The following is a 415138-nucleotide window of genomic DNA, read 5'->3' on the forward strand; positions in this document are numbered from 1 at the left end:
CACTCCCTCCTTACTGAGGCCCCCTTCATTTTCTAGGCAGCTCCCTCTCCTGGTTTCCCTCCTCCCTCACAAATCACTACTTCCTGGTCTCCTGCAAGGTCACCTGTCCCTCAGCCCATTCTTGAAATATTACCATTGCCCAGGTCTTTGTCTGTGGCCTGCTTCTCCTTTCACATGATGCTGAGTGATCTCATCTACCCCCTTGGCTTCAACCACCAACATAGGATGATGCCTCCCAATCACAGACCTTTAGCCAAGGCTTCTCTTCTTAGTTCTAGGATATTGCACCTAACTGTTTACTAGAATTCACTCCCAGACCATTTCTCCTCGATATGTACAAATAGAACCCATCATGTCTCATTTCTGACCTTCTGCCTTCCTCCCCTGCCTCATCCTCTAGCTCTGTGAAGTATATCATTACCAACCACAGTCATCAAATCAGAAACTGGGCTCCTTGTGGATTATTTCCTCTTCTTTCAAGTCTGACCAATCACCTTTCATGCCGACTGCCTCCTATTCATGCTTTCTCATACATGTTCCCTGATATGATTTGGCTCTGTGTCCCCACCCAAATCTCATGTTGAATTGTAATCCTCAATGTTGGTGGAGGAACCTGGTGGGAGGTGATTGAATCATGGGGGTGGATTTCTTTCTTGTTGTTCTCACGATAGTGAGTTCTCATGAGATCTGGTTGTTTCAAAGTATGTGGCACCTCCCCCTTAACTGTCTCTCTCTCCTGCCACCATGTGAAGATGTGCTTCCTTCCCCTTCACCCTTCTGCCATAATTGTAAGTTTCCTGGGGCCTCCCTAGCCATGCCTCCTGTACAGCACGTGGAACCGTGAGTCAATTAAACCCCTTTTCTTTATAAATTTCCCAGTCTCAGGTAGTTCTTTATAGCAGTGTGAGAACAGACTTATACATCCCCCTTTGCCATGTCTATTATCTCATAATTGCCTAACTTATTTTCCTGCTTCCTAAATTGTGCCCCTTCCATACGTTCTTTACACTGCTGCCAGAATAATCTTTCTAAAATCATGTATCTGAGTTACATAGCTTTTCCATATAAAGTCCAACCTCCTGATAGGGCAGTCATCATCCAAACTTTGGCCACTGTGTCTCTAGTCCACACTACGCATGCCCCAAAGATCCTATGCAGCAACACATGTCAAATTGCTAATAAAGGGCCTGGCTCAACATACAGAAGCTATGTTCAATTTTCAGCCTGGAGATTTGCTCTTCCTCTTATTTCATTTACCACTTCATGCTGCTATGTCTTTGCACATCCTCTCCTATCCTTCCACTCCCTTTCTTCCCCTTTCCACCTAAGTAGTGCCTATTTATCTTTAAGCCTCAACTTAACTAACCTATTTCCTTGAAACCTTATGTAGTTAAACATCTCTTCTTGGTTCTCCTGAGGGTCTCTCTGTTGCTGCTGTCATGGCCCCTATGTTTAGTATTTGTGTTAGTTTGTCCTCGCACTGCTATAAAGAAATACGTGAAACTGGGTAATTTATAATAAAAAGTTGAATTGGCTCGTGGTTCCACGGGCTTTACAGCAAGCATGGCTGGGGAGACCTCAGAAAACTTATAATCCTGGCAGAAGGTGAAGGGGAAGTAGGCACATTTTGCATGGCTGGAGCAGGAGGAAGGGGGTGGGGGTGCTACACACTTTTTGTTTGTTTGTTTTTGAGACGGAGATTTGCTCTCGTTGTCCAGGCTGGAATGCAATGGTGCAATCTCGGCTCACTGCAACTTCTGCCTCCTGGATTCAAGTGATTCTCCTGCCTCAGCCTCCCAAGTAGCTGGGGTTACAGGCATGTGCCACCACACCTGGCTAATTTTGCATTTTTTTTTAGTAGAGACGGGGTTTCTCCATGTTGGTCAGGCTTGTCTCAAACTTCCGACCTCAGGTGATCTGCCCGCCTTGGCCTCCCAAAGTGCTGGGATTACAGGCGTGAGCCACCACGCCCAGCCTGGTGCTACACACTTTTAAACAATCAGATCTCATGAGAACTCACTATCACAAGGGGAACGTCTGCCCGCATGATCTAATCACCTCCCATCAGGCCCTCTTCCAACATTGAGGATTACAATTCAACATGAGATTTGGGTGAGAACACAAATCCAAACCGTATCAGTATTGGCTTACTTGGTTCATCTATAGGAAGCCATGGGTGGTAGGTCATGAGCTTAAATTTTTGTATCTCTAATAACAAACACAGTGCTTGGCCCACTGTGAGTGTTCAATAAAGGCAAAAACGAATAAAGCCCAGTCATTTCTACCGCTCCACATTCATGGTAAGTTCAGTCCTTTATCATCTATACCTGGACAAATTGAATTGCTTCCACACTGGTTTTCCTGACTTCAGTCTCCATTCTGGTAATTTATCTACTAGCGCTGATCCCATCCTTTTGCCTCCTAAAGATCTAGCACTCCACAGTTCTGATAAGACCCCTCAGCAGGGCCTGTGTCTGTTGAGAGCTGAGACTGTTGTATTGTGCATATCAATGGTACGGAGGCAGAAAATTGGTCGAGAAACGCTAGCCTATAAAATAAAATTCAGATTTCCCAGTGTGGCTTCTATAAGGCCACATCATTTTGTTTCCCTTGTAACTTCCAAATAGCCTTAGATGCAGCCATTCCAGACTTTCACATTGTCACCTCAACCAAAACGCCCCCAGCTGTCCTGCGTTCATGCACTTTGCTAAGAAGGCACTTTAGGAAGCCTTGAATTCCTTCCTCAGTTCCTCCTTCAAGATCTGGCCAAAAACCACCTCCTCTCTGAAACCTTCCTTGACACTCCCCATATTCTCCCAGCATGATACAAGTCCCATCACTCCTCTATTTAAAATCCAGACTCAGGCTGGGTGCGATGGCTCATGCCTATAATCCCAGCACTTTGGGAAGCCAAGGCAGGTGGATCACTTAAGGTCAGGAGTTTGAGACCAGCTTGGCCAACATGATGAAACCCCGTCTCTACTAGAAATACAAAAATTAGTTGGGTATGGTGGTACATGCCTGTAATCCTAGGTACTCTGGAGGCTGAGGCATGAGAATCACTTGAACCTGGGAGGCGGTGGTTGCAGTGAGCCGAGATCACACCAGTGCACTCTAGCCTGGGTGACAGAATGAGACTCCGTCTTAAAAATAATAATAATAATAATAATAAATAAACAAATACATAAATAAAATAAAATCCAAACTCCTATTTTAGTGAGTACATTTTAGGTTTATGCAACTCTGTATCTTACAATAAAGACTGCTGTTGCTATCACTCTCTTCCTCACTGGAGTATAACATCCTTAACGAAGATGGAAGACATTTATCTGACTCACTTTTGCAGTGTTACCCATGCCCAATCCCTCTTCTAGGCCAAAGCACCCAGCACAGTTACTGGAACTCATGATTCCCCTTATCTGTGAATGAAAATCCCAAAAATATCTTTCTTCTCCCCTCTTTCCCACAGTGGGCCCTTGCCCTTATCTTTCTTTGAATTCCTGAATTCTTTACATTTCCTTGCACCATAATTTTCCTCTGCTGGCAAAGAAACATTCTACTCTAATCCCTTTTGGAAGCATTGTCGTCACAGTGTGGTCAAGATTTCTTCCATCTCATTCCCCTATGTGCTTCAGATGCCACGTCGGTTTCCTCTAAGAGGCCAAGCATACCTGCTTATATTTTGAGCTGTTAATAGCTCCCCATTTTTGTCTCTCACCCCCATCCCAACAGCTTCACCATCTTTTTAGATCTTGACTCTTTAAAAATTTTTATCGTCCATCCATTCCTGTGTTGTCTCCCCAAAACAAGGATGGGAAACAGGTTTCTCTTCTCTGATTAAAACACTCTGTTCCAGATAAAGCCCTGGCAACAGCATTCCCATCTTCTTCACCAGGATGCAAGTGTTATCATTGCCTTTAATCACATTTGTTTTATTGCATTCATAAAGCAATAAAACGTCTCAATCCACACACTATGCAAACAGTTGGCTGCAGCCAGCTATAACTTACGAAGATAAAAACTTGTTCCAGAGCTATTGGATGAGGCCAGTTTGGGCTGCAGAGGACATTTCTCCTGCAGTTTTCTTTTTGTCTCACCTTCTTCCAAAGTGTTCCTCTCTCGCCTTGGCTTTTTCCAAGTTTGCTTTTGCATCGTGCTTCCTGTTCATTTGGATTTTAATTGGGCCTTGCTTTCCGTTTCATTCTCCTTAAATTTGCTTCTGCCTTGCACATCTCAGACTGTGCTGGGGTTACTTGGCTCAGGTCTCTTGCTGCATATTCACTGTAGATTTGGTGTGGTCCATTCATTGCCATTGTGTCTGCAGAGGGAGGACAGCATGCAGATTAAGTGTCCTGGTTCAGGCATCAGCCTACATTGGGATGTTCTGCCCCTTTCTAGTTGTGTCATCACAGGCCAGTCATTTAACATCTCTGAGACCCAATTTCCTTATCTGTAAAGCAGGTATAATAGTGGTATTTAGTGCATAATGAACATTAATGGTAGCTGTCATTAGTATCAACTTTTCAGACTCCAGCTAGGCTTATGGAACATGGATCTTTCCTCTCGTATTTGTGTAACTATATAAGCCTTTATTCATTCCCTCTCCTGCCATTTTTTAAACAGGCATGTGTGTGTGTGTGTGTGTGTGTGTGTATGTGTGTGTCTATGGGGGTAGAGGGTGTCTCTGGCAATGCAAAAAAAGAGTGGATTGCATATCTATTCCTGCCTTGAGTATTTGAGCCATAGATCCAGGGGTTTGTGAAGTTTGGGGGCATATCCATAAGCTCTAAAATCACCCAGGAAGGCTTTGGAAGTTGTGATTGGTTGGCGAGATCCCCTGAAAGTGTGCAGGGCTACCTTAGTAGCCATGAGCAGAACTGGGGGTGAGGATCTAGCACTCTCTGCCCTCTGTGAGATGTCATCCATCCTCCAGGGATAAACAGAGTTCTAACTTCCAGGGGAACCCCAGAATCCATTCGAGGATTCAGGGCTGGGTCCAGAATCAGCCCAAAGCTGGAACAACAAGCATCCTCAGCCAATTTCCAAAGACTGGGACTCTGGGTCTTCAATTAGGAAGGGAGAAAGAACAATTCAGAGGATTGAGTGACCAGAGCACAGTAACTGTGTGACTCCAGGCAAGTCGCTTTCCCTCTCTGAACCTTGGGTTTCCCAATCTACGAAGGAGAGGGCTGGATCTGTGAGATGACTGAATTAGTTGACTGTTAAGGTCTCTTTCTTACATGATGAGCATTTTGTGATTTTATAAAGCAATTCTTTCTCAGCCAGACCACAATCTTTTACTGGTTTTGTGACTTCAGAGATCCATCACCTGCCTCCAGGAGGTCATTGTAAAATGAGTCCATTACTACCTGCTCAGCAATGGTGTGAAAATCAAATGAGACCACGGGTGGTGAAGTTCCTTGAAAATTATGTGAAATACAAATTAAGGGATTGTAGTCAGCATTTAACATCTTGCATATTATAGTCACTTATTACACATTTTTTCAAATTGACCTTAGACAAGAAGCAAACAAAAATTAAGAGAGCAGAATGGCATGTGAACTTATCTAGTAGGTAATAATGGTAGCCCAGCTGGGTTAGCAATAGGGGAAACTCAAAGCCATCATTTCCCAAGCCCATGGACTTTTCACGTGATCTGCTCTAAATGACACATTTTCCTTAATGTGCATTTCATGTGGAGCTGGGTGACGAGTTGGTCCAAACCACAGGCCTGGGCTCTGGAGACAGGTGAGGGAGGGAAATCTGTGTCTACTAAAGGCAGTAATTCCCTCAAGCTGGCCTTGAGCTTGGGGACAAGGATCAAAATTGGTGCCAGCCAGAGCCAGGTCTTAGCTAAATCTAAATAAGAGACATTAAATATCTGCCTTGGAAAAAATTCTTGAGACTAGAAACTTAAGAGAAGTAATCCCTGGTTTCACCCCGAGTCTGAGGGTAAGCCTGGTCTAGATTGTTGCTACTGATTTACACAGGTGACCTCTCCAGCCCCAACCTACCATGTGCAGAGGCTTCCAGCCTTGCTGCTACTCACTTCAAGCCCTGCTTAACTCTATTGACTTAAATGAATTTGTGAGCCTCTGAATGGGAGCAGTATCCCTTTTTTAGTAATACATAAATAAATAAAATAAACAGGTCCTACTGGCTTAGAGGAATCCCTGTGAGCTTCCAGGAACCAATGTTCCCTGACTTCATTTCATTTTCAGGAGGGAGGCCTAGCCTACGTGAAATAGAGGTGACTTGTTTGGACAGCATCTGGTTTGTGTAAAATTAGTAGGAGTGGGCCCACTGGGTCAGCAAGGGCTACTGAGAAACTGTCTGTGGCCAAGGAGGAAAAATAACACCACCACTTCTATATTAAAGGGAGAGAAAGTACGGGCTCCAAGTGAGAAATGTAGAGTCAGCATTATTGAATCCCCACATATTTTTATAGGGGGGTTGAAAGCAAAAAATTTACCAAAAACTCCCCACAGGCCCAAACAAAGCCACAGTGTGTTCCCATTTACTGCCAGCCTGATAATCACACCCTTCACATCTTTTACAGTTAGGCTGTGAACTCAGTGAGTGTAAGGCGCTTCCTATAAACAAAGGCTAGCAGAGATCGCATTACCTTCTTCCTCCTCTTTCCCCATCTGCAGAATGAAGGGGTCAAGCAATGGCTTAACCTTTTGTGTTCATTAACGTTTTGGCTCCCTGTTGCAAACTAAGAGCCAGAGATAAACGATAAATGAACTGGTAATTAGAAGTCAGGAAAGGAAGCTTCCAAGCAGGCTGTGGGCGGCTCTGTGTCAGACCCACTCATCCCCAAAGCTGGATCTGTAAACTGAAGCTGGGGTTGCTATCACCTCCGAGACAGCAAGGCTTGACTCTCCATAGAACCCAACGCTGCTCTGCCCACTGAGCCCAAAGCAAGGGGGCAATGATTTCTGGAAGATGGTGTTTGGTGTGTAAGATGGTAGAAACTCAGAATTCTAACTCAGAGTTAACTGTGAAAAAAGCATCTCATGCCACTCAGGACCCTTCCCTCCTCGCCTGACCTTCGCTCGAGAGCAAACCCTCTTACTTCATTCTCTTTCCTGTTTATTTTATGAACCTTCCTCCTACTCCTCAAAGTTCAGCTCAATTTCCCGTGGTCTCCCCCACTTTTTCATTATCCAGTGTTCTCACTCACCTCTGAACTTGAAACCCTGAGTGACTTGGCTCTTGCTTGAGATCATCTTAGTGTTTCTGGGGGTCTTGTTTATTACCTACATTTTACCATAAGGGAAAACCATTTGTTTCCAAATTCCCTGCCCTCCTTTTCCGCCCCACCTGCCAAGGTCCATGAAAACAGCTACTTAACTGAATGTCTCAATATATCTGCCTTAGCCCATAGGATATTTAACATTTGAAAAACAGCTGAGTATCTTCTCAACAAAATGTTAGCTTTCCACATTCTCTCCTTCTCTCAAGGACAAGCATGGGTTCTGTTGCATCCATGAATTTCTCTGCCACTATCAAAACGGCACCTATCTCTCACTTTTCTGTCCACATTATTCTTTGCCTCTTTGATGCATCTTGTCTCATAGGTTCTAGCAGACGTTGGGATCCTAAGAGGTCTTCTAGCCACCTCTCCAGCAACTCCACAGAAGCTGGCCATCTGGCTGCTGCTTTGCTATTTGTGACTCCATAAGATATAGAATTATGTTGTGATAATACTGTTTTCTGTGTGTATATAAATTTTGGGTTTTTAGAAAACTGTGTGGCTAGGGTTGTCAGTTTACATCACGCATAAGGATCACCAGGACAGTCATTAAAATATATAGATTCCTACCATCACTCACAGAAATGTTCCTTCCTTGGAGTCAGGCCTAAGAACCTGGATTGGAGGACTGCATTTTGAAAAAGTTACTCTCAAGATATTTATGTAGACAGGTCTTAAACAATTTCTGTGTCATCCATGGTGGTTGACAGGGCTGAGCTTGGGGAAGATGGCTGTCTTACAAAGACTCATCAGATCACTGATTAAAATAAAGTAGGATCCTCCACTAAGCTGGTCTTCTGGGCCAACTTATCTTCTACTGCAGAGTTCCAAACATTCACCTGGAATCCAAACATTCAATGACCTCTACAAAGCACATCAGGAAAATCCCTTAAATTCCAAGCTAATTGACAGAGATTCCAGGGATAGTTAGCAAATACTTTTCTCTCCTCTATTGAGAAATAACAAGAACAATAGTTTGGCTTTCAGCCTACCCAGCAAATATCACTCCACCAAGGTTCCCTGCAACTTTTCAGCCTCTTAATACAACATTTAGGGGAATAGAGTTTCTCTAGAACAAAATTCAAAGCATAAAAGAGAAAATTTTATGTTACTTGGAGGCAGACCATTCAGATGTTTTGAGTTGATTTGGCATAGCTGAAAGAATTTTCACACTTGCAAAAATATCAAAGTTCATTTTTGGCCTCCAAAGAGCTGAAATATAGCTCTGTTTTCAAACTCTAATGAATTTGGCATGAACACCATTACTTGTAATTATTGTGTTTTTGGAAGACTAAAAAAATGAAGTTTGATCTAATGTAATAGCAGATTTCAGAATGCTGGAATTAAAACAGTGCTAGACATTACCTAGTCCAGTTCTAACTTTTAAAGTCGAGGAAGATAACCCTTTGTCTTATATTTCTAATTAACAAAATAATAATGAAAACCACAGTTCCCAAGGGCTACTTTACTCCAGGTATGAGATTTAAGCAAAATACAAATGAATTAGACATAGGACAACATAATTTAAAGAACCTTTAGCACAGTCAGATATTCTATGAATGCAAGATGATAGAGAATATAATAGAACAGAAAGAATGTTAGATTGGGAGACAGAAGGCATGGGTTCAATGTCCTGTCTTGGCCTTGTAGAAATGTCAAGATACTGGGCATGTCATGACTCAGCTTCAGCGTCTTCTGCAAAATTGAGGTGATAATGTGGGCTGTTTTAAGAATGAAGTTGAACGATGTATGTGAAAGTACATATTGTCCTAGTCTGTTTTCTGTTGCTACAATAGAATACCTGAGACTGGGTAATTTATAAAGAAAAGGTCTTTATTTCGCTCATAGCTCTGGAGGCTGGGAAGTTCAAGATTGGGCAGCCATATTTGGTGGCTACTGGTGAGAGCTTTGTGCTATATCAAAAACATGGCAGAGAAATAGAAAGGGAACTGGGTGCATATGAAAAAAGGGCAAAACACAAGAACCAACCTCACTTTGTAACAACCTACTCTTGAGGGAACTCATCCACTTGTACAAGAGCTAACACATTCCCAGGAGAACTAATCCAGCCTGGAGAGAAAGACATTAATTCATCTTAATGACCTAATCATCTTTCAAAGGCGTGACATCCTAACATCACCACATTAGGGTTCAGGCTTCAATACAAGTTTTGGTGGGGACAAACCATATTCAAACCATAAGAATAATAAACTCTCAAATTCTATTATCTCATTGATAAAACAACATGCATGGGGATTACATTCAGTTTGTCTGCTTAGAGTTAAATCTTCGTATCTCCTTGCTTTAGTTTCTTCTGCCTAAATACCAGTCTGAATCTTTTTTGATCCTGCTTTTTTTATGGCTTTTTTATCTTCTTTGGTCCCACCCTGCCCAAAAGAGCATTCCTTGGTCAAGTGATGCCCATATCCAATCTGGATTCAGAAGAGGAGAAGCACAACCCTGCCTCTTCCCATTCTGTCTCCCAGCATCTACATGGTTCTCCAACTCATAGCACTTCCCTGGGTGTTTATCAAACTGTATTGAAGGAAATAGAATAGAATAAAAAGAAACTGAATTGAATTCCTGAAAGTGAATTCGACTCTTCCCTTCCTGAACTCTGGGCTGCCTTAAGGGAAGACCAACTAAGAGGGTCTCATCTGAGTTTTACCCATTGCTGAAGTAAATTGGGAAACAAATTTTCTTTTTGAAAAGAAAACTGAACTTTTCTCAGGTCTACTGTCTATGTTGCCCAGCAGAAAATGGTTCTCTTTCTTCTAGGAGGAAGTGCATAGGTCTTCCACTTGGGTAATGGTACTGATTTGCCACAATTTTTTTTTTTTTGCAAACTCTCATTATGGGCAAAAAAAATCTTTATTATTATTATTTTACTCTGGTGGCTCTGAGGTTTTTCTAACAACCATGATGAGGAGGCTCTTAGAAAAAGAAGACAGCAACTTGGAGTAATTGTTTTTCTGGTTTGCTTTTGTTGTCTAGTCTAGAAACTGTGGCTCTTGTCACATTCCTATCTGCTAGTCTGGGTCAACGCTCCCCAAAAGGAGGCTCTGATTTAAGCATTACCACAGTACAAACAGAGCTCAGCCAAACCTCCAGTGGCAGGTATAAAACATTGACTATGTCTGAGTCAAAAATGTTGCAAAATGTATATATGCCACAAAGATGTATCAGCTTTTCCAACTGGTCTGGGTTTATGGCAACAAGGGCTGGGTATCAGATTGTGATCTCTCCTTTGAGATCTCAAGTCTTGACCTGTGGGTTGAACTCTTCCACCTTTTGGCATACATGGAATATTCTGAAATGTTATAGGATGTCCTACATGCTGGCAATTCTCATAGCCTCCTTAAGATAAAGTCTTCCCACCGAGCTAGCTGCAGGAGTTTTTTTTGTTTGTTTTTTTTTGTTTGTTTGTTTGTTTGTTTTTGTACCCCAGTGGCACCTGGAACACCATCAAAACAGAACTGCTTACTCCTCTGGGAAGGGGGCTGAAGCCAGGGAGCCAAGTGGTCTTGCTCAGCAGATCCCACCCCCATGGAGCCCAACAAACTAAGATCAACTGGCTTGAAATTCTCGCTGCCAGCACAGCAGTCTGAAGTTGACCTGGGATCCTCAAGCTTGGTGGGGGTAGGGGGGCATCTGCCATTACAGAGGCTTGAGTAGGCAGTTTTCCCCTCACAGTGTAAACAAAGCTGCTGGGAAGTTCAAACTGGGTACGGAACCCACCGTAGTGCTGCAAAGCCACTCTAGTCAGATTGCCTCTCTAGATTCCTTCTCTCTGGGCAGGGCATCTCTGAAAGAAAGGCAGCAGCCCCAGTCAGGGGCTTATAGATAAAACTCCCATCTCCCTGGGACAGAGCACCTAAAGGAAGGAGTGGCTGTAGGTGCAGCTTCAGCAGACTTAAATGTTCCTGCCTGCTGGCTCTGAAGAGAGCAGCGGATCTCCCAGCACAGTGCTCAAGCTCTGCTAAGGGACAGACTGCCTTCTCAAGTGGTCCCTGAACCCCGTGCCACCTGTCTGGGAGACACCTCCCAGCAGGCGTCGACAGACACCTCATACAGGAGAGCTCCAGCTGGCATCTGGTGGGTGCCCCTCTGGGATGAAGCTCCCAGAGGAAGAAGCAGGCAGCAGTCTTTGCTGTTCTGCAGCCTCTGCTGGTGTAGCCAGGCAAACAGGGTCTGGAGTGGACCTCCCGCAAACTCCAGTAGACCTGCAGCAGAGGGGCCTGACTGTTAGAAGGAAAACAAACAGAAAGCAATAGCATCAACATCAACAAAAAGGATGCCCTGACACAGAAACCCCATCCAAAGGTCTCCAACATCAAAGACTAAATATAGGTAAATCCAAAAGTTGAGGAAAACCAGCTCAAAAAGGCTGAAAATTCCAAAAACCAGAATGCCTCTTCTCCTCCAAAGGATCACAACTCCTCGCCAGCAAGGGAACAAAACTGGACGGAGAATGAGTTTGACAAATTGACAAAAGTAGGCTTCAGAAGGTAAGTAATAAGAAACTCCTCCAAGCTAAAGGAGCATGTTCTAACCCAATGCAAGGAAGCTAAGAACCTTGATAAAAGGTTACAGGAACTGCTAACCAGAATTACCAGTTTAGAGAAGAAAATAAATGACCTGATGGAGCTGAAAAACACAGCACAAGAACTTTTTGAAGCATACACAAGTATCAATAGCCAAATCGATCAAGCAGAAGAAAGGATATCAGAGATTGAAGATCAACTTAATGAAATCAAGCATGAAGACAAGATTAGAGAAAAAAGAATGCAAAGGAACAAACAAAGCCTCCAAGAAACATGGGACTATGTGAAAAGACCAAATCTACGTCTGATTGGTGTACCTGAAAGTGACGGGGAGAATGGAACCAAGTTGGAAAACACACTTCAGGATATTATCCAGGAGAAATTCCCCAATATCACAAGATAGGCCAACATTCAAATTCAGGAAATACAGAGAACACTAGAAAGATACTCCTCGAGAAGAGCAACTTCAAGACACATAATCATCAGATTCACCAAGGTTGAAATGAAGGAAAAAATGTTAAGGGTAGCCAGGTAGAAAAGTTGGGTTACCCACAAAGCGAAGCCCATCAGACTAACAGCAGATCGCTCTGCAGAAACCCTACAAGCCAGAAGAGAGTGGGGGCCAATATACAACATTCTTAAAGGAAAGAATTTTCAACCCAGAATTTCATATCCAGCCAAACTAAGCTTCATAAGTGAAGGAGAAATAAAATCCTTTACAGAAAAGTAAATGCGGAGAGATTTTGTCACCACCAGGCCTGCCTTACAAGAGCTCCTGAAGGAAGTACTTAAGGAAAAACCGGTTCCAGCCACCGCAAAAACATACCAAATTGTAAAGACCATCGACACTGTGAAGAAACTGCATCAATGAATGGGCAAAATAACCAGCTAGCATCAAAATAACAGAATCAGATTCACACATAACAATATTAACCTTAAATGTAAATGGGCTAAATGCCCCAATTAAAAGACACAGACTGGCAAATTGAATAAAGAGTCAAGACCCATTGGTGTGCTGTATCTAGGAGACCCATCTCACATGCAAAGACACACATAGGCTCAAAATAAAGGGATGGAGGAATATTTACCAAGCAAATGGAAAGCAAAACAAAAGCAGGGGCTGCAATCCTAGTCTCTGATAAAACAGAGTTAAAACCAACACAGATCAAAAAAGACAAGGAAGGGCATTACATAATGGTAAAGGGATCAATGTAACAAGAAGTGCTAATTATCATAAATACATATGCACCCAATACAGGAGCACCCAGATTCATAAAGCAAGTTCTTAGAGACCTACAAAGAGACTTAGACTCCCACACAATACTAGTGGGAGTCTTTAACACCCACTGTCAATATTAGACAGATCAACGAGATAGAAAATTAACAAGGATATTCAGGACTTAAACTCAGCACTGGACCAAATGGACCTAACAGACATTTACAGAACTCTCCAACCCAAATCAACAGAATATACATTCTTGTCAGCACCACATAGCACTTATTCTAAATTTGACCACATTATTGGAAATAAAACACCCCTCAGCAAATGCAAAAGAATGGAAATCATTAACAAACAGTCTGTCAGACCACAGTGCAATCAAATTAGAACCAGGATTAAGAAACTCACTTGGCTGGGTTCAGTGGCTCACGCCTGTAATCCCAGCACTTTGGGAGAGCTGAGGCGGGTAGACCACGAAGTCAGGAGATCAAGACCATGCTGGCTAACATGGTGAAACTCTGTCTCTACTAAAAATACAAAAGTTAGCTGGGCATGGTGGTACACGCCTGTAGTCCCAGCTACTTGGGAGGCTGAGGCAGGAAAATCACTTGAACCCAGGAGGTGGAGGTTGCAGTGAGCCAAAATCATGCCACTGCAGTCCAGCCTGGTGACAGAGCAAGATTGTCAAAAAACAAAAAAAGAAAACAAAAAAAAAACCTCATTCAAAACCACACAACTACATGAAAACTGAACAACCTGCTCCTGAATGACCACTGGGTAAATAACTAAATTAAGGCAGAAATAAATAAGTTCTTTGAAGAATAAAGACACAACGTACCAGAATCTCTGGGACACAGCTAAAGCAGTGTTTAGAGAGAAATTTATAGCACTAAATACCCACATAAGAAAGCAGAAAAGATCTAAAATTAACACCCTAACAACACAATTAAAAGAACTAGAGAAGCAAGAGCAAACAAATTCAAAAGCTAACAAAAGACAAGAAATAACTAAGATCAGAGCAGAACTGAAGGAGGTAGAGACATGAAAAACCCTTCAAAAAATCAATGAATCCAGAAGCTGGTTTTTCGAAAAGATTAACAAAATAGATAGACTGCTAGCCAGAGTAATAAAGAAGAAAAGAGAGAAGAATCAAATAGATGCAATAAAAAGTGATAAAGGGGATGTCACCACTGATCCCACAGAAATACAAACTACCATCAGAGAATACTACAAACACCTCTATGCAAATAAACTAGAAAATCTAGAAGAAATGGATAAATTCCTGGACAAATACATTCTCTCAAGACTAAACAAGGAAGAAGTCAATCCCTGAATAGAGCAATAACAAGTTCTGAAATTGAGGCAGTAGTTAATAGCCTACCAACCAAAAAAAGGCCAGGACCAGGCGGATTCACAGCCAAATTTTACCAGAGGTACAAAGAGGAGCTGGTACCATTCCTTCTGAAACTATTCCAAACAATAGAAAAAAAGGGGACTCTTCCCTAACTCATTTTATGAGGCCAGCATCATCCTGATAGCAAAACCTGGCAGAGACACAACAAAAAAAGAAAATTTCAGGCTAATATCCCTGATGAACATCAATGCGAAAATCGTCAATAAAATACTGGCAAACTGAATCCAGCAGCACACTGAAAAGCTTATCCACCACGATCACATCAGCTTCATCCCTGGGATGCAACGCTGGTTCAACATACAAAAATCAGTAAATGTAATCCATCACATAAACAGAACCAATGACAACGACCACACAATTATCTCAACAGATGCAGAAAAGGCCTTTGACAAAATTCGACACCCCTTGATGCTAAAAACACTCAATAAACTAGGTATGGATGGAACATATCTCAAAATAATAAGAGCTATTTATGACAAACCCACAGCCAATATCACACTGAATGGGCAAAAGCTGGAAGCATTCCCTTTGAAAACCAGCACAAGACAAGGATGCCCCCTCTCACCACTCCTTTTCAACATAGTATTGGAAGTTCTGGCCAGGGCAGTAAGTCAAGAGAAAGAAATAAAGGGTTTTCAAATAAGAAGAGAGGAAGTCAAATTGTTTCTCTTTGCAGATGACGTGATTGTGTATTTAGAAAACCCCGTTGTCTCAGCCACAAAACTCCTTAAGCTGATAAGCAACTTCAGCAAAGTCTCAGAAAACAAAATCAATGTGCAAAAATCACAAGCATTCCTATACACCAATAATAGACAGAGAGCCAAGTCATGAGTGAACTCCCACTCACAATTGCTACAAAGAGAATGAAATACCGAGGAATACAACTTATGAGGGATGTGAAGGACCTCTTCAAGGGGAACTGCAAACCACTGCTCAAGGAAATAAGAGAGGACACAAATGGAAAAACATTCCATGCTCATGGATAGGAAGAATCAATATCATGAAAATGGCCATACTACCCAAAGTAATTTATAGATTCAATGCTATTCCCAGCAAACTACCATTGACTTTTTTCACATAATTAGAAAATACTAGTTTAAATTTCATATGGAACCAAAAAAGACCCCATATAGCCAAGACAATCCTAAGCAAAAAGAACAAAGCTGGAGGCATCACGCTACCTGACTTCAAACTATACTACAAGGCTACAGTAACCAAAACAGCATGCTACTGGTACCAAAACGAGGCCTCAGAAATAATACCACACATCTACAACCATCTAATCTTTGACAAACCTGATAAAAACAAGCAATGGGGAAAGGATTCCCTAATTAATAAATTGCGTTGGGAAAACTGGCTAGCCATATGCAGAAAACTGAAACTGTAACCCTTCCTTACACCTTATACAAAAATTATCTCAAGGTGGATTAAAGACTTAAACATAAGACCTAAAACCATAAAAACCCTAGAAGAAAACCTAGGCAATACCATTCAGGACATAGGCATGGGCAAGGACTTCATGACTAAAACCCCAAAAGCAATTGCATCAAAAGCCAAAATTGACAAGTGGGATCTAATTGAACTAAAGAACTTCTGCACAGCAAAAGAAACTATCATCAGAGTGAACAGGCAACCTACAGAATGGGAGAAAATTTTTGCAATGTAGCCGTCTGACAAAGGGCTAATATCCAGAATCTACAAGGAACTTAAACAAATTTACAAGAACAAAACAAACAAGGTCATCAAAAAGTGGGCAAAGGATATGAACAGCACTTCTCAAAAGAAGACATTTATGTGGCCAACAAACATATGAAAAAAAGCTCATCATCACTGGTCATTAGAGAAATGCAAATCAAAACCACAATGAGATACCATCTCACACCAGTTAGAATGGCAATCATTAAAAAGTCAGGAAACAACAGATGCTGGCGAGGATGTGGAGAAATAGGAACGCTTTTACACTGTTGGTGGGAGTGTAAATTAGTTCAACCATTTTGAAAGACAATGTGGCGATTCCTTAAGGATCTAGCACCAGAAATACCATTTGACCCAGCAATCCCATTACTGGGTATATAGTCAAAGGATTATAAATCATTCTACTATAAAGACACATGCACACGTATGTTTATTGCAGCACTATTCACAGTAGCAAAGACTTGGAACCAATCCAAATGCCTATCAATGACAGACTGGATAAAGAAAATGTGGCACATATACACCATGGAATACTATGCAGCCATAAAAAGGATGAGTTCATGTCCTTTGCAGGGACATGGATGAAGCTGGAAACCATCATTCTCAGCAAACTATCACAGGAACAGAAAACCGAACACTGCATGTTCTCTCTCATAAGTGGGAGATGAACAATGAGAACATATGGACATAAGGAGGGGAACATCACAGACTGGGGCCTGTCGGGTTCGGGGGCAAGGGGAGGGATAGCATTAGGAGAAATACCTATTGTAGATGACGGGTTGATGGCTGCAGCAAACCACCATGGCACATGAATACCTATGTAAAAAACCTGCATATTTTGCACATGTACCCCAGAACTTAAAGTATATATATATATATATATATATATATATATATATATATATATATATATATATATTTAAAGTATATATATATATAATTAAAGTATATATATAATTAAAGTATATATATATAAAGTATATATAATTAAAGTATATATATGTATACACACACACACACACACACACACACACACACACATATGAAAAGACAAAGTCTTCCTTCTTTTCCTAAGGAGCAACCTCAACATTTTCACCTAAATTCCCTCCTTCTCCACCCACAACAGAACCAGGCCCCTTTAGGTATGAAAGACTAAGCCACTATCCGAAAACACATTAGCACATATTCTTATTTTATCCAAGAGACACTCAGGAGTCACTAAAAGAGAGGGGAATGACACCTGAAGAAGATATTTTGGGCTGTTCTGTGCAATGACTGGGCCCGTATTCATCTTCATAATCCAATGGATATTTGTACTAAATACTGTTTATAAAATACTTTTCACAGGCATGAGCTCATTTGAACATCACATGCTGTGATGTAAGGACATTGCTGTCCTCACGTTAGAGATGAGGTAACTGAGGCTCCAGGATGTGTCTTCAGATCCAGTGCTCCTTCCCTCCCCCTACCACCTCAATCCTCCAGCAATTATGGTAGAGTTCTACTGGAACAGGCAGCTGATCAACATATGTGGCCAGTTGATCACCTCTCAGCAACGCTGGGAAGGAAGGACACAAACCTGAGCCCTGTGTGTCAGGCAGCAGCCAGATATTTCCTGTACATTTTCTCCCCCAATTTCCCCAACTTACACTCCCTGGGTTCAGATCACAGCTCCAGCACTTGTTAGCGGTGTGGCCTTTTAGGCCAGTTTAACACTCCATCTGTGCCTCGGTTTCCTCAGGTATAAAATGAGAATAATGCTATGTCCTCTTTGTAGTGTGATGAGGTATAAATGAGCTAACCCACTAAAACATGTAACCCTGGGCTATAAGAACCCTTGCATATGAACTATTATTATCATTGCTATTTCCCCTTATTTTATATGTGGGGAAGAATGTTCATAAAGATTAAGGGGGAACGCTCCTGAGATTGGAATCTAAGTTTGACTCCAAAGACCTTACTTTTTTGCTGCCTTCAGGTACCTTTGCACTTTTCTACTCTCTGCTCTTTTTCCTCCTCCTTAACCCTTCTTGGTACAGGTAGCCCATTGCCCTTAAGCAGTGTTTTTGATCCTAGGCTGCCTGCATTAGAATTATCTGAAACCCACTCCCTATGGACCAAATCAGAATCTCTGGAGCTGAGGCCAAGGAATCTGCATTTTCATAAGCAACACAAATGATTCTCTTACACCCAGATAGAGGTCGAGAGGCACTGACTCAGACTGTCCACTGGAGCAGCTGTCCTTGCCTGGGCCTGCCCGGCCCCTCCCACCTCCCCTTTCACCCAAGAAGTGCCCCAAAATTTTCTTGCTGCAAACCCGCCGTCCCATGCACATCCCCTATCTGCTATTTCCTGATTAGGAATACAAGGCCGATGTCAGCTCACTGTGGGGCTCCTTATCTTTCCAATCCATTGTGAATAATGGCTTATTAAAGTAATGGCTTATTTGGCCTCAGCATCGGGCTGGCTCAAGTCAGAGCAGGGAAAGGGTGGGGGCAATGGGGGAGGAGAGGCAATGGATTGGGCAACATAATTCCATGCACGAAACCCACCACGTACAAAGATGCAACAGTTATTCATCTAGAAACTTGCAAACTGCAGCAGGGTCAAGCCTACAAAAATGAGATAACGCGGAGCAGAGCAGGTAAGCACAAAAGGGCAGAAACTAAGTCAGTATTTTTATTAGAGCTTTATCTTATCTCTCATGCACAGCAGATTCCTTCCAGAAAGGAGGCTTGTGTCAGTTACCATTTGCTTTCACTTAATCCAGCTTTGCAAATAGCAGTCAACCACTCTCACCTCCAATTCATGAGTCCACCAAAAAACTTTTGCTCAATGCTCTTTGAGGCTGCTATGACTGAATCTCAGAATGTGACCCCAAGGCAAACTACATTTCTGGCTTTCTTATCCTGATTTTTCTGTGGCCTAAATTTCTCCTTCAGTTGGACTTAATCTCTGGTTATGTAAACAGCTGGAGATATCATAATTCCTGAGGGGATATCAAAGAGCTGTAATGAGTGGGGAAAGGAGTTGTGGGGGTGGGGAAAAATAGAAGAAAACGAGCATTAATTATTAAATGCGTAGGAGATTTTAAAAATCACATACCATTTGGCACTTTTCCTCTCCACAGTGCTCTATCCCCATTAAATGGAAGGAGAGCCAGGCCTCTCATCATGGCAAATTTGCTTAATTATGTTTTCTGTCTCTCCTAAAGTGGGAAGGGCTTAAAAACTTGCTTCCTATGGTGGTCACCTTTGCTCTGAATGAGAATGCATTTGCCCTACCTAGAACATTGAGGCCATCTCATACTTTACAAACTGGATTTGGAACCACTTAACAAAAGGCAATATGCAAACACATGTGAATAAGATGAAATCAGCTAAGAAGTCCAGAATCCTGGGTATGATTTTATAATAGGACAGATACACCACTCTTGGCTTTATTTTGCTTGCTGGAGGAGAAGTTCAGGGACTGGATGTCAAAGGAGAGATAGGGTGATAGAAATATAGAAGTTCATGAAGTGCCTCACCCTCCACAAGAGAGTGGGTCTGGATTTACCCACCTTCCATATCATTGAATTTCTGGAGTAGGGTTGATGTTACCATTACAACTTGTTATCACTCAGTGATTCAGGTAATGGGTGTTCTGATTGGAGGCTTGGAAATCCAGTCACTACAATCATAGGTGCTGCCTTCTTGCCACTCACATCCCAAGTAGGAATAGCCCAGGTGAGTTATGCCCCACACCCTCTCCTAGAAGCTGGGGGTTCACCCAATGTCAGAGGCCAAATCATCCTCAGATACCATCTGGTTGAACTTCCTAATTTTACAGATGCCAGTAGTCCAGTGTCACGATAATACAGTGAGTTGGTGGCTACATAGAAATAAGGATTTGGGTCCTGTGAATTTTGGTCCAGGAACTACCATTTTGCTCTTTAATAGTGTTTAAAGGACACAGAGGCATATTTTCTAAAGTCTGTATAGTGTGTGTTTGTGTGTGTGTGTGACAGTCTCACTCTTTTACCCAGGCTGGAGTGCAATGGCAAGATCTCAGCTCACTGCAACCTCTGCCTCCTGGGTTCAAGCGATTCTCATGCCTCAGCCTCCCAAGCAGGTGGGATTATAGGCACCCACCACCACCCCTGGCTAATTTTTGTATTTTTAGTAGAGATAGGGTTTCACTATGTTGGTCAGGCTGGTCTTGAACTCCTGACCTCAAGTAATCCACCGGCCTCGGCCTCCCAAAGTGCTGGGATTACAGGCATAAGCCACCGTGCCTGGCCAAAGTCTTTATAATCTTAAAAAGGAGAGAGAGGAAAGAGATAAGTGTAAGAAGGAAGGCATAGCTAATTAATTGGAGGGGGATGGTCTAAGTTCAAGCTTTGAAATGAAACATAGCTGGATCAGCCACTTAGTTGATGTGTGAACTTGGACATACACCTAAAGTTACTGAGTCTTAGCCCGCATCTTTTAAACTGAGATGGTAATAGTGCCTACTGCACAGGGTTAGGTAAGGATTAAAGAAGATAATGCACAGATCCTGGCACTGACAAAATGCTTAATAAATATTGGCTATTATTATAACTCCAGTGCAGACACCCAAGGACTTGGATAGACTGCCAAGAAATCAGTCCTGAGGGGGCCTGTCCTTCAGCCAAACTTCCTCCCTTCCAGCTCCTCTCTTCCAGCCTGGGCTGCTATGCTGCCCACATCCTCCACTCTACTCCTCCAAATAAGTGGCAATCATGACATTTTTAGTATCCAGCTTCACACACAGATCTTTCCAGCAGAGTAACAGGGTATTGACTAAAAATAAAGATGTAAAAGGACCAGGGATAAAGGGAATTGGTAAGGAAATGAGAAAAGAGAAAGGAAGGAGAGCTATGAAGAGATTCCTTCCATCTTTGATCACAGTGCTGGATCATGTATAGGGAATGTGAAGTACAATCAGTATACCATTTCTCCACGGAAGTTACACTGCTAGCAAAATGAATGCTCATCACTTTTCTCCTACCCTGCCTAAATAATTGAATACTGTGGATTACTGTGCAAGTTTCTCCATGCCCTAAAACCATGAAAACCGTGTCCTATAAAAAGCTGGTTTCAGTGGCATTCTAGTCACTGACTCTCTGCTCAGGACTGTACGAAGATAATATTTATCAAGATGACTGACTCAACAATGGTCAAATAATATTCAATATAGTTTTAATGAGAAAAACATGTGATCATATTCTGAGTCGGAAAGTCAGCACCACATCTTTAGCACATATTAACCAGAACATCTTATTTCCTGGCTGTATCAGAACAGACAACTTGCTCTCTCTTCAGTCGGAGCTGCAGTTTTCCTTTTACATCTCCATTTGTCTTCTTGTGGAATATGGGCCTGAAAGGACAACAGGGTCACTTTTTCCTAAGACAGTATATGTTTTGCAGAGTGTATCTCTGATGCTGGCACCACCCAGCAGCTGGAGACCTAGGTGCCGGGAGTCTGAAGTTCTAACGTTGCATTTCAAACCCCAAAGTTCAGTGGATCTTCATCTTAGTTGCAGAGAAGTCATTATCTTCATTTTTTTTTTTTCTGGATGCAATAGTTGCCCCCTGCCAGACATGAGAACAAACAGAATGTGTTCTGTCTTTTCCAAGATTGCTTCATCAGCATGTATTTTCCACTAAAGCTTTTCAGTATTTGACTTACACATTTATGAACACCCCCAAATGGACTGTTAGGGTTTGGTTTAATCCCCAAGAAAAGTGGCATTAAAATAGATCTTTTCCCAGCAATAATAATCTAATTTATGATAAAGTATTCTATTCTCAGTACCTTTGAGACACATGAGAGCTTTTATGTAATAAAAAAGCCATTTATTTCTGAATATTTTAATGCATGTTTCCATATTTTTCTCATTTTTAATGCAAGGGCCGTTGACAGTATTGTAAGAGAATGTCTTTTAAAAGCAACTTTACGGCAAATGTTCCAGTGAAATGGATGGCAGCGTGCATCGTTGCAGAGCTGTATTGCTGAATGGAGCAGGGCAGAGATGTTTTAATTCACATTTATGTGCATAAAAGGGTAACCTCTACAGAGAGAGACAATGTTATTCAGTAAATTGATAAGATATAGTAGACTTGGCTTCAGTTTGGGGCTCCATCCTTTGATTTGCTGTACTTACTTAGTTATTGCTGTGTCTCCTCTGCCATGTCTGAAATACAGAAGGAACACATGCTGGAGAAGGCTATGACAACTATTGGGGAAAAGAAAGTAAGTCAGAACCTTAGGTGTGAACTGGAAAGACAGGCTATTTTAAAAGGACAGAGAATCAAGGAGCAAACAGAGCGTCTTTGGACAGAAATTAGACTATCTATATACATATATACGTGTGTGTGTGTGTGTGTGTGTAGTGTGTGTGTGTGTGTGTGTGTGTATATATATATACACACTCACTGCAGCCTGGACCTCCCAGGCTCTAGCAATCCTCCTGCCTCCTGCTCCCAAGTAGCTGGGACTACAAGTGTGCTCCACCTCTTAGAGACAGGGTCTCACTATGTTGCCCAGGCTGATCGGGAACTCCTGAGCTCAAGCAATCCTCCCACGCTGGCCCCTCAAAGTGCTGGGACTACAGGTGTGAGCCACTGGGCCCAGCCTATTTTGATTTTTTAAGCTTTCATTTCCAGAGCTGTTCATTTGGATGGATGCCCACCATCTAAAAAGCTACTAGGATAATGGTTGTTGACTGGGAAGGTAGAAGCAGGGTCTGGAAGTGGGAACAGTGTCTGAATCAAAATACACACATCCCTGGTTCTGTGATTTTAAAGCCATCTTGAGAAATCTCAGAAGTGTAATTCTGATACTCTCCCTGATCAAGAGCCACTGCAGTAGTATGAGTATGAGATTTAACCTCAATCATATGTGCTTACAAGAGATACGAAAATGCATATTTGACATGAACAGAACCACACTTCTGAGATAAGAAGCCAACTTTTCACGGATGTCTTACTGATGCTTTTTGATAAAATGCTCCGTGCTTTTTTTTTTTTTTTGAGATGGGGTCTCACTCTGTTGCCAAGGCTGGAGAGCAGTGGCACAATCATGGTTCACTGCAGCCTCAACTTCCCTGGACTCAGGTGATCCTCCCGCCTCAGTCTCCCAAGTAGCTGGGACTACAGGCACACACCACCACACCCAAATAATATTTGTATTTTTTGTAGAGACAGAGTCTCGCCATGTTGCTTGGGCTGGTCTCAAACTCCTGGGCTCAAGTGATCTGCCTGCCTTGGCCTCCCAAAGTCCTAGGATTATAGGCATGAGCTACTGCACCCAGCCACTCTGTGGTTTTAATGGACATTGATAACAGCCCTCTGTAAGACAAAATCATGATCCAAAGTCAGACACTGGATACCTCATAAAAGGGCTGGGTGAAGAGTCTGCAGAGCAGGGATCTCGTTTTAGTTCTGGACAGATGAGCTATTCTGGCCTTGTGGATGTTGCCTAAGCCACTCTAAATATGGTATCTAGGTCTCTCAGCTTCCCTCAAGCAGATAGAAAAGGGTGAACAAAAATATCAAGAGAAGAGGGAAAGGATAAGTTAGTATCGGGATGATGTAGGGAGAATAAAAGCTAGAAGGAAGTAGTAACACTGGCATTGCCGCCTGCTCAGGGCCAGGCACTGTGTTGAGTACTCACACCATTAGAATGGAGACTTCTAACAGGGAATACAATGGAGATAAAGGAAAGAAGACTTGGAGAAAAGCCAGAATTAAAAGGGAATCCATTTTACACTTTCTAACCTCAAGATTTCAAAAACTAAAAACTGAACAGGTGTTTTATGACTAGTGAAAGCTAGTACTCACTGTGCCCTTAACTGTACTGTGTTTTACATGCATCAGCTCACTGGATCCTATGAAAAGCCATATTAGGCAGGCATTATTATTATACTGTGGTGCTGACATAGAAACCAAGCCTTGGAGAGTTTAGATAACCTGCTAAATGTTCACTCCTGTTGGGTGATGGTGCTGGGACTTGAAGCTGAGGAGTTCAGGTCTGTTGTGTGGACTCTGCTCTGCTAGTAGCTGAAGGTTACTGGTGTGGACTCTGCTACTGGGCTGCTCAAAATGCTTCAAGGGTTCTGATCTTAGAAAGTCTCTTGGAGGTTTGGGGAGAAGATAAGAGGTTGGGCTGGCTCCCAACCAAAAGCCTTGGAGACACTTTCAAGATAGTCTGGGAGCTGGGACCACAAACAAGGTAGATGAAAACAGGTAGCTGGGGGCTGAGGATGCACAGCTGGGTGACGGGGTAAGAAATCCTGCTACATTATAGCTACTGGGAGCATGGCCTTGGGAGGTCGACTTCCTGGGTTTGAATCTCACCTTAACCACTTCCTAATGGTGAATTCATGGACACAGATATGAAATGGGCTAATACTAGTAGCTGCCTCAAAGGGCTGTGCGAATTAAATGAGATATATAGAAAGTGCTTAGTAAGTATACATAGTGAGCCCAGCAATAAATATTTGCTGTTATTTCAGTAAACGAGTTTTTGGATGAAGCTCTCAAGTCTTTCTGTCACCCTCATTGCTGCCTGCTTCCTACAAGTATGGTGAATTGGCATGTTTGGAGTGTGTGATATGTGGACCCACTCGTGAGCAAGCCAGCTTTGCCCTGTGGGAGAAGGAATACATGTCAAAGGAATAATGCTGGCCGGGCATGGTGGCTCACGCCTGTAATCCCAGCACTTTGGAAGGCCAAGGTGGGCGGATCACAAGGTCAGGAGATCGAGACCATCCTGGCTAACACGGTGAAACCCCGTCTCTACTAAAAAAAAAAATACAAAAAATTAGCTGGGTGTGGCGGCGGGCACCTGTAATCCCAGCTACTCGGGAGGCTGAGGCAGGAGAATGGCGTGAACCCAGGAGGCAGAGCTTGCAGTGAGCCAAGACTGTGCCACTGCACTCCAGCCTGAGCAACAGAGAGAGACTCCATCTCAAAAAAAAAAAAAAAGGAATAATGCTATGACTTGTGACTTCTTCCTTGGGACGTGAGGGGGTGTTGAGATAATTCACAGCTACTAAGCATCTCCTGAATGCTTGCCAACACAAAATGTTGGGGTCAGCTTGACCTCCCTTTGCCCATGGTGAAGAAAGAGCACCTTTCTTGAGAGGAGGACTCTCCCCCAGGACACCACCCTGTGGGCATGGCATGAATGGTCTGGTATGGCAGGATGGACCAGCAGTGTACCTAAGAATGCCTGTCCCAGGTGGGCTGGCTGGAACAGTACAAAGGGTAGAGGCAGGATTGGAGAGCCTCTGCTCATCATGGCCAAAGAGTGGGCTGTCCGCTGCAGGTCGCAGAGGAAGAGCACAGGGAGCTTCTTTGGCCTCCTAAATAGAAACTGCTTCTACTTGCAATTAATTCATCCTCACTGCTCAGTCTTTGGAATGGACGTTTAGAAGCCAGAGATACTTGAGGGTGATTTTCCCAGACTTGGTGCATCTCCTAGGAGGTGATCCTGGTTGGAGGTCAGGCCAAAACGACTACTGGGAAGTGAATTCTATCATGACCAGTGGGAGCCAAGGAAGCACTTCAGAATGAGAGCACTCTGTTGTTTTGTGGCATGAGGGAACAGTCAAGTAGGGTTGATTTGGGGCTGGAATTAAAGAGAAAGGAGGTTTGGGACCAGACCTTGTAAGATGGTCTCCCTTTTTTCCTGTTTCTCAATCATAGATTACATGTTACAAACAGCCTGGACTCTGAGACTTGGAGCAGAGAAAAGCAGGTCCCTGGATATTCCTGGCAAGAATTATAATAACTCACAGAGGAAGAGATTTTGTATCACAACAGGGAGTCTCAAATTAGTCAAAGACTTGGAATGGTTTTCTGATAAATGAAATGTAATCAATTATGGTGACTTCTTTTGGGAATTTTATTGACTTCTTCCTTCCTCCTTGTTTACTTTGGATTGCCACTTGGGTCAAGTGTGAAGTTGTTGATCTTACCCCATCAGCCTGGAATATGTGTGAGCACATCCATGGCCATGACACAGAACACAAATGGCCTGATATAAAATGTGGTGCTAAGTATACCAAATAGCCAAAGAGGTACAAACTGACAGTCATCTTGAGCTAATAGGAAGTGATATTTTATTTTTTATTTTATTTTATTTTATTTTTTATTTTATTTATTTTTTTTTGGAAGTGATATTTTAAGTGACGGTTTGAAAAAGAATATGGCAGCACTAAATGTTGAAGCAACCACAACTCTCCTTTATGGCTGGTGGGAATGTAAATAAATGAGAGCACTTTAGAAAACTGTTTGGCCATTTCTCCTAAGGTTGAACATGTGAATGCCTTATGTTCCAGCAATTCCAGTCCTATGGCGTGTATCTGACAGAAATATATACACGTGCACAAGAGAGATGTACAAGAATGTTCATAGCTACACTATTCAAAAAAGCCAGTATATAGACACCTGTTTTGCACAGCTTCAAAATCATCCTGTCCTGATTTTTGCAGGCGTTTGTTTCTTGCAAGTGTAGTCAGTGATGCCTTGCCTGGGGCCTGCACCATACTGATTTCCTGCAGTGCAGCTTCTTTGACTTGGGATTTTCCAGGGCAACTCATGTATGTGCAATCTAGAACAAGAGAATTTTGCTGGTGGCATCATCCTTGACCAATGGGGGGCAGGAGCAGATGGACAATGGACAAATGTTTCCATTGTCCATGTTTCCATGGTAACATGGCTGGTGGTAACATGGCTGGTGTAAATGATCCTATGGCTGATTTCAAGCTACCATTTAACACGTGGCCCACAGCATTTCTGAATACTTTATCATTGGCTCTTGTGAGCCAGTATGATCTGGCTCAGCACACCACCTGCTCTAACCAATAGCTGCCATGTGAGAAAGTGGTTCCAGTGTGTCCTCATCTTGGATTTTTTTTCAAGGGGAGCCAGAAATCTGGATTTGCATGTGAAAACTCCTGATTTTTAAATTGTATCAGCTAGTTCAAATTTTTCAAAATCACTTGACAAACCAAGAAAAAAAAAACCCAACTACATCTGCAAACTAGATTTAGCCTATAAAATGCCAGTTGTTTTTTTTTTTTTTACCTTTGATGTACAGACTAAACCTTTTGAAGAGGGTCTGTCAGCCTCAGTGACGAAGCACAGTTTTTTGCGTAGACAGAGTTCAGGACTTAATCTGCATGGCCATATGGTGTGATGAACTCAGTCTTAACTGGGGATTGAGTGACTTGGGTTCTAGTTTCAGTTTTCTATGAAAATTACTTTACTTACCTGGGCCTCAGTTTCCCCATATGCATTAAGATACCTTCTGAAGAAGTTCTTCTCATATCAGAACACCTAGGATTGTATATTGAGCATAAAAGTACGTTAGGTGCTTCTTTGGGACTAGACAAACTCCTCAGCGGGGCAGGGAGAATTGAGGGATGCTGGTTGTGGGACAGAGATTCCAGGCTTGTAGGCTGCAGCTGTCTCTCCTTCCACTCCCTTCACTCATAAAAGAGAAGCTGTGGCTTTCCCCAAGCCATCGTTCTAACAATATCCATTTGCCTGCTGGGGAAGTCCAGGCCTGATGCTTTGCGGTCCTCAGGCTTCTTGAGAAAAAGTCCACTTTCTTAAAATAAAGCATGATGTGGCAGGGAGACTTCAGCCCTGGCGTTTGTTACCCTGGGCTTATGATGTGGCTCTGCCACTTCTTAACTAGGAACTTCATCTTCACTTTTGTCATAGGACTTCCTGCCTCATGGGAATTGTGACAAGAAGCATCCACTGTTTCAAGTGTCTAACATGGCCTCTGGCATATAGTGTGAAATGAACACTAATTACTACCATCCTTGTGATTTATTAAGGCATTCACCTGTTGAGAAGTGCTGGGTAGCCAGCAGCCCAAATATTCATTAAAATTTGATCTTATGTCTCCTTGTGTTTAATTTGGTTTAGTTTACTCTGTTATTTTAGAGATTCTGCCAGCATTAATATTTCTGCAAGATCCAGACAGGTCTGGACACAGAAATTTTGATCTAATCCAAATTTGTGGGCTCAGGAATGCTTCTAGCGAGAGATGCTACTATATATTCTGCTGAAGAAGATTCACATACCAGGAAGAAGAAGATTTCAACTTTGATTATTTGAAGAGGCAACGAAGTAGTCTAATCTGTGCTATTAATTTGTTTAAAGATAACATGTGCAAGTTCCCTAAAGACAGCATAAGTAACTATATATTAGAGTCTGAGACAAAGGGAAAAAGTCAGTAATACTGATCTTGTCTTTATTTAAAATTTTGATATTTTGTTCATTCATCATGGATTTTTGCATTAATTTTGATTTATAAAATGTTGCATTTAACTCGTTTTTTTTTCTTTTTTCTTTTTTCTTTTTTTTTTTTGAGACAGAGTCTCACTCTATCCCCTAGGCTGGAGTGCAGTGGTGCAATCTTGGCTCACTGCAACCTCCGCTTCCTGGGTTCAAGTGATTCTCATGCTTCAGCCTTCTGAGTAGCTGAGATTACAGACATGCACCCACCATGCATAGCTGATTTTTGTATTTTTAGTAGAGACGGGGTTTCCCATGTTGGCTGGGCGGGTCTTGAACTCCTGACCTCAGGTGATCCGCCCGCCTCGGCCTCCCAAAGTGCTGGGATTACAGGCGTGAGCCACCACATCCGGCCCCTAATTCTCATTTTAATCTTAATGTGCTAAGCAGCTTGATATATGACTAGGCTTCTCTGGGATTGTGTTTCTTTGATTTTAAAATAAAATATAAGTACATTTATACTTTTTGCAAAAGCATTTTTGAATACCTAAATCCTTTCTAAAATTATTACATGAAAATTTCATTTTAATTACTGAAGTTTGGGTGTTTTTTGTTTTGTTTTGTTTTGTTTTTGCATCGCCTATAAGTACAAAGACAATTAGTAAGAGTTTTTGGTTGCAAACAACAGAATTCACTGTAGCTACTTCAATTGTAGTCACTGAACTGTATTGGTTTTTACACAGAGTTGGACAATCAGGCTTGGAGGCTACTGAGCTGGGTAGAATACCTCAATTATTGCTCCAGGAGAGTCTCTGCTGTTACAGCACAGCAGGGGAACTACCACTGGAACCACCACAACCTTTGTCTCTGCAAACTAAGTGTCTCTCTGTCACCCTCATCAGAATTCCTCCACTCCGCACTCTTTCTTCCACAAGGCTCTCCTACAATCAAAGTCTGGCATGGTCTATCTGAGGAGGCCAGGGCCATGCTTGTGTCCAGCTATAGACAACTTAGGAAAGTGAGTTTCTGGTTTCTTCCTGGAGAAGTGGGATTCATAAATCTGGAAATCTTCAAACCAGGGAAGGGTACTGAGAAAGTGCTGGCAGCTGGATGACTAGGGTTCATATGAGTACATTTTTTTCTGGATAACTTTGCAGGGTCCCACATATAATTGTGCAAGTGGTACAATATATACAGGCCCCATTGTAGTGGGGTGGTTTCTGCCAGCTCAGGCAGCATCATGGGCATGTGTGCAAATATGAGGACAAGGGACTAAATGTACACGTGGAGAATCATTCTCCTCTTCCCTGAAATCACATTCATACTTCAAGCCACCCCTTTCCCCTGCCCCTCCTGGGAGAAAGTTGGAAGCAAAAGTGTTTGTGAAGATTCAGGCTGAGATACTTACTTCTGGTGTCCCCATCGCTCACTTGAACCCATAGATATCCCCCATTTCCTTACCGTAATCTGCTAATAACATGACTGTCCTGCCCCACGGGATGCTCTCTGGTCTCATTAAGTCTGAAAATGCTTGGGAAATGCATCTGCCAAGGACTACAGCCAACTGTCATTATTATCATCTGCTTACAGACACTCTCCCAGGCAGCAAAATATTTTCAAGCTCTAAAATCCCGGCCCTAGCCCGTCCCTTTATTTTCATCTTACCTAGCCTGCGTAGATTATCTGAAGGACACACAGACTCAAAATCAATGTCCCATCTGTCTCTTGTTTACAGCTTATCAGGTGTTGTGAAATGAAACAGTGAAATCCCTGGGAGCATTTCCTCTTCTGAACTGATTTAACTTTAGCTCTCTGAAGCTTTCTCCTCCTTTGGCTTCTGAGAATGGTGTGCTGGTCTGAGAAGCAAGAACTTTTCATTGGCATAGCTATTAATAGTGACTAATATGGACTTCTTGTGCCTTGCTCCAGTTTGAAATTTATAAGGATGGCTGCCTCATTGCGTGTGTGTGTGTGTGTGTGTCTGTGTGTGTGTGTTTGTGTGTAATTGCTTTGCTCCTTCTTTTGCATGTGAGTAGATCAATCTTAAGGATCAGGACTCATCTCTGTCTCCCCACAACAATGCCTCCAAAAGGGGGGGGGTTCATGACTGTTTCAAAAATAACTTATATTTTTTATGCATGAATCTTCTTTGCTCCTTCCTTCCTTCCTTCCTTCCTTCCTTCCTTCCTTCCTTCTTTCCTTCCTTCCTTTCTCTTCCCTCTCTCCAATCTGTTTCCTCTTTGTCTCCCTTTGCCTCATCCATGCCCCATTCTTTCTCTCCCAACTCCAGGATTGTGTGACTTTTTTCTCTGACCTTTTATCCTCACTGCTTCTTTGGCTATGATTTGAATCTGGGTCACTAGAATAAGCGTGTCCTTCCTTTCTCTGTAGACTATACAGGTTGACTGCTTTGTAGATTTTGGCATTTTGTAGGACATCATATGAATGCAATTTTTCTGGATAACTTAGCAGGGGCCCACATATAGTTGTGCAAATTGTACACTGCACACAGACCTCTACCGAGTGAGCGAATGGGGCAAAACTCTAACCCATGCTACTGTCCCCAAGCTGTGTATCCTGGGAAAGTGCTACATCCACTGAAGGAAAAGTCATGCTTTTGTAATTTGGTGACTAATGCTCAGTCCTAGCAACCAATTATGCACACACAAATAGGCACTGCATAATTGTTTACTACACCACATTCCCTCCAGTCATCTGAATTTACATACTCTCAAAACTCACATGGCTTCCAGCAGTGCACATCCCCACATTCCCTTCCAAGGCAAGTTGGTGTTTGAAAATCACACTGCCATGATTTCACCCCATCACATTTCATCCTATGTGAGTTGGTTTTTCTACAGAAACGATGTGACAAGCAGTGATTATATCCTAAGGGTGACATCACAATCACCTATTTAAGCTATTATACTGTTGAAAATTGTTTATTGCAAAGGAAAGAAATAAGAAAACCCTATTTTTCTATATTACTATTTAAACAATCATAAAAACAATAATCCTAAGTAAGATGTTATTTTGGAAAGATTACATAATTTGAAAGAGGCTGGCCTTCGAAAGAATAGCAGGATTATTAGGAGAGCAGAAGGAGGCAATCGAAACCTCTGTGGGGATGCTGATATACGCTATAGAAGTAAGATTCTGAAAAACTTCAGAGGATGCCAACTAGGTTCTTTGTTTAATCTAATTTCATTGCAAACCCCAGGGTAGTTAAATCTCTAAAATTATTCCTAGGTTCATTAGGCTTAATACAGCTTATTTCTTGGATCACAAAAGGGACCAAGAAAGGAGAGGAAATAACATTTTTTGAATGAGGTAAATAGGCAAGAGTTAGAAGAAACTAAGAAGATAATTGAAATGCATGTCTCACCATGCGTGAGAAGGAAATTAGCTAGCATGGAAATAGCTGAAGTTGAAGCAGTGAGTGTACATGCTCGTCATGAAGTTAGTGGAGCATATTAGTCCTTCTCACACTGCTATCAAGAACTACCTGAGACTGGATAATTTATGAAGAAAAGAGGTTTAGTTGACTCACAGTTCCACAGGCTGTACAAGAGACATGGCTGGGGAGGCCTCGGGAAACTTACAATCATGGTGGAAGGTGAAGGAGAAGCAAGCACCTTCTTCACATGGCAAAGAAGGAGAGAGAGAGCAAGTAAATGAGGAAGTGCTACACACTTTCAAACAACAAGATCTCGTGAGAGCTCACTCACTATCATGAGAGCAGCAAGGGGGAAATCCACCTCCATGATCCAATAACCTCCCACCAGGTCCCTCCCCCAACACTGGGGACTACATTCAACATGAGATTTGGGTGTTAACACAGAGCTAAACCATATCACAGAGGAGACCATGTAAGGCCCTGGAGAACATGTGGGGCTGGGAAGGGCATAGGTGTAATGTGCTGGGACTGATGTTCCTGAAAGGACCATGCTGGCTGCTGTGTTTGTCAGGGATCAAGGTGGAATGTAAGCAATGAACTTGGTTGTAGCAGAATCCAGAATATGAACTGGGTTATATTCTGTATAAATTTTAAAGGTAGAACCATCAACATTAGCTGATGGTTAGTGGTACCTTTGACCCAATGGATTGCTTAACTACAGAGGAGTAGAAGGGAAAGTAAGGAGGAAGCTCTCTGGCTGGGGTTCATGGAAAATGCTGAGGACTAGAGTTCTTTGCTCAGGGCTCTGTCTCCCTGTCTTGACATAACTGCAGCAGTGTGGGCAGAACGGAGTGGTTGGGCTCTGAACTAGACTTATCCACTCGTCTCTCTTGTCTTTCATTCACAAGTACTTAGTGAGGGCCTACTATGTACCAGGCACAATGCTGAATTCTGGGAAGAGAGACAGCTAGTGAACAGGTTCCTCACCCACGGAACTCACAATCTAACCAGAGTCATGCACCCAAAATGACATTTTGGTCAATGACAGATCACTTATACAGTGGTGGCCCCATAAGATTACAATACTGTATTTGGACTGTACCTTTTCTATGTTTAGACATGTTTATATACATGCAAATATTTATATTGTGTTACAGTTGCCTACGGTATTCAGTACAGTAACCTGCTGCACAGGTTTGCAGCCTGGGAGCAAGAGGCTACCCTATATAGCCTGGGTGTGTAGTAGGCTATACCATCTAGGTTTGTGTAAGTGCACTCTATGATGTTCACACAATGTCAAAATAGCCTAAGGACAAATTTCTCAGGGCATATATCCATCATTAAGTGATGCACACCGTATACTGGATTGCTTTATGGATGCAAGTAGGATTTCCCCACGTGCCCTATACCTTTTTACTTCCATTCAATTCTTCTCATGTTATTTCCACCTATTAAAATGTTTTCCTTTCCCTGAGGCCTGTTTTCACCTGTCAAAGTCCTCTCCAGTTCAACTCCCAAGCTGTCTTCTTCATGAAGCCTCCTTCATTTTCTACCGTCCATTTTCAAAGCCCTTTATGGCTACCTTCCCTAGAATGCTCATTGCACTAGAAAGTGCCTTTTCTGTAACTGACTTTCCTCTCTTAAAAGAATCTTGCAACTTATCTTCACCTGGGCTGTAGCTCCTAGCACATAGTAGATAATCAGAAATGACAAAAGAAAGCATGAATGTATTTTCCCAAGAGACAGAATGCAAAGTTAGAAGTGTAGAAGGCCAAGAACTTAGGCAGTATGATAGAGGTGGGGAAAAAGATAATTCAGAGAAAAAGAGAAGGTAGTCACAGAAAGGTCAGATGCAGGAAGAAACCATATTAAGGAAGGGAGGGGCAACGAATTAGCAGAGAGGTCACTAAGGGGTCTCTCTGCAAGGATGGGGTCACTGGATATCTCAGATAGGGTTTTTCTATTAGGATGGTGGAACAGAGGCCAATTTGTAAGAGGGTAACAAATGGATGCAGTGATTGTGGCCAGGTCCAAATTAGCTGTCATTTTCTCTATATTACTACTTATCTGTAGAAGTTGTTAATTAGTCATCCAAAGCATCTTTGTTTCTCAGAGTAAAGTGCAGAAAACAGAAACAATTAGGTATTTCAAGCAGGAGGGGCTGTGGGGGCAGAAGTCAGGAAGCTGCTGATCAAGTGTAGGTTTCAAGGCCAAACCGTGGGTAGCATCCAGAGAACAGGCTGCTGCTGCTTTCACAATTACCAGGGCTGCTGCCTCAACCACCTCATCCCTTGAAGCAGAAGCTGGAGGTCAGCTGTCGAAACACCCGCATCTGTTGGCGCTCACTCATCAGCTGCTATAGCCATGGAGAATGGCCTCTGCCTCCTGTCTGCCTCCCATATCTCTGGCAAGGGCAGCTCTCTGGCTAAACCAAGCTTTCCTGTAGAGCTTGAGTTCCAAGGCAGCGTTGGAAGGCTTTCAGCTTTCCAACCGTTCCAGATAGAAAGGGGATAAAATGGAGGTTGGGGGCGCTCCTCCAAATGTGTGCCATGGCCTCCCACATGGCTGGCAGGTGTGAGGGCCTCTGCCTTGTTACTGTCCCTCTGGGTGGAGGCTGGGTGGGCCGGGGCAGGTGCTGCGACACAAATGGACTTCACCAGGAAGCCTTTCCTGTCTCTCTCCTCCGACTGCAAAATGTTGTTCTCCAGCTCCCTCCTTTGCAATTTCATAGCTCTTTTCTTAATTATACTATGTATTACATCAGCCTGAGTTTTTTGTTAATTAGATATATGTTGTTGCTCTTCTCCCCCGATGACTCATTTCTCAAAATGTATAGACTCAAAATAGAGTTTAGTCACAGAAAGTGTTGTATTATCATTATTGTTATTGTCTCCATTTATCTCTTTCCTAAATCCTAGCCATTCTGTGAGTGCTTGATCTCTGCTTGTTACATTAAGTGGATCCTCAATGCTCCATCTTAATAGGTGGTAATTCCTCCTAAGGACCCCTCCCCCTACCACCCCAATTGTCTTAGTCCGTTCAGGCTGCTATCACAAAATACCATAGACGGGGTAGCTTATAAAAAACAGAGATTTATTTTTCACAGTTCTGGAGGCTGGAGGTCCACGATTAGGGTGCCAGCATGGTCAGGATATGGTGAGGACTCACTTCTAGATTGCAGACTGACATCTTCTCACTGCCTCCTCACATGGCAGAAAGAGGATGAGAGATTTCTTTGGGGGCTCTTTCATAAAGGCACTAATCCCATCCCTGAGGGCTCTGCCCTCATGACTTCATTAGCTCCCAAACCCCACCTCCTAATAGCATCACACTGGGGGTTAGGATTTCAGCATATCAATTTTGGGGGGACACAGTCTGTTGCACCAATACACACATACATAACACCCTCACCCACACACACACACACACACACACACACGGTGACTTCCCTGGTATCATGCCTCCTACCCCCAGGTACATGGTTTTGGGAAAATAAAAGGGATCACCCCTTTACAAAAAATGTGGGGACATCTGTTGTAATAAAATAATATGTTTAATTTTCCTTGGGTGGCCAGAGAGTTCTCAGTCCACACTGACTCCAAGGAGTGACTAACTCTAAGTCAGCAGTGGGGGTTGGCTCACTGAGTAGGATTTGCACCCCCTGCTGCTGTTGCCTTACTCTGTGTTTTGGGGAATGCTGCTGAAGATGAATGAGAGATTTATTGAGATCAACCTCCACTCCCTTGTACCATGCAAGACCTGGATTTGGTTGCCAGTATTTCCTAAATGAGTTTATGGCAGAGTTGCTGTAACACATTTTTATCAAACTGAATATTTTATACTGAAACCTATGTGAATACCATTAATATTATACTGTATCATACTCTGAAGGTTCAGTCTAATGACACAAGCATCTTTTTTTTTAAACCTCATGAATGACGGACTAGGTCAGGCTTCCACATGGTGAGGAGGCAAAGAGAGACGCCACTTGGGAACAGGATTGGCTTTTCTATTGGGTAGTTCTCTGTGATAATGGGTTTTGGTGACAGGATTTTGCACAGCTGCCCTTACTAAGGAATCAGATGAGGTTTTGCTCACTTAAAGTGCCTCAAAGGTATTTTCTTAGTATAATAGGATACAATAATAATAACTGAACAGCTGAATTTGGAGGTAAAGTCAAGACAATATGATTATCATCTTTCTGTCTAAGGCATCTGATTTGCTGGCGTTTACGTTTATCGCCAGCTGGAGGTGGGCATCTACCGTTTTTGAGGGCTCTTGACATCTCCTCCTCCTTCAAATAAGAATCAACAAATCTAGTCCGAAGGGGACACTATGGGTCAGGGCTGTGTTATGTACAGGGTTTTGCCCTTGGGAAGGAGATTGTCTCCCTGAGCAGGGAAGGAAGCCCCATAGCTTCACCGACAGCAGGCAGTAGTAAGGACCAGTTAGGTCCCTGGGATTCCCCAGCCAGGCAGCCCACTTTCTTTACTTTTTTTCTTTTCTTTGGCAAGACCCCTCTATTTGTCCTCTCAGTACAATGCAAATACCCGAGAGAGAGTCACATGGCCTCTCCAACTATTCTTGTTTCCGCCTGAGTTTGGAAGTTCCTCCAGGGCCTTTCTGTAGCAGGCATTCATCCCCTTGGCTGAAAAGGAGTTCCCTGGGAGCTGTGTGGGATCAGCGCCAGGGACACTAAGGAGTATATAAGACGAACAGGGGGTCTTTTCTTTGAGAACACAGTCCCATGGCAACCCGCCGGGAGGTCCCTGCTCAGAGCCAGCCTGCCTGGCAGAACTCATTTACTTAGCATTGCCTTGAATTATTCATCAGCTCTTGCAGAGGAACAAAATGCAGAGTCATTTTGTCTCCTCCAGAACTGGCTGTCCTACTCTTTGACCTCAGGAAATCTGAAAATTCACCGTGAGCATCCTGAACTCTCCAGCGCACTTTGGACAGGGACAGGAAAGGGTCTTATCATCTTCCCCTTCGATGTAAGGATGAGTCCTGCTGAGCGGGTGTCTCTGGCTACTGGGGCCTTTGGGCTGTGCCTTGTTCCTCTTCTCGCTGTTCATTAGGACAGGCTGTATCTCAGGCCTCCCACTGGATGGCCCTAATATCTTGACAGGTACTGGAGGTTGGAACACATTCCCCTTCTTGACCCTGGGGCCATGCTTAGCCTCCCAGGCTTCCCTTCCTACAAGCTCCACACTCCTAGGCCCGGGCAACCCTTCTTCACATAAGAACATACATGGGAAACACAGAAGGGACCTTCTCCCCATTGCCCCTGAACTTAAGCCTGCAACAACCCCACCACCTTTACTTTCAGTCCAAGCCCTTGAATTCTACTTCTCCAAGGAAATGTGATCCACCAGGCAAAAGCTCTGATTTCCTCCCTCTGCCACTAAACTTACCCACTGATACCCACTGTCTTCATACTTTTCTCTGTCTCCCTTTTTGACTGAAAGAAATATTTTCTCTTAAAACATTGCTGTCTCTAGCTATGCCCTGGAACATCTCCCTTTGCCCGAAAACCCTGCTCCTTCACTCATGCCCTGCTCGCTTCTGTTCAATCCTCTTCCAGAGAGGCAATGTGGCATGCTAATTAGGGCGCTGGTGGCCTGAGAGTGAGTGCTAGTGCTGCCACCTGCCAGATGTGTGACCTGGGGCAGTTGCAGAGTGCCTTCAGCAATGTAGTAGATATTAGTAACTTCTGGTGATCAGAGGTAGAGCAGTCCTTGACAACCTCTAACAAGCCTATGTTACCATGACAGCAAGTCTGAGGTCAAATTCAGATAAAAGTACAAATATTTATTGGCAAGCAGGCACCAAACTACCACAAATCTGTTATTGCAAGCTTGGTTTCTGCTTGCTGTGTCCTCAAGCACTCTGACAAGCACCTTGCACATAGATGGAACAATACTCTGACAGCAGGACCAGTGTATTAGTCTATTTTCACACTGCTGTAAAAAACTACCCGAGACTGGGTAACTTATAAATAAAAGAGGTTTAGTTGACTCACAGTTCCGAATGGCTGGGGATGCCTCAGGAAACACAATCATGGCGGAAGGCAAAGGGGAAGCAAGGCAATTAAGTCTTACATGGCGGCGAGAGAGAGAGAGAGAGAGAGTGAAAAGGAAAGTGCCTTGCTTTTAAACCTTCAGATCTCATGAGAACTGTATTATGAGAACAGCAAGGGGAAGGCCACCCCCATGATCTAATGACTTCCCACCAGGCTTCTCCTCTGACACGTGGGGATTACAATTGGAAATAAGATTTGGATGGAGACACAGAGCCAAACCATATCAACCAGCAGGCAAGACTGGGGAGAAGGGGCCTGGGGGACATAGCCACCTTTGGGGTATAGGTTTCTGATTAGTAGACTTCGAATGTTAACTACCTACCCCAAGGGCTAAGTTATATATACAAATGTCGCACTGAAGTTTACGTTGAATTTATTTATTTATTTATTTTGAGATGGAGTCTTGCTCTGTCACCCAGGCTGCAGTGCAGTGGCATGATCTGGCTCACTGCAACCTCTGCCTCCCAGGTTCAAGTGATTCTCCTGCCTCAGCCTCCCAAGTAGCTGGGATTACAGGTGCCCAGCACCACGCCTGGCTAATTTTTGTGTTTTTGGTAGAGATGGTGATTCACCATGTTGGCCTGTCTAGTCTTGAACTCCTGACCTTAGGTGATCCACCCGCCTCGGCCTCCCAAAGTGCTGGGATTACAGGCGTGCACCACCATGCCCGGCCTACATTGAAATATTTTAAAGTAAATTACCATACAAACAGTATAGCAGTAAATGACTTAACCTTTCTGTGCCTCAGTTTCTTCATTCTGTAAAATGGCAATAATAATGGTGTCTACCCTACGGCAATGTTAGGAGGATTAAATGAGTTGGTTAATACATATAAAACATTTGAAACTGAGCTTGGCACATAGTAATTACACACTCAGTACCTTCGTTGTTATTTTCTTTCTCTAACTCACTTATTCCCAGCAACCCACAGAATTCTTCCTTAGACCTCACGTATCTTTACATCCTCTTTGCTGCCAAATTTCTTCAAAGCCTAAGCTTTACTCTATGCCTCTATTCAATCAATTCGACACCAATTTTCCACTTGATTGTACATTTTTATCATAATACCTTATTTAATTCACCAAACATTGCTAAGTTAACAAATATACTGGGCATCCTGTGCTAGGTGCTGAGAAGGACTTCAAGAGATGTATTTAGTGAATGTAACTCTTTAAGGAGCTTATGGTAGAGTTAGAGAAAAGAATGCACAACTGAATTCCTTGAAGACCGGGGCCTCGACTTAAAATGTGATTATAGGGAGTGGAGTGGAAGGGGTCAAAATGTAAATATAAAGTACAAGTAGGACTGTTTATTTCTCACATATGGAAAAGACTCACTACGCTTAGCACAACAGACACCACATGTTAACATTCCTAAGAGTTATGAAGTTCTAAAAATAGGGGGAATAGAAGAATACAGGCTTTCCTCAATTCAAGGGTGTTTTATGTTTGACATAAGATACTTTCACATATCTTAGGACCCAAAGAAAGGCAAAATCTAATTAAATGACCATTTTGAGCAGAAGTTGAAATTTTGCTTGAGCAGCAAAAGAATGAGTTATTGTCACCTGAACATAAAGGCCATGGCTGAGGGGCACCACTTTTGAGTGTTCTCAAGATTGAGGCAGCAAGTAAGAATCTAATAAAGATCTAGGCCAATATCTTTGATTGCTGTGCAACTTCCAACAAGCGGAGAAAGCAATGCAAAAAAAAAAGTGATGCCCAGAAATTGACAGATTGACCCAGATTATTCCCCAGCTAAGTCTTATTTCAGAAAGAGGTAGAATTGGATATAGAAATGTTTAAGAATATCAACTCAACAGTATTACTACTTTTGCGTTAGGAATCTGTGCACATTTGGTATTTTAGGCATGTGAGTTATAAATAGGTCAGTCTTGACATTTCAATTAAAATGTTAATTAACTAATTTAGAGTTTTAATTTTAAGTGAAAATATTACTAAGTTTTACCTAATATTGAAAAGTAAAAAAATAAAATAAATAAATAAAAATAAATAAAATAAAAAAGCAAAAAACTAAAAACTTAAGCTTAACCATACTTACAAGGTTGTGACTTATTAACTTTTAAGAGGTTATTTCAGTAATCAGGATAATCAGATAATTTTGTTAAATCAGGCAATTGAATTCCTTAAAAAGGAAATAAAATATATTAAATTTGTACATGCAGCTTAAAATGTTTAAAGGCGTTTAACTGAATTTATAAGTGATACAAAATATTAATTTAAGGACTTCAAATGTAATTTTAAAATTTGCTAGGCTTGCAGATCTTGTTCTATTTATAGGTAGAACTTAAAACCTCACAATTAGGAGCTTGAGTTTCACATGTGTAATTTGATAAATTGAATCTTTTTCTAAAAAAAAAAAAAAAAGGCCGGGCACGGTGGCTCACGCCTGTAATCCCAGCACTTTGGGAGCCCAAGGCAGGTGGATCACGAGGTCAGGAGATCGAGACCATCCTGGCTAACACGGTGAAACCCCGTCTCTACTAAAAATACAAAAAATTAGCCGAACGTCATGGCGGGCGCCTGTAGTCCCAGCTGCTCGGGAGGCTGAGGCAGGAGAATGGTGTGAACCCGGGAGGCGGAGCTTGCAGTGAGCTGAGATCGCGCCACTGCACTCCAGCCTGGGAGACAGAGAAGACTCCGTCTCAAAAAAAATAAAAATAAAAATAAATATAAATAAAAATAAATAAATAAAAACATGGTCTCATTCTGTGGCCCAGGCTGGAGTGCAGTGGTGTATTCACGGCTCACTACAGCCTTCACCTCCTGGGCTCAAGTGATCCTCCCATCTCAACCTCCTGAGTAGCTCGGACTACAAGTGAGTGCCACTTTGCCCAGCTAATATTTGCATTTTTTGTAGAGACAGGGTTTCTCCACGTTGCCCAGGCCGGTCTGGAACTCCTGGGCTCACGCAATCCTCTTGCCTCAGCCTCTCAAAGTGCTGGGATTACACTTAAGAGCCTAAGCTTCACTCTATGTCTCTACTCAATCAATTCTACACCAATTTTCCACTTGATTGTACATATCCATCGTAATTTCTTATTTAATTCCTCCATACATGGCCGATAAATTGAATATTAAATAAATGAAAACCATCAAAAGCCCTATTCCCCTGAATGATTTCCCCCCCCAAAAAAACTGCCCTTAAAGCAGTTAAACAACTATTTTATTATCCCACTGTGGAATACCTAGGCTTTGCCATCCAAGTCTTTATATTACTTTGAGTATAAATCTCATTTCTCTGACAAGACCATAAACTCATTTGGGGCCATAAATGTGCCACCTATTTCTGTTGTATCCCCCAGAGGACATATATACGGTAGATGCTTCTTTTGCAACTGCTGTATGGCTTTGGGCAGGTCACATTATCCCTCCAGCCTCTGGCATCTGAAATGGAGGGGATGGGACATGATGGTAGAGAGAAGGACCCGTGTCTATATTGTGGCTGCTGTATTTCTGGGGCCCACACCTGTCTGAGGCACATGGCAGGTACTGTACATACATCATTGTATGAATGGACAAATGCACTAGTTACTTCTAAGACTTCTTTTATGTGTACCCCAACTGTTATGTCCCTCAATGTCTAGAAAGACTGCAGGAGCAGTCCATTAACAGAAAGAAGGGAATCTTACCCATGACAGATTAGATTACAATTGGAATCCAGGAGATGAGGCAAATTTTTCCTTAACTGTTCCCATGTGGTCACCTTGCAGCCCAAAGTGATTCTCCTGCTGGCTTCCATCAGATCTGCTCCTGTCCCAGAGGGTCCTGCTCCTGCCTTTGTTCAGGGAAACCTAACATTCTTCAGAGTGGAGCACGGTAGGCATGAACATTAATGGCATCCCATTAATTAAAGTTGAAGCAAACCTGGGCAGTGTGGTGTGGTACAGAGTTTTCTTCCTGACTCTGCCTCAAATTCTGTTCTATTTTGAGCAATTTCTATCCTCTTTTTGGAAGCTTACTCTGGAACATAAGACCTGTGGCAGCAGTTCTTAAACTTTTTGTTCTCAGGACTCTTTTATACATTTAAAAATTACTGAAAACAACCAAAGAGATTTTGTGATATCTACTGAGTTATGTCTATTGATATTTACTGTAGTACACATTAGAACTGAGACATCTTTAAAACGGAAGAACACACAAGCACAGCTTCTGTTTGTCATCAGAGAGAAGATGTCACCATATATCATGGAGCCTCTGAAAATCCCATGATCCACTTGAGGGAGAGTGGTCATGAAAAAACATCTTAGCCTCATGGTGGAAATAGCTTCCAGCTTGCTGACTTCAGACTCCACCTTGAGGACACCTGATCTAAAGGGCTGTGGTGCAGTGATACCTGCCCATCACGAAGGCTTAGGTTTCATTAAGAAAAAGGAAGACTGAAGAGCTTATTGTTTTAACTCCAAGATGCAGAAGCCACCTCACACTCTCACATATTTCCTTTGGCCTTCAGAGCCATGGGGACCACAGGGCTGTGGCTGCCTAAGAACTCCCTTCATTTCCATGTGTCCTATTTGTTGTTGCCAACAGGGTGTGTCAGTGGGTCTGACTATCTCCCCCAACTGCCTCATTCCTGCCAATCCAGACCCCAAGTCAACACTCAGGGACACAGCCTGACTTTATGAGAACTGGGCACACCATGGAAATAACTTCTGGAGCACCTGGAAAACTGACATAGGATGGGACTGGCTTTTTTCTTAAACCCAGAAACCCCAGTGCACCTTCTGCCAAGTCAGCATTTGCTGGCAAAAATCCTTTGCGAGCGGCCAGACTCTGGTGAGCCATGGGAGACGAGATGGCAATGGATGGAGCGGGCAGCACTGGCAGAGGGTTGATGAGGGCAAGGAGAGGGCTGGGCAGGCACCACCAACAGGGATAGTTAAAGGCCCATCTGTGCCTGGGAGGCTGAGGCATGGAGAAACCTGAATTTGGTGCTCAGAGTCTCCTAGGGCTCTAGACAGTGAAGGACAAGAAGGTCATCCATGTGTCTTATCCATTCCATCATGCAGTTTTATAACACTACATGTTTTCATCTGTCTGGCAGCTTTGCCAAGATTTTAGCATTCCAGGACATCTGATTAGCTGCTCCCCTGCCATATCCCACTCCACCAGCTCTTTCTCCTGTAGGGTATTGACACTCCAGGATGAACTGCACAGTACTATACAGAGTCAAGGACATACCACTGTAGTCCATTGGGATGCCAGTTTGAGCAAATACTATGCAGAATGAAGTGTCTGTACTGGAGGTTCACCTGCTTCATATTCTCTTAGAAAGCCAGACAAGATCCCCTCACTACAAGGCAGAGGCACCCCAGAGAGGCTAGGGGACACAGGTAAGGGCCCTGCCCCTGGGCAAAATTCCAGAGTCGGCAGTCCCTCCTCTCCCACCCTGTTCCCTTTCCACATTCATCTCCTTCTTCCTAGGGCAGAGCTGGACAGGATGCTTTGTTCTGGGACCTCCTAACATTTTTGGAAAAATTATGTATCCCCATCACACATTTTTAAATTATCGTATAAAATTTTTATTGCAGGTTTAAATAATTAAAGAGGATATAATTTCTGGCACATTGACTTTTAAAACTGTTAAATCATTCAATTAAATGTATTAAATACCCACCTCCTTGTATTCAAAAAGCACATGAATAAGCTCTTTTGTAACAGTCAGAAATTTTCCATTATTTATTTTTTTCTCCTTGAACTCATATTTCTATCTTATGTTACTCACAGAATTTTATTAGTATAAGATCCTTTTAAACTTGATAATCTTTTATTGAGCACCACATCATAATTCTTGGCAGCAAAATAAGTTCATAAGTTAAAATTTAACATATTTAATTTTTTCTAGATTGAATATTTATTATTATTAATACAAAATTAGTTGAAATTTTCTGTCACCAGAAGACTATGCTTGTTAATAAATATTCTGCATTGATTTATCATTACAATTTATATTAGCACATACTTGGGTAAAATAAAGCCATTATAATATAACATTTTTAAATAACCATTAAACATACAAAGGAAATTAGTCTTTAAATAAAAAGATAAATTGGTGTATCATGAATGAATGTTGCTTATTGCTAGAATAAGATGATATTTTGTGGAAATTATTAGCAAAAAAAGAGGAGCCATCGTGCCACTAAATCTACAGAAAAGTTGAAGCAAACAGGAGACTTGTATCCAAATTTAAAAATAAACATGAATTTACAGTACACAATCTTTTGGCAAAAGTTGAAAGAAATGGTTCACCCGTGAGTTTGAGTAAATGTTTAAGAAAATATGTCCATCTAGCTTGCTTTAATTTGAAACTATAATGTTAATCTTTCACCTCCTCCTACTTAAAATCAATGCAAAATATGTATGTGAGACACAGGCATTGGTATTTCAGGTTGACCCTCTCTGGCACCATCCAGGGCTTTCCTCTGGGGGACAGTACATCCTAGTGAGATTTGGCATGCATGACAGGTAGACTTTCCTTTTAAAAAGTGCCACTGAGGCCATTGCACAAAAGGAATCAAGTATGAGAACTAGCATGACAGCCAAGGGGTGTCCAAACATGATCAGTTTTGAGAAAGAGTATATATGGAAACTAGGATTCGGAATGTAATTCTCTTAAAATTACCCATGCCCATGTGCCCCTTGAGACTTAGTAATCCCTACCAGTGGGCTGCTCTGGGGCACCCTCTGTCAATCATCAGTTCTTTGACTGCACTTATCCCAATGTCCATTTTCTTCAAGCCAAAGATCTAGGGCCCCCATTTCAACAACACCACTACAGCAGTCTTCCTCTCTCCCCACCCTCAATCTTCCAGGCACAACTCTCATTCTTGGGACTTCAGACCTTGGTTTCTGATTTGTCACACAATGACCTGAGTCCATCCAAATATATCATTTGCAACTGAGAGGTAGACAGTTTCTAAAGGCCTTGCCTCTTGTTGGTGAGGTAGTTGGGGACACTCCTATGCTCTTACCCACTGTGTCCTTTCTGCCTTTTTTCCCATGTACCCCAGTCTCTTCAGTATCTCAAGGTTGCTATACACAATAAGCTGCAATATACACAAATAAGGCAGCAACCAGAAAAGTACCCCAAATATAACTTCAGTTTGCTGGGTAGTTAATCTGGGTCCATAGCTCAGAAGCACCTTTAAAGCCCAGTTTCTGGAAGGAGAGATGGAGGAAGAGGAACAGAGTTACTCAAGTGTGGTCATGACAAAAGTGCAGAATTGGAGGGTGCTAGATTGTCCAGATGAGCAGCTCAGGTGCTAGAACCAAGGGATCCTGCTGGTATTCACCTCCATCCCCACTACGCTCCCTCCCTTCCCATTGTTCCTGCCACATCAGAATTCCCAGAGTGGAGCAGAAAGAACTAGATATGGAAAAGTGAAGGAATAAGGTGGTAATTCGTCAGTCTTCAGCTATACTTCCCATGACAAAGGGAGAAGGAAAGGGATTGACCTTAGACACTATCTCTAGGCAAAACAAGATTTCCGTGGCATTCTCTCACCTTCTTTTCCCAATTTCTCATCCCGTCTCTCCAGATGGCTTCTTTCCTACTCCCTTCCCTGGCTGCCAGTAGAGGTATTTTTAGGTCTGGGGGCCTCCCCTAGTGGCAACCAGGGAAGAGGAACGCCCAAGCACCTGGGTTTCCTGTGGTTACATTGACTCAGGAATTCAGGGGTTCCTCCTTCTTCAAGCCTCAGCCTGACAATTCAAGAAACGCCAAGAACTTTCTGGAAGTGAAGCAGGCTGACCCATTTGATCTGGAATGAGTGATCTGTTGAACAATTCTGTAGCTATAAAAAAAGTATTCATTTATAATTGTATCAAGTTGTAGTTTATAGTCTGCTTAATGAGGCCATTAGCTATATTACAGCATGTTGTGCCCAGCAGAATCTTTAATGACTTCTGCGGACTAACAAGACAGGTATTGAGTGTGATGTCGGTGTTATTATCCTCATTTACAGAAGAGAAATAAGTAGTGGGCCCAAATTCCCAGTCTATAGACTGAGAGGTGACTCGGCGGCTAAAGTCAAGGTCTGCTTTGAGCCATTCTTAGTTTGCCTGTTTGTGCTTGATCAACCTATGGCAAGGTTTTCCCTCTACCACTGGGGTTCTTCCATCTTCTAACAGTGAAAGGAACAATTAAAGGGTTATATGTTAGCATATATATATGTGTTTCTCACCTAGAAGAGTAAAACCTTCTTGAGAGCAGAATCCTGGTTTGGCCTGATTCATCTTTGCGTCCCCCATATTATCTGACACCACATGAGCTGGCATTGTGCCTTGTAGGTAGCAGACACTTAATATATATTACATATTTGTGAAAAAATAAGTAAATACCCCCTTTTCCTGAAACAGGTTATTGCATCTTGATTATCAAGCATCATTTCACAATTTTCCATATACATAATGTGTTCTGATAGATAATTTCAAGTCACACACAGTGAGTCTCAGAAATATACGATTTGGCAACTGTGGGTTATCTAAAAAGCAGATCTGTGGAAATTAAAACAAAACAACCAAATGAAAAGCATGTCATATTACTAAGTTCCAAGTGTTCTTATCCTAGTGCCGTATTGTCTGTTTACCAACTACAAGTCCACAAAAGCTGATGGTGTAAATAAACATCTGCTACCTTCTTGGGAAAATTACATTCACTGAACTTTAAAATCCTGGATTCCTAACAAACAGAATATTTGGGAAGAGCTAGGGATGACTAAATTGAGATAAGAGAATACAGAAAGCTAGATTGGTAGGGGATGGTGGTCACTGAAAAATGCAAGGTATTATGTCTGTTTGCAATGTATTTGTAATCTCTTGGGGTCAATTAGACTTATAGAAATGATATTTAAGAAGACTTAGCTTGGCGTCTAGGTTCAAATGACTGTTTGGTCTGGTTCTGGTCAGGGAAGATTTGAGATCTGAGCTGGGCATTAAAAACTGTTTAAAATTCGGGGAGGAGATGGAAGGTCTATTGGAGAGGGCTGAGGGTGAAGCAGCCAAGAGTCTAGAATCAGGGAGAAGCTGACTTCGCACAGGTGGTATTTTCCCACCTCTGCACACCTGCCTCTCTTTGCCAGTCTAAGTCTTGCCTCTCTACTCACATTTACTTCTGCTGAACTGCACCACCTTTTCCTCCCATGCTGGTAATTTCTCAGCCTTAGTGGAAGGTGGAGATTAGCTGTCTGTGGCAGAGACTGCTGGTCAACATGATATCTGTTCTCCTTTTTTCTTCTTGGAAATAAATCTAAGTGCTGGCCAATGGGATATAAACAGAAGTGGCATTCACCTTCTGGAAAATGTCCTTCAAGGGAAGTGGTTTATCACATTCCCACCCCATCTCCTTCCCGCTGACTGGAACGCAGATCATAAGGTAGAAGCTGTCACCTAGGATAACAGAGTGATGAGATTAATAAAGCACAAGTTGCTGACAATACAGAGTTCCTGGCAGCCCTGGGCTATCCCCAGAATTCTTTTATGTGAGAAAGAAAAAAGAAAAAAGCCAGTGTTAATATTTTTATTGTTGGATTTTTTTTTTCATTTCTGTCTTTTGCAGCTGGGCCTTTTATCTTTTACACTCTAGGATTAGAGCTAACTTTACACAAGGAAAATTAGTTTTGTTAAATTAACAAAAGGATGATTGTACAATTTATAAATTTAAAAAATGCAAATAGAAATCAGGAGATGCCATTGTGTCTGCTAAAATTCTTAAAAAAAAGAAAGAAAAGTGATAAAACTCTATGGTGCTAAGGCTTCAGGGAAACAGGTAGGTTAAAGTGGACTTTAACAGGTAGATTAAAGGTTGAGAGTTGGTATAAGTCTTCTAGAAAACACTGGCCACTTAAGTCACTTGCCTTAAATATGTTACCCGGTGATCTAATTCTTGAAAGATTGGAAAATACATTGTAATCAATGACTTAAAAATAAAAATGTATAAAGATGATCATAGCAGTTATTTAAACAGCAGAAAACCAAAACTGCCTAAATGTAGTACTACAGGGGAATGGTAAATGATTGTACATTAAATTGATGGAGAACCATCCAGCCATTTCAAATAATATATGATAACTACCATGCAATAATTTGCAAACATACTTGTAAAATAATGTTAAATTAAAAAAAATATCCCGGATGCTAAATATATGTTGGGATGGTAGCTGTCAAATTTTGGCTGTTGACTCAACCTTGTTCCTTTCATCTCATTTTACCCATCCACATAGCGTCCAGGGAGAACTGAGCGTCCCAGATGTGTTCATTGCAAATTCCTGGACTCTCCCTATATTGCTACCTTTGCAGAAACATTCCCTTCTTCTTTATTTGAACCTTACTTATTCTTGAATTTTGGGTTTTGTGTTTTACAAAGTGATTCCCAATGGAACATCTCAGGTAGACAAAAAGGCTTTTAAGAATCATCAGGTGTTCCACAGTAGCCAGACAGGCCCAAAGCAGTGAGAGACCACTCACAAAAAGAATTATGGACGTGGCTTTGGAGCATGTGGTGGACTTAAGTAAAAATAATAGAAGACCTATATTTTAAAGAGAATTTTACTGGGGTGTGGTGGGGGCGGGGGGCGCGGTGCAGAACTTAGCCAGATCGGAGTAAAAGGCTCTGAGATTTCACAAATTGAAAAATGACTTTGGGTCCCACAATTTTTTTGAGTAAAGAGTAGGCTCAGAAGGCTATTCAGCTGACAACATGGGCTATTTCTATGGAAAAAGAAGGTTGTCTCAGGATGAAAGGCCCAGAGCCCAGGTGGAGGAGCCAAGAGTAATGGAGAACAATGGACTGGGAGCTACTCCCCTAGAGCGGAGTGGATCCTGCTGTCAGAATAGGGGGACCGGGCAACATGTGCCGAGCAGGATTATGAATTGGAATTGGTGACTGCTATATGTCTTCTTTTAATTCCCCTTTTTAAGGGACGTATTTACTGCCATTGTCCTATCCCTTTCTCACTATTGTTTGTTGAGTGTGTGCAGAGCATATAACTTATCTCTTTAATTTACAGGTCTCTGGATCCAGGGAAGTCACAGCCAAGGAAGTGCATGTGAGAAGCCTAACCCTCATTTGGACTTGACAGAAATCACAGGATCCTAGACTTTGCCATAATTGATGCTATAATTGAATGCAATTGATGGGGGTCCTGGCGGGAATCAGTACATTTTTGCATGTGAAAGGACTGTGAATAATTGGAATTAACAGGAAAGGCGATTGTCTACTTTTGTAGTAATGGCCACCAGTGATTCACGCCCTCAGTCTGCAAGTAGCCCCTTCCCACATTGAGTCTGGGCTTGGCCGTGTGAATGACTATGGCTGCCAATGGGACATCAGCACATGCAATGCATGCAGAGGCCTGGAGAAACACTCGCTCCTTAGGGCTTGCCCTCTCTTGCTGCTTCCATGGAGCCCTCCCATCACTACATGAATGAGCCCGGGTTGACCGATCAGAGGATGGGAGACTATGTGGAGAAGAGCCCCAACTGTCCCAGCCAGCCCAGCTGAGGGTCTCAAAGATGTCACTGAGTTCCACTCCAGCCCAACTGTCTCAAACTAGAAGAAATACTAGTTATTCCATAGGATCATTTGATTGTGTTAAACCATTAAGTTTTGAGATGGTTTTTTAAGGCGGAGAAAGCTAACCAATATGGAAAGGCTCAAATGTAGATAAATCCAGCAACAGATGGAAGACAGGGGAGGTGACATTGAGGTAGCAAAATCTCTGGAGCCAGTTGTGTGGGCAGTTTCCTAAGAAAACCTAAAGCAGTTCACAGAGGGTGACCCTACTATGGCCAATGGAGAGCCACAAAAAAGAAAATGCCAGAAGTCAAGTTCAATGGGAAAATTGAAGATGGAAACTGAAGCATGAACAGTAAGTTTGGAAGTCCGTGGGATTAAGAAGAGACCAAGTGGTGGGAGAAATGAATGGATTAGACCAAGCGATTCAGAAATAAAGCTTTGGGCAAGAGGAAGTCATAGGTCCTCCTTTTATGAAGCAACTAATAATGCCTATACCCTACTGTACAGCAATTAAATCTGAATCTCTGAGAGTAGGGTCTAGGTATTTTTTAAGCATTGAAAAAAAGCTTTGAAAGAGTATTTAACAAGCTTCCCAGGTGATTGGATTATGGAGTAGGAGAAGACTCTGGAAGAGATGATGCAATCCCTAGAGCAAGACCCATTAGGTTTCTGAGAAATGAGTAAATACAGAATCGCTCAGAATCTCCTCATTTTCATATATTTGTGATTGATCTAAACTGCTATTAACCTCAAAGATCAGTGTTAGGACTTGATGACTAATGGCTACTTCTGAGTCAAAAATGAAATAGCACTTATTTTCATAACGTAATAAAATTCAAGTGCACATTAACTCAGATCCCATGAATCAGCGAATATGATCATTTGAACAGAGCCTGAAGTTATCTATGGAAATATATTTTGCATAAGTTATCACACAAGATTTCAAGATTTTGGTAGAAAGGCTTAAACTAACGAAAAAGAAATATCTTAAATGAGTAGGCCAGCCTGATAACTGAGACAATAAGGAGTAGTGGGGAGCTATGACAAATCAGATTTAGGGAGGAGGCTTTGTGCCAGCCAAAAGAAAAGAATTGAAGGCCAGTTTAGCCCACAGGCTGCCAGTTTATGGAACTCTGAGTCATAATAGAAACCATTATAATAGAGAAGTAAACATAAGTATAGAATTACAATAAATGAAGGGTCAGGAAAGGATTTGAAGAAGGAAGGAGCATGGAAATATTTTAAAGGCTGAGCAGTTTTTTTGACATCTTTAAATTTAATTTTTAAATTTAAAAAACTTTTCATTTGGAAATGATTTTATTGACAAACATTCTTAAAAAATTGTACAAAGGCTTTCTCCATATTCTTCACCAAGATTCTCCAAATGTTGACATCTAACAAGACTACGTACAATGATTAAGATCAGGAATTTTTCTCTGACATAATACTATTATCTAATCTATAGGCCTTATTCAAATATCATTAATTATCCTAATGATCTTTTTTTCTGGCTCAGGACCTAATCCAGGATCACACATTGCATTTGGTTGTTAAGTTTCCTTTAATCTGGAAGAGGTTTTTGTGTGTGTGTTATTGGTAACCTTAATATTTTCAAACAATTTTGGTCAGTTATTTCACGAAATGGCACTGAAGTTGGGTTTGTCTAATGTTTGCTCACAATTTAAATTTGGGTTATACATTTTTGGAATAAATATTACAGAGTGATGCTGTATCTTAGTGCATTGTAATCAGATATATGATGCCAATTTGGACCATTATAGGCCATGAAAATTTTGATCACTAAATTAGCATGGAGCCTGCCATGTTTCCCTACTATAATGTCACTACTGTTTCCTTTGTAATTAGTATAAAACTTATGAAGTGAAAGCTAACCAATACAGGGAGGCTCAAATAGGGATAAACCCAGCAGATAGAAGATGAGGGAGGTGACATATTTTGACATATGTAAATATCTTGTCAGTCATCATAGTTTTGTTCACTAATTTTAAAATTTATTGGTGAATCTTGCCTAAAGCAATTAGGGTGGTATTTGCCAGATGGTGATTTTCTAACTCCATTATTTCTTTTATATTTATTAGTTGGAATTCTACTGTACTTCTTCTTCTCTCCCATTTATTTGTTTGTTAATATCAGTATAGTCTCGCACATTCTTACTTTATTCCTTGGATTATAATCCATTACTAGCATTATCTTATTGCTCAAATTGTCCCAGATTTGACTGTAGGGAGTTTCTTCAAGTAGCCTCCTGTGTTCTTTTGACATATTCCCAATCTTTTTGTGGGTATATTTTCTTATTTCTGGCATTATAAGACAATTCATGCCCATCTTGTACTTACCCTGTCTCAGACCTAGAATCAGCCACTTTCTCCGAGAGACCTAGTAACTTTTATTGGTAAATGGTATTAAGAAACCAAGATCTGGGCAATTGGTATGTTAATTGGTATTGGGTGTCATTGCTTCTAGGCTCTCTCTGCAGACAGAAATAAGAAATACATGTGGGAACACACATGCATATATTTATAGATGCATATTTCTATATGTATCTATAAATTAAAAGCCATGAGTTCATGCTGATACCTCCAATTCTAATTCAACACTACAGAGTTCATTCTAGCTTCCCACCTTTATTTGTAACTCCTTTCTCTGACTCTCAGAAACACGGCCCTAATATTTTAATAATACATTATTTCTAAATCCTTGGATACATAGAAGTGGTTTAGAAAGTCTACTCATCTTTCCATACATTCATTTTCAAAAATGTCCATATCTAAATAAAACATTCTCACTCTGTCTCCTAAAAATACACAACCAAAGTATTATCCAGTTACAGCATCTGTCTCCAAGTCCAGGACTTCTGGATAATATGAAATCTTACTTCATTTTGGATGTAGTTCTTTGTGGTTAGACAAAACTATGGCTATAGCAAATTTATCAATCACCCACACATCCAATACACAATAAAGAGAAGAACAAGAATGACTTCAATAAAAAATGTCAATTACAAAGAGAATTGAGAAAACACGCACACGTGTGCGTGCGCGCGCACACACACACACACAGGACATTAGTACATACAAGACGTAATCCCCTAGGATGGGTATGTGACTTGGGATGAGAACATGACTTAAACGATCCAATCAGTCAGGGTGAATCTTGAGCTTCTGACTTAGAGATGCTGATACTGAGGATATTCTTTCTTTCTTTCAGCATTATGGTCTGATAATGCTCTGACAGTGGGGGAGGTCAAGCAATCTGGCAGCCTCCAGTTTTCATCTCTGGGAGACTCTTCTCTGTTCATTGACCTCCATAGCCATATCTAGAGAAGTTTCCCTTCCCAGGGGCTGCATAACTTTAGCATCCCCTTTTCCTTTTCTGTGTGTGTAACTTTACAGAGCCTGAGATTGCCTTAGGGCTTGAGCAGACATGGACTGTGGTTGTCCAGGATTGGGATTTCTTTAGCAATATAGCTGATATAGTTTGGCTGTGTCCCCACCCAAATCTGATCTTGAATTATAGTTCCCATAATCCCCATGTGTTATGGGAGGGACTAGGTGGAGATAACTGAATAATGGGGGGCAGTTCCCCCATCCTGTTGTGGTGACAGTGAGTTAGTTCTCACGAGTTCCGATGGTTTTATAAGGGGCTTCCCCCTTTGCTGGGCACTCATTTTTCTTCTCTCTGCTGCCATGTGAAGAAGGACATGTTTGCCTCCCCTTCTGCCATGATTGTAAGTTTCCTGAGGCCTCCACCCATGAGGAACTGTGAGTGCATTAAAACTCTTTCCTTTGGCCAGGGGCGGTGGCTCACGCCTGTAATCCCAGCACTTTGGGGGGCCAAGGCGGGTGGATCATGAGGTCAGGAGATCGAGACCATCCTGGCTAACACGGTGAAACCCCATCTCTACTAAAAATACAAAAACGTTAGCCAGATGTGGTGGCGGGTGCCTGAAGTCCCAGCTACTCAGGAGGCTGAGGCAGGAGAATGGCGTGAACCTGGGAGGTGGGGCTTGCAGTGAGCCAAGATTGCGCCACTGCACTCCAGCCTGGGCGACACAGAGAGACTCCGTCTCAAAAAAAAAAAAAAAAAAAGCAAAAAACTCTTTCCTTTATAAATCACCCAGTCTTGGGTATGTCTTCATAGCAGCGTGAAAACAGACTAATACAATAGCTTTTTACAAAACTTAATTATCATCAGTATATTTGACAAATCACTTCCACGGGCTGGAAACCATAGACAGAAAGCCTGTCTCTGCTCATTCTATTTGAGACAGGAATTTCCACTGTCTAAAAACAGGCCTCTGTTATATCATCATCCCGTCAGGCTTTAGTGTAATTGCCACTTTTATCTTGGCTCTTCTTCTGGAAGTTTCTGACAATAACTTGGAGTATAATGATTTGCTCCCTGCCCTCAGGTTCTGATACGGTTTGAATGTTTTGTTCCCTCCAAATTTCATGTTGAAATACGATCCTTAATGTTGGTGGTGGAGCCTAGTAGCAGGTGTTTGGGTCATGGGGGTGGATTCCTCATGAATGGCTTGGTGCCTTCCTCGTGGTAATGAGTGAGTTCTCACTCTGAGTTTATGGGAGATCTGGTTGTTTAAAAGAATGTGGCACTTTCCCCCACCCCCTGCTTGCTTCCTGTCTCACCATGTGAAACACTGGTTCCCCTTTGCCTTCTGCCATGACTGTGAGCTTCCTGACACTCTCACCAGAGGCAGATGCTGGCACCATGCTTCCTGTACAGCCTGCAGAAAATGTGAGCCAAAAGAAATGTGTTTTCTTTATAAATTACCCAGCCTCAGGTATTCCTTTATAGCAATGCAGAAGAGACTAATACAGGTTCTATCACAACTGTACTTGTTTGCTTTGTCAGATGGAGACTTTTCAGTAGGAAGTATTTGGGAGTAGCCTGAAGGGTTAGTGTTGTCTGTTGCACCCATCTTACCTCCTGTTTTTACATGTATGAACCTTAACTTGGAGTGGAGTATTCAGTCTTTGCAACACCACTAGATTCTAGTCATTTTGGATTGCAGTTCATACTCAGAGAGGGTCTTCCTAAGTAAGGCCATATTTTTTCCTTCTCTGCTTTTAGATAGGCCACTTCATCTTAAGATTGTCTCTTTATTATAGGACATTACTGTAATCCAAAATCCTGAATTTTTCCTACCATTTCCCCTGATATACCTTGCAGACATATGGCCTGAGTCTCAACAGGCTTTTCACCTAGTTATCTCTGCTCAGACAAGTCTATGTTTTAGAGTTTATATTTAATTGCATCCCACTCCTGGTACCAAATTCTGTATCAGTTAGAGAATTCTTTGGCTGCAAGAAACAGAAAATCTGGTTCAAATTGGCTTAAATGATAAAGAAATGTATTTGCTTTTATGAATCGAAGTTCAGAGATAAAGCAAGCTTAAGAGAAATCCTACTTTTGAATGGAATTCATTTACCTGCACCTTTGTCATGTCAGCTTCATCCTATTTTCATCCTGGTGGCAAAATGACTCCAAAAGTTTTTGTTTTACATCCTCATCCTCTGGTTCTGAGAGGAAAGGCAGAACAACAACAACAAAAAAACTTGAATACCAACATTACACACCAGAATACCAGTCTTGAGATTTACCCTGATTAAACTATTTAGGTTACATGGCCACCCTAAACCAATGAGAAGTTGAATATCTTTGGTATGAGCCAACCAGACCCATTCCATAGGTAGAGTGTAGGAATGGTAGATACCTAATTGAAAACAAAGTACTATTAGAAAGGAAAATGTGTACTTTGGTTGTCAACTATCAGCATTCATTAATCAATGTTATCAGGCTTTTAAAATAGTCTTATATTATTATCATTTGAAAAAATAACATTAATCTGTATCTGAAATTATTTTATTTATATGTCTCTTTTTGAAGAATCTAAAGCTCCATGAGAACAGAAATTTTCCCTGTCTTATTCATTTCACTTGTAAGACAATGCCTGACATTCAATAAATATTTTCTTAGTGAATGCATGAATGAATGAATCTTGTTTATCCTGAATCTCTGAGACCTTCCACCATAAAGTCCCAAACCTCCAGGCCATGAATACTTCATTTGAGATGCTTGGGCTTAAAGCTTCACAGCTGGTAAGTGGATGGCCAAAACCTGAACTCAGGCTGGCTGACTCCACTTATTGTGTATTTCCAACTATTCCAAGCTGCTCTAATGTGTTAAAATAAGCCCACAGAGTTTTAACACAGCTGTGTTCAGAATCCATGTAGGAAATACATAAAACATTCTGACAGTTAGTATCCAAATAGTAATTTGGAAGATTAACAAGAGTTTAAAACTGGGCATGAACCAATATTTGCTTTTCTTTTTTTTTTTTTTTCTTTTTCTTTTTCTTTTTTTTTTTTTTGAGACAGCGTCTAGCTCTGTGTCCCAGACTGGAGTGCAGTGGCATGATCTCGGCTCACTGCAACGTCCGTCTCCAGGTTCAAGCGATTCTCCTGCCTCAGCCTCCTGAGTAGCTGGAATTACAAGCATAAGCCCCCATGCTCGGCTAATTTTTGTGCTTGTAGTAGACACAGGGTTTCACCATATCAGCCAGGCTGGTCTCGAACTCCTGACATCAAGTGATCCCCCCACCTCGGCCTCCCAAAGTGCTGGGATTACAGGCATGAGCCACCACATCCGGCCCAATATTTGCTTTTCTTATCTGGAGCTATCAACATACTCCAAGTTAAAATCATATCCCGCCTAATAGTATGTGAAAGAATGGGATTGATCTGCTGCAAGTCTAGTTTCTCATTTTGCAACAGCAATAATATAAGGCATGTTATAATTTTCCTTATTGGATGTTGCCCCTGATTAAAATAAACCCTTTTTATCTGATAGACTAATGGGGAGATTTAATCAATAGAGAAGAGAACTAATGTTACCTGTCTACCATGACCTGGGTACTTCATTCATTAATTTACATCTTTTCATTTGTATCCATTTGTTGCATGTTATTAAGTACCTTTCATGTGGTAGGCATCATGCTAGGGGCTAATGATGCAGCATTTAGCATAGGCTAGAGAGACATTGTAGTGCATCAATTAAAATAATGAACTCTCAAGTCAGAAAAATGGAAGTCCAAATCCTAGCTTTGCTGTAGCCTGTAGATCCTGGGTATCCACAGTGGACTTCTCTGCATCTTATTTTCTTCATCTCACAGAATTGTTCTTTATTTCACATACAGTTGTCTTGTGAGGCTTAAGTGAGATAATATAATTGTTGCCCTTGCTGTGTCTAGTATAGTGTCTGACACATCACAGTTATTTAATTAAATGTTATTTATATTACCAGAAGGTCCCTATCCTCAAGTTGCTTACAATAAATAGACATAAGTATTGACGCTTAATTTTTCTTAAAATGCTCTGAGATAAGTGTTATTCCATTTTAGAAACACGGAAACTGAGAATTTCAATAGTTCATTCAAGGACTGAATTAATTAACAAATGAGTCAGAATTCTAAATACAAAGATATCTCAGTCTGAAGCCCATGTTTTCACCAATTATCTGAATGAGAAATTGAGAGACAGGGCTTCTAGTCCTGATTTTAGACCAGTGATTCTCAACCCTGGAGAGCTTTATAAAGCTCCAAGTGCCAACACTCTGTCCAATTCACTGAAATCAGAATATCAGGATGAAGGCCTGGACACTGCGTATTTTCAAAACCTGTCCAAAAGATTCTAATGGGCAGCCAGGGTTGAGAATCACCTCTCAAGGCTTTACCAGCTTCACACTCTGTATGGCATCAATTGTCAGAATGAGACCACTGCTGGTAGAAGGAGGAATGTTCCAGGTCTTTCCTCCACTGGGGCTCTATGGTCTCCACTGTGTGTTTTGGGGAAAGCTAGTGCAGGTAATGCTCCCTTTACTGAACACCATTGCTATGGGGTCATAAGACACCCTAGAGTATCCATGTGGCAGACCCAGTTCTGCACGAGTGCTTGTGGAGGAGAGTGGTAGGAACTCAGTCTCTCTCCTCATTGTTGGGTCGATAGATCAACAGCATCTTTCACACACAGAAGAAGGAGCAGCTTGGGAAATGTCCCAGAAAAATGCAGCTGTTCTTTGTTTCTGGAGAGGAAGCCAATAACATTTTGTTCCTTGGGGTTCTCAAGAATGAAAATGTGTGCATAGCTATAAAAACAAACAAACCCATAGGGATAGTTCTCTTACTAACCAATATGTCGCATATATACTTATTTAAGCTCATTCAACAGTAACAGGTATTCTGGTCTATACTCTACCATGGACTTTGTGTTGAGATGGTCAGCAAAGGGAAGAAGGACAGTTCATCAGCCACTGGATGCTCTCTGGGATATTTCAATTACTCAGAAATCAAATCTTCTGCAGCTTCTTAAACTACTATCATTTTAAGAACTCATCCTAAAGTCTAGTCCACATAAGTCTAAGCTGCCCACTCTCTGATTTGCTCCTTGTAGTAATTCTGTGCAATACACGGTCATGTATCATTATCCCTGTTTTACAGAGTTGGAAACCAAGGTTTAGGAAGGTAAAATAACTTGCTCAAGGGCTAGAAAATGCATGGCCTGCACTCAAACACATGTCTCTGGATTCCAAATTCTCAAATTATTCAATTGAGTCAGGAGGAAATTATACTATTTAGGCACACCACGGGCCAGAAGTCAGCCAATCAACCAAATTAAAGCAGAGGCATTTGAACAAAGACACAGGTATTGGATTCTTATGATTTGTTACTGATATATTATGGCTTTAATGACCTCACTCCCTCTTTGGGATCCAAGACAAATGTGCACAAGACCAACAGGTAGGACCCGGGCTCTCATTGTATTTGCTCTTCCTCACGGCATGTTGCCCCTAGCCCAGCCTCAAGCAGCAGGCAGTATCGAGCCTTCAGGTATCTAGCCTCTGGGACAGGCCCATGGGCCATGCAACGTTCAGTTAGAGGCTGACTAAGAAAACTGCCGTGCATGAAAGGCAGTTGAGAAGAGTAACCCTTGATAGGTACGGGTGTGAGACCTCTCTAGACCAGCACTGTCCCATAGAAATATAATGTAACCACATGGGTAATTTTATATTTTCTAGTAGTCACATTAAAAAGAGTCAAACAAGTGAAATAAATTTTAATAAGGTATTTTATTTAACCCAATATGTCAAAAATATTTCAGCATGTAATATATAAAAAAATTAGCAATAAGATAGCTTACATTCTTTTTTTGGTACTAAGTCTTTAAAATCTTGGGTACACTTTATTTTTGCAGCATATCACAAGTGCTAAGTAGCCATGGGTGTTTAATACCTTATTGGACAGCACAGGTCCAGACCATCTCAACACAATTATTAGACTGATGTATTTAATATATATTAATATAGAATATATAAAGTTTGCTGATGCTTTCTCATTATTTGGAGTTTAATTTGTAACAAGCTAGTTTTCAATTTAATGTAAAGAATAAGGCTTTGGTTGGTAAGGCAGTAGAGTTTTTTTGAGTATTAGTATTGCCAGATACTGGGTTTTGCTCTAGGAGCACAGGATGAGCAAACGCAACCCTTTTAAGAGCCCTGGAGTGCTTTGAGTAGAAATATTAAGAAAAGGATAACTATGCATCTGTCTGAAGTTCTGAGGGTACAGTTCTAATTACAAGCTTGTGGGGCTGCAGGGAGAGATACTGAATAACGGAGATCTAGATTTAAAAATCAACAAGTGGCCAGGTGCGGTGGCTCACGCCTGTAATCCTAGCACGTTAGGAGGCCAAGGCAGGTGGATCATTTGAGTTCAGGAGTTCAAGACCAGCCTGAACAACATGATGAAAACCTGCCTCTACTAAAAATACAAAAATTAGCCGGGCTTGCTGGCAGGCACCTGTAATCCCAGCTACTCGGGAGGCTGAGGCAGGAGAATTGCTGGAACTCAGGAGGTGGAGGTTGTAGTGACCCAAGATTACACCACTGCACTCCAGCCTAGGCAACAGAGCGAAACTCTGTCTCAAAAAATAAATAAATAAAAATAAAAAATAAAAATCAACAAGTATTTGAGCTCTAGTTGTGAATTCCACAATTCTTATGTGTTGTAGGTGATATGAAAAATGTATAAAATAGAATTTTAAGAACTTAGCAGACTTACCTAAAAAAGGACTGTCTTAGGTTTGGTTCCCTCAAGGTTCCCCACTAAGTTGGGTTTAAGTTGCTTATTTGAGAGGCAATCTCAGGAGACATGACAAGGGAGTGGGGACCTGAGGCCTTGAGGAGATGTAAGCGGATACAGGACACATGATGAACGGGTTACTGCCATGGGCAACTGGAACTGCATCGCACTGGGGATTCCCTGAGAGATTGGGTGGAACATGGCTCAGAATCCACTCAATGAAAGGTAGGGGATCTGGGGCATTTATCTTCCACCTCCTATCCCTCATTCATTAAAAGTCTCATCTGGGATGTTAACACCCAGCACTCTGGCTGCCCATACTTGAACTGAGCTTACTCCTGCTGCCAGAGAACACCCTTAGGAAGAGAAGGAAGAGGCAGAAAGCTATAGATGTGCATTGGAATTATCACAGGCTATTCTGGTGTAGGCCAAGAAGATATGATTTAGGTTCCTGCAGTGTCTACAATGATAGTTAACAGTCCTAAGTCCTTACCGAGTTACCAGACACTGTCTTTACCACCGTCCATGTACTCATTCATTTAGTCCTCCCGACTATAAGGTAAGTACCTATTACTATTACTAAAAAAGAGGAAATATGGTGAGGAGAGGTTGTGTAATTTTTTCAAGGTCATACAATTAAAAAGGGGCAGAACCAGACTGAGTTTGGTGTCTTAGTCACTGTTTCATTAGTTATCAAATAGTATGAATTGCATAAAAACTGAATCTGCCTTTCTGAGAAAGCCTTCCTGGTTATATTTTACAAATTCTAAATATGTATTTCAACAGAAAACTAACTTTAAAAGTCTCAGTTTTACATTCTGGACTATCTAGACTGTTCTTACCATCAAATTCTCTGTCTGGTAAGTGGGAAAGAAAAGTTCTTTAAACCCAGAAATATTAATAGATAAGGCAGGGTTATCACAGACAGAGGCTTGCAAAAAAGAGAGACGGTGAGTATTATAGAAATTAAGAGTATGTTTATAGGTCAAGTCCCAAGACTGCACACCTCCAAAAATTTCACAAAATCATGGCATACAAAGACCTCTCTCCCTGCAATCTTTGCTCAGGTAAATGAAATATTGTGGGGCTGGCCTTGTAGCTCCTGAAACTAATTTTTCTTTTTCTCTCATCCGTGGACTTCTGTTTGACTTCTCCATCAGATCTCTCTTCCCCACACCTGAAGAGTATCTCAGGCAGACCTTTCCCCTTCTAGTTACTGTCACATCCCAAGCAGGTCTTATTTTCAGGTATCACAAAGTCTAGTTCCTCTAAACCCAAACTTCAGTTTCTCATGTGCTTCAAAGCTCCTCTCCTCTGCCATTTCGGGCCTGACCCAGACTCAGATACTTGCATTAGGGAAGAGCAGAGGGTATTGATTGGTTCTTTATTCACCTGTGACACCCTCCCCCAACTTCCTCTGCTGCATCGAACTCCTCCAGAACCAGGGCAAGGGGATGGAGAGAGGAGAAGAGGCAGAAAGTCTTATCTGAGGAGCACTGCTGCAGTACAGTCTTGGTGCCACCTACATGGCAAACCCTGGCTTTTTCTTTCATCTTCCCAGTTTTGTTGGCTTGTTGGAGATCTCCTTGCAGGGACATCTCTCCGAAACCCCCTTAGCTCCTACATGACAGTTTACCCACCAGTCTCTTTCTGCTGGGCTGGCCAGTCCCTGAAGGTGGGACTGGACTGGTGGGGCCTGGCTCCTTTCAAGGCAGCCAGAGTCCGGCTGTCATTTGAGGTGTCCTTCCTGCCCCCATGAATGACACTCATTCCTCCCACCTCAGGTGAAAATGCTATTTGTTTTGCCTTTAGCTCTCTCTCTTACCCACCATCGAGGCTTGTTCCATCAGCTTCCCCCTTTGGATTTTTGCAGGCTTTATGCCCTCCCAATCCTGGGGAACATCTGCTGAACTTTCCTAAGAATTAGCTCTGATCCCATAGCAGCCTTGCGCTTCTGCAGTCTGCAAGCAACTTGCTTTGGAGTAGGTGGGCAAGATTGAGAGGTATTCTCCCCTGCTGACCAGCGCCTTCACTTCCCCTCCCCTCCCATTATACACTTGCATTGACTAAGAGGAGGGGAGGAAATATTCTGTGTTCAGAGAAATTCTCCCTCACTAACCTTCCAGCATCATTATTACCTTTTCCTTTTCGTTTCCTTTTCTTTTCTTTCTTTTTTTTTGTTTATTTGTTTGTTTCTTTGTTTTTTTGAGACAGAGTCTTACTCTTGTTTCTCAGGCTGGAGAGCAATGGCATGATCCCGGCTCACTGCAACCTCCACCTCCCGGGTTCAAGCAATTCTCCTGCCTCAGCCTCCTGAGTAGCTGGGGTTACAGGCCCTCGCCACTACACCCGGCTAATTTTTTTTTGGCATTTTTTGTAGAGACGGGGTTTCTCCATGTTGGCCAGGCTGGTCTTGAACTCCTGACCTCAGGTGATCCACCCACCTTGGCCTCCCAAAGTGCTGGGATTACAGGTGTGAGCCACCACGCCTGGCCCATTATTGCCTTCTTTCTATGTAGGTGAAGGTGTGTGGTGCTCTATGAGTTACAAAAGTGGTTCCAGCCTCTTAGCAAGTCCTGCGCATGTTCTAATATCTATTGCCCTCAGCTTTGGAGGTTGAATCAAGACCAGGACCCATCCTATGTAATATCCTGTGGCAGAGAAAGAGAGACAGCGACCTCTCCAGGCTGGCTTGAACACAGTCCTGCTTACACACACTGAGAATCATCAGATTACCCCAAGCTCTCTTCTAACATTCAGGGTTTGTTTTTGTTTTTGTTTGTTTGTTGATTTTTTTTTTTTGAGACAGATTCTCACTCTGTCACCGAGGCTGGAGTGTGGTGGTGCCACCTTGGCTCACTGCAACCTCTGCCTCCTGGGTTCAAGCAATTCTCATGCCTCAGCCACCCGAGTAGCTGGGATTACAGGTGCGCACAACCATGCCTGGCTAATTTTTGTATTTTTAATAGAGACAGGGTTTCGTCATGTTGCCCAGGCAGGTCTCGAACTCCTGACCTCAACTGACCCGCCCATCTTAGCCTCCCAAAGAGCTAGGATCACAAGCGTGAGACACCACGCCCAGCCCCAACGTTTAATTTTTAATATTCACAAACTTAACCTCTGTTTGTTTTCTCTAACCCTAAGATCATTCCTAAATTGCTTAAGAAGTGGGGAAACTACTTTTTATTTCTTTTAGACATATGGAAAAACATAAGCCAGGTATAATACTGAAAAGTGATTCAAGCACCCTCAGCTCCACCAAAATACGAGTCATTTAACAATAGAAAAACTTAACAAAAGTGTGATCAGAATAGAAGCATTTGAAAGAAGCCTTCCCCTCCTCCACTAGTGTTCAGCCACAGAAAACTTGAAATGAGTTAAGTTCCCACACTAAATGATTTCCATTTCTACCTCTGAGGAGGGAAGAGGGGGCAGCATCACCCTAATAATATATTTTTAAATGCCCAGCGGAACTTCAAATTCAAAGAAATATAAATCTCTCGCTGTCTGTGATGCATATAGCTATATATCAGAGAGATCTATAAGCTGTTCTCTCTGTGTCATTTTTTTTCTTCTTACAGAGAATCTGTGTGAATCATCATAGCCATAAAATTATATGACTGAACATTGATAATTACATGACTTTTAACTGGAAGTGAACAATAGCTTTAGTTCCCTGATGGAACCATCTTAGCCATAGATTTTCTGTCAACATGCAGCCAAGAGGGTCTGATTTTCTGCCTTTGTGGAAGATTCGGGCATGGTTACCAGCAAGGCTCAGAGGCACAGGGGTGCAGCGTTCCCAGAATCCCTGTTCAAACCAGACCACAACCGGGACAAGGGGAGAAACCCTGCTAGAGTGGGCAGCGCCTGGCTTCCTGTGCTCCCAAGGACCCTTGGCCTTCCCAGTGCCACCTCCTCTGATGGCGGCAAGATACCCAGGAATATAAGGACAAACCCTTTTCCCTTCTGCTCTCACATGACATCAGTTGGCACAAGAAATGCCAAAGTACAGGAGATTGGTTTAATAGCTGCGATTTAGTCTGTTTCCTTAAAATAAAAATAATGTGCTTTCAAACTGCAACATGTTGCTTTAATAATATTTAACAGAATATTTACGGGACAGCAGTTCTAGTTGTGGAATGCAGCTTCATATCTTCCTTCCAAATGCTTTCCCATGCATTAGCTCATCAGGGCTGACACTGATGAGGGGGTAGATTGCACTGATATCATTACCCCTGTTTAAAGCCATGGAAATGGATAGTTCTGAATGGATCTGCCTCAGCTCACAGAGCCAGTTACTTTCAGGGTCAGGACGAAGCCAAGTTTCCTCACCCTCCGAGTCCTATTGACTTAATCAAGGAGAGAAATGCTATGCATCAGTTTTTAAAGAATAGTTTATATTTTTCTGATCACAGAAGTAATTTGCGTTTATCACAGAAAATTGGAAAAACACAGAAAGCATGAAGAAGAAAAGACAGATCACCCATATTCCCAGACAGACCTGCTGACTGCCTGCTGCAAACATTTGGATGCATAGTCTCACATGTACTTGTTTCCTTAAAAATGGTTTCATACTATGCATGCTGCTTTTTAATAGTTTCTTGCATTTTCTTCCCAATTATAAAAGTAACCCATGCTTACTATGGAAAAAGCAGAACACACAATCATAAAGAGCATCAAAACCATTCCGCAATCCCACCCACCAAGAAGTAACCATTATAAAGCAATTTCATTGAATCTGACATTTACAAAGCCAGTAAAGTTGCCACATGCCTCTAAGGCAAGGATAAGAAACGAACACTCTGCCATTATCTTCAGTTAGAATCTAGGCTGATTTATCCAGAATGTCTCTGGGTTTTCAGTTTCCCTTTTTTCTTTTTTTTTTTTTTTTGAGTCTGGCTCTTTCGCCCAGGCTGGAGTGTGCAGTGGCGTGTTCTCGGCTCACTGCAAGGTCTGCCTCCCGGGTTCATGCCATTCTCCTGCCTCAGCCTCTCAAGTAGCTGGGACCACAGATGCCTGCCACCACGCTCAGCTAATTTTTGTATTTTTAGTAGAGATGGGGTTTCACCGTGTTAGCCAGCATGGTCTCGAACTCCTGACCTAATGATCCGCCCACCTCGGCCTCCCAAAGTGCTGGGATTACAGGCGTGAGCCACCGCGCCCAGCCCTGTTTTCTCAAATATAAGCAAGAGTTTCCAATTAACTTCACAAAAATATTTTCAGAATCAATAATATGACATTGGCTGGGAATTGTAAATGTTCTGAAAGAAATCTACAGTCTCCAGGAACCACACTCATTCAGTCTGGGTTCCTCCTTGCCAGGCTAGACCACAAGGAATTGGGGCCACATGAAAATAGTAGAAGGTGGTTTGGCTGCAGATGCACAATCCAGCTTTATCTGGGCCAGAGAATAAAAGGAGCTGACAAAGCAGAGGGGAGTGTGGAGGCTCGTCGTTCCTCTCTGGAGTCAAAACTCCCCAAGCCACACCAAGTGCAGGTGCTAAAGGCTCTGGAAGGGTAGACAGACAGGTCTCTTTACTGTGGCATTTGTACGGATACAGAAAAAAAATGCCTTGAAAATAGGGATGGACCTGAGGAATGGTCCACCATCTGACTTAATAACTAGCTTAATGATGTGGCTGGACCTGCACGAATTGAGCTGGCACCATGGCTTGATCACCTACACAAGCAGCACTGAATTTGGAAGATGAGAGTGTTCTGGTGAGAGTGTATAGAAGGTGAAATTACAAGGATGACTAATAAGACAGGTGGATTTTATGGCTGCAAAGAGGCCCTTAGAAGTGAGCACTCAGGCAATGTGCTACTTCACTACTTAGCTACATAAGACTGAACAACCCAATCCAGCAGATGAAAACATTAAGCGCACCTCTGACGTGTCCCTAGCTGCTGTTATCTCACCTTATCCTCACACCTTGTGCTTGCCAGAGCCTCTTCCTCCTCCTCCTCCTGCATGCTCCATGGAACCACTACTTTCCCAGACGCCCCCAAGCCAAATTCCTCAGCATCATTCTTGACTCCTCCCTCTTTCTCTCATTTCCCACTTCTAATTAATTGCCAAGTCCTGCCAATTCTACTTCCTAAATATTTCTCAAGTCCTCTACTCCTTACATCTCCACTTTTACCAGCAGAGTGGGAGCCACCGTTATCTCTCGCCTCCTCCGCTGCTATAGACTTCTCATTGGTTTTTCTGTTTCCATTCTTGTTGTCCTTGAGACAAGGTGATCTTTTGGAAACACAAACCTGACAGAGCTACTTCTCCACGGAAAACCTTCTAATAACTTCCCATGTGTTTTTCTTAAAAATTAGAGAGTAATATCCATTTCCCATGTTTTTTCTTTAAAGAGGAATATCCATGCAGTGAAAATAACTCTTTTGAATGCATAATTACGTAAATTTTGACAAACACACAGTCAGGTAATCACAGCATTAAAAATATAGAACAGTTCTTTTTGGTGATTAAGAATAGAGCTTTTATAAGCATTCTCATAGAATGTTTTGTGGAATGTTAAGTTTACATTTTACTTAAGTAAATACCTAGGAGTGGCATTTCTAGGTGTACAGTAAAGACAGATTTAACTTGATAAGAAAATGCAGAAATGTTTTCCAACATAGCTGTACCATTTTGCATCCCTCTGCTGGTGGGATAAAGTTCAAACTCCTTCTCAGGTCTTCCAGGGCTCTCTACTCCAGCCCTCTGGCTCCCCACTCACAGCCCTCTCCCTTACTCCACCCTTTCCACGCTTTGTCACCGACCACACTCAACTTCTTTTGCTGCTGTGAACAAGCTCTTACTCATCTCCAGGACTCCCCACATGCTGTGTTTTCTGCCCAAAATATTTTGTATTCCCTTCTTTGCCTAAATAACTTCTTTATCTGGCCAATTTGTTGGCTTAAACATCTCCTTTGCTAGGAAGCTTTCCCTTAACCTAAATTAGGTTCCCCTGTGTGTTTCCTTCCTTCATTCATTCAGCAAATGTCTGATGAATAAACCCAGGATCTAGGCTCTGATCTGGCACTGGAGTTGGGGCAGTGAACAAAGTAGACAAAAGTACAGGCTCTCATGGGGCTTACAGTCCAGTGGAGCAGATGGACAATGAACAATAACAACAACAAAACAAACATGCACTAGAATGTCAGGTGGTGGCGAGTGCTATAAAATATAAAGCAGAGTCACAGGGAAGACTAGTGAAGGACTTGGGGCTGCTGTTTTAGACTAGGACTGTTGAGAGGACATCGTAAAGGAGCAGCCCTGAAAATATCTGGTGAAAGGTTATTTCAGCAGAGTAAACAGCAAAGACAAAAAAGAGATTGGCATGAAGAGGATGGTGTGCTCAGGAGGTAGCTCGGAGTCCAGTGTGGCGAGAACACCATAAGCCATGAGACAAGGGAAGAAGACAAGACGAGCAAGGGTCCAGGGTCTGATCGCAAGTCGCTTCAGTGGCACTCTACACCCCCAACACCGCTCTTTCACCCTGCATGCTTACTGCTTTCTACATTGTCTGTCTTCCCCTCTCCATGGTGTACTCTTTGAGACCCAGGGCTGTGTTTATTCTGCTCATTACTGATTTCAAGCATGTGACATGTTAGATTCTTAGTAAATATTTGAATGACTAAGTGACTGAATGGAGTAACTCAACAACACTGAGTTTATTGATTCAATGACAAATCTCTGAGAAGATGGCATGAGCCCATATCACCAATAGAGAAGAAGAGGCTCAGATTGCATAAATTACTTTCCCAAAGGGAGAGGTGAGTTGTGTGGCTGAAATTCAGCTTCTTTGTGATCAAAGCTCTCTCTCACAATACCAATATCGGCATTGCCTGTCCTAAACCAAGAGGTAAGGTACAGACTCTAGCATCCAAACATCTCTCAGCCCATTCTCATTCTCTATCCCTCTGCTGACTGAATTTGAAATACTATCTGTCATGGACTGAATGTTGTATCCCCATCAAATTCACACGCTGAAACTCTACCCCCAAATGTGATGGCATTAAGGAAGTTGGGACTACGGGACATAATTCGACTTAGATGAGGTCATGAGAGTAGGGCCCATATGAATTGGATCAGTGTCTTTATAAGAGTCCTAAGGGAGCTTGCCACGGGAGCACACAAGGAGAAGTCAGCAGCCTGCACCCCAGAAGAGGGCCCTCACCAGACCCCACCCCCCGGCTCCCTGATCTCAGACTTCCAGCCTCCAGAATGAATGGAAATAAATTTCTGTTATTTTACAAGCCACCCTGTCTATGGTACTTCATTGTGGCAGCCAGAATGGCCTAAGACACCATATCTGAGCCATCCATTAGGGAAGTAGTTGATGGGGGGCAGCAACCCAGGAGCCCACAGATGTTTTTATACTTGACACACAGAATGATTTTTAAAAACTGGGAAACATCATCTTAAGAAAATCAACATTTGTGGCCTATCTGAAATATCTGAATATGTGGCAATGCAGAGTTCACTGTGTCTCATGGAAAAACCCAATGAGTTGAATATTTACTGTCCCTTGATGGAGGGTAGATCTCTCTAATGGCCTTCGATGCTTTTTCCTGGTCCACTTCACTTGTTTAGGTCACTTGCTTGTAGGGTGATAAAGTGTGCTTTAATCCCCTACAGCAAATGGACTCAGTGTCTCTGATTTGGGGCTTTGGAGACCGGGGCCAATCTACTTGTGTATTTCCCTTTCCTGCACACTTAAGTACTTGAATTAAGAACAGAATGACTGTCTAGAGAAGCCTTGAAATCAGCAAATCAGGAAACAAAGGTGATGCCCCAAAGAGTTGTATGCAGCAGAGGAGATCGTAAGAGGAAAACAGGCAAGGCAGTGGTGAAGGCTGTGTTCCCTCCACCCAGCTCAGCATGTGGGCCTTAGGTTCTTACCTGGGCAAAAGGCCCACATGGCTTCAGTGCCAGCTGGCTGAGCCCCTGCTTCTCCCTTGATGACTTAACTCAGCACTCCAGCCATCCAACACCATTTAGGCTACTGTTCTATTCCAGTTGTTTATTACAGATATCTATGCATACCAGGCAGTACTGATTCAAGAGTAGTCTGGCTTGGGGGAACTCTGGAAGAGAACTGGAAGGAATTCTCCATGCCAGGTTATGTAATCCAGGGTCTACCACAAATCCTGGCACACAGTTGCTAAATACTTTCTGAAAATGAATGAACTTTGGGGAAGTTACTTGTCCTGCTTCATCTGTAAAGCAAGAGGTTTTCACTTAGTTAATTTTCAAGACCTCATAGAGCTCCAAAATTCTGTGGTTCTATGGGTTTCTAGGTAGTTACATGCAAAGTAGAGGTCAGCAATAAATATCAGGGACCCATTTGTTTCCTGGAGAGTGATCCAAACAACATAGTAAAACAGATGTTAATGGTGGTCAACAAAGAATCAGAAAGCTTTGAATTTTTCACTGCTGAATTGAGATAATGCCATTAGTCATAGCACTGATATGAGTGGATAGATCAAGAGTTTATATTTTGCCTATGAGTAGAGTTTGTTTGCCAAAAATGAATTCATCAAAAATTTGCCTCCACAACTCCAGAAACACGGCTGTAATGAGTGTAAGATACAGGTGGGGCCAGCCTGCGTGGAAGGGCCAGGCAACTGGGGCTGCCTGGCTGGTATAATTTAAAGAGCACCCAGAGGCCCCTGGCTCAATAATTTTCACCTGTTAACCTGTCCTGGTGCCTAAAACACCCACTTAGTCATACCTCTGAGCTAAGGCCCTGAAGCATGGTCTCCAGATGCTCCAATATGCTAAGAGGGATTTTAAATCAAAGAAGCTGCAATCACTACCATGCTCAGAGATTACTATTCTCAAAATATAATAATGATACTTGTAACCTGTTGTTGAGTAGAAACCCTATACCCAGCATGTCACATGTGGCGGAGTGCTTTTTGTTTCCTTTCACCTACACAAACACCTGTGTGGCAGGTACTATATTTATTCATGTATATAGAGGTTAAACAACCCTAAGTGGATTCAAACCCAGATCTCCTGGTTTTAGACCCTCTTATTTTTTTTTTTTTAAGGAGTAACTTACCTGCTGTGAAGTGCTTGGTCTTAAATATACAGCCAGATGAATGTTTACCTACACATACCACCTCATACAGCCACCACTCCAACCAAGATATGGAAAATTTCCATCATCCCAGGTGACTCCCTCCTGTCTCCTCCCAGTCAGTCCCCCAACACTCCTCTCCTACAAAAAGAACAGAGCCCTAATGCTTGACTTTTTGGCCATGCAAAGGGAAGAGGTAGCTCAGGCAAGTTCAGAATGAAAGAAAACAGTCCAAGGCAAAGAATATTGGGAATGTGCAGGGAGGGGAGGCACCACGAGGGAGATGCGTCTTGGAAGAGACAAGGGCTTGTTCTCAGATGCCACCCAGGTAGCTGGGACAACCCGCAGCATCTCCCGCAGCATCAGCATGAGGATCCAAGCGTGCAGAGATCCATGCAGAAATACAGGTCCTGCATTTCAAGCAGTGCTCGTCTCTCCCACTGCCGGGAATCCCAGTCTCTAACAAGAAACAGAATGCTGACAAATGAAAAGGAGATGTGTTTGCTGGCACAGAGTCCACAGAGTGGGAAGACAGGCCAAGCCTGGGATCCCACAGGAAGTTTCGAACCCACTTTTTAATTCTTAGTTTAGCTATCATCAACTCTTCCCAGATCCGATGTTGTGTTTTTACTTTGCTAAGTTTAAATCAAGCTGCTTCTATTGTCTTTCCTCCTGCCTGGCTGCTCAGGCTGTCAGTTTGAAATTTTATGACCTCCTCACGCTGCTGCACTGCACTGCATTAATTCTGTTTTCTTTAGGAGAGCTCTTTTGCAAGCTGTCAAGTGTTGACTAGCAGTTTGTATTTATTTTTATCAGTTCTTCTTTAAATATGTATCATTCTATCTCCAGATCTGAAGTCCTAAATGGTTGGCAGGCTTAGGAGACACACCTCAATGAAATCCGGTGACTTAAACTACCATTTGATCCAGCAATCCCGCTACTGGGTATCTACCCAGAGGAAAAGAAGCCATTATGAAAAAAAAATACTTGCACACGCATGTATAGCAGCACAATTCACAATTGCAAAATCGTGGAACCAACCCAAATCCCCATCAATCAATGAGTGGATAAAGAAACTGTGATATATATGTGATATATATGTCATATATATTATATATGTGATATATATGTGATATATATGTCATATATATTATATATGTGATATATATATATATCACATATATATGTGATGGCATACTACTCAGCCATAAAAAGGAATGAATTAACAGCATTTGCAATGAGCTGAATGGGATTGGGGACTATTATTCTGAGTGAAGCTACTCAGGAATGGAAAACCAAACATCGTATGTTCTCACTGATAGGTGGGAGCTAAGCTATGAGGATGCAAAAGCATAAGAATGATAGAATGGACTTTGGGGACTTGGGGGAAGAGGGGGAGGGGGTGAGGGATAAGAGACAACAAATATGGTGCAGTGTATTTGAGTGATGGGTGCACCAGGATCTCACAAGTCACCACTAAAGAACTTACTTATGTAACCAAATACCACCTGTACCCCAATAACTTATGGAAAAACAAAATAAAAAACAAACAAACAAAAAATGCCAGGACAACTGTAGACAAAGATCCAAAGCTACTATGTAGGTTTCTGCTGATGGGGAAAGAGGAGTGAGTGTGGGTAAAAGGGAGGGAAGGTGGAAAAAATGGGAAAAGAGAATGAGGAGTGAAAGGAGACAGGGAGAAGGTAAAGGAAGAAGAAGAGGAAGAAGAAGAAGAACAAGCAGAAGAACAAGCAGAAGAAGAAGAAGAAGAAGAAGAAGAAGAAGAAGAAGAAGAAGAAGAAGAAGAAGAAGAAGAAGAAGAAGAAGAAGGAGAAGGAGAGAAAAAGAGTATGAGAGGGAGATAGAGAAAAGATAAGGGAGCGGAGAGGGAGAGAGGAAGGAAAATGGAATAAGTAAAGATGAGGAGATGTATTAATAGTTCAGACTTTCAAAGAACAACAGAGGAGTCTACAACACAAGCAAAATGGACTTTTGAAGGCTTAATCATCTATGTTAATTCTTGATAATAACCAAATAGCAAAGCACTGCCAAATATCTGCATCAAGGGGTGCCTATAAAAAACCTAAACACCAAAGATCTCAAATATTAAATATTCTGCCCTGTAATGTTCATAAAAATATGCATACTTAGCAGATAATGGGATCTTGATTTGGCCTTGATTTGGGGTAAGTATATGTTTGGAACCAGAAATATGTTTGCTCATTGTCAGTCATGTCACATTTTACACATCTCAGAAATTATTACGCATGGGAGAAATAGGAACAAACAGAGATAGACTGGGGCCACTCTTTTCTTTACAACTCCAGTTAGGGAGGATTTTTTAGCTATAATTGACTATGCTAAAACTGGACACTGAATTTTCAGAACATTCTATTTAAGAAGTCAGGAGAACATATCGTGCATCTTGGAAAAGTTTTATTGGCATCATTACATCTTTTTTCACTGTTTATGGGGGTAAATCTTCAGTTTGAACTGAGCTACCTAGACTTGCACATCCCTCCCGCATTTCCTCCAGGAGCTCCAGAGAGCCCAAGTTTTCCTTCATGTGTTTGTCATCAGAGTTAGAGAAGGCCCCAGAGATCTGCTAAATGGTGGGTCTGTTTGGTTAGGTTTTGGGGGCAATAGAACATTTCAACTTTCGTTGTTTACTTATCTTTCAAAAACATTCCTTGCTAGTCAAAAGATTCATATAATTAAAAAAAAACACAACAAATGAAGAAACTCATTTTGAAGCACATAGAAGTCATGGTTCAAATGTGTAATAATGTTCTATTGGTATTTTTCCTAAGTTTATAAACATAAATGCACTAATACTTATCATGTAAAAGTTAGAATTCTGGATCTACTAACCTAAGTTCAAATCTTAAAAAACCTATTTAAAGAAGGCATTTTAGTGAACTGGAAACACTAGATTAGATAACTTTACTTTTTGTTCATCTTATCTATTAAATAAGTATTATTTTTGGGGAAGTCATATGTTTATTTGTTAATTCCAGACATATTCTAATGAGCACTTAGTATGTGCCATACTCTGTACTAAAATGAGGATATAGAGATGAAAGCCTCCTTCATGCCACCCTGTAATTCCTGACAGAATGTAACTAAATTGTAACAAATTATTTCAAAGCTTACTGCCAATTTTCTGACTCTGAACATTCAACTATGAACTCCATGAGGGAAGGGACAACACATGGCACATGGTATTTATTCAACAAATATTCATCAGATGAATTAATTTATCATAATAAATTAACATTTACATAACACTTTCATCCATTATCTTATTTAACCCTCACAATAACCCTGTGAGATAGGTCCTATTCTCACCATTTTATAGTTGAGGAAACTGAGAACAAGAAACATTAAGAAACTTGCTGAAGGTCACAAGCAGAACTGGGATCAAAACCCAGGCAATCTGGTGTCAGAACTATATTCTTATCCACTATACTATACTGCCTATGAATGTACCACTAAGTAAATGGATGAGTAAATAAATGAATTTAAATAATTTACAGCCTCTAAGCTTTAGGATCGTTAATTGCAATATAAGAATATTGGACTAGAATCAGTGCTCCTCAACTTTTCCACCAAATTTTAATCCACTGTCTTTTAATTTAATCACTTTACCAGATTATCATCAGGCGCTGTCTACTTACTAGTTCCTGACGAGCAGGAATGGTTCACGCTAGTGGCCCGTATGCCACTGATACGCCCTTACATTTCTGTTCCTGCTACTTGAGTCATATTATCCCCAAAACTGTTTGTGTCTTTTGTACTTACATAACATGACTTAATTAAATATTATTTAAATGTAAAGAATATGAGTACAAAAAGAAGTAGAGCTGGTATTTCTATGAAAGCTGAACTAACAAGGTGGTTGATATGCAAGGATAGATTCTTGTCTGTATGTTTAACATATTTTGAAATGAATAGTGAATGTGGAAACACTAAATTAAATGGCTTGGAAATTTATGATTAATGCAAGTCATTAAAAAATTGCTTCCAGTAATGTGTTTATGAGATGACTTTTAAAGAATTGTAGAACATTTTGAGGGACTTTTCAGACCATTTGCTTTTCTAGTGGCTTGAATTTCTCACATGGACAATGCACTTAGAACTATTATGAGCAAGAAAGACAATGGGAAATGACAATCGATGAACCCATTCTCATAGAAATCCCCTTAGACATCAAAAGACAAGGGGGTGAAAATACATTTATGTTTTTTAAGATAAAACATTTCAGGCAAGTACATGTCATTTTCTATGATTCCCTTATTTAGTCAATATTTTAGTGGCTATTTTGAAGCTTTATGTTTTACCCTAAAGATTTTAACTTTGCACCCTACTCTGTGGTAGCCATTAATACTGTTCACCAAATCTTTCTCATTACCATTTGTGTACATATTGTTTAAAATCGGTGAATTTCTAGGCTAGGTTCTGGTAACTGAAGGGCTTTTATAAGTACTGTATATTGTCTATACCAAAGGAATGCTGCAAACACAGTCTGGAGCAAAATGGGAACCAACATGTAAGAGATAATATTGAGTATCAACTTGATTGGATTGAAGGATGCAAAGTATTTTTCCTGAGTGTGTCTGTGAGGGTGTTGCTAGAGGAAATTAACATTTGGGTCAGTGGATTGGGAGAGGCAGACCCATCCTCAATCTGGGTGGGCACCATCTAATCAGCTGCCAGCGAGGCTATTAGTAAAGCAGGCGGAAGAGTGTAGAAGGACTTGAGTTGCTGAGTCTTCCAGCCTTCATCTTTCTCCCGTGCTGGATGCTTCCTACACTCGAACATCAGACTCCAAGTTCTTCAGCTTTTGGACTCTTGGACTTACACAAGTGGTTTGCCACGGGGTCTTGGGCCTTTGGCCACAGACTGAAGGCTGCACTCTCGGCTTCCCCACTTTTGAGGTTTTGGGATTCGGACTGGCTTCTTGCTCCTCAACTTGCAGACGGCCTACCGTGGGATTCACCTTGTGATTGTGTGAGCCAACACTCCTTAATAAACTCCCCTTCATATATACATCTATCCTATTAGTTCTGTCCCTTTAGAGAACCCTGACTAATACACAACATCTTTCTAAAGTCAGGCTTAGAAATTCTAATCCAGTAACTTAAGATGTTTCCTTTCTCTGATAACAGAGTTGATTCATATCTGGCTTCTAAGCCACCATTCATAGGTATAGTCAAGAAAAGACCACCAAAAACAAGACCAACCAATCCACCTCATTTTATGGTATGGGTTTCAAATTCCAATGACCTCAATTCAAAGGTAAATTTACAAAACTTCTGTAAAATACATGTACTATCAGAAATGGGTTCTCTGCCATTGGTGAGCCGACAGCTATATGAGCCTGTGTCATGTTCAAGATGCATAGAAAAAGACTGTTTGCTATTAGGCCACGGAGAACAGCATTAAGTTCAACATATATTGATCCATGTTCAAGTAGTTTCCTTTCTGCTTCTGGAAGCTGGTTAATTTTTCTAGTTATGATGCCTAAAATTACGTTTTCCTTGAAAGTGCTATCTGGCTCCTGATTTTCCATCTTGAGCCTTATATTCTCCTTCCTCCAGGTTCCAGTGCCTGTCCAGGTCTTCCTCAGACATGCCAGGGCTCACTACAACTTTTGTTCAACTCACCTGAGTGCAGCCATCTTTGGCTGACAGGTGACTCTACTGTTTACCAAATATTTCTAGTTCTTCTGGACACATGGTAGGATTGCCCTTCCCTGCCCCGCTTTGAAAATAGCTGGGTCAAACGTGACATGATTTGACCAATGAAGTGTGTGTGTGGAAGTGACATATTCTACTCCCAGGTGGGAGTATTAAGATCTAGCTCATTATTTCCTCTGGATTTACTGTTGTCTTTTTTTTTTTAGTGGGGGACAGAGTATCACTCTGTCCCCCAGGCCAGAGTGCAGTGGCGCAATCTCGGTTCACTGCAAACTCCACTTCCCGAGTTCACGCTATTCTCCTGCCTCAGTCTCCCATGTAGCTGGGACTACAGGTGGCCGCCACCACGCCTGGCTAATTTTTTGTACTTTTTTTTAGTAGAGATGGGGTTTCACCCTGTTAGCCAGGATGGTCTCGATCTCCTGACCTCATGATCTGCCCACCTCGGCCTCCCAAAGTGCTGGGATTACAGGTGTGAGCCACCGCGCCCGGCCTACTGTAGTCTTTTCTTCCACTAAGGCAATACGTAGAGGTCTAGATAAAGGCTTCTCTGTTCATCTGAATCATGGAATGAAGAATGCTAGGAACTCAGCCCCCAGCTGACCCTGACGGATGTGTAGCATAAACAAGAAATAAGCTTTGCTGTTTTAAATCACTGAGATTGAAATTTTTGTTAGTGTTGTCAGAGTATACATAATCCATGATATATGTGTACTTGTTTACATATATAAACGTATCCTCCCCCTTCCCATCAAATTTTAAGATAATTTAGCAATCCAGAAAGACACACCACATTTATCTGGTGACTGTGTACACTGCCCATAGTTTTTTCCCAATTTGAGAAGCATAGAACTAGTTGTTCTTCAGGATCCCTTCAAAAGCTAGCGTTATGTCATGCTATGTATGAGGAGAGAACAGGCACCATGTCACTTAACTAAACCAAATACAATTAAATTAATTTGATTGGAGAGCTGTTCTATCTGATTGTGGGGCAATTGATTCGATTGCTATAGAGTCCATTGGATTTGGTTGTTAGCGTCTCAGTTGTCTTAATGAGGGGATCGGATTGCACAGTGATCCCACTGATTGTTTTGGCAGTTGGCCTACCAACTGTTGGCCAGTCAGCCAGAGCCACAGTTTGACCCCAGGACAGGATGTAAAATTAATTTGCTTGAATGCAACGTTCAAGCATTTTTCTTGGTAAGCTGGTATGTGTCAAGTACTATCATATAATAAATTATACTTATCAACTGCAAATATTTAAAATTTACATTCTTCCTTGTATACATGCCACCAAGAACTCTAAATATTTTACAATGCTATGCACTGTGGGCCAAGCTTAAGTTTTAAACTCTGTGCAGACCTCCGCTTCTCTGAAGAGCTTCATTCCAACATTCCTTAGGGTCAAAAACTGACCATTGCTTGCCATTAATAACAACTGATTCTGATTCCATCATTTAAAATGAAACTATTTATGCAATGGTGGAAGAATGAACTCTACACTCCAGGAGACCAATGATTTGTCTATTCTATTCACTATTGTGTGCACTCAAACAATGCCTGGGCTTGTTGTAGATGCTGGCTACCTATAGTATCTGAAGATATTGGATGAATAAGTGAATAAACAATTAACTAATAATTCAGAAGCACCAAAATTTCTTAATTTCAGCTATTTTCTAGAAGTGAGGAAAGTGCTTTTCTGAATATGTGAAGCAGTATAACAATGATTAAATGTTTTGACTTGGGAGTTAGTTGAGTCTGAATTTGATTTCTGATTGTGATGTTGTTGCAGATTGCACTTCACAAAGATGCTTACAATGACATTTCCCATTCCACACACTCTTTCACAATATGGACTTGATACTCACCCATCCTGAGATAGTCAGTTTCTCTACTCTTGGTAACCTGAATCTGGGTCAATCTTTTGATTAAGTTTGAGCAACTTAATTCAGCAGAAGTGATGATGCACCAGTTACAGACATAGCTCTTAACTGATCTGGCAACTTTTGCTTCCTGCCTCTTGGAAGCCAGCCGCCAGATAAAAATTAGAATCCTCTGATATTTCAAGATTCTGGTTGGATTGCTGGATGGATAATGAAAACAGAGAAAAGTAACGTTTTAAGGGAAAATAGGATGGATTCATACCAAACATGTTGAATCTGCTTTGTTTTGGGGACACACAATTTTAGTAGGGAGTTGGCTACATAGGTTTACAATTTAGGAGAGTCATATGTACTGCAGATGCAGACTTGGGAGTTGACAGCTAATAGATCATAATTGGACACATGTGAGATGACCTAGAAAAAGCACATAGGATGAGAAAGAAAGTGGGCCTGGGGCATAAGTACAAGGAACATCATCATTTTAGGAAAAGGCAGAGGAAGAAAAACCACAAAAGGGTAGGTAGAAACCCAGGAGAATTCTATATCACAGAAGCCAAGAGAAGAAGGGACTTCAAAGAAGATGTCAAATGCTGCTGAGATGACAAGGGAGTTGAGAACAGATCTACTTGGAAAAATCAAAAAGCTCTAGTCTCCGTTTTCAGACTCCCTTGCAGCTAGGGTTTGGATTTGAATGAAGTTTCCCCGGTTAAATGAACTTACTTGATATCTGGAAAGTGAAACAGAGCAATCTTCCTGGAACTTTGGCTTTTTCCACACCCACTGATGATACATTTATAGAAGTGGTAACTCAGTTCTATTTCTAGAGAACATACTAGCCATTAAGGTCCTGATTATCAAGGACATTAAAAGCAAAATCAAAAAATCTAAAATAACTTTTAAGAAGACAGCATGGAACTTAATGTGCCAAAAAGTGCTGTCAAGTTGAAGTTTTTAGATCTGGACATAAAATGTGAAGATCAGACCCAGAGTATCATCTTCATTAAATTTGAATAACAAGACCCATTTAAGTCATAAAAACATCAGTTTGCATTAACCTATACACTGCATAAAGAGCTGAAATATGGAGAAGCAAAGTGGATAAGATGTGCTTGAAGGACGGGGCATGCAGAAACCCTGCTCCAAGTGATGTACGGCTTTGGGGTCTCTAGATGCTAAAGCAGCAGACAGACTCAGGTTGGCTTCTGCTGTGCATCCAAGAAGTCAAATAGATAACTGAGAAGGAACCAGGTTCAGCAGATAGTGGTGGCTGTCAGGAGCTAAAGGGCTATGCTTACTTGTATGGTATGTAAATTACTTTGGACTAATATCAACCTTTTCAACTGCTATAATTGGTGACAATTTCATAAAGAAATCTGGAATTTACAAAGTCTTTCCCATTTTATATCTCTGTTATATGACTTTCTTCTGAGAGGGTTAGGAAAAACAATTGAAGAACCTTCACTTTATGGGCTAAATTATGGCAAGGCAGGGTTAGAAAATTTTCTCTAAGGTCATAGCAGAAGCTACTTAAGATTTACCCAAGTTGCTAAATAATGCTGAGGATACCTCCTTAAAACATAGTTGCTTGCAGATTTAAAAGACCTTTATCTCATGTCATTCTTGCCACAACCCTATAATGATAACAAGGCAAGAGTTCACTCCTAATTTCATCTTACAAGTGGAGCAACTGAGAGTCTGGGGAGTTTGATTTAACCAGGTCAGATTTCTGGAAGCAGCAGAGCAAACATGTAACTCTGGTCTTCTCTCTGCTAGTCTTCTGGTGAATTCAGTAAGTTGAGGTACAGCTCGACCTTTAAAAGCTGGGGCTTTCATAGTTACTGAGCAACTCCTAATTCATGGAGAAAAACCAAGAAACACATCTGGGATAGCCTGGGACTTCAGGGTCAAGAGACAGCTAATTTGGTATGCTAGAAAAAATGGTAGTATGCAAATATAGTGCTGTAGTCAGTGGTTCAGCATTGATTATTACCAAACGCTAATTCCAACTATTAAATTTCTTTGTACCTTAAGTTTTTCCAGTCTAGTGTGAAGGTGGCCTGGGGGCTTAAATCACAAGTGTCCATAAGAAAATGGCCAATACTATCATGTGTCCTACTCTGTGGGTCCACTTTCACCTCCTCCCTTGGAACTGAAACACAATGCTGCACAGCTACAAAGTATGTGCAATCATTTTTCATTACTTTTCCTTTTGCCTCTATCAGAGACCAGAGTTTTGGCTTCTTTATTGTGTCATTAATTTCAGTTATGTTCTGAACATGGAGTGAAGAGGTCTTCAAGGCTCTGGATGACTGACAGTATTTAGACAAGCGTAATTAAATTTCTCCTGTTTGGAGAATCTTGGAAAGATAAATAAATCACTGAAACTTTCATTACGAAAACCACCATTTGGCAGTGGAGACATTTCTCCTGGGAAAGCAATGAAGATTTATGTCAGGAGGAAGGGAACAGCGAGTTGATCAGACCCTTCCAGGAAGACCATTCCTATCTGAAATGAACTGAACGAAGGACCCAATTCAGCTGTCTCTGCATTCCACTGCTCTTCCTGTCCCTGACCCTCTTTTCCAGGTTTTTTTCTGGATAAAGATGTGAATTCAAGATGTTTCCTTCACTTATGTTTTTCAGATAGGGTTGTGGTAAGGAGGCAGTGCCGAAAGGCGATAATATTCTGGCCAACACTCCAAATCAGCTGTTTGATACACAGGCCCTCCGGCTACCCCCTGTACTCACTCTTCCAGGGCCAGGCTCCTCCCACGGCGCCTTTTTACCCCAGGTGCAGCCCTAATGCTAGTGAAAATCCCAGGGGTTTTCTGGCTCTTTGGAATTCTCACCTGGGGCAGTCACCATCCTCCTATGGTCCTTGCTCCTGTTTCCTCCCTGCAGCCCAAGAACATCTGGGAATGTTTATGATGATCTCACAATCATTAGGAAAAGCAAATAAATTTGTATGCAAACAAATTATTAAATGGCATTAAGGAGTTACTGTTAATTTTGTTAGGTTTGTTAATGCCATGGTGGTTAAGTAAATTATAAAAAATTTCAAAGAAGTGGGCAATGCATTCTGAAGCATTTAGGTGAAATGTCATAATGTCTGAATGTGCTTTAAAAATACTTTAGAGGCCAGGCATAGTGGCTCATGCCTGTAATCCCAGCACTTTGGGAGGCTAAGGTGGGAGGATCACTTGAGGCCAGCAGTTAGAGACCGGCCTGGCCAATATGGTGAAAATCCATCTCTACTAAAAATACAAAAATTAGCCAGGCATGACGGTGGGCACCTGTAATCCCAGCTACTTGGGAGATTGAGGCAGGAGAATCACTTGAGCCTGGGAAGCAGAGGCTGCAGTGAACCGAGATCAGGCCATTGCACTCCAGCCTGGGTGACAGAGCCAGACTCTGTCTCAAAAACAAAACAAAACAAAACAAAACAAATTTTAGAAAAAAAGGGCGGGAGGGGAAGGGATATATTAGTCAGGGTCCTGTCAGGAGACAGAGACCACATCATTTATTTTAATAGAGAATTTAATAGAAAGGGATTATTAACAAGATTACTAAAAGGCAAAATAAAAGAAAACTAAGATATCATGGAAGTAGCAGCTGTAGGAAACCCTAGGGTTCGGGACAAAGAGAAGAGGTTGTATTTATCAAAATGTAGCAGCTTGAAGGAGAGGCCCCCACCCAGCTAAAACACAGACCCGTGAGAAGAGCCCTAGTGTCTCTGAGCTCACAGATGGGGCACCAAAGGGTGGGACTCCCAGAGTGCCCCAGCTCCCTGTGGCTGGTATCTTTGAGGAGGGTAATGAAGTTGGTTATGTGAGTATCATAAAAGCTGCCAACTGGGCCGGGTGCGGTGGCTCACGCCTGTAATCTCGGCACTTTGGCAGGCCAATCAAATCACTTTTGGGAGGTGGATGGATCAATTGAGCTCAGGAGTTCAAGACCAGCCTGGCCAACATGGTGAAATCCTCTGTCTACCAAAAATACAAAAATTAGCCGGGCGTGGTGGCGCCTGCCTGTGATCTCAGCTACTCCGAATCGCGTGAACCCGGGAGGTGGAGGTTACAGTGAGCCGAGATCATGCCACTGCACTCCAGCCTGGGCGACAGCGCGAGACTCCATCTCAAAAAAAAAAGAAACTGCAAACTGGAAATTACCTGGTAAAGAAGCATCGCTGGGTGGTGTTGACAGGAAGCCAGTAGGAAGAAGCAAGTCCCCTTTGCTTTCCGAGCCTAGAGCCTCCGTCTTGCAGAGTCCAACAGGGAGCCAGTGGGCAAGGCAAAAGTGAGCGTTGGAGAGCCCCAGCCCCAGCATGGCAGGGAGAGCAGAGAAGGGTGGGTTTGCAGCTGAGATCATAACTCACCAACCTGCATGCAGGGGATAGTCCTGAGGTTGAGGAATAGAGGTGAATTGTTGAAACTGGGTAATGGGTACATGAGGATTCATTATGTACTATTCTCTTTCAGTACGTTTGAAAATTTTTCATGATATGAAGTTAAAAAGGGAGTCGATAGGCTCACTTTAAAAAGAACATCTTTTAAACTGTCAGTGTTATTATTATCATATTTTTTGGAGACAGACCCTCTGTCACCCAGGCAGGATTGCAGTGGCACCATTATAACTCACTGCAGCCTCAACCTCCTGGGCTCAAGCAATCCTCCGACCTCAGCCTCCCAAGCAGCTGGGACCACAGACATGCGCCACTACACCTGCCTAATTAAAAAAAATTTTTTTTTGTGCAGACAGCATCTTCAACTCCTGATCTCAAGAGATCCTTCTGCCAAGGCCTTCCGAAGCACTGGGATTACAGGTGTGAGCTACAGTGGCCAGCCTATTATTAGTATTAATCCATTAAAAATATCAAAATACTGTTAATGGAAATTTAAAACATTTTTTTCAAGATATATCTATAATCCTGCCATTCAAAACAAAATCAAATTTTCTTTCTTTTTTGTTTAGACAACATTTTACAGATTTGCTTTATCAAGAATCTCAAATGCCAAGTGTAGCCAGCCCATTTCAGTGGCCTGAGTTCAGTTTTACTCTTCCCACCCTTTCTTTGTAGACAGTTTCTACTTAGAGACAGAATGAGTTCTCAGTCTTCAACTACATGTAAGGATATGATGTAGCTCATATATACGTTGCTTTTATGTACATGAATTCCTTATATATTTCTTACATATATATTCCTAATATAGACATGCCTTTAATATATTTCTTTAATCTTTCTCCATGTATCTTTTTTTCATTCTTTTCATCATGCTTACTCTCTTTTTGAACTCCCTCCAGTAAGTCCATTAACACAACATAATCTACAGAGTTCAACTGAAACATAAAGCAATACTATTGCTGGAAATGACTAGTTAGCTGAAACGGTGCTCTCTGTCCCGGAGGCCAAGGTGGGGCATTGAGTTCTTCTTTTCCAGCTATAGGCTGCCTCTCAGCCCCAGCATGGAAATTTTATATAACATGTTGAATGGCAACTGGAAGGACATGAGTGATTCCATGCAAACTGCAGCCCCACTGCAAAGACAAAGCAAAAATCCCAGAGGCAGTAGCTTGGTAAAGTCTTTATTACGAAAGTACAGCCTTAAAATAAAGACATATTTATTGGTATGTGGTCTGGTTTAACATTTTCCTCATTTGTGGATATATAAACTGTTCTTCCATTCAACATATCTGGGAAAATGAATGGTTACTTTCAAAGGTAGCTGCGGTTTGAGCAATGACCCTAAAACATGTTAGAATTCATCTTAAGTAGAAACTTCTCTTTGTTTGAGAAAATACTTTATTAGATTTTTTAAGTTAATCAAGCATAAAATCCAGGCAATTTCATATGGAAAAAGCAAAAGATAAATGGATCTTTATGAGAGACTGGTGGCAAATGCGGATGTGTGAAGGGGGCTGGCCGAGGAGCCAGAGGGCTTGGCAGGGTCAGGATGATGAGGAGAAGGGACAGGGGAGTGGCAGTGGCAGGGAGAGGGGTAGGCGAGGCAGGTGGAGAATGGCTTCCAGAAAGACAGAGAAGAAAAGTGGCAATATGTGGCATCCCAATCCCTGATTAGGGGGTAGTCAGTAAGAAATGTTTTGTGTTGGGGAAAAGGGGATCAATGTCTAGGTCACTCCTCTCTGTTAGTCAGTTTGGATTTCTTTTCTGCTCCTCATTGTAATTGCCTACCCTTCCCATCCCATCCCGCGGAAGATTATTCCAGTCTAAAGAGCACCTTAGGCCAAATTAGAAAAAAGATACTACTTCCTCTAAACAAAAGTAGCCCTGTGCCATGGCTCCTGGCTTGGCCCCAACCCCTATTGGGGCCCTAGGCTAGATGCCATTGAGCGGTGAATGATCTCTACAACTACAGGAAGTGGCCTTATGCTAGCTACCTTCCAGGGTCCCAAATCTCCACTACAGTATGTTACGCACAATGGCCTTTTGTCAGCAGAGCTTTGATGGAAGGAAAGGAAAGGAAGAATATTCATGCCTGGAGTGAATCAGTGAAGACACCAGCATCAAGAGGGAAGAAAGAGGGAAAAACTGACCTCAAACCAGGAATTCAGACCAAGAAGTTATAAGGAAACATAACTTATTTTTCTTGCCACAAACCCAGTCACCCATCTATCCTGGGGAACCCTTGGAAACATTAGGAATTTGTGCCCCTCCATCATATACGAATATGTGGATTTTAAAGGAATGTGTAGCCCAGAGGACTGGAGTGTTTGGATATATTTGGGATACACACATTTTACTGAATGCTGACTTTCTGCCAGGCACTGTGTTAGCAGGATTGCCAGATAAGATGTAATGTACCCAGTTAAATTTGAATTTTAGATAAATAACAAATATTCACCTTTACTGTAAGTATGCCCCCAAATATTGCATGAGAAATACTTATTCTAGAAAATTATTTGTTGTTTATCTGAAATTCAAATTTAACTGGGTGTCATGTATTTTTCTTTGCTAAGTCAGGCAAATCAACATGTTCGATGTTGAGTATAAAAAGGTCAAAGAGACAGTAAAACAATAAGGAACTCATAGTTCAGGGAGGGTCTCAGACAACCAGCCAAGAGCAATGCAATGTGATGAATGCCTGGTGGGATTGGCACGAGATGCTCTGGTTGCACAGAAGAAGGGCACCTACCTTGATCTTGGGAAGAAGAGACCTAATTGAGTCCTAAAGGTTTAATAGGGTTATCCAGGTAAATTATGGATAGATAGGTTGGGTAAGATATTGATTCCGGCAGAAGGAACAGATGGAGGAAGGCTCTAGAGTTAAGAGAATACCTAAATACAAATCAGTGTGCTGTGTACAAGTAAAAGAGTAAACAGTGTGTAAGTCAGAGGCACAGTGTGGCTGGGACATATAATGCTGGCTGAATAGGGTCTTAACATGCCATGCTGGGAACTTTAGAATCTCCTGAAGACAACAGGTCCCCATCAAAGAGGAGTGCTTTGAATAGCTTAATGATTTGGAAAAAGTGTCATTGCTGGAATGTGAAGAATGGATTAAAGAGGAGCAAGACCGAAGACAAGCAGAAAAGTCAAGATTCTGGAACAATAATCCCATCAAAAGTGGATGCTAACCTAAAATAAGATAACGACCAAGGATGTAAAGAATTCAAGGAGTCTGGCTGGGCACAGTGGCTCATGCCTGTGATAGCAGTACTTTGGGAGGCCGAGGCAGGTGGATCACCTGAGGTCAGAAGTTCGAGACCAGCCTAGCCAACATGGTGAAGCCCCCTCTGTACTAAAAATACAAAAAATTAGCTGGATGTGGTGGCGCATGCCTGTAATCCCAGCTACTTGTGAAGCTGAGGCAGGAGAATCACTTGAACCTGGGAGGCAGATGTTGCAATGAGCTGAGATCGCGCCATTGCACTCCAGCCTGGGCAACAAGAGCGAGACTCCGTCTAAAAAAAAAAAAAAAAAAGAATCAAGGAGTCTGAGAGATAATGAGAAGATGGAATAACCAGGACTTGAACATGGGTTGGAAGTGGAGCAGTGAGGAAAAAAAGAAAAGAAAAGTACAAAACGACTCTGACATTCCTTGTTTGTGCAATCAGCTAAGTGGGTGATGTTCTCATTCACTAAGAGAGAAAATACGTGAAAAAAACTGGAGGCAGGAGATGTTGAGTTTGTGTTGAGATGCTTGAGGGTGAAAATTCTGAGGGCCACCAGAGTGGGAGTGTACACTAATCAGTTGGGTACATGGTCCTAGAGCTCACGCTTTGAAGGATCTGGGATGAAGATGTGGATTGAAGGTTATCTTTTATTTTTTATAATTGTATTTGTTTTCAATTCCACAAAGATACATAAATATATTTGAGTCATAACAAATTTAAGCAGTAAACATAAATTAATGTATCTCTTGCTTACCCTCCACCCTCCTACTTCCTCACTACAGGTAACTGCTACTGTTTTCACCTGTACTCTTCCGGAACTTTTCCCATGCTTTTACATATGTAGAAGTACCTACAGAAGCATGTTTTGTTTGTGAGTTATTTGTTTGTTTACCTGAAAGGCCTTGAGCTGCCTTAAGTCAGGTTGCCCAGTAAATAGCTTCTGAGATTGAAATTTGTGTGCAGAAGGTTTTTTTTTCTTTTTGAGACGGAGTTTCACTCTTTCGCCCAGGCTGGAGTGAAGTGGTGCGATCTCGGCTCAATTCAACCTCCACCTCCCGGGGTTCAAGGGATTCTCCTGCCTCAGCCTCCAGAGTAGCTGGGATTATAGGCACCTGCCACCACGCCCAGCTAATTTTTGTATTTTTAGGGTCTTGTAATGTTGGCCAGGCTGGTCTCAAACTCCTGACCTCAGGTGATCCAACCGCCTCAGCCTCCCAAAGTGCTAGGATTACAGGTGTGAGCCACCATGCCTGGCCTGTATGCAGAAGGTTTTGTAACAAAATTTATTTTATTTAAGTTCTGGGATACATGTGCAGGATGTGCAGGTTTGTTACATACGTAAATGTATGCCATGGTGGTTTGCTGCACATATCAACCCAATAACCCCCAAATGCCCCGCCCATCAATGATAGACTGGACAAAGAAAATGTGGTACATATACACCATGGAATACTATGCACCCATAAAAAGGAATGACATCATGTCCTTTGCAGGGACAGGGATGGAGCTGGAAGCCATTATCCTCGGCAAACTAACATAGGAACAGAAAACCAAATACTGCATGTTCTCAATTATAAGTGGGAGCTGAACAATGAAACGTATGCAGAAGATTGAATGGGGGGAAATGAACTGATGGAACAGCACCTGTAGGGGAGTGAGGGAAGCAGCTGGGCTGAAGAGCACGTTGAACTGTGACAAAAATACAGAGGATGTTCCAGCTAATCTCATGGGCACTAAAACTAGGATAGGCTTTCAGAGTTGACCCAAATTGAAGCAAGGGGGCTGGAATATTATATCCTCACATTCACCAATCATTGAATGTGAGCTAGCCCTGAGGAGGATGCACAATTTAGAAAATATGACTCCCTTCAGCTGAGGACAATTCCTAGGGAGGGACTCTGTAGTGATCCTTCAGCAGCCAATGCTCCTAGCAGCAGGAGAAATGTGCATTGATCCTGAAGAGAAGACCTAGGAGGCACATCACAGCATCCACTATGCAGGCTATACAAACAGTTCTGAAACTTGCTTTTAAGCCTAAGTCTATGTCCTGGAGATCTACCTCTTTTAGTAGTTAGATTGGCTTTACTCTTTTAAATTGTTCCATAGTATTTCAGAGAATAATGACCCACAGTCTCTTTAATCACTCTTTTCTTGATGTATTTTCAGTTGTTTCTAACTTTTTACTCCTAGAAACAATACTGCAGGACAAATGGATTTCCAGCTTCTGGTGGCGACAGAATAAGTCCCTCCCAGAGGATGCCTGTCCTCCTCTTCTCCTAGAAACAATGACAAACCCTGGATGTATTCATAATAATATGAAAACAACCACCTGACATGACTGGAGTGTGAACAGAAGCAGATTGACTCTTGCAGGGAGTCAATGCTTGAAGAAGAGGAGCACCGTGAGGAGTTCTGCATTTTGCCAACTCTTAGTCAGACTAATGAGGTCTATTAGGCATTTGGCAGCCCAGTAGCAAGAGCACTGATGGAAAACCTTCAGCCTTTCTGGTCAGCAGAATCAGAAAAGTAAAACTGAAAAACTGCTACCGAAGCAAGTAGAAGAATCCTGGAAGGAAAGAGAAAGGAGATAGAAAAAACGATCCCTAAATTCTGTCTGCCCATATCTTAGGCTGATCTCTGAACTATGCATGCCTGGGACAGAATAAAGAAGCTCAGCTAAGCAAATGATTCGAATCAAGACCAGAGCTGCTGCTCACAGAAACAGAGTTTGCACTTCAAGCCCAGCCAAGAAAATTGCCTGAGAAAGCAAAGGGATCAACACGTGTTAGAGAAAAATAGCAGAAATCAGACTCTTCACAATCTCACATTCATAATATACAGGATACAATCCAAAATAATTTGACATATGAAGTATCAAGAAATGGAGCCAACTCTCAAGGGAAAAGAAAGCCAACCACATCTGACCCTGAGATGAACCAGATGTTGAAACCAACAGAGAATAATGTTAAAGCCGTTCTTTTAACCATCCTTGATACAGTAAAGCAAAATACGCTCTTGATGAATAAAATATAGGAAAATTCATCAAAGACATTTAAACAAAAAAGGACCAAAAGGAAATTCTAGAACTAAAAAAATATAATATCTGAAGTTTTAGAATTATTGGATATACTTAGTAACCAAACGGAGATGTCCAAAAAACAAAACAAAACAAAGAGTAAATGAACTTGGAAATAAATCAATAAAATTATCTAAGGAGATGAAGAGGAAAGAAAAAAGATTTTTAAAAATGAACAAGGGACCTCTTAAATAACACAAATGGTTCAACAGACAGGCAGCCACAGGAGAAAGAGGTAGAAAAAAATTTAAAGTAATAATGGAGGAAAGTTTTCCGAATTTGTTGAAAGACAGAAATTTACAGGTTCAAGATTCTTTGTCAACACCAATTAGAAGAAACATGAAGATGCTCACATTGAAACACATCGTAGTTAAGCTATTGAGCCAGAGATAAACAAGAAACCTTGAAAGCAGTAAAAGAAAAATGAATCATTACATATAGAAGAACAGAATTTGATTAAGAACTGAATTCTCATCAGAAACAATGGAAGTCAGAAGACAGTAGAATGACATCTATAAAGTGCTGAAGGAAAAAATGCCTCTCACCCCAGACTGCCTAATCCAACAAAAAATATCCTTCAAAGATGAAGGCAAAATAAAAAACAATTTCAGACAAAAGAGAACTAAGAGAAGTTGTTGCCAGCAGATCTGCACTATAAGAAATTCCAGTGGAAGTTCCTCAGGCTGAAAGAAAAAGAATCCAGATAGAAATGTGGACCCTCAGAGAAGAATAAAGAGCATCGGAAATGGGAAAAAAAGTAGCTGGGGGAATGCAAAAGATTATTTTTTCTTGTTTCTCTTAATTTTAAAAATAAATCTGTTTAAAGCAAAAATCATGACAGGAATCTATAATATAGGTATATATAATTCATAAAACAACTATAACACAAAGAGGGGTAAGGGGTGGAGACGACCCTGTGTATTTGCAAATTTTTCATGTTTTAAGCAGTGTTATTCTGTTACCATGTTAAATGTGAAAAGTTAAGGATATATTTTGTAATCACTATTCAGCTACTAAAAGAAAATGTGGATGCCAGGTACGATGGCACACGCCTATAATCCTAGCACTTGGGAGGCCAAGGCAGTTGGATTACTTGAGCCCAGGAGTTCAAGACCAGCATGGGCAACATAGCAAAACCCTATCTCTACAAAAAGTACAAAAATTAGCTGAGCATTGTGGCACATGCACCTGTAGTCTCAGCTACTCGGGAGGCTGAGGTGGGAGGATCGCCTGAGCCCACGAGGTCAAGGTTGCATTGAGCCAAGATTGTGTCACTGCACTCCAGCCTGGGCAACAGAATAAGACCCTGTCTCAAAAAAAAAAAAAAAAAGCAAAGATGCATAGCTGTAAAGCCAATAAGAAAATGTAAATGAAATTTAGAATATTCAAATAATTTGTAAAGGCAAGAAATGAAGAACATAGGCTAAAACACCACCATAAATAAATGCAATTATTATTTGTCAACTTATATACATAGTACAAATATATACTCTCCACATACACACACACAACTAAAAAAAATTGCAAAAAAACTCAGAGGAGACAAGTAAAACACAAATAATAAAATGGTAGACTTACCCAAACATATCAATAATTACATTAGATATTAATGGATTAAACAATTCAGTCAGAAGGCAGCAATAGTCAGAATGCAGTTTATAAACTAACAAGAGACACACTGTAATTCTTAAGACACAGATATGCTCTAGGTAAATGAATGAAAAATATATATACTATTCAAATGAAAAGCATGAAAAGGTTCATGTGGCTATACTATCCTCAGGCAAAATAGATTTCAAAATCTCAAAATTGTGTCTCCTAAAAAGATATCCTAACCCCTGGTAACCATGAATGTGACCTTATTTAGAAATCAGATCTTTACTGAGGTAATCAAATTTTGCTGAGGTCATGGTGGATTGGGGTGGGCCCTAATCCAATGATTGGTGTCTTTATAAGAAGGGAAAAATATGGCCACACAGACACAGAGGTACACAGGGTGAGGAAGGTTATGTAATGATGGAGGCAGAGATTAGATTGATATATCTACAAGCCAAAGAGCACCAAGGATTACAGGTAACAGCTGAATTCTGGAAGAGGCGAGGAAGGATTTTTCCCTAGAGCCTTCGGAGGGAGAATGGCCTTGCTGATACCCAGATTTCTGTCCTCCAGACTGAAAGAGAATTTCTTTTGACTTAAACCACCCTCTATGTACTTTTTAATAGAAGCCCTAGGAAACAAATACACAAGACAAAAAAATTAACAGAAATAAAGAGTGGTATTATAATATTATATTATAATAAAAGGGTCAATTCATCAGGAAGACATAACAATCATAAAGTTTATGCAACTCACAGAAGAATTTCAAAGTACAGGAGGTAAAAACAGACATAATTACAGGAAGAAATCGACAATGCCACAGTCTTGGTGATTTTATGAGTCTTTTCTCAGCAATTAATTGGATAACTAGACAAAAAAAATCAGCAAAGACATAGAAGATCTGAGAAAAACACTACCAACCACATAAATATATAGAGGAAATAACAGTTGTTACTCTTGGAACATTCTTTTCTGCTTTCCACAGTTTTCCTGATGTCCTCAATTATAGTCTTGGTCTTTCTTCTGATATGCAACATATTTACCTTCTTTCCCCCTCAAATTGTGGTTGCAAATGTTTTTAATTTGCTTTTTAAAATATATATCTTATATCTTTTATGTGTTTTTTTAACCCTTTCTTCTTGGCTAATCATTTTAAAGTCCTTTTTTCTTATCAATATATATCTTTCAGCTATTTCTTTCTTCTGTTTTTTAAAAAATTCACACTTCTTTTGTAGATTTCTGGTTTTCTTAAAATGGTAATAGCAAACACTTCTACGAGCTCTTAATATGTTGTCATTAATCATTTACCACAATGCTCTGAAGTAAGCACTATTATTATCCCCACTTTAAAGATGAAAACATTGAAGCACAGAAAAGTTAAGTAACTTGCCCTAAGTTATACAGACAGAGTATGGTGAAGCCAGACTCTAACCAGGAGTTGGATTCCAGTGCCTATGCTCTTAACTATTGGGGTATGGAGTCTGCCTCTTTAGATTGTCAAGTGAAATATTTTGGTTCCTGTTTTTGTAGCTTCTTTTTAATTTTCTCTTTCAAAGCCTTTTTCATTTTCAAAGGCTTTGAGCGTTCTGTCAGTTATACCATTATGCATCACTTTCTGAAGGGAATGCGTTCTGAGAAACATTGTTAGGTGATATTGTATGAGCATCATGGAGTGTACTTACACAAACCTAGACAGTAGAGTCTACCACAGGCCTACTCTACCTGTTATAGCCTATTGCTCCTAGGATACAAAGCTGTACAGCATCTTGCTGTGCAGAATACTGGAGGCAACTGTAACATAATGGTAAGTATTTGTGTATCTAAATATAGAAAGGTACAGTAAAAATACAGTATAAGAGATAAAGAGTGCTACATCTATACAGGGCACTTAACATGCATGGAGCTTGCAGGACTGGAAGTTGCCCTGGGTGAGTCAGTGAGTGAGTGATGAATAAATGTAAAGGCTTAGGATATTATTGTACACTACTGGAGACTTTATAAACATGATACACTTAGCCTTCACTAAATTCATGAAAAAGAAAGTAATTGTGGTATGACATTATGATGCCTATAAAATTGCTAGGCATTAGGAAATTTTCAGCTCCAATATAATCTTATAGGACCACCCTTGTATATGTGGTCTGTCATTTAATGAAACATTGATATGCAGTGCATGAATGTATTATTCTTTATCAAATTACTTCTTCTTGCTAACTCCTTTATCATCATGAAAATGTTTTTTCTTTCTAAGCCTCCTGGAACTTGTGAATGGGATTTTATAAGGCAGTCTTTGCATATTGCTTAAGTTCAGGGTCTTGAGACAGGAAGATTATCCTATTTTATCTGAGTGGGACCTAAATACAATCATATGTATCCTTAAAAGAGAGGAAGAGGGAGATTTGACACATACATGCAGGGCAAAGCAATGTGAAGACAGAGCAGAGAGAGATTTGGAGATGCTGACTTTGTAGTTTGGAGTGATTTGGCCACAAGCCAAGGAATGTTGGCAGCTACTAGAAGCTGGAAGAGGCAAGAAACAGATTCTCCCCAAGAGCATCCAGAGGCAGGGAAGCCCTGCGGACACCACCTAGTGTTGGTGTTGATTCTACCCAGGGATACTGATTTCAGACTCCTGGACTCCAGAACTGTGAGAAAATAAATTTCTGATCTTTTAAGCCACACAGTTTGTAGTAATTTGTTATACCAGCCATAGGAAATGAATTCGCCCCTCCTCTACTAGCTGCACTATTAAAACCTACTTCTTGTTGCCTTCTTTTCATGAAGAAGAGAGATAATTTTGTTCTTTCATTTAAAAAAATATTGATTATAAGCCTACTGTGTGCTAGTCTCTGGGCATAAACATGTGAAATAGACAATGTCTTTATTCTGACAGAGCTTGGGTCAATGTTGAGCAGTGCTGAGTAGGGTAATGTCAAACAAAATGCAATAAATTATGTGTTATGAGACTGAGAAAGGATATGGGGTCACACAGGAGGGGTATGAACTTGAAAGGACTAAGGGTGGCTTCCTCGAGGAGGTGGCATTTAAACTGAGACCTACACAAAAAGTAACTGTGAGCCAGGCAAAGAGTGGTGGTGTTCCAGACACAGGCAATAGCACGTGCAAAGGCAGTGGTCAGTTCATCTCTTAGGTCCTTTGCACCTCAAGACACCCTTTTTTCCTTCAGTTAATTCATAAAGCTTATAACGTATTTTCTTCTTAACCTGTGCTTAGTAGCACAGGTTAAGCTACTTTAGCTATTTTCAGGTCCCTAATCTGAAAATTTGAAATTCAAAGTGCTTCAAAATCCACAACTTTTTGAGCATCAACATGATGCTACAAGTGGAAAATTTCACATGTAAATAACACAAACTTTGTATTGTACATACATTTTATATAAAATTACCTTCAGGCTATGTGTACCAGGTGTATATAAAACAAGTGAATTTTGTGTTTAGACTTGGATTCTTTCCCCAAGATATCTCATTATGTACAGGCAAATATTCCAAAATCTGAAAAAAAGCCAAAGTCTGAAATAACTTCTAGTCTTGAACATTTTGGATGAGGGATACTCACCTGTATTTTATTCATGTTTACTAACAATCCAATGATAAAAGGTAATTTAAAAGTAACCAGTTTCCTTGCATTTTCTTCTTATATCTATCAGTAGATCAGCAGCTGAGAGTTGCAGATGGGAGATTTAGTTTCCATTTCCTTCTCACACACACCCACATTCATAAAGTGGCCTCCCCACAGTTGATGAGTTTCCTGATATTAATAGAATACATGGGGCATAACAAACATGAACTTACTTGCAGAAGTATACAGTGTGGCCAGAATGAATGTCACACTTACTCTCACCCAACCCCTAAATATGACTTTCAGAAACTGACTTAATTTTCAATGTTTCTAAAGACCCAGGAAAGCCACTGGGTAATTTTTCTGTCTCAATGAAAAAGGTATCAGCCACCTCTAAAACTCATGACTTCACCATTCTGCTAGATTGTTAACTCATTGTGGGCAGGAATTGACTTACTCAATTTCCTTCATATCTGGCCCTGGCTCTTGGGCCAGAAACCGCACACAGGAGTTGAAGAAAAACTGTGTATCAACAATTTTTTTCTTGTCTTTATCAAAAGAGAAGCTCATGTTTGGTTCTATGTCCCACAAAGCTCTTAGTTAATAGGGGTCCTTTACCAATGTCAACTAAGATATTTGAAAGTTTGTTCACTATCTTCATCAACATCCACTATGATTAGTTTTATGTTTAAAGAGCAACATCAAAAATGTGGATACTAAACCTTGTGTGAGCTTTGAACTTGCCAATCAGCTTTGAAGGTCAGAGGAAGTAGTTTGATAATAATGAGATCAAGAATTAAAAAATATTTTTAAGCTTTCTCTCAGAATTGAAGGCAGTAGGGGAGGGATACAGAAGTTCCGGAAATGGCTGACTGTGTAGACAAGATGGTGTGGTTTCAGAGTACAGCTGAATATATACAGCCAACCCCTTTTTTCCTCCTCCATTTAACAAACATTTGGTTGGCTGAGTTATAGAGCTTCCAGCTCTGCTTCAGAAGGTCTTTGTTTATCTTTGCAAGGACAATTAAGTGGCAGGAATGTGTAATATAGTGAAGCACTGCCAACACAAACAGTTCTCTTAAAACGTTATGTAGAAGTGGCTATTGTTGCTGGTGCTTCTGCAAGAGGCAGAAACCACTTGCTAATAGCTTAATTCTATTTCTCTGCAGACAAGCTGATCCTATTGCAGAAGAGGGACTATGTGGTCTGCTGGTTAGAGAGATGTACTGGAAGCCAGAATGGGCCCATATTTTACAACATAGCTGAGTAACTGACTCACTCTGTAACCCAGGGTTACATCTCTCAATCTCATGAGGCTTGTTGTCCATCCAGCTGGAAAATTTGGTAAGATGTTAGGCTGGACTGAAAATCATTTGTGGTGCAGCTGAGTTGCTTTTCCACAGGGACAGGATGAGACTGACAGGCCTGACTGAATAACAAAGCCCCGTGGACTGTGATTGGTAAAGGTAAGCCTCGCAAGATGCAAAGGGAGTCCAGGATGGTGAGAATATTCTATGAAGGACAGAGTCTTCTTTGCTGAATCAACAAATGCGTACTTCTAGTCTCTGTCCCCATTCAGCCTCACTCAGTAATCATATTTCTCTGTGAAATAGATATTGCCTGGATCAAGATCCCCAGCTCACCACTACAGAGTGACCGGGCTTAGGAAGGACAGTATTCTTCAGTTTCTGATATCTTCTTTGCTACAAGGATCTGCAAAGTTGGCAGATTTTAGGGTCAGGCTAGCTATGCTGATACAGGGATGAGCTGAGGAGAAGAGGAGCAAGCCATTTGCCTGCTTTCCAAAGTGGAAAGAGTTTACAAAAAACACATGCGCCTAAACGTAAAGATGATTGATTGAAAACTGGTAGGTTCAAAGAGAAAACAATTTGAGGAAGGGAATGTTTCTCCTCATAGGAAATTGACAGTTGGTGTTGCCTTTGGGTTTGTAAAGACACTAGAAGGTGTTCTAAGGATGGTGGCTTCCGATCCAGGGTCTGGAATTTATAATATTTTGGTAGGGCAGGATTGGCCTTTGAAGGTGAGACTTCAGCTAAAACCTACAAAAGTCCCAATAGGTGATATGTACTTTACTCTTCACCATCAAGGGAATTTCCAAAGAGCCTGGGAAACTGATAATTTTGCTTGAATTGGCTCTTGCATTCACAAGGCCAATAATGGTTGGTTTGTGTTTAAAGTACCTTTTGGCTAGGCTAAACCTAAACAGGTCAAAGGAGAATTATTTTGGAGCAAATGCAACATTAAGTGGGGGCCAAAAATCATAGGACAGCTGTGGATATTTGTTGTGAGAACTGTCGTTTACAATCTGCAGGCACCAACTGACAGAGTTGCGCATATTTATCTCCTCATCTTATCACAGATGAAAACTGTCATCTCTATAAGAGTGCCTAAAAAGGCACTGTGTACCGATGTGAAATCTGGCCTCTGGTTGCAGGACCTCATTCAATGTTTGAAGCCCTTTATGTCCACCATAGGAAGGGTATTTGGTTCTACCATTACTTTTAAAGAATCAAGAGGAAAACATTGCCAGCATCCTGGAATAATAAAAATTAAGAATGAGACTAAGAGGATAAATTCAGAGGAAGCCAAAGGAATAAATCCTTAAAAGTAGTATTTTGAGCCTAACTTACTTTATTAGAGAGATTGGGATGGCATTAGAGGACTTCCTAAGAAGCCTGCACTCACATAACTGACAGTCACCTGCCACTCACTCATTGATTTAGCAAGTTTTCATTTATTGCCATCTACTTGCATAGCACTGCCATAGGCACTGCACAGGATTTGAAGATGACAGACAGCATGGCAATCTGAAATGCATAAGGTTTGAACATATGCATAAAGTATCTATGATGCATGATTATATATACATATATAATATTATATATAACTTAGTGTATATACAGACTAAGGAATTCAGAGCAATATGTTATGAGCATTTTGTTCTTAAAAAGAGAGATTTAAATGAGATATTTTTAAAAAGATTTATTTAAATGATATTAAAGTGGAAAGACTAGAGAAATAACATTCATGACAAAAAGAATAGCATAAATAAGAGGGCAGAGGGCTGGGAATGCAAGATATGTTGGATAGATAGTTGGTTCTATGTACAGGAAGATCCATTAGGGAAATGTGAGACACAGGATTTGTAAGAAGCTTTGAATAATAGACTTCCTCCTATAGGCAATGGGAATAATTGAGTGTTTGAGTCATTCATTGATTAATTCAACTACCATTGATGGAGTACCTTACATGTCTCAGATCCTTTGCTAGGCTTTGGACACGTTTTTAAAAAAGCAAAAATGTGTCCCTGCCTTCAATGCACTTATGTTCTAGTAGAAAAACATTTTGTAAACAAATAATTGGTCAAAAGTGGTATAATAGAGGTATACCTTTGATATGGTTTGGCTGTGTCCCCACCCAAATCTCATCTTGTAGCTCCCATAATTCCCACAAGTCGTGGGAGGGACCTGGTGGGGGATTATTGAATCATGGGGTTGGGTCTTTCCCATGCTGTTCTTGGGATAGTGAATAAGATCTGATGGTTTTATAAAGGTTTTCTGATGGTTTTCTTCACCTTCTACCATGATTGTGAGGCTTCCCCAGCCATATGGAACTTGAGGCCATTAAACCTCTTTCCTTTATAAATTACCATGTCTCAGGTATGTCTCTATTAGTAGCATGAGAACAGACTAATACAGTTAATTGGCACCAGGTAGTGGGGTGCTTCTGTAAAGATATCCAAAAATGTGAAAGTGGATTTGGAACTTGGTAACAGGCAGAGGTTGGAACAGTTTGGAGGGCTCAGAAGACAGAGAGATGTGGGAAAGTTTGGAACCTCCTAGTGACTTGTTGAATGACTTTGACCAAAATGCTAATAGTGATATGGACAATAAAGTCCAGGCTGAGGTGGTCTCACAAGAAGATGAGGAACTTTTTGGGAACTAGAGCAAAGGTGACTCTTGCTGTTATTTAGCAAAGAGACTGGTGGTATTCTAACCCTGCCCTAGAGATTTGTGGAACTTTGAACTTGAGGGAGATGATTTAGGGCAACTGGTGGAAGAAATTTCTAAGCAGCAAAGCATTCAAGAGGTGACTTGTGTGCTGTTAAAAGCATTCAGTTTTATGTATTCACCAAGATATGGTTTGGAATTGGAACTTATGTTTAAAAGGGAAGCAGAGCATAAAAGTTCAGAAAATTTGCAGCCTGACAATACTATAGAAAAGAATAACCCATTTTCTGTGGAGAAATTCAAGCAGGCTGCAGAAATTTGCAAAAGTAACAAGGAGCCAAATGTTACTTACCAAGACAATGGGGAAAATGTCTCCAGGGCGTCAAAGACCTTCACAGCAGCCCCTCTCATTACAGGCCCAGAGGCCTAGGAGGAAAAAAATGGTTTCATAGGCCAGGCCCAAGGCCCTCCTACTCTTGCAGCCTAGGGATTTGAGGCCCTGCCTCCCAGGTGCTCCAGCTGTGGCAAAAAGGGGCCAAGATACAGCTCAAGCCATGACTTCAAGCCATGACTTCAGAGGGTGCAAGACCCAAGCCTTGGCAGCTTCCACATGGTGTTGAGCTTGTGAGTGTGCAGAAGTCAAGAATTGAGGTTTGGGAACCCTTGCCTAGATTTCAGAGGATGCATGGAAATGCCTGGATGTCCAGGCATAAGTTGGCTGCAGGGGTGGAACCCTCACGGAGAACCTCTGTAGGGCAGTGTGGAAGGGAAATGTGGGGTAGGAGCCTCCACAGTGAGTCCCCACTGGGGCACTGCCTAGTGGAGCTGTGAGAAGAGGGCCTTCATCCTCCAGACCCAAGAATGGTAGATCCACCAACAGCTTGCACTGCGTGCCTGAAAATGCCACAGAGGCTCAATGCCAGCCCATGAAAGCAGCTGGGAGGGAGGCTATACCCTGAAAATCCATCAGGGTCAGAGCTGCCCAAGACCGTGGGAACCCACCTCTTGCATCAGCGTGACCCGGATGTGAGACATGGAGTCAAATGAGATCATTTTGGAGCTTTAAGATTTGACTGCTGTGTTGGATTTTGGACTTGCATGGGGCCTGTAGCCCCTTTGTTTTGGCCAGTTTCTCCCATATGGAATGGGTGTATTTACCCAATGCATGCATCCCCATTTATCTAGGAAGTAACTAACTTGCTTTCGATTTTACAGGCTCACAGACAGAAGGCACTTGCCTTGTCTCAGATTATACTTTGGACTGTGGACTTTTGAGTTAATGTTGAAATGGGTTAAGACTTTGGGGGATTGTTGGGAAGGCATGATTGGTTTTGAAACGTGAGGACATGAAATTTGGGAGGGGCCAGGTGTGGAATGATATGGTTTGGCTGTGCCCCACCCAAATCTCATCTTGAATTGTAGCTCCCATAATTCCCACCTATTGTGGGAGGGACCCAGTGAGAGGTAATTGAATCATGGCAGTGGGTCTTTCCTGTGCTGTTCTCATGACAGTGAATAAGTCTCATGAGATCTGATTATTTTATAAAGAGGAGTTCCCCTACACAAGCTCTCTCTTGCCTGCTGCCATGTAAGATGTCCCTTTGCTCTTCTTTCATCTTCCACCATTATTGTGAGGCCTCCCAGCCATGTGGAACTGTGACTCCATTAAACCTGTTTCCTTTATAAATTACCCAGTCTTAGGAATGTCTTAATAGCAGCATGAGAACAGGCTAATACAACCCTTAAGCTGAAGATAAGAATGATGAATAAATATTAAAGTCTAGTTAGTTGAGTTGTTTATCACTGTTGTATGGATCAGCAATTATGAAACTGCTTTCAGTATATTCTAGGATTAAACAGGTAAATATATTTAGGATAACAGGGCCAGATTTCTCACTGTCAAAGAACAGTATGTTGAATTAGAACTGGAAGTATCAGTATAAATTCATGATTTATATCGATACATATTTATCTATTTTATAGATGGTTGAGTTTTCTTTTTTTTTTTTTTTTTCTTGAGACAGGGTTTCGCTCTTGTTGCCCAGTCTGGAGTGCAATGGCTCAATCTCAGCTCACTGCAACCTCCAACTCCTAGGTTCAAGCGATTCTCCAGCCTCAGCCTCCCAAGTAGCTGGGATTACAGGCATGGGCCACCATGCCCAGCTAATTTTGTATTTTTAGTAGAGACGGGGTTTCTCCATGTTAGTCAGGCTGGTCTTGAACTCCCGACCTCAAATGATCTGCCTGCCTTGGCCTCCCAAAGTGCTGGAATTACAGGCATGAGCCACTGCAACTGGCTGATGCTTGGGTTTTCTAACTAAAGCAAAGGACCAATAGATATTATTTTACTTCTATATCTATATATCAACAGGTATATAGACATGTTATATCTACATCCACATGGATATAGATGTATGCATAGAGGTGTATACACATATGTCTATTTCTTACGTCCCTGAGAAGGCCTCATAGCAATTACAGTTCAGTAGCAATGAGCACATATAGTGCACAGATTTTTTTGTCTCTAAATACTACACTATTCTCCACTGAAAGAAAGCAGGGTCACTTGAAGATACAGCTTATTTCATGGCTAGGACAGGAAAAGTTCAAGATCAGCCCGGAATATCATCTTGGGAAATAAATAAATTCTCAAAGAATAGAGACACAGAAAGATGTTTGAAGGGGCTCCCATTGACAAACTTGGGATAATTCAAGCATCCGAATAAATAATATTTACAGATTACCTACCAAAGAAAATGGAAACCCATAAATTCATACTGACTTAAATGAGTCAATGAATGAAAGAATAAATGAGGGATGAGGAAAAGCTTCTCCCTTTGTAGAATGCCATGAAATAAATATAGAAAGAATAAAAGAGTTTCAAAATCACTTTACAAAATTTTTGCAGTGATTGATTCATGAAGAATCACCAACAGTTGCTAAAACTAGTGTACAAAAGTTTGACATGCAACAAGATATCTCCATAGTCTCAAAATATCTTCTCACAAAATACTTATTAATGACAAAAGCAAATGGTAAATTTAACAAGGAGAATCTGGCAAATACCTCTGGTGCTTCATAATCTAATTTAACATTACCAGTAGTGGGACAAACTGACACCATGTTTCCACTGACATGATGCACTAAGAGGGACGCCACATGACATCTGTGACGCTCCTGAAAAAATACTTCAGCTCACTCACATTGTAAGCAAACATTACAGATACCTGAGTCAGGCTTTCCTCTGATATTCTCATATTACTCTGTGCATATTTCTAGTATTGTATTTATTATATGTACAACAAACCTGCATTAATTGGGTCTGCTTCCTCCTTGACTGTGGTTGTTAGGGTCAGGGAGAGAATACTATTTATCTTTGTACACCTCTAAATATACTGCCTTCCTATGCATAACTCTATAATCACATTTATTATACTGTATTTAAAATACTTATTTTCATGGCTTTCTACCTTGCTTTGGTTAGAAAACCCTACAGTGGCTTCAACAGTAAAGGCATTTGATTACCTCATAAAAAGTAAGTCTGGACATAGGCGATTGCAAAGTTGGATCATCATGGCAGTGATGTCATGGCACTGGTGAGCATCTCTATGACAGGCCTTTCTCTCAGTTTCAAGAAGGCTGCCAGAGCTCCAAACATCATGGTCTCATGCAACAGGGCCTCAACAAGTAAGGAAGTAGGTAGTTGGTTCCTATCTTTTATCAGAAGGGGAATCCTTCCCAAAATCCCCAGTAGACTTTCCCTTAGGTTTCATTCACATGCTCACTCCTAGACAAATTACATGGCATCCCTTCTGGCTGGACACATTATTGTCCAAACAAAATTGAGGTTCTGTTAACAAGAAAGGAGGGGGCAACTACTGAGAGGGCAGGCTTTGTGCCTGCTGTACTCCGCTACTAGGTTGTAACTTCTTTGATGGCAGGAACTGATTCTTACTCATTTTCCTTTTGTACCTCCAGAGTATCGCATAACACTGACAATAGGTGCTCAATTAGTGTTTGTTGAATGAATGAAAATGACTAAACATGGCATGATATTTAAAAAATAAGCATGGGGAACTAACAAAGTTACAACATTGTACAGATCTTACAACCTTGAATCCTGACTGTGCATTTTCAATTCCCTTCACTCAAGGTAACTAGAAGAGAAGTTGAAGTCATAAAGAGTTTTAATGTTTGGGGTGGTTAATCTGGCATGAGTAAGATGAAAAGTGAGATATTTATAGGCAGAGGGGCTGGTGTATCTGTTGGGATGCTATGTACTTTAAAATGGAAATGGTTGCAATTGCACATAACAAGGAATGCAGGGGAGGGGCAGGCCTGTGTGCCGCACAGGAGGAAGGGACACAAGAGAGTCTGCTATCACATCAGATGCCTCACATCCAGAGGAGGCAAAGGACCTGATGCCTACTTTTTAGAAGCAAGGAAATCATTCCCTAGAGGCAGATAGTAAATGTCCTCTCACATCTCTTTGGGCAGAACTGGGTCATCTGCCCATTCTTAGGTCAGTCACTGGAAAGGGGGGTGGGATTCATGAGATTGGTAGAGACTCACCATTCAGGGTGGGATGGGTTCTGGGGAGATTATCTGTATGGCTACAAGTCCAGTTTAGGAGTTAATGCCATACTATAGGTCAAGCAGTTTCAAAGCCTGAACTTGTTTTATTTACTGTGGTAAAAATGGTTGTAAAAGTAGGAAGTAAGAGATATTTTGCAAAGAGAAGAGTCATTAATCGAATATGGAGGAGGGAGAAACAAGTAAGATAGAGGAATCAAAGAAGATTTTGAGGTTGGGTTTCTCTTCAAAATTGATCTATAGCAACATCAGAAGGACGGCAGAGCCACTTACTGACTATTTCCAGAAACTTGGAAACTATTCCCAGACTTAAAGTTCAGTTGTGGTTAACAATGAACAAACAAACAAAACCCAAAGTAACCAGTAGAATGCAGGACTCAAAGCATTTTATTATGTGGTAAAATCAGGGTAAGGTCAGCTAAGAACAACAAATGCAATAAATTCTTCATGTGGCTTCATCTCCCAGAAGTCTGAAAAAATATAATAACTGTTCTCCTTATCAAAAGCCCTTAATTTTGACCCATCAGAACAAACTAGTTAGTTAAGAAAATAGCAACTAAAAGACAGTGGCAGCTTAAACTTTTGGGAAAATGGAGGAATATCATTAGCTCAGTTAGACATGAGCTTGCAATATTCGGAGGTAGATTTTCAAAGTTCAAAGGAAAAATAGAAGGTTGGGAGACTCCTATGAAGACATTCTGACAACAGCTCTGATGGTCCAAAACTGGGAGGGGGTGGTCGTAAGAATCAGGTAGCTGCCCAAGGTGCTCTCTGGATATCCATCAAAAGAGGGAAGGAGTCGTCACACGGTGGCCAAAACCTATAAAACTGGAGGTACATCCTGGCAATGATTCTTAGTAGCCGTGTGGCCTTAGACAAGTTGAATAACTGCTCTGTGCCTTCATTTCCTCATCCTTAAACTGTGTGTGAGAAGTCTTCCTCCACTGGGTTGTTGTAGAACCAAACAGATAATGTAAGCAGAGCACATTAGCATCGCGCCTGGTGCAAAGTAAGCACTCTATGTATACATAGTATTTGTTGCTGCTGTAGAAACAACAGTAAGTATTTCACTTGTAAAAATATTTTTTAATAAAGGGAGGGAAATTAGGGGAAAAACCAGAAACATTTTCCATAATTCCATTTTCCATATAAATCTCCTTGGCATGTTTAGAGAATTCAATCAATAGAGAAAAACACCAAAGGAAAATCTGAAATCTCCTGCCTCTATGAAACCTGCCCCCCTCCTCTTCCCAAATGTAACCACTACTAAAAGTTTCTTATGATTACTTACAGAATAACATTCCAAAGTTTTATTTTTAATTAAGTGCTAAATAAGATTCAAAAAAAATTAGTGGTAAGTCAAACAGGGTGTGTGATGCAATATAAATTGATGGCAGAATCAAAAGGGAAACATATTCAATTCTCCTCTCTTTCTCTCCCTTTATTTCTGCCTCCCTTTTTTCTTCCCTCCATTTCTCCCCATCTCTTTTTCTTTTTCCCCCTGTCAAGTAGAAGACTGAGGTTCCCTGGCCTGAGAGAAGTGAAGATCCAGCCATGAGAGGAGCTAGCCAGTGAATCTGGCCCATCTCAGTGATATTAAGCTTGAGGGCCATTGTGAATTGAATTTCATCTCTGGGAACTGAGAGGACCCTGGATGAAGCAACTTATTGTGTTTAAGGAACTTTGGTGATGGCTGAAAACTGGATACCAATTTTCACAAAGTGGATCAATGTGGATGCCCCAGATAATAGTCACTGCAGTACAGAACTTGAGCAACCTTCTAGAATGGGTTACTAAAGAAGATGCTAGTGCCTGGAAAGGGAGATTTTGAGAGCCAAGTTGGATTGGACCATCCTCACTCTCTTTCCTCACAGGTTTAATTGACTTGACCATGAATCAATAAGGAATGCTGTAGACATAGTGGGCCTGGATTTCATGAGGCAGTTGAAAATGTTTCCCATGAGATCCTCATGGGAACTAAATAATATGGCCTGAGGGATAAGGAGATTTATGTGGCTTTCTAGTTAGCTGAACTGCCAGGGGTAAGGGGTGCTGGGAAATGGTCCGTGTGTCAACCTGCCCAAGATCTGGAAAGTGGTGTCCAGAAAACATCGTCTGCCTCATCTTATTCAACAGGAACATGGCTGGCAGGAGATTTTAACCTCATTTGACATACTTTTTTTTTTAAATGTAAGTGTGTTTTAATGTTAATGCGTAAATGAAAATTAACTGTTAAGAAATTTAATATCCTTTTGATCCCTCCCCATTCTTGCCAAGATAAACTCCAATCATGTAAGTTTCCTATGCTTGATTGATTGCAAAATGGCTACAATTATTCATCCCTTCCTATATAGAGAGACTTTGCAATAAGACTTTGTAGCACCTGCCATCAAGAGGTAGTCTATGCCCTTGTCCTTTGAATCTGAAGTGCTCTTGTGACTTGCCATGGTCAATAAAATGTGGCAGAAGTTATGATATGCCAGTTCCAACCCTAGGTCTGAAGTGGCCTGTATGTTGCCACTCTTCCTGGCAGCACTGTGTGAACTAGCTCAGGCTAGCCTGACACACAGCGAGAAACACATTGCCTTCTCACCCAGCCAATGGCCAGCAAGTGAGTGAGGCCACCCAAGACCAGCCAGCCCCCAATCTGCCACTCGACCCCTGACACATTAGTGAGCCCAGTGGTGATCACACAGGCCCCAGCCAGTTCACCAGAGCTTTGCAGCTGACTGGTTGACTCGTGAACAATAATAAAGGTTTATTGTCTGAAGTCACTAGGTTTTGAAGGTGTGTTGTTAGGTAGCAAAAAGCCAATTATTACAGCCCACACATATCTGTCCTACTTCAGCTCTTGTCTTGCTACTCTGGCCCTTATATTCCATGCTCCAGTCATGCTGTGAACAAACTGTATGTCAATTCCTCCACAGCTTTGCAAACACAAACCTCTGCCTGTCTATCCTCCCTCCTCCCATACCCATCCTTCTTCATCTGGCTAATTCCTACTCATCTTCTGAGACTCATCTCAGGCACCACTTTTGGTAGTCTAGGCAGCATTCTCTGAGCTCCCTGTCCCCAGACCTCTTCACACCCTGGTTGAGTGCCTCTCCTCCTGCACACTGCTGATGGTCCTAATCTATGCCTTTGTCAAGCACTTATCCTAAATTAAAATCATCTGTTTACTCAGCTTCCTATTTTCATTTCACTATGAATTCTTTGAAGGTAGCAATCGTGTCCTTTATCTGTTATTGCAACAACTAGTACAATTCCTCAAAAATGGTGCTCTGTAAATGTTTGTTAAATGATATGAATTCAATTTTAAAATAATGAGTATATTTAGTTTTGAAAAGAGAAGTGTGTTAGTCCGTTTTCATGCTGCGGATAAAGACTTACCCGAGACTGAGCAATTTATAAAGAAAAAGAGGTTTAATGGACTCACAGTTCCACATGGCTAGGGAGGTAGAAGGCAAAAGGCACATCTTACATCGTGGCAAACAAGTGAGAATGAAAGAACCAAGCAAAAGGGGTTTCCCCTTATAAAACCATCAGCTCTTGTGAGACTTATTCATTACCACGAGAACAGTATGGGGGAAACCGCCCTCGTGATTCAGTTATCTCCCACCAGGTCCCTCCCACAACATGTGGGAATTATGGGAGCTACAATTCAAGATGTGATTTGGGTGGAGAAGCAGCCAAACCATAGCAAGAAGATATAAAGGGGCTGATAGAGTTAATAAATATACCATTAGGCTCGAGAATAGCCAGAGGTTACCAATTAGATCTTCCTTGCTCCAGAGGAACCAGTTGGTAAGTTTTAGTTCCTTTAGCCATTTATTTCCAGCAGGTAACATGTATTCCTCAAAACAGATGTCACCACTGACCAACACCCACTGTCTGTAAAGGAAAGCTGAATAAAACCATGAGCACCCCCATAAAGTCTTTCATTTGGATGGGAACAAAGATCATGCAGTATAACGTCTCCAAGGCCCATCTTCCATCCACCACTGAGTTACTGATTCTATCATTTTAAAGAAATCAGAAAGAGGCAATCCTAAATATAATGAATTCATGGACAGCATTTATTGATGACCTCAAGGAAAAGACTTCAAAGCAACATAATCATGTTCTTCAAATCACTTTTTTGAGTCGTCATATGGGAGAAACTTACTCTTTATGGCTCTGAAAGGCAGAGTTTGGACTAATGAAGGTAAAATTCAGACAGATGCATGTATGGATTTCCTAATAATTAGATGTGTTTTAAAAAATGGAGCAAGAAGATCTTGAGAAACAGTGCTCTCATTGTCCCTGGAGATGTCCGAAGAAAGATTGTTCGATAACGCATCTGCAAAGCTGCAAGAAAGTTTCATGCCATGGGAACAGGTGGAGTTCCTTCTAGTTTGCTATTAATCAAAAGACAGCTCTATTTGGGGATTGCCACAAACCATTTCCCACAAGCTGTCTGCTAGAAAACTACATCCCCTGGCCAGAGGTGACCAACTGGGACTGGGGGTGGACATTTGACATCATCCTGAACTTCAAAGACAGAAATTTGGATACGGTGGGGGACTGCCTTCTGGCATGCCCATAGAGGAATGTAGGAAGCTTCTCTGCAGAGAAATACAGTAATAAATGCGGATTGAGCAACTACTGTGTGCCAGGCACTGTGCTAGGCATGGGCAAGCCTGAAGGAAACAAATCAAACAAAATCCTCGCATTCATGAAACTCACATCTAGTAAAACCCAGGAAATAAAAATGAGAGGGAGGGAGAAAACAGAAGAGCATGGCCCCTGAATGCTGTCTTTGGGTTCTGTGAGAAACTCTAATGATTCTCCAATAAACTTCCTGCTTTGCTCACATCTACTGGAGCTGGTTTCTGTTGTTTGCAACCCCAGTGATCTTAACTGAGACCCCATACTAAGTACATTGACTCAGTATCCATTCTCTTCACAAGCACTTTGGGGCAGGAAAAGAAAGGGACCTTTTTAAGATCAACAGGTCAGAAACTAGTGAAAAAGAAAAAAGATTTTTTTCTCACCATCATTCCATATATCAGTTCTTTAATTTAGGGTCTTGGGGTTTTTAGTTGCCGTAATAAGGAAGACCAAGGGAAGCTGTTTCCCCAGATATTCAGGATGGCAGAGCAAAGGTTATATGATAGGCAGAGTTTTATGTTCTCTACCGCATCCAGGTATTATTATTATTTTATATTTCTACTTAACTGCATGATAAGCAAGGAAGTACATTCTCCACCCAGGCTTATAATAATAAATAAAATCATTCCAAAACAAGAAAAGAAAAAAAAGCTTTTCCCCCCAAGAGCTTAGCGGGGAGAGGCAAATGAAACAATACAAGACAGAGATGTGGCCTGAGATGAGTCCAGGGAGTTTTAAATAGACCGTGTCAGAGCATGGACGGGTTTCCAGGGACTTTTTGAGAAAGCAGAGAGAGCTATTTGGATGGCGACCAGGCTGGCGTGCTCAGCAGAGGGGTACAGGACCTAGGACAGTGTGTACCCTATTCTCCAAGGAGCCTCTGTTCCTTAGACTTTTAGTTTTGGAATCTTCAACTTATTAAGTAACATGGTAAGAGAGAGATTAAAAAAAAACTCACCTTGCCATTTTGCCAAATCTGCTTTTATTTTAATGACTCCTGCAGTAAGATGCAGATCTTCTTTCAATTTTCTACTTGCTGATTAATTTCCTGTTGACTCTCAACATCACTGAAAACCTTTTGGATGAAGCAGAAATAGCCTTAATGCAAGTGATTCTTGGTTAGGGGGTTGAGTCATCTGGGGCCAGGCTTTGGGGGCTTCCTCTGAGCTGAGGGTGGGTGGGTGGTTTTTGGCACTTGTTAATTTAATATGTGTCCATTTGTAAACATATTCAACACAGTCATTCTCCTGCTTCCCATGTCCCGGGAGGGTTGGCCTCATGTTCATCTCTGGAGGCCCAGTACTCACCCATGCTATGGAAATCTCTCTGCCCTCATTCTCCTGCCCAGCCACCCTTCTTTGACTTTTTCCATCAGTGTTGACATTTTCCTTTCTTTCCCCTTGTTAAGGTTCCTAAGTTTAAGGCCTTCCACCCAGCTATCACTACCTCCTGGAAAGAAAACATTTTATGTTAGTCATGAACACTTGGGTGTGAATTTAGGTCAGGTGACTGCTCCTAAGGGCACTTGAGTATCAACCCTTGCATCTGAAGGGTAGGGAGGTAATAGGCCAGTTGTTCAAAGATTCCACCCTACTTCTGGTTCTGCAGCTAAATGGCTGGGTTTCCTGGGTCAGATACTTTACTTCATGGAGCCTCAGTTTTAAAAAATATCTATTAACAACATAAGTTTAACTAGATGATTTCTAAAGCTCTTTCCTACTTTTAAAGCTATGAACTTCTAGTCCCAATATTAGAGGGGGATATCTGAGGATAGTTGAAGCCCCCCCGACCTCTGAGCCTATCATGTTGTTCTCTGCCTTCATCACCCAGATGCCAAGAGATCCTAAGGTACCTTCTACCGACTGTGATCCAATGTCCCCGCTTTTCTCTTGGAGTTTTTGCTAGGATTTTATGCAAGAAAAGGCCCACTCTTTATTCTGGGTAACATTCTTAGTACTGAAACGAGAAAAATTCCTTTGTCCCCCTTACAGGGTGTGCGATGGGGGTGTGGCTCGCTTCTTCAGTGTCCCGCCGCTCAAACCTCTAGGGGAGCATACAGAAGGGCAGGCTGTGGGGGCTCTGACCCCACGGCAGTGTCTAGGGGTGAATGTGTATGGCTCCTGAAGCCCGAGTGGGCATGTGTTACAGGATACTCTTTTAGTTTAGCCATCTGTAGGCAGCTTGTTTGTTAGCTCAACTAGACCCCCTTCCTTATCACAAGGACAGAGGGGTTTCTGTATCCCGGGGTTTCTTGCCTTGGTGTACCAGAAGAATCAGATCACACCTAGGCTTGGAGAATGAGTGCAAGATTTTATCGAGCAGAAGTAGCCCGCAGCAGATGGGGGAGCCAGAAGGGAGCTGGTTTCCCCCGGAGTGGGCTGCGGTGGCCCGGGCTCTCCTCCAACTGCCCCGGCCAAACTCCACCTCATTCCACCGGTGGATGGCCTGCTGGTGGACGGCCTGTCGGTGTGCCACCAGCATGCTCCCCTAGACGTCCTCTCGCCCACCAGCTTCATGTGTCTTCTTCCACTGATGTGCTCCTCTCAACGTCTGGCCACCTGTGTCTGCCTGCTAGGGTCTCGGGGTTTTTATAGGCACAGGATGGGGGTGTCGCGGGCCAGAGTGGTCCTGGAAAATGCAACATTTGAGCAGGAATGCAGGAGTGCCTGTCCCCACCTAGGTCCGTGGGGGTAGAGCCCTAGCCAGAGACCACGCCCTCCTCTACCCGGCACTTCCCCTCCCCCTTTCCAGATCATTTAAAGGGACCACGCTCTTCCCTTCCTGGCACTCCCAAATCAGTATGAATATTATAACTGATATTAATGTTCCTATTACTAGCTTCCTCACACTCACCTAATACGATGTGACCAACAAATAAGTTTAAAACGAAGAAATGTGAAAACACACATTTGGTTGAAGCTTAAAGCCTGTAAACCAAAAAGTATCTGAGACAAGCCTCAATCAATTTAGGAAGTTAATTTTGCCAGGGTTAAGGACATGCCTATGACATAGCCTCAGGAGGCCCTGACGACATATACCCAAGGTGGTCGGGGCACATCTGGGTTTTATACGTTTTAGAAAGACACGAGACATCAAAAAATATATATGTAAGGTGTACATTGGTTTGGTCCGAAAAGGCAGGACACCTCGAAGTGGGAAGGGTCCAGGTCTTAGGTAGATAAAAGACGAATGGTTGCATTAAACAATAGGGCGAAGGAAGCAATCAGATATGCATTTGTCTCACGTAAGCAGGGGGGATAACTTAGAGTTTAATTTCCTTGTGGGCAAAGTGTGAGGGAGGTGTGTAACTTTTTTATCTTAGTAGCTGTTTTAGGAATAGAATGGGAGGCAGTTTTGCCCTAAGCAGTTCCCAGCTTGACTTTTCCCTTTGGCTTAGTGATTTTGGGGTCCCAAGATTTATTTTCCTTTCTCAAGCCTTTCTACATAATTGCTGTCGCCCTCCTGTCTCCAGGTGTGTGTTCGTTGCATAGCGCTCTAGGCAGTTGTTTCCAACCTTGGCTACACAGTAAATTTCCTGAGAAGCTTTTATTTCTTTTTGTTGTTGTTATTGTTTGTTTGCTTTTTTATTAGAGACAGGGTCTCACTCTCACTCAGGCTGGAGTGCAGTGGCACAATCCTACCTCACTTCAGCCTCAAACTCCTGGGTTTAAGAGATCCTCCTACCTCAGCCTCCTGAGTAGCTAGGACTACAGTCCCACGCCACTACACCCAGCTAGTTTTTTTTTTTTTTTAAAAAAATAGGGTCTTGCTATGTTGCCCAGGCTGGTCTCAAGTCAAACTCCTGGCCTCAAGCAGTCCTCCCACCTTGGCTTCCCAAAGTGCCGAGATAAAAGGCATGAGCCACTGTGCCCAGCCCTGAGGAGCTTTTAAAAGTCCCATGCACAGGCCAGCTGCTGACCCAAAGACATCAGCCTCTTTTCCTGCAGTGGGACCAGACAGTAGTATTCTGAAAAGTCCCCGTAATTCCAATTTTCACCAGAATTGGAGATCTATTTAGGGCATACACAGGACTTGAGGAACATCTGAGGTGGAGCTATGTCATCTAACCCCTGCGTGGACGAAGGCATTACCTCGGATTTTTTCTTTTTCTTAAAACCTACGCAGATTAAGAAGTGTCCTTTTTATTACTCTGTGTTTCACTGGGGAAATCATACTTTGTACCTTTTCTCTCAATTTCTTCTTTTACCTTGAGTAACCCACATGTTGGCCTCCTGGGTGTCCCAGGTGCCTCAGACTTGAGGATCTTCCTGTTCTCTCATATGTTCAATTAACTTTCGTTAAGCCTCGTGTTCAGCCAACACATCTGAGGATTCCTGAGGGACTCATATTTCCACTGACACCTCTTCCTGCTTCTCCTAAATGTTTTGTCTCTGCTCTCTGTGCTATCTCCTGCAAGCATCATCTGTCTTCCTCATTATTTTTCTCCGTTACCAACGCCATTCCTATTACTTCATTCCCTCAAAGCACCACTAACAAAAGACTGTGTGTGCAACAGACTTTCACGGATATTTTAGTGCTAATGAAGGATTATTACCACACAGAACAGCACAGGCATCAACTTAAAATTGAACGTCAGACATTACCGGCCTAACATCCAGTGGCCGTGGAAAATTCCAGTCATGTAGAATTATTTTTTACTTTTTGGGTCACACCCACTCCAGAGGCTTTTTCATCTTTTCTCTAGCTCTTAGGCTTGACTTGCCCAAATTCCTGACACTTCTTTTATGCAGGGATAGTCAGCTTTCCACATCCTCAGTGAAAGTAGCCTTTGGCTGACTTTGACACATCCCTCTGCCCATTCACTCAGCTAACCCAAGGGCCAAAAGCACAAAGGGATGCACAAACGTTCCTCTTACGTCATCCCTTTCACCTGGTCATCTTTCCACGCAGAGCCACCCTCCCAGGTCGTGGCTTCCAACTGTCTGCCCTCTTTGTTCTGTTGTGCTCGTTGTAGTCTGAAATCAATTCCTTGATTTAACAATCGGTCTCCGAGTACATAGCACCAGACCACCCACTATGTGATGTCTCTGCTAGGTGCTGGCGGGGGCAGCAGAACTGTAAACATTAGAGCTGGGAGGGACTCAAGGACAATCTAGCTCCTCACTGGAGATGAATAGAGTTGAGACCAGCCTCATGTCAGGCCGAGGGTGGAGTGGGTCTTGGTGGGAGCTCAGGCTTCCTGCACTCATAGTCAGAAGCACAGTGGTGTGACCCTGGGCAAGTTACTTAACTTCTCTGTGTTATTATTAGCTCTGAGGCTAATAATAGAACCAGTTTATCGGGCTGATGGAATAAATGAACTGATGCAAGCAAAGTACTTGGAGAAGTGTCTAGTGCATAGCACATGTTCAATCAGATCATGACCCTGGCCATGGGCCCCACAGCCAGTTAGGAAAAACCAGATGGAGAACTCAAGCTCTTTGGCCTCTGGTTCCCTATGCCTCTTACTCTGCCAGCCCACAAAGGATAACACACAGGCGAGCCCACAAGGACTTGCCATCTAGCTGGGTAAACAAAACAAAGACACCTGAAACAATCAGGGGCCACTATTAAGAAACAGATAAAGGGCCAAAGCAGTGATTCTCAAGCATGATTGCACATTAGCGTCACCTGGGGAATTTTTCAAAGTCCTGATGCCCAAGCTACACCCAGACCAATTAAATCAGAATCTCCAGAGGCAGGGCCCAAGCATCAATACATTCTAAATCACCCCAGGTAATTTTAATATACAGCCAAGGAAGAAAATCACTGGCTCCAACAATCCTGACACCTTGATGGGTAATGTCAATGCAAAGAGGTAATTTGCTCCCAATTTTTTCCCAAACACTACAAGTACTTGGAAAGCCTCAACTTGTCCACATTATTTTTTTACTCCTCATCCAATCGTTAATTTTTTAAAGCTCTCATTGGTTAGGCCTTCACTATGTGCCAGGCTGGACACTTCTCATGCATTACCTCATTGACCCAACACAATAATCCTATTAACCTGTACTATAATTAACCCCGCTTTACAGATGTGGAAACTAAGATCTGGAGAGATGCAGTCATTTGGCCAAGATGACACAGTTAATGTGCAGTAGATCTGGGACTCAAGCACAGGCCTTCTGACACAGAGCCCATGGAACCAGATGGGACCCATCTCAGAAGCTCTGGCCTGTGAAGCATCCTGGTGTCTGTCACCTGCCACCCACAAATTTGAGGGCAGAAATTTCTCTAACATCTCACCACCAGCACCACAGCCTCCACCTCCTCTAGCACGATGATTCAAACCCATGCTGGTCATTTTTATAAAATATAGATTTTTGTTTGGCTTCAACCCCCCACTCTAAGAGATCAACTATTCCCTTTCTCTCCCTTTTCTCACTTAAAAATTGTTAGCACAGCATACAGCAAAGCGTTGTTCTCACCACCCCAGTCTTCCAGAGAACAGTTATTTTGCTCTCAAAAGTCTTCATCAAACAAATTTGAATTTCCTTTCCCTTTCTAAGGCCAAAGTCCTTATTATGGATGTATTAATTATCTACTGTTGTGTAGCAATATTACCAGAAGTTTACTAGCTTAAAACAGCACACATTTATTATCTCACAGTTTCCATGGGTCAGGGATCCTCTACCTAGGATCTCATAAGGCCGCAATCAAGGTGTTAGTTGGGGTGGCAGTCTTAACTGTAAAAGAACCCAGTTCTGAGCTCTTTCAGGTTGCTGGCAGCATTCAGTTCCTTGCAGTTACAGGACTGAGGGCTTCCATTTCTTGTTGGCTGTTGGTCAGAGACAGACTCTCAGCTCCTTGCCACACCGTCCTCTCTATGGGCAGCTCACGATGCTGCAGCTTTCTTCTTCAAAGGCAGCAGAAGAGGGGGGCTCCTCATGAGGTAGGAGTATAAATTGTGGTCACCTACATATAATTACTTTTGCTGTATTCTGTTGATTAGAAGTAAGCCACAGGGCCCACCCACACTCAAGGGAAGGGATAAGGGCACGAATATCCCAGTGCGAAGATCATGAGGCCACCTTAGAGACTGTCCTTCACAATAGGTTATGGATGCCTTTCTGCCACTCCTTCTGAATGTTTTCTCTTTTTTTTCTATCTCCACTCTCCCCAGTTCTCAGTCTTCGCCCAGGTTGCCCCCAGGTTTGGAATGCAAAGGAAAGTGAAATTTATTCCATCCCCAGCCCTTACTCTAAGGATGGGGAAAGCCATTTGGGTGGAAACCCTTCATTGTCAGTGAGGGTAATACAATATGACAATGTAACCCAGAGCAAGGAGAAGCCGAGTCCCTCTCAAAAGGTTTACAGCACTAAAAACAGGCTTCAATACTACTAAAGGGTTTCAGCCCTGGTTTGCATGAAATAGAGCCAAATGTATGCAAATAGAAGGAATATGAGTTTTTCATGCAAATCAAATGGGTATATTTAGAAGGAAATTAATCCTTGTTATATGAGGTGACTTTAAATTTGGAGATTCAGAGAGAGAACTAGTCACAGGTCAGAGTAAAAGTCCCTTCACTCTTTCCCACTGGTCAAAGCTGAGTCCTATATGTATACCACCCCCTCTCCAAGCCAGTGGTCTCAGAGGCCAGAGTAATAGACATGGGCCAAGGAGAAAGACCACTGGAGATGATGACTGAGGTTTCAAGACACTAGAAAGAACCCAATGGTGTAGGACTTGATTATTTTTCTATGCAGTGGTGGGCTTTATCTTAGCAAGAGAAGTAGAGGAAGAACGATGAGATAATACAGATGATCCTGGATTTATAGTGGGGTTACATCCCGATAAACCCATTATGAAGTTGAAAATATCATGAGTCAAAATGCATTTGATACACCTAACCTATTGAACATTATAGCTTAGTCTCATTTATGTTAAACGTGCTCAGAACACTTACATTAGTCTAGAGTTGGGCAAAAGCTTCTGACACAAAGCCTATTTTACAATGAAGTGTCAAATATCTCATGTAACTTACTGAATACGGTACACAGCAGAGCATTGGTTGTTTACTCTTGCGATCACGTGGCTGACTGGGAGCTGCAGTTCACTGGCACCACCCAGCATCGAAAGAGAGTATCCTATTGCCTTCTACTGAATATGTATCACTTTCATACCCTCTTAAGGTCCAAAGATTGTAAGTGAAACCATCATAAGTCAGGGACTATCTATATATCAGAATTGGTTTCAGCTGTAAGAAACAGAAAATTCCTGAGTGAGAGTGACTGAAATAAGAAAGATTACGTCTCTCTCATGTTCAAGAGGTCTAGAGGCAGCCAGAGCTGGGCTGGTAAATAATCTACGGGGCGAAGAGTCTTCTCTAACTTTATGCCACATACACTTTTCATTTCCAAGGTAACTTCATGGTCCAAGTGGCTGCTGGAGCCCAAGTTATTACATCTGTCTCCCAGTCAGTAAGAAGGAAAAGGAGAGAAGAAAAACACCTACTCTTCCACTTAAGGATACGCTGTGGAAGCTGCACACACATTTCTGCTAATATTCCATTGCCCAAAAAGGAGTCACAGAGCCGCACCTAGCTCCAAGAGAGGTTGAGAACTGTTGTCTTTATTGGGGGTAGCTAAGCATCCGGATAATCATCAGGTACTTAAAAATGGGGGAAATGTCTACAGGTGGATGACAGTCTCCAACTAAGGTATGGTGGACATAAAGACGCACCACCCAGCTTCCACATGCAGGAAGGCCCCATTGCCTCACCTGTCAGGGGTGCAGGTGGTGGACAGCCTTCACCTCCAGCCCTTCAGGTCAGTCTTAGCTGCAGAGAGATGCCTGACCCAAGGGCTTGCTGTCCCGCAGGCAGCCCACACTTAATGGCTGATTGAGGTTGGCACATTGGGGCCTGCCTTTCAGCCCAGCATGGAACAGGTCTGGCAGGCCATGTAAGCTTCAGAGCTCCCCTTGCAGTTGGCTGAGGTTGCTATTGGTCACTTCGAAGTTCTACTTCTCCTTCAACCCAATCCTACTCTGCTCCATCCTTTTCCCAGATGTTGATCCCAAGGGCACTGCCTGATAAACATCCTGTACTCTTAACTCTGTCTCAGAGTCTGCTTCCCAGGGAACCCCACCTGCAATAACAGAGGGGATGAAGACTTAAGGGAAACAACTGTAGGATGTAAAGAGAGAAGAGAAGAGTGAGGAAATAGGGAAGTTCACAAAAGACTGGAGTAGTCAGAGTTCTCCAGAGAAACAGACCTATTGGATGGGGATCTACCGATGGGATGGAGATACTTGTACATATATAAAGAGAATTACTATAAGGAATTGGTTCACACAGTTATGCAGGCTGTTATAGTGTGGACTGGTAGGCTAGGGACCCAGGAGGGCTGATGGTGCAGATGAGGTCCAAAGGCGGTCTGCAGGAGGATTCACCCCTGCTCGGGGAGGCTGGTCTTTTTGTTCTATTCAGGCCTTCAATTGGCTAAGACCCACCCTCATTATGGAGGGCAATCTGCTATTAATGTTCATCAAATTAAATGTTAAATTCATCCAAAAATACTCTCCAAGTTGACACATAAAACTAACCATCACAGTCACCTTTCCAATGCCCAGGAAGGTCTCTCTCCCATAATCTCCCTTCCCTTCCCTGCCCCATACATATGCACGTGCACACACACACACACACACACACACACACCCCTAGGTGTAGAGGTTTGCACTTATGGCAGTAAAATAGAGCAAGCTGGCTGGTTTCATCACCCCTCCCATGCTCTGTAATGCTATTAGACTTTACAGAATCCTTGGGAAAAGAGCCTTTTTAGGCACTGCAATATTAACTTCAGGAAAGGTAAGAGAGGCTGGGATCCAACCAAAATTTAAGAAGATTATCTCCCTCTATTCAGTACAGGACATGGTACCAGCTGTTTAGTAGATTACTAGGCCATAAAGCATCTATGCACAAACAATTACCAAGGCAGAAAATGTCATTCCTTCCCATTTTCCATGCCCCAGTGAGAGCAGAAGAGGTCACTAGTAAGGTTTCAGCAGGAAAGGGGCTGCCTGCTTACCTAAGCACATCCTCCCAGCTCAGGGAGGGTCTGGCCTGGCTCCTGTCAGGTTTTCTTGCCTAACTCCATCCCTTCTCCAACTATCCTTACCCATATTAGACCTCCCAGAACTCCTTTTTGTTCTGCATAGATCTAAGTTAGATGTAGGTTAGTGTTGTTTCTGTCAGATTACTGGCAACACTACTTCAGTGATGATGTCTACTCTTTAAGATGAACCTGCAAGGGCCAAGTCTGGTTCTGTGGCCTATGTACATTCAAAAAGGTTGAGACCTTTTCATATCATTAAAAGTACATTTTTACCATAAAAATGTAGGTGATATAGTAACTTCCCTGTCCAAAAAATATCTACTGTATACACTCTGAAAACAATAGTGGGAGATCTGGAAAAATCAATTACTTGCCCTGCATTTCCAGGATGTATCCAAAATACAATAAAAGAAACTTAGAAGGCTTGAAAGATGGTTTAGAGCTGAGCAGGCTTGCACTGATTAAAAAACCCAGTCCCCCTGGGAAACTGAGACTCGAAGAAATAACATGATATGTCCACGCCCAAACAGCTAGTTAGTTGTGGAGCTGGGTTTTGAGCATAAGCCTCAACTCCTGTGATAAAGTGTAAATATTACTCAGGTTTTCTTGACTTCTTATTTCCATTCAGTGAAGGCATCATTTTTACAAAAACAATATCACATGCAAATGGGACTTTCCAGTGTTTGCTGATGGATTGGCAAACAGTACTTAGATTCTCACTGAAACCCAACTTTTCTTCTCACTGCATGCACAATGGGATCATCGGTTCCCTTGCCGGGCACCGAGTAGGGAAGAGAGTTCTGCTAATGTGTTCCAATTCCTTGGGATCAGCCCAAATTGCCCCAAGGTTTAGGGATTTGCAATACCAGACATCTGACTGGATTATTCAATAGTCATCTCCTCCCCACCCCCAAACCCCTGTCAAAAGTGCAATAAGGCACATCAAGACAGCATCTTTAGAAAGAAGTTTTAGTATACCTTCTTGAGACAAAGCTAAGCTTTTGGTGTTGCAAACCAACAATGGCTCTCATAGTCCCTCCCTCCAGGAAAATTAATAATACATGAGGATTTTCAGGAATTGCTAGAAGCATGATACCCACTCTTTCCAGATTTCCTGGAAGAATACTGATTTCTGTCTGACAAATAAGTTCATTAAGCATGTAATGAAAATTTAATTTGATTTTCAGACCTTTGCAAATGTATCCTATTCATCAACCCATTCGTGAGAAAAAAGAATCCTTTGATGGACCTTGTGTCCTGATGGTTTGTTTGGAAATGCAGGGGGTGCAACCCAATATAAAGAATGAGCTGAAGACAAGAAAGCAGCCTGAGAACCTCCATGCTGGCCTGGTCTCGGCTCCTCCCACCTCCACCCAGCCCCCACCTCCTGGACGGCAGGCAGGGCAAACATCTATGCTCCACCCAACACACATGCATGAGGAGCATTCTTTCTTCCCACAAGGCAAATTTCGTTTTTGCAGAAAATGCATCTGACTCACTTTCTCCTCTGAGGGTTACGAGATGTCCTGCTATAGGTCACAAGTTCAGCTGAGTCATGAATGCTGAATTGCCAGCTGTGCTCATCCAATCATATTTAACATTCAGAAGTGCCATGAAACCCCAAACCCACAAAAACAACTTAACTGCAGGGCCCAGACCAAATCAGTAGCAGAGGGGGGTTTCAATGCTGTTCTGTCAGCTATTTTCCCCTGAACCCCAATCTTTACCCCCCAACCCTCTGGTCATCATCTCCTATCATCCTTCCCTCCTCTCCATCTTCTCTCTGTCTCTCTGTCCCTGCATTTCCAGTCTGGTTAAATCTGAGTTTCAGCCGGGCGTGGTGGCTCACACCTGTAATCCCAGCACTTTGGGAGGCCAAGGCGGGTGGATAACGAGGTCAGGAGTTCAAGACCAGCCTGGCCAACATGGTGAAACCCCATTTCTAATAAAAATACAAAAATTAGCCGGGCATGGTGGCGGGAGCCTGTAATCCCAGCTACTCGGGAGGCTGATGCAGGAGAATCGCTTGAACCCAGGAGGCGGAGGTTGTAGTGAGTGGAGATCGTGCCACTGCACTCCAGCTTGGGCGATAGTGTGAGACTCCGTGTCAAAAAAAAAATTCTGAGTTTCAATGTGCAGCGTGATTTCTTCTCTTCCTCATGATTGCTGTCAATTCCTGGCTGCAGGAACAAGGATCTTGCCAACAATCCTGAGCCAGAGCGTTCTGAGCTCCCCACCCTTTCTTCCTGTCACCTTCCGATTCATTTCCTGTAAGCTGTGACCCTTTCTTGGGAACATTAATTAGCCATGATGCTTTTTTATCAGAATTCTAGGAAAATGATACCGGTATGACTCACACTTCTGCTGTTTAAACAGTGTTTACTATATTTGAGTGCGGCAGATGAGCTTTTTGCAGGGTGCTTACTATATAGATTTATGACCTTCTATAACCATTCTGGGAAAGAAAGAAAAAGCATGCATCGGCACCACTTAATGAGGCTTTACCGTATCATTCAAACTTTTAGAGTGAAAACATATGGGATGCAATATCTTTAGATGATCTCATAAAAGCCTTTATTTAGGAATACAACACATTTCTTTCGTGATGCTAGTTTTAAGAATGAAGTTACCACAACCCCCAGAGATTATATTCTACCACTCTTTGCTTGATAAGAGGGTGATTTTCACAATCTACACTGTAGCTATCTAAGGGATTTTACAATCTATGCAGTCATGAGCTGGATTAAATAAACTATGTAAATTTATGTGGACCAGGGTCTAAATTAATTCAGGCCAAAATAAATCAAACCTTAGCTAGACCATGATTTAATTAAAAATTGAAAATATGACTCATGGCACTTAAGTATACTGATGTTTACTGCCAAAAGAAGCATTGTTCCTGTGACAGAGATAAATGCAGGAAGGGCTGATAGATTCCTCAAGGTTGAAACAGAGATACTGAGATGGACATGGCATCATACACATTCCTACAATTGCTCAAATAAATATCTTTTGGATGAGTATCAGAAGTGAACTCAAAATATAGTCATGAAAAATCCATAGATATGTATGTTTTTATTCCCAGATTCTTCTCGCTCTAATTTTGGAGTTTTTGTGTTTTTCTTCTTGTGACTATATATATGTCATATATATTCATATATACATTAATATATAATCTCTATATATGAATATGTTTTTTGTCAATTTTTAAAAGCTCTTCTCCTTCCCGTTTTGACTTTTATATATTACTTATGTATTTTCTCCCTTCTATTTTCTGGAATCTGTCCTCTGACTTGCAATGTTAAGAGCATTCCTACTAGTGTGTCCTGTGCTGTGCAGGTTTGCATGTTTATGAAGCTTCCTTCTTGGAATATATGGACGATCTTTCACCTGGCTGAGGCTCCTCCTCCTCTTGCGTCCTCAACAAGGACCCGCGGCCACTGTCAGGGCTGCCCTCAGCATGACGCGGATTTCAGGGAAGGCTGGGTAGGGTAGGAATGTGTTTGAACCCCAACCAGGACCCATGGGAGGACTACTATGTGGGTGTTTAGGCAGCTATCAGGACAGTATTCGAAATCCAGATTCTCCGGGGCATGCGGCCTTGGCCATCACACGGATCTGGGGGACTCCCAGGCTGCAGACACTGCAGGCAGAAGGAAGCCGTGGTTCCTACCGGAGGCGCGAAGGCAGTGAAGTCGCCTCCACTCCAGTGTTCTGCTCTTGCTCCCTGCAGCCCTCGCCGCCCCGCCCGGTCCACGACCAGCTCCTCCCTGGGGATCTCTCCGAGCAGTGCCATTTTGCAATTCATCCTCCAACATTTCCAAGTAAAGCTTTTCTGTCATATTTGTGTTCGGGGAGTCTCTAATGCTTTAAGGCAAAGAAGTCAGTAATTTGGAGCTTCAGGCCTCTAGCAGGGTGGGAAAGGGGAGTCTCTTGCTAAGTCAGTAGGCGCCTGGGTGTCCTCCAAACCCCATAGGGCTTGTGGGACCTGTGCCACCCCTCCTACAACAGGGCCTCCTGTTCCTCCACAACAAGCTGGCTCTGTGACCTGCAGGATGGAGAAAGGTTGTCCTGGCCCCTGCCAGACTGGGAAACATCAGGGCTCTCAGGAAGGACAGGGATTTCCCCACACATTAACCTTGTGCAGGGGATTGGGAGGGAGTTGGTGCAAGCCTTTGAATTATTGTCCCCTTCCTTTCACTCTTCAGTATGAGCGTGAGCCTTCCTCCCCAAATACATGAACAATTTTTAGGAGACTTAGATAGAGAGAAACGCAATATTTAGGATCAAGTTTAAGATCCCCCAGAATTTCCCTCAAGAACGGCTAAAGCACATGGCCAAGAATCCCCTCACTACCAGCTGTGATCAATCAGGAGAGGGGAGGGGGCAGCTCCTAACACGACAGAGGCGAGTCTTGGCAAATGGATCTCATCTCCTGTGGGCTGGTCTGATCTTAAACTCCAAGGGAACCGCAGAGGCCTTTGTTCCTGCCTCACAGAAGGCGGCCGCCCGGGAAGCCGAGGAAGACCCATGCATTAGCCTATGGCGCCACCTAGCAAAACCAGGGGGTACTTAAGAAAGATGGAGCTGGGAGGTTGTGGGGTTTGTTTTGGATTGGTTTTTTTCCACAACCAGAAAAGGGGGTTTCCATTTCATTCACAGAGTTCTGGGAAATGGAATTTGTATAAAACATTTTTTGGTCATGATGGAAAACATTTATTTGACTCTAATGAGAGAATCTGACCCAAAGGCAATAGTAATCAAAACCTACGAGGACAAGTGCTTGATTCTCTGAACTTGTTGTTTTTTTTTTTTTCTAGTAACAGCTGTGACTATGCAGTTTTTGCTTCAAAAAGAACTTGATTCTATCTTACGTTAAAGATATCTTAAGTTAAAGAGTTACTTCTGGGCAATGTCTTCATGTCCAGAAGGGAAGAGGGGCTCGACACCGTGCTGCAGACAAACAAGTACGGTTGTGTCAAGGGACATTCTGACAATTTTATGATGTCACTTTGCCCCTTTTGGGTTCTGGAAAGTGAACTGTGGCTTCCCAGCTCCCACACATTAGCCCCATGAGGAGACACTTGGTGTACGTGCTGAAAATGCAGCACACCCGGCCGGGCACTGTGCCTCACGCCTGTAATCCCAGCACTTTAGGAGGCCGAGGCGGGCGGATCACCTGAGGTCAGGAGTTCGAGACCAACCTGGCCAACATGGTGAAACCCCATCTCTACGAAAAACATATAAAAATTAGCCGGGCATGGTGGCGGGCGCCTGTAATCCCAGCTACTCAGGAGGCTGAGGCAGGAGAATCGCTTGAACCCGGGAGGCGGAGATTGCAGTGAACCGAGATCGTGCCACTGCACTGCAGCCTGGGCAACAGAGTGAGACTCCGTCTAAAAAAAAAAGAAAAGAAAAGAAAATGCAGCACACCCAAAACATCCTTGGAGACCACGTCCAGATGGGAGCAGCCCTTCCCATCTGAAACATACAAATCTTTGTGGAAACAGAGACTCAAGAATGCCTCTAGGTTCCAGGCAAAAAGTGTTTTGATAACCGCACTGAGAAGAGACAGTCTTTGCCTTTAAAGGGTTAGGAGAATACAGTGGTTGTCAATATGGGCTCTGGAGCCAAATGCCTGGGGTCGAGCTCGCTTCCCTATTACTTCAACTTCAGTAACCTTAGTTCTCTATAAAATGAGGCTAATTCATAGGGTTTTTGTGACGTTTAAATGACATAAACCATATAAGGTGCTTACAATAAGACCTGGCACATGCAGGCACTTAATTTAAATGTTAACTAGTATTTAATCATTCTAGAATTTAAAGGAACAAACCCGAGTTTTCTCGCATCCTAATAAACCAGCCATGTTTTTTGATCCTACCTGAAGCGGTCTTCGTTAATTAGCATAGCGTATTGTGCCTGCGTAGCAGCCCCCAATGGCAATTTCTTTTTGATACCTTCACATTGGCAGCAGAAATAGGAGCAGGTGTCCAGCTTTTAAAAATTCTTTTAGGAGGTGCAGCACACCAACATGGCACATGTATACACATGTAACAAACCTGCATGTGGTGCACATGTACCCTAGAGCTTAAAGTATAATAATAATAAAAAAAATTCTTTTAGGAGAAAAGCATTCAAAAAAGTTTGAAGACCACTGCTCTATCTCAAATGGATGCTCAATTAATGCAGTTGACCAATTGATAATCAAGGTTTTTTTTGTTCACTTGCTTTTTCATGTATTACATTTTAAGTTTCTTAAGTGCAAGGATCCTGCCTGGCTACCCTATACCCCCAAACAGCAAGAAACTCTTATGTAATTTTAGATTAAACACCTAGACTAAACACCTAGACTATTTGAAAAGTGGTACCTTTTCTTAATCATATTAATATGACCAAGAGTCATATTATTAGTCAATTGAACTGACACTGTAGGCAAATAAAAACAAGAATTAATTTTTGGAGCCATCTTTGAAGGGCTAGCCACTGTGTATCGTCATTGACTCTGGTCTATTATTCTATTCAACCAATGCCTCACAAGAATCAAGTTACAACACAACATTATGAACAGCCCATTTCTTAGGGTATGGCAAACCGATGCCTTTTCCCGCAAGGCGAGTGCCTAAAGAATTTACCAGAAAGCCTTTGACAGTGATTAATGTCAGTGAAATAGCACTTTATTGTTAGAAGACATGGGATACATATCAACATACAAAACTTAAAGCGGAAGCCAAAGTGCAATGCTTCCTTGAGCTTCATTGACCAAGACAAATGAGGTCGTGCTCAGGCACTGGTGGTGGGAAAAATGGCTTGACAAATCTGCTATGTCCAGTATCTCCAGGCTTCACGTGGCTTTTTATTTATGCCTAATTAAACTGCAAAAAAAGGAATATTAATTTGATCTGAGAGCAGAGTAGTCTACATTCTTCCTATTTTTTATGTTCATCCTGCACCCATATTTGTATAATCACACATTCTCATCTGAATTGGATCAAGAGTCTTTGTTCTGAAAAATTATTACAAATTCTTTATGGATAAGAAGACATGGATAGCCATACTAAAGACCAAAGACTTTTTTGACTGCTGTATTCTATAGCATTTGCTTTCAGGTCTGATTGCAATGTTTTGTACAAAGCACACCAGAAATACAAACTTCACTGGAATTGCAACAGCAATTCACTGTACTCATGTAATAGTAATAGCAATTCCTGACATCTTCTGATTTTGGAACAACCCTTTGTAGGTGAAAACTCTGTTCATGGCAATTTGAGCATAAACTCTCTTTCCATATTGTTGTTAAATTTTGATGTACTGGAGCTGGGAAAGAAGCACCAACTTCATGCAACTCCATGCCAAACCAACCCCCTGCCTCTGATATGCCACAATGATCTGATGAATTATAATGTTCTACATATGATCTACTTGGCTGCAAAATGTTATCAGGTATATAAGCACATACACTTGGAGGCACATGACTTTATGTATTTAATATAATCCTAATAGAAATTTCCATGAGCTTCTCAGGAACCCTGGCAACTAATCCCAAAATGAATATGAAAGAGCCAAGGACCAAGAAAAGACATGACACTCAAAAAGAAGAACCCTACAGGAGATCTTGTCCTCCAGATATTACAATTGTTCTAGGGCTATAGCAATTAAGATAGTGTGGTATTGGGATAAATCATATAGATGGACCAGGGCAACAGAATATAGAATCCAGAAACATAACACACATGCATAGAAATTTTTTTTTCCTAGAGCTGGCATTGCAGACACTTGGAGGAAATATTAATTATTTCAATATGTGGTTATGGGGAAAACATATTACTCATGTGTTAAAAAAATAAAATTGGACCTCTTATATCACACAAAAAGCCAATTTCTGGTGTACTAAAGACTTAAATTTGAAAAGCAAAATTACAAAACTTATCAAAAATTAATATACATTGATAATTTTATAGCTTCCTAGTTTATAAAGACTTTCTAAATATGTATATTATAAATAGAATGATTCTTAAAATGAGATCAACCACATTAAAATTAAGAATTTACGTTCCTTAAAATGCACTGTAATGACCAACCTGGGAAACAGTAGGATGCCGTCTCTACAAAAAATTAAAAATCAGCTGGGCATGGTAGTACACACCTGTAGTCCCAGCTGCTTGGGAGGCTGAGGTGTGAGGATCGCTTGAGCCTGGTAGGTCAAGGCTGCAGTGAGCCATAATCGTGCTACTGCACTCCAGCCTGGGCAAGAGTGAGAGCCTATCTCAAAAAATAAAAAATAAAAATAAAAGACACTGTAATGAAAGTAAAAAAATAAGTGTCAGAAACTGGGAGAAGGTACTCATAACATAGAGAATTAAGCCCCAGAATATACAAAGAACTCTATAAACCTGTAAGAAAAAAATGAACAATCCAACTGATGAATGAGCAGAAATGTTACATGTGTGTTTCACAGAAGAGAAAGAAATGGCAACAAATACATGGAAAATGCTCAATCTTACTAGAAATTGGGGAGAAATTAGAACAGCAGTGATCAGATGCCATTTTATATTTACCACACACACAAGAAGTAAGAATCCTGACAATACCCGATGTGACTGAGAATGTGCAGCAGTAGTTACACCACTTTGGAAAATAAGTTGGCATCATTTAGTAAATACAAAAAGTAGCTGAACTCTCTGACCCAGAAATTTCACCCCTAGGTATATTCCCTAGAGGAATTCTTGCACTGTTTACTAGGAGGCATGGAAAAGAATGTTTATACCAGCACTGTTTGTAATTGGAGAAAAAAAAAAACTGAAAACAGACCAAATGTTGATTAACAATGGAATAAATTGTGGTGTATTCACAATGAATACATCAATGAAGAAATAAAAAAGCTACAGATGGCTGGGTGTGGTGGCCCATGCCTGTAATCCCAGCACTTTGGGAGGCCAAGGCGAACAGATCACCTGAGGTCAGGAGTTCAAGACCAGCCTGACCAACATGGTGAAACCCCCTCTCTACTAAAAATACAAAAATTAGCCAGGAATGCTGGTGGGCACCTGTAATCCCAGCTACTTGGGAGGCTGAGGCAGGGAGAATTGCTTGAACTCGGGAGGCAGAGGTTGCAGTGAGCTGAGATTGTGCTGCTGCACTCTAGCCTGGGCAACAGAGCGAGACTCCATCTCAAAAAAAAAGCTACACAGATGAGATTTAGAAAGGAAATGTTAAGTTAAAAAGCAACTGGTGGAAGAATATATGCAGAATGACTCAATTTACATAGCATTCAAAACACACAAAACTAAATACATTTAGGAGGATATAAATACATGAAGTTAAAACTATAGAGAAAAGCAAAGAGATAATGAATACAAAAATCTAGTTAGTAGTTGTCTCTGATGGGAGAGGGAGAGGGAAGAGGTTGGGAAAGAGTGCTTTAAAGCTTTCTAAAGTAATGGTAATGCACTCTTCAAGTGGGTGGTTGGTAATGAACACCTGTCGTACTCTTATTATTTAACACCCCCCCCCCCGCAAGTGTTTTAAGCTCTTTATTTTGAAATAATTTCATACTCATATAGAAATTTCAAATAGAAATTTGAGTTCAATGAGTTCCTATGAGCCCTTCATCCAGCTTCCTCCAATGATATAATCTTGCATAAGACAAGTTCAATTCACAACACCAGGAAACTGACATTGAACTAAATGGCAGGCTTTATTCAGATTTCACTAGTTTTTACATATACAATTTTTGAGAGTGTGTATGTAGCTCTTTGACATTTTATTGCATGTATAGATTCCTGTAATTGCCATCACAATCAGAATACAGAGCTGATCCATTAACACTAAGAAACAATTTCCTTCCTCTTGAGAGTCCTACCCTCCTCCCAGCCCTAAGCCCTGGCAACCACTTATTGGCTTTTATCACAATAATTTTGTTACCCTACATATATATTTTAATGTTTTTTAGTATCTATTTAATTTTTTTCTTTTTTTTGAGACAGTCTCACTCTGTCACCCAGGCTGGAGTACAGTGGCACGATCTTGGCTCACTGCAAGCTCCACCTCCTGGGTTCACACCATTCTCCTGCCTCAGCCTCCAGAGTAGCTGGGACAACAGGCGTGTGCCATCATGCCTGGCTAATTTTTTGTATTTTTAGTAGAGACAGGGTTTCACCATGTTAGCCAGGATGGTCTTGAACTCCTGACCTCAGGTGATCTGCCTGCCTCGGCCTCCCAAGTGCTAGGATTACAGGCGTGAGCCACCACACCCAGCTGTACCTATTTAATATTTTAAACAACCACCTGCCCCCCCTCCCCTCCTCTGACCACACACACACACACACACACACACACACACACACATACACACACACAGTTTCAGAAGAGAAAAATGCTTAGAACCTGTAAAGATTATCCTCACATCCACCATTAGCTCTCTTAGTGAAATTTTCCCAGGCTTACTCAATTACAAGTAATTTCATGTTCACCCAGTTCACTTCCTTCACCCACTCTTATAAGACCAAAGATAAAGATGTGCACACATTTTTTTTTTTATTCTCTAGAGGGTCATCTTAGAATCAAAAGACCACTCTGTTTTCCCAAACCTCCCCCCAGCCAGGAGTTTGTCAGGTTTTTTTTTCATATTTTCAAAGTATCAAATTTTTACTATATTGATACTTTCTACAGTATATCTGTTTTCTATTTCCTTAATCTCCAATCTTTTCATTGGTATCTCCTACCTCCTTAATAAATTTAATTTACTGTTCTTTATCTCAGACCTCTGCAATGGGGAAGACATTTATTACAGTCTCCGTTTCAGAGAATAAAGCTAGCCCAGCCTGGGGAAGTTTTACACAACAGATTAAACACAGGTGGAAAAATCACAGACACAATCACAGACACACTGAGAGTCACTGATCTTGACTGATCAAACCTAACACTTAAGTCATGCCCTGCACTTTCCATTCCTTTCCCCCCAGGCTGGTTTGCTCCTGTTTTTGCAGATTCCCTGGCAGATCCCAGGCTCCTGACGTCTGGCTGCTCCAGACACAGCCAGTTTAGGTTGAAACTAAATGATCTCATTCACCTGAACCTCAGTGTAGTTGCCTGCCTTTCCTGGAATCCAACCCACCTCTTCCTTAATCAGATCCTTTTCCTCCACCCAGCCTCCTGGGGAGAAAGCCTTCCCCTCCTCTAAACTTTTATTTAAAAACAAGCAAAAAAAATGGCTTCCCATTTGTGCTCTTATGACTCCCCTTGATGCTTACTGCATTTTTCAAACCTGGTTCAAAACAGCTCCACTCCTCACCCCTATTTTTATTCTTTCCCCTGGTTCTCCTCTTTTGCCTGAGGTGTGTTTTGTTTGTTTTGTTTCCATTTTTCAATGCTCACCCAGGCATGTATAGGCAGACTCTGTTTTCACCACAACCAACCAATTCTTGGAATCTTCCTCCTAAAGACAGTTATGTTTCCTTCTAAGAACAATGACAACATTGGGGATTGCATTCTTGAAGAAAGCTCAACAATAATTAAATGAGTTTATTAGTGTATTCCTTAGGATAGCATCATGTGATTTGAAAATGGGTCTATGGACAAATAAATCTGAGTGACAATGGATTTAACAGAGTGCTTCCCAAACTCTGACATGCAAGAATACCCAGATCTTTTTTGTGTTACCCACATACCTCCTTTTTTTGGAAGGCAGGTTTCTATGGAAGGCATCTTGAGTGTAGAACAACCACTGAATTAAGACATGTGTATGACAATAACATGTTATTTTTTAAGAAACCAAGTTAAAAGAGCTGAAGGTTCTGTTCTCCAACTTCTATGACATGAGCACAAACACATTCCATGTGATGAATATGCTATTTGCTCTTAGATCCACCGTCCACCCTGCCACCTCCCCAAAGGAGCTGACCTATAAAGAACAGGCTCCCTTGTTCTTCATTCCAGTCTCTTCCTTGATGCCAAGAATACTCCCCAATAAAACTCTTGGATCCATCTCAGAATCTACTTTCCAGAGAATCGGCCTATGACAAGAGTCAAATAACTCTATAGATTTTATGAGAAAGAGCAGCCTTTCTTTTTGCTCTCATTACCAGTTTTCCAGAGGCAATTAGTTTCAGCTCCTCTGATATATTATTTGCGTATCCCTGGAAAAAATGTTTATATTGCTACTTTTTAAAAATTTTTCTGTTTTAGCATTACCATCAACTTACCTCTATGGAAACTGAACATATTGCTCTCTTACACATACACACATACAGGGATTGAGAGAGAGAGAGAGAACAATTCCCATCTACCCACCATCCCAGTAAACTTAGAATCAGTGCCCAGTAAACATGTTATTATGACAATACATAAGTGACAAAGAAAGCTCAGTAATATAATAGAATATGATTGCTTTTCCCCTTACATTTTCTTTCCCTAAAGTGAATGTCTGACTTGTTTTTCCATTTGCTTAGTTTTCTATGTATTTATCACTAATTTCCAAACACTCCCCCTGTAAATCTCCTCTTTATACATTCAAACAAATTAAGTACACTATCACTTTTACTTTTTGGAAGATGTCTCTTCTAGAACCTTCTGGACCACATTAATTGGATGATCGATACCTAGGATTGCCTACTGTTTTCTTGGAATCTCCTTTCCCATTAATTTAGAGACTTCCTTTACATCTTTCTTGCATTGAATCTCTTGTTTCACTCTTTCTTGGTTTACTTCCTTGTTCTGGTGGAGCCCATCTATCAGTACTTTCCTTGGAAAGGGTGCATGGTAAGTAAATTTTTTGAGATCTTGTTTATCTGAAAAATAGTTTATTTTACCTTTATAGTTGGTTGATGTAGGAAGATAATAGATCTAATGACTTCTCCTCCTTTAAGCAGATGTCATTAAAAAAAAAAACTCTTCTTCCTTTTATTGTATCTCTCTAGCTCCTAAGGTCTCCATAGTTAAAGAAAAAAAAAAAAGCCATGAATAGAGACTTTAATTCACAGGTTAAAGATGTCCTTGGTCTAGAAATATCTTCACACAATATAGCTAAGTATCAATTTAGGTAATATGAGGAATTACTTTTTAAAGGCAACTTAACTTTTCAATTATTTTTTAAAGCTGAGTTCACTTTTACTTCATGATTTAATTTTAGATGTCTAGTTTCAAATAGTTTTATTCCCAGAAAAACTATACTTTATTATGTAGATACTAATGAGGAATTCCAAATCTCCTCCTAAAATACAGAAGTAATCCTATAAAAAGTACAAAAGTCTAAAGATGTGCCACAGTAAAAGTTTTCATGTTATGGAATACCATGCAGCTATAAAAAAGAATGATATCACGTTCTCTGTAGGAACATGGATGGAGCTGGAGACCATTATTCTTAGCAAACCAGTGCAAGAACCAAAAACCAAAGACCGCATGTTCTCAGCTTGGCCAACATGGTGAAACCCTGTCTTTACTAAAAACACAAAAATTAGACAGGCATGGTGGCACATGCCTGTAATCCCAGCTACTCGGGAGGCTGAGGTGGGAAGATCATCTGAGCTCAGGAGGCGGAGGATGCAGTGAGCTGAGATCATGCCACTGCACTTCAGCCTGGGTGACAGAGCGAGACTCTGTCTCACTGCCCCTCCCCCCTGCCAAAAAAAAGACAGCATGTTCTCACTTACAGGTGGGAGCTCAGTGATGAGAACACATGGACACATAGAGGGGAACAACATACACTGGGGCCTATGGGAGGATGGAAGGTGGGAGGAGGGAGAGGATCAGGAAAAATAACCAATAGGTACTAGGCTTAAACCTGGGTGATGAAATAATCTGTACAACAAACCCCCATGGCACAAGTTTACTTATATAACAAACCTGCACATGTACCTCTGAATGTAAAATAAAAGTTAAATTAAAAAAAAGTTTTCATGTTAGAGTAAATATACAGAAAAATAGTTATATTAGATATTACTGCATTTTATTTATTTATATATCTACATACACATTTATGTATATTTGTATATATATTATGCATGCACATATATAGCTAATGCATCCACATTATTCAAAAATAAGAATTGTAAAAGTATACAATGAAAAGTTTTTTTCCCCACCCAGTTTCCTAGCTCATAGAAAATGATTACTTGTTTTTTTGTGTTTCCTTCTAGAGATATTTAATGCACATACAACCAATTATTAGGAAATACTTTGGTAATCTGAAAGGAGTTTAAGGAATAAATTATTCAAAATGGTGTGGACAGAGCAGAAGGAAATGACATGGAATGGTAAGGCATCTGTAATTTTATTACAAAGCTATAGTAGTCAAAACAGTATGGTACTGCCATAAAAACAGACACAGAGACCAGTGGGACAGAATAGAGAGCCCAGAGGCCAAGTTATGAATTTAGTCCATTCATTTTCAACAAAGGTGCCAAGAACACACATTGGGGAAAGGATGGTCTCTTCAGTAAACGGTGTTGTGAAAACTGGATATTTACTTGCCATAGGATGAAAATGGACTCTTATTTCACACCATATACAAAAATCAACTCAAAGTGGATTGAAGACTTAAATACAAGTCCTGATACTATAAAAATCCTGGAAGAAAAGAGAGAAGAAAAGTTTTTGACACTGGGCTTGCCAATAATTTTTGGGGGTATGACACCAAAAGCACAGGCAACAAAGTCAAACACAAATAAGTAGCACTACATCAAACTAAAAAATTCCTGCACAGCAAACCATATATCTGATAGGGGCTTAATATCCAAAATGCATAAGGAACTCATGCAACTCATAACGTGATTAAAAATAGAGCAAAGGACCTGAAAAGACATTTTTCCAAAGAAGACATACAGATTGCCAACAGGTATATGAAAAGGTGCTCAACATCACTAGTCATCAGGGAACTGCAAATCAAAACCACAATGAGATAAGACCGCAAACCTACTAGGATGGCTATTATCACAAAATCAAAAAATAATTAAGTGTTGGTGAGGATGTGAAGAAAAGGGTACAATTGTAAATCGGCACAACCATTATGGAAAACAGTATGGAGTTTCCTCCAAAAACTAAAAATAGAACTACTGAATGATTTAGCAATCCCACTTCTGTGCATATATCCAAAGGAAATGAAATCAGTATCTCAGATATATCTGCACTGCCATGTTCATTGAAGCGTTATTCCCAGTAGCCAAGATAGAGAAACAAACTGTGTTCATCAATAGACAAATGGTTAAAGAAAAGTTGTGTGTATGTATATGTATATGTGTGTATATATGTATACATATGTATATATGAATATACACATATGTATACCTATGCATATATGAATATACACATATATGTATACCTATGTATATATGAATATACACATATGTATACATATGTATATATGAATATACACACATATGTATACATATGTATATATGAATATACACATATATGTATACATATGTATATATGAATATACACATGTATACATATGTATATGAATACACATATGTATACATGTGTACATGTGAATACACTTATGTATACATGTGTACATGTGAATACACATATGCATGCATGTGTACTTGTGAATACACATATGCATGCATGTGTACATATGAATATACACATATGCATGCATGTGTACATATGAATACACATATGCATGCATTGTACATATGAATACACATATATGTATGCATGTGTACATATGAATACACATATATGTATGCATATGCGTGTATATGAATATACATATATGTATGCATATGCGTGTATATGAATATACATATATGTATGCATATGCGTGTATATGAATATACATATATGTATGCATATGCGTGTATATGAATATACATATATGTATGCATATGCGTGTATATGAATATACATATGTATGCATATGCGTGTATATGAATATACATATGTATGCATATGCGTGTATATGAATATACATATGTATGCATATGCGTGTATATGAATATACATATGTATGCATATGCGTGTATATGAATATACATATGTATGCATATGCGTGTATATGAATATACATATGTATGCATATGCGTGTATATGAATATACATATATGTATATATTATGTGTATATATACACGCACTGGAATACATGTGTACATATATACATACATGTAAACTGTATACAATGTATACATGTACACATGCATGTATATATACATACTATATACATCTGTACACCTATATACATGTATATACACATGAATACATATACAAGTATATACATATGTATATACAAGTATATACATATGTATATGTATACACGTGTATATACGTGTATATGTGAGCAGTGACAACGTGCTAGCAGCCCTCACTGGCTCTTGGCACCTCCTCGGCCTCCGCGTCCGCTCTGGCCGCACTTGAGGAGCTCTTCAGCCTGTCGCTGTGCTGTGGGGGCCCCACTCTGGGGCTGGCCGAGTCTGTAACCAGCTCCCTCTGCTCTTGGGGAGGTGTGGAGGGAGAGGTGCCGGCGGGAGCTGGGGCTGCGCGTGGCATTCACAGGCCGGTGCGGGTTCCGGGTGGTCAGGGGCTCAGTGCCTGCTGGGCTTGATTGGGGGATGAGCTCCCTCTGGGCTGCCAGAGTGCCCGGGCTAGGTGCTGCAAAGTCCCGCGGAGAGTGCCATTGAGAGGTGAAGCCAGCTGGGCTTCTGGGTCAGGTGGGGACTTGGAGAACTTTTGTGTCTAGCTAAAGGATTGTAAACACACCAATCAGCACTCTGTGTCTAGCTAGAGGTTTGTAAATGCACCAATCAGCACTCTGTGTCTAGCTAAAGGTTTATAAACGCACTAATCAGCGCTCTGTGTCTAGTTAATCTGGTGGGGACTTGGACAACTTTTGTGTCTAGCTAAAAGATTGTAAATGCACCAATCGGCACTCTGTGTCTAGCTAAAGGTTTGTAAATGTACCAATCAGCACTCTGTGTCTAGCTAGAGGTTTGTAAACGCACCAATCAGCACTCTGTGTCTAGCTAAAGGTATGTAAACACACCAATCAGCTCTCTGTAAAACGGACCAATCAACTCTCTATAAAATGGACCAATGAGCTCACAGTAAAATGGACCAATCAGCAGGATGTGGGTGGGGCCAGATAAGGGAATAAAAGTAGGCCAACCAAGCCAGGAGCGGCAACCCACTCCACTTACCTCCCCTTCCACACTGTGAAAGCTATGTTCATTCGCTCTTCGCAATAAATCTTGCTGCTGGTCACTCTTTAGGTCCACGCTGCCTTTATGAGCTGTAACACTCACTGCGAAGATCTGAAGCTTCACTCCTGAAGCCAGCAAGACCATAAACTCACCAGAAGGAACAAACAACTCCGGACGTGCTGTCTTTAAGAGCTGTAACACTCACTGCAAAGGTCTGCAGCTTCACCCCTGAAGTCAGCGAGACCACGAACCCAGCAGAAGGAAGAAACTCCGGACACATATGAACATCTGAAGGAACAAACTCCAGACACACCATCTTTAAGAGCTGTAACACTCACCACGAGGGTCCGCAGCTTCATTCTTGAAGTCAGCAAGATCAAGAACCCACCAATTCCGGACACATATGTATACATATACATATCGATATGTACGTGTGTATATGCATACAGATATGTGTATGTATGTATATTCGTAGGTAAGCACACATATATACATGCCTGTATACACATGTGCATATACATGTGTGCATGTGTACATGTAGATACACATGTATTCATAAGTGTGTACATGTATACATCTATACATACATGTGTATACGTGTGCATACATACATGGTACATGTGTATACGTGTACATACATGGGTACGTGTGTATACACGTGCATACATACCTGGGTACGTGTGTATACGCGTGCATACATACCTGGGTACGTGTGTATACGCGTGCATACATACCTGGGTACGTGTGTATACGCGTGCATACATACCTGGGTACATGTGTATACGTGTGCATACATACATGGGTACATGTGTATACGTGTGTATACATACTGCACACACTGGAATAATACTCAACTTTAAAAAAGGAGATCCTGCCATTTGCAACAACTTGGATGAAACTGGAGGACATTATGCTAAGTGAAATAACCCAGGCACAGAAAGACAAACGCTGCTTAATCTTACTCATATATGTTATCTAAAAAAGTCTAACTCATAGAAACAGAAAGCAGAACGGTGTTTGCTAGCGGGTAGGGGATGGAGGAAAATGGGGGAATTTGGTCAAAGGGTACAACCTCACAGTTTTAAAATGCACAAGTTGTGGAAATCTAATGTATTGCATCATAACTATAGAATAATAATATATTGGATATTTGAATTTTGCCCAGAGAGTAGATGACCAAAAAACAGATATGTGAAGTGATAAATAGGTTAAATAGCTTTATTTGGGGAATCATCTCACAATGTGTATGTGTATCAAAACACCACGTTGTACATCTTAAATACATACAGTGTTTGTCAGTTACATCTCAATTAAAAATAAATAAAATTAAAAATTGACTAATAAATTACCAGTAATGGCTGTGCATGGTGGCTCATGCGTGTAACCCTAGCACTTTGGGAGGCCAAGGCAGGTCGATCACTTGAGGCCACGAGTTCCAGGCCAGCCTGGCCAACATGGCAAGACCCTGTCTCTACTAAAAATACACACACACACACACACACACACACACACATTAGCCAGGCGTGGTGGTGCATGCCTGTAATCCCAGCTATTCGGGAAGCTGAGGCATGAACATTGCTTGAGCCCAGGAGGTGGAGGTTGCAGTGAGTTGAGATTGCGCCACTGCAGTCTAGTCTGGGCGAGAGAGTGAGACTCTGTCTCAAAAAAAGAAAAAGAACCAAAAACACAGGACAAGTAATTTTGTAGGAAAACAAGAAAGAAGTATCATATGGCAGTGAAAATTCGTAGTGATAATGAATTTTTTAAACTAGTAGGCGAACCACCAATGCTTAGGGCTAAAATGAGAGTTGTCTTTATCATCCCTAAACTTCCCTCAGTACACACAGGCCACCACCACTACCACCACCGCCACCACCACCACCACCACCACCAGCACCAGCACCACCAGCACCAGCACCAGCACCACCACCACCACCACCACCACCACCACCACCACCACCACCTTATTTTCAATAAGCCACTTGGGAAATGCTGATGATAACAGTATTAAATGTGTTGGAATTTAAGCACTTGAAACCTGGTGGGGAGGCAATGATAGAAGGCTAATACCTCTTAAACTTTGATAACTGGGTAGGCAAACTGTGACAGTGTATGTTACGATACAAGTAGGAAAAAGAAGCTGATTTGAAGGAAAATGTAAAGTTTAAAGTTCAAAAGCCATGATTATTAATAGATATTGGGGAAAAATATAATTTTGCAAAGATAGTTACTTCCCTAGAAAATCACTCAAGATCTGTCACGGGAAGAATTTAAAAAAACTGGCGGCTAAGCAGAATGTGAAAAACTCTTTTTGAATTTATTTAAAATAAATACAATAAAAATATTCCAATTAAAGTGGGCAATTGAAGTGATATGTTTCGTGCCAAGTTTGATAAATTAATGCCTCTGTGGTTTACACGTTCTGACATCCATTGAGGATGATTCATCCTGGTGATTTCAGTTGTAAATTGTGTCTAATCAAGAAACAACTGAATTTTCTCTTTAACAGCAATTTATACACTATGTTTATTTACAATATAATATTCATCCTGAAAATGATGTTGAATTTTGTGAAGTAATGATGAACTTTTAGAGACGCAAACTGAACTATTTACAGATGAAATGACAGGATGTTTCAGATTTGCTTTCAAATTACCCAGTGGAATGAAGGAAAGTGGGTCAGAATTTAGATGGCATAAGATTGGCTGGGACTAAATAATTCTTTAAGCAGGGTGATAACCACATGAGGTTCCTTATAATATTTTTCATTACTTTTGCATATGTTTGAAATTTTCCATAATAAAAAGTTTTTGAAAAATACAATTAGACTCCCGAGATAAGAAGTTGGAATTGTGGTGGTATTGATTGTCACCATTTTGAGAGGACTGATAAAATTCAGAGATAAAATTCATCTCTCTGGTGGGCAGCACAATAAATCCCTTGGAAAAAAATAAATAAATCAAACTCGGGCAGAAACTAAGGGGATTTCAACCTACCCATCTTTATCCTCTGCTCACAGTAAGTTCTAAGATGTGGCTTCTCCCAGGAGTCTCAGTTATATGTTAGGTGCAGTGTATATATATATATATATACTCTCATCTCTGAGTCATATGTTTTCCTAACTCAGCTTAAGTGGTAAGACCAATTTGGGAGAAGTATTGTGTAAGAAGGAACACATCAATTTTTAAAATACTTTATTTAAAAACAGCTTATTTCAAAGGTTTCCTGTTTTTGTCTGAAGCAATTATAGACTTCAGCAGAAGCCAGGGTTCAAGGTTGGTGGGAGGCTTCTGAAAGTCCTTATTCATCTTCACTTTGAAAAAAAAATGCTCAAAATCAAACGTGTTTTCAGATGAAAAATTCAACAAAATGGTACTTTCACATTTAATTTGGATGATTGAAAACCTGGTAATATAATAAAAGTTATTTCAGGCTGTGTGTCAATTTTATATCTTTTTAAATGGCAAACGAAATTGAATTTATCCTCCCATGCCGGGAAATGTCGGTATTCAAACAAGACCTTTCTTTCTTTTATTTTAAATGATGTTTGTTTTTGTTTGTTGTAGTTTGAGTAAAGCAGAAGTTTCAAAAGAGAAAACCGTGAAAGATAAAAACTGAAAAATTAGAAAGGGACTAGATCATCAAAGGCTTTAAATGATAAATTTCCATCTATATTTAAAGGAACTTTTAGTTGTATACACACGAGTGCCCAGCCTCTCTAGTATGTCTTTTCTCTGCAGGAGCCAAGTCAATCTCCTGAAAGAGATTTCCTGCTTTATTCTGTGAATTGGCAGTTATTAATATCCACCCCCACCTGCTGTGGGTAGGTCACAGTCATCTCTGAAGACAGCCTTAGAAACAACATGAACACAGGGATGATGTCTCACAGGCAGGATCTGGAGCCCAAGAAAAATATTCTCAGCTTGAGATTTCTATTGGAAGTTGGAATAGATCTGGTCATCTTTTTTTTTTTTTTTTTTTTTTTTTTTTTGAGACAGAGTCTTGCTCTGTTGCCAGGCTGGAGTGCAGTGGCACGATCTTGGCTCACTGCAACCTCTGACACTCTGGTTCAAGCGATTCTCCTGCCTCAGCCTACTGAGTAGCTGGGATTACAGGCACGCAGCCACAATGCTCAGCTAATTTTTGTAGTTTTAGAATAGACGGGGTTTCACCATGTTGGCCAGGATGGTCTCGATCTCCTTACCTCATGATTTGCCCTCCTCAGCCTCCCAAAGTGCTGGGATTACAGGCATGAGCCACCGCGCCCAGCTGATCTGGTCAACTTTTTACAAAATATTAATTCCCTTCCTTCTTCCCCTGGAGGACAATTATACTTTCCTATTCCATTGACTTTGAGCTTGGCCAGGTATCTTACTTTGTTCAACAAAACAGAAGCAGACATAAGAGCAGAAGCTTTCAATGTGCTGTGTGACATGGCTTCTCTCCTAAGCTTCTTTGATCTGTCATGGGATGAACATGTCATGGGTAGAACATGTCATGAGTAACTGTCAATCAAGGGCAATGGGGAGATCAGAACCCAATCTGAAGCCCAAAGAAAGCCCAGGTGACCTGCAGCCTGAAGCAGAGCTGCCCCAAATGACCCATAAACCTATGAGTAAAAAACTATAAAGGCTTGTTGCAAGCCTATGAATTTGGCAGTGGTGCCATGGTTTGAATATTTTTTGTCCTCTCTAAGATTTACATGTTGGAAACTCAACCTCAATGCCACCATGTTGGGAAGTGGGGGCCCTTGGGGAGCTGTTTAGGTCATGAGAGCTCCACCCTCATGAACAGATTAATGCCACCATGAAAAGAGCTTGTGGGAATGGGCTGTCTCTCTCTTCTGCTCTTCAGTCCTGTGAGGACATAGGAAGGCATCATCTTAAAACCAGAGACCAAACCTGAAGGTGACTTGATCTTGGATATCCCAGCCTCCAGAACTGTGAAAAATAAATTTCTGGTTTTTTATAAATTACCTAGTCTCCAGTAATTCTGTTATGGCAGCACAGAACAGACTAAGATAGGTGGTTTGTTATGCAGCATTTTTGCGTTAATAGCTGACTAACATAGAAATCATCTGCGCACACAGGAAATGGAAACGTGAGAGCAGATGCATTTCCTAGAAAGAAGGCATAAAGCAGTGACTCACCCTGTTTATGGCTTATAGACTGTTTATGGCTTGTGGTTTATAGACTGTGGTGGAGTAAATGTTTGTGTTCCCCCCACCAAATTCATCTGTTGAAATCCTAGCCCCCAAGATGATAGGATTAGGGGGTGGGGTCTTCGAGAGGCAATTAGGTCATGAGAGGGGAACTCTCCTGGATGGGATTAGTGCCCTTATTAGAGAGAGAGCTCCCTCCATCCCTCCTGCATGTGAAGACATAACATGATGGCCATAGATGGCCATCTATAAACCAGGATGTAGGCTTTCACCAGACACCAAATCTACTGATAGCTTGATCTCAGACTCCTCAGCCTCCAGAACTGTAAGAAATAAACATTTGTTGTTTAGGCAGCCAAAATGGACTAAGACATGGATTTTATTGAAAATCTAATAAATGCCTTTATCAGATTCTTCCCCAAAATAGCTTCCTTGCATCCACCCGCCTCTTTTCAGGTCTCCATACTATATGAGTCCATCTGATTGGCAGAATCTAAAATATGTCTGGAACTCAAGAAACAAAGGAGTTTAGGATATGTAGCTTTTTAGCTTTCCAGCCCCTGAAACTCAGGAGGAGGTTAAGATCAACTTGAGTGAGCCAATCTACTCTTTCTAACAAACCACGATGTAAGTAGACAAGCAGTTTAGGGAGGAGAATGAGAAGATGAAGCTGGAGAGAATTAGGAGAAACTGATGTCATAGAAATCATGACAAGAAATAATATGAGGAAGAAGGAAATGGTTAATTATTTAAAATAGGTGACGCAGAGAAACACCATGTAAGAATGTAAAGTACTGCTGAATTGGGCAATAACAATGTCCCTCAACACCAAAACAGGAGCTGCTTCATTGGTAGAAAGATGAGAAGGTAGAGACAATGAGTCCTAGAATACTCTTTACAGAGGTTGGTTGAGGAAGGAAGAGGAAGGATGTGGTTACCATCCATGAGACCTTGTGTGATAGTGAATCGTTCCTCAGTAAAGGATTGATAAACTCTGCCGTGGATAGACTAGAAAAGTTTCAATCTTTCTCCTTTGTGTCATTAAAAAAAAAAAAATCCTCTCCCTGTTCTCTAAGCTAACAGGTCTTCTTCTTGGGTCTCGCAAATCATCTTGTGAGTGAACAGAAGTGACTCTCAGATTTTCTTTGTATCTTCTTGTTGTGGAATTATCCTCACCCACAGCACAGGAAAGTTCCCTGAAGTGGCTGTCTCTGTGCTCCACTTTTCTTTTTGCCTCGTGCAACCTGTATCCCATTACCCCCAGGGAAAGCTGTCTCTCTTATTCATCTTCTTTGTCCTAAAATTCACATTAATTTTTACATCATACTCACAGTCCTCAACCCCCAGAGTTCCCTAAGTCAAACCATTGTTGGCTTCATGACTTTGGTAGATACTGCCAATAATCTCCCAATATCCATCTTCCCTTCTATTTTTTTTGGTAAAAGAATCCCCAAGTTTTACACGAGCCCAGCTAGAGACTAATTTCTTGTCTTCTTAAGCAGCTAGATGTGACCATGTGATTCTGTCTGAACCAAAGGGACTCTCACTTGTGCCTTAGGTGATGGCTGGCTGAAGAAATCTTGGGAGCCATATATTGAGCATGATAAAGCTGTCCTACCGACCCAGGCCACTTATTCTGGACTGTTAAATGGGAGGGAGATAAATTTAGATTTTAGGTAAGCCACAGTGTTGTTGTTTTTTTTTTTTTCTTTACTTGAAGGGGATCAGGATACGCTACCCCAAAATATGCCACTTTAACGTAAGGTTTATTTTGACCCAAAGGCAACTGAAAATCAACAGATGTAGAAGAGTTCTCCACCCTCCCTTTATCTGCCTAGAAGTTGGGCATGAGTTTCCCTTTGTTATGGTGTCTATCTCCTGTATCAGGAAAAGGAGAGCAACTTATATCACCAGAGATGGAGAGTTGGCACCAAGATAAATCTGCATAACAGACCTTAGGAAAAGAACCTTTATCTTCTGTTAGTTTCCCCCATATATTTCCTAGTTACTTCCCCATGATTTATCATCCCTTGAAGTTCAAATTTTCCTTTATTAAAATTATATGTAAACTAGAAGTCTAACTACTTCTTTGAGTTTCACTTCTTTTCTGTGAACTCTTGTGCATATAAATATTAGCAAAAATTGCACGCTTTTTCTCTCATTAATCTATCTTTTGTTAGTTTAATTCACAGGCCCCCAGATACTGAACCTAAGAGGACAGAGGAAAAGTTGTTTCTCCCTGAAAGACTATACCCTAAATAATACAAGGGTCACAAGGCATATTGCTCTCCTTTATAACAATGGCTGTGTGGTCCAGCTGCCACACAATATCCAAGACTGGTTCCACAATGACAACTGCATCTTTCAGGAACAGCTTCCATAACTTGTTCTCTGCCTATTAGAAGTCTCCTCTGACTAGAACAACATCGAAAGATGTTTCTCTTCTATATCTCATGACATCTGGAGAATTTGGGGCAAGAATGAACAGCACCTTGTAGGATGCTCTTGGAAACTTTGTCTTCTTGGAAACAATATACATATTCCCCATGATCTTTTGGCCTTGGAGTCAGCCAGCTTGCAACAAATTCAAGCTCTACCTACCACTCAACAGCAATGCTACTGAGCTTTTCTCTGTCTCAGTTATAAAATGGGGTAATAATTGTACTTGTCTTCAAAAGTTGCTATGGCAATATTTTTAGGTGAAATTTTATGCAAGTTTACATTATTATAATTATACAGTTAAATTATCCTGCTTTTGCAAATGTTAGGACAAAACATGACCATGTAAACCAATCCTTGAGCCTCTCTCTGGGTCTATGGAAAAGTCTGTGTCATTAGCTTCACAGTAAATCCACTCTGACTACCTCACAGGGGAATTAGAGGATGACACAACATACAGTCAGGGCCACTGGCACAAAGGTAACTTTGTGCTTATTACACAAGGGTGACCCCTCCAGATTGACACAGGGCTCAGGGCCAGCAAAGCAAGGGCTAGATTTTAGCTCTCACTATTTTTCTTGGTTGGGGGCCTTTGGCATTGGCAAAACTGGAGGTTGCTGATATAGCTGGGGGTTGGTGCACTCCACCAAGGTCCTTGGCCAGCAGGGCGGAGGTGAGCAGGAACCACATTCAAGTCCCCTTTTCTTGCCAAGTTGTGTGTCTCGACATGCAGCTGCATATACCCAAGAATAGGGCATGTTTGGCTTCACACGAAATCTCTGTCTTTCTGCTAAACCCTGCACCTACTTTTCTCTAATGTGTGCAGAGGTGCCTTAGAGCTTGTGGGTGGGCCAGCACATTGCACCAGTATAGGTAGCAGCCCTGATCCCTGGCACGCAATAAGCACTTTACAAACCTAAACGTTCCTTTGTGTCCCTATCCCACCCCCCATTCTTTCCTACCTATATAATGTTTTCCTTACTTGCTCAACCTTGTATAACTCGAGGTCATTAAAAAAGTTAGTTTGCATATTTTCAAGGAAGCAATTGGAAACCTAAGTTGCTCCAGGGAATTGCCTTACCAGTGTGTCCCTGTGCTTCCAGGGGATTCCACATAAGATAACATCTTTGGGGATTTTGCCAGATTCCTTGTCTGTATGCATTGGGGCACCGTGACAAAAATCCTTCGCTTGGCCAAACTTTAGTCAGAGTCCTGAACCCTCTCGTAGGCTCATATGTGTATTTCCTCGTAAAATCTAGTTTTAGCAAGAACTCTGTTAAGTCAGTTTAGCAAGACCACCCCCTACCCCACCCACCCTCAATATCTGATCAGGTTCTTTATCATTCACCATCTCCCAGGTGATGTCTTATCACCCTGGCCTGTCTTCAGCAAGAGTCTTGTGAGGTTGCCTTACACAGAATCCCCCTTACTCCTCAGGTTTCCCTTAGCACTTTTCCATCCACTGACCACCACCCTGCTCCTTGGCTATACATTTCTACTTGCCCATGCTGTATTTGGAGTTGCAATCCCATTGCTGTGGTCCCTATACCTATGGGATGGTCCGAATAAAGTCTTTCTTAACAGGCTTTATTAATTATCCATGAACAATTTTTTCTTTAACTAGCAGGGAAGGAATTTTCAGTTGTACCACTCTGGGAATGCCCAGAGCTCATCTTAGGCAAAGTCAAGCTAGAGGGCTGTGCCTGGCCAGTCTCAGGTGGTGGTGGTAGGATCAGGTAGCCAAGCATCAAAGTCCTCTGATGTCAGTCTTGCCTTTTGCACCGTGGTGGGAAGACGTGAAGCAAATTCCTCAAGTGGCCAGTTCTCTAAAAAGCAGCCACTAGAGGGCTCTATAGGGGGGCTCTCTCTCTCTCTCTCTCTCTCTCTCCTCTCTCCTTCTCTCTCTCCTCTCTCTCTCCTCTCTCTCCTCTCTGTCTCTCTCTCTGTCTCTCTGTCTCTCTCCGTCTCTCTGTCTCTCTCTCTCCTCTCTCCTTCTCTCTCTCCTCTCTCTCTCTCTCTCTCTCTCTCTCTCCTGCTTTGGACCTTTTCTAGGCTGGTTGAGGGGTTGAGAGTAGGCTTAGGTTAGGGAGCTGAACAGCAGGACAGCACAGGCCTTGCTCACATCACCCACATTATCTCTGCTGAGTGAGTTACCTTGAGGTAAAGGAGCAATTGATGGGCAATTGTCCATCAAAGTAGTCACACATTTAAAATGTTGGTAGTACAAAGGCTAATTTATACTCCCACCAACAGCATTTGAGAATTAACTGTTGATCCACATACCTCATCAACACTGGGACATGACCAATCTTGTAAAATTTTCAACATGATAGATTAAAAATACATATTGAGCACATTTTTGTATTTTAATTAGCCATCCATATTTAGTCTGTTCATATCCTGTTAATATTCTTTGCCTTGGATGGACATTAAAAATGATAGTTTTTAATCCACAAAGTCTCACTGTACACATGAAATATGGTTTCTGTCTAGCCCTTTCCTACCGGAATATCAAACCGCCTTGGCCTAGTCCTCATTCCCTTCCAAACAAAATGTGGTCGCTTTCTGGTGAAGTCAGTGTTCCCGTGGTGTGTGATAGTTCAGTGTGTCCACAGTTTTATGATTGAGGCTGTAGATTGTTAGTTCTGTCTGCTTTCTAAGACCTTCTGAAGGGGCAGAGCTGGTTTGCTTAGTTGCTTTCTTCAGCAAAATATATACTGTTCAATAAGTGTTGCAACTGACAGATATGTTTCAGCCTTGGCTTCTCCTTCCCAGGGAATAAATCTAATATGTGATTCTGACCACAGCGAATGTGTAAAACAGGGAATGTGGCTAACATCTATGCCACCAGGAAAAATAAGCACTAAAGAGCTGCCCTCTGCTGATAAAAAAGCTTACTAGCATAACTTCAGATTCGTATCTGTAACAACTTATACTTTCGATGGTCTGAGAATTTCTTTTTCACTTAAAAAAAAAAAGCCTTGGCTTTCAAGTTATCCATAGTTCTTTTCGAAAAAATATGTGATCAATTAAGAAAACTTAGCAATGTCTTTGAAGCTGTAAAAAATAAAGTAACTTATAACCCTACTATTTAGAGATAACCACAAATAACATATTTTCTATTTCCTCTTAGTCTATATTTTAAGTACGTATATACATGTATGATTTTTTCCCAAATTAGAATCCTGAGTCTACATTCTTTTCACTTATCATTGGCATTTTCCTGTCATTAAGTACTCTTCAAAATCTGATTTTTAAAGCCTAAATGATATTCCACTATAAAGATATATCATAATTTATTAACAAAGTTCCTCCTGTGCCCAGTGTGCTTGCTCATTCTGTCCGCTGCTGCCTCTCCTTGTGCACATGGGATGCTCGCATTTCCCCACCTCACTTGCAGTTCTGCTGGGGCCATGTGACTGGGTTCCAGCTGATAGAGTGTGGGTGAAAATGACTGGCCCGGGGCTAAAAAACTCATGTCTCCCTCCAGCTCTCTTGTCTGATGCTGCAGTGGCTTTGGAGGTTCTAGTTGACATGGCTGTAATACGGAAGCAGCCTAGATTCCTGAGTTACCACTTAGCAGAGAAAAGACCATCTAATCGGCATCAGACTATATGATCTGAGTGAGAAACAAGCCTCTGTGAATTACTGCACTTAGTGAAATGATGCCTTAAGTAAACCGACCTAATGGAAGACCTACAAGTGGCTTCCAACTTTACATTATTGTAAGTAAATAGCAATATTTTGGTTATTTCTAATTATGTTGCTGTCATAAATGAGAAATATTTGGGTTATTTTTTCCTATTTTAAGTAAATGGATAGTTACTATTTTCTTCTGTTTTTGTATAATTTTGTAGTTTTATACAGAAAGCTATTCTTTTTTTTTTTTTTTTTTAGATGGCGTTTCACTCTTGTTGCCCAGGCTAGAGTGCAATGGTGTGATCTTGGCTCACTGCAACCTCCACCTCCCCTGTTCAAGTGATTCTTGTGCCTCAGCCTCCAGAGTAGTTGGTATTACAGGCATGCACCACCACGCCCAGCTAATTTTTTTGTATTTTTAGTAGAGACAGGGTTTCACTGTGTTGGTCAGGCTGGTCTCGAACTCCTGACCTGAGGTGATCCACCCACCTTGGCCTCCCAAAGTGCTGGGATTACAGGTGTGAGCCACCACGCCCAGTCCAGAATGCTGTTCTTTAAACAAACAAATATTAAAAGAGTGTGGGCCAGGTGCAGTGGCTCATGCCTGTAATCCTAACACTTTAGGAGGCTGAGGCGGGAGGATTGCTTGGGCCCACAAGTTCAAGACCAGCCTGGGCAACATGGCAAAACCCTGTCCCTACAAAAAATACAAAAATTAGCTGGGCATGTTGGCACATGCCTGTAGTGCCAGCTACTCTGGGGGCTGAGGTGGGGGGATTGTTTGGGCCTAGGGGGTCAAGGTTGCAGTGAGTCCAGATCGCACAACTCCACCTCAGCCTGGGCAACAATGTTAGACTCTGTCTCAAAAAAAGGAAAAAAAAAAAAGAGAGAGAGAGTGTTTGGAGAGAGACAAGTTGAATTGTCTGCTGAACGACCCTGAAGTTGCCATCTGTTGATGGGCTGACCTGGAACAAGGGTTACCTCCTCCCCATGGGAGGGTCTGTGCCCCAACCCAGCGCCATATGGGTTGAGGCATCTCTTCTTCAGCTCTACGAATCTAATTTCTAAAACTGTTGTCAGGTGCTAGGAGCCAGCATTCTCAGACAATGGCTGCACAGCCTACATCTAAACTCAGGCTATTTGGCACCAAAGGTCTGCCTAGCTTACATAAAGCCCATTTGTTAATCTCAGCTCATACATACAACACTTTAATTTAGTCTCTCTCTGTTAATCATCATTTTATTAATTTTAATTTTTAAATAATATATTTATATAAGTAAAAATTCAAAAGACAGAAAAAGGGAGACTTAAGCCTCTCCTCTCTGACCCTTAGGCACCCAGGGACTTTCCTAGAGGAAACTAATTTTTTTTTTTTTTTTCCTGAGACGGAGTTTCACTCTTGTTGCCCAGGCCAGAGTGTGATGGCGCAATCTTGGCTCACTGCAATCTCCGCCTCTCGGGTTCAAGTGATCCTCCTGCCTCAGCCTCCCAAGTAGTTGGGATTACAGGCATGTGCCACCACACCCAGCTAATTTTTGTATTTTTAGTAGAAATGGAGTTTCACCATGTTGGCCAGACTGGTCTCGAACTCCTGACCTTGTGATTCTCCCGCCTCGGCTTCCCAAAGTGCTGGGATTACAGGTGTGAGCCACCGTGCCTGGCCTGTTTTTTGTTTTTTAAAATATATCTTAAGACATATTTTATCCTTTTCTATCCTCTTTTTCTTTTAAAAAATGCATCCTTTATGAACTGTCAAACTTTTATCCTTTGTCTATTTCAGTGCAAAAATTATCATATGACATTCAATATCTTTCTTTATATCTGGCTCCAAACCTTCTTTATGAAGAATGTTTTACTTCCTTCCAATAGACATCTCTCTTTCCATTTAGCAGGCCTGGGAATTGCCTTTTCAATAAAGTCTGTTTTTTTTTGTTCAGATCTTTCTACCAGCCTGGAATTTCTGCCTCACTGCCTAACAGTCAGTCAGACATCTCTGGGTCTTCTTTGGTTCCAGCAAGCAATTTAGTTTCTTCCTCTCTTTAAACTGGGAAGTACTACCTTCCTTTCAGCTCTGACAAGGCTATACTGTAGAAAATGGGTCTCTCCTCCCTCCAGTTTCCCTGCAACTCAGAAACCCATTCAGAGCTTAATCAAGCCAGCACTGTCCCTGGAGACATGCAGAGCTGGATAGTGCTAATGAAATAGTTGGTAAAAGGATGCCTTCACCAACAAAGTATGCTTGCAAACAATCTTGCTGTTCCCATAAGAAAAATCAGCCCTCCTTGTCAGGAGGAAGATCCCCTTTCAGACACACCCTCTTGCTCATTTCCTATAATTCTGTTGTTATCTCTATTATCTGTCCTAGGCTCGTACTTTTTCTTTCTCGTAGCTCTTAAACCCCTCCTCCTTAACAGTCAAAAGTCATCACTCCTCTGAACTCCTGAAAGACTATTGCCTGTGCTTCTCAATCGGTGCTTATCACAAATAGCGTTTATTGTCATAGTCCACAACTGGACAGTAAACTTCTTGAGGACAGGGACCAAGGCACAAGTTGTTTTATGGATTATCCAAAGAACCTAGTGCAATACCTTGTATATAAGCATTTTATAAATATTTATTGATTATAAATTGAATATAACATTCAAAAAATAACAAGTGATGCTTCTTTTCTAGCAAGGCATTCTTTGATTTCAAAAATCATTATTTTTAAGAAGTAAAAATACCAATGATAAAAAGCCAATCTGCACAGACAGCTCTGAAAAGCACAAGCTTCTCTTACTCCTCATCCTTCATCTTTATAAAGACCTTCTCCACAAGAATAACTTGTTACCAATTTCTTGTAATCCTATCCAGAACATTCTTATGTATCTACTCCATAAATATTAAGAAATTAAATAGATGAAATGGATATACTATATATACATTTCTGACTTCTGCTTTTTCACTGAGTTGTGCATGATGGACATATTTCCATAGGTGCACACATATATAATCTTCCTTCTTTTGAAAGAATGAATCATAGTTTTCAGTCTTCTATTAGCAGATTTTTAGATTGTAGTTCTTTGTTACTACAATATTCTTCTAATGAGCATTCGTGTGTTTGTGTGTGTGTATATAATTTTGCAAGTATGGATGTTTGTAAGCCTAAATATCCAGTCAAGCAGAATATTCTTTAACTTTTTTATTCTTTTTAAAAACAGGGAAGATTTTCAGAAGAAATTGCCTATTGTCGTCTTCTTTTTTTTTGAGATGGAGTCTCGCTCTGTTGCCCAGGCTGGAGTGCAGCGGCACCATCTCGGCTCACTGCAACCTCCAGCTCCTGGGTTCCAGCGATTCTCCTGCCTCAACCCCTGGAGTAGCTGGGACTACAGGCATGCATGAGTACGCCTGCTAATTATTGTATTTTTAGTAGAGACAGGGTTTCACCATATTGGCCAGGCTGGTCTTGAACTCCTGACCTCAGGTGATCTGCTCGCCTCGGCCTCCCAAAGTGCTGGGATTACAGGGGTGAGCCACCATGCCCAGCCTGTCTTCTTTTTCAAAACAAACATTTACAATTTTATGTTTAGGCATCATGTTCCATGATCTTATGATAGGAAGATAAGTTCTTATAATTATTTGTGGTTTGAGAGCTAAGAAAATTTATATAATAACATTTCTTTCTTTCTTGGGTGTGCTATCATTTTCTCTCTTAGCTTGGTTGCTTCGTATTAAATTTGAATAAACATGTTTCCCTAGCCTGTTCTCCATATATTTCCCGTGGGAGTATGAAAACTATCTGACCATTATTCCAAAGTGACTAAGCATCATAGGCCACAGTATAATTGGACAAAAGGAGCTACATTTAAGTAGCTGATAAGATTGAGTATAAAAGTGAGTGCTTTTAGGAAGTTTTTGTTTTAGTGTACATGGAGGTAAGTTAAGCACAAATAAGGTAACAAACATAAAGGTATAGCTTACTGTAACTCACTCAAATGAATTTTGTGTTTAGCATTTGAACAAAGTTCAGAGGAAATCCAAGAATGCATTTAACTATTCTCTTTTTTTGATTAAAATTCTTTCCTTTGTATTATAGTGGTATTAATATTTATTTAAGCCTTCATTCTAAAGTGATGTTCAGCCATAATAGATTAACCGTACCTGATTTCAGAAGGTTTTTACTCAATTTCCAGATTTAGGTCTATGCAAATGTATTTCAATCTTCTGAAAAACTGGGTTGCATCCAAAAGAATGTTCTACTGGAGAGAAATCTAATTTAGCAAAGGAAACAGTTCATACTAGCTCCTCCCAATAACCTAGCCACTTAGCAGATATAACTACAATTGCAGGGAGTGCTACTTTCAGCCATTGCTGAGTAGCTCTGTTTAATTGACTGCCCCTCCCCAACATATAACAATATAAAACACTAGAAAAATATTGTTAAAAATTAAAAACAATTATCGGCAGTGGAGAGTGACCAACACCAGGCAGATTGTGGAGGAAAGTCAACACTTGGCAGAGGAAAGGCATGGAGCAACTTTCCCAAATTTTATGACCCTCAGCCCAAGACTAGTGCATGTCTGTGCAATGTGAGGTAGCTAAAACTCTGTTAGAAAATATGCAATATTTCTAGTTTGAAGAACCAGGGGTCAGGGTTCACAGCAACAACATTATTTGGAAAGTGAGGCGGGAAAACATAAAGGAGGGAGCAAGAGAGGAAGAAGCCCAAATTCTGTATTTAAAATAAATACCAATTATTGGATAATCTCTGAACCATGCTTGTGCAAGGCAAACTCAAAGCAGCCTGGTCAACATTAAAAAGTGAATTCAGATTTGAGCTTCTACTTACTGTAAGCAATATCAGGTTTGCAGTTTGAGTTTAACCACACTGCTTGCCATTTTAAAAGATAATCAGTGTCATTGGAGGAATAGAACAGAATCTTCATCACATAATATTTATAACGCACAGGTTGCACTCCAAAATTATTTGACAATCCAAAAATAGGTAAATAAAAAAAACAGGAAAATGTAATCCATTCTTATAAAAGAAAAAAATCAGTGGAGATTGACTAAAAGATGATGTAAATATTGGAATAATGAAGCAATGTTTTAAAAGCAGCAACTATAATAACTATGCTCAATGAAGCAAAGGAAAATATGTTCATAATAATAAAAAGAATAGGGACAACCAGTATAGAAATAGACAATATATTTTAAAAGAACAGATTGAAATTCTAGAACTGAAATATACCATATATATGACACAAAATTTACTAGATGGATATAATAGCCCAACGAATATAACACAAAAGGAATTTGTAAGCTTAAAGATAGTTCAATAGAAATTATTGAATCTGAAGAGCACAGAAAAAAAGTTGAAAAACAACAGAGGCTCATGGGCATTTAGGACTATATTAAGGGGTCTGACATACTTGTAGTCGGAATTTCAAAAAGATAAGAAAGATAATGGTGCAGAAAAGGTACTAAAAAGATATACAGGCTGAAAAATTCTCCAATTTGGTAAAAGACATAAATTTATAAATTCAAGAAGCTTAGCAAATGCCAGGCAGGGTAAATAATAATTTTAAAACTTCTAAGCACATAGTTGATAAACTATTGACAATCAAAGATAATGAGAAAATATTTAAACCAGAGAAAAAATGACACATTATATTGACAGAGGAAAGAAGAATCAAATAATGGCTGACTTCTCATCAGAAGCAATGAAAGGCAGTAAAATGTAGAACAGTATCTTTAAATAGTTGAAAGAAAATAGAATTCTATCCAACAAAAATATTCCTTGAGGACGAAGTGAAATAAAGATATTTTCAAATAAAATAAGACTAATACTATGTATCTCCAATAGACTTCCAATAAAAAATATACTAAAGTAAGTTTGTTAGGCTTACAGAAATGCTACCAGAGAGAAGCTTAGATCTTTGGGAAGGATTTAAGAACATTAAAGGTAAATATGTGTATAAATATAAAAGAGTAGTTTTCCTCTTAATTTCTTTAAAATACATACTATATTGTGGGTTTTATCTTGTCTGTAGATGTAATACACTTTACAACTATAGTGTAAAGGATGGGGTGTGTGGTTAAATGGACCTATTAAGTGAAAAGGTACAATACTATTTCAAGTACACAGTGAAATTTAAGAATGTACACTGTAATCCATAGAGAAAACATTAAGACATCATGCAAAGAGAAATAAGAAAAAGACAAAGGCAAATAAAAATGAAATTTAAAAAGCGTTCAAAGGCAGATATGGTGGCTCATGCTTGTAATATCAGCTACTTGGGAGGCTGAGGCGGAAGGATCGCTTAAGGTCAGGAGTTTGAGACCAGCCTGGGCAATGGAGTGAGACCCCAACTCTAAAAAAATTAAAATGGAAATATAAAAAGATAAAAAGTATTTATATAGTCCAGAAAAAAAAGAAGAAAAAGAAGAATAAAAAAACAAAACCAGAGAGAACAAAACACAAAACCTATAGTAAAATGGTAGGCTAAACACAAGCATATCAATAACTGCCTTAAATATAAGTCTACTAAACACTCTCTATCAAATTAAAATGCAGAGATTGTCAGTCAACTTCTAAAAAAAAGTCTCAACTATATGTTTTCTGTAAGAGATTCAGTTTAAATATAAACACAACTATAGACTTATTTCGGATCAACCTTAAGCCAATAGTTTTCAAATATCCAGAAAGTTCCCATCTAATTCTCTCCAAAGTATTTCTCTCTCACTGTATTAATGTTCTAAACTTTAGCATTAACAACTGCACTCAAATTTAGTAAGTGCCATAACCACAGGCCAAGAGAATAAAAGCAGCTATCAATATTCAATATTTTCCCTAAAGTCCCTGAGGGAAAAAAAGTAAAAGATCCAGGGAGGTTCTCCTCATTGTCTGGTTTCTGATGACTTCTGGAAGAAGGTGTGAGCACAATTACAACATCTGGAAGAGGGTGGAATGTGCAAAATCCATCCATCAATCAATCAATCAATTTTCAGATAATATCTAGTTTAATCAAGGAATTCCTGTAGAATTATTGTGGATAATATTATTCATCACTTAAGAGATTTTGAAAGAAAAGCAATTCATCATTAAGTAATTATAGGGAATTCCTAAAATGATAAAATGAGAAAGTCCCACATAGTCTTCTTACGCTCAACATCTTGCTTTGTCATTGCAGTGCCACTTTTTTGGATATTTAGAAGTGTTAGATGTGTAACTGCACCAGACCAGTCTGGTTCAACTTTTTTTTTTTCTTCCAATTTTTATTTTAGGTTCAGGGGGTAGATGTGCAGGTTTGTTATGTGGGTAAGTTGTGTGTCAAGGAGGGGATTGGTGTACAGATTATTTCATTACCTAGGTAATAAGCATAGCACCTGATAGGTAGTTTTTCAATCCTCACCCTCCTCCCTCCAGTAGGCTTTGGTGTCTATTGTTCCATCTTTGTGTCCATGTGTATTCAATGTTTAGCTCCCACTAATAAGAATATGCAGTGTTTGGTTTTCTGTTCCTGTGTTAATTAGCTGGTTCAACTTTATGGTTCACCATTTATATAGCGAAGCTGTGAGTTGTTTTTTAGTTGCCATGGACCCCCAGGTTGAAGGTCATGTAACTTGAGGAGGCTCAGATGAACTAAGAATGCAACCATGGGCAGAACCTAAATGCTTGGATCACTAAATTAAGAAGTGGACACCACATGGCAGGATCCAGGATCCAATGAGATTGCGCCCTGGTGTCACCTCATGGCAGGATCTAGTCAGATGGTGCCTCCCAGCCTCACCTTATTGCAAGATGCAATCAGGTCATGCCTTGTTACCCTCTGGCTATAAAACCTGACCCAAGTGCCAGGTGGGGACACAGATTTGAGCCAGACCCGTGTCCTTGCTTGGTAGCCTTGCAATAAATTTTTCATGCTATGAAAACCGAGTGTTTTGGTGTTTGGCTTTCCATTGCACAGTGGGCAAATGGACCCAGTTCAGTTCAGTAACAGATGTCCTTTAATTAATCAAGCTTTATGATAAATTTCAGATTAAATTTTTTTTTGGAAGACCTGTTTAGCTTTCCACAAAATAATTATTTCCACAAAATAATTTTAATTTCCAATAACTTTTTTTTAGAAATAAGGCCAATATCACCACCAATAATAATCACAGAGGCACGCGTTAAGGCCTAAAAGTGAATCTTTAAGATGTCAATGTCAGCTGGGCACTGTGGCTCACATCTATAATCCCAGAAATCTGGGAGTCTGAGGTGGGTAAATCACTTGAGCCTAGGAGTTCGAGACCAGCCTGGAGAACATGGCAAAACCCTGTCTCTATAAAACATACAAAAATTAGCCAAGCATGGTGGCGCGTGCCTGTAGTCCCAGCTGCTTGGAGGACTGAGGTGGGAGGATTGCTTGAGCCCAGGAGGCGGAGGTTGCAGCGAGCCGAGACTGCACCACTGCATTCCAGCCTGGGTGACACAGACCCTGTCTCATTTAAAAAGAGTCAAATGTGATAATATGCCAACAAAACAGAATTCTACAGAACTTGTCGATGAGGGTAATTGTAAACCATTATCCACTGCTTAGGTGATGAAGTCACTTTCTTCACAAAATCCCCGATACCTTCAAATTCCATCAGTTGGTAACAAAATGCTGCCATCTTGTAATTATAGCTATTTACAGTAGTGGAATAAATAGAATCATAATTATATTTCACAATTTACATAGCTGATTTCATAGATGTATGTAAACATAGATATAGAGATATAGACAAATATAATGTTCCTGACAGTTATAGAACTATTTTTCCTCTGAGAAGTTAGATAGGTTGGCAATACATTCCACTAATCCCTCCTCCATAATAGTTATACATATGAGACTTTCTGATGGAAGATGGAAGATGAAAGAGGATGGATCGAGAATCATTCCCAGGGTTTTAACTTCAGTGTCCAGAGGACACTAAATGAAGGCTGGCCCATTAACTTAGTAAAGGTTAAAGGCTGGACCATTCACTTAGTATAATAAAATCAAGTGAGCATAACTGAAGTTTGAATTCGGGCATACTAATTTCAAAGTACTGTCTGGAGTGCAGATGAAATCATTGCAATGGAAAGGAAGAGCTGAGAGCCATCAAGGCACAAGTGATCATTGAAATCCTGGATGTGAATATGATTATTCAGGGGGCCCTGGGGCCCTGGGAAACACCAACATGTAGGGGGCAAGTGGAGAACAAGAAGTCCAAAAATATGAGGGAGGAGGAAGTCAGGGAAATGAAAGAAGAATGGAGAGAGTATTGCTACTGAAATCAAAAGGAAGAGAGAACGTCAAGAAAGAGTGTTTAATGGGCCGGGCGCGGTGGCTCACGCCTGTAATCCCAGCACTTTGGGAGGCCAAGGCAGGAGGATCACGAGGTCAGGAGATTGAGGCCACCCTGGCTAACACGGTGAAACCCAGTCTCTACTAAAAATACAAAAAAATTAGCTGGGCGTGGTAGCCGGCGCCTGTAGTTCCAGCTCCTCGGGAGGCTGAGGCAGAATGGTGTGAACCCAGGAGGCGGAGCATGCAGTGAGCTGAGATCGTGCCACTGCACTCCAGCCTGTGTGACAGAGCAAGACTCCGTCTCTAAATAAATAAATAAATAAATAAATTAAAAATAAAAACACACACACAAATAAAAAAATAAAAAGAGTGTTTAACGAAGCAGAATAATATGTGCCTTGGCCACACAATCTTATCAAAACTAAGCAAGGATGGATATTTTAGCTCTTAGCTTAATAAGCCATTGGTATTTTTCATCTTTTTCCTATTAGTTATTTTCAGGATAATTGTTTAAAACTAACTTATGGAACATAACCTATGTATCAGTTTCCTAAGGCTGCCATAACACATTACCACAAACTTGGTGGCTTAAAACAACAGAAATGTATTCTCAATCTGGAGGCCAGAAGTCTGAAATGAAGATGTTGGCAGGGCTAGCTTCTTCTTAGGGGTTCAAAGGGAGCCTGTTCCGTTCCTCTCTCCTAGCTTCTGGTGGTGGTCAGCAACCTTGCCATTCCTTGGCTTGAGTCAGCATAAGCAGGATCTGTCTCAGTGGTCACACAGTGTTCTTTCTGGGTGTCTGTGTCCAAATTCCCCCCTTTTCAGAAGTACAGCAGACACTGGATTAATCTTATATGACCTCAGGTTAACTTGATTAAAGCTGCAAAAACATTATTTCCAAATAAACTGATATTTGGAGGTTTTGGGTGGATCTGACTTTATGGACCCAGTGCACCCACTGTTAAGGGTATAATCGCGAATTTATATGGTGCTACTGCATCTAGATTCTAGAATAACGTATAAATTTAAGAAATTAGAATGGTGCAAAAACAGATAAATTATATGTGGGCACCAAATTTTTACACTTCAGTCTCCTTCAATTGCAATAGGAGCCCAAAATAAGCCTCACTTTTTAGAAATTCATACTGGGCTGAATATTTTTATTTGACATCTCATTTGCTAGAAGAGAGATCCCTTTTAACTGTTTCTATAAAGAATAATTTTTTTTCTCAGTAAAATATAAAATCATAAAGACTTTCCAACTCTTGGGCTTGGCAGTTTCCATAACCATGCAGATGGCTAAACTAATGGACTCTTTAAAACTCTTCAAGTAATGAGAGGTGTGGCAAAGGACCATACATTTATTGAGACAAAAATACATTTTATTATCATCAAATATTTACTATGCATCATGGTCTTTGTGGCCCCATTAGGTATTAAGTGTATTAGGGCCTTTAGGCCTTTGTTTTAGGAAAAATAAAAAAACAAAAGGACTCTCAGCTTTCCTTGGGATGACATTGGGGAGGAGCCAGATATGTGAACAAACACAAAAGTAACATTTTAAAATAATTCTGACATTATTTTGAGTCATCCAGTCAATTCAATATAGGATTCTAAGATATGTTTATGGTCGATACTTGTTGATCACTCTTGGTTCCCTCCCCCACCCCCCTCCTACAACCTTGCTTTTGTGATACTTTCCAGGGTCCCCAAACTCAAACCAAACTAGGCTCAGCTGATCTGGAGCAAGGCCCCTTGCCTGCTGATTTGTCAGGCATCCAGACAGGCGAGGCTATGGGAGCTCCCGGTCCGAGGCTGCCTCGGAAGGCTCCTGTTATCCTCTAAGAGAGGTGAAATGCACCTTTCAAAGGCCCAGACACGGTAAAGATTGGATGGCATTTTTGGCCGGGCGCAGTGGCTGACGCCTGTAATCCCAGCACTTTGGGAGGCTGAGGCGGGCGGATCACGAGGTCAGGAGATCGAGACCATCCTGGCTAACACGGTGAAACCCCGTCTCTACTAAACATAGAAAAATTAGCCAGGCGTGGTGGCGGTCGTCTGTAGTCCCAGCTACTAGGGAGGCTGAGGCAGGAGAATGGTGTGAACCCGGGAGGCGGAGCTTACAGTGAGCCGAGATCGCGCCACTGCACTCCAGCCTGGGTGACACAGTGAGATGCCGTCTCAAAAAAAAAAAAAAAAAAAGGTTGAAGATTGGATGGCATTTTTAAGGGGAAAAGTAAACCATGTGTAGCATGTCGTAGCATTGGGAAATAAAGGTTTCGGGACTGTTGTAGCCGAAGAAACTTTGTCGGACAGGGCGTTTCTGGATAGAACGCGAGTAGGGGAAAAATGGGGACCGTTTGATTCGGTTCAAACACGTTTTCGTTGCTCTGGACGCCAAATGGAAACACGGCCAAAATTTAGTTAAAGGACTTCTCTTGCCTGAAGATTTTCGGACGGGGATCTCACGGGTTTGGCCTCTGGGTTGGGATGACAAGTGCCCCTGTGGGATACACAGCCCCAGGCCTCATCGGTCACTCGGCTTACCTCTGGTTCCGCCGGCTGGCCCGTGCGTCCTTGGCCGGGGCAGGAGCAGCGCTGCGCGCGGGGCACGGAGCCTCGGCCGCCGAGTTTTCGGTTTCCAAGTTTCCTTCCCAGGCCTCTCCCACTTCCTCTTCTCACCAGTGCCCGCCCGCCCGCAAAGTCCGGGTTGTGAGGCTGCGCCTCCCCCAGGATCGCGGCCGCCTCCCCCCGGGACTGAAGGGAGGGAATTCCTGTGGGTCCCAGGAGTGCCAAGAGTGCGCAGCAAGACGGGAAATTGCAAAAGACCTCACCCCTCTGCCCTCCCCCGCGGTTTTCCAGTAACTCCCGCCCCTCCGCGCTTGCCCCGCAGCTGATTCATAGCCCCGGCCCGGGCCGCCTCTGCACGTCCGCCCCGGAGCCCGCACCCGCGCCCCACGCGCCGCCGAGGACTCGGCCCGGCTCGTGGAGCCCTTCGCCCGCGGCGTGAGTACCCCCGACCCGCCCGTCCCCGCTCTGCTCGCGCCCTGCCGCTGCGCCGCCCTCGGTGGCTTTTCCGACGGGCGAGCCCCGTGCTGTGCGGGAAAGAATCCGACAACTTCGCAGCCCATCCCGGCTGGACGCGACCGGGAGTGCAGCAGCCCGTTCCCCTCCTCGGTGCCGCCTCTGCCCAGCGTTTGCTTGGCTGGGCTACCACCTGCGCTCGGACGGCGCTCGGAGGGTCCTCGCCCCCGGCCTGCCTACCTGGTGGGTGAAAACTAAATGATTCATTCCTTACAGGCCGCACAGTGCCGAGTCGCCCATTTCTCAGACTGTTTGAAATTCACCATCCCAGCGCCTTTTTCTCAAATGATGGTGGAATGTTTGTTGAGTGGAAAATTCCCACTTGAATCCCTCTTTCCTCTCTCCCAACACATCGTGTGGAGGAGTTCATTGCTTCCCCTACCTCTCCTCTCGTAACCCTTGACTCCCACCTGAGAGAGCCATTTTTCTGGGAATCCGTGTATCTCTCCCACCTGGTCCCTAGCGTAGAAGCGGGAGGAGCTCAAGCACAGGTGGAGAGAGGAATCCCCGGGCGACTCTGCAATAGCGTCCGTCCGGGGCGCTTACCTTCTTCTCCAGCCACTTGAGTGGAAGTGGCCCTCTACATTCTGGAAACCTAGGCACGGAGGGGTTCAGTAACTTGTCCAAGGCCATATGGCTAGCTGTGAGGGCACTGAAATCCGAGCCCGGCTCTCGCAGGCCAGGGCTTTACCCCTGACACCGCGATTCCTTTCTCGATAGTTCTTCATCTGCCCTTCATCCACCTACCCATGCATGCCTGCATCCGTCCATCCATCCTGCCTGCCTTGCTGCGGGAGGCACAGTGCTAGGTGCTGCTGATGGAGTGGCTTGGTAACAGACCTGCCTTGAAAACACTTTGGGAACAAGATATTCAAGAGAAGTAAATGGAAGGGTCTATGAAGGCAGAGAAGATAGAATTGAATGTAGGATACTTAGTTTGAGCTAGAAGGAATTCTGATGGAGGAGAAAGAAATTTTTAGGTTTTATTCCCAAGATTAAAACTGACTTTGGAACATGGGTCAAACTACTTATCACCTCTTAGTTTCCTTGTCTGCAAATAATAATGGTTCATACTTACTGTGAACCAGCCCCTATTCTAAGCACTTGACATATGCTAGCTCATTTAAGCTTCACGGGTGAGGCGGGTACTAGTTTTTTATTATATTTTATTGAGGAAACTGAGGCCCAAAGAGGTTTTGTAACTTTTCTAGGGTTACACAGCTAGCAGGTGACAGTATCAGGATTTGGGTTTGGAGTCTGCTCATGATCACCGTGCTGTAGCTCAAACTCTAAGACTGGGTGGGGTGTTTCATTATGGTCTTGCTTTGTCTCTCTCCTGGGCTGCTTTAAAATGCACTCAGAGCCCTTGATGTCCCCAAACTCCGCTGTGTCTGAGAATCATTTCTTGAGCTTTCAAAGCATCAAACTCCAAACACAGCCTTCTATTCAGAATCTTCAGGAAATACTCAGTTTGTTTTCCCCGTAGCATTTGTTCAGTGCCTCCAGTGGCAGGAAGCTCACCACCTCACATTTTATTGTAGGAAGAGCTAGTTCTCTGCTGTAAATTGCCTCCTTGTGACTTACATCTTGGTCCCAGTTCCCGTTTGTCCCAGCAGGTGTGGCTAAGCCTTTTGTATCAAAGGTGGCTTTGAGAGAAAAAGGCTGGTCTTGGGTGTTTCTTCCGCAGGGACCCGAGCCGCATTGGGGAGAACACATAAACACTGGTTCTTTCCCCCTCTACCCTTTTCTTTAACCTGAACAGACCAGGAACACATGCAGAGGTGTTCCTGGATCTCTCATGTTTTTGTAACCCTTTTGTCCTGAGGACAAAACCGAATCAGGAGAACTGTTACGGTTTTCAAAGGGGAATCAGTGGTACTGTATTTAACAAGAAGAAGGTGTGTATTTTCCTTGTGGGAAAGGACTGGGGCATTCATTGGCTGCAGTAGAAGAGAATCTTAGTGAGTGTGGTCTTGCTCACTTACAGGAACTGTGAGCCTTGGCCCTCCTTTCGCTGGGGGAGAAAATCCTTCTTGATTGCTTAAAAAATGTGTAAAATGGGGGGAAAAAAACCCAAACCAAAACAAATAGAATATCATGGCCTTGCTGGAGAAATCCCCTCCTCCAAGCAGGCTTCTTTGTAGCTACATGAAGAGAGAATTTCTTTTCCAACAGCTGTGTTGGTGGCTTCATAGCCTTCCTTCCCTCCTCATTTTAGTTGTACTGGTCGCTCTGCATTTGTGCACTCCACGTTGTATTCTATTTTTGTGTTTTAAAAATAATACAAATAATAACAACTCATTCTCACTCAATATAGAAGTGAAGTGAAATGTAGACGTGCCATCACCATCCTCCCTCCTCCCACTCAGAAGAGGGAAGGTTAAGTTTGATAATACCATTCTAAGGCTTGTTTTTCTTTTCTATAGTTTTACATAATACATACATATACATATGTTTTAAATATGCAAATTATCTTACTATACTTATTGTACAGCTTGCTTTTTCACTTTCCAAGTCTTAGAGATCTTTCCATTGTCTCTAGATACCTCTTTTGTTAATGGCTACGTGTTATTCTTTTTGTGTGTGTGTGAGATGGTCTCACTCTGTCACACAGGCAGAAGTGCAGTGTCATGATCATGGCTCACTGCAGCCTCGACCTTCTGGGCTCAAGTGATCCTCCCACCTCAGCCTCCTGAGAAGCTGGAACTACAGGCACATGACACCACACCTGACTTTTTTTTTTTTGTATTTTTTGTAAAGATTGGGTCTCTCCATGATGCCCAGACTGGTCTTGAACTCCTGGGTTCAAGCAGTCCACCTGCCTTGGCCTCCCACAGTGCTAGGATTACAGGCGTGAGCCACTGCGCCCGGCCAGCTACATGTTATCCTAAAGTAGAAATAGAATGTAATTTATCCATCCTTTCCTATATTGATGGACATTCAGCATTAGCAACGTTGCTTCAGAGCAGATCACACATTCATCTTCCTGCTCAAGTGTGAGTATTTCTGTGGAAGAGAATCTGAGGAGAGGTATTCCTGTGTCAAAGGGTTTGCCCCTTTTTCCACTTGATAGATACGAAGTGGAAGGTAACGATGTAACTTAATATTTTTGTAAAGTTTTAGACAGCTGATCCAATAGCATTTATTTAATAATTCATCTTTTTTCCAACTCATTTGAAATTCTGTTTTTATCATTAAATAAATTCCTGTTTGTAAAAGGGTCTGTGTCAGGATTCTATTCTGTTTCATTGATCTTTTTTTTTGTTTGTTTTTCCCTAAACCAATATTACTCTGAGTTAACTACTGTAGCTTTATAGTGTTTTTGAAAATCTTGTGGTATATATTTGTGCTTTTTAAAACAACTTTTTTTATAAATCACATACATTTTCTCTTTACAAATAGCCTGTCAAGTTTAATAAAATCCTATTTTTAATTAAGATTTTATTGAGTTTATAATTGTTAGCAATTTTTAATGCTTTAATGTCCACTTTGGTATGAGCTCCAAGCTTTAAGGAAACTGTGTCATGTGAACTTTGGTTAATGACTTATCTGATTTCAAATATTGGCTACACATCAGATTAACTGGGTCAGTTTGGATAAATTACTTGTCAACTTTCTTATCCTTAATTTCCTCCTCTGTGAATGGGAATAATAATATAATCCTTTTCTTAGCGCTGTTGTGAGGATTCAATTAATAAATGCATGTACGTCACTTAGCAAAGCACCTTGTAGAGAGTTAGTATCTTATACATGCTAGCTGGGATCTTTTTCATATTTATATCCTACTCATGGTTTTGCAGAGTGCCCTATTGGTAATAGGAACCAGTAAATATTTCCTTTATTTATTGGTAGTATCCTAAGAGACAAAAATATATCATATATTTTAAATATAGTAGTGTTTCTCAAACTTGAATGTGCATATGAATCACCTGAGGATATTATTTAAATGCAGATTCAAGAGGTCTAAGGTCTGGCCTGAGATTTTGCATTTCTGACAAGCTACCAGGTGATGTCAATACTGCTGGTCCTTTGTCCACATTTGGGTGTACAGTCTTGTACAACTATTTAAATTTATGCTGCTAGTGATAGTACTTCCTATTTGTAATGAATATGATTGAAAGCATTTTTAAATTGATTTCTTTTAAAATTACATGCTAAAGAACTAAATTATAGTTGTTTTCCTTTCTTCCTTCTTCTCTCCCTCTCTTCCTTTATTTTTGTTAAAAGAAAGAGGGTTGGTGAGATCGCTAAATAGAATACCTAGCTCTGTTCTTAGATCTAGAGTCATTGAGGCAATTAACTATCTGGATTATTTTAAACTGTTGACTTAAGATGAAGACAGTCATATAAAATATATGCAGCCTGAATATGACATTTAATGTCAACTAAAGAAAAGCACAATTGTAAGTGGCTTCTGCAAATAGAAAAATGTAAGACATAAAGAACACTTGGAAAAATGTAAGACAAAATAATTCTCAGAAAAGAGTGATTGAGGTTTCATTGTTCATGTGTAATGCCAGCTTTTGAGAAGATGTGCATCAACAGAAGTTACGCTTTCTTGTGAGTAAATTTTTCATACACCGTGGTATTTCTTGGTCACCTCTTTCTACTTTCAATCTCCCTAATGGGGGATTTTGAGCAAATTTACTTCATATATATACTTCAGTGTGTCTGTCTGTCAGCCGGGGATGGTAGTATGATTTTTCTACTCAGGACACTGGTTACTTTTTGCATTTGGAAATAGATCATTAAAGTATCTACACTCTCTCAGAACCTAAGAGGTTACATTTTCTGTACAGAAAAACACGGCATCCTCCCAGGCTGATCCAGTAGGTAAAAACTGCCAACCTTTTTCAAGTCTGTTCAATACCATGGGTTGGACTGGAAACACAAACACTGTCAACTAGTTTAATCATGTTGGGATATATGGTTTCAAGTGTGGAAATAAGGAAATTGCCACTTGCACAAGACTGAGCTTAATATGTTTAAAACATGCACACACACACGTTTTAAGGAATGCTTTATGTTGCAGAACTGTATAACTTAAAGTGAGTTATCTATAATTTCTCTTATTCTGCCCACCTCCCTCCCTCCATCTCAGCTCTAAATTTATAACTTAGTAAGTGGGTGTGTCTTTGGGGCTGGTTTGGATCCCTCAAGTAGAAGAGAGCAAGCCAGAAACACATGTGCAAGAGATTTACTGGGGGAAGGACTTGTAAGGGGAAAGGGAGTAACTGTAGGCACAGAGCCTTCAGACCCAGTGCAGGTGTGATGCCTGTGGAAGGAGATGGGGAGGAAGGAAGGTGGGAAGGAGTTGCTTCCAGCTGCAGCCATTGGGTGGGAGCAGCCTGGGGTGTGTGAATCTTCCACAGATCTGAAGGGGCAGTGTCTGAAGGCTGTCAGTCATCTACGCTCTCTTGAAGGGAGCACTGAGGGGCACAGCTGCACACTGCCACAGTTCTCTTTCAGAGATGTTCTTAGGTATATACTGTTTTGAAACTGACTTATTCACTGATGTGGTTTGGCTGTGTCCCCACCCAAATCTCATCTTGAACTGTAGCTCCCATAATTCCCTCATGTTGTGGGAGGAACCCAGTACGAGATAACGGAATCATGGGGGCAGTTTCCCCCATACTGTTCTCGTGGTAGAGAATAAGTCTCACGAGATCTGATGGTTTTATAAGGGGAAACCACTTTCACTTGGCTCTCATTCTTCTCTTGTCTGCCACCATGTGAAATGTGCCTTTCTCCTTCCACCATGACTGTGAGGCCTCCCCAACCACGTGGAACTGTGAGTCCATTAAACCTCTTTCTTTTGTAAATCACCCAGTCTCTGGTATGTCTTTATCAGCAGTGTGAAAACAAACTAATACATTCACTCAATATTTTAGAATATTTTTCCATGTCAGTGCATGGATCTAGTTCATTCTTTTTAACAGTTGCATGTTGTTCCTTTGTAGAAATGCACCATAATTATTTTTCTGTTCTTTTTGAAAGGCTCTTGGATTTTTATTTTTTCCCTCATGTACACAGTGCTATAACAGTCTTTAAACACATTTGCGTACAACATGTGCAATACTCTGTCTATCATCTGTAGGGCAAAATTTCAGCAATAGAATTACAGAATGATTTCTGGATCAAGAGAAATACACATAGAATTTTAGTAGATGTGGTCAAATGGACCTCTGTAAGGTTGTATGCTTTGATCATTAGTGAGTCACAATGCTTATTTCTGTAAACTCTTACCAATGTGAGGTATTAAGACCTTTTTAAACGTTACCAATTGGATACTACATAGACATACACAGACATACACACACACACAATTGTCTTTAATTCTTAGTGATCTTGCCAAGTTTTTTGTAGGGAAGGGTGATATTTGTATTTCCCTCTTTTCATGAATTATGTATTCATGTTTTTCTACAGAGTTGTATGCCTGTTTTTACTTATTTCTAAGAACTCTTTGTATATGAGGGATAGCTCTTTGTGATACATATTGAAACTATTGTTTTCATTTTTTTTTTTTTTTTTTTTTTTTTTTTTTGAGACGGAGTCTCACTCTTTCGCCCAAGCTGGACTGCAGTGGCGCTATCCTGGCTCACTGCAAGCTCCGCCTCTTGGGTTCATGCCATTCTCCTGCCTCAGCCTCCCGAGTAGCTGGGATTACAGGCGCCCACCACCACGCCCGGCTAATTTTTTGTATTTTTTAGTAGAGACGGGGTTTCACCGTGTTAGCCAGGATGGTCTCGATCTCCTGACCTCGTGATCCGCCCGCCTCGGCCTCCCAAAGTGCTGGGATTACAGGCGTGAGCCACCGCGCCCGGCCCTATTGTTTTCATTTAAAGCACTAAAATGTTTCAATGTTTGTTAATCAGTATAGCTATCTTTATCATTCTTCACCCTCCCCCTACATCCTTATCTTTTTTGCTTATGAGTTTTATATCATGCCTAACAGATTATAAAACTATTTACCTATGATTTAATCTAGTACTTTTAATGGTTTTATTCCTTGCATTGATATCTTTGTTCATCTGGAATTTATTTTGCTGAAGGAAATGAGGCAATAGACTTAATGATAAAATTAACATTAACTGGGTTTGCTGTATGTAGGTTCTCATAAGCCCATTTAATCCTCATGCCAATGCTATAAGGTAGGTTATTTTATTCTTCTCCTTCTACAGAAAAGGACATTGAAACCTAGAGGGGTTAAATCACTTGTCATTGGCCATATGGTTTTTAAGTACCAAAGTAGGAATTTGACCCTAAGCATTTTATGTCAGAGTCCATGGTACTTAATTATTAATATTACAGCTTCCTTTTCCCACAAGTCTGCGTGCTATTGTTCCAGTACCATTTTGGGGAATGATTTCTGTGATCTCAAAAGTGATTTAAAATATCACCTTTAGCATATGTACATATTTTTTGGATTCAGAATACCCTTGGATTCCAGTTTTTCATTTTTTTATTTGGCTTCATTTACCTTTTAGAGACTCAGCTTTAATCCTAGCTGATGTCACAAATTGCAGAAATCTTGAACTGAATGTTGCGTTTTTAAAAAATCAGTTATTCATCAGCTAATTCAATTTTATAAATCAGGATTTACCTTATAACACTGGTGGAAACACTTAACCATTATCCAGTGGACAGGTTCAAGAGGTGGGGTGTGGGGGACGGACATGAAAGGAGAAATACTCAAAGCTTCCCATGGCTGTAGCTTCTGACTGTGGAGCCTTGAGGAGGAAGGGAATTGGAGTGAACACTTGTAAGTAATCAACCCTATGCTGTAAGGCAGAGGCCTCTTCAAAGGGGCTCTCAAATATATAACTGGCAGTACTCTTAAAAAAAAAAAAAAGATAACCGAGCCTGAGAATCATGCAGAACCCGCAAGAAGTAGCATTCAACTCTTTGTACTGCTGCACAGGACTCTTTCATAAATGCATACACCCAGGCATGAGACCTCCAAGAAAGGGCTTCTTCCTTTAAAATGGCATTTGCATAAGACATCATCAGGTCACCCAGCCAGTTTTGAAGTTTGTCAACACACCCACATTCTTGGGACGTGAATGACTCTTATCACGCTGCTTCTCATGGGCATTATTTGTGGTGAGGAAACTTCCCAGGAATATTTCAGTAATGACAGAACAAGAAGTGTGGTGAGGAAGGGCAGACTGAAATCCATTTAAAAAGTTGTGTTTTATTACGCATGTGATATTTTTCTGAGGGATTTTCATAAGCATCTTTACTGAGAATGAGATTTTGCAAAGAGACAAGATTTGATTAAGAAGTTCTACAAAATCAATGGGTAATTTTTCTTTCCTTCTTTTGCCCTGCAGAGAAGGAAAGTCAATGCAAGATTTATAAATTAGGCAATATTTGACAATAGTAAAAGTAGAAAGGCCTGAACAGATATCTATTTTCATTAAAAAAAGATTGAAAGCAAAGAAGAGAGAATGTGAGAAAATTAGTACCCATTTTTATTCATTTATCAAATACTTACTGAGTAGCAACTGTCTTCTGGGACTGACAGACAATGGGGAATAAGATCCAGGCCTGCCTGCAAGTGGCTTATAGTCTAGTTGGGAATAATGGAGACCTGAAAAAGAGAGAGAAATGAAGAACAGATTTGGGGAAAGGACCAAGTAGTGGGGATGAAGTAGGAAGTATTTTTTCCCTTTCTAAATTCTGCTGCTTCACACTTCCCTGACTTCCTTTTCTCACTGGAAGTTGGAAGTAGCAGTGCTCCTCACTGACAGTAGTCGAGAGAGAAAGCCGGCCGGGTGGATGAGAGAGCTGGCTGCCTTTCTTGTGCCAGAAGCAGAGCTGCAGAGGAGACACCACCAAGGTTGTCCCGGCCAGAGCAGCAGTGAGACTGTGTCGGGGCTGCAGGGGCTGTGCAGATTGCTCACCCCCACCACACAGCCCTCACCCTTGAGGCAAGCTAGGAAAGCCTGGCCCAATCTTGGATTTTCACTTGATCTGCAGGAGGGGCCACAGTAGAGGGTGTGGAGCAGCCCAGAGCTTCGTGCGCTGACCTCCTAGCTTTTCTGTCTGTACTTCTGGTTTGGTGATGGTCTAGTCTTATGGGTTTAAGTACTATGTGTAAGCACTGAGGATGCCTGAATGTATATGCCTAGCCAGGACCACTCCCAGACCTTCAAACTGTGTATCCGGCTAGCTGCCTGACATCTTTTCTTGGAGATGAAATAAGCATCTTGAACTTAACATGTGGCAAATTGAACTATTGATACAGACCACCAGGTGTGTTACTCCCACACTCCTCTGCTCCTCCATAAACAGTAATTCCATTCTTCGAGGGGCTCTGGTCAAAACTGTTGTAGCCATCCATGATGTGTCACTTTGTCACCACCCCTGTCCTGTCAGCTCTATCTTTTAAATCATTCTCAAATTCCACCACTGCTCACTGCTTCCACGGCTGTCACCTGCTCTGAGACCCTCATCATTCTTCCCTGGACCATTGCACTAACCCCCCCAACCCCCACTGCCACCGCCACACCCCCCCACCTGTTGTCCCTCACTTCACTGTTGTCCCTCACTTCACTGTTGTCCCTTCAATCTCTCATCCTTGCAGGCTTCTGTTCAATGTAAACCAGACCACGTTACTCCTCTGCTTAAAATCTACAGTGGCTCCCATCTGGCCCAGAGCAGAAGCCCAGTTTCTTCCCATATTTTGCCTGCTCTGTTCTGCCTGTCTGCATGCCCTCTAGATGTCTTCTCTGGCTCTCACCAGCTTGCTTGTTCACTCCTCTCTAGTCACACCTGGCTCCTCCTCGTTCCCTAAATCCTCCAAGCAGCCCCCAACCTCAGGGTCTTTGCAGAGTTTTCTCCCTCACCTCTGGGCTTTTCGTTGTGTTAGTCAGGGTCCCATCCATCAGGAAACAGTTGGCACACTTGGAATAGGACAACTTGAGGAGAATTTATTTACAAGGTATAGAACTGAGGACTTCTTGGGTCTTGGAAGCAGCTAACTTGGAATCATTGGTGTCTGTGTTTTTTCATACTGCATCAGCCATGAGGAAGCCTGTTCCTATGGCATTTATCAAAGAGGCTCCACAGTGTCTCTGGAATGTTCTGCCAGGTGTTGATTCCTGTTCTGCACGTTTTGATATACTTTATTGATTTTAGCAGAAGGTTTTTGGGCAGTAGCTAGGACTCATCTTCCCTCTGTCTGTGGTCCTCAGGTGGCCTGGGGCCTGAAACACAGGGGGTGGCCTTGTCCAGTCCCACTGCTGGAAATAATAATCACTTTGCTCATGTGTAGGCAGTGACTACTGTGTCCTGCTTGCCCCTGCCCAACATGTGTGAACTGATGACAGAAGAAAACAGGGAATCTGAGCACAAAAGCTAACCTTCTAGGATTCATAGCCTGACATATGTGAGAGACAGTATAAAGGGCAGGAATTCCAGATAAGACCATCTTGTGATCTTTTATTTTTGGTTTTAGAGATAGGCTCTGACACCCAGGCTGGAATGTAGTGGTGTGATCATGGCTCACTGCACCCTTGAACTCCCAGAAACAAGGGATCCACCTGACTCAGCCTCCCTTGAAACTGGGACTAGGGGCACGTGCCACCATGCCCAGGTAATCTTAATTTTTATTTGTAGAGATGGATCTTGCTATGTTGCCCAGTCTGGTCTGGAACTCCTGGCCTCAAGTGATCCTCCAGCCTCGGCCTCCCAAAATGCTGGGATTATAAGCATGAGCCATCATGCCTGGCCCAGACAAGACTATCTTGATGATTCTCAAAGGCTCTTCTTTGGTACCCAAACCATAGAAATACATCTTTTGTAAATACTCATGTCTTTCCATTGTGTTGCTTGACAGCTTTTATTCTCTAATTTCTGCTTACCCTTAAATGGCAAGTGGCTTCTAATTTTTAGTCTTAAGTTTTTCTGCCCTATAACCTTAATTTTTTGTGACATGTAAAATACTCGATATTCTAGGAAAACATCAAAATTTTAGAAACATTTTAAGTAGTCCTTTTTAAAAAACATTTGGCAACATGCACATCATTCTCTGAATCATCTGCTTTTAAATTTATGAGATGAGATTTCCTTTCAGTGGTGAACACCTTGCATTCCTCAAATGATATGAATGTGAAGAGGATGATATACTAAGCCCACAGAATATAAGGGATATTTTAAATTTCAAAGTGAGTGTCATTTTGGAGGATTTTTCTTTGACTTCCCCTTGCTTATGACTAGAAACTATTTCCTCTAGAATTAGTTTTCCCCCGGCTTTAATATTCAGTTGTAATACAAACTCATTTGAAATTTTATTTAAAATTGACACATAATAATTATACATAATTATGGGGTACAGTTGTGATGTTTCAGTGTATGTATACATTGTATACTGATCAAAGTAATTAGCATATTCAAAACTTTACACATTTATCATTTCTTTCTGATAACATTTAAAACTCTCTCTTCTAGCTATCTTTTTATTTTTATTTTTTTCTTGAGATGGAGTCTCGCTGTGTCGCCTAGGCTGGAGTGCAATGGTGCCATCTCAGCTTACTGTAATCGCCGCCTCCTAGGTTCAAGCAATTCTCCTGCTTCAGCCTCCCGAGTAGCTGGGACTATGGAGGCGTGCCACCATGCCTGGCTAATTTTTGTGTTTTTAGTAGAGATGGGGTTTTACCATGTTGGCCAGGCTGGTCTCAAACTCCTGACCTCAGGTGATCCTCCCACCTCAGCCTCCCAAAATGCTGGGATTACAGGCGTGAGCCACCATGCCCAGCCTCTTCCAGCTATCTTTTAGAAAATTGTATATATAATAATTGTACATAATTTAGGGGGTATATGTGATATTTTGGTACATGCATAAAATGCGTAGTAATTAAATCAGGGTCTTTTAGGATATCTATCACCTGAAACATTTATCATTTCTTTGTGTTGGAGAAATTTTTTCCTCCAGCAATTTTGAAATACACAATATGTTGTTGTTAGCTATAATCACCCTGTGGTGCTGTAGAACACTAGCCCTTGTTCCTCCAATCTAACTGCATGTTTGTGCCTGTTGACTGCCCCCTTCCTAACCCTTTTCAGCCTCAGGTAACCATCATTCTATCTTCTATTTCCATGAGATCCACTTTTTTTTTTTTTTTTAGCTCCCACATATGAGTGAGAATATGTGATATTTTTCTTTCTGTGCCTGGCTTATTTCACTTAACATAATGACCTTGAGTTCTATCCATGTTGCTGCAAATGACAGGATTTCATTCCTTTTTATAGCTGAATTGTATTCCACTGTGTATATATACCACATTTTCTGTATCACTTGTCTGGTGTACAACACAGTTTAATTCCATATCTTTGCTATTGTGAATAGCGCTGCAACAAACATGGGGGTGCAGGGATCCCTTTTATATACTTATTTCTTTTCCTTTGAATAAATACCTAATAGTGGGATTGCTAGATTATATGGTAGTTCTATTTTTAGTTTTTTGAGAGACCTCCATACTGTTTTCTATAATGGCTCTTCTAATTTACATTCCCAGCAACAGTGTATGAGTTCCCTTTTCTCTGCATCATTGCCAGCATTTGTTATTTTTGCCTTTTTGATACTAGCCATTCTAACTGGGGTAAGATGACACCTCACTGTGGTTTTGATTTGCATTTCCTTGATGATTATTGATGTTGGGCATTTTTGCCATATACCTGTGGGCCATTTGTATGTCTTCTTTTGATAAGTCTATTTGGAACATATGTCCACTTTTTAATGGAATTTTTGTTGTTATTGTTGAGTTGAGTTCCTTGCATATTCTGGATATTAGTTCCTAGTCAGATGAATGGTTTGCAAATATTTGCTCTCATTCTGCGGGTTTTCTCTTCACTCCGTTGATTGTTTCCTTTGCTGTGGAGAAACTTTTTAGTTTGGTATAGTTCTGTTTATCTGTGTTTGTTTTTGTTTCCTGTGCTTTTGAAGTCTTAGTGATAAAATTGTTGCCTTGACCAATGTTCAGAAGCGTTTCTGCTATGTTTTTTTCTAGTATTTTTATAGTTTAGGCATTATGTTTAAGTGTATAATCCATTTGGAGTTTATTTTTGTCTATGATGAGAAATAGGAATCTAGTTTCATTCTACTGCATTGGTATCCAGTTTTCCCAGCACCATTTTTCGAAGAGTATGTCCTTTCCCCAATATATGTTCTTGGAACCTTGGTTGAAAATCATTTGGCTGTAAAAATGTGAATTTATTTCTGGGTTCTCTAATCTCATAAATTGGTGTATGTGTCTGTTTTTATACCAATATCATGCTGTTTGGGTTACTGTAGTTTTGTAGTATATTTTGAAGGCAGGTGTTGTGAGGTCTCAGCTTTGTTCTTTTTGCTTAGGATTGCTTTGGCTATTTGAGATCTTTTGTGGTTTCATATGAATTTTAGAATTGTTTTTCCTGTGTCTATGAAAAATGTCATTGATGTTTTGATAGGGATTGCATTGAATCTGTAGATTGCTTTGGGTGATATGGTCATTTTAACAATATTATTTCTTCCAATTTATGAGAATGTATTTGTTTGTGTTTTCTCCAGTTTCTTTCATTAGTGTTTTGTAGTTTTCCTTCAACATCTTTCACCTCCATGGTTCAATTTATTTTTAGGTTTTTTGGTGTAGTTATTGTAAATGGGATTGCTTTCTTGATATCTTTTTCAATCAGTTTGTTCTTAGTGTATAGAAACACTACTAGTTTTTCTATGTTGATTTTGTATTCTAAAACTTTACTGAATTCATTTATCAGTTCTAAGAAGTTTTTGTGGAGTCTAGGTTTTTATATATACAAGATCATGACATCTGTAAATGGGGACACTTTTTCTTTCTCAATTTGGATGCCTTTTATTTTTCTCTTGCCTGATTGCTTTAGCTAAGACTTCCAGTACTATGTTGAATATGAGTTGTAAAATTGGGCATCCTTTTCTCATTCCAATTCTGAGAGAATAAATTTTGCTTTTCACCATTCAGTATGATGTTAGCTGTGGGTCTGTCATATGTGGCCTTTATTATGTTAAGGGTCATTTCTTCTATGCCTAGTTTGTTGAGAGTTTTTATCATGAAGGAATGTTGAATTTTATCAAATGCCTTTTCTGCATCTATTGAGATGAACATATGGTTTTTGTCTTTCATTTTTTTGATGTAACGTATCACATTTATTGATTTGCATAGGTTGAACCATCCCTGCATCCCGGGGATAAATCCCACTTGATCATGGTGTATTATCTTTTTGATGTGTTGTTGGATTCTATTTGCCTAGTATTTTATTGAGGATTTTTGATTCCATGTTCATCAGGGATATTGGCCTATATTTTTCTTTTTTTGTGTGTCCTTGTCTGGCTTTGGTATCAGGGTAATGTGAGCCTTGTAGAATTAGTTAGAGAGAATTTCCTCTCCTTTAATTTTTTTTGAATACTTTGAGAATTGGTGTTAGTTCTTAGTAAGTTTGGTAGAATTAAGCAGTAATTTTTTCTTTTGAGATGGAGTCTCGCTGTTGTCGCCCAGGCTGGAGTGCAATGGCACAATCTTGGCTCACTGCAACCTCCGCCTCCTGGGTTCAAGTGATTCTACTGCCTCAGCCCCCTGAGTAGCCTCCTGAGTAGGTGCCTGCTAACATGCTTGGCTAACTTTTGTATTTTTAGTAGAGATGGGGTTTCACCATGTTGGCCAGGCTAGTCTCGAACTCCTGACTTCAGGTGATCTGCCCACCTCAGCCTCCCAAAGTGCTGGGATTACAGGCGTGATTAGGACATTTTTTATGTCCTTGACTAATTCATAGACCCAATGGTCCTTCAGGAGCTATTTTTCCAAAGAAAATTTCCAAAGTTTCTCCTGTTATTGAATTCTAGTTTTATTCTGTTGTGGTTTGAGGAAACACTTGATATGATTTTGGTTTTTATTTTTATTTTTATTTTTTTGAAATTTTTATTGATCATTCTTGGGTGTTTCTCACAGAGGGGGATTTGGCAGGGTCATAGGACAATATTGGAGGGAAGGTCAGCAGATAAACAAGTGAACAAAGGTCTCTGGTTTTCCTAGGCAGAGGACCCTGCGGGCCTTCCGCAGTGTTTGTGTCCCTGGGTACTTGAGATTAGGGAGTGGTGATGATTCTTAACGAGCATGCTGCCTTCAAGCATCTGTTTAACAAAGCACATCTTGCACCGCCCTTAATCCATTTAAACCTGAGTGGACACAGCACATGTTTCAGAGAGCACAGGGTTGGGGGTAAGGTCACCGATCAACAGGATCCCAAGGCAGAATTTTTCTTAGTACAGAACAAAATGAAAAGTCTCCCATGTCTACCTCTTTCTACACAGACACCGCAACCATCCGATTTCTCAATCTTTTCCCCACCTTTCCCCCCTCTCTATTCCACAAAACCGCCATTGTCATCCCGGCCCGCTCTCAATGAGCTGTTGGGTTCACCTCCCAGACGGGGTGGTGGCCGGGCAGAGGGGCTCCTCACTTCCCAGTAGGGGCGGCCGGGAGAGGCGCCCCTCACCTCGCGGACAGGGGGGCTGGCCGGGCAGGGGACTGACCCCCCCACCTCCCTCCTGGACGGGGCGGCTGGCCGGGCAGAGGGGCTCCTCACCTCCCAGTAGGGGCGGCTGGGCAGAGGCGCCCCTCACCTCACAGACGGGGCGGCTGGCCGGGCGGGGGGCTGACCCCCCCACCTCCCTCCCGGACGGGGCGGCTGGCCGGGCGGGGGGCTGACCCCCCCACCTCCCACCCGGACGGGGTGGCTGGCCGGGCGGGGGACTGACCCCCTCACCTCCCTCCCGGACGGGGCGGCTGGCCGGGCAGAGGGGCTCCTCACTTCCCAGTAGGGGCGGCCGGGCAGAGGCGCCCCTCACCTCCCGGACGGGGCGGCTGGCCGGGTGGGGGGCTGACCCCCCACCTCCCTCCCGGACGGGGCGGCTGGCCGGGCAGAGGGGCTCCTCACCGGGCAGAGGGGCTCCTCACTTCCCAGTAGGGGCGGCCGGGCAGAGGCGCCCCTCACCTCCCGGACGGGGCGGCTGGCTGGGCGGGGGGCTGACCCCCTACCTCCCTCCCGGACGGGGCGGCTGGCTGGGCGGGGGGCTGACCCCCCCACCTCCCTCCCGGACGGGGTGGCTGGCCGGGCAGAGGGGCTCCTCACTTCCCAGTAGGGGCGGCCGGGCAGAGGCGCCCCTCACCTCCCGGATGGGGCGGCTGGCCGGGCGGGGGCTGACCCCCCCACCTCCCTCCCGGACGGGTGGCTGCTGGGCTGAGACGCTCCTCACTTCCCAGACGGGGTGGCTGCCGGGCGGAGGGGCTCCTCACTTCTCAGACGGGGCAGTTGCCGGGCAGAGGGTCTCCTCACTTCTCAGACGGGGCGGCCGGGCAGAGATGCTCCTCACCTCCCAGACCGGGTCGCGGCCAGGCAGAGGCGCTCCTCACATCCCAGACGGGGCGGCAGGGCAGAGGCGCTCCCCACATCTCAGACGATGGGCTGCCGGGCAGAGACGCTCCTCACTTCCTAGATGGGATGGCGGCCGGGAAGAGGCGCTCCTCACTTCCCAGACGGGGTGGCGGCCGGGCAGAGGCTGCAATCTCGGCACTTTGGGAGGCCAAGGCAGGCGGCTGGGAGGTGGAGGTTGTAGCGAGCCGAGATCACACCACTGCACTCCAGCCTGGGCACCATTGAGCACTGAGTGAACCAGACTCCGTCTGCAATCCCAGCACCTCGGGAGGCCGAGGCTGGCGGATCAGTCGCGGTTAGGAGCTGGAGACCAGCCCGGCCAACACAGCGAAACCCTGTCTCCACCAAAAAAGTACAAAAACCAGTCAGGCGTGGCGGCGTGCGCCTGCAATCTCAGGCACTCGGCAGGCTGAGGCAGGAGAATCAGGCAGGGAGGTTGCAGTGGGCCGAGATGGCAGCAGTACAGTCCAGCTTCGGCTCGGCATCAGAGGGAGACCATGTAAAGAGGGAGAGGGAGACCGTGGGGAGAGGGAGAGGGAGAGGGGGAGGGGGAGGGGGAGGGGGAGGGGGAGAGATGATTTTGGTTTTTAAAAATTAGTTGAGATGGCCAGGTGTGGTGGCTCATGCCTGTAATCCCAGCACTTTGGGAGGCTGAGGCGGGCAGTTCATGAGGTCAAGAGATCGAGACCATGCTGCCAACATGGTAAAATCCCATCTCTACAAAAATACAAAAATTAGCTGGGCATGGTGGCATGTGCCTGTAGTCCCAGCTGCTCAGGAGGCTGAGGCAGGAGAATCGCATGAACCAGGGAGGCAGAGGTTGCAGTGAGCTGAGATCGCGCCACTGCACTCCAGCCTGGTGACAGAGCAAGACTTTGTTTCAAAGAAAAAAAAATTAGTTGAGACTTGTTTTGTGGTCTAAAATATGGTCTATTTTGGAGACTATTCCATGTGCTGATGAGAAGAATGTATATTTTGCAGGTGTTGGATAAAATGTTCTGTAAATGTCTGTTAGGTCCATTTGGTCTAAAGTGCAGTTTAAAATCAGTGTTTCTTTGTTAATTTTCTGTCTAGATGATCTCTCCAATGCTGAGAAAGGGATACTGAAATCCCTAAATATTATTGTATTAGAGTCTATCTTTCCTTTTAGATTTAGTAATATTTGCTTTATTATATATCTGGATACTCTGGTGTTGGGTTCACATATATTTGGTATTTTTTAGATCTTCTTGCTGAATTGAGCCCTTTATTACATATAACAACTTTCTTTTTCTCTTTTTCTGGTTCTTAACATCTGTTTTATCTAAATACAGCTACTCTCACTTGCTTTTGATTTCAATTTGCATAGAATATCTTTTCCTATCCCTTCACTTTCAGTCTATATGTATCTTTATGGGTAAAGTTTGTTTGTTGTAAGCAGCATGTAGTTGGGTCATTTTTAAAAATCCTTTCAGCCTACACCATTCAAGTGGGGAATTTAATCCATTTACATTACATTCAAGGTTATTATTGATAGGTGAAGATTTATTCCTGTCATTTTGTTAACATTTTGTCATCCTGTTTTTTGGTTGTTTTTTATATTCTTTTTTCTTTTCTTTCTCTCTTATTGTTCATCATTGCAGTTTGGTGGTTTTCTGCAGTGGATATATCTGAGTCATAGCTCTTTCTCATTTGTGTGTCTGTTCTACCAATTAGTTTTATATTTTCACGTGTTTTCATGATGGTAGATATCATCCTTTCACTTCCAGATATACGATTCCCTTAAGCATTTCTTGTAGGGCTGGTGTAGAGGGGATAAATTCCTTTAGTTTTTGCTTATCTTGGAAAGACTATTTCTCTTTCATTTTTGAAGGATGGCTTTGCTGAATATAGTATTCTTGCCTGAAGTTTTTTTTTTTTTCTTTTAGTACTTAGAATATATCAGCCCCTTATCTCCTGGCCTTTAAGTTTTCTACTAAGAAATTCATTGTTAGTCTGATGGGGGTTTCCTTATATATGACTTGATGCTTTTCTCTTTCTTTTTAAAAAATTATCTCCCTGTCTTTGACTTTTGACTGTCTGCCTTTTTTGGGGTTGAATATCTTTTGGGATCTCTGAGCTTTCTGTATCTGATGTCTATATCTCGTGCAAGAATTGGGAAGTTTTCAGCTATTATTTTGTAAAATAGATTTTCAATGTCATTGCCCATGTCTTTTCCTTATAGAACACCAAAAATTTGAGTATTTGGTCACCTTGTGGTGTCCCATATGTCATGTAGGCATTCTTCCTTCATTTAAGTTCTTCTCTCTGTCTGTCTGTATCTCTGTCTTTCTCTCTCTGTCTGTCGCTTTTATGACTGAGTTATTTCAAAAGACCTGTATACAAGTTCAGAAATTCTTTCTAGTCTGCTGGTGAAGCTCTTGATTGTATTTTTTATTTCAATTATTGAATTATTCAAGTATAGGACTTCTGTTTGGTTCCTTTTAATGATATCATTCAGATATGAATTGTCCTGATTTCTTTGAATTGTTTATGTTCTATTGTATCTCTCTGAGTTTCTTTAATATCATTACTTTGAATTCTTTTTCAGAAATTTCATAGATTTCTTTTTCATTGGAATCTGTTGCTGGAGAATTATTATGTTCCTTTGGAGGTATCACGTTTCCTTGCTTTTTCATGTTTCTTGTGTCCTTACATTGCTATCTGAGCATCTGGTGAAAGAGTTGCTGTTTGTAATTTTATGGATTTGCTTTCATAGGGAAAAATTTTTTTCCTATAGCTGTATCAATAGTATTGGTTGGGTAGAGAGAGTGGTTAGGTTTTGATTCTGGCTGGACACAGTAGCATAGTCTCTGTATGATATATTTGGCTGTAATCAGCATTAGTAGTGTCTGTGAGTTCCTTGGTGGCTTAGGCTGCTGTTGTTAGTGGAAGCTGTGGTGAGATTTTGTGAAGGATGGGGACACCAGACAGGCTGGTTGTTGAGCCCCACTGGTGGTGGTGGCACCAGGCCTACTGTGTCAGTCCTTGGGCCCCCACATGCCCACCTGATGTACATAAGCACCAGTGGTAGTGGGGTTGGATGGGCCAATCCCTGGGCCTCCATGTGGCTTGCTTGGGTGCCAGCAGTGGCAGTGGTAGGCCAGGCAGGCAGACAGATCTTCTGGCCCTTGGGCAGCATGTGTGGTGCTGGTAATGGTAGTTGTGGCTGGTCAGCCCTCAGGACCCCAGGCAGCACACATGAGTGCTGGTGGTGGCTGTGATGGGCTGTGGCAGGCCAGTTCCCAGACTCCAGGTACTGTGTGCAGGTGGGTTCTGGTGGCAGTGATGATGGCAGGCTCATGCTCAGGCTTCCAGGAGGCAGGTGCAGATGCTGGTGGTGTTAGACTGGGCATGTTAATCACCAGGCTCCTGGATGATGTATGTGGGCACCAGCAGGCTGGGGGAGGCCTGTCCTCAGGACTCCAGAAAGTGTGAGTGGCTGCCAGAGGTGGTGGGCAAGACAGATCAATTCCCAGGCCCCCGCTTCATGTGTGCAGGCACTAGTGAGGGTGGTGCTATGTGTGGCAAGCCTGTCCTCAGGCCTCCCGATGTTGTGCATGAATGCTAGCTGTGGTAGGTGGGGCAAGTTGATCCCTAGGGCCCTGGACAATGCACTCAGGCAGTGCTAGTGACAGTGGTTGGTGGGGTGGACTGGTCCCCAGCCCCCCTAAAAGTACATGCAGGTGGGTGGCAGCCCTGATGCTGGAGGTGGGGGGCAGGTTAGAGTTGCTGTCAGTGACAGTGACCCCAAGTAATGGACTCTCAGGCTTTTGGGAGCACATGCTTTGGCTTCTTTTGTTCTGAGGGTAGCTTCCCCAGTGTGCTGCACCAGTTGTTCCCCCGGGTATAGACTGAGTGAGGTAGAGTGCTGGGGACACAGCCACACTGCTGGGTCCATCCAGCATTACAACACCACAGCCCTCTGAATGGATATTGGGTGATGTCCGCAGGGCTGCAGGAATGTGGAGAGCAGGGTCTGTTGGCCCCAGCACAGGATGTAGTCTTATGGAGGTGGGCTCTCAATATGGTCCTGTGCTGATGAGAGGGAGGGGGCGGGGACCCCACACACACTCCCTCTCTGGAGCAATGCCATCACACAGGCTCCAGAGAGCTCCCTATGCTAGTCTCAGGGCTGGCAAGGGTGGAGGGGCTGTCTTGTGGCTAGGATTATAGGAGTTCACAGTAGGAATATGAACCACTGGGGATCTCTCACTTAACTTTTCCTGGCACTGGGGAGTTTCTTCTTGCTCTGAGCCAATCCTGGCTGGGTCATCTGCTTTACCTCTCTCTCCTTCTCAGGGGTTCTCTGTCACTTCCCTGCTGAATTCCAGTGGTTTCTCTTCGATGCTCTATTCAACATGTGATTATCTACTTACTGTACTGGTCCTTTTAAGAGGAGGTGAGTGCCCCGTCCCTCTAGCCAGCCATCTTGAAGTCCCTCCCTCAGTGTATTCTATTTGAAGTTTTAAGTAGAGATTTTGGAGAAGTATGAATGACTTGTTTGCCAAAAATAGAAAGCAGTGGAAAGAGGTGCTTAAAGGAATATAAACAAAACCTGTTCTTTGCAGACTTTTGCTTCTGTTTGCAATTGGGCTTAGCTATAGACAGGTCTGACCACCCTAGAATAATTTGATGATGTGGTTTACCCTCCTTATCTTCACTGTTGTTCCCACTTTTCTGTAAAATATTATTTTTTAAAATAGAGGACATAGGCAGTAACAATTGATTATCTGGTTTACTGAATCGCTGGCTTTTGATAAAATCCAGGTGGCTGGACAGAGGCAAAAATCGGTTTCAAATTAATTGTTTCATTGTTGCCCTCTGCTGAGTCAGAGTTTGAAGGAGAAAAGTGAAATTCAGTGCTTCCCCTGACTAACACATTTGTTCTTAAATTAAGAACGTATTAACCTTTTTGAGGTCATCCAGCCTTATTCTTGATGTCCTCAGATTTTTCCCGTGGTCAAAGTACCTGATGAATCAGTGAAGCTCTTTGGCTCTTTACAATTCTTTTCTAAGGAAAGGAAAACCGGAAATTATTTGGAATAATGAAAAACTGTCTCTTGGGAGAATATGCTAACCTAGGTTAAATTTTAATGAGGGAGATAGGGAAGAATGGAGATGCTCTCACCTCCAAGTAATTTAAATTTAGCTCTCTTGAGACTATTGTATTTGGAGATAGGGAATAATGGAGATGCCCTCACCTCCAAATAATTAATTTAAATTTAGCTCTCTTGAGACTATTGTATTTGGAGATAGGGAATAATGGAGATGCCCTCACCTCCAAATAATTAATTTAAATTTAGCTCTCTTGAGACTATTATATTTGGAGATGGGGAAGAATGGAGATGCCCTCACCTCCAAGTAATTAATTTAAATTTAGCTCTCTTGAGACTATTGTATTTGTTCTCTTTCTAATCAGAGTTCGTGGTCCATATTTAACTCTTGTTTCTCTGCTTGACCTTTCTTTACCAATCTTTGCTTGGTCTGAATGAATTGGTTGATCAGTTATCCATTGCCACCAACCATCAGTGGCACACAGCAATAAGCATTTATTGCTCTTTCACCTGGGGTCAGCTGCTCTTGTCTGGGGTTGGCTGGCTGCTGGCTGATCTAGGCTGGTCTCAGCTAGAGCAGCTGAGGTGGCCCTCTCTGTTTCATGTGTTGCTCATTCTTCTTCTGGTTCCAGTAGGTGATACGGCTTGGCTGTGGGCCCACCCAAATCTCAACTTGAATTGTATCTCCCAGAATTCCCACGTGTTGTGGGAGGGACCCAGGGGGAGGTAATTAAATCATCAGGGCCGGTCTTTTCTGTGCTATTCTCGTGATAGTTAATAAGTCTCATGAGATCTGATGGGCTTATCAAGGTTTTCCACTTTTGCCTCTTACTCATTTTCTCTTGCTGCTGCCATGTAAGAAGTACTTTTCACCTCCTGCCATGATTCTGGGGCCTCCCCAGCCATGTGGAACTGTAAGTCCAATTAAACCTCTTTTTCTTCCCAGTCTCAGATATGTCTTTATCAGCAGTGTGAAAACTGACTAATATAGTAGGGTAGCCCATAAATGCTCTTTTCATGTCAAAGGTAGAAACACAAAAGAGTAGGTAGAAACTGGCACACCATCCTACCTGGCACACTATCACTTATGCCTCATTTATAGACCCAAAAAGGTCCCATGGGGCAGGGAAATATAGTCTTCCTATTTTGGGGGGACTCTAAAGTACCATGACAAGAGGCATGGATACAGGGAAGGGAGAAGTATGGGAGCCTTTATTGCCTCATCTACCACAATTGGCTCGAAGAAATTTGCCAGTATTGAAAATTAAATAAAATTTTCCTTCTTATAATTTATCTTTTTCAGAAAACCAGAACTGATGGCTCTATTTGCAGTCTTTCAGACAACATTCTTCTTAACATTGCTGTCCTTGAGGACTTACCAGAGTGAAGGTAAGAAGTGGAAGGAACAGTAAAGACAAAAATCACGTCGGGAACAAATGAAGTCATTGATGCTTTGGGAAAAAGTTAAACAGTTCTTTTTTCTTTGGGAATTACTTAAAATTCCTGAGTATCTCCCATGAGGAGATTTGTCAATCTCTCTAAGCAGTGGTTGCCTTAGTCTTGGCCTCTGTCATCTTGATGGCTCTCTTAATAAGCCACCCTTTGACCCTGACTTCCTGGTCAGTGCACTGGTCATTAGGGCAGTTGTAAATAGACCTAATCCCATAGAATTTCATGATGGATATATTTTATCAGACCATCATCGAAGTAGTTCTTTCTGTACCTTGCTGAGAAAAGACACTGGATATACCACACCAGTGCTGACCTCTAGGTTAGTACAAGTTTTTATGTCCCTCAACTATGTTCATTGAGAAGCTGTTAGCTTAGTAAAATATGAGTAAAAGCAATGAAAATATGAAACAATAGAAACTCTTTCAAGACTCTGAAAGACAATATGCTAAATGCTGAAATGTTTTATAAATAAATAATATTTGTCACTTAGCTACTCCCCAAGGGAAGATATTTTGAGATAAATTAACTTTATAAATAAGGTCAATAAGAATTTAATACCTCTAAAATATTTATTGATACTATATTACTTTGAACTTGTTTAGAAGTAGATCTTAGACTTGAGTTTCTATTGGTTCATAATTTTTTGTATCTTTCATCTGTATTTTACAAAGCTTTACATTTTCCTCTTCCTGTATTTATTCTTTGCTGTACTCCCCTTTTAAATGAGAGTACAGGTGTTTGCTCCTAGTAATTATCCATGCAGTTCCTGTCCACAGATTCATGAAAATGATCTTTGCGGGGAATATGCATAGAATTTCTCATCTTTCTTGAAACTCCATGAAAATATATTTGGAAAAAAAAAAGGAAACATTGTTCTGATAATTGCTCAATTCTCTGTCTGACATTCCTTTCATCTGGATTTATTTATTTTAGGTCCAGGGCACATGGGAAGACACTACTATGCTGTTTCTTTCAGCATCTTAAAAACCATAGTTTGATGTTAGTCTCTTCTAATCTGGGGCTGAAAGGTGGGAATTAGGATTTCTCATTTGTAGTATGTATACCTCTCGCTCACTCTGTCTTACTTGCTAAAATCTAAGCACAGTGCAACCAGACTGAGAGGTCAAACCATATAATAAGAATGATTTTCTTTTTTTTTTTTTTTTTTTGAGACAGAGTCCTGCTCTGTCACCCAGGCTGGAGTGCAGTGGCGCGATCTCGGCTCACTGCAACCTCTGCCTCCCAGGTTCAAGCAATTCTTCTGCCTCAGCCTCCTGAGTAGCTGGGATTACAGGCACACGCCACCACGCCCAGCTAATTTTTTTGTATTTTCAAACAGACCCACTGCCCCACCTCCAGGTGTAACCGAAATGCAGGTTCAGTTGCTTGCAGCTTGCAGAGTCCAATTAAAATGAGCAAGGTCTGGTATAAAAATAAAACCGACTTTTTATACCAAAGCTAACTTAGGGGAATAAGGACAAGCTTTCCTCCTTAAAGGGACTGCTTTGCTTTTGGAGTAGAAAGTGGGCACTTTTAAAGCAGGGGGCCTATGCAGTGGCAGAAGTGAGCAGGTAGGGGTCTGCATACTCACTTTGGTGCCTTATCTACTGGTTAGTTGAGTTGACATCTTCATGGGCAGAAATAGGCTGTAAGGTGGCTGAAAATTCTCCAGGTGGGAGAGAGTTTCACAGTGGGCATACTTTGGGTTGTAAATCAACTGTTACCTCTCAAGGCAGTCTCCTGGTGGGTGAGAGTTCCTCTCTGGAGCTTCTAAGCATATCATTATTAACAGATGAACTTGCCTTGTAGGGAGTGTCTGGTGAAGGGGAGATAAAAGGTTATAATTGCATTTCCAAAGGGCTAAGTAGGAAGTGGGGAACAGAGGGAATTGGGGAAAAGAGAAAATAATAAAACAATAGTAACTCATTCTCCTTTTCTTAGAAAAATGGGGTACTCGGTTACACAGGGTCTCCAGGAAATCCCAGGCATCTAACTCTAAGCTTTCAGCCCAGCTCATTCTCTAGTGAAGTTCCCTTTTCTGATCCAGCACTATTTACTATGTGCCTTCTACATACAAGCCACTCTATTCTCAGAGCAAGCTCTGCTGCTCATGCTTTCAGCTTCTTTTGTTTAGATCAGACATGCATTTCCCTGTTTTTCTATCAACCAATCTTCACTGCTGCTTCCAGCTTTCTCTGTCAAGCATGCCTTCTTTGGTAATTAATCCTGTCTTTGCCCTGACCTGTACTATTTGGATTTCTTGTCTCAATTTCTGCTGCATTTAACCAAGTACTTACTAAACTCCCACTCAAACTATTTGGCTTACCACTTAATCACCCAGCCAGATACAGATCTGAAGATTTATTCCAAATAACCTGGCTTAATTTCTCCAATCAACGAGGCAGAGCCAAGACTTTCTTCAGTTAACCCTGGGTACATGTTTCCATCAGCCAGAGATTATGACTGCAGCAATATTTTCCTCTGTCTGTTGTGTATATGTACATACAGATAGAGATAGGGAGATGAATACATAGTGTGTTTTTAAATAAAAGTTAAATTATAGTATATATATATGCTCAGGATTTTTTTATTACTTAAAACAATTACTACAACATATGATGAGTGTTTTTCTTTGATATTAAATGTTCTTCTAGAAACAACATTATTTTTAATTGCTGCATGATATCCCTTCTTATGAATGGACAATGGTTTATTTCCTTGAGTAGTGTTGTGGATGGTCAGAGAAACAGGGTGGGGAAAGTGGGAGGAGAGTATGTGATTAAGTCCTGGTCTGATTCCCAAACCTGGCCTTCTTGGCCATACTCCAGCATTATAAAAAGAGAGCTGGACAGAGACCCAGGAGCCCTAGGTTCTGGTCTGATTGTGCGGCTGTGGCAAAGTCACTTCCCATTTTTTAACCTCAATTTCCTCGTCTGAAAAATAATGGGATTGGATTTAATAATCTTTATGATTCTTTGATCCCACTGACTTAACCTTGGCATTTTCCACTATTTCCCAAGGAAGTCCTAGATTGCTTTTAACCAGATTATTTTTGACTGATGTCACTTGAGCACCTGAGTCATTCAGCACTCACTGATAGCGTATGTTAATATAAGGCGTTCTTCTTTTGTCTGGAGCTTCCAGAAGTAAAGTTTAGACTGATAGTTGACTCATGCATTCAGCAACCAATCGCTGAATACCATAACTGGTATGTTCTTAGTCTTGGTTTCTCTGAGCTGAGTAAGGCTGAGTCTCAACCTTGTTTCACTCACAGTCTACAGGGAGACAGACATAGAAACAGGCTCTTACAGCATGTTGCAATCAGTGCTCCAAACAAGGGCTTAGGAAATCTAAGGAGGAATTGCACATTCTGAGGTATGATTATAGTGGAGTGAATCAGATAGCTTAAGGAAGTATTTCTTTTATATTATAACTTATTATTTGATTTTCAAACTAATACATGTTTCTGAAGAACATTTACAAAATACCAAAAAGTATAAAGAAGAAAATTAAGATCACTCAACCTCATCTTCCAGAAATAATTACTGTTATAATGACTGTTAACATTTTATTTTTACTTCCCTTTATTTGTTTAAAAAAAATGTCCTTTAAAAATCATAAAATGGGGTACATGTTCCAATACATTTTTAAAAAGCGCATGGGAAAATCCAATAAAAATATATATGATTTAAATTTGGCAATAGAATGAAAAGAGTAGGATTATAGAAACTCAATTTCTGTGTTATGCCAGCATTTTTATCATGAGTAATTAGTGACATTGATTCATGATACTCATTTGGTGAGTAAATTAGCAATATTAGTACATTCACAATGTTATGCAACAATCACCCAATTCAGTTCCAAAACATTTTCATTACCCCAGAAAGGAAACCACTGCTTAAGCAGTTAGTCTTGATTCCCCTCTCTCTCAGCCCCTGGCAGCTACCAGTCTACTTTCTGTCTCTATGGTACTTATTATTCTGGCAATTTCATACAAATGGAATCACAGTATAAAACCTTTTGTATCTGGCTTCTTTCACTTAGCATGATGTTTGTGAGGTTAATCCAATTGTAGCATGTATCAGTATTCAGTTTCTTATGGCTGAGTAACAGTCCTTCGTGTGTGTATACCACAGTTTGTTCATCTGGTCATCCACTGATGAAAGTTTCAGTTGTTTCCACCTCTTGGCTATTGTGAATAACGCTGCTACAAATTTGTGGGCAATTATTTGTTTCAATTCCTGCTTTCAATTCTTTGGGATATCTACTTACAAATGGAATTGCTGGGTTATATGGTGATTCTATTTTAACTTTTTTGTTTTGAAGACAGGGTCTCACTCTGTCACTCAGGCCGGAGTTAACTTTTTGAAGAACTGTCAAAACGTTTTCAACAAGGTGGAGCCATTTTACATTCCTACCGGCAGTGTACAGGGGCTGTAATTTCTCCACATCCTCGCCAACACTTGTTATTTCCATTTTAAAAATTATTATAGCCATCTTCATGGGTGTGAAATGGTACCTCTTTGTGATTTTGACTTGAATTTCCTTAGTGACTAATGATATTGAACATCTTTTCATGTGCTTGTTAGCCATTTATATATCTTCCTTGGAGAAATGTTCATTCAAGTCTTTTGACTTATTTTATTTTATTCTATTTTATTTTATTTTATTGTGACAGGGTCTCACTCTGTTGCCCAGGTGGAGTGCAGTGGTGTGATCACGGTTCACTGCAGCCTCTGTCTCCCGGGCTCAAACCATCCTCCTATGTCAGCCTCTTGAGTAGCTGAGACTACACGTGCCATGACACCCAGCTACTTGTTGTATTTTTTTTGGTAGAGACAGGGTTTTTCCATGTTGCCGACTCTTTTGCCCATTTTTAAATTGAGTTCTTTGTCTTTTTGTTGCTGGTTTGTAAGAGTTCTTTATGTAGTATGGATACTGGAACCTTATCAGATATATGATTTGCAAATATTTTCTCACATTCTATATGTTGTCTTTTCACTTTTTTGTGATTGTTATTTGATGCACAAACTTGTTTATTTTATTGTCTATTTGTTGTTGTTGTTGTTGTTGCTCATACTCTGGATTCAGATCTAAGGACCCACTGCCAAACTCAGGGTCATGGAATTCACGCTGAGATTATAGTTATCACCCTAGCCCTTCCCAGCATCACATTTACAAAATATCACAAGGTAACTTTCAGGGAAGGTAGCCATTGTGGCTCCCTTTCCTTTTATGGGCATTCTTGTTCATCTCACTTTCATAGAATGAGTTTTCTGAGGTGTTCCTCCAAATTCTGAGGTTATGCCTCATTTGAATCTGAAGCTTTCTACTATGTGGACCAATCACAAGAAAAACATCATGTTTGTCTTGTATCCACCAGGAATGCTCCTCAGTTTATCTGGCTCCATGCAGAGCCCCATCCTGTCACCTGTGTCCTGACCATGGTAGGACTTTGTTGTTGGTGCCATGCAAAATACTTCTCAGACATTCCATTCCGTGCAAACTTTGACTGGGCCAATGCTCCTGTCTTAACAGTTGGAGGACAGTACAGGGGGACACAGGTGTTGGTATTAGAGAGATTCCTATTTAATTTCACATTGCTTTGTATATGTTATTTACCCTGATTGAGCTTGAGTTTCCTTATCTAAAAAATTGCTGTCTAACAGTTTTATAGTAGGCATTGCATGAGACAACATAAGTAAAGACCCTAGCACTGTGCATGGTAAATAACATGTGCTCAATTTCATTGTTGTTATTTTTACTTCCCTAAGAGAAAAATAGCATGTGCAGAATGGCAATTTGGGGACATTTTTTCAGTATTGGAGACTGTTTCCATTGTTTATTATCAAAATGAGATAATCTCTTACCATTTAAACGTAACGTTTGAGGGGTTCAAATGACAAGGGGAAATCCCCCTGAAACTAGAAAACTGAATGCTTAAAAGATGATATCTCTTACGCCATGAGTCATCAGATAGCAGCTGATTTTATCGATGCAGGCTTTATCTTTTCAATACCTTTGTACCACTCCCAGTTTACTTCTGATACCCTCACAGTTGAAATAGTTGAATCAGCAATACACAATTATTTTACAATCTATATGGTGTTTTCCTCCTCTTAAGTGGAAAGTCATGATTTGTTCTTCTTTAAGAATCAGCAGTGACTTAACTCACTTAGTCAGGACACATTCTCTCTCTAGTGGCAGATATATCTGCTTAAACCTCTGTGTGCAAGCCATTTGCAGTGGCGCCATTGGTGGTTTATGCAGTCAGCCTAAGAGATAGGCTGCTGCTTCCCAAGGCCACCAACTTCAGCAAATCTGTTTCATGTTTGAATTCCTATTCTTTTACAGACTGTGTCATACCACTAACTAGTCTAAAATTCCACTCTCTTGATTATTTCATATGAGTTCATCATGTCTCTCCAACTAGCTTCCTTCTTTGAGCTAGGAACCTTGTCACAATTATTTTATTTCACATCAAATACCTGGTATGTTGCTGGTCTCATCGAAAGAGTTCAGTGAATTCTTGCTAGTCTTTAAGTTAAATACATTGAGACACAAATGACCATGTCTACAGATAATACATGCTCCCACATTGTAGTCTTTTACCAAACTATAAAATATTGACTTTCAAAAAGGAAACTTTCATTTCTGATGTTCAGAAATGTAACATTTCCATCAAAAAGTCTTCTTTCTTTTTTTCAGCCTTGTTATAAATTTCCCAACCGGTTAGATTGTCCAATAAAGGATCCTTCTGTTTTGTTTACCTGTTTATCAATGTATGAGCTTGCTGTGTATTATTGAGCAAGTCATTTCATTCATCTAGATCTTAATTTCTGTGTCTGCTAAGTGATTTCTAAATTCTCTTCCAGATTTCCAAGGTGTCTGATTCTAGGATGCACATATGAGCAATATTTTCCAGAGCTAAATAATGATGATATTCAAGTTTAATTATTTCTGACTCTTCAATCATGCTCCTATTAAATATTATTTCATACTTCATTTTGATCTTTTCAGTCTTGGCTGAACGTTTACCATTGACTCCTGTATCACTTAAAGTTTCCACCAATTCTACGCGTCAGAGTTTGCACTTACAATGGACTGTCCACAACCTTCCTTATCATCAGGAATTGAAAATGGTATTTCAGATCCAGATCAGTAGGATTGAAACATCCAATGTCATCTGGGTGGTAAGTAATTTTTTTGGCTCAATATTTAAAAAATCATCTTTAAAAAAAGACACCTTGGTTTTCTTTTATAACATCTGAAAAATTCTCGTTTTGGAAATATATTAGCAGCTCAAAACAGTTTGTCTAAACAATTACATTTCTGCATTTTCTGTTAATGATCCAGGACAAAGTAACATGACAACTTTGGTTTGGTAGGTAGGATGGGATGCACTAAGAAAATAGATTTTCTCAGTTTTGCTCTGTCTTCTAAGAAGACTGTTGAGTCTGTCCTCGTGAATACTGAATTCCAGAGAGCCACGAAGATTAACCAATTCATTCCTCCTACCTCTTTCTTCTCCGTCCTCCAGAGATTTTCCTAAATAAGATGTAATAATTTGGCAACATTTTTCTTTCCAATGTAGCTTCCTGAGAGTTTCTTGGCCTATACCCAGCTGAAGTGCAGGGAAGAGTAAGTGCTAGCACTTAATGTTCCATCCAACAAGGAGCCATGTTGGAGAGTAACTTCCTGTGTCCTTTGTTGCCTTACATGTGGCTTTTTCCACAACAAATTAAATTAAGAAAATACTGACTTTCACACTCTTTTTGTCTTTGAATTCTTTGGGGTGGATTTTTCACTTAGTTCAAATGATTATTGGGTCAGTTTTGCCTGAGGTGTCCCCATCTAGTGCACTAGGACACATGAGTGGTTTATGATTTCCATTTCTCATCTGGGAACTCTAGTAATCTATATGCACATAATGTTCAGTCATTTTCACGGGATATTTAAGGACAGTGGAATGTTTTCTCATTAAAGGAACTGAAAATTTTCCTACAGGTAAGAGAAGCCTAGGACTGTGCTTGGGCCCTCTGTCAGCTCAACCAGGCTCCTGTCTTCACCCAGGTAGTGGAGGCTTTGGGTACACACATACAGCATGGTTAGTTCCTTTGGTAAGGCATACAAGTCACTAATTTTAACATCTTCAGTTACTTTCCATATTCATTATTGAAATTTGAGATCTGCGCAAGTTAAATAAAATTTTGACTCTGTCCACTTAGGATTCATACCTAGTCTATAATTCTACCTCTCAAAGGGCAGTTTCCCACAATGAGACTTATTTAGTATGATGATTTTCAACAACAGCAATACTTCTGTGTAGCTGTTTACTCCCTGCTATCAACACATCTTTCCACTATCTCACCTTATACTAGCAAGTCTGATTTTTGTATTTTTAATGGGTACACTTGTTGGTAATTTGGGCCCGGTAAAACATTGAAGCAAAGGTCATATTGAGACTAAGGATTATCTACAAAAAGAAAAATTGAGGTGGAAGTGCTGGAGGAATTGTGGAAAACTAGCACTTAGCACCGTTAGCAAAAATAACATTAACCATAGACTACATGGATCCTATTCTTTATTTTTCCAAAAGACAACTCATATCTATTATTATGTTACAAAAAATAATATTAGCCATACACCAAGTGGATTTTTTTATTTATTTTCCTAAAAAGCAGTTGTTCATATCTGTTTTCATATTTGATTCCCGTAAGAGTCCTCTTTTCAAGGGAAAGCAGCTAGTGTGGACTATTTCTGTAATCTTCTAGGGCTCAAGACCCTTCAGGGTAGAGTTTTGCCTTGTCTATCGTGTTGTCCTCACAACACCCAACCCAGCCTGACTACAACAGTGGAGAAACCACAGCACAGAGAGGTTTGTTGTGTTGCTCCAGGTGACAGAGGCAGGGTGGGATCATCCTTCACTCCTGTGCCCAGAAAGGGATGACAGTCACATGCAGCCCCCAGGCCATCGGTGGACACATGTCCTATGGAATAGATGATGCCTTGAGAAATGCTTGTCTGAATCACTCATGCCTGAAGTTGACGAGAACTATCCTCCTCCAGTTAAGGAGGAGGATGCTGCTTCTGTTTAGACCAAAATCTCCCTTATACAGGGAAGCTCCCTGTAGTGCAAGCCTGACAGGGCACTCTCATTCATGCTGGGGGCTGGGGGGAAGCTTCTGGACTCAATGTCTCGGACACCTCTGTTCCCAAACAAGTCAAAGGAAGAGCACTTGCAGCTGGACCAGAGGCACCGACCTGTCTCCTGGATGGTACTGGCCATTTGGAACCCTGAACTGCATGGTCCTGCCCTCCTGGGTCATGGTCCTCCCCTTCCCTTTGCTTTTTGATTTTGTCAATGGCATAGGAAGGCAAAGTAGAGTAAGAGCTCAAGCTTGGAAGGAGGCCAGGTGTGGGAGTCAAATGTCTCAGTAACAAATCAGTGACCTCTATTAGACTTCTGTGTAAATGTGTGTGCCAATTTCTTGTGACTTACTGATGTCTGCAAGGATCAAATTAAACCTGCCACTTCAATAAATGAAATGACCCAAAGACAATTCATCATATTTAAAGAAAAAAAATCAATGAATTGCAGTACTTAAGGAAAAGTTTTATCTCCTACATTAACAGGGCTGTAAAGACCACAAAGCAGAAGTTGAGGTTAAACAGGTTCCACACATAAATAGTGTCTGGGGGAAATACAACTCATTGCATATTAATGAAATGATTAAATCATTCAGTCCAGAGTTTTAGCCTGTGCTCCCAGATCAGGCATTGTGCGCAGTGTGGGAATGTCAGCGCTGAGCACACTGGAAAGAATGAGGAGGTGAACACACGCATAGGGTATTCTACACACGGGCTGTGTGTGCAGGTCACTGATGAGATGCTATGAGGTTCGGGTTAGGCCTCACCTTCTCCCACAATTTGGATAAAGGGCTGTTTGAGACCAAATATCCAAGAGGATAGAAGTTACTTTAGCAAGTAGAGTAGAAAAGAGTGCTCTGAGCAGGCCCAACAGGCATGAGCAGAGGCGCTGAGAGAAGGGAATTTCCAGGCCTGAAAGCCCGCTGTGGTGCTGGATCCCCAAGCACATGAGGACAGGGGCACAGGCCTAGATGCACAGGACCATGGAGTGCATGCTCAGGTTTTGTTTTTTTATCCCAAGGGCAATAAGAACAAAGGAAGTGGCAAGCTCTGATTTGAATAGCCGCACAGCGGAATGTGGTGGGGAACTGGGGCAAGGGATGTGTGGCCGCTAGGAAGCGAGCTGTAGGGTTCAGCCAAAGCGGAGATGCGGGTAAGAGAAGTGGCTGCATTTAAGGGACAGAAGGGAGGTAAAGTTCAGTCTGTGACTTGTTGGCATTAGAGCGAAGTTGCCATTATTGATGTACTTCCTTCTAGCAGGGGTCTGGGGGAAGAGAGGAAATATTTGCTCCTTTTTTTTTTTTTTTTTTTGAGATGGAGTCTCACTCTGTTGCCCAGGGTGGAGTGCAGTGGCGCAATCCCAGCTCACTGCAACCTCCGTCTTCCGGGTTCTAGCGATTCTTCTGCCTCAGCATCTTGAGTTGCTGGGATTACAGGCACGCACTACCACATCCGGCTAATTTTTGTATTTTTAGTAGAAATGGGGTTTCACCATGTTGGTCAGACCGGTCTCAAACTCCTGACCTCATGATCTGCCTGCCTTGGCCTCCCAAAGTCCTGGGATATTTGCTCTTAAATTTTAAAAATATTTAAGCAAAATGTACTTGACATTGCTCATGTTAAATAGTGAGGGTTTCATGGATCAGGACCTCACAACTTGTTAAGGAACATATTTTGTGATCTAGGAGTAAAGTAATGCAAGAAATGGAAATAAAATATAAACATTTAAAAAAACACAGTCTGCAGAGAGTGAGAAAGGAAGCCCACAATTAAATGCCCCCTGGGTGGACCAGGATGTTTTCAGCCCAGGGCTGGGTTTAATTCTGTCAGGGGCACTGTTTCAAGTTTGTGACCTGAATAGGGGGCAGACATAATTAGTAGAAGGCATCCGAGTTGCTAACGCCAAGCAGTGTGTGACATGTGACTTGTCCCATCCCCTTCACTGAGGACTTATTATTCGCCCTTAGAAACATGGATGCAGACTCGAACTCAGGTTCCCCCAGTAAGTGTCATGTGTGTGTTGTCTCCACCTTGCAGCTGTGGGGCAGGAAACAGGAGCGTTGGAGGAGGCACACTGAGGAGAAAGCATGCCTGGAGCTTTGGGGGACATGAAGAAGAGAACGTGGTTCCTGCTCCCTCGGGACCATGCTAGAGTCACAGCTGATATACCAACAGCTAGCCGCAGTATATAGGAGGGGCTCAGAAGGGGTGGAGACAAGAGGAATGCAGAGGAAAGAGCAAGAAAGCCTTCATGAAAGAGAAGGGACATAACCTAGGCTTGAAGAACAGGACAGATCCCCATACAGCAGGGAGTGGAAGACACCAAACCAAAGACATTGCCTGAGCAAAGACAGGTCTGAAAGCATAAGGCATATCCAGAAGTGTGGGGGAGGTGCTATGTTTGGAGAGACGATTCCTGCAAGGGACTGGTGGGTTGGAGCCAGATTATAGAAGGCCTTGCATGACAGGGCAAGGTGTAAACGGGCCTTTGAAGCCTGTGGAATTAGAGAATGGAAATGCCAGCATCTCAGAAAGATGAAGGCTAAAGGCTGTGTCAAAAGCCCAAATTACAGCTCAACTTAGACAAGCTTCCTAGAAAACAGTGTAAGACATTTTGTGTCACTGACAGCTTCAGGGCCTAAGAGTCTGACAGATGGAGCCCAAGAGATGGAGTGTGGCCATGTGGCCACCGTATCTGAAAGGACAAGAGACAGAAAACCAGGGGAGACTCAGAGAGCCATCTATCAACTTCCGAGAGAAAATGGAACTTCTGGTGTGCCATGAAAGACTGCTTTCTTGACTGAGATTTGACCATCCTAATCCAAACCTTGCTAAAGATGAATATTTTTTAAAAACAAACAATCTTTTTTTTTTTTTAAAGGATGACTGTGTTAATTCTCTACTTTTCAAGAACTTTCTTAGCAGATTCTCTGGGACTGGCACAGTGAGCACCTTCTGTCTCTGATCTGTTCCCCCAAGACCTGAGTAGCTTCTGTTTTCTCTCCCGCTTATTCCACATGAGTCCCCGGGAATTGGAAGACCATAGTGATTGGAAGCTGAGTTTTCAAAAGGCAGGAGGTCATAGCTGGCTCCCATGCGAGGCATCAGAACATGGGGAATTGACTAGCAGAAGTGGAATTCACTGGCACATATCGTGGACCTGCAATGGGGTCTTAGGTTTGTGCTTTGGGATAAGTCAAGTCAAGCTATTTTATAGGACAAGATGGCTATGTGTCTCCAATTGTTTTCTCTTTGCTTTTAGGGGAATTACAGCACCACTGTGAAGTGGAACCAGGTTCTGCATTGGAGCTGGGAATCTGAGCTCCCTTTGGAATGTGCCACACACTTTGTAAGAATAAAGAGTTTGGTGGACGATGCCAAGTTCCCTGAGCCAAATTTCTGGAGCAACTGGAGTTCCTGGGAGGAAGTCAGTGGTAAGAAGTGAGGTGGTTACAAGAGTGAAAAGGGTTAATATATTTTTTAATGAGGAGCAATAGTCAAATAGTGGAAATCTCCTTTGAGGAACCCTGGGTAGACACTGACATTATTTTCCTTTGGCTCCTATGGGAACTAAAAAACACAGGTGTGAAACTTGGCACTGGAAGATATAGTCTGAAGTCTTGCTCCTGAACTTACTCATTGAGATAGTTGTGCAGATTCAGGCAATTTTGTATTTGTTTTCAAAACATGTAAAGTTTGTGTATTATAAATGCTAAGTGAACAAAGCAAGACATAAATTGTACATATGTATTTATTTGAGCAACACAAAATGTGTATGCGTCTAGAGTAGAGGTTGGGAACATTTTTCTGTGAAAGGCCAGATAAGAGATAGTATAAGCTTTTCAGAGCATACAGTCGCTGTTGTGACTATTCAACTCTGCTACTGTAGTGTGAGAGCAGCCATAGATAGTGTGTAAACCAATGAGACAGCTTTGTTGATAGAAATTTATTTACAGAAACAGGGCCAGGCATGGTGGCTCACTCCTGTAATCTCAGCACTTTGGGAGGCCAAGGCGGGTGGATCACTTGAGGTCAGGAGTTCAAGACCAGCCTGGGAAACATGGTGAAATCCTGTCTCTACTAAAAATATAAAAATTAGCTGGGCATGGTGACGGGCACCTGTAGTCCCAGCTATTCTGGAGGCTGAGGCAGGAGAATCGCTTGAACCCAGGAGGCAGAGGTTGCAGTGAGCCTAGATTACACCACTGTACTCCAGCCTGGGCCACAGGGCAAGATTCTGTCTCTCACACACACACCAAAAAAACAACAGATGGTGGACTCAAATTGTAGCTCCCCCGAATCTAGACGGCGGGGTGGGGGGAAGGGGGGTGGAATATGGAAAAATGAAAGTGGTGTGTTATTTGAAAAATGAGATTATTTGCGCACGTTAAACTAATAATACTAATGAGATAATAATAATTGAATTAAATCTATGACCTAGTCACTTTTTAAAGTACTATACATATTTAGTTCTCATGTCAGTCCTATAAAAGGACTTCTTATCCTCGCTTCACAGATAAGGAAACTGAGGCACTGAGAGGTTAAAGAAGCCATGCAAGGTCACCACGCCACTAAGTGCTGGAGCTGGAACTCCAACCCAGACAGTCTGGCTCCAGAGGTCATGTGCTTAACTATTACATCCTACTATGGAAAGAAGGACACATACACAGGGAAAGAAAAGATATTAAAAAGATAGTAAGAGGTTGGGTGTGGTGGCTCACATCTGTAATTCTAGTACTTTGGGAGGCTGAGGTGGGCGGATTGCCTGAGCTCAGGAGTTTGAGACCAGCCTGCACAACATGGCGAAGCCCCAGCTCTACTAAAAATACAAAAAATCAGCTGGGTGTGGTGGCACATGCCTGTAGTCCCAGCTACTCAGGAGGCTGAGGCACAAGAATTGCTTGAAGGTTGGATTTTTTAAAAACTTTTAAAAATGAATGTTTTAAAGACCCCTCACACTTGAGGGACTCGCATTTCTGAGAAGGTAGGGAGAGATATGATCTCCAGTACAATGAAGAGATTACGAGGGATTTTGGAGATGCATAGACCTTGCCAGTCTGAATGTGGCTTTGCCACTTTCTAACTGAGCAAACTTTGGCTAAGTCTTACCTGACCTGTTGTTGTAAGGTACTAAGAACGACATGAGATAATGTACATAAACACTTAACATGGCCTTCAGCAGGGCTGGGACTTGATAGAAAGCAGTTACAATAACCCAGCAATAGCAATCATGCAATTATCAGAGTGGTAATAGTAATGTGCTGTCTGTGGCAGTAAGAGCAACAGCAGTGGTATCAGTGTAACAATAGGAGCAGTGGTGGAAAGGATTGTCTTGCATGCACCAGAGGGTAGAGGTTTGGCAGAGAAATTTAGGTTGCTATTTTCTCCAGGAGGTAGAAAAAGCTAAAGTTATCTGCTGAAGGCAAATGGATAACTTGTTTTAAGAGGCTTGAATTTTGAGTGCGATTCTAACTTGGCTATTTTTTTTTCTTGCAGTACAAGATTCTACTGGACAGGATATATTGTTCGTTTTCCCTAAAGATAAGCTGGTGGAAGAAGGCACCAATGTTACCATTTGTTACGTTTCTAGGAACATTCAAAATAATGTATCCTGTTATTTGGAAGGGAAACAGATTCATGGAGAACAACTTGATCCACATGTAACTGCATTCAACTTGAATAGTGTGCCTTTCATTAGGAATAAAGGGACAAATATCTATTGTGAGGCAAGTCAAGGAAATGTCAGTGAAGGCATGAAAGGCATCGTTCTTTTTGTCTCAAGTAAGTGTGCAAATTCTCTGTGGCCCTTTCTTCTCATTTCCTGAGGAATAGATTAAATCTCCTTTACTAGAAGACAAATAAACATTTCTACCCATGATCTTGATTTTCTTTTGTTTCCCAAGTTTTCTAGGAGAGGCTCTGAAGTCGATGTCCTTTAGTAATATTTCCAGGATTTCCTGTTGTTTTCTTGTCCTTACTGAGAGTTGTATTCCTAGAAATCAATAGTATTAAAGAAGACACAGTTCAGGTCATGACCTGGACCACTGGGAAAATACCCTTTTTTGCCCAGCCATGCTGGAATTACTTCGGGATCATGGAGGGAGGGTAGGAGCTACAGATTGGACAACCATGGAGTCAGCCAGGATTGTGGCCTAGGAGACCTGGGTTTGAATCTTCTTTCCCTGGCTGGGTGTGTCATCTCGCCAAGTTTCCTAGCCTCTCTGAGCCAGTTTCCTCCTTTGTAAAATGGGGACAGTGATGGTGATTGTGAGGATTAATGAATGTGGGTAGTGCCTAGCCCCAGTAATAGCTGCATGCAGTAGGAGATCAGCAAATGGAGGCCATTACTGTTCTTAACTGTGCAGTAAATTGGTTCCATCGGATACATTAGTGGAGTGGGAACATTTTTTTATATAGGTTTGTGTGTGCACAACTAGTGGCCTCCTGTATTTTGAGCATCTCCTTCCCTTGCACAGTAGGGAACATCTCCCTCCCTGCCTCCCTTGCCAAAGTCAGTCTCCAGTCTCCTGGATGCCTGGTTCATCTATGTCCCCTTAGCATGACCACTAAGGGCAGCAGTAACGCTGGGGATTTGGAGGTGCTTTGCCATTCCCTGAACACTCAGCTCCTGCCTGTTGAATTTAGCAGGTGTACAAATCTGACTGATTTCCTTGCATCCCCGAAGCATTCTGTGAGCCACAGCACCCGAAATGAAACATTGGCAGGCACTGGGGATACAACCCTTGTCAAATGGACATAGCATCAGCCACTTGCATAACATGGACCATCCATGCCCATGACATCTCAGAAAATCACAAGGGCAGGAAGGAGAAGGGGCCAAGATGAGGTGACCCCTGAAAAGTGACTTTTGGAGGCTGTTGATAGGTAGCCTTCCACCTCAGTGACCCCTTCCTTGTTCACAGTAACTCTGTGGCTTCAGACTCTAAACAGAGCTTTCCATTTGGCTTATCTTCCAATAAAAAGATTTAACTAGGTCTGTTTTCCTTTGTATGGACAGAAGTACTTGAGGAGCCCAAGGACTTTTCTTGTGAAACCGAGGACTTCAAGACTTTGCACTGTACTTGGGATCCTGGGACGGACACTGCCTTGGGGTGGTCTAAACAACCTTCCCAAAGCTACACTTTATTTGAATCGTAAGTTGGCTCTGGTTACATTATTGACAACTTCTTCCTTGCTTGAGGTGCTTGTGACAACATGGCAAAAATCTACACTTAGATGTTGCAGGAAATTTGAACAAATATTTCAGAACCACCTGCCAAGGTCAAGAGGAAACCTTTAAGTGGTGACAAGTGTCTAATACTTTCTACCTGAGGTTTTTAAAAAAGGAACATTTAGCATAGCATGGTAAGAAAGACAGTTAATGTATACCTTGACGTGAAAATAGTCCTGTCTGATAATCTGGGTTTACCCAATTTCTGACTTTTTAGGAATATTCCAAGTAAATTAAGGGATGTTCTTGCCACCCACGGGGAGTCAGTGATTCATGTTAAGACATTTCAGCACGTATGTCAAATTTGTAGAAACAATATTTTCGTTATTGGTATTTGTTGGTGATGGATGGATCAATGCCATTATGGGGAACATAGTTTGACAGTCACTGAGTATGCCCTGAGGGATAAGGGATACATTTGCTTTGACAAAAGTAAAAACCTCGTAATGGTTGTGTTATTTTGTTTTGTTTTTAAAGATTTTCTGGGGAAAAGAAACTTTGTACACACAAAAACTGGTGTAATTGGCAAATAACTCAAGACTCACAAGAAACCTATAACTTCACACTCATAGCTGAAAATTACTTAAGGAAGAGAAGTGTCAATATCCTTTTTAACCTGACTCATCGAGGTGAGACTAGAGTTGTCACAGCCCACCGTGGCCACTAACGTGTCTTTGTTTCACAGACTGTGTGATCAAGTAAATGTGCTGTAGATCTTTGCCTCATTCACAGCGGAGGTGAGAGTTAGAATTTATACCTATTGTTCATGCCACGTTTCTCCTCATGGATGCACGCATCCCCTATTATTTGTTTCTTTTAATAATGTCACGAGCACCAATGAGCTTACTACCCAACTTCAAAACTAGGACTCTAACAATAACTTCTGTCATATCTCATCCTGTAACGCCCCCACCTTCGCTCCTTCCGCCAAGATAATTATCACTTTAAATTGTGTGCGTGTGTATTCTCATTTCTTATGTGATGGTAAAAATGCCTTTATTTTGTTTGGTTTTAATGCATAGAAAGGACATCAAGCTGTATGTAATAATTCAGTAATTATGTTTATATAATATTAAATTGCTAATATTTGCCCATATTGTTTAGTGTTGCTGTAGTCCATTCACTTTTACTGCTGCGTAGTATTTCATTGTGTAAATATTAAATATTTTATTCATGCATCCCCTTTGATGGATTTGCAGGTTGTATCAAAGTTTTTGCTCTTGGGTACATGTTAATATGAACATTTTTATACATGTGTCTAGTACACATCTACAATTGTTTTTCTTGCATATATACTTAAGAGTTGGATCAGATGTAGAATATGTTCAACTTACAGGATAAGGTCAAGTTGTTTTTCAAAGGAGTAATACCAATTATACTCCCACCCTGTAGATTCATATATTCTTACCAAGTTGGTATTGGCACTTTTTTGTATTATTGCCAATTAAATGGCTATAAAATGGTATTTCATGATAGTCTTGAGATTGAATCTCATGAGTATTTTGGCCACATCTGTTTTCTCTTTTATGAAAAGCTTATGCAATTTGCACATTTTTTGTTGGTAAGAATATTCATATATTCTTGATACTGATTGTTGTCCATTTCTTTACTACTAATACCTTCTCCCAATTTGTAACTCACTTTCTTTTATATGTCTATTGATTAACAAAAGTTTATCATTTTTAAAGCAGATAATTTTATAAAAATATTTTAAAGGTATCATTTCCTACCCCAAGATCAGAAGGACAGTCACCTATAAGTTTTTAGCAAGAAGTTTAAAGGTTTTTAAGAAGACAAATTCCAAATCCATCTGGGATTGATTTTTTTATATTAAGTGAGATAGGGTTATGACACTGATTTTTTCTGTTTGGTAACCATTTTTCCATATCTGTTTATCAAATAACTCTTCCCTCCCTATGATCTGACATGCCACCTCTTTCACTATTATGAAAGTGTAAGAGAGTTCTGGATTCTTAATTCCACTGGTTGGTCTGTTTATTCCTGCACTAGTATTACACTAACTTTTAAAGTTTCAGATGAGTCTTGACATCGGGTAGGATAAGTCTCTCACCCTATTCTTTTTCAGAAATATCCTCACTATTCTTGGTGCCATACTCTTTTATGTAAAACTGATAATTAATTTACCAAATTCTATGAAAACCCCTCCTGGGCTTTTCATGGGATTTGCACTTAATCTATAAATGCAACTTGGAGAGATCAAAATCTCTATGTTACTAAATCTTCCTGTGCGTGGACATAGTATATTTTTATATTTCTTTAGGCCTCTGTTAAAATCATTTCATAAAGTTTTAAATTTTTCCCTTGTATACTTCTTGCATATTTTTTGTGCTACTGATACGGCTCCAATGACTGGAGGAACATCAGGGTTCTTCGTTTCGCGCCGGTTTGGATAAAACGACACAGACACACGTGGAGTGGTTTTAAGGAGTGAAAAGTTTAGTAGGCAAGAAAGAAGGAAGGAGGAAGGAAACAGCTCCTCCATGCGAGACAGACGGAGGAGGGATTTGAACAAAGAGAAAACCCCATGTGCAGCAGAATAGTGGCTGCTTATAAGAGGAAGCTGGAGGAGTTGGTTTCTGATTTGCATAGGGCTGAGGGGATTGGTTTGACCAGGCATGTCATTCACATAGCACAGGGAAAAACTGGCCCTCCCGCCCTAGCCTTTTAATATGCAAATGCAGGGCACCTTGATGTTCTGCACACGTGGGGATATGTGGGGGCTGCCATGTTGCTAGGCACATGTTGGGGCAAGGAAGAAGGCGGCCCGAATTGCCATGTTTGGGTGGACCCAGTTTGTTTCTAATGGCCAGCATTTGCACACTGAAGTTTGGGTGGGGTGGCGGGGGTGGGGTCGAGGGAGAGGTTCTAAGAGCCAGGGCCTTTCTGCAAGACAGGAAACATTTCTGGAGCTGCTTTAAAAGAAACAAAAACTTCCCAAGGACCCCTTTTAACTCCTATAACACTATAGGCACTTAAAAATTTCCTGAAAACAGTTAAAATCATTGTTAGCATATATCCTTCCCTCTTTTCTTTCTCCATTTTGAAATTTTTAAATTTTAACTCCTTTCTCATTTAAAAATAATTGTACTATATCATCATTGTCAGAGCACATAGATATTACCTGTTACATCATCTCCCTTTTAAATCTTGCTGCATCTCGTAAGTCCACAAGTATATATGTTTAATGTTCACCATTAGAGCTTATGCAAATATTTCTCTGGTCATTTTGATTATCTGAAATTTATTCCCTAGTACCTTCTTCAGAAAATGTTTATGGGAACAACAGTCCCCTGAATTTTTGAATGTCAATGAAAGTTTTACTCTGGTCGTTGTATTTAATGGTCAGTTTGAATAGATATAAAATTTTTAGCTTATATTTTCTTCCTTGAGTATCGTGAATTTTATTGTTGCATTTTTTTTTCTGACATACAGCAAGGCTGATGAAAAGCCTAGTAGTAATGATAATCTATTTTTTTCCCCATTAGAAGTCACTTGGTTTTTTTGCCTAGATGCCCAGAGGATTTTTTTCTTTTTCTTTAAAACCTTTGTCTTGGTGTTGGCTATTCTAGGTTGATGTGTTCAGTAATATGGTACATTCTTTCAATATGTAGTATCAAATATTTTTTTAATTCAGGAAGTTTTTTGAATTATAGTTTTTGGTATTTGTTTGGCCGCCTTCCCTTGGTGTTCTTTTCCAGGAATTCCTGCTAACTCTAGATTGAATCTTTTTTCTGATCTTTAATATTTGTCGCTTTCTCTTGAATTACTTTTATCCCTTCATTTATTTTATTTTAAACAATTTTTTCTCCCTTTACCTCCTATTTGCTTAAGAAATTATCTGTTGTGTTTTTTTGCTCTGGTAACTACTTCCAGTTTAACGTCTTCAATTTTGAATTTATTTTTTGTTTTATATCTATTTCTTTCCTGAGTTCTGTTACCTCATCCATGATGTTTGCTAAATCTGATTTATATTGTTCTCTAATATCTTTTATCACTTTTACAATGTCTTTTAGTCTATTTTGAAGTAATTGTCTTATCATCATATTCATTTCTGCTGTATCTGTGGTTGTATCTTCTTTTCCATTCACAATATTATCTATATGTGCCTTTGCTCTTATTATTTGGTAATCTTGCTAGAAGTTTAACTACTTTGATTTCTTTTTGAAAAGAAACCAATTTTGCTTTGAAAATTAATTCTTTTTATTGTGTTTTGTTGTTGTTGAATTTCCACTGTAATTTTTATTACCTGTTTTCTTCTACTTTCTTGGATTTTTTTCTGTTGTTCCTTTTACTTTCATAAGTTGGATATTAGTTCACAAATAAAATATTTAAAGCTACACATTTCCATTGAAATGCCAGTTTTATGGCATCCACAACAGTCCAATAAGTTTTAACTTAACATTGCAGTGCTTTCGTTATAACAAACTATATATGATACCATTTCTAATCCATGAATTAATTTGTGTTTCAAATTTTCTAAAATGAAATTTTATTTTTTTGTTATTAATTTTTAACAAAAATTCACTGTGGTCGTAGAAGGTGTCTATGTGATACGTGTTCATTGAAATTGTTGAGGTTTGTTTTATGGGCTTGTACCTTGCTGAAAGTGTGGTCTATGGACCAGAAGCATCAGTATCACGTAGGAGCTTTGTAGAAGTGCAGAATCGCAGGCCCCGCCTCAGTCCTACTGAACCTGGCAAATATACTGAACCTGAGTCTGTATTTTAACAAGGTCATCATGCATGGCAGACAAAGCAAAATTTTTATGCCAGGCAGAAATAACTTATATTATTGCTCTGAACTCAAGATTTTGACTTGTTAATCTGAGAGCCTAAATTTTTATAAACATTTATCTAGTTCTTTTCTTTTTAGATTTTCAGTCTTTTAATTAGCTATTATATCACCCTAAGCAACTGCTAGCAAGGCAAACCTAATTTTACATTTCTGAAAGGATGACTCTTAGGTGTACAAGGCTAGGTTGTTGGTTGCCACAGAGCTGTTGTAATTTGAAAGCCCCCTCTTTTTTTTTTTTTTGTCTTATCTTGGCTGAAATGCCTTAAGAAAAACTTCTGATTGACTTTTGAAATTAGCAACAGTAGAATATCTTAACTCAAGTGAAAAAGTCAATAGATTCAGAGTAAGCAGAGAAGAAGAAGAAAAGAAAAAAGAGATAAAGAAGTTGGGAGCCTCTATATACCAGCATTTAAAAAAATTCTATAGTTGTAGTTTCTTAATTTGGTACCGAGAAAAACAAGCCTGGGGACGTTGAATGATTCTTAAGATGACTATTGACTGAAAACTGTGCACAAGGAAGAGCCATGTAGCCAGGCAGAATACTTGGCATGCCCGAATACTGGGGGAATCCCATTCTATTTGCTCTTAATCTCTCCAGACCAAATGAATCCTATAAATCCTGTCAGGGAATGACAGGGATTTAGACCAGTGTTTTAGATGGTGATTAGCCACCTTAGTGGATTTTAATTGGCCATCGCGTGGCCACTATTTACAATATCTTTGTTCTCAGAAGACATTGAAAAGCAAGCAAGAGAAAAAGAGCCAAATTATTTACAGATGCACATAACCAAATCAAAATGAAACCAAGGTCAGAGTACTTGCAAAAATTTTAACTCAGATGTGCAGAGCAAACAGAATATTAAATCAGGTGTGCAGACCAAACAGTCTGATTTTGTAGAAATCAGGAAGGAGGCAAGGTGCTCCCAGGAAGGATGCAAGGTCCTTTCTTAAGATGGCTTTGTTTCTAGTTCAAGAGGACTGACTAGACGCAGCTAGTGTGCGCTGCTCTCACAGAGAGGAAACAAAATGGTCTATAAATACTAGCTCTTTAAGTGGATTGTCTGAGACCTCACATCAGGATTTACAAAGGAGGCAGCAGGCCCCATGGAGAACAGAGATGAGCAAAGCCCAGGCAGCTCCTACTGGGACTGGTGTGGAGCCAGGGGAGGCTCCCTAATGTGGGGAAAGGGTGAACAAGTGAGAGTTTTGGGGGAATCCACACTTACACCATGGACCTTTGTAATCCTGGGCACATGAGAACCCACCTGCCCCTGCCCCAGGCCTCTGGACTAACAGAGAACTGCCTGGAGTCTTTAGAGAGGTACCATTCAAGACCACATGGAGCTCCACAGGCCTTGGATCCCTGAGCAACCTGGTGCTAGCTGCTGTAGCCCCAATAGCGGCCATTGCCACGGTGCGGAGGAGTGGCCAGACTGTCCCACTGCTCCTCACTAAGACTCATTGGTTTGGGCTTCTAGTGCAGCAACCGCACCCCTGCCTGAACACTATGGCCAGTGTGGCTCTGCGTTCCTCCAGGAAGCACCCAGACTGCAGATCACATGATCCCCCACCCCTGCCGCCCTTCTCCGGGCAAGGCTCATGGCTTGGGCTCCAGCACAATAACCACACCCTCACCTGAACACTGTGGGCAGTCATGGCTCTGAGTTCCTCTGGGGAAAAACTCCCAGAGGTAGTAAGGTGTGGCACCCGTGCGTGCCCCCAAAAGTGAAGTCCAGCATCAGTTGGATGGGAGGAAGCAGGAGCATGTCATGCACCCCACAGCTGTGTGTCTTCATTGCTTCAGCTGAGAAATCCTGCCCTCCCTGGTGAAGGGCCCATAGCCTAACCTCCCTGCCACTACCTGAACATTTCAGCTGTGGCCCAGAGCCCTTCTGAAAACCCAGCCCCCACTGGCCTGGGATATTCCCTTGGGCTCCCACCATCTAAGTGTTCTGCCTGCCCCTGCCTGAGAGTTAGTTTGGCTGGAGACCTGGTGGCCAGCCTGCCCCACCCCATCATAGACAGCACCTGAACTCCAACCCCAGTCTAGCCCCTTCAGAACTCATACATGTTGTCCTGTGGGTCATCTAGCTCCCTGGGAACTGTGGAAATACCTATCTCACTGCAACCACTTCCCCTGAAGCCTGAGATTAGGCTGACTCAACTAGCCAACACCACCGTAACCAACATCCACTCACGTGGGCCCAAAGGTGATGTCCCCCCATACAAGAAGTAGCAGTACTGCCACATCGGAGAACAGACAAGCCATAAAGCTATCTGTATTGGGTTGAGTCATGAGATTATGCTGTGAAACCACTCCCACAGAGTCACAAAACAGACATTTCCCATGGCTTTCAACCACATTGTGGACTGCAGATAGACTACAAGGTACACCTGAACTAGGAGTCACAAGTCCTAGAACAGGGGAGTGATAGGGAAACAACTCAAGTTCCTGCCTATCTAGGATGGGGAGCTGGTGACGCCACCTTACCCCCTACCCCTACAGAGACCTAAGTGCACTTACAGGAGCTTCTTCTAGCCACCCTTGCCAGGGCTAGTGCTTGTGCTCACCATTGGGGTATTTGTGGGCAAGCCAGGGGCTCCAGCTCTGCCCACATTTGTCACCCTACCTCTGCAGAACAGGAACCCCAGAGTACTGGGCACTCTACTGTCCAGGGCTTCACCTGAAAAAACAGAGCACTTCACAGTAAACACAGACAGGATACTTACCTGCCTACTTGTGTAGCAGCTGGCTCTTACCCGCAAGTGTCATCTACTGGCCTATAGGCCAAGCCATGCAGCTCCAAATGAAACCTGCTGACAGAAGTACCTAGGGCTATAGGTGCAAAGCCAAAAGACCTTACCCCCTCCAGATGAGAAGGAAAAAGCATAAGAATTCTGGCATCATGAAAATCGAAATGTTGTGACAACATCAAAGGATCACTCTAGCTCCTGAACCCAAATGGAAACTCAGAAATGACAGATAAAGAATTTAAGGCATCAATTGTAAGGAGGCTCGAAGAGATCCAAGACAAAGTTGAAAATCAACATGAAGAAACTTCTAAGTCAGTCCAGGAAATGAAAAAAGAGAAACATCTTGAAAAGAAATCAATTAGAACTACTGGGACTGAAAAACTCACTTAAGGAATTTCAAAATACAATTTAAAGCTTTATTAATAGACTGGATGAAGCAGAAGAAAGAATTTCAGAGCTTCAAGAATGATTTTTTCAAACCTAGTCAGACAAAAGTAAAGATAATTTTAAAAAATGAACAAAGTCTTTAAGAAATATGGCATTATGTAAAGCCACTAAACATACAAAGTGTTGGCATTCTTGAGAGAGCAGGAGAAAAAGTAATCAATCTGGGAAACAAATTTGAGGGAATAATAGAATAAAACCTCTGTAATCTTGCTAGAGAGGTAGACACCCAGATACAAGAAATCCAGAGAACACCTGCTGGATTCTACACAAAACGAACATCACTAGGGCATATAGGCACCAGATTGTTTAAGGCCAGCACTAAAGAAAAAATCTTAAATGCAACTAGAGAAAAAGGTCAGATCACATACAAAGGGACCCCCATCAGGCTAACAGTGGACTTCTCAGCAGAAACCTTACAAGCCAGAAGAGATTGAGGGTCTATTTTCAGCATTCTCAAAGGAAAGACATTCCAACCAAGAATTTCATATCCTGCCAAGTTGAGCTTCATATGTGAAGGTAAAATAAAATATTTTTTCAGATAAGCAATTGCTAAGGGAATTTGTTACCATTAGACCAACCTTACAAGAAATCTTTAAGGAAGTTCTAAATGTGGAAACAAAAGAACAATACCTGTTACCACAACATCACACTTAAGTACCTAGCCCATAGACCCTATAAAGGAACCGCAGAATAGAAACTACAACCAGCTAACAACTTCACAATAGGATCAAAACCTCCTATATCAATATAAATCTGGAATGTAAACAGTCTTAACACCCCCACTTAAAAGGCACAGTGAATTAAATTAATTATTGAATGAAAAAGAAAAAAAAAGAAAAAACAAGACCAATCTGTCTGCTATCTTCAAGAGACCCATCTTACATGTAATGACATCTATAGGCTCAAAGTAAAGGGTTGGAGAAAGATCTGTCATAAAAATGGAAAACCAAAAAGAGCAAAAAGATATTCTTATATCAGGTAAAACAGACTTTAAACCAACAACAGTTAAAAAAGACAAAAAAAAGGCACTACATAATGATAAAGGGCTCAATTCAATAAGAAGACTTATTGATTCTAAATATATATGTACCCAATACAGAAGCACCCAGGTTCATAAAACAAGTACTTCTTATTTTATTACCTACAAAGAGACTTAGATAAGCACACAACCACAAAAAAATAGTTGGGGACTTCAACACCACACTGACAGCATTAGATCATCGAGGGAGAAAACTAACAAAGAAATTCTGGACTTACATTCAACACTGGACAAATTGGGCTTAAAAGACATCTACAGAACACTCCACCCATCAACCACAGAATATACATTCTTCTCATCTGCACACAAAATATACTGCAAGATTAACCAGATGCTCGGCCATAAATCAAGTCTCAATAAAAGCAAAAAAAAAATAAAAACTTTTAGGTAAACAACAAAATGAAGGAAGAAATTAAAAAATTCTTGGAAATAAACAAAAACAGAGACATAACATACCAAAATCTCTGTGATGCAGCAAAAGCAGTGTAAAGAATAAGTTTATAGTGCTAAATGCCTGCATCAAGAAGTTAGAAAGATCTCAAATTAACAATCTAATATCACACCTAGAGAAACTAGAAAAACAAGAACAAACTGACCCCAAAGCTAGAAAAGAAAATAAATAACTAAAATTAGAGCAGAACTGAATGAAATTGAGACCCCAAAACCCATACAAAGGCTCAATGAAACCAAACACTGGTTTTTTGAAAGGATAAACAGGATTGATAGACCACTAGCTAGACTGTAGTTTTGATTTGTATTTCTCTGATGATCCATGATGTTGAGCACTTTTTCATATGCCTGTTTGCAAATTGTATTTCTTCTTTTGAGAAATGTCTATTCAGGTCTTTTGACCATTTTAAAATCAGATTATGAGATTATTTTTCCTATAGAGTTGTTTGAGCTTCTTATATATTCTGGTTACTTAATCCCTTATCAGATGGGTAGTTTGGAAAAAATGTATTCCCATTCTGTGGTTTGTCTCTTCACTTTGTTGATTGTTTCCTTTGTTGTGCAGAAGCTTTTTAACTTAATGAGATTCTATTTGTCCATTTTTGCTTTGGTTGCCTGTGGTTGTTGGGTATTACTCAAGAAATTTTACTTGCATAAATTATTCCAATGTCTCGGAGAGTTTCCCCAATGTTTTCTTGTAGTAGTTTCATAGTTTAAGGTCTTAGATTTAAGTCTTTAACACATTTTGATTTGATTTTTTATGTGGCTAGAAATCGGTGTCTAGTTTCATTTTTCTGCTTATGGATATCCAGTTTTCCCAGCACTATTTATTGAAGAGACTGTCCTTTCCCCAGTGTATGTGTTTTGGCACCTTTGTAAAAAATAAGTTTACTGTAGATGTTTGGATTTATTTGGGGTACTCTAGTCTGTTCTACTGGTCTATGTATCTGTTTCTATGCCATTACCATGCTGTTTTGGTTACTATAGCTCTATAGTATAATTTGAAGTCAGCTAATGTGATTCCTCCAGTTTAGTTCTTTCTACTTAGGATAGCTTTGGCAATTCTGGGTTTGTGGTTCCATATACATTTTAGGATTGTTTTTTCTATTTTTGTAAGGAATGTCTTTGGTATTTTGATATGGATTGCAGTAACTATGTAGATTGCTTTGAGTAGAATGGACATTTTAACAATATTGATTCTTCCCATCTATGAACATGCAATATGTTTCCTTTTTTGAGTCTTCTTCAATTTCTTTTATCAATGTTTTGTAGTTTTCATTGTAGAGATACTTCACTGCTTTGGTTAAGTTAATTCCTAGGTATTTAATTTTACTTGTTGCTATTGTAAATGGGATTACTTTCTTGATTTCTTTTTCAAATTTTTTGCTGTTGGCATATAGGAATGCTAATGATATTTGTATATTGATTCTGTATCCTGCAACTTTACTGAATTTGTTGATCAGTTCTAATAGTTTCTTGGTGAAGTCTTTAAGTTTTAACAAATATAAGATAATATCATCTGCAGACAAGGAAAATTTGGCTTCTTCCTTTTTATTTTGGATGCCCTTCCTTTCTTTATCTTGTCTGATTGCTCTAGCAAGGACTTCCAGTACTATGTCGAATAACAGTGGTGAAAGTGGGCATCTTTGTCCTGTTCCCAATCTTAGAGGATAGGATTTCAGTTTTTCCCCATTCAGTATGATACTAGCTACGGGTCTGTCGTATATGACTTTTATTGTGTTGACATATGTTCCTTCTATACCCGTTTTTTTTTTAGTGCTTTTATCATGAAAGGGATGTTGAATTTCATCAAATGCTTTTTTAGCATCAATTGAAATGATCATATGGGTTTTGTCCTTCATTTTGTTGATATGATGTAACACATTTATTGATTTGCATATGTTGAACCATCCTTGCATCCCTGGGATAGATCCCACTTGGTCATGATGAATGATCTTTTTGGTGTGTTGTTGAATTTGGTTTGGGAGTATTTTGTTGAGGATTTTTGTATCAATATTCATCAGTGATATTGGCCTGTAGTTTTCATTTTTTTATCTGTCTCTCTCTGGTTTTGGTATCAGGGTAATACTGGCCTAGTAGAATGACTTTGGACATATTCCCTCCTCCTCTGTTTTTCAGAGTAGTTTGAGTAGAATTGATATTAGTTCTTTAAATGTTTGGTAGAGTTTAGCAGTGAAGCCACTGGGTCCCAGGCTTTTCTTTGCTGAGAAACTTTTTATTACAAGTTCAAATTTGTTACTTGTTTTTGGTCTGTTCAGGTTTTGGATTTCTTCATGGTTCAATATTCTTAGATTTATGTGTCTAGGAATTTTTCTATTTCTTGTAGATTTTCCAATTTATTGCCATATAATTGCTCATAGTAGCCACTAATGATCCTTTGAATTTCTGCAGTATCAGTTGTAATATCTCCCTTTTTATCTTTGATTTTATTTATTTGGGTCTTCTCTCTTTTTTTCTTGGTCTGGCTAATGGTTTGTCAATTTTGTTTATCTTTTCAAAGAACCAGTTGGTCTTTTGTATTGCTTTCTTCATTTCAATTTCATTTATTTCATCTCCAATCTTTATTATTTATTCTACTAACTTTGGGTTTGGTTTGCTCTTGCTTTTCTAGTTCTGTATTAGGTTGTGTATTTGAAGTTTTTCTTCTGTTTTGATGTGGGCACTTATGGCTATAAACTTCCTTCTTAGTACTGCTTTTGCTGCATCTTATAGGTTTTGGTGCATTGTGTTTCTCTTATCATTTGTTTCAAGAAATTTTTCAGTTTCCTTCTTAATTTCTTGATTTGGGAGCATATCGTTTAATTTCTATGTAGTTTATAGTTTCCAAAATTCCTCTTGTTATTGATTTCTGGTTTTATTCCATTATGACCAGAGAAGATGCCTGATATTATTTCAATTTTTAAAACTGTTTAAGACTTGTTTTGTGACCTAACATATAATCTATCCTTGAAAGTGATTGATGTGCTGAGGAGAAGAATGTATTCTGCAGCCATTGTACAAAATATTTCTGTAAATATCTATTAGGGCCATTTGTTCTATAGTGCAGATTAAATCAGATATTTCTTTGTTGATTTTCTGTCTGGAAGATTGGTCTAATGCTGAAAATGGGGTGTTTAAGTCTTCAGCTGTTGTTGTATTAGGGTCCATCGTTCTCTGTAGCTCTAATATTTCTCTGTATATCTGGCTGCTCCAGTGTTGATTGTGTATATATTTATAATTGTCATATCCTCTTGCTGGATTGACCCCTTTATAATTACGTAATGACCTACTTTGCATCTCCGTATAGGTTTTGTCTTGAAATCTATTTTGTCTGGCATAAGTAAAGCTACTCCTGTTTCTTTTTGGTTTCCATTGTCATAGAATATCTTTCCATCCCTTTATCTTCAGTCTATATGTGCCTTTATAGGCTAAGTGCATTTCTCATAGGCAACAGATCATTGGGTCTTTTGTTTTTAAATCCATTCAGCCACTCTATGTCTTTTGATTGGAAAGTTTAGTCCATTTACACTCAATGTTATTATTGATAAGTAAGGGCTTACTCTGGCCATTTAAAAATTTGTTTTCTAGTTGTTTTATGGTCTTATCTTTCTTCTTTCCTTTCTTCAAGTCTTTCTTTTAGTGCAGGTGATTTTTCTCTGGTGGTATGATTTAATTTTCTGCTTTTTCCTTTTTGCATATTCGTTATACATATTTTTTTAAAAATTTGAGGTTGCCATGAGGCTTGCAAATACTATCTTATAACTCATTATTTTAAGCTGATAACAACATAATACTGCTTACATAAACAAACAGGCAAAAAACTCTACCCTTTAACTTTGTCTCTCTACTTTTTAACTTTTTGTTGTTTCTATTTACATAATATCTTTTTTTTTTTTTTTTTTTTTTTTGAGACAGAGTCTCACCTGCTCTGTTGCCCAGGCTGGAGTGCAGTGGTGCGATTTTAGCTCACTGCAACCTCCACTTCCCAGGTTCAAGCAGTTCTCTGCCTCAGCCTCCCAAGTAGCAGGAATTGCAGGCACCTGCCACCACGCCTGGCTAAATTTTGTATTTCTAGTAGAGACAGGGTTTCACCATGTTGGCCAGGCTGGTCTCAAATTCCCAACCTTGTGATCCACCCACCTCGGCCTCTCAAAGTTGCTAGGATTACAGGTGTGAGCCACTGTGTCCGGCCTAAGGCCCAAGGACTCTTTAGTCAGCTTGTGGTGAATGCTGCCAGGCCTGGGACTCACCTTTTAGGGCAGTGGGCTCCTCTGTGTCCCAGGTCAGATCCAGAAATGCCAGCCAAGAGCCAAGGCCTGGAATCAGAGACCCCAAGAGCCCACTTGTGCTCTACCCCTGTCTCCAAGTTAGTACCTAAGGTGCAAGACAAAATCCCCTTTACTTTTCTCAAGCAGAGGGTGTCTCTCACTGTAGGCACTGTAGTGGGTCTCACCTGAAGCCAGCACGTCTCAGAGTCTCACCCAAGGCCCATGGTATACTACTTGGGTATTGCTCCTGGTTATTCAGGGCCCAAGTACTCTTTAGTCAGCAGGTTATGGGTCCTGCTCGGACTGGGTCCTTCCCTTCAAGGCAACAGGTTCTCTTCTGGCCCAGGGTGTGTCTTTAGAAATGTCATCTGAGAGATAGGGCCTGGAATGGGGGCCTCATGACTCTGACTGGTGCCCTGTCCTACTTTGGATAAGCTGGTATCCAAGATGCAAGACAAAGTCATCTTTACTCTTCCCCCTCTTCTCCTCACGCAGAAGGAAAGGTTTTCTTTTGGAGCCATGAGCTGTGCTGCCTGGGGTTGGAGCAGGGGTGGCACAAACACTCCCTTAGCCTTCCCAGCTAGTGTCTTAGTAGGTCATCTTTCCCCAAAGTCTGCTTGCTCTAAGCCCGGCTCAGCACCATGATTCACCTAGGAGTTGCAGTCCTTGTTGCCTAGACTGGCTTTCTAGTTTATTTAGGGCCTTAGAGCACTTCAGCCTACAGTGGTGAGCCTCGACAGAATCACTGGGTTCCGACTGCTGGGATGGGTGATTCCTCTCTGGCTGGGGCTCATCTGAATGCTCCCTCTGTAGGCGGATATCAGCTGAGTTCAACCTGGTTTTGCTTGCTTTCCCAGTGACTGGGCAACACTGAATTCCATGCAGTCTCTCAATCACCGTGCTCTCCCTCTCCTAAGTGCACAGAGGTTCTGTCCATGACACAGGGCTGCTGCCAGGGAATGGGGGAGGGGTGGCATCAGTGATTTAAGAATATCTTTCTTCCCCTTTTCAGTGACTCTTTCAGTGATATGATGTCAAAGCCAGGTACTGTGAGTGCCTACTTGACTTTTCAGTCTTATGAAGGTGCTTTTTTTCATATAATTGTTAATCTGGTGATCCTGCAGGTGGGACAATCGATGGAGCCTTCTCTTTAGCCATCTTAGTCTTGCTTCTGAGATACCAGTATGCCAATCTAAATAACAGAGAGGGAGACTCTAAAAGAAAATGATATATATTCAGGAGTAGACATTGCAATGGGAATACATGTATTTGGGAAGGTAAACAAAGACAAAGGTTTTTAAAGAAACAATGAGAAGGATTACATAATGTTTTCAGATAATTATTTTTGACTACAAGGATCAATAACAAGGGCGGTGTCAGTGTAAGGCTGGATAATCCAGTTGCTGGACAGATGTCCTTGTAGAAGTATTTTTTTTGTGTAAGGTTGTGTTGACCTTTGTGCATGGTTGTGGCTTTTACAGGTTGTTTCAGGATAGTTTTGTTTTCAGGCATTGGTGTAAGAGAGCCCTTCCTGCGTGACCTTACCTGGCTCCATTTTCAGGATTTTGTTTTTTAACATAAATGACCCCATTTTGATTCTGACAACTTTTATGCTGCAAGCTCTTTCCATAATTCTTGTCCCACACAGAGGATTCCTTAATCAGTCCAGTCACTCAGTTGTTTTTCTTCTGACAACATGGCTAGGCTATTGGCAATGGCCCATGAGTCTGTGAAAATACAGCAAGATATGGTGAGTAAGGCGGCTGGCGTGGCCATTGCCACTGTATGTAGTTTAGCCTATTGGATAGAATGTCCATGTCCAGTCTCAGTCAAAAGTTGGCTATCTATTGGCCAGATGGTGGTGGCAGCCCAATGGACCCCATCTGCTTTTAGTTTGGCAGAACTGTTAGTAAACCACGCCAGACCATTGGTAGGCATATTTTTGAACCCATAGGAGGAGCCAAAACATCCTCAACAGGTTACTTGGTCACTTTTGGTTAGCTAGCCATTTATACATGGAACCTACTGGTCCCTTGGGATCTGGGTGGACATGATCTTAAATGTGCCAGTTTCGATGTGCCAGTTTCATTTAATAATCGAGCTCTGTTGAGCCTGTCTAATTTGATTGGTGGAGTTTGCATGAACCCAAGTAAGAATGGGCATTTCATGTTGTAGTGTCATGTATGGTGCTCTGGCCATAAGATGCTCAGTGTCCAGAGACTAGTGCCTAGTAGCAAGCAAGGAGTTGCTGTTTAAAAGCGGTGTATCTGGGGGCTGCTTCAAGCAACTTATATGTCCAAAATGTGAGAGGCTGGTACATCCCAGTGGTAGTTTTTTCTTGCCAGAGACTCCAATCAGCGTGCATGGAGGTTTTGGACATCTGTAATTTTATTGAGCTAGCAGGCTTTAAGGGTTCTAAAAGCAGTGCCTGGACCACAACTTGTTGAATGGCTTCCAAGGCCTGTTGTCGCAAAGAACCTCATTTAAAATTGGTGGGTTTGCTGGTCAATTTGACTAAGGAGAGCAAAAGGACACCCAGGTTAGGTATATGTGGTCTCCAGTACTCAAAGAGGCCTACCAGCTGCTGGGCCTCATTTTTATTAGAGGATGCCACAAGAGACAACACTTTTGTTTGGCTGTATCGGGGATACTTCTTTGGTGTTCAGCTTAAGTGGCCTTGGCATTTAGCCTGTGATAGTCCATGGTTAGTCTCCATGCCCTGGAGAGCCTTTTGCGACCAGCCAAACTGGGCTGTTATATTGTGAGAGGGTGGTTTATAATATTTATATCTGTATTAAGTCCTCAATTAACAAAATACTGTCCTATTCTCCACTCAGTATGTATAAGAGTACTACTTTTGTTGAATAAGCCATTGGAACTTGGGGAGCTTAGGTGGCAGGCGGAAGTGGATATGCCCCACTGTTATGGCTTAAATCCTTAGCTGTGTTGGGGGAACATACCCCTTCAGATGGAGGTGGCCTTCTGTGCCCCAAGCAGCCAAAATGCCAATGCCTATGATGCACTGACTGATAGGAACCATGGTCTCTGGCACCTAAAATGGCCCAACGGGCCCTGCCCACAACCAGATAAGCATCTTGGGTCACTATGTTTGTCCGAAAACCTCCCAATGTCATCAGTTTAATTTTTCCCCTAAAAGAACAAGGAAATATTGTCATGTGGGCTCCAGTATCCAAGAACTCCACAAAAGTCTGAATTTTCTTCTTTTTCTCTTTTCTCTTAACAAGAGTATTAGGCCAGTGCCCTTCGGTAAGCACCTAGAGACTTTGGCAACAACCCTAACTGCACCGTTTGGGTCTGCAGTGTCCCTTTATCCAACAAACAGACCAACCAGGTTGCTTGAGAGCTTACTGCTTATGTCTATGTGTGTCCTTTGGATCTTGAGTCACGTTCTCTGTGAAGGCCTGCATTGTGCATGCTGGTTCCCTCTCAGATGTCTCAAGGACCATCAGAGGACCTCTTTTTAATTCTCTCTCAGATGCCTCCAGATGCATCTGAATACCCAGGAAGGAGCAATCACATATGTGCACTAAGCTCCCCTGTTTCCACGCTTCTTTCCTCCGCCACAATCCATGCAGCCACCTCACCCACATTCTCGGGGTGTATGTGTGGCCTGTGTCTCTCTTATCACTGCTTCTTCCCCATAAAACATCTAGCTGGTCTGATGTCTCCACTGTGGGCCAGGTATGAGATAGGGTATTGCCCCTTCTACTTCACCAATGAGCCATTGTTCTGTCAGATTGAATCCTGCTTGCTGTGCCAATTTTGTGAAGCAGGTGCTCTCTGTGCACTGGTTATCAACTGTCCGAGTCCAGTGAGACAGAATACACTCATACACAACAAGTTACGTGAAATGGATTTGTTACCATCAGACAGGCAGCAAGGGATAACACAAGCCTTGGATTTATTGCTGCTGGTCCCCAAGGCTGCGGAGAGCTGCCCAGGGCAAACAGAATCTTATCTCTGAGTTCTTCACTTGTACCATAGCTGAGAGACCTCAGAAGCATCCATCCTGGATTTTATATCGTGACAACACATGACTCGCTGCACTAAAGCATTAAAGGACATCCTCTTTCTAGGGAGGACTGGAACAGAGCCTGAGCTGTTCTGGCCAATCCCCCTCTCATCTAAAGATGTTGCATTCCTAGCACAGTCTACATATTTTGGATTATATCCTTGACATTGTTAATGTTATTTTGGTTACACTCTGAGTTCTGTTAAAATTCTCCGCTGTGGGCCATCTTCTCCAAGTTTTGACTCCCCTTCCCAATTTGCCTACTTGTGTTTAATTTTAAGAGTCCTCAAGTAGTTTCTTTTTGTATTTTGTTCAATGCATGCAGTAGAATCATTGAGAGAGAAAGGCTGTAGTTGGCTCATTCTAGCTTGTCTGTAAGTTCTTGTTTGTCATGTTCTCAAAAGTGAACAAAAATACTTGTTGAACAAATAAATGAAGAAATAAACTGCCTATTACCAATGTCTTTTTGGATCTATGCTTGAATTTTTTTGTTTCTTTTTCTTTTTTTTGACAGTTTATTTAATGAATCCTTTTAGTGTCAACTTTGAAAATGTAAATGCCACAAATGCCATCATGACCTGGAAGGTGCACTCCATAAGGAATAATTTCACATATTTGTGTCAGATTGAACTCCATGGTGAAGGAAAAATGATGCAAGTAAGAACCCTGCTTAATTTTCTATTTTCAAAAATTCTTTTTTTGTCCTGAACAGAGACACTGATGAATAAAATCACTTTAAACTCTTATTTCTGTGTAGGTTCAAATGGTGTGGGTCATCTGTTTTAAAAGGTCCATGAAATTAATCATACACTTTTATGGTTAGGAAATGGGCCTTGAAGATTTTTTTCCCCCCAAAGAAGAACTGATCTTACTCCAGGTCAGGATTTGCTGTGCTCTGGTTTGCCTTTGTAATGGGATGCACTCACCAATGTTTCTGTCTTGTTCTTTTCTCTTTTTTCTTTTCTTCTCTTTTTTGATCAAGCAGTACAATGTTTCCATCAAGGTGAACGGTGAGTACTTCTTAAGTGAACTGGAACCTGCCACAGAGTACATGGCGCGAGTACGGTGTGCTGATGCCAGCCACTTCTGGAAATGGAGTGAATGGAGTGGTCAGAACTTCACCACACTTGAAGCTGGTATGTTCAGCCCCTGGCATTTAACCCAAAGAAGTAGGTCTTAGGAGTTAGACTGGTTTCCTTAAGAGATTTTGGTTGTACCAAAAACTAAGAGAAAAATATTTAAACAGAGGCGGGGTAGCATTTAAAAAATTAGATTAGGTGCCTCATGAGAAGTGAATGGGAAACCATCCACCTCAGACAGTTGACAGTAGTATTTTATTTATACTGCCTATCTTCTCTCTTACCTTTCATTTTCCCAAAATGGTTTCAAGCCATCACTTTGCTGGATTCACAGTAGATCTGGAGCTATATAAATTAGTATACACCTTTAATTCAGGACAGTGGAAGTGTTAATGACAAGGAAAGCATTGGTCTCATCCTAAACAACTTGAGGCCATGTTTGGAAATGTAATGACATTTGGAACCTTAATGGTTATTTGTGAGTCATTTGTTCCGGTGATGCCACACTGTGTGCCCTCTCCAGCATGCTCTGTGGCAGGGTTTCCTCAGTATTGACTGCAAACTTTTCCTGCTAAATAACTATGTCTGAGAACTCAAATGGGCCTCAGGAGATTTGATGGCCCAATCCTGCTTCCATCTCCCTCCAACTCAATGTCATAAAGGATAACTGTTGCCCATTTTACAGATGAGGCAACTTGCACCCATAACTGAAGAGATTTGCCCTGATTGCAGTTACTGAATGGTACAGACATCGTAATAATCTTAGGAGTGCAGTGGCTCACACCTGTAATCCTAGCACTTTGGGAGGCCGAGGAAGGTGGATCACGTGGTCAGGAGTTCGAGACCAGCCTGACCAACATGGTGAAACCCCATCTCTACTAAAAATATAAAAATTAGCCAGGCGTGGTGGCACACGCCTGTAATCCCAGCTACTCGGGAGGCTGAGGCAGGAGACCGCTTGAACCTGGGAGGTGGAGGTTGCAGTGAGCTGAGATCGTGCCACTGCACTCCAGCCTGGGCAACAGAGTGAGACTCCATCTCAAAAAAAAAAAAAATCATAGGAGTCAACATTTACTGTGAGCCATACATAGCTCGAAGGGCCCTCTGTGCTCCTCTCTTTTCATCCTGACAACACGCAGTAGGTGCTCTTATGATCCTCATTTTATGCCAGAGGATATCAGGGCACAGAAAGATTAAGTAATTTAACTGGTTCAGCCAGGCACTGACTGAGCTGCGACTCACGTCCAGGCAGCCTGACACCAGAGCTCCACCCTTAATCAGAGCTCAATTCTGTGTGTTCTCTCTCTTGGTGTTATTACAACCTCTAGATCTTGTTGATTCAAGTCCTGGCTATTTTAGTGCCAAAGGAAGGATTATACATATGTATTTTATTATTCTTCTTATTTGTGTATGGCAGCTGGCAGAACTCTTTCTGTCTGATTCTGGGAGGACCATTTTAAAGCAGTGACTCTAATTTGGGGGTAGTGGGCACCGCTAATCAGAATCCACACATGAGGATGGTCATTAGTCAAGTTCTGCAGGCCTCCCCGCTTCCCTGGTGGTGTCTGCCTATCCTCAAGCCCATTGAGACTCCAGTAATTTTTCCTAGGTGTACGGGTTCCTCAATAATCTTTGTTCTGGAAGGCCCTGTTCCTGAGAGGAATGTTGCATTTTCCTCAGTGTGTTTTAGAAAAGAATTTTTATTATTTTGCTTTACGTTTTCTGTTTTTTTTTTGAAAATTTATTCCAACATAACTAAAATTATGTAAAAAGGGAAGATGGCAAAAGAATAGAGTTTCTTTTAGATTATAGTAATAATCTAACATCTTGAAAACGCTTAACTTTGCTTTTGATGATGACAAGAAAATGAGATGAATCTACTGAAGGTGAACCTATAGGAATTTTTTATTACTTCTGATCACGCTTTGCTTAATGCTGGAAAACTCAAATCTTTATGTGTATTATAACCATGCTTAAGTATAATTATAGTGAGCAGACATTGAGTTAAATGAATTGATGGTATAAATGATGTTGTTTATAAAATATAGTGCTATCAACTGTATTGTAGCACTTTTTTGTTATAAATAGTAATTTACAAGCCAGCTGAAGATTTTGCATTGAGCTTAGATATTGTCCCTGAGTATTTCAATAAAGTTTTAAATTTAATATTGGCTTCTCCAATGACTTATTTAGCAAATTGAAATCTGCTTTAATAGATTTAAAAATATATGGCCACCTTTAACTTAAAGTATAAAGTGTTGAGTCAGCAACTAAAATAAAAAACTTAAATGTCAATTATTAGGCAAAAAAGATTATATTTTTATAAGATAGAGAGATACATTTTAATGTTATGTTCCAAAACAGTTCTTCTTTCAAAGAAATGTTCTGAATCAGATCAAAAATTACTTGTCCTCTCACAAACCAAAAACTAAAAAAAATAGGAAAGTTATTTTTTAATATTTGAAACACCTTAATTTTGTTAAATTTTGTTAATTTCGTGACAGTTGCTATTTAACACTTTCACACTTAGCAGCCAAAATTTTTTTAAACCATTTTAGTATGCAGAAATCATATTTAAAAAATAGAAGTTGGAGGTCCTAGCCAGAGGAATCAGGCAAGAGAAACACATCCCAAAAGGAAAAGAAGTCAAACTCTCTTTGCTGATGATATGATTCTATACCTAGAAAACCCTACATTAAGAGTGGACACAGGGAGAATGCAGAAGCTGGGCTGAAGGGTCAGGAAGCTGCATACCCTGCACAGGGCTATGAAGCACCCACACTCGTTCTTGGCCCCCAGCAACTCCTGGGGAAGGGGTTGAACAGGCGGCCTGCCCCTGCCGTGGACCTTTGGAATCCAGGCAGCAGGAAACCCCACAACCCTCATGGACAATTGGACTGGCAGGAAGAGCTTCTTAGAGAGGTAGTAGGAATAGAGCTCCATCCTGGGCAGGGCCCAGAGGGTTTGGTGCAGAAACATCTGCAGTGGAGCATGGCCAGGGACACAAATCCCCCAAGCCTTGCCTTGCTCCTCTAGGAGACTTTGGCCAAAGGGTGACCATGAGACCTAGACAGAGGAGAATGGTCTTACCCATGAGATGGGGCCAGTCCAATCTGAGTGATCCCCTGTCTGCTGGCCACTCCTGAGGCTCCAGCCTTGCCACACTAGCTGGAGTTGCAGCCTCAGATGCCCAACTATGGTGCTTCCTAGGGGACCATATCATAGCTGCTTTGCTGGCAGATGGCACCTGACCATTGGAGATTTCCAGCAGAACAGTCCCTACTGACATGCATCAGCCCACCTGCAGCCTCCCCCAACCACAGCCTACCCAATGCCACCTTGCCAGTATGCACTTGTCCATGGTCACCCCACCACCACTTTGCCAGTGCACACGTGTGGGTGGACCTTGCCTCTTCTCCTCCAATGGCTTATGTGTGCACATATCCCACTGCTGCTGTTGGCATAAGCACAACGTGTGGCCCTGCCTCCCCTGGTGCTTCCATTTCTGGTGTGAAAGAGTGCATGGACACCAGCAGCCCCACCCCCACTCCTGCTGACACTGCCACCAGCGTGAATGTGTGCATGGCCCCACAACCCCCCCAACACCATCACTGGCACAAATGCATGCACAGACACCAGCAACTCTGCCCCTACCCCTGTGCTGCCACTGTGGCTGCTGCAAACCAGCACACAGACAACCACGGCCCTGCCTTCCCAGTGCCACCACAACTGCCAATGTGAATGCATGCATGGATGCTGGCAACTCTACCCACCCCTGCACTGCCACTGCTGCCTGTGCAAACTCATGCACAAAGACTGGTAGCCTCCTGCCTCCACCACTGCCAGTACCAGTGCCAGCACTGTCACTGGCACTTCTGCCTCTGCCTGCATCCCCCCACCAGGGCAACTGCATGCAGGAACCCTGCAGCCCTACTCTCAGAGGTACCCCACCCCAGCTGATGCACATACAAACCACTGCACTGCCCTAGCTGCTGGCACATGTGAGTGAGCATGGACCCTGCTGCCACTACCCTGATGAAGTGCTTTGGCCTGCACCACTCATTGGAGTTTTGTGGCCAGCAGACTGAGATCAGTTCGGCCTCTCCAACACAGCAGGTTCCTAGCCTTGAGGGGCCAGAGAACAAAGGTGGGGGCCTGATACCAGTCCTGCAGAGTTAGAGCATGCAGACCAGGAGTGCTAAGCTGAGCTTTGGCCCCTTAAAATCTTCCAGATGGGAACCCAGTCAACTGAACCCATCTTATATCAAAATCAGATGTCCCCCAAGGACATCAAATAACATAAAACATAAAACAAAACAAAAACCCATCCAAAGGACAGCAACTTCAAAGACTAAAGGAACATCAGCCCACACAGATGAGAAGGAAAGAATGCAAGAACTCAGTGGCAACTCAAAAAGCCAGAGTATCTTCTTACCTCCAAAGACCACACTAGCATCCTAGCAATGGTTCTTAACCTGTTCAAAATGACAGAATTAGAATTCAGAATATGGATAGAAACAAAGATCATCAACATCCAAGAGAAAGTGAAAACCCAATCCGAGGAATCTAAGGAATACAACAAAATGACACAGGAGATAAAAGACAAAATGTCCATTTAAAGAAAGGATCAAACTGATCTGATAGAGCTGAATAATTCATTTCAAGAATTTCATAATACAAATGCAAGCTGAGGAAAGAGTCTCAGCTCAAAGACCAGTTCTTCAATATAACTCAGTCAGACAAAAATAAAGAAAAAAATAAAAATTATTATGTAAAGAGAACAACTCAGCCACTCATTGGTGTTCTTGAAAGAGAGGCAGAGAAGGCAAGCAACTTGGAAAACATATTTGAGGATATTATTCACAAAAATTTCCCCAGCCTCACTGGAGAGGACAACATTCAAATTCAGGAAATGCAGAGAACTCCTGTGAGGTACTATACAAGATGACCATCCCAAAGACACCATGTCTCCAAGACATAGTCATCAGATTCTTCAAGGTTGAAATGAAAGAAAAAATGTTAAAGGCAGCTAGGGAGACAGGGCGGGTCACCTACAAAGGGAACCCCATCACGCTAACAGTGGACTTTTCATCAGAAATGCTACAAGCCAAAAGAGATTGGGGCCTGTACTGAACATTCTTAAAAGAAATTCCAACCAAGAATTTCATATCTAGCCAAACTAAGCTTCATAAGTGAATGAGAAATAAGATCCTTTTCAGACAAGCAAATGCTAACGGAATTCACTACCATTAGACCTGCCTTAGAGGAGATCCTTAAGGAAGTGCCAAATATGAAAAAGGAAGTCCATTACCAACCACCACAAAAACAGACTTAAGTAATAGACCATTGACAGTATAAAGCAACCACGCAATCAAATCTGCATAATAACCAGCTAACAAGACAATGACAGGATCAAATCCACACATACCAGTATTAAACTTGAATGCGCACAGGTTACATGCCCCAATTAAAAGGCACAGAGTGGCAAGTTGGAGAAAGAAGCAAGATCCAACTGTATGCTGTCTACAGGAGACCTATATCACACGCAGTGACACCCACAGGCTCAAAGTAAAGGGATGCAGAAAAATCTACCAACCAAACAAAACAGAAAAAAGCAGGGATTGGTATTCCAATTTCTGTCAAAATTTATTTTAAACCAATAATGATCAGAAAAGACAAAGAAGGGCATTACATAATGGTAAAGAGTTCAATTCAACAAGAAGACTTAACTATCCTAAATATATATGCACCTAACACAAGAGCGCACAGATTCATAAAGTAAGTTCTTAGAGACTTACAAAGAGACTTAGATAGCCACATAATAATAGTAGGAGACTTCAACATTTTGCTGACAGTATTACATGAATTATCAGGGCAGAAAACTAACAAAGATAGTAAGGACCTCAACTTGACACTTGACAAAATGGGCTTACAGAACTCTCCACCCCAAAACAAATATACATTATTCTCATCTGCACATGGCATATACTCTAAAACTGACTTCACAATTAGACATAAAACAATCCTCAGCAAATTAAAAGAAAACCCGAAATAATACCAAACACACTCTCAGGCAACAGCACAATAAAAATAGAAATGAGTACGAAGAAAATTACTCAAAACCACCCGATTACATGGAAATTAACCTGCTCCTGAAAGACTTTTGGGTAAACAATGAAATTAAGGCAGAAATTAAGAAATTATTTGAAATTAATGAGAAGAAAGATAACAATATACCAGGATCTCTGAGACACAGCAAAGCCATGTTAAGAGTAAAGTTTTGGCTGGGTGCGGTAGCTCACACCTGTAATCCCAGCACTTTGGGAGGCCAACGTGGGCAGATCACGAGGTCAGGAGTTTGAGACCAGCTTGGCCAATATGGTGAAACCCCATCTCTACTAAAAAATACAAAAATTAGCCAGGCGTGGTGGCACGTGCCTGTAGTCCCAGCCAGTCGGGAGGCTGAGGCAGGAGAATTGCTGGAACCTGGGAGGTGGAGGTTGCGGTGAGCTGAGATTGCATCACTACACTCCAGCCTGGGTGACAAAGATCTCAAATTAACAACCCAACATCACACCTCAAAGAAGTAGAGAAACAAGAACAAACCAACACCAAAGCTGTCAGAAGACAAGAAATAACCAAAATTAGAACTGAACTGAAGGAAATTGAGATGCAAAAAACTATACAAAAGATCAACGAATCCAGGAGTTATTAAGAAGAATAAGTTTCATAGATCACGACCTAGACTAATAAAGAATAAAAGAAGATCCAAATAAACACAATCAGAAATGTTAGAGGACATTACCACTTGACCCCATAGAAACACAAAAACTCTCAGAGATTACTGTGAGCACCTTTTTGGACACAAACTAGAAAACATACAGCCTGGAAACATACAGCCTCTCAAGATTGAACCAGGAAGAAATTGAATCCCTGGACAGACCAATAGTGGGATCTGAAACTGAATCAGTAACAAAAAGCCTAGGAACCAGAGAAAGCCCAGGACCAGATGCATTCACAGCCAAATTCTGTCAGAGTTATAAAGAGCTGGTACCATTCCTACGGAAACTATTCCAAAAAAACTGAGTTGGGGGACTCCTCCCTAACTCATTCTGTGAGGCCAGCATCATTCTGACACTAAAACCTGTCAGAGACACAACAAAAAGAGAAAACTTCAGGTCAATATCCTTGATGAACATAGATGCAAAAATCCTCAACAAAATACTAGCAATCCAGATCCAGCAGCACATTAAAAAGCTAATCCACCACAATCAAGTAAGCTTTATCCCTGGGATGCAAGGTTGTGTCAGCCTACGCAAATCACTAAATGTGATTCATCACATAAACCGAACTAAAAACAAAAACCACACAATCATCTCAATATATGCAGAAAAAGCTTTTGATGAAATTCAATATCCATTCATGTTAAAAACTCTCAACAAACTACATGTTGAAGGAGCATACCTCAAAATAAGAGCCTAGATCTATGACAAATCCACAGCCAACATCATACTAAATGGGCAGAAGCTGGAAGCATTCCACTTGAGAACTGGAATAAGACAAGGATGTCCACTCTCACCACTCCTATTCAATATAATATTGGAAGTCCTAGCCAGAGCAATCAGACAAGAGAAAGAAAAAAAAAAGCATCCAAATAGAAAAAGAGGAAGTCAGAAGTCAAACTATCTTTGTTTGCAGGTGATATGATTGTATACCTAGAAAACCCCATAGTCTCTGCATAAAAGCTCCTAGATCTGATTAAAAGAAAAAAGTCAGCAAAGTTTCAGGATACAAGATCGATGTACAAAAATCAGTAGTATTTCTATACACCAATAAGATTCAAGCTGAGACCCAAGTCAAGAACGCAATCCTACTTTCGATACTCACATACACAAAAATATCTAGTAATACATTTAACCAAGGAGGTGAAAGATCTCTACAAGGAGAACTAGAAAACACTGCTGAAAGAAATCATAGGTGACACAAAGAAATAGAAAAATATTCCGTGCTCACAGATTGGAAGAATCAATATCATTAAAATCACTGACTCCCCAAAGCAATTTACAGATTCAATGCTATTTCTATCAAACTATCAATGTTATTTTTCACAGAAATAGAAAAAAACTATTCAAAAAATTGATATGGAAACAAAAAAGAGCCTATATAGACAAAGCATTTCTAAGCAAAAAGGACAAAGCAATAGGCAGCACATTACCCCAGTTCAAACTATACTACAAGATTACAGTAACCAAAACATCATGGTACCAGTATAAAAACAGTCACATAGACCAATGAAGCAGAATAGAGAACCCAAAAACAAAACTACACACCTACAGCCATCTGATCTTCTACAAAGTCAACAAAAATAAGCAATGGGGAAAGGACTCCTAATATAATAGATGGTGCTGGGATAGCTGGCTAGCTATGTGTGGAAGAATGAAGCTAGACCTGTACCTTTCACCATGTAGAAAAAATTAACTCGAGATGAATTACAGATTTAAATGTAAGACCTCAAACTATAGGAATCCTAGAAGAAAACCTAGGAAACACCATTCTGGACATTGGCCTTGGGAAATAATTTATGACTAAGTCTTCAAAAGAAATTGCAACAAAAACAAAAATTGACAAGTCAGACCTAATTAAACTAAAGAGCTACTGAACCACAAAAGATACTATCAAAAGAGTAAGCAACAACCTACAGAATGTGAGAAACTATTTGTAAACTATGCACCTGACAAACACCTAATATCCAGCATCTATAAGGAACTTAAACAATTCAACAAGCAGAAAGCAAACAACCCCATTAAAAAGTGGGCAAAAGGGCCAGGCGCGGTGGCTCATGCCTGTAATCCCAGCACTTTGGGAGGCCGAGGCAGGAGAATCACGAGTTCAGGAGATTGAGACCATCCTGGCTAACGTGGTGAAACCCCGTCTCTACTAAAAATAGAAAAAAATCAGCCAGGCGTGGTGGTGGCTGCCTATAGTCCCAGCTACTCAAGAGGCTGAGGTGGAAGAAAGGCATGAACCCAGGAGGCGGAGCTTGCAGTGAGCAGAGGTCGTGCCACTGCACTCCAGCCTGGACGACAGAGTGAGACTCCATCTCAAAAAAAAAAAAAAAAATGGGTGAAAGACATGAACAGAGAGTTCTGAAGACATACAAGCAGCCAAAAAACATTAAAAAATGCTCAACATCACCAATCATCAGAAAAAGTCATATCAAAATCACAATGAGACACCATCTCACACCAATCAGAAAGGCTATTTTTAAAAATCTTTGCATGTTGTTACTGTTTTTATTCTTTAGCTACCCCAGGTAGCTTCTGTAGCAGTCAGCACCACTGTCCTGCTAGACCTTCTGTAAGTATTAAAAGCCAATGTTCTTACAAGAACGTTTTTGCACAGAAGGAGGTGTTACACAAAAAGGGGGAAGGTTAAGCTACTGTACGCATTTGTTTGCAATGTGTCATCTCACAGAACTCATCCCTGTAACCCCATCAGGGCAGGAGCCTTCTTCACATGTCTTCATAATATTTCTTAAGGGAGGCCATTTTCCACAGTGCTTCAGATCTCAAATGCAAGTGGAGCCTGACATAATAAAACTCTGGTTTCATTTCAACCATGATGCAGGGAATATATTCCATGTGTATTAATAGGTTGTAACAGTTTTCTAGGGCTTTAATAACACAGTACCACAGACTGAAGGACTTTAACAAGAGAAATTTAGTGTCTCATAATTATGGAGGCTAGAAATCTGACATCAAGCTGTTGGCTGAGGTTGTTTCTCAGAGGCCACTCTCTTTGGCTAGTAGATGGTCATCTATGTCTGCTCACAGGGTATTCTCTTGAGCGTCTCTGTGCATCTATTGCCTTTTCTAATGAGGACACAAGTCAAAATGGCTATTACTAAAAAGTCAAAAAGCAACAGATTCTGGGGAAGCTGCAGGGAAAAGGGAACACTTATACACTGTTGGAGGGAATATAAATTAGTTCAACCTTCGTAAAAAGCAGTTTGGAGATTTCTCAAAACAGAGCTACTGTTCCACCCAGCAATCCCATTACTGGGTATATATTCAAAGGAAAATAAATCATTCTACCAACACGCATATGTTCATCACAGCACTATTCACCATAGCAAAGACATGGACTCTACCTAGGTGCCCATCAATGATGGATTGGACAAAGAAAATATGGTACATATACACCATGGAATAAATAATGAAATAATGTTCCTCCCAGCAACATGGATGTAGCTGGAGGCCATTATCCTAAGCGAATTAATGCAGGAACAGAAAATCCAATACTGCATGTTCTCACTTTTAAGTGGGAACTGAACATTGGGTATTCATGAAAATAAAGATAGAAACAATAGACACTGGGGACTACTAGAAGGGGAAGGAAGGGAGGGGGCAAGCGTTGAAAAACTAACTGTTGGGTTCTATGCCCACTGTTTGGGTGATGGGATCATTCATATTCCAAACCTCAGCATTGCACAATATACCCATGTAACAAACATGCACATGTACTCCCTGACTCTAAATAAAATTATAAAAAGAGAGTTTCTAGGAAGTATTTTTAAAAGTATTTCAAAGGAAAGTAAAATGTAATAGGGAGGGATATGATTCACTAAATTTGATTATTAACTACAGAATGATGAAGTATTTGACTATGGTTTCACATGAATGAGTTATATGGAAATATGCTAAATTACTTTCAAGAACATAATAGCATGCACAAAGAAGTCTGGAGGTTAAAGTAGCACTCAGGTGATGGACTTTGAATTTATGTTTTCATAACCAACTCTAATTTAATGAAATCATAATTTCTCAAAAATTTGACAGCACTGGGATATGTATTTTGAAATATAGTAAACCCTATCAATGATAGTAGACTGGTAAAATACTGATTTGCACCTTTCAAAAAGGATGTTTTTCTCGATTAAAATAAAGTTTGTGATTTGGCAAACTGAGAGTTGGAAGAAAAGTTGGAAGAGTTGGAAGAAAAATAATTCATGTAAAGTTAAGGAACCTACTGATAAGTAATTTGGATTTTATATCATTACTCTAAAATGGAATCTGGACTATTAAACCATTAGATTATGAAACTAACAACTCTATATCACATCTTGTATTTAAATTGATTTTTGTTATCACAAAAGTTATTTAGGTTTGTAGCAGTGCTACTAACTCTCTTAATTAGATACTTGAATTTAATTCAGTTATTTTTATTAGGGGCTATGCTAAAATATTCAAGCTATCTTTAAGAATTAAAGGGAAGTTTCAAAGTAAACATTAAAAATAGAAGTCATATGAGACATGCTATAGTTGTATTTTCAAATTCAGAAAGCTGAAGCAGCACGTTCACAAAATGTGATTGAGTAGAGAGATAAAGATGTTTTTTATGTCTGGATTTAAAAATGAGATGTGCTGTTAGGACTCAGTTGCAGAATGACATCAATACCTGTGAGTCCCTTTCTTGTTTGTCTCCATGGATGTGCTATAATTGGGTCATCTATATCTTCATCAGTTAAAGCCTGATATTTCTTGTGGCTTATGAATGTTTTAAATTCTCTTTTGACTACTTCTTGTTGTACTATTCTTGTGAAGTTCATACCATGACAAAATTGTATCAGTAGAAAATTTGATTCTATGTGGAATACAGAGTATTACATAAATCCAACAAAACAATTTACAAACGAAAAGATGTACTCATCTTAATAGGACTTTCATAATATTTTTATCAATCAATGATTAAAACGTGTGCCTTTTTAAGATTTTAAAATAAATTGCAATGATTTCATTATTTTTCCATTGCTGAGATTTTTTTTAAATGAGAATTTTGTTGAACTTGTCATGCAAGCTGAGCCTTCAATTGACCATCCATTTTCTAAAGATGAATAATGGAATGACCAGACCCTAACTACCTTGAGTTCAAATCTTGGCTTCACTTTTACTTTCACCTGGGTGATTTGAGAAATTAACTTACTCTCTCTGGGTCTTAGTTTCCTTATCTAGAGAATGGGGTAAATAATCATACCTGCCCCATAGAATTGTTATGAGGATTAAATGAGTTAATATATGCAAAACATTTGGAACTGGGCTGGCATCTAGTAACCCCTCTATAAATATTAGCTATTATTATGTGTAAAAGAGATCCCCCAAATGGTTTAATACATAGGTACCCAGAGTTGGCTTGGATTTAAAGACCTTTCCTTATGATAAGTTGATTGAGCAAATGCAGATTTAGATGCAAAATCAATCAGTCAATCCATCTACAAAGATTTCTGAGTGAGGGATGGAGACAAGAAAAGATTGGGACATTGAAGCAGGTTGTTTTCTGAGTTCCTTTGAAGTTCGGTTTTTATTCATTCAAACGGTTTGTAGAGCTTTCACGAAGTGCCAGGCCCTGAGGCAGATGCTAGAGTTTCAAAACCCTTGGCCCCAGGGATCCTATGGTTTATTGACAGAGAGACAAGGAAGCACACTATTCTAAAGCAGCATGGTGAGAGCCACAATAGAAGAAATGCTGGGTGCTGCAGGTGCCTTAAGTGTCCACAGCAAGCAGGTGACCCAGGCGCAGGCAAGGTGCTGGGAGGAGGAGTGGGATGAGGCCTGCCCAGTGGAGGGAGACCAGCACTCCAGTGAGCGGGCCAGCCGTGGGTATCATGAAACTTGAGGAAGAACGCATCCTGCCCCTAGCGGGTTCCCCATCACTGTGTCTCTATCCATGACAGATGGGGCAAGGAAGTAGCAAAGGTCTGCTGCCTAGAAAGTCAAAAAAAGGGGAAATTTACCTAACTCATCTGGAATTGGTCTAATGGACAAATTATTCCAAACTTCTTTGGTAGTTGTATGGCTTGATGTTTATAAAGGCTTTCAGAGGCAGCTGACCTTTTTATAAAGCACTGTACTGTGTGCACCTAGTGAGGAGTGAGCAGTGTGGCTGTGGACCAGTGGGTAGAAGTCATAGAGAGTGAAAACGGGAGAGGCAAGCCTCAGGTTGGACAGGTAATTGTCATGTCCTTGACCGTCCTAGAAAAAGGTTGAGCATATTGCTTTACATACATATTGTGACTCAAGAACTTTTCTTTGGTTAATTTCAGCTCCCTCAGAGGCCCCTGATGTCTGGAGAATTGTGAGCTTGGAGCCAGGAAATCATACTGTGACCTTATTCTGGAAGGTAAGATGTGCAGATTCCAAAAGTCTGATTGTTTCCAAAAGTCACATTTGTGGAAACAAATGTGTCTTCCTCTGGAGAACTGTGGATTGGTTCAGTGTCCCAACTGGGAGGGATCTTCACATTCATCCAATAGAATTTCTTACCTAGTAGAGGAATCCCACTCCACTCCTTTGATAGCTGATGCAACTGACAGCCAGTTCTGATTGGTAGAACCTTCTCTGCAACTTCAACTCAGGCCAGGCTTGACTTTTGCAGGGCCCAGGGCAAAGATGTAAGTAAACAACCACATATGATAGTTAAAAGTTACACATATTTAAATAGTCATACTATTTATATTTAAAAATTATAAATCAAGCTTAAAAATTGTAATATAAAATAAATTTTATCCTTCTATCTTGACTAATACACCTTCATGACAACCTGGAAGGCCAGGTTTGTATTCTGAACTCTGTGATGCGTCAGTTTCACACTGAAACATGGTGATCCTGGGAGAGTTGGCTCTGGTCTCAACCTACCCCACTTTTTTTTTCACCTTTAGTTTGGCACACTCCGCAAGAATCTCTGTGCACAGACGTGTGGGCATGCCAGTCTGCATGTCTGGGTTCTGTCCACACCCCAAGCAGATAGCCACTCCAAGCCCACTCTCAGGGCTGGTGGTACACATGCCAGGGGAGGGGAGGCCTGAGGAACAGACCCCAGAAGTGGGCTTGGGACTGTGTGGGCAAGAATTTCTCTGCAAACTGAGGATCTTCCAGAGGAGGGCTCTGGGTATGGAGAGCAGCTAATCCCTGTACGGCTGCATAGGGGTAACATGGCTGGAGGTGGAATGAGGCCAGTACCCAGGCTCCTCCTGCAGGGTCCCAGGGTGGTGCTGTTTGTACTCATTGCTTTTCTGCCCTTGACTACCCCTCACATTCTTTTTTCCACCAGGTTAAAGAGTCTATTCCTTGTGATTCTGACCTGAGCACTCTTCTCAGGGCACATAATGCTCTTGAGGCTCTTATCTCCAAATGATCCTCTTCTCTACTCACCTTCAGTTAGATTTGAATGTCTGATTTCAGAGTTGGTTGAGAGAGTTATTTTCTCTATTAAGCTGTTTGAATTTTCTGGTGTGTGCGTATATAAAGGAGTTGAGGGACAGAAAAGATGAAAAAGGAGTTGTACAAATTCCTTTCAATTAAAACCCATTTAAAAATGTTTATCAATATTTTTTTCAGCCATTATCAAAACTGCATGCCAATGGAAAGATCCTGTTCTATAATGTAGTTGTAGAAAACCTAGACAAACCATCCAGTTCAGAGCTCCATTCCATTCCAGCACCAGCCAACAGCACAAAACTAATCCTTGACAGGTGTTCCTACCAAATCTGCGTCATAGCCAACAACAGTGTGGGTGCTTCTCCTGCTTCTGTAATAGTCATCTCTGCAGACCCCGAAAACAGTGAGTTTGTTTTCATTTTCTTTTGTTTTTATTCTCTAGGAAAATGTTGATGACGTTATTAAGTAGTGATGGATAAATTGAGAAAACAATAACTTAGGAAGACAAAATGTCTAGTCACTAAACAGTCATTTTCTTTTGGGCCAGGTGTGTCAACGTGTTTCAGTGGGACAGTCCCCTCAGTGTGGGGAGAAGGAGACTTCAGCCATGGCTCAGGACATTTCTGTCCAGGGGATTCTTCAACATACATGGGAAATTATCTCAAATTTATTCAAGTAACTGCAACCCTAACAAACAGTCACCACTGAGAGTTGGAGTTACTATTTATGATCTTTGTGGCTTGTGAAATAGGAATTGCATTTACTATTTTGTAAAAAGTGTTGTCAGTCTTTGCACCTGGAAAGAGTCCATGAACATTTCCAGAGATCATCAGAACTGGCATCAACTTTCACCACAGACTCTGCCAACTTTGTAGAATAAAAGATAATAACTGGCTAATCTCTTGCCTATGAAAGAGCAAACAAGGTGGAATGCCCTTACATGCCAAATCAATAGTGATATTAATTTCCTTCTTAGCCATAAAAAGAGTCAACCCCACAGTTACATGCTATGAGATGATACATACATGGGCATACATAATGTAGTTGGCAAGTGGCATCCTGGGATCATTCATGAACCTTGCAATAATATTACCCTTCAGTTCCTGCTATTAAAATTTCCAGACCCTTGTAGGTTCTATAATATGTGTTTATTCAAGTTCAGCTTAAATTTGGGTTGAGTTGGATTAGAGGATGTTGTTGTTTTGTTTTATTTTTATGTTTTTAAAAGAACTACCCAGTATATATCACATGAGGAAAAGAAACTATATTGTGCCATAGAAGAAAAACCAACCTAAGTTGGTTTAGGAGTTGTTTAGTGTAACCTCTGCTTTCTGAAGAACTATATTAGAGAAAGAAGTTATATTCTGACTTCATTAGGATCCGAACAGGAAAAGGGGGCATTTCATTCAGCCTCGGGGAGCTGGTACTGGCCTCTTCTGAGGAAGGGAGAGACCAGTTCAAAGCAACACTGCTGAGAGCAATTATGTATTTTGGGGTCTCCTACCACACCCTCCATCCCCGTGCCCTGCCTTCAGATGCCTAGACCTTCTGGTGAGAGGCTCCAGCTAGCTATCCTTAAGTGTTTCTTGTTTCTACATCACCAGCATGTATAAAGTCACTCATGTACTATGAGAAAACCAGTAAGGTTAAGCCAGTTCACACTAGGGTGTAAATGACTGACAAAAAGATTCCCCTACTCTTTGATCTACCTCCATCTCTCAAAACATATTTTCAATTTAAAGAAACAGCTTTCTAAGAGTTTCAACCCTGGGTTTGGAGTTAAATTTTACTAAGTATCAATAAGTCAAGTGAAAAATGTCGGCCTTAATATGTGAGGGGCATTTGTCTGCTTGATGGAGGAAGGCAGGGAAGCCATGTGGATGGGATCTATAAAGCCCTCATGGGCTTTTAGCTTATACCTAGGGCTACACATTCCTTTGGGTGCCCCTAGCTGGATGATATTTTGATGCCCTATAAAAATGAATCAGTGGTTTTCACACCAGTATTCAGTTGTAATTAGGATTGCCAGGTAAAATACAGGATGCCCAGTTAAATGTGAATTACAGACAAACAATAAACCAGTTCTTAGTGTAAGTCTGTGGAAAGAGGAGAAATTCTCATGCCTCAAGGTTAAGGTATATCCCTGTTGGAACTCAGTAGAACTGGTAGTCCCCTGAGGCCATGTTATCCTTTTTCCAATTGTCAGACATCAGGAAACCTACTTTAACATATAAAATATATTGACATGGCAGTATTAGTCATAAACTGTGTGCATATCTTTATATAACCCAACTTTTTATATACCTGAATATTTTCTTCTTTTTTGTCTTCTACTCAATTCCTACCTGTAACACATCTCAGAAGCAGTATTTAGTTCAGGAGCAACTGATGTTACCGTGGGAGAATTAGCCTGCATTAGTTATTCATTCAACAGGTATTTTTTGAAGCAGATCCAGTACCCAATACCAGATTCTAGATTAAGGATCAAAAAATTTTGTGGTAAAGGGGCAGATAGCAAACATTTTTGCAGGTCATATAGTCTCCATTACATATTTTATTATATGCCTTCTTTGTTGGTTTATTTTTATTTTTACAACCCTTAAAATGTCTTAGAACCATTCTTAGCTCAAGGGTCATATGAAAACAACCCTCAGAGGCTGGAATCATCCTCCTGGTGGTAGTTTGCTGACCCCTGTCCTAGGTGCTGAAGTCTGGTTGGGCTTCAGAAGGTCAACATGATGGGCATCTGAAGGGCAGGTGTGAATATTCGCTGGGAAGTAAGAGACAAGAACTCACCCATGAAAACATCCCCCACCCAAGCACCTGTAACTATTGAAGTGGAGGTCTGTTACCTACTAGATACAGTGCATGTATGTATTTACTTTCTACCTTACACACTTAAAACAATTTACAGTTAATTAAATCTGGAGCATTGCTCTATTTGTTTATATACAGAAGAGGTTGAGGAAGAAAGAATTGCAGGCACAGAGGGTGGATTCTCTCTGTCTTGGAAACCCCAACCTGGAGATGTTATAGGCTATGTTGTGGACTGGTGTGACCATACCCAGGATGTGCTCGGTGATTTCCAGTGGAAGAATGTAGGTCCCAATACCACAAGCACAGTCATTAGCACAGGTAAGAAGAAGCTTCCATATCATCGCATTGCTATATTCACCTTGAAGAAAGTTCAAGTGGGATTTCTGGACTACTTCACAGACTTTGACTGTGCTAAGCTAGTAATTTTGAAACGACAAATCCAGCATGGGTGTTAGGAGTTCAGATGTTACAAGAATATGTTCTAAAACTTGACCTTTAAATCTACTTTTGCAGAGAATATCTGCACATGAGGTGGGAACTGATTTTCATAAACTTGTTTCTTTAAATTAGTGCATAGTCTCGAATGGCAGAAGGACATTATTATAACAGTTGTCCAGAGAGCTTTTACAAAAGCAGAGACTTGCATCCATTTGGAAGATGTTTAGGACATATAGTTGATGAGAATCGATCATCAACTTCAGTTTCAATAGAACATGTAGAACTTGTTCTCTTACCTCCCACATTGGATTTGTAATGTGAAGATTGCTAGTTTAGCAGTCAGAGGAGTGCTGGTTTGTGTGGCTTGAGCTGGAGGGGTGGGTGGCGCCATCTACTGGGCTCAGGGAAAGGTGTGGGAAATGTCCCTGTTCAGAGGGTGATCAAGGTTCTGCCAATTTCAGTGGTATGGTGGGTTGTGGAAGGAGATTGCAGAGGTACAGGTGTAATGGGGAAATGAGGAAGTGGAAGCAAAGCTTTCAAGACTATTGGCTTTAATGGGAAGAGGGAAGATAAATAACTGGAGGGGGATTTGGAGCCAAAGAAGGGCTTGGTTTTCTATGTCTGGTCTGATTCTGCACCCAGTTGTATGCACATGGATACAGGCATAGTTGAGAACTCTTGCTTCAAAGAACACTGCAGAGGCCAGTCCCTGCAGGCTTTGCTGGAGACAAGACAGTGGGGCCAGGTGTTTGCAACATGGAGGACTCCAAGGCTTCATGGAAGGAGGGAATATCGTGGGGATGAAATACAAAATTCCTGAAAGCCAATTATTAGGGGAGCACAAATTTATTTTTCATTCTTTTTTGGGGGGTGTGGTGGGGAACAGACTGTTGCTGTGTTACCCAGGCTGGAGTGCAGTGGCTTGATCTCAGCTCATTGCAACCTCTGCCTCTTGGGTTCAAGTGAGTCTCCTTCCTCAGCCTCCCCGGTAGCTGGGGTTACAGGTGCCCGCCATTAAATCTGGCTAATTTTTCTGTTTTTAGTAGAGAGAGGATTTCACCATGTTGGCCAGGCTGGTCTCCAACTCCTGGCCTCAAGTGATCCGCCTGCCTCGGCCTCCCAAAGTGCTGGGATTTCAGGCGTGAGCCAACGTGTCATGCCTTTTCATTCTTTTTCTTTTCAGAATTAGGAAACATCATTCTGTTATTAAAAATCTGTTGACTTTTTTTCCCTAGATGCTTTTAGGCCAGGAGTTCGATATGACTTCAGAATTTATGGGTTATCTACAAAAAGGATTGCTTGTTTATTAGAGAAAAAAACAGGATACTCTCAGGAACTTGGTAAGTTTAAAGCATGTAATGTGCCCCATGTGCAGACTTGTTCAGAACAATTCATAGATTCCTAGCTTTGGGTTTAGGAAGCTGTCAGCACCATACCCAACTTTTGGTATCCCATTTATTCTAGCAATTGGGTTTTTAAAATTATTTTTTAATCATACAAACAAAACATTTTCATTAATTCTCATTGCTAAGTCTCTCTCTTTCTTCCTTTTTTCAGTCTCTTATACCCTATGTGAATAATCATCATTTTAGCTGAATCTTTGTCCAAATCCATAATAATGGTTTGTAAATGAAGTCTTAAAGATAGGATGCTGGAATCAAAGGGTTTCAGCTTTTAAAATTTTTTTTTCATTCCTTTCATAATTTTTAAGACTTTCCACACATGTTGTGAAATCACCCCCTAGAAATGTTACCACTGTCCCCCCAGCAGTGGAGGGGATTTTTGATCCTTCCATGGGGTTGCTTATTCCCCTTCTTTAGCTGGGTGCTTGATTGTTCACACAGATCAGACCAGTTCTCAGGGGTTCTTCCTTTAGCAGGAGTGGATCCACAGTTTACAGTTGGCTCAGAGCAGGCAGGAGGTGTGTGACCTTGTGTGCACGGTCCAAGTGTGCATAAGCGTGTGTGGGAAAACAGCCTCAGCAAAGCCTTCAAAGTAAACATTCCTGGATTGTTTTTCAGTGACACTTGGATAAGTGTGCACTGCCACAACCTGGGAACTAGAGTTCATCAAATCCCCCCACTTGCCTCTTTGAACATAATTCTTCCACTTCCTTCCTTCTTCCTCACTTTAGTAGGTTCTCTGGTTGAGTCTTTCCTCAAACACTGTTTTGAATTCAAGAACAGAATTAAGTCTCCTTTTTTTTAGAGTTTAGTTTGTTTTATTTTTATTTTTTGGCTATGTGAGCTTGTGCAAGTTATTTAGTCTCTGGGTGTCCATTCTTCATCTGTAAAAGGCAAGACTTGAACAAGATTGCTCAACTCCTTCACAGCTCTCATAAACTATGTCAAGGCACAAATCCTCTAGAGAAACAGATAAAACTCCTTAACTTGGCATAAGCTGTTACAACCTCCAGAGCTGGCTATGGTTCTTCTATTAGTTGACATGAATATTCTGAGACTGTTTCCAAATCATGACTTTTCTCTTATCCCAACTTCTTTTCCTAGCTCCTTCAGACAACCCTCACGTGCTGGTGGATACATTGACATCCCACTCCTTCACTCTGAGTTGGAAAGATTACTCTACTGAATCTCAACCTGGTTTTATACAAGGGTACCATGTCTATCTGAAATCCAAGGCGAGGCAGTGCCACCCACGATTTGAAAAGGCAGTTCTTTCAGGTGACATCTATTTTTAATTTGTTTATTTATTCTTTCAAGATCTCATTATTTGAAATCATTTAAAATAATGGCTGCCATCTCAGACTGTGGCCAGGCTGAATTCCCTTCTTGCATGGCTTTATACTGGAAAGGTGTTCTTAAGCAAATTAGTAGGGTGAGCAAGATGGTGGGGGCAGGGCAGCATTTTAACTTACTTAAAAAACAATATGACTTGGTATTTTTAGAAGCATCTGAAACACCACCAGCTCCTTAAGAAAGCCTGGCCTTTATGAAACTTTCCTCTTTTTTTTTTCACTTTATTGAGCATTGTTCCAATTTATTTTTAAGCCCCTTGCAAGCTCTTACTGTTTCTTGCAGATTTGTATGCTTTGGCTGGATCACTAGTACCCCTTGTTCAGTGGATTTTTTGCTTTTTGTGCCATCTCCTGACCATTTTACCTGGTGTGCCCATGGTGATGAAATTATGATTTGATTTTTGTTTGGTATAAACATGTTGGTGGTGCTGAGTTAACAAGAGCATTAGTGTCCAGCTCTCTCACAAGATGTTTACAACACTTTTAATAAAATCTTTTTTTTCCTTGAAAAAAAAACCATTTAAAAAATCACAGATGGTTCAGAATGTTGCAAATACAAAATTGACAACCCGGAAGAAAAGGCATTGATTGTGGACAACCTAAAGCCAGAATCCTTCTATGAGTTTTTCATCACTCCATTCACTAGTGCTGGTGAAGGCCCCAGTGCTACGTTCACGAAGGTCACGACTCCGGATGAACACTGTGAGTTTTCCCAAATCAAAGTTCTTCCCTTAGGAGTTTCTGGGAAACTAACAAATTACAGAAGTGTTGACTTAGGCTTTGTCTAGATCAGGAATTTTCAAACCTTTCTTCTCCCCTTCTCACCTCCCTCTTTCTCTTGATGAAACCCTTTTTGTCACAAAAAAAGGGTTGCACAGACTCTCACTATATAAAACAGATACAAATAGAGGTAATCTGTCTGATTAAGGCCTAAAATCTTCCTTCTGCCTCCCTCAGTGGCCCTTGAGACAATTCTCTGGAACTCAGTCTCACAATCCTGTATGTAGTTTGAAAACACAGATAGCATATTTTAGTGTTGACATCAGAAGAGCCACAAGGCTTCTGTCTAGAGAAGAGTGGTGCTGGTTTTCTCAGCAGAATTGTTCTCTGCAGCTAGCTTTCCTCTGGCTCATTTCCCTCAGCAGCAAACGAATTGGTTCTTGACTCTGTTAGGGCCTCCAGGGGCAATTAGAGATGGGTGCAGTGGGGTGGGAATTGAGCAGGGGAATGGAATACTTGCTCACAAACTCCCTGTTTGCATATTTGGTTGGGAAATGGTGAGGTGGAGAGATAGATCTTTTCAAAAATGCATTTGGCTTGAAAGATGAAGTAAGAAGGAAGGGAGAAAAACAGTAAGAACTGGTTGATGGAAAAATTTATTCTCATGGCAAACCCTGACAACCAATAAACAGGAATGTGGTGAGAGAAAATAGATACTGATGGAAGAAAGAGGAGAAAAGAATATCTTCAGTGAGGGGATCATAGAAGATCCTGGAAGGCACCCATGAAAAGCAAATAGATTCAAAAGGCTTGCCTGAAGTTACCAACTTTCCTTAATGTATGGTGCCCTCACTGAAGCTGCAGCTGTAGAGATGGGCACATCCTGTTGGACTGCTGACCCTGGAGTGCCCTGACTGGTGATTCAGATACACGTGGCTGCAGTGGCAGTGTATTAGTCCGTTCTCACACTACTATAAAGAACTGCCTGAGAGGGGGTAATTTATAAAGGAAAGAGGTTTAATTGACTCACAGTTCCACATGGCTGGGGAGGCCTTAGGAAATTTACAATCATGGCAGAAGGGAAAGCAAACACATCCTTCTTAACATGGCGGAAGGAGAGAGAAGTGAAGTGCTGAGCAAAGGGGAAAAGCCACTTATAAAACCATCAGATCTTGTGAGAACTCACCTACTATCATGAGAACAGCATGGGGGTAACTGCCACCATGATTCAATTACATCCCACGGGGTCCCTCCCAGGACACATGGGGAATATAGGAGCTGAAATATAAGATGAGATTTGGGTGGGGATACTGCCAAACCATATCATTCCACTCCTGGCCCCTTCCAAATCTCATGCCCTCATATTTCAAAACACAATTATGCCTTTCCAACAGTCCCCCAAGGTCTTAGCTCATTCCAGCTTTAACCCAAAAGTCCAAGTCCAAAGTCTAATCTGAGACAAGGCAAATCCCTTCCGCCTATGAGCCTGTAAAATTTAAAGCAAGTTAGTTGTTTCCTAGATACAATGGGAGTACAGGCATTGGGTACATACACCCATTCTAAATGGGAGAAATCGGCCAAAACAAAGGAGCTGCAGGCCCCATGCAAGTTCGAAATCCAATAGGGCAGTCATTAAACCTTAAAGTTCCAAAATGATCTCCTTTGACTCCATGTCTCACATTCAGGTGATGCTGATGCAAGAGATAGGCTCCTGTGGTCTTGGACAGTTCCACCCCTGTGGCTTTGCAGGGTACAGACTCCTTCTGGCTGCTTTCATGGGCTGGCATTGAGTGTCTTGGCTTTTCTAGGCACATGGTGCAAGCTGTTGGTGGATATACCATTCTGGGGTCTAGAGGATGGTGGCCCTCTTCTCACAGCTCCACTAGGCAGTGGGGATTCTCTGTGGGGGCTCCAGCCCCATATTTCCCTTCCACACTGCCCTAGCAGAGGTTCTCCATGAGGGCTCTGCCCCTGCAGCAAACTTCTGCTTGGACATGCAGGCATTTCCATATGTCCTCTGAAATCTAGGCGGAGGTTCCCAAACCTCAATTCTTGACTTCTGTGCACCCACAGGCTCAACATCACATGGAAGCTGCCAAGGCTTGGGGCTTGCACCCTCTGAAGCAATGACCTCTTTTAGCCACAGCTGGAGCTGAAGCAGCTGGGATGTAGGGCACCATGTCCTGAGGCGGCACAGAGCAGGGCAGCCCTGGGCTCAGCCCAGGAAACCATTTTTCCCTACTAGGTGTCTGTGCCTGTGATGGGAGGGGTGGCCATGAAGACCTCTGACATGGCCTGGAGACATTTTCTCCATTGCCTTAATGATTAACATTTGGCACATTTTTCAGATACACGTGGCTGTAAATATGCATTATTTATGCATATTTCTGCAGCTGGCTTGAATTTCTCTTCAAACAATGGGTTTTTCTTTAGTATTGCATGATCAGGTTGCAAATTTTCTAAACTTTTTTGCTCTGCTTCCTCTTGAATGCTTTTCTCTGTAGAAATTTCTTCTGCCAGATACCCTAAATCATCTGTCTCAAGTTCAACGTTCCACAGATCTCTAGGGCAGGGGCAAAATGCCACCAGTCTCTTTGCTAAAGCATAACAAGAGTCACCTTTGCTCCAGTTCCCAACAAGTTCCTCATCTCCATCTGAGCCTGGACTTCCACCTCAGCCTGGACTTCATTGTTCATATCACTATCAGCATTTTGGTCATATCCATTCAACAAGCCTCTAGGAAGTTCCAAACTTTCCAACATCTTCCTGTCTTCTGAGCCCTCCAAGTCTCTAAGAAGTTCCAAACTTTCCCACATCTTCCTCTCTTCTTCTGAGCCCTCCAAACTGTTCCAGCCTCTGCCTGATACCCAGTTCCAAAGTCGCTTCCACATTTTCGGGTATCCTTATAAGCAGCACCCCACTCCCTCAGTACCAATTTACTGTATCAGCCCATTCTCCACTGCTATAAAGAACTGCCCGATACTGGGTAATTTATAAAGGAAACAGGTTTAAGTGGCTCACGGTTCTGCATGGCTGAGGAGGCCTCACGAAACTTATAATTATGGCAGGAGGAGAAGCAAACACATGCTTCTTCACATGGCGGCAGGAGAGAGAAGTGCCGAGCAAAGGGGGAAAAGCCCCTTATAAAACCATCAGATCTTGTGGGAACTCACTATCACAAGAACAGCAGCATGGGGGTAGCCACCCCCATGATTCAATTGCCTCCCACCAGGTCCCTCCCATGACACGTAGGGATTATGGGAGCTACAATTTGAGATGAAATTTGGGTGGGGACACAGCCAAACCATATCAGACAGGTTGTGGTGCTGACTGCATGTTGACTACTACACTGAAACATGTCCCTAGGTTTCCAAACCAAAATCCAGAACCCCTTATCTGATTAAGATGTGTCAGTGATTTACATTATTTGAGCACTCTTGGCATGTTGGAGTTAATTTTAAATTTATTTTCAGGTTAGTTTTATTCGACCTTTGGAATTTACTTGGTATACACACACACACATGTGCACACACACACTTATCTTTAAATATGTATTTTCTAAGTCTCATTCATCTCCCTTATGTTAAACTTCATTAGCCCTGGCTTGGCTTGTGACTATTGATTATATTATTATTTGAAAGAAAATATTTGAAATATTTGCAACTTTCCTGAGATTTTACTTTTTTTAAAAAAAATAGGTATACTATTATGTGACTAGCATCCAATTAACTGTACCTCAGATATTGTTAGATGGGAGTAAAAAATACCTGTATGTGCTACAATGAGGCTAGGATGATTAAACAGTAAAAACAAACAAGCAAAAAACAGAAATGCAAAAAATTGATGTAATGTTGACATTGCAAAATAGTGAATAAATGTTTATTCTGTTGGTATTTTTCAAAATAATCCTTTCTCTTTGTAAATTGGTTTGTTAACTTTTTCTCGGATTAGGAGACAGAGAGGGTAAACAGTTTGTTTAAACATATGGGGTATCCAGACCAACTGTAATTTGTGTTTTTATATTTGGACATTTGGCACTACATTTCCTTCTGAATTTAATAGGCATTACTGAATCACTTTTCAATCCTGAGTATGGAAGTAGATTATGTTCCAAAAGTTTGTGTTTAAAATTAGCCTGAAAATAGCTGAAATGAAAAAGATGAAAAATACCAAGTGTTGATGAGGATGTAGAAAAACTGGAACTCCCATACCTTGCTGGTGGGAGTAAATTGGTACAAGCAATTTTGGAAAACTCCTTGGTAGTATCTTCTAAAATGAGCATATATATACCTTAGATGTGAGAGCCTTCATTCCTAGGTATATATGCCCCCAAAATGCCTACATAAACCCTAAAGAAATACCTAAAGATGTGTACTAATACAGTGATTGTGAAAGGAAAATAAAATTCACTATGCAAAGGAAAAAAATAAGCTGAAAGCTGGTTCATGCAAGAAGCTGCAATTCATTTTGCTTCTAAGCAGATAGGTACAGTAAAAGTTAAATATCTCCACAGGTAGCTACTCTATATTTACCTTATCTTAGCCTCTCCTGGGAGATGAATACATGATTAACTATTCTCCTGTCTCCTCGTTTTCTCTTGTGACATGTGGATAATCATACTCTCCCTTACAGCCCACTTTTCCTCCAGCCCTTTCTCCTCCAGCCCACTTTTCCCCTTTAACATTATCTTTGGAGAAAGGCACAGACCACATAATGTTTCTATGATTCTGTTTATTTCTTCCAGTCATATCCTTCACGTTGGCAAAAGAAAATTCTAAATTGGTGGAGACCTGTCTCAGATACTTTTTGGTTTACATCATCAAAAGTACTGTTCTTGAGAGCAAGGTTTTCCATAGTAAGATTCATAAAGAGAGTTTCTTTCCCCTTTTCCAGGGTCAGGGTTAATTTTAGGCCAGTTTTGGCCCTCTCTTACCTTCGTGGGTCCTTTTCCCTAGAACCCTGTGTTGCCTCATAGCACGGGCTTGTGCATCTACCCAGGGCCACTTTTCTTTACAAAACTCCAACATTATCTGCCACACCACTGTCCCCAAATCAAGCCCCATTTCTTCCAGGACAGCCAGATGTGAGGTGGAGCATGGGGAGGGCAGGGGAGGCAAATGGATTGAACAGAATCATATGTAGATGTGAATAACTTAACCCCCTAAACCCTCCCTGAGCAATTTACATTTGTGAAAAGGGATGTTTACCAACCCAGCTGAATTATTATTTGGTGGAAATTGCAAGCAATGGGAACAGGAAGATAGTGTCAGTCTAATAACAGAGAGATACTCTCTGAAAGAAAAGATGTTTATTTGGGACTGAGCATTGTAATGGAAATACTTATGCCAAAATAAACTATAGTAAACTATGTGCATATTCAGGGAGGTAAAGGAAGACAAAGGTTTTTAAAGGAAAAAAAATGAGGAGGATTATATAATTGTTTTGAAATAATTATTCTTGACTACAAAGATTAATAATAAGGGTGATGCCAGTTCAAGGTTTAATGGGAAGATGCCCTTGCAGAAGCATTTTGTGTGTGTGTGTGTGTGTGTGTGTGTGTGTGTGTGTGTGTGTGTAAGGTTGTGATGGCCTTTGTGCAAGGTTGTGGTTTTCGTAGTGTTTTTTGTTATCTGCGTGGCCTTCCCAGCTCTATTTGTCAGGGTTTCCTACCATTAGTGATTACATTTTGGTTCTAACAGATTTCACAATGGTCATTTGAAATAAATGAAGCACCAGTTGACATATTGGAGAAATAAACGTAATCATTTTCCCAGATTAAGACATATTTATGTAATCTGAGGCTAACTAGAAGGAGTGCACTAGTCAATTTTTGATGTGTAACAAACACCCTCAAAAGCTCCGTGGCATACAAGAACAAATCTATCTTTTTATGCTCATGGGTTTACAGGTCAGCCGAGACTTGGCTGATCTAGACTGGGGTAAGCTGGACTCCAAGCTTCAGTCAGGTTCAGATTTGTTTCACGCATCTTCATTCTAGGGCTAAGGCTGAAGTCGCAGCAGCTACCTGGGGCACACACTTCTCATGCTGAGGAACACAAGAGGGCAAGCCGATGTATGCATGCACATTTAAAGCACTTACGTTACAATTACCAACAGCCCATTGGCCAAGCCAATGCACATGGCTGAGCCCCAAGTCAAGGGGCAGGATAGTATTCTCACCTACCATGAAGTTTTGGCAGGGGTGGAAAAGCATAATTTTAATACAGCAAGTCATGATCCAATCTATCAGAAGAGATAGATAGTAACAAATTTGAGACACACGGTGTTGATGGCAAATGGCTTCCTGTGTTGGTTGGCTAGTTGGTTGGTTGGCTTTTCCCCTGAAGTCAGGCAGAATTCATATTACAACTTGCATACATAATTTGAGAAATAATAAACATGTAAAATTACTTTCAATCATAAACTTGTATTTATTCCTTTGAGGAAGGGAAAAGTACTTATTAAAAATGTCCCTTTCTTTTTCCTCGTTCAGCCTCGATGCTGATTCATATCCTACTGCCCATGGTTTTCTGCGTCTTGCTCATCATGGTCATGTGCTACTTGAAAAGTCAGTGGTAAGTGTGTGAGGAAGGTTTTATCCAAGAAGAGAGTAAGAGAAAAGTCTGGAAAGAGATTTAGTAAGATAGAAATGACATTGAATAATATGAAACAACGTATAAAAAAGGAAAAGAACAAAGGAGGCTGGGGTGAGAGTATGTAATTTATTTCACAATTTTGTTTTCCAAGTGGCTATATGAGGAAACTAATCACCATTTAAAATAGACCACAAAATTTTTTCAACAGCAATAGCTAATATTTATATCTCTCTTACTGTATGTTTGGCAATGTTCTAAGTGCTTTATCAATTAATTCATTTAATCCTCATGGGGACACTATAAGTACCATAATTATCTCCATTTAGCCATAAGAAATTAAAGCATGGAAGAATTAAGTAACTTGCTTAATAAGTTACAACGCAAGGATTAGAAGCCAGGAATCTGACTCCAGAGTTCTTGCTCTTAACTCGTCCACTGTACTGTGAAATTCAGTCTCATTTTCGCTTTTTTTTCTAGGATCAAGGAGACCTGTTATCCTGACATCCCTGACCCTTACAAGAGCAGCATCCTGTCATTAATAAAATTCAAGGTAAATGTTGGCAAATTGTATGTATACCATATACCTATTAAGGACTAACCCAGAGTGGGGGCTGTCAGAATCCTACTTTCCTAGAGCTCCTCAGGAAAATATAGCACAGTAAAAGCCATCTTTGCACCCACAGCCATGAAATAGGTGATTGGAGCTTTGATTTCTTCTGTCAGGGGAAATCTTTTGGTTTTCAACATCACCTCCAGGTTACTTGTGACCAGGAAGAAACATGAAGAACATTGAAGCTCTAAGTGTATTTCACATGCTTAATATACTTTGATGCATGCATGCACACACACAAATGTCTATATTTACATATTTTTGTTTCCTTTCTAGGAGAACCCTCACCTAATAATAATGAATGTCAGTGACTGTATCCCAGATGCTATTGAAGTTGTAAGCAAGCCAGAAGGGACAAAGATACAGTTCCTAGGCACTAGGAAGTCACTCACAGAAACCGAGTTGACTAAGCCTAACTACCTTTATCTCCTTCCAACAGAAAAGAATCACTCTGGCCCTGGCCCCTGCATCTGTTTTGAGAACTTGACCTATAACCAGGCAGCTTCTGACTCTGGCTCTTGTGGCCATGTTCCAGTATCCCCAAAAGCCCCAAGTATGCTGGGACTAATGACCTCACCTGAAAATGTACTAAAGGCACTAGAAAAAAACTACATGAACTCCCTGGGAGAAATCCCAGCTGGAGAAACAAGTTTGAATTATGTGTCCCAGTTGGCTTCACCCATGTTTGGAGACAAGGACAGTCTCCCAACAAACCCAGTAGAGGCACCACACTGTTCAGAGTATAAAATGCAAATGGCAGTCTCCCTGCGTCTTGCCTTGCCTCCCCCGACCGAGAATAGCAGCCTCTCCTCAATTACCCTTTTAGATCCAGGTGAACACTACTGCTAACCAGCATGCCGATTTCATACCTTATGCTACACAGACATTAAGAAGAGCAGAGCTGGCACCCTGTCATCACCAGTGGCCTTGGTCCTTAATCCCAGTACGATTTGCAGGTCTGGTTTATATAAGACCACTACAGTCTGGCTAGGTTAAAGGCCAGAGGCTATGGAACTTAACACTCCCCATTGGAGCAAGCTTGCCCTAGAGACGGCAGGATCATGGGAGCATGCTTACCTTCTGCTGTTTGTTCCAGGCTCACCTTTAGAACAGGAGACTTGAGCTTGACCTAAGGATATGCATTAACCACTCTACAGACTCCCACTCAGTACTGTACAGGGTGGCTGTGGTCCTAGAAGTTCAGTTTTTACTGAGGAAATATTTCCATTAACAGCAATTATTATATTGAAGGCTTTAATAAAGGCCACAGGAGACATTACTATAGCATAGATTGTCAAATGTAAATTTACTGAGCGTGTTTTATAAAAAACTCACAGGTGTTTGAGGCCAAAACAGATTTTAGACTTACCTTGAACGGATAAGAATCTATAGTTCACTGACACAGTAAAATTAACTCTGTGGGTGGGGGCGGGGGGCATAGCTCTAATCTAATATATAAAATGTGTGATGAATCAACAAGATTTCCACAATTCTTCTGTCAAGCTTACTACAGTGAAAGAATGGGATTGGCAAGTAACTTCTGACTTACTGTCAGTTGTACTTCTGCTCCATAGACATCAGTATTCTGCCATCATTTTTGATGACTACCTCAGAACATAAAAAGGAACGTATATCACATAATTCCAGTCACAGTTTTTGGTTCCTCTTTTCTTTCAAGAACTATATATAAATGACCTGTTTTCACTTAGCATCCTTTGGACTCTGCAGTAGGTTGTCTGGGTCAAGATAACTCTCAGTCACATTTATATTCATATTATGCTAAAATAGTAAAATGAAACCTCATTGTTGGACATAATTTAGATATAACTAAAAAGTTCTATGAAGTGGGAAATTCCGTGTTGGCTCTGGAGCAGCTTTGTCTCCTCTGAACCAATATATCCCAAACCAATATATGCAAAGCACCTGGTACACAACTGGTATTTTAGTACATGTTGGTTCTTTTGGTGCAATCTCAGCTCACTGCAGCTTCCGCCTCCTAGATTCAAACAAACAGTTCTCCTGCCCCAGCCTCCAGAGCACCTAGGACTCCAGGTGCATGCTACCACACCTGACTAGTTTTTATATTTTTAGTAGAGATTGGGTTTTACCATATTGGCCAGGCTGGTCTCAAACTCCTGACCGCAGGTGATCCACCTGCCTCAGCTTCCCCAAGGGCTGGGATTACAGGTGTGAGCCACCATGCCCAGCCTATTTGTCACATTATTTGTCACATTTATTTTACTTTTATTTATTTTTTGAGATGAAATTTCGCTCTTGTTGCCCAGGCTGGAGTGCAATGGTGCAGCCTTGGCTCACTGCAACCTCCGCCTCCCAGGGTCAAGCAATTCTCCTGCCTCAGCCTCCTGAGTAGCTGGGATTACAGGCATGCACCACCACACCCAGGTAATTTTGTATCTTTAGTAGAGATGGGGTTTCACCATGTTGGTCAGGCTGTTCTCGAACTCCTGACCTCAGGTGATCTGCCTGCCTTGGCCTCCCAAAGTGCTGGGATTACAGGCGTGAGCCACTGCGCCTAGCCGTCACATTTCTAAACAAGCATGAAAGGGGTTCATTTTTGTCTTCTTCTTGCCTGCCGTCAGCATGGTGGAAATGGCTCTGCCTATGCTCATGCTTCTGGTGCCCAATGCCTTGCACTGTGCCATTCAACACTATGAAGAGAAACAAGTAGCCACACCTCAAAATAATGTGGCTGTCAACAACTGGCCTAAATAAACCTACACAAACCAGTACTTGCCTTTTGCTGGAAACATTGATTATGTGCTCCTCACGTAGTAGAAAGCGGTATCCTGATTAGTCTAACAGTTGTGTTAGACTTTAGGGCCAGTATTGTCAGCATTTATTTATTTATGTACCTTTGTTATGATGGGATATTTTTCATTTGAAACTTGTTCATAAAAATGTCAATGACATTGATGACTGATTTGTACATATTTTTCATATAGTTTTGTTTAAAAAATAATTCACGCAAAATCTTGAAGTCATTTTTGCTATTGAAATAAACCTTAATTAAAATATTTCATCATCACATTGTGTTTTATCTCCCTCAATGAAATGAAAATCTAGTAATTACTCAGTTTAGATGATACATCACCTCATGAACTTACTAAATAAAAATGTAAATTCCTGGGTATGACTACAAACCTCTTAATCAGAATCTTTGGGGCATGGACCTGGAATCTATTTTTTATCATCAGTTCCCAGGCATTCATCTACACACTAAACTTTGAGAATCACTCGCCTAAATCAAATGAAGTCTTTCTGAAATATAACAACATGCCAATAGGAAATGCTGGGCTCTGTAACATTTGTCTTCATAGTATCACTATGACCTGTAGTCTTGGCTGTAAACATTTCGTCTCCAATGGTCATAACCAAATAAATTCACGTTCAAAACCTTAGTTTTCAATACTATATGCCATCTTAACATGGCTTTAGGAAGTGCTATTCAGAAACTTTGAAATAATACATATTCATGTGTCAGGAAAATAATAATGGACAATTTCAAATAAATATATACACAAAAGTAGAATAGTTTAATAAACCACTATGTATCATCACTAGCCCCAATGGTCACTACCCATGACTGTTTCAGCTCCATCCACACCCCTGTTCGCTTTCTCCTCACATTGTTTTGAAGCAAATCATGATATCATGATTTCATGTCAATATCTGAGTTCTCTAAATAAGCTCTACTTTTTCTAATAGTCATAATATTGTTAAAATTGCACCTAAAATCACAGTAATAATTCCTTAAAAAAAATCAATCAGGATATTTGGGTGGTGGATGGATGGGACTGGCATATATGGCCTTTACATCCTGCGTCAGCCTGTGCACGGTCCTCACCTGTGTGTGGGGGAACTCGACAATTCAAGATGGGAGTTGGGACCTCTTCACACAACAGTACGACTGCTGAAACGCTTCCTACATTCAAACACCTAACCCATACTAATTAGGGTCAACCTTGTTACCTACTAGAATGTGTATTGATGAAGAACGTCAAGACTTACTTAATAATATCTTCTTATTAAACACTTCTAAGAGTTCTGTTGAAAGATGATAAGCTTTCATCTCAAATAATTTACAAAGCATGTTAAAGCAGTCTGCATAAAGTAGAACTTTTAAAACTCTGGAAGAGAGAAAGTAGAAGACAGTTTTCACAACTTTCAGTTAAAATGTTTACAACACAATAGGTATATTCAATTTGAAAGCATAGTTGTTTTATTCCTCTAAGCATTAAGGAAAGTTGTTTTAGTATATTTTAGTTTCTTAAAATCAATACCGAAGTAGTACCGTATTTTTGAGTATTTTATATGCTAAAGTTTTAAAAATGAAACAATATTTTCCAAGTTCAGCTACATTAGGACTTTTTTAAAGGATCAGCGGCATGATGAATTTGTAAGTATGCTTTTTATTTCGGGGCCAACTACCTTTTTTTGAGACGGACTCTTGCTCTGTCGCCCAGGCTGGAGTGCAGTGGCACGATCTTGGCTCACTGCAAGCTCCGCCTCCCAGGTTCACACCATTCCCTGCCTCGGCCTCCCTGTAGCTGGGACTACAGGTGCCGGCCACCACGCCCGGCTGATTTTTTTGTATTTTTAGTAGAGACGGGGTTTCACTGTGTTAGCCAGGATGGTCTTGATCGCCTGACCTCGTGATCCTCCTGCCTTGGCTTCCCAAAGTGCTGGCGTTACAGGCGTGAGCCACCGCGCCCGGCCAAGAGGCCAACTATATTTTCAATGACATACACAGTGGAAGACATTGGGAAAAAATGATATACAGAAATTTGCCAAACTGTCCAAAACGTTTCTTGAAGTGAGACATACATTTTACCATATTTTATTAACAGACCCTAACTTCGACACTCAACTTTATCCTCCAGAATTGGTAATTTCTGTGTATGTTACTCTCTTTTGCCAGTAGGTAGCTGTAGGTAAGCTTATCCAATATCAGGGCAGTTTATGTGTGAGAAATCAAATACCTTCCACAGAGAAGTCACCACTGTCATATCATCATCACTCATATTGTACATTATTTCCTAAAAAAATTCAGAGCTATTCTATCTAAAGACTGACCCATTTTCCAAATCCCTTTAGATATTTAAAAAACTACAAAGATGTTTAATTATGAAGTGTTTAAGAAGAGTATTACTTTAAAATATTTGTAACAGCCACTCTACATGTCTGTGGTACCTAAAAGTCACTTTTGCTTGGAGTCACGTGTGTCAGCATCGGCATTACAGGACTCAAATCAAGGCCATATGACCACTGATTATTTTAAGATTTCAAATAAAACAATGACAAAGTTTAAGAATTTTAAGTACATTTTATTAACAATGTATCCCTTTGATAAGATTATGCTTCAGGAGGCTTTTAATGCCCTTGACATAAACTATACACATTATACAAAAACAAGAAAATCACAACAAAAAAAATCAAGGTGAGCAAAACCATTTGGGGACAAATCTTATTTAAATTATACACAACTCAATGAAATATTCTTACAGAAAAAATATAAATACTTTTTCTTTCTATGTTACAGTTATACAATATAAATCAGATTTCAATGTCTGTTCAGTGACCTACAAACACCAGAACCTCCAAATATGTAGCAGCGTATTACTAAATAAAAAAGAAGAAACTCATGTGGTTAGAGAGCATTAAGTCTGAGATTTTTTTCACAATTCCTTACCACTTTTCAAAACTAGTTTACACCATTTGTTTTACAATGCAGCTTTAGGGTTTCTGACAGGTATTTTTGTAACAATTACCTATAAAATTTTTTTCACTCCCCCTCTCTGCCCCAAGACTTTGCATTTTGTGCTAAATCAACCAAGTAGCAAAATTGAAAGGTATGCTTTTTTTGGCATAAATTATATTTTTGAAATTAAATATTCTATAAAGAAAGTAAAACAAAATGTGCAATTTATGCATGCTGTGGTGCAGCTATCCGATACTTACATTACAAAAATACTCCAAACAGGAAAAAAGTCCACATTCTGTGAGTCATATAAACCTACTAGGAATGAAAAATACCCTGGAACTTGGAACTAAAAGAAGAAAAGAATGCTCCTAGAAAGATTCTCACAGATTTCAGTGTTCTTTGATAAGCACTGCTATTAATTTCACTGGTATGCTTTTAAATGAGATTCTCACTGTAATGACACTCTTGAGATTAAGATAGTAACAGTGTATTTTGTTAATGCAGAGACAATGGAGACTTCCTAACTTACATTTTGGAAAATCTGAAATGTTGGTTCATTCCAAATAGCTCCTCTAACAAAAGTCTCTCAATTTTACCTTTTCTTTTTTCCCCATGTTTTAATGGATTGTGAATCTGAGACAAAAGTGGAAGCATAAGACTAAAGGAGAAAAAACCTTACTTCCAAAGAACATTTCCCAAAGTAGTTTACAAAGTTCATCTCACACAAAATTAGCACCTCACTCTTACCATGCAAAAATAACTGCAGTTATAATTTGAATGACAGACAATTTGGTTTTTATTGCTTAATGATCTGTGCTTTAATGTGGGGATAAAAGGCATCCTCTGAATGGAATAACATTTTATATAAATAGCAGTAGGAAAATGTAAATAAGCATTGATATCCCACTGCTGAACACTTGGCCGTTGTGATATGCCCTGAAAAACTCAGCTTGAATTATCTCAAGCTCTAGATAAAAGAGCTGAAACCCATTAAAGTTGTCATTTCAAAAGGACTTGTACACATTATGTTAATAATGTATATACTTCCAAAGAGCCTCTTTTAATGTCACTGTCATATAGAATGTCCATATTCTACTAATCGTTATTAGAAAAAATTTAATTAGGGAGAACAGACTGTTTCCCCCTTCCAATCTACCTAAGAATAAACAGGAAATAAAAGTATAGGAAATTTTAGAGCATATTTAATTATGAATACTAAATTTCTAATTTCCTTATTTATCAGTATTTACTTAGTATGTGAGGCTGAAATCTGTTCTTGAAAAAAAGTTCAATTAGAAATAACAATTCACTTTACGATTAGAAATTCATAGTTTACAACCAGCACAACTGCCCAGATTCCTCCCAATTATTCAATAATTACCAATAGTACAAATTTATATGGACTAAGATTAATCCTAAAATCTTTAAAAACTACAGTATTGACATTATTTTGGTATTCTATAGTCTGTAATATCTATTATTTATAGATGATTTTCTCAATTATTTCTATTACTGCTGATATCATTCCTAACCTCTTCTGCTATAATTTAATATTTTTAAACACTTAAGTTAATCACTTGGCACTGCATGTATTTTTCACCATAAAGTCTACTTTTTACAAACAAGTACTCAAAGAAAATGTATTAGACCTGTCAGTGAAATCATGGAGAAACCAAATAGCACTATAAATTTAAGCGTAGACTTTTTTTTTTTTTTAGTATACTGATAACCACAAAGCTCTGAGTATCTCCCCAAAGTAAGTGATATAGGCAGATATGATAAGGTATACATACATATTTTTCAAAGTAACAGTAAAAAAAAAAAACAAAAAAAAAAACACAAAACATTCAGGCCAATACTAACTAAGCCTTATTTCAGGATAGATGACCAAGGTGAGGGTACAGGGATAGTGATGGTGGGGGAGGGGGTGTGTGTGTGTGTAAGACAAAAAAAAAATTACTGTTAACTTTTGAGGGATTAAACCACAGATTTTTATACTCTATATTAACTGAGGTAGTGTTTAAAATGAATGTCTAAAATATGTTAATCCCATTATGAATAAGATTACATTACTTCCTTTGGAGGTTTTAACCACTATTTGGTCTAGTAACTCTGACATTTGGTTCTCTGGAAAGGCAGTTTAGTTATCCAAGACCAAAGACCACGATGACAGGCAACGTTCTTAGAAGTACTGTTGACATTTAAATAAACACTTGGGTTCAGTGATAAAGTATAAAAAAATTATTTATCTTCAACTGGATTTTATGAGAGAAAATCTGAAGAACCACTTTTCAACATAAGCAGCAGCTTACAGCCCTTATCTGCTTTGTTATAATGTAAGTTGCTACACAGTGCACATAAGAACAATTCACTGAAGTGCAGTCAAAGAGGTGTTATGAAGTGAGATGAAATGCTTCATCCCAACTGGAACTTTCAGTTCCAGTAAATAAATTTTTTAAAAAAGTATCTCTGTGAGTTATGTTTTCTAGTTCACAGGGTTCTTTACAGAGATCTCAAAGAACAAGCCCATTACAAAAAGGATCTGCATCATGGGAAAATATTAATGTTGCTATGACTGTGTCAAAACTGATGTGTAATTGTAATAAAAATGTTATACACAAATGAATTAAAAAAGAATCCTAATCAGTCCAGCTGGATTTTCTATTTCTATTTATATATAGATCTCAAAAAAGATAATCCTTTCATTTACAAGCATTCAAATGATGGCCATGCTATTTTTATATACAAATTTGCATATATGTTTAATTCCTGTAAAAAGTTCCAAATACCTTTAGACATATACAAATTAAACAAACAAAAACCTTGCCCTCATCAACTTAACTTCACAAATGGATAAAGGCAATTAATATACTCATAAACCCACCTACCACTGCATTTAGTTTGTGCAAAACAAAAACACTGATATAAAAATTAAGTTACTGCTGCTTTAAAATTTGGTACTTAAGGCTTTTCACTACAATTTTTCTCAATAACAAGCTTTATTAATGTTTTTTTTAAGGAAATATGGCTCTTCTTTCCCCATGGAATGTGTAAATTGCAAGCAAACTTATCTTTTCCTCAGGAGATCCAAAGTATTATTTAATGCTTTCCTATCCTTTAGGTCTAAACTAACAGTGCTTGTTCAAGTTCCTGTTTAAAGCGATGAGATGGAAAGTTGATGAAAGTGGAAGTCCATTGCAAATATATGCATTCTATAAATGGGAAATATTTTTAATTAAAATAAAAAATGATTTTTAAATTTTATTCAAGAACTGTAGTGAAAAACCTTAATTGGTTCATATATCCTGTAATAACACATTGCAACAAAATGAAGAGTTGGAAAACAAGAATCTTTATGCAAGTCTAGTAACATAAAAATAACTTATAAGTCCCGGGTTGTTGAGGCTCTTCTTCTGCTTTGAGGTTATAAACCTCTGAAGTAGTGTTACAAACATTAAGAAAAACGTGAAAGGGCCAAAGTTCCCTCTCTAATACCAGCAGTTATAGCACACCCCATTGTGGTAATAGGATGCAGCCTTAGAGACACTGATTCCTGCTTTCCACAAGTTAGTTAACAAACAAGGCATCTGTATTATTTACCCTAAAAATCATTCAGAAATAACTTGTGAAGGGTGCTTCTGCATATCCCATTATTGTTCCACTGTCATTATGCTTTTAAAATGAAAGAAAATAGAAAACCTATGTAGGTATTCAGTGCTTGGCTCTTGCATACAATGGTAACTGAAACTCTTAAAACTGTGGTAATGAATCATGAACCCCTCAAAAGGCTCAACAAAGGAGAGAAGGAAGTTGTTTTGGTTAGGAAAGTCAGCAGTTCCAACTGTTCATGTACCAGTAACTGCGGAACAGTGTACAGAAGATACTCCTGTCTTTGCTGCCTAGTCAGTCGTATTTTCTGAGGCTTTTAGGAAATCCACAAATATGAATATATATAGTATGTATCTATATCCATCATAAATATGAGGTCAGGATTCAGCAGATGTATCAACTATAGGTTGCTTTGGTGGTGTTGCCAACACAGCCTCTGCTTCTTCATGCATCTAGGGAAAAAATGGTGTATCATCAATTACTTTTATAAAAACAGATGATATAACATATTTATATAAATATCTAATTTTTTTTTTTTTTTGAGATAGGGTCTTGCTCAGTCTTCCCAGGATGCAGCACAATGTTGCCATCTTTGTTCATTGCAACCTCTGAGTCCTGGGTTCATATGATCCTCCCACCTCAGCCTCCCAAGTAGCTGGGAATACAGGCAGATGACACCAACCTCGGCTAATTAAAAAAAAAAAAAAACTGTGTTGACACGGTCTCACTATGTTGCCCAGGCTGGTCTTGAATTCCTGGGCTCAAGCAATTCTCCCGCGCTGACCCCACAAAGTGCTGGGATTGTAGGCATGAGTCACCACACCCAGCTATAATCTGTATTTTAATTCAATTCAAACACAGAATTATTCTTGGAAGATAAATTTGAGAAGTACTAATCATACTTACTTGTAGAAACTGTACATCTTGAAATAATTCTTGTATGAACCTCCGACACGGAAGTCTGAATGTGCAGTGTGACAGCAAATGGGAAACCTCAGAGTAAAGGCATATGTCATCAAATGTTTGAGGATACTTCTCCTTAATTCTAAAATAAAAGATTATGGTGTGATGAAAACTGTAATCATGATGTATCTATTTTTCCTCCAAGGTATCACTTACTTTAAAAATAGATTTCCCTACAGATATGGATTAGATGGCATACTTGGGGTGATGACTTGAGAATATAAAATATTAAATATTCCTGTCACACACTTAGACATTCTGAGTTTGGGTTTTTTTTTAAAAAAAATGATTATCAAAACCTGAATACTTCTTGTAAAATTGAAGCATTCTTTTTTATTGGCATGAGAAATTGCAAAATATATTTATCAGCCTAGGATGATTAAAATATGTTCCAAATTAAGTTTTAAAATAGAAATACATCTTTAAAGTTAAGTTATTAACATCCCTGACTGGGCTATTTCTTTGGATACTTCAAATAGCAGCTTTTAGCTAGGAAAGCACCTCAGAATCAGCTGTGAGTTGGGTGAGTGACCAGTTAAGGGCCCGCTCCCAGAGCTCCCAGCCCAGAGGTCTGCTGTGGGACCCTGATACCTATGTGGGACCCCAATACCTATATCACCCTTAAAAAAAAGCCCTACAGCTGGCTGGGCACGGTGGCTCATGCCTGTAATCCCAGCACTTTGGGAGGCTGAGACAGGAGATCACCTGAGGTCAGGAGTTTGAGACCAACCTGGCTAACCTGGCGAAACTCTGTTTCTACTAAAAATACAAAAATTAGCTAGGTGTGGTGGTACACACCTGTAATCCCAGCTACTTGGGAGGCTGAGGCAGGAGGATTGCTTGAACCCGGGAGGCAGAGGTTGCAGTGAGCCGAGATTGCACCACTGCACTCCAGCCTGGGTGACAGAGCAAGACTCCGTCTCAAAAAAGAAATACAAAATACAAAATAAAAAAGCCCTGCAGGAGACCCTGAGGTGCATTTCTTTTAAGAACCACTGCTTTAAATAATAAGAAAAAAATTAAACCAAGAAAATATGACTTGTTACATGTAAGCCCACTTTCCTCAAACTTTTTGGTCTCAGGACTTACTTTCTTAAAAATTACTGAAGACCCAAAAAAGCTTATTTTTGTGTGGGTTACAGCCACCATTAACTACTATATTAGAAATTAAAATTGAGAGAATTTCCTAACATGCATTAATTTATTTTAAAAATAAATCCATTACATGTTAACATGTATTTTAATAAAAATAACTGTATTTTCCAAAAGTAAAAAAGTGAGAAGAGTGGCATTATTTTACATTTTTTGCAGATCTCTTCAAAAGTCTGGCTTAATAGAAGATAGCTGGATTCTCATACTTGCTTCTACATTCAATCTGTTGCCATATGTTGTTTTGGCTGAAGTATTAAAGAAAATCTAGCCTCACACAGGTATGCAATGCAGTTTAGAACTACTGATGTAAGTTAACTAGCCTAACTTTTGAAGTATTTCAAGTATCTTTTCTCGACTTAAAAAACAGAATAAACAAATAATACTCATGCACATAGTTTACTCACGTTAAAAGCCCAGTCTCATGACATTTAGTTGAAACTGAACTACTCAAATTAATGACTAATCTTAGAACTTCTTTGCGAAGGAGTATACGGCACATTGGTGTATCATCTGGAATTGTTTTAACACCTGAAAAGATTTCAGGGAGAAGTTAAATATTATCTATGTCACAATAAAATGATTAAAACTCATGAAATTTATTTTTAAACTTCACCTAAAGACCTAGAGATCAATTACACATGATCTACCAATCATTTTGGGAGCAAAACTCTAATAAAAGCAGATAGCTAAGAGGCTCTATGTCAGTGGGTGATATAGGTGCAATAATTAACAGTGTTAAATTGCTTCACTAAAATGGACGTATTACTGTTTTGAGACAACTTTAATTTACAGTATTTACGAAAAACAAAACAAAACCAACTAATCAGAACAGTTTTACTAATAATGATTGGATTTGAATCTGAAGACTCACCTAGTAACAATTCTGTGCTTTTGGTGCTGCTAGCTGAGCCTTCTTGAGACACCCCATCACTGCATCCAGAAATCCCCGAAAACTTAGAGGGAACCACTTCTAAAGGATTATGGATAGTCTGCTCACACCAATCAGAATATGGAATATCTTGAAAGTCTGAAGAAAAAAATAATTATTTCAATTAAAGCACCATAACGGCTTAATTCCTGTGCTTACATTGCATGCTAAAAAGAAATAATATAAAATAACATCTTCTCTAATTGTATGCAATATACCAAACACTTCCAAAACTTTTTTCCTCATAGAAAATGAAAATAACTACAGCATGCAAAGGGCCTGGACAGGGCTGTTCACAGTGGAAAAGACCTAATCCAGGGATCTGTCAGACTCAGGCCCCACTGTGACCTGGAACCGTGAGAGGATCAGCATCTCAGCATAACATAATTTGGCATATCAGTGTGCTGCAGCTCACCAGCTGGGAAACTCTGAATTAGAATACCAAAAAGAAATTTGGAAAAGTAAACCAGAGAACTTTAGTCATCACTAGGTTTTTCTGAAGGTGGGACGTGATCACTTACCTGAATGACTACATATTGCACTCAGTTGGTTGCTGGGCTGGAAACCCAGAATTTCAATACAGACACAATAAAGGCAGTTATCATCTGTATGTTCCTGTAGTCCAGTGTCTTCTGTACTTTCTAAAAACAGAGAGGCATCTGAATGGATTGAATTCATTATTTCCGTAAGACTCATCTGCTGTCGTAGCAAGTGAAAAGAATTTTTTACAAGACCTCCAGTTCCAGATGGAAGACCTGTGCATAAGTAAATATAAAACATAATCCAATAAAGATAATACTTTTCAAGGTACCTTAAATTATGTGAAATTTTAAAGAAAGCTTAAGCACATTTTATGACTCAAAATCTAACTGGAAAGAAAAAAAGAATAATTTGCTTTAAGTTATAAAAATAAGGAAAGCCAGCAGATGTTTATTATTTTAATATATAGTGTTTTAAATACAAAATGGAAAATTGAGATTATATAATACATCATTTCAATTATCGTCAATATTTGCCTAAAGATATGTAATAATTCTAAGTATAAAGAGGCATTTGTTTAAAAAGTCATTAAGAATATAAAGCTATAAAACCTGTGGCTTATATTTACATATTAAAATATAACAGTTCAAAACAAAGACCGTGTATTTTATAAGTACATTTCTTTCTCCTTACTCTAAACAAACAGCTATTTCCTGGATCTATGAGGATTAGTGTTATACATTGTTCATGTGCTACTTTTAAAAAACAGAAACAACTAATTTGGTTTCTATTTCCTTGAAAGGTTGAGTACTTCACTGAAAACACTGTTAAGTCCCTCACACATACACAAAAATGTGGTTTAATTTTAAGCTGACTTTAACAATTGTTTTGGTATAATTTTAAAGTTGATCCAAAAGTGAGTCTTCCTAAATTTTTAGTGTTATCCTACTAGAAAGAACTAAGAGTTTTCTTTTTAATATAAAGAGGCATCTCACAAGTACAATGCACAATGCATTACCTCCTGCATCATGGGCAAATGCTCTTGCACCTCGATCATCATGTGGTGGTATGTTTTTTGTCTGAAAATAGGGAATATCCTTTACCTAAAAAAAGATATAAACCATGGTAAGTCCTGCTATAAAAATAAGCCCACTTTATGAAAATTAGCAAAATTAAACAAAATAAAATTAAAATAGAATTACCATAGCATATGAACCTATAATCAAGTTTACTGAAGGTTCAACTACCAAAACTTAACAAAATAACCCAAAAAGTCCTTATTATATTATTAGTGACTAAATGGACATTAATTATTTTAGCGTTTATCTAAAATGTCTTTCAACTTCTAAGAAAATGTGTTCTTTAGTACTATATACCATCTAGAGATCTGTGGGTATCTCCTGGGATTAGGGTCACCTTATATTACTGGGTACCACATATGGCTGGCTACCTTTTATGGGATAAATAGGAATGAGGATTTAAAAATGAGGTATAAGTTAAATGTGACTAAAAAACAAGTTAGAAATTTCATAAATTTCTACAGAGAATATATGGATAAAGAAATCAAATGAGATACTGATTTAATATGGGAAGAGAGGGAAGGATAATGTTCTAAGGACTAAATAAAAGAGTACAGAGTAGTTGAAAAGGGCAAAATAATTTTAATCTTAAAGTTTCTTTAAACAAAACGGTCTTAAAAATCATGCTGCCCCAAACTGGTGCCCACCCTAAATTATGATTTCTAGTAAGCAGTTACAGCATATGAAAAAATAGGAAACCAACTCATAGGAAAACAATAAAATGTATGATAATACCTGGAATATATCATTTATATCCACCGGGAGAGCAAGACCAATGTAATCATCTGAACCCCCATATGTGGCACTGGACACCATGGACCGCACTGAGGAAGATCGTTGCAGGGTATTTTGATTAATAGGACTCAATAAATCTTCTTTATCTAATGATGCATAACTTAAGGCTTTCATGAACCTATAAAACCATAAAGAAACCACTTGCATTAGTTTCTTGATCTGTAATTTTAATCATATGAAGAAATAACATATATTCCTACCTTCATAAAAGACAAGTAGCTAGTCATGTATTAAGCAGTGTCATCTTGTTTACTGGCAACACATAAACACTTTAAAATATTAGCTGTTATAGACCGCTATGTAAAAGGTCACCAGTAATGTTGACTGTTACCAAAAACAACTGTTATGGTCTCTCAGGTAAAGGTGAAAAGGTGGGCAATTAGAATAACTTTCAACATCTAGAAGTAAAAAAAGAAACTGACCTCAGTAGTCAGAGCATGGTCCAAGGACTATCTTCATAATCACTTGAGACTACTAGATTTGGCATTTATGTAACTAAGGATATGTGTATCAACTCTATTTAATATTATATTTATAAAAAATGAGATCAATTACATATCATTATTTGTGTGATAATTACCTTAATGCCTTCATTATCAACATAAGATTTATGTAGCACACAAGACAGACACAAGAGCAAAATGGTCATTTATGACGAGATATCCTTGTAAAAAGCACTGATATTTCCACAATGTACTGATATTTCCACAATGTACTCCTTACTACTAGAGATTCCATAACAAATATGATACACTGATATTTCCATAAGATACATGTTTCTCATACAGATTCTTACTTATGCAACAGACATGCTAAAATATTTACTTGGTATCTGCTGTATATATACAAGGCACTATGCAAGGTTCCACATTTATATACATTTATATGAAGATATTTTTGTTTGGAAAACCAAGTCTTTAAAATGTACGAATGCAGCCTAATATTAAATCAAATAATTATTTTGTAAAACACACAAAAGAAATGCTTTCTAAATAGTAGCTATTAACATAGCAAAAACCATGCTCCTAATTTCCACCCAAAAAACACTCTTTCAAACTGTAATCTGTTACATTTCTTTGGTTCCCATAAAACTCTTCAAGGATTACTGGAGTGGGAGGAAAACAATTATTGGATTATTCCCCTTCCCAATTCCTATTTCAACCAGTATAGGTCCCTTTCTATCTATTCTACCTATTGGGTTTCCACAGAAATCTTTATGTGAAAAAATAATTTCTCTGCTTAAAAAACAACAATACAAAAGTTTACAACCACTGATCTAGTGCAATCTCCACCAGATGAGGTAACTGAGGCTTAGGAATGTTCAAAATTCATGAACTTTACTGCATAGATTTGTAACAGTGAGCTGTTGAGAACTTTCCCTGGCTTTGTCCTGGACAAGGTTGCCAAAGCTAGTGAGTTCCAGATAGATGAGACATTGCTGCATAATTTCTTAAATCCTGTAAGGGTACACAATTCATTGTCTGCTACCAAGAAACCCTCTATTAAATGTGTTAAGCATTATTGAAACAAAACTGCTTAATGTTATTAAGAATAATGTAAGGGCTAGATGGATTACATTAAATAACTACCAATGATGATGATAAATAGCTAACTTTTATTGAGTGCTTAATATGTGCTAAAGTATTCTAACATATATTGTTGACATATAAGTACCTGACATATATTAATCCACTTAAATAAATGTAAATGAATAATTTAAAACTAAGGAAAGTTGTTTAGAAGCATTTGGTCCAACCACAAAAATTATAGGTACAAAATTTTTTTGCAGCAAATACTGTGTATCTTTTAAAAGTAAAATCTAAACTGTTCACTTTGACTAGCTTGATATAATCTAAATATGGTATAGAAATCCCTGCTGAGTCATGAGGACCAAGTATTTCATTTAGTGTTTATTAGGTTCCTATTTAATAATCACAGCTACTTAAAGTGAAAATAATTTCACTGAAATTTTCATTTATCTTTTTAAAAAAATAATAAAGAGGTCAACTTTTGGAGCCTTAAATTGACCTACCTGAAAAGGTTGTTTGTTATTGTAGGTCTTAAGCTCCTGATTCCCCCGACATGCTTCTTTTTAAAATCGATCCTTGCAGAAGCGAGAAATAAATAAAAAAAAGCTTGTGACTTGTATGTCCTTTGCAAAGCATGTATGTTTATTTTCAGGGCCTATAGGATTTTCTTCCCCCCTCGCAGCTGCAAGAATCCATTTCAAGTCATATCGGGTAACAAGGAGCTTATAGCCTACCATAGTAAACAATTATAATAGGTCAGTGATGAGGCTCACATAGTGTAAAACCTGGCTAACATTTTGTATTTAAATTTGTTAAAATGCAACCATTATTGGTCACTTCTAAACATATATTTGCTTACCTGCTTGGTGTTAATCTGGACTCAAAACTGTTGGCCTTCATGGTGATGGTATCAGTAAATAGCACATCTTTTGCTGGAGATGCCAAAGCTTCAGAGTGAGATAAGGATGGATGCATTCTTTGTTGCTGTAGTCTTTTCAGTGTAGCATAGCCAAAAGCATCTCTAGAACTTGTGTAACTAAAGTTACAATCTGCTAGACTTTTAATTGTAGCAATAGAGGGTGCTTTAAGGGACTGTGCTCTTCTAGGAAGCGTATGAGAAGAACCTGGAGGCACCAGGGACACCGAATTTGATTTGGAGAGAGACAGATGGTTAGACTGTGGCGTCAAATAGTGGCTTGTCTTAATAGTTTTAGTACTTACCACAGTACTCATGCTTCCACAGTCTGTGTCCATAGTTGTAGCATCTACACCTACTGTCTCTCGTGAAGGACTTGAGCTCATTGAACTTATGCCACTTGTTGTAGTGTCTGTATTGAAACTTTGGCTACGTATCTTCATATGTGAGCTCGTTGAACTTTCTACTACTAACCTCTCTCGGCTTGTATTTTCTCTGTGATTCTCTGTACCAAAATTCTTGGTGAATTTTAAGTCATTTTCTCCAATGCTTGGTGTACTACCAGTGTCTTCAATGTGCTTATTCCCCATAAATGAAGTCTCTAATTGTAATGTTTTCTGTACAGTGGATATGGGTGTAAAATCATCACTATGATTAAAATCAACACTGGGCTCCGTAAGTGTTCTGATTCGCCTGTTGCTTGTCTTACTTTCAGATGATAATTTCCCTCCTTTTGGATCACTGCTACTACGATGTTTTTTGTTAGGCAAAGTAAGCGAATTTAAGATACGATTCTTCACAAGTTTACTAGAAGCAAAGAAAGGGAATGAATTTTTATCCTTTATGGGTCCAGATCGGTCATAAAATGTTGGCTCTGTATCTTCATTGATATCAAGGAAAAATGTGCTAGTAGAGCTGCTGCCAAACCGGTCATCCTCCAATATGAACATACCTATGATTGAAGGATCAATTAATAAAAACACATATAAAATGACAAATTCATGATAACTATTAGTGACATCACATTTCAGGAAATTTTTTTTTAGTCATCTAGAGGAAAAAATTTAAAAATAAACGGTTAAACCATTCAGCTACTTGAAAATATCTTTCTTGAAACCCAGAGTTTGGACTTGAATAAAATGTAAAATTATGTAATTTATGAGAATCTCCTGTTATTTCCAAAGAAAAATTATTATAAGACCCACTATGGCACAGGTTACATGAAGTTTCTTTTGATTCTCCAAATATTCAGGATGAAATTAAAGGGAAAAAGGAGACTTGGCCATGGATGCTTACTCAATTACTACAGATTCCTAGTGGTTCTTCTTTAAATTACTATAAGCAGGAGAAATTCACCTTGTAAGAAATGAATTCCCAATCTTAAAATATACTTACAGAGAACCAAGTGGTAACATTATAAATTCATGTTTAAATTATGTTTATTTCTCATTTTACCTTAGATACTAAGAAACTCATTAAATTTAGTGCCCAATTCTACTAGAAGACGCAACCCAAGTGAGTGCCTAATGACATCTATACGATTTTTCTTTTATTAACTTTTCTGTTGAATAATTACAAATACTTCAAATATATTTTCAAAGAAGGTAAAAGAAAATCCTAAGTGAATTTGCATACTGCATTACCATTTCTATATTTTGTCAATTCTAAGATGCACACTTTTCACATTTAATCCCTTCTATTTTCACACAGAATCTGATTCTAAAATCAATATGCATCTTGTAGTATGTCCTAGTTTAATAGGCAGCACTTCTTCTTTCTTCTTCTTTTGTGGTACATAAAATATTGGCATATTTCATAATTCATGGCATCTCAGATTTGGTGAAATACACAGTCTGATAAAGCTGACACTATCTTCTTAAAAGGAAGAACCATGCCTTAAATTTTGTACACCTAACACCACTTAGCACAGGACTTAAAACCACAAATCATTTTATATATAACTATTTTTGTTACTCTATTAACAATTTCACTATTTTAAAATTTAGTGCTTCTCTCAAAAATGAAGATGTGAATATAATATCAGTTAAAAATATATTCTGGCTCAACAATCTCAGTATCTGAAAAATGAGTAAAAAGATTAAATAAAGAAGGTAGACAAATAAATACTTGTTATATTTGTTTCTTTTCTGTCAAAAAAAGGAGGACTGGTTCTTCTGGCACATGGCTTATTACATAACTTTGTAGGAATCCTCAAAAGCTACTTAGAATATAAGGAGAGAGAAAAATGTAAGCTGGTGATTATACTCTTTGTTATGAAAATATACACATTCTCCAAGAGGCTATTATTGCCAAATAATTATCTTAGACAAAAGCAAATTACAAATGTAACAAATACATTTAAATTCTAAAATTCAAATATAAATGTTAACATTGGCTAACTTTATATGAACCTGTCAGGATACTCACTCGATGGCACAGATTCACTTTCACTATTATGTCTAGAGCTGGTTGACTCCGAGTTCAAACTTAGAGTGCTTGGGATAGATGAAAGTTCATTACAGAGTTGTTCCACATCATCTGGAACCACTGGCCACAGATGTTTGCGACTATGCCTCACAGCATCCCAGTTGTGACATTTTAGAATATCACAGCCTTGTTTGGTTTTAGCTATGAGCCCAAGTACATATACACAGGTCCTGTATATAAAAGATGCAGTAAAAACAGTTATAATTCCAAGCTGAGATTTCTTAAAGCCACCACAGATTAATTTGCTATACATACTTTGAACTTTCTCTAAAACCCACCAAAATGGTTGCGTTTGTGGAAAAAAAAAAACTTATTAAGACTAGTCAGGAATAAATTAGCAGCAATAAAAAACAAGCAAACCTTCCCAATAAAAATAGTAATTACAACAAAATAAAAAGAACACAATGCAACATGAGCAAAAAAGGTATATTAGCTTTTCTAGTATAAATCTGGAACAGCTGGGTTACAGGAATACTGGAGTATCTGTACAACACTATGCCTTACCTGTTACCTACAAGGTAAACTTCAATATAATAAAAATCAAATTATAGTAGTAAACAAGGAGTTCGTTTAGATGTTTAACTTAATACAGTTAATAATCTTGTATCATTAGAACTTTCAGTGGATTAACAGTTATGCATTGCACTTAATCATAAAATACTTTCCCCTAACATCCATTTGTGAATAACAACGTCTACATTAGAAAGATTTCTGAGTTAAATGACCTACCCTCTGATGGAAAGAACTTCACACTGTTTTGCAAGTTTTAGTATATCTGGAATCACGTTTTCTTCCTGTAGCAAATTGAGACCCCAATTTGATGAGCCGATATTTCCCTGAAAGAAAAGAAATCACTTACATCAAATATAAGAGTCACTCTTTCAAAAGATTTGGAAAGCTACCAAGAAACAAATTTAACCTCATCTCTGAGAGAGAAAAAATGTAAAAGCCTCCTCAAGTACAAAACATTAGGCATGAATTAATTCTAGTTGTCTTAGCAACAAAACAAAAGTCATGAAACCAATAGTTCAACCATCTATTCTTCAACATAGAGATAATACACTTATATTGGCAGGAACAATCCAGTCTTAAATATTAATCTAATAAGTAGTTCCAAAGAAAATATTTATCTATTTAGTATAAATGAAAAAAAAACTTAAAAATCTAAAAATTGCGAAGATCTTACAGAAGTGTTTATTACAAACCAAGGCCCAAAGAGATGCTTTCAGTTTTTTAATTTCTTCCCACTTATCCAAATCTGGTGTACGAACATTACGACAGAGTTCTGTAATAATATTCTGGAGAAAGAAAAAAAAATACCATGAGTAATAATATATTTATGTATTTAATATATTATTATTGCATCATAAAACCAGTATAACGTTTGTTTTTTGTCATTTTTGCATATTTAAATTCTAAATAATTTTATGTAAAATTTCTTGAGAAGCAGCATAGGGCAGGGGTTCTGAATTCACATTCTAGAATTATCACTTATTAACTGCATGGCCTTGGGCAAGTTACTTCATCTCCTCATCCTTTGATTTCCTAATATCTAGAAGAGTGATAATAACATTTGCATCATAAGGTTTCAAGATTTAATAAATTATTGCACATACAGTGCTTACCAAAGTACTTGGCACTTAGTATTACTAAATAATCATACTTATTCTTTAAAACAGAAAGTAAATTAGTGCTTAGGTTTTATCATACTATGTAAGTAGTAACACTGAGAAAATCATTTAAATTTTTAGTGAAATTTTCAAATGTTAATATGAAAATACTTGTCCCAACAGTTTTCACAGACGTAATATAAAAACACATGAAACTATAGAGTACATTTATGCAAAACTTTGTGCTCTTGAGATGAATACTGATACAATCGGGAACTAAATTGTTAAATAACTATTGTTCTGTCACAAAAACAAATATTCCTATAACTTTATTTCTAAAATAAGAGAAACGTTACATTTATTGGAAACAGTTGCATGACATATTCACAACCATAAATGCGGTGTACATATTATAACTCAAAGAACAACTGCTTGCCTATGCTTGTTAACATTCCATGAAGTACGCGAGAATAAAATGTGCTCACAACCAGCAACTTTCAATTTATTGCTCAACAAGGATAACTTAATCTGTATTAGGTTCAGTTTAATTTCCCAATGAGTGGAAGAAAAACTCGGTTTTTCAGTACGTTTTTGGAGATCTGAATTTCTCCACTAAACTCTAAAAAAAGAACTCAGATCTTCATTGGATTGCTTACTCTACATAACAAGTTAGTTATTCAAAAAGTCATACACAAGTCAGTTAATGCATTGCAAGGCCATTAATATTTCTCAGGTTAATAAATATAGAATGCCTAAGTCAATTACAAAATAGATGAATTTAAAAGCAATTACACCACTGATATTAAAGCTTTTGAGAAGTTTTTGCAAAGGTAATATTTTAGCAATGTTAAGATTTTGTTTTTTTTTTACTATTGTAGCTACTTAAAATAAGTGAATTATGTTTTTACCTGTACTTCCAACAAATGGCAGCCTGTTTTATGGTGTACTAGTTGTCCATAAAGGTGTATAGGCAGGTAGACGTGAGGACGCTGTAATCTAGTATAATAAAGATGATTACTATATCTCTTGGCTAATTTAAATATGCTAATTAGAACAAAAGAATTTTAATAAATGTTTGATAAATAAAATTAGATACAACTCTCCAGCATAAATAAAAATATGAAAGTAACAAGGAATGAGGATTTCTCAGGTAAAATATAGGCTGGGCTTCCCTAATCCAAAATGATCCAAAATCCAAAACTTTTTGAGCACTGACATGACACTGTAAGTGGAAAATTCCACACATTAGTATTTAATGCAAACTATTTCATACAGAAAATTACTTATAACACTGCATAAAATTATGTTTAGGCTACGTGTATAAGGCGTATATGAAACAGATTAATTTCATGTTTAGACTTGGGTACCATTCCCAAGGTATCTCGTTATATATATGCAAATATTCCAAATCTGAAAAAATCTGAAATGCGAAACATTTCATCATTTTGGATAAGTGATGTTCAACCTGTAACAGTTTATCAGAGCTCAAAGTACTGGTAAGAGAATCTAGGCCTAGAAATACAGACTGGGGTGCCAGCATGGAGTATATGTGAATGCGTTATCAGTAAGGATATTCAACATGCCATGAATGCCACTGAATTTTTGAGCAATTAATGCTGCGCATTAAGATTCTTCCTATATCATGTTAGAAGCAGAATATACAAAAACTCAGAAATGTTAAAAATAATTTATGATGAACTAGTTTTAAATCTGATAACTGGGTACGCACCTTTGGTTACTCCGACGAACATAGTTATCACCATCAACAGGCTTCCGGTAAGTAGTAAGTGCTTCATTGAGTTGTTCCTCAATCAAGTCAACATATTTGGAGTTGTATTCCTAGAGGATAATATTGTTTTAATTGCACATAGTATCACAATGAGTCACTAAATTTAAAATATGTCAGATACTTAGCAAAGGGTAGACAGATCAAGGTATTATGAATGCAAATGTTCTATCATATCCATAAGCTTTTGGCTCAGGTTTCAACTAGTACTATATACTAATGACCCCCATATCTGCCATTTTCCTCACAAATCTGAGCTCCAGATCCACATTTTCAAGCCATCACGTGGTTACTGCACAGACAATGCCAGTTCAACATATTGAAAATTCATTAGCCTAATCTTGAATCACTTTTTATAAATGTGATCTCTTAATAGTGATCCATTATATATTGTCATTAAATTAGAAACCTTATGAGCCAAGTTGGACCTCTTATTTACTGTATCCAATCAGCCCACAAATTCTGTCCATCTTATTTTGAAAATACCCAGAAAATGCGTCCTCATCTAATCAACCTAACTACCAGTGAAGTTCAGGCACTCATCAATTCTTGTTTCTAAACTTGTGTCAATATTTCTAGACTTTACCTTCAATGATCAAAATTCCTCCTCTTCACTGCAACCTGTCAGATTACTAAAGCACAACTCTGATCACTCTTTAAAAGCTGTTAAGGATTCCCCACTATATATACAATTGAAATCCCTTAGGATGATATAATATGGCTTACGAGGCCTTTTACAATCTAGCTTTAATTTACCATTCCAGCCTCATCTTGCCACTCCACACTTACCTTAGTTCCAACTACATTGGAATATGACTTTCTTCATAAGTCTATAATGTTCCAATGATCTATACAGCTTTATTCTGCTCCTTCTTCCGTGGATACCCTTCTTCTAATTTATTTGCCTACTTACTCCTCAAGACCATTTCAAGTATCACATCTACGGCTCCTATTCAACATTTCTTTTGATAATCCCTAAGGCAGAATCATTAATCTCTCCTCTGTGTTCCCTTATACCTTGCATGTAACTTTGTTATAGCTCTTATATTTTATGCTATTTTCAAGCACTGCACCAATATTCTAAGCAATTTTCTAATACTATGATTTGTATAATAAATTTTATTATGATGATTTAAATATCTTCTAGGAAACAAACCTATCACATCTTGTCTCAGTTCTACAATTCATCAAATACTAAAAGACTTCATGCCTTAAGTTGTATGCTTGGAAGTTTTAGTCCATTTAAGGAGTATCTCTTATGAAATATGGTTCAATATAGACACTATAAAAGAATGTGTAACTATGTTAACAAAAAAGAGAAAACAGGATAACTGATCTGAAATGATGAAAAATCTAAAAATCATTTATATCGGTAAAGATCATTTTGACCATGGGTTTCCAAGATGCTTCGATGACTTATAATACTTCAAACAAAATAATGAAGCCACAGCAATCACCAGCTAAAGAAAAGCTAGAAAAGTTGTTTCATATCTTCAAACTACTCCCTTCTTAGCAGGTTTCCCTATGACAGCAAGAAGTTCATTCTCAGATTTAGGTAAAGTAGTATCCTAAAGTAAAGTTTAACTAAATGATTATATCTCCTTGGGATTTCAATCTCCCTTCATTTAAAAAAATTATTTTGGTTTTAGCTTAAAGGGCTCATGCAAAGTTGTAGGCCATATTAAGGGACCGAAGAATGAAAGAAATGATAAACAGGGCCAAAAATTAGATTATAAAATCAAATGAGTTGAGAGTCAAATTTCAATAGAACGAATACAGTCAACAGTTCAGAATGAAAGAAATAACTGTAGTTTAAAAAAATGTATAACTATAAATACTAGCAATTATGCAGAATTTAGGATTCAACTTGATATTGATGTTTAAATATTTAACCTTATTAATTTCAAAACACTGATATAAAAAAACCATCCTCTAAATTCACAAATCAATTTCAGAAGATAAAAACACACAAATTCAACTTTATTCAAATAAGAAGTTACCCTGTGCCACTTTTCCAATTGTTTTGCTACATAACCTCTTTCATTCAGATAGGAAAATCCTTTTGGAATGGAGAGAAATCTGCAAATTAAAACAAGCAATAGTTTAACATTGAGTCTGGCAAAAACGTATCTTAAGAAGCTAAAATAACTAAAATTTAAAAAAGTATAAGGAGCTAAAAGACTTTAGGAATAGTTCGTTCCTAAAACTAAAAGGTCAACTATAATTTATTATAACTTCAATTACAAATAAATTTTCACAATCTTTGCAACAACACGCGAACCCAATCACAATAAAGAAAATGTCAGCCAGGCACGGGGGCTCACGCCTGTAATTCCAGCACTGTGGGAGGCCAAGGTGAGTGGATCACCTGGTCAAGAGTTCAAGACCAGCCTGGCCAACATGGTGAAACTCCAACTCTACTAAAAATACAAAAAATTAGCTGGGCGTGGTGGTGTGCGCCTTTAGTCCCAGCTACTTGGGAGGCTGAGGCAGGAGAATCACTTGAACTTGGGAGGCAGTGGTTGCATCGAGCCAACATTGGACCATTGCACTCTGGCCTGGATGACAAAGCGAGGCCGTCTCAATAAAAAAAAGGAAAATGTCATGAAAAGTATGAACAGACCAAAAAAATTAAAAAAAAAGAAAAACCCAAAATAATGAAAAGACAATGTTTCAATATTAAAAGGTAAACTCTTCAGCGTACTTCCCATTTGGATTTGAATCTATCTTTAATATACACTGCCAAAGAACACAACAAAAAAACATAACAGAAAATTTACTTAAAATTTACCTCAGCAGGAGAAGCAAACCCTTGTCTCCAAGGTGGGATAACGCTGGTTTCATCTGAATGAGAGCATGAAGATTGGCCTAAAAGAGATTATCATTATTTTTTTATAATTGCACAAAAATAGCAAAATTTTTAGTTCCAAAATGCCTATTATATACTTTTACATAATTGTCAAATGAGTATTTCAAAAAAATTTAAGTATTAAATTATAAAAAATGAACCTTTACCTTGTCTTCACATGCTTCATCGAGGATATCAAGAGCTTCAGAGGAAATCGTTTTGTTTTTATCATGTAGCTGGGTCACTAACAACTCAATTCCCCAATTATTAAAGAATTCAACATTAGCTCTCAATAATACCCTTAAATGTTTTGTTGCATAGAGTCTGCAGGCCTATAAGGATAAATGAATACATTAAAAAAAAAAAAAACTTCAGCATAAATAGCCTATTTGATTTTATTTTGGGATAGTCCTGCTACTTGAAAAGGGAAGAATGCCTGGAATTGGTGGTCTAGCCCTTGATATGAATACTTTTTTGGTTCTTGTGAAATAGAATACTTCCCTTTCTATCTAGCAGCTTCTTCCCCCGATACAAAAATCTGAGTACTATATGCAGTTCCTTGGAGAAACTAAAATTTTAAAGTAAACTCAATTTCCATATCATATTCTTAGAACTTAATTTTACTTAGCCCAAAATTCATAAAGTAGTGAATTAATTGGTTATAAATATAGTTTTACTGGCTATGTTATACTCACATCAGTAGCTGCAGTTAAAATTTTGGAAAGGATGACTCTAGCCAATCCATCTCTGCTATAGTCCAAGCTAGAAACAGTAAGTTTTAGCAAGTGATCTTGGTTTTTCAAGGAGCAAAGATTAAGGAGACTTAAAAGAAAAAAAAAATAAGAATGGTTAAAAGAAATTACTATATTGATACATTAATTAAACAAATATTTTTTCCAGCTTTACTGAAGTATAAATGACAAATAAAAATTGTATTATTCAAAGTGTATAACTTGATTTGATATACACATACATTGTGAAGATTACCACAATCAATGAACACATCAATCATCATACATAGTTACTATTTTGAATGCTGGAGTGGGAAGAGCATGAAGTCAATTCAACGTATATTTTTAAAATTCCTAATATAAACAAGCTTTTTGGAAAGAAAGCATTTAATAACAACAATTTTAAAAAGAATATTAAAGCAAAGATAATGCTAATTTAAAATAAAACTTAACCAAACACATGTACACAGAATAAAAAGCATACCATATCTAACTACATTAAAAATAAAGTTCATGTATATATTGCAACAAAATCTGGGAATGCTCACCACTGAAATACACTGCATTTTTCCAGCATTTTAACTCCATGAGGGTGGCAAGAAAGTGTTCCAATAAATAAAAAGTAGTGTTGACTAAGGGTGGTCAATAAACCATTATTTTGAAGACTTCTTTCGGGTTTCATTCCAGATGAAGCATTGAGCCACTGAACAATATCCTTTACTAGATCTTCTAAGTAGCCTTGCCCATCCTAAAAGTAAATACATTGTGATATTGTGAGAAAAGCATTCAAAATCTGTAATTAGAAAATCAACTTCAATCAAGTACAAAAACTTACTAATAATGATGAAGTTACCAATAATAGCTATCAATCAGTGAGTACCTGTTGTTTTCTAATCCACTTCAACACAATGCTGCATGGAGATGATATTATTCTCCATTTTACAGAAGAGTAAACCAGGTTTTCTAGAGGGCAGATAACTTGCCCAGTCTCATAACTAGTGACTAAGTCGGGATTCAACTCTAGGTCTGGGATCATTTCTTATGTTTCCAAATACGGCTTATGCATATTCAGAAATAAAAGCAAAACACAAGGTGGAAACAGAGGGAGGGTAAGGGAAGCAAATTCAATAAAAAACATTTGCTCTGGAAAATATTCAGAATGCCCACCTCTTCAGATTCAAGAAGAAATTCTGTAAACTGGCAACCTACAACCGTGAGCTGTTTGGCCTTGGCAAAATCCAGATCCAGGTTGGCATATAATTTACTGCTGGGCTTGTAAAAATAAAGTAGTCTTCGTACAAACCTAAAATCAAAACACAAGTAGCAAAAAGGTAAGAAATGAAGCAATTATTTTAGAATCTTAACCATTACTTATGACATAATAAGGCTTTCAGAATATGTTTTGGGTCTGAACCATTGGGATAAATGGCAAGAAATGTATTAAAAGTGTTTGGTACATGATATGGTCTGCCTGTGCCCCCACCCAAATCTCACCTTGAATTGTAGTTCCCATAATCCCCACATGTCATGAAAGGGACCTCATGAGAGGAGATAAGATTATGGGGGCGGTTACCCTTATGCTGTTCTCGTGACAGTGAGTGAGTTCTCACATCTGATGGTTTTATCACCAGCTTTTCCCCCTGTGCTCTGTACTTCTCTCTCCTGCTGCCATATGAAGAAGGATATGTTTGCTTCCCCTTCTGCCACAATTATGTTTCCTGAGGCCTCCCTAGCCATGTGGAATTGTGAGTCAATTAAACCTCTTTCCTTTATAGGTAATTTCTATATTATCTGTAGAGGCAGTTATAAATAACTGCCAGTCTCAGGCAGTGATTTATAGCAGCATGAGAATGGACTAATACAGTACATTTCATACCAAAAAAAACCCCAAAAACCAAGCAAACAAAAAACCTTCATTTAAAAAAAAATCTCTGTGGAGTAAGAATTTTATGGTGAGATGGTTAGAAAAAATAAAGGAGAAGAAAGATGCTAGATGGATGAATGCAGATTTAACATAGCTAGAATATAAAAATTTGATAAATGAGGATGTCACCTGAACTTAAATTTTCTTCTATTGTATTCATGAAGAACTTTGTCCCATGGCTCAATAATGTTCTATTGTTAAGATAATAATTGTAAGATACTACACTATGATTTTGTTGGTTTTTCACAATTAGGCAAAAGGTCAAGCATGAAAGTTGCAATTTAGGCCAATGAATTTATAGACATAATTTATGATCTTTCAACATTATATCTTTCAACATTATGTTCTAAGCTTCTACTGAATTTAGTTCAGTTCAATTTCATGCACTACAATTCAATCCAATAGAGGTGTCCAATCCAGGAGCTGGGAAAACAAAGTTGAGTAAGACATCATCTGTGTTCTCAAGGAGTATAAAAAGTTAGTACTATGCTTTTTTATTTCAGTGCAATTTATAAGTTATCTTTATTTCTTAAAACTTTTATAGATATTAGGTTACATATCATGAATACAGAATGCAATCAAATAATAATGTTAATGACATGAATTTCTCAAACATACTAAGGACCTCTTTCTGAGATCAGTAGTAATAGCTGGTTAGTCTAAACTCAGGAGTAAAAACATATGGGTGTAATGAAGAACAGCATCGTAGCTTAAAGTGTTCTTCATGCTACAAACATTTGCACGGGTTATGGAAGGTGTGGTTAAGGAGAATGTAAACAGCAGTTATAATGGATAACTCCAAAGTCAAACAGGAATAAAAGTTGTATATTAAAAATATAAGTCCTTATTATGTCATCCTCATATGTCAGGGCTAAGACCCACTATACAATTGATACTACCCCAATTTGAAAAACTTTTATCTCAACTACTTCATCTATTCCAAAACTAAAAGCAGAATGTAAATAACTAGAAAAAGAATTTGCTAATATGTTTTGGTTATAAAATAAGACTATATTAAAAATATATATGAGTACCTATTGAAGAGACATTGTTAAAATGTATGTATATGTCTTTAAAATTATTACATATTTTAGCAGGTATTAGGCCTAATATCCATATTTAAGTTCTTTAAATTTAAATGCAAAATAGTTCTTACATACCTGTGTAACTGTTCATCTTTATAGTTTCTTAGATTTACATTTGGCCACTAGAAAAACATAATATGTTATATTACATATGTACTTATCAATTCTCACACATATAAGATAATTACGTTATAATTAATAATAAAATTAAAGACAAGCCATTACCATGAAGTATCTTTTCATACCTTAAGAATGGTCCCTATAAGATTCCAATTCCATTCAAGATTCTCTTTATGTTGAAGGACTTGGCTATCTCTAAGGTTAATTAAAAGAGCTTCCTCTGTATCCTAAAATCATCAGAAAGTAATAAGAAAAATTAAGGCAAACTGTCCTCATATCAGAAAACTAAGTTCAAATTTGAAAAAATGAAAGGCAGCTTTTCCATTTAAGGATAGATCAAGGTTTTTTAACTTTAAAGTTATAAAAACCCATCTCCAAATTATAAAACTCAGAAGCCATCTGAAAATTCATATGCATGAAGAGAAGTGTAAACTCAAATACATGCATACTAAAATCCAGTGGTTAAGGAATTAAGATGTTGTGTTTAAGATGAAAATCATGATTTCATGTCAGCACCTTAAGGATAAATATATCTTTCTGAACTCGGAGATACTGATCCCGTTTCTGGTGTGTTGCAATTGCTTTCTGAATAATGTGGTCTAAATGAAGACTATAAGGCTTAGGTCCTCGTTTCTTCATTTCATGGAAGCGTTTTAAACAGTTCAAGGCTGCACTGGCTCGCCTAATGAGAAAAACAATTCAATCAATACAGTAGCAAGACCAATATAATTTAAGAGATTACCTTGGTAAATTATTAAAGCTTACGTAAGATCAAGGCTAGAAATTATTATTGATAAAGTAAATTATTTCATCAAATTTGGAGAGACAAATACAAAAAATAACACTACTGATTTATATAAAGACACACTGATTATTTAGATGCAATTGAACATGTACTTACTAAACTTTTCTTCTATGGTGGTAGGTATTTTTTGTATATTGGTTTTAAGAACTACAAGGTCAGAAACCTAGTTTTCTATATTTTCTTATCGAAATTTTAAAGCTTTGCTTTTCACGTATAAATCCTTAATCCGCCTGAAACTTATTTTTGTTTATGATATGAGGTTGAAATAATTTCACTGTACTCCCATATGGATAATCAATGATCCCAGTATCAACTGAACAGTCTCTATTTTCCACATTGGTCTGTAACTGTAAATGGTATATTTTTATAAATTATATTTAATTCTTTGTGGTAAATACAAGTGCCACTTTCAAGAATTTGGTAGCAAGTCTCACCTTCAGAATTTCTAGTAAGTGGAATTTTTAAATATTGGGATGTGCTGACTGGCAAGTATTTATCAATAAAGAAAGCTTACTGAGCTAAAGATAAAACTATTTTAAGAGGACTATTCTTACTGGAATTCTGAAGATAAATTTGAATTCCTGATAAACCCTGGAATTTGTGGCCATAATCTAACCCAGAGTTTAGGTCTATCAGGTATTGGGAAAGTACATTCTTCCATCATGAAACTACTAATATAAAAGCTAAAAGCTACTATTACTGATGTAAGCCTAGAGACAGAACTGAGATAACTCCTAATGCCCTCAGTTTATAAGACAACTTTGGTCTGTTAAACAGTATTTCCAAAGGCAGAATGAAAATTAACAGATTATTAAGCGTACTTTATTATTAAAGCTAAGTAAACTTTTCAAAAATGTACTATAACTCTTAACAAAAATACATAGTTTTGAATAGCTAAAAAACTCCATTTCACTAACATCAAGCAAAAAAATAAAATCGTCCATGTATGTTTTTGATCATAATAACAAAATAAAAAAACAACCACAAAAAGACATTCCTAGCGTAGATATAATCTTTGCCAAGTCAAACTAAGTTCCTTCTAGCACTTCCCAATTGAACCCTTCCATCATTACCTTTTATATATATTTTATTATTAGCACTGGAATTCCAGCAGAGCTACAATTGTATTACCATAATTTTGTTCGTAAATTCTATGTTTGCAGTATCTCCTTTAGTAGCAGGAGTTCAGCTTATTGCTATGTGGCCCAGTAGTACTTGTTACTAAATTGCAACATTTTTAACCACGCAAATAAAAGAATATATTAATACTGTAAAGCTTTATTTGAAATAGTTCATAGACATAAAAAAAAGAGCCAGAATTGCTGCTCATGACATAAAGGAGTCCAAAAACCTCTCAGCTAACATTTTTAGTAATATGATAACCATTCTATGTCCTTGTCTACAAACATGCTAGAAAAAAGTGATTTTATTACACTATTAGTATTTTGCAGCCTAAAAGACAAATTATTAAATATTTTTAGAACTATTAATTTTTCCTTTAGCAAATTCCTTAAAAGAATTTCCCACCATAACCTATCCATACTATTTTTTTTAAAAAGAAGAGACAATAATCTAATTTGATATTAAATATATCAAACAAAAGCTTTGCTAAAGCTCTGATACTTACAGTCTCTTTTCCTTGGGGATATCAAAGGATGCAGCCATATTCATTAGGGTTGGCAAGCAGTGTAAATGATGGCTATGTGAATGAGGAAGAATTGTGTTTGCCTAAAATGAAGCATAACATTTTACATGAGTTTTCAGAAGTAGAAAGAGTTTATGTCACAGATTACCTGCACATATAATGCTGTATTCAAGACTATTACAAATTCTGAGGTTTTACTCATAAAATTAACTTATTTTCCCCAATACATGCTTATTTATATTTTTATCATATCTATAATACTTTCAACAAGGATGGAATATAAAGATACACACATATTAACATAACCATTAAGTTTCATAGATTCTTTATTATAATATTATGGTTTTAAGTGGTACCCAGTTAAACTCAATTCTTAAATGCCAGAAGGGATTATATGTCAAAACATTACAGGAATCAACCTAAGTTATGTTTAAAATAACATTTAAAATGCTAGATGCCATATCCAAATTTATGAGTTGACTTCTTAAGTTTTAAAAACTACTTTCTCAAAATAGATGTGTCCCATATGCCATAATCTTTAAAATAAGAAATATTAATTTCTACTTTCCAAACAAAAACCTCACCACCCAACCAGCTATCAATGAAGACAAGTACATCGATCAAATGTGGAAGATAGAAAATGTAAGAATAATAAGCAAAATAACCAGCTCTTTTATTTCAAGAAAATTATAGAATTCTAGGTATGGGACAAGGGAAAAAGATAAAATGTATAGAGATTCCTTCATATAAAAGCAAATAACTCTGAATATTGGTATTCTTGAACAGGAAATGGTATCTTTTAAGAATTAAAAGACAAATAATCAGACCTGAAAGCCTCTGACTCTATATAATTCTTTCACAGATGGGCCAAAAAAGAACAGAGCAAGCAGCTAAATAATTCACTGATTTAAAAAAAGAAAGTTAAATTAAATTCTGCTTAATGCTCTTTACCTCACTCACATAGCCCAGTTGCTATGAAGGGAAAACAAGGGTGGGGAGGAGGGGAAGAGATCAAGAAAGAAAAACCTAAACAAAAAACATCTGCTAAAAATAGCAAACTGTGACATAATTTCAAAAGATTTGCCATAGAATCAATTCTTCCTTAATGAGTTTTAAATGGTTCTTTTTATTTTGTATTTACTAACTAGTAAGTAATCTAAAAATATAAATTCCTACCTTGCAAACTATCAGGGATCCCTCATTGATTGATTTGCTGACAGTAAGAATTGTCAAATCACTTTCCTAGCTCCTACTTTCCAAAAGTTACTGTAATCACAAAATCATGGTGAAAAGAAAAACAAAAAAAACAAAACAAAACAAAAAAAACCCATCTTCTGAACCTCAAACTACAAGTTTATAGAAAAGACTATAATGTTCAACCAAGACTACATTTAAAGCTTCTGCACAAAGCTTTCTAAAATTCAGGCACTGACTACCATGTATCAAGTACATTCTTAGCAGACTGAAGTAGTATCCATAGTTTTGCAATTTCTTGCTTCTTAGGAAGTCTTTCTGAGATCAATTAAGATTTACAGGACGAAAATGTCAACTTTGAAAGTGAGTGTAAAAATCAACATTTCAGTACTTTGCATGTTGTATATTTATTCCATTTACAAAACCAATCAAAATATGCATGTGCATGCGCATGCGCGCACGTACATATCTATCTCAGGATACAGTACCAAGGGCTTTTTCTAATGCAAAGATAAACATTTATAAGAAATGCAAATTTATTTTTGAGATAATACAAAGCAACACTATTAAAATAACTTGTTTTATAAATTCAAACATTAAAGGTATGAAACATATAATCAGAAGTTGCTAAACTTACCATATGTAAAAGCTCTCCTAAAAGGATGGTAGCTCTAACTGAGATATGATCATCACTGTTTGTTATCACTTCAACTAGACCCTTTGAAAATAAAAAGATAACACCACTGTTGCAAAATAATACATATGAAAACATTTATGCATCAGATTTATTTTTCAAAATTTTTTTTTTTTTTTTAAGACAAGAGGCTTGCTCTGTTGCCCAGGCTGGAATGCAACGGCAAGATCTCAGCTCAGTATAACCTCTGCCTTCCGGGTTCAAGCAATTCTCGTGTGTCAGCCTCCTGAGTAGCTGGGACTACAGGGGTATGCCATCATGCATGGCTAATTTTTGTATTTTTAGTTGAGACACAGTTTCACCATGTTGGTCAGGCTGGTCTCGAACTCCTGGCCTGAAGTGATCCGCCTGCCTTGGCTTCTCAAAGTGTTGGGATTACAGGCGTGAGTCACCACACCTGGCATGAAAGAATCTGTTAGAGAAAATAAACAAAATGGAATAAAATAAGGTTTATAAGTCTTACCTCTAAAAGTCCATTACGAATAAATGCAGAGAGTATCAGTGCCAAATAATTATCCATGAGGTCTGGCCTGGAAAAAACAGCACAGAAACAATTTAAATAAAGTTTCATAGATTACACAGTCTAACATAAAAACCCGAATTCTAATAAATTGAAACCCTTTTTATTTTAAATTCTACCTGGATCTGGCACGATGAGGAAGAATAGTTTTTGCCTCAGCTGCCACAAAGCCATCTGAAAGCCTCCAACTGTCTTGGAACCTCCCTGGATCTAAATTAGTTAAAATATGGTAGGGAAAAGATTAGATATCACTGAAACATTTCAGATAAGTATAAAACCATCAGCTAGCCAGGCTATAAAGAACTTTAAAAAGTGCTGGTTAAATACCATACATTCAAAAAGATACAGACAAAAATTAGTTATGTAAATACACGCAGATCTAATTTTCTTCATTTTGGGACTTCGGTACTTTAAGTCATTTGGCTCAAATAAGATGAGAATTAGATAATCTGAGGATTACATAGGTTTCTTACTGTCTCCTCTCTTCCTTTTTTGGCCCATTCCTATTAATTTAATTGCTCTTAGAGCCAAGGTGATAAAGAAGAAATTAAAATTTCTCAGTCTTAGGAACTTGAGGTTTTATTTTTATATTAATTTCCTGTCACAATTATGCAGCAAGAAAAGAAAATAGTGTTCAATAATTTAGTATTTCTCCTTTTAGGAACTGTCTCCATTAAATAAAAATTACAATATATGAAAAGATACAAATGTACTTCAATACTTACCTACACTGAGTAGTGCTTCTATGAACTCCTCAGTCACAACAGGTAGAGGAAGACGAAATATATCATAAAGCACTTCAAGTAGACCTCGCTAAATTAGCAAACAAATACACCTCATTTATTTTTATGAAACACTTTTAAGATTTTTAAATGTCCTATTCACATTTTTTAAAATGATAAAAACAGAACTATTAATACAATGACATGTCACATAACAATATTTTAGTCAATGATGGACCATATATACGATGGTCGTTCCCTAAGATTATGATGAAGCTGAAAAATTCCTATCGCCTAGTGAAACTGTAGCAGCAGTCATATTGTCTGTCACAGGGCAATATTACTGAACTGTTTGTGGTGATGCTGGAGTAAACAAACCCACTGCACTGCCAGTTGTTTAAAAGCATTATATATGGAATTATGTAAAATTACATAATACCTGATAATGATAATAAATGACTATGTTACTGGTTTACATATTTACTATACTATACCTTTTACCATTATCTTAGAGTGTACTTCTATACTTTAAAAAACAAAACAAAAAAAAAAAAAGCCCTTTGGGAAGCCAAGGTGGGAGGACTGCTTGAGGCCAGAATTTTGAGACTAGGAACATAGTGAAACCCCATCTCTACAAAAAATTTAAAAATTCACTGGGTGTGGTGGCACGTTCCTGTAGTCCTAGCTACTCGGGAGGCTGGGGCAAGAGGATCACTTGAGTCGAGGAGTTCGAGGATGCAGTGAGCTATGATCATTCCACTGCACTCTAGCCTGGGTGACAGCAAGACCCTGCCTCTTAAAAAAAAAAAAAAAAAGTTAACTGTAAAACAGCCTCAGGTAGGTATTCCATAACAAGACATGGTTATCACATGACAGCTTCATTCATGTATACTGCCCCTGGAGACATTCCAGTATACTGCCCCTGGAGACATTCCAGACATACAAGGTATGGAGGTGGAAGACAGTGATACTGATGATCCTAACCCTGTATAGGCCTAGGCTAGTGTGTGTTTGGCGGGGGAGGAGTTTTTTTTTTTTTTTTTTTTTTTTTGAGGCAGTCTCGCTCATCTCCCAGGCTGGAGGGCAGTGGCACAATCTCGGCTCACTGTAACCTCCACCTCCCGGGTTCAAGCAATTCTCCTGCCGCCAGCCTCCTGAGTAGCTGGGATTATAGGCACCTGCCACCACGCCCGGCTAATTTTTGTATTTTCAGTAGCGATGGGGGTTTCACCATGTTGGCCAGGCTGGTCTCGAACTCCTGACCTCAGGTGATCTGCCCGCCTTGGCCTCCCAAAGTGCTGGGATTACAGGTGTGAGCCACCGCACCTGGCCTGTGTTTTTGTTTTTAACAAAAAAGTTTAAAAAGTAAAAAAATTTAAAAACAGAAAAATCTTATAGAATAAGGATATAAAACCAAAAAAATTTTGAACACCTATACAATGTGTTTGTGTTTTAAGCTAAATATTATTGCAAAAGAGTCAAAAGTTTAAAAAATTTGAAAATTATAAACTAAAAAGGTTACAGTAAGCTAATTATTTTTGAAGAAAAGAATTTTAATAAATTAAATGTAGCCTAAGTATACAAGTCTGTAAAGTCTACAGTAGTGTACAGTCATGTCCTAGGTCTTAACATTCACTCACTTCTCACACATTGACTCATCCAGAGCTACTATTAGTCCCATAAGCTCCATGCACTGTAAGTAGCCTATATAGGTGCTGTATTTTTAATTTTTTTTTTTTTTTTTTTTGAGATGGAGTCTCGCTCTGTGGCCCAGGCTGAAGTGCAGTGGCGTGATCTCGGCTCACTGCAAGCTCCGCCTCCCGGGTTCACACCATTCTCCTGCCTCAGCCTCCCGAGTAGCTGGGACTACAGGTGCCTGCCACCATGCCCGGCTGTTTTTTCTATTTTTAGTAGAGACAGGCTTCACCGTGTTAGCCAGGATGGTCTCGATCTCCTGATCTCATGATCCGCCCGCCTCGGCCTCCCAAAATGCTGCAATTACAGGTGTGAGCCACTGTGCCCGGCCAGTATTTTTAATCTTTTATACTGTATTTTTATTGTACCTTTTCTATGTTTAGATGTTTAGATACACGAATTCCATTGTGTTACAACTGCCTACAGTACTCAGTACAGTAACATGCTATACAGGTTTGTAGCTTAGAAGCAACAGGCTATACCACATAACCTAGGTGTGTAGTAGGCTGTACCATCTAGGTCTGTGTAAGTACTCTGGGATGTTCACAGGATGAAATCATCTAACAGTGAGTTTCTTAGAACACATTCCTATCATTAACCAATGCATGATTATACCATATTTTGAAACTGTATAAGGCCTATATTAGAGAAGGGATAACTAAATGCTTACTACTACATACATCACTTAATCTAGTCATTAAATTTTTCATTAACCTAATTGTGCAAAAAAGCAATTGTCCCAAGGTCATGGAGCTAACAAAAAAGTAAATAAAACCAGAGGTTAAACTCCAGTTGGTCAGACTCTCCAAAGACCATGTTCTTTTTCCACCTATTACAGTAAGAAGTGAATTATCTCAAGTTTGTTACCTGCTTACAGATCTTTCCATTTATAATTATATCCTTCCATTTCCATTATCTAAATACTTTTTATTTCACATTTAAACAAGGCACACCTGGCTAATATTTTCTAATAATATTTTTCACCTCCAGGTTTGGTTCATATAAGGAAGGGCAAAAGAAAGAAACAAAATTAAAACAAATAAAAACATTTAAGGAGAAAGGAAAAAAATCACTTTAAGAATTCTCTTTTCCTTCAAATTCGATTTAACTGTATAATACAAATTCTTACAAATAATTTAGAAATATACCTAATAAATATAGAAATATTAACAATTCCATTTTAATCAAAACCACCATCGTTAAAATAAAATCTCACCACATATTACAAAACATAAGTTAGAAGGCATAAATACATTTACCTTTTGTTAAACGTAGTCTGTAGTGCTTGAACCTTTTATAGTGAGAATGCCCTTGTGTGTTGTTTATATTGTTTTAATGAATAAAGCATAATAAAGTTCATATTTTCAACTCAACTTTTTTTTGTTTTTTTGAGATGGAGTTTCACTCTTGTTGCCCAGGCTGGAGTGCAATGGTGCGATCTTGGCTCACTGCAACCTCCACCTCCCAGGTTTAAGTGATTCTCCTGCCTCAGCATCCTGAGTACTTGGGATTACAGGTGCCCACCACCTAAGTAGCTGGGATTACAGGTGCCTGGCTAACTTTTTGTATTTTTAGTAGAGACGGGGTTTCACCATATTGAGGAGGCTGGTCTCGAACTCCTGACCTCAGGTGATCCACCTACCTGCCTTGGCCTCCCAAAGTGCTGGGATTACAGGCGTGAGCCACCATGTCCGGCCTCAACTCAATTTTTAATACAGCCATTATTCCTAACAACAGCAATTTTTTTTTTTTTTTTGAGATGGAGTCTCGCTCTGTCACCCAGGCTGGAGTGCAATGGCGCTATCTCAGCTCACTGCAACCTCTGCCTCCTGGGTTCAAGCGATTCTCCTGCCTCAGCCTCCTGAGTAGCTGGGATTACAGGCGTGTGCCACCATGCCCAGCTAATTTTTGTATTTTTTTTTTTTTTAAGTAGAGATGGGGTTTCACCATGTTGGTCAGGCTGGTCTTGAACTCCTGACCTCGTGATCCACCCACTTCGGCCTCCCAAAGTTCTGGGATTACACGCATGAGCCACCGTGCCCAGACAACAGCAATATTTTAAATGATTCCTATTATATTTAGGGTTTAACTAAGTAGTAAATATTTACTTCTGTATTTTAAAAATATGATCTAGATTAACAACTAATGAGGAAAACACATCACCTGAAATAATTTTTTTTTTATAATTAATTCCCACTGTTAAAGGTCCAGGAATGAAACAATCCTAATAACTTTTACCTACCCTTATTTCCATATTTGGTATGCAAAGTACTCCTATTAGAGACTGGATCCCAGAATTTCCAGGTTTACATAAATTAATAATACCTAAAGAGGACAGAAAGAAAAAAAAATCACTGACATGAATTTCAAAAAAATTTCTATGGCAATGTATAATATAAAACTTGTCATATTTTTCTAGGCAAAATTATATGATTATGATACTATTTGGTCATCATAAGAACTATTATATAACTGAAATATATTTGAAGCATACTCTGTATTTCTCTATTGATTAGAGATTACCAATAATTTCGTCATTTAAATTCCATCTTCAGTATCTGTTTAATACCCAGAAAGTTCATGAGTCTGACTGCCTGATGAACTCTTCTCTGGGAGTAAGAACACGGGAGAAAAATCAGACAATGGTCTGTCTCCCCTCTTTTATACTCCTCACTTTAAAGTGAAAAACTCTACTTGGCATTTATTAAAGTTCAATTCTAAAATATACTGAATGCACATGAGTATAAGTAATAGACTTCAAATAAATTATATGATTCAAAATTTTTAAGTTACAGAACTAAGTTGAACAATTTTAAACATATTAAAATCATGTCACAAAAGACGTATGAATAGCCAATAAACACACACAAAGTGCTCAATATCATTAGTCATCAGGGAAATGCAAACTATATTAATAACAAGAAATCAAAATATACCTACTAGAATGGCTAAAATTAAAGACTCACAACACCAAATACTGACAAGGATGCAGAACAACTGGGAGTCACATATGCTGATGATGGGAGTATAAAATAGTGTAAGTATTTTGGGAAAAAGTCTGGCAGTTTCTCATGGACACAAACATACATCCAATCTCAGACCCAGCAATTCCATTTAGGTATTTACGCAAGAGAAATGAAAACTCATGTCCACAAAAAAAGTTTGTATGGAATTGCTCAAAGAAGCTTTATCTTTGATAAAGGAGCTTTGAATAGTCAAATCTAGTAACAGAAGGGCAAAAAAAAAAAAAAGAACAACAAAAACTGAAATGTTCATTGCATGAAATATTATAAAAAAGAAGAACATATTACTGATATATACAATAACATAAATGAGTATCAAAATCATTCTGTCAAGTGAAAGAAGCCTTACAAAAAAAAGCCTTATCAGTATGATTCCACTAATATTAAGTTTCAGAATAGGCAAAACTAAGCCACAAAAATAATGGTGGTTCCTTCTTAGGAGTACGGAGTCAAAAACTGACTAGGAAAGAGTATAAGAGAACTTTCTGGGGCAATGATAATGTTCTATATATTGAAAAGGGTTTGAATTACAAAGGTGTAAGCATTTGTCAAAACGCATCAAACAGTAGACTAATGATGTGTGCATTTCACTGTATGTAAATTTTACCTCAAATCTCTCCCCCCGACAACAAATCAGGACCATAAACAGACATCTAGTTCTAGTTAATAATGTGCATGCTGCAGTGTTCAGGAGTGAAGAGGACTATGTCTGCAACTTCCTTTAAGATATATTAGAATAACATAGATGGACTGATGAACGCCCAGTGGGATGGACAGATATATAATACAGCAAATACAGTAAAATCTAGGTGGAAGTATATGGGTGTTCACTGTATAGTTTTTTCAATTTTTCTGTATGTTTCAAATTTTTTATGACATGTTAGGGAAAACATTCTTTAAAATGTCTTATAGGACTCCAAAGTTCCCTGTACTTCCAGCTAAGCGTACAGATATTTATGAACAGTCTCTATGTTCTCTTTAGATTCAGGATCAAAATTCAAATCGAAACATACTAGGTAAGCTTATTTGCTTAAAGTATCAAAATACTATTTCGCAAATTTTGATGTCTGAGAGTAGTTTGAGAAATTACAGATAAGATATAGTCTCAAAAGATCATACTCTGTGCTAATATGGAAAACAGGCTGTTGCACCTCATTAAAAAATGTGTTCTAAAAGATCATTTTTCAATCAGTTATTTGGAACTGGAAATACATCACAGAAATAATGTTACAAGTACACAAAAGTTTATTTAACTTATAAACAGTACTACAGAATATAAATATTATTTAGGAAGTTATTTCCACGAGACAAATGCTTTCAAGGTTTTAACTTATAATGCTGATATTTCTCTTCTTACTTCAATAGAAAGGTAGAAGACTCCCACCCCTCTAAGTTTCTTTCTTTTTTTTTGAGACAGAGTCTCGCTCTATCACCCAGGCTGGAGTGTAGTGGTGCGATCTTGGCTCACTGCAACCTCCGCCTCCTGGGTTCAAGCAATTCTCCTGCTGCAGCCTCCCGAGTAGCTGGGATTACAGGTGCCCGCCACCACACCTGGCTAATTTTTGTATTTTTAGTAGATACAGGGCTTCACCATGTTGGCCAGGCTGGTCTTGAACCCTTGACCTCAGGTGATCCACCCACCTTAGCATGAGCGACTGCACCCAGCCCCACCCCTCTAAGTTTCTAATGATGAATCATTATAAAAGGGCTCCAGGGGAAATTGAAACACAGTAAAAAAAAATGTTTAAGAGCAATAAGGAAAGACTGGCAGAAACAGACATCATTACAGGAAGCGTAGAGTCTGGACGTAGGAAGAATAAGGAGATAGTAGCTAGGATGCAGGATAGAATTAATTTTTTTGGTAAGATACAAACAGCTCTAATGACAAGGAAGATGAGGAGTGGTAAAGGAAGATGACTGTAACTACAGAAAACAAAGTACTGGGGAGCTGATGAAGTATTTAAAAAAAGTATGTATGACTGTTGAGTCATCATAGAATCCTATGGTTGTCCATCAGCATAAGGAAAATAGGTATTTATGAGGTATAGCAAGGCAGAGCTTTTTACCAAGCTGCTAAGAGATCAGAGAAAATCCCTGGAAACATACTGGTTAGGGGCCAAGTGGCCTTCCCATACAAATGGCTGGAGTAAACATTTGTATGGAAAAGGTATTTTTAAGTTAGGGTTACCTAGGTACACAGAAATGTTTAGGTGAATTTCCTTTTTTTGCTTATTGCTACTTCTTTTCCATGCTACCCCTTCACAATAATACTAAATCAAGAAGGAAGAAGATAATCATTAATACATTGGGTACAAAAGTAATTGCGGTTTTTGCCATTACTCTCAATTACTCTTAATGGCAAAACCCCAATGTTATTAACAACACATTTAATGGTGGTATTATTTTAAAAACAATACTTACTTTTTATTCCATGGAAAGATAAAACATGCACAATCCCTATTCTCAAGAAATTTGGAACTATTAATGGCCTATCTTGCTTATTTTGTATCTATGACACTACACTGTACTTTAAGTAACAAACTTTAGTTACATACACAGCTAACACTCAAGTTTTGTAGGTTTTTTTGGTAAAGATCATGCTTAAATTTTTTTAATTGCCCAGGTAATCATTAGCACAGTGACTGGCAAATAATAAATATGTGTATACTGATCATAATATTAGCTAATTCCTATTGACTATTACAAATTTCCTTCACCATATTTTAATAATTTTGTACGAGTTCCTTTGGTTCTAATAATAATATACAAAGTAAGACTAGATTAGCATCTGAATTAGGTGCTACAATAATAATTTAACATTTGAAAAAGCAGTCTAGTTTTTCTTCTTGGATGTTATAAAGCAATGTAGAGTAACCTACCTGCCCATGATCGGAATGTTGCTATGATTCCCATTTTACTGGCTAGAAATCGTGCTTCTCTGTCTTCTCTGTTGGGGGTGGGGAGGCAGCGGGGAGAATCAATGAAATAAAATGTTAAAATGAGTTTTTTCCTGCTACTAAATCACAATAAGAGCTATCACTAATGTTTAAACATTTACACATAAAATTAAAACAAGACAAAGATCAGATCTACACTAAAGCAAATTAGCCAATTATAAACTGACTTCAAACTTAAACTCACAACATCGTTTAAGTCATAAATTCTGCTTTTCTACTCAGTTCTATATTCCTGCTCCCTGAAAACTATTCTTAGATAAGATTTAATTAAGCATTAAGTCTGCTTAATAAGCATCTGTGGTACTAGGCTGCCCCTTAGCAAAGAAAATTATCACAAAAACCTCTTAATTTTAATCACACACACTGTTTACTTCACAATCTTTGCTCTAAACTTATTTGAACGTTTCCAACAAGCAAGTTCAACAACCTATATAGTCACTGAAATGTTATGAAATAACTACATATTAACATCACCAGCTACTTTCTTCCTTGACAATTATGTACCCAACTGTTTCCATTATTCCCTCCTCTACAATAGTTATGACAATTAAGCAACTGAATTTTTTATATCTATTAAACATTTTTCATGGTTGGCTTATGGCCAGTTTCAATACTTAATAGCAATTTTGTGTCTCTTTATGTCACTCCAACCACCATGTCTACCCTGTCGATTGTCCCTTTTTTCCTGTGCCACCTTTTTTTTTTAATCTTTCCTACTTAAATTTTTAATGGTTGTGAGCATACAAAAAAATCACAGAACTGGGAAAAACAGCAACAAAAAGTAGAAGGAATAAACAGCAATGACAGAATATCAAATTAGATATGAGTGAGCAATTAGTCTACAAAAGTGGATTGAAAAGCTCAAAGAAAAAGACTAAGCTATGCAGCACCAGCTAAAATGAGAAAATAACAGAAATGAAAATGGGGGCGGGGGTGGCTTGGAAGAAGGGAGAATCAGACACCTGTGTGATTAAGCTTTCAGTGCTTTCTCTTAAAAAAGTTGGTGACATACATTGACTGTTTGGTAATCCATCTCTAACCTATTAAACTTGTAATATTTTAAAAATCAGTCATTTCCCTGTTCCCTGGTCATAATATACCCTTATTTACAGGCCTGATATCTACCTGCTTATACTCCAGAAACTTAGAAGAAAGTACAGAACCAAATAGGAAAGATTCTGATGGAATAGCCCCACCCTCCCAATTCTAAGAAATATCTAGGTTCACCTGTTGTCCATCATCATATGCAGAATTCTATATATGGCCCTATCCCAAGATTCCATGACCTGATCTCTGGGTCCTGTGAACATGGTGAGGTATCAGCGCTATGACTGTGACTATGTTTATGTTATATTGTCTAGCAGAGCATAAGAAAGAGTATACAGCATATAGCAGGCTTGATCTAATTAGAGAGCTTTCTCTAGCTGGTAGCCAAAGAAAAAGTCAGAGAGGCTGAAAGCAGTAGAAAGATTCCAGCATTGTTGCCTTTGCAGAGGGAGAAGACCATGTGCTGAGGAATGTGGGAGGCCTCTAGAAGGTGAAAGTAGGCCCCAGCTGACAGCCAGTAAAGAAAAAGGCATAGCAGTTGTACAGTAGCAAGAAACTAAATTTTCTCAACAATCTGAATGACCTTGGAAGTGGATTCTTCACCAGAGCCTCCAGGCAAGACCTGAGCCAGACTTCTGACCTATCAAACTGTGATCTAATAAACTGGTATTGTTTTAAGCCATCATGCTTATTGTTATTTGGTGTGCAGCAACAGAAAACTCATACACTCTCCACAATAAGAGAATGTCTATATTTCAAAAGAAGCCAAGAAAGGGCCTTACAAATTCCGATTCATAACTGAAGTTTGCAGGAATAAGTTTGAGAAGTCTTAGAGGACATCTACTTTGATCTCTTAGCTCAAAGTAGATCATGGTATGTTAGGGTGAGAATGAGTTCACAATGATGGATGTGACTGAAGGTATGAAACCACTTTTTTTTTTTTTTTTTTTTTTTGAGACAGAGTGTCGCTCTGTCACCCAGGATAGTGCAGTGGTGTGATCTCAGCTCAATGCAAACTCCGCCTCCCAGGTTCAAGCAATTCTCCTGCCTCAGCCTCTGGAGTAGCTGGGAATACCCATGCCCAGCTAATTTTTTTTGTATTTTTAGTAGAGACGGGGTTTCACCAGATTGGTCAGGCTGGTCTCAAACTCCTGACCTCAGGCGGTCCACCCGCCTCGGCCTCCCAAAGTGCTAGGATTACAGGAATCACTATTTTTAACTCAGGGGAAAAATGAAAAACAATAAAAACATTTCCCTGGCAATGTATACTATGTATCACAGTAAGTTTATGTCTACATTAAACTCATTGCAGTGCAATAAAGTCTACCAGAAAAAACACTAGATAGCGTATTTAATGGAATTGTGTCATTTGCAAAATCTTTACAGAGTGCTTTATTTGATCCCTAAATTATGTTAAAGTTATCTCCAAATACCTAGTGAACATGTGCCTTTCTCTCCAAAAACACCCTGAAAATTATACTGTCTCATTTCTAGATAATAATATTTACTCTATTCTCATTTATTTCTGTATTAAACTTATTCTCAGAATTCTACATATTACATCATTCTGCTGACTCAGTAAGTTAAGGTCACTCTTCATTCTACTATCTACTGTTATTTCATTCTTTTGGTTTTTTAAATGTAATTATGCTAAAATATATACATTACAAAAACAATGACCTTGGTTTCTGTCACAGTCTACCATATATTTTTGGAAATAAGAAATTAATCTTTAAATTTCTCAAAGCTTTAAATTTTTTAAACCACAGTAAATTATGAGAGAAATGCAACTAATTCTATAAAATAGAAAATTTATTTAAACTCACATTTCTCTGGCTGTACATGGAATCACGCAAACCTAAAAGCTTTAGTATTAACATATACATTATCTTAAAAATTATTAGGAACCAATGTTACTTACTTGAGCTGTCCTTCAGCTGTATCTGGACTATGTCTGTAGTGAAAATCAGTATAGGGTGCTAAAATTCTCTATTTAAAAAAAAAAAGGAAGAAAAGAGTCTTTATTTTAAAATGCATCCTTCCTGCATTTTATGGAATGTAACATTCCATTTCTCTCTATCTTTAATGGGTTTACTGCTTGGGGGACTTATTTCTTCTAACTCATCATCAGGGAATATGTTTGGTGATTTTTTTTAATGTACAAATTGAAGTTCTGAACTTTTAAATTGAGGTTTAACATGTATCTAAAACAGTGATTTTCTCAAACTAAGCACACTCATGTAACTAGCACAAGATAAAACATTATAGGCATCCTCAAAGCTCTATTATACCTTTGTAGTCACAATCAGTATCTATCCCAAGATAACCGTCTTGACTTCTGACACTATGATTAGTTTTGCCTGTGTTTGAAAATTTAAATAGTTCTATTAATGAACTGCACGTTCCTTTTGTTGCTGGTATAAAGAAAATCCAAGTTATTTTTGTGTGGTGTTGTTTGTATTCAGCAACCTTGCTAAAATAACTCATTACTTTAGTACTTAAGAGACAAGATCTTACTCTACTGTGCAGACTAAGGTGTAGTGAGTGGTGTGATCACAGCTTACTGCAACCTTGAACTCCTAGGCTCAAGCAATCCTCCCGCCTTAGCCTCCAGAGTAGCTGGGATTACCGGCTACTTTAGAACTACTATATTTTATTAACAACCTTCCCATCTTGTCTACGGCATTACTGTGGACATGAATTTTAGTTCTAAATATAATTTAAAACATAAGAGATTAATAACTACTTTTAACAGTCATGATTCTTTTAAATCTAGTCATATATTTACTTTTTCTGGTGCTCTTCATTCCTTCCTGCATTTCTTTGTTTTAGGTCATTTTCCTTTTAACTGAGGATTCCCTTTAGTCTTTATGTCTCCTTTTAACAACAAATCATATTTATTAATTTATACAGTTTCAATGACTTAAGAGTCTAGGAGAGGCTTGGCTACATGGTTATGGCTCAAAGTCTCATAAGATTTCAGTCCAAGTGCTAGCCAAGCCTGTAGTCATCTGAAGGTCTGACTGGAGCTAGAGGATCTGCGTCAACAAGTGTCATTCACAAGGTGCTGATTATTGGCAAGAGGGCTCAGTTCCTCCCTATGTATTATCTTGTTTGTTTTCTGAGCTTTACAACATGAAGCTTTATCAGTTTTAGAAACAAAGTTTTGGCCACTTTCTCTTTGGATCTTTGCTTCTGCCAATTTTTTCTCTCCAAAGACTGCAATTACGTTTTATCCCTTTTGTGCTGTTCAATTTATTTCTTTTTTCTCTGTGCTTTACTGTGTGTATTAACATTATTTTTGTTTTACCCTTGGATATTTTTATTGACTTCTCTTTCAGTTTACTAATAACATCTTCCTGTTCAAACTGAATTTTAATTTCATTGTGCTCTGAATTCCAGATATCGTATTTTCAGTACTGGAATTTCCATTTGATTTTTTTCACATATCCAATTATATGATAAAATTCTCCATTATTTCATCTATTTTATTTCTCTTCTTGAACAAATTAATCGGGGTTGTTTTAATGTCTTTTTCCTCTATCTGAATCACCTGCAAGCATGTTTCTATGGATTGTTTTTTTTCTTTTGGGTTTTCAGTCATACAGTCATGTCTTTTTACGTGACTAATTTCCAACTGAATGTCAGGCATTGTGCACTTTATAAAAGACTCCAAGTGATGTTATCTCCCACTAGAGATGGCTTATTCTTTCCTCTGCTAGACAGGTAGATTAAGGGGACTGATCACCTTATTCTAACGTCCAACTAAGTTAAATTGAGGCTACAATGCAATTTTGATAAGACTAAGTAGGCCTCTGGTTTTCCTGTGTTTGAGGTTTGTTTCATTTACATAAAGGCTTTGCTAATCCACTGTGTGATATATAGGAATAAAAACTCAGCTGGCTGGGCATAGTGGCTCATACCTGTAAGCCCAGCAGTTTGGGAGGCTGAAGTGGGTGGACTGCATGAGCTCCAGGAGTTCAAGACCAGCCTGAGCAACATGGCAAAGCCCCGTCTCTACAAAAAATACAAAAATTAGCCAGGTGTGGTGGCATGTAACTATAGTCCCAGCTACTCAGGAGGTTGACATGGAAGGATCGATTGAGTGCGGGAGGTCCAGGCTGCAGTGAGATGTGATTGTGCCACTACACTTAAGCCTGGGCAACAGAGTGAGACCCCATCTCAAAACAAAACAAAAAGCAAAACACAGAGCCTATACATATTATCTTTTATTCATCTCTCCAATTTTAAAATTACAGTTTTCTTACTTGATAAGAAAAAAAATTAAAGCTAAACATATTATAAAATATCAACAGTGCCAGTTTATTCCCACAGGATTCCAATAAATAATATACTTGAAATCACTTATTAGGACTATTATACTAACATTGTTAGTTAATAATATAGGCTAATGTCAATTTTATAATGTGAAGCATTTTTAAAAATAGTCCTGATAAAAACAGAACACTTAAGTTTCAAAAAATGATTTGGAAAAACAAATTAGGGGACAATCAATCTTTTATATCACACATGATTTCATACCTAAATACAAACAAATCCTTGATTTAAGCTGACTCCAAATACTATATTCAAAGGACAACAATGCAATACATGCACACGAAGAAACTATAATACAGTGCATAATTCTGTTCCAACCTCCACGACATACTTTCTTATAAGGTATACAGTAGCCCTGTTACTTTTGACTAACTGTAATAAACCTTACTTGAATCAGTAAAAAATTTAAGAGGTATTTACAAAATATACATACATGCTTTCTTTCAAGTAGATATAATTAGTTGCTAACAAAGTGCTTCCAACTTCAGATAATTTTAGGTTTCATAAATATTGTATAATTAGCAGGAGCTATTCACACACAATGTACTAAAGGCCTTAAAAACAAATGGTAATCTTAAATAGGTAAATTTGTTACATAACTTTATTTGTACTCTAATTTGGTTCATAAACTTTTCATAGATAATACAAAAATAAAATTTACACATTGATGAAATATTCTTAAGAGTAATGTTTTCAATTCAGTCCAAACTGAATGATCTGTAAAACAGAGCTGGGAATAAATTAGTGTCGGCTAATTTAGGCTTGATAATTAATGTGGTGCTGCATCTATAAAATTTAGTATTTCAAAGTAAAAGTATACATTTATAATAATATTTTAAAACTAGAAAAGAATATTAAAGTTCCTACCTCTAATTCTACATCAGCTCGCACATACTGTCGAGTCTTTGGATGATTAAGAAGGTGCAAAATTGTAGTAATTAGGGCCTCATTTATTCGACTTAATTGGCAATCGATCACATTTTTCAAGATGGTGTTTAGTCCACCTCGAAGGGCCACCACCTCTGGATTCTGAAGTGCTAAAAGAGAAAAACTTAACATATTATATTTGGGGTAATTATTAAAAGTAATAAAAAATCTAGGCTTTAAAACTTAATTGCCTTTCTGACTTGAAAAACTTTCTAATACCAACATTTATAAGAACAGGTAGATAAAAGGACAAGTGGAAAATGTAAGAGTCACTGAATATACTTCCCCACAACCTGATATTTAAAATATCTTTGGATTGTCTTTTCATACCCTTTGTCCATATAATAACGGAATGGCTTTTTTTCCTATCAGTTGCAGGGAGTTCTTTATAAAGTAGGGATATTAGCCATTTATCTGTCTCAAATCTTTCATTTGTGATTTAACTTCAGATTTTGATTAAAATGGTGTATTTCATTTCTCTATATTTTTATTAAACACACACATAGAACACACAGTTTAATAATTTTAAGCTCAAAAATTTCTTGCTCCAAAGATCAGGCATTTATTTGCATACGTGCATGTGTACATATGTGTTTTAAAAGAGTTCATGAATTAGTTACACTTCGGTTTTCAATCTGTTAGGAAGCTGAGTTTTGTTAAGATGATAAACTCAATTTTCCCCCTTCCAAATGTTGAATCAATTATCCTGGGATGCTTCCCAAACTAGTTTTTGTACTTTATGATACATTAAAGTTTTCTGTTTATCAGGGTCAGCAACTCTTGATTCTCTTTCATTTTTCTCTCCCTTAACAACCTAGGTTAACAGTTTAAAATTATACATACATACACACATATATATATACATATATATACACATACATATATATATATAAACAGTTAACAGTTTATACATACATATACATATAAATATATTCTCTTTCAAAAATGTTTATTTTTACTCTTTTTCAAAAATGTTTTCATGGTTGGTTCTTTACTGTTTATTCTTCCAGAAAATTTTAGAATCAAGTTTCTTTTCTTCTATTTTCTAAAATGAGGCATAATTACATTTAGTAAAATCACAGATCTTAATGGTATAGTTCAATAAACTATGAACAATGTCCCACTCAACACACAGAACTCTCATTATCCTAGAAAGATCTCTCACATTACTTTCCAATGAGTCCTCCTCCATTGCACAGGCAGCCACTGTTCTCATTTCTACCCTTATAGATTAGTTGTGTCTTCTTAAGAACCAATTTGACAAATTCAAAAGTACTTCCCAAACACACACACAAGTCATACACAGTTCTTATAAAATTTGTCTTATATATTTTCTTTTCTACTTTAAAATAGTATTGCTTTTTCTAATTACTGATTATTGTTGAAACACAAAAATCTGTCAAATCTGTGTTTTCACATAGTCCTACTACCTAAAATTAAGTTGGTTTTCGCTTCAGAGTTTTTCTATATATAAGATACCATCTACAAAGTAACACTGTCTCCTTTCCAATATATAAACATATTTTATTTTGGCTAATAACCTGGCTAAAAGTTTTAAAATAATGCTAATTAATAGTTACAAGGATGTGGTATCTGTAGAAATTCACCATTAAGAATAGCATTGATTGTTGATTTGAGATAAATATTCTTGAATGTTAACAAAGGAGCCTTCTAATTATCTATGTATCTAGGCATATGTGTATCTGTGTACATGTACATAAAATGCTAGTTACATAATAAGAAATTTGTAGGTTTGGCCAGGCACGGTGGCTCAGGCCTGTAATCCCAGCACTTTGGGAGGCTGAGGCGGGTGGATCACGAGGTCAAGAGATCGAGACATCCTGGCCAACATGGTGAAACCCCATCTCTACTGAAAATACAAAAAAAAATTAGCTGGGCATGGTGGTGCGTGCCTGTAGTCCCAGCTACTTGGGAGGCTGAGGCAGGAGAATTGCCTGAACCCAGGAGGCGGAGGTTGCAGTGAGCCTGAGATTGCGCCACTACACTCCAGCCTGGTGGCAGAGTGAGACTCCATCTCAAAAACAAAAACAAAACAAAACAAAAGAAAGAAATCTGTATCTTTTTAATGCTCTAAATCAGATAACACTACGTAAGAATTACCTGTTTTTTTTTTTAAAACAAAAGTACCTGGATGAGTTTTTTTGGAGCAATTATTTTATCAATGTTTTCAAATACTTCTATAGCTTTTGAACTATTTGTATTTTACAATTTGTGAGTGACTGGAAATTAAAATTTATCCTGAAAATCCATTCATATTATTAAGTTTCCGAATAACATAAAAACTATTCTCTTCATTTATTTATTAATCTTTTGTATTTCAAATCTTTGAGTTTTCCAAACATTTGTGGATTTTAGTTTCTTCTTCCAATTAACAATTTAGATTACATAATCTATCTTGTTCAATAATTAAGACTTTTACTGGTTTTTCTCCATCTGCTTAACATGAAATGGATTTTTTTTCTTCTTTTGGTATTTCTTGAGTTATACTGGTTCACTCACTTATTTTTTGCTTAATTATAATGAGCTTTCTAATGAAAAATTATCTTTGAGTATAGCTTTCTAGGCATCCAGGCAGTCCTACAGACTGGTGCACAGTCAAGTTTTACTACATATTTTTTAAATTTCCCTAATCACAGTTCTGACTCTGTCTTTAAATCAACAAGTATTGTGGTCTTTTTAAAAAATCCTCAATGGTAGGTTTTGGTTCTCTTTTTTTTTAGCTTAAACTTTTGTTATCATTTATCACCTCAAGAAGGAATGTAACCAACACCATTCCTACTTCAGGTGGCAAAAAAACATCTTTTCTTGTGACTTAAAATTATATTTCTTTGATAATAAGTGAGGTTGAACTTTTAAAATATGTTGTTGTTGTTGGTGGTGGTGGTGTTTTGATACAGACTCTCGCTCTATCACCCCAGCTGGAGTGCAGTGGCGAGATCTCGGCTCACTGCAACCTCCGCCTCCCGGGTTCAAGCGATTCTCCTGCCTCAGCCTCCCAAGTAGCTGGGACTATATGCGTACCTTTTTTTTGTTTGTTTTTTAGTAGAGACGGGGTTTCTCCATGTTGGTTGGCCAGGATGGTCTCGATCTCTTGACCTCGTGATCCACCCGCCTCGGCCTCCCAAAGTGCTGGGATTACAGGCGTGAGCCACCATGCCCAGCCTAAAATATGTTGCTTAGCCATGCATTTCTTTGAGAATTACAGCCATCACTCTGTATCCACAGGGAAATGGTTCTAGGACCCCCGATGATACCAAAATTCTCAGATGCTCAAGTCCTTTATATAAAATGGCATAGTATTTACATATAACCTATGCACATCCTCTCATATGCTTTAAATCACCTCTAGATTACTTACAATACCCTACAATGTAAACCCTATGTAAATGGTTATACTGTATTTAAAATTTTTTTTTTCTCTAAATGTTTTAGAACTGCGGATGGTTCAATCCACAGATGTGGAAGCTGTGGATATGAAAGGCCAACTGTATTTGTTTTCCTATTGGTTTGTATATAAATAAATTACTTATTTTACTTGTTACATTTACCTTTTTATTGGATTGTTCTGGCACTGCTTGTTTTTGTGACTCCTTATAGTAATATCTATAGCTGCCAAAATCCCTGTGTGATTTCTTTTGATAACTCAAAACTCCTTTTCCTTCCAATGATCAGATAAATATTCATCCATGTTCCCCACTGGCCCCAGTTTTTTCCCTGTTTAGCCCTTTCATGCCTTTGCACCTACAATTCTATTTTTTTTTTTTTTGAGACGGAGTCTCGCACTGTCACCCAGGCTGGAATGCAGTGGCGCAATCTCGGCTCACTGCAACCTCCGCCTACCAGGTCCAAGCGATTCTCCTGCTTCAGCCTCCCGAGTAGCTGGGATTACAGGCGCATGCCACCATGCCTGGCTAATTTTTGTATTTTTAGTAGAGACAGGGTTTCACCATATTGGTCAGGCTAGTCTCGAACTCCTGACCTCAGGTGATCCGCCTGCCCCCGGCCTCCCAAAGTGCTGGGATTACAGATGTGAGCCACCACACCTGGCCTAGAGTTTATTATTTTTAGGCATAATGGATTGTTTACTGTTTTTAACCCACATCAAGAATGATTTGGTTTGGCTCTGTGTCCCCACCCAAATCTCATCTCAAATTGGACCCACGTGTCGAGGAAGGGACCTGGTGGGAGGTGACTGAATTATGGGGCGGTTTTCTCCATGCTGTTCTCGTGATAGTGAATCTCATGAAATCTGAAGGTTTAAAAGTGACACTTCCCCTTCGCTCTTTCTCCTGCTGCTACGTAAGACATGCCTCACTTCCATTGCCTTCTGCCACAATTGTAAGTTTCCTGAGGCCTCTCAAGTCATGCAGAACTGTGAGTCAAATAACCTTTTTTCTTCATAAATTACCCAGTCTCAAGGAGTTCATAATAGTGTGAAAATGAACTAATACAAACATACAGAATAACTAATGTTAGAGAGCCAGACTTTAGTAGATTCTATAATATTACTGGAATTTAGACAATTCCTATACTAAATTTAATGATGAAGAAAAGTTTAAAATTTATAGAATTTTAATGTCGCATTGAAATTATTTGTTAAATAACAAGTTCTCCACTTCCCTACCAGAAATGTACTACTTTTTCACATTTTTGGAACAATAAAGAATTCATGCATTAAAGGCCTCAAAAATGTTATATATCCAATCACATCATCTGCAAACAGAGACAATTTGATTTCTTCTCTTCCTATTTTAATACCCTTTATTTCTTTCTCTTGCCTGACTGTCCTGGCCAGAACTTCTAATACTATGTTGAATAGGAGTGGTGACAGAGGGCATCTTTGTCTTGTGCCGGTTTTCAAAGGGAATGCTTCCAGCTTTTGCTCATTCAGTATGATATTGGCTGTGGATTTGTCATAAACAGCTCTTATTATTTTGAAATACGTTCCATCAATACATAGTTTACTGAGAGTTTTTAGCATGAAGGGGTGTTGAATATTTTACTGAAGGCCTTTTCTGCATCTATTGAGGTAATCATGTGGATTTTGTCATTGGTTCTGTTTATGTGATGGATTATGTGTACTGATTTGCGTATGCTGAACTAGCCTTGCATCCCAGGGATGTGGCCAACTTGATCGTGGTGGATAAGCTTTTTGACATGCTGCTGGATTTGGTTTGCCAGTATTTTATTGAAGATTTTCACATCGATTTTCATCAGGGATATTAGCCTGAAATTTTCTTTTTTTGTTGTGTCTCTGCCAGGTTTTGGTATCAGGATGGTACTGGCCTCAAAAAATGATTAGGAAGGAGTTCCACTTTTTCTATTGTTTGGAACGGTTTCAGAAGGTGTGGTACCAGCTCCTCTTTGTACCTCTGGTAGAATTTGGCTGTGAATCCATCTGGTCCTGGGCTTTTTTTGGTTGGTAGACTATTAATTACTGCCTCAATTTCAGAACTTGTTATTTTCTATTCTTCTTCTTGGTTTAGTCTTGGGAGGGCGTATGTGTCCAGGAATTTATCCATTTATTCGAGATTTTCTAGTTTATTTGCGTAGAGGTGTTTATAGTATTCTCTTATAACAGTCTGTATTTCTGTGGGATCAGTGGTGATATCCCCTTTATCATTTTTTATTGCACCTATTTGATTCTTCTCTCTTTTCTTCTTTATTAGTCTGGCTAGCGGTCTATTTTGTTAATCTTTTCAAAAAACCAGCTCCTGGATTCATTCGTTTTTTTTGAAGGGTTTTTCGTGTATCTCCTTCAGTTCTTGTTTGATCTCAGTTATTTCTTGTCTTCTGCTAGCTTTTGAACTTGTTTGCTCTTGCTTCTCTAGTTCTTTTAATTGTAATGTTAGGGTGTCGACTTTAGATCTTTCCCGCTTTCTCCTGTGAACATTTAGTGCTATAAATTTCCCTCTAAACACTGCTTTAGCTGTGTCCCAGAGATTCTGGTATGCTGTGTTTTTGTTCCCATTGGTTTCAAAGAACTTATTAATTTCTGCTTTAATTTCATTATTTACCCAGTAGTCATTAAGGAGCAGGTTGTTCAGTTTCCATGTAGTTGTGCAGTTTTGAGTGAGTTTCTTAATCCTGAGTCCTAATTTGATTGAACTGTAGCCTGAGAGACTGTCTTGATTTCTGTTCTTTTGCATTTGCTGAGGAGTGTTTTACTTCCAAGTATGTGGTCAATTTTAAAGTAAGTGTGATGTAGTGCTGAGAAGAATGTATATTCTGTTGATTTGGGGTGGAGAGTTCTGTAGATATCTATTAGGTCTGCTTGGTCCAGAGCTAAGTCCTGAATATCCTAGTTAATTTTCTGTCTCGTCGATCTAATATTGACAGTGGAGTGTTAAAGTCTCCCACTATTATTGTGTGGGAGTCTAAGTCTCTTTGTAGGTCTCTAAGAACTTGCTTTATGAATCTGGGTGCTCCTATATTGGGTGCATATATATTTAGGATAGTTAGCTCTTCTTGTTGTTTTGATCCCTTTACCATTATGTAATGCCCTTCTTTGTCTTTTCTGATCTTTGCTGGCTTAAAGTCTGTTTTATCAGAGACTAGGATTGCAACCCATGCTTCTTTTGCTTTCCACTTGCTTGGTAAATATTCCCCCATCCCTTTATTTTGAGCTTATGTGTGTCTTTGCACGTAAGATGGGTCTCCTTAGAAAACCCCATCGTCTCAGTGCAAAATCTCCTTAAGCTGATAAGCAACTTCACCAAAGTCTCAGGATACAAAATCAATGTGCAAAAATCACAAGCATTCCTATACACCAATAATAGACAGAGAGCCAAATCATGAGTGAACTCCCATTAACAACTGCTACAAAGAGAATAAAACACCTAGGAATCCAACTTACAAGGGATGTGAAGGACCTCTTCAAGGAGAACTACAAACCACTGCTCAAGGAAATAAGAGAGAACACAAACAAATGGAAGAACATTCCATGCTCATGGATAGGAAGAATCAATATCGTGAAAATGGCCATACTGCCCAAAGCAATTTATAGATTCAAAGCTATCCCCGTCAAGCTACCACTGGCTTTCTTCACAGAATTGGAAAAAATACTTTAAATTTCATATGGAACCAAAAAAGACCCCATATAGCCAAGACAATCCTAAGTAAAAAGAACAAAGCTGGAGGCATCATGCTACCTGACCTCAAACTATACTACAAGGCTACAGTAACCAAAATAGCACGGTACTGGTACCAAAACAGATACATAGGCCAATAGAACAGAACAGAGGCCTCAGAAATAACATCATACATCTACAACCATCTGATCTTTGACAAACCTGACAAAAATAAGCAACGGGGAAAGGATTCCAATCTATTTAATAAATGGTGTTAGGAAAACTGGCTAGCCGTATGCAGAAAACTGAAACTGGACCCCTTTCTTACACCTTACACAAGAATTAACTTGAGATGGATTAAAGACCTACAACCATAAAAAACTTAGAAGAAAACCTAGGCAATATCACTCAGGACACATGCATGGGCAAAGACTTCATGACTAAAACACCAAAACCAATGGCAACAAAAGCCAAAATTGACAAATGGGATCTAATTAAACTAAAGGGCTTCTGCACAGTAAAAGAAACTATCATCAGCGTCAACAGGCAACCTACAGAATGGGAAAAAAATTTTGCAATCTATCCATCTGACAAAGGGCTAATATCCAGAATCTACAAGGAACTTAAACAAATTTACAAGAAAAAAACAACCCCATCAAAAAGTGGGCAAAGGATATGAACAGACACTTCTCAAAAGAAGACATTTATGTGGCCAACAAACATATGAAAAAAAGCTCATTACCACTGGTCATTAAAGAAATGCAAATCGAAACCACAATGAAATACCATCTCACCCCAGTAAGAATGGCGATCATTAAAAAGTCAGGAACCAACAAATGTTAGAGAGGATGTGAAGAAATAGGAACGCTTTCACACTGTTGGTGGGACTGTAAATTAGTTCAACCATTGTGGAAGAAGAGTGTGGCAATTCCTCAAGTATCTAGAACCAGAAATACCATTTGACCCAGCAATCTCATTACTGGGTATATTTACAACTCATTGTACTATAGAGGCACATGCACACATGTGTTTATTGCAGCACTGTTCACAATACAAAAGGTTTGGAACCACCTCAAATGCCCATCAGTGATAGACTGGATAAAGAAAATGTGGCACATATACACCATGGAATACTATGCAGCCATTAAAAAAGGATGAGTTCATGTCCTTTGCAGGGACATGGATGAAGCTGGAACCTATCATTCTCAGCAAAATAACATAGGGGCAGAAAACTAAACACTGCATGTTGTCACTCATAAGTGGGAGTTGAATAATGAGAACACATGGACACAGGGAGAGGAACATCACACACCGGGGCCTATCAGGGGTCGGGGGAGGGACAGCATTAGGAGAAATACCTAATGTAGATGACAAGTTGATGCGTACAGCAAACCACCATGGCATATGTATACCTATGTAACAAACCTACACATTCTGCACGTGTATCCCAGAACTTAAAGTATAATTTAAAAAAATACATATATACGATATATACACGATATATATACGATATATATACGATATATACACGATATACACGATATATACACGATATATATGATATATACATGATATATACGATATATATGATATATATACGATATATGATATATATATCTGACATATATCAGATATATGATATATATCAGATATATATCAGATATATCATATATATGATATATATCAGATATGATATATATGATATATATCATATATATGATATATATGAGATATATGATATATATGAGATATATGATATATATGAGATATATGAGATATATGATATATATGAGATATATGAGATATATGATATATGAGATATATGAGATATATGATATATATATGATAGATATATGATAGATATATATATCTCAAATGTTATATATCCTTTCTAAAATATTACATTTTCATTACTTGAAGAAAATTCTGACCTAGTTCACAGATAATGGCAATGCATGCTCGGACCATTCTGTCTCTTTCTTGAAGTCCATCATTTCCAACTGCAATTAATGAGTTGGTCACAGAACTAGGAAACAAGGAAGCATTCACAGTAATCATCTGTAACAGAAGGAATCAGAAAAAGAAGTTACTTTAGTAATACATTTCTTAAACCTATTTTGTCCAGACTGAAGTAGTTAATAACAGAATAAGATCCAGAATAAGATCTAGGTATCAATTTTAATCTTTTGCTTATGGATATTTCAAAAGATTAATATAACTAATAATTGATGTAACAAATGTTAATAGCCATTACTATGGAAAATGTGTTAGATTTTTTTCTAACAGTACAGACTATAAATTCACTGACCAAATGTTTCTGAGATTTTAAATTACTCTAGAATAGGGCCTAAATCTTAAACAGTTTTTCAGTACCTAGACAAGGTAAACCAGAGGGGACAATAGTAGTCAATATACTACTGTACTTTTACGATCCTGACCAACTCTCCATATACCATCATCACCAAGTCCTACCAATTTACTTCCATAACATCTTTATCTCTACTCCCCTCTCCTCATGAAATTAATTGATTAACTTGGGCCCTCACTCTCACTCTGACTACTGCAATAGATATCTAATGATCTCCTTACTCTCTAGTCACCTCTCCCATCAATCACTTGTTGCTATACCAGAAAGCAGAGTTCATAATCCAAATCTATTTTTAATATTTCAAAAATCCTGATGGAAATATATTGTAATAAAATTTTGTATGAATCTCACATTAAAGATCTAACTGGCAGTAACATTTGGAATATTGAAAACAGGTAACATATGTCTTTGATTTGGGAAACAGAAAATTATGTAGCTAATTACTGTTTAATAAATAAAGACTATTTTGCAAATTAATTCAAAATAGCAGGTTACTGGAGTGGAAATAAAATATTTTGTTTGTATAGTAATAAAATATTAGAGAAAATTAATTTGACCCAGATATTACTAGATTTATTGTCCTGTTGATAAAATAAAACTTGTGAGATGAAACAATTAGAGGATGTAATATAACTAATGAAAGACACACAATTAAGTCTTACAGAAGATCAAAAGAAAGATCTGTTTGATCAGTAGTTGTAAGTGGTTTGTCATTTAAACAGCATTTTTAAGACATATTACAAAGTTCACCTGAAATTACAGAATACAGTTCTACAAGCATAAATCAAATACATCTCCAATAACTGTAGAATCTACAAAAGCTTTCATATTCATTTCTAAGTCAGTTTTTTCAATTAACTGAAAAAGGAGAGAAAGAAAGGGAGAAGGAAGGAGGTATAGGAAGTATAGGAAATCAATCTTCCTGGGTGAAAGAATTCTAACATCTTATGTCGGTAAGTTCTTTTTTAATACTTTCTGATTATTATTATTCTTATAAGGAGCTTATGAGAAAATTTCTCCAAACAGCAAAATGCATGTAATATATTCTGTAAAGAGCTGGCTGAAAAAACCGGCAAAATGGTTTTTAGAGTTAAGTCTGCTATAATAAACTATGTTACCTTGGCTAAACCAATCCTCTCTTGTGCCTCAGTTTCCTCATTTGTAAAATGAAGATATGTATGAACAGATGATTTCTAAAGTTTCAAGTATAAAATTCTATATAAATCTTGTGTCTACTAAACATATACTTAATTCACCAGATTGTGCTATGAAATATATACATAAAATTTTTACAAATAAAATCACTCTTCTTATTTTCCAGGTAAATATATGCAAAGAAACTCTTAAATTGTGTGTAAATCAGAGAATGCTTTCCTCATAAATCAATGAATGCTCAGTAAGGGAGAAGCCATAAAATGCAGTCACTGTTAAAACTGTAAAAGTTTAATAATCTCTTCTGGCATGACAGGGCAGACATATAAAACAAATTAAAGATCATGATTAGGTAATAAATTTGTGGAACTGACACAAAGGAATTAGAGAAGCACTGAGTTACCTAAGGGGAATATCTAATATTTGAGCTCAGACTAGAAGATCGATGTAAGGTGAGAAGGGCTGAAAATGAAGAGTAGGAAGGAAGTAACAATTGTGGTAGTAGTGGTGGGTAGTTTGCCTACACATGGTGGCAAAAGACATGTCAGATAAAAATAGTTGGCTGGACCAAAACTGGGCTCTGAAGGCCAAAGTTGGCAGGTTGAACTTCAAACTCATGGGCCAATGTAGGTTTGGAAATTTTGCAGAAGAGGGTTCTTGCTCTGGCTTTGCCACTATCTTGCTATGTATCAAGGGCATGAGATACCAGCCAATGAATCTCTTTCAAATGTAAAAAGTTTGTGGAATTCCTTATTACATGAATAAAGAAACTATATATGAAAAAAATGACAGCTCAAATTAGGTGGGCAGCGAGTAGAATTTAAATAAGATTAAGAAAAGAATAGTAGTAACTGACTAGTGGAAAAATTACATTAAAAATGAGGGAGATAAAGCCAGAAAAGAGCTGCCTGCATTGGAAGGGGGAGAGAGAAGGGGGAAATCAGAGACATGGAAAAGAAAAAAGCAGACAGAACATTTCCAAATGAATGAGATGGGTAAAATAAGAGAAAAAGTAACATAAGAATTCCTTAATTATTCATAGTGTAAGTTATCCTAAAGCAAAAAATGTTTTTCCTTATCCTTTAAAATATAATAGACATACTTTTATTAGAAATTTTAAGACTCTTGGGAATTCATACAAAAAAACTCAGTGATATAGTAATTATAATATTAAATATTAATTTATACTGCAGGTTGAGCATCCCTAATCCAAAAATCCAAAATGCTCCAAAATCAAAAACTTTCTGAGACTGACATGAGCCAGAAGTAGAAAATTCAGCATCTGACAACTTTGCTTTCTGATGGTTCAATATACATAAACTTTGTTTCATGCACAAAATTCTTAAAAATATTATACAAAATTGGCCAGGCGCGGTGGCTCACGCCTGTAATCCCAGCACTCTGGGAGGCCAAGGCGGGCAGATCACGAACTCAGGAGATCAAGACCATCCTGGTTAACACGGTGAAACCGCGTCTCTACTAAAAATAAAATAAAATAAAAAATTAGCAGGGCGTGGTGGCGGGTGCCTGTAGTCCCAGCTACTGGGGAGGCTGAGGCAGGAGAATGGCTTGAACCCGGGAGGTGGAGCTTGCAGTGAGCCGAGATTGCACCACTGCACTCCAGCCTGGGTGACAGAGCGAGACTCCATCTCAAAAAAATATATATATATTATACAAAATTAACTTCAGGATATGTGTACAAGGTGTATATGAAATGTAAATAAATTCTGTATTTAGATTTAGGTTTCATTCACAAGATAACTTACTGTGTATACACAAATATTCCAAAACCCAAAAAAATACAAAATGGGAAATAACTTCAGGTCCCAAGCGTTTTGGATAAGGAATACTCAACCTGTAGTACAGCTGCCAAGGTTTTACTAAAAAAAAAAAAAAAAAAAAAAAAAAAAAAAAAGTGCTTCAGATGCCAAAAGCACTAATGAAATTATAGTTTCTCTGGCCGATAGAGGCCACTGTTCGTTCAGCAAATGTGCTCTCACTCTAACCCTTTTAGCATAAACCAAGGAAAAGCCCTGTGCCACAATTCTACCGCTGATTCTATATCCCACCACCAAATATCAGCAATTTTCCTGTTCTAGGATTCACAAATGGTATGTGAGTCAACTACTCTGCATCTCAGAAGACAATCAAATGAAATGATATTTTTGTTATGCTATTATTTTTGAGCAATTAAAAACTACTTTAAATTAAATTTTAACTTATGCAAAAATACAAAATTGAAGTAAAACATTTACTAAAATATCCAAAATTGAATTTAATTGTCTGAATCCATTTGAAATTGTCTTTTCTTCTGACAGCAGTCTCTAAAGCGGTTATGCTCAAAGTGTAGACCAGGAAATTCTGAGGGTCCTTAAGATATTTTCAGAGATTCTGCATAGCAATACAAAGACATTATTTGTCCTTTTTACTCTTATTTTCTCACAAGTGTGTACTAAAGTTTTCCGGGGGCTCCACCGCATGTGTTATCAAAACAGACTGAATGCAGAAGCAAATATGATAATCCAATTGACTCGTTTATCAAGACAAAATTAAAGAGAGTTGCAAAACTCTAAAACAATAGCCCTCTTCTCATTAATTTTATTTTTTGGAAAATATAGTCATTCCTAAGTGCCCATCAACCAATGAGTGGATAAAGAAAATGTGGTATTATACACTATGGAATATTACTCAGCCATAAAAGCAATTGAAATAATGTCTTTTGAAGCAACTTGGATGGAGCCGGAGGCCATTATTCTAAGTCAAATTAACTCAGAAATGGAAAACCAAATATTGTATGTTCCCTGCTTATAAGCAGAGCTAAACTATGAGGACACAAAGGCATATGAATGATATAATTAACTTGGGGACCAGAGGTGGGGGGAGTTTGGGAGGAGGTGAGGGATAAAAAGATTACATACGGGGTACAGTGTACACTGCTTGGGTGACAGGGGCACAAAAATCTCAATCACCACTAAATAACTTATCCATGTAACCAAAAACCACCTGTACCCCAAAAATTATTGAAAAAATAAAATAAAATAAAATATGGTTTTCATAAAAATGTTATTTATATTTGTATTTAATGTGTTTATTATTTTAAACATATTAATATATATTTTAGTCCCTAACATTATAAATACTGACATATAACCCAAATAACCAAAAAATTGTTCTAGGTTCTTCAGAAACAAATTTTGTTTTATCTTGAATTCTCAGTCATGGAAGAAGGAAGAATTGTATAAATAAAAACCATAGATTTTTAAAATCTGAATTTGAAAAGTCAAATTACAATCCTAGTGTAACAGTTCGCCTATAACAAGAGTCTCCTAATCTATTTCCGGTATCATTCTTAGTCGAATTTCAAACTTCTTTTAAGGCTTAACTCATCCATTTACTTGTTCACCTGTGAGTACTATTACTATTACTAACCAAAAGGTAGACAATTTTAAGAAAAGGGAAAAACAGGGAACCCTAGCTAACATAGAAATTGAACAGTACACCATTTTGGAACCTGTGTACTGAGTTGAAAGATAGGAAGAGAAAAAAAGAACTAAAAAATTCAACTGGAAAATATTTTTAGATTTTTTATGCAAACAAACATATACTTCATGATTCTCATGAACATTAAGATAAAATATGACTGACACTTGTCTCACTCAGGCTGTGTCCCAACCATATTTACTCTCAGTTCACTCTCTTCTTCCACCATTAGGGTATCAAGTAAAAACAACAAAGCATTCCCTGAAGGCCTCTCAAGAGAAGCATTATGGATTGTCCTTAACACCCTCTCTTGTGGAGTGTAGGCTGTGACCTTTTATCCTGTACAAGGGCCTGAATTGTTTATTGCAACTGCCCACAGATTGTATCCAAATTCACCTTTAAAACAATGAACTTCTTAGTATTTGTGACTTCCATTTAATACTATTAACTCTAAGTATGCAATTAAGAGAAAATCAGGATGGGGAGCAAGTAATCCTCTTCCTCTAGTAACTTATCAAAGCAGTAACTACATTTACATGTCTACTGAAGGAAGAAATATTCTTCAAAATAAACATTTTATAAGAAATATTGCCCTACCTATACCCAATCACATAGAATTCCACAAAATATTTGTTTACCTCAAAGTTTAATGAATTTATTTAATATAAAACTTTAATAAAAATGTTTAATAAAAGTTTAGTCTTTAATCTTAATAAAGATTTCACAAAAGTCTAATCTAAAAATGTAAATATTAACATAAAAACCATAAATTTGCCTTTTACTCTCACACATAGAGCATACCTTTCTGACTAATCGAAGTGCTTGTGTCCTCTCTACCTCGTTGCTCTGTTGTATGTCAATGCACCTAAACAATACACAAAATATTAATCATTGATAAAATTCTATTAAACAACTTTTTGTATCACAATACTGATAGATGAAACCCATTTTCACAATGTCAATATGGTATATTATTGTTTTGGTATATGATTTCTCAGTACCAGCATATATTTATTTAATTAACCCATACATCTCGAGGGATAAATATCTGTCATTTAAAAGACCAATTTTTTCTTTTAAAACGTTAGGAAAGAACAGTATAGTAATTTACAAGACTACATCTATTCATAAAGAAAGAATAATAAACATAAAGTGTAAAAAGTCTACTAAAAAAATTCACTTATCTCTGATAAAATTCAGACATTTTATAAAAATTGTAAAGGAAAAATAATTCAAGGCTGTTTTCATTTAATTGCAATTTTGACCAGGGCTTAAACTAAATTAGGCACTATCCATAAAAATTCTATCTTACCAAAATATAATTTGAATTCTGAATTCACTTCAAATATTGATGTCCAAACAAATAGCACCAAACTGACATTTCTTTGTAAAATTTATTAAATTATCCAGTTTTGAAAGTCTTTTATGTAGAAGCATAATTTTTATTTAGACAGTTCATTATTCTAATCAATGCTTTATATATAGATAGTCTGTGATTCAAAAAGCATTTCTTCTATCTGAATACAATTAATCTAAGGCAATCCTATTAAAATTCAAATGGACTTAGAATTCCATTCCTGGCCATGTCAGAGATGAGAGGTTCTGACTGTCTTCCCAAAAACAACCAAGAAGATTTAAAAAAAAAAATACTTTACAGTATAAAACAACTGTTAAAAGGGCAATGAAGAATAATCCCTGAAAAAAGAAGCACAGGGAGCTCCACATTCAACCACATTTGTTCCCTGGGTGCATCTGTCAATGTCAATCCCTGGTCTTACGGGCAGAGTCCTAACAGAAAGCAGAAATCTGGCCGTACTGAAAAGACAGAGGTTTAACTTCAGGGCAGCCAAAGTAGCTGGGACTTGAGGGGTAAAATCCCTGAGAGAAGAAAACAGAAGAAAGTGAGCTAAAATCTGCATGCAGTGTTCTCTCCAAGACACTTGTCAACATCCACATTGTGCAAAAGCAGAATTACACTCTAAGAAACAAAGGAACAGAGTATAGATTTCAGCAGAAACACAATACTCTAAGAAATAGGTAAAGGTTCAAGACTGGTTAAGGTGAAAAGATTCTGCTCAATATCTACACTCTGAGATCCTAAATAGCCACTGCTAGGAGCAAAGGCAAATCTAAAACCAAACTTTAACAGAATCAGTGTAATAAACCAACATACTAGAATAAAACTTAACTCTCTTACAAGGCAAATAACATGATCCTGAGACAACAATTGTGTTTTTTTGTTTGTTTGGATATTTTGTTTGTTTTTGAGACAGAGCTGGTGCCTTGGCCTCCTGAGTAGCTGGGATTACAGGTGTATGCCACCATGCCTGGCTAATTTTTGTTTTCTTAATAGAGACAGAGGTTTCGCCACATTGGCCAGGCTGGTCTCAAACTCCTGGCCTCAAGTGATCTGCCCGCCTAGGCCTCCCAAAATGCTGGGATTACAGGCATGAGCCACCAAGCCCAGCCCCAACAATTTTGAATACCAATGTTCACATTCTATCAGACAATATGAGGCACGGTTTAAAACAAACAAAGGACCAAGAACCAAAAACTAAGAAAAGAAAATGGCACTACAAATAGAACACAGGTGATTCACATATTGGAGTTGTCAGAGGGGACTTCAAAGTAATTATGGTTAATATGCTAAAGAAAATAGAAGAAAAGATGAAGAAATGAAGCGGAGACCTGAAATCTTTAAATAAAACTAAAATAAGCCAGGTGCGGTGGCTCACGCCTGTAATCCTAGCATTTTGGGAGGCAGAGGCAGGCGGATTGCTGGAGCTCAGGAGTTCAAGACCAGCCTGGGCAACATGGTGCAACCCTGTCTCTACTAAAATAGAAAAAAATTAGCCAGGCGTGGTGGTGCGCACCCGCAGTCCCAGCTACTCGGGAGGCTGAGGCAGGAGAATCACTTGAACCCAGAAGAGGGAGGTTGCAGTGAGCCGAGATTGCGCCACTGCACTCCAGCTTGGGCGACAGAGCGAGACTCCATCTCAAACAAACAGGCAAAAAAAAAAAAAAAAAAAAAAAACAAACCTAAAATAAATAATAAAATCATAACTGAAATTAAGAATTCATGAGAGTCATTTACTAGCAGGATGAAAGGTTTTTAATAAACAGGTAAGTAGAAACTAAGCACACTGAAATACAAAGATTAACCACAACAAAACGTTGAAAAATACAATAATGGCATCAGAAACGTGGGACAGTGAAAAGATCCAACATGTGTATAGATGGAGTACCAATCAATAGGACAGAATATACAACAGAGAAAAAAAAAATCTTTAAAGCAGCCAGAGGTAAAAAGATATATCCCAAAGAAGCAACAAGAGAAGCTACTTATTGCTCAACTGTTAAAAGAAAAAAGAAAAAGAAATCTAGAAGACAACAACTGAAGCATTGAAAAATAAGTAACTGGTAGTGAAAACAGCCTTTGAACATGAAGGCAAAATAGAGGGATTTACAGACAAAAGATGACTAGCAGAACTTAATATATCAAGGATATATGTTCCAATCTCTAGGACAACTACTAAAAAGAAGGAAAGACTTCATAGCCAAGACACGAAAAGAGGAAAAATATTGTTATTTCAAAAGAAGCAAAAAAAAGGAGAAATACAAGAACAAAGAACATATGTGACAAATAGAATACAAATACCAAGATAGCAAACAAATTCAAGTATTAGGAAGCTAGTAATGAGACAACAAACTCATAAATACACACAAATAATTACATTAGACAAAGTCCATAAATCATGCACATAATAAACCACTAGACATAAATAGTCTAAATACTCCAATAAGAAGACAAAGTTGGTCAAACCAGATATAAAAAAAGAAAAAAACTATATGATATTTACAGGGGAGACACTTAAATGTAAAGACAAAAAAAGAAAGTAAAAGGATGGTAAAAGGTATACCATGCAACCACTAGGCAAAAGAAAGGTGGTAATGTATTATTAGATGACATGAACACTCATAAAAGAAGTATTACTAGGAATAAAGAGGGTTATTTTATAATTATAAAAGGATTAAGCCCAATAAGAAGATTTAGCAGTTCTAAACATGAAGTAACAACAAAGCTTCAAAATCTGAAACAAGAAAAAGAAAAGTCAGGAAGCATTATATGGGTGAAAAATAATTGAGTCTATAATTTTAAAACAGGCTGAAAAAGAAAACCCAGCCAGAGAGATCCATTAATGAATTATAATCATGTAGGACAAAAAAAAATACATATCTTACATATATTTTCCAGGTAATATGAAAACAAGGCCATATTTCCCTAGTTGTTTTATAAAACAAACATACATACTCCCAATACTAAAACCAGACAAAGACTTTAGATGAATGGAAAAATAATGGTCAACAACTCTCATGAACATAGGTGCAAAAATCTATAAAATATTAGCAAGGAAATTAAGTTACATATAAAGAGAACAATATATCACAAATAGTGGTGTTTATTTAAAGAATGCAAACTAGGAATATAAAGAAAATCTAGTAAAAGCTTATAGAAAGTATAAATAATGGTGAAATACTTAATGCTTTCCACCTGAGTTCAAGATCGAAACAAACTTGTCCATTATTATCATTCCTATTCAGTGCAATATTCTAACTCATGTAGTAAGGTAAGAAAAAGATAAAGATTGGAAAGGAAGATATAAAATGGACATCATCTGTAATTAATGCTTATACACATAGAAAATCCAAAGTAATCTACAAACAACCAGAACTGAAAAGTGAATTTGGCAAAACTGTTAAATAAGAGGTCAATATCTCCAACAGGTCAATATCTCCCCCCAATTTTTTTATATATTAGTAGCAAAAACAGAAAAGAATGTTTTAAATTACATTAATACTATCAGAAAAATATCTTAGAATAAACTGAATAAATATGTTCAGGACTTCTGCAAAAAACAAACAAACACACACTACTAAATACTGTTGACAGAAATCAAAGTTTCCAATAAATAAATGTTTAGAAAATTCAGTATGAAGATGTAAATTCACCCCAAATTAATCTAGAGCATCAATGCAATCCCTGCTAAAATCCCAGCAAGTTATGTGGATATGGACTATCTTATTCTAAAACTTAGATGAAAATGCAGAACCCAGATTAGTCAAAATAGTCTTGAAGAAGCAAAATTAGACTCACATTAACAGATATCAAAACATTATAGAACTGCAGTAGTTAAAACAGTTGAGAAACTGGTGCAAGGACAAATATACCAACTAAAGAGGATAGAGAACCCAACAATAGATTGCTACTGAACTACCTGATTTACAACAAAGGTGACACAAATCTAGACGTGAAACGAAAATATTTTCAATAAAAGGTGCTAATTTTATTGGATATTCATAAAGATAAAAATGAATCATGACTTGCCATCTATCTCATATCTTACACAACCATCAAATGAGATCAAATCAAGTAAGATGGTTCAAAGACTTAAACACGTATAAAGGAATAAAACCTTTAAAAGAAAACACAGATCTCTTCCAAATAGACAAAAAGCATTCTGGATTTCACTAATTATGAACTTTTGTTCATCAAAGACCCATTAAAAGAATGAAGAGGCAAGGCAAAGGCAAGGCAAACTGAAACAAGACATTTTCAATACATATATCTGTAAAGACTCATATCCAGAATACATCAAGAATTCCTACATAACAAGAAAGATAATCCAATTTACAAATGAGCAAAAGATAGGCTATCCAAACTTTCAACCAGCAAATGAAAAGTGCCTAACATCATCACTCACCGGGGAACACAAGTTAAAACCACAATGAGACCCCACACAAGAAAGGATATAACTAAAAACTGAAAATAGCAAGTGTTGATGGGGACACGGGGAGACTGAAACTCCTATACATAATAGTAGAAGTATAATCAGTGCAATCATTTAGCAAACTATTTAGCAATATCTACTAAAGCTAAACATACATGTACCTTATAACCCAGAAATTCTAGTTCTACATATACCTAAGAGAAATGAGTGCATTTCCTCTTCTATAAGAATATTCTTGCAGCCTTCTACAAGAACATTCAGGGCAGCTTTATTCCAAATAGTCAAACACTGAAAACAACCCAGAAAAGCTTCAACAGAATGGAATAAATTGTGGTCTATTTATAAAATGAAATGTTACACAGCAAAAAAAAAAAAAAAAAAAATCAACATGTATGAATCTCAAAGATAATAATGAGAAGAAGAAAGAGTAATTACTGTATACGTCCAACACACAATGCTCAAGAACAGGAAAAACTAGTCTGCAATGGGAAAAGTCAGAATAATGTTTACAACTGATTGGAGATGTAACAGAGCTTTACTGGGATGCTGAAAATGTTCTAAATCTTGTTACTTGGTTGTGTGTGTGTGTGTGTGTATATATATATATATACACACACACAAAATTCATCAAAGTTACACTACAGTACAAATCTATACACTTTATGGCAGGCATGCTAAAAACTCAACACAAAATTTCAAAAATATATAAACAAGTCTAGGAAATTTACCTAGCTATTAAATAGTCCACTTTCAATTTTAGCACCTTCTGGAGAATACTGGAGTCTTGGATGAGATATCGAAGCGCTCGTAGCCCTGCTGCTCGCACTTCTTTTGCTTCATTTAATAAAGCTAACCGCAAACTGTATGAAAACAAACAAAATACAAGTTTTGCTGCACAGGTTTCAAATACACACAAAATTATATTACCAAATTATTCCTCAGCCAAAATATGCAAAAATTCTAGTCATGCACAGAATTCTAAGAGCATTCTACATATATAAAAATTACTCACTCCAAGCCACACAATTTCACTTAGTGTTGTTTTTTTAAATCTGTGCCTCCTTAGTACATTCTTACCAATCAAGAAAATGTTATTGAGTTCTTTCTTACCTTCTGTACTTTATTTTATATAAACAATGGAAACAGCCTTTGTTTTATATAAACAATGGTACAGCCTTTTTCAAGCTGTACCATTTGTGTCTCTACAATCGAATATCCTCTCTCTGCCTACCTGGTTCCATACCTCCCAAAAATCATTGGTTTAAATCAATGATAATAATAATTTATGCCAATAGCAGGCACAGACCTTTTATATCAATTTTAATTCCTAAGAGTACCTAAAAGATAGTTATAAAGCCATATAACATGCCTCTATTAGTGTGCATGGGCAAATCAAGTCTGTTGTAAGCACAAACTTTCTCTTAGGTAAGACCTAGAGTTATAGTTGTTCCTGGGAATAATATGAGAAATTTAGTCTGCAAATTTCAGATTTAATTTAAAAGTTTAAATTATAGAAGTCCAGATATTTTTGAACATTCACTTTGGTTCTTCATATTTAGTAATTAGAAAATATCACAAAGACTCACAAAAACAAAACTACTGTAGCTCTTAGATTTTTTCTAATGTTCAAGCAACTATTTCTATAAAATCAAATATGAGGTGCTGTATTATTCTATTTCTAGTTTAAAATTACTAAAATTAAAATTACTAAAATCTGAAAGGGATGGGAGGGGGGAATGAACCACACTTACCAAATTATGATATCCTCATAGTGAAAGCCCAGTTTTTCTTCACTGTGGCCAATATCACAAAGAAGCTGTCAGAAAAACAAAATAAGTGTGCATTTATGTGTTGTATATTTTCACATATTTATATACATTATATATTTACACTGGAAAATAAGGTATTTTTATGGAATAATATTTTGAAAAATATGATTTTACTGTTCAAATCAGCAGCTTTATTTGTATCATCTATTTCTCATTTGACCTGCCAGTTTTAAGTTTCTTTAATCTTTTATCTTTCCTGCCTTTTAAAAAATCATTTGTTTTCTATTATTCCATTTTCCTTCTCAATAATTTACTGTTTTAAAAATGGTTCTTTTAGTGGCTACTATTAAGATTACAACATGCATTGTTGACTTATCTAACAAAAAGTATCACTTCACAATGTCCTCAATGCCAGAATCTCACACTTTAATTTCACTTTCTCCCCTCACATTTCACTTTACAATTGTTTTTTCTATCTTTTAAAAACTATACCGTATTACTGTTAATGGGTTTTAACAGTATTTAGTCAATATCAGTTTATATTTATTCACATATTTACCCTTTTTATTATTCATCATTTTGATGGTTCCTTATTGGGATATCTTCCTTTTACCTGAAGAACTCTGTTGTTGCTGTTGACTTGTTCTGTTAGTGTTTTAATTTTAGACCAGGTTGCTGGTAATGATTTTCTTGGTTTTTATTTCTCTGGAAATAATTTTTTTTTTTACATTGAAGTTTGAAGAATATTTTGCTGGATATTTAGAAGTTTAGGTTAGCTGCTATTTTCCTCCAACAGTTTCAAGATGGCCTCCACTATTTCAGTTGTGAAGTCTGCCATCAGTCTTATTGTTGACTCTTTTGAAAGTCATGTCATTTATTTCTCAAACTCTTTTTTTTTTTTTGAGACGGAGTCTCACTCTGTCACCCAGGCTGGAGTGCAGTGGCCTGATCTGAGATCACTGCAACCTCTGCCTCCCGGGTTCAAGTGATTCTCCCGCCTCAGCCCTCCGAGTAGCTGGGATTACAGGTGCCTGCCACCACGCCCAGCTAATTTTTGTATTTTTAGTACAGACGGAGTTTCACCATGTTGGCCAGGCTGGTCTCGAACTCCTGACCTTAGGTGATCCACGATCTGCCTGCCTAAGCCTCCTGAAGTGCTGGGATTACAGGCGTGAGCCACCGCACTGGGCCTCTCAGACTCTTTTTTTTTTTTTTTTTTTTTTGAGATGGAGTTTCATTCTTGTTGCCCAGACTGGAGCGCAATGGTGCAATCTCAGCTCACCGCAACCTCCGCCTCCCACGTTCAAGCGATTCCCCTGCTTCAGCCTCCCTAGTAGCTGGGATTACAGGCATGTGCCACCACGCCCAGCTAATTTTGTATTTTTAGTAGAGACAGGGTTTCTCCATGTTGGTCAGGCTGGTCTCAAACTCCCGACCTCAGGTGATCCGCCCGCCTTGGCCTCCCAAAGTGCTGGGATTATGGGCATGAGCCACAGCGCCCGGCCTCTCACTCAGACTCTTTTAAAGACATCTTTCCTTATCTTTGGTTTCCAGCAATCTTATTACAATGTTTCTAGGTGTGGTTTCCTTTGTAGCTATCCTGCTTAGGGTAAACAAAACTTCCTAAATCTCTGGGTTGATCTACTTCTGCAGTTTTGAAAAATTCTATACAATATATTTTCAAAACTACTTCTGTCCAAACTCTCCTTCTGGTAATTCAATTAAATGTATGCCAGATCTTCTCATGTGTATCACAAATCCGTAAATCCTCTTTTTTTTTTTTTCCATTTTATCTCAATGCTTCAGTTGAATATTTTCTATAACCTGTTTTCTGATGTGTCTAATCTTCTATTACATGTATCTAATGAGTTTTTAAATGTAGATACTGTATTATTCCCTTCTTGAATTTCCATTTAATCCTTTTAGCCATTCCAATGTGCTAATGAAATTCTTCATTTCACATCAATTTTCTCCATACGTCCTCTATGTTCATGACATAGTTGTTACTGAAAATAGGTTTCATCTAATAAACCTGAATGATGTGGATCATCTCTGGATCTGTTATTAACTGTTTTCCCTTTTGTTCTAGTCATGTAATCCTGTCCTTTGGTAGCTCCTTAGTCTTTGATTGTATATAAAAACTTGCAAAGATTTGATGGTGTTATCTGTCTCCACAGAAGGTTCAGCCTTCTTTCTGTTAAACCACTAGATGGTGTTGAGTCCACGTTAGGTGGTTGCCCTGGTAAGACCAGGCCTACCTCTGCTTTTTCCCTGCCACCTGAAGTTTCAACTGAAAGCTTATTGTTAAGAAAACTAGTCCAAGGAGGATGAAAAATTTAATTTTTGTCCTGCAAACTCCATTCCTGATTTTCAAAGATTTTCTACTTAGGTTTTAAGTTTCTCATCCCAGGTAGCCCCAGGATTAAACAACTGAACTGAGGGGAGAATCTCCTCATGCTTGATGCATCTAGGTAGGACTCCACCAAAACCTCTGTGCTGTTTTTTGACTTTCGGCAACAGTATTTCTGGGCCTAATGCTTGAATCCCGTTTCCTGCCCATACTTAACATCAGCAAGTGTCCCCTGGGAAAAAGTTGTTGAAGCAGCTTATTTGTACAAGATTCTCTCTTTTCTGAAAGGTTGGTGTCTGCACTTATTGTTGCCCGAGCAGCTTCCTGCTGCCTTCAAACAGGTTTTCCTAGTTTTCATTGAGAGCGGTGGTCTAATACTACCTTTATGGATCCCACCTGGATGAATATATGCCAGTTTAATCTAGATATGAGTCTGGAGAATTGACTTTTACCTAAAAGTTACATATAATGTCCTTAATTGATTTATTGCGGCTAACTGAAATGGATTAAAGAGAAGATAAATCATTTATTTAACACTGAAGACCAAGAAGGGTCTCCAAAGTGCTAATATTCTTTCTCAGTATGAAGTTATAAACATTGTAACCATACAGTATAAAGCAACCAAAGTGATCAACATATCACATCACATCCACGAGAAGCATGGACCCTAAGAAAAAGCTGATAAAAGTTCACTACCCTATTGGTAGGATAACTGTAAAAATTTCCTGTCCAATTTTTTCTTTAGAGGAAATAAGGGGAGGGAAGGGGAAGGGAGAGGAGGGGAGAGGAGGGGAGAGGAGGGGAGAGGAGGGGAGAGGAGGGGAGAGGAGGGGAGAGGAGGGGAGAGGAGAGGAGGGGAGGGGAGGGGGTCCCAAACAGAATAGGGTAGGAGACAGGACTAGAATAGCTGCTATCAGATATTGCAACACTGCTGATATTACAATACTGGTATTCCTTAAAATTCTGATATGACGAACAAAGAGGCCTCAGACTTTCAAAGAGTATGTTTTTCTTTTGTTTTTACTGTCTTGTACAGTGTTGAAAGTAGTTACAAATTTAAGAGAATGCGTTTTTATACATACATATTTAAAATAACATAAAATTTTCTAAGTTTTGAGATAAAACTTCTATACCTCTAAAAAACCAACCATATACCTAAAATTAAAAGTGACAATGTGTTAGTAAAAAATATTTGCAACAAATATGGTAAGAAAAAGGTTAAGGCACTGTATGTAGTTTGCTAGGGCTACTATAACATATGTCACAGACTGGGTGGCTTAAACAACAGAAATGTACTTTTTCATAACTCTGGAGGCCAGAAATCTAAGATCAAGGTGTTGGCAGGGTTGTTGTTTTTTTAAAGTCTCTCTCCTTGCCTTACATATGGCTATTTTCTATATCTTCCTATGTGTATGTCTGTCTCCTAATCTACACTTTTTATAAGAGATTATATTAGATTAGGCCCACCCACCCATATGACCACATTTTTCTTTAATTATCTTTTTCAAAGGCCCTATCTCCAAATACAGTCACATTCTGAGGTATTGGAGGTTAGAAATTCAACATACGAATTTTGACGAGACACAATTCAGCTCACAGCATTCCATCCTCACCTAGCAAACTAATACAGATCCTTATAATGTAAAAGGTTGAAACAAATTGAGGAAAAACTTCTCAGGACCCCAAAGAAGAACAGGCAAAGAAAATGTACAAGGAATTTACTGAAGAAATATAATTGACAAATAAATATGACATATATTCATTTTTCCTAAAACCCAAATCAAATGAATTGCAAAGTTCTACTTACAACTCACAAAAATGGCAAAATATTGTTTTAAATATTATTGTATATTATTTTATTATTGTAAATATTTCAGAAAATAGTTTTAAATATTGTATATTACTATAATAGTTTTTAAATATATTGTAAAATATTATTTTAAATATTATTATATACTGGTAATGGGATTGAAAACTGAAAATATTTTATAAAATAAATTGGAAAAATGCACTAGGATCAAGATCCACTTTTGGAGATTTATGTATTTTAAATTATTTTACTAATATAAAGTAGGTTCAAGTACAAGATGCTTATGACATTATTTATAACATTAAAGAAATGGGAATAAAATGTTTATAAAGGAGGAACTTCATGAGGCCATTAAAATACTGTAATATACAATCATAAGAAAAATATGCAGAATCTATTGCTAAATGGGGAAAAGATTCTGTAAGACATATTTCTTAAAAACACACTTTAAAAAAAAAGGATATACATCAAAATTTTAACACCAAAAATTTTTTTAACAACAACTCCTCTGCGTTTTTGTGTATTTTATAAATGTTCACAATTAAACATGTATCACACCATCTAGGAATAGTTTTATATATAGTATTGATGAATACACACAGAAGTAACAATTATTGACTGGTAATCTTCTCAACCCTGGTAGTACTTCTGTAAATGAAAACAACTGAGGCTTAGAGAGGTTAATATGACTTCCTAAGGCCACAAAGCCTAATTAAGTGGTAAAGCTGGAAATCAGATCAAACCAGTTTGACGCCAGAGCCCACTATGAAAAATATTACTATAATTTTGTATTGAAATTATTTACACAGGGTTGGGGGTTAGGGGAAGTAAAAAACAATTGAACATTACCATCTTATTTCATTTCTCCAGCCTCAAATGTGGCATCAAGAATCTGGAGAACTGCACCCTGGCTATATATATACATAAAACAAATAAGAAAATTTAACTATTGTTTTCTCCAGAACTGCTAACTAAAAATATACCATTAAAAAAAAACTGCCCATTTCAAAGAATTAAAATATAAAAAACTGCACTTTCACTCCTTAAAATAATTTATTATTTTAAAGATTTCTCACATATTTCAGAATACTAGCATTATCACTATGTGGTACCATACATGAGTAAGAAAGAAAAATATGGTCAGCTTACAGTGTTATCATTACTTCATCCTTGGGAATATTCAAATATATATAATATAGAAAAATTAAGGTTAGAATTTGTTTATATCAACATACAAAATATTGTGCTTTCAAACTGGGAAAAAATGTTACTTTCTTAAATTATAATTTACACATATCAACTCAACTGCTTAAAAAGGGAGTATTTCCATTCCTCTGCTACAGTAATAATGAATGTTAATAAAATGAAAGGTTGTAAAATTCTACAAATATACAAAGTCTTGTCCTTTAAAAGGTTGGTTTTTCCCCTAAGTGTGTACTTGACTCTCATTTCCTGCATTATATTTTTCATACTTGCCAGTCAACCTTGTAGAAAACTATAGATTCAGAGAACACAATTTTCAAATTATCTACCTTCTCAGACGAGAAAAATATATGACCATTTATCACTTAACATTTCCTAGAGTTAGCAGTTTTAGTGAAAAAGTTAAACAAAATTCAAAGGTATTATAATCTTAAAAAACAAACACGCACCATTTAAAAAGTGTTTAGAGAGGTGTGTCATTTTCTGATTATTAATGTCAATGCATCTCAAATGCAAGAAAAGTTTTTGAGAAAGATGCTGAATCAGCTGGAAACTGGAAAATCATAAATAACTAAAAAGAACAATTATGGCAGAAACACAATATATTTGTTATTAATTAGTGCCTATTTTCCAGACATAGTAAATGGAATTCAATAATGGTTAAATTTAACCATTTAACCATTCAATAATGGTTAAATGCCTTCAGGTTGTTTCCAGGACTGTAGAAGAGGGCTTTAATCAGTCTTAAATGAAAAACCTTTTGAATTAGAATTATCCCGAGCAGTGATTAAACTTTCTATGTGTAAATAAATTCACATATATATTGGGAATAGGAAAGAAGATAGTAATAGAATTCTAAATTTTGGATTATCAAAGAAATATTATACTTTCACTGCTAATCACTAAGAATTCATATATAAATCTCAAAATATTATGAATAAGAATGACTTTGATACAAACTTCTTGTGATGACTACCTTACTAGTTATCTCCTAATTTAAATAACCAAACCCTAAAGTACACATTAAACTGTTTAGCTCTTTTTCTATGTGATATGGTTTGGCTCTGTGTCCCCACCAAAATCTCACCTTGAATTCTAATAATCCCCACGTGTCAAGGGCAGGACCAGGTGGAGATAACTGAATCATGGGAGCAGTTTCCACCATGCTCTTCATGTGAAAGTGAGTTCCATCTATGACCATATCACCCTGAACACACCCAATCTCGTCTGACAGTGAGTTCTCACGAGATCTGATGGTTTTATGAGAGGCTTCCCCCTTTTCTAGGCACTCATTTTCCCTCCTGCTGCCATGTGAAGAAGGATGTGTTTGATTCCCCTTCCGCCATGATTGTAAGTTCCCTGAGGTCTCCCCAGCCATGCAGAACTGTAAGTCAATTAAACCTCTTTCCTTTATAGATTATCCAATCTCAGGCAGTTCTTTATAGCACTGTGAGAACAGACTAACACAGTAAACTGCTACCACAGAGAGTGGGGCACTGCTGTAAAGATACACGACATGTGGAAGTGACTTTGGAACTGGGTAACAGGCAGAGGCTGGAACAGTTAGAGGGCTCAGAAGACAGAGGAAAATGTGGGAAAGCTTGGAACGTCCTATAGACCTGTTGAATGGCTTTGACCAAATTGCTGATAGTGATATGGACAATGAAGTCCAGGCTAAGATGGTCTGAGATGGAGATGAGGAACTTGTTGGGAACTGGAATAAAGGTGATACTTGCTATGCTTTAACAAAGAGACTGACAGCATTTTGCCACTGCACTAGAAATCTGTGGAACTCTGAACTTGAGAGAAATGATTTAGGGTATCTGGTGGAAAAAATTTCTAAGCAGCAAAGCATTCAAGAGGTGACTTGGGTGCTCTTTAAAACATTCAGTTTTATATATTCACAAAGATACAATCTGGAATTGGAACTTATGTTTAAAAGTGAAGCAGAGCATAAAAGTTTGGAAAATTTGCAGCCTGATGATGCAACAGAAAAGAAAAACCCATTTTCTGAGGAGAAATTCAAGCTGGCCACAGAAATTTGCATAAGTAACAAGGATCTGAATGTTAATCACCAAGACAATAGGGAAAAATGTCTCCAAGGCATGTCAGAGATCTTCATGGCAGCCCCTCCCATCACAGGCCCAGAGGCCTAGGAGGAAAAAGTGGTTTCCTGGTCAGGGCCCAGGGACTTGCTGCTTTGTGTAGTCTTTAGTGCCCTGTATCCCAGCCGTGGCTAAAAGGGGCCAAGACAGAGCTCAGGCTGTTGCTTCAGATGGTGCAAGCCCCAAGCCTTGGCAATTTACACATGGTGTTGGGCCTGTGGGTGCACAGAAGTCAAGAATTGAGGTTTGGGAACCTCCATCTAGATTTCAGACGGTGTATGAAAATGCTTGCATGTCCAGGCAGAAGTTTGCTGCAGGGGTGTAGCTCTCATGGAGAACTTCTGCTAGGACACTGTGGAAGGGAAATGTGGGGTTGGAGCCCCCACACAAAGTCCCCACTGGGTACTGCCTAGTGGAGCTGTGAGAAGAGGGCCACTATCCTCCAGACCCCAGAATGGGAGATCCACCGACAGCTTGCACTGGGCGCCTGGAAAAGCCACAGGCACTCAATTCCAGCCCATGAAAGCAGTCAGGAGGGGGTGCTGTATCCTGCAAAGCCATAGAGGTGGAGCTGCCCAAGGCTGTGGGAGCTCACTTCTTGCATCAGTGTGACCTGGATGTGACACATGGAGTCAAGGGAGATCATTTTGGAACTTGAAGGTTTAATGACTGCCATATTGGGTTTTGGACTTGCATGGGGCCTGTAGCTCTTTTGTTTTGGCCAATTTCTCCCCTTTGGAATGGGTGTATTTACCCAATGCCTGTACCCTCATTGTATCTAGGAAGTAACTAACTTGCTTTTGATTTTACAGGCTCATAGGCGGAAGGGACTTGCCTTGTCTCCAATGAAACTTTGGACTTGGACTTTTGGGTTAATGCTGGAAAGAGTTAAGACTTTGGGGGACTGTTGAAAGGGCACATTTGTGTTTTGAAATGTGAGGACATGAGATTTGGGAGGGGCCAGGGCAGAATTATAAGGTTTGGCTCTGTGTTCCCACCCAAATCTCACCTTGAATTGTAATAATCCCCATGTGTCAAGGGTGGGATCACGTGAAAATACTTGAATCATGGGGGTGATTTCCTCCATGCTGTTCTCGTGATAGCGAGTAAGTTCTCATGAGATCTGAGAGAACTCACTCACTATCACCGCTTTTATAAGGGACTTCCTTCCCCCTTAAAAAGTCCTCTGAGAGAACTATCAGTGGTTTTATAAGGAGCTGCCTTCCCCCTTCACTCAACACTCATTTATCTCTCCTGCCGCCATGTGAAGAAGGACATGTTTGCTTCCCTTTCCACCATGATTGTAAGTTTCCTTAGGTGTCCCCAGCCCTGTGGAACTGTGAGTCAATTAAACATCTTTCCTTTATAAATTACCCAGTCTCGGGCAGTTCTTTGCAGCAGTATGAGAATGGACTAATATACTATGAAAGATACAAGAAGAAATAGAAGAACATAGAGTGAGTTAAAACATGGACATCCTGCGAAGCCTCTACTAATAATCAAGTTGCTAATTAATCTTCAACAATTAGGTAGCAGTTTCGTCACTACTATTTTTGCCGTTACTGTTGACATCCTATCTCCTGTATTAATGTAAGTCATTAAAATGTAATTCTGACTACCCTATTATATAGGCTTGTTATTATATATTAAGAACAAATCATTGACTATGTTTAGAAATTGTTAAAGACTTTACAAAATGTTAAGAATTAGCGTTTACAGTCACATAAAATGCTAAATTATTAGACACCACACTTTTCATTGGGTTTGGCACTCCCCATGCCATCCATGCATTTTTTTTAATTGGCTATCAGTCACAACGCCTAGCTAAACCTGACCAAATAACATCAGAGTTCATATACAAAGATGCTAAGAGAGGGTTACTCTCTGCTTTTCAAGACTAGAAGTATTAAGGATGATGTATTTTATCTTAGTCCCATGGAAAGTGTTTATCTGAGAATGAAGACAACCTGAAAGAAAACAGGAATGAAAAATAGAGTGGCAGCATGTAATTGACAGTGTCTCAACCCCTGGGTTGTCTTGTCTGAAATTAGGATCCAACATTTGATATTCCTAATTATGTACACAAAAAATTTCTTTATATTTTAGCTAAGATGAATTAAGTTTGTTGAATTTATTACTTATAAACAAGTTAAACTTTCAGTATCTTAAGTCCACAATTATTTTATGAGTATAACACGTTAAACTTAACATTTTTATAAAAGCAAAACAAATACTATTATACAAATCTTATTTTAAGACGGGTTAAAGATTTTGATAATGTCACTGGTTTGACTATTAAAATCCATGTCCATCATCAGTGAATCAGTTATTTGTTATAATAAATCTACATGACTTTCTTACACAAATACTAAAATATTCAAAAAGGGCTATAAACAATTATATCCTGTCAAAGTTACAACAGAACTGTATATTATCTCCAAGTATTAAAAATTTGTCTGTTTATTAAAATGATCAAGTTTTAAAAAATGTAATGACTAGTTAAAACTAGGTAGTTCTAAATGCTACTCCCATTTTACTTGTATTACTCTGAAGGTTAAATAGTTGTAAATAAGCAAAAGAAACAACAACCCTAATTTTAAAAAATGTTATCTCACATACTAGAATTCCATGGCACAGTCTTTTACATGGCAATTTAGACACAAACACACACACACAGAGCTACAAAAAAAGTAGATTGACATGTATAGAAAAGGAAAGCATGCTATGATATATTGGGATGTGGAAAGCAGCAAACTGCAAGTCAATACACATTTACATACAAAGATATATATACACACATACACATTTATATACACATATCATGCTGTCATTTAAAAAATACCTTTTTGCATATACATCTACAGTCATGCACTGCATAACAACTTTTCAGTCAATGATGGATCACATGTAGAATTGTAGTCCCATAAGATTATAATACTATATTTTTACTGTATCTTTTCTATGTTTAGACACTTACCATTGTGTTAAAACTGCCTACAGTATTCAGTACACTAATATGCTGTACATGTTCATAGCCTAAGAGCAACAGACTATACCACATAGCCTGGATATGTAGTACACTACACCATCAAGGATTGTGTAAGTACACTCTATGATGTTCACAAAATGATGAAATCACCTAACGATGCATTCCTTTACCATACCCTGTGTAATAATGGTAAATAAATTACGTATAACTGTATAATAAATGGCAAATAAACTGAGCATGATAGTAAACACTTCATTTTATTTTGCTCATTTAAATCTCACAATTCCCAAGAAAATACACATACACATTTATAATTATACCAGAAAAGGATACTTTCTAGTGGTTACCTCTGGAGAGTGGTATTTCTGTCAGAACAGGGAGGTGGGTGGGAAGGGTATGAAAGGGAAGAATTTCACTTTTTATCATATATTCTTCTGTACCATTTTAATTTTTTTTACTCAGCTTATAATACCTTAAAGTTTTTAAAAAGCAGAACAAAATAAATATTCTTTTAAAGCTTTTAATATAAATATATGAGATTAAATATAGGAAAAGAGAACTTTTAAGATATAAACGAGCTAAAATATTTTCATCTTTAAAAAGCAGGTCTTTAGATTATGAGCATGTTGTCAGTTATAAAAATAGAATACTAAGATTATACTCATCAGCAGTCTGTTATACACATTACTTTATCCAGTGAGATGATGTCAGAAGGCAAGCATGGGTGTGTGACATTCACATGGTTAAAGGATCACATCACTAGCTCCGTTTCTTTATACCTTAAAAGGAAGTTTAGTTTTGAAGCTGAAGTTCACCCTATACAACATTTTAATGTCACTGTTCTATTAAGATAACTTAATCCTAACAGGCTTATACTTAACAACAAAACAAATGCCAGTAAAAACAAAAACTCATATTTAAAATGCATCATCTTCCCAATCTAATATAATACCATTAATTAAACACATATTATGTGACACGCTTTTGAGTAGAGAGGGATATGAGGGTGGAAAAATAAATACTACGTATTTTTTTGTGTTTGAGAAACTCAGTTTAGTAACAGAGCAACCCACAATAAATAATAAAATAGATAAAATTTAGTAGGCATATCTATCAAATAATGGAAACACAGAAGAGGGTAGCAAACAAACTCCACTAGTCCTGGCATCATAATTATTTTTCTTATTTTCTTATTCTATAGAGCTATTCTCAGAAATTGCTGAGAATTCCTAAATTTTACTCAATAAGCAAATGAATGAATTTACAGGTTTTATAGGAATACTAGTTACCTAAATATTTATAAACCCAGGTCTCTAACAAATGGAATTCAAGACACAGTACAATTAAATTCAGTGTTCTGTGCTGCATATTTGAATAAATTTTATAATAAAATCTACACACACATTTATTTACAGAAATGGTCCTTAATGGGGGGCAATTTTGTCTCCCAGGGAACATTTGGCAATATCTGGAGACATTTCTGCTTGTCACAACTGGTTTGGGGTGGGGGTGCTACTGGCATCTAGTAGGTAGAGGCCGGGGCAGTGCTGAACACCCTAAAATACACACAGCAGCTTCTCAAAACAAATAATCATCTGGCTCAATTTGTTAGTAATGCCAGCATTGAAGAACCCTGATTTACAGTAATAGTTTACCAACTGACAACTCAAACTATTAAGCAGACTCACCATCTTACAGTCAGCTAAAAAACTAGAGAAGTGACAAAAAACAAAAAAACACAAAACACAAAAACCAAACATGAGGTTGAATCAAGGCACTACCTATTACAGAGCACATATTATGTGTCAGGCACTAGACTGAGACCTTGCCTCTACAGAAAGCAAGATTACCTCTGAGTAAAGAAATCTGCCTAAGATTGCCCTGACAGTTAATCACAGTTGGGCTGCAAGTCTCCATCTGTTTCATCTAAAGCTCATGCTTTTCCCAGCACATCACTAAGCAGCCAAAATAGATTTTATGAAGTCCAAAGTTCATGGACTTTATTCATGGGACAGCCCCTAAGATCCTGACTCAGGGCGTACTCACTCTTAGAATAGACAAATTCTAATAAGTTTGGCTATCAGGATTTTAAAATCATGGCAACATAGCAAAGAAAGGGGCTGCTACAAAGCTTGCACCAAGGCCAGAGGGATATATGAAAATCATTTTAAAAAGGATATGGTAAAACAAAAAACAAACAAGACAAAAAGTACAAAAAGTTTAGAGCCTTCATTACAGAGATACACTGCATACTCTACAGTGGTACAACGGAGAAAAGGAAGGAGAGGGGGAACAGAGAAGGGGGGAGAGGGAACTGAGAAAAGAGGGAGGAAGAGAAAGGTGACAAGGAAGGGTGAAGAAAAGAGTGAGAAGATGAAGGGGCGAAAGGAAGAAGTAGAGAAGGGATGAGAAGGAGAAAGGGCAGAAGAGAGTGGGGGAGCACAAATCAAGAAAGAGAGAGGAGGTGGAGCGAATAACTTAGTGAAATACTGTGGGGGAAATTTAGACCAACAGAAAACAAGGAAACTGAAGAGAGAAGAAGAAAGAAAAAAAGGGAAACTAATCCTAATGCAAGAAAACCTGGGACCTAGACAGAAATAAATGAAGAATGAGAAGGGAGAATAAGAGGTGTTCAACAGATTCCTAGAAATGAAGGCCAGAGGTGTTCAACAGATTCCTAGAAATGAAGGCTTTTAAGCCACTCCTGTTCCAAAAAGCTGTGTATCTTCACTGTCCAATGTGGTTAGTAGATACTAGTTGCAAGTGACTATGAGCACTGGAAATGTAGTTAGTCTTAATTGAAGTTTGTTGTTAAGTATAAACCATAAACTTGCTTTCAAAACTTTAGTATGAAAAAATAGTAAAATAACATTTAATAATGTTTTATACTAATTACATCAAATGATGTTTTAGATATACTGGCTTAATAAAAATATTAAAGTTAATGTCATGTTTCTTTTTACTTTTTTAGTATGGCTACCAGGAAATTTAAAATTACACATGTGGCTCACATTATATTTCTATTACGCAACACTATTCTAGATTTTTAAGATTGCTGTAAGACCCATGCTAGTAACAAAGTAAAATAACAGGAATTACTGCCATTCTTACCTCCATCCCCAACTTTCAGAATCCTGTTGGCAAGAGATGTGGAACTATATTATCTAGCTGTGCAAACTTGGTTATAACAGTAATTATAATTGCAAACAGGACACAGACCTCTATTATAATTGTTTTTAACAGTTAAAACTAAGCAAGTGAGGCTTATTTGAATTGAGTGAAGACTGGTGAAATAAAACTATAAAATTTAATAAAAGACAATGAAACTAGAAGATGCATTTTGCAACCTTGGAACAATGTTGCGGTCTTAAAGATTTGACATTATCTCACCACCATGTTGAAGAAAGATGTTTGAAGATTTTCATTACATTCACTCACACTACAAAATACATGCCCATACTTTTGAAAGCCCGTTCTCCAGTACCTAGTCAATGTTTTTAAAAGCTGTTTTTTAAAAAAAAAAACTTTCTCATCCCTCATATAAAATCATTTTATCATCTCTTATATATTAAAAAACAGCCAGAGTATTTTAAAACTTCACTACGGAAAAATAAATGCCTATGTACTTGCTTCTCTAGCTATAGAAAAAAACCTATATTTATTGCACAATACTACATAAAAAATTGTATTACATAGTGACTATATTCTCATCCCCTTCTATTTCTATGAAATAAAAATCAAATCCAAGTCACAGTTCAATTACTTGACAAAGAATATTTGGAAGGATTAAAACAGTACTGCTCAAACTTGAATGTACACATACATTTACTTGAGACTCTTTATTGAACTGTAGATCCTGATTTAGTAGGTCTGGGGTGGGGCTAAAATAGTGCATTTTCAAACAAGCTTCAAGGCGATACCAATACTGATGAACTGTGGATCATATTTTGAGCAGCAAGGGATTAAACATAAAATGATTCTTTCATTAAAAACAATTTATATTTAATATACTAAAAGGTGGGGGGAACGTTATCCCAAAGACCCATTCTGTTTTCTATTTTAGGGTATCTCCTAAAATAGCAGGCATTTTAGTGTTTGCATGAATTGGCTGTCCAGCATTACAAGGCTGAGAAACATACCAATCCACTCATCAAACTCAAGAATTCTGGGCTGCTACTAGAGATCAAGTCAATATTTATTTGGGACCAGGGCCCCCACAATTTGGGCTCTAATTTAGATCCAAATAATGGGGATACAACATCAGGAAAAGAGAAAGTTATAATATAGTTCTTTGGGCTTATGGCTATATTTATGAAATATGGCACACATATGTAGTTACATATGAATACTTACAAGCATACTTCATTTTATTGAGCTTCACAGATACTCTGTTTTTTACACATTGAAGGTTTGTGGCAAACCTGCTTCAAGCAAGTTCATTGGTGCCATTTTTCCAAAAGCATGCGCTCACTTTGCATGTCTGTCACATTTTGGCAATTCTTACAATACTAAAAATGTTTTCATTATTATTATCTGTTAGGGTGATCTGTGATCAGTGATCCTCAATGTAACTATTATCATTGTTATGGGGCACCATGAACTGGACCCATAAAGGACGATGAACTTAATAAATGTGTGTTCCAATTCCTCCACCAACTAGCTGTTCTTGTCTCTCCCTCTCTCCTTGGGCCTATTTCCTGAGACAAAATATTCAGTAAAATTGGGCAAATTAATAACACTACAATGGCCTCTAAGTGTTCAAGTGAAAGGGAGAGTCAACCATCTCTCACTTTAAATCACAAATTAGAGATTGAGCTTAGTGAAGAAAGTCCAGAGAGGCCTCTTGAGACAAACAGGTAGCCAACTTGTGAATGCAAAGGAAAAGTTCTTGAAGAAAATTAACAGTACTACTCCAATGAACACACAAATAATATGAAGGCAGAACAGCCTTACTGCTGATAGAAAGTTTTAGTGGTCCAGATAGAAGATTAAACTGGCTACCAACATTCCTTTAAACTAAAGCCTAACCCAGAGCAAGCAAGACCCCAACTCTCTTAAATGTTATGAAGGCTGAGAGGTGAGGAAGCTGCAGAAGAAAAGTGTGAATGGTTCACGAGGTTAAAGGAAAGAACCCATCTCCGTAACATAAAATGGCAAGGTAAAGCAGTAGGTGCCGATACAGAAGCTGCAACAAGTTATCCAGCAGATACTGCTAAGATCACTGACCAAGGTAGCTACACTAAACAACAGATTTTCAATGCAGATGAAACAATCTTCAACTGGAAGAAGACGCCATCGAGAACTTTCATAACTAGAGAGAAGTCAATGTCTAGCTTCAAAGCTTCAAAAGACAGGCTGACTCATGTCTGGGGCTAATGCAGCTCGTGACTTTAGATTGAACCCAATGATCATTTACTATTCTGAAAATCCTAGAGATCTTAAGAATTATGCTAAAGCTGCTTTGTCTGTGCTTTACAAATGGAACAAGGCCTGGATGACAGCACATCTGTTTACAGCATGGTTTACTACATATTTTAAACATACTGTTGAGAAAACAGTATTTGCTATTGCTCAGGAAAAAAAAGGATTTCTTTCAAATTGTTACGGCTCATTGACAATGCACCTAGTCACCCAAGAGTTGACAGTTACAAGGAGATTAATGTTGTTTTCATGTTTGCTAACACAACATCCATTCTGCAGCCCATGAATCGGGGAATTGGGGAATAATTTTGATTTTCAAGTTTTATTTTAATGAAATACATTTTACAACACTACAGCCACCATAGACAGTGATTCCTCTGATGGATCTGGGCAAAGCAAACTGAAAACCTTCTGGAAAGGATTTATCGTTCCAGATGCCATTAAGAACATTCCTGATTCATGGGAAGAAATCAAAATCTCAACACTACCAGGAATTTGGAAGAAGTTTATTCCAATACTCATGGATGACTTTGAGGCGTTCAAGGTGTCAGTGGAGGGAGTCATTGCAGATGTGGAAGAAATAGCAAGAGAACTAGAATTAGAGGGGGAGCCTGAAGATGCAACTGAATTGTTGCAATCTCATGAAAAAAGCTTTAATGGATAAGGAGTTCCCTCTTATGGAAGAGCAAAAACGGGGTTTCATGAAATCTATTCCTGGTGAAGATGCTATGAACACTGTTGAAATGACAACAAATAATTCAGAATATTACAGAAACTTAGTTGATGCAGCAGTGGCAGGGTTTGAGAGGACTAACTCCAATTTTGAAAGAAAAAATGCTATCAAACAGCACTGCATGCTACGGAGAAATCTTTCGTGACAGGAAGAGTCAATGCGGCAAACTTCATTGCTGTCTTATTTAAAGAAATCGCTACAGTCACCTTAACCTTCAGCAACCACTACTCTGATAAGGCAGCAGCCACTGACATTGAGGCAAGTTCCTCTACCAACAAAAAAAACCCCACAATTTGCTGAAGGCTCAGATGACTGTATTTTTTAATCAATATTTTTAAATTAAGGTACACGCATTTTTTAAAAACATAATGCTATTGCACACTTAATGGACTACACTATAGTATAAACATAACTTTTTATATTCACTGGGAAACCAAAAAACTCGTGACTTGCTTTATTACAACATTGACTTTATTGCGACACTTTATTGCACTGGTTTAGAATCAAACCCACAATATCTCCAATGTATGCCTGTACCATATATTATCAAGTAAAATGAGTAGAAGGCAAAAGAAATACATCCTTATGTGAATAAAAGGTTGAACTGTAAATTTCTCAGTGATTTTATTCTTTTCTGAACCTACCAAATTTTCTGTAACAAAGATATAATTCTTCTATTACACAAATACATTTTTAAGATACACTGGACAAAATCCATGAGAAGCAGGAAAGAAAAGCATTAATGCTGAGTGAATACACAAGAATTTGTATTTAATGATGGTCAAGAAACATTTAGTAAGTGTGGTAAGGAACAAAGAATTTTAGACAATAATAAAAATTCAAGTTACTTACCTTAGTAAAGTTATTCAGATGGCCTAGCTTTCTCATATTTGATACTCCCTGCAATCTGGCCACATTTTGGAGAATCTCTCTTAAGTTATCAGAAGGTTCTAGAAGGAAAGACAAGACAATTTAACACAATTTTATGAGTATTTTCCTGTTCAAACACATAAAACATGCAGTATTAAAACTTCACAACTTTGGCTCTTGGTTTAAAGTCTTACCCTCCACCCCAAATCTGTTAATTTAAATGACTTCAAAGTCTGTGACGAATCCAATTAACTTCACATCTCTACTCCCCTGTACCCATGGTCCAGCTCTGTATCATTGCCTGGAATTACTCAACCACAAAATCTTAAATCTTGCTATTATTTGAATGTGTTCCCCCCAAAGTTGTGTTGGAAACTTAACCACTAATGCAAAAGTGCTGAGAAGTGGGACCTTTAAGAGGTGATTAGGTTATGAAGGCTCTGCCCCCATGAATGGATTGTTAAGGAGGAAATGGGTTAGCATGAGAGTGAGTTTGTTATAAAAGCTTTTGGCTCTCTCTTGCATGCACCACCCCCACCTTGCTTGTGCTCATGCTCTCACAAGCATCTCTCCCCTCACCCCACCTCCAGTGCTCTCTTGACCTTCCAGCATGGGATGACATGGCAAGAAGGCACTTACTAGATGAAGGCCCCTCGACCTCAGACTTCCCTGCCTCCAGAACTGTGAGAAATAAATCTCTGTATTTTATAAATCTCCAGTCTCAGATACTGTGTTACAGCAGCATGAAACAGACTAAGAAAAATCTCAGCATCACAACTTTCACTTGATAGCTGTTTGATAGCATGGCTACAGTGTAGTAAAAGGGACGAAATATACTGTCCCTGTTTGAGTAAACCAAAAAATTAGATAAAATATATAGATGGTCTGTGACTTAGAACGGTTAGACCTAATTTTTCAACTTTACATGGTGCCAAAGCAATACACATTTAGTAGCAACTATACTTCAAGAACCCATAAAACCATTGTTTTTCAATATAGTACTCAATATATTACATGAAATATAATACATCTTATTATAATATAGGCTTTGTGTTAGATAGTCTTGCCCAACTATAGGCTAATGTAAGTGTTCTGAGAATGTTTAAGGTAGGCTAGGCTAAACTAAGATGTTTGGTAGATTAGGTACATTAAATGCATTTTTGACTTAAGACATTTTCAACTTAACAATGCATGTATTGGGACGTAACCTCATCAGTGAGCTGTGGAATTTTAAGCTGCTTAACATATGTGTAACTGGAAACCCCAAAGAAAAGAAAGAATTGAGGGAACAGAGCAATTACTTGAAGAAATGATGGCTAAAGGCCACCCAGCCTTCCCAGGCCTATTGCAAATACGGCTCTTGTCCCCTGCCAGGTGCTGCCAGCGGTGTTTCTGCTGTCTTACTGCTCTATCCTGTGCAACTAGAAGGTCATCAAAATGACCTCGCATCAGACCCATGAAGGGAGTTGGAAATTGCTGCTGTTCATTGTTCTGTGTTGCAGCTAAAGGCCTGGCTGCCCTAGAGCAGCACCTTCTGAACCATTCACTATTACCTGGTAGCTGGGGGACAGATGGAGGTGGGGTGCAGCCAGGTGGTGGACTATTTGGAGGGAGACACAAAACTGCTTCCAAGAAATGACACAGGAACATCTTAACTAACAAAAGCATCAGACAAACTTAACCATGAATGGCCTGAAACCCATTCACCCTCAAGATGCTTTCCTGAGCACCCACTGTGGGATAAACTTGCTGCAACTGAAGGAAACAGTGTATTGTCTAGCAATTTGGAGCTTCATCTGGAAGGACCCAAATCCTCCTCATAAGAGAGAGAAAGTACCTAATAAAGTCTTATTTGCAAAAAAAGAAAAAAGTGATGGATGAAAACTTTCCAAATTTGATGAAAACAATAAACCAATAAAATGCTCAACAAGCGCCAATCACAAGAAACATGAAGAAAACCAGACCTAGGCAGATTATAATCAAATTGCTCAAAACCACTGATAGAGATAATCTTAAAAGTAGCCAGATTAAAAACAAGAAGTTACATAGAGAAAAACAAAAACAAACAAACAAAAAAGGATAACGGCGGATTTCTTATCCAAAACAGGGCAAAACAGAAGACAGTAAAGCAACATCTTTAAAATAATGAAAGAAAAAATGCTTTAAAAAATACTTGCTTTACAGAAACAAGCCAAGAAAACTAGACCTAGGCAGATTATAATCAAATTGCTCAAAACCACTGACAGAGAAAATCTTACAAGTAACCAGATTGAAAAAAAAGAAGTTACATAGAGCAAAGCAAAAAAAAAAGATAACAACGGATTTCTTGTCCAAAACAGAAGACAATGAAGCAACATCTTTAAAGTAATGAAACAAATGCTTTAAAAATATGCTTCACAAAAACAAGCCATGGGCCAGATATGGCCTTATAGGCAGTAGTTTGCCACCTCCGGAATAGAGTGTCAATTTCTTCAGATGGCTATAAACTATTAAAATCTTCACCATCCTATTTGTTTTAAATAAAAACAAAAGCACAATTTTTAAAATACATTACCAAGTTTTTGATATTTTAGTTTAAGAGCCATTATGACTTCCTTTGAGACTTTTATCTGTTAACACCAATGCAAGGAACTGTTTTGAATTAGTGTTTTCCTCATCAAATGAAACGGTTTGCACTGTCCTGCTTTAAATTTAGCTTGCGTCTGCCTACCTTACTCCATTCTGTTATACTGGGTGTTGTCTATGACAACAAATGTGGTGTCAAAGCACTAAGTACACTACTTAGCTATTTCCAATTGCTTTGAAGTTGCTACATGCTGAGATCAATCATTGGATTTTCATGACAGATGAAATATTTTTAATGTAAATAAAATTCAATCTTAAGTGATTTAGTGTGGCAGTCCCCAACCTTTTGGACACCAGGGACAGGTTCTGTGGAAAACAATTTTTCCATGGACCCGGGGTGGGGATGGTTTTGGGATGAAACTGTTTCACCTCAAATCATCAGGCATTAGATTCTCATAAGGAGTGCGCAACCTAGATCCCTCGCATGTGCAGTTCACAATAGGGTTTGTGCTCCTATTAATAATCTAATGCTGCTGCTGATCTAACAGGAGGTGGAGCTCCGGCAGTAACGCTCACTCCCCTGCTGCTCACTGCCTGCTGTGCAGCCCGGTTCCTAGCAAACCACAGACCTGTACCAGTCCAGGCTCAGGGGCTAGAGACTTCTGGTTTAGCGTATGTCTTTATACTTAGAGATTTTGGGGAGTTATTTTGAAAGTTGAATGATCCATCACTGAGTGAGACTGGATATATTAAAAAGAATTACAAGGGGCCATGAATAGGTCACTGTATTTAGTAATATCTTTTCACTACTATAAATTGTATCTGTTTGAAAAGACTATAGGAGAATAATTATAAGCAAGTCAATGGCATTAAGATGATTTAACTATATTTGAGAAGTTCATAAAAATTTTATAACAACCCTCTAGATAATTTAGGACCTATGGTAGTTTGCAAAGTCAGGGTTGAGGTTCATAGAAGCTAGTGTGAAACTCTTCTAATGGAAATGTATAATCTAAACATTTTACTTCAGTTTATCATTAGCTTGTCAGGCACCAAACAGATTAACTCGTGACAATATAGTTACTGCTATCTAATGATCTAACAGGACTAATAGTTACGATGATTAGTCTGAAAAGATAGATTCCTTACAAAGGTTTGCAAATTTTTAAATACTGCCTATTTTCTGGGTACAAACTGATTGCAGACATTTTTTTAAAACCACAATCTTGTTACAAAGCAAAATCTCATATCTAAGTGTATTCATTCAACAAATATTAACTGAATGGCTATTATGATCAGGTACTGTTTTAAGTACTGGAAATATAGCAATAAACAAGACAACTCCCTCTCTAATGTATCTAACATAGAAGTGGAAGAAAACTGATTACAACAACAACAAACTGCATGCACATAATTTAAAAACTGACAGGTGATGATAACTCAACAATGAGTCAAATGTTTGCCTAATGAAGATGTTATCCTTCTTAACCCAAACCAAAATGAATCAGCCTTTCTCCCTCCTTCTCCTCCTCAAAGCTTTCTCCTTTATATAATTACCAAGAACCTCCACCTCCCAGACAGTATTTGACTTCCAGATCAATTAAAACAGTATTAGGGCCATTTTAGACACCAAACTACCATCTAACATTCATGTGGTACAATGCTGCTGAGGAACTTTTTAACTTGAAATAACAGGTTAAAGTTTCCCTGGTAATAAAATGAGAAATCTCTGCTTTCTTCTTTACCTAGACCAGGGCTAGACCAGGGACTGAAAAACATTTTCTGTAACTATTTTGACTTTGCAGGCCATAAGTCTCCAATGCAGCTATGCAACTCTAATGTTTTAGATCAGAAAGCAAGTGCAGAAAATGGACTTTTCATGTGTATTAAGTCAGTTCAGTATACTATAAAACTAAATAATGGAGACCGAATGGCTTATTAAGCAACAGAAGTTTATATCTCATAGTTCTGCAGGCTGCAAGTCCAAGATCAGGGTGACAGCATGGTCAGGTCCTGGTTCCTCTTTCAGGTCGCAGACTGCCAATTTCTCACTGTCTCCTCACATGGTGGGGAAATGGGGCTAGAGAACTCCCTGGGGTCCCTTTTTATAAGGGCACTAATTCCACTTGTGAGGGCTTCACCCTTATGACCTAATTACCTCCCAGAGGCCCACCTCCTAATACCAATACGTTACGGGTTAGGATTTTGACATATTAATTTTTGAATGACACAAACATTCAGTTCATTGCACTGTTCCAATAAAACAAACTTGGCTCTCGAGCTGCAGTCTGTCAACCCTTAGAGTGTCACCACTTAAAGTAGTGAGCAAGCTGAGATTGACATGATTTTTATATGGGGGATAGGGTGACTAGATATAGAAATAGCAAAAAGAAACTTAAAGAGAGGTTTACCTGTCTCTATTTCTTCCTACTCTGTGTTTCCAATTTTCCTTCTCTAAAACTGTCTACGGATAACAGCACTACGTGAAAAGTATCAGGTCAGAAATAAGATGATATTCTCTGAAGCCTTAAAGTTTAGAAAACCATGGCTGTATGAGAGAAAAAAGGAAAAAATAACCAGACACAGTTGCTCACACCTGTAGTCCCATCTACTCGGGAGGCTGAGGTGGGAGGACTGCTTGAGCCCAGGAGGTTAAGGCTGCAGTGGGCAGTGATCATGTCACTTGTACTCCAGCTTGGGCAACAGACAGTGCAAGACCCTGTCTCAAAAACAAAACAAAACAAAACAAAAGGAAAAAATAAATGTGGGTAGCCTGCTATGATAGGCAACTACTCAAATGGAAGGAAGCAAAATACAAAAGAACTACTAGAATTACAGTGGCTCTTTTCATCATATTGTGTAGACTGTAAATACTACACGTATTCCTGATGAATCTCTCTGGAAGTAATGCAGTAACTGCAGCAATTCCAAATATCCAGTGATTTAATATATTCAATTGTAGAGCTGAATACAATTGATTTCAACCATCTTTAATTTGATCTGTCTTCTCCTGTCCTTCCATCGAGGAGTTGCCTATTCTGCTTGTGACACTGTAGATACTCTGTGGTATTGTTTTTAATAGATGAGTTAAAAATTTAATGGATGGCCAGGTGCGGTGGCTCACACCTGTAATCCTAGCACTTTGGGAGGCCGAGGTGGGTGGATCACCTGAGGTCAGGAGTTTGAGACCAGCCTGACCAATATGGAGAAACCCCGTCTCTCCTAACAATACAAAATAAGCTGGGCGTGGTCACGCATGCCTGTTAATCCCAGCTACTCAGGAGGCTGAGGCAGGAGAATCACTTGAACCCGGGAAACGGAGGTTGTGGTGAGCCGAGATCGCACCATTGCACTCCAGCCTGGGCAACAAGAGCAAAACCCCATCTCAAAAAAATAAAAAATAATGTATTACTCTCACATACTAATTACTGAGCATTATTAAGAAAAACAAAATGCAGATTGAGAGAGAAACCAAAATGTCAAGAGATTTATTTTCTTGACATTACACTGCCTTATATGTTTTTGGAAGTGAGGACTGTATAAAACTTTAAGTATAGCTGAAAAGGGATGGGGTTAACACTTAATTACCCCCAAGGAGATAATACATGGCAATTCAAGGATTCTTGCAATTAGGAAAGTATATACTTCAAAAATATTTTCAGAGAAGTTAATTTTAGGTGGTAAAAATTACTGATGATTTATTTTTATATCTTGGACTATATTTTACTTCTCTAAATGAGTATAAAAAACATGCACAAAATGAGAGGAACTGAAAAAAAATGAAGACTTCCTGGCTGTGACTAGATTAAAATAATTAATCTCTCTACATTGCTTTTATAAGTAAAAATGGAAAAAGCAGTTTAAAATAAATATAATAAATGTAAGTGTAATGTGTTTTATATGTGCTTCATTATCATGTATTGCATGGCACGTATATAGTATTCACCAGAGTATTATATATTAATGTCACCATAAGTTACACATATTTATGTTAAAGTTTATTTTTTAGAGTACTTCTGATGTTACATTATTTTGTAGACATTTTGAAAAATAAAAAAGCCAAAGAAAATGTTAAAAAATTACTAACACTTCCATCCCGCAGAAGCATTTTTACATATCAGTGTTAAATATTTTTCTAAGTATACAGAACAATAGAAAGCAGTCTTAATTAGTATAAAGTTAATTATCTGACATAAGTATCTAATCCTCTGCTCATCAAAAGACTATTAAGAAAATGAAAAGACAATCCACAAAATGGGTAAAAAACATTCACAGCACAAACATCAGACAAGATTTTAATAACCAATATATGACTATCATCTACAAATCAACAATAAAATAACCCATGTAAAAACAGGTAAAAGATTTAAATAGATGTGAAAGCAAAAGAGGATAAGAGGCCAAAAAGTATGAGAAAAGGTGCCTAACATCATTAATTAACAGGAAAATGAAAATTAAAACCACAGAAGTACCATTACACACTTATAAGAATAGCTAAAATCAAGAAGAATGACAACATCAAATGTTGGAGAGGCCATGGAGCAACTGGAATTCTTTTTTTTTTTTTTTTTTTTTTTTTGAGACGGAGTCTCGCTCTGTCGCCCAGGCTGGAGTGCAGTGGCGGGATCTCGGCTCACTGCAAGCTCCGCCTCACGGGTTCACGCCATTCTCCTGCCTCAGCCTCCCAAGTAGCTGGGACTACAGGTGCCCGCCACTACGCCCGGCTAATTTTTTGTATTTTTAGTAGAGACGGGGTTTCACCGTTTTAGCCGGGATGGTCTCGATCTCCTGACCTCGTGATCCGCCCGCCTCGGCCTCCCAAAGTGCTGGGATTACAGGCGTGAGCCACCGCGCCCGGCCTGGAATTCTTACACACTGTTGGAGGAGCATGAAATATTACAACCACTTTAAAGAACTGTTGGCAACATACATCTGTCAATATTATGATTCTGTAATTTCACTCTCAGTTAGAAATACATGCCCACAAATATACTTGTACAAGAATATTTATAGCAGCCTTATTCATAACAGCCCCAAAGTGGAAACAACCCAAATGTCCATCAACAGATGGATAAACAAATTGTAGTATATCTACATATTGGAATATTAATCAAAAATCAAAAGAACAGAGCTGTGTGCAGTGGCTCGTGCCTGTAATCCCAGCAGCTAGGGAGGCTGAGGCAGGAGGATCCCTTGAGCCCAGGTGTTTGAGGCTGCAGTGAGCTACGAATGTGCCACTGCACTCCAGCTCGGGTGCCAGAGCAAGACCCAGTCTCTTAAAACCAAAACAATATTAATAAGAAAAAAACAAACTACTTATACATACAACATAGATGAATTTCAAAAATGTTAAGAAAAAGAAGCCAGACACAAGAGTATATATTGTATCATTCTATTTGTATGCAATGCAAATATAAGCAGAAGTAATCTATGATGATAGAAATCAGATAGTGATTGCTGGAAGATAAAGTAACCAATTGGAAACAGGCAAGGGGGTTTAGGGAAGGGGATAAAAATATGTTGTATCTTGTTTGGAAGTAGTGGATAATTATTGAATGACACTTAAATGCATACTTAAAATATGTACATTTTATTTTGTGTTAATTACAGCTCAACAAAGATGCATTTAAGTCACTAATCATAAAACACTTTACATATTTAAACACACACATATACAAAGATACATAATACATACACCACCAAGAGAAAACTAACATATAAACCATTATTCACTAATTATTCATTTATTTATTTCTTGGCTCAATTCTCTGTATGTGCACATGTACACACACATATGTATATATGTGTGTAAACATTAATATAAAATTGGCTTCAATATATGCTGCTTTATAACTTGCTGCAATAAACTATATTGTTATCTTTACCTGTCAATAAATAACACAACACAAAACTGATTTTTAAACAAATCTGAATCCAAGTACCTATAGTAAATTAATGACCAAAAACTGATGGCATGCACATGCTACTTGGGAGTAATGGAAAGGAAAAAAAACCTTTGGAATAAAAAAGAACTGAATTCAAGTCTAGCTCATTCACCCCTAAACCATGTAGCCTTGGCTAAATCACTTAACTTTATGAGCATCCATTTTCTCTACGTAAAGTGGAAATATTTGCCTACTTTAAAAATGCTTTTGCAAAATGTGAGATATAACTTCCTTATTAGCACAGTGCCTAGCCCATAACAGCTACTCAATAAATAATGACTATAATTAAAAGTTATTTGTTTAGCATAACCAATTTTCACAGAGTAATCATGTGAAATTTATACAGCTGGCCCAGGCAAGTGTTTAACACATTAGTCTATTTAAATTAACTTTTATTATATGAGGGTTTTAGTAGTACATTACTTTCATGATCCAAGATTAATTCGTTTTTAAAGTAGAAACAATAATGACCTTCCAGAGCTATGTTAATGATCACATTAGATATTCCATATAGAAATATTCAAACCATAAAGTGCTACACAAATACTAGAAATTATGACCCTCTTCCTCTTAGTGTGAATTACCTGAAATCATTTAATATGCAGGTAGAATTTGTTTTGCTTATATAACATATGACGTACTTTTTGATACATAATTCTATCTAAAACTGTTATTAATGAAACCTCAAACAAATCCTTAAAAAAACTTTTTTCAGTCATGCAAGAGTAGTAAATTATAATAAATTAAAGGAGTCAGTACAAATTTAATAAAGCCAAATATGCTGATAACTCAACAGGCCACTATGTTGTCATAAGTATATTCTCAGAATATATTCCCCAACATCTTACGGTCACTTCAAGGATCCCTCAATTCTTATTCACTATCCCATCACTTACCTAGCCTTTAATTTCCCATCACTCTTACCTAAACTCTCAGTAGTTTGGATGAGATGTCATTTACTCTAGAGCGTTATCTGTGTAGCTCTGTAATTTCTAATATTTTCACTCTAAAACAGGACAGTAAAAAAACAGGTGAACAGTTATATAACATGAACCAAGATTCTATGAAGAGTTTTAAGCTTTATGAGGACAAGGACATCTTGCTTACAATTATCTTCAAATGCCTACCACAGTCTCTGCCACACAGTAGGCTTTCAAGAATTATTTTTCTATATTAAATAATAAATATGTGAGTAAACATTTTTTAAGACCAGGTTGTTGTTGCTAACAGTACTCAGGAGGAGGAGGGTCCAACCAACATTTACTAAGCATGAAGTATATGTCTGGTCATGTACCAATTCCAGTAAGTATTGCTAATTATCCCTTCCAATTGCCCTGTGAAGCAAAACACCAAGAGGACAGAGAAGAAGGAAAAAGAAACAACTACAAAAGGAGTATGTGAAAGGAGGGTGATATGCATATAACGGCTATCAGGCAGCATGAACCTAACAAAGCTTTAGTTCCTGTCATTATCTCTTCTTCTAGGCTTCATACAAGGTTTTTCACACTCATGAGCTCCTTCTAATTAAAATCACTTATAAAATGTTTTCTTGAAGGGCTGGAGGCTGACTAGAATCTTGAAGCAAATGTCTAAATATATTTCCATTTATCATCTATAACTGTTCAGAAACAATGATTATTACAGTTAATGACTGACCAGGTTTGTTGATAACCGCCTTAAAGAGGCACTGAAAAGAAAAGGCAGTTAAGCAAACTCTGAGTAATTACTGGTCCTTTAAATTCTTTTCCACCTTAAGGGAAAATTTATCCTTAAAAGTTATCTTTGACATTTTCCTCTCCCTGATCTCTCACCTTCAACTGGCCAGCAAAGTGCTATTTACTCCTCTCTAAAGTTTCTGACATCTTTTCCTTTTTTTAAATTCTATCAACCACAGCCACATTTCAATTGTGCTCTTCTAACTCATACCTAAATTATGGCAAAAGCTGCACAATGAATTAATTCCCTGTGCTTATATTGCCTCTCTTTCTTCTAATCCAATCTCCAAGCCACCATGAGATTAACTGTACAAATCTAACTTTTATCATTTTATCTACCTTCCTGAAAATTTCAAAGAGAAACTGGGACTGGGAGTAGAGCTGAACAATGCATTCTATGATGTATTTGTGAATACACATAAACAAATACTACAATATATCCAACTAGAAAAGTTGGATACATATGCGACTTCAACAGTAGAACAAAATTAAACAATTACACAAATCTGATATGGAATTATGTCTTTAATATCATCTATGATTATTGTGAGCAGATATGACTAAAAGCATACGAAGATTACTGTAGTTAGCATTACTTTTGCAAAAGCCAGAAGCAAAACTATCTCCACTAGCGAAGACACTGGGAGTCCATCTTCTCACCTTTATCCACAGGTACAAAAGGTGAGAAAAGCATTGCTTCAAACAATCTAACATTTCCTGAAATTCTAACAATTATTAATTTCAAAAAGTTATATAATTTAGTAGAGAAAGGCTGTATCCCAAGGATAGCATCTTCTGAGGGCCTCTAGTTTATGATAAAATAACTATGCAGAGGAAGTCAAAATTTGCCAAGAGAACCTATTCCATCTTTGGATAGAAAAATAGAACATTTTTTCTTTACTGATGCCAAAATCTGCCCCTTTGTAATTTTTGTCTATTTGTTCTGGTGTAACCATCTGGAATGCAGAGAACAAGTATTATCTTCCGTTTACATACTTGAAATAACCATGTTTCCTCTCAAGCAACTGAAGCACATAATAATCTTTTGATCATTGGTATATTTTAAATATAAATACAATGGCAAAAATAGTAAAGAAAAACCTGTCAATCAATTACAATGGCAAGTCAATCAGTTTAACTGGATTATAATGTTCCTAAAATGTTAAGTTTATCATACTAAAAACTGAACATGGACTTCATTTCTGGTTCCACACAACAGGAGCCTGGAAGTCATCACATCATGCTAACAACAAGTAAAAACCTGAACAAACTGAAAAATCAACAACTCTTCTTGAATTTGTAAGAGAACTGAGGACACAGGGCAAGCCACTACCCCCAAGATCATAAAGACAGACACAAGAATACAGGGAGTCACACATTAGAAAAGAGGTTCATGAGCAGAAACTGCTGGGAGAACCAGTGCCTAGGTAGGAAAACTGAAGTGCAATTAACCAACTGAATGTTTCATAGCTGTTTCAGAAAAACGACAAACCATGAAGCACTTCTTGAGAGGCAATGATACGGACAGAGACAGAGCAACATGGACAGCAAGATGGCACTAGGTCCCTTTAACCTGGCATGCCGTTTATTTCTCAACCCAACTTGGGGAACAACTTTGTCATTCTTTAGAAGTCTAGCTCAGACTAGATTAGTAAAGGTTTTTCCTAACCTACAAGCCCCCTTCTCTATACTCATGATACATTCTTCATACTAACATTACAGCACATATAACACATATATCTGATTTGTCAGGGTTCCAATTTACAGTTGGTGTACCACTGTAATTATTAATACCATCTATTTTCACTTCCCAAAGTATCCCAGGTTGTATTATAAATAACAACTATAAATAATATGATCGCCTTAAGTGTAAACTTCAACTGCAGTGTCTGTTTTTCTTAGGACTACATCTGCTCCATTATCTCCTTCCCCCAGAGACTAGAATTGTGTTGTTGGCTTCTTGTACCAGTGTCCTACTCTTTTTTTTTTTTGGGAACAGACTCTTGCTCTGTTGCCCAGGCTGGAGCGCTGGAGTGCAATGGTGGGATCTCAGCTCACTGCAACCTCTGCCTCCTGGGTTCAAGCAATTCTCCTGCTTCGGCCTCCTGAGTAGCTGGGATTACAGGTGTGTGCCACCACGCCTGGCTAATTTTTGTATTTTTAGTAAAGACAGGGTTTCACCATGTTGGTCAGGCTAGTCTCGAACTCCTGACCTCCTGATCCACCCGTCTTGGCCTCCCAAAGTGCTGGGATTACAGGCATAAAACACTGCACCTGGCCCACCAGTGTCCTACTTTTATAATAATGATGGCAGAAAGAGTTATGGCAATTTCTGCTGATTTGTAACATATTAAAATTGTCTTCCCTAAAGATGGGAAAAAGAGACACCGGGGACTAGTAGTCAGGGGAGGAGGAAAGAGGACTGAGCACTGAAAAGCAACCTATTGGGTACCATGCACACTACCTCGGTAATGGGATCATTTGTACACTGAACCTCAGCAACATGCAACTTAACCATATAACAAACCTGCACATGTACCACCGAAACTAAAGGTTGAAAAACAAACAAATAACTATATGTTTTTAACAATAAATAAATAAATTTTTCTCTCAAGGACTCTGGGATTCAGATCTATTTTCCTCCCCCTTCAATTCTGAATTATAAACTTACTTCATTTTATACTTTCCTCTTTCTGTGTACACAAAAACATCTGCCTTTCTTTAATTCCAAACAATTGCTCACTTTGAATGATTTCAAGGAGAAAAGGTTATAATTAACGGAAGAAAAAAAAGTCCTTGCTGACAGTTTATCATTCTGTACCTTTGGATAAGTTAAACAAGTGACATCTACCAGGCCACTTCTGCGATTGTCTTAAAATTCTATTAAAAGCCATGTCTTTAATTGGTTTATTGTCAGCATATTATTATATACTGTAACTGTCAAATATAGATGAGGATCAATCTAGGTATAGAACACTAACAGAAAGTGAGCTAGATGTAGTTAATAATCCATTTGAACAGAGCATCTATTAAAAGTTGTATAATTTTGGGGGTGGAGCCAAGATGGCCGAATAGGAATGGCTCCAGTCTACAGCTCCCAGCATGAGCAATGCAGAAGATGGGTGATTTCTGCATTTCCAACTGAGGTAACGGGTTCATCTCACTGGGGAGTGCCGGACAGCGGATGCAGGACAGTGGGTGCAGCGCACCGTGCATGAGCCAAAGCAGGGCGAGGCATCTCCTCACCCGGGAAGTGCAAGGGGTCAGGGAATTCCCTTTCCTAGTCAAAGAAAGGGGTGACAGATGGCACCTGGAAAATCGGGTCACTCACACCCTAATACTGCGCTGTTCCAATGGGCTTAACAAACGGCACACCAGGAGATTATATCCCACACCTGGCTCAGCGGGTCCTACGCCCACAGAGCCTCACTCATTGCTAGCACAGCAGTCTGAGATCAAACTGCAAGGCAGCAGCGAGGCTGGGGGAGGGGCGCCCGCCATTGCTGAGGCTTGAGGAGGTAAACAAAGCAGCCCAGAAGCTCGAACTGGGTGGAGCCCACCGCAGCTCAAGGAGGCCTGCCTGCCTCTGTAGGCTCCACCTCTGGGGGCAGGGCACAGACAAACAAAAGGCAGCAGTAACCTCTGCAGACTTAAATGTCCCTATCTGACAGCTTTGAAGAGAGCAGTGGTTCTCCCAGCACGCAGCTGGAGATCTGAGAACGGGCAGACTGCCTCCTCAAGTGGGTCCCTGACCCCTGACCCCTGAGCAGCCTAACTGGGAGGCACCCTCCAGCAGGGGCACACTGACACCTCACACGGCCAGGTACCCCTCTGAGACAAAACTTCCAGAGGAACAATCAGGCAGCAGCATTTGTGGTTCACCAATATCCACTGTTCTGCAGCCACCACTGCTGATACCCAGGCAAACAGGGTCTGGAGTGGACCTCGGGCGAACTCCAACAGACCTGCAGCTGAGGGTCCTGACTGTTAGAAGGAAAACTAACAAACAGAAAGGACATCCACACCAAAAACCCATCTGTACGTCACCATCATCAAAGACCTAAGGTAGATAAAACCACAAAGATGGGGAAAAAACAGAGCAGAAAAGCTGAAAATTCTAAATATCAGAGCACCTCTCACCCTCCAAAGTAACACAGCTCCTCACCAGCAATGGAACAAAGCTGGACGGAGAATGACTTTGACGAGTTGAGAGAAGAAGGCTTCAGAAGATCAAACTACTCCGAGCTAAAAGAGGAAGTTCGAACCAATGGCAAAGAAGTTAAAAACCTTGAAAAAAAATTAGACGAATGGCTAACTAGAATAACCAAAGCAGAGAAGTCCTTAAAGGACCCGATGGAGCTGAAAACCACGGCACGAGAACGTGACGAAGGCACAAGCCTCAGTAGCCGATTCGATCAACTGGAAGAAAGGGTATCAGCGATAGAAGATGAAATGAATGAAATGAAGCGAGAAGAGAAGTTTAGAGAAAAAATAAAAAGAAACAAACAAAGCCTCCAAGAAATATGGGACTATGTAAAAAGACCAAATCTACGTCTGATTGTTGTACCTGAAAGTGACGGGGAGAATGGAACCAAGTTGGAAAACACTCTGCAGGATATTATCCAGGAGAACTTCCCCAATCTAGCAAGGCAGGCCAACATTCAGATTCAGGAAACACACAGAACGCCACAAAGATACTCCTCGAGAAGAGCAACTCCAAGACACGTAACTGTCAGATTCACCAAAGTTGAAATGAAGGAAAAAATATTAAGGGAAGCCAGAGAGAAAGGTCGGGTTACCCACAAAGGGAAGCCCATCAGACTAACAGCGGATCTCTCCGCAGAAACTCAACAAGCCAGAAGAGAGTGGGGCCGAATATTCAACATTCTAAAAGAAAAGAATATTCAACCCAGAATTTCATATCCAGCCAAACTAAGCTTCATAAGTGAAGGAGAAATAAAATACTTTACAGACAAGCAAATGCTGAGAGATTTTGTCACCACCAGGCCTGCCCTAAAAGAGCTCCTGAAGGAAGCACTAAACATGAAAAGGAACAACGGGTACCAGCCACTGCAAAAACATGCCAAATTGTAAAGACCATCAGGGCTAGGAAGAAACTGCATCAACTAATGAGCAAAATAACCAGCTAACATCATAATGACAGTATCAAATTCACACATAACAATATTAACCTTAAATGTAAATAGGCTAAATGCTCCAATTAAAAGACACAGACTGGCAAATTGGATAAAGTATCAAGACCCATCAGTGTGCTGTATTCAGGAAACCCATCTCACGTGCAGAGACACACATAGGCTCAAAATAAAGGGATGGAGGAAGATCTACCAAGCAAATGGAAAACAAAAAAAGGCAGGGGTTGCAATCCTAGTCTCTGATAAAACAGACTTTAAACCAGCAAAGATCAAAAGAGACAAAGAAGGCCATTACATAATGGTAAAGGCATAAATTCAACAAGAAGAGCTAAGTATCCTAAATATATATGCACCCAATACAGGAGCACCCAGATTCATAAAGCAAGTCCTTGGAGACCTACAAAGAGACTTAGACTCCCACACAATAATAATGGGAGACTTTAGCACCCCACTGTCAACATTAGACAGATCAACGAGACAGAAAGTTAACAAGGATACCCAGGAATTGAACTCAGCTCTGCACCAAGCAGTCCTAATAGACATCTACAGAACTCTCCACCCCAAATCAACAGAATATACATTCTTTTCAGCACCACACCACACCTACTCCAAAACTGACCATATAGTTGGAAGTAAAGCACTCCTCAGGAAATGTAAAAGGACAGAAATTATAACAAACTGTCTCTCAGACCACAGTGCAATCAAACTAGAACTCAGGATTAAGAAACTCACTCAAAACCACTCAACTACATGGAAACTAAACAACCTGCTCCTGAATGACTACTGGGTACATAACGAAATGAAGGCAGAAATAAAGACGTTCTTTGAAACCAACGAGAACAAAGACACAACATACCAGAATCTCTGGGACACATTCAAAGCAGTGTGTAGAGGGAAATTTATAGCACTAAATGCCCACAAGAGAAAGCAGGAAAGATCCAAAATTGACACCCTAACATCACAATTAAAAGAACTAGAGAAGCAAGAGCAAACACATTCAAAAGCTAGCAGAAGGCAAGAAATAACTAAGATCAGAGCAGAACTGAAGGAAATAGAGACACAAAAAACCCTTCAAAAAATCAATGAATCCAGGAGCTGGTTTTTTGAAAAGATCAACAAAATTGATAGAACGCTAGCAAGACTAATAAAGAAGAAAAGAGAGAAGAATCAAATAGACGCAATAAAAAATGACAAAGGGGGTATCACCACCAATCCCACAGACATACAAACTACGATCAGAGAATACTATAAACACCTCTATGCAAATAAACTAGAAAATCTAGAAGAAATGGATAAATTTCTCGACACATACACCCTCCCAAGACTAAACCAGGAAGAAGTTGAATCCCTGAATACACCAATAACAGGCTTCTGAAATTGAGGCAGTAATTAGTAGCTTACCAACCAAAAAAAGTCCAGGACCAGATGGATTCACAGCCAAGTTCTACCAGAAGTACAAGGAGGAGCTAGTATCATTCCTTCTGAAACTATTCCAATCAATAGAAAAAGAGGGAATCCTCCCTAACTCATTTTATGAGGCCAGCATCATCCTGATACCAAAGCCTGGCAGAGACACAACCAAAAAGGAGAATTTTAGACCAATATCCCTGATGAACATTGATGCAAAAATTCTCAATAAAATACTGGCAAAACAAATCCAGCAGCACATCAAAAAGCTTATCCACCATGATCAAGTGGGCTTCATCCCTGGGATGCAAGGCTGGTTCAACATATGCAAATCAATAAACGTAATCCAGCATATAAACAGAACCAAAGACAAAAACCACATGATTATCTCAATAGATGCAGAAAAGGTCTTTGACAAAATTCAACAGTCCTTCATGCTAAAAACTCTCAATAAGTTAGGTGTTGATGGGACGTATCTCAAAATAATAAGAGCTATTTATGACAAACCCACAGCCAATATCATACTGAATGGACAAAAACTGGAAGCATTCCCTTTCAAAAATGGCACAAGACAGGGATGCCCTCTCTCACCACTCCTATTCAACATAGTGTTGGAAGTTCTGGCCAGGGCAATCAGGCAGGAGAAAGAAATAAAGGGTATTCAATTAGGAAAAGAGGAAGTCAAACTGTCCCTGTTTGCAGATGATATGATTGTATATTTAGAAAACCCCATTGTCTCAGCCCAAAATCTCCTTAAGCTGATAAGTAACTTCAGCAAAGTCTCAGGATACAAAATCAATGTGCAAAAATCACAAGCATTCTTATACACCAATAACAGACAGACAGCCAAATCATGAGTGAACTCCCATTCACAATTGCTTCAAAGAGAATAAAATACCTAGAAATCCAACTTACAAGGGATGTGAAGGACCTCTTCAAGGAGAACTACAAACCACTGCTCAATGAAATAAAAGAGGATACAAACAAATGGAAGAACATTCCATGCTCACGGGTAGGAAGAATCAATATCGTGAAAATGGCCATACTGCCCAAGGTAATTTATAGATTCAATGCCATCCCCATCAAGCTACCAATGACTTTCTTCACAGAATTGGAAAAAACTACTTTAAAGTTCATATGGAACCAAAAAAGAGCCCGCATTGCCAGGTCAACCCTAAGCCAAAAGAACAAAGCTGGAGACATCATGCTACCTGACTGCAAACTATACTACAAGGCTACAGTAACCAAAACAGCATGGTACTGGTACCAAACAGAGATATAGACCAATGGAACAGAACAGAGCCCGCAGAAATAATGCCACATATCTACAATTATCTGATCTTTGACAAACCTGACAAAAACAAGAAATGGGGAAAGGATTCCCTATTTAATAAATGGTGCTGGGAAAACTGGCTAGCCATATGTAGAAAGCTGAAACTGGATCCCTTCCTTACACCTTATACAAAAATTAATTCAACATGGATTAAAGACTTAAATGTTAGACCTAAAACCATAAAAACCCTAGAAGAAAACCTAGGCAATACCATTCAGGACATAGGCATGGGCAAAGACTTCATGTCTAAAACACCAAAAGCAATGGCAACAAAAGCCAAAATTGACAAATGGGATCTAATTAAACTAAAGAGCTTCTGCACAGCAAAAGAAACTACCATCAGAGTGAACAGGTAACCTACAGAATAGGAGAAAATTTTTGCAACCTACTCATCTGACAAAGGGCTAATATCCAGAATCTACAATGAAGTCAAACAAATTTACAAGGAAAAAACAAACAACCCCATCAAAAAGTGGGCAAAGGATATGAACAGACACTTCTCAAAAGAAGACATTTATGCAGCCAAAAAACACATGAAAAAGTGCTCATCATCACTGGCCATCAGAGAAATGCAAATCAAAACCACAATGAGATACCATCTCATACCAGTTAGAATGGCAATCATTAAAAAGTCAGGAAACAACTGGTGCTGGAGAGGATGTGGAGAAATAGGAACACTTTTACACTGTTGGTGGGACTGTAAACTAGTTCAACCATTGTGGAAGTCAGTGTGGCGATTCCTCAGGGATCTAGAACTAGAAATACCATTTGACCCAGCCATCCCATTACTGGGTATATACCCAAAGGATTATAAATCATGGTGCTATAAAGACACATGCACACGTATGTTTACTGCAGCACTATTCGCAACAGCAAAGACTTGGAACCAAGCCAAATGTCCAACAATAATAGACTGGATTAAGAAAATGTGGCACATATATACCATGGAATACTATGCAGCCATAAAAAATGATGAGTTCATGTCCTTTGTGGGGACATGGATGAAGCTGGAAACCATCATTCTCAGCAAACTATTGCAAGGACAAAAAACCAAACACCACATGTTCTCACTCATAGGTGGGAACTGAACAATGAGAACACATGGACACAGGAAGGGGAACATCACACACCGGGGCCTGTTGAGGGGTGGGGGGAGGGGGGAGGGATAGCATTAGGAGATATACCTAATGTTAAATGACGAGTTAATGGTGCAGCACACCAAGATGGCACATGTGTACATATGTAACAAACCTGCACGCTGTGCACATGTACCCTAAAACTTAAAGTATAACAATCATAAAATTAAAAAAGTTGTATAATTTTAATAATTAGAAGCTATAATTACTATTTTAATTCATTTACTTAGAATATGTTTTATAATATAAACAACTTAAAATATTTTAAAATTAAATTTTAAACAATGGTCCTTCCAAGGTTCTTTTTCAAAAAAGTTGTTAACACTATCAATAGACTGGAAAACAGGTTGTCCCCTAGATTGTATTCCATAATTTTATTACTTATATAATTTTTAAAAATAAATCTATACTATAAAAGACAGTTATGATCTGACCTAGGAATAGCTCTGTATATCTACGCAGTATTTCAATTTCTATGTTTTATTCAGTTATAAATTTCAATGCTCCTCATCTGCCATATACTGCGATAACTGCTAGGAGAGGAACATTAATAAATATATGATCTCATTCCTGGAGATCAAAATTAAATGGGAAAAAAGAGGGACATAAATGTCTAACAGTAATATAATAGACAGGTAGGTAGTAAATATCATGCAAATAAAATAAAAGGAGAGTGATTGATAGAGATTTCACTAGAGTATAAGACAAGTTGAGAATAGGAAACCTGTCTGTCTGTTTACAGATGCATCCTGGCCTCTGGCACAATGCCAGGCACATGGTGGGTTGTCAATAAACAGTGGTTAAAAGAAATACTGAGCAAGACAGTAAGTGACACAAATGTTATTTGGAGATGCTTAACACGAGTTTATTCTTGACAATAAGCAATACATCTTGTAGGCATATAAAATGTGAAGAGCAATATGTACATTAACATGGAAATGTGAAAAAACAAGGTACTTTTCTCAATGAACTCAAGGAATAGCAAGAAATTCTATATCTTCAGAAAACAGGATGATGAGAATAAATGAAAATGGAGCTAGATTCCAACAGCTTTCTAAGATAAGTTAACTTAACTTAGAAAGATAAAAGTTAACATATCTTATATCTTTGGGCAATGGATAATTATTAAGGAAGGCATTTGTGCAAGTGAATGGCATGATCAGTTTTTTGTGCTTTAGGAATACAACTCTGGAGAGTGAACTGCAGAAGAGGAGAAAGGCAAGTTTAAGTAGAAGTTAAAAAAATTTTCTGAGCAGAAAACTTAATAACGGCTTAGAGATGGAAAAAAGATAGAGGGCAGAATCAAGGATGAAGTCTAGATTTCCGGATTGGGTAAATTGATGTATGATTCTATTCACTAACAGGGAATCCTAGAGCAAGTACAGATTTGGGGGAAATTTTCTACCAGCTGTAGTAAGCTTATGCACCAAAAGTAAATAACAACTAACCTTACAATGTTATAAGTTAATTGGCTATTTGTTCCTACATCAAAAACACTTATATTAGTCAGGCATGGCTACTCCAGAGGCTGATAGTAGGCGGATCCCTACAGCCTGGGAGTTCAAGGATGCAGTGAGCTATGATCATGCCACTGGACTCCAGTTTGGGTGACAGAGCAAGACCCTGTTTCAAAAAAAAAAAAAAAAAAAAAAATTTAATATGTTTAATTAAAAATGATTTGAAACCACATTTACAGGCTATCAGTTTTCAAGCCTGTGTTCTTAAAAAATAAGTAGATTACCATAGAAATACCAATTCCAGGGTCAAGTGTGCCTAGAAAGTTGCCCACAGTAATCTGCATTTATAGGAAGTACCCCAGTGATTCTTATGCACACTGAAATATGAAACATGCTATAAAGGCTGCCAGAATGTCATACAACTAGATTCTGATATCTCTTTGGGTTATTTAATCTGAAATCTAAGACTAGAACCTACTCTATGAAATATTCTTATCATCTTCAAATGTTACAATATAAAACAACAACACTGACACAAAAATAATAATTACTAATACTATACACACAGAGAACCTATACTATTTGTGCTAATATTTTTGCATGAATAATCTCTTTTAATCTCCACACCAACCGTATAAGGTAGGTACTACTATTATTGTCCTCATGTTAATAAATGAGGCTTAGAGACATAGTTCACTTGCCTAAAAGTCACACTAATACCAGATATGGCAATGAGATCTGAACTTAAGCTGTATGACTCCAAAGTCTACCTTTTATTCCTCAATATATAATACAATACAGACTACCTAGTTGTACTGCCTTGCATAGGACAATGTACCTTCAGTGTTCATACCGGTTTATAATTACACACTTAATTGTATAATTATTTGATGTTTATCTCCCTATACCACAATTCTGCTTTATTTCACCAATGTGATGTCATCCAAATACCTAAAACAATGGTTGGCAAACAGTAACCACACTCAAAAAGTATTTGTTGAATAAATGAACTTACTATTCAGTAATAAATACACAGAAACTTTAAAATATACCAAATTCTGTTTCTTGATCTGGGTTCTGGTTTCATCTCACCTAAATTAGGCTATTATCAAAAAGACAAAAAAATGCAGGGAGCCATGAACACACCACTGTACTCTAGCCTGGGTGACAGAGCAAGACCCTGTCTCTAAAGAAAAAGACAAAAAGTAACAAATGTGGAAAAAGGGGAATTCATATACTGTTGGTGAGAATGTATATTAGTAAGTACAGCCATTATAGAAAATAGTATAGAGGTGCCTCAAAAAACTAAAAATAGAATTGCCAAATGGATGATCCAGCAATTCCACTACTAGGTATATAAATATAGCCAAAGGAAACGAAATCAGCATATCAAAGAGAATGAGTAAACCAAAGAGATACCATATTTTTTGCACCACTATTCATAATAGCCAAGATATAGAAGCAACCTAATTGTCCTTCAATAGATAAATGAATTTTTTAAGTGTGGTATATATGCACAATGGAATATTACTCAGCCATTAAAAAAATAAAATCTTATCATTTGCAACAACATGGATGAACCAGGAGGACATGATCTTAAGTGAAATAAACCAGGCACAGAAAGACAAACACCACACAACCTCTCATATGTGGAATCTAAAGAAGCTGATCTCAGAAGTACAGAGTAGAAGAGTGGAGGGTAGAGGAGAAATAGAGAAAGACTGGTCAATGGGTACAAAGTTACAGTTAGGAGGAATAAGTTCTGGTGTTCTCTTGTGCAGTAGGGTGACTATGATTAACAGTACTGTATTGTATATTTCAAAATAACTAGGAGAAAGGATTTTGAACATTCTCACCACAAAGAAATGATAAACATATGAGGTGATTGCTATGGTCTGAATGTCCCCTCCAAAGCTCTTGTTGAAATTTCATCCCCAGTGTGGCTGTATTGAGAGGTGGGGTCTTGAAGAGGTGACTGGATCATGAAGGCTCTGTCCTCATGAATGAGTTATCACAGGAGAGGAACTGGTGGCTTTATAAGAAGAGAAGCGACCTGAGCTAGCACATTAGCACGCTCAGCCCCCTTGCCATGTGATAACCTGTGCCACCCTGGGACTCTTCAATGACAGCAAGAAGGTGTCGTCAGACAGCCCCTCAATCTTGGACTTCTTAGCCTTCATAACGGTAAGAACTGAATTCCTTTTCTTATAAATTACCCAATTTCAGGTATTCTTTTATAAGCGACAGAAAACTGATTAATCCATTAATGGATTTACTAAATACCCTGATTTGACTTTTACACAATGTATACACATATCAAAATGACACTGTACCCTATAAATATGTAATTATTATGTGTCAATTAAAACCAAAATATTTAAAAATGTTTAAAATATACCAAGCTCTGTTTTGATCTGGGTGCTGGTTTCACAGGTGTCAATCTGTCAAAGATTCATTGAGCAAAACATGTATAATAAATTCATGTCTCTCTATTCAATAAATAGTTAAAAAGCAAGAACGAAAAAAAATTTTGTTATTTTGCCAGATATTAAAGACTATGTTTATTGTCCTTTTATAGTAAACAAGACTATGCTTCTTAAATTGACTTTTAACAATCTGGCATTTATAACAGAAGAAGTCTCTAGGTCATACCTGTGAATTCTAAAATATAAGAATGGACAAGGGACTTACTATCTTATGAGTAGTTATAATAATGATAGTTATAATATGGACATACACAAAAGAGGGAATAAAAAAAAACTATGCTGCTTCAAAATGTATCTACTTCCCAAACTCTGAGCAACAAGATATGAAATAATATAATTTTCCAAAAACCCTAACCAAACTTATTTCTATTGCTTTGAAAAGGAATCTCACTTTCTAAGGTAAGAACAAACCTAATTAAATATAATTAACAATGCAATAGCATTCACCCAAATTTGTCAAATACAAAACTTTTAACATGGCAATGCATAGGAAAACAAAAAGAAAAAGGCAAACAAAAATTTAAGCCTGCTGTCTACCTTCAGAAAACCACATTCTGATCCTTTTCTATTCCACCCTCTCAAGCACTATATTCACGCAGTGCTAAAAATCATGTTGCCAGGTTGCACTTGCTAGATAAAGAACTAAAGCCTAACCATTCCCCTTACCTAATCTTTTAATCATTTCATCCTTGTCTATTTTTACATGGTAGATAATTAGTGAATTTATAAAGATTTTCTGGCACAGATGTTTGAAGGAGAAAATGGATAAGACCTGCTCAATGGAAAAAAGGCATCAAGTGCTTTCTTAGACTTCATCTCTTTCCCTTTTCCACAGTAAAATTAGAATTGAGTACTTGGGCTCATAACACCTGTTAAAAGATAATTTGTGGTAGACAACTGAACCAAATTCACAAAGCACTTTTACTTTGTACACAAACACAAAGTATATATGAGTATATACAAAGAATTCAAAAGGTCTTCACCAGACTACAGAAATGACTATCATTCAAAGAAATGTTTTTCATAACATTTTAATGTTATTTTCCTGCAGAAAAGCAGGAAAACTCTGAGCAACAAGATATGAAATAATTTCATTATAGACTGAAAAATACAGTCTGCAACTTGAACAACCCTTTCTAAGACAGTAAAAATAACTAAAAGCAATTATTAAACATTACAATTACTGCATGTTCTGCTACAATTTCTATGTCTTAGTCTGTTATATTTTACAAAGATACTTGTAAAATCATTAGGCTTCCACAGTTCTCTAATTAGGAATCCTTTATTATAAGAGAAAAAAATCAGTTTGTCTTTGAAACAATTCACTATGTAAATGAACCCTGTGAAAGAATGGAACAGCTGTGCCTAAAGGCTGAGACATTAATTTTTATATATAGATATCCAGTCTATTAGAATTATTTAGAAGTCAGTTGTATATTTTCATGTACAGCTACTTTCATGCTTCTGCTTTTCTCTATGAAACATGTCTATAGTTCAGATCATTTGTCAGACAGGTGGCTTCTATGAAGGTAGTAGTTAAAAGGGCTTACCTTCTTAGAAACTAATAAGGGAGAGCAAAGGTATAAATATACCTTGGCTGTAGGACACTAGATTTGAGTATGGATTAGCAACCTGAAAAATATGTTGTTACCGTATTATTTTCTAATCTTTCCATTTGTATTGATTCCACATCTTATCTTATTCCAGTATTTTTATCATTAGTTATTCACTATTCTTCATGGATCGTCAGTCTCTTTCACTAGCTCTGTCTTTAAAAATAAATAAATAAATAAATAAATAAATAAATAAATGCTGGCCAGGTGCAGAGGCTCATGCACGTAATCCCAAAACTCTGGGAGGCCAAGTTGGGAGGATTTCTTGAGGCCAGGAGTTCAACACCAGCAATAAGAGCACTGTAAGACTCCTGTCTCTACAAAAATTAGGGGAAAAAAAAAACAAAAACAGCTGGGCATAGTGGCATACGCCTGTCGTCCCAGCTACTCAGGAGGCTGAGATGGGAAGATCACTTGAGCCCAGGTGATTGAAGCTACAGTGAACTATGATGGTGCCACTGCACTCCAGTCTGGGTAACAGAACAAGACCCTGTCTCTAAAAACAAAATTAAAAAAAAAAAAAAGAAGAAGAATAAATGCTTTGCCCATTGTTTTCTATCTTTGAAATATTACTTTTTTTTTTTTTTTGCCAAATCTGAGATGCAACTGAATTTATTCTTACCTCATCATCTCCTAAACTTCATCAACCTGGTGTTTAAGGCCATCATTCAAATTAAGCTGTCCTCCTCAAGCTTACCATTTGCCTAATTCAAAGTTTTTCTCTCAGCTTTTCAAAACTTTTTGACTTTTCCATCACACTACTGACCCATGCTAACCAAATCCACCATATTTCCCGTGGTTTCTGCAACTACACTGTCTCAATCCTTTTCATAACTATCCTTCACTGTTCCTTATGACTTGGTTTAAAGATTTGTATTCCCTCCTCCTGTTCCATATCCTTTAACATTACCTAAAGCTTTGAGTTAAATGAAGGTTGCCAGGGAAAAAAAATGTTTTAAATGTAAACAACAACAAAGACAACAAAAATTACCTGAAGTACTATATCCTTTTCCTCAGGTTTCTCTTTTCCCTGTCTCTATCAACTCTAACAAATTCAATTTTACCCTTTAAGTCAATGCCTCAAAAGTTCGATTCTAAAATTTATCTATGATTAAAAGCAACACACCTCAGTCTGTATGTTTTGTGGTGTGTCCACCTCAAATTTAGCATGTCCTGTAATCAAATTAATTCATCTTAAAAAAAAACTTAAAAAAATTTCCATCTTCAAATAATATTACTATTAGAAATTCTGGACTCCCTGGAATCTACTCACATCCAAGTAGTCATCAAGTATCACTGAGACACTTTAGAACAGTAGTCCCCAACCTTTTTGGCCCAGGGACTGGTTCTGTGGAAGACAGTTTTTCAATGGACAGGGTCAAGTGGGGGGGATGGTTTCAGATGAAATTGTTCCACCTCAGATCATCAGGCATTAGATTCTCATAAGGAGGGCACGACCTAGATCCCTCGCATGTGCAGTTCACAATAGGGTTCATGTTCCTATGAGAATCTAATGCAGCCACTGATCTGACAGAAGGCAGAGCAGGTGGTAATGTATGCTTGCCCGCTGCTCACCTCCTGCTGTGTGGCCCCGTTCCTAACAGGCCACGGACTGGTACCGGTGCACAGCCAGGGGTTTGGGGACCCCTGCTTTAGTTCATGTATTTTACTAACCTCTTACGTAGACTACATTATAATGGTATCCTGTTTTTATACAAAATTAGTGTTTTGTACAACATTACCTATTCAAAAACTATTATTTCTTTTAGGAAAAACATATGACTAGACACACTGAGACAAATTAAGAAATCAAATTCCAGTCAGGCTTTGCTGTATGAAATGAGTTTAGGTCACGTCAGTTTTAACAGGTCAGCTTATTTATGGAAAAAGCTTTCATTCTCAGAGATTTTAGGTTTTCAAAGTTGTGGAGAAGAGACTATGGACCTGTACAATTAATACTACCAAAGTGAAAATGTTGCACTCTTTTCTACAACTAAGTTATTGAAACTGTTACTTTTTCCACTCTTCCAAGACACAAAATATGTAGTGAAGTATAAATTTAGATCTTAAGTTGGAAAAAGTAACAAAAAGTAAACCATATTGCCCCAGAAATAGTTTGTCAACACAAAGAATTTAACCACAACGAAGAATTTTCCCACTAATTCAGAATAAAAGACTGGTCATTTAGGATAAAAACATTAATGAAAAGAAGGGCTTCTGGCCCTAAGAACAACTACCTGGCTACCAAAGTGTAGCTGTGGACAATCAACATGGGTACCACCTGTGAGCATGTCATAAGTGCAAAATCTTGAGCCCTTCCAGGCCTACTGAACCAGACTCTTCATTATGACAAAATCCCCAGGTGGTCCAACTGTATATTTGTGCAGAAAAAAAGTTAACCTAGCAGGCCTAACTGCTTATCTTTAAAAAGGCCTGCTTGCAAGGTTGACCCTCAGCTGGCATACAGGAACTTAAATTTTGGGAGATTCTGTAAACTGGTAAGGTGGCTCACTGGACCTAAACTGTTTATACTAACAATATGTTTTACATGAAATACTTGCTTTTGTTCTGTAAGTATGGAATTTTGTTATCTGCCAGGTAGAGGCTACCTACTTGGCAATTCCTCAAATAAAAACCCTGGGCACTGAGTCTCTAATGAGATTCCCTGGTTGACAGCATTTCATGGGTTGTCACAATTCATAACTGGAGGGAACTAGCATGTCCTGTGTGACTCTGCTGGGAAGATTCTAGATGCTTGTGCTGGTTTCCCCCAGACTTTGCCCCATGTATCTTTTCCCTTTGCTAATTTTGTGTCATATCTTTTTGCCATAATGAGTTCTAGTGAATCACTGAATCTAAGGATGGTATCTGGGACCTGCAACAAAGCATTAAATTTCAGAAGCTCTGCTTTAGAGAACCCACATGAAATCCTATTCCTAAAGCTTAAGAGCAGGCCATGAGGACTGTAGGCTAACCCTTGAGTCAATGCAAGACAAGGAATTTGTTACGCATAAAGTTAGACCTTAGAAAAGTCTACATCCTAAGAAAAAAGGTGAATTAAAAAACATCCAACAGAGGTAAACAGCAAAGAAAAGCAGCTCTGGGTAACACTGTAAACAAAACAAACAAGAGAGACTCTGCTGAGACTCTGAAGCCACCACATGTGACTTTGGAACATAAATGTACTCTTGCATGGTTAAGGGAAAAAAACACCAAGGTGAGAATCTGAATTTAAAGTAGCCCTTGGTCTACAATGCTCCCAAGCAGCAGGCAGAAGCAAACTCAACCATCAATCACTCCCCACTAACTCATCCAACCAACCAGATAACCACCCTTAGCCTGGGTAACCTAACAAATATAGGGCACAACCAAAAACCATGAACACACAAGTAAACAGCAAAATAAGCCATTATAAACAGAAACAAGAAAAAAAAAGATATAAAAAGACTAAAAATCAGAATTATTCAATGAAATAATAATTATGTTTTATATATCTAAAACAGGGGAGCTGGTAAACTTGTTCATAGAGTCACACAGTAAACACTTTAGGCTTTAAAGGTCTGTAATACAGTCTCTGTTTCAACTAGTTAACTCCACAACTATGGCACCAAAGCAGCCACAGATAAAACTTAAAACAAATAAGCATAGCCATGTGCCAATAAAATGTTATTTACATATGCAGTAGCAAGCCAGATTTGCAAGCCATAATTTGCAAACCTCTGGCTTAAGGGAAAAAAAGAAGTAAAAAGAACACTAAAGAGAACATTCAAAAAAAAAAAAAAGTTATCAAAAAGATCCATGACAGAATAGGAAAGAAGGGAGGGAGGGAGGGAGCGCAGTCCAGGTAGAACTTCTTGAAATAAAAATATCATAACTGAAATAACTCAATGGAAGGGATGAACAGCATAAACACTGCTAGCAGAAGAATTAATGAACGAAGAAAGACCTAGCTGAAGATACTATACAGAACTTGGCTTCTCAGGAAAAAGGAGATGAAACACATAAAAAAGTTTAACAACCAAGAAAGATAATGAGAAACTCTAACATACATGAGAGTTCATAAAGGAGGTAACAAGACAAAATGGGGGAAATGCAATACTCAAAAACCCAAGGACTGACACTTTTCTGGAATTACTCAAAGACTTGAAATACTTAGAATCAGGATGCCCAATGAATCCAAAGGCAGAATAAATAACCACCTAAACACATTTTATTCAAGATGTTTGAAAGAAATTGTTAATATAGACAGAAAAACAGATTACCCAAAAGGAAGGTGATCTAGATGAACAACTTGCTTTTTTACATATATAAATATAAACAAATAAATAAATAAATATATATATATATAAAGTATGCTGACCTATGAATCATTACTCAAAGTACTCTAAGTATCTGTAAAACAATCAGGAAAATTTGAGCACTGACTGAATATTAGATAATACAAAGAACTTACTGCTTTGTTTTTCTTTGTTTTTTTTCTTCTTTTTTGAGACGGGGTCTCTCTCTGTCTCCCAGGCTGGAGTGCAGTGGCACAATCTCGGCTCACTGTAACCTCCACCTCCTGGGTTCAAGCAATTCTCCTGCTTCAACCTCCCAAGTTGCTGGGACTACAGGTGCACACTGCCACACCCGGCTAATTTTTTGTATTTTTGTAGGGACAAGGTTTCACCACGTTTCCCAGGCTGGTCTCAAACTCCTGAGCTCAGGCAATCCACCCACCTCGGCCTCCCAAAATGCTGGATTACAGGAGTGAGCCACCACGCCTGACCTACAAAGAACTTACTGTTAATTTACTCAGTTGTGTTAATGTCACTGTGGTTGTATATTTTAAAATTCCGTATCCCTTAGAAATACATACTGATGATCTGCAATGAAATAACATATACCTTGGATTTGCTTCAAAATGACCCATGAGGGAAGTGGGAGAATATACAAATGAAATAAGATTGTCCCATATGTTTATAATGGTTGAAGGTAAAGAATACATGAGGGCTCATTATACTTTTTTCTCGAATTATGTGTATGTTTGAAATTTTTCATAATGAAATATTTTTAATAAGTCTGATAATCCCAAGTGTTGACAAAAGTATGAATCAATAGCAATTCCTATATATTATCACTGTGAGAATAAAGACATATAGATGGATAATCTTTCTCTCTCCCCATACATATATATACACACACACACACACACACACGCACCTACACACACACACACGCGGCATATAACCAGTAATTCCACGCTAAATTATATAATGCAGAGAAACTTACATATAAGCAGCAGGATTCATATACAAGACTATACATAAAATCACTGTATATAATACCAAGAAACTACAAATAACACAAATGTCCATGATCAAAAGAATGGATAAATAACTGTTATTTGTTTATTAACACTTGTTCTTAGAGTTTTCATCTAAGCATTTGCCAGACACTACGCTGGGGTCTATAAACAAATAATTTTCTCAATACTCATAATGACACTGTAAGATATACAAAATTTTATCCCTTTTCACAAATAAAAAAAGTTAGACTCAGAAAACTTAACAGCACATCTGGTATTTGCTTGCAAATTATGGAGCAAGAACGTGAATTTCGGCTGGGCACGGTGGCTCACGCCTATAATCCCAGCACTTTGGGAGGCGAGGCACGTGGAACACCTGAGGTCAGGAGTTGGAGACCAGGCTGGCCAACATGGCGAAACCCCATCTTTACTAAAAATAAAAATAAAAAAATTAGCTGGGCATAGTGGTGGGCGCCTGTAATCCCAGCTACTTGGAGGCTGAGGCAGGAGAATCGCTTGAACCCAGGAGGCGGAGGCTGCAGTGAGCCAAGATCACGCCATTGCACTCCAGCCTGGGCAACGGAGCCAGACTCTGTCTCAAAAAAAAAAGAATGTGATTTTTGATTTTCCCTTCTACAAACTCACTTTTCATTTCACAGTAATAATTAGGAATGTATATTTTCAAAAAAGGAGTGATATGCTAATTTTCTAAAATAGCTTAAAATTAATACATAGTCACCTACTTATGATGGTTCAACTTAAAATTTTCTTACTTTAAGATATTGCAAGAGCAACATGCATTCAATAGAAACCATACTTTGAATTCTGAATTTTGATCTTTTCCTGAGCAGCAGTATGTGGTAGGATACTCCTTCATAATGCTGGGCAGAAGTAGTGAGTCAAAATCTCAGTCAGCCACATGATTGCAAGGGTAAATAGGCCAGGCGTGGTGGCTCACACCTGTAATCCCAGCACTTTGGGATGCTGATGTGGGTGGACTGCTTGAGAACAAGAATTCAAGATCAGCCTGGCTAACAGCAAGACATCCATCTCTACAAAAAAAAATTTTTAAATTAGCCAGGCGTGGTGGTATGCGTGTATAGTCCTAGCTACTTAGAAGGCTGAGACAGGAGGATCCCTTGAGCCCAGGAGTTTGAGGTTACAGTGAACTATGATCCTGCCACTGCAATCCAGCCTGGGCAACAGAATGAACCAACACTCTACAGTGTACCCAGTCATTAGCATTTTTTGGACATTGTTTTTGCAACCTATCGTGTCTACAAATACTTATTTTTCACTTACAATGAGTTTAGGGAGTTTGAAAGGATGTAATCCCATCATAATCCTAGGGTTATCTGCATAAAAAAAGAACTTTTTACAGTATCACAAAGGTAAACTGTAGTTGATCCAGACCTGTACAAATTACCAATAAGATCTAAAATAAGGTTTCCCATAATTTGCAGTTTATATTTTATGTATGTAAACATAAAATAAAACCAGTGGGGATCCTGGGGAAGATTACTGACTAGTTTAACTCAAGTAGTCCTCTTAATACTGTCAGTCTCCTCAAAGTACATTGACAATGGAATCTACCTTTCTCGTACCTAGAGAGCCTCCTTCTTTTGTTAAAAGTCTTCTGAAATTAAGTGATCTCTTATCAGTTTCTTCTAGCTCTAAACTCTGCTTACTTGGCTTCTATTTTACGATTCCACACCAATGATCTTCACCTACACTATTGCTGAACCCAAACAGCCATTCTCTAGTGCAAAGTTTGGCTTACTAAGAATGCCCTGCTCAGACCAAGGGATAAATATCAAATAAATAACAGTATCAGTTAAGAATCACATCCATGCTACTTTTAGCAATGAAATTTGTAAGAGTATCCAATTGATTAGATTACATCCAAACACTTTCATGAACTAACATTTTAAATAAGACAAATCACTAGCTAAATTTTTTCATAGTTTTTCTCCAATTTATTTTAGGCTATTTCAATGCCCCTGATGCACCTAACCAATAAAACTTTCTCTGGAAAATGCTAACAGTAAAAAATAATACAATTTAATAAGTAGCTAAATCCTCCTCTATTTGCTAAAGGTGCAAAATATCCCTCAGTCAACAAACCAAAACACAGACATTATTCAATTATACTTGTCATGGCAAATCAGGTTTCAACTCTAGTGTCGGCCCTAGTGCTTCCAGGAATACTACTCTGAGGATTATGAACCCTCAGTGTCACTCAGAGGAAAAGAGTCTAGTGATTGCTGAGCAATTTCTACCACAACGGCTCATGTATCTGCCAACCCCAAACCATGATTTTACTTTACCAAAGGCACACGTGCTCATGCTATAGCCTCTTTAAAAAATATTTAGGATCTAGCACAGTGCCTAGCACAAAAATAAATATTTATTAAATAAATGTTTATTAAATCCGCAGAATTAGAAAGCAAGAATAAGGGTCGGGCGCGGTGGCTCACGCCTGTAATCCCAGCACTTTGGGAGGCCGAGATGGGTGGATCACGAGGTCAGGAGATCGAGACCATCCTGGCTAACACGGTGAAACCCCGTCTCTACTAAAAATACAAAAAATTAGCCGGGCGAGGTGGCGGGCGCCTGTAGTCCCAGCTACTCGGGAGGCTGAGGCAGGAGAATGGCGTGAACCCCAGGGGGCGGAGCCTGCAGTGAGCCGAGATTGCGCCACTGCACTCCAGCCTGGGCGACAGCGAGACTCCGTCTCAAAAAAAAAAAAAAAACCCGTCTCTACTAAAAATACAAAAAGTTAGCCGGGCTTGGTGGTGGGCGCCTGTAATCCCAGCTACTCGGAAGGCTGAGGCAGAAGAATCACTTGAACCCGGGAGGCGGAGGTTGCAGTGAGTGGAGATCGAGCCACTGCGCTCCAGCCTGGGCTACGGTGTGAGACTCCGTCTCAAAAAAGAAAGAAAGAATAGGTTAAAAAAAGGTTTTAATTTTAACAACGGGCTGAAAATCTAGATGCTAAAGAACAGATTGCCGGGATCACATTCACTTAAAAAAAAAATACAAAGAACATATGAATAAAAGCTGTGAAATGAAAGACAAGAATTTCCCCCAAATCTGCCTATAAGCCATCCTGATTCAGCACCAAGAAAAAAAGATTGTTTCCAAAGCACTCACAGCCCACATGTCTTAGTGCTGGATAGGTGGGACGACAGTGGCAGTTAAAGTTGAATAAGGGGAAAGATTGACATAAATGAGAGGAAGGGGAGCGCTCATATCCAGAATAAAAATTTATTTAATATTAAAGAGAATAAAGTTAACACTAACTTCACTCATTCTGCTATTTTCAGTACTTCTTCATATTCCCAAGGATAGATTCAACATCTAAATGAAAGCATCTAGCTGCAGCAGCAGCATAAAGTTGATCAAACGAATAGAATAATTTTTGACAAAGATTATATAAGGCTAAGAAGTCCCTTCTGGGCCTCTTGATTTGTCAGTCTACCTTAACCATCCATTCAGTCTACATTTTTTGAGTAACATGCAACTAACTGGAGGTTCTTGAAGAGCAAGGTCTGATTTATCTTGTAACCTCAACCTTCAGAAAAACTGGCAGAATACTCTATGTTATATACTCATTAAATACAGCATTTCCACCCACAGTGAAAAGAGCTGTTGTTAAAATTAGTAATCAGGCATTACTTGATAACTCAAAAATATTAAAGTAATTAGGGTTATACACACATCACTTACAAGGAAATCTATTAATACAACTATCATTTCTACAATGTTTGGTTTTGCTATCTCGTCTTGAAAAACAATACACTACTTCAGTTTCAAGTGATTCAAATGGAATAATCTTGCCCGTCTTGTAACATGAATGAAAGAATTCATTCATTCACTTATTAATTCAGTTAACATTAATTTAATGGCATGTGCTATGAAGTGCCTGCTCCAAGGGCTACAGTCTATTGTCCAAGGGGCAGAGTGATTTTTCTAAATTATCTCACCATATCACACTCCTGCCTGAAACCCTCTAATGACTTCCCTTTGCAGTTGTACCACCCTCTCCAAGTTATTACTTGTCTCCCTGTCTCTCCTAATCTCATATTCCCATACTCTCTCTCTCATTCATCAAGCACTAGCCATACTGGTTCTTTCCTGTCTCGTTGATAGTCACATTTTTTTGGCTAGTTTTTCCTTCTACTTGAAGACTTTCCTCCCTTACATGGTGCCTCCTCGGTATCAATTAAACACTACTACTTAAGAGAAGCTTTCTCTGACAATTCCCCCCCCCCACTCTTTTTCACATACCTGATTTTACACTATTAAGAGCATTTATCAGTACCTAAAATTCTGCACTCATGTGTTTACTGTGTTCTCCCCCCTAGACTATAGGTCCATCAAAGGTAGGGACTCAATATATTTTTTTCACCACTGAATCAGCAGCAAAAGATCAGTACCCAGTACACAGTAAAGGTCAACAAATATTTGTCTAGTGTGACAGAGAGGCAGACATGTGAATAAAATTATGCCAATTGTAAGAAAGGTAAAATGCAATATATTATAAAAGCCCAAATAAAGAAGATGTTCAACACTGCGAGGGAAGATTGACTTTTTGGGAAACTTTTTGTTGGTTACAGAGAAGAAAACAGATTGGAAAAGAACAGAACTAGAACAGGGAGAGTAGTTACGAAGTCAATAGAATCATCAGGAAAGATAATAAGGGCCTGAATAAAGGCATGGCAACAGAAATGGAAAAAACAGATTTGCAAGTATTTCAGAGATAAAATCATTACCATCTGGTCTCAGATTGGATATGTGGAATAAGGACAAGGAACGAGGTTAAGATGTCTCCTGGGTGTCTTATTTGGCCCAATTAAAGTACTTCTCTTAACCCAGAAAGATTTTTAGAATAATGAGATAATTAGCCAGTTTGAAACATATTAGGTTTGATGTACTTGACGACATGGTTACGATGCTGAGTAAGCAGCAAAATTGGTCAGGAGCCCTCAAGCTTAAACACAAATTTGAGAGTCAATCATTCAGTCAACAAATATTTACCCAGCACTTACTATGTCCCAGGGCTGTTCTAAGCACCAAGGATGCAATGGTGAACAAAACAAAGTACTTGTCTCCTCACAAAACTTACATTCCAGGGAGACAAGAAATATATACCGTAATATCAGTAGTGACAAGGGCTATGAAAGAAAAAGCAATAATGCCAGGCACAGTGGCTCATACCTACAATCCCAGCACTTTTGGGGGGCCAAGACAGATGGATCGCTTGAGCCCACGATTCAAGACAAGCCTGGGCAACGTGGCAGAACCCTGTCTCTACAAAAAATACCAAAAAATTAGCCAGGCTTGGTGGCGTGTGCCTGTACTCCCAACTACGTGGGGGTGCTGAAGTGACAGGATCACTTGAGTCCAGGAGGTCGAGGCTGCAGCGAGCCATGATCATGCCACTGCCCTCCAGCCTGGATGACAAAGCGAGACCCTGTCTCAAAAAAGAAAAGGCAAAACGATTAAAAAAAAAAAATGACAAGTGACAGTAAGAGGAGCTACTTCAGACACAGTGATCAGAGAAGGCCTCAGTGATGATAAGGTGACATTTGAACAGAGTTAAACAGTGAGGGATTAAGTAATAGAAATATTGGAGGAAAAACAATCCAGAAAGAATATGATAAAAGTACAAATTTGGGTCAAAGAAAATATGATTAGGAATGACCAGCATAGAAATCATTTCACTAAACACAGTGAATCAGGAGACAGTTAGGAAATGAGAATGGTAGTAGAGGTAGCCAGGGACTAGATTACAATGACAGTATTGCATATAGTGGCAATTTATTTAAAAGTAATTATCTACCTTGCAAATACCACCTTCCAGTATGTAATACAGTGCTGAGAAAAGAGCAGGTGCTCAATGTATTATTTTCAAATACATGAGTGAATAAATTAGTGAATTAATAACTTCCCAAATTTGAGTCCGATTATATCTGACCATTTCCCAAACTCCAATTCATCCTTGAAGGACAAACCAAACAGCAATTTGAAGGACTAATAATATATAGGATAAATTTAAAGGCCTTACAAGCTTTAGCAATCTTCACAAGTAGAATTTTAAAATGTTTTGAACAATAGTAACATCAATGGTTCCATTGATGTTGGTTCCATTGATCCTGTCCCTTGCAAGAAGAATGCTTAAAAGAAAACGACATCTACTTAGTAAGTATATAATTTCTGGGATGTCTGCGAAATTAATCCATCACTCCATAAACTACATTTAGTAATATTTTAATAATCAAATTATCACTTTAGACAAAGTTCAGATCATGTGGAACGGTCACTGGTTTACTGCACTACTTCAGCTTTATTCTAAGGAAAGTCATTTAAAATGGTTGGAAAAAGGAAAATGATGTGCCAGTATATATAAGAGCAATAAATAATATAATCCTGGTTAAAAATATACATTTACTGCATTATATCACTCTTAATAGAATCAAGCAATCACTTAAAATTCACCACTAAAAACAAGTATTCTTTTGGTAGCTAATAATCTACACTCAGTTTAAATCTGCTCAGTGAACTTTTTAAATAGTCTAGACTCAGAGTCAGCAAGGATCTGTCAAGGTTATATTAAGTGTTCCCATCTTCAGGAAATTCCCAACTCACTGTTTTCCACACTTCCAAAGAGTGTATGTATAAAAATTTAATACACTTCAAGTATTTAAAATAAATTAATACTCATAGTTAATTATCAGCATTTAGAAAATGTACTTCATCAGAAACTTCTTTACCTTCATACACTTCAGTATTTTTGTTTCACTTTCATATTTACTCTAGTGCTTTTGCATACTGAAATAAGTAAAAATTTTCTTTATTTTAAAAGTGTATGCTAAAACAACACATGTTGCCAAGTTGCTGTCAGGTATTTAATCAATTTCCTACAAAATACCCGGTTTAAATTTCTCGGAGACAAGCACCAAAAGAAAGGCAGTGGAATCTTTTTCTATTCCAACTCTCACATCACTATTTCTTAGGGGGCAAATAATCACTGAAAACAACAAAAAAATCTAAATATTAAAACTTATTTTAAATCAGGGAACATAAAGAGGTAGCAAGTACAACAAAAGAAAAATGTAATTCATCTATATAGCATACTCTATTTAAAGGGTCATCTGAAGAAAGGCTAGAAATAGCAAAATAGAAACAGAAAGCAATGAGAGAAACAAAAACAAGGCAGAAAGAGAAACAATCACACAGAGATAGGTTATAAGTATCAATCAGATGTTAGATACTATCAGTCTAATAAAGTTCTAATATATCTATTAGAAAATCCATGACATTACTTTATGACTTCCGTCTATGTAAAACCCGGAGTGGTATAAGACAGTTCTAATGGTTCATTTTGAACTCTTAAAATAGAGAATCAGAAAAGATATTTATATATGTATGCTCTTTCAAGGAGAAGGATCTCTATTTTGTATTCTAACAACTTTTCAACTTTGATGCACAATTACAACTGCATGTTGTAAATCTAACATATTAACAAATATTGATATTTCCACATGAGCACACTGTTGAACTGAGGATGTTTATCATCTTCCCTTTTTCTCTGTAGAAATACTAAACTGATTTTGGTAATCATCCCAGAAACATAATTAGGTCAACACAAAACTTCTACTAGATTACAATTCTAATTTTTTCAACTTTCTAATCTGTAGTTTTGAAGTCTTTATAAATAATTTGATTATTTTTCATTAAACAGTCATTCAAAAAAAAGTTCACCTATCTAGACATATTATTAACTGGCCAAAACCTGTTCAATGAAAAGTTCAGGCTGAAGACACAGAAGAGAAATGGAGAAGATGATTTAAAATTTTTAAATTAAGGTGGAATTACTGTAATTACTTCAAACTTTATCCACTCATATAAACCCACTGACAATCCTAAAGAATCCATCCACATCATAACACACCTGATACACATGAGCAGACTTAGATTAAAATAACTTTATATATACAACATGGTGATAAGACATAACATCAGGCATAAGAAGGCAGATACAACAGAGCATACACTCTTGTTTATCACCATGGATTAGTTTGGCCTGTTTTTGAACTTTACAAAAAGAGTACATCTACTGCATGAGTACATTTTATAAAGTTCAAAAACCGGCGGCTAAACTAATCTATGGCATTAGAGGTCAGGATAGTGCCTTCCTTGGCTGGGAAAGTAGTGCCTGGAAGGAAACAGAATGGGAGCTTCCAGGGTATTGCAATATTATGTTTCTTGATCTGGGTTCTGATTCCCCATGTGTTCAATTTGTCAAAATTCTCAGAATTGTACATTTATAACAAAGACTTTTTGGATCTATGCTATCTTTCAATAAAGGAAAGTTTTTATATAACATTTACTGTTTTCCCTGCAGTTCTGAAGGTCCTCAACAACTTACCCTTATCCTACAAATCTAATACTAAAATTCTATATTCTTATGGTTCCTTTCAGTAAAATGTGTCATGCCTTTATTTATGCCTTATTTCCTCTAGATTTAACCACATTCTACCCATCCAAGGTTGAAACAATCCTCCACTTTCTATGATTTTTTTTCCAGCTCACATCAATCTCTCCATTCTCATCTCTTTTGCTTTCACTGACCATACAAATAAGAATATGTAATATCTATTTCTTTACATCTATGTGCTAAAAATGTAATAAATATTTTACAAACATTTCCTTCAATCCTCAAATAAGTGTTATCTCAAAAGGAGATGAAGAAACACGCTCAGAAAAGGCAACTTGTCCAGCAGAGCCCTTAACTTCTCAAAGGCAGGATCAAGATTCAAATCTAGATCTGTCTGGGTACGACACCATGCTTTTAGTCAATACTAGACTGTCTTCATATCATGCAATCAGTACCTTATTAGATGTTATTTTGTCCATATTAGTTATATTTTGTAACTTATTAGCTATCTTCATATAATCCTACTATCCATATTACATACGTATAAGCCAACTCCATATCAAGTCATACTTCACCTACTCTGAACTATGCTATGAGGCAATTACCTATTTGGAAAACCTGTACTCAAATGTAAGCACTCCAAAAAATGACAATAAAAATTCAAAGTATGTATCATCACCAAGTTTATTCACATGTTATGCATAGTAGAGACTCTTAATTCTTCATCACAACCTATTTATCCTATTTTACATATATTAGCGTAAGTCCACACTTAACAGTTGCCATTCTACAGCACAATAAAAGTAAAAAACAAAGAATTAAAGGACTCCTAAATATAGGGATAATAACTGCATTGTAAAGTGACAGCTGAAAGAAACGTAGAAGCATACAGGAATCAAAAGAGCGGTGAGGTATTACAGAGGGTAGTAATAAATTGTCTTCACCCCACCCCAACACAAAAATCAATATTCATAATGATGACCCTAGCCAAGGAGAAAAAGTTAACATACTTTAACTTTTTCTCAAGTTAATAGTTGGTATTTTCTCAAGTTAGAAAAGAACAGGAACCAGCTCTAGAAACAACTGTATAGAAATGGCTAAAATATACATTTCGGATCTCAGTTAATAACCTGGTTCCTGGGGGTTCCAAATCAATACTCTACAATACATAGAATACTCATTTAGTCTTAGTCATATGATTTATCTTATACATGATGCTGTCTTTGGGAAGACTGCAAAGGGGTAAGTGCATGGGTTTTAGAATCAGAAACAAAGAAAGGCTTCTGAACCCCACCTCTCTCTCTCATAATACCTATATGATCTTGGGCTAGTTAGGCATCGCCCCATTTTCCTCATCAGTTACACAGGTGTATTAATACATATTCTCCTAAGTATGTAGGAAGACAATGAGAATTTAAGTAATGTTTTTAACACACTCCCCAACATACATTATTCAAAATATGGCAGCTGCTGCTACTATTTCTTGTGTTCAAAGACGATTAAACATTTACCAATTAGAACAATGCTGGACACATAACCAGTACTCAATAAATACTTGGTGAGTGGCCTGTGTATAAGAAGAGAAGGGTAACCAAATCTCTAATAGCATACAGCAGGGTCCAGCCTGATTACATCTACTACTTTTTATTTGCAAACACTTACCAAATAAAAGAACTAGGACTAACTGCAGAAAGTTATTTTTTCATTAGATTTTTTGCTAATTCAATGTAAGAGTTTTATCAACAAACATAGCTGCTCAACAAAGGAACAAACCACTGTGAATAACCTACCCATGAGTGGAAGGTCTGAGTGATGGTGGATGACAGCTGTCTGATATTGCAGAGAAAATTCCTGCTTTAAGTGGGAGGTCTACTAATTTCTAAAGTAGCTTCCAAATATTCTTAGAAACAAACATTAGATTCATATATGCACATACCTTTCCGAAATTCATACATATTTAAGCACTCCAGGTGAACACTTAGCAGCAATACATTTGTTTTAAAGGTAATTACATTTTTTCTCGGTGGTACTTTTCCAATATAAAAACAATTATTGATGTATGCAAAGAATTCCTCCCGGAATCAAAAATCAAGTAGAGTTTTTTTAGTAAAACAAAATAACTATTAGAAGAAACAATGCATAGCAAAAGGCAACTGCCACAGTTTACCTGAATCTTAATCATCTCCTTTTAATTTTGATATGAAGAACAACCAGAATCTTTTCAAATATATAACTTTTTTCATTCTGCTAGGTAAAATAATAACATATACTTGTGTATTCAAAACAATGTTGAAATATGACCATGAAACAACAAACTTTCCCATGAGAAAAAAGAAAGACAATGTTAAGGTTTTTATTAAAATAAGGTGGTTTAAGCATTTTTAAAACTATTCCAATCTAAAATTTAACTCACTACAAATTGTCATGTAAGAATTATTCTTATATAACATATGAAATCTTATATGACATAAGAATTAATCTGACCTGCTTTCTACTGTTATGCCATTAAAAACACCGCTGAAAGTTATAGCCTACAGTAATACGTCACTCTAAATAAACAAGGTAGGAAATAGCTTAGTATTCAAACATCCATTATTATAATTTTATACTAATACCACATGTGACAGATATGATTAAAAACTTATAACACATACACTGAACAAACAGTTTCACAATATTCCACTTGCTACCTGATTACATATCCAGAAACTACCACATGGCTAAATGTTAAGAGTTCACAGCTCACCTACCTCAAAATGTGTTTCCAACCACTGGAGTCTCTCCCTGCAACTCCATTCCCCTCAGAGTTTTTCATTTTTCCTTTTTTTTTCTTCTTGAGGGAGGGGAGTGGTGGTGACGGTAGTGTGGTAAACATTAGAAAGTGCATTATAGAATTATGAGTGAAAAAAAGTGTAATTAAAAATTTTATTATATGAGGGTCAAACACTAAGCATGGAAATAAATAGCAATACTATTTTAAGATGTGATTTTTTGAAGTATGAAACTACTGATAAAAATATGTATGTGCACACATCTAAAACAGCTAAATACACTTTTATCTGACAAGCTGTTCCTTCTTAGTAACTAAATTACTTGGCAACCTTCTTTGTTTACAGCTTCTATGTCTCTTCATTCTCTATTCATTATAGGAAACACATGAAATTTCACTGGATTAAATGCAAGATGACTAAAATCCCTGAAGTCTTGTTTTGCTGCTATAATAGAGCAATAATTTCCTCAAACACTATTTATCCTGTACCTAAATCACTAGAGGGCTGGGTAGGGTGTCTGAATTTGGCAATGAAACATTCTGTGGTTTTCAGGATAATCTTCATTTCAAATATTCTGACTGTCAGGTTACATGTTTAAATTTTGAGATCAGAAAATCTGGTGATTTTAGTGTAGAACAAAATAAAAACACCACCCATCCCATTTATATTCTATTTCCAGACTGCATACATCTAGAAATAAGTTTGATAAATTTACAAAGGACTTTGAACATGCACACTCCCTCCATTAAACAGTATTACTGAAGGTGCAAGACATATGCACTACAAAACAATGGAAGAAAAAAATTACTAATTACCTAGGCTTGGGTCTGGAATGCAGACATTTATAGACTCATAGTCACAAGTACACGCAAACAATTAGTATTTCACAGTGTGCTCCAAATCTTTCAGTCCAGCAGTACCTTCTAAGGCCAGAAGAGCCTGTCTGTAATATAATCATTCTTCAATAGTTAAGGGATTTATATCCAGGAAAACAAAACTTACCCCTAACTTTTTCTCAACATTATCTTGAAATACTAAATAATGTACCAGGAAAACGTTCATTCAAAAAATTAAAAGTTTTAAAACCCTGGTGCAGAGCTCTACCTATTTGAATTGCTACTCTTTTATGCAAAGGTCTTACAATTGTCATTATATCTTCACTTCTAAGAGATCTTCCTTCTAGGTCATTCCTTACCTATCTCCCATTTTTTCTGAATTCCTCTAGCTTTTAGAGTCCCTTACAAAGATAATTGGCATATGCTTCAAATACTACTGTCTTTTACTGTACACTGATAGAGCTATATCCCAACAGAAACTCCCTGAAGGAAGATGTATGCCTTCCTCAACCACAACAGTATTAACTAACCCATGTGATCATATAATATATATATAATTAACCCATGTGATCAAAAATATACTGGTTGACATTAATAAAACCATTACAAATCCAAATTAACACAATGGGGTTAAAAAAAAAAAGGAAAAGTAATTGAAGGACGCAGATTCTTGAAAATCCAGGTAATTAAGGTTAAAAAAACGTTTTCTGTATTTCTTACTGACATCTTTAACAGGATATGTTTAAAGCATTAGAATATCCTCAATTTTATATTTTATATAAATGTCATCATTCCAGGTACATTGCTCAGTTTACGCAATCTGGCTGGAAGCCTCTAAAAGAGGAATACGAAGAATATACTTATATTTAGGTTCTCTTTCAACCCTATTACTTTGGGTATATGAATGTTATACGTATTAACTAGTTTTACACAATTATTTTCAATTTACTTTTATGTCTGTAATTTTATAACTACATTTGTTGTATGGATATAATTTTTAAGGAGCCATTCAACTTTAACCTGGCCACTGTAACAAAAAAACACAAATAACAGTATCTGTAGATGACCCAAAAAGCATTAACAGTCAACTTCAATTATTCATACAGATTAACAAATATTTTAACCTGTTTATGTTCTTCCACTAACAGTATTTGCTTAGGAAACAAAAATCTGTGCTAATAATTCAAATAAAATGTAAAAGAAAATATACATCAATCTATTGTGGGAGAGAAAAGAACATAAAATATTTTCTCACCAATATAAAGTATTTAGATTATATATTTAGCATTCTTCTACCATTATTCATCTTTTTAAGGCAGGTAATTGAGAATGGACTGTATTTAATAGCTTGGTGACAGAGGCACAGATACACAGGCAAGCAAATCATTCGCTCACCCCACTGTGCTTTTCGCAGTCTTATTCTTGGTAGCCTGAGACCTGGGAGCGGGAGGAGGCAGCAAGTCACTGCAGGTGGATCACTTAAAAGGAAATTGAGAGTTGACTGTAATTTAAATTTAAAGTGCTATGAAATACCACCACTCCTACATGTATTCATTATTGTTTGTGGGACTACTACTCACAGTGATTTAACAAGGCTACAAATGCTTTCTTTTTAACCTTTTCAATATTCCAGGTCTGTAGTGATATGTGAGAATTACAAAGGTAGGAGGCTAAAGTGCTGCAAGTATAAAGTAGTATGCATTTTAGAGGTGAGGAAATTGAAGCCAGAGAGGTTAAATAGCATGCCATATCTTCCTCAGATTAAAGCAGAACCTCGTTCTCTGGACTTCAACTTCAATGCAACAGTCTAGCAGCCCCTTCAATTCAAAACTCTTCTCCTGGCTTATGTATCAGGCCATTCTTGCATTGTTACAAAGAAACACCTAAGACTGGGTAATTTATAAGAAAAGAGGTTTAATTGGCTATCATTTCTGCAGCCTATACAGGAAGCAGGGCACCAGCACTTGCTTCTGGGATGGCTTCAGGAAGCTTTTACTCATAGCAAAGACGAAGCGTGTGCAGGCATCTCACATGGCAGAGCGGGAGCAAGAGGGAGCTGGGGGGAAGGAGCCACAGGCTTTTAAATAACCAGATGTTGTGAAAACCTACTATCACGAAGACAGCACCAAGCCATGAGGGATCCACTCCCATGACCCAAACACCTCCCACCATGCCCCATCTCCAGCATTGGAGATTACAATTCAACATGAGATTCGGGTGGGGACAAATATCCAAACTGTATCATTCTGCCCACGGCCCCTCCCAAATCTCATGTCCTTCTCACACTGCAAAATAAACTCATGCCTTCCCAACAGTCTCCCAAAGTCTTAACTCATTCCAGCATTAACTCTGAAGTCCAAAGTCTCATCTGAAACAAGGCAAGTCCCTTCCACTTATGAGGCTGTAAAGTCACAAATAAGTTATTTACTCCCAAGATACAATGAGGATATAGGCATTGGATAAACATTGCCATTTCAAAAAGGAGAAATCAACCAAAAGAAAGGGGCTACAGGCCCCATGCAAGTTCAAAACCCAGCAGGGCAGTCATTAAATCTTAAAGCTCCAAAATAATCTCCTTTGACTCTATGTTCCACATTCAAGGCACACTGCTGCAAAGGGTGGGCTCCCAAGGCTTTGGGCAACTCTGCCCTGTGGCTTTGCAGGGTTTAGCCCCCAGGAATGCTCTCACAGGTTTTAGTTGAATGCCTGTGGCTTCTCCAGGTATAGGATGCAAACTGCCAGTGGATCTACCATTCTGTGGTCTGGAGGATGGTAGGCCCCTTCTCACAGCTCCACTAGGCAGTGCCCCACTGGGGACTCTGGGGGGCTCCAACCCCACATTTCCCCTTGGCCCCACCCTAATAGAGATCCTCAATGAGGGCTCCACCCCTGCAGCAGGCTTCTGCCTAGACACCCAGGCTTTCTCATACATCCTCTGAAATCTAGGCAGAGGCTCCCAAGCCTCAGTTCTTGCACTCTGGGCACCTGCAGGCTTAATAATACATGTAAGCCATCAAGTCTTATGGCTTGCACCCTTTGAAGCAGCAGCCCGAACTGTACCTGGGCCCCTTTGAACAAGGCTGGAAGCCTGAGTGGCTGGGATGCAGGGAGCAGTGTCTTGAGGCTGTGCAAGGCAGCAAGGCCCGGCTAGCCCAGGCCCACAAAACCATTCTTTCTTCCTAGGCCTCTGGGCCTATGATGAGAGGGGCTGCTGTGAAGGTTTCTAAAATGCCTTGAAGGCCTTTTCTCCAACTTCACGGATATCAGCACTTTGGCATGTGTTTAATTATGCAAATATCTCTAGCACGTGGTTGCTCTATAGCCTGCTTGAATTCCTCCCCTGAAAAAGCTTTTTCTTTCTTTGCCACATGGCTAGGCTGCAAATTTCCCAAACCTTTATGCAGTGCTTCCTGTTTAAAAACAAATTCCAACTTTAAGTCATTTCTTTGCTCCTACATCTTAGCATGGGCTGTTAGCAGCATCCAGGACACATCTTGAACACTTTGCTGCTTAGACATTTCTTCCGCCAGATACCAGAGGTCATCACTCTCAAGTTCAAACTTCCACAGGTCCCTACAGAATGAACAGAATGCAACCAAGTGCTTTGCTAAAGCATAATGAGGGTGACCTTTGCTCCAGTTCCTACTAAGTTCTTCATTTCCACCTGAGACCTCATCATCATGGACTTCATTGTCCGTATCACTACCAGCATTTTGGTCACAACCATTCAACCAGTCTCTAAGAAGTTCCAAACTTTCCCTCATTTTCCTGTCTTCTGAGTCCTCCAAACTCTTCCAACCTCTGCCTGTTACCCAGTTTCAAAGCTGCTTCCATATTTTCAGGTATCTTTAGAGCAATGCTCCACGCCCACTTACCAATTTTCTGTAATAGGCTGTTCTTGCACTGCTATAAAGAAGCATCTGAGCCTGGGTAATTTAAAAGAGGTTTAATTGGCTATTGGTTCTGTAGGCTGTACAGGAAGCATGGTGCCAGCATCTGCTTCTCGGGAGGCCTCAGGGTGTTTCTGCTCAAGATGGAAGGTGAAGCAGGAGTAGGCATCTCACATGGCAAAGTAGGAGTGAGAAAGAGTAAGAGGGTAGGTGCACACTTTTAAACAACCAGATCTTGCCAGAACTCACTATTGCAAAAACAACACCAAGCCATCAGGGATCCATTCCCATGGCCCAAACACCTCCCACCAAGCCCCACCTCCAGCATTGGGGATTACAATTCAACATGAGATTTGGGTGGGGACAAATATCCAAACTGTTTTAGCTTAAGAGATCACAATTTTCTCTCTTCTCTTCTATTGACTCCTTTCTTCTTATTGATTCCTACCCTATGATATACACCCTCATCATCTTATCTATTTTCATACATTCAAATCTTCAGCTCTTTTTCCATTTATATCCCTTTTCTCAACATCTTACACACAGAACAATCAGACTAGAAATTCAGGGCAACTAAAACCTCCATTCCAGTATTTGCTGCCACCTTTTACACATTTATATAATCACGTGAAATTCAAGGTGCAAAGCTGAACTCATTATCATCCTTCCCAAAATGACTTCTCCATTTTATGGCACCATCAATTTCATTGTCCCTTAGGACAGTAATCTTAAAGTACTCTTTTCCTTCTAATCTCCTTAATACTGTACTATTCTTTTTCCCATGTCTCTCACTCCCTTCTTCCAGTCAATTAATGCCTCAGTGATTATCTGATGGATGCTGGGGGAAGCGGATGTTAAAAATGGGTAAAACAGGCCTCCTGCCCTCAAGAAGCTAAAGATCTAGTGAAGGGGGAAGAAACTGGACAAAGAACTAAAGTAAGACAATGGTAACTGCAATTTAGAAAATAATAAATAAAGACGTAAAAAAGCAGAGAAGGAAGCAATAAATTCCCACTGGGATAAGGAAAGATCTCCAGAAATGGCATGTGACCTCAACCTTAAAGAATTAGGACTTCTATAGATAAACTGTGCTGGAAATGCAATTCAAGGCAAAGGAAATACCTACGCAAGGTCAAGCGAATATTAAACTACATGCCATGTTCAAGGAATAGCAAACATTCTTCTTTGACTGAAAGATTCTCAAGTAGGGGCATACAGTCTCCACGGAGAAAGAGGTGGAATGGGGGTTGGTGCTTTAGACTGGCAAACTCTCCCCAATCCTCTCTGAGAAGGACTGTATGTAATGAAGTGAACTATGCAGAGAGGCAGATATATTGAGATGTGTATGGTTAAAATAGTACAGAAGAAAACCATATGGGAGTAAATCAAAAAAGGCCTTGAATGCCAAACTAAAGAAATGTGGACTGTATTCTGTGAGCAAAAATTAGCCTAGAAAATGTGTGTATGTGTTTTGTTTTGTTTTTTTATTTAAGAGAACAACAAGATCAGATCTAGATTTCTGGGAAATAATCCTGGCAGGCATACAGTAGACCGAGTGAAAAAAGGTGAGAAGATATTACTGCCACACGATGACATAATGAGGATATGAACTGACAATGGGAACAGAAGGAGAGACTGAATTCAACAGCTATTTCAGAAGCTAATCAGAGGAGTTTAGCAATACAACAAAGAGGATAAGCAGCAGATCTCTAGCTTGAATAACAGAGGATGGCGGAAATACCTAGAATGTGAAAAGTGGGTACACTTTGGGGTGCAAAGTTTTACACATCACAACTCTGAGATGATTATCAGACACATACCAGTCACTCACTAAGCCCTGTGACACTGGTTAAGTTACCTGTTTGAGTTTTAGCCCTTTAAAATTTCAAAGCCTATATTCTCAACTGTAAAACAGAGACAATAAGTGTAGCTAAAACAGCTGAATATTAAGTAAAATAATGAAATCAGTGCCTGGCACAAAACTAGTATTATAGTAATAGTATGTATAATAGTAGAATGTGGAACTTAAAAATGCCCATAAATTTTGCAAGAGGTTACTAGCATCTTTTAAGAAATTATTTTCAGTACAGAGGGAGAGTTTTGCTTACAAGACTTTGTTAAGCAATAAAGTTGTGGAGTGAAGACAAACTATTCTGTCTGTAGAGCCTTCAAAAAAAAGTTTTTGTAATATTGTCGTTATCATTCCATATCTCCCACTTTCAGCCCATGCCTAACATAGTACCTGGTCCATGTGAAGAACATAAAAATTGCTTGCTGAACATGAGAAAACTGAGCCAACTGTAAGGGAGAAATGAAGAGAAGATCTTAGTTCTACAAAGAATCTTGAGGAAACAGTATTAGAAGCATAAACGTTTTTCCAAGTTACCCTTGGAAAAGAATAGCAACGCTTTATTCTTTGAATCAGGGTAAAGACAGTAAGTCTGGGCAGACAATTGAGGAATTCACACTGGATGGGCAGCCTCTACATTTTAATAAAGAAATAAAATTCACTGCATAGAGTGGGGGGACTACAAAATCAGTCTGAAATCTGAAGAAAGCAAATTAGATAATTCTTCCATTTTAATATGTATTTGACTTCATTTCTGTAGCCAACGCCATGGTCCAGTCTTCTATCATCCGTCAGATTATATCAGCAGCACCCTAGGCAGCTCCTCTGCTTCCTAACTTTCCCCTTCCCAGGGTATGGTATATTCCCAAGAGAGCACATATTTCCTTCCACTATGTCCACCATTATTCTTTTAAGAAGTCAACCCCTCTATGAGACTTCTCTGATCCTTTTACCCACCAGACAGTTAATCATTCTCTCCTCTGGCTACTATTGGGTTACCTCTGTTTCCTATATAGTTTGATTACTTAATTTATTTTTCCACCTGCAATCATTTCCTTATGTCTATTCCAATGAAACCCTTAAAAGGGGGAAAGAGTTTCCTCATTTTTATTCTTCCAGCAGTTAATTCAGCATCTGGTATATAAATGTTCAGTCAATGTCCATTTTGTCTAACTGAATGATTAAACAAATGAGAAAACTCCTAACCAGAAGAAACTGGAAAATAAAAAGTTAGAGTTCAGGGCCGGGTGCGGTGGCTCACGCCTGTAATCCCAGCACTTTGGGAGGCCGAGGCGGGTGGATCATGAGGTCAGGAGATCGAGACCATCCTGGCTAACAAGGTGAAACCCCGTCTCTACTAAAAAAAAATACAAAAAATTAGCCGGGCGCGGTGGCGGGCGCCTGTAGTCCCAGCTACTCGGGAGGCTGAGGCAGGAGAATGGCGTGAACCCGGGAAGCGGAGCTTGCAGTGAGCCGAGATTGCGCCACTGCAGTCCGCAGTCCGGCCTGGGCGACAGAGCGAGACTCCGTCTCAAATAAAAAAAAAAAAAGTTAGAGTTCAAATCTACATCATTTTGGAACCTTTCTGCTTTTCTAGGTATTAGACAGCAACCAAGAGAGTCAGTTTTTTAGTTCTTAGTGGAAACGTAAAGGAGTTAATCAAAAATTATAAAATTCAACTATACTTTTAAATAAATTATATTCTAATAATTATATTTGAACTAGTGTGTCCATATTCTGGGAATTCACTTTGAACACAATAATTAAAGTATACCAGGAGGGGTTTACCCAGGAAGAACACTGTATCTTTTCAAGTGATTCAGTACCAGTAAAGAGATGCACTACTGGACTGATAAGACAGTCTATCCTTGCAGTACAAATGGCGAGAGGAAGCATTTGGGCTTCAAAATACATTTTGGCATGCATTACAGACAGTATTTAATAATATCATTAGCAAATATTGGGGACTTTCACAAATTAAGTAGTTGTCTGAACAAAACTCAGAGCAACCATTACCAATACGCTGACTGTAAAGTCTACTATAATGAAGTTCCTAAACTAGATAAAAATTAATCCATCAACAATTTTTAACTGAGGCACTCTATGTATGAACCACAGCACTAACACAAGTACCAAAACCAACGAAACTTAGAATTCTTCTGAGCCTCAAGAAGCTTGCAAGGCTAGCCAAGTCATTATTAAATAGTATGAAATGTCCTGGTGTCAGAGACAAAAATTCTAAGGTTCTATGAAATACAGTATCACATTTTATCCTAAGTGAATATAACATACTGCACTTCGCTTAGACTTAATTTATTGGTAATGTCACAGATTGCTTTACAATTGTTATATTCAAGAACTCTAACTCAGATAGACTATACCCAATTAGTATAACAGTATGTTTCAAAAAAAAAAGAAGCTCGAATACCATAATTCCTTATTAACAAGTTTATAATATTCAAAACAACCGTTTAAAGTATTTTTAATGTGAGTTTTAAAACTGTGATTTCACAATGTAGGAAGGCAACTAATGTTAAATATCACTTACAAAGTATCCGGTCTTATGCCAAGTACTTTAATTAAGAACTAGCTCATTTACTTTTCACATTCTTAACCCTTTGAAGTTATCTCTTATTTTAGAAATGAAGAAATCAGGGGTAAAGCAAGGTCAAATAACTTGCCCCAAATCACCCAACTATTAAATCTCACAGCTGAGGTTACAATCCAGAATGATTTGACTTTATAGTCAACTCTCTTTTCACTACACATTGATGGATCCTTTAGGGATTACAATGACCATGTCCTCTATTTTATAATGAGCTTTATTAGGTAACTACACAATGAATCTCTCAAAGATTAAATTTAAAAAATAAGAATAAAAGCAAACACTGCCTTGGCATTAAACAAAAAAATTTTTGGTTGCCCAAACTTTATCTTTTTACATACTGTAATCTAATCCACAAACAGCTGCCCTTCAGCTGCAACCCAAACTGCCTCACAGTTCTCAAATTATTACTAAACTTTAATTCCTCATGAATTTTCTTCAAGCCTTCTTTGAACAATGAAATGTCTGTCACAACAGCAACTTTTTAAAACAATAGTATCACTATAAAATGACTGATTCAGATTAATTCCAAACTTCCTTATGATTTAGAAATACAGATCTCAAACAATCCCTCACTCTTTATTTTTGCAATCAGTTTTAAATGGCTGTGTATACTTTATTCCAAACTGAAGTACATTTTGTCAGGGCAAGCCGAAAACAGCATTTTCTGCACTATCTATATTAACCTGGAAATACCTATGGACATAGGTGCTTACTAAATTCTCAGTTAATATGGCATTTTAAATAGTAAACAGTTACCTGTGTGCCTCAGTAAAACTGGAGTAAGCCAAAATTATCAAATCAGATGTGTACCTAAGCTCTTCCACAACTCAACATTTTTGACACCAAGCAGAGAAACCACTATATATAGGAGCTCGACGAACTCAATTTAAAATACAACTATATATTTCCAGCACCACATCTGAGCAGGTTTTTAATGCACAAGTTAAACTCAAGTTTATTAAGGGCTCCCTTCACCTTCATCTAAAACACATATGCCTGTATATAAATTAAATCACTCACTAATTACATCTTTTACAGACCTGAAATTGTAGAAGTTATCCTTGTTAGGAAGTTTTCTAGTGAATCTATTTTATATAGATTTTTCACATGTGTGTTATAGTCAAGTTTCCAAACAGTTGCACAGAAGTCAAAAGCTTTACATCTTTCTATACTAATTCTCAAAACCGATCTGCTGAAAAAAATGGTGGAAATTAGTGCATTGATAATCTAATTAGTAGCCATTTTCAGGATTTAAGCTCTACTATATTGTATTATATTTTAGAAACTGTCTTGTAAAAGGACCTAGTTCACCCAAAACTAAGTCCCTGAACTTTCAGAATAAAATATTAAGTTATAAAAATGTACTCTTGTAGCTAAGTGAAAGCTGACCATTCAGTTTATAAAACAGTAATCTTACATCGTGATAAGCAAAATAAAACAAATTAGAAAATGCACTATGCTTTCACTCTAGCCGTTGTCAACAAGGAGCCCAGCTTTAACAAATTACTGTAGATAACAGTCATTACGTCAGGTACGACATAGGGTAAAAAACTGATCTCATACAGAATGTCTACAACAAGTTTTTTTGTTTACTTCCTAAGGTGTTTTATAGACCTCAGAAACTGATTCTGTACAGCTGAACCGGGTTACACTCCAAGCTACAGCCCGTGTGAAATATGACTTCGTCGGAATCAGTAGGCTCAATCCTGTTTACCGTGGAAGAGAAAAGAATCTTGTACGTAACTACTAAATCTTCAACGAGATAATGTCGAATAAACTCTAGTACTGTAAGTGATAGAGGAAACACTGGCTAGTAACGGGATTAGGTCATTAAAAATATCACCCGAGTTTCCCCAGTTCGGAAGGTGTAAACAAACCCATCTCCACTGCAGAAGGTAAACAATGAACCTGCAGCAGGGTGAGGGGGCGGTCTTTAGCCAACTACAGTCCCAGCGGCCCGGGAAAGGGAAGCAGAAGGGAAACAGCATAAACCAGACATTTAGCAGTAATGACCAGTTCTAGGTTTCACTACCAAGTTATCAATGCTGCGGGTCCCCACAGGACGGTGGGCAAAGGGGAAAGCAGTCACGCAGTCGGCAAGCACCGAGCAGGTCCGGCTTCTGCTCCGGGGACGGGGAGGGCAGGATGTGGTCGCTCTTCCCTCAAACATCCTCCTGCAACCTAAATAACAGCCTCTACCTCCCTCCAGCTGCCCCTAGCTTGGGCTGCCGGACTCCGGGATAGGTGCAAACCACTCTGCCGGAGCTCGAGCCCAGAGGGTCGCCGGGTCTGCCGAGTTCCACTCGGGGCTCCCCCGCACCCGCAGCAGCCCGAGGCCCGGAGAAGGGCTCGGGCGAGGGAAGCGGGCGCTGGGTAGGGGGATGGGTCCGGCGAGGCGGCCCCGGGCTCGGTTCCCGCGGGCCGGCAGGCGGGGCTCCGGCTCTGGCCCCCGCACCCCGCCGGTCCCGTGCGGGGCCCGCCCCTGCCTCTGGCCCCCAGCCCCGGACCCGGCTCCTCCCCAGCAGCGCGCCCTCGCGGCGCCCGCGGCGCCCCGCGTTACCTCGGGTCAGATCCAGCGGGACGTTCTCCTCGCCGCTGTCATTCCGCCCTGCGCGAAACAGACACACAGCCCCAATTAGGATTGGCTCGCAGGCCAGCTGCGGCTGCCCTGGCTCCGGCCAGCGCCCCGGCTCGCTCCCCAACCCAGGGCCAGGGGAAGGCAAGTGCCAGGGGTGGCGGGCGCCGGGCGGTGGGGAGTGAGGGTTGCAGCGGGCTTACCTCGTACTCGGAGGTTCTTCAGAGAGCGGCCGCGGCCGATCGCCGCCATATTGACGGGTTTCAGTCACAACACCGGAAACCTCGCCCAATCGCGCGAGAACCCCTTCCCCTCCCCGCGCGCCGCGCCCGCCCCCCGCGGCACCTCCCCCGCCCCCTCGGCGGCGACGGCGGCGGGTGGTGCAGGCTCGGCCCCAGCGCTGAGGGAGCACTGAGCCGACCCAAGGTCTGCAAGGAGTTCGCGGCACCCGCCCGCCCACGCCGGACCCGGAGGGCACGTCCGCCGGGAGGGGCAGTTCCCACGAGGAAAGTCCCATTGATGCGAGTTGGCAGTGTAGAGGATGCTCCCCTCCGGCCGCCGCGGAAGCCGTCGTCCAAATGCAGGCGAGCGGGGAGGAGGAGGCCGGGATGCGGCCGGCGGGCCACCTGCTCTCGCCGGCCTGCCAGTCTCCTGCTTGCTCTGAAGCCCTGCCATAGACGGCCCCGCTCCCCCGTGTATCCACTGAAACATTTTTTTATAAAAACGCTGCGCACAGTTTTAGACTCCTTTCCTGGAATCGCTTTGCTCCAACTAAGTTAACACGTAACAAAGTTTGTTTTCCAGCCTCGCCCTTGATCTTCAGAATGCCCCTCTCGGCTAGGAGGGCTTCTCCAAGTGGAAGTGGTTAGGCAGTTTTGTTTTTGGCCGCCAGGCGTAGGACGCGAGAAGGGGGTGCAGCGGCCGGGGACCAGGGCGGCGGTCCCCGCGGTGGGATCGCGCCAGCGCCGGGAGGCCGGGGAGAGGGTGTTCTCTGCCGGGAGCCGAGGCGAGGCTGCTGGGTACTGTGTCCGGCTTTTATGGCTCTGCAGCTCCTAGGATCGTGGCTCATGCAGGTGTTGTGGATTAATCTATTTTATGCATAAGCCTATTAACATTAGGGATTTTAATTCTAGAAACTGCTTAGTTAATACGTATGTGTACACACACACACACACACACACACACACACACACACACACACACACACACACACACACACACACACACCTGGCCACTGACCCAGCAGCTTTCTCTTGAACTACATTTACTTTAAAGAGAGGAGCGATTTGTCCTCTCCAGTTCCTCAGCTCATCTTTCTATTCCATGAGACTGAAAGTTAATTAAAAGTGGAGATCTAGCCTTAACCAGTTCTGTTTTCCCAGCTCCCAGTTAATGCAATATCTGGCACAAATAAGTATTCAATAAATATCTGTTGGATGAGTAAGTGCCCTGGATTTCTAATTTATTCCAATTCTCTGCTTACTTTAAAAAAGAAAAAAAAAGCAATATTGGGGATATTTGTTGAAGTTGTTAATAAGAGTGAACATTTGGAAACACTTAAATGACCAAAGGTAGGGATTATGTAAATTATGTCAACGATTAAAAGTGAAGAGGTAGACTTAGTAATAGGAAATAATGTTCATGATATTAAATCAAGCAAAATATTACAAATTTCCTGTTTTATAATAAAAGTTTAAATATGTACGAAATTAAAAATATACATTATAAAATATTTTATATGTACATGTATGTTGAAAAAAGTCTGAAAATATACATGAAAATGTTAGCTGATTTTCTCCCCTCATTTGTGGAATTACACGTGCACTTTTTTGTTCTTGTTTGCTTGTCTCTACTTTTTAAATATCCTATAGTTAATATATGTCATTTGTAAAATAAGTGGTAAGAAGAAAAATAAAAGGAACATAAAGTAGCATCATCTGGAAAATAAAATAGGAACACTGCTTCCTTAGAATATTGCCAATTATCTATATATTCCAGTTCTTTTTTTTTTTTTAAACCAAGTCTACAATCAGATATCTGCGGCTGATACTGCACTTAGATTTAAGGATGTAACACAATTACAGTACTTTAAAGAAATGTCTTCTGGCATTACCAGTAGTAGTTTTAATGTCAACAAGCGTGCTCCCTCCGTTATAGCTTTAAAAATCTTGGTGCAATTTATTTATTCTAGTTACTGCCTAAAACAAAAATCACAAAACTTGAGGTCTGGCAGAGGGTTGGATTTCAACCCTCCATGTATCACCACATTTCACCCTTAAAGAAAAGTAGAGATCTATCAGTAGAAATTATACCAGATTCTTACAGTTGTTCTGATTTTCAACAAATCTTTTATCATATTATAAAATCCCTCTATATTCTACATTAACTCCTTCCTAATACAATTTAACTTCATTTTCTCTCGGTGTTTTATGAAAGTTGAGTACAACTAATCTACTTTTAAGTTACTTGAGGTACATAAGTGCCTAAATCCAGTAGTATTTTAATCATTATAACTGTATGCTATTAAAGACAATTATTCAATTACTCTATTTCTTGCAGGAGAAAAAATTACATTCAATCTTTCATCGAAACTAGTTTTTTCTCTGTTACTATTTCAGTCGTTTGAGTGGTTAGGTTCTCCATATTTGCTCTTAGAGTGAATGGCAGGTCTGGTGAAAAGGAACAAGTTATTAGTGTTTGCAAGTGACACTCAACTAGGAAGCAGAAGTTTAGATAAATTTTAGTAAGGAATACATTTTATAATGTGTTTGCTTTTTAAACAGTAGCACTACTTTATTGTTTATAGTCAGATTGATACTTGTTAAAACCCCTAAATTTTCTTCTTTGATACTTGCCAATTGCTAGCTATTCCTCCTTTTGAAACTTCTTTTTCTTCCTTGCATCTTTTAGCCGACCCATATGACTTACTCATTTTGTTTACTTCTTACTACTTCTCCAATTTTTATTTTGATTCTAATCTGGTCATTGAGAATGTGACTTCCTCTTCTTAGTTTTCGTTTCCCAGCTAGGTTTCATTTGCTGTGTCAGTGACTGTTTTTTTTTTTCTGGTAGTATTAGTCATTGATAAAAAATGTTCTATAAGAAGATCGAGTCCAGGACCATACCTTTGGAAGATAACTGCTTAATTCTGAGGATACAATTACTCCATTCATAGTCACTCCCTTGGTTCTATTCTCTACCCTCCTGCATGCAGTTAATAATTCTAGTATATAACTAGAATTCTAGTAATAATTCTAGTATGTAAACCATATTTTATCGGTTTGGGATACAGTTGTAATACTGAACAGAAACAAAAGCCTTATCAAAATCTTAGTTCCCTTTAATCTCTCTGCCTTGGTACATAGGCCATTTGAAGATAAAGCAAGTAAAAAGCCACAAAATTTGGTCAGACTATTTCTTGGTAACTTCATAGTTAAACCGCACATTTGAGACATCTAAAGGCCATTTACACGACAAGCAATGAATTAAATTTAACAAATGTTACAATCCCATCCAGTGTTAATTATGTCTTGGTCACAGCAGAACAGAGCCCCTGAGTATTGTGTCTTTAAATTTTAATCTCTGTCCCAAAATCTCATATAAATTTCCTTTTAAATAATTCTTTAAAGAGACTCTCTATGACTAACAGTTTTAAATGAAGAATAAACCTATGTTTATGGAAGATGAAGATATGTTAAAAAATGAAATCTAGAAGGGTATGCAGTAAAATTTCAACAGTTATTATCTACAGATGGTAGAATTTGGAGTGATTTTTCTCTCCCGTTTTCTCATTTTACTTGTTCCCAAACAAATTTTTACTCATGAATTTTTTTAGGAAAACTATTTTAGAAAAATTTTGTTGGCTATTCTAAACCAAAATTATAAACAGTTGATTATAATAATGACTTACTTAACAGGTCATTATAAACAATCAAAATTATTTGTGCATCTGTTCATTAAAAAAAGAACTTTTGCACATACACTGCAATACATATATATTCACTTTTTAAATTAAATTAGAACTTAAAACATAAACACAAAATAAAAATGGTTAAAAGTAATTTTTAATGTTATTTTACTAATGACACGAATACAAAGCAATGGGGCTGAATATACTTCATTATTCTCGACATTTCTTGTTATATACTTTGTGATACTGAAATTTAAAAGTCTAGTTCTAAGAAGAGTTTATGTGGGTATAGGGTTTTAATAGCTGAGACCTCACAAAATGCAAAGTTAAAAATGGAAGAACTACTGTATTGGCCGCATTTCTAAACCATAAAACTCATTTTCCCATTTCGTCCACCCAGTGATACAAAAGCTTTTTGAAATGTAATTTGGCTAACAAATATCCATCTTCCCTAATGTCAATCAGTTTTCCTATCAAACTAGTAATTTGGCTAACAAATATTCATCTTGCCTAATGTCAATCAGTTTTCCTATCAAACTAGAAGACATAACATTTAGAAATTTTCAGCAAAATGGTTGCAAAACCATTTATCTGAAAGATTTTGAAGCAGATTGGGAAACTCTGTTCCCATGATTTTCAAGTGTGCAGATATGAAAATTTATATATGTGACACATTTATATTTTAAGTTTTTTCAGAAAAAAATCACAAAACTGAAACACTTTCAAATATCTGTTTTCTAAATGCTCTCATCCTAGCACAGGTTTTTTGGAAGTATTAAATTTCTTAGTTATTGTTATCACATCTACCTTGAAGGGAAATTTTTTTTTAATTTTTTTTAAAAAATCTGATAGGTAACATGCTACTCGAAGCCACCAGTCATCATGAAAAAAAAGCTTGCCACTAAATAAATAGTAAACACCTGTATAATACAAAAGATTTTCTTCACCTCTCATTTCAAAGTGTGTGAAAATTAAACTTTTTAAAAAGTCTTATTTATACAAAATTATCACATGTGGTACTATCTCTGTACTTCTGTATGAACTCCTTTTTAAATTGATGGGAACTGCTTCATCGATTTTCATAAAACATTGTTCTTATTAAGGAAGTTGTTTACTGATAAGGACACCTGGTATTTGGTACTTTTACTTTGATGGCACAGAAAAAAGCTTAACAGAATTAAGCCAACACCGTAAGCTAAGACATAGTTAGAAATATTTATTCTTTCATTCAACTGCACACACAGCAAAGCTTGTTCATAATGCTTATTTGTTCAAATGCCTTTTTCTTCAAATCTTCAGCCTTCCCCTGCCCCACCCCTTTTTCTGCTTTGGTTGACCAATAGGTTTGCGTTTTAGTTTTGTCAACAAATATTTTTCTCTGTTTTTTTTTTTTTATTCCCAGCCATTTTTTTAACCACAGTAGGAAATAGCACTATATTCCCAACTGATATGTTCCTTTTTGTCTGTTGCTAATAAGAAATCTTTCTCTTTTCACAGGACAGGGTGGCTCATGCTTGTAATCCCAGCAGTACGGGAGGCTGGGGCAGGAGGATCCTTTGAGCCCAAGAATTCCAGACTAGCCTAGGCAACGTAGCAAATCTCGTCTCTACTAAAATAGTAATAATAATAATAATAATAAGTTATCTAGCATGACGTCATGCTCTTGTAATCTCAGCTATTTGGGAGGCTGAGGTGGGAGGCTCACTTGAGCTCAGATTTTTCAAGGCTGCATTGAGCTATGATCACACCACTGCACTTCAGCCTGGGTAGTAAAGCAAGACCCTACCTTGAGAAAAAAGAAAAAAATCTGTCTTTTTGCAAAGTAATGGATTCAATATTGCATGACTTCTAACATCACAGAAAAAATACAGAAAATTATCTTTATTTTCTGTTTATGTTAAAAATATTTTGCTAATCTGGTAGCTTTATAATAGCTGACATCTCAAGGAGCAATATATAATTAGACTCAGATAATAGTGAAGGATAATGCATATAAATTCATATTTCACATAATTCTAATATTTTTAATTTTAAAAAATGTTGGCTGACATTGTGACATCTGATTGCATTATCATTGCTTTTTCCTTGTAATGAAGCTGATAAAGTGCTAAAATCAGAAGTATCAAGTCTGCCATATTTTAAAACCTGTACTGTGCTTTTATTATTTGTGTTACATACAATTTCTTTGCAAGATTCTTCTTAAGCCGTGTGTACATTTTGTGAGGAATAGTTTATAATATCCTCCTTAAATCCACTTACCTAGATAAAGTATATGGCCATATGCCAAAGTGGAGAGAATTCCTGAGTCTGTTGTGAATTCTTCTGAGTTGTAGAACTCCCAATCTTCCCTCAGAATACTTATATGACTCATGTCAATTTAACCTTCTGACAAGATGACAGCTCCATTGTTAATATGTATAATAAATATTAATAGTTTACCTTTTTCTTTCATTTCATTTCTTTTCTTTTTTCTGTTCTCTCTCTTTCTTTCTTTTTTTTTTTTTTGAAGGGGGCACGTAGGGGTAGGGGACTAAAAAAATTCCTCCAAATTCCTCCACAAAAAAAAAAAAATAACAAAATAGGACACTGAAGTCAGAGTGAGGAGCAGTGAGCAACTAGAAAACTGGAAAAAAGGTCCTCTCTAGCTATCTAGATCTGAAGACTAAGCCACTGCAAGGTAGGAAAGCAGAACATCAGGCTCTTGCGTTAAGTCCAGGATCCTAGAAGTGGACCAAAGTGGACCCAGGTTGGTAGTGCCCCCTGGCTTTCAGCAGTAGCAATTACAAATCCTTTTTGGGGAAAGTCCATTACTTCATCAGTTCCTAGGATCGTCACATATCAAGATCAAACAAATAAAAGCTCACATTCAAAGATCATTAAACTCATAGAAAAAACTGACTATGAGTAAGAATCCGTATAAATCAAAATAAACAGAATTCTATGCCAAGGACTTCAGATATTGATGATATGAAACAAAATACAAAGTAGCTATTCCATATTAAATAATTTTTTTCAAATGAATTTATTATTCTATCCATGATAGAATAATGATTGTTGGATGTACCTTCCTACAATAAACAATTGTTAATTTAGACAAATATATGAAACAGCAGTGTTTAGGCACTGGACAATAGTGTGGCACTATGACCTTGACATAAAAGGAGCAAAAAAGGTGAGTTTCACCTTCCCTCCAGCTTTGAAAATGCAACACAAAATTTGTGGAACCTAAACAGAGCAGCAGTCTCACGGAATGGAGGAAAGAAAAACTGAAGTCGAGATGAGGGGCATAATACCAGAGATGAGAGAGCTGTGCAAAGTAGGAGCTCCAGAAATCTGCACTGGGATCCCTTTGCTTATTTAGCTGAATTTTAAGCTGAACAATCATAGGGTAAGACTCAGTGAAACATGGCAAAGAACAGCCCCTGGGGGCTCTGAACTAAATGGAGATTCCAGAGGTTGCAGATTGCTGAAAGACATCCAACCGGCAAGTAAAGAGACTTTGGTGAACACTTTGAGTATGCAAGTAAGACACCCAAAAGGCTATACGTTAGGAAATGGGTTGCACTGAGATCCCACAAAGGCCATAACTTATCGAAAAGGATACATCAGTCCTAGAATAAGGCTGCTATAGATATACCTAAACAGAGTTCAAAGTCAAGCCCCAATAGGATCAAGCTGATCTCCCAATAAATTAACTAAAGAACAGGGTTTAAAACTAAACTCAAAAATACAACAACAATATTCCAACTCTCCGACAAATCACATTGGTAACGTTCAGCATACAGCAAAAATTTTATGAGATTTGAAAAATGAGGAAAATGTGACTCATCCTCATGAGAAAAAAATCAATTAAAAACAAGACCAGAGGCCGGGTACAGTGGCTCACGCCTGTAATCTCAGCACTTTGGGAGGCCGAGGCGGGCAGATCATGAGGTCAGGAGTTCGAGACCAGCCTGACCAACATGGTGAAACCCCGTCTTTACTAAAAATACAAAAATTAGCTATGCGTGGTGATGCATGCCTGTAATCCCAGCTACTCAGAAGACTGAGGCAGGAGAATCGCTTGAACCTGGGAGGCGGAGCTTGCGGTGAGCCGAGATCATGCCACTGCACTCCAGCCTAGGCAACTGAGTGAGACTTCATCTCAAAAAGAAACAAAACAAAACCAAAACCAAAAACCAAAAAACAAAAAACAAAAACCAAGACTAGAGAAAGCATGGACATTGGAATTAATAGAGTTTCATAAATATGATCAAAGATTTAAAAGAAATGTTGGACACAGTAAGTAAACAGATGGATACTCTCTAGAGAGAAATGTATTCTGTAAAAAATAACCAAGTGTGCATTTTAGAAATGAAAAACACTGTGCCAGAAATGATGATATATTAGTCAGAAATTCACTAAATGATGACAGATTGTACCCTAAAAAAGAAAAGGGTTGTGAATTTGAAGACAAACCAACAAAATGCATAGAGAAGAAAAAGACTGGGGAAATAAGGAAGAAGAAAAAGCCTTAGTAACCCATATAAAAAAAATCAGGCAGTCTGAAATATGTGTAACTGAAATCCCAGAAGCAGAGGAGAGAGAGATTGGGGCAGAGAAAATGAAGTAATAATGGATAAACCTCTAGCTAAATTGACCAAGAAAAAAGAGACAAGCAAGAAATAACAAATATCCAAAATGAAGGATGGGCCATTAGCATAGAACCTATAGATGTTAAAAGTATAGGAAGGGAATATTAACAACTTTATGCCAATAAATTTGTTAACTTAGATGAGGTGGACCAAATCCTTTAAAGACAGAAAACACCAAAGCTTACTCAAGAAGTTATTTGGTAGATATGCAAAATGATTATAAAGTTTATATAGAAAGGCAAAGGTCTAAAATTGTCAGCACAATACTAAAGAAACACTATCTGAATTCAAGACTTACTCTAATGCCAGAGTGAAGACAAGACAACTTTAGAGAAAGGATGTATATATAAACTAATAGGACAGAAATGTGTTAGTCTATTCTCACACTGCTATAAAGACATACCCAAGACTGGGTAGTTTATAGAGAAAAGAGGTTTAATTGACTCACAGTTTCTCAGGGCTGGGGAGGCCTCAGGAAACTTACAATCATGGCAGAAGGGGAAGAGGCACGTCTTAAATGGTGGCAGGCAAGACAGCAAATGAGCAAAGGGGGAAGCCCCTTATAAAACCATCATATCTTTTGAGAACTCAGTGACAATCATAAGAACTCCATGGGGGAAACTGACCCTGTGATCCAATTACTTCCCGTCAGGTCCTGCCTTCGACATGTGGGGATTATGGGAATTCCAATTCAAGATGAAATTTGGGTGGTGACACAGAGCAAAACCATATCATAAAGAGCTCACAAAGTATATATATTTAATTAATTATTGATGAAGGTACAAAGACAATTCATTGTAGAAAGAACAGTCCTTTTCAACAAATGGTGTTGGATCAATTGGCTATCCACATACATATAATGAACCTTGATCTGTATGTTACACTGTATGCAAAAATTTACTCAAAATGAATCATAAATCTAAATGTAAAATTGAAACTACACAACTTCTAGAAAAAAAATAGAAAAAATTTCTGTAGCCTTGAGTGGAAGAAAGGAGTTCTTAGATACTATACTAGAAACATGATCAATATGAGAAATAATTGATGGATTGAAGTCATCAAAAAGAAAAACTTCTGCCCCTAAAAAGACACTTTTAAGAGAATAAAAACAGAAGCCACAGACTGAGAAAATGTTTTCAAATCATGTATCTGATAAAGTAATTGTATGCAGGCTATATAAATACCTCTCAATACTCACTAATAGAAAACTAAACAATGAAAAAAATGGACAAAAACTTGAATAGACACTTCACCAAAAAAAATATACCCATGGAAAATAAGCATATAAACATTACTCAGTAAAATTAGTTATGAAGAATATGGTCATTAAAACCACAATAAGATATCACTACATACCTATTAGAAAGGCTTAAAAAGTACATAAAAGGAAAATACCAAAAATGGCAAAGATGTGGAACAAGTGCAACTCTCTCACACAAGAGAGGTGGGGACACAAAATAGCTCAGAGACTTTGGAAATCAGTCAGCCAGTTTCTTTTGAAGTTACACATGCACTTATCGTACAACTCAGCAATCCCACACCTAGGTGTTCCCCCAGTGAAATAATAACTTATGTTCACATGAAAATCTGGATGTGAGTATTTATAGGGGCTTTACTTGTTATTGCCAAAAACTAACAAACTAAAGTCAACCCAAATGTCTCTCAACTGGAGAATGGATAGACAAATTATGGAATAATTGTACATTTGAATACCACTTAGCATTAAAAAGGAACAGATTACTGAATCACAAAACAATATGCATGAATTTCTTTTTTTTTTTTTTTTTTTTTGAGATAGAGTTTCTCTCTTGTTGCCCAGGCTGGAGTGCAATGGTGTGATCTTGGCTCACCGCAAGTTCCTCCTCCCAGGTTCAAGCGATTCTCCTGCCTCAGCCTCCCAAGTAGCTGGGATTACAGGCATGTGCCACCACACCCGTCTAATTTTTTTTTTTTTTTTTTTTTGAGATGGAGTGTCACTCTGTAGTTCACTCTGGAGTGCAGTAGTGCTATCTTGGCTCACTGCAACTTTCGCTTCCCGGGTCCCAGTTCAAGCAATTCTCCTGCCTCAGCCTCCCAAGTAGCTGGGATTACAGGCACACGCCACCATGCCCAGCTAATTTTTGTATTTTTAGTAGAGACGGGGTTTCACTATGTTGGCCAGGCTGGTCTTGAAATCCTGACCTCGTGATCCAACAGCTTCGGCCTCCCAAAGTGCTGGGATTACAGGCGTGAGCCACCACGCCCGGCCTACAATATGCATGAATTTCAAATGTATTATGCTAAGTGAAAGGAGCCAGACTTAAAAGGCTCTATACTCTATAATTTTATGTATTTGACATTCTGGAAAAGGCATAACTATAGTGACAGCAAGATCAGTGGTGGCCAGGATCTTGGGTTGGGCAGTGGAGTTAACTATAACATGGCACAGTGTCATTTTTAGGAGTGATGAAATGAGTCAAATTCTTGGATACAGTGGGGGTTATGTGACTGTATGTGCTTGTTAAACTTACAGAACTGTATATTAAAAAGGGTAAATTTGCCTTATGTAATTTATACTTTAATAAAAATGGAAATAACAGAAGTCATTATTGCAAGCGGTAAAAAATTTATGGAGTACCAAATGAAAAGATCTAGCAGGATTCCAAGAAGGAAAGAATTGAGAGATCAAAGAAGATATAATATTTGAAAAGATTATGCATTTTCTGGGACTAGTGAAAGACAAAAATTAACAAATATAAGAGGGATAATATATGTAAATCAAGATAAATCAAGTGGACACTATATAGTGAAAGTACAGAACACTAAAAACACTAAAAACAAAGCAATCTTAAAAACAAGTGGAAAGGAAAGGCAAATAACTTGCAGAAATTACAATTAGAATAATTATGTAGTTTCCTCAACATAAATAATATGGAGAAAAAAGGAAAAATATCTTTAGAGTGCTGAAGAAAAATCAGTATCAACCAAAATTTCTGTATTTTTAATACCTATCTTCAATAAAAATGGAAAAATTAAGTTATTTCTATATAATCAAAACATCTGGGAATGGACTTCAAGATGGCCGACTAGAAGCATTTCATACTTGCCTCCTGCCCAAAGAAGAACCAAAATAGTGAATAATCACACTTTGAATGGATCATCCAAAGCAGAACACTGGAATTCAACAGGAAAGTGACAGAAAAACCTAAAGCAAGGAAGGAGAAAGAAGCGAGGCAGCCTTCTCAGCCAGGATTGTCTGGGAGTGGGGAATACAGGGAAAGGGTAAATGAGTGACCCCCTGCGGACTATGGTTCCACCATGACTTCTGCAATCCTAGTCACGGGAAAGAACCTAGACCCTTACAGGCCCTGAAACTAGCATGGGGAGCTACTTGGAGACGGCATAATGGCACTGCTCCAGGGAAGGAATTGTGCTGGGTCCCACATTCCCCCTGAGTCATAGACAGCTACAGTAAGGCACCATTTTGAAAGCCCAGCCCACGACAGACTAAGCACTGTCCTGGGGCCCAGTGGCACCAGAGCTGAAGTGTGAGTGAGGCTTAGGCTGTTGCCACAGAGGCTGAAACATGAGTGCGGTGCATGTTTTCCACCCACCAACTTAGGCTGCCATCATCGAAGGTGTCCCTGCCCTTCTCAGAGGCAGGGCTGCAGCACGGCCACTGCTTTGTCCAACTCCAGCATTCCGCTGGAGGCCTGGGGATTTCCCTGCTTCTGCCTAACATTGAAGGCACCTGTACACACAATTAGGGGGTCTGAGGACAAGCCTGCTTGGCCTGGCTTCAACCCCTCATGCCAGAGCATATAGTCTGGGAACCTGGGAACTGTCCAGTTCAATCCACCACTATTGGCACCTGAGCACTCTTCCCAGGGAGGCATGAGGTTGGGCCTACTCACCTGATGATACAACCACTGCTGGTACCTACCTGCATGCGCCACATTTGGGCTGGAGACTAGCCCATCCAGCCCATTGCAGCCACCACCAACACCAGCATGCACCACTTAGGACCCAGAGGGTTGTCCTGCCCCTGTGACTGACACTGCCCATCCCATGCTGGCTGCCTAGAGGCCTGAGAACCCCACTGCCTTCTTGGCCCACAACTGCCACTACTGACATCCAAGCAAGCCACTTTGAGGCGCGAGGATCAGCCAGCCTGGACCTGCTGACTCTGGTGCCAACATAAGCTGCTCAGGGGCCCAAGGACAGGCCTCAGCCCACCACTGCCACCACTGGGGCCCAAAGACTGGCCCACTTGGCATCCTAGTACTCAGCAAAACTTCACCACAGCCTCCATTAATAACCACATCCTATGTCACCAAGAAAATCAGATACCACTGACGCTATTTACAGCCAAAGAAATCATACAGAGTCTACACTCACGCATACACCCAGAATCAAAGCCAAGGTATGCCACCCAACCAACACCATAGATACATCTTCAAGAAAAAGTCCTCCCTTAAGAAAACAAATTCAAAAAATTGAAAGAAGTCTGTTATACCAGATGCACAGATATCAATGTAAATACACAGGAAACCTGAAAAAGCAAGGAAATATGATGCCTCCAATGGAACACAATAGTTCTTTAGCAAGAGACTCTAATTGATAAATTTACAAAAGCCCAGAAAAAAATGGCTGAATGGATTAAAACAAAAACAAAAAACATGACTCAACTAGATGTTGCCTACAAGAAACTCATCTCCTATATAAAGACATATATAGACTGTAAGTAAGGGGATGGAAAAAGATATTCCAAAAAAATGTGAACCAAAAGCAAGCAGGAATAACTATATATAGATTAAACAGACTTAAAGCCAAAAACAGTAAAAAGAGACAAAGAAGGTCAAATTTTTATTATAAAAACATCATTCAGCCAGCCTACATAAAAATAGTAAATAGGTCAGATGCAGTGCCTCATGCTTATAATTCCAGCACTTCGGGAGGGTCAAGGCAGGAGGATCACTTGAAGCCAGGAGTTTGAGACCAGCCTCATCAATACAGTGAGACCCAGTCTCTAAATAATTTTTTAAATAGTAAATATATATGCACTCAACACTGGAGCACCCAGATATATAAAACAAATGTTATTAAATTTAAAGGGAGATATAGACTCCAATACAATAATTGTTGGAGACTTCAACACCCCACTCTCTGCATTAGACAGATAATCTAGACAGAAAATTAACGCATTAGACCAAATGCCCTAACAGGCATTTACAGAACATTTTGCTCAGCAGCTACAGAATACACATATTTTTATCAGCACATGGAACATTCTTCAGGATAGACCATATGTGAAGACACAAAACAAGTCTCAACAAATTTTTAAAAATTGAAATAATATCAAGTATCTTCTCAGACCACAATGGAATAAAACTAGTCGTCTATAACAAGGGGAACTTTTGAAACTGTACAAATAGATGGATGCTCCTGCATGACATTATGACATTGGGTCAATGAAGAAATTAGCAAGAACATTTTTTTAAAAATTATTGAAACAAATGAAAATGTAAACACAACATATCAAACCTGTGAGAAACAGCAAAAGCAGTGCTATAAGGGAAGTTTATAGCAGTAAATGCCTACATCAAAAAAGTAGGAATATACTTTTACTAAGACCCAAATTAACAACCTAATGATGTACCTCAACTAACTAAAAAAGCAAGAATAAACCAGGCACAAAATTAGTAGATGGCAATAAATAATAAAAATCAGAGCAGAACTAAATGAAATAAAGACTAAAAAAGTAATATAAAAATTTATAAAATAAAAAATTGTTTTTTTGAAAAGAGTAAATAAAATCAATGAATCACTGCCTGGAGTAACCAATAAAAGAGAGAGAAGACCCATATAAACACAATCGGAAATGAAAAAGAAGGCGTTACAACTGATCCCACAGCAATACAAAAGATCATGAGACTATTATGAGCAACTATACATCAACAAACTAGAAAACCCAGACAAAATGGATAAATTCCTAGACACACACGACCTTCCAAGATTGAATCAGGAAGACATAGAAAACCTGAAGAGACCAATAACAAATAAAAAAGTTGAAGCAGTAATACAATGTCTCCCAACAAAGAGAAGTTCAGAACCAGACGGCTTCACTGTCAAATTCTATTAAACTTTAAAGAAGGACTAACATCCAGTATCCTCAAACTATTCCAAAAAATCCAACAGAAGGGTCTTTTCCCTAACTCATTCTATAGGGCAAGAATTAACCTGATGGCAAAACCAGACTCAACAAAAAAGAAAACTACACACCAAACTCTCTTTATGCACATAGATGCAAAAATTCTCCCCAAAATACTAGCAAACTGATTCCAACAGCACATAAAAAAATAATATACCATGATCAAGAGGGATGTGTCTCGAGGATGGTTCAACATATAAAAATCAATAAACATGATACATCACATTAACAAAATGAAGCAGAAAATTAATACGGTTGATTACATACAATCTCAATTGGTGCAGAAAAAGCATTTGATAGAATTTAACATCCCTTCATGATAAAAACTTGCAACAAACTAGGCATAGAAGGAACATACCTCAACATAAAAAAGGCCATATGTGACAAATCTACAACTAACATTGTATAGGATGGGGAAAAGCTGAAAGCCATTTCTCTGAGAACTGGAATAAGATGAGGATGCTAACTTTCACCACTCCTATTCAACATAGTAATGAAAATCCTAGCCAGCATAATCAGGCAAGAAGAAGAAGTAAAATACATCCAAATTTGAAAAAGGAAGCGAAATTTACTTTTTGCTGATGATATGATCATACATCTAGTAAAACCTAAAGACTCCACCAAAAAACTTAGATCTGATTAATACTTTCAGTAAAGTTGCAAGATACAAAATCAACATACAAAAATCTGTAGCATTTCTATATACCTATAATGAACTAGCTGAGAAAGAAATCAAGAAGGCAATCCCATTTACAATAGCTACAAAAAAATACCTAAGAATAATTTTAACTAAAAAAGGTGAGCCATCGCTACAAGAAAAACTAAAAAAGCACTCACTGATGGAAGAAATTGAAGAGGAAACAAATGGAAAGACATTCCATGCTCATGGATTGTAAGAATTAACATCATTTAAGTGATTATAGTGCTCAAAGCAATCTACAGATTTAATGCAATTCCTATCAAATTATTTATGTCATTTTTCACAGACTTAGAAAAAGGTAATCCTAAAATTTGTATTGATCCAAACAAGAGCCCGAATAGCCAAAGCAATCCTGAGCAAAAGAGAACAAAGCTGGAAGTGTCACACTACCTGATTTCAAAATATATTACAAGGCTGTAATAACCAAAACAGCATGGTATTGGTATAAAAACAGACAAATAGACCGAAGTAACAGAATAGACAATCAAGAGATAAATCTATGTATTTATAGTCAACTGATCTTCAACCAACTCACTTAGGACATACATTGGGGAAAGGACAACCTCTTCAATAAATGGTTCTGGGAAAACTGTGTAACAATTTGCAGAAGTATGAAATTACACCCTTATCTCTCACTGTATGCAAAAGTCAACTCAAGACAGATTAAGGACTTAAATGTAAGACCCCAAACTATAAAACTGCTAGAAGAAAACATTAGGGAAAACACTTCAGGACATTGGTCTAGGCAAAGATTTTATAGCTAAGACCCCAAAACCATAGACAACAGAAACAAAAATAGACAAATGGGATTATATTAAACTTAAAAGCGTCTGCACAGCAAAGCAATCAACAGAATAAAGAGACAACTCGTTGAACAGAAGAGAATATCTGCAAACTATTTATCCAACACGGAACTAATATCCAGAATATGCTAGGAACTCAAACAACTCCATTTTTAAAACTAAATAGTCCATTAAAAAGTGGGTAAAGGACATCAGTAAACATTTCTCAAAAGATGACATACAAATGGCCAACAAGTTTAAAAAAGTTGTTCAACATTCCTAATTATCAAGGAAATGAACATCAAAACCACAATGAGATATCATCTTACTAGAATGGTTATTATAAAAAAGACAAAAAATAATAGATGCAGGTGAAGATGTGGAAAAAAAGAAAACTCTTTTACACTGTTGGTGGGAATGTAAATGAGTACATTCATTATGTAAAACAGTATAGAGATTTCTCAAAAAATAAAAAACAGAGCTACTATTTGATCCAGTAATCCTACTTTGGGTATTTATTTAAAGGAAAGGGAATCAGTATATCAAACGAATATCTGCACCTTTATGTTTATTATAGCACTATTCACAATAGCAAAGATATGGAATCAGCCTAACTGTCCATCAGTGGATGAATGAATAAAGAAAATATGGTATATATACACAATGGAATACTATTTGGCCATAAAAAGGGATGAAATCATGTCATTTGCAGCAACATGAGTGGAACTGGAGGTCATTATGTTAAATGAAATAAACCAGGCACAGAAAGACAAATATTGCATATTCTCACCCATATGTGGGAGCTATAAAAGTTGATCTCATGGAGATAAAGAATAGAATGATAGCTACCAGAGGCTGGGAAGTACATGTGGGTGGGAAGGAGGGTGATCAAGAGTGATTGGTAAATGGGTACAAACATACAGTGAGTTGGAATAAATAAGTTCTGATTTTCAATAGCAGAGTAGGATGACTATAGTTAGCACAATGAATGTATTGTGTATTTCAGAGTAGCTGCAAGAGAGGACTTGAAATGTTTGTGACACAGAAATGATACTCAAGGAGATGGATACCCAAATACTTTTACTTGATCATTACATATTCTATGCATGTAACAAATACTCACATGTACCCCATGAATAAGTAAATTATTATGGGGTCAATAAAAATGGGAATGTTTACCACAAGACTTGACTAAATTAACTTTATTATGTGTACTTAAAGAAGAAGAAAGTGGCCTTGGAATGACAGTCTGAGATACAAGAAAGAATATGAGTAAAGAAATTGGTAAAACATATAGACAAATTTAAACAAAAACATTCTGCCTTTAATAATAATAGCATTTTAATTTTATGGTTTGAAAAGGAACGAAATAAAATACCTGACAACAATAGCCTGTCATTTAGGAGCAGGGGATCTTAGTCACACATTGTTGTACTTGCCTTTTTATATATGCATCTTTGTTGCAAATACACTCAAGATGAAAAGTGCAAGAAACTGTGTATATTTGGTTTTCAGGTGGGATAGCATCTGGGAGATTATGGAGAGATGTGTTGAAGCCACTGCCTTTGTGGAAGCTTCTACCTATGCAGGCCAGGAGACAAGGGCTTGGTGGTGTGCTTGGGGGTGGAATTGAACAGTGACTCTGTGGAATTGAACAGCTTGACTCTGTGTCCCCACCCAAATCTCATCTCGAATTATAATCCCCATAATCCCCATATGTCGAGGAAAGAACCCAGTGGAGTTGATTGGATCATAGAGGTGGGTTCCCCCATGTTGTTCTTGTAATAGTGAGTGAGTTCTCATGAGATCTGATGGTTTTATAGGGCAGTTTTCCCTGCTTTTGCTCTCTCTCGCCTGCTGCCGTGTAAGATGTGCCTGCTTTCCCTTCTGCCATGATTGTAAGTTTCCTGAGGCATGCAAATCTGTGAGTCAATTAAACCTCTTTTCTTTATAAATTAAATTACCCAGGCTCAGGTATGTCTTTATAGCAGTGTGAAAATGGACTAATACAAACAATGAAGCCAGCAGTTGATACGAGCTCAGAGTAGGAAAGTAAGGATCGTCTGTGACCCACTGAATATGTTTGTGTCTGTCCATTACCATGTCTGACTGCTACGACTTTCTGAGAGTAATAACTTCTGTGTGGTGCTTGTTTTCCAAATGCTGCACAATTTCTTTCATTGGCCAATTCTAACCCTATAGAGAGAGGGATTCTGGGATGTGTTGTTTTCACTCTGTGTGGGGGTCCCCAAGACTATTCCAGGTGTGAGGATTTGGCTAGCAGGACTCACATGACTCAGCATACAGTCATACTCATGGCTATGATTTATTACAGTGAAAGGATTCAAAGCAAAACAAGCAAAAGGAAAGGGCACAATGAGTGAAGTCCAGAGGAAACCAGGTACAAACTTCCAAGAATTCTTCTCCTGTAGAGTCGCACACATACTTAATTCCTCCAGCAACAGTTTATGACAGCATGTTTGAAATGTTGTTTCCTAAGTCTGCGTGTTAAAGACTTAGTACCCAAGGTTTTTATTGAGGGCTGGTCACATAAGTACCCTCTGCCCAGCATGAGCCAACATTCCAGACTTCCAGGGTAAAGCAGATGTTCAGCGTAAATCATATTGTTTGTACAAACAGTCTAGGCACAGCAAGCCACTCTTATCAGTTCTGGGAATGGTGGAAATCCTCTCAAAATCCAAGTCCCCAGACACCAACCCAAAGCCAACTTTTCAAGCAGGATTTTTTAAGGCAGCAGTTTCAGGTCTGCTGTGTTAACTATTTTCTGCACAGGGCCTTAGACCTGGTGCTTTACTGTCCAAGTCGAAACAGACAATCCAGCACATGGTGCTAATAAAAAGAGAGATTGGGTGCCTAGTGGCCAAAAATACCAAATCTCCAATACAGAGGTGATTATTATGTTCACTACAATTTGAGAGCATTAGGTAGATGCCACATTTTCTTCTGTGGGTTTGGAGGTATACATCATGTTCAGGAGAAAATTTCTCTGTTCTTATAAGTACCCACCTGGTAAGCTGGGAAATGAAATTTACACATATTGCTTTAAAAGTTGAAGTAACCAAATATTTAGCAGTTATGCCTATCTCAGCTATATGCTTTTCATTTTGTTGTGACAGAGCTAATCCCCTTCATTGCAGGGTGGTGTTGGTAATCCACACATATATCTGAGTTTCACACACTTTCAGCCAAAACAAGTAGTTGGGACTGAGGCTTTAAGTCCCAGTAATGTTGATGCTAACTTAGTAATGTTATGAGAAATTATGACTCACCTTTTAAAATACTTTCTTCTTTCACTGATAATAGTGCAACTAATCCAAAAATGCCTGGTGAAAATGTGAATAAGTATTATATTTTTTTACTTTTCAAATTTAATCCGTTTTAAACTATGTAAAGAAATACCAGATTCTTTGATAAACATGATCACAATTGGCCATTTGTTGTGTTGGAACTCTGCCTTTGTAATGTCTCTGACAAGTAATTTTTTTTTCATAATTGTATATTCCTGGTGAACTTCATTTGGTTGGAAATTGCCTTTCATTTAATTTCCTTTTTTAAAAAAGGAAACTGGAAATTATCCTTTAAAATGTTTTTGAAGCAACATTGCCACATAAAAAAGTACTTAAAAATTAGCTTACACAGTGAAAACAGCTGTAGAAGTATCAAAATAATGTAACCAAGAAGAAGGAATTTCATTTCATTCTCTTTTAATTTGGCTTATATTTGTAATGACTAATTTCACATGACAAAATACACTGCAATAAGTAATTTAATAACCTGTAATTGGCCAGGTGCGGTGGCTCACACCTGTAATCCCAGCACTTTGGGAGGCCGAGGCGGGCGGATCATGAGGTCAGGATATCAAGACCATCCTGGCTAACACGGTGAAACCCCGTCTCTACTAAAAATACAAAAAATTAGCCAGGCGTGGTGGCGGGCGCCTGTAGTCCCAGCTACTCAGGAGGCTGAGGCAGGAGAATGGTGTAAACCCGGGAGACGGAGTTTGCCGTAAGCCGGGATTGCACCACTGCACTCCAGCCTAGGTGACAGAGCGAGACTCCATCTCAAAAAAACAAAAACAAAAAAACCTGTAATTAGAGTCATAATGTCAAATGCTTGTGATACAGGTACCTGGAAGTTAAAAAGATATTGGGACATCTGAATCCAACACTTCAATGGAAAGGCTACCATGAAAGACCTTCTGATATACAAAATATCTAGTAATGCAGGAAAACACATAATAAGCATTTCTTTGAATGTATGGTTGATATCATAAGAAAGGAAGGGAAATCCCCCGGGGCTGAAAGACTGGCTTCTAGGGAGAAGAATGGAAACCAGAATGGTTAGCTGCAGCGTACATGATGACTTCCCAGGGTCTTTTGACAATGTTGACGTTCAAGAGACTTGTGTTTTAAAGGTAGTTGGGGAAACATAAGATTTTGGGTCTATGCAAAGGTGGGAAATTGAAAGTAAGACTTCTCTCACAGATAGAGCCTAAGATCTGGAGGGACTGTATCTTCAGGAAAAAGGTGAATTAGAATAAATTATCATTCCAGCCAAGGGACATGTTGAGGTTCCCCTTTCTGTCCAGTTTTGGACTCTGAGTGTAGAAAGAAAGGCTCCCTTGAGGATTCAAGCATACTGTTGCGGAGTTTTAAAGTTCTCATCTACACTTACTGGCAAAGTCTGGGAAATTCCAAGTAAATATATTTTCTTAAAGTCCTGCATTAGTATAACTGGGACACCCAAAAATTGCAGAGATAAATCTCTGGAAAATGCACCCTCGTGCCAGACATCACAGGATTTCTTCAGAAAAGGCCCACCCAAAGGTGAGCAAGAATCAGCAGAATCACAAAAGAGGAGAATGATACTCCCCACCAAGAATTTCAGATAATAAAATTATTACATACATAATACAAATAATGATGTTAAAATGTTTAAGAGAATAAAAGACGGACTAAAAAACTATGAATACAAAACCAGCAATTGAAAAGGATCAGATGGATTTGGGAAGTAATCAAGTAGGCATTAGGAAAAATATATAAGATTAAAAACCCAATGGATAGGTACTTTAAAATCTACCTGCAATAACAATATCTATCGTAAATGTTTTATTTATATTTACTTCTATTTTTTTGAGACAGGGTCTTACTCTGCTGCCTAGGCTGGTCAAGTGCTGGGTTTAAATAGTTTTATAAGTAAATTGTATCAAAATGTATAAGAGGCCGGGTGTGGTGGCTCATGCCTGTAGCACTTTGGGAGGCCAAGGCAGGAGGACCGTTTGAGGCCAGGAGTTAGAAGTCAGCCCAGTTAATGTAATGAGACACTGTAAAAAAAAAAAAAAAAGTTAGCTGGATGTGGTGGTGCATGCCTGTATTTCCAGCTGCTGGGGAGGCTGAAGCAGGAGGATTGTTCGTTGGTAGAGAGGTTTGGACCAGTCACTAAATGGCCCGGAGAAACTATTTATCTGCTTATTCACACTGGGGTGAGGGAGGGAGGAAGATCTACATTTCTGGGTGGTTCAAAGAACTTAAAATGAAAAGTAAAACTGTAAAACTTTAGAATAAAATACAGGATAATATCTTCATGAGCTGGTGAAAGTAAGTGTTTCTTAAACAAGACACAAAAAGCCATTTGGCACTATCTATTCAAGTGGAGGATGTGCAAACCTGCGTACCCTACCCTTTAGTAATTCCCCTCCTGGGTATATGACATAGAGAGAATTTCATCCATGTGTCCTAGGAAATTCTGACATGAACATTCAGAGAAACATTCTTTAGGATAGCAAAAATATTGGGAACAATTTAACATGGCCTTCAATTGAAAAATAGAAATATCTGTAGGTTAGTAATTCAATAGAATGAGATACCTTTTCCAAACATAAGGAGGAGCAACAAAAGCAGGATGCAGAAAAGTACATACAGGCTGGGTGCAGTGGCTCACACCTGTAATCCCAGCACTTTGGGAGGCCAAGGCAGGCAGATCACTTGAGGTCAGGAGTTCAAGAACGGCCTGGCCAACACGGTGAAACCCCATCTCTACTAAAAAATACAAAAATTAGCTGGGCGTGGTGACAGATGCCTGTAATCCCAGCTACTGGGGAGGCTGAGGCAGGAGAATCACTTGAACCCTGGAGGCGGAGGCTGCAATAAGCTGAGATCATGCCACTGCCTTCCAGCCTGGGCGACTGAGTGAGACCCCATCTCCAAAAAAAAAAAAAAAAAAAAAAAAAATTTAAAGATAAAAGAAAACTACATACAATATGATACTAGCTATATAAAATTTTTTAAAACACCAATAAAATAATACTGATAAATTTCCATATGTAATGAAAACATAAATAAATGCATGGAAATGATAAACAGTACAATTGGATGCTGGTTTTCCCTAGGAAGGAGGGAAAGAGGAAACAAAGTGTAATTGGATGAGGTACACAGGTAGCTTTAAATGTATTCGTAATGTTTTATTTAACAAGATAATTATTTTTTAAAAAGTGACTGATGGAGACAGAAAACTGTTGTACTATTATTATAAATAAAAAAATAAACATTCAATCAAATTTATCTTCCAATACTAAGAAAGGTTAGGGGCAGTTTATGATAAACAAGAAACCATCATTAATATAAGGTCACAGCTTAATTTCACAAGAGTATTGCCTTTCTTGTTCACCCACTTTATACATCATATGTGACTCTGAATGGTTTTTGCCCGTTTGCAAAACTAAAATCCACTTTCAAAGGGTAAGCATTTATTATATTTCAGTAATGAAGATATTAAAAATCAATTTTCCCTAAGTACTAAAGGCAAATTTGAAGATACAATCTCTCTGCACCCCCTTTTTTGGCATAATAAGAAATCCTAATAATTTTTATTGATATGTAATATTTATACATATTCATGGGGTACATGTGATATCTTGATACATGCATAGAATGTGTAATGATCAGGTCAGGGTGTGTAGGCTATCCATCACCTTGAATGTTTATTTCTTTGTATTGGGAACATTTCAAATCTTCTCTTTTGGCTATTTTGAAATATACGATGAATTATTATTAACTATAGTCACCCTACTGTGCTATTGAACATTAGGCATTCCTTCCAGCTAATTGTATGTCTGTACCCATTCACCACCCTCTCTTCCTACCCTTCACCCGTCCCAACACACCCTTCCCGGCCTCTAGTATCTATCATTGTACTCTCTACCTCCATAAGATCAACTTTCCCAGCTCCCACATGAGTGAGAACACGCAGTATTTGTCTTTCTGTGCCTGGCTTGTTTCATTTAATATAATAACCTCCAGTTGCATCCATGTTACCACGAATGGAAGGATTTTATTTCTCTTTTATGGCCGACTAGAGTTTCATTATGTATATATACCACATTTTCTTTATCCATTCATCCACTGATAGACACTTAGATTGATTCCATATATTTGCTATGGTGAATAGTGCTGTAATAAGCACAGGTGTGCACTATCCCTTTTGTTTTTTGTTTTGTTTTGTTTGTTTAGAGACGGGGTCTCTGTCGCTCAGGCTAGAATGCAGTGGGCGTGATCATAGCTCACTCCTGGGCTTTAGGGATCCGCTTGCCTCAGCCTTCCTGAGTAGTTGGGACTACGGGCATGCCCCACCATGCCCAGTTAACTTTATATTTTTTATTTTTAGTAGAGACATGGTCTTGCTATGTTGCCCAGGCTGGTCTAGAGTTCCTGGCTTCAAGCAATCCTCCTGCCTTGGCCTCCCAAGGTGCTGGGATTACAGGCATGAGCTGTAGCACCTGGCCAGGTATTCTTTTGATATGCTAATGAATCCTAATTTTATGGAAAATATTGAAATAGGTATACATCCCCTCATATTGACTGCTTTGGAGGGAACAATACTATTCTGGATATGTAAACTCAGATATGTTTGCTGAACAGTCAATCATACCATGTTGTCATCATTTTTCTTCAGTTATTTTAAACTGTATAGCTCATAATACCAAATTTATCTAACATTAATTAAATGTATATATATTAAATGTATATATTAGATACCAAATTTATCTAACGTTAATTAAATGTATAATTAAATATATATTAATCTAACGTTAATTAAATGTTAATTAAATGCATGTAACGTTAATTAAATGTATATAACTTCCTTTCTTAAAACTAGGCATTCGACCTCATTTAATATTATTTTTATTCTGATTGCCATCTGTATCATAACAAAAAAGAACTAACAATTTTCCTAATTTCTGCCTTCCTTGTGTCTCACTGATAATTTTCAAGCTTTTGTTTGTTGCTTATTATTATTATTTAGTGAGATAAGGGAGAAGTGTGTATCATATATAAAATGACAGCAGGATATCACAATTAAGACCTTGTGCACAGGGTGTAAGCCTTATTGGCTTTGTAATTTGGGAAAATCATATATCATCTCTAAACCTCATTTTTTTCTTTTTTTTTTTTTGAGATGGAGTCTCACACTGTTGCCCTGGCTGGAGTGCAATGGCACAATCTCGACTCACTGCAACCTCTGCCTCTGGGGCTCAAGTGATTCTCCTGCCTCAGCCTCCCGAGTAGCTGGGATTACAGGTGCCCGCCACCACGCCCGACTAATTTTTTTTTGTATTTTTAGTAGAGACGGGGTTTCACTATGTTGGCCAGACTGGTCTCGAACTCCTGACCTCGTGATTCACCTGCCTCAGCCTCCCAAAGTGCTGGGATTACAGGCATGAGCCACCACGTCCGGCCGCCTCATTTTTTAAAATGACTGAGTGGGAGGGTATAAAAGCCCAGCTCCCTTGCCTCAAGGTGACATAATTCAGTGATGCCTTTCTTGCTGTGGAATCAGGTGAGACTGGGCTTTAGCTGCCTCTACGTCTTTGTCTAACTTCTCCTGTGCTCTCCTGCTTCCTCACTCCTTACAGGTTTCTCCTGAGAGCACATCCTTAACAAATCCCTTGCACAAGAATTCCTGTCTGGAGCTCTGCTTCTAAGGAACCGGACTGTTGTGGACTGATTGCTTGTGCTCACCACACCTCCAAGTTTCATATGTTGAAACACAATCCTTAATGTGATGGTATTTGGAGGTTGGGTCTTTGAGAGGTTGGACCTTTGGGGACTTAGGGATTGTATTGGGAGGTTGAGTCTTTGATAGTGAAACCCTCATGGGTGGGATCAGTGTCTTTATAAGAAGAGGCCAGAGAGCTAGCTCACTCTCTGCTGTAGAGTGAAGACAAGAACTAGGCAGTCTGCATTCCGGAAGAGGGCCCTCCCCAGAATCTGACCATGCTGGCACCCTAATCTTGGGCTTCCCACCCTCTCCAGAACTGTACTAAACACATTTCTATTGTTTATAAGCCACCCAGTCTGTGGTACTTTGTTATAGCAGTCCAAATGGATGAAAACACCAACCTAAGATATCTTCCTAGTAAGTCTACTTCTGTAGATAGATACATTATGAATAGTGGAGATCTTTGGTTGTTGTTTCTCCTCTAGATGAATGCACAAACACCTATATGTGTTCTTTAATACCTTATGGTTTTGGTTTTTGTAGTTCTGCACATTCATTTAGATCTTGGAAGTTAAGTAGCCACTATAGCTTAGTGCACCTCTTTTAGATCCATACATATTAAAGATGAGAAGCCAAAAGAAAACTCAGGTCCCCTGAGGCATGTGGGAGGATTTCAGTGCTTTACTTAACACAGCTTCCACCATTTAGGGTGAAGCTCTGACAAACATATTGAATTTGCTTAAGTATAGTAACCTAAATTTCAATCCTAACTTAAAAAAGATTCCCTTTAGTACTGCTGCTAGAGACATGATGGAGAGCTAAGCTTTCATGTATGATTACATATGTGTTGAGATCATCAAGTTGAAAGGGAAGATGTGGTTTACATTACTAAATAATGAACTTAATATAAAGTTTTTGAAAAATATGACAATATTTCAAAGATCTATTTCCAAGAACCGAGATGAGAGGGCTTACATTGGTGGTCATTGCAGATATTTCTTCACTCTCCTTTGTTGATAACAACCTGGCCTCAGACAGCCTACATTATTATGAGAATATTATTCTCAGTTGAGCACATCCCAAACCACAGTTTGACTGTAGACTTCTGTTTAGTTTCAGGTGAGGGTATTTGCAACATTTCAGATGCTGAAGAATGTTGTGCAGCCACATTACTTTTTATGATCATATTCTTATTAGATCACTCAATGGCCTTTGGTGCTACTAAAAGCGATGGAATCTGGCTATTATAGACACTAAATACATCTTGTCCATCACTCACCTGTACATAAAGTTTCCACAATATTGGCAGGGTTGGATAGCTAGAGTGGCCTCTCCTTCATCTGATTTATTTCTTATCATAAATGGCAGAGGTTGCAGACTAACTGCGTGGGCCAAATCTGGCCTACGGAGATATTTTTTTGCTCTGAATAGTGCATTTAAAAAATTGAATTTACGATAAAAACAAGTGGAATTTTTATATATAAACTTCGATTTCAGCTTCTCTTGAAAAGGAGGAGAATCAACACTGGGCTCACAACTCATCAGAGCTGAGTCATACGTACATCAGCAGGACCTACGTGGGAACCAAATAGCAAACTCAAATTGGGAAATTTGAGGAAGGTTTCATTCAGTGATTGTTTACAAATGTGTGAACAGTATGTCAGGAAGCCACAAAGTAAAACACAGTACCCTAGGGCTGGTAAACACAGGAAGTGGTTGCAATCCTGAAGGGGCAAGTCCAGGGAGAAGCACTGGAACCTAGAGAGCCAGCACAATGTGGAAAAGCCTGTCCGACAGAGCTGTGGCCTTTGAGTGAAGGACACCGCCACCTTGTAAGGATTTCCCTGAGAGGATGCCGAACAAATAAACATCCAAACTTCACTCCCCGTCCCTCTCATTGAGTGCTATTGCTCCCCCACGGGCCCAGTGAAACTGGCAGCTGAAGTCAAGGGAACCTCTTGAGTCCAGTCCATAAAGGTTGGTCTCAAAAGGCACAGAACAGGATGGAGAAGGTTGGAGAGGGGGAATCCAGAGGACCAAACAGAAGATACCCAGCATAATTAGCAACTCATTCCCATGGACAGAGCTTATATTCTACAGTTTGCCACAGGCCCCTCCCTACCTTCTCTACTGTCTCCATACCAAATTACCATTTATCATCATGCCAATATGATGTTTCTCACAGGACAAAACTAATTTTCTACCAATATCTGTATCAAAAGTGAGCAAGGAATGATAAAGGACCAAATTATTCAAGAAGACTGAGGGAAAACAATACATCAGAGAAATATTAGTATGTGTTTAATATGTAAGCAGAATATACCTTGATCTTCTTTTAAAATATTTTTGGTTGGTTCTGGTGGCTCATGCCTATAATCCCAGCACTTTGGGAGGCCAAGGTGGGTGGATCACTTGAGCCCAGAAGTTCAAGACCAGCCTGTGCAACATAGTGAGACACCCATCTCTACAAAAATAAAAAATTAGCCAGGACTGGTGGCACATGCCTGTAATCCCAACTACTGGGGATGCTGAGGTGGAGGATTGCTTGAGCCTGGGAGGTCAAGAGTGCAGTGCGCTATGATGGCACCAGTGTACTCCGGCCTGGCCAACAGAGTGAGACTGTGTCTCAAAAAAATTTTTTTTATATACCCTGTTTCACTCATGAAGTCAAGTTTGCTTTCCCTGAATTTTTTTTTTTGAGGCAGAGTCTTGCTCTGTCGCCCAGGCTGGAGAGCAGTGGTGCGATCTCAGCTCACTGCAACCTCCGCCTCCTGGGTTCAAGCAATTTTCCTGCCTCAGCCTCCCAAGTAACTGGAACTACAGGCACATGCCACGACACCCGGCTAATTTTTTGTATTTTTAGTAGAGATGGGGTTTCACCGTGTTAGCCAGGATGGTCTCAATCTCCTGCCCTCGTGATCTGCCCGCCTCGGCCTCCCAAAGTGCTGGGATTACAGGCGTGAGCCACTGTGCCCGGCCTCCCTGAATTTTTTATTGGGAAATTATCTTTCCACCACTAAGTGTAGTCTTGTTTGGGAGGATAATTCTAGGTGACTTTTTGCTACTATGGGAGCTGAAGGGTTAGAACCCTCCCTTCCCCCACCACATGGTCAGGCACATGACTCAAGCACAGTCAATGGAATTCTCTCTGCAGGGACTTTGACTCATGAGTAAGTTACTTAAGGGCAATAGTAAATTTCTCTTGCTTGCTGCCAATCATGAATAATAACTGAATCATTATCTAAACTGAGGAGGGAGACCATTAATAGGTTGATATTTAAATATACTTTCCAACTTTTGGAAACTTTTCTAACTCAGTAGGCTGTGGAGAGAGTTATAGAGGAATTGCTGGTTGCAGATGAACCCCCAAAGATGAGAAGTACCTGTTGAGCATTTATCCATTTCTCAAATTTGCAAATAAAGCTGAAGATTGTGCTTATGCTCCAGACTACTTTAGGAGAATGTACATATAGCCTACTGTTTTCCTGGAGAGAACAGAATGGAAACTGTTCATGATTGTGCAATGTCATCTTGTACAGATCATGACCTTCCCAGGATGGCCCACAGATAACCACGAGCAAGGCAAAATCACAAAGGCTGGCTATGTTGGCCTGAAGGACGATAAGTATTGGGCCGCATTTACTCCAGAGGCCTCAGTCTGGTCGGCTGAATTTTTGTCAGGCTTGCATCATGTTCAACCTCTTTCTCTGACCAATCTTTCCTCCTCCCCTTCCTTTCACAAATATTGATCCTTAATAGACATCTCTTCCCTCAAACTCTATCCCATCTGTTTCCAGAAAGCCTGATGAGCGACATCATTGCAATCAGCTTGGTCTTGATTGCTTCAGTGAATCTTTCTCAGGTGGCCAATGACTTACATGTTGGTAAATCAAATAGAGATTTCTTGGTCATCAATTTATTTAACCTCTTATGGCATCTGAAATAGTAATTAAGAAAAAATTACAGTGGCAGCCCACAGGATTAACACAGTCCTTGCAGACACATCATTCATTGATTCTTTAATTATTAAATATATAATGAAGGGCTTCAAATATGCCATAAAGTAAGAAATATAAAAACAAATAAAACAAAATTATTTGTTTTCTAGGAGCTCTGTTTAATGATATTTCATCAGATAGAGAGTAAAAGAGGAGAAAGAGAGCAGCCTCCATGTTTTGAGCTTGGATGACTGGATGATTCAGATGTCACTGAGGTAAAATCTATAGGAGGGATAATTAGTTTTAGGGGGAAAGAGAAAAGGTTCCTTTCTGAGTTCCATGAGTTACAGGTACCTGTGGGATATCATGTAGAGATGACTTTAGAGAAATCGTAGCAGAGATCGAGTTGCAGTAAGTTGACGATTGAATATACCCTGAGCATATGGCAAAGGATGAATAGGGATGGGAGATTCTCAAACGTGGCTGAGCATTAAACTCATATTTAGAGTTAAGGAAAAATGAACTCCAAAGTTTCTTCCCTAGAGATTTTTATTTGTTGATCTGCAGAGAAAAAAAAAATGTGTATTTTTACAAACTCTTCAGATGTCCTGTGTTCAGTTTGGATTCTCTGGAAAGCAGACACCAAGAGGGAGTGAAAATGGGAAGGGAGGAATACATGTGTGGGTGGGGAAGAATACATGTGTGAGAGAAAATGGGAAGGGAGCTGGAGAAGGCTGGAGGAGCTGACAGACTGCTATGCAAGTCTATACCAATAAAGGCAGGAGGGAGGATGGTTGGAAGTGTCTCAGAGCACTCTGCAGGTTTAGCAAGCTTGTCAGGGAGTCCTCAAACTGAAGTTGGCCATGTGAGGAGTTCTGTGTCTTTCAGGA

General features: G+C 39.2%; 2 protein-coding genes, 3 long non-coding RNA genes and 2 pseudogenes across 35 annotated transcripts, besides 16 other annotated features; 3 read left to right on the forward strand and 4 right to left on the reverse strand.

The window, feature by feature from the left end:
• Positions 1–4163: 4163 nt before the first annotated feature.
• On the reverse strand, positions 4164–156780 carry OSMR-DT (OSMR divergent transcript). 3 transcript variants are annotated; one of them, NR_109951.1, is made up of 4 exons: positions 156619–156780; positions 107304–107420; positions 54878–54968; positions 4164–4450 (listed from the first exon to the last, which is right to left on the reverse strand). It is a non-coding gene; the product is annotated as an OSMR divergent transcript (long non-coding RNA). The 3 variants fall into 3 exon arrangements; NR_171676.1 differs by lacking the exons at positions 4164–4450; positions 54878–54968; positions 107304–107420 and adding exons at positions 123056–123275; positions 124547–124662 and having other exon boundaries at positions 156619–156720; NR_171677.1 differs by lacking the exons at positions 4164–4450; positions 54878–54968; positions 107304–107420 and adding exons at positions 130329–130965; positions 133534–133661 and having other exon boundaries at positions 156619–156720.
• Positions 21318–31224, reverse strand: LINC01265 (long intergenic non-protein coding RNA 1265). Its single transcript, NR_104631.1, has 5 exons — positions 31136–31224; positions 27416–27481; positions 26591–26753; positions 22300–22371; positions 21318–21727 (listed from the first exon to the last, which is right to left on the reverse strand). It is a non-coding gene; the product is annotated as a long intergenic non-protein coding RNA 1265 (long non-coding RNA).
• Positions 74764–75364, reverse strand: LOC100132789 (transmembrane protein 126A pseudogene; annotated as a pseudogene).
• Positions 76278–76572: a silencer, noted in NCBI's record as "tiled region #7781; K562 Repressive non-DNase unmatched - State 22:ReprW". NCBI's record gives its function as "represses a minimal TATA promoter and a strong SV40 promoter by Sharpr-MPRA in K562 cells {active_cell/tissue: K562}" and the evidence as "EXISTENCE:reporter gene assay evidence [ECO:0000049][PMID:27701403]".
• On the forward strand, positions 94246–106549 carry LOC107986414 (uncharacterized). Of its 2 annotated transcripts, none has more exons than XR_007058740.1 (2): positions 94246–94475; positions 103208–106549. It is a non-coding gene; the product is annotated as an uncharacterized LOC107986414 (long non-coding RNA). The 2 variants fall into 2 exon arrangements; XR_001742645.2 differs by having other exon boundaries at positions 94283–94597.
• Positions 121526–122026: an enhancer, noted in NCBI's record as "H3K27ac hESC enhancer chr5:38810677-38811177 (GRCh37/hg19 assembly coordinates)". NCBI's record gives its function as "activates a minimal SCP1, AML or CMV promoter by ChIP-STARR-seq in primed H9 embryonic stem cells {active_cell/tissue: H9 hESC(primed)}" and the evidence as "EXISTENCE:reporter gene assay evidence [ECO:0000049][PMID:30033119]".
• Positions 140897–142096: an enhancer, noted in NCBI's record as "BRD4-independent group 4 enhancer chr5:38830048-38831247 (GRCh37/hg19 assembly coordinates)". NCBI's record gives its function as "activates an origin of replication core promoter dependent on BRD2, P300/CBP, MED14 and CDK7 cofactors, and independent of BRD4, by STARR-seq in HCT116 cells {active_cell/tissue: HCT116}" and the evidence as "EXISTENCE:reporter gene assay evidence [ECO:0000049][PMID:35650434]".
• On the forward strand, positions 156963–256530 carry OSMR (oncostatin M receptor). 18 transcript variants are annotated; one of them, XR_925661.1, is made up of 19 exons: positions 156963–157338; positions 179983–180068; positions 187152–187324; positions 192544–192715; positions 194778–195062; positions 196300–196435; positions 196990–197141; positions 214833–214975; positions 215301–215454; positions 228497–228573; positions 229791–230013; positions 232566–232745; positions 234101–234205; positions 235373–235546; positions 236155–236322; positions 242834–242915; positions 243414–243486; positions 255152–255270; positions 256169–256530. XR_925661.1 is itself a non-coding variant. In XM_011514161.3 (18 exons), the coding sequence occupies exons 2-18, from the start codon at positions 179996–179998 to the stop codon at positions 255182–255184; spliced, it is 2403 nt and encodes an 800-aa protein (XP_011512463.1). In that variant the 5' UTR covers positions 156963–157338; positions 179983–179995; the 3' UTR covers positions 255185–256530. The 18 variants fall into 18 exon arrangements, 15 of the variants coding, with proteins under 15 accessions (XP_011512463.1, XP_016865508.1, XP_047273828.1 ...); XR_007058659.1 differs by having other exon boundaries at positions 215304–215454; XR_007058660.1 differs by having other exon boundaries at positions 156963–157077; positions 215304–215454.
• Positions 189686–190187: an enhancer, noted in NCBI's record as "H3K27ac hESC enhancer chr5:38878837-38879338 (GRCh37/hg19 assembly coordinates)". NCBI's record gives its function as "activates a minimal SCP1, AML or CMV promoter by ChIP-STARR-seq in primed H9 embryonic stem cells {active_cell/tissue: H9 hESC(primed)}" and the evidence as "EXISTENCE:reporter gene assay evidence [ECO:0000049][PMID:30033119]".
• Positions 190188–190687: an enhancer, noted in NCBI's record as "H3K27ac hESC enhancer chr5:38879339-38879838 (GRCh37/hg19 assembly coordinates)". NCBI's record gives its function as "activates a minimal SCP1, AML or CMV promoter by ChIP-STARR-seq in primed H9 embryonic stem cells {active_cell/tissue: H9 hESC(primed)}" and the evidence as "EXISTENCE:reporter gene assay evidence [ECO:0000049][PMID:30033119]".
• Positions 218583–219083: an enhancer, noted in NCBI's record as "H3K4me1 hESC enhancer chr5:38907734-38908234 (GRCh37/hg19 assembly coordinates)". NCBI's record gives its function as "activates a minimal SCP1, AML or CMV promoter by ChIP-STARR-seq in naive H9 embryonic stem cells {active_cell/tissue: H9 hESC(naive)}" and the evidence as "EXISTENCE:reporter gene assay evidence [ECO:0000049][PMID:30033119]".
• Positions 219084–219584: an enhancer, noted in NCBI's record as "H3K4me1 hESC enhancer chr5:38908235-38908735 (GRCh37/hg19 assembly coordinates)". NCBI's record gives its function as "activates a minimal SCP1, AML or CMV promoter by ChIP-STARR-seq in naive H9 embryonic stem cells {active_cell/tissue: H9 hESC(naive)}" and the evidence as "EXISTENCE:reporter gene assay evidence [ECO:0000049][PMID:30033119]".
• Positions 227575–228104: an enhancer, noted in NCBI's record as "NANOG hESC enhancer chr5:38916726-38917255 (GRCh37/hg19 assembly coordinates)". NCBI's record gives its function as "activates a minimal SCP1, AML or CMV promoter by ChIP-STARR-seq in naive H9 embryonic stem cells {active_cell/tissue: H9 hESC(naive)}" and the evidence as "EXISTENCE:reporter gene assay evidence [ECO:0000049][PMID:30033119]".
• Positions 244408–244577: an enhancer, noted in NCBI's record as "experimental_84767 CRE fragment used in MPRA reporter constructs". NCBI's record gives its function as "activates a minimal promoter by MPRAs in K562 erythroleukemia cells, with activity observed for the introgressed 5:38933644 variant allele {active_cell/tissue: K562}" and the evidence as "EXISTENCE:reporter gene assay evidence [ECO:0000049][PMID:34662402]".
• On the reverse strand, positions 248871–385350 carry RICTOR (RPTOR independent companion of MTOR complex 2). 11 transcript variants are annotated; one of them, XM_047417068.1, is made up of 40 exons: positions 385280–385350; positions 385062–385109; positions 341442–341523; positions 331990–332087; positions 314509–314573; positions 313486–313617; positions 307770–307833; positions 301900–302026; positions 292818–292987; positions 289534–289601; positions 286488–286555; positions 282828–282910; positions 278894–278981; positions 278288–278378; positions 278112–278178; positions 277592–277672; positions 275743–275843; positions 273827–273992; positions 273436–273537; positions 273266–273312; positions 271349–271484; positions 270730–270929; positions 270146–270272; positions 269618–269782; positions 269394–269470; positions 268603–268681; positions 266546–266655; positions 265725–265812; positions 264412–264504; positions 263936–264042; positions 263147–263376; positions 260663–261671; positions 260307–260378; positions 258215–258392; positions 257419–257503; positions 256442–256675; positions 255864–256019; positions 255397–255520; positions 253784–253922; positions 248871–253329 (listed from the first exon to the last, which is right to left on the reverse strand). In XM_047417068.1, the coding sequence occupies exons 4-40, from the start codon at positions 332023–332025 to the stop codon at positions 253255–253257; spliced, it is 5040 nt and encodes a 1679-aa protein (XP_047273024.1). In that variant the 5' UTR covers positions 332026–332087; positions 341442–341523; positions 385062–385109; positions 385280–385350; the 3' UTR covers positions 248871–253254. The 11 variants fall into 11 exon arrangements, with proteins under 11 accessions (XP_047273024.1, NP_001424936.1, NP_001272368.1 ...); NM_001438007.1 differs by lacking the exon at positions 341442–341523 and having other exon boundaries at positions 256442–256561; NM_001285439.2 differs by lacking the exon at positions 341442–341523.
• Positions 259634–259803: an enhancer, noted in NCBI's record as "experimental_84768 CRE fragment used in MPRA reporter constructs". NCBI's record gives its function as "activates a minimal promoter by MPRAs in K562 erythroleukemia cells, with activity observed for both the introgressed and non-introgressed 5:38948870 variant alleles {active_cell/tissue: K562}" and the evidence as "EXISTENCE:reporter gene assay evidence [ECO:0000049][PMID:34662402]".
• Positions 322816–323022: a silencer, noted in NCBI's record as "fragment chr5:39011967-39012173 (GRCh37/hg19 assembly coordinates)". NCBI's record gives its function as "represses an EF-1alpha promoter that drives an FKBP-Casp9 reporter gene in an ReSE screen in phorbol 12-myristate 13-acetate-treated (for megakaryocytic differentiation) K562 erythroleukemia cells {active_cell/tissue: K562(+PMA)}" and the evidence as "EXISTENCE:reporter gene assay evidence [ECO:0000049][PMID:32094911]".
• Positions 333362–333509, forward strand: AIG1P1 (androgen induced 1 pseudogene 1; annotated as a pseudogene).
• Positions 384183–384709: an enhancer, noted in NCBI's record as "NANOG-H3K27ac-H3K4me1 hESC enhancer chr5:39073334-39073860 (GRCh37/hg19 assembly coordinates)". NCBI's record gives its function as "activates a minimal SCP1, AML or CMV promoter by ChIP-STARR-seq in primed H9 embryonic stem cells {active_cell/tissue: H9 hESC(primed)}" and the evidence as "EXISTENCE:reporter gene assay evidence [ECO:0000049][PMID:30033119]".
• Positions 384648–385547: a silencer, noted in NCBI's record as "silent region_15981". NCBI's record gives its function as "represses an Ori minimal core promoter by ATAC-STARR-seq in GM12878 lymphoblastoid cells {active_cell/tissue: GM12878}" and the evidence as "EXISTENCE:reporter gene assay evidence [ECO:0000049][PMID:35858748]".
• Positions 384648–385762: a biological region, named in NCBI's record as "H3K27ac hESC enhancer GRCh37_chr5:39074387-39074913".
• Positions 385236–385762: an enhancer, noted in NCBI's record as "H3K27ac hESC enhancer chr5:39074387-39074913 (GRCh37/hg19 assembly coordinates)". NCBI's record gives its function as "activates a minimal SCP1, AML or CMV promoter by ChIP-STARR-seq in primed H9 embryonic stem cells {active_cell/tissue: H9 hESC(primed)}" and the evidence as "EXISTENCE:reporter gene assay evidence [ECO:0000049][PMID:30033119]".
• Positions 388099–388198: an enhancer, noted in NCBI's record as "active region_22495". NCBI's record gives its function as "activates an Ori minimal core promoter by ATAC-STARR-seq in GM12878 lymphoblastoid cells {active_cell/tissue: GM12878}" and the evidence as "EXISTENCE:reporter gene assay evidence [ECO:0000049][PMID:35858748]".

Source organism: Homo sapiens, chromosome 5, assembly GCF_000001405.40.
Source record: "Homo sapiens chromosome 5, GRCh38.p14 Primary Assembly".
NCBI classification, from domain to species: Eukaryota; Metazoa; Chordata; class Mammalia; order Primates; family Hominidae; genus Homo; species Homo sapiens.

Coding starts and splice junctions, on each gene's coding strand:
- OSMR (XM_005248384.1), top strand. CDS start 179,996: ATGGCTCTATTTGCAGTCTTTCAGACAACATTCTTCTTAACATTGCTG. Junction 197,142..214,832: donor TTTTAACCTGACTCATCGAG/GTGAGACTAGAG, acceptor TTTTTTTGACAG/TTTATTTAATGAATCCTTTT. Junction 215,455..228,496: donor CTTCACCACACTTGAAGCTG/GTATGTTCAGCC, acceptor GGTTAATTTCAG/CTCCCTCAGAGGCCCCTGAT.
- RICTOR (NM_001285439.2), bottom strand. CDS start 385,328: ATGGCGGCGATCGGCCGCGGCCGCTCTCTGAAGAACCTCCGAGTACGA. Junction 273,993..275,742: donor ATCCCCAAGGAAAAGAGACT/GTAAGTATCAGA, acceptor TTTTCTCATTAG/GCGAGCCAGTGCAGCCTTGA. Junction 263,377..263,935: donor GAAGTTCTTTCCATCAGAGG/GTAGGTCATTTA, acceptor TTTTATATACAG/GACCTGTGTATATGTACTTG.